Below are 576,716 nucleotides of genomic sequence, written 5' to 3'. Positions count from 1 at the left end.
GATGATAGTCCAGCTGACAGATGTACAATAATTTCAGAAAGGCCATTATCGTTGCCAGACAGTAAATTCCTTCGGCGATCAATGTGGGATCGTACTGGTTCCAATATTTCCTCTCCAATTCGAGCTGACCATTTATTCTCACGTCTAACGCAGCAGTTATCCAATACAGGAAGGTCAGAATAAAGAGGGATATCATGATCATCTCGAACCTGTCATCGTTTCAAATTTTTTTCGTTAAAGTGGCAATACAGAACTGTTACTAGAAAAATAGTGTGACATAATGGAACCTCGTTCGATCGAACGATCGAATAATTGGCAAATTAATCAATGGAAAATTGAAAATAGTTCTGCGCGACAAGAATGAAGAAATGAGAATAGAAAGTGGAAGAAAATGTTATGCTTTCGTTGGAAAGGTCTTTTGATATTTCGATTTTCGATTTTTAATATTTGTCAATGTTTTAACGAAATAAAGTTACATTTAAATCACATACTTGAGGTTGCATTCAAAGACTATCTATTTACATCATCATTACAAAACAAAAGGTCTAGTCCCATATAATCAGTAGTCAGTCTAAAGAAAAATTCACAAAATTCACTTGGTTTCATTGTTGTTACACAGGAAAGTGTAACTCCCTTAAGTTTTCAGATTTAGGTTCGAATTCGATAATAAATAAAACAGAAATAATTACAATTTATTTGTCCTACGTTTTTCTCATTATTTTGTTATTAGACTGTGAACGTCTATGCAACTTTAGATTTTTGAAAATGCAGCTGAAAGAGTGGAAGCTAAATCTAGATCTGTTTAACTCACTAAATATCATAACATGCGCTGTACATTGGACATTTTATATGTATCTTCGCATACTATCTGCATTCTGTATATTCTTACACTTTCAAACTTCCCATAAATCTCATAAAGAGCGCAGTCTAGTGATTATATAGAATATGACATAACTTGAGAAATTTCGATAATTTTAATGTACAAAAGTCATACAGGAGGAAGTAATACGAAGTAATGCGAAATAATACGACGTAATACGACGTAATACAAAGTAATACAAAGTAATACGATGTAATACCAAGTAATACGATTACGAAGTAAAACGAAGATGAAAAGCGGCACGATTACGAAGTGAAACGAAAATAAAATGTGACACGAAGTAATTTTCATTTTAAATGTCGCCCATCGACAATATGAATTCAGTCGATGTATTTAGTCGACATACAAAGTCATACCAATACCACGGTCCAGCGAAGAATCTCTTCGGCCCGTGTATTATGCACATACGAATCAACGACCAGGCGTACGACATCACGTAAATTATCAAAACCCAGACGTATGCTGAGGAAGCAGCCGGAGGTGAGAAGTCAAGGCGCTACTGTTCGATTTCTGTTCGATCTGTCGATATCAGGTAATAGGGTATACCAGAGTTAGGCGGTCCGCGAAGCTGTTCGGTTTTGTCTACGTTCGATTGAAGAAAAACGATCAACAGGAACACCAAGTAACTGGCGGTGGATGAAATAAACTTGTTGACCGGTGATTGCCAAAATTTCGACCTCTTTGAATTTGGAGCGACCAAAACCACTACCAGGATCACCGGTAGCATGAAGATTCGCATTAGTATGAATAAAGACTTCATCCACGGGTTCATGATCTTCCATTCGTACCAGCCGTCGATCCACTTGCTCGTAATTAACTGCAAATTGAAATTTCCTACTTAATTTCGGCTTTTGTAATTTACTAAAAATATTCCAGCATTTATAAATATGGTAATATTAACGTTTAACTTCTACCGGGGCGGGAAGCTATTTATGCTCGTCGTTATATTGCTTCATTTTCTAATAATGATAATTCTTGTGATTAATATAAAGAACTTCCTAATTTGACTAATAATCTTTGGATTTCGAAGATCTCTAACGAAATATTCTTCGCGTATATTTCTCGCTATTTTAAAACAGCTCTATTTTGAATCGTCACGCTGTTCTCGCCAAACGATACAATTTTACTCGATAATTACGAAGACACTCTGACGTAGCTCGCATTTAGAATTAATTTTTCCGGCATCGTCAAATTAAGAATTCTTTCGCTAAATTAACGCCATTATTCTAAAGTATTATCACATAGTATACAAGTATGTCTATAAAGTATTGATTACTATCTACAACCTGTTGTACATTAGGATGAGCCACAAAGGTTCTCTGCGTGTTGTGCAGCGCGAACAATAGCCTCGGGTATATAAATTTATACGAATGGGCAAATCCAGTAGACTGTTTCAAGATGACTTCTACTTCGTCCACGCTTCTGGCGCAATCGATCAGATCGGTCGCGAACTGCATGACGTTCTATGAAAACAACGACACATTCTATTAAAATTTATGCGATAGACGAACGATACATTTTACAAGAATTTATCCCAAGAGAATGACACGTTCTACGATAAATTTATCCTAAGAGAATGGCATACTGATTAATGGATTTTTATCTTTAAAAGGAAAATAACCTCAGCGAGTGCTATGTAATCGTGGTAAAATTCTTTGACGAAGGAGGCGGCTTCCTGTAGCTCGTAAGACAAATTGAACGCTTCCAAAATCGGATCGTCGACGATTTGACATATGTACGCTGGATTTGCTACTGCCTTGTACGAGAATAATCGCATCTTCTCTATCGCAAGAATGTCGCTCCTCTCTCGTTCGCTTCTACGCTATCGAACAAGAACATAGTTTAACTTCATTTCTTCCATCGAATCTCTTTTCGTTTTCCTTTTACGAAACTACAATTCTTCACAGATTCTCCATGGACGCGTAAAGATCCGCGGTATAATCGTTGGTTATCAAAACTTACAACTAACAACAGCCTTTGGATCCATTGTATCGAGCATGAACAAATCACGATGAACAATTCAATGTTACAATGAACAATTTAATTCGCGCCGCAAAGCGTTAATTAGGCCCAGTTATGCAGAACCCTGTTCAACCCACAAAATTACAAAAAGTTAGTCAAACGCAGTATACAGATTTCCCAGGATGTTGCTACCCTTATCGCGTAAAAGGCTTCTAACCCATAGAACAGCTCTTACATTATAAGATCATTAAAATTATCAAGCTACAATCCCTTCTTAGTCTTACAGCTATTTTGCAGAAAACTTCCAAACCACTTGGTCGGGCAAAACGAATTCCCCAATCCTCTTGAAATAATAAATCTAAAGAAATCCATCTATCTATCCATGGTAGATGGATTCCAATACTACGGATACTTTTCCCAATCTATCGATGCTTTCGTCAATTGGCTGATCCATATCAGAGACAAAACATAAAAATTTGCAAGAAACGAGGTACCTCGTTCTCGCAGATACTTTACATTTTCATGGTAATTTAAACAGCGACGATAGGGGATCGTTGGAGATACAAATATCTTCAAAACGCTTTGACTCTGACGCGGACGTAACCGAGGCCGAATTTGCCGAATGATATACCCATCCACGAACAGTAAGTAAATAATTAAAATAATATTAGTTACGTTACACGCTACATTTAACAAGCCGCGAAGAAGCATCGTGGAAGAAACAGCAGAAATAAAATATACCCAGTACGAGCGGAGCTGAATCTCATCGAAGATGAAAATGTTTCGACTACGATTTTCTCCAACTTTCGAATCATCGTGAGTTGCTATAGGGCTCTGCGTAAAAGGGTCCGTTTACTCTTAACATTGATTAATTCTTTTTCTTCTTTTTCCCTACTTGCACTCTTTGCAATTGCAGCTAGGTGGATGAGGTTTCGGAAGGAAGTGAAGCCTGTTTCGAAGCATACTGATCATCTCGAAGTGTCCGTATTGAGCAGCGATCGCCAGTGGCGTGGCTTCGTCCGGGAAATCGGAGCTTCGCGTTATACCGGCGTACTCCAATCCGGGTGACAGATCGTTCAGTTTGTTCAAAATAATCATGGCGATTTTTATCTCGTTGTCCCTGATGGCGTGTAGATGCGTGTCACTCGGATCGATGTCCGGATGAGTCAGGAGATACTCCACCATTGGCGTGTTCCTGTCACTAACCGCGATGTGAAGCGCAGTGACGCCCTGAAAAAAGGCCATGACCTCTCGTTAGCGAAAAAAAGAAAAAAAATCTCCTGTTTCGTTCGGGAGAAAGCTCAGAATCATTCGTGACACGTGTACCTTGTTACAGACGTATCTCGTTCGTTTTTAGCCTTCGAATTTTTACGTATCTTTCTTTCGGTGTGCAGCAGGTGCGTATAAAGGTTTGCAATTGCTTTTTTTCTGTAATCGATGTTTTTAGGTCTTTTTTTAAGGAGATTTTTTAAGGTATGATATTCGAGGATATCGCATGGTTTGATGTGATACTTTGGGGATTGTTTTACGTGATAGTGGGAAAAAAGAGTCGGAACCTGTAAATTTTAATATATTTTTCTTTTGTGTATCGGAGGTGTATATACAAAGAGGTTTGAAATTGTTTTTGTGCCTTTTTTATGTTCGATGTTTCGTGAATTCTTTGACGCGATAACGAGGAAGGAGATACAGTTGTCGTCGAAATGGTCTGCGATTTGTATATGTCATTACGGTACGAATTTTCACATATCTTTCTTTTATTTTTTCTTTCACGAAGTGCATCTGACGCGTCTCCAATTTTGTAGTCTGTCACGTTACTTTCGTACGTTGAAGGTTTGCCTGCTTAATATTCACCTAGTTTGCATTTTGCTCGATCTGAGATTGCATCTCGACGACGTCCAATACACTTTCACTTGGCGAATTTTCCTTGAAAACGAACGAATGACAAATTTCGGCGTTTCATCTTCTCTCGCGTTCGTCAAATTTCATTCGCAATTTCGTAGGCCAATAACCGTTCCTAATAGAAGATAATCTACCAAACACGTAAAAGAGGAACACAGAAGAAGAATTTTCATAAACCTAAAATAACAGGATTCCCAAGACCCTAAAAGACTCATAAAAACCACATTCCTCTCCCTTTTATCGGTCCAAGTACCATAAATAGACACTTTCCTGCCCTTAACCGGAATCTAATCGTCAAATTCCAGATGTATTTCATAAAAATCCGCGGTCCAGTCGCAGCGCTCGTCTCTTTAATTTATAGCCGAGAAGAAGAAAAAGGCATTCGACTAATTTCTACGCACAATCAAAGAACGAAAATTCACACTTTCGTCATTCTATAGGAAACATTACATTCCTGAAGGATTTCTATAATACAAGCGTTCGAGAATACTCTCGTGAACCATCGTATGTACTGACCTCTCGTTCTCCGTGCTCCTTTACACAATGTCCATAATACTCGACAACAACGACGACGATCGACTTCGTTCTACGACATAAATCCCCGACCATCGTCTTGCGCGTGTCACAAAAAGGCGTTCGACGTTTTTCCACAGAAATCACGGAATTCCTGTTCGCTTGTTGGTCCTCGTGAAATCAACTTTCCAACTTCTCTATATCTGCTCCCCTTTTTTCTCTCTCGTTCCTGTGTCTTCCTCCTTTTTGCCTCCTGGCCCTCGATATCTCGGCCGTGTCCCTTTTCGTAGGAAGAATGGGACGACGACGTTTGTCGCCCATCTGCGGCGCGTTTAACAGAGGCGGCCACCGACAATGGGCTAACTCCATTGTTGCCGCCGACACACCGGTCACAATATTTCCTGATATCCCGGCTTTCCGGCCGTCTCCCAGGGGACATTGTGAAACCGACAGGATCCCGCCTTGTGATATACGCCGCCTCCAGGCCTTTTTCCAAAATCGAGTTCGACACAGCTGCCGATTTTTCGCGCCAGAATAAACACGAACGAGTCTCCGCTGTCGAAGCAATTAGGGCATCGACTGTTTTATTCGCAGTATTTGTGGAAGTCGTCGTACGTCAAATAAGGGAATGATGGGCGGGAGGGGGGAGGGGGGGGAATATATAGCTTGATTTTGTGCGGAAAAGGGAATTTATTGCTTACGGAGTGGTTCGATGGCGCGGTTCATTTAAATTTCATGTTTGGTGAATTCTTTTTGTGGGGTTTCGGTGAGGTTCTTTGAGCGAGTGATTTGTTGTTTGGGATTGTTTGGTCGTTTGGTGATGATTAATGGTTGCCAAGTTATGAAGAATTATTGCGAGAAGGATTGCAGGAGGAAGGATCGTGCTTGAGAGAGAAGCAGAGCTTGGGAATGTGCAACGAAGCACGTTATTTTCAACAACGTTATATTCGTATTTTGCAACTTTCAGGCTGATCGAAACTGAATTTATCGCGACGTTCTCGTGATAGATCCTGACCTCTCTCCAGTTTTCTTACTTGAATCGCATTTTTGCACATCAAGCGTCGATTCTCGTTATCATTGAGCGTATCGTCAAATTTACGCACCTTCTTACGTATCTGATCGCTTAGCTGTAATTTTGTATGTCTCTAACAATATTACGTATTTGCTGCTGCAACGGGATATTCCCATAAACAGAACGTGGAGAATGTCCAATTATTTTAATACACCTTGATCCGAACGCATCGTAAAACAGTGTCGATTGAATTTTCATCAACGAGTATTAAGTCGATTTTTTTGAAGAGCCGATTATTCTGCCGTAATCGTAAATGTCTCGAAAACTATTAAGAATTTGATCGTATAATACGAAAAACGGAACACCGTAACCTACCAACATAGAAAATTTCTTCTAACAATATCTATCTTCATTTGACTAAAACACCATTCAACTACCGTCTCTGGCCTAAAAAAATACACGAAATAAAGCAACCTTCTCTGTCGCTCAAATTTTCCAGCTGGCCCTGACGTCTTCGCGAATATTATATCGCATGCAAAAAACGAGAGCATCCTCCAGGTTCTTTCCAAAGTGCACGCGCACGCTCACGAAGAAGATGGCTCTCGCGGAGGACACGCGGCGGCAAGGGGATTCCCGGATGGAATTTACAGCGGGACCAGTCATTTGAATAATTTTTATCGGTCCTCGGCTGAAACCATTGTCTTGTAAAGGACGGCCTGAAATATGGCCGTAGATACACGGAGGCAAAGCGGTGCCAGAGCGCTTCTTTCGTTCCGTTTCTCTCGCGCCCTATCCCCTCCCTCTCTTCTCTTCCTTCTTCTTCGGCCTTCTCTTCACTTCTCTCGTCCGTCTCTTCCCTCTGTTCCACTCTTTCGCTGTACGGTTTCTTCTTTCTCGCTTTCGTCCTCGATCGGCCGTGGCGGTGTCTCCTCGGCTCAAAGCGAAACGAGGGTTGGGCTTTTTGGGAACCCCGAAGAGAGGAGGACGACACGAACGTTGCCGAAGGAGGGGGTAACATTCCACGGGGGGTACGTGTATCTCGACGGGGTGAAGATCGGAGATAACGAGACCTCGTCTTGCTTTTTCTCATTCGGTTACGGTGCTTCTGCGTAAGAGTTTCGTCGACTCTTCGTTTCCTTCCACTCTTTCTTCTTTTTGCTTTCTCGTTCTTCTCTTTCGTATGCTTCCTTGATAATATAAAACTTGGCTTTTCCTACCTTCTGTCGTTTCTCGTTCTCTTCCGGATTTCTCGATTCTTCGTTTTTCTTCAGCTCTTTCTTCCCTCAGCTTTCTCGCTCTTTTCTTCTGTACGTTGTTTGTTCAGTTTGCTGGTACAATTCCTGACTTTTCTCACTTTCTCTCGTTTCTGATTCCATAGACTTGTCGACTTCTGATTTTCCTCTTTAGTTCCTTGTTCCCTTATTTTCTAGTTCTTTTTCTAGTTTGATCTTGTCGTTTTGTATTCTGTATCTCTTCTTCCTCTTCTTTTGTTGTGTTTCGCCGATAGTCTTCCTTTTTACGTTTCCTGGCTTAGATCAGTCTCTTTGGAGTTTCTCTGTTTCTCACCGTATATTATCGATACTCTTCTTGTATTTCTTCCTTCGACTTCATCGCTAGTGAAATCTTGTCTTTCTTTGCTCTCTTCTCCAGTCCTTGGTTCTTCTCTTCTTCGTTATACATGGCGTTTCTGAAATCGTAACACAATCAAAAAAGGAGCGATTCCTCGTGAGAAAGTAAGCAGAAAGTAAGAATAAAATTTTCTCACACAAAGCTTCGTTTCCGAGAAAATGAGAAGTTCCTTTATACGAAAAAATTGTATGCTACGTTTTCGACTTACTTTTACTCGAAGAATCGTTTCTTCTCCGGTTGTACTACGATCTTGGAAACACCCCCTGTATACTTGCCCCAATCTTCCGTTTCATCTTCATCGTTGCTTGCATTGGTACTCTTCTGTCCTATCTACAACTTCATTTCCGCTTTCGTTTCCCCATCCCCTCTTGCATCTGTGATATTCATGCTTCTCAATTCTTGTCTTCTTCGTCGTTGTCTTCTGTTCTCATTTCTTCATTTCTTTCTCTCTCTTCCTCGTTTCACAATTTTATCGATAGTTCGCCGCGATTTGAACAAAGAGACGGCGTTGCTGTTTGAACTTTTCGGAAAAGGAACGGCCCATTGTGTAAATCATCGGAAATGATCCCGGGAAAAGGGGTCAAGGGGAGCCGTGACACGAAGAAAATAGTCGGCGTGTCCACTTTACCTGCGGCCTTCCGCTGAATCGGCACGTAAACGACGGACACCACTTACGGTTATGTTGTGGGAAACTGGCGATAGCAGATAAATCCGACGATCTTTACGAGCTCCCACGAAAAGGGAAGTTGTTTTTCACCATCTTCCACTAAATTTTTGCTACACGTTTTAAAGTGCACGCTTGCAGCTGGTATACGAGAAGAGTTAGTAAACGATCATCGCATCGTGCGTATCATTGGATATCGTTATCATCGTAATGTCATGGAATAATTTTGAAGAGAAATTTCATACTGATCAGATCGATAATTTTCCGATTAATGAGATCCGGGACATTTTGTGAAGAATGTAAAGCGAAGATGGCGCGAAAAATGTGCGTGGCGTGTTTTTCGATGTATAATAAATCATATCTCTGTACGATCGCTTAATGTAAGTTTGCAGAGGAAGCTTTAATAACGATTGTAGTATGAGTTATTTATCGAATTTACCGTGAATTATTTCTAGTGTAACCGATAATGTAACCGATCGATAAATTAAAATTAGAAGAGACTGCTTAAAAGTAGGTACTAACGGAATTAAAATACACGGAACCTTTGCGATATTTAATAATTCGACCATTAAGTTCTTTGATAAAGTTGCTAAAACGTCGCACTATTAATCTTACCTGAAAGTCAACAGCGTTGATATTGAATTGCGGATTATTTTCAAGAAACTCCCTCACGTCCGGAACATTCCCATGGGCGACCAATTCGAAAAAGTGTTTCTCCAGTTCTTGCAAGTATGAAATCATCACGGCAGATTCCTGAAACGTCAATGAACTTGTCAGTGGTTCTTTAATGCTACAATTGAAAGATACTAAATTGAATTAAACTGGAAGAACGAGCTTTGTTTTATTTAATAAAAGATACGAAATTTTCTATAATTTGTCGAAGGACGATCGAAAGGTAGATACAATTATTTAAAATAATTAATTATTTTAATAATTGTACGTTAAATGAGGACCTATATAACCTAATTTAAAGGGTACAGTTAATATTTAAAAATACTCACCCTTGGTAAGGTACTTTGATCTACTTCCTGCGACATTCTGAGCACGGATCTACCTTAATTACGTTAGAGAAAATGATGTTCGTCACGTTTTACGTGAAACGAGTTTGATGTAGTTTAGCTTGACGTGTAAATTTCATACAGAACGAACGAACAAAGCAGCAACGATTTTGGAGAACTTCGTTGCGTTTGCTTCTTTTTCTCTTCGATTCAGACACGATTGCCTCGATCTTCGGCCACTTTTTAAATTATATTTCAATCTCGACCAATGTCTAAGAGGATAAATTAACTATCGCCTTCTTAAACCAGCGTTTGGCTGTAGTTTATCAGACTCGAAAATCTAAAAATAAAATAGATATAGTTTAAAGTAATTTTATAAAGCGACGAAACGATCCTCGAACTATGCTATTATTATCTTTTACTATTGTCGTATTATCTCATCCAGCAAATTGGAAACAATTCAAGATTGGAATTGGCGTCTCAACGATGCGCAAACAGATACAGGACTCTGATCTCCTAGGAACGTTCGTCCCATTTTCTTTCTACTTTTTACGTTTATATAAAGATCCCTTAAACGTTCAGCAATTTAAAATAGAAGAAAATAGATACACATTCCGTATATCTGAAGATCATTCCATTAATGAACACGTAAATCATATTCCCTCGTTGTTCAATAACTTTATAAAATATCCATCAATAATTAATTCTTAAGAAAGCAAAAAAAAAAAAAAAGAAGAAATAAGAAGAAGGTGAAAGACAATGATGGGACATTGGTTTCTGCTGTGTTTAATGATGTAATTCAATCTATCGATGGTGTATATACATAATTTATAATTTGTTTCCGCTACGTACAAATAATAATAATAATAATAATAATAATAATAATAATAATAATAATAATAATAATAATATAATAATAATAATAATATTAATAATATTAATAATATAATAATATAATAATAATAATAATAATAATTACTATAATATATAATATATAAATTTCTGCAGATAACTTAGGCGTCGATGCAGTAACCTCTCTAGCGTGAAAATTAATCATCCTCAGCCAATTCCGGATAAATCGATGATGCTTGAAAAAATCGAATATGCGATATCTCACACTATGGACTCCTGTACATCGAGGGGAAGGGAAAATCGTTGTTTCGGCAAATGTTAAATGCAGCAATTCTATACGAGATACGGTTAAAAAAAGATCGAGTCGAGTGAAACGCGGTGCTCGCAGAATTCTACAGAAGAAAGAGAAACTGGCGAACAGCGGACTATGTACAATGATTCTTTCCTTTTTCTACGCTTTTCTTCTTTTCTTCGAAGCGTTCCTAATCTGTTCTTCTTCTTCTTTTTCTTCTTTTTCTTCTTCTTCTTCTAGGTCACTGGGGGAAAAGGTAACGGGAACGTAATACTTTTTTTTCGTTTTCTAGTTCTCCCTTTTTTTTTTTTTTCTAGCTTCTTCTGCTATTTTGCATACGTATACACAGGGCACCGAAAGCGCGAAAAGAAAGCATCGATCGACCAACGGACGTAAACGTTTAGTCTTTATAAATAAATTGTTTCTAACATTAGAATGCCGTATTAGATGAATGAAAGTCGACGCTACCGTAGAGACAAGATTGGAGACGAAAAGCGATTAACAAGTATAGCATGTTGCAACGAACATGAACGTGTCTCTGTGATTTGGCTGAATAATTTCAGTATGTTTCAGTACGTCTGTAATTTGCATAAACGCCATTAGAAACATATCGTGAATCATCTTATTCATCATTTCATTAACAAAATTTCATTATTATTTTAAAAGGATTCGTAGGTAAAAAATTACGCACTTTATCCTTCTTTACGTGTAATACGTAATATTGTTGGCTTAAGTACGCGTCTAATTAATTATCGAAATATTCGAGGCACAAAATAGTGCCGAATTTTTAAACAGAATTGTGTTACATCATAAATATTCTAAGGCAAATAATGTATATCTTCGTAACTTGATAAATGTTTTTTAAATATTTTTAGGAATAAGTAATCAAGATTATACTTCTATAATTTTTAATACAAAAAGGTCTTAAAAATTTTGTACATGTAATTAATATTTTTTTTTTTTTCGTATGAACGATAATTTATACTTCCGATAGTCACAAAAAATAATTACACACACAGACCGAAATGATCCTCTAAAATCCTCCGTTTTCTACAAATATTGAAAAATATTAAAATATTATTAAAACTTTGATCAAGACGTCAAGAAATAAATCACGAACCTGTTCTGAAAATTTATAGGACGTATACGTATTTTACGAGAACGATAAAACGCAGTACCGTGAACACATGAAAATCAATTATTTCACAGAATACGTGGCACGAATGAACATAAATATTTTATCGCGCATTTCATGAAAAATAACAAACCATATTTTTACATAAGTTCAGCCAAATACTTTTCACTCGCGTCACAAAGTACAAAACGGGGCATACTTCTCAAGTATTCCAAGCATCTCGTCGAACATCGACCCTTTCATCCTAACAAAAGTTCCATAAATAAATTTCAAACACGCACTATGTCCCTTTCGTTCGACTTATCGACAAACTCATCGCAAAGTTCCATTCTAACCGGGTTTCGTAAAAGATTCATCTCATAATCCGAAGAAACACGATTCGCGCGCAAAAATGAAATTCGTCGAGGAAGAGAGAGAGAGAGAGAGAGACAGACGGACAGACAGAGAGAAAGCCAAAAATGAAGAAAATTACAATAATTATATTATATATTCGTATTATACACACACAATACCAAGAGCACAAGCTTCTTCTCTCCTAAAGCTTCGTTTCAACTCCATCCTCTCGATAATAATACCTAGTATACTACACGTTAATTCAATGAATGGAGAGAGGTCACTGGCCAGAACAAACTTCATTTCTTCATGCATCTTCGACTTCGAGCTACGCGCACAGTCCACGCATCGAGTACATTTCTCGATGAAAAATGAATAAAAAAAAAAGAAGAAATCCGATCCTAGAATAAAAATTCAAGAGAAAGAGACAAACGATCGTTTCGTTCGTTTATTCCATTATTAACAACCAGGATCTCTTCTTTTTACGGCACAGGAACACGTGCGAGGACCTTTCACGTCGTCCCATATTCGACCATTCGTTCGTTTCTATCTTACTTTTATTATCATTTCGGTTCAACTTGGTTTTGAGACACACTGAATTTGTGGCTTCCTTTCGTAACATATGAGGTTGTTTAACTCTCAACTATAGACTAAATGTAAGTTTTCATATCATTACCACAATTTAGCATGCAATTTAGCATTTTAAAAGCTTCAACACTTGATCATCTTCCACTCTAAGAAGCTTCGTCCTTTGCTTCCCTTAGTTTCATTTTTACGAAACATCGTGCGTCAAGCAAAATAATTACATTAAATTAATTCTAATTCAAAACAGAGAGATTTAATAAATAAAACGTTAATCCAAGGGACTATATTGGTACATGGTAATATTAAAAGCACCAACATCTGTAATTAAGAGTTAGCGAGTAGAATCCAAAAAGTAATAGTTTTCTGGCAACATTATATTTTCGTACTCTACTTGTCGAAAACTCTCGTATATTCCAAGGAAGAAAGAGGAACAAATTCTTTGGGTTCCAAAACGAAGTACATCTGCAACTCCATTCCGATTCCACCTCAGTTCTTCCACATCGTTTTCCCCTGTACACGTGCATTCTTGTCAAGAGACCTCGAACGATCTTCCACATCCTTCGAAATCCTCCTTCGCCTGACTCCACGTGGGGCAATCGCGGACGCGTTTCGCAGTCCGTTCGACGAAAAAAGAAAGATAAAAACCGAGAAGAAATCCTCTCGATCGACCGCGTCTCACTGATACAGTATCCTCGATGGCGTGACGTACGAGGAGATCCAATAGAGGAAGGACGCATATCCAAGTATGCCTTCTTGCCCCGTTCTCGAGTCCTGCCTCACATCCGTGTACCTAAGGTCCTCTGCTTGCAGGAGCCTCCTTTCGAAAAACGTTCTCACAGCGCTCCACATTCGGTACGGAAGGAACGCGAAGTGAGCCAGTTCCTGGTTGTCTACGAACGCGTAACAAGAAGCGACCACATCGTCGACTAACACCGTTCCCTCTGTTGTTAAAGGAGCATAAATGCCTTCTTCGAGAACCAATCGATTGTCGATTACTTTGTCCCATCGTAGACGATGCTGAACCTCGTTTTCATCGGCTGGGTCTCTTACCAGGATCTTGTCCCCTGGCTGAACTCTGCCAGCAAATACAGTGGATCTGCCTTCGATCGGGACCAGGTGAGCTGGTGTCAGGGTGAGAACTCGACCAGATTCGGTGGTCAATCGGACGAATTGTCGCCTCTCGGCGAATGAACGGTCCAGGAAGGCTATTACTTCGCTGTACACGATGTCACCGTGCGAGTCCAGGGCTGCGATTCGCTCACCAAGTCGCACTTGATCCAGCCGCTTCGAGGAACCGTCCGCCGTTCGCACCAAGCTTCTGCCCGGGAAACAACCTCCGGATTTCGCCGCTGACGATGATTCTGAAAGAAGAGAGTGGGGTTGATTAGAAAATGTGGGATTTTTAGAAAGGTTTCTGCCAAGGTTTTTCACAAAGATTTTTTACTGGTAACATTGTTGATGTTTAATTTATCATATGCTGTTTGGTTAATGCGATGAATGTGACGAATGAATGATGAATACATTTTTATTCTTTTTCACCGAAAAACGAAAAAGAAGTGGGAAGGTTGCAACTAAAATTTCGCTTCGATAAATGGAGTTCTACTGTACATTGTTTATTATAGCCATAAAAAATAGAAAATTACATTTCTTATGCGTGAAAAATAACGTTCGCATTTTTCCTCGATGCTTCTCGATTTGGATACTTTCATTAAAAAGTATAAAATGAGATACAGTTACGAGAAAAACGAACAAAAGAGAATATTTAGAAAATTCTTTTATGGTATAAAATATTATATAAAAGATTTCATTTTGGACAATCACTCTTCCTATATTTCGATCTTTTAATCGAATCTACGTCGCCTGAATAAACTTGCGAGTCTCAATAGAACAGATGAAAGTCGATTCTTTTTTTGGGATGATCGAGGAAGATTAACGAAACTGATGTATCGATTACTCCGATTTTGAAGTCGATTTTGGGTTGATTCGATTGACGAAACAGCATAGAAAAACCGAACAATTTCCCATTTGGTCTTCCAGTGAACGTCACGCTGAATTCTAAAGCGCAATTCATACGATCACATTTGATTAAAAGAAACACGAGTTCATAAAGTTTCGATGAATTTTCTCTCCTACACAGCAATCGATACGATTATCTTTTATTTAACACGTTGACTGCCATGGGGGTCACCGATGACCGGCACTCGATTTGGCTATAGCGCCGTGGGGGCCACCGGTGGTCCTCACCAGGAAAAATGCTTCAAGCATGATTTTATAACACATTTTATTTGCTGCAAATAATATATCAACATAATATGCATCGCATAATGGAAAGTTCACGTCGGCGCCTTGGGCAAACCATGGAAAATTCGTCTGGCAGTCAACGTGTTAACAATATGGAACTTAATACGTTCAATGTATCGACATTGCTTTTTCTTTAATATTTCTCGACAATCGAACGTGTATTCTAACGATTAAAAAAAAAAAAAAAAAGAAGAGAGAAAGAAAGAAAAATTGAAAACAAAGAAAGTTTTCTCAGTCTTCCTCCTCACGGAAGCTAGAAACCATAAAAAATCTTCTCGTATTGAATGCGTTGATCGTTCAAGTTTTAAATCGTGATAGATGATACCCTGAATTGCAGCAAAGAATATACAAGTACGTACAGCTATCAAATCGTAGACTACGAATCCATAAAAATTCCCTCAATTTTCCCTGCGTCTGACGTGAAAAAATATCTTCCCAGTCTACGTGTCTATTAGGGAGAGCGAAAAAGATATCAGAGGAGATGCATCGAATGGTACCTCGTGGATAATAAGTCGTATCGACGTTGTCGCGGACAGAAATTTAAATTCAAATGAAGTCTGTCGTCGGTGGGTCGCAACAGCGCGATATAGAGAGCCACGTTCTCAGGGGAAATCGCGATTATTCCCGTCGAACAATCGTTATTACGAGGTACGACGGGGTAGTCGACAAGGGATGATTACCACGAATTTCTCACGGTTAGCTTGTTACACATGAGGCGTTCTCAACCGTGTTCGATTCGTCTGGTCGACAACGGCGACACCGCAGTCCACGGATCCGATTACCTGATCAAACCGGACCGGATCCCTTCCGGTTCGAGGCCTTCAACCACCGATGAATTCCGACGTTTCGCGGTGGAAAATCGCCATCATGTCAGAGAACGTCGTTGCGTTTCGTTAATTCGTTTTGAGAAATCAGTCTCGAACAGGATATTTGAAGATGGAAATTGTTTGAAGGTGCTGAACGGTTCGAAGTTGAGGATTCGGGTAATCGGTAAAAACGTTGAAGTGGAAAATACAGAGCTAATAGAAAGTTTGAAGTTGAGAACGAAGAGTCGGTAGAAAGTCTGAAGTTGAGAATGAGGAATCGGTAGAAAGTCTGGAGTTGAACACGAAGAGTACGGTAGAGAGTTTGAAGCTGAAAATTTGAAATTAGCGAAGCTACAGCTGGCCGATCATCCTTTTCAGCAATTAAAAAGCATGTTTCTATAGCTATCTTTGCTATGTAGCTAGCTATCTTTGAAGGTTTTTCTTCTTATTTGACTTGACGATGTTGGCAAACTGTGTGTAAAATGTCTTTCTATTAAACACGGAATGCAACAAACCAGAATAACCAAGAATAGATTGATAAAATATTCAATGAACGAAATTAAAAACACTGGACGGGTTGAATCTTCTACAGAAATGTTATTTTTTTTTTATTCTCTAATTTTCTTTATGTAGAAATAAAGCAGAGGATGAATTCGAAAGGGGTAGAGGCTTGTTCGTAGAATTATTCGACACATCGTTGCACAAGTGGGTTGAGCATGGAATTGATTGGAAGAAAGTTTAGGGGAGATCGTGAGAAAGATGGAGAATAGCGATTGCGTGAATTGTCGCCAAGGGATTGGGTAAGCTGATTAACCCTCGCACATCAGATGGGGTGAATATCTCGCAGCTAATATTTAGTCAGATACGATCCGATAACACAATCTTTTCCATACCTCAAGTTTTCTTAGATCAACCAATAGTAAAACATTGTGGTATAGTTTAAAATCAATTTTAAAACATTTAGTATGAATTTCCAAGCCTTCGTGCGTTCCCACAATGACATGTTTTATTAATTTTCAATCGATCCTTCCATTATAGTTTGACTAAGAATAATTTTCCATGAAAATTAAGCTCTACTACCCACACTGAATGATTTTCCTCGAATTAACCGATTTCTTCTTTTCTTCTCTGTTTCTTCTTTCGATTGATCGAAAGTTCAACCACATCAGACTACAAAATCTAGCAGAAGAGATATTTGGAGAATCTCGTGGAGAATCGTCTCGAGGTAAAATCTGTCGGCAAATCGGGCAAAGGATCTTGGAAGGAAATCGATCGATCGATCGATCGATCTAGGAAGATGGATCAGAGAATGGAGCGAGGGCGTCGAAATCGTGATACGCGTGGCTCGCGTCCACAGACGATACCTGTTTCTCTTAACTGACCGTTCCCTTGGTCTCTCGAATATCGTTCTTTCGGCTCGTATCGATTTCGCAGCGATTGTTACGCTGGAATCTAATTTGAGCCGACAGGCAAGCCTAGATTTATTGACATTTATTTTGAAACTCGAGCCTCGGCCAAACCGACGAAACGAGCCTGCACCCCCGAATCCTTGTGTTTGGTCCTTTTTAACGTTCCTTTTCTACCCGCGGTGTATGTAGCTTATGAGAAATTTCGTCCAATCATTCTGGGAACGTTTCTCGCTTGCATCGTCGCGTAACGAAAATCGACAACGTTGAATTATACGATAGAAATATTTGGCCATTTTATTACCTTTGTCGTGCTTATCATCTTTACTTAAATCTAGTTGCACGTTGTCGACAAAAGAAATTATTGCGTGGTTAAGACTGCCTGGCAAACTAAGTTGGACCAACGGTGATAGAAAATGAACTGAAATGTAACATGAAAGAGGACCAATCGTGTCGACCATGTAAGGCCGGAGAAACAGAAAATAGAAAGGCATGTACCAAGCGACTGCACAGTGCGTAGAGAAATCAGACCAACTACATTGAGGAATAAGAAATGGACAGAAATTGTAACAATAAAAACCGTAAAGCGCATATTGAAACTAGCAAACTTCACAAAGGAAAGCACGAAGTCGAGAAGAGACCAAGAACAACGAGCAAAACTGAAATAAAATATCAAAGACTGACAGCATATGCTATACAGCATTGTCGCATAGAAATATACGTGCAGACGCCTTAGCCGATATGTCTTAGAATAACGAGACGAAATGAACTAGAGGATATAAGTATAATAATTTATACGATATAATCTATATGATAATTTAGAATATAGCTAGATATTTTAGATTTCTATAAATTCAAATAGACAATGAATAAAGACTTAACTGCAAGGAATAGATTACGATAGAAATAAGATGTATCAAACGTGCACAGAAAAGATTGTAATAGGCAGAAGCCTCGATACTATAAAGAAATACAATACAGTACGATAGAATAGAAATTTAGTTTCACATCTTTACTGTTTCTTCGTTCATTTTTATTTATTTCTATCACAGTCGAACCTCCGTAACTCGAAAGCTTCTGTAAGACTACAATTTTCTTCGTTGCTTTCTGCTCCGTTACGAAAACCTTTGCAAGTTGCAATAAAACTTACTTCAACTCGAATTATTTGCCACATATCCATAGATGCGTTCTTCTACCTCTGAAACTCGGCTTTCGAATACTCAGACCTCTACAAGTCCAAGTTTATCTCTACAAATCAAAGTTTACCTCTGTAAGTTCCAACTTCTATCGTCAGTGCTTCTGCAACTCGAAGTGTACTTATGCTGCGTTCACAAGACGCGAGAAATCGATCATCCTGTATTGTCCCCTTTCTTTTAACTGTTATGGTTGCTTCAAGTAACAGAAGACGACGCAGGCCGTACCTCTGGTTCTTCGCCTTTCGATCACGGGCTTATCCATGGAAACTAGTCGTTTTTCGTCAGTCGAGCGCACAATTACCATCATCCTCCGCGTCGTTTTCTTTTGCCATTCGTTTTGCCAACGTCAACTTTTGCATACGTGTGCGTTGAATAAGGCGAGTTTCAAGGGGAAGCTTAAAGTACTAACATTTTCTGGAAAGGTGAGCGTAACTGTGCCATTGTACGTCGAATTTTCGCTTGTGTTAGATCTTTATTTATTTAACTCTTTCCTGGAGCTTCGAACTATCGGTTTCTCTTCTTGTTCTTCTATTTCTATCTTGTGTCTTTTCATTCAGTCGCGTCTTTTCACGATTTGTGGATTTATGCAGATAAATAAATAGAATCGAGTAGAAATATAATTCCTTATGGAATTTAATTCATATAGAATAGAATATTCTGTAACACGAATATTCTAAAGAATCGATATTATATGGAATCGCGCTCAATTAGAATTTCGATCGACTATTTTTAATTTCTAATTCCGTGAGGCAATCATGGTTTAGAGTTTAAAGAGTATATTTAAATACAGTTTAAACTTGACAAAATATATATTATGTATATGCTGCATGAATAAGACTGTGAAACACGTGGAAGAATTGTCGCGTTACTCTTTGTTATCCTCGATAGATAGGTCTTGGCATACAAGATATATTTCACTGCCTCTATCCTCGTAGAATAACTTCTTTCACCGAGTGCGATCATTTTCTACAATACCCTGAAGATCTATACAAGTCGGTAAAACAGATAACTACCTCTTGGCGGAGAGGCAAATGGCGCAGCAAGTAGATTTTCTTGTAGCAGTGGTGCTCTTCCGTAAATAAACCAACCAAGCATCGATCAAAGTAAAGATAAAATATCATCGTACACACGACGAATTGTTTATAATTTCTTCGTATAACGGATTTGATACCACAATTCACTGAAATAGCCATCGATTATCGAAAAGGATTCACGGTGTATTCTGTTGTCATTATCTTGTGATATTTCTTAACCTATAAATATTTGTTTATACATTTTTAACAAATCTGTTTGTCCGCAGGTAATTCTCTCTTCTTATCTCCAATTCAAAATTGCGCAATCGTAGAAATAATACTTCGCATCGTAAACTGCAAGCTTTCAGGCTTCTAGAAATTAATTACTAAACGGTTCCACGATCGTTGATCCACGGCCGAAGATCGTTCGTTCATTTATTCCATAAAACACGGTGATATCTGGAGGATTGTAAACTGCGCGCGTGATTTAAACAGATTTCAGGAGAAATTAGGTGCCGGAAACGATTACAAACGTATAACATGGTTAGGTGACTCGAACATTGGCTCGCCAACGTTATTTCGGTGTGACGAATGAAGTGACCGTGACAAGGCGGAACATCCAAACGCGTGTCTCCACTGGAATGTTGATTGATAGCGATAATACGATTTATCGGGCATCTATAGATAAATCTAGATCTGTTCGAACCAGCGAATAAATTTTTGTTGCATCGTTTCTCGAAAAATATGTTGAAGAGTAACACCGTGTCATCGATATCTGCAATTTAATATTACTCATTTACAAAGGTAATTCAAAGAAACATAACTCGAGTAAAAATTTGTTTCATCTACTGAATATTATAACAAGAATATTAAATATTGTATTTAAAAATGTTTATATAACTTCCATTGATTCTTAAGTTTTTCTAAATTTCTTTCTAGCAAGATAATATAACGATATTAAAAGATCTAATATTCCCTGGTCGAAACGTGGAAATAGAATGCAAGAGACTATCGACCGACTTGCGCAACGTTGTTGCACCGATGGTTCTGACAAGGCAAATCGTTTTTGCCCCGGGTAATTGAAATTTACGCGGAACTTAATCGAAGCCGCCGAATTAAAGGAGCGTAAGGACAAATTACACGAGAGCGTCGACTGCAGCTTCTCGGCAGGTTGCTTTTATCGATCAATAACTTCCTCTTCATTCTTATCGATAAATGCCTACATTTAAAATACTTAGGATATTTCAACGTGAAAAACGTTTTTCAAACGCCATTTATTTCTTTAAAAGTTAATGGAAATTCAGCAATGGCGTTTCTAAAATATTATAAATATTACAAATTTAGAATGTAGTTCCAATTTTTTTTTTTTTTTTTTTTCAAGTAGTTCATTTCTCTAAAAATTACATGAAATCTAAAGTACTTTTAAAATATCTAAATTTGAGACGTGTATGCAAAAATTCGGTACATTAAATTCTAGAAATTATCCTACATTTAAGGTAAAAGAAAAAGAAAAAAGAAGAGGAAAGAACTTTCTTTATAATAGATCTGATTAATTAATTTTATGTTTGAAGTAATTTTTCCGGCAGAAAAATGATTTAGTTAACGAGACCATCTAATTACAGAAAATAATGAATAAAGAATACTAACCAGACTTGACAGAACAGTGAATGTGGGACCTAGACTCGTAGTAGACCCAGTCGAAACCAGCTTCAACAGCCAGCCTCGCCAGCATTCCGTATTTCGAGCGATCCCGATCACTCGTCGTCACGTCGACGGCACGTCCCTCGTAATGCAGCGAATCCGTCGCGTGTTTTCCCTCCTCGTCCCAACCCTCTGTCACCCTTAACTTCACTCCCGGCCACTGGTTCATTACCGAGATAGCCAGGGTGTTCAGCTTCTCCTTACACCTCTGTAACAAAACGCATCCTCGGGTTACTCGATTGATAATTTGCAACATTTAGTAATTCAACCATAACTGTGGAATGATGGCATTAGGACAATGAGAATGCCAACAAATCAAAAATAATTTAAAGATATTCGACGCAACAAAAATGAAGAAGAAATGCTCTTCTACGTTTTACAAGTTACGCTTAACAAGTTATTAACTAACTATACGAGAAATGCGCTTATTTTTCCACGAACCTAATCCTTTCTAGAAATCCAACACAAATTGAATAAATCCAGAATTCTACTATATTATTGCTTGCAAAAGCATAAGAAATATCGTTAATCTCTATTATTAATAATAGAATTTGAATATTTCTATGAATAATAGAATCCGTATATCTATCGTTTGTTACTTCCATCATCAATAATTTATTAAAGATGGATTTCAGGTTCATAATATTAGGTCGTCCAAAAAGTTTGGGTCTGTTTCAATAGAACGAAACGTATCATACATAATTCAATAAAAAGAATATAAAACAAAAAATGTTGTGCGTCTATTGTTTACTTATAAAACGAAAGAAACTTTAGGGACAATCTAATATGTTAACACAACCGTAGAATAATTTCTTTTCCTCATCGCGGTTAAATTTCCCGTCAAAATTACAGAGAAAACCAATGACTCTGAAAATCCTCTGGACCTGTCTCATATTTAAGGCACCCTCTCGCGCGAGACCAATCCCTCGACTTCGTCTTCCATCCGTGAAACGCAAACAACAGCCTTTTTCTCCTCTTTTCATCTTCGCACACAGTGAACCACATTGGACCCTCCTTTCGAGCTAGTTTTTCCTTCACAGTTCCGCTTAACGCGATTTTCCTTACAGGCGCGTCTGGACGAGGATTTACGCGATTTCACGCGGATGCACGCGGAAAAAGGCGTCGCGCCGCGTGCAACCGCTCGGCCAGGTAAACGAACAGCCCCTGGAACGAGTGTGGGACGGGAAACGAATACGTGTGTTGGCCGGACACCAGGATTTTAAGGGTCGTGTCCGTGGCGAATTAGCAGGCAAACAGGAGTATAAATACGATCGGTATCGAGGATCATTCAGTCACGGCGATCCTCTTCTCCTTTTTTTATTCTTCTCCGCTTTTTCCTCTCGTTTGCGACTTAAGAGCAGAAGACATCCTTCTCTATGCTTTCTGCATTATGGTTGTATACCTGAATGACAGGAGGAGAAGCATTGATGGTCGATAGAACGCGCGAGAAAGTGTGCTCGAGGATACCAGTGACTTTAGGTCCATGGGAAACCATGGAGATTTCGGTAAACCCTGTTTAATTCACGTAGCCAACTACTGGGGCTGTTTTCGGTTTATTGTGTGATATAAGTAAGTTATCCGTGGCTTGCAGAGAGTACATTAATCAAAAGTTAGGGTGTATAAATTTATGCGTTTATGAGAAATTTAGGAAGCTATGGGGGATCCGAGTAAATCTTGTTTAATTTAACAATTCTCGTAGGCAACCACGAGGCTTGTGTCTAGTTTATTTCACATGTAAATTGCACATAAGTCAATTATTCATGGCTGTGGCGAGTAGATTAATTAAGTGTAGAAGTTTATGCATTTATGAGACATCTGGCAAGCTACGGGAATTCGAGAAAATTGTTGTTTAATTTAATAATCTTGATAGACAACTACAGGTATTATTTTTGGTTTCTTCTACGACATAAACAAGTCGATAGTTCCTGCGAGTAGTTTAATTAAGAATTAGAGCGCAGAGGTTCGTGCACTTGTGGGAAATTTGAGAAGCTTGTAAGACTCGAGGGAAACTGATTTCAATTCTACGATTGCTGTAGACTCTTAGTCACTTTATCCATATTATTTCCTACTGTACCTAAAGTATTCAATATTTTCTAATTCTTCCACTATTAACTAAAAACTAATATCTCACAATATGCGACAAGTCAGACACGTAATCTTTACGGATCTTTATTCATCTATGAGAAATTTATAATGTATGTAATACACAAAGAAACAAATCTCTGGCTGGATTCCACGTCTTGTCTAACACAAATATGAATTTGTATCTGTAAAAATCCGCTGACAACATACTGTTCGCGCGGTACAAAGTTCGAGCTTCTGAATTTTACCACGTTGAATCTCGAACAGTCCTCTCCCTTGCTATATACATCGAAACTTGAAAATCCTGCGTCAAACTGTCCCCACGCAAAGATCATTAACCGAGAGCAACGAAAGAATTCTTCTCATTGAATCGGTTCCGCCACGGAGAAAAGGATTTAAGGATAGCTATTGAGCCAGTGCACGATATCTCGTGACATGTTTGGCGCGACGCTTGGCACGGCACCAGGCGTGCAGCTCCGTTTCATTGAGAGAGGCGGACCGCGTGTGTGCCGCTTAATTGAAATTCATCCGACAGCCGATGGGCGTGCGATTCGCTTGTGGCGATCGCGTGCACGTGGCCGTGACACCGTGCCGCGAGAGCAACGAGCCCGCTTTTCACCCGCGAGACGAAAAAGGGGAGGAAAAGGGAGGTCGAGCAGCACGAAACGAAGAAGAAGGCGGGACCGGTCCCTCGAGCTGTCGTGCACCGCTCAATAGGGGCTAATTGCCGCAAGGAGAGCTGCAAATTCGCGGTATTGTAAGGTCCGTCTCGTTTTCGTGCCCCGCTGTCGAACCGGGTATTGTCGGCCGCCTCTCGCGCCTTCTTAAACCATCGTTTCAATGGCACGACTTGAGTTCCGATGCAACTGGCGTCGCATGCATTTCCACACGAATTTTGGCACACGTAGGGTGGAGTATGTGCGACGACGAGAAGGATTTCCAGGGTTCTGCATTGAAATTCTAATGGCTAAACTTTTGCTTCGGGATCGGAACTTTAGTTTGCAGTTGGAACTTCGATAATGTAATAAAATTTCTGGCGTCAGAATAGAATAGATATCGGATGTCGGGTTATTGTGTGCGAAGGTGAGAAGGGCTGGAGGGTTTTGTACTGAAGTTTTAATGGAATCTAAAATTGAAAAGATTTTAATTTGGAAAATAAATTTTGTAAATTCACGAATATCAGCGATATTAACTCTTTACAGTGCAATAAAATGACAAAGGATTGTTGGTTTCCTGGCGTCAGAATAGCGTAAAATAGAATAGAATAGAATTGCATATAGAGAGGCGTGAAGATAATTTTGCATTGAAATTTTAATCGAATTTAAAATTACAAAGTTTTAATGTTTTTAATTAAAACTTGCAAATTCACGAATACACGGGGTTTATGGCTCTTTACAGCGTAATAAAATGTCTCACGGAATTCTTGCTTTTGTGATATTGGAGATAAAAGATATACGCTTTCCACTTTTTATGGTAAATAGCAATTAAAAATTTAGGAATTGTGTATGACGATGTTTAAGATGTGAAACTTGTAATACTATATCTGATGGTTTGTCTCACCCTTTCTCAGGATATGTTAGAGGAGTCGAACAAAACATGTCGTGCCTAAATATTATAATATGTAAATAAGTAGATTGTTTATGTAAAAGAATACTTAAAAAAATTACTAAAAAATAAATACTGAATGCTTATATAAATTTTATAATGCCTAGTTATATTATGTACAATAAATTATTATTCCCTAAGGTAAAATTTCTTACATAAAGTATTGTCCATATAACATGAATATCAGATTTTCATCAAAGAATGTATTATTACAATTACAAATATCTGAGGACATCATTCGATAGAAAATTCCGGCTTTAACCGAACGAGAAAATGTATCAGATTAAATATAACCGTAAAAGTAACTGAACTTGACATTTCACGAATCGATAAGTACATTCACCCTCTGAAATATTTTTCATAATCGTAACTTTGAATTACTTTTATAATTCTTTTAAATTTCTCCGTTTTATTTTTCCGCTCACCAAGAGATCGAACAAAATGATTGGCCACATGTTGCAATAAAATGCGTCTCCGAATAATCGCGCACTCATCGCGGGATAATCGGCACAAGGGGAAGCCCATTGTTATCGAATACTCATGGGTGCGATCTGTCACCGTGAATCGCCGTTTCGAGGGCGCGGCCCAAGTTTCGAAAATTACCTTTGTTCCCATAGTTATCCACGATTTCCATTGAATCCGCGTATGGAACGAAGTTGCTCGTAGTGGAACCCGCGCAAATTTACACAACGAAGAAGTGCACAGGGCAAACACAATGTGTTTTCATACCGATGATTTATCGCTTCCGAAGAAAGCGCGTGTTTGAACGGACGTTAATAATTTGCACGGCCAACAGTGTGTACTATGTTAGAGCACATTGTCAAATAGACAGGGAAACATTAGACTTGAGAAAGAGTAAAAGAGTCAATGCTCGGGCTCGCATGGAAATATTTTACGCGTCTGTTTTGTCTGGTAATTTACTGTGTGGATACTGCATAATATTAGGATTTGTGACAATTTATATGTTGCTATTAAATTTTTATTTTAATCCCGGCACGCTATCGCGAATTCAATTTCTCCCATATGAATACTTATTTTGATACTACCGTACCCCATAATAAACGCTCTTACGGTGTTATTTGCAATTCCTGCAAACGGTAACTTTCCTATCTTTCGAATAACATTGAATATTGAAATAACTACGTTTCTTTGACTTCTTTATTGATTTTTAATCCAAAGAAAATGTACTAAGAGTGGAATTTCCTTTCCGATAACATGTCTAAATGTGTCTTTTTTCGACGTTAACTTCTAAAGATTAAGCAGAGTAGCTTCAAAACTACTGTTGTCTCTAAGACTGTTTATACGAAATTATAATACGAAAAATATTAAAACAGATATGTATATATAGAAATAAGAAGGAAAAGCCGAACAAGCGTCAAAGTTACGCGATTAAACAACGAACATCGGAAAGTCCTCTTTCGTTCAGACGAGGCTACGAAAAATCGTATCAACGGCGTGTTAATTAAAAATACTTTAATCGTATTTTCGATCATTGACCCGAGTCAAGAATCACGATTCGTTTCGTGGAATATTTCGCGCACGCTCTTTGTGATCGCTATTCTTTCTCTCCCTTCCTTCCTTTTTCCTTTTATTTTTTTAAACCTCCTCTTCACCCCCGTGTCTGACTCCCTTCTGCCCTTGTGCCCCTAATGGATTACGGACCAGGCCATTTTTCAGCCGAAATGGATTTTCATAAGGGCCGACATTCTCGGCTTTGGCCGACCGCGTGCATTCTCTACCATTCTCCGTTTCATTCTATCTCCGGTCTGCCAAAATGTTTGTAAATAGATGTAAAGTCTGGGAGGGGCTCAGGGGGTTCCCCGCTGGGTGAACAAGGCACCCTATGGTGCACCACGGCCGGTACATTTCTCGGCCTCTTCACCATTCTTCCCGGCCACCTTTTGTATTTTCTATCACCTCCTTCTACTTTTTCGCTCTTCCTTCCTCCCTTCTTCGTCCTCTTTCTCCATCCTCCCACTCGTTTCTCTTGCCGCTTCTATGCCCCTTCTGTTTTTCTCCTTTTGATCTTCCCTCGTGCTCTTATTGGTTATTAGTCATCTTAGTACTCTTTCGAAGTTTCATTTGCATTTGATCCTCGATCAGGTACACGCTATTCAAAGATATTGGGATTGTCGCTTATTTTTTAAAGGCGATATGTTAACGACGAAACTGCAAGTCAAAACGTAACCGGCTTGGTTCTCCGTAATCACGGTGGTTACGCGTAATAGTTGTTGTTTATCGATTATTATTGAAAAGTAGCATTTGGCGTTTTACATAAGACACGTATTACGCGAACGAAACGACCTGATTTGTAATAAAGTAACTGGAAAATAAAAGCAGCGAAACACGTTCAATCTGCGTCGAATATTATCACATGTTCTAATATTTGTAGTCGACGGCCACTTATCGCTTTATTATCGGTGTCATGCTTCTTTTATTTCCTTCTTGTTACATAGTTTGTTCGTTGGAAAGTTAAATAACGCGAGTTGTATCAAAATAGAAGTTTCGACCATTTCGATGTGAGATTAGACAATAAAATAGAAACCAAGGTATCCAGGCGTCTGCGCGTCGCCAGACGAAACACGATCTCGCCGAAATTGGTTTGCGAAAGGTTAGTGAAAGTGCAGAGCAACTTGTCTCGAAGCCTGAAAAATCAGCGGAGCGTGAATGGACGCGTATCGACGCGTAGCTCCTCCTCGACGGCGATGCGCGCGTGACACACCTCACGATATTACAATCCGATCGTCGACGACGCGTGAAACACGGCCGCCGACAGGTTTACGCGAAAATTTTCCACACCGCCAAGGAGAGGAAGAAAAAGAAGAAGAAGAAGAAGAAGAAGAAGAAACTCGAACGACTAGCGAGTGGAAGAACGTTACGAAAGGCGAATAAAAGACAAAAAGCAAACCAGTTTTCGGTGGATGATGGATACGACAGGGATAATGTCTTCCAGCTCGAGCAACCTATCTCTGCCTCATCTCTCACCTCGATACCCGTTAATTATCGAGCGTCTATCACTTACACCTGGTTTACATGCATCGTATCTTATCTCGTACGACCAAGCGGCCGTGTTAATTCTACGACCAGCTGCTACGTGGCTAACCAACTCGAGTTAGCCAAGCAATTTCAATTCCGTATTTCCGAACAGCGTCATTCGCGTTAGATTCTTACTTTAGCTTTTACTTTTCATTTGTACGATGGTTCTCGTGAGATTGGACAGGGAAGAGATATCGCTTGGTTATATCAGTGATATTTTACTACGTCGTCAGCCGGAGAAAAATTTTAATTCCGTATACGCCAAGTTTTTATCGGCGAATTATGAATTTACTGTCTGCTCCGTTTCATACCACCGTTTTATACTGCTCTTCGAGGAGCTCTTTATTACTTTTTATGGCTTGGCATCAGATACGTTATTAGATATCGTGACGTGTTTCAAGCATCGTTTTCATTCGACAGAATAAATCAAAGTGTCCCCCTTTATTTGGTCATTTTGACTATCGAAGAATTAAGTAAATCGTTTCTGACACTGTTGACACTTCTTATGGAATTATAAAGAAATACGCGAAGAGAAATTGATTGGTTGATATTTTGCCGGCGAGTGTAAGGATATGTCGAAATCGGCGTCTTTTCTTAATGTATCGTTTCTGCAGCAAATGGACGATTCGCAAGAATTTGTAGGAAATTGAACGACCCATTGACGAGTTCGAAAATTATTATTCGTGGATTTTAGAAGTTTGAAAGAAAGACAAGTACTTAAGAGAAACGTTGCTAATGTTTTTAGCGTTAAATGTCGAGCTGAAAATCGCAGTGGCCTGAGTCGCTTTTCGCTTCGACAATTCGCATTCATTTCTTAAGATTCCTTGCTCGAATCTTCTTTCCTGCCATTCCTCGGAATCGCTGGAAGCAGAGGTGAGAAGGTCAAGGAAAGGCGCAAAGAATAAAGAAGACGAAGAAGAACATAGATAGTGAACGAACGAAGGGTAGAGAGAAGAGAAGGGAAAAGATGGGCCAGGTTTGGGTCTGAAAAGGGGGTTGGGTCCCGAGATGAACGAAGATGGTGAACTCGGCTCCATCTCAGTATCCAGACTCTGGGCCCCGCCCCCGCCGGTTCTCTTCTCCAGTCCTTCTCCACCTCCAGGCCCGTTTCTCAGCTTCACCTTCGTGTCCAGACCAACCTTTTATTCCGTTCTTCTTGTTTCAGTGCCTCGTACACGTTCCGCTCTTCTCTCCCGCTTACGTTCCCATCTCTCCCAGTCTCTTGGTCCTCTCGTGGTCGATTTCTTTTCGTGGTCCTCCCCACCAGGCGGCGTTTCGTTCGTCACCTCCTCCACCTCTTCTTCCAAAGCTCTCTTCACAGCATGATTCGAGGCCCCGAAAAAAGAGAGAGTAGCGGCCACAGTCTGCTTCTTCTACTCTTTGCTCTCGATATTCCATTCACTAGAGACGAACCGCCCAGGCGTCAGCTGATCTCCGGTCAGGAAGTCACTTCCGCTTCGCTGGAAACGGATCCCTCGACACCTCCGACTTCGTCTCTCCAAGCTCGGCCAAGAGCGCTCCTTTATCGGTTCGCTGATCATCGGGAATTCGAATTCTCAGACAGTGAGATGTCCCGGATGATTCTTTTATGGGGCTTTAAACGACCCCACCCCCCTCCCTCACGCCGCTACTCAGAAACGCCGACTCGAGCGTAAAACGTCATTTTCTTCTTCTCTTCCTCCCTCCTCACCTCCACACTCTCTTGCTTCCTGAAGATTTTGCCGAGCAGATTTTACGCCATGTCTCTCTTTCGATCGTTCTTCACGAATACCAGAGGGTTTTTAGTTCGCTTTGATATCGTAAAAGACAAGTAGGGGTTCCGTATAGAATTTCTGGTTCAATTTTGGTACGGAAGAGAAGCAAGAGTTGGATGGTATAGACGTCGTTCGAATAATTTCACACGTCAGGAATAAAAAACGACGAGTTACATTTTTCCTAGGACAAAATAATTTCAAAATTTCATATACTTTTAACCCGTCGCCTATTTCTAAATCTCCCTTTGTATTTGCTTCTGGAGTTGAATATCGCGCGTACATATCTGGTAGCGGATGAAAGAAAGTTTAGCATTGATAACGCTATGAATTCTACTAGCTTTTGTGCTAACAATGTTTTATTACGTGGATAACAGTCATCAGACTCTGTGATACATACTACATTCATTGCTATTATTGCATATAAATCCGTTTTGTAAAATTCTGCTATCTTATTATACTTTATAAACTCTTTTCTTCTTATCTTTTTTTATCTTTATAACTAACTGCTTGCTTTCTCCTGTTCAACTATATCAACAGTAGCCTTATCATGTCAATGTGCTCTTCAATTACAATCACTGATATATCTTCTGATAGTATGCCAATAGCAATATCTTCACTGTCGGTTTCTTTTGTCTCCTTATTTTTAAATAGACGGTTTTAAATGTTGAATCAAACATGGCAGACACGAGGTTGATCGATCTGAACGATTGGTAATGCACGCGTTGGAGGACAATGGCCCAGGCCCCAAAGAGATGACACGGCAACAATGGGGCCCGTGTTTTGAAGAAGACTCGCGCGAGCTCTGTCAAGTGTTTGTCGAGCTCTCTAGATGGTACCAGGTGAAGAGCAAGAGCCTTCGCTCCTGGACGACCTATCTCACGCTTCTTCATCTTCATCCCGCCACCCTCTCGGCTCTTTCCACCTCGGCTGCGCACGATTACCAGTCCTTCAACAAGCATCGAACGGCAAATAACCGACAACTTCCACTTTCTATCGATTGTTTCTTCTGTTTTCTTACGCGGTAAATTAAGAATTTCGACTTTGAGTCGATAGTTCCTTTTACGAATTCGTCCAGAGATTGCTTGGTAAAGGAAGAATTTCGCGTTTGCGTTAACAAGTTCTTCCTTTAGAATTTCTTCGGCGAATCGAGAATTTGGACTTCGAGTCGAAAGTTCTGTTTCATTAATTCGTGTACAGATCGCTTGGTGAATTGGAAATTTTGAATTTGAATAGATAATTTCTTGCTTCCCGATGAACCATAAACTTCAACTTTCTTTCTTTCCGGAAACTGAAAAATCCGACTATAAATCGATAGCTTCTTTCGTTCTACTGTTTACAAGTTGCTCGATGAACTAAGCTCTTCAACTTTAAGCCGGTAAATTCCTTCGTATCTTCGTTTATGGCCGCGTAAGATGCCCGTAGCTATGATCTCGATCGATCACAACAATTTTTGCGGTCACTGGCGGCAAATTCGAATTAAATTTCGGACAACGAGGCGACCATACTTCCTGGAAGCCTACAGAATGCGAACTTCGATCTCCGTATGGAATTTTCGAGACTCGTGGACAGTCTCGAATCTCGTCGACGTCCTCCTGGCTTAGGTTACATCCTTGTTGCATACCTGCACGGCTACACAATCGTGGAAGATTGGACGTAACGCCGGACCATCGATTGATCAGCGAATAAATAATTCATGGCAGATTCCTAACGAGAAGAACTTTGAACTTCCGACGCGTTCCAAATCGATCGATGTCAATGTCAGCATTCTTATGGCGAACATGTTGTGTGGGGATATGGTTAGGCTGCTCTTAGCTGATGAATATTTTCTCAAAGTCAGAGAAGTACCAATTATTAATTATTAATTATTAGTTACGAGGCTGGTACGTGTGAGATGTTTTTCAGAAGATCCAATTTGATGGGGCAATATAAATAAACAATACCGACCTATCGACGGCTGATCAAAAATTGAACAAGAAGAATATCACGAGAAGATTTTTAGCTATCGCGTATAACTACAACAATCATCTGATTAAAATTAGAGGAAATCATATGAATATGAAATCGTCAAAAGGATTACAGCCACCACCTCCTTTCCACATAGCGGATACCTGAATAAATAAATTATTTGGAGAAAAATAATAAATGAGAAATTTCATTTCAAGAATTCGTGAGTTCTACCCACAAATTATTCTTCCTCTTGCGTTGCGATAGTTACTACGATGGAAGCAATAACACGTGATTGCAGTGGATTATCACCAAAGTTACAACGACTGTAACGGATCGAACACACTTTTGCACAGTAGTCGGGATGAAAGTTCGCAAAAAGTCTAAACTCCCAACAGACGTTGTTCACCGCTCAGCAAATTTCTCCAGTCGATACCAAAAACTCATTTACTGACTAATTATTTTAACGGTACTCTATAACCAATCACACTATATACATATTACGTATCATCGCATGTCACGTGCAATTTTGCATTTTCAGAAATAGCATAAACGTCTAACGAACTAACACTTTAAGTTACCACCCTAAGGTAGACACCGCTCTACCTTCCCAATCACCCCACTTCCTCAACTACCCTAACTTCTCAGCCACCCCAAAGCCTTTTCCAACACCATCGTCTCTCTAATTTCTAGCCTAGTCCGAGGAGCGTTTTTCCTGGAAGCGGCTTGGTGGATCGAAAGATCGTACGCGATCCAAGTTGCCTCGAACCTGTCCCGTGGAACCGATCGCGGACCGTGGTACTCGTTGTCCCGGTCAGCTCGGGTTACATCCTTATTACATACCTGCACGGTAGACACGATCACGGGCACGGACCAGTCGAGGTGGTGGAAAGAAGATCGAAGTCGACGGGCCGCGAGGCCCTTTTGTCTGTGGGAACGGATTACCGTTCGCTCGAGTTAGAGTCACCGCGTTCGGGACGATCGACCGCGTACTATACGAAGAAAGACAGAGACTCTGAACTCTTCCGAAGTCTACGTGGAAGTAGAAAAAGAAGAGAGAGAGAAAGAGAGGGTGAAGAGGGGCGTGTTGTTTTCGCCCTGAGGCCACATCACGCCCGTCGTCGACAGGAACTACGACGAACGCGACCGCGGGTGATGAAGCCTCGAACCGCGCGATCGGTGCACGCCTCGTCGCGTCCACTGACTCGTCACTCAATCTTCTCAGCTCCTTCCTCCTTCCTCCGTCTTCCTTTTCATTTATTTCTCGCATTAGGCGTCGCTTCTTGCACCACCCTCTCCCTACGCGGTATCCTTTTTTATTCGGCTCGAAGATGTTTCTCTTGATAGGTATCACAGGGATCGGTCGAAAACCATACCGATGAAGCTGGCAAATTGAAATGCAGAGAAACGGCAATTACCGACGCAGTGTTTCTAAATTTCTCACGAAGCTTCTGACTGTTCTTTGCGGTAGATTCTCGAAAATAAATTGCCTGCTGTTTCAAATAATTGTCAATTAATTGTAGCGTACAACAGCGTCGTAATTATTTATCGTTCTAATCGACGCACGTATGGTAAGCCGTATAACGATAATAAATGAATAATAAATCAATAATAAAGCTGGACAAGGCACGACGTGTTGGGTTACAGTCTCGAGTGGCGTTCTGTCTAGGCGATTCGCACCTAATTCCACGTTCTATATGTTCTTCAAATAACCAAGACGAGATACTATTTCGAAATTCCAAACAATCCGTACTCTGTAAATGCATTAACACGGCTATTTACGGTAGCGGTTATTCTATTTATCGAGTCCATTAATTGTCAACGAAACCCTCCAATTACGTGAAGCATTCTAAAAACGTCTCCAACGTTCCACTCGTCACTCGGCCACTCGCGCGAAGAAGAGGAGAGAGAAGGCTTTTACACTTCGTTCCTCGAGTGTGTGTGCATCCTCGAAATACTTTCACCGTCACCTAAAATGCTGGAAGTGGAAAGAAGCGAAACAAAAGGACTGAACGTCGAGAAATTGCCGTCAAGTAGAATACACTTCCAGAGAATAACTACTCGATGCTGGAATATTCTATTCCAAACAGAACACGGAAGAAACGTCCAGCAAAGCAATAAACTCGAAACAAGAGAACACAAGAAGACCATTAAAGGCGGAACACATCTTTCGCATTCCGGCGAAGAAAGCCGGTGATATTATTGACACACGTAACGGCGTTGTGCGGAGCAAAGGTCAGATATATCCAGATGATCAATTATTCTTCCTATCATAAAAGTTTGTTAAAATATCGATGAATCGACTCGTAAACCGTAACTGGAATGTTTATTAAACGTGAATTTTATCGTTTCGACGAGCGTAGGTTTAATCGCAAATTAATTAAGTAACGTTCATGGAAGCAAAGTTATTTTTAATTTATTTTCATTTACTCGATGCCTAAAACGGATTATTTTCGCAAGATCTGATCAAAGAGAAGAGCGATTCGCCGGTGCGAATGTAAAATTCCAAAAAGTTTCACATAAGATCAACGGAACGACTAATGTTGGATCAAGTAACAATTAAAAATACTCTAGGCAATATTAAGCATAAAACAGAGCAAATAAAATAGCTATAAAATAGTGTAATAACTCTAAAATAATTACATACTTAACAAAACAGTAGCTGCGACAATGACAACGAAAAAAATAATTGCAAATTTCCCCCCTTAATAAATTTTTGATCGAATTACATTCCATCGAAGAGAAGCAAGTGTCCGGATACTCTCAAGACCTTTTAGCGGCAGTAGACACGACGAGCTTTTAAGTTAAGGACACGAAACGTCCTACGCCTTTCACCTGGCCCGTGAGAGTTATTTAAAAGCCGACTTTTTTTCTCGGCTTCCCTCGCTTTTTCAATGGAGAAAGCTGTTGAAACGTGTACATCCGAGTTTTATGGGCAGGCAGGGTTACTCGGTTGACTGGGTTAGTCTCGTCTGGTTAGTGTGATTGTTTCGTTGAGTAATTGTGTCGCCTTATTGTGTCGAAAGAATGACGCGTGTTTTGAGCGAAGGAGGACGGGCGAGATATCTTTTTGAACGGCTCTGGGTGAATCGTCCGGTGGTTTCCTGTTTCGTGATGAATGGACGCGGTTGTGAAGGTTGATTTATTTCAGGAGTGTGACTTGTCTCTTCTTTATCCGAGAAGTTTAGAATTTGAGGTTAATGAATTTTATTGTGGCACCGCTTTTTAACCTTTGACACCTTCACAATTTCTATCTTGTTTTCCAAGAAACAGTATTAAAACCCAACGCACTTTATTCTTTATTAAAACCGCCATTTCATTTAGTTTTGCAGGTGAATGTGTATTTTCTCATCTCGCTGGAAGGATGCAAAAAGCGGTAATAAATATTTGTCTTGGTAATTATACGTTTGGCTTGCACAAAACTTCGTCGATATATCAGCTACTTTTACAAGATTTATATCTTCGGACCAAACAGGTTTCCATTTTCGTGTACGTCGTTAAAATTCTTCTGTTTAATCATAAAGTGACATTAAAACCAAAAAAAGAAAAAAAAATCAAAAAATATAGAGTTCCACGTGACCTTTATTTGTAATTACTTGCTATAAATTTGAAAAAAGAAAGAAAAAAAGGAAGAAATATAATGCACACACTGTATAAAATTCACACACTGTTACCACAGATCCACCGAAATGTCCTTAACTCAAGAATCTCGTCGCGTATCTCGCGGTCCATGAAAAACGAACGAAAGAGAGATCGAGAGAAGGAGCATGCTCTTCTCGAAGAGGATTAGGAGAGAGACGAAGGCGAAAGAAGAAAAAGAGAGGGAGCAGAGAGAAAAGGAAAACCGTGGGTATACGTATACACGGAGTGGACGGATATCGTGTTCCAAATCGGGATCCGACGGATCGGGTTATTAGGATCGAAATGAATGTAAATCCCCTTAACACGATCCCCGGCCAAAACACGGCTACCCGCGGCTCCAAAAGTGGCCAGATTAGATACCGTATGCTGGCCTGTGAGAGGCTGCCTCACCACGATCCTGTAGGATGTAGAAGCCTGATCCTATCTCTCGCCTTCCTCCGCGTCCAGTGCAGACCCTTTGGGGATCTACTCTGTGAACGGGCCTTAAATCTCTCGCGGACACCGCACCGCAAGGAATGCCTGGTGCGCGGCCGACCTAACGAGCTTTTAATCGTCGAACCGATGAGACGCGACGTCCCAAAGACACGTGACACAGCGTCGTCACGTGCCCTCGCATACCCAAATTATGTCACCCTTACTTTCTTTCTTTTCTTTTTCTTCTCTGCCTTATGATTCCTTACAAGGGAACCCATACATTCGAAAAATTATGAAATTCTGCGGACACGTGAGGGATGTATTACGCATGCAAATTCACTTTACGAAGAGGTGAAATTACGACACCTCTGAAAAGCCGGCTATTTTCCGATTTTGCGTTATAACTCGCGAGCTGTAAGAGATGGGAAAATAGTTTTTTTTTTTTAATTAGAAGCTATCATGTGGTAGAAAATTTATCACTGACAATGCAAAATGTAGAAATTGCCCGATGGGGTCAATCTCACCCCCTTGAAATGAATTTGCCCAGCGAAAAGAGATTGCGTGATACTTATTCATTGTCATCCTTCATTCTGAATGATCGATCGAGTTTTTGCCAAAATGGGAGAAGATACGAAAAAATTGATCGAACGAGAAATGTCCGGTTCCAAGGGAAAGATATTTCGACGTATGTCTACAACGACGTTGCAGGTGGAAACGACTGCATGATCCCGAGGCCAACACATTTTTTTGCACGAGATCTTATATTTTTGTAAATGGTACTCTATATTTTTTATACACTATCCGATTCGTTTTTTTAATTCTCTAGAAAAATGTATTCAGGTTCTTGGATCAAAGATTGACGTTTTAACTTTGATGTTGTCAAACTTATTATACGAACGACAAGGAAATACAACGCGGTCTATACTTTTTTTGTTTATATCTTCCCTGTCTTCCACGCGATAATTTCATACGAAAATCCTAACAAGCTTTCCGTATAAAATTCTATTTAGTAAATATATCAGTAAATATATATAAGATGTACATTTAGCGTTAATTATTGAAGAATTGAAGCTTAACAGGTGGATTGCGGAGCCGAGGTCGCTTGGCTATTCCATATAACTGAAATATTTTCTTTCTTAACTACTTTTATGTATTCATTTTCTCTTTTTTTCACTACTTTCCCTACTCTCGAGTCTCGAATTTTTATTATTTCAATCATGCCCATCTTAACATACGAGACAGGTTTCTAATATTTTAAGGAGATGTGTAACATCAAATTGAAACGAGGAATCACGCGCACCGATAACTTCAACTCTGCATAGACCAACCTAATAATTACTAAGCTACTTGTTGATATATTTCACCCTCTTATCGGAAAACATACAAACAGTAGGTCGGATTAAGAAAAAAGAAAAGAACTGGAAGAAAAGAAGCAGAAACAGCGGGATACCTGTAATTAGCAGAAAATGGTATCTACGTGCTACGATGCTTTGTATAAATTACGTCGATCCAACCGAAGATAACGGAACAAGGCTGCAAATTTCTCGGGGCGACGTTTCAATGTAGCTTGCTACGCGCAGGAAATCAATGTTCCAGTGAAAGCAACAGTTTTACCTGTTGATATATCGACTGGTCCTGTATCGACTCGATTTAATCGAGTCTATCGGAACTGGCCAACAAGAAACGTACCATTTACATCGATCCTATCGATGCAAATCAAAACGATAAAGTTCAATCGGGCCAATTACACGAATGTTCTACAAACGATTTAATCGAACCTACAAATACGTACAAATCAGCATGTATAATCGTGTTTTACTCGTTATCCAATCGGCATTATCGTTAATTACACTATAGTCGTTTTCATTGTTCGTCAAGCTCTCGTACATGGACTGCGGATGTTCGTGCAAATTCACATTTTCGTTAACGTAAAATAAAACCAAAGAAATAGAACCTAAATATCGTGGAAACTTATCGCACCCTCTAAATATATCCAATGAGTACTTTGCTTTCGATGTGTCGTATATTTTTGTATACTGTACGCGTCGTGTACATGTAGTTTCGCGCTTCTAAAAACTTCTTATAGACGCATAAACATCCGCTGTCTGGTCGTATGTGTCGTACAACGCGTCATGTTACATCGGTGCGTACGAAATTTCGTTTATTTGAAGCTTGCATTCGACGATAAAAGCAAAATCGACTTTTCTTGCAACTCGCAAAGATACATCGTGGATCGAAAGCAATAATTTACTCAGCAATTATTTCGAGCTTTTCACGATGAAGACAGATCGTATTTTTAAGGAAGTTTAGTTCGAATGTTACGTTAGATCGAAGATTTCTAAATATAAATTACGCATAATATTTTAACGTTTTATATCTAATAAGCTTTTATTTCTAATAAGCGTTTTATAAAATAACGTTTTATGTATAATAAATGTTCAAAAAAATCTTAGAATAAGCGATGAAAAATCCGCCTCCCTCGACAAAATTTTGGAATTTCCAACGTAACGAAATACGTATATATCAAGATTAAAAGACACGTGTATCACGATGATAAATCCATCATTCAGCGATAGAAAATAAATGTCAAGGGGAGCGTGTTCGCATCTGGCGAGTCAACGATCTGAAAATAGTCTGGATGATTGATCGTGCTAAAACCCGCTGCTAAAAGCCGATTGTTTTCTAAAACAACGGTCGAACGGATTCTGCCAATTCTAAATCCGACTTCTAGAAAACAAACTTCGAGCGTAGCACCGAAATACGATAGAACTGACCTTTGTTTCGCAGGTGACGAATGAAAACGAAAGACTGGAGACTTTGACCTTGCGCGAAAGAGAATCCTGACGTAATAAAGTCCATTGATCGGATCACGAATATAGAATGCGGTCCTTGTGGGTATACAAAATTTGAATGGAGACGAGTAGTTACACAATTTCTATTTTTATTTCGCTTATCGATCGATCGAATGACGTGTGACATTGATTTGAAGATGATTGTCACCGTGAAGCTCTACCTGCGAGCAACTTAATTGAACAGTCAAGTTCAACCCTTTAAAGATGATTAGGAAATCTTATCGTATATTTTATTCTTTTCTTGTCTCAATTTTTTATTTAGCCTTGCTTGGGATTATTTTATTTTCGGAACTTTTTCTTCGAGAAAATAAATTATTCTTCTTTTACCATCATTTTATAAAGGGGATTGATTTAATACGAGATCATCTCGAAAATGAAGAATATCAATTCAACTTGACCCAACAGGATGTTATTTTACCGCCCGATAAGTAACTGATTGAATTTTGATCTGATTTTTAATTCGAGTTCGACTTATATCCATTTAAAAGCTTTCAATTTTTATTTACAATAGAAAACAATTAAGAGAGAGTAATAGCGATAAAAATGAAATTGAAATACCATTCGATAGACTTATCACGGAGACGCTATCTAAATTGATCGTTACTTCAGTCCCAAACGAGCGAGCCTTATCAAAACTGAATTTAAATTCCGCCAAGTGGCATAAAACCGCAATAAACGATTTAACTATCGCACTATCGACCGAACGACTGCATTAACTATCCTAGACGTCGCTACTTTATTGCATCGTGTGCCTTTTCACGCTTTATACGCGTTGAAAACGACGTAACTCGCGAAAGCTCGTCGTGAAAAATCGTCGAGAAACTCAATTAACCAGCCGACCCGATTAACTCTTTAGCTAGTACGCTATGCGTTGCATTATCGTGCAAACGGTTGCATTAAACACAGCTGGTGTTCTTTGGATCGCTGTGCAACCAACGTTCACGAGCGTGCGAGCAACAATCTGCGTTGGCAATTAAGACGTTAAGCATCCCGTGATACTCGTTTGCGACCAGCATAACACATCGACGCGGCTAATTGACCGGCTACTAATTAATTACGCGGATTAATCGACAGTTAATTCCGCCGTTTAGCTGCTCTTAGCTAATATTTACATCATTTTTTAATTTGTAGCTTCAGTTAAGTTTGTTCGTTTGAAATTATTTTCAATAGAAATAAGAATGCTTTTGTGATTGTATATCTACGGTGTTGAAAATTGTTATTCTCTTTAACGCTCGAAAGACGAACGTAACAGACGGCGAATAAACGCAAAGCGATGACAGGGAATTAAAAATTATGTAAATCTTAGTGGACGACGACGGAGCATTCTACAATTTTTAAATTTTGCATATAATTTGGAAAAGTTCTCTTCAAAATGTAGCTGTCTGATTTTGAAAGAGTAGCTCTGATGGCGATACAGAATACGATATAATGCATATAATGATACGAAAGTTGGTAGAATAGTATTAAAAGGAAAGTGATCTAGGTCTATGATTCGTGCGACGACAGATCCAAACTTAAAATATCGTAGTCGTTTCTGATCAAGATACTATCTGGTTCTGAGGAAATACAATAACAAGTGATTATAACCGGTTGTGATATCGTTTTGATTCGAAAAACAGAAATTAATCGCTGGTATAAATGAGCTGCTTGTCGTCGAGTAAAAAGAACTGACAAACAGAAGAATAAAACGCTAGCGTCTTCCCGATATTTCCGGATAACCCGTAAGATACATTTCAGAGAAACCGAGTGTCCGATGTCTTTGTTCGATAACGTTAAATGACAATAGGTCAGTTACGACGCCACGCTCTGTCAAGGTTTCTGTAACACGTGATCTGCTTGCGAAGCATAGCAGAGATCATGCTTCAGAACATGAATCACAGCGTTTGTGTACGTGTAACTTAAGTACATTCCATAAATTTCTCAGATAATTGCAAACACACTGCGGATGTTTTTCTAATTATATTAATTAGATTTATAAGATTGGGGGTTGATTTCTAAATCTTAATAAATTGCTGTAAATCTCTATAAATCTCTCACATTTCTTTCATCCTATTGTATTACAAAGAAAGTATGTATTACGTATAAAGACCAGTTTAGATATCTTGCTGTAAAATTGCTGCTAAAATTTCGTACGTTTAAATCTTATCTAAATGCATAAATGTCCATGATAGAATAAAATTTCTATTTATAAACCGAGCTGAATAATTTTTAACGCAAGATATTGTAAAATTAAAAGCTTACAAAATCTTAATCAGGCATTGATACAACGACAAACGTATAATCTTTCTTGCATCGATTCATTAACAATAATTTATATAATATAAGCCACGAACACGATTGATTGAAGGAAGGAAATATGAATGGAGAAATTAAGAAAGGATAGTGGTTTCGATGTGCGAATTTTTTGGAAATGTACGTGTATGAATAGTTTAGGGAAGTTTCGACGTTAAGTCAAGATTGAAAGCAGGAAAGCGTTTCCCGGAGCAGCGGTCAACAAATTACATGGCGTTTTATGGTTTGCCAGGGGAATTATGCGCTTCGTGGGCGGACGATTATTTATCTTGTCGTCCCCGTAATTACTTCGTGGCCACGGGTCGAGATCTTCTAAGGCACGTGACTGTGAATCACACCGGTGAGCTTCGTCTCTTTCGGATTTCTGACGAAGAGAAGAGAGCGGCGAGAATCGCGAGTTCCAACGCTACATCCGAAGTCGGACGTGCGTCCAGTAAATCAATCAGAAGTATCCTACAGTCGCTTCGTGCTAGTTAACATTAATCGATTCAATAAACGTGGATCGAGTTTAATTACCGATTTTGTTTATAATCGACGTTCGCGCCGTTTTTGCTCGTTTCCTTAAACCTGACTTTCTTGCAAATAAGAAGCGAAATTTATACCAATGGAATTTTGAGAAGTCAAAATGGGACGTATCTAACCGTTTTAAACGATATTTGGATTAGATTAGTATGTTTTGGACTAGAAGTTACACCTCGACGAAATGCACTGTGTCATAGTCATGGCAAATGAAATGGAACACGCGTCGTAAAGTTCGGTAATCATTAATTAAGATAGTTATAATGTAACCTGATATCGTATATGATTGTTTGTTACGATGAAACAGAAAGATGTGACATCTCAAATTGTACAATTTTTAACTTCTTTTATATTCAAATTTCGTATACGTGCTGCTTTGTTCAGAGATTCAATTAAAACTTTGAATACATTTACATAGCAGTGTTACGAATTCTGTCCATAATAAAGGAAATTTTATGCAGTAGATGGATTTTAATAAAGCTGCTATATGAAAAATTTTAGTCGCGTGGGAAAGTGGCTTCTAGATAATGAATACAGGTATTCCGTGTGTTTCTCGTCCGATGTTTCGTTTTTGCTCGATAAATATATCAGTAAAGTACATATTTGACGATAAATAGCTAAAACGTTACTACAAATACTCTAAAATTAAACCATAAAATTTAAACGATAAGAGACCTGATATTTCCTAAGACAATCCACAAATATTGCGCGTCTTATCTGCCTTTACATTCCTATAAATTGAGCAATTTCTATACTAATCCTCCTCCATTCTTCAATAAACATACCATAACGTACTAAATTACTTCTCTGTATCGAACATTTGATATTTCATGCTTCATTGATTTTTATATTTTTATAATAATTTTTATATATCAATAAAAATTGTTATTTGATTGTAACTGTGTCGCAACAATTTTCAAATTACAAAAAGCTACAAGTTTTTCATTTATCGCATCACTGCGATCGATCATAGAAGCTCAGAAAGACATAATCCCTGGTAGAAAATTTACGGAAGCAAGAATTTCTAATCTATCCTACGATCTGTGCGTTAAACAGCGTTAAACAGAGATCAAACGATAGATCTTTCGTTCGTCCCGTAAGTCACTCGACTCTAATCACGTTTGTTAACGAGAACTAGTTGAAAGTTTGCGTCAGAAGCCGGCAATACGATCGATTGTTAAGATAAAGAATGTTTCGAATCGGCTCGTTATTTTGAATTCTGTCACGTATTATCGCCGCGCGTTTTTAACCATCGAATATCGAGTTGAAACCATCGATCGTACGCGATTCTAGATGCATCAACCTATGACGCAACGCAACGGAAATAAATCTCGCGACAGAATAAAAATTTGAAGTTTCCGTATACATTTATAGAAGATTTAGAAATTGTAAAAAAATGGGAATTTCGTAGATATAGCGGCTGTAAGAAGTTTTGTTACGAATTTTTTGAAACTTCCAAAATGGTAATTTCACTTCAGGGATAACACTTTTTGCTTAATAAGAATAATAATTAGTGTCGTTTGTTCAATATATTTTATACAAATAAAAAAATATATATATATAATCGTTAATTCACATTCCTTTATCCAATAAACAAATCAAAATTGAAACAATGGGGGACTATGATCATTCTTGATGTCATTTTTCTTCGAGCTATGTACGAACATACTTACATGCCACCGTTTACTCCACTCGACGAGTCACATAATGTTAATTAGATAATTGTACGTTGCCGTTACGCAAGAAAACTACAATCGTACAATGACGATGAAAGAAATCCGTTGATAGAAGTCCGTCAACCAGTAATGCCAGCCTTTAAACACTGCTGTGTTAATTAATAAATTGCGTATTTTTGCGCGAGGAAAAAAGAAACCGCGATCGCTTAGATCAGATCACCGATGTCCTTTTCCATTTAGAGTCAATAGACCGTTTGTTCGTCGATCTAGCGACGAATAGCAACTATTGCTGCTATTAAAACACTTTATTTTATTTTTCCTGAAATAACGTAGCTATCTATTCATATTATAAAGAAATATTTAAATATCTCGTCTAGATTAATTTAATCAGGTCTAAACAAAGAAAACGATATTTTTATTGCCGTTCTCTTGTGGTTGAAGGTTTCACTTGTACTCGTGTGAGAGGAAAAATGAGATTCAAGCATGGAAATGTTAAATTACGTCGTCAAATTTTATCGTAGAAAAAGAAATCGATTCTGTGTTGCCTAAGCAAACACATCAATTTGCTATGATATATATAGAAGGGCTAATATATCATATTAATCGTCGATACAGAGTGAGAAGTCTCGGTCGAATTGTCATTAATCATGAAATCACGATCGAGATAAATTGGAATTTATCGTATCTTGAAAAATCTAACCAATGGCCCAACTTATTACTCGCGTTATGACACGATACCATCTCATTTACCAACTAAAAATTCCATTCAAAGAATCAATTACAAATAACACCGGGTAAGTAAGATAAGTATCTCGAAAAATGAAAAAAAAAAAAAAGGAAAACATGTTATTTTAACGAACTAAAATATCAACACCGTTCCAACATTATCCTAAGTCTCAACTCTGTTATCTATAAAGCTTCCGATATCAATCGAAAACCTTTGCAAACCTAAAATCGATCTCCGTTGAAACCAGATTGAACAATTTCCAGCATAACACCTTAAATACTTCGAAATTCCTCTTAGGAAATCGCACGAGCTGACGAAGCAAATAGAATTCCAGCGAACTCCCTGTCCAAAGAAACGCTCCCTTGCGGCTTGAGAAATGGTCCAGCTGTCTAGAGCGTCGATCTTTCTCGCGGCCCAGCGATCGAACTCGGGGAACCGTATTAACGCTAGCGTATTAGCCATAAATTCAATTACGATCGAGATTAAAGCGTTGCAGAACTTCGGTTACGCTCGCCACGTTCGCATCTATCTCCGTCTCTCCCTCGTGCAAACTGACAGAGCGGTTACGTTTAACCGTAAGTTACAATGTATCGGACATTTCTCCGGCGCGTATAGTTCCTCCGGTATTTTATGGGGCATTGTGATGTCGGCCATTATTCACGGTGCAGTTATAACGAAGGATTAAATTATAATGCGCGCGTTTTCCACCGTGGTTAACGGTACGACTATTATTGTAACAATAAATATGCATTCGTAATTGCCCGAAGCCGCGGCCAGCGTGAATGAAGCGGCGCATAAATATGTTAATTCTGGGCATAAAATTCCGGCCGTGTAATTACGATAAATTCATTTATGAATCTTTCGAGCGGATGGGGCCCCAGCGAAATCGGTAATTTCCCAGAGAAAAAGGAAATATGGGAGGAATGGTAAGGCGAGGATGAAAGAGGTGAGACGAAATGCGACTTTTGTAGCGGAGAGAATATTCTGTTCGAAAATTTACGAAAAGCAACGAGATAGCCACTCCTCGATGCCAAGGAGATACCGATGACGGAAGACTTTAATTATGTCGGACCGTGATCATGTTACTACCGTGGGCCACTGACGCGGCCTGTCGCGACAAATCTGATGGGGCTATTCTCCGTTGTTTTCGATAGATCCTCCATGTTTTTTACTTCTTTTGATTGTTTTTCGACTGATATATACGGTGGACTGGAATTCCTGGTACAGATGGAGTGTGAAAGATCCTATGATCGGAAATAGATTGAGATAATCGTTTCGTAGTTGTATATTTTTCACGAGAGCAATAATCTTCGTTTAATGTCTTTTACGGCGCTCTTTCCATTATCCGTATTTCTAATTTATTTTCTTGAAACATGCATCGCTTGAAATAAAACAGTTGCGTCGGTAGTTACTCAAATAATTCAATTGACACGCCAAATGCGTCGGTAGTGGCGGATGTGTTAATCGGACATGTTTATCGCGCGATTGTCTCACTGACAATTACGGTGATAAATTTAAACGCCATTTTTTTTCATGACATGGTTTCGATATATATATGAACCAACATGTGTGCTGATATCTGTACGAAACATACTACTATTTTATAAATTATTAACCAACAAGACTTGACATTTTACTGCATTACGTCTCCCTTACAAGAACACCAAAAATGCTATGCTTCTACTATTAGTAACCAGCAGAATGAAATTTTTCGCGCAATCGATAAAAACCTTGACGTCCGAAAACGTTGAAGAAACACTACTCTCGTCACAAAAATCTTCTCTCTACACGAGTCACCTTAAAACCGCTCCATCGAGATCAATAGTTCAATTTTGACAGGAAAATGAAGAAAATTTCAGAAAATGGAGTCGATCAGTTTGGCTTCTGATTAACTCACGTAATACCTCCCTTAGTTTCAACCCTTCAAATGTCCACGAAATACAAAGGTATTGCTACTGAGAGCCCAGATATCGATACCTCGGACAAGTTTCGCGGTGATGTCGACCGCACTCGACTGTTGTGAGCCGATCGTTAACTCTATTGTAAAGGCATTACCACAGGGTGTGCAACCTGTGAGGTTCTCGAAGGTGGACCAAGCAAGGAATTCGAAGGGTCGAGTGGCCCACGAATAATGTAGATTTGTACGTATCACCTTCTCTCTTTTTCTCATTCTCCTCTCCCTTCCTCTCTTTCTCTCTGTCTCTAAAGTCATGAATAAAAGTGAATAGCTGAACCGGTAACCTAAACCCAAAGCCACTCACCACCTGTTGCTTTTGTATTTGTACAACATGAACGATGTTGCTTTTGGTAGTGGAAAGTGAAACGTGGTTTCACCGGTGGCCTCACGATGGCCATTCCTGTTCTCTTTCTGTTGTTTCTCCTCGACAGATTCGTCGGCATAATAGCCAATCGCCAAGGATCAACCGCCCTATCTTTGATCTCCTTCGGTGAACTCCTGCTGAATATAAATTTGCTTCGTGCGGCTTGTTTGAGTTCTCTGTTAACACGTGACGAATTGTGGAAATGAGAGAAATTTGGAAAATGCGGAGAAGCGGAGATAATTTCGTTTCAGAGATGAAATTTTCCTTCATTTACATATTCCTTCTTCCGAATTTTTTACACTTTTTTCTTCTTCTGGAATTTCAGACAGTATCCAAATTATATTCTTGGAAGAATCGCAAGATATACCGACGTGTTTCGCTTCATAAATTTTGTAAATGTTAGATTTGACGGACACGTTAGGTAATTTATACCTACATTGGTCTATTAGACAAAGAATGATTTAAAGCGCGTTAGAAAATAATTAACGAAATATAATTTCTTGTAATAGGATTAACTTGATCGATTTGAATTAAAAAGTTGGGATAAGATATTCACATAAACAAACCAGTTTATATTTTTAAAAAATCGTATTTCCAACTTTATCAATATATGATTATTAAACGACAGATGACTCGATGAAGTGTGCAATGAAATGTTATAATCCATCGAGAGATGAAAAACAGCAATCACATTTCAAAAAAGCTGTCTTCGATCTTTCCATAATTTCGCAACATCGTGACCTCGCTACACAGTCAAAAGCTTGGATTAAATTTAAACTAGAACTGGGTTAATCGCTGTTGAATCATCTTTTAATACAGTTTGAAGAAGCATTCTCTTCTTTCTTTTTTTTTTTCTTTTATCGCGTCGATCGAAACAGACGTGTAAATGTTTCTTTAATTCGATGGCAGGGGCAGAGAGTTTATTTCCATTTCTTTTCACAGAAGTCAACGTATGTATGTATATTCGGGTGATGTAAGAACAGATTCGAGGCGCTACGCCTTTATGATCGGGACCGACTAAATTTAGAACGTTGACGCGTGAAGGATTTCTTGAAAGTTGGATCGTTTCTGCCCGTCCCGATGACAAACAAATAAATTAAGCAAAATTTCAATTTCGCCATAAATTTGAAACAATAATGCAAGCAGATCAATTACTTTCTCGAACAATCGTTTATCCTTAAATTTCTAAATGCTTCTAAATTCCGTACTATCTCGCGTCTAACACTGAACATGTTCAACAATGATCCGCTGCGATATTACTTTAAACAAGACACGGAGAAATACCTATGCTCTTTTAAAATTCAAGTAACGATTTTAATAAAATAATAACGGTGTTTCGCTAAATTTCCTACGAACATATACACCTTACAGTATGCTGCAAAACGTATTGGCACGCCGTTGAATTTATCATAAGACTATTAATTAATTAAGTACTCGAGTACCTATATTAAACACGTATTAACGTTACAAGTATCAAAGCGACCACAACGAACCAATTCATAATTCTTCATAGAAATTCGTGTTTAAAATGATATTTCCTTGAGATCTGAAAAATCCTTGGTAAATTCTACTTTCATTTCTCCTGATAGTTTTAACGCGCAATATGTCCAACCCTTGTGGCATTAAATAAAAACGATTTTCTTAAACACGAGTTTCTCTGTTTTGTGCCTTAATCGTCGGTACACAGTTGTAGCGTCAAAGAATCTACGAACAACGGTGAAACAGCACAGAAGCTTCTGTGCCTATAATCGTTCACTTTGTTCATCTCAGTGTGCATCGTCGACTCGACTTAACGATATCGTCAGCATCTAATAGGCCGTGGAACCCTTAACAACGTGTCTCGAAGCTGTGACGTAAGGCGTTCGACGCTGAGGAGACATCGCGGATCGTTTGGACGTGTTGGTCGTGAACGACGACTCGGATGCTCGCCTACAACCGGGATAACGACTCGATTATTGCTTTACAGTTGGCCGGGATAACTGCAGTAACGAGTTTATTGCTCGGCCGTACATACTTGTAAATATCGCTAACGACCTCCGGTACACGCCGCTTCTGAATGTTAATCTTAATTCCCCGTGACAAGACGCGCCGCTACCTGCTTGCTCGTACAAGTGTGAAGAATTGAATTAATGCCGCTCGTGCAGGCTCCGCGGAATTATAACGAACCTCTCCCCTTCGGCCGTAATCTATCGGGGCCTCGTGAAAAAGAACCAGTTGACGCGTTTTCAAGATACCAAGCGCAACAGGGGTCTCTCCGATCTCGTACATTGATTATTCTCCCAGATTACGTCGCTTGATAGCAACTAAAAATTTGATATCGCTGCATCCGCAGTCGATTAACTTTAATTGTCAACTTTCATCTCAATGTTAAAGGAGATCCGGGGATAGTCGCTTACGAAGTAAAAATGATCTTTTACATAAAATTATAGAACGATCGTGACATAAAATTTCCTGACAAATTTCGTATCAACGTGTTTCGGGATGGTTTTCGTTTTATGTAGGCTTTTACTCTACAGCGATAAAGAGTTTTGTAGAAATAATAGAATTTGATTTTGAAATTGTCCATTTTTTATATCGGGCAATTTATTTGTTTATTTTAAATCGATCCTGCTACTTTTAATGTTACATTCGTTTGATCGTTTCGAGCATGCTGTTGAAGCGCATCTCGCATTTTTGTCCTTCCCGAGTACCGTTCGTGTTTAAGACTATGAATTACGCCAACTGAAACGTGTAGATTCTTACGAGAATCGAATTTCTTCAGATGTTTTATTTATCGAAACGCGTATTCATCGTGACGTTAGCTTGACTCTTGCATCGACTCGCGAGAGTATTTGAACACCGACTATAACAAGTTTTACGCATACATCGTATGTGTTGCAATGAAACATTTCGAAATTTCATTAACACCGTAATAACATATGATTACCACGATTATATTGGCCAAACGATCAATTCCAAAATGTGTATAGAAGTTACGATTAATAACAGCAATCATCACTTAATAAGAATTTGAATTTAGATTTTACAGAAAATGTGGGAACAGCTGCTCGTAAGAGAAAATAAGAGACGAAATAGTTTAACTTTAAATATGTTTCATTTTAATATTTATAAAATAGTTGAAAATGGATCGTATTTTTTTACGTAAAATCGTAGAACAATCACATTTCAAATCGTTCGAAAAATCAGCGTACCAGCTACTGCACTTAGGATTCTCACGGTGGTTAAGCATCGTTTATCACGTGAGCGGCGTTCACAGATTCTAAAGTTCAGCCGTTAGTTATTAATGGAGCCGAGCTTTACTTTCAAAGACGACGTTAATTGAAACGATGAATAGGCTTCTGTGTAGCAGTAGAAAAGCCTAGTAAAGCGTAGACGGTAGCTGTATCTTACCTGTAAACTTCGCTGTTTATCAGTTTAATTTAAGCGTTTTTACCGATCACGCTAATTATATTGGCACGCCGTGGCCAATTAGAGTATGCACAGACACAGTAGAATATTGTTTACCCTCGGAAATTCTTCTTCTCCTGTTCGAGGCTGTGATTAAAAGTATACCGCGAATTAACGGAGCAAACACGACTGCATAATTCCGTGTAATGTTTAAAATGGTAGCAGTGAAAGTATACACACGTTTTCTACGTAATATCGTGTATAGTAGTTGAACGTAATACTGTGCATAGTTTCTACGCGATTAATATTTAAAAAACGTTCAACAACAGATTCGGTGAAATTCTACGATGATTTCACAGGATTTGCGCGACTCGATTCGAAGCCTTCCATCGTTCTTTCGATTCTCTTCCCAAATTCCTTCAAATCTTTTCAATTTTCTCGCACACTCCACTTCGATATATCGAGCTACTTTAAATCGCACAATGCATTCTGATTTTTATAAAATCTTCTTACTCCGTTAATTCAATTCTCCAAATTGAACGATATTAAAAATCGGAGTCCATCTTCCAGCTTACTTTCTCCACCTCCGAAATCCATTCACGTTTCATCATTCACAAGTCACATGGAGTCGGCCCATGGCGACGAGCATTTCCTTACACGTACGATCTCGTGTTTCATCGCTCATAGGAAACACAATTAGAAAATTATTAAAACCCAATACGAATGATCCTCGATTCGTCACGTTCCTCCCCTAAATCCTACGAATAATAATTTTTGCAAATTTTCCAAAATTCTACTCTATCTAAAACTAACTATACGCCTGCCGTATGAAAGCAGCGTGTGTTTTAATACCGATATACACGAGCGTAGATATTCAGCGCGTACTTGATCAAGCAGGGTGCCGCGAAATTCCATCAAACTGCGAAGCATCCCCGGCGTAAGGGGTACGCGACGGAATTCCCGTCGATCTTCACGCGAGATCCCTAACCGTGCTCTTCCTCTGTCTTTCTCCATCTCTCTCGGCTGCTTGATCCTCTCCATGAATCTCTCCCGGGGTGTAGATGGTGAGCCGAGATAGGTGGGGGGGCTACTTAAACTTAACCCTTCCACGAGCTCGTGCTCTCCGGGGCCAGGAGGACCGGTGAGACCGGAGGCCACACACCAAGAAAGACTAATAGCCGGGAAGATAACGCTCTTAAACACTTTGCCAGGCCAATGCTTCTTTCTCCCCTGTGTGTTGCAGCCTGCTTCGAACCCGCCGCGCGTCCCATACTTCGCTACCTTGCCATTCGGAACAGGGAACCTGGCTACCTATTCGGCGCCGGTAAAGCCCGGTTAAAGATCGATCGACTGCCAATAACATCGCGAAAAACACGCGAGCCACACGCACCGGCCCGGAATTCGACGAGCGCCGACTCGCGAGGAATCCGCGCGACTATACCAATACAAGGCACGAGGAATATAAATGAGAGTTTTCGGAGAGCCTCTTCAAGACGTAGCAAAGTAGGGTTGTTCGAGTCACGTGAACTTGGACGGCTTGGAATTCAATCGTGTACTTTACACGGAATAATCAGATTTGCGTATTGCGGGGAAAAGCATTTGTAGATGAGATGCACGAATTACAAAGATGTACAGTATATTTATCAATATACAAAGATGTGCAAAATATTCAAAGTACAGCGCTTGTTATGATATTCGGTGGATGAAACGAGTTTCTAGTTAGATTCCATTTGTCTAATTGGGTTTATAAAAATACGAATTTGCATGAAAGTATAGTAGTATAATTATGAGTAGATTATTCATGCATTTTTGGAGAATTTAAGGCGCCAAGAATCTACAGGATGTATATAAGTGTTCATAAAAACGTGAAACTGCGTAAGAAACTAATTACGAGATGTCATTAGGCTCTAACCCTATTGCGTCCTATGGGTGAGAAGGGATGATACGCGTGATTTTGAGTTTCACTATATGTGCAAGATCTTTTTAAAACATCAAAGGTCACACACAAAAGTAACACACTAGTTAAACAATAAAAAAATATCGTATAAGTACCTTAGGTCCAACAAGAAAAGATATGAAAATCGAGAAGATGATTCGAATAATCCTACAGCGGCGAAAGATCCGCAAATCTGCCTACTTCTTATTTCGTTGAATCGATTCGCTATTATCTCAATCTAATACCAAGAAGCGAATCGAATTAAGGAAACGAGAGACAGAAGATTAGGAGTACAAGAAACGAGATATCGGTACTGCGGACGAATCAATGAGAGATCGATAGGATCGAGAGATTTTGGTTAACTCCAGGTACTTTGCGAGCCGTTTAATAACAAAGAGAGCCGTGTTTCTTTGTTAATACCGCGGTTTATTAATAGGGCCCATTGTCGAGCTTGGGTAGCCATTCTCGTAGCTAACTCCGTGTGGGCCCATTGTCGAAGGGAACGTGCGGTGCGCGTAATTCCTGCCAGATTGATGACCGACCATTACCAGGATTTATCACGCCTGCCAGCCAGACTATTGTGACGTACGTGTAAATAAAAAAATGACGGTCGTGTGGCCGGATCGACGTCCAGGAATCCGTCGTTCGAGGTAACCTGTCACCCATCCCCATCCCCATCCCCTTCCCCCTATCATCGTCGAATCACCGATTTTGCTTGAAAAATCGACTGGCGCCAGTCTGTCACGCAGTCACGGACATTTACGGTGATCTTTAAATTTGATCGAGGTGGAAGACGCTTTTTGTGGTTTTCAAAGTAGGTAGAGTTGAACTTTGGGTTTGATTAATTGTTCGCCTTGAAGCTTTCGCCTGTCGGATAGACGAGTCAGTGGGGTAAAATTTATTCTGCGTTCTGTATTATGTTTTCCTTTGATATTTTACAATTTAGACGATTTCTATTTAGCAGAAAGTTGTGAAAACTATAAATAAAATAAATATACGAAGATATTTCACATATTGTATTCATTTAGATACTTTGCATATTTCTCATTATTTTATAGAGTTAGGTAATTTTATAAAGTTAATCGGATAGTTATAACGAATAAATGTATGCGTTAAACATTTATGGAATAACCTGGTATAGTATAATATCCATAAATAAAATATTAAAATTACAGATAAATAAAAATGTTCAAACACATTCTACCATGAAAATCGTTATACAATTCGAGAAGAAACCAGTTTATATAATCCAAGTATCTTTTAAATAAAGAATATAGAACAACATCACTCCTTACGCGCAGTAATCAAATTCAATGAAATTTACTTAGATTTCTTACATATAGTAATAATGTATACTCCTAACCTTAACCTCTTAACCTAACCTCGATATTTCCAACAAATAACTCGTAATACGAGTCTCAAATGTCTCATTTCATCGCCAAATATTTATCTAAGCCCGAATTGATCCCATTGCTACGTGCAATATTATAACGATTCAGAAATATTCCACTTTCCCCCAAAACGAACCTTCGTCTAATCCTGAAATGGCCCTCCTTATTCATCCTACGATTATTCGCAAATGTTTCATCTTCTTCCTAAAACATTCTCGCGAATCCAAACAAATTTTGTCTCTATTCGCGGTCTTACGATCATTCGTAAATGTTTCATTCTCGCCAAATATTTTTGCAAATCTAAATTCTCGTTACCTTCGTCGACCATGCTATTTTAGAAGACAGAGAAGCGTCTTCTGTCCGAGAGACAGAATGAAATTGCGGCAACGGGAGACAAGAGAATGGAACAAAGTGAAGAAAAATGAAAACAAAGGAAAAAAGAATAAACATTTTTATTTATCTTCGGCCCCGGGGTAATATTTGTCGGAGAGACACGGTCGTGAGGAGATCCGCCGCCTAACCAGGTTGAATTTACAGAGACCCAGAGACCCCGGCGCAACCGTGAAGACAGGCCAACCATGCTTTTTGCCAAGCTGTCCGGCCAACAATAAAGCCTGGGGCCCCGTTATGACCGCTGTAAAATCTTATGGCGATCATAACGCGATCATGATGTGCATAACAGCCTCACCCATTTCGATTCTCTTCCTTCTTCTTCTTCTTCTAACTTTCCTCCTTGATTCTATTTAGAATCATAAGTGTCTCGCAGTCGCTATTGTAACAATAATAATTTCATCAGGCGATTGTGTTACAACCATTAATTAGTTATCGAGAATATCCTTCGATCCTTTTCCCTCTCTTGCTTATTCTGTCTCTTCTCTGTCATTCTATATAGAACCATAAGCGTTCTGCAGTCGCTATTGTACCAATGACAATTCCATGAGGCGATTGCGTTATAACTATTCATTAGTTATTTATTTATTATTTAGCATTAGAGAAAACCGTGAATCAGCAGAGGAGATACGTGTACGCTAATTAATTTCAGGTAGTAGATATTTCTACAGTCGATCCTTTTTGGGCGTCTTAATGAAGAAATTGATTTAATACTTTTATATTTATTTAATATTATTTAATAATAAGATTTCTCTTATCCACCACAGTAGATCACACTTAAAATCGCATTAAAAATTGAGCTCAACATACGATAAAATGAGATCATGATAATAACTCTTGCGATTTAACTGTTCGATTTTCTAATCAGATTTTGTCCCATTGTACCTTGCATCCTCTCTAAGAATTAAAAATTTATCGTGCTTTCATAATTGCATGTCGCAACATATAACGAAACAAGCGTGAAATCTCGGGGAATCAGAGCCAAATTCGCAACAAAAATCGAACTCCAAGGACGTGGAAGCAACGTTGTCCTCGAGGTGAGGCGAATGGGAGGGACGGAAGCGGCCGTTCCTTTTGCAGATTTATTGAGAAGTCGTCACGGATCGCCGAGCGTACAAGTGGACGCAATCAGATTCGCGATTCTTCACGGTGCTGGCCCTGCTCGAGGCTTTGAAAAGGGGCCAACTACTGTGCGACGGCCGGGTTAAACGGTAAACACAGAAGTTAGGGACCTTCGCAGGGTCGGCCTAAATATTTGTGCGGGCCGATTGGTCGCGCGTCCGAGTGAAACGGCCGTGTTTCCCTGGCTGACGGTTCCGAGGAATCGCGTCGTCGAATGTATGCGAACCGGGAACCGTGACGAGTCACGTCAGTCACGGACGTGGCGATTTTTCCGGCAAATCCTTTTTCCTCTCTTGTTTTTTCCCGCCTCCTATTCCCTCCTTTCTTCTTTAAGACTTAAGTAGCCGCGACACGGTTACAACAGAGGCGTTCTATTGTTCGAGAGCCGTTAAATATGAGCTAGATGAGACAAGGATGAGCTAGACTAGATAAAAATGAGTTACACTGGAAAATACCAGGGGTGGAGACCGTTTTTTAGGGATTTAGTCCTAAATTAAGGTACATTCGAAAGTTTACTATCGTGCGTTTAGAGACGTTTGATGTTCGTGGACGGTATGTTCGGTGAGAATTTTGAGACGATTAGAGGATTTGCAAAGAATATACGTGATTTTCATTATTTCCAATACGATATATAGTATACTAATAAAGCATTGTAAGAATTTTAGATTGTTACTTGAATTAATCGCATTAGCCTTTCTATCGATTTAAATGAATTTTTCTCGTTTGGTTTATAGTCCTATAGAACGAATTAGTTGAAGGTGAAGAGCTTCTTAAATAGCAAAGTAGTTCTTATGAAGTTTAAAGATTACGAATGTCAATTTCATTATCGTATATTAGCTTTTAAAGATTAATTTTATCACGTTATGATATTCTGTTATACACAGCTGTAATAAATCCTGTAAGTTCTTTTACCCGTAAATTTCGTAATTAAATTTCATTCTACCAAAAATAAACAAGCTATCGCACTATCTGCAGGATAAGTATTTACGTAATCTTGGAATTTAATATCTTTTTAACGAGATACTTTACGTAGCTTCAAAGTTATATCGAAGTTTATCGCCAACAATGTTACACGAAGGGTGCAAGTTTCGTATTAAATCTCCAATTAAATTAAAAAAGCTGTAATATCAATTACGTAATAACTATTTCTTCTCAGAAACAGCCCAAGTTCTAATTACAGGCGATTAAAATTATTCATAAAAGAAAGTTCCTTAATTATCAGCAATTAGTAGTGATGAATAAAAGTAACATAATTATTTTGCTGTTTCCTTAAGTAATCAGCTAATAAACCATTTCAATCATCCGGTTATCTTGCACAATTTAACATCCCTTACACAAAATAAATAAATCATCGATATGCTTCAAATACATTCAACATAAGTTTCAGCCCAAAAGTACAACAAATCATGAAATACAATAAGCAAACGAAGCTTCATAAGTAACCGAAACAAATAGAATCGCTGCAATAATTGAACATCGTGTAGATAAGAGAAACGTTTCGAGAGAATTTTCAAAGAAAATTTGAACGTCTATTACAGCGGAGATGACCCCTACTGATCTCTTTTCTGTGACACCATTGTTACCAGCAATATTGCCACTGTTTTCTCTAACAAATCGATTGTAACAGTCGCGTCCGGTGATTTACGAGGTATTTTTCACCTCAGGGAAGGATACAACGAGTCAGTGAAAATGCAGTTGAAACAGGGGCCCGACATGGCGCCCCTTTCTGTTCACGAAGTGACGCGAATTCTGTTTTGCAAACCGGGCACCGGTCGACTACTGCAAACCTTGAAAGAGAAAGGGCACAAAAACGACCTTCGAATATCGGTCAGCTGTCCGTGACGCGTCCACCAGCCGATGACACGTTATTCTTCAGAGGTTTCCTCGAAGAACAACGTCCCGCCGTGTTGTCAAGTGAAGAAAGGAGAAAACTGTTTGCACGCTGCTTTTACTTTTTACCTACGATTCAGTAGAACTAATCATTTTTCTAAACATTGTCTAGGACGGTATATTTTCAGTTCGGAATGTTTAGGTTGGGAAATGTTTGATTACATTTATTGTGTATTTTGTAACGTTATTTGATTTTAAGGGTTGAACGTTTATGCGCGCGTGCATTGAGAAAATATCTCAAAGAACGACGTCGCTTCGTGTAAACGAAAGTAAAGAGGGGAGAAAACTTTCTGCGCGTTGCTTTTAGTCTTTCGATATGGTCCAGTGAAATTTTTTGTCGTATCTTTTAGAACGGTATATTTTAAGTCCTGAATTTTTCGGGCAAGAAAATGTTTGGCTACATTTATCGTGTATTTGGTAATAAAGTTGGATTTTAGGGGTTGGGAAGTTTATAAGAAACTGATTTATTTCGTAGATGTGCAACACCGGCCCGAACTCTGGAATCGTTACGTGTTCCATGGAGAAAAGACACTTGGAACATCATTAGCTCCAGTTCTTTCAAAAGTTCAGAAATATATGGAAATTAAAAAAAATCGTTATTTATATCCAATGAATAACATCTCTATTTTACAGTAACAAAATAATGCTAATTGCATAGCCGACATAATGAAATTGAGAAATTTATAAAAAATGAATTTCACCAGTTTGGCTCCTGGTAAAGAATGCTTATACGACTTACTAAACTAAACTAAAGTTCGAAAGCTTGAAATTTCACCAAAAAAATCACACTATATCGCTCAAAGCAGAAAAGCCTCGACCAATTTCAAATCTTCGAACGCGTAACGTACTCGTGTATAAGACAAAAATTCAAAATTCCTGAATATGAGCGTATAAAGATTCTTTACGGGTGAGAAAGGGGAAAAAGGAAGGTTTAATGTACGTTAAAATACGCGATAAAAATATCGATAGCGATAGGGGAGCAGGGAGAACGTTGGAAAAAATGAAAAAAGGAAGAAGAAATGCGTGGAGAGCGAACGCGAGAGGCCCCGTGCTTCCGGTCGATCGCCTCGTTAGCATCGTCGTGTTTCCAGTTGGTGAACGATAACCGCTCGTTAACGGCGATTAAACGGCGAGCTAAACATCGTGGTGCCGCGAGACGAAACAATCTCCAAGGCACGTTGAGGCTCGATTAAAATAAACAAGGTGCTGCTCGCCGCCTCACGGAGCCGGCTTCCTACTTTCGTTTTATTCTCGAGAGCCGCGTGTTCATTCCCGCGCGACAACCAGCCTGATCAAACTTTTATTTTCGCCACTTCGCCCTCGACGAGTGATTTTTCCATGCCGCCGGCCCGCATCTATCGATCTTATTAAATACGACAGCAAAAGGAAAAGGGAAATTACGAAGTTTCATGGAGCGCCGAAAGGCGACGTGGTTCGTATTTTCCCCGAAATCTTTTTCTTGTATTGCCTCTCGAAGACGTCGTGTACCTCCTGGAGTGATTACAAATGCATCATTGTAGTATATCGCTGTTGTTAATCGGACAACATGTGCCAATTTGAGAATCTTTGATCGACCATCTTCTGGACATAAAAATTTCCTTATGTACCAGGTTTATATGCAACTATTTGCATAATTAAATTATACTAAATTATATCGTATTTATAGCCTTAATTGAGACTGATTTCTCTTTATCGACATTGTAATCCTGTGAATATCGAGGTCCCTCGTTGAGAGGCGAACGAGTCGAAGATGGAAGTAACAAGTTAATATATTACAAATGTACACTGCGTATTATATCATCGTATGTAACATATCAAAAACGTATTAGATTATTGCAGGATGGTTCGTATCCAAGCTTAACAACTTATCGCTTGTGGCACACAATCTGCCATTCAATAACGAAACACCGATTATGTGGCATTCGACTAACTTCAAATAAAAGTGAATTCTGAAAGATCGTACTTATATTTAAAATCGACATAATATCGGTGAAATATCGATAACAATAGGAAACAGCGAATGAGATGGTATCATTCTAAATTCTTGAAAAGAAAATTACCTTAAACGAACAACTCTCCTTCTAATTCAAGACACAAAGCCGTCGGAGAGACAGGGACCATCGGACAGCTACGTCCAACGATATTCGAGCTTTCCTCTTCCACTAATAAGTCGCGTTTACTCGAGAAAGCAGCGCATCCTTTCATCTTTCCCTTCGATTCTGCCGCGTTAACAAATTCAACAAAAAAAAGAAAAAAGGGAAAAGGAGAAACGAAAGATGAAGAAAGGCCGAAACCACGGGCAACACCGAAGAAACACGCGACCAGAAAGAATATCTTCGAGACGCCTATTTAAACGGAACTCGAGGCACACAGAGCCGTCGAGAAAGCACACCTACGACCAATACAAATTTCCATCGTCCTCAAGGCGAAACGCGCCATGTATACTCTCTTGCGTTGCACAAAAGAGCATAGAACGAGGGATGTGAGAAATTTTGTACAAAAAAGTCTTCCTAGATCGTTGAAAGCGAGTCCATCTTATACACTGGATAAATATAGAAGAGATGCTGCGTTGTGGTATTTCAAAGGCGATAGATCTATTGCTTTTATACGCAAGGTATAATGGCCTATCGGCGAATCTGAATATTATTATTCGCAATTCCTTGGATTCTCTCCACGATAAGCAGACTGGGAATTTTTGTACATTTACGAGATATTTAAAGGCGCAGAGGTGCGGAGATGCACGTGTGCAAATATCTGCAAAATATTCAAAGTACCATCTACTACGTATGACATTTAACAGTTAAAACAATGTAACAATGTAACAGTTTTCTGATGATAACGTATCGACGAGACGTTCCAGCGATTTTAACCTGTGAAGAATTACAAATTCTATCCATAGCGCGCAAACCGCTCGCGTTCGCCTTAACCACCGACTGGCAAAAACTAGAAAGACGAAGAAGAAGAAGAAGAGGAAGAGGAAGTTAAAGAAGACGAAGAAGCGCCATTCGCAATGTCAGAAGAAGAAGAAGAGACAGCAGAGGAGAGTGAAAGAGAACGAGCAAGAGAGAGAAATAGAAAGAACCGTGAGAGAGTCCGGTTGTTGTATGCTGGCAGGGTCGGGGGTCTTAATAAGGTGGAAAGAGGTGGTTTCGTGCTGGATGCACGAAGAGGAGAGACTGATAGAGGGAGCCGAAGGGCGGCAGAGTTCACACCTTGCCTTGAAAAGGCGCCTTCGTGCCTTGTTCCATTCCTCTTTCTTTCTTCTTCTCTCCTTCCTCGTCCCTTCTCTCCTCTTCCATTTCGATCCTTCTTTTACATCGTCGTCCCTCTTTCAACCTCTCTCGTTCTCTTGGTTCGCGCTTCTCTCCACGCTCCGCCGATTCTTCGTCCATCCTCCGGCACCTCTTCGCTAAGCCTTCTTTCTCTCCATCTCGTCCTCTTCGTGTTTGCCCGCCTCGTTAACGCCTCGCGGCCAGAGCGGACATTGCACACGCAGCTATTTACCGGCCGCCTTTCGCCCTCTCCCTCCATCGAAGGTGAAGGTCTCCTCTCTCCAGGAACCCAAGAGAATAGCTCTTCCAACGGGGAAACGTTGCAATATGGAGGCCGCGAGGGGAGCTTTCCTCTTCGCGCGATTCGTTTCACCAAGAGAATGTCTTATCGACATCTGGTATAGAAACTGATAGACGTATTCTATAAGACGAGTGATCATCGCCTATGGGTATTTTCGTAGGGTCCTGTTTAGCAAGTCCCTAAGGTCTTGCAAGGTAATCGCGTACTCGGGCTTGGGCAATTTAGTGTACGGTAAATGGATTATCGTGCAAAAGGTGTCGAAAGAGCGTACGGATGATAAGAAAGAACGAAGGTGACGAGCGAAAGGAATAGATCTCGTTCGTTTATTTTAATACCTACGACAACATGGTGGTGAAAATAATATTTCACTGAGAATCGAAGGGATTAGATTAAGAAAAACGCCAGGTAGGATAAACGCTGGTATTGAAGAAAACTATAAAAATGATCCGTAGAGGATTGAAGACTTTACTGCAATACTCTACCAGTGATTGTAATGGTTAATAACAATTTTTAACAAACGAAAGGAAATGAGAATACCTGAAAAGTATTAAAAATCTGTTCGATATAAAACAATTCTAAATATCAAGTTAGAAATATATCGTGAAAAAGTTATCCTTGATACATTTTCTTTCACCTATCAGAAATACCTTGTTACGCCATATGAAGAAAATCTTGCAGGTTATTTAGCCACCATAAAATCATGGCTCTAAAAATCTCGAGAAACACAAATTTAAAGACACTTTTCCCAAACACTATTTAAATACTTCTCAATATTAACTTAAATATTTCTTACATTCTGCCATACGATTGCTCTACGTGATTGGCGTATGATGATCATCCTGGCGATCATTCAGCAACAAGTTCAATAAATTCCACTACGAAGACTAATCGATGACTGATCGCTTCTTTGAAACAAAGCGAGTTCCATGCATTCGCCAGAGTCATATAAATAACATTCCTTAAAGCTCAGTATAAAGGTGTGCCGAAAAAATCCTTACTGACCTCTTGCTTCTATTTACGTCATTTCCATCGACCCACCCCAGCTGTTAGCTCTTCGACCGAAATATCGTGTTACGACGACGCTCTGCTAACGCCACTACTAATTACTCCCGACTGATCACCTCCGGGAAATTATGATTCACGTCGATAAACACCGTGACGCTGCCTCTATCTTCGTTAAGGTGCTAATTCCAACGATTAGCGTGAATAGAGGAAACGAAGGAAAGAACAAAATTGATTCCGATGTACACATCTTTTAAATCGAAGATCGTACGATTGTATGTAATGGTTTAGTGGTTTGTGGAAATAACCGGACACGTCTGATTAGTTACGGGATAATTCACTTGAAGTATTTCGTTTTATCGAGTTGTTGGCCTTTAGTGGGATCTGCGTTAATTGAAAGGCTAATCGGTGCAAAGCTCATACACTTCATTTTGAAGGGACGTAAAGGATTATTAGCTTGGTATAAAATTTGTTTAATTAACGATGAAGTTCTTTTTGTTAAATTATAACTTATTGGAATTCTCTAAATTTATGCATTGAACGTATTTGTAAGTCGTCGGAAACTCGTGTTTCCTGTAATGTCTGAGTATGGTAAGAAATAACATTGAATATTAATGACGAGTCGATGAGATGTACAAATTATAGATGAATAAGTTCTCGAATCTAATTTTAGAAAATTGTTCGATTATTTGCGAGGAGACACGTATAATTTTGTTGACAGAGCATTGGCCATTTAAGTCAATATTTGAACGATAAAAGAATAATAAAACAACATCGAGCAATTTGCTTCATGAAACCATTTAACTTCACAGTCTTTGATGTTTGTTCACGTCTTCACGAGACATCCAAAAAATCGCTTAAATAAACATTATTTAAATCACGCGGTTGAAGAAATATTCGAAAGCACTACAACAATTCTTTACTCTTCTTTTACTTCTAATCGTTTAACAAGCCTGCAATCATCAACGATCGCTCAAACATTATCTCCATGTTTGATCTAATCTGTCATACCAATACGAAATATCTAAAAAGCCTAAACTCACGAATTATAGATCCCTGAAATACTGTAGATAGAACCAAGTATGAATGTACTGCAAATAACTTAGAATTTGATTAGAAAGTTTCGAACTGTTCCTAAGTACTAACAAGTAGTTCGGTAGACTCGGTTAAACAGATTTGATCCAGATATGGCATATGAGTCCGCACTTTGAAACCATTGCATGCAATCTGAGTATCTGTTCCGCCTCTTCAATTGCAATTTCAATTTAAAGAAAATATATCTTTCCAGGTTACTTAATTTTATTCTAATTAACTATTATTTTTATATATTAACATCGATGTTGCTTCTATCTCTGCTCATCCTTTCCACAAAACAACCCTCGCATATACCCAGAAAAAAACATCCCCCACGATACAAACAAACCCTATAGAACTTTTCTAATACGGTAGAACTCCATTCATTTGTCTTGGATTTATTACAACAAAATTGGCGTCCGATTAACCGAACCTTTGCCGGTTAAATTCACCGATCTGAGTTCCTCTGTGAACGAAAAATAACAAGTAGCGAGAAAATGGGCGAAATGCAAGCATAAACCGTTCAGAAAAATGAATCTCCATTGTACCTCATCAAAACGTGCGATGCGAAGAATCTTGACAAAAGAAGCAGAATTTTTCGAGCGATTCGAGCGAAAAACGAGGAACAAAAATTCTAAAACAAGGGAGACCCAAAGTCGCGTACTTCAGGAAGAATATTTGAAGTTGTGGCAGTAGCAGTGGCGCGGCGGTGGCCTGTCCCAGGGAGGACGAAAGGCGAAGAGGCGACGTGGACAGAGTTTCGCGCAGGGTACAAGAAAACCATTAGCAGCCGCCATCGTCGGGGCAAGAAGTTAAATTAATTACCGGGGCAGCTCCGAAGCAGCCTATCCAGCTGGACGGAGCGCGACGAACACAGGGGGACTGGAGGGGAAGGAGAAACGAGGGGGCAGAACGAGGGGGCAGAACGAGCGGGCACCGCATGCCGGTGAACATTCCATCGTCGTCCGCGCCCCGATCGCTCGCTTCGAATTAGGACGACACGAATAAAGGGGGCCCCCGGTGCTCGAGGAAAAACCGCCCCACGGGACCCTCTCGTCGGCTTGGCTTCGCGTCGTCGAATTCCAGCCTGTCCCGGATCGTGTACCGCGTCTCTACCGCGAAAAATACGGCTGGTTTTTAGAAAGCGCGTTCCCAACCAGAAAAATAAGTTGCCAACCGTAAGAGAAAGAGAGATACACGGGAGAGAGGGTTTGGAGAAGGTAAAGCGCGACAGAAGTCGATTTAAAGGTCTTAGAATCATAGTGATACGAGCCTGGATTTCCAACGTTTGCATTTCCTCGTATATTTTAGCTTTTAAACGTACGACCGTCTTAGTCTCGTGATTAATTAATTTGGAAGCGCGAAAGAGCACCGTTTGACGGACTGAAAATCGTCATGTTGTGTAGGTCAAGACATTGCAAATTTCAATTCACACACACAGTCACGTGTTTGAACTTTTACATGTACAATCTTTTGTAGTTTTGCGACTAATCAATGTTTCTATGCTTTGAGCAAATACAACCAACTTTTTATATCAACAAAGACGGGACATTTTTCCTTATGAAAACTAACAATGGACCGACGTATATTAAATTTTAAGGAACTGAGTAAAGGAAAAATGGGTCAACTAAACTGGTGTTAACTAAAATTTATATGATTGAAGTTTAATAATCCTCTGCGGTATCAGTGCTCTTTCGTTCATGTAATAACAGTTCAGATAAGCAGATAAGAAAATTGTTCGAAAGGCCATTTCAAACAGCCAATTATCTTTTAAATTATCTCTCTCAACTGTACGTACCTACTTATCAAAAGTAAACGGAGAAAGAAGAAGAAAGAGAAAGGAGAAATCTAGGAAGCAAATATCAATATTTGTGCCTGTTCTTCGAGGAAAATTCGAAAGGCGGCTACTAATAGGAGAACTGTTTAATAAATCTTCAACGGTCTTGAATGGAAGTGTTCGTTTGTTCCGAAGAATGTAAATTTAACAGATTTTACAGTGTCCGTCTTGGAGGAATTTGATAACCGAGAACGATGGACTTCGAAGTCATCTCGGGACAAATTACCGTGCATCCGATGCCAGCGATGTTATCGAGGATCCGGAGGAGTCCGATGATACCGGATAGAAGCATACTTGGGTTAGGTATCGCGTGGGAATCGTGTTCTTGATACATCTTGCCAGCAAGTGCCGGATTATATCGACCTATCTAACGGTGATCGTGAATATTAATGGCCCTATCCTGGGACCTGTCTAATCTTAGAGCGGTTTCGCTTCGACAAATCACCGATCACGGTTAAATGTGTCGATATTTTCTCGATTTATGTAAATCGTTAAATGACAGAAAGATTTGAACTGTCTTTTGCCTCGTTGTTTATTAATTCGGATGACACATTTCGTAGTCATTGCGTATTTATTTTCCCATAAATAACGGGAATATATTTTCCCATATATTTCAAGCTTTACCCATACAAACATGATACGATCGAACTCCGACGATCATGAGCGATCTTTAATTTAAACAATTTCGCCTCGGTGAATCATCCACCATGCTAGAATTAGATGCGCCGATTCTTTGGATTTGCGTAGATTGATAAATATCCGGTCTACGTTAAAAAACATTTCTATTGTTTTTTGTTCGTTAATTTGAACCAGTGGTTCTGCGGTGTTCGTCGCATATTAATGTTATACAAGTTTTCAGATCTGTCTCCAACTTTACCGATAGTCGTCGAGTCTCGTAACAGTGTTAATGAAACGTCAAAATGTTTCCTATAGCGCACACAATGTATCGATAAATTCTAGTACTCTCATGGGCCTGTATAAATAGAAGAATGTTTCGGACGATTGCATTTAACATAGTCAAATATCAATTCAACGATATTTCATTCTGTAATTTACGAACTGTTACGGAGATTGGAAAGATTCTTGACTTCGCAGCGAAATGCTGTTGGATTACTTGCGGGGAAAAAAGATCAGTAAGCGAAGATCACGAAACAATGCTCGAGGAGTACAGCAAGAACAAAGTGGCGTGAAACGAAAGGAGGATCGTCGATTTAATATCGTTTGTCTTCGATGAGTAATCGATGTATCTTCAAAGACAAATAACCACGGTGCGTCGTCGGCGTAGGCGTCACCTCGTGAAAGGGTAGCGAATGTACGCGAGGAGAAAGGCCGAGCCTCGAAAGTGACGGAAAATACGAGATGAGCCGGTGCACGAAGAAAGATTTAATACCCTTAATCACTGACTGTTACCACGATCTCGCCATGATGCTGACTAACTATATAGCGCCGTATACCTGAAAGCAATCTCTGACGGCTGGAGGAGAAGTTTATGGAAAAGACGAGCAACAAAATCCGACCCATCGAGCGTCAATCGACTTTACGAAAATTTTTCAAGTTAGCCACGCGTGCGAATGTATTAAAATTCGTGCAACAAAATGCAGATTGATTGTGTATAATCAATGTATTCGACAATGTCGAATGACAATCGATTCCGAGTCTTAATGTTTAGAATGATTAAATTTAAGCAGCTTTTACTTTTACTTCTTATATATTCGGTATTATGGATAGGAGGTTGTCGAATTATGTTAAATATCTTGTACGTACTTTGAGGAAGAGAGAGAGAGAGTTCTATCACAATATAGAAAATGTTTGATTACTATGAATTCATTAGAGGAATCAAGAAGTAATGGTAATTAGCAACTAGAACGGCGAATTAAAAGAGATTGAAATAAAATTTATAAGAAGATTTGAAAGAAAGATAAAGACCAACGAACAATCTGAGCTTCCGTTTGAACAATACATTGAATGAAAAATACTAACCGAACGAAGACCGCAACAATCGATAGAACAGAATAAACAGTCGCAAAGAGTATACTAATTAAAAATGAAAATTACGTTCCAAAAGAGAGCTCCAAAAGATAAACGAAAACGAAAGAAGAAATAAAGAATTTTACCTTACGCGTTAACATTTTAACTGTATTCGTCCAAAGAATAGGAATTCGACACAAAAAAAGACGACTTATAAAACCAAATTCTCGATCGAATAGCAAATAAGAAATATATCTGTCCAGTAAAAATTATTCTACCTGAAAACTTACGCTAGAATAAGAACAATTTATAAAACCAAATTCCCAATCAATTAATAAGTTAAACGAGCCAAATGCCGAACTACCTGAAAAGCAAGATTTCATAGACGAAAATCGGCAAAATTAAGTCAGGAGAAAAATCAGCGTTTCAATGGCGAATGATGCCCTGCACCTGATATCTCAAGCCATATCGAGTCGCCATTTTCATACACCCTGGCCAAATCAATTTCGATCATTAAAATCCCTACTCATTATGTACAATGTACGTAATTGTGTTGGCGATCAATCGGCGAGGAGAACACGTTCAAAGCGGAAGACGAAGAGGAGCGGAAGGCGAAAAATCGAGGATGTTAAAAAAATACTAATCAGAAGGAGAGCAGAAGACGAGAGGCTGGGAAGAGCAGCGCGCGGAGGCAAGGAGAAAACGTATAAAGCCAAGGGAAGTGGTCGGGTGCCGCCCCATTAATTAACCGCCCCTCTTGTACTTCCCCTCCCGTAGCCTCTTTCTGTTCCATCAAGGGCGTAGCCATTCACAGCTTGCTACGCCGATATTCTCTGCCCCTCTCAACTCTTTCTCCTTTTCTCTCGTCCGTTCTCGCCACTGCTTTCCTCCTTACAAGCTCGTATCCGATCCACCACCGCGTCGAATACATTGTGAGGCAGCGATTAATTACAAGTAGAACAAGTCAGTCCGATGAAAAAGGGTTTCAATCATGAATCGCGTGCAAATATAGTACCTCGAGACACACTTGGCCAGTCTTGTTTGCTGTTTCACCGTCTTCCATTTTCTTTGCCCCGGGATTTTTTGTATAATTAAACTATACTTCACAAGGTATAAGGGGGTCATAAATATTTTTGTATAATAATAAGCGAATCTGCGCCATGTCAAGCAGATGGTCGTTAAAGGATCATTTAATTCGGGAGCCAAGTTGATTGATTTGATTTTGCTCGAGTACGCGATTAATATTGAAATATTGAAGGAAGAAACGATTTAACAGCACCGAATGGTACGCATTTTCCGAGATAAATTTTAAAACGTAATGCTTCGTAACGTCATCAATTTTCGCTACTTTCCAATTTACGGACAGCTGGCCAGTTTGGTCTTCAAGTGATTCATATGTGAAATTTTGCAACATAAAGAAAGATAATATAGAGAGAACGCGGGGAAAGGAATTATTTAAAATAGAAAACGTACAATGAAACGATACGGATGATAAATATAAAGGTGAGAATTATTAAGGGTAAAAATATAGAAACGAAGGTTATTTATTAACATAGAGCCGAAGAAATTGAAATTTTATCAGCAGTTTTAACACGTTGCCAAAGGGAAATAAAATATTCCATCTAAAAGTCAACTTTCTTACGTTCTTCTAAAAATTAGATGAAAAAATTAAATCTAAGGATCTAATTCGAGAAGAAATTAATTTACAATTTTCAACCAAGGAAGGCGAATCATCGGAACGTAACTCTCTGTAGAGATTCTACTTGACAGGTAACGAGAACTTGCGTACAACGATATCGAAAGTACTTAATACGTATCTACGATGTCATACAGAATTACAAATGACACGCAAAAGGTCTGGTAGTTTATTGATGAAAGCGCGGGAGGATAATATTTCGCGAACAGATTCGAGATAAGTAAGACGGTCGAAGATTTAATGCCGTTACGTACGGTCCCAGGAAACGCGAGGCATACGTATACCGGCCGAGCCATATCGGTGAGGACGATTACACGGCGTGGAAGCCATTGTTGTCTTCCTATGGAAATTAATTGAATGTATTTGAATAAGTGCGTTGTTCGCCGCTTGTTCCTACTTGCCCACCTACGCCGAACACGCGCGAGTCATAAACCGAGGCCATAATCGAACCTCTACAGGACGATTCAACTCGGCCGTTGCTCATTTTTCAGGGGAACACGGAACCATCGAAGAAAATTCAATAGAAAAATAGCGGAAATGATAGGATTTTTAAACACTATGGATGAAATTCAACTTTTAATACGAAGCTTGTACGAATATATAATACGAAGAGTTTCGATTCAAAAACGCTGCAGATGGACGGAAATTTTTAATGAGATAAAGTTTGCATATATTGCAAATATTAAAATGTATAGTAATCTTGTGTTGATACTGTTAGATTGTAATTTCTAAAATGTCCGATTTTTTAACCATTTCTATTACATCGAATGTTAAATAGAAGATGCGTTTATATAGGTTTTTGTAGGATAAGTACGGAAAAATTCGGGATGTTTTCGTCACTATTTTCATTTAAACAAATTGAAGCTTCTTTCACAAAATAATTGAAACTGAAAGCCGTCTTTCAGGGAGAGACGCCAAACTACAGAGAGTGTCTAGTTTAATCAAACTCTTGAGGGCTGAATCTACTTGTCTGATTGCGAACTCCTGTATTACTTGACTGAGAAATCATGTGTACTGGAGGCAATTGCAGTAACATGAATTCTAGTTTTACTGTACCGTACTGTCCAAGTACTCGTGAAAGTTTGTACACATTTTGTTCATAGAAATTTACAATAAAATTCCCTGAATAAATGTGGTGCACTTATACTTATAATTAATTTATTTGTTACTAATAATTGAATTACGGATATTTAGGAAAATGTATATTCTTGTAAAAGAAATATATAAAAAGTTGTAACATAAAAATAAACCAGCAATCTGATAAATACTACACTCTTCTAAATTATGAAAATCTTCGTATGCCAGATCTCTAATGGATTTTTATAAAATCTACTATTCTAATACGTATTTTGTAGCTTGATAAAACAGCGCTGAATTTTTTCAGTAATATTACACATTACATATTTCACTATCCCGTTGCTCAACATTCGATTAATAACGTTCAACCGCATTTACATATATTTTACATTTTACGGCGTAAGAAGAAAATTCTACAAAATCATAATATACGTTCTCATATATAATCTAACATAAATTGTTGATATCATTCATGATTCTCAAAAATACTAATGCACAATTATGTTTTTTCCAAAATCTCTGTTCGTTATCCGTTCGAAGAACCTTTCACGTCCAACAGAATCGTACTCTAAAGTACGTTGTATAACGATCGTATAATGCAAATACTTCTGTGCGTACCTGTAGTGCAACGTGTAACACGCATACTCGGGCCAGCGAATCGGGCTCCCGAGTCATAATGCATTGCAACAGATAGGACATTGTGTTACCGCAGGGGCCTGTTGCTTCAAACTCGGTAGAGCTGCCTTCCGTACAATGCACAATAGGCTTGTAACGCGTATTATACAGCTATTTGTTTATTTATTAAGCGCGGCCCGCCGCTTTGTGCCACTAACAAGATCCATTGATCGGATCGGCCCCAATGCCACTGTCGCGAATAAAGATTTTCACGATTACTGCTACTTTGTCCCTGTTTTATCGCCCCCGACAGAGACTGTCTTTGTTTCGCATGTCGTGGCTCTATAATTGACCTATTGTGCAGATACGGTGTAGGTACAGTGCAGATACAATGATGGGTGGACTGGATTTAATTATAATGTTAGCTAATTCTTAGATTGCAAGAGACTGTTGATCGAAGCGAAAGTGAAAAGTTGCAACTTGTATTCTCTAATTTATTTACGTGTTCACCAGTTACTTCTCGAGAGTAAGAAATTATTTTCCACTTTATTCGACTATTCGATCTTTCCTGTTTGTATCTTTTCCGGGATTTATAGATTAAAAATACCTGAATTTTTACATAGGTAACTTCGCTCCTGGACAATTCTTCAAATTTGATACTTTTTAATATCGATATAGTCTTGATCAATTTTGAGAGCCCCATTTATATTGCGATCCTCGCTCAATTTTCGTGTGGACACAAGGTGATTCCATCGGTCTAGTCAATTTCTAGTAAGTTTTAACAATTCAATAAATCAATATAACTTTCATTGAAATTTTAATTGGTCCAGATATTTCTTAAATTTTACCACCAACGATTCAATATTCCAACTGTTCTAGCGGGAACGATTAATTTCGTGTCACCCAACATTGTTGGAATAAATATAATAATAGCGTCGAAGCGAATAACATCACACTGGAGCCCAAGGATATTTGCAAGGAAATCGTTCCACTTTTCCCTGAAGCAGTCGGTGATAATTTGACATGAACGTATTAAATGCTGGAAATTTCGCAGGCGAAGCGTCGAACGCCCGCGGAATTACTTTAATATCTCCGACAAGCTTGTATCTTTGAAACCGGTAACCAACGAATCATCGAGGCGATAAGCGACGCTCCGAGCGAAGAAATGTCGCCTGCCATATCGCTAACGCGTCCGCGTTGAATTTCAAATTCGATGGATCGCGAGACCGGCTGCAATTTGCGAGTGTTAAAGCGCTACAATAAAACGACCAACGCTTCCCATCGAACAAGGCAATTAAGTCGAACGATTGATACCTTTTTCGGACAGAATGAAGATTCAAAAAGCTTCGTGAGGTGACTAAGAAAAAATTTGTCTTTACAGATGGTTAAGACAAGTAACACAGCCGAATCCACACTGTTAGAAAAATTTCATGAATCTGATTGTAAGTAAAGAGTAAATTGTTTTGAATAAGAGTGACAAGTTCTACTAGCGACGACTTAATTAAAATTACACGCGAGTTGATTTCATGAGAATTGTAAAATTGTAGAAATTGTTCGTGCAACAGGTATCTACGATCTACAACTTGTCACTTGTCAATTTGCCAGGTATTATTAATTAGTGTAATCAATGTGAAACAGGTTCGCGTATAAATATCTTTCAAATGATCCGTCAGACACGTCGATGCTATTTTCTCAGCAACTATAATCGAAGCTGAATGCAAGTCTTCTCTTTGTCGTAATTCATCGAGCGAATTTCGGAGGCGCCGACAGCGAACGCATAATTTTCACACGGAGGAAAACATCGTCCGTTGGTCGATGACCGGAGGATCACGCCGCGCACCTCGAAGATCCCGCGGAATTTTCGACAATCAATTTTTATGGCAGGGAATCACATGTGTGGCCGGTTATTACTGTCGAACGGTATGCAAGTCGCGAAACATTCTATTACATTCTGGCGGAGGTGTACGGTTACCACGACCCTTGGTTCTCTCGGGATAACAAGAAAGGCGTAAGGACGATGAAGGATCGCGAACAAGCAGCGTGTCGGGGCCAGAGCGCGAGCACGACCCGATCGTCGCCCGATAAACCAAACAAGATCGAGCAATTTTTATGCCAGCGTATAATAGCATTATAAACATAAATATCGATCAAAGAGCCGATGCTCGTTCGGCCATGATCTCCTATCCTTCTTTTACTCGAGAGCCAGCTTAAATTGCAGAACGATCGAAGGAGCCGTGTAGCGAATTTACAAAATTAACGAAGGTATGCCGAGCCACTCCCGGCGGCGATAATGGCAAGAAATTGATAAGTTATACGAGTAGCAGACGTGTAGCACGACGAAGAAACGACGAAGACGACATCGATGACCAACGTTGTAGCAGCTTCAGCGGTGGCGATCGACGAAGAAGAAGAACAAGAAAAGGAGAAGAAGAAGAGGAGGAGCGAAGAGCGAGGGGAGAAACAATAAGAAGGATAAAAAAAGGAAGAAAAAGAAAAGAAGAAGTAAGAGCACGAGGGCCAAAGGAAGACCAGCCAGTGACGATCCTTTCCCACGTCGGTCATCGGCGACCTCAAACTGGTCATCGGATCCCCACGCTCGCTACGGGAGGAAGGAAGTGGTCGGGAAGATCGTTTTACAGCGAGAACCGTCCCATATTTTGCAAAACTTTCTTCTCCGGCCGCGGTCTACCCCATTCACGGACGCAACGACCTCGTCTTCCTTCGCGTGGCGTGCTTGGATCACGAATCGCCGATACGGGGAACGCGTGGAACGCCGATGGAGAACGTCGTTTGACAAATCGTTAGGAATCGCTTCTCCAGACGTGTCGCGGCATGCATTCGACTTGTGATTGTTGAGCGTGAGAAAATAGCGCGTCGAAGAATATTTCCCAACGTTTTAAGGTGTAATACGAAGTTGTACATTTATGCGAATTTGCGTTTTCTTTTGCAATTCAGCAGATGCTGAGCTACGGAGAATTATCAATTCTTTAGTTTGCGAAGCGTAAGTGCAGAAACACGTACATAGATATATATAGAAATGCAACGAACGGAACAATGAGAGGAATTGCCATCGAATCTCATTGGAACAAAACGAAAGTTTTCTATTGAAATTGGAACCAAACGAAATCATTTCGTATCGGAATTGACTTGGAGATTCCTGCATAACCACTGAGAAGTTTATAAGCAGTTCGTAAGTCACATCAACTTCATACATTAAAAAATATACAAAGACGAAAATGCTACAGACAAGGCTTTTTTTTAAATTTACCTTACAATCTGTCGCTTCTGCGAGGTTCGTGTAAAAATCAACTCCATCTCTAAATATTGATACCCATAATACGTAGTGCACATAGCATACACGTAGAGCATATCGGTCGAGCACGACGTGTCCAACGCGACCTCGAAAAAGCAAAGATTAGAAGGTATTTGACATGAGCACGCGACAGAAAAAGCTCGAGTACGTGTTTCGCTGTGTAGGAAGAGGAACGTTTCTACAATTTTTCAACAGGTCGTGAAACATCGCCATCAGTCGTTCGCTGTCGCGTCGAGGAAGCGATTTCTCTCTGTCCGCGAGCAGACTGCATGATGCACGGACCTGCGGATTTTATGGGTTCTAAGTCGGATGAGAGGAATTAGAGAGCGAATGTCTGTCTGTGGTTGATCAATAGAGTACCATGCTCTTCCAGCGTGCAGATGCAGCACGCAACCAACGTGCTTCGTTTTGCAAAAGCTAGTCGAGTCATTTCTGAAACGAGCTTTTCAATTTGTAACTATCAGTCTTTTTATATTACGTGAAAAGGCTTTAAAATCGCGACTTAACGCCACCAATATTCAATCATTGGCGTGTCTGTTCCCGATCCAATATCACATCGTCAGAACAATACGCAGTGACGAACAAGAGTAAGGAAATTGGTACAGGATAATTAAATAATACGATCAGATATGATTCTCCTAAAAAAATATAATTTTTTGCCAAAGCGTTTCTTAAAAGCAACATTCAAAGTTGCACGACGATTATGATTTCAGTGTTGATTCTCAAAACACTTCTGCAGAATCTTCATTCTCCAAAGGATTAATCTTTTGATTCTATGCACATGTCGATTCCAAATACCCGATTCTTATATCGATTTTACAACAATTAAAATTCAATACTGTTCGAACCTGCAAAGCATTCGCAAAGCATTCGTCACTTTGTACTCAAGCTACCGATATCCAAAATCCTCCATCCAATTTCTAATGACACTCTAACGATTCACAAGAATTATCGTGAGATTAACCAATAGGGCTATCCATCGAGCAAAGTGACAAAGTATACAAGAGGATTTTTACGATTGAAGGGCCGGCGTAATCGCGATGAAGTCGTCGTGGCGTCACGTATCCGAGGGTTCGACGTTAAGCGAGCATCGACGAGGGTTTCGACGCGTGTACGGGGCTCCGCCATAGGGACGAGCAGCGCCATGACGTTCTTTTGACCCGTTTGACCCCATGCACACTTCTCACGATGCATTATGGCGGCCGCCTCGAGGCCCTCGGCCCTTCCTTCATCCTTGCCCCGTTGAAACTCGGTGGACCAACCAGATTACGTCTCTCTCTTTCTCTTTCCTCGTTTCGCCCGTTCTCTCGCCTTTGCTCTATCCTTTCTCCATCGGCTTCTTCCTCTTCTTGGCCTCTTTGTCTCTCCTTGTTCTCACCCGTATTATCCCACATATAATCGAACATGCTGTCAGAGCGAGAAAGAGGACGAGGCGAGGATGAGGAGAAGAAAGGAAGATAGAGAAAGAGGTAAGAATACCGACGGCTTTCGCTTCGTGCTCCTTTGGTGTCTATACGCATCCTGGTCTGCGGTTTCTACTTTAAGCACCGTGCACATCGAGATAACCGTGCCTCGCACGGAAACCTCTCGATCAAGCCGAACAACGACAGAAAATCGCGCCTGTATCCGGCTGTTAACACCAACCTAACTCAGGTCCGGCCAAACGACCGGTTTGAAAATTTAATTTAAAATTGTACATTCATCGTTATCTCTTTTGTTCGTCTAACTTTACGTAGATTCTTATATTAACAAAAGTTGAGAAACTGATTGATCGAATAATAGAAGAATTTACACAGAGTTAGATGAGCTCACAAAGAAGAGATAACAGTGAATGTACAATTTTAAATTAAATTTTCAAACCAGTCATTTGACCGGGCCTGGTAAGATTAGCGTTAAAGAAATTCTTTCTTTGAACCGCGACTGTGTGTATAAGACAGTTGTTTCATCGATTTGCGAATAAAATTCGGCGGAAAGTGGTTTATTAATTTAGTCCAATTTTATTCTAACGCGATGGAAGAGCTATCGATATGTTATTGCCATTCGTGAACGGAGCTCGATAGAATTTGTGTATTTTGTATAATTCTTCATTTTAGTTTATTTTAATCCTTGGTACCAGTGATTTCGTTTATGCTTCTTGCTTTCGTTAAACTCGACGTCGGTATCATAATGGAAAATTAATCTTAAATTTTGTACAATCTTGAAGCCTCATTAAATCAGTGAATACTGCTATAAATATTAATAGAATGCTATCTGATATTATGAATAATATTCGATAAGATATAGCGAAATGCCAACCATAAATCAAATAAACCTAAATAAAATCATTCATCTAGAATTTGATAGGCTGTGGAACTCCAAAAAAAACTTGGTGCGTTAAGTTTCGTTTATTGCGCGAACTAAATAATATTGGTCGTTCGCTCGATCCCTTAACGAGGTTGTAGCTCTTCCTGAACGATCAACGACACAATTAATCGGCAAATTTTACCTGACATATCGGGCTTCGCCCTGACAAATGAATTCCCGGCGAAGAGCCATTAGAGCGAAACAACGAAATATGATATTTGATCGAGGAGAACATCGGTGTACGGCTTGTCGCCTCCATGTTGTCTCTGCTTAAAGTATCGTATGCTTCGTTCCGGTTATAATTGCTTTTAAATGCGTTGTAAAGCTGTCTTCGTCAGAAAACTTCAAATAAACTATTTTAATTATCAGCCAACTGCCTGCTATAGGATCTTTGGATAAAAAATGGCAAGATTTAAAGGCTATCATGGATGAAATTTTTCACGTCTGAATTTTTCCTTCAATCTTATTCGTATTTGAATAAACAGCAGTCTTGTAACGCATTAATCGAACGTTTACTATAAAATTGAAACGAAAAGTCTCGTATACCAACGACGGTTCTTCTATATCTTGCTCAAACTCTCGAGTGAGATATTCTTTAATGTTAGAAAAATATGCAACGTTATTTCTATCCATTGCAAACTATAATTTCTTAATTTTTCGTCGAATACCTATCGCGCATTCTCATCATTCAGATTTTCAGATTATAGGAAATTTGAAAATGCAAAATTCCAGGAAATGTACGTAATATGAAAAAAATATATATAAAATATAGTGTCTTGTATAAGTAGTATAGTATATATTATATGTACATTTCATATCTCGTGGGAACGTAAATGATGAAATAAGAATGTTTCTCAAAAATAAGAATTCGCATAAGAATCCTCGGTTCCATAATAAAAGCTACATTTATTTAACTTTATCGATTTTAAAAACGAGAAACAAATATACCGCATGTTTGAAATTTCATGCTTCCCAAAAAGTGCTGAAATAATTCAACGACGATTCTTAAAAGTTAATACTGCCACGAAACCTCGTCATTGCTTCAGAAGCAACCGAATCTCCCTCGGTGGAGGAGGCTCCACGAGCTCTTAAGTCGCGGTTTCTCTTCAACAGCGATCGATCAAGGGAACCGGTCCACGGGTGAAAAGTCGATACTCGATAAATATCGTGGAGGATCCTGTAAACGCTGCCGGTGGCTGGCGAACGTTCGACGGCTAACTTATTGCCCCGGCGTCGTTTTACTAATGCCCACGCGGGATTAGCGTTCGCCTTAAAACGTGCGACTACCTGCCGTTCTCTTGGCCGACGCGCCGTTATCTTCGCGGCCATAACCCCGTAAATCCACGGGCATTTGTTTCCCGCGGCCGGACGTCGGGGTTACCTCCGTTAACCCCGATGCGATCGTTCATGCGTTTACAGCGACAAATCGCTGGCTCCTTCGTCTCCTTCCCTCTCCTTCTTTACGTTCAACGTTCCTCGTCTCTCTTCTGCTTCCTGCGAGCCTCTTGTCTTTCGCCTCTTTGTCTTTCGGTCAGCGGGCGAAATCGTTTTGCGTTGATCTTTCGTGACCGTCGAACCGATCCCTCGTGACTCTCGAGCTGATGCCAACGATTGGTGAGCGAGTTGCGAGAGCAAGCTTACGTGTACCTGTGTTTGTCGTATAATTTACCATATACAGTATATAATACTATATATAATTCACCATCTTCCCCCAGGGAATCCGGAGCAGACATAGTTACAATCTGCTGGAAGTTGAAATTGAGATTTCGGTAGCATCTGGTAGGAAGTTTGGCATCGTTACCGGATTGTAATATACCTACGGCATAGTTCGAATGGAGAACGCAGGGACGAATATAATCGATGAAGCGTTCGTATAACGATATGTACATATAATACGATTATACCTCGTAAGCTTTTTAGGCACCGCGATCCACAAGTGGAAGTTGTGAAATAGACGAGGAACACGTCATCCGGTTACCTGTGGCCTAGGTATATTTTGGTAAATAAAATTTTCTTGCCATTTAGGCCCTTCAATTAACGTTGCAATAATAACTGTCATGTTTTATTCATACGTTAACCACCCACAGTCTTACAATCTCTCTTGCCCGTTCCATTAGAAACTATAAGTAACACGATATCGTAGCAACTTCTCAAACCTCTCTGTATGTATACAGTAATAGTTTCGACAAATCCTGGATAAAACTAAAATTTGACATTTTCAATCGTGATAAATCATGCCAACCTATCCAACGCAATGTTACCACGTTTCCATATTATAATCTCTATCTGGAACACGTATCGATCCATTATTACCACCACTTTCAATTGGAAACCAGTGGTAGCTATACGATACTACAGCGACACCTCCGTATACTACTCTAGTGTTTCTAAAACCTCGTTAAAAAATCAAATTTGATCTTTTCAAGTGTAACGACCTACACCAACACCATATTACCATATTTCAATATAATCTGTACTTAGAACGTATATCGGTCGGTTATTACAGCGACATTCGATCAGCCAATATAAAACTCGAAGAACAATGAACCGCCTTATAAATCAAACATATAGCATTGAACCGGCGCAATAAACGTGCTCTCTCGGAAATTACACGCGCGATATTACGCGCGTAATATGACGCCGCTATAATATGACGCCGCTGTAATATACGACGACAGTAAGCAACGAAGTCAGAAACGTTTATCGAGGTCTAAACCCGGTCTTCGATCGGAAACCCCTATGTACTGGACGGCAAATCAGCATTCGACCAGGGAGAGACCCCGCCTCGAGCAACAATTAGCGTTTTAACTCCGAGCTTCCAACGCGCGAGAGGCTAAGAGAAATCAAACGAAACAAATCTGCCCTCGCCGCTAATTACCATTGGCAAAACGATATTCGTATTATATTTCATACCGCGTGGAACAGCCATAACTCAGACGCTGGACAACGAACGACGTGGAGAACGGAGCCAGAATCGATCTCGAAAATCGATAATGATCCGAGTAGAAAATCGATCCGAGTAGAGATCAACTGGAATATGTACGTGTCGCGCATACAGGTTGTTCTATGCGATCGAGCAGAGTTATAGTTTTGAACGAATAGAAGATAGAGAAACAGGATATTCCGTGCAATTGAACAGAGTCAATTATTCAAAGGAATTGAAGGTAGATGAGAAGAGCGTTTTTTTCAGGCGAAATTAAATGATTTCGAACGGTGTGTGATTCGATGTATTGTATATACCTGTTGCAATAGTTCAACCAGTTAATCGAATCATTCTTTAACGAGAAACTCTTACGGTTACGAAAGTAGAAACTGATAGCAAGAACGGACGAGTTTCAGTTGGGTCATTTTTAATCTTTGCAAGTATAGATACGATTTATTGTTATGATACAATTTATTGTAAGGGAAGAACCAATTACAGGTATATGGTAAAAAGATAGGTATACATAGCGAGAAGATATGAGGTCTGCAAATAAAGAAATTATTATCCGAATGTACTTGCGCCTGGAAATGCTCGGACAAAAGATATTTCAACTCTAATTTTGTCAAACTTGATACATATATAGATATATGAAGACTATAGAGGAGAAATAATTTACATATGGTATTTTTTACAAAGAATTTGTTTTAAAATTCAGCAGCAAAACAGTTTTCTTATTTGATTTTAAAGCAAAACACGTGTTTTCATCCTCTCCAAAATTTTTCAAATATTACTCGTCCTAATAATTACGCTCTCGACTTCTGCAAAATGTTAACTTGTCAGCTATTTTTACAAAACTTACACGTCTATGAATCTAACAGATTTTTTCATATTAAAATTCTCTTGTTTTCTCATAAAATGAAATAAAAATTAAAAAAATCAACAAAAATCTGGTCTTCACGAGCATTATTCAATTTCGCTTAATATAATCTTTTTATTTTCTATTCTCTTCGAGTTATGACTTGGTCCTGTTCTATGGGACACCATGTACATACAACGTACGACGATCGATCAAAGGCAACAGATCGCTTCGAACGGATTCGCTTGATATTTAATGTGAGCGAATTCGCGTTTTATCAAGATCGTTTTGATCGGTTATCCCTAAAGGCGAGAAATATCGTATTAGGTACAGCACGCTGATAAATCGTCGACCGATTGTCGAAGCTTGACAATCGTTGGAAAATAAATAGTCGCGGCTATGCGATCGGTCGTATTAAATAGAAGTCGTAAATTTCACCGACTGCAACTCGTCATTTTGAGCTGATGGACACGCTCGTTTTTCTTGTTTGCGTAAGCGCGAGTTATTGCACGTTGCAAGCGCAAAGTGCTGTTGAGACTGCGATTAATTAATTACTTTCGAATTGAACTGTGAAATTGCGATAGACCATCAATGAAATAAGCCATTAACCGTTTCCAATCCCACGTGTCTTTGAGATTTTATGTATTATGTTCATAAATTTTGTACTGTTTGTTCGTAGGTATTTAATGAAATTTACATCAAAATAAAAAATTGTGGTAAATGATGGGCCTGCTTCTCTCATAAGCAAATAAAATCCTGGTTATAGAGGCTTGATAAACTTGTAATGTATTCATGTATTTGCATCTCCTCGATTTCATTCCATCTGTCAAATTTTCAATCAAACTGAACAATATGTTTTTCTAACAAGCAAACAGAATTCTAATCCTGGTACATCATTATCATAAAATTGTAACACATTCAAGAAGATCTGAAGATATTCCGCACAATTTACGTGTCATTTCCCGTCGAAACTAAAAATTTCGAGCAAAGAAATCCGAGTGAAAAATGTCGCCGCTTTGCTGAAATTTTGCCCGAATTTGAAAGCAACGTACCTTCTATAAATCCAAACGAAAATCACTCCAACGTTAACAATAATACTCCTGCTAGAAAAATCAGCTCCAGGGAGATTCGCAGTTGGCGGACAAGCCTGTCATAAACTTCCCACGTCCAACAAATTCTCAATGGCTACGATGTTATTAAATAGAAATAATCGTTTACAAAGTACGTACTACGAGCTATGCATTTCGCAGTTCTCTAATCTAAATCCTAGAATTCATAATCGTTTAGCCGCGGCATCGGGGATGATTTAAGTACTGTTACTCGTAAAGGTTAATTGTGGATGTTTTGATGAAATTTACGATTCATTCCGGAGAATTATACCTCGAAGAACGGAGATCGTGTAGATAAACAGAACGAAGGAGTTACTTACGGGCGCATAAATACGCACGATACGGGAAAATATGTGACAAATGAAGGCATTTTAAGTAAGAAATGTATGAAACGTAGCAACGACTGTGCGTCATAGTTGTACAACAGCGAGTTCGATCGTTTGACATTTTACTTCAACCAGGAACCAGTTTATCGATACTTACGACATTAATCTATCTATCGTTAGCAATGAAATTACACTCTTAAAAACCAGATATCTAAATAATAGGTGATCCGATACGCGTATAAATCATGTTATAAAATCATCTGATAACGCAGTTAGTAGCAACAGGTGGTAATTGCGTGAACATGCAAAAATCTTTCTAAGATATCGTTCTAATTTTGTACACTTCTCGATTCATTTTTTAATGTTCATGTAACGTAGTTTATTTTCTGCCACCCTGATTGCTGGTTTATATCGAATTACAAAGAAGGATATCCGATTTGGATTCTTTGGTAAAGAATATATTGCAACCGTACGTAAGTACGTCATATTTATATGACATGGCACGTTATCAAAACATAATAATAAATTAAGTTCGTGAGTCAGAATATTAACAATCTCTTCCTTGTCTTACATTTTTCTTCGGCTCCATATAAAATTTAGGTACCAGACATTCATTACGAAATGAATTAATTAATGTCGAACAAAATAAAGAAATGCATCTTCAAAGTTCCTATTCGGGGAATATACATTTCGTTATTTAGTACAATTTTGATAATTCCATCGTTTTCGTTACCTTATAACCTTTTTAATTTTTTCCCAATTTCAGGATATGAATATTACGACCTAGCACCTTTCGTAATGTCATAATTTTTACAAGCTCCGCAGTCGAAACTCAATAACGACAGACAAATATATTTAATTATTTACCGAAATTCGTAGCTATGTAATTTCCCACTTTGCACTAATAAAATTTGCTCATCAAACATCGAATTGTACATTGTAATACAATAAAACAATGATACAAATCCACAGCTTTGGAAATGGATCAAAATCATCGTGATCACCGGCATTCATCATTTGTCGTTAGAAAGTTAACACGTCGGAGCGAATTTCCAACGAAAATAGGACGAGTTTCGGATTCTCTGAGGAAGGTTCACCTTGATTACGCCTCTACCATTTCTCGATCCTTCGACGAGAACGATAACGTTGTCGACGAGCACTCCTGGAGTCAGAAACATATCACGTAGCGCCACGTGCGCCTATCGTGTTACCTGGTTGGTCGTTGCCCGTCATTAGACACCCGGTGCAAGTCACTGCAACTTGCTGTAATCGTGATCTGGCCCCGTCTGGTCTTCTTTATCTCACAATCATGCGAATTACTATAGGAAGTACGATTATGTTTGTCGAAATACAACACGTTGCGAAATAAAAACCATCTTAGAATTGTCAGAGAATTTTGAGAAATATCGTAGCAAAGTGTTTGAAGTAGTCTTTGCTGAAGTGCTGGATATTGAATGATCTAGCCGCTTGTATAAATTTCTATTTTTATATCGTTCTTATCGGTAGTCATTACAACATGATTTATCCTTATGTGTTGTTCTTTATCTTGTATATATCTTGACTACCAAAGACTATAATTATAATACACATGAAATATAGGATATCTCAAAGTGAAGTATATACATACATAGTTTCTATAGATCGTAGAATATAATTTTCCATTCTGCACGAGCAAATTATAAATTGTGAACGAAGCATTAAAAAATCTGAATCGCTGGTCTTCTATCAAAGCTCCGCGAGGTGAATTTCGATTTTTAATATTCCAAATCAGATTAGCAAGTTCAATACTAATGGTTATTTCAAAATAGCAGATATTTATTACAATACGCTACAATTGACTGGATTTACGTATGACATACGATCGTGTTTTGCTCCTTATCCCGCGATCATGTCAATTATCGAAGTATATTACGGTCGCCCAAGCATAGGTTTCACAGTTGCGAAACGTCGAAAACGTTTTCCGAGACACCTACCTAAACCGATCCCGGTTATATAAATATAGACTGAAAGTTCTGCTATACTGCATATGGAATATATCCTGGTATTTTTGTAACTTTGACAAATTAACGATCAAGAACGACGGAAAATTATTACAACCAGTATGACAATTGTTTGTAGTTTGATACGCCTTCTAACTCGTAGCAAGTAGTTTCATTTACAGTCACAATTTTCTCTGGTATGTTATCCCTTATCTCGTTGCAATCGTATCGATTACGGGTCATAAAATTACGACCATTGACGCCTAATGGCCATTTATAGCGTGTCTTGTTGAAAAATTACAGGAGCTCCAAGACTTTTTCGCGGATATCTAGCTGACACACAATGGTCTGTCGTGCAACTGTTACTATTATTCGAATAACGTGTTCCTGCACCACTGTGGTATTGCAGTCTTTAGAAATAAAGTATCGATACTTATTTGGAAAAATAGACGCTCATTGCGAATTACCAGCGGCGACTGCAGTTATGATTTGCTTTCGCGTGTTATTTCTTATCTCGTTTCGATCGGGTCGATTACGCGCGTGAAGTACAATGTGTGTAACTACAATGGCAGTTGTGCTTGAATAGTTGTGCACCGATCATTATTCAGAAATAATAGTCTGCATCGTATAGTATCACTTTTCGCCGATAAATTTTGCACTGAATCATTGCAAAAATGACAAAAATACTATCTGTTACAAGACAAATGCCACTATTCGATGTTGCAATAAATTTAAAATACCTAAAAGAAATTGCAAAAAGGGCGTAATATAAAGGGAAAGAGAATGGATATACGTATATGTGATAGGTAATAATATTTTTCGGAACTGGAAAATATCTTTTTTTATAACTTTTATCTTCGAATATCACGTCTGAAGAACAGTTCGATAATTTGGTCATCTGCGGACTTTTAAGGCATAGTACACGGTAATTCAGGACACGGTGGCTAGTTATATTTTATGATTATGAGTCTGTTATATGGTTATTGAAGATAGCCACATGGTGGTCTAGCCGCGGGATTGCTTCGACCTGTTATTCATTTATAATTTATAAGAGAGTTAATGGATTTAGAATCTGCAAAATTTATGATTATCTAGAAAACGTGTCAATTTCCACAAAAAACCTAACAAAACTTATCTTTCACTAAGGAATTTTATATTTCGCTCGTATTAATCGAATCCATAAAATGATTCTAATAAGGCACCATCGCAAAGAACGAAGTATAGTTCTTTCTGAATATATTCAGAGTACATATATGTGCCCCTAAACCAAAAAGCTTCAGAGAACCTACAATTATTGATTAAATTAACGATAGGTTATAACAATTAAAAATAGTTTTTAAAAATGGTTTTTTACTACGAAACATTAGTCTCCTTTTAATTCAATGCAAATTTTCATACCCTAAAATACTTTTGTAAAATATCTCAAGCCTTCGACCAAGTATTCGAGTACTCCAACACAGACATTGGATACCTATATTACAATCAAATAGTATCCACGTTTACATACTCGTTTACTTCATAAAACAAAAATTCCAAACACAAACATACCCACCCATTCGCAAATGTCTATCCGTCTTTATTACCAACTTGAAGCCTCCTCCTTGGTCAGCCTATATTTCGCTTATTTACTACATTCTTCCAAGTCATTACCGTCGTTAAATATTTAAAGCATTCTGCATAGAATCCGCAAAACCACTCGTTTAAAATAAAAGCAGGACAAACTCGATATCCAGCCACTCTTCCACATATCGAAAGAAAATAAATCTCAATTACGGTTCATCCACATCAATCGATATCAATAGCAATTAACTGGTTACTGCGGCTCGTTTAACCAACACAATTGACAAACGACACCGTGTATATTGAATTTCGATCGCACGATCGTTTCATTTATCACGGCGAGCTCGATAAAAGTGCGTCGAAACCGCGTTCACCAGCGCCGGGAAGATCAATTTCGATGACAGACCGATCCATATCGAGAAATCGAGGAATCGCTCCAAGCATTTACTGTTCATCGGCCGATGAAAGAGAGAGAGAGAGTGAGAGAGAGAGAGAGAAATAGAGAGAATTAGAGACGAGAGAGACCAGGAGAGAGGAGAACGAGTAGCACGGCCATTAGGTTTATTTGCCGTAATTGGGGGAGCTTTAACGCGCCAAACCAAACACCGGTTATGGCCGCCATAAACCTACCCACAATCACTTAGAGCCGGCGCACGGTACGCGCTTTTTCCCCTATTTATTCCGCGCGACCGGCGCTCCTAGTGCCGCGCGATCACCAGGACAGCTAAGAACAGGACGAAAAGAGGGAACGAGAGCTGCCAGCAATTTGCCGGCCTACCCTGTTTCCTCTCTTCGTTTCTTGCGTGCCGTTTTTGCCACGTTTCTCGTTACCCCCACATTCACTTTGTCGTTGATCGTGAAAAGAAGACGAGCATAGTTTGAATTTGGCGCGGCACAACGACGATGGAAGATACGTGGTTTAATACCGTCGAAACACAAACGATCGCAGATTTAATGAGACGCTTGTAGAGACATTTTCCCAATATGCTGGCTGTATTACGCGAAACGACTTGAAATTTCATTGGCACTGTGACGAGATTCGATTATCATGACTATATTGGTCAAGTTTGAAACGAATATAAAAATATATATTACAATTTACAAGCCACTTAGTGCAAGTATATATTTCACGGAGATCCCAAAGTATTTTTGAACGGCCGGTCATTATCCGTTACATTGAGAAGCCTTAATATTCAGCGAGACCATATTTAGCACTTCTTATGTACCTTAAGATAGCTATTTATGATGTATACCGACTTTTTAATGAATATACGTTTGCAGTAAATATCTTGTAATTTCTATATACATTCCCAGATTGGTTTCAAATGGCCAGTATAATCATGACAGTCGTGTCTCATTACAGCGTTGATAAAATTTCAGAATGTTTCTCCAATTATTTACGACGTTCTTACTTGCATTATGTGTTGCACGTTTATGCAAATTCCTATTTTTATCGGCGTAACTATAAAAATGAAAATTAAACGGAGATTCCGCTTCATACTAAATACTACGACGAGTACTATGCTTGAAATATTATATTCATTATGCGTATTACGCATTAAATTTCCCGTACGTACGTAAACATACACGGTCCGATAATCATAAAGATATTAAAAAGTTCCGAATGATTTTTCAGACTTTTTGCATCTGATCTTCGTCAAGTTCCAATACTTATGAAACCAGATGTCTATATATACATTATTAGAATCTCGTTAATAGCTCGATAAAATAGCGATATAAGTGGCACAACAGAGAAAAAATATCACTGGGAAATGACTAAATATAAAAATCTATAAGAATAGATCAGTCAGTAATCAAGTTCATAAAGAAACCAGCATCGTCATGAAACACGTTCGATTTTTGCAACTTCACGTCGTCGTAAGACAAGTTGGACAGGACAAACGTGGAAGGAACATCGCAAGAACGTCTCGCTATTCGTTGTACTTAAATTTGTCGGTCTACCCAGCTAATTGGCCGGGATACCGTCATTTTACGATCGCGACCAAGAAGCGTGTTCTCGTCTGACACGAGATTCATGCTCGCAAAACACGGCGTTAACGAGCGGCCCCGGCAACTCAGCGACGGATCCCTTCACTCGGGAGACATCGATGCCTGGACAACACGGTTCGATCTGCCGGCAACTTCTATACATAGCTACTTACAGTCCCGCCGCAAATCAATCGACGCGTCTGTCGAGCGGAAAATCACGATTTCCTCTCTCGTAAATTGAACGATAGCTCGTGAAAACGTCGCTTTTGCACGTTTCGTACGTGATAGTTGACTGGTTAAAACAACGCTTTGAGTTGGAATATAATTTTCGTGTGATTTAAGATTTTTTTGATGTATAAAATAGATACATATTGTTATCTGTTTTTTTATTACTGTCGTATTACTATCTTGCTATTTATCATGCGTTACTAATATATTTTATATCGTGCTCGTTATATTTGAATATAAATAACGATAGTACCATATCAATATTCAATATAACGTTAAAGAAACGAAACCTAAATGGAGACTCGTTTTATTGCCTACTAAAAATCTAATCTTCCTGTAAGGAATGCATCACTTTCCTTGTTTTAGATACAATAAAAGGTACCTTAAAAAATTTTAATCGGTCGTTCTGACTATTCAAATCTTTCAAACAAATACCGATTTTTCTCAAAAATTGTGAAACTTCAACTTCAATTTCAATTGTACGTCTGATAACCCATCACAGCAATTGATGCAACTTTAAACTACCAATGAGGAAAGAAAAGAGAAGCATGCTTGAGAAGAATATTGAAAAACGACAACTCCAGTACCGAACTCTCGATAATACTCGATTCTACGATGTTACTTATCCCAGCTACAGATATCGTCGAGAATATTCGAGCGACGTAGATTAGTCTGAAAACTGCACGACGAACTTACGCGTAAAGAGGTTTATTTTCTAAAGTCGACCTTTATCCGGTCTTGAAGCAATATTTGTACGAGTGAAATCGGGAGTCGCGATAGATTCGGCGCCTGTTCAACGTTCATCGCGCCGATAAAACGAGCAGCCGGGGAATTTTGCGAAGAAACGCGGGTAAACACGCGAAACACGCGGCCTGTCGACGACGTTCGAACGACGGGGATGCTTTACGAGCGGAAACCGGCGCCGAGCCGCTCTTTTGTTCGCCGCGCCACGAAACGTGGGACTTACAAATTGGAATACAACAGGCCCAGAGTTAGGAGAATCGTTTCACGCTTCGCGGGGGCGCCAAGTGGAAGGCAAACACCGATAAAAACTGCATGAATAAAGCACTAATGGAACCACCATGGACTGAGAAATAAACATACGGACGATCACGAAACATGACGCAGGTGGAAGAAGATCGAACAATTTCCCAGTGTCTTTTTTTCTTTCTAGATACTTGTTGCTAGTCCTTGAATGTTTATTATCCTAATTTTACTCCTGTCGCAGCCAATAAAAGAACTTTTAATGTTTTAAGGCAAACTTTAAAGTACAGTGGAAATAAGCGATCAGGCATGTCAATAATTCTATTGTATCTTTCTGAAACTGAAGAAATCTTTCAATAGGAGAGAAACGCTACTGAATTATAGCGCGAAGTGCTGGGAATGGAAAAATCAATAGTTGCTCTGTCGTTGTTCGGTTTGTTACTTCGATCCAAGAAAGATTTTGGTGGTATCGTTTCCGACATTAAAGTGCAAGTTTAATAACTCTACTGAATATGATAATCAATATACTCTTGAAAGAGAAATTCAATATTTTTTAACAGAAACCCACAGCCAAACTTGATAAAGAGACAGTTTTGGAAATATTTAAACGCTTAACGAAGTATTGGCTTTTAAAATTACTCGCTAAAATGAGAACCAAAAAAAAAAAAAAACTCGACTTATTACAATACGAATTCTCGCGCATTTTTACAAATTTTCAAGACGCGAAAATGCACAGAATTCGTTATAACGTGCAGAAATATAAAATATCCAAAGCGGAATATTTCTTATCATTTTTAATAAGTAAGACGAATCTCTGAAATTTAATTTCTTCTTTCATAAAAATCCACAATCTGCTTATCGTCTTCCTCTGTGCCCTATGCCTTCGTATCGTTTAAAAAGTAAATAGTAAACACCAGAAAGACGCTCTACGGACAAACCAGAGAAAGGACGCACGGAAAATTCGCAATTAATCAAAAGCCGGACAGAAGAACACGTGCACATAGAATCGCATACACACACAGAAGGCAGGTTCGCGTGAAATTCTAGGACGTAATTCGAGTTTCAACGAGTATCGGTCCTGTGTGCACGTGAAATGTATTCAAGAACGATCGAGGCAGTCTTATCGGGTGGATAGCGTTTCGCGTGAATCACCTGCCGACGTTTAACGACGTGCAGTAGCTAATTTGTCATACGGCCGTGGAGCACGGTGACACGCGTTGAAGTAATAACACGCGTTGCTGCGGTTAACGCGGCCGTCAGCCTGTACTTTAAACGAGAAACGCAATCAATCTCCTCGGGGAATCGAGGATCCTTGATATCCCATGCATGTTCTAACATTCTAATTTTAGCAAGATCCCCTCGTAAAGTGCCGTGGAAAAAGAGAAAAAGGATTGGAAATTACGAGCCTCGCGAGCATTGTCTAGTAATGGATTAGCTAGAAATAATAAATTAGTTTCTTACAGTTAAAGACATGAATGTACATTTAGATTACGTACGTTGTTTAATTACTGAATTCTGTTTAAACGGACTATTTTCCGATAATGATACCGAGAAAGTAAAAATAGTTAGATCAACATAGAAATCTAGATTGTGAAAGTTTGTTATTCTATTTCGTTGTGCCTTGCAGGAAAACAGCCGCTGAAATTTATGTAATTTTTTAGTATAATGATTAATAGACCATCATTCTATCATTCGTAACATCTGTACAGATATTAAAAATCTCTGTTGAAATTCAATTTACTCCGTTTCGTGATCGTTACTCGAAATAAAGGTTTCATACATGTTCTACATTTATAGTTTATTTAATAAACGTTTTTGAAACATATCCGTACTCCAATTTCAATTCTTCGTCTGTTCCTGTAGAAATATTCAATCGCGTAAAAATTTGCGGTTCAATAATTGTTTCTTTCATATCAGAATGTAAAACTGTATATATATTGAGAGATTTGATTCCATCATTTACGGATTTATGTTCACGAGTTGATAACTCGGTGGAACGTCGGGCCATTATTGGAATAAGACCATTTTCTCTATTGGATAAAGCCGGCAGAATAAATCCATTAAGGTGAAATTGCAAGAACTACTGCTCGACCACGAACGATTTGATACGTTTGCCTTTTTTTCAGCCGCTTTTTACGAAGAACGCCGCGATTAAATAGCAATTCACGGCCCTTATGCCATATTTTAAAACTTCAAATATTTGCCTTTAACATAGAACTTTTCCTATTTCATAAGATAATTCGTTAATTGTGAATACATATTCTATGTTGTAAAGTGATGCTTAAACGATTTACTTTATGAACTGAAATCGTGAAAAACGTGATTGAAATTCTAGAATCTTATTTAATAAATAATTGACAATAGTCTACCTAATAATGAAACAAACAATTGATATCTTACGCCAAAAAATACATCGGTTTAGTAATACTAATCGTTGATAATCAGTCATAAAAATAATTCCACAGTGTAAAGTATATCTATTCGTGACTGATCGTGAATGAAATTTAGTCAAATTAAAAATGTTAAATTTAATGGAAATATGAGTCTCTTGAACGAAAGACAACGAAAGTACTCATTGGAATGTGACCATGAGCATAAAGTTGTATCGCTAAATTAATTTATCACTTGATATAATTAATCGATATGCTCTCGAACGTAGCTGATATCTTTACTCAAGCATTCTTCGTTTTTTAACGTATTATATAAAAAGCCATTTATTGCTAGGTGCATATACCTATATCATCGTCAATATCTGAAATCCGTCAGTACAATAACTGGATATTTGGTGACCAAAAATTTGACGAAGAAAATTCGACGCGTAAATTTTTGTAATCAATTCTACGTTTCACGGACGACACACCGTAATTTCTAGGATTAAAAAATTAATACTGATATCAAACTAATCGTGTCAAATATTGACAAGATTCGAGTTTGGACGTATACGAGTGTGATGCATGTATCTACAAAAGAAAATTGAAAAAACACCATTTATCATCATTTCGACAATGGAACGAGTAGAATCGACGATTGCGGATCCACGATATTTCCCATGAAATCCATTAATAGCAACCACGCAAGCGATGCATTGGCGGCGAAAATATAGAAAACATATTTTCCATCCTTTTGACCATAAAACAAACGCAATCAATCACCGATTCCCGATTCATATTTCCTTTGAAATCCGCTGTTGCGTCCCCACGGGGCATCATACAGCCTCGACGATTCATAACCAAACCCGCCATACATCATTTCACTGAATAACCAAATTTCTCGACGCGAAACACGCCACGTTCCTATTCGCGCGTGAATCAGCCAACTATTATCGGATTCGAGACGTAAAGGTCACTGACTGCACTTCTTTCTAGAATCCTCTAGGTGAGTTCCCTACTCCTACGTGAAGCAACGCGATCGAAAGAGTATAACGCGTCGTTTTCTCGCGAGTATTCGCTATCGGCACTCACCGAACCAAATCTACAGGTCGATAGGAACGACGATACCGACGCTTCAAACTCTTGCACGCGTCATGATTCACCGACGGGCTCCTTCAAGGACAATCTTTATCGCTACCTGACACACGACACATATTATCGGCGATCACCGCGGTGAAAACACCCTCGACCAGAAATGACGAATATTCCGGACACGGTTATCGAGTTGTCGTAACGTTCACGGCTCGTTTCTCTTGCTAACCAAGAGAGCACGGTAGGATAAACAGTATTTCGATTGCTATAGGTCTCGTCACTGACCTGTTCAATTTTATACGTAGCTGTAATAAGAAGCGATCAACGATTTCAAGATTACTGATCTAAAGAGCTAATCGCTGATGTATTTCAGTTGCTACATATTGATAGTCGTTAGATATTGTTTTTCGCGAGAGAATAAGAAGAATCGTACGAGTTGGTTTAGGTACTGTCTACGGATACTGTCGTTAACTCGGTTTATCAATTATTCTTGACCTTTTGTAGTCAGAGTCACGTTTGACATTTCATCTGGACTGGGACTCGTACCTCTCAAGGCAATTCCAAAGTCTCTTCTTTAATTTGGGCGAATATAATTAATAAAATATCTATATTGGAAATGCTACTGCATTTATCAATTCATTTATAATAGAAATAAATGTTAAAACCGAGAAGAATCGAATGAATTTGGAAGAAAAGAGAATTCTTCGATTTTTGTCTATGCTCGTATTATACTAATTTAACGTGTCATGTACGTATCTTCGGCAAAGACGAATTAATTTTCTCCCAAATTAAGTGTTTTTAAGATTGAAACAGGAGCAGCCACGTTCACGGTTGGCGCAAAAATATTAGAAACAGAACGTTCGAGTACCTTAGCTCCCCTGAAAACGCTCTCCCTCACCAATACCAATATTTGTCACAGATAAAATTATACTCAACCGTATTTACATTGCTACCATCTCCCAAATGCATTCTTAAACCAAAGGGAGCTCCCAAAGTTCGTTTACCGTAGACAGTACCGATCAACCACGAGGCCGCGTGAGAACACGTTCATCCACCGCGTCTCCTGCGCTTCGCATTGAAACGCTTAGCACTATCCTCTCCCAAACAGGGATTGAAAGCTATGTTATATACCGAGACATATAAAGCACTCGTGACAAGCAAGCAATTAACCTTCGGATGGCGATGGCTGGGTCAATTTTGGCTCGTAAAATATTCCACGTCTTCGCCTTGCGAGCTACATTTACGTATGACTATTTTATCGAATTATACAAGTCCATTTATCTATACTCCATTTATACAAATCAAATTTTAATGCCCAATTGGATGAACTTTTGCTCGTTGTCTCCGTTTACTTGAACGTCAACTGTCATTATACGAAAGAAAAATCACTGGTATTATGTAAAATCAATGAACTTCAGTTACGTAAGCTCGTCCCTCGGTAAGTTCTGTAAACGGAGTTCTACGATAATCTTTTACTTTTCAACTAGATTCTATTATTGTATAAGAAGTGTTTTCATTTGACTCTTTGCCTTTTGATGTAAAATAAACATCAGACGTTCGCGATAAAAATGAGCCAACATTCCTCAAACGAAGATTAATCAATGTTTGAGAGCGTTTGTTCACCTGTGTCATCAGCCGATCGGCTCCGGTGCCCTCTTCATCCTTGAAAATGATGTCTGCGTTGTAGTTGGGCACGAGATCCCGGAACCTGGAATCGTGCCTGGACACGCGACCCTCGCTGATCCCACTGGCCGGCAGCGTGTTCTCGCTAACGTTCGGCACATGCTGCTTGAACACCAGAGGCGTGAGCTTCCTTAGACCAGGACGTCGTCCACCGCCCCTGCCCGGTCCACAAGCCAGAACGAGGCCACCGTTGTCCAGCAGCGGTAACCAAAGGCACAGTATCAGCAGGAACACCTGGAGCAGCGAGGGTGTCGTTCCTCGCCTCCTAATCGTGCAATGATTGCTCGCCTGAAGGCCGCGACGACGATGATGATGGTGCACCATAATCACGTGGCTCTGCCTCGAGGACGACCCTGTTCGGTCACTGGTACCTCGTGCACCTCGCGGACCCTGCTGCGCTCGTGTTTGTCGAGCACGTCGACGGTACCACCGAGTCCTCGCCACCACCACCGCCGCGGGCTATCCTCCTCCTCCACGGTTGAGAGAACGACGACGACGACCTAGACAACGACGACGAGGACGACGCGTTTGACGAGCTGCCGGTCCTTCTTCTCCTCCTCTTGCCACTGACCTCACTCACGCTTAACCATAACCAGGGCATCACACACCTCCCCTGCACGCACTCTTATCACCGTTGTGACCGTCGTAGCTGCGTCTAATCACCACACGCGAGAGCCAAAATAATCCACTAGGATTACGAAGGATTATTACACGTCGATGGTAATCGATCGCCGCGATAAGAAACTATAAACCAGAGCCACTGCACGAGAGCCTCCACGGGGAGATCCTCTCTCACTGTTCGACTTCCCTTTCTCTTTTTATCCCTTCTATCGGTGGTTGTGACATTGGTGCGTGTATGCTATCGCTGGTCAACGAAGGCTCGATGTCCACCTGTGAGTGGTGCGCGTTAACTATCACGCGTCAGCGATAATGCGACGATATACTCCAAGTTTGCTTTACTGTCAAGTGTTTTCATCGTACATCAGAAATCAACAGGAACCATTGCTATGCTGCTTAACCGGCTAACCGGTAACACCACACACCCTCGTGAGGAAGAAAATTTCTCAAACTACGTTCTCCAAGATCGAACCACGCTCTCCAAGATCAAACCACGCGCAATTGAATGGAACGCGCAAAACCGACGACAAACAGAGATGAAACTTTCCTTCGATACGATAGCGGTCCGAGATGTCGAACTCTTTGCCAGTATACCCGATCGATCTGACTCACTTGACTGAACTCGATATCCGAGTAGTCCGGAAGCTCTGTGGCGCACGTTTTCCGGACGAGTCAGTGGTGGGAAATGCGGGATGGGTTTCAGTAGGTACCCTTGCGTTGTTCCTTCGGTCTGTTCTTGGGCAGCAGGGTGCCCCTCTTCCTGCCCCCACCAAAGTGGCCAACGGCCGGCCGGGCCGCTGGCGCTGGCTGCAGCTAGCTGCTGGCCCCCGTGGGGCTCTCACGGCCTCCGATCTTCCAGGTAGTGGGGAGATGATACTGGCCCCACCACGACAGGGCCTTGTAGTGCGCGTTAGCGACGTCACTAGGCCCCAAGAGTCTCGATTGGTCGGGGCGGGGCGTGCGCGAGGTAAACGAAGACAGGTGCACCACGCTGAACAGAGATCGAATTGATTAAACAAAGACAGGAATATATAAAAAGAGAGGGTAAGAAGGAGGAGAGAGTAAGAGAGTCTTTTCAACTTTCTCCTCGTTCGATTCGGTTTGATCGTAGCCTATCTTCTCTCTTACTTGTTCGCCTCTCTTCCTCTCGCTCTTTATTCGCCAACGTTGCTCCTTCCTCCTTCGAATCTTTCCGTTTCTTCGGCTTCTTTGCCACGCAGCCTGTCCCTCTTCCTTTTACGTACCGATCTCCTCTTCTGCCCCTCTTCGCGTTCGATTGATCCTTCCTTTTCGTCCTTTTCGTTGTCGTCGTTGTCGTCGCAACAACGTTCTACCTTGTTACTCGCCTCTCCTTCTCTCCTCAAAAAGGTTCCCTCTCTCGCCTTCTCGGAGGGGGACTTTACGCTCCAAGAAAGTACCGCGCGTTGCGCCAAGATTCTCAATGACCGTGTCTTCTCTACCCCCGAGGCGGCAACGTGTACATCTCGAGACGTAGGGTGGGCTGTGACCTTCACTTCTTCGTCAAGTTTCGCTCTTCTTTACAATTTTCGACGTTTTACTCTTATTTTCTCTTTTTCTTGATCTTCTTACTTCTTCTTTCCTCTTGCCGCTTGCAAGCTTGTTCCAGCTTGCTTGTGCTTCGTCGCTTCGCCCGATTACCGCTTTTGTCACATTCCTACGCCGTGTCGGCAGACTCCCGGGATCTTATTAAACGCGACGCTCCTCGATTCCCCGAGTTCCTGGTGACGAACGACCTCTTCGATTCTTCGTCCATCTTCCGCCTGCAATCAAGCTTCTACTCGTGTGTCATGGTTATACAGATCGGATAGATCGTCGTTTCTGCTTTGATGAAGTTTGAAAACGTGTGTTGTTATTGTAGATGGAACGAATCCAAGGACGATGTACACTTGGAACATTCGATCGAACTGTGAAAGGAAGTGATCGATCTTCGGTTATAAGTGGCGCTACGGTTATCGGCTCTTCGGCACAGATAATCACGCCGCGAGCTGATCCACCTTGAATCGCGCGAAGTTATTCGCGTTTTTCTCCATTTTTCTTTTCCTTCTTTTCTCTGTTTTTTCGAGGAAAATCGTGAGGTTTGTTGATGGAGTTTGGAAAATGATCTTCGTAAAATCCTGGCCTTTCTAATGTAATGGAATGCTATTCGCGTTCTTGAAAAATTAAATGCAACTCTAGGAATTAATTTAAAAACATCTCCTTTGCTTTCTAGAGTATCTTCGCGCGTTATACAATAAATCGATTTATGCAATATTTATTAAAATATACAGTGAAAATAAAGTTATCGAAATAATATTAAGTGTAGAGTAACTGGTCAAGAATAATTAAAACTTATAAAGTGTCCTATTAAAATATAATTCGAGGCATTTAAGAAGCGACACTGTTTTCAATCGGTTTGCATTTTGTAAAAAGAACGGGGTAATTTTAGGAAGATCGAGAGAATAATGAAGTTCACAATAACGGATATTTGTAGGCTGTGTGAGTAACCGAACATCTGTCATGCATTCGTGCGTTACACAATGTAACACTTTCTTAAGACCAACTTTTCTTTCAAGTATTTCTAAAATATGCATACTCGCCGTAGTACCGACGCACGAAATTCCAACAATCACAGCAGGTATGATTCAATGACCTCTTTGTAAAATTAATATTATTCTTAAACGCGTCGGTATCAAATAATAATATTTTTCTTAATTTATTCTGTCAACAATAACCGTCACGTGTAAAACGTCAAAATTAAAACTTCAGATTTTTGTCTTTAAGACGTGTTCTTCCTTTCCTTGCGTCCATAAAATTTTACGGTTTTCTATATCATTTTATAAAAATGAAATAAATGAAATCACGATGAAGATTGCTACGTTATTGATTACGTAGAATATAAAGAATAATACTATATATATAGCAAATAATTTTTGTATAAGAATTATTTCTATTTCTAATATGAAACTCTCTATATATTTATTCTTCAGGTATATAAATTATTACAATATGAAGGCCTGAAAATTTCGTGACTTTTAACGCGTGTTCGGCGCTCCAGTCGATTGCCTGCCGTCTCTCACCCGAGACATACACAGTGAACGTGTTAAACACCAAAAACAACGTCTCAAATGTGCATTAACATTTTAACTTCGAACAGCGATATGCATCCATACGTTGACAATAATTAGAGCTTCCTACCCATACACTCGTACAGTCAGAAATCTCAAGATGATTATTGCATGTGTCTGCTCTAAAATAGAAAAAGAAACGATGTACCAAGCGTAAATATAACGATAGAAACGAGTGTATATATATTCCAGAATATTCATGATGTTCCGTATAAATAACTAAGGAACGAACAAAAATTTGAAGTTTGCCCTACGATATCACGCCTCGTATTAGCGACAATTAACTATTATTGGTTAAAATAAATATAGGAAAATCCCCTTTCCTCGGAGTCACTGATAAATTAATCTACGTGAACTATGTAACTGCGAGAAAAATAAGAATACGTTGGCCGATCGTTAATGCGTCGATAATCACTTCTGCCAAATTGCCAACGAACAAACACTCGATTTATATCAATTGAGGAAAACAACAGCGAAAAATGGAAAACGGAGAAAGCGAAAAAAAAAATACCGGTGACTAAATATCGTGCAGGTATCGAATCTCGCGCTACGCAACGTGGAACAGCACGTACTATATACCTGATACGATCGCGACGATAACCGCACTCGAACGTGAAGAATTTTGTGACGAGAAACGCGAACCACGGGTGGAACGTCACCAGCCACAGCTATGAGCCAACTGATATGAAAGTCGAAGTCTAGCGAAGGACGAGGAGGAGAGGGACGAGCCACGGCCTACCAAAGTGTTCGGTTTACTGATAATAAACATCTTTTGTGAATAACCTCGCCGCCCCACCAAAGTCGTTCCAACGGCAATCTATCATTGACATACCCGAATTTACACGGTATATACAAAATCCTTGGAATCGTCGACAATAACAGGGAATTTACGCCGTCTACCAGGAAAATATTTCCCTTCCCGTCCTTTGGGAAATGAGATAGAGATAATCGAGATAGTTGTGTTTGGATACGCATGGGCTAGAACTTTTCTCTCGTGATTCTTACGTAATGATTGTATTAATACTAGAAAGAGCAGATTAACGATGTTGTAATTAATTAATAAATTAATGATTAATAAGGATAACTGTTTGAGTTGTTTAGTTTGGACTGGAACAGATGAGGATTTAAGGGACCCAAAAATCGCTGTTTTGGAGAAAAGTTGTGTAAGAAGAGGAAATGAAAATTTCGTAAGAATTAAATGGAAAGCAACAGCCTATTATATAGTTATAAATTAGGAAATAATTAAGTTTCTATATAAGAAATTCATCCATGTAAAACCTTACGACACCAGATGAGCGATTAAAAATTTTTCTTTCGAAAATATGCAGTTATACAACTATGATTTATTGTGAACCAATTTTGACAAATTTGTCACAATGCGATGAATATTAAACAATAATAGTTTCTCTGATAACGCAAGCGGCAAAAAGAATTATATTCTGTAGAACTTATACTATTCGAAGAAGAATATGAGAGGAAATTTTCAAACAGAAAGAATGTTCTTTAGAAGTCAGTGAACGATATAGTCAATTGCTCTTAGACTTTACAGCATGTAGCTACACATGTCGGACAAAATTTTTAACATTTCTGCGTACGAGGCTTTCTATCGAATTGTACGAATTCTTCGCATTACCGATATGTTGCTCGAGCTACTGAAAATAACGATATTTGCAGCTTAATTTTTCAATACGGAATGAGGATACAGATTTTTCTTCGTATAACTTTCACTCAATTTTTTTCCAAACTCGAACCACGCTCAGAACTCAGAAAGAGTACGTTAAATAATTTCGAGACAATGCTATGTAAATGTCACTAAAAATTCCTTGTGACAAAAAACCACCCTATAAACTAGAAACGTGACCGGACATCAGAATCTTCATACGGTATGTTTTCCAGAAACTGAAACATTCACAAGCATCGAGGAACAATCCGAAAATATCCTCTAACAATAGTAACAACACCAGCAACTGTTGGAGCAAGCAAAGGCGAAGACAACAGGCGGACCAGAGATTAGTGTGGCTGACCTGCGTAGATAAAGACGGTGTTCGCCAAACAAACCCCATCGACGAACCGCGTAACCAAGAACCCATCAAACTCAGAAACACGCTTTCGTGTCGAAGAATCGACAGACACGCTTGTATTAATAGGATTCGCCTCGAAAGCGTGAGAATGAATCGGCATGAATGACCTATGGAAAACCAATATGTAGTCGGCGTTATGACGTGTAGGCATATGTACAACGAATCGTAGGGAGAGACACGAGGGGGTAGAATTACGGCCGAATGAAAGCATAAACGTCGCTCGTTAACGAAGCCGATGCCAGAATCGCTGAAACCCGCCGGCAATAAAAGGTAACGAGTATTCGCGATAGTTGTAAACATCCGTGGAACGCTACTCCGGAACATTTCATAATCCTGTTACGAGGCACTTTGACTTTTGTGGCGGCTACAGTGGCGGAAATAAAAGTGCGCTATCAAGACGCGAGTAACACCAACGCTCTGTTGCCGCGCGTTCCAAAGACACGTTGTATTTGAATTTCGCGGCATTATTTTGTTCCGCGGTTACTATCGAACGCTAGTTGAACGCTAGATAAAAGAACGAATTGTTCTTTTATCGACGAGTATTCAGTCTGGAGACGGAGTTAACCTTCGGCCTACAAAATTTTAAATTAAATTAGGAGACGTCTTGCATTCGAATTTCACGGGATTGTTTCGATCCACGATTACTATGTAATTGTATGCCAGACGCGATAAAATCATTGTTTGAAATCTCTTTTTCGATATTGGAAGTAACCCTCCTGATAAGTTTGCATCATTGGGTTGTAGCCAATCTGCAAGAATTTCAATTAAGTTAGAAAACGTTTCGTTATAATGCACTACGTTTGAAATTCGCGGGATAATTCCGATCTACCATTACCATCGAACGCTAAATCCAATTATTTGAATTACTGTTTGCATAATTTCTTATTTGAAATCCCCTTTCGTATATGGAGTTAACCCTCAGTTATCATCATTGGGTTACGCGAAAGATGGTGATTTAAATTATTACGTGGATCGCTTTTTCAATTGGAATTTTCTTTTTGATCGTTGTATCATAGGTAATCTGTAAGAATCAACGTTAAGTTAGAAAACGTTATTTCACTTTAATGCCTCGAATTTCAAGTTTGCGGAATAATTGCCATCTACTAAACCACTAGTCTATTCGAACTATTTTCTCAATTGTAAACTGTCTCTTGACATGGCTAAAATTACTTAAGCCTATAAGGATCGACATTGCGTTTCGTGTACAACAATTGTTCAGTGAATGAACATTGTGCCTAACAAAATCTGGAAGAAACCAAACATCAAAAAGTAACCACAACTGAATCCACAAACTCCACGATCATCCTCAATGAAACAAAAGAAGAAAGACGAGAGAAAAAAAAAGAATTCCATGTGACGACACCATCGCGGGCTATCCGGGTCCCGGGTGTCCCTTTTACAAAGTAACACGATCCACGGAGGAAGCTGCGCCAGCTCGAAGAAGGTAACACCGGTTCGGACCTCTGTCCGTAGTGGCCCTTTCGCGTAATGGACGGCTCAAATATTTATCATCGGCCGCGTAATTTAAGGTGCGTTTAGCAAACGGAAGACGACGCGAAGGGAAAACAAACAAGTCTCAGGGGCGGTGTAAGGATCGGCAGCGAGGTGGAGAATGGGTACGTAAAAGGGTAGGGCGGGCGAGTTAAAGGGTGATCCAAGGAGGTGGAGGTGGAGGAGGAGGATGAAGACAGAGGAAAGGAGGTAGTGGTAGGATAAGGTCTACAAGAGGAGAGGGGGCCAGCAAGGTAGAGAGAGAAAGAAAGAGAGAGTAGAAACGGCAGTGTAAGAGCAAGACGAAGGGGAAAACGACAGAGGTAGAAAGAGTAGCTCAAAGGGACCGCCGCGGGCCCCAGAGGGCTCTGTGAGAAGGCACAAACCCCAATAATAGCACCAGAATTTATATACCTGCACGAACTCGGTGGAACGGTCCCGGGGCTGCGGGTCCACGGACCCAGGGACGGCTTGTTGCAATAGCCGAACAGAGGGCCCATTCTTCCACGATTCATTTCCTTCTTCGACCGCGTTTAACCTCGATTTACTCCCTCTCTGTTAGCTCAAACGGTTTACCAACAGCATGGATCGATTTCCCATTCACGCGCGGTCACTGAACTATTTGACACCTAAGCGTGGCGCGTGATCTTCGTGAATGTAACTTGTAACAAATTGGAGAACCTTGATCGAAGATGACGAACATAATGAATCTCGGTTAGAGACTTAAGCTCGGATAACCGAAACCTCCAAGGTAGAGGCGAGGTAGATCGACCGATCACGACAAGGAACTTCACGTGTATACACCTTAGGACTGACCGGCCCTGGACCCCATCAGCGGCGGTCTAGCATCCTCTACAGAGGGAAGAAGAGCCCGGCAAGGGGCTCACGGTGCGAGCAAGAGGAACGAACTTAGATGGATGAAGAAGGATGGTGAATCTGTAAGCAGAAGAGAGACGGGATGAGAGTAGAAGCAGCAATTCGTGGCTGGCTGGAGAGCGAACCATCCATCACCGAGGGCTCAAAGCCGTATCTTCTGGTGACCGGTGCCCGCCGTGACCGGTGCTGGATGCCAAAGCACGGCCAAATATTGTGAAAGGTCCAGAAAAGGCAGGAACGTGAAATAAATTTGCTCTGCCAGCAGGGTAAGGAACGAGGAGAGTCGAGGTAGCGAGATAAATAAGGATGGAAAGCGGCGTAGAGGGGCGAGGAGATGGAAGGAGGGAGAAAGGTAGAAGGATGATACTCTTCTGGGTAGCTCGAAAGGTTGCGCCTTGTACTTGTGCGTGTCGAGATGGAGAGAGGAAGAAGGCTCTTTAACCACTGTCGGCTCTTTGAACCTTCTTCGTCTCTTTCTTTCTTCAACCACCTCTCCGTTCTTCCTTTGACAAGCTCGACTACATTTCTCCTTTCCACGAGTTCCACGCTTCTTCCTCGTGTGCACACGCACACGTACAGACGGGAAACTGGCCGAGCGGATCCAGGAACACAGAACAGCGCCATTTACATTTTACACGCGAAAATACGCTTTACGGGCCGGGGCCAATCATCGCGCCCCATCCTGACAGTTTATCCGCGTCACGCGCGCACGCTGCCCTCGCGATCCAGACGAACAAGAGCTCGTACCGTGCGAATCGCCACGGGGAACGCATCTGTTCGCGCGTTTCGATGATAGATCACGGCTCGATCGAATATATTGTTCATTCTTAGCTTGTTAAGAAATTGAAAGGATGCTGCAGCAAGAAGGCACCTTCACTTTCCAATGATTAGAATAAATTAACAAAAAACAGCTGAAACATTAACCAAAATTAAATCACTTTTACAAACGTGTTATAAGTTCATAGTCTACTAATCTTCGTAACGATAGACTTTTGCACTTTTTAATATAAAAATCTATACCTTTCTTTCTGTTCCGATTGATACAATCTAAATATTGATGCTGCATCATTGTGTTTTTGAAATAGATTTGTTTCGAATTTGTAGGTTTTTATGGATATCGTGATGGTAAGAAGGTGATGTGTGGAATGTGAAAGGTGAACGAAAGGGAATGTGTATGCGTGGAATTGTGTTAATGACAAGGAAATCTCAGATGATGTATACTGATGGAATGGGACGAGATGGAAAAATTGCAGCCTGATTGTGGAAAGTTAAATCAAAGTATGAAATAGTAATAGTACGTTAGAATGATGAGTAGTAATATTAAATTACTATTTGTGCATTCTTGGTTCATGTTATAGATGAATATGATAATTGGAATATGACTATAAATGATAGATAAATTATGAATGAAACCAAATGTAGTAAACACAAAGAATTTGAGTATTAAAAAAATAACTGGATATTCCTTGCTTGCACTTGTGAAGACTTTCCATTTGGTTCAAGTATTATACAATATTCAATTTGAAAAAAAATTAATTTATTATTTCCTCGTATCTTTCGCACGATTATTTCCTCGTAAATACATTACATCTGTTCGCAATAATCTACGAATAGAGAATTCATTCAGAACCAAAGAAAAACTAAATGCTAACCAGTAAGAAAATAATACATACATGGCTAACGAAGAATCCAAAAGCCATTTCTAAAATCAAATCGACTCGGTGTACTGCCTACGGATCAATTTTGCACGTATACTCCCGTTTCGCTACTTTTTCGAAGGGATATCGCGTAGATAAAGAGATAGAGCAAAGCGCGATCTTTCATCCTCGGAATCACATTTTACAATCCCTGCGCCTTCTCGTTCCTCTTTCGGCCTATTGATGCTTGTTAACGTAGCAGCACCTTGGCCATGCTCTCGAGCCCATAATCTCCGCGAACGCCACGGATCCTCTCTCGTCGCTGGATTAATAATCCGAGAAGTTCCGAGGGAAGTGAAAAAGCAAGAGGGCGCAGAGCTTGGATCGGAACCTAAGGAGAGACATAGGAGACATAAAAAGACAAACAGAGATAAAAAACTGGCAGAGGGAGCCGTGCTCCCTCACGGAAAAGTAAAAAGACAGAGGCAGGTTACAGAGACAGGAAAGAGACAACTAGCAAGAAGGATAAAAGAGGAAAGAAAGGTGGAAGGGTACAGAGATCGTAGCTCGTAAGTTAGCACGTGGTCGAGTCGAGCCGTGCGAAGGAAACCGAGAAGCGGGAAAGGAGAGGTGGAACGAGTCGAGTGGGCTTACCACCTCATCTCCTTTCTTTGCCCACTGACGTAGATAAAATTCTACATGGCCCTTGTGAACGTGACACGAGGAACCGTTTCTCGCGACGAATAGCAATAATGGAGACGCATGGCCCCTTTCAAGCGTAGCTCTTTTACGTAGATCACCGCCTTAGACCTGAAAAATATTCCACGGAAGAAGTGAAACGTGAAAAACAACAAAAGGGCTACCGAATGGGTTCCCCTTTTCTACTAATAGAAAACAGATTCGATAAATCCTTTGAGAGTCAACTTCTATTGACGCAACACAATGGAAAAGTATACAATAACTCCATGATCGTGTACAAATTGGCCCGGCCATTTAGATTCCCAGGCTGACTGTCCCGTTTCGTGGTTGGTAACGAGGAGGCCACCTAATTAGAATTCCATTTCGCGGTCCTGTCGGCGGCAATATCGCGCGATCTACACGATCCTTCGTTACTTACGCCACTGTCAGCACCTCCACCCTCCTTTAGTGTTCGTCTTCGGGGCCACCTCATCTTCGCGGCCCGGACCGAGCCAAGAGACAGCGTGGACCATGTGTAGCAGCGTCGCAGACGAAGGAGAAGGTGGGGGCGAACCCCGCGATCCGCCAAGAGAGAAAGGACGACGAGCACGTAGCCGTGTCTCGTAGCAGCGAAGAGCAGCAGTCGGCTGGGAAGGAGAGCGAAGTTGAGCAAGAAGTTCTCGCAGCGGAACAAGCAAGAATTCCATGGTGGAAAGAGAGGAGAGACGTGCAAGCAGCGAGAAAACGAGAAAAACGCGGTGAATCCGTAGAAAAAGAGAAAAAAGAGTGCGCGGAAGAAACAAAAGAAGAAAAAAAAAGAGGGACGACGCGAGGAGTAAGAAAAAAAATGGAATGCGGGAGAGAGAGAGAAGGATGAAGGTGAAACGGAGAGAGAGGAGCGAGAAAAAGGACGCGGCGAGAGCGTAACGGAGAAGGAAGAGCCAGTAAGGAAGAATAGGAAGAGCGAAGAAGCGAACGTAAGACCACACAGGACGCGGCACGCGCGCGCTCTACCGGGTGGGCCAGCACACGTCGGCTTCGGGCGTCCTCGTGCTAAATCGGCCCAGCTCGTGCGTCCTCGGCTGGGCCCGGTGGTCGAGTCCAGCCGAGGCCACACAGATCGCGCACGCGCGAACGCTTCCTGGGTGGCATTCGCCTGCCGGCCGGCAGGCCGAGCATAAGGTACTTCTTCTCTCCGTTCCACCGTGGGCCGTACAACCTGTTAGTGTCGTGCCATCCACGCATTATGCCCCTCGTTCTTTCCTCGTCTTTCACGGCTATTCTGTCGCTACCTGTCTCACTTTCTCTATCTCCTTTACGCTACTCGGTCTTTCTCCTCCCTGCCAACGAGAGAGGCCTCGAGGCTCCTCCTGCCTCGGGTACCTCCGGCATCACGAGCTTCTAATAAGATTCCAATTTGTCAATTAGGGGGAGGACGGGATCCGGGCGCATCTTCTCTTCTTCTCCTTCACCGCCACCTTCTCCCTGTCGTCTCTTTCTCTCCGCGTTAGCACCTGCCTCGCATTAACGACGTGCAACTGCGACACTTGAGTGGCTGCCGTACGCGACATAATCTCTGGCCGATCTTCCTGCGCGATTTAAACCAGCACTGTTCCGCGCTTCGAGATAGATACTCTCCATACACCGCTGCCATTTTTTTCTTCCCTCCTTTTTCTCCTGTTTCTAAGAATGTTTCAAATTGTTTAGGACCAATTACTTTAAGATTGTTTATAAAAAGAAACCGTATTCGTATTTTATCTTATGTTTGTCTAGTTTTCTTTTATTAACAATAAGGAGACAAACGTTTCTCACCAATATGACGAGCCGTGTAGCGCATCATTCCGCGCGTCAGTTTCATCAGCGCGATTACATCGCGTGTACGAAGTTCTTACGCACACGTCAACGTAATGAGCTTCGCCGCTACGAGCTGCATTCTCGTGACGCGAGCCACCCGCTGGGTCTTCTCGCTCGAGATCGTGCTGGAAACCGAGAACGATTTCGGAGAAAATAATCGTCAGATTTCTCAGTAACATTCCCCTCGTAATTCGAAGATCTTCGAACTTTGTGACTCGGTACTTCTTTACGTTATTGAAATTTAAAGGCATGTTCTAGATTCAGGCATCGAAATGGTACTTTTTGATAATTAAACGTTCAAAAATTACATATTACTACTGTTGATAACTGTTTCTTAGCATAGCAGTAACAAGTCTAGCGAAAAAATAAAACAGATGAAACAGAATACCAACAACATAAGGCAACAAACAATATCTATCTGTATATATTATAATATATATAGGTAATTATAATCAAACTATGATGACATATGATCATGTTTCCAATCCATCAAAAGTCTCCACAAATCTCAAAAACGGAAAATCTAAAACCCATCAATCCGACGATTTTACTATCTCTCTTGTTAAATATCAGCCTTACCATCTCCTATCTCACAATTGTCCTCTTCGCTTCTGTTTTATCGGTGATCTTATTTGCTCAAGAGTTTCGAGCTTCTGAAAACCGAGTGTTATAATAGATGTCCAAACCGTTTACCTATATGTCGATGGCAAGGGCGCGTAGGTAACGATAACGGATCCTATTTCGAGATTCGAAGAGACTCACGTCGGAGTGATCCACGTAGCGGAGGCATTTGTCCTGGCAGGAGCGTAGCCGTGGGGCCGGGCGCCCGATGTATAGCAGCTCCCACGTATGTTCGGTGACGCGAATGCCCCTCCCGGTCCGCAAGGCGGACTATAAAATTTCATTTCTGCCGGGCGAATGTCTTCGAATTAGCAATAAAGCAGTGATTCTCTTCCCCTCGCGACGGACAACGAGGCCGTGCCGCGGCGTTGGCTTCTTCTCGTTTTTTGTTTACTCACCAGCGAACTGGTTTTGCGGTATACACGCTCGGTTCCTACCCCCTCGCCCCGGCCTCGCTGCTTGGTCCACCTCTTCAGCGTCCTCATCCTCGTCCCCTGGGCCGTCTGACGAAGCAGGGAGGAGGGTACGGCTATTTCGGGGTACGCAAATACGCGGAGTGCGTGTGCGAGGGATGCTCACCGATGAGCACCCACGGTGAGAACCCAGCAGCACTGTCATCGACAAAAATCATTTGCAGAGACGTCCACATCCGAGAGCCGGGTGAATTTTTGCCGATAGAGGAGCTGGCGTGTGGAGTCCCGCATCCAATCCTACGTGGAGAACGTCCAACGATCTTTAAGGACACGTAGAAACATATGGTTGAAAGTCCAATTCGCGACGAAGCCCGTCGCACGCCAGCCTTACCGACTCCCTCTGGATTCTTCCCGCAGGGAATATAGGCGGCACAACTGTTTTAAGAGCACGCGTACGTGTGCGTGTAACCGTGAGGTATTGTGTCGCGGTATGGTGTTCGCGGGTACCAGACTCCTCGACGATGTGAACGTGACTTACGTCTTGCTCGCTGAAACACGCGTTTCTGACAGGATCAAGGAAACTTCTGGTAACTAGAAGTGGGAAAGAAAATTACTTTGGAGTATATTGAACGCTTTAAAAATGACGAATACAAATTTGGTGAACGTGGCTTATGTCTTACTCACTGGAGTACGCTTCTTTGACAGCACGAAGGGAACTTCAGGTATCTGGAAATAGGAAGGAGAATTAGTTTAGAATATACAGGATGTTTTCAAAAAAATGGACAAAGATTTGTATATCAGATTTATATGTCTAGAAATAATACAATACAAAAGTATAGAATAGATTAGAAATAATCTACAATACAAAAGCAGGTGTTGTTACAAATATCCTTCTTTTATTCTTCGTACTTCAAAGAACATCCAAATTCAAAATTTCTCTTCGACTCGACAAATTACGCGATTCTGGTCGCAACCAGGTACCCAGAGACACGTGCAATGCAGTCAAGTTGGACTTTACATAGTTGCACATCCTTATGCACATTATACACATTATATACTATATGATCTAGGTCCGTGCGCGCAGAGACAAAGGAATGCTTCCTCCCTCCGTCCTCCGGCGTCCTTCCACCTACCGATCTACCTCGGTACCCCGTTCGAAGGGGGTACAAGGAGCTACGAAGGACGACGCGAGGCAAGGCAAGGGAGACACGGTAGAAGAAGAAGGGTATGGGAGGAGAAGAGGCACGCGGGAAGAAAGAAGAATAAGAGGAGCGAACCAGAGGAGGAATAGGCCATTCCACTTATACGCTGCTCGGATTCAATTAACTCTCCACCTTCTTCCCTCCTTCTTCATCTCATCGCACTGCCCGGCGTGCCTCTGCGCCCTGCCTTATACAGGGTGTTCGTCTGCACGCGCACGTATCACCGTGACCCTTGTCAAAAATGTTCATTGCACAACCTGGACACACCTTTGTCTCGTCCGAAGTGTTCCGGTGACATCGTTGATGAAACTTCGTGTCCTGAACTTGACGAGAAGAATGCTGCGAATGTTCGATGAAGGGATGCAGGAACTTTCTGGAAACTGGTTAACGACGTGGAATGTTAGTAGTATTTTAGATTTTCAAGGATATGCATTTCTTTGGAGGCTTTAGTAGCTTTTAATTGTTAATACCTGTATCATTTGGAGTAATGAAATTTTTGGAATAAATCTAACTTTATAAATTAAAGTTTGGCATGTTTTATTTTGCCTTTTGTGCTTGCACACTGATTTATAGGATATGTGATTACAACATATATGTAAGTTTATTTAAAATCATATAAGAATTAGCAGCTATTTACTTTCAATCCTATAAAAATGAGTGAATATAGCATGATATTGAAAATGTCAATATTTTCTTATCAATATAAGAGTCAATGTATAATAGTCATCTTAACTTCAATGATACGATCCCAATTAATTCTTCATGCATAATACAAGTAATTTTCTTACTATACTACTACTATTGATAGCAATAATAGCTAATAATACTAGTTATAATCAATAATAATATTTTCTGACGAAGGTTTCACGGAAGTATGAGCAGAGCGATCGGCACTCGACAAGAGCAAGGATGAAGACTCAGGATACGGTAGTTCGACGTCAACGGTCAGAGAAATGGATATTCCCGCCAATGAATCGGTGTTGAATTTCTGAACGTCGTTTAACTGGACGTTATCCTTTCGCATAATCAAGCACGTGCATGTCGTTGCCGATACCGATGCGCACGCTGACCGATTATCGTGCTATAAAGCACGCAGTTCAGACGCCTAGTTTGACTTACGATCGTAATAATAATAATGAGTTGCTTTATTGCCACTATATAACATCCAACCGTCACGACGACAAGTTGTCAATTCTGCTGTCATTGCATGGCGAGTAACTATGCATGAGATAAAGAGACAGTTATTTGAAATGTCCCAGCTACCTATCACGATACAGCCACACATTAAACAAGTAATTAATATATTAAGAATCAAACAGTTGCTGCCGTGTGATCGAGTTCTATGGATGTGTTTCATGTATCTTATCTTAATTGTTTCAATGAAATGTGTTAAAGACGTTTTCTTTAAATACAATTTGTTCCTTATCGTTATTAGTTTCGTTTATATCTATATCTATTCATTCATCATTGTTAAGTAATGTAAAATTTATCAATTGTTTTGTTTTCTTTCGGCTTGTTTCACATTCTTCCTTTCTGTAGAATAAAGCGTGTAGATTTGCTGGAAACTAGGAGTGGAGATTCGCTTAAAAAAGCTATAAATGGCATACAAAAAGGCTTATGTATTCAGTAAAAATTAAATTTTTTGTCGATTCATTCCTGAAAAGAACCCTGTGGGAAAATTATGCCGGGGGACAGACGAGCTTCGATCATTCGCGATGATCCAAAACCTCGTGGGCTTAAACATCATCCTCTCCTCGTGTGTTCGTTTGGCTTGAAATCACTTGTCCCGTGCTTCGTGAAGATTCACCCTAAGGGCCGATTCACAAAGTCTCTGTAACATCTTGTTAGAGCTTCCTCGTTCAATCTTGTACAACGTATAAACCAAAATGTACTCCAATCAACACATTTAAATAGCATTTTACCTTACAAAGAAACCTGACACAAACGAATCTGTAACTTGTTTCAAATAAATTATTTTATACATAAACACGTGTTTCAACACGTTTGACATAATCTCGATCCATCGATCGAATTCGTTCTTGCAAGCAACGCGATCGAGGCCCAGACTCCTTATCGTAATCACTTTTTTCTTCTTCGTTTTGCAGCGAAGAATCACGTTACGCTCGAGCAACCCGGTGCATTGACGCCGCTTTATCGGAGAGGAATAACGCAGTAGTCGGTCCTTGCTTAATAAACAGAAGAAGTGAGCGCATGCGAGGGTGCAGCTATCGCTTGTTGCCACTAATATATCATATGTACCCATAAATGTTCGCGCGGCTTGGAACACTGAATAATGCTATATCCAATTTCCTTTACAGGGCATTTGAGTTAATGGAACGATAAATTCCCAGGACGAATGCCTGAAATTCTATTACCTTCGGATACCTTGTCAGTCTTCGACGCAACACTCCTCCGAAACCTGTACATATATATCCGTGTAAAAGTACTTGTATGTGCATTTAGATTCTTTAGAGTGCATTTAGGTTCTTAGTTCTTCGTTAAGCGGATCAGAAGATTTCGTATATACGTTACCAGGCCAAACCAGGTGTCTCTATGAAATCATAAATTCGACGATTGTCGGCGGCATCGGAGGCAGGAGTCTCTCTGTGGCGGTCTTGTCGCGCTTGTCGGGAGATGAGAACGGTGCCTTAAGGCTCGCAACCTCTCCTCGAGACGAGATCTCTCTCCTCTCTCTCTCTTTGGTTTCCCACGAGAACCACCGCCGCCGCCGCCTTCTGGAATGTCGCTCTCCCCTTCTCCTTCTGTTCTGCTCCTCCACCGTCTCCTCCTCCTTCACCTCCTCCGATACGACCGCCACCACCTCCTCCTCTTACGTTGCCCCAACGTTCCTCCTCGAGCCACCATGTCCTCTCTCTCCTTCTATCGTGTCGCTTACAACCCCGGCTCTTCCCATTCTATCTCTTTTACTTCTCTCCTCCTCCTCGTCTTTCCTTCCTTTCTCCCTTTTCGACTCTCCCTCGGTCTCTCCCTTGATTCCCTCTCGAGATTTAACGGGGTGCATCGTGGTACACGCTATATCTGCCGATGCGACTCGTGATTAGGAGTGCATATGGGAAAAGAAGAACCTGCGAAGTTAAGGGGCCGTGTTTAAAATATTGGCGCGTTGATCGTGGTCTAAGCATTGTAGTCGTTCTCCTCCTCTGTTTCTTTTTTTCCGCCGCTGATCCCTCACCAGGCATGGGAATTGCTAAAACAAACTATCGTTGCAACACTCGGTTTAGTTTGAAAATTTGGTTTATTTCGTTTATTCGCTAACACGGAGGAATTATTCTAAATACGTATACCGTTTGAATTCTGTGTTTCTCCATTAAAAATGAAAATTTGCGATATTAAATAAATAGTAAAAATAAATAATAATAATTAAGAAAATTGATAAAAAGAAACAATAGGAGGGAAAGCGTTGTAATTGAACCGATAATTCCGAAAGTATGACTCCAGTAAATGTCATGGTCGATGTTAGATTTCATTTATCCCTTCCATTCCTCTCCACTTCGCCAAATTTATTGATCCATAAACAAGAAACTACGCGCGAATCGCGGGAGAGTTAAACGTTGAGTAAGATACGCACAATGGTTTACGACCGTGAATTCTTTATAGCTCGCTGATTATATAACTTTACGCGACAAAGACCTTTTGGTCCATTGTGACATTATCTTGTTACTATCATTCATCTATAAACGTTCGTGCTTGCTTTGTTGCCGTGTATTTATTGCACTAGGTGCAACATTAGGATTCCCTGTAGCAGGTTTATACCATGTGAATTCACTGACCAAGAGCTTCAATTCTTAAAACCTTTCATTCTCCTTTCATCTCTCAATGAAACATACACACACAAGTATATAAGCATATAAGTTTATGTGATAAAATCAATATGAGAGTTAAATACTTACTGATCATATTAATTAGATATTATAACTTAGATATATATAATTATAAAAGTATATTTATAAAAGCATCTCTATTGCTTAAGCATAAAAATATATCTATTAGTAAAGTACGTTAAGATAAGTTCGCCAAAGCTTAAAAAATGTAAACAACAATTTTATATGTATTTCTTACCTATTTTTCAAAGCGAATGTTTATTAATAATCATGAAAAAAATAAATATGGTGAGGGAAACAGTAAAGAATAATTAATATATTAAATAATAAATTATACCTACAATAAATCCAACAATAAACTAAATAGTAAGAAAATATTAATAACTCGTATAAAGAAAGATGAGAAGATCTAAAATAATAAAAGTATTATTAGTGTATGTTAAAATGTAACAAGAATGATGCGTCATCGATACGACCATCACGATTCCATTTAACAAAGAACAATGTAACCACTTAACCTGTTTTTTGGCTTCGGGTTCTCTTTTCCCTTCAAAGTGTTAAATTTGTATTTAATTAATTCCCAGCAAATTGGTACCACGAACAATGTTTCATTTTACGCTCCGTTGGCTTACCACTTCGGCAGGATGTTTTGCGTGATACCAATCTTCTCCTTTTGCTTTGTAATTTCATCGTTGTTTGGCGCCATTGAGATCGAATCGATATTGATGGAAACAATCGGCCATCCATGGTGAATTATTCTTTTAAAAGCAACAATTTCGATCTAATTGATGTTTATGCCTAACCTCGAAAAATATTGTTCAAAGCAGCGTCTGCAATATCCCCATTGTGTTTCGGTATTCTTTCTCGAACTGGCGCAGAATGTCTCTTATTACACGTTTCGCTAATAATAATGGTGGTTTACACTTTGCTACCCATGTTTGTACCACACACCCGTAATAAGATGGTCGCCCGTTGCTGATTGCACGAAGGTGTGCGTCGATTACGTGCACAACGGGTGACACCTTTCGAAATTTACAATTTAAAATCCTCGCGACTTCTGGCTGACTGTAAAAAATATATGGTTCAAAATATTCCATTAGGGTAATCTAAAATTGAATATAATAAAGCTTCCTTTAGACTTTTTAAATAATTTTCAATATTAAGAAATTTATATTACTTTAGTGACAAAATTCAAAACTTTGGAAATCGGTACTTTTATGACATTTTTATTAAACAGTCGCAGATCTTAAAAATCCTTTTCGTAAGTAACTTATTTCGTCAAAAATGCGTGTTTTATTTTTATTTTTTAATAACTTCTTATCGATATAATGAATACACGCCATTAATAGTCATTAGCAAAACGATAATCCACGATTCCATAATTAATAGATTTACAAATTTCCTCTATAAGGAGTGTTCTGAATTATACTAAGGAAAAATGTGATGTACCGTTTACCTTAAAGTGTGTCACCCGATGTGTAGTGTGTTGTCCGAGTTAGCCCAGACGTAATACGAGATTGACCATATGAGGTGGCCACTTATGATGCCGGATATATACCATGTCCACTAACACCGATCAGAAAGCACTAACACACGATCCTCGCTGCCATCGCTATCACGGCTTATCAAATTTAAGCCTAACGAGAGCGAGAAAACAGGTAGGCCAACGCCTGCTTCTTTTTCTCCTCTTCTCCTTTCTCTTATTTGTCTTTGACACTATGGTCGATCTAGTCTAACAACTAATGACCAACGATCAGTGGTGTGACAGATCGATTATTTCAATGGTGATGTTAACATAATCGATAAAAATGTTTTTATCTTTATTTCAAGATGAATGATGTGAATTTTTGATATATTGTTACATTAGTAGCTCCTAATTCCTGTTAGTACTTGTAAAATTCTTATTTTTGTTTTCGTTTTGATATACTTATATTATCTAAAATCGACGATTGTATTGATAGTGAAATTTAAATTGACAATTAAAAAGGAATGAGAACTACTGAAACAGTTTTACCCCGTGAGGCGTAATATGGAAGAAATCCGCAAATCGTATTACAGGTCTGGTCGATAATGTAGAATACACATCATCATAGTGTGGTAAGAATTCTCTTGTAAATATCGACCGCTGAAATAGGTGGACCTGTCTTAAAATTAACTTAATAAATCGTTAATTAACATGCATTATTTATGTATAACAAATTGTCTGATTATATATAGCGGCCGACTGTACATCGATATATAGCTTTAGTCATATTTTATTTTCTTTTTATTATCAATCACATTCAGTAGCTTTATATTTTCCGTAATAAATTTTAAAATTAATATATATATTTCAATTTTATATTTGAGTGGGACATACCTACATATAATTACAAAGAATTCCATCACTGATTTATGGATTTCTAATCAGTACAATGGCTTCAAAAGATGATATACACGTTTCAAATTTACAAAACTTAAATATGATTATTCCTTCCTCCTTTAAAAAAGATGTACAATAAAATGACTCTTCTTGATCATAGATACTTAAGTTATAAAAGTCGCGCGAATATTCTAACGTGGAGGGAGAGATTCGTGCGAAGAAAATCTATCGTCCTACGTCTTCCTCTTTGTTTTCTTCGTACTTTTCGCGGTTTTTACGGTTTTCATAGCTGACGAGTTCTTCTTCTTCGTCGATTTTCCAGCCATGTTCGCGTATTTGTCGATCAGAGAATCGAAGAATTTGTCAGATTGACTCGCTCTGGCCTCGTTACGGCTCTGAATCGCCAACGCCAAATTGTTTGCAGCTGCGTTTTCCTCGTTTTCGATCTTCAGCATCTTTTCTAGACGTTCAGCTTCCTCTGCTTCTTTCGCCCACTAAAAAATAAAAATGAACGCCATTAATTTCCTTGATAATATGCAATAATTTTCATAATTAATTTATATATTTTATTGACATATATTTTTAATATATTTTGTTAGAAAATCGACTCATTCGTTTGTGGAATAATTGTTATTTGAAGTTATTTAAGGAATAAAACATTTCTTTTCACAAATTTAATATTTCATTATGGAATAACGTAATAAGATGTAAAAGTATTTATTACAGTCTAGAAATTAGATATTTTTATTAGAAAAGAGACAAAAACTAACTAATGATATTTGGACTCGTGTATCTTAAGACGTTTTTCCTTGTTTTGATGAATACTTCATTCTCCCCAAATTCGATCCACATTTTTAAATTAACCAATTATGGTCAAATTGCAAATTTTTATCGATTTTTATCCAACACTGCTGCTCTCAGCCAAGTATAATAACCGTCTCAATTTTCAATTCTAATTCTTGACTCTGACCGCAATATTATTCAAACAATGTACAGAGCGAATAATAATTTCATCGGAAACATCGAACATTTCTCATGTCGAGTGCGAAGTGTACGCAAAAATCACGGACTTGATCCGCTGAAAAATTTTCGCGTAGAAAATAGAAACGGTCGGTATTCCGCCAGAAATCGAATCGAGGATCCAGATTCTTTATTATCTTCCACTTTTGATGATCCCTCGTTAAAATTAACTTGTGCTCGCTGACGAGCAGAAACGAAGTCGAAAGGCAACCGGTTCCGATAATCTCGAGGATAGGCGTATGGCTAGGCATCGAAAATAGGGTTACGCGTGTCGTCAAGTGCGCGTAATTAACTTATTTAATAAGTGTACTGGAGCTGCACAGCTTCAAATTTATCGATCTCTTGGTATCTGTTGCTGCTAGTTAATCGAGCTTCTTATTAACTCATCAAATGGATGTTATAATTTCGAAACTAATGATTACACTTCGGCTCTTTTTATACAAATTTCTATTACTATAAATAATTCTAATTAAAGAAATGAAGTCTATTAAGTAGAAATTAATGTTATCCCCTAAATATCATAGCAACTATTACACTTTGAATATTTTGTACATTTTTGTATATTATGTGCATTTTTACAATATTTACATTTTTTTATAAATGCATAAAAATCCGCAGTCTACTGATGATATTGAGACCTGTAATCATTAAGACTTCTTTGCCTGTTCTGATGAGTATTACATGCTACCATAATTTGACTCTAACTTTTTGGAACACCTTGCAAATATCAGTCATTCGCAATTCACGATTAGAAGTGTATAAATTATATACTTATAAATTATATAAATAGATATAGAAGTGTATAAATTAATTAGATTAAGATTAACTGAAAAAGTATTGATGTATTATATGTACATATTCAAGGAATACCTTTACGATCTATCAGTAGAATAAATCAATATATAATGATTCATGGAAGCATTGGACACTTACCATAAGAAGCTTCTATGTACATATATACATAAAACATTTTGAAATTTCATTAACACTATAATGAGACACAACTACCATCATTATATTGGTAAAATTTAAACACAAGCTGAGAACGTATATAGAACTCATAAGACAGTTACTGCAAATGTAAATTTGGCGAAAAATTGATACAGTATGAAAACATAATTGTCTCAAATATATAATATTAATATAACTGGCTGCTTATTAATATACGATAATTTACAGTCCAAATAGTTTGACAATATTTGTGAAATGTACACCTGCAATAAATATCTTTGAACGTCTACATACATTTTCGCATTCTCTTCAAATCTTGCCAATATAATGATGACAGTCGAGTTTCACTGTGGTACTAACGAAATTTCAAAGTATTTCGTATAACACACATAGTGTACTGTTCAAGATAATTCTTCTAGACAGTATGGATTATCGACAAAACCAATATACCAATATATAATAGCTTGTCTAGGTCACTCACAATCTGAACTGATTAATCTCTGAGTTTCGACAAATTTGTTACAATATTCAACCTAAATTGCATTGTAGAGTCATCAGTTTCATGTTCGCACCAAGTACACAAAACTGCCTATATATAATTTGTTGTTTAGTTAAAAGGAACAGAACCTTATAAATAGAGGGGTTCCTACAATCTTTGAAGCATAACACACGCCTGTCTCATTAAAAGTAGAAGCGACTGTTCATGGTTCATGCTTGTTGATGATGTTCCATATTCCCAGTGACCTACTCCATAATTCGGTGCTGAGGAAATTCCGTTATTTATAATTTCTGGCAAGTACATCTGAGGAGCGGCCTAATGTTAGGCGATTACACAACGCTTCGCGAAATTTTAAATGCACTCGCTTATCGAAATGACATTCGACTTGAAATTCGATGAGAGAACAGAAATCCATTGTTTGAGAATTGGCTTGCTCCAACTACGAAGGCAGTGACAAATTGACAGATCGACCTGACGCAAGCTATTCCTTTTACTTCCTCTTCATATATCGCTTATCTATAGTTTATTCATGAATAGCGTGGAGTACACAAAATAGACTCGTATATATAGTAAATTTATCAGAGGGTTGTATTAAGCGTGTGAGTTATTCGCACAGATATTTCTTTCTACGATCTTTTACTTTCTAGTGGATATATAATTATCACGAAATTGCGGAAAATTCCCATCCTTCGGATATTTTTAAATTTATACGAAGTTTTGGATATTAAAGCTGTAAATGGAAATATCGGAACCTGAAAAATAAATATCAAAATTTTAAATACAAATATTCAATATAAATATAAAGTTGTGAGTCTAGAATTTAATTACGGGCTTGTTAAGCAATCCCAATATTTTGATTATCTACAAAGCGATTAATAAATTTGTCTAAAAAAAATGTATTGATTCGTCCAATAAACTCGCGCCACCGTTACCCTTTTCATAACGGGTTTTCTGCATCTAAGCAAAAATGGCTAATCCTATATAAGAGGAGGCATTCTCGAAGAAAAGGTGAGCAAATAAGTAAATTTTAGATTTCTACGTATCGAACAATCATAAGTACCAATTGCTGCAAACATAATAGAGCACCTCATTCTTCAATGCAGGAAATATTCTACCTATAGACGAGTATTCAATAGATCCATTGTAAAGGACAATTTGGAGAATCATAAATCAATACAAGAACTACCAAATTAACTAAGATATTCTAAATCATGTAATAGTTTGTAATCGTAGCCTTTCTGGTTTCGCTTGTTGTATTACCACAGTTAGGCAGTGATCTAATCGGCAAAATCTTGTTGCTTTTACCTAGATTCGTTCCCCTTGTCTGATCTAATTGTACGTGTGATGATACGAACACTTCGAAACAATTTTTAGATCAAGATAGGAAGATTTATTTCCGACCCGTTGACATCATTGTTATTTTCATGCAAAGATTCGTGCAACTAAACAAATACGTTTGTTATGTAATAATGACTTAAGAAAGTGCGATGGATGGTCAATTTGTCTTTGCTGATTAGATTTTTAGTTTCAAATATTTTCAAAGTCACATTTTTCATATTTTACACGTTTTGTCGATCAATCTCACATTATCAACATTCCATGTTCGTAAATTATTCGCTTTTATCTTCTCTCTCTCTCTTATTTGAAAAATTATTATTTATTTACTCGACAAATGTAACGTGGGAATAAATGAGGCTCCTTCGCGATAAACTACTTCTTCTTCTGTATCTCCGTTACAATTTTAAGATGGTGTCTAAAAGGACTGTGATATATTTGTTTAAGTATTCGAGCGAGCTGCATGATTCAAACATCAAGCGGCGAAGGAACTATTATTATTGCTGGTAGGAATTGAAATGCAGCTCGATACATGCCAATGCTAAACCTCAACCACCAGATGCGAAGCTAGCTGATCATAATGCCTCGTTTGTCCTCACTTCCTTGTGAAGCGCGTTTGCATTTGAATTATGAATAAAAATAGAACAATGAAGATACACTGTTGACCATAAGGATTACGGTGCCTACTTACTATATTTATTGAAAAACCGATTTTAATTTATTCGGTGTCTTATATTATAAAATACCTAAAAAATAAAAGCAATGTAAAACATTCAATTTGTCTCAAATATTAATAGGTACCCTGATACTTACCGCCAACAGTGTATATTAATATACATACAGTATATAATATCAAACAATGGAACAAGGTAAGAAAACGAACTTTCAGCTGAAAAAAATTACAAATGTTAGAAAAAAGGAAATCAAATATGAGATATCATCTGGAAGAAAACCAGAGATCGGTTCATAAACCATCGCTTCATGATAACATCCATGTAATTACCATAGCTATTTCCTTTCCTTTTCTTTTTTTTTTTCAAACATACTCGTGTTATTAAAGTAATAATTAACCATGTCGAAGAAAGGCCAAAGATGCGTCACATCGTGTAAACATCATCGAGGAAAATTGAAACGAAGGTCTGTCATTATCACTGGATAATATTAACGCGTTGTTAAACGAGTAGCAGCAGTCGTAACATCGATGGCTCTAGATCATCGAGAACGTTAGCAGGGTTAATTCTCACAAAATTCCAGAACGATGACTGGCCTCGAAGGAAATTCGTTATGCAACGGTGCGCGCTGCCTCGAACCCGATGACTATTTTCAATTATTTCGTGATTCGAGTGATTTCCGGAGCGCCAGGCTCGCGGCCAGATGTATCGTTCGCTCTAGACACTGGGAGACGAGGTAATTCAAGGTTGCGGAAGCGCGACCCTCTGCACTCGCTCGGATGCACGCGTGTGCACGTCAAACGTGGATATTTTGGCACACCTTTCATTCGCAAATAACTCGCTACAATGTATTATCGATCGATTTAGCTATCGCGCAAACGAAGCGTTTCGTTTAGTCCAGACAAATTTCATTGGAGCAACCATTTACACTCCCGTCCATAGGTCACTGGACACTTGTTTATTTTGGACAAAATAATTGTTAGTACGTAGATACGATCTTCTGAACTGATTTTATCGTCTATCCATATATCAGTCAGTCGAATTAAAATATGCACGAGTTTATACTACCATGTAATTTTTATTACGAGATAAAGTTAGCTAAAGTTAGTTTTTACGTCAAATGTTGAAATTACGTAACGTCGAAAGTATCGTATTTGTAGACATTCTAACAGTCGTTTTGCTCAAAGTAGGCAAGTGCCCGATGGCTTGTAGATGGTAATGTACATACAGGGTGTCCAATTTTAATCTATAAATGCAAATTATTGATAAATTATCTGCTGCATAAAGAAATAGTTCAGACAAAGAAGAAAGCGAATGATTTCGAGGGGAACACAATCTACTATAATTAGTTGTTCCACAGATGGACGCGTATACGTAATAGAAGATAACATACGCTTTTTTTAAATTTGTACATCATGTATGTAATTTTTCATGCATAATCGATGCAGTTCATTATTTCTTACAAAATAGCATTAAAATATTTATGTCGAAAAATCACTAGTTTAGAAGATATTTTAATCTTGGCAAAATAAATATATTTTCTTACATAGGAGCGAAGGTTGGAATTTATCTTTTCTACGGGTTTTTGTCTTTCTTAAATTGCACGATGGACAAAATGAAATTGTACAAGTTTTTCGAAACTACACTTAAGTTAAAAATGAAAAATGATGCTGGCAACGTCTATCTCACGTTTTGAACAAGATTGTCTGCAATAAATGAGAGACGAATGATGTTTCAGAAAATGGGAGATTTGCTCGAATAGTGGGTACTCTACCAATAAATGCCTGGTCCATTGGATTCAAAATCTAATCAACAAATTCCAATTTTTAAATAAACGATATAAACTATTAGCTTTCGTGTATCTTTGTGATATTCTTAATATTACTCATACAGACATTCGATTCCTTTATTATTTTAAAAGAAAGGAGAAAGGTTTAATTTGATCGATGAAATAATTCATCAAATTTCGAACTTCTGTTCAATTTGACAACTTAATGGAATGTCAATCTACCTGTAAACTGAAAGAAATCCATCAGAAAAAGATTCTAAGAATCTGTCATGAGTTTACAGATCGATCAGAAGATTACAAAAATAAGATCAAAAAACCAGAGAAAACCAAAGTTATATCACTCCTTCTAAAACCAGTCTACAATATACGATAACAATATACGATAATCTTCTAAAACCTTATACCAGTCTACAATATACGATAACGATATTATAAAACTCCTAAATATATATAAAATATCGATATAAGATTGCAAAATTTCATAGAAAGACCTCACTAACTATAATCTTGAAAATGATCAAAAAAGAAATTCTTTAAAATTCTTGAAAAAAAAGAAAAAGATAATAAAAAATAAACCAAAATAAATTCTACTAATTGTTGATACGTCTATGAAAAAAAAAAAAACAAAACGTAGAAATTAAACCGTGTTTTGTACTGTGCTCTAACTCGCATTTCCTATCAGTTTCCTCAGTTTTCACGACGTCATTGCTATTACGCTCATTATAAATGCACGTGCATACACTTGTTGTTCAGATCGATAGATACCGAGTCCATGATGGACCCTTCAACCGATACGCTTCAAGATTTGAATGTCGCAATCGGGACTTCCGACAAGCGCTCTCGATGCCTGTTTACTGTTTAGAGCTGTCAAGAGAGCATCGATCAGATAACACGAGTGAAATACACCTGTTGCAATGAAGAGAACGCGAATTTAATGTTGAATACAAATAGCTTTTTCCAGATGTATATAGTTTTAATAAATTAATTCTTTTGCAATTAATTGTAAGAATTAACATTACACATTAATTTATATTACGTAATTTACAGAAACGTAATAATATAACAATATAAAATAAAATACACTGAATTTTGAAAAAGTTACACATAATTTTTCTAATGGAATATATAATTCCATTTGTTGTGGAAACTCAACAGATCTCAATGATGCGAGAAAAATTATAGCACCCCAGAAGAACGAGTATAAAAACGGACTGATTCTTTAAAAAACCTACGATGGAATATCTCCTTAATATCCAATACGAATATGAATATTCATTTTTTTTTTTTTTTTTTTTGACAGTACAATATGCACCTCTATCTTCAGCACCGTTAACCCCTTCGCATCTGCGCACGAGATGTTTCGCGAATTGATTTTTACCCCAATCTATGGATAAGTTACGTCGTACCTTGTCCCGTTAAGGGTCGATATTTCATCCGTTCATTTCCCTTCAATTATTTCGAAGATTTGGAAATCATTTAAATCACAAAATATTTATCGCGTTATGGTAAACTCTTCTTTTTTAATCATGAAAATTTTTTCGTTCTAATCTCTGATTTATAAACTAAACATCTGCAAAATATTTACTATCCTAATACTTTTTTACCTGTACAAATCAATATATAGTTTCTACACTGCACTTAACTCTTATCCTTCGACCTAGAGTGACTTCTGATTCACAACTTTTCTCCTAATATCAAAAAAGAACAAATTTTTGAGATCTGCGAAAGACGACAATTTAATCCTGAAGTAATTAATTTAAGTTGTACAAAATACTTCGGCCATTAATGAGTTGAAGAAGATATAACGTACGATTCATAGCATCGCATGTAAGCATCGCCGTATATTGCTGAGATATCTCGTCACAGATATGAAAGGGTTAAGCTCTTTGACAAAACACGAAACGCAGCACATCTCGATAAAGTACACCAGTCAAGGTCGTTACATAACGCTCAGCATTAGATTGAACGACATTAGTAATTATTTCATTAGCACACCGGATACATTGCATTGGCCCTCATCGCTTGTTACTGTTTCAATTGATATTCAGCATCGCGCCCCGTGGATATCATATTTGGCATTCCTCCTTGGCAAACAAACGATGCACATCTTCTCGATACGTTCTAAAGCGTGCAGAACTAGCAAATAAACCGCTTAAGGTCCGACAACACGACGAACGTGACATCGTTGTAATTTCACAACAATGATGCTGTATGATTTGGTAAATTATACACATTCCTGTGCATTGCATCATTAAAAACATTAATGTACCAAACCACACAGTTTCTTCACCTGTACAGAATAATAATAAGATCACGTAGTTCGTCTACAACAGACCAAAATTAAGTCAATGAAACCACAAACGATAAGATTGCAGTATACTATACATACGCTCTGGGTTTTGCAGGCTCCGCGGTGCTTCTGAAGAATCAATCAATTCGTTTGGTTCCTCTGACAGCGAATCGCGATTAACAAAGTCTTGAAGATTGATCCAAAACCGTAAACGAACGAAACCAACAGCACTTATAAAGTCACCCGATTTATAGTCTGCGATTAGATAAACGTCCTTCCGTTCAACTCTAATTCGGTGCTTGCGAGAGCAAATACACCCGCACAGGTTCACGCAAACATTCGATTCGTCAACGAAAACTTGATTCATTGTCGGAGATTCCATCAGAATATACAGATAAATATTAAATAATTTAACGAGACTTTTAGCTAAAATCCCTCCACAAGGACGCGAATCGCAAGAAGAACGGAAACGATGATCATCGTGATGGAGCTCTGGCTCGACGATGATAAACTCCTGGTTGAACAATTAGGCAATGGCTTATCGGTAGTCGTTTCAATTTGCACGATTGCCGATGTCCCTTCCTCCTGCTGTGGCCAATTATTCACCGATGGCGGTGAATGAACAGTGACCGCGGGGTCGTAATATGGCGGTTGATAGACATTTTCAGGGTGAGCAGGTTGAACCATTACAGTTGGTATATGTGGGATAGACTGAATGGATTGAGTCGTGTATAAAGAAGGAACCGAAATTTCTGATGCCTTGTTTTCGATATTGGGTACAAATGTAGGTGGATACTTCTCGTTTGATGGCATACTATTCTTTGCAGACCAATCAGAGTAGGGATCCATAGAACGTTCTGTGTTAAGCTCCACATGAGGTGGTATTTGGCTCGATGCCAAAAGGACTGAGTTAGGTGGGTTTGAATAATCCGGCTGTTCTGTGTAATGTTTGTCTTGGTTTCTGTGGGGTGGATAGACCTCGTATTCGCCACCAGCACCGACAGATTCCGAGGTTCTTGGCCAAGAACTCAAGGTCGTTATGTCTTGGCTGCTGTAGTCCGTCGTTTCACGTTGTGGATATGTTACCCGTTCGATTGGTGCAACGGTTCTTGGTGGAATATACGGTGCTCTTGTATCTTCGTCATATGATGGATTTGTAGCTTCTCCTCCGCTTCCGTACAAGATTGTAGTTGTTCTCCAATATTCCTCTGGGATTGATTGGTGATATATCATGTTAATATCGTATGGTGAAACTGTTGCTTTTGGTCTGTTTTCGTAGGGGTCTGCGTCTGTTCTTGGAGTTGTTCTCCAATCTGGAGAATTATGTGGACGATAAACTACTTCTTCGGTTGTACGGAACGGTGGTGGGGTATATTGTGTTGTTGCAATTGAAGATGGTGTTATAGTTGGATGCAATCTTTCGCGATGAGCAGGTAGTGGCGTGGACTGTTCCTCTGTACTCTGTTCTTCTATGCTGCTCTCTTCATCGTAATCGTATGGCATTTCCGGATAAATTAAATCATTTGGAATTCTGCTCCACTCTGGATCACTATCGAAACTTACTCCATGCTTCTCCAGAAAAGCACTGACAGCTTTTGGACACTTGAATTCAGAATTTTCACTCAGAAAGATTCTTTTTAATCCCTTTAAATGTGACATGTCTACAAGATTTAGGCATTCTAAACGATTACCAGATAATCTTAGGTCAACAAGACCGGGTAGATTTCTGAACAAGCCATCCTCAATAGACTCTATGTTATTGTAATTCAGGTCCAAGTACGTCAAGTAATTTAATTTTCTGAACCAAGATGCCTTTATAGTGGTTAAATGGTTGTTGTCGAAGCTTAATTGTTGAAGGTTACTTAGATGTTCAAAGGCTCCTGGTTCAATGTCCATTATACCACAGTAAGAACATCCTAGGACCCAGAGATCCAAACCAAACCTTGAAAAGGTATCCGCAGTTATTCGTTGAATTGGCATGTGAGAAATTCGAATTTTTCCAGTCGATGCAGGAAGATTGTCCAAATCGGATAATTGTCCACCCGTACAGGAATATTCTATCATGTCATCGTTCTTTAACTGCTCGCACGCCCCTTGTACATCACTGACACTAGCACACAATAAAGCGCATAGGAATAGTCCGACGATGCCAATCATTTTTGTTAATTTTGAATAAATGTACAATTACACTGTTTAAAATATCATACGTTTTAATTAAAGTTTTATATGAATATCATTATTTTGCTCTCATATGTTTGAATAACTTAAAGAATCGCAGTCATCGTGGTAGGGATTTTAGCCGAAAATTCTGTGACGTCTAGCGATCAGCTAGAACCGATCTAATTGTTCTGTAGACTGAATCCTCTCTTGCGTTCCCTCTTTACTTATTTACTAGTATTCCCCCCTCCCAATCGTACTACTAGTCCACCTCCTACTACTGCTTCCAATCGTGAACCAGTACTATGTATTGATAAAAATAGAAAAGCTTGAAAATAACGTACTGCTCACTTGTTCATCGGATCTCTAAAGTGATCTATAGCGGAATTGAAGGGGTAAGGTGCCGCGCTTAAATTTACGAGCACGTTGCCATTTGAATGCACACCGTTTACTTTCGACAAATTTGACATCGAGAAAATGACACTTGTTAGGTATGCACAATGGAAGTATGTAAAAAACGGAGTACTTACTTACGTTAAGTGATTATATGTAAGTATAATTTTTAGATTATAGTTTAATTTATTAACATATAACATAGGTTTTAAATGTAATCATATAGAAATATTTAAAGTATTAAAAATGTTTGTTTCATAAGATTTTAACTGCAGATTTTTAAAGATACCAAAATACACAGAATATGCACGATACGCAAGAATATGTGAGATATCTAAATGAGTATTTATTATAATATCTAATATGTGAAATTAAATTTCTGCTGATGTTTCATTCCTCTGCTTGTGTTCATAAAAGTATAAATCCTCATAACTATTTGTAGTTTAATTATACGAACAAAATTCATAGATAACATTTTAAATTCTGCTTGTTTGATACTTACCTTGCGTTTTCTACGTTGCTTCTTTTTGTCATTTTCTTCTGTAAAAGCTTTGTATTCTGGAACTTCACCCTTCTCTATGAGACCTTGGATAATACTATGTAACCTTGGTTCATCATCACAACTAGTAAATGGGACAGTTTCTAGGATATAATCCATATCTCCTTTACCTATACAAAGTAATTTTATTGTTTTAATAAACTAAATTTACTAATGTAATTTCCTTGTAAAAAAATTATAGAAGATTTACTCACTGTCCATGTAAGCCCGCTTCAGATCTTTTATTTCTATTTCAGATCCTTTGTAATTCTTTTCATAATTATTAATGTCTTCAACTGAGATTTTTTTGAACAGTGACTTCCAATAGTCTGCCCAATTTCTCATCATAACTTCTTCGCTTTCTTCGTCATATTGTCCAGACTGATCATAAATCTTACGCTTCTCATTGTCACTGAGAATAGAATAAATTCGTCCAAGAACTTTAAACTTTTCTGTTGCTTCTGCCTTGATATCCTCCTCAACACGATCAGGATGTACAAGGAGAGATAATTGATGATATGCTTTTTTCACTAGAAAAAAGTTAAGAATAATTGTTATCTGATATTTAAATGCAATTCTAACTTTCGTTTAAGAAGAACCTTACACTTAAAAATATTTAGTTTAGAATCATAGTTTGAATAAATAGGTTATGTCTATGTACCTTGTTTATCGGTAGCTTTTCTTGAAATTTTTAAAACTTCGTAAAAATCGCGAGCTCCGAAATATTGCTCACAGAGGTCTAGTAAACTTGTCATGATTTTGATTCTTTAACTACTCACTAATAAATATTGTTACACTACACCAAATGACAGAACTACAAGGTTATACGTTTTCGCGCTTATTTTCAGCTAGATACATTCAAATAGTTTCGTGTAGTTCGCGACATCTAGTGTTACTTGTGCATGTTAGATAATATTTATATTATCGACGTCCAATCACTTTTTCATCGTAATTGCCATCACTGCTAATGCTGCAATCATTTAGTCAATGATTATTGATTAAGAACAAAATACATGTGACACTAAATGAGTCTTTGTGCTCAACATTTTGAAATACCGAAGAAAATTAAAATGTTTTCTATACCCTCTACAATTTATAATTGCCATCTCATTCTTATAAAAACATAATCGCGGTAGCAGCCAATTAACTCATGTCATTTGCTATATAATTCGTAATTGTATCATATAATATGGCACAATTAGTAATTATATGTCATTTAAGTAATACAACCCCAAATTAAAAATATTCATCAGTATCGAACAGATATATTGTTCAACAGTATTTCCATTAACAAACGCCCAGAGGAATGCTAAAAAAGAAATAGATCCAATAGCCAGGAGGGCGATCCACTCGATAAAGGCCCGAACAAATCCCGAGTGGAATATTTTTCTATTTCGCAACGCTAATATCGAAATGTCGTAGTGCAGCTAATGCTTGGCCACCTCTTTGAAACTGTCTTAGCTGCACTAGATGATCCAAGAATAGGAACAGATTTCCACAATTCTAGTGGAAGAAATTTGGGCATTTCATAGATGCAGCACTACATAAAAGAACGCGATGATTTCTCAACGCAACGCTAATCGGCAAAATGACTAAAACAATCCCGGCGAAATATATCGCAACGCTAATTCTTAGGAGAAATTTAGCGCAAAATTAATATTCATAGATGACAAAATAAAAAAACTATTTCATGATCACAAGTCGCAATGCTACGAAATTAATTCAAAATTAATGCATTTTCTATTCAACTTAAAATAAAACAAAACGCGACAAATTCAAATTCTACTCTTTAATAAATTCTGATAATTATTCACGGTAGAAAACACTAAGTACAATCGCGATATCTTACAAATCGTAGCACTAAAGCGAACGCGTCTTTCTATTGCAACACTAATCCAAACCGAAGTGAGTACTTTTTCGCAACTCTAATTAGTAACGCGATATTTGGATTTGCAATCCTAACGAATCCCTGTTTTTACAGATTGTAATTGAAGTGATATTTGTGTGTATTTATTTTTTATACTTTAAATTTATAGCAAATGGAATAAGTACGAAAACGACGCAGCCTAACCACACACACACGCATATGAGGAAAGTACATCGTGCACGATACGCTAACACATCGTCAGTCGTTTAGAAATTATTATAAAATCAATAGTCATCATACTCATTGCCTTTCTCTCACTCAAGCAGCACCTGGGCACGTGTGTGATGTTCTGGCAATAAACACGTAAAGGGTTAAACCTGAAAATCCAAACTAAAAGAGATATTAGTGCATCTAATTTGTATTTAACGGGCTAATCTTTGTTTATTTTGCATTCCCGAATTTTATTTCAATTACTACCACTGTATACTCTATTAATTTAATAAATTATCAAAATACTAATATTGAATTTATTTATAGAAAACAGCACAAATAAGATCTGTAAAATATAACGATTCGTTCAAGTAACTGACTCTATGAATTACTGAATAATTATATGAATGAATAAGAAAATTTAAGGCAGGCAATCCCATGGGAAAAGAATCTGTAACAAGGCATGAAATATTATAATTTTTTCTTAAACATAACGTTAATAATTTGGAAAATTTAAAGTAATGGGAAATTAATCTCCATTAATCTTTATTAATTCAAATTTTGAAGGTAATATTCAATTCAAGAATGACAAATTTAAATACAAAGAATAGAATTAAATGAAGCACAGACTACAAAATTACTTACATTCTTGGCTTTTGAAGTCCACCACTAAGTCCTTTTCAGGAAACAGGAGAAAGAGGAAGGAGTGATAAACCTTTAACAAGATATGAATTATTATATATAAATAATATGAATGAGTGAATAATTTTTTTATATGGATAATTTATTTTGAAAATTAGCTGATGATGGAACAAAAATTTTGAGATAATGAAATAGGAAACTCTATACATACTTTGAACTCTATTAATAATACAAAAGTTAAATTGCTAGTATACTCTAAATACTATAACGATTGGAATTCTGATATTAAGGTTTAAAATCAAATCTTATTTTTTAATTAATAATAATTAAAGCAAAAATTCTTACATGCTAAGTTTTTATGCATCACTGCGACCTTTCCGAAGCACAGGAAAAAATAGGAGTTATAAAAAAACTGAAACAAAACATGTGAAATATTATAATTTGTTCTTAAAAATATATCGTTCATTGTTTAAGGAGTTTAAGGTAATGAAAAGTAAAACTATTCAAATTTAAGACTTTAATAATAATGAAAATTGAAATCTAATTACTATAAAAATTGGAATGCTAAAGTAACAATTTTTAATCTAGAAATAATGAGAATCTAATCATTTCTGAAGCATGCTAAACAATTTTATTGTGTATTTCAATATTATAACTTTTAGATTTTATGTCAATGAAAATTAATAGTAGTTCGATCAAAATACGAATAAGAAAATAAAATAGAATACAATATACATAAATACTTACAATCTTGATTTTCAGGAGAGGCTGTATCCTCTTGCAAAACCTGCGACTCTGCTATCGAAAGCGAATGTTCAAAAAAAAAAAAAGAAAAGGAAAGGCTATTAGCGCATCCGTTTAACTAACAATCGGCGAACACACTGACTCTAATTTCGCGTATAACTATTGTAATTGAATTTGTAACTATTAAGAGCTATCGTGCTCTAGAAAATATAAAAAATATTACGCAGCAAATACTGACTCTACAGACCGCATTGCGCGCGGCCACAAATATCCTTTGAAAAAAAGTTGTATTAGCAGGGAGCGGGAGGGGCGAGTGTTTGGTATGGAAATACTGTTGTTTTTCGAAATGTATATACTATACACCGATTGTTATCCATCTTTCAACAACAACTATTACATATACATATGAAGAAAATAGAATATACGTGTAATATTTCAATCACTGTTTATGTGTTGCAAGATATTATCTAATATATTTCCCAATATTTATATAATATAAAAAAATATTTTATAATATAACCGATCATTAATGATAATCTATATACCCGAAATATTTAAAAAAAGCGATCTTTTTAATCTTTTTCTTCCATCTTAATATTTTCAACAAATTATGCAATTATTTATAAACTAATATCATTATATACCGATGTAAGTTGTATAGCAATTACGTAGCAAATATTGATTATCATCGATTCAATAAAAAGGGAAAATAAACTTGTACATACGTATGTTTTATTATGATAGTTCAATCATTACCAAATCTGCATGAAAAATCAACGAACTGATTTTAATCATCCATGGTGTTCATTTCGTATCAGTATAAATTATCGATTATTAATCATCTGTGGCGTCTATGCTGTGAACCCGTATTCTTTCAATAACGTGACTAGCCAATAATCTGTATAAAAGGAAACCAACAATTTTAAATAAATGTATGAAAACCAATAATTTATAACAATTAAACCAATTACAATGAAACTAAGGGATAATAGAAACCAAATTCTGCTCAAAGACCGGTAATATAACTCTAACCGTCAAGTATACGTCAATGATAAAAGTACAAAAGAAATGCAGAATACTTCTTAATTTTACTAAAATGATGGTCAATAAGTGATTGATTAAAACGTACTATTTAAATGAAGTAGACAGAAGTGTAGAAATGATGATAAAGACGAAATGAAAATGTAATAATGACGCAGTGACACGACGAACTCCGGCTCTACAAATTTCAACAGTAGAATGCCGTCCCGCGACGCCCTTCTGCAACGAATTACTGGCGGCAAGGACTTCACAATATTTTACACCAATAGAAACATTCGATTTGACTTGACAATATTCTGCACCAATAGAAACACTCTATTTGATTTTACAATATATTGCGCCAATAGAAGCGTTTGGGTTTCTTATATACAAGCGCGCGTAAATTTGATCTATTCAAATAGCCAAATTGATGAAATTGAGAAATAGAAAACATATTTAAGACGATATTCCTTAACAATTACGAACAAAATTACATTCTTAACGATAAGCTTTTATGTGTTACACGAGTGAAGCTGCTATTATTACATAAAATATGGTATGTATTAATAAAAATACCATTACGGTATATTATTTAATTATTCATATTATTATTATTAAATATATTTCAATAATCTAATTATTTTAAAAAGTAGAAGAAGTTGAGAAAATTGTTCTATCCTGCTTTATGAATGTCCTTATTAAAAACATATATAATGTGTAAAAATTGTTAATAATTAGCAGTTTAGAATAGTCCTGGAGAATTGATAACCAAAGTATCACAAAAAGAGAAATTTCTTTAATTGAAAATAATTTATTATTGTTCACTTTGTTATTAACTGATGTATAGATTTTACAATTTTTATTTTGTAATATATACTAAGGTTATGTTCTGCAAATTCAATGCATGTGATTTCAACAATTCAAAACAGTACCACACACAAACGTCTATACCTCGACTGTTCTTATGGCAACCTTATTCTACGTTCAATCGGTAATATCACTAATAAGATAACGATAACGGGGACTACCCCAAACTAATAAATTTACGTTGAGTAATTTTATTTGTTATATGTATCTCAGTGTCGAAATCCGAAATTACTAACAAATCGTGTTAAGTTTCAAAGTATTGAAATATGTAGCAACTTAACCTAATTTGACAATCTCATTGTATTATTTATGAACCTAATTATTACTTATTATTTGAAATTCTTTAAAATTCATATGGAATGTTCTTTTATATCGAAATGTAAGGAAACAGAAAGAATATCAAGTGTTTATTGGTTATATACGTCTACATAAAATAATACAAATGCTGTTATCCTTTTTAGTAATTATCAAATTGTGAAATTGTGTTTTCACTTTTGCTAATTGCATTTTTACAACATGAGTGACATGGAACAATCTGAGAATGTGGATAATGAAAAATGTGGCAACTATTATGCCTTGTTAGTTGCATTTAAAACTATGAACGAACGTTGTCAACAATTGGAAACAAGATTAGCTACTGTTGAAGAAGAAAATATGTGTTTGAGACTTGAATGTGGAAAGGATGAATCTGCAGCCATTACAAAAGCTAATGATAATGAAAAAACTATTGTACAAACCTTGAAGGTTTACATATATAGTAATACATAGAATGTATGTATTTTACATTTTAATATTTTATACTTTAATATAGTTTGATCGACAGGAAAAAATAGAAGAGCTCAAGAAACAGAAATCCCAACTTACTCACCAAGTTTTTATGGTAGCAGGAGAAAACCGACAGTTATGGAATAGATTGACTAAATTAATAAGAACCAATAAGTCCTTAGGAAGTCAATTGACAAAAATTTCCGATACACTTAAGCAACATTCTGCAGCGCAACCGTTAGACATTGTGTCCTATAGTTTCCGTGATATTTTTAGCTCTGTTAAAGAAGATAATAATCAGCAATGTATATTAACCACAAACAAAAGTATGTATTGAATATTTATTTTTTAATTGGGTTATATGTTTAAAAAATTATGTTATTACATCTTGATCTAGGTGAGAAAGAACAAAGTCTAGAAGAGATATCACTTAGACTTATAAATAGTATTATGTTAGAAAAGTCAGATCTAGAACAACAGTATGCAGAGGTAAGCAAGAAGATAAGATAAGGTAAGACAATAAAACATTTTTATAACTAATAATTGTTTTTGTACAATAATTATCTAATTAGATGGTTGAATTACAAAATGGTACTGAACTAGACTTACGAAATATTGGCTTTACTTATCCTGAGGATTCAGATACAGATTTAGAATTATTAAAACAGCATGATATTAGACTCTCACAAATGAAAAACACTTTATTGGCACAACAGACAAAACTGAAAAGGGCACTGCAAAACTTCAAGAAGAAAAAAGAAGGTATAAATAAAGAATTATTAATATCCTTGCTTAGTAAACGTTCAGGTTTGTTACTAATTTGTTTATTTCCTAAATATATCATGTGTATCTCGTTTAATTTCAATTCATTTTAATACGGTCGTGTTTAGTACTATTTAAAAAAAAACACATAATTATAAATTTTAAAATATACAAACTATTTTCCATATTTTGATGACTTTGTTCAGTGAAGACACTATGGATACTTTTGCGTCTACTAAGCAGGATGAAAATGCGTCTATTTATATATTTTAAGGAATTAACCTCAGATATAATTTTATAGGCTTAATGTGTAATAATTGCCGTACAAATGCGAATAAAAAAATGTGTCAAGCAGGTACTCAATTTAATTTCAACGAAAGTATTAAAGAGCATGGTGCAACTCAAACCAGTCTTCAAACTGCAAGCCTATCTTTGGAAAAGTGTTCAAATATAGCAGATAATGCAGATCAAAACAATAAAATTTGTCCATTATGTGGATCATTTTATGGAAAAGCTGTCACATTTGCAGATTTTCATGAACATGTTCTGAGCCACTTTAATAAAGAAGTATCTGTAGATGGTTTTGAAATTGTTCACTAATAATTCTACAGGATGGGGATTATGGTATAAACAATGAAGTACCTTTGATTTTATAGAGAATTTTATATATCTTTGTGGTTTTTTTTAAAGGAGAATGGTAAATGTAAATATGACCAACTTTTGTGAAAAGTGTATTAATCGTAACAAAACTAGAAATGTTTTTCATTATCGAATTTTATAAATTGTTGATTCAGAAAAGATTTAATAAAAGCAAACTATCATATATAAAAATAATGAAACTACATAAATAATAAAAAAAGTGACTGTTATTGATATTAGACCTATTTTTATGTTCATGAACTATAGAAATATAGGAGAGATTTAAAATATTCCCACAATATTTATAATTGTAAAAATGTCACATTTTGAAATAAAACAAAAATTATCAATAGTTTACTTTGTTTAAATTTATTTAATATAAACAAAAATAGCTTATCAATATAAAATAATTATTCACTTATCCTTAACATCTTCCGAAACTTCAGTTTCTAATTCTTCTTGTTTTGAATCAGCTAATTCTTTCACTGTTGGCTGAAGTAAATTTGGATTGAACCAATCGGGCCTCTTTTTAGGTAATTCTACGATTCTTTGTTTCTATAAAAAGACATAATTGTAAATTATATGTACAATAATAATAAGATGAAATATTTCATCTTAGATATATAACATTATGAAAATACCTTCCAAAAGTCATCTCGTAATTGTTCTTTTTCTCCTTCATATAATACTATAACATCCTGTTCAACAGGTTCCAATCCCAATGAATTTTGTATAGCTTTCTGTATTTCTTTTGTTTCCTTTTTTACTATTTCATAGCAGTATCCTATAAAAATTGGAAAAGGACAAATATATATCATAAGCTAGTGTTGCAATAGATCATAGTTCTTTTCAAAATTATATATCTTACCACAAAGTGTATCAGCTTCATAATCGTGACCACATTTTTTACACATTATGATATTTGTTTTTGGTACATGGGGTTTCCAAATATATTCAGGAATACCAAATCTTCTACAAAGACGTCTTTCTACAGTTCGCCTTTTCTTAGGTGCGGCCCATAAAATTGTTTCATTTAAAATATCCTTTATAGAATGTCCAGGAAAATTAATGGGTTGCACATTTATAGCGTTACATTCGATCGCATATAAATTACCTAAATCAAAAGCAAATGGTATTTGATAATAATAATATATATTATAATATATTATATAATAATAATATATTATATAATAATAATATATTATTAACACGCAAACATATAATATTCTACTGTTTGTATGACATTAACAATTTACAATAATAATAAACAATTTAAATTCGTAATATTTTTAAGAGGTTAGGAACAATAAAGGATATAAATATCTTACTTCTGAGTTATATATAATACCTAAATGTAAGTATAATATAAGAATATCTTTCTTATTACCTGATGGAAAGCCACGACGTAATATAGTATCAACTACTTGATTAAATGTTTTAAATGCTCCATAAAGCCTACTCAAAATACCGTTCGCCATGTTTAAAGTATGTACCCCATAAATCATAAAGATTAACACAGAGTAAAATCAAGATGAACATGTATTGTTAAGATTTATTCTTAAAACACGAAAAGTCACGAAATTTAATAACTTTTTTTTTAATTCCCATATATAGTTTCATTTTATTCAAATCTTTAGTGTACCTTACAAACCTTACAATCACCTTATTCATTATAATCAAAGAACAAAATTATTACGAAATTTAACAGAGATTAATACTATGAAAATTAAAATGAATCGCTACAGAATATATTCTGATTCACAGAAACTGTTTTAAGTGTACGCTTATTTGGAAATGTAGGCCGTAAATAGTGAAAGAAAGAAACCATTAAATAATTTATATATAAGAATTTGGAAAGTAAATAATAGAAGCATCAATTAGAGGTCGCTAATAGACTTTGGATTTAGTATTCTTCTGAAAGTCTACCAATATTTTGTTGGAGAATACTCAATGATTAATGTTTTACTTATAATTTATAATGTATAGTTCTGTTCCGACTAATGCCGCGTGTAGCAGGTGTATTTACAGGTGGGGACGGGAAAGGGAAAAGTGGGTGGGGAAGTGATTTTGAAGTGTCGGTGGGGCTAGTGGAACTCGAAAGTCTTCTCAAGTCGTGTGACTTGGCTCACTACAGTTTTCGCTATGGCGTGTATAGGGTCGAGTAGGCTCTGTGCTCGTGCAGAGAAATTGTGCCAGTTCAGACATCTCGCCCAATTACGAAGGAAAGTTTCAACGACATGTGTCAAGTCACGACCTAGAATCGAACATCCGACCAGTACCTTGGTTCAACATTGTCAGGTACGTTAAATTTACTTCTTGGCACTGTTACGTTTTGTAAAATGTTATCTAGAATCAGCATAGTCACGATGCAATTACAAATCATAGTTCTGATCATACAGTATTAGTATTTTGTGATGCAGGCGAAAATTTTCTTTATTTCGTGCACTTTCAGTCAGATATTCGAGTAATTCTTCTGTTGTTAGTAACATAACCTACTATTCGTTTCGGGCATAAAAATCTTTCCGCGCCCTCACATATAATATTTTTTGTTTAATTTTTATGTGTATATATGAAAAGGAAAATAAGGTGATAGACAATTATGACGAAATGTATAAGAGAAGAAATTATAGTGAGTTTCGTAGATTTTGTAAATTACATAATGTCTATTAAAATGCGTCGGTAAATCGGTGTTTCTTTACCGAGAAATTTATGTGAGATATCGAAAAGTAAACAATGATTTTTCATACGAGCGGTTTTATTTTCATATTATACATGTAAATTCGTAAAACTAAGGATGAGAGATTCATAATAGTCTAAATAAATTTCTTATAACCACGCTTTTATGCATCGGAACTGTCAGCTGTTTCTAGCAGACGACTTAGCTGCCGTCTGCTACTGACGTTAGTCATATTACAACTGTAAAACGGTATTGTGTTAGAAAATTTAGTAATTCATATAAAAAATATTATAAAGAATCATATTTTATATTATAATTTACTATTCTTATCATAACATCGTATTATTATATTTACAATATTGTTTAAACATTATATCGACAATACAAGCGGTGCAAGACCGCGAAACGCATGCGCAGTAGTCAAATTTAACTTTTTCGTTCGTGTTCCGTATAATGCAAACATTGAAGATCACTAAATTATATTAAATCATTATTATATCGAAACAAACAAATACAAAACATTATTTAAAATTAATAATATCATTAATAATAATAATTTCATGCATTGGGAACATTAATATTCCATTTGAACAATTTCTATTCGCGCTTCAATTTCTAAGTGTCTTAGCAATCTCTAACGAAAGTTTTCTATAAATCGTTCTACGAACGGCAAAATGAATTGCACGACTTTCTCTGTTCGAAAGTGACACAGAGACCGGATTTTGAAATCTCTTTCAGTAGCTGGCAAATCGAAGACACGAGTTCGGCACGTCGGCGATGTCGTCCACAATTATTACGCAAGTCTTAAGTAAATTGTGACTTGTTGGTTGGGCGCTAATCGCATAGAAAACCTTTTCTTAGATTTCGTGGGCCACTGCTGGGCAATATTATCGAAATAAGTGAGAACCGGTCAGGATGACGTCGCATCGGGGCGAATTTCAAGTCTTCGTAAGTAGGCTAACTGGCCCGTCAGATATCCTTCTTCGAGCATGGTTAACCCATGGAATCCACGTTCTTGACTTTCTCGGCTTGTTCGGTGTAGTATTCTGCGTAGATATATAAATGTTGGCTCTTACTTACTGATTCTTCAATCAAGAATTTACGCTTCTTGTAAGACTTCTTTCAAATCTAGAATGCTTTAAATTTCATTATTTCTTTGGTTATATTGGATTAATTAGATTAACATAAATAAGTTCGGTCATAACAAAGGAAATGTATTGAGTTTAACTGAACTTACTTATGTTATAACCCAATAGTTATTGTATGTTATTTATTGATTAGAGTTTTATCTGTCACGTTCTATTTAGTTGCCGCGTTCGGTAGCGTTAACTGACGTTTAATGCAACTGACAATAAGCTCTACTTTCGGCTAACCTGCTATGTGCGGGAATGGAACGGGAGAGGATTAAAGTTGATCGAAAGTAAATTAACAATATGTAATGATTTATTCAAATCTTACTCGATTTTGATATTGACAATTGACTGACAGACTGACGGATATAAAATTCTTCGGTTGACAAAATGATAACTAACTCTTCGATAGACAATGGTAATTATTCGGTCGACGAACGGTAATTAATTATTCGATAGACGAACAGTAATTATTATTCGATAGACGAACGGTAATTATTATTACCGACTTCCCTGAGTCGCTACATTTATTTATATCTGTCGGAGATGAAAAAACGTCGGGGTCTTTCTTTTAAAAATGTTTGGGAAGATCACAACGTTTGTTCAAACTGCCGACTTTGTTTAAATTGTCTTAATATCGTTATAAAACATAGTTAGATGAGTTTTCGCAAGATACAACTTTTAGCGGCTTTAACTGTCTTTCACTTTAAATACTGTAAACACGGTTTCAAATAAACGTTTTAAATTACCTTGATTTGAAAGAAATTACCAATTTTAGTTTCGCGCTACGGATCGTGCGGGGCGCGGGACGTGACATTATCCCTATAAAAATTATCATTACTAATGTAATGATTCATTACAGTATAACAATATGAATTATAGGGACTTTTTAGGTAGATTTTTTCTTATCGTCCGATTTATGGATGTTTTTAATAATATAGGCATTGCATTAATTATTCAAACATTATAGATACAGATGAATGAGTAGAGTTTTATTTACCACCATCCACAAGTCTTTGTGTCTTTATACACCTTAATGTTAATAATCATTATTTGTGTTGTTGTTATATTATTGAAATAGTATTACAACAATGAGAATCTTATCGATGATATCGTCGAAGATCCTTTTATTGGCTGAAACGAGTATTGGCCATAGAGTTAGACTAACAAATTTCGCAAATGCAAATGTAAGGTCATTAACATTGGTTCGATTTGCAAATCCTATTTCCCAATGGTCGTCACTCTCCATATCTTGCGTACAATAAGGGAGATTTCCTTCATTGACGCACGGCGTCTATGCTTTTGGCATTCTACTCTCGTGGACATTGCACGTGTGTACGCACGCACAGGAATGCATGAATAGTTTTACAATGCGATTATTGTTAAATTACTGCGCACTGCATTGGATGAGCCAGCCCATAAATTAACATAGAGAACCTACGTCGGCTTTTTTGATTCGTTCGGCCTAATTTCATTACACATACATACATTAATTAGTTGTAGTAAATTCATATTATATTGTACGAAGAATGGAAAAATTGATACAAATATGTTTCTTTAAACATTTCTTTAAATATAGAAATGCTTCTTGTATTTATAGGAAATATATAACATACAGGACGAAATGTATAATGCCGTATTTCATGTTGTTTATTTCAATGTTAGATCTGACTACTTCTTTTGTATATATTGTCCAGCTTCACATGTTAAGACCATTCGCAATTGATGCCATGTTAAGGCCATTTACTTACAAATAAAATTGTAAAGTTTCCAAGGCACATTTCGAAAACAACTCACCAATCTACATACCAAAACACGTAGAATTTATAGAATAAAACGCGATTTCCACTCCGTGAAACAATTAGCCAATCGTTAATAGTATTTTAATAACAAGGTAGGTTGTGGATTGTTTCGATGTGGGAGAACCGGTTTACTGATATTTGACTTTTTTAATCCTTCTGTAACGGGCATTTATGAAAAGTATCGATATGTTGAAATTAATGGAACACGTTGGCCATGGGTGTTGCGTGGCGTGAATTTCCTAGAAGGATATAAGAAACATTCCGGGACGTTGCTCAATAGAAACTAATTACATATCCTCTAGAGGGCTGTCATTTGGGGCGGAAGACTAATCGCCTTACACCAGCGGCAATAGTGACGTATTCTGATGTAGTATACAAATTAGGATACAATCACGTTCATAATTCATAAGTACTGGGACATTCACAAAAACTAAGGGAAACCTCGAAAGGGCAGTAGAAAAATCTGCGATTATTTTTTGTGGGGTTGTTTTTGGAATCATTCGATATAAAGGATTGATTGTAGTAAAATAAAATCTATTTGTTGTAATAAAGTAACAGCCTTGTGTAATAACATTTTCGTCAATTCTATATAAAAACAATGAAATCCTTTCTGATCTATATATTTTTCTTTTCATCACTGGTGAATCTTGACACTTGTATTGTTAGATTGTTCATTACGTTTGTTGCATTACACGCCTACAGTACATCTTCTGAATCGTTCAAGGATCATCAGAAATCAGCCTGTTTTATTTCAATAAAAATATTCTCTTTACAAAGTACGCGAACTCACTGCGGATGTTTGTGCAGATTCATACCTTTACCGATATAATTAAAGAAATATAACTTGAGAACCTACATACCCATTTTTGTGGATGGCTGTAATTTGCGTCAATTATATCTATTTTCTATAATTCAGCATTCGCTGGTAATATATAGCAAAAGGCAAATAACATAATATACCGTAAACAGTTAATGGAGAAACCACTAATTCAAATGAATAATAATAAATTCATTTCGCGCAAAGATTTCAAACATAAAACTGTGAATATAAAGAAAGAGAAGTCGATGAAAGATAGGCCGGGGACGTGGGAAACGTAAACGGTAGCCTACATTCTACCCGTGCCTTCGTAATTCCTGCATGACGAATTATAGATCCGATCAACGTTGCTCACGAACGTAGTAATCAATGTGCATCGTGTAAATAACGATGCTTTCGCAAGCTGGGGCAAATATTGCGAGACTGGTAAATCAGTGAACCAAAATGCTAGCCTTGTAGAAACATTTGGAAGATCGCCTTTCATCGATACAACGTCGAAGGAAGATCTCGAATGTTGACACGAATGTTGTAGCTGAGCGTACATAGATACTCGCGGTAAGATTAACTATATATGTAAGTACGTGGATCAGACGAAAGGAAATAGCTTTCGAGAAATATGATTCTCAACGTGATCCGTGGAGGAGAAAAATTCTTTCGCTTGCGTTACACTACGTTGCGTAAGGAAATATCGGTTAGAAAAGCTTTTGACGACTTAAATATCATTAGCGATTGACTATTTTCGTTAAGGATTAGCCAAGTTATTAAATGTTTTTTTTATTCATCGAATATCTCGTTTCATCTGTATTCATCGCATATCGTTTGATTTCATGGAATAGAATTTCATTAAATTTTCACAATTTTACTGCTAATTTCTTAACGCGGCGCTACGAGCCACGTATAAAACTTTTAAAAAATGTTACCTGATCACTGGCCATAACACGAAACAACTTTTTAATTTCACATCGAGCACCTACCTACTTTTTCGCGCCGTAGTTTTACATAATCGAATCGTAGCCATGGAGCATGAAATTCACAGGTTTGTGGAGGACAATACGCGTAACGGTGAAAAGTACGAAATGTAAGTCATCGGTTTGAATCCAGATTCCGTGCTCCTTTGTACTGCATAACACACCTTTCGCCTCTGTGTTTTTGCGTGAGAACAGAAGCGGTACTAGCGTCGTTGAGATCAACGTCCACTTCGTCTAGAAGCTTGTCTGACGTCTACGATGGCTGCTTAGGTAACATTATCGATACTAGGTCATTCATCGAACTACATGTTATCGCCCTGCTTCTTTCTCGGAAAGTTGTTTCACAGGATTTTTCTCCTTACTTTTTCTGCGAAGTTTCCGCAACTTAGACGAGAAGAGTGGTTTTTGATGGACTTATCGGCAAATCGACGGTGTTTATGCAAAAATTTATATTCTTATGAATATAATTAAAGAGATAGAGTCGTTCGATAGTCTTCAAAATAAAAATCGGTTTAATATATCTAGATTGGTATTGAAACTTCATTAATAATATTGATCGATCTGGTCTAATTGCTATTCTATGTGGCAACCATATTAACATATTTCGATTGCATTCATGTTCTTCGTCTATGAAAGTAAACGTTAGAATAGAGGTTACATTCGCACATAATCATTTCGTGATACACGCTGTGTAAATTTTGAAAACGTGTAATTGCTTTTTGCGCTTTTTCACACGATCGATATGTATCTATCAAAAATTATAGTTTATTTCTCAGCAGCTTAGTAGAAAAATGTTTTCGAAAAATCTTGAGAATAACAATGATCATCGGCATTACGCGTAGTTAACTACATCTTAATCCAATCTGATGACACAAGGTCTAACAAAAAAAACCTTCCGGTAAATCCTTGATGTCTATCTGATGATCCAACAATCTCGCAATAACATGGTTAAATTGGTCATTAAAGCAATACGTTTCACGCACTTGGAATACAACGATAAGTGCAATTTAAGTAACATTAAAGATCCCTATTTAATGAAACCCTGATTATCCAGACGACAATGTGAGATAATTGCCGTGGAAGGACGAGAAATGTTACCGAACACATGATTTCCTGTGGATCTTTATTATCGCGGTATAATTTACAGTAACGCAAGCTTTGAGGTTTGGCTTGAGACGTAATTGAAGAGAATGTCCGCGATGTACAGAGGTATGTGGCACACCTGTTCCCTACGAGAAACTAGCATCGATGCGGCTTTAATCGAGTTATCAAAGGATCTTCTTTGCTCGTAAATTATTACGAAACCTGATCCTTCTATCGATGGTGACCAAACATTTCCATATGTTCGACTAACGATTCGTGATCCCTCCTTAATCAGAACATTTGCATACATCCTGGTTCAAAGAATTATATATCGATTTCACGTAACGTTACCTGGCAACTACTTGTTTATATCTATTTGATCAGTTCTTTTAACGGTTGTCCTAGTTTTTTAAGGAGTTAGAGATTGTGTTTGACATAGGATGTCGTTAAAATTGAAAACGAGAGAAGTAATTGATTGAATGTTGATAAAAAGGCGATGGAAGATGATAAAGATGTCCGAGGATGGAGTTAATTAAATTTCAAAACTCCAAGACGTTGATTAGATGTCCTTTTGAATTATTCTTCTAAGCTATTGCCACCTGATGTCTTTGGAGATCCAAGGAACAACTTGTGTCTGTCTATCGAGTCGAGATCTTTTTCGGTCAGACGATTGATGTCAATACTACTTGCGTTTGTGTCTGTCTAAACCTCTGTAGCGGCGTAAATTGTCGGACACAGGATATATCGGTAATTTTAAAATAATGACGACGAAGAGATACTCTGTTTAGCTTAAAAAAAGCGTTATCACTGGTAGAGGGTGATGTAGCGCGCATAAGTCAGAGGACATTTCAAGTCGTGTAGTTGCTGTTTTGCATCGGAGTATTATGACCGTCAGAGTACAAGTAACGTAAAAACAAGTAAACTCCAGGCAAAGCAATGTTGCCGCTATATACAACCGTCGAATTTGAACTTTCCGACTTTCCCCCCGACCAGTAAAAATAGACGCGATCGCACACGAGTCAGTATCAAACAGTTCTTATCGAGTATCAGCGAGTATTAACGAGCATTACGAGCATTTATTAATTTATTTCAAATATACCTGACTGCGACAACAATTTTTCGCCCTTATTATTTCGGCATACCTAAATTCTCTACATTCTCCACACTTCTTTAAGAACAGGTAACTGATATCTATATATTATATACCATTTAACGAAATTAAACTTGTGTCTGTCTATTGGACTCAGTCTTATCCTTATGATCAGACAAATTATGGCAATACTACTTGGCCTGACATATGGACAGAGTTTTCATCCTAAGACAATGTCTCACTGTATTCCCTAGATTCTACGTTTCTCTTAATAACTAATAACTCCTCATTAATTCACTCGAATACTTCAACTATGGCATTATTCGAATCATTTTTCAAATTTTTTCTCACTGAACCTAAAGTACACCATATTTTCTCATTCTCTCGTTATTATATTAAAAAGTAACGATGTTTCATAATACATTCTATACAGTTCAAAATTGTAGAAGATCAAGATTGGATTTAAAAACGGCGAAGCTTGCATGACTCAAATAAACCTGCCATGCTGTAAATGCATAAAAATCCGCGATCTAGTAATCGGAAGAGTTTCAAAAGGAGATCGACGCGTGATAAGATTTCCATTCAGGGAATGTTTGTGAATCATCCGCGGTTCTCGCGCACTGCGTCAATTGAGACGTTTCTTGCATGAATGAGTACAATGTCTATGGATGTGCCGAAGCTGTCGAGAACGATGAAATTCACGGATCTTGATCACAAGACTGGCATATTAAGGAAGGGCCGCGCATCAGAATGAATGTTATGGAATATTGCAAGTTGATCGTGAATAAATTAAGTACGCGATTTCTACATAACGATTTCTCGCCGATGTAGCTGCATTCCTAACAATCAGATGTATTATTAGATATCCTCGCCGTAAGGCAGTTTATGGTATATTTAATTTTAATTCAAAAAATTCTTGTCGGCAATGAAGTTGTTTCCTTGAAAGTGGAGATAATTCCGAGAAGTGAATGAATGAACGAATCCGTAAATAGTTCTTTTATTTATTTATTCTTATCAGTACGTTCTATTATTTTTTCCTGTTAGCGATGAAGCAGTTATTTCCTTTTGTTCTTAAGCGTAGTCTAATTTTAGACAATTGGTTTCATTAATAACTCGAGTATGCAAATCTACGGAAAACTTCTTACGTCGTGTTTCCCTTATTTTTTAAGATAAAAATGATAATTTTTTGCAATATGCAGCATATTAGCAAGTGATTTACTCCTCTTTGTTAGGTATATTTCAGTTTTTGTCCAGTCGTATTTTTCTCAATTATTTATTAAAGTTATTATCGAATTAACAATTATTCTTATTTAAATTTCCTTACTTCTCATAGCAACAGATGAATTAATTATACTCTAAGATTTTCTTAATGCTCGAAATTTTTTTCCATTTTATAGCGTCTCGCCTTGATTCCAGGTAATCGAGTAAACAGGAACTCAAAGCCTGTCCCATCGAAAAGATATTCGCCAACCATGAATTTGTAATTTTATTAGCGAGGAAAAATTCAGTGAATCAATTCGCGAGAGAATGTTTCTACGAGGAACACCGGTCATTCATTCACAGGCTGGAATTCGGCATTCATCTTGCTTCCTAATATTCTTATGACATAACGGGACGATAATAGCAGGATCGTGTCGAGATTACGAAGGTTCGACCGTGTCCTCCGATCAATCGAATTCTTTAAAATCATACGGTTGCAATGTCGAAGCCAAACTTGTATTCTATAAACGTACTTGTGACGTATGATACCTTCCTAATTACCCGATGATCTTCATTCAATGGTAACTAACGACATATATCCTGTATAATAATTTATATACGTCTTGTAACAGTTTTTATTCAATTCTAACTCACAGGGTGTTCACTCCAGTAGCATTCGTTTAGATTGTATTCGGAGAAGCATCATTTACTTTTATTGAAAGAAATAGTTTGGTCGATGTATTTGTGGTATAAAGACTGACTTCTTCTTCGATGTTAATTTCTATATTTTTGGAGCTTTACAGATAAAATACGCTGTACAAATTCTTTTGGGATTATTAGCAGTAGAAAAATTGTTTTGAAAATAAAAACTATAAATTAAATACGATATCGAATTGAAATAATATTTAAATAGCATTAAATTTTCTGTTTAGTAACATTGGCTGTGAAAATGGAAAATGTAGTAGAGCTGTTTTTATTTTATGAGATACGTAGCAATAATATTTAAAAAAAATAATATTAGAAATACTATTGGTAAAAATTTATCGATTACAACGACATGTTCTATAATTTATAAATAATTCACAAGAATTCTCATTGAAATCTAATCAAGAGCGAAAATTTATTTCATCTGAAGGAAGAAATTTTATTTTAACAGAAGTTTGACTAGTTAACTCTCGTAGCTTCCACGTTAAATTGTTTGTACAAATTTACACACATAACACATTAATAATACTTATCCGTTATTATTATCCATTAATATCTCTTATTTGAAGTCTCACGATCGACGCATTGACTATAACACCGGTTCAGGATTGTATAAAAATTCAATATGCTAGAAATGTATTGTAACCTGACACACAAATCAAGTATTTAAAAATTTTTGGAGTTGGTTACGAATTCTAGTTATGATGCTGTGTCCTCTGGTATTATACTTGCAAATCCTATCCGGTTTTTTTTTCGTTTATCGATGAAGCGGTCTACAATGATTAATATGTCTAACTATTTCTTTGAGTTATATGTGTCTCACATTTGGATAGTTTAAAAATAGACTTCCCAAAAAATTCAGGAATATATTCTTCTTGACCTCGCGTGAGAATAAAAAGTTTAAAGAACTCGAAAAAATGTAGGTATAAAAACTAAAAAGGGGAATTAATAAACTTATATATAAAAGAGGATTTATAGTATTGTACAGTATATATAATATAGGATTTATAGTATATAGTAAGCGTATTATAGTCTGTACTATTATTTTATTGGAAAGTTAATGGAACAATTCGGCAAAGGTTAAAAAACAAATCTTTTCTTAGCGTTTTTTAATCTTTACGAAGTAACGTCTGTACGTATATACGTGTGTGCACGTACTCATTATTTACACCGTTGCTTCTAATCTAATCTTTACTTCCGGCCACGTTTACACTCTGTCGAGAAGCGTTGTGTTAGAATCGATGAGCAGTTTTACAGTTACAAGTTCTCATGCGTGCCCTAACCGAGAGATAATCGCGAATTAATTATATTATTATAGTTGAAGTTATAGAAAACTTGAAGTTGTGAAGAACCATGAATAGAAAAGTTACATGTATTTTCATAGAAATAGAATTAATAGAGAGGCAAGAAGAATTAAAAAATATTTATTAAATTATGTATTACTTCGATTAAAAAATCCTAAAGTATTTGCGTTTTAATAATACTTTAGTGAACTGAATCTAGAATTTTATATTTCAGCAGTTCAAATCTTCTGGACGATCTGCTGCAAGCGATAGCAAGTAAAATTAACGAAATTCTTATCGAAATCCTTGTATCACTTTTCTTCACTCATTCAAAGACGAAAGGGTTCTTAATTCTTTCACAATCGATATGTTGAAACAAATCTACATTTCTTGTGTTCTAAATTATTTTACTATAAGTGAAGATATTTCTTATCTATAAATAGAATATTTTCGAATCCAAAGATACCACGATGCAAAGAACGGAATGTAATTTTGGTCTTTCGAACACCAAATTTCTTTCCTTTATTTTTCTTCTGTGTGAGACACTTTTAACTTTTTCCAATTTTCTTATCAATTTCTCCCGATATCTCTCGCACACTTTATCATCCTCATTCTCAAAAGATCCATCCTTCTACTCGACGACTTCATAAATAATTCTCCACTCCTTGACCAATCGTTTAATTCTACCTTATTCATCCCCTTAAAAAGATACAGTTGATCTGTTGTTGATATCAACACGCGGGACTTCCCGTACAGTGTCTTCCGCATTTTTTGAAATGCAAATCCGCGGTATGGTTTGCGCGGCAAGTTATCCTGTAGGCGTCGAAGCCGAAGGAGACGTCGCATCGCGCATATACGATGATAACGCGGAGGCTCATTCGTAGTCGAACAATGGCTCGAACTACCAAGGTCTGAAGGAGTTCTCTGTCACGTCCTGTCTCGTAAATTCATTCGCTGTGTCCAGAAATATATTCTCTTTTTGGGGAGGGGACAACAGAGAAGAAGAAGAAAGGTTTCACGCGGTTGGCTAATTCAAAGGATCTCTCAATTTTACTCTCGTCCCGATAGTGGCTCATTTGATTTTCCGATTTTATACAATACGTTTGGATGCGTTTTTATAATGTATCGCACAAGCTGCGCGCATTTGTACACAAGATCGCTGATTTTTATATTCCGATGGTATCCTTTGTGTTGGCAGCGGGTTCAGTTGGAATACCAGGAATTGTGAGAGTTGCACGTTTGAAAATGAATTTCGAGAATAGATCGAGATAAGAATAAATTAAGATGTCGTAGATACTTATTGAGATTTATAGCCCCGTGAGTGCAAGTGATGGAACGAGAACCTAATGCAGATTTCTTTCATCCTCTAATTAATGTAACGAGTACATTGTATACTTTTATGTATTATCGAGTTATTTGTCTATTTAGATCATTATTAGATTTTTTATTGTTTTAATCGAAATGTTCTGCCGCTAAGTTTCGCTTGGATATTTGTTCATAATCTTGTTTTGGGATTTCTACATATAACCATAATTACGATTTCCATATATAGTCATAATTAGAATTTCCACAAATAGGCATAATTGGCGTTTCCACAGGTAGTTGAGTTTTACCTATGTTGAAACGTAAACTATAGAAACACGTTTTTGCACAATGATTAAAACACTTAACGATGCTCGTTATTTACTTTCTCCGTGTCTAAGTATCTACATTGCCGCAACCTTGACATAAACAAAATTATTCTTGTATCGAAGTAGGTAAGTGTAATTTGGGTAGCAGTTGCTTTCTCGACTGTGGTTTGGTGGAGTCGTGAACATTGACTCTTTCGTTGACTCTTTCTAGCCTCCGTGAATAAATGTTTGGGACGTCATTTGAAAAAGAAAGGTCAGAACTCATTTTATGTCTCTTCTATGTTACAATGAATCTTTCGTCCCAACAACTCTCGCACGCTTCAATCAAAAAGAAAAGGAACTACTGTCAAACATACTTCGTACGTCTAAAGCTTCTTTAAAAATTCTACAAACCCACGATCAGAAAAAGAAAAAAGAACTGAAAATTCCGCTACCTCGGTGAAGAATTCGAATTCCAAACTTTCGTATCACCAAATTTTTCTCTTGTCACCGTGTTTTTAATTATTCAACGTCGTCATGTAATCAGGTTGATGATAAACTGTATCCATAAATAGGACACTACCGGTGCGTTTTGCCATTCGAAGGAACTTATTAATCGAATTTAACGTTCAGACGTATTTTTAGAGCGAGCACGGTACAATGACTGCAACAAGTTAACGTTTCTTCCTTCTCCCGAGACAACGGAACGGAACGAGCGGTTTCTCTGGCTCGGGAACGGCGTACAGGTGCCCTCGATACCCAAATGCGAATCACGGTAAAAGTTGAACGTGATTACGTGCTACGTACTTACATTCGTGGTGTCTACCAGCCGGCCCGGCTCTTGCGATTGTTGCACGATCTTCTATCGATTTCATGGGCGATTCTTTGGACGTTGCTGAACCGTTTCCTTGAAAAACGATCGATTCCTTATCTGGAGAGATCACAAACGAGAGATACGAAGATTTCACATATAACGATGTATCTTAAGGATTTGGCTTATCGGTTTTATCCGATAAGCGACGATATGTTGGTTTTTGATATAGTACTGTTTCATATAATGACACAATTGAACTTATTAGAAGACACATTGATCAATTCCACTTTTTGTAGATTTTTGTACGTTGCAACAGATTCACGATATGAATTTTGTTAACCCAGATAGACTCCGTATATAATTTCATAATTTTCCATGAGAACGTAGTATGGTATGATGTTGTTAGTGTTACGAAATATAATTATTATTACATCAAGTTTCAAGGTAGATTTAAAAAAAAAAAGATCATGTTTATAAGATCAGTGAATCGTGGAATGAATTTGCGAAATCGGTCATCAGAATAATTCGGTTAATGCGATAAAAGTTGCTAGTAAAGTGTACTACTTCTAGACTACTTTTGTTCCGTGATCAGAAAGACGTTTATTTTAAAGATAACGTCGAGGAACGTGAAATTTTGTTAAAATATACATTTCGAAACTAGCTATCAGAAATTTTTGACATTTTCGTACGTTCTGCATAATCTTAAGACATTATGCAAGCGTACAACGTGAAATCATCGCATCTACTTTTAAATTAAGATAAGCAGCCATACACCGTCTCGGCTTTCAACATTTTTTATCCAGTCGATTCGCCAGTTCCAAAGAACTGGGAAAGAGCGAATTGTCCAGGTATTGATTAGAGTCTCATTCAAATCGTAAGGAAGATGCGATATGGAAATCGAAATCGAAAAGAAATATGAAAAAGTTCACCTCTTGTCTGGATTATCTTGCGCTATTAAACTTATTATTATTAGCGAAATTTGACAAATTAAGTGACATTTGCTAAGAAATATCTACCCTTACACAGCAGTGATAAATTTAATAATTAAACGATTTGGAATTTTGTCAGTAAATTTTACAAGCTGCCTTCATTATCATATTCGTCGAAATATTGTAAAAAGAATCGATAGCCTCGAACGATAGAAATTAACAACTTACAATTTGTAACTAGAGCTTATGATTGACTGAAAGTATTGTATCTTTATTCAACTGAAATAAATGACAAAAGAAGAGAATTATATTTGATTGCGATGATGACACGGTTGATTAATTTCTGGCCGCCTTTTCTGTTCGATTAGAAAGGCGATTTTTGATATGTCAAGGTCGCTGGACTCAAATTCATGCCTATGTTCTTTTCGGCACGTACGCCACTTTCCCATAATGGAGCGAGTCTTGGTCGAACAGCCTTGCAAACCTGCATGCAATATTGCGTGCGTGCACCTATCAAGTATCGAGGAAGTAGTAGAATCCGACGAAGATCAGACATCAGTAGCTTGGCTGAAACTACTTACGCTCGTTTAGAAACCTGTCGCTTCCTTCGCGGATAATATTACGATTACACGTGATGACAGCATATTTTAACGAAGGATAAATAGATAAATGATCAATCGTGGACAAAAATAATTGTAGAATAATTTATTGAAGAAATCCTCTATAGTTACAGCATTAAGATTTTGTATCTGAAGGGAAATTAATTTTAATCCGAGTGTTTCTATTTCTTGTAAATGAAAGGATAATAAGATTTATTTTTAATAAGAATGGACGACATGTGAAAAAGATACAGTGTGGCTACGAAAAGTACTTGTATATAATTTATTATAATATTTATACGCTAATTAATTCAAGCTTGAGTATATTAAGGTATATTGAACAGGTATATTAAATTTCATATCATTTGGCACTACTTTCGTGTTATCACCAACATTCTAGCGCTATGAGAATGAAACGAATGCATTTAATGACTTTATTTTTTAATAAAAAAAAATGCTTGGTTGAAAAATAGGGATATAAATACTTTCTGTAGCCACTATAGGTGATTTCTAAATAGAAAACTTATTGAAGCCACGAAATTGATAATCTAACCGTGGTCAATATACTGTATGGTTTGTAAAATGTTCAATATTTTCTTAGAATTGCATTTAACCTAACGCACAGAGTTTCCTCTTATCCTTGGTTTTCCATTTTCTTCTCGAACTGAAGTAACGTTCTATACCATAAATTTCGTGTATAATGGAGCAACGAAAGAGTTTCGTGAAGACTCTCTTTGGATTCCTTTCGAGCGCTCACAGCCATATATCTTTCTCCCCTCTCAAATCTGCGAAGAAACTTTCTTTGAACCTGTTTACCCTCTCCTTACTGAATATACATACTTACGTACACCGTTCCTGATTGTCGATACAATACTCGTCTGTCCATCGAATATTCAAAGTCTAATATGGCCGTGATGGTCAAAGACCTTTCGGTTTCAGTCGAGGTTGGATATTTAGGTCAAGAACGCGAGCCCTTTTGACGAATGGAACACCTGCGTCTGTCATTTTGTCACACGGTCGTGTTTCCTTCATTGGCGATCATGTCGAAATCCCAGTGTCAAAAATACCTCACGAATTTTTAAACATGATCGCGAATTTGATAGCTTGCTCGATTAGCGAGAAATTACTAAAGCGTGTAACTGTTATTTGATGACCGTGTCCATTAGTTTCCTGATTCTGAATGAGGCTGTTGTCCTTATTTGGAAACTAGATCTACAGGATGACAGGAATGATCGCGTTGAATGATTCAACGTTTAGATGTTTTATGGCCTTCGAAATCCTGATTGGTGATTAGTAATTTTAGTGGCGAAATCTCGTACTGATCGATTCTGTATTACGAATGATCGGATTAATAAAAAATTAATCAAGTCGAAATATTTGGAGATTCACGCGTTCACTGCTAATTGAAATCTTCTCTTATTTATTTCAAATTACCATAACGTATCCTGTTAAATAATTTTTATGAAAAACCTGAAAAGAGTCGAATGAAAAGGGTTCGAGAGACTTTAAGAGATTCAAAACTTTCTTCGTATACCTGTTCCATATTTACAAAAATTGAAGTACCATAAGTCGTAAAAAAGTATTCCGGGAATATTTGTTGGTATTTTATTGAAAAGACTTTACAAGTACCAAGTGTATCTAACGTTGTTGCAACATCTCTTATTGCACAATGCATGATCCACGTGAAATACGATTCTCTGTCGACCATATCAGTCATTACGCAAATGTCACAGACAAATTGGCGTTTAGCCAACAATTCATCGATCTCGCTATCTTTTCTCACCTCCATCTCGATTAGTGAAACTCACGATCGAACCTGAGTTCGTTATTCGGATCCAAATCTGGCAGATGTAATCAATTATCGTATGATACGAATAATACGAAAATAATAGCGATTGGACAAATTCCAAAGACCATCGACCAGCACTACGATAGATAACACAACAGAGCTCGAACAATCAAGGTCAGCGGACATTCCGTGACAACTTTCCCCGAACGTTCTATCGTGGCTGATAATCGTCGTCATCCACTTTTCCTTTCCCAAATAGGCCGAACAATAAGTAGCACGACGTCGAACGATGAATGAACGGAAATAAAGCGAGCGATTAGGTTCATCACAGGTCATTGCGTCTTTATCCTCTTCCTATTTTCTAGAACGCTATTCAACAAGTCGTTGGGCAGTCGATATTGGACTTTCTGGTTCTGTCCATTGTTACGATGCAATTGCATGGATATAGCACCAAGGTTCTTGGACAATTCTGATAATGGAATTCTTAAAATAAACATACTCTGCGCTAATTTTTGTTGGAGTTAAGTATCGGTGTTTAGTTTGAGTAATATTTCTCTTTTGAGTTAACACGTTTATGGTGTACGTGTACTGGAGTCTACTTTGCTCAATGTGTATTAAGATACATACGAGAGAATTGAAAATTGTCATTCTTAATATACAGATAATTGTACAAAATCCGTAATTCTTCTCTTTCGAAGATTCATGGGTACATATGTATTGATATACTCGTATCTTAATTGGCGTACGTTTCAATACAGGAATTCGAGAATTTGGAAATTTTAGAATTGAGAATTCTTATTGCCAATGATGTATATTTGAACATTATACGTTTGAAGTTGCGAACTACGGTGTCTATAAACAGTATTTGTACCTATCCTTATTTTTCAACGAATCTTCCTTTTTATTATTATTATTATTATTAGTATTATTAGGTTCTACATTTAATTTCCATAGAAACAAATTTCTATAATCATACGAAAGTATCCACTAATAAATGATACGAAATTTGTTATAGTCAGATCTAAGTAATTAGGTGCTAGTATAGTTTTCATTTCCGTAATATAAAACTTTTATAATCGCACGAAAGTACTGTTTCAGTGATACGAAATTTATTACAGTCGGATCTAATTAATTAGTACAAAAGTGCAATAATAAAAGCATTTGTTAATGCAACAATAAATCCATGACGTGGTGTACGAATCCTTTTTATAGCCACTGTACAATATAATTGGTCGTTAAAATGGGAATTGTTTTAATTGAATATACAATATCGTGAAGAAATTACGTATAATTAAAGTTTTATCTGAAAAAAAACTACCTAAGGTATTAAACACGCCGTATATTTGAACTTATATTTGAACAAGATCTATGCGTCTCTGGATCTGTTCATCGCGTTTTAAACGTTAATGTCAGACACGAGTTGCACCGGTGAACATAGGCTACGAGTGTTCAAGGAACGATATCGAATGTCAAGAGGCATATGGAGTGAGAAAATACACTTTCTCCGACGATTCTGGCCGACCCACATTTTGGAATCGCTCAGAGTCGCGTTCATGGATGCTGATGACCGTCGATGAACGCTTCGACCGCGTACTCCGAGCGAAATAAATCCGGCCAAGGGAATCAAGGTCGCTCTCACAACACTGCCGAGATGTTTTCGAGCATTTGCCAAAGTTCACTGCACGCTTATAACGATGGATAGGAGGATTCGTTTTGTCCATAACTGGTTTCAAGTTAGTTTTATGCAACTTACGTTCAGCATAATGCTTTCACAAATTGATTAAACGGTTCTGCTACTAAAATTCATACGGTGATTGTTCATAGAATAGTGTGAACAAATTACTGTTAAGAAAGTATCAATTACGTGTTATTTAACGTATTTTTCTGCCCTAAAACGCGTTGAAATACCGTGAAAAATTATTCTCTTTTTACAGTTACAGTTGCCGAAGAATGTTTTTTGGAGAGATCGTACGATATTTAGAATTAAATGTGTAATTTTGTGAAATATAATGTACCGTTGTTTGCAGTTACAAAAATGAATTTTGTGTTAATTAAGACACGCAGAAGAAGGGAAATTTATACTTTTTATTAAGTTTATGTCAATGTATTCTTTTTCGTGCGAAATATGGGAATATCTTTTAAATCTATCGAGACAGAAATCAATAAAATTTTCGCATTTTTTGAAGGAATGAAGCAGAAAAGTATTTTATTATGGAATCGGCTTAAAGTAGATAACTTGTACTGGTTTAAAAGAAAAGCTAATACGTTTTCTTTACACCCCATATTTTGATTGTCATCTTTTAATAAGACGTGAACCGTGGATATTTATTTGTCACCCTGTTGAATGTGTTCTCACAAATGACACAATCATGCGCTAAAAATGTATGCATTGTAAATAACATGGAACCATTCTTCTTCTCACATATGCATATATACCGCATTTCAGTTATCCGTACAAGGTACCTAAATGTATCTGCATTTCTTTTATAATGATATTTTAGCTACAAAGAGCGTATACAAGACGTCTCAGTATGAATGTAAACAATTTCATGGGACTGCTTTCGCAAGGTAAAAACTATGCTAGGTAAACGGATTATCATATGAATATACGTTTTGTTCTTGGTATCTTTAGCACGTTTACATTTCGTTCATAGCGAAAACACAAATTTTATACAAGGTCATCTTCAAAAAGTAAAAGAGGAAATAGAGGAACTATGAGAATTATAATTTACTTCTGTTTTCCTCCTCGCTTCTTATCTCTTAAAAGACGTCTCGTCATTTCGTAATCGGAGTGATACACATTCCATAGTTGGCATAATTAAAATTTTTGCGATGAAAGTTCATTGATTCTCTCCACTGCTTATGATTCCTTATTCAAATAATACAAGCCACCACGTTCAAATAAGTGGATTTAATTGGCGGATATTTGGTTAACCAGAACACTAAATAATGTTTCGCTTCAGCGAACAGAATTCTACTCTAGTTCGATGACACACGAATCCTATTATACATAGCGAATAATTTCATCTATAATAAATATAATAATTTCGATATTCGCAAGCTTAATACGATAAGAGTTAATCCGACAGATCTGTGAATATTTAAAAACATTTAACTCTCATCTGAGACGCTTATTTTCAATGTGACAGATCAGTCTCGTGGATATTACATTCCTAATGAAACGATAAGCGACTATAGTGTTGCCAATGACGACCATAATGTGATAAGAACAGAAACTTTCTTTTCCTCGTGACATAGATCGCTAAACGATTCTAGACAAATATCGATTGGTGTGTGTAATGCGATTGATATATTTATATAACGTCGATGCGCAATCATCTGCATCTTTATGAATTGAGAACACGCGTGGTACGAGCTGCTGCCACAGAAATCCTATTTCCTTTTGCAATTCCTGATTTGTACTATGTACTTTGTATTTTTAACTGCGCTCGTATCACGCGTACTCTGATCTTTTAACGGAGAGAAACAGAGGAGAAAAAAAGTCATATATGGTTCGTTGGACATTATTGCTCGTATAATGCTTTCACTGTATTCATACCTAACTCTGGATTGACATACCAGTTTCTATCACGATCTCTGCAGAATTTTCTACGTATAATAAATAAATATTAGTAATATAAATATATAGAATGACTAGCGAAAATATTCGAACGTTCGTTGTTAAAGTTCCAAACAATTAGAGTATACACGTTAGACTGAAGACCTGAAAACAATGTTCTAGTTACTATAAGATGCAAGTATCAAAACCGATAACATTTGTAAACATTGTAAAACGTTCTAATGTACAAAAACAAGGTGACAGAAGTAGTCGAACGTCTAAACGTTAAGCGAGCAAAACTTTGTATACATTTCTGTACGCACGATGGAAACATTGGTCGACTCAATTGTAGAAACATCGCGTAGCGAGCTTCAGGCTTCGCTATGAATAATATTGGTTTGTGTGCTGACAAGGAGTTACACAGAAGACCAGAAACACGGAAACAGAGGAAATCGATATTAACATTAAGATGGACAAAGGGGATACACAAAGATGGAAATATAGGCAGATCGACAAATTATTAAATAGAAACGCGTTTACGATACATTGTACGATGCAGATCAGAAAAACTAACTGACATTCATTAACAAGACGAATCGAGCCAGACGTTTAAGATATGGAAAGTAATTCATAAATAAATATACTACTTTTTGGTATATTTCTAATAAAGTTCTATTCTCAGACGGAAGCAAATACGACGTATTTGGATTGAATGGACGCCGCTATGTCCAGGGGAAATCAGAAATATTAAAGATCCACGTTCTACGATGTCGTGGGCTGTATGGTTATAAACAACACTGGAAATCTCGTTTTCGTAGTTGGTATTCTAGATAAATATAGGTATTTAAATATTTTGAAAAACAATCTAGAAGTCAGTGCTACAAAATTGGGATTATTAAACAATTTTTGCTTCCAACGCGGGATAGAGTTTCGTGACAGCGTTAAATAACTCGGAAATAAATTCCAGAATAATTAATTTCATATAATTAGAAGATCGAGAATAGGAAGGTAGAGAAATAGAATTCGTATGCTTTTGCTCGAAAACGTGATTCTTATCTGTGATTCTCCAGAGATACTCTTCGGCAAAGGAGTGAAAGTTTTTCTGCTAGGTAAACAGGTGCGGCTGCTTGTATTCCAAAGATTTGGCAACGACACGGTTCAAGTGTCCAAGAGTGCTTGTTTTTCGCAGCTCGGTAAAAATGAATTTCCCTTTTTCATTGAATTACCGAACCGTTTCTTCTTACCATCTTTCACTCGATTTCCATCATTTCCGACTCTGTGAAACATTATTTTTTTGCGAAATGCCATAGGAATGAATTTCAATTACATTATATTATACATTACATTATACATTAAATTGCATAGTTTAAACGCACGATAGAATCAGAGATAATGTTAGTGGTTAATGAAGTTTAATACTATTAATTCATTCAATTAGTCTAGTGCGTAGATTACTTAGTAAATAACAGAAATTAATATCTACATCTTTGTCACATGGAATCTACAATTCACAGCTTTTGCATCTATTACCAGTTCCTTACTATTCCAACGAGATCTCGAAATCTTTCGAATATTCTCCCATAATTTTTATACGTGCCACTTCATTTGATATTCTCAATTTTTAATTAAAATATTGAATAATAATTCAATAAAAATATTTTTCTCTTACCGTAACCTCTTTAATGACGCGACTCTTCTAATTACATAACTCATAGATTCTTTCACTCATCGAAGTATGCAGATTTTTTTCTCGAACAGCGGTCGTCGCGCGTTTGTCGATTCTAATGACAGGGTGAAAGCGTCCTTCGCTTGGAAACGATGAAACCGAAGATTGTCGGCTAACTGACTTGACAAATGTCGTTTCTTTGTCATCGAAATTGAACTTCGGCCACATCATCTTCTCAAGATGCTGAACGTGTTTCGCATAGTTAGCTGCTAACAGTATACATACTATGAACAGTGTACCATTTATACCTCGAAGAACATTCATTTATCTATCAGAATCAGTTTCTCGATTTGCACTACGATGTTTGACGTGTTTATGCTATTTGCCATGACTTCTGATTGTTCTAATCTTCGAAATATTATTTTATTTAGTAGGGAGCTCGAAGAAAGTTCAGTTGTTCCAGGTGGACCGCGGAACAATTTAGGTCAGCCGGGCCTAAATTAACCTTTTCAGCGTTTAGTCTGTACGTCGTTCGGTCAACCGGGCACGGCTAAATTAAACAGTTAAGATTGCCGAAAAGATTTAGATAGAAAGATAGATAGATACTTTCTAATGTAATGAAAGGTGTGTGAAAAAAATATCAACGATATACACAACGTCTCACGACTGTAAAACTTCTTTACGAGAAGTACTGTTACACGAAGTACGATAGAAATATGTAAAATCAAGCCGTTTAACTTGTAGAAATTATCGATACAATTTTATTTTACTGTATTTTGAGTTGGATTTTGGCATGATAAAGCATTCTGTTATGCCACAGAGTTGCTATAGTTATGTAACGAAAATAAATTAAGTTTCTACTAGTTTCCTTTCTTTCTCTTCTTTTTTTGTTTAATATAATCGATTTTTTATTTCTTTTCGTAGAATGAAAAGAGAAAGAACGAATTGTATCTTAATAAAATAAATACACTTTATTTCATTCCGTATCACGTTAACGTATAGAGGTATATAACACAAGGTACGTGTAAAAATTGAAAGTTTCTGCTTATTTTATAATTACCAGACGCAGCGTATATTAATTTCATGAACTGAATAATACAAGTGTAAGTATTCGAGAAAGAAAGAAGAATCGATGATTATCACCCATGATATGCCTTCACTTTTCAGACGAAAATATATCACTTCCGTTTTATGTCTACCAAATACGTACTTTCCTTTACATTTATAGAAACTTGATTTAAAAAGGGAAAGGAGTGCTCCACATCGACAAACGAAATCAATTGGCGTCCAAGTTAATAAATATTCGTCGGTCAACCAAAGCACGCGTAACGTTAGAAATGAATTATCACCGCGATCACTGCAACTGCTTTCGCAAACAGCCGTCACGTATTTATTTGTGATGCACACGCGTACAACTTTTCTTTCTTTAGTTTGCCATAATTCTTGCGACACAATGCTTTTACCCAATTTTAAACATTTCGCGCGAATAGCGAAACTTTTCGATTCGTAGGGAACAGCGATTAATCAAACGAACCACTGTTCCAGCGCGATTACTGCACCGCGAATATTTATAACGACATTAATATATGAATATAATTAAAATATGGAACCTAGATAGAGGATTGTTTTGATTAGAAAATATTATAACGTTAACTATAGCTGAATATTCTTTATATTCTTCGCACTTTACGTACGCGCATTCTGTATATATATTTATGAAATAATTAATTTTACGAGAAGTTTCAACGTTTCTACACGACTACGTTTGCAGTTATGGATGTTTTATATATTTTTGCATATCGTGCGCGTTCTATTCGGTTTTGCATCTCCAAATTTCACAAATGCATTAAAAGTAGAAGCGATTACTATCGCGTAAATTTCTAAATATGGAAGCGTTCGTGAGAAAGCGTTCGTTTCTCAAGGCTTTCCACAAATTTTACAAGCTTTGAACTGCTGATTCATACGTAGCAATTATCGCCATCGCGTGTCGCTGTTAAATCAAAATTTTTGCAAATTCATTCCATTAGCGGCCCGGCAGGATGCTGCAGCATTTCTTTCTGACATTGTTATCGAACGAAACGAGTAACCTTGTATGGTGCGTGTCTCATCGAGGCGAATAATCAATCTTTAGCGCGAGATTACCTGTAGGACTATATAGAACCGCGTATGCGGTAATTTGGACAGTTTTTGCTTTTGGTTCCCTTATTATTTTAATGTTCAATGACCCTTCACAGTTTTGAAATATCGCCAGAGAAACTTTCCTTCTTTATCCGAAAATTTTTTTTTAGTTAGTATAAATTCAGCGATTCGCAACAAGTTTGTGTTTCTTTCTGCTAATCGACCTAAATTAAGCACACACATAATTTAAAATTTGTAGAACTTAGGTACTTTGAAAGCTATCTCCCTGTAGTTTGATCAGAGGATGCGAAATATCTCGTTGCTAGATTAAAATATTCAGTCAGAGAAAGGAGAGTGATACTGCGATAAAAATTGCACAAAACAGGTGACTTATTGTTATTAAAAAAAAGTAACAGTTGTAAAAAAAATGAAGATCCCTAGCGTGGAGATTATCTCTAATTTATTACCAGTAACAACACTGTTTGTTATCGGTAGTCAGTTTATTACCAGTTGTTTACAATTAGTGTAACTGTTACGTATGGTAATTACTTCGTTATTAATTACTTGGTCAATATTCAGTCAATATCTAGACATGCAGGCATTATCATTATCTCGTTGAACATGCACATGTATAATTGCTATGAGCACGACCACTAATAAGCTCGTTTATGATTAACAGTTTATGATAACTATTCTTGACAAACTTTGCTCTACTGTCGATCAACGATACTAGTTGGCAGACTCTATACTATGGAGTCGAGTAGTCCGGCCATGTAACCGTACTTTCTCCTTTTACAGAAACACCGAACTGGATTTATTCGATTTAGGACGATCGCAGATAGTGTCACCCAGTCTCTCGAGTTTTTCTCTTCGATCATACATGGTAACATATAAACGTGTAAGATCTCTCTATGATGCAACGTGGTTGCGGACGTTTGTCAGTTCGAAGAAGTATCATATAGCGTAACCATATAATACTTAGCTATATTTAATTATTGATTGGCGGAATTTTTGAAGATTGGGAAGTTCAGATAGAAGATCTATTTCCGGATTTCCTATATGTATGCGTTTAATTGTGTCGACAGCTTTCACGATGGTAAAAAAAAAAGAAGTGGTGCGTTTAAGTCAGTCATAGGGTAGTTGGGTATTTTTGTAATCGACGTTAGAATTACTACAAAGTAAACTTTTCCAATAGAGTGGTTTTCACGGAAATTTTAGAGGTTTATTATCGAATTTTCTTCGGGATTTGAACGATTCTTTCTTATAAACTATCTGATAACGGTAACATTCTATTTTTTAGCGTTTCGCCAGATTTTTATATGGTACTTCGATCTTCCCATACTTTTAAGTTTCACTTATTTTATATTCCCTTTTTTACATAGAATTTTATTCAATTTATTTATTTAAGTCTTACAGTCCATTCGTGTCATGTTCTATGTTCCATATTTCCTCACGAACTTATAAAAGAAGATAGAAAAATAAAATGTTCGGCGATAAATATTTACATCTATTGAAGAATTATCTATCCTATTAATTTTATTAATTAATTATTAATTAAATGTACATATTATACCTAACTTTTTAAAGTATCGTTAATATTATTATATCAGATTGCTACAGTGTATTAATAACACTGTTGCTATAATGTAGCAATATAACAATTTATAGATTTTTTTTTTAGTAAAGGAGGTTATTTTTTTACTTTATTTGCACATGAACTGTAGAAATACTTTCTAATTCATGCCTTTTTTTTGTTAGTTAAATGAATTCATGCGAACAATCATATATGTTTGCTTAATACCTTAAGACAGATAATTATCCTTTACGTTTAAACATTGACGTTTCTTAAGCAAGATAGACGGGAGTAATTGGTAAACTGTTAAGGGAAACGAGCATGTTTGATCTCGGATACGGATGATTGCTTTTTCGCTTAAATTTACTTTTATAGCACACCTTCTGTAATTTTTCTAATAATTCTGCAATTTTTACAATCTGTGCCAAACCATGTTAGCGACTGCAAGATATTGCGTTCGAAGCTTAGATACTTTTATTTCTCGCTACGCAAGTTTACGATAAGATTCGTATTAATTAACTCGTATTAACACAAAAAAAAAATTTCAGAATGAGCGATCGGAAACTGAGAATTCTTAACTTTCTAATTTTTGAATTTTCATTTAACGAAACAGAATGGCTTCGTATTCGCTTTAAGCTAAGTATTTTACAAAAATGAAGTTTCACCGACTTTGTTTTTTCGAGAATGTAGAGCGACATACTTTTTTTTAAAAGTTTTTGTAGTTCCCTTTGAATAACGATGCGGGTTGAGAAGGTGTCTTGCGACAGAAGCACTTGCACGAAGCATGCAGTCTTGCGCCATTCTTCATACGCATTTCTTCAGATCATCGTCGTAAGAATTTCTTACTCGTTTTCAGAAAAGGCGTCTTATTGTTTTTCTAGAGCGCATATGGCTTAAAAACTGATTTGTTATTACTTCTAGGTCATTTTTTTTAAGTGTTGATATCACCACAAGTTATACTTGTAGATATTACATGTACTTTATGCTTTACGAATAAAAAAGAAAATTAATACTACAATGAAAAAAATATAAAATAACGATTAAATAAGTGTAATAATATGATAGAATCAATTAACTATCTTTATTTTATTATTTTTATTAACCTTACTTAATTTACCTTCAGTAAATACCATAGTAATACTAAAATTTATTAAAAACTGCAATAAATACTTCGATAATTATTAAAACGTCACTTTAAGCCTTTCTACAAAATTTGATCGCAAACAAAGGCTAGTTATGAATCACAAGAAGATTCCTGTTACTTTCAATACAGAAGTTAGTAACAAAGAAAATTATTCCAGTCTCATGATACAACTAATTAATTATACTACTCATCGCATTAGAAATTCGCCTGAGCCAGTAACCGCACACTTTGTTTGCTGTGTGACTGAAATTTTGTAATTGAATCAGCTAGGAATAAAGTGAATAGTAAAATAATCTTCATGAAACTTCAGAACGGATGCTTCTGTCTAATTGATATCACGTATATCTCAGCTACGAAGTTTCACGCGTCTCCACCGTGATTTTCATCTACCTTTCTTGCGGTGTCACTAATTGTAATTAACGTCTCGTTCATTCCCCGAAACAGCAATGAATATTAACGAACAGTTAAATAGCCCCGTCCAGTATAAAGTTAACACGATTAAAATTCGATATTATTCTTAAATTGCAACAGCATAATTGGCTTCAGTCTCGAGGTTATTTTTCTTTCTCTTTCTTTTTCTTTTTTTCTTTTTCCTTTTTTTTTTTTTTTTTCTTGTTTAACCTTCCTCGGGTTGCTGAGAATAGAAGATTAAATCGTTGGATTAACTCCGAGGACATTTTAACTATAACTTTAGACAATGTAAAAAGTACAAGCGCAGTTAGTATAAATTGCATCTTCACAGTTGCGTGGGGTATACCCTGCCACGACGTTCAGCTTATTAGAATCTTCTTGAAAATTCTTGAAAAGCGAAAAACGAAAAGGGTCCACCTTTTTTTACTGACAATAATGCTCAAATACTTTGGGTACATTTACGGTTGACGATTGAAACACCAAAGACAAAGTAATGGAACAGCAAATAATTCCAAGAAGAAACGTTTATTTGTAGCGAAAGAGGAAGTTTCTTCGACGATGTTGCGACTTGTAATTATAGCGATATAATGCCCAAGATTAACATAGTCGGTCGATTTATTGGTCAAACTTCTTGTAAATTAAGAAAATCTATAGGCCATCAAACTGAAGTATCAGATAGAAATCTTAGGAGTTCCATTCAAATCACGTGTATCCAAGGCGGTTACTTCTGTTCTCAAAATCCTGAACACGTGGCAGATCCTTGACTTTTATATCGAATAAATTAGCCGGTCAAATGGCGAATGGATTGGTTTTTGATTCTCTGGTACTGCACTTGTTGAATAATTCCGAGAAATGGACCCAGTTTTTAGAAGTATCTCAAACCCGAATAAACATTTTAAAAGTACTAAATATTTGCCATTTTGAGCGGAGGTAAGTTGTATTTCAGAATACAGATATATTTTTATTTATATTGGATTTTCCTATATATTGGAAAATATCCAGAGTCGTCACGCTACTCGCCGAATTATTAATGCTAAAGATAATTTCAATTTAAAGAAAAACTCTTTTCTATTTAAGGAATATAATTTTACTAGCGTACGTATAAGTCTGTCTACTGTAAAATCTTGGTCTTTCCACATCGAAGCCTTTTTACAAATAACGATCTTATCTAATTACTAGACTGCGGATTTTTATAAATCTAATTAAAGAAATTAAACCTAAGTGGGAACTTATTTCATTCATTAAATATTACGATAAGTACCATAACATTCAACATTTTTTGTATCTCTGCATTTTCTGTATTTTCGCAATTTTTCGTCTCCTATAAATTCATGAATATCCGCGCTCTACTAATTTTCCTGTTTAACATAGAGTCATAAAATTGTGAAAAAGAAGTCTATAACGCTGAACTCGTGACTCGTTTATTAGTTGGTAAATTAGCATGCAAGAGGTCTTGGAACAATGTAACGATAACGTACAATCTCTTTTGAACAGCAAAAAGAAATGCGAAATTCACGGTACACTATATACGATGGTATTTCAGGGTTAACCACCTTTCTACCTTTTTGCACGAGTTATTATTTAATTATACTTCTAGCCGTCATCTTCGATTGCAACACACGCGTGTTTGTGGGGCAAGGAAACTGGTAATGGTTGGAGAAGAAAGAAAAAAAGAATCGCATGTTAATCGTAGAACGGTGATTAACGAGCATAAAATGAAGTAAAGCATCGTTCGCAGAACGGCAATGATGATGATAAAAACTATAATACATACGGGCGTGAAACGTGGCAAAACTCGGAATTAGTTTGTAAATAAAATCGGCTGGTAACTAAATTTACTTCACGCATTATACGTTTAGCGATGTTACGTGATTATCGTCGATCCTCGTAACAAGATAAGGAACAGGATCAAAGGACGTTTGGCATTTGTTTTACAAACATGTTCATTTTTGGCACAAATCAATATTGGCTGCGAAGCGTCTTTCTGTTCTCGCTTGTTTGAAAGACACTGTGCGAAATTCGAAAAATATTTAACGGGCGCTTTCACTGGTTAAGGGATTAGCAATTCAGCGAACAATTGTTTTAGCGAATACATTTGACCGGTAAGATTTTTAAGGAAGAGATTTCGCGCGAGAAGATCGCGTATATCAAAGATCACGCTACTTAGAGATTCTGGTATGTATTAGATGTCATGCAGAATTTTATTCAGGAATGTGAGAGAAGATACGTGAAAGAGCATTGTGTCAAGTTGTTAGGTTGCTATTCATATACCATACATATATTATACATTTGATAACAAGTGAGACTAAAATGACGTTGATTTATATGAAAGTCTATCGTTCGGCAAGAACGAGAATTTTATTTGAAAGAATTAAAGATTAAGAAAGTTCTGTTTAATGGAGATGAAGTTCATTAACATCGATTTAATGATTTACATATGTACATTAGCCATCGGGCGCGTGATATTCAGGGACCACGCTTCTCCTTTCGAAAATATTTTAGACAAGCAGCGACCAGTTAATAATTTGATAATTGGCATATAATTTATATTATATTGTAGCGTGTTCGTGTCTTTATAGTATTTTAATGTCCTTTCATCTTTGTTGCGCTTCTTCATTGGAGATATTTCTTATAATGTATCTTTATGTGATACGTACCACGTCATCCGCGCAATATCTTTTTGCCTTTATGTAAAATAGTATTATTGTTTTTTTATAGTAACTCTTACATCTTCGTGAACTACATTACGCACATGTAATTTATGATTCATTATAATATGTCGAGGACGGTTCAGATATATTTATCGTTAAAAAAAAGAGAAACTTCTAAAATAGAATTTTGATTTATATATGGATAATATGATAATGACTTAGAATCTTGGCAATTACGTATAATTTATATTGCGTATAATTATGTATAAGAATGCACAAAGTTGCTTAGGAAACTTCAGCCTCTTAATGTTAATCTTTCTCAACCGTTTCAAAATATTTTCTGATCTCGTATTTGTCATTTAATATTTATAAATATATCTTTAGTAAATGCAGTTAACGGTACGGACGAAACAATTTATGAAAATCAATGACTTTTCGACTAAGAAATCTCAACAAACTTTATGGACGAGTAAATACATGGATAAGATTTTATAATAAATCGAGGAAGACTCATCACATACTTTCACATTTTTTGAGTTCACATCCCACTTGTCCAACTTTCAGTCGGATCATCGGACGATGGTCTCAGATCCCAAAATTTCTACCAGCTGTAATTTTGTATCGGTTCCTATATCGTGTCTTTCTCGTCGTCATGAATAATTTTCAGGATTATTTAAGGAATAGTTGGTGAAAGTATGTTGATTAGCACACTCGTCCGTCAGCTATTATAATTAATACATATGTATGTGTAATAGACTGAAGTCAAAAGACGTGTATAACGCACGTTTATAGTGATAAGATTCTAGCGATAGACCCCTACTTATTATCCAACGGAGAAAGTAAATTAGAATTTGTCCAATTTTAGCAACGAAATAAAACACGGGAACCGTAATCGTTATTTTACTGTCGATAGTCCAAATTGTCATAATATTTTTACTGAAATCATTGCGTATGATGTCTTTGACAATTATTCGAGTAATTCATTACATTAAGTAGAACGTGAAATTGATACTTGTATACAAGAGTAAAAAATACACTTTGTTTGCTGTGGGACTATAATTTCGTAATTGAACGAGCGTAGAAACAAACTGAATATTAAAATATTTTTCATGGAACTTCAGAATGGATGTTTCTGTCTCATTGATATGACGTATACTTCGTAAAGTATACTATACGTATCACGCATACTCTATGAAGTTTCAAACACCTCCACCTTGATTTCCATCGTCGTAGTCATTTGCTTGCCGTTGATACGATCCAGATTCTCATAATATTTTTACTGAAACCATTGCGTATAATGTCGTTCACGATTATTTGCATAATTTATTGCATTAAGTGGAATGTTAAGCTGATACTTGTATATGCGAATATAAAGTAAAATTTATAAAATGTAAACGTTTCGTCTGTGATAAACACTCGTCCATTATAGGAAGTACAATTATGCATTCGTCTCTCTCATCAACTATAATTCAGCTTTGTAAAATTATTTTTTCCCATTTTATATCTCAAACTTCCTTCTGGTCGCGTCGTATATGTTGTTTTCTCGTTGACAATGAAGTAATCGGTCTAAAGAGTGTGAAATAGAAACAACTGCAGAAAGAAGAGGAAGCATTGGAATAGCAGCAGGGTTAAAATAATCGAAGCACGTGAATGAACATCACATTATGCATGCTCCACTGTAAACGTTAATTCATTAGCCTTTGCACTCCGTAAGCGACTAAAATCCCGTTGATAGGCAATAAGATAAGCAAGAAACACGTACCACTGATGACGCAAAAATAGCATGTAACAGGAAAACTGGAATCTGGTGCACGCCGCAACTTTGCGTTTCCATGGTTTTGTTTGATGCGTTAGTTTCTTGTAGGTTGGCCTTGAGTAACCAAGCAGCGCATGGAAGAGGTAAAAGTGGGGTAGTGAACTTGCCTTCTGCCACGAAACTAGTTATCGAAGAATGTAATAAGCGGATATCGTGCCATGGAAATCACATGACACGCATGGACACACATCGAACACGGTCATTGCTCAATGTTGCATATCCACCTGTAGCACGTTTGCAACCGTGAAACTAACGTTGTCTGTCATCGTCAAACAAAGCAAGTTTCAAAGAGACACGAACTATAGCACTGTAACTACCATGCATTGTTTTAACTTCATTTTTATGAGCGACCGTATTCTAAAGTGTACGTAATGTATCAGTAACGAATGATCTAACGACGCTCTCTCAGAATGTCTTATTGCTTTCAGCTGTTGAATGTTTCACGCTGCAACAAGGATTTCGCAATATTATATAAAATCAATATTCCTCGGATTTTCCATGTTCAGAGGATATGAGGATAACCTTACAGACGTATATCCCATGTCTATTTTAAATGTAAATATTCTGAAATTTAATTCGAACGTCTGGCAAAGAGGATGAGAAAAGAAATATTTGCGTATTAAATAATTATATTTGCGGTACAATTATCATTAAGCAGGAATGATAAGCTGATTCACTACTCGAGTTGTTAATCTCTCGAATATAACGACGGTTTCGTTTCTATTAAATATAAATTGTATCATATTCATAGATTCGCAAGAACTAAACTCTAAAGCGCAGAGGAAATCGATTTGTCTTTGCTGTTAGTGCTGTAATTATAGAAAGGAGATAATTATGATTCGAGAATGCCCCGGTTAGAAGATTAATCGTTTTCTAAGAGTACGAGATAGCTAAGTATCTTCAAATATCTTGAAACATTTACAGTAGTAAAATTGAATGTCTTCTGATAGTAAGATGTCCTGGTTTATGACACGGTAAGTTTGGAGGACGTCTCTAAGATGTTTGTGGGACATTGGTAGACGTATTTCAGACACGTAGATGTTTTTCTGCGTCTGGATGGACATCCGTCTTGTTGGCTTGTGAACAAGAACTTACTGTTGAACTCTAGTTATCCTAAACTGTCAACGAATGAATACACGTAGTTCATCTAACTGGAGTGCATACAATTCACCGGTCTTTTTTATGATTTATGTTATTTACTTTACATAATGGGATTTCGTGTTAAATAATTGCTGGTACTAATTGCAAGAAAAATTTCATTTAAATAACTACGCTTCTTATCGACTGACTGAACGTTTCTGTGAGAATTTAAGAGAAGATGAAATTACTAATATGAACATAACTTGCTTCAGTATACTTGTGAAGAATGAAGCGAGAAACAGCCTCGTTCTTTTTCATTCCCTTGTCTTGACGTATTAGAAACGCTTTGATTAATCGATTGTCTCGTTTGCACGAAAATTGTCTGCAGAAGAGAAAGAATTATAAACGTTCTTATCTATGTACATCGTTATCGATCAAGTATGCATAAAACGGATGAATTATAAAGAACATTTACCAAGTAACTTAACTTCGTTAACCTTTAATTTCATGATTATAAAAATTCCTTTATTAACAGATTAAAAGAAAACATCGTAGCAGAAGGAAGAAGAGGTAAGTTAACAAAAATTAGAAGTCTATATATGTACATATATCGCCGCAAATCTTTAGCTTAATTTAAAAGTGGAATGGCGAACCTTTAACCACAATGCAGTTGCACAGGCATCGTGTCTCACGCGTCCCTAACGGACACGAGTGTTATTTGCTTGTCGTGACCTCGATTAATCCACCGGTAAAGATGCGAACTTGTGAAACAACGTTACTGCCATTTACTTGCATCCTGACATGCCCAATCCTCTGATCTCACAGGCTGCAGGCCATCGAGAAACACTGTACGTGTGTACTGTTGATGAAGGAGATGTGACGAAGTAATGGACATAAATTAAAGCATTAAGTCATAAATCTGTAGGAAGATGACGATACCGAACAACCTAATCAGAGCTAATAACAATACGGAGTTTAAAAAGAAAATAACAGGATTTATATTATTTAGGCTGTTGTTTAAATTCTATCTGATAAATTTTATTGACATTTTGATCAACTTCAACTTTATAGATTTCTTAATGCTATTCAATAGATCACAGAATTAATATTCAATCCTTAAAGAACAAATGAGTTATTTCTATAAGTTCTTTTAGTACATGGGAATGGTTTATACACGCGCAAAGTGGCTAATTTATTACTATACCGTTTAATTTATTTATAAAGGTGATCAATCTGACATTCTGAATGTCTTATACGTTTCTCTATATAGGTACATACATGAGATTGTCGTTCCGAGTTTCAACGCGTGTGAACTTTAACCGAAGTCAATAATTTTGTAAAAGTCAATATTGCGTTGGTGCAATATTTTATTTGGAACTTGTTATAGGTGAATTTACATTGTCGAACTCTACTATTGACTTTCTTTTCGTCGTTATATCATCTCTCACCTAGATCCTACAATTCTACGAAGTTTAAGGAGTTTGAAGAACAATAAGACACGCTAAAACGAACAAACTGATTACAGAGTTTTCTTGTTTGTAGAAACTGCTTGTTTGAGCGCGTATCCGTATCCGTAGCATGACGATAAATCATATTTTTCCTAAATTGTGAGAATTTTTGAAGTACCTGTTATTTTAATACACTCTTTTTTATTTCGCTTGCGTAGCACATTTAATTTGATCAATTTTTATTTTATTTTTCAATAACGTTTATACAACTTCTACTCATCATTCCATTGCGTGGATCATAATTTATCCGAGGTCTGATCTTCTTGCGAACTTCGTGAAGATCGCTGTATCTCCTCGACTAACAGTACCTGTGCCTGTGACTAAGCTTTGTGGTCGCCGTTCACGGTAAATCAATGCTCGGTGAATGCTAAGAAATCGTTGGAAATCAGAATCGAGTTTCGATGACGAAAGTAGGCATCAATGTACGTCGAGCGAAAGAATGTCGTCCTGGCACATCGTCGTTAAAGTGGCGAGAACTGGGAAGGAGAGACGTCGCGTCGTCGCCGCGGTAGCCCATTACGGCCATTACGTGCCCACGAAACGTAAACAGTCACAGGAATGACGGATCTTGTAAATAAGAGTTGCAACTTTCTGAAACGCCGTATTACGTATTCCGCGTTGTCTCGTCGGCGAGAAATCGTCGAGAACTAGGTGAATTTCAAGGGTTACCAGAGTAGAAAGACCGGAAAGAATATAGGAATGCAGGTCTCTTGCTGATTCATTCTTGCTTTAGTAGTAAGAACGATTAAATTCTTTTATGATAACAAAGAATTACCACAATAATGTAAATGATTGTACAATGCGTCTATTGTACGTTACATAGATATTTTGCATACGAGAGATCTCGTAGTTTGAGCTTGCGAAGATAAATGAGTAAAATAATTGGTCGAATTAAAAGCAACCTAGTTTAAAGAAAATAATGACCCTAGAAGAGATATACGCGTACTAATTGCAGAAAAAATTCCGTATCTTTAGCTTTATAATCTACAAATTTTATACTCTATGCTTTTACGAACGAAACGTATATTGTTTGTTAAAAATTGAAACATTTCCACTCACCGAGATATCCTCTTTGAACACCAATAACTTCCTTCTCCCTTTTCGGTTGCTTTGACTTAATATCTCGAATGTGATTAATTTTGGAGCTAAAATTTCCTTGGAAAAATTTCTGATATCAATTTTTGCACGTGATATATGTAGATATTTTTTTAGAATTTGTTGGAAACCTAGAACAGCAAGACAATTAAACTTTGACACATACGACTTAATTTGTTCATCAAAAAAGAGATTGGATCATCAATTGCAGTAAAATAATGTTTCATCGTCGATCTCGTGTATAAAGTATTCAAAAAATGATAGATCTCGTGTAGCTCATTGAGGAAAGTAGGCGAATATCCTGTTATACCGTCCTCCAAGTAGTAAAATCAATAATACGTGCGACGAGGCACAAGTAGTAATTGACGATATATGATCAGACTAATGACGCGCCGCTATCTATTACTACTATCGTTATTACTATCACGCGATGTGTTCAACACATTCATAAAACGAACGTTCCACTAGCTGCACCGGTACAACCGCTTTATTCTCAACGATTTGCCATGTCAACGTTTGATAGTTACGAGCATACGTAATTCTATACTGAATCATAATGGTTCATGTGGTTTGTTTATGTAGTATATTATCTTCATGCGTGATACAAGAATGAAACCACTTTATTAACACGATTACACGTTCCGATTACTGTTAGCTACTGGAAATATAATTATATGATCGTTCAAGTAGCATAAACTTTGTTTGCTTTTTTCGTACTATGTATCATGATTATTCGATAAACATTTGTCTTATTGATATTCGTCGATATAAATAGGAAATTATTGCGAAAGCATTAGGAAAGGAAAATTACTGATATTATTATTTTTTAATTTCTTCTTCTTTTTTTTTTTATTTTTATTGGGAATTGAGATGACGTAGTATACCGACAAAATATGTTCTTTTATGTTTTACAATCCTCCTATCTAAATTACAATATTTATGATGCATTTTAGTTTTAACGATATCACTCAGTTAAAGAATAATAATGTAAAAATGTTGAAGCGTAAATAATTCTTCGCTTGGAATTTCGAATTTCACTGAAATTATCGATTTCAATTGCAATAGAGAAATTTCTTTTGTAATTTCAATAAAAATACGATATTATACTTTCCTAATATTAATATACTTGTAAAATATTTCGCATGAAAAATAAAATATTTCATTTTACAATTGTATTCAATACATTTTAATAAATACTCATACTATGTCAGCCGAATCCTTTATAGCCACTAAGACATCAAAGAACGTATCCAAATTCCAAGTCAGGTCTTTCAAATCACGTTCAAGCTTTCTATCGCGTGTGAGATCTTTCCTTCCATTATTAATGAATTCTTCTTTTTCCATGCAGAGTAGAACGAGCACGCGGGACTGCAGGACGAACGTCGCAAGGATGATGAGCTCTATGCAGACACAACTGCCTGGATCCTTGCACGATTATCAAGTCGACCCTTACCGACTTCTCGATGATGACCTTAAAGATGTCTACGACAATATACGAGAGGTATGATTCACCTATAATGCGATAATCCTCCATGATCTGCGCAATAACATCATCATACTAATTAAAGACTGTTTCTTCTTTCCTTTTATGTTTTATCGAGATATTACGCGTTTCACGTGTTCACTTTCTATAGAAGAACGCGCGTCTCTCTGCAGGCAGACCAGTTTAGTTAGTCGGGAAAACGTGGAAGTCGAATTCCTTAGACAGAACTATTATATAGTTTTTTGCGAGGAATTACAACAGAAATTGGCAAGAAAAGTTATATGTTTGAGAAACAGCTATGAAAGAATCATGGAAATTTTAATTGTGATCGCGTAGCTGTCAGTAATTAACCACTGTTGCTAAATAACTAGCTTTTTTTATTTATATTACAAAATTCTCGAAATGATAAATAATTAGATATGATACGGTTCTAAGCAATTTTCGTTGTACAAATGTATAACAATGTAGTAACGGTAAGTGTATAAGATCTATAACATGTGTTAACGTAGTAAATATCGTTCCTAGCCATTAATTTGCCATTGATTCGTACATTTTCGTCTACGATCCACGTTTCTCGAATGTTTCCAAACATCCATTATCAAAATTCTTAGTAAACAAAATCGAATAAGATCGCGTTTCGCAAAGATTCATTGTTTTAAAAATATAACGAAGACACAGCGGAGACTTTTGACAGGCAGTAGTTGGCAGTAAAATTTGAAGATGGATCGAGCGTAAAAAATTTCAAAAAGTGCCGCGGATACCTTGAACGAAATCAACTCGAATCTCCGAATAGTTTAGGTCGTGCAACGAAATCACGATAAATTTCTCTCGACTTCGCAAGAATCTGCAGTCTTATCCACTCTCACATATCGCGTTTCTTCGAGCCAAGTCCAACAACTCATTGAAATCGATTTCCTGCTACCATTTTCGGTACAAACCGTATCGATTCGCCTCGAATCGCCAAGTACTTCCGTCACGGCATTTCAACAGGAAGAAGGTGGTTCAAATCCGGAAGAAAAGAACGCCAAGTATCACGCGTAATCGCCCGTACAAGGGACAGTATATGGATCCATCGATTTACGTCATCGTTGTCATCGGACTTTCCTTATTGTTATGAGATATGGTAAAATTCCTTCGTCGAGAATATGCAAACTAGCAGTTCAGGAAATTGAATCGTTCGTGCGATAGGAGTTCGTTGATTTCTACAATTATTTATAATTGCAGAGTTCGTAACAATAACGATGATTGATTCTTGTCAATCGTTGCTTTTTGTCTACAAGTATTGTATTTGTAAAAATAAGGATTAACGAAGGATTATATTTTAATTAAACGTATACACTATACTATATTACTTTATTTCTATCGTATTGCTATTTCGTTTATTAAACAGTCCATCCACAATAATCATTAGTCATTGAATTTTCCATTGACGCGTCAATCGTAATTTTTCTTCTCTCAAAAAATTGGATTGTGGATGGTTAATGTCAATATCTCGATGTCTTATTTAATTTGATATTTACGTATATACAATAATTTGAAGATTAATTTCATGTGTCTTTTTATTTATTGTTTTTCGTCGCATCCCCTGGTAAGGTACTAATAACTACAATTACGTGTATTTAAATAATATTTACAGGTTTAATCCGGCACGGTTGGCTTACTTAGTGCCGTTAATTAGCAAATAATTAGCTAGCTATTAACTGGTTCGGCGGATCAGTACTGTTTTGTATATTTCTATAGGCGGCACAAAAGATCTGTTTCAATTTGAAGATGAATATTTCCTGAAAATACTCTCCGTAACAAATCATCGAAATAATTGAATTGTTGGAAATACCGCTTATGTGATTTATCTATGCAGAATCGTTTAGCAACACGCAATTATAAATATTTATAGCAAAGAACGGTGTTTTCATGAATAGTCGGCTTGTGTCTTCGAACGCCTAGCGAAAGCAGCCCGCGACTTCACGGTCTGCATATATGGCCGAGAGTAGAACTTTTACTTATAGTTGACTGTTTAGGTTCTACAACAATTGTATTTGCGTATGCACGTGCAAGCGCGTTTAGAAAGCACTTTTTCTCGCCGCGACAATGGAACGTGATAATACTGGCTCGCCATGCAATTACATGCCATCGCTGTGGTGTCATCTTTGTACCCGGTTTTGGTTAATTTGTTCACAATCTGCGTACGCCTGTTCCATTCAATGAATTTAGTACAGAACTTCTTATAGTGCGTACGAAGATTTTCGTGAATGACCGTATATTATTAATTTTCGTTATATCATTTCTATTCTCTTATATTGTTACATTAATTGTAAGAAATTGATTGATTAAAAGAAGACATAAAGTTGAACGAATATGGCAGAGAGAATTTGTTATTCTGTAAGTTTATGTTTTCGTGACAAAGTTACAAGAACGAACATTTATCTTAGCTTTTACGTAAACTATTTTTTTGTAGCGAAAAAGAGCATCGAACGTGTCTCTGAAATACAGCAAAAAGACAAAAGGATTAGAATTATTGTAGATTAGCATGTGAGAAGCATGAAGTTGGCAAGTTCCAGAACGTTGCTTTTTTTCTCTAAGAGAAATTGTAAAAGGAGGCAGGAGGAGGCGCGTGAGTACCTCTGTCTTCCGCTTCTTAAGAGTAGAACATGGATTCGTCGGCTCTGATGCGTCAGAAGAATGCGACTTTTCGTTTCGCTCTACTTTCTTCAGGTTAATAGACAGAGACACAAATTTCAAACGCGACGGATCGAATATTTCGTTCCAAGGAAATTGACGATCGGTTTTACGTTGAAACATTCTGCAAAATCTTCAGGAAATCAATCAGCATAAGGTCTTTGTGAATTAATTAAGGCGGAATATTTCCATACTGTTCGTTAAAAACTAAACTCAACGTAGAAGTTCATTATACGTTTAATACGATTTTATATTAAGCTTAACATAAATTTGTTCTCCGTGTGAGAACGTGAGAACTTTTGTGAGTTCTGTGAATATTCTTCAAATTATCGTGATTCATTTGAATATTCTGCTGATGTGTTGAGATTTGAATTTATTATACTTTATTTATTACTATTCCTAATACTACTATGATCAAGAAACGATATAATCTTGGCAAATAGGTAATAATTCTTCGTTCAAAATCACCGATGGTTCTACTTTCGACATTTTCCACATTTTTGCATATTACGTGCGTTTTGTGGCTTTTGGTACCTCCAAGTCTTCCATGAATGCTAAAAATCTCGCAATTCGCTAGCCATAAAAAAAATTTCGAAAGTTCAGAGGGTAAAGCTCGAAGTGCATTGGTCCTTACATGGTGAACTTCCGCTCACGTGTGCGAAACGATCACGCGGAAGGTGTCTCTGACGTAAGCTTGCGAAACCAGCTATTGTAACGAACGTTCCTTTCGACTTTGGCCAAATTCCAGGACGAACTTTCAGCCGTGTATCGAGGTTGGAATTCAAAGCGAATCGGTCCTCGCCTTTTTAGCCTGTTCGACCTCTTCCTTCTATCGGGTGCTTGCAACAAAGTCCGTCGCCTGTGATTCGTTTCGTCACGTATGCTTCATCATCATCGTGTTATGGGCATCGATTGTCTATGCGTGGCCCAACCAGTCGCTGATAAATCGCTCTAGAATAAGATATGTAACGCCTGTATTGAATCGAAATAAATGTGTAACGTCGAACGAGGACCGATTTGTACGAGCTTGTCAGCTGGAACGGTATTTCGAACAGACGTTCTAATACCACGTTCTCCTTCGCGGGAGTAACTGAACTATCATTTGACGCAGAGGCTGGGTCATTGACTAGCGATATTGTAACGCGATAATGATGATAATTAGGATAAAGGTAAAATGCTTTAGTTGTTAGAGACGCGATATTTAAATTAGGATTAGAAATGTTATTGTACGCGATAGCGTCTCTTGTATTTTTAAGCTTTCACGAATCTTAAGCTCCTTTTGCTTTTTACCTGCGTTTTCTTTTTCTTTATATTCTCTTCTTTTTTAAGCTTTTTTATCTTTTTGAACTTTTTCGTTTCTTTTCATATTCGCCTCATTGTGTATATGTATGTATTTCATTAATTTAAAAATAAAATTTTGTCTACTGACTACAAAATCAGATTGATCTACATACATAGATTCCTCATTCGCCTTCTCATTCAACCTTGATACGTATACGATAAATTATTACACACGTTGTTATGTAATTGACGTAAATGACAGAATAAAAAATAATGTAAATTGTTTTGAAATTTGATTGAATTTTTAACGATTATGGTAACACGAGCTGTATATCATCAATTATTTAGAAACGGTGTTAAATAATCAACATTAACATAGTTCAAGGCTTTAGGTCTTATGAATATTCCACTCGCTCGAGCGCATACTCAACATAATATAATATTACAGGATTTATCATAAAGCCAGCTACTTACAAATATGACAAAATCTAAGTTAAGCATCATTTTTTTAAATTGTAGTTCCATTTACGATAGAATTTTATGTCCCAATAGATTTCAACGATGGCAGAAAAATGATAACAATCGAACGATCGTTGTAAAAGCGATTTTGAAATGGATTAATCACGACGGGATTTTAACATCTAAACTAAATGAAGTAAAGTGAGTAAAGCGACGATTTAGTGGAACAAACAGATGGATAATTTTAACAAGAAACGAACAGAAGCGTGTCGCGGCTCCTTTAACATTCACGGGTGAATTCCTTTTCACCGTTCGAAGTCAAGGTTACGTTTGCTATTGTTGCAGGTACTCATCAGGAACACGACGCAAAAGGAGCTGCAAACTATAGCGACGTACTACTTCGACGGTAAGGGAAAGGCGTTGCGGCCGATGGTAGCAATTCTCATGGCACGGGCTATCAATTACCACAAGGAAAGAAAGTGAGTTGTGAGAGGCACGCCTCTGTGCGGATTCTTACAAGTTCGCCGCCGATAATCATGTGAATTTTCTCAGTCAACCAAATTACGTCTAAACGAATTATATTCCAACGAATCCGTACTGTTCAATTCATCTCATCGAGAGAATTTGCCTTCAGAGGTGTAAGGCAGGGTAAAGGTTGGCTCAATGAAAGAGCAATTTTTGTTTTTTGTTGCACAATCGGTAATTATAGTTTTATGAGCCATTGACGTTTCGTTATTTCGAATATATGCTTGTTAGAAAATATTTATAAGAAGATTTCCTATGTATCTATCTGTAAGAATAACCACGACCTTCGCAGGATTAAATAAAGATTATGGCTCGATATTAGCAACTCATTATACAAACGGCTGCCAGGAATCTCTGGCTAAAGAAAATCTGTTACATAGCTTACGAAGTACGATGTTGTAGAATCTTTTGCGAGAAGAATGCCTATCAGTGTATATTTTAAATTATCGATACGTACATGCCTGTCAGGGATATTCGAATGGCTGAAATGCCCATGCACATAAGTCGACAATTTTTATTTAAACCTGACTGTGCTGCACACATTACTTGAACATTATTTCAGAGAGGATCGTTGTTTTTAAATAATTATTTCATAAAGGATACTGTTGTAATTAATATTATTTTATATTTTATTTTGATATTATTCTAATATTTTTGGAGACGTATGCATTATTAAAGCTAATAGCGAGGGAAGATTCGTGCCATTGAAATTGTACTTTCGAAAGAAAGAACGCGACTTATTAATTTTATTTTTACTGCTATTTTTATTTTAGTGCAAGATGAGAAAAAGGAAACGAAACGTAGAAAACGGCAAATATAATAGTCGATTTACATGGTTTATTATTATGCCATGTAAATATATGTTAATAGAGGCGTGTTTTTTCATTTACCGATGGTCGCAAGAAAAAGTAACTTCGCCGAACGTTTAGAAAGCATCGAAAGAATGCGACTGGCTAGTCTCCTCTCTTTCTAATTCATAAATCGCTTTGAAAGTAATTACTTGTCGTTGTGTGGTGAACTGACTACAATGAATATGAATGAGATGTCCCGTGAATGAGAACTAGTGTAACGTACGCTATCACATATGCCTGAAGAATCGTAAATAGTGGCGAGCGTGACTTCGCGATCCAAGATGTGCCAAAGATAAACCCACGTCTCACAAAAATATCTATACAATTACTTGTCAATGACTTATACGATCGACTCTTTGATCTTTGCTAGATCGTTCAACGTTCTGACGAGTTCATTCACTGTAACACATTTTATCCGATAGTCACATCTATAAATTTCGTATTATCAATACCTACACGTATTTATAATTTTCTATCGTTAAATCGAATCATGGTTGATCTTACAATCGGACCTCTGTAAAAAACCAAACTGATCAAATACGCTTTTATACATTTCTTAATTTTTCTATTTGCGTAAACGAACGATCGGCGTTCAGCTTTTTGAAAAAATGAAAAATTACTTACTTCTACAAATTTATTTGGTATTCGTAAGCCGGTGACACAAATAATCGTAAATTCTAACACGAATGTTAAAGAATATTTGTAACATTCATCGCCTCTATTCTTTTTTTTTTTTTTTTTTATTGATAGAGTCAAATGTGGCTTCTGGGCGATTCAATTAATAAGATCTACTTATATACTTAATTCTTTCAGGATCCAGTTCTTCTTAAAATTCTATGACAAAAATTGCTTTTTATTAATCGTGACTAATAGGAACTCGAAGCGTAGATCAAAGCATCGAAGCAACAAGAGATTAAATCAAGGGTGCTCGATTGATTTCAGTGGTCTCTTGGATTCGCAGCGACAAGTGGCGATGATCTCCGAGATGATCCACAACGCTTCCTTGATCCACGACGACGTAATCGACCAGCCAGACTTCCGCCGTGGCAAACCTTCTATCAACGTCGTCTGGAGTCAAAAGAAGGTATGTGAAACAACCCACTCCCACGTTCAACCAAAGTCCAAGCTAAGTAAATATAAGCGGGCAAAATCTATGATTCGAAGACTCGTTCAAGATTCATTCCTTTTTTTTCTATAATATAATCAATGACTAAGCGTTCGCTCAAGATCAGTGTACCTTGAAATGTGAAATATTATTATAAAGATGCAGAATGATTTCATACTTGGAAAAGTGGACGATGACTCCTCAGGCAATCGTTCTGTTTCTATCTTTCTCGTGTTTCCTAGTTCTTCCTTTTTTTAATGAAACGTATCGACCTGTCGATTTCTATCTGACCGTTTGAACATCTTGGACACGTGGACGTTTCGTACGATGCAACGTGAATTTCGATATCTTCTCGTCTATTGGCCGGCTCGCGTTGATCGATGGAAACTGAAACTCTCTCTGAAATACCGTAGGAGAGAGAAAGAGAGAGAGGGGAAGGAGGCTAATGCAATTCATGACTATACTGCGCTGACCATGCACGCTTTCCTGGTCTGGAAGCGGAAACGGGCCATCTTCTTTCGGCTTGCGTATGATCCGGCGGCGAGATTTCAAAAAGAGAAGTTGACGTTCAGTCGCTTCCTTCCGACGCGCGAAGAAAATTGGTTGCGCGATTAATGATGCATTAGAAAGAGTAGAATGAAATTAATTTGAAAGTTGATCACCTTCTCGATTAGGTTTCCTGGTAGCTATCTGGTATTAGGGCCAAGAATCTACCTGAACGCTCTTTGTTTCACAATTGCGTGAAGAACATTTTTAACGAGGAATTCTTATTACAACTTTTACGAAAGGTTCTTATTGTTAGACCGCGAATGTTCATGTATTGATGGAATATTTGAACATGTGAAAGTTTTCGGAATATAATGCAAAGAGTATTATAATTATTTCGCTATCTAGGTTTCTTTTTTTTTTAATCAGGCTTTTTATCACACAGGATTCTTATGGCGATCTTTTCGTAAGATAAATAGAAGAGGCGTCCTTGAAATATTTTTATTCGTTCGTTAAAGTAAAGATAGAAATTGTTGGACTAAAAGAGACATATAATGGGCTACAAAAGGATAACTATCCTGTTGAGTTAAGCCATGGGATTTTACGAAACCGGCTCATGCATAGCATCATAGGTTCAGCGAAACTCGATGTTTTAAAATTTCCAAGCGCTCCGATCTTACCCGTGTCTGTAATATCGTACGTAATTATGCCTTGTTACAAAATGTCTATGTCCGCATGTGAACGTGAGAAAGGTTGCAGATCGTTGGGAAGTTGGTCAAGAATTCTTATTTAGTCGAACACTGTAAATTTCAGAAACTGCTTGTGCAATCTTCGACATTTGCTGCAGGAACACCTTAATTATCCAACAATATGGCATAATTCAATATTAATGATATAAACAACGATCGTTAATTAGTCAACTGTTGCGATAGCTCGACTAGGTAAAAAAGGTTGACCAGGGTGATTTACAAAGTTCATGGGTCAAAATAATATTTATCTTAGAGATCTTTATTTTTCTTTCGTGTATTTTAAAACTAGAATACTTCTATCTTAACCATTGCAAAAATGATTTAACTTATGCTAAATATCTATTAGCAACTTAAATTACCTTTAAAGATTACACAGATTGAAAATCCACGTTCTAGAGAAATGATCAATATGATCGTTAAGACACAAAATACAAACGATTTGTCATTGCCAAAAGAAGAGTTGCCATATCGTAACAATCCACCAACTGTTACACCAATCCAATTGAGCAATGCCCAAATGACCTGCACGGCACACACGAGAAGAATCAAGATGTTGCGTTCACCTGTATTCGCACTTTGGCGATAGGATCAATCTTCTTTTTGTTTTACATTCTCAAGAAATTTCTTTTAGACTTCCCATCGTAGGAAATATTTTTTAATGTCCATGATTCTCACAATAGAAATCAAATGGGCTATTAATAAATCATGGAAATTACTTTTATTATTTATAGCACATAGCAAATGTTCTCCTTTAGATCTCCAAACTTAAGAAATATTTTTTAACTTCCAAGATTCTCACGATCGAAATCGATTGGACTATTAATTAGCTGCTTTTATGTCTCACAGTGCGTAATATTATTTCTCCGTGTGTTAGTCGCGTAATGAGATAAGTAAATAAAAAACAAAATGAGATAGTGAAACACACAAGTATCACAAAATATTATCATTAGCTAAGCTAATTAAGAAAGCTAAGTATAAAATTGGGAACAAAAATCGCAAAGTCGTATCATCGCGATTATAACGGCGTTAACTTTTGAACATCTTTGGAAATTCCAACATTAAATTTCGTTTCGCAGCTGGAGAAGTGATCGATCGTACGCGATCGATGGAAACGCGTTCACCGCGTTGTAAACACATGTGCTAGATATAACGCGATTTGTTAGGAAGTTTGAAAAGTGTGACGGCCTTGACGAACGAATTAACGAGTTGCAAAGAAATGGAAAGCCGTCGAGATGGCTACGAAAGTCGCCCACAGAACACTCGAAGGAGCATTGGGCTAACAAATTGCGTAACACCGGTGTATTAACGGGACACTAATTGAAGGAGCTGTTGCGTATGTATATACGTATAATAGTTATCGCTGTATTACATGCAGATAACGAGGCCATGAACGAAGTAACCTTCTATATTCTGTAACTGTTACCATTCGAAGAACATTTTTGCTCCGATATGTATCGATTTCTACGACCAATGGTCATTCGTTTCTCCTCGTGATTCGTGAAAATTCATATTTTTACGAATACTACCGAAAATGAAGAAACATAACTTACATATAAGTATGCATTTATAAATTTGCCAATTTCTAAGTGCATAGATGAAAAGCATAAATATTATACAAAGATAAGGAAGAGTTATTATACAAGTTAGAAAGAATGTTCACTGTGGTCTTTGCATTTTGTCACTCAAATGGTCAAAAATTACTTTACACCTACAGACACATATATCTTAAAATACGCGTTTTTATCATCGACATTCTAAATATTTCTTCCAAAAATGCCAGAAAATCTGAAGCACGCGGTTCGCCGACCAATTTTCTACTCGTCATATTCCAAATGATAATCGGAGCGCCTGGCTTTCTGAATTGCCAATTCCCAGCAATTAAACTCGAATCCTCGCGCTACAATACACAGTTCGTTAACTCTATTAAAAGAAACATTCCTTTCTTCCGGAAAAAAACTCTACTTACATATACACCTTCGTTTCTACGTACGCGTATATCTCTGCATTCTACGTACATACTTTTACGATAACTGTTCGATGACGTTAACGAAACTTCTACGTGGCACGATTATTTCGCTATTTTCAGGCAAACCAGCTCTGTCATAATTCGATTTCTTGGCAGCGATAATGGACGGCCGACAATTTCGATTCGTATCATTGATCGAAAGTTATTTCCCGAAGGAACGTATCAGACTTTTCGTTAGCTGGGGCTGCGCCCTGGTGCCCACCGCGCTGATTCACGTTCGCTTTGCGAAACTCTCAGCCTTTCGCAATAATCGTCGGTACGTCGATAAAGTGGCGAAAACACGGTGTTTTCGAAAGGAAAGCTCACGGCCGTTTTGTTGGGTGACACGCGTGAAAAACAAGCGACGAAGATGCCGGATGTGAAACTCGAAATTACGACGCGTTCGTCTCGAACCATTGTCAGGCGAGACAACGAGTCGAAACGTTTCCTGGAATTAGTTACGATGGAGTTAGTACTAAGTTCCATTGAGTTTCAGTTGATCTCTAGTAGCGCGTTCTCTTTTTCTCTTTTTTTCTTTTCTTTGGATAGTAAAGATGAGTTGGATTATTTTTTAGTTAGATACAAATTACATAGAGAAGAGGTTGTTCTTTTTAAATTCTTGTCAAAAACGGGAGAAATAACTCGCAGTGAAAGCATTGGAATAGATGATGACGAAGATGGTTCCAGTGTGAATGTAAAATTAATAAATTATACTTGGAAATGCGGAAATGTTGAAATGGTTTGTTTAGGAAGGATTAAAGGTACGTTTCCGTATAGAAAACTAGGTTTTTAAAAAATTTGATAGAGATAGTAGCCAAAGTGGACGAGCTCCAGCGAACGAGATAATTGTTTTCTAAAATATAGTTGCGTTCGTTCTATTCTCGTAAAACTCTCCTTTTACAAAACTTCCTTTTTTTTTATAAAAGATTTATGAAATAACGACGAAGGGATTATAAAATTTATTGTCTGGTTTTCGTAGCTGAATAACGAATTTTATTTGGAGATCGTAAATATACAAAATTCGAAATTTGTAAGATGTACAATTATTTCCTTCTTTTTACAGAGAACATAAAGATTTTAATCATCGTGATTTTTATTGTTAAGGTATCATCTGTCGGCATTTCACGCGGCCTTCACCGTCCGATTCTATTTAAAGTTAAAGCTTCGCCGAAATGACATGACACGTATTGAATATTTGATATACGACATCGTACATTCGCACTGATAGGCTCCTAGAATATTTCGTTCCAGCATAATCAATGAGTTCCTCTCCCGTTTTCTTTTTTGCTTGCGAACATTCAAGGTGAATAGATGGAACTGAAAAGAGAGAAAATTTGACTGTTTTAATCCATATTATTCATCCTAATTTAACGGGGCATATTAGCAATCTAAAAACATGTAAAATACGTGTATGATCATTTATATAATTCCTATGAACACTTTAAGTTTTAAAATTTATAAAATTCCGAAAAAACCTATACATATAATATCTTAAATCTCTACGTTGAAGATTGATTGTTAATTATTCGAAAAAAAATGTAATTTCAACGTTATAATTCAATCATTTATGGTACAACAACTTGATATTTCATCCACATTGCTAACTCTTAATCAATTTATTAATCGCTTATCTTATTTATATCGTATCATTGAACAAAGACAGCGCTAACCATTTAATCGATTCTTCTTCAGACTGTAGATTTCCAAATGTAAATTATTTTTCTGTCATTTTCTTATTTAGGATCTTATCCCTCGTCACTAGAAGATTTTTAAATTTCACAAAGACATTGACAGAATAATATAATCGTTATTGATATTGATCTCTCGGTCAAATTGTATACTAATGATTTTCTTTGAAACACGAAACATCTTTTTCTCGATTAAAACTAAAGCGAGATCGAGACATAAGAAAGTTCGAAGAACGCGGCATGATCGACAACGTGTCAATCTCGAAATAGAGGCAACAATTGTAATTATACATTAGAGAGATCACAACTGAAACGATCGTCCTCCACGTTAATCTTTTCCATGTATTTTCCTATCTCAATCGAAGAAACGAGGTAAAATATCTTGCATGCCGTTGTTCTATTCTACGTGGCTAGAAAGTCGCTGCAATGCAAATAAGGGCCAGAATAGCACACGTTAAATCGTCGAATGGTAGAATAGGTCGTCGACGACGATGCGACCACGACATGCGTTTCGATTTCGATGCACATGCTTGCGGTTATCCCGGTGGTGAGCAAGAAAAACCGCCGATGAATATCCGTCGTATCCAAGCTACAATACTCTGAAACCTTTGATTTCCAATAGCTTTTAACATCGGCAGACGCTATTCTCTGGTTTCCTGGCGTCACTCTGTATCTGATATTCCAACCGCGTTCGACAGCTTCTTTAACACCTAATTAACAACAATAGTAAGATTTCTTCCATTTCTTGCTAGTCAAAGGATCATTTTTATCTTGTTACTGTACGTAGCATTATGGGTCGAGCCAAGATCGATCTAATGGACTGGAGTACTAATTCGATAGTTAACAAGTTATAGATAAATAGTCGTCAATAGGAAGTACTTAAAAGGCATTGAAATTTCTTTAGCATTCTTTAAGTAGCTCTTTGAACGATTATCGGCTATTTGCCGTTGTGAAATTATGTATTAGATATATTAAACAGCTACACAGTCTGAAGAATTTTGAAGCTGTAATCAGCGTCGAATTTAAACGTTTTATAAATCTGCCTTTATTAAATTGTAATGCCATACCAGAATAATGGAAGATTATTAATTTATTCCTAAGTTGAGAACGTGTGTTTTTTATGTCTGAAAAATGTCAAGAATACAAAAAATTTTGAGGATAAAGAGCCACTCTCTAAATTCAGAGGGTTAAAATTATAAAATTATTAATATCTATCTTGAATGAAAAAATACACAATAAGCAGAAAACATACATGATGCCATAAATGGAAATTCAATTTTATATAAATTATACTTTGAACAAATATTTTGTATATTCTATTTTTTAATATTCTTCTCAATATGTGATGTAGATGAAGAAACGTTCAGGCGAACATTTCTTTTTTTTTTACAGTAGAATCATAATGAAAATCACTTTCTGACGTGTTTGAAAAGTTTTTCGCTATATTCGTTCATTTTACGCTTTCTGTATACGCTTTTACCTTAATCGTAGGCCCAAACTGTGTCCATGTGTAAGACTAACAAAAGAAAGTGGCCTCCTCTCGCATTGCCGAGCCTCGATTACCCAGTAAGATCATCGAGTTGTTCGTATAAAACCAGACAAGTGGAAAGATCTTTATTATGATAAGTTAATTAATATGCAAACGTATCTCGATCAATATGGATCGTTTTGATGTGCTATTTAAATAAAAAGAAGAGGGGAGAGGGAACTATTACGAGAGCAAACGCACGTGTCATCCTTCAATATCGAACATTTGCCAGATCTAACTTGTCTGCTTCTATTTCGAAAGATATTCAGTGAAAGGAAACACGTTCTTTAATCGTGCATAGCCGTTTCATCTTTCTTAACTTTTACAATCTACGAAAGGCTCATAATTTATCGTTAATAATACAATGGAAGCTGAACGATAAAATTATCTGCAAAATCTTCCGGAATTTGCAGTATATTTATTTGTACATTTATAAATGTATAATTAGATATTTATAAATAAATAAATATATATATATACATCAAAGTATATTATTTGAGAAGATTTTGTTTCCAAGTCATAGTATATTATCTTCGTTAATTGTTTTTATTGAGCGACTACGCATTTTAGCAATTAAAATGCCAGGATTACTTTCCACGAGAAAGATCGGATCATTTCATTTTACTTAATCTTAAACAAACCTCCCCGTATTTTTATCCTTTGGAAAAATATCTTAATGTATGTTTCCATGATTTGTTGCTCAATTTTCAGGTGGCCATGACAGGAGATTATGTTCTGGCAGTCGCGTCAATTATGATAGCTCAACTGCAAAATAACGATGTCACTCTCACGCTCAGTCAGGTAAAGTTCACAAACCATATCTACAATATCAATATCTTTAACTATAGAATATTTAATGCGATAGATAGAATAACTTTTAGCAAAGAAGTATCTATTATTTACAAGCTGCTAATTAATACGTTAATATTTGTACGGATACGTAAGAGTATTCACATGCTCTAGGATCCTGATATAACCCTGATGATAAGTATTGACAAGTCCAGGTGCTTTCCAGGTCGTGACGGACCTAGTGCAGGGTGAATTTATGCAGCTTGGCTCTAAGGAGACGGAAAACGAGAGATTCGCGCATTACCTCACGAAAACGTATCGCAAGACAGCCAGCTTAGTTGCTAATTCCTTGAAAGCGGTATGTACTGTCATGTTGATCTTGATATTTAATCCTTTCGCACAGGTCGAAGCTGTTTTTAATACGAAGAATTATGTCTACGAATTGTTAAATACATTTTATAATTAAGTAATGTGAATATAAATACGATTAATTTAACAAATAACATATCATTAATGAATATATTTTGAACGTAGGTGACTATGCTAGCTGGTGGAGATGAACAGTTGGTCGAATTAGCCTTCCAATACGGTAGGAACATCGGTTTAGCGTTTCAGTTAGTCGACGATCTTCTGGATTTCGTTTCGTCTTTGTCAGCAATGGGCAAACCTACCGCAGCTGATTTGAAGTTAGGTCTTGCAACTGCTCCAGTTCTTTTCGCCTGTGAACGGGTAAGAAAATTAAAAAAATACATAAATTAATTGGTAAATATGTTTTAGGATCAGGACTAATTCCTTTCGTATTATACAACTCGTACAGAATGTAACTTAAATTTATAGATAGTAGTTCAATAAATAATTCATAAATAGTAATTGAACGTAATATAAGTTGCTATATTCCTTTGCTTTTTAATATTACGATTTGACGTTTTAATTTCTGACGCATCTCCTTCGTTTTTCTATCACAGTATCCAGAATTGAACGCGATGATCATGCGCCGATTTCAAGAGCCAGGAGACGTGGAGAAAGCGTTCGAGCTGGTGCACAAGTCGCAGGGCCTGGAACAAACGAAATTCTTGGCGCGGAAGCATTGCATCGAGGCCATGAAACTTGCACAGTCTTTAGCCGAGAGCCCGTACCAAAAAGGTCTGCAAGTGGTCTGCGATTTAGTATTGAATCGTATGAAGTAGCGATATGAGAAAAAACGATAGGAACTGTGTACGAAAGTAAAAAGGGTACGATGGAACGTTTTGAAACAAACTGGTAATCGCAAGAGAATTAATGTTGGCCACGAAGAACGCCGATTAATTTAATTACAATTACAATTACAGTGAACAAGAAAATAATGTGCCGTTGATACGACAGGTTGTACTGATTGTAGAGAGAGAAAAAAAGAAAAAAAAAAGAATATCGAGCAAATGCATAGACGTAGATGATCGCGACACTCATGTTAAACGCACTCATGACGAATGTGTTCGATTATTATTAATGGTACTTATAATTCTATATTTAAACTTGTATGTTTGTAACATAAAAGTTCAAGATTTTTATATTTACGATATTGTTAACGAGGTGGTAATTTTATGAGAAAAAAAGAAATGGGAAGATTAGCAGGATATTATTTTTATAAATTTCAGATGTAACGTAATGAGAGGTGCCTCATGTCTATAAGGCAATATGCAACAATAAGTACGAGCGATGTCGCTGCGATGTTACTCTAATTGTGTTTAAACGTTACCGAATACTATGTAATTATAAGCGAGAGATCACTCACTAAGTGCCCAGGTACATCTTGCAAACGGGAGATACAACGTATAAGAGAATGTAAAGAAATGAACGATAATGTTTATTTCGCTCTATAGTGCACATATGACCTGATTTTATCGATATTGTCGCTAGCCAATCATAAGTGTAAATAAAATGATTTATAGGACTAATTGTAATGTATTAGAATTGGTAAATCTGCCAGATTGTTGTTTTATTGGAACTACTGGAACTGTGTTACTATGTAACAAAATTCATCTAATAAGTGACAGGCAATGTGAAAACTTTTTACGATAGTGTTACATCAGATTAACTCGATTATAATGTTATAATTCGGTTATACAACGATGCGATTACTCTAAAACAGAAAATTGGTATAGCTATTAAATTTTGCGTAAATTAACTTTTTTCTGAATTTTTTCAGATGATTTAAATTTTTCGGATGATTTAATGCATATTATTATTACGTAAAAGAGTAAATCTACATATATATCAATATAGAAAGTAACAATCGCAAGAATACCAATACTAATTAATAGCATAATTTAATATCTTGTTTAAAGTGTGCGAAGAATATCTGCCAAAGAAGACCATACGGTCTTGATTCTTCCACTTGCATGGAAAAAATCTTTTCGATTCATCAAACACAATGAGAATTGTTTATTATTAATTGGAATGTTTTAAATCATGAAAAATTATTAAGTTTTTATATATGCATAAAATTATTCATATTGTTTTTTATTCAAAAAGATATCTAATAAAAGTGGAATACCATCTTCCATAATGTATTACATTCTTCTTGAATAAAAAAACTGCTCAAAATACTATTTGCTACATAACTGAACATATAGATATAATTGTATAATAACTTATATTTATAACATGAATTAATGTATATAATTGCTCTTTAAGGTAACATAAATCATTGCTGTAAAATTATTAATAAAACAAATACAAAAATGTAATTATGATCAAACGTAGATGTATATTAAGATAAAGACACTGGATTGGTATGGAGAATAGAAGTAAATGAAGCTTGAAGCTTTCGATCTCCTGCACATATTAAAATTATTATTTATAATTTATTTAGCCTATGCACATTATCCATAGACAAAGTAGTATAGTTACAAATTCTGAACGAAAATGAAACATTCGTTATTGTTATGAACACATATATAGTTAATGATTGTAGTTTTTGGAAGAAAATTAATATAAAAAAGCCAAGACCATGGGTGCTCTTAATAATCATTACAAAGACATACATATAGAAAAAAATATGTAAATGCATGATCTTTTAGATTCTTATGTCAGAACTAAATTGTAATATGGATCGATTAGCTTCATTATTAATAAATTGTAAACCATAAGGTTCTTTATCTTATTTGTTATATTGGGGAACATGTTATATAATTTCCTTTTAATATAAATGTTATGTTAAAACTCAAAACAGATCTTATCTTTAAGGTTCCTTATACATTAGTTAATATAGAAAAATTTTAATAAATATCCTTTTCCATTACATGCTTAAATAGATCAGATTAGCACTTTCGGTTTGGTGCGAGGCAAGGGTAACGCGTGGACGGGGAGCTCTGTAGAAAAAGTGAAGTGTGAGGGGAAAAAGGAAAGGAAAGCGCGAAGTGACACAAAGAGAGGAAGATAAAGTGTGAACATACGAGGAGGAAATAAGGAAAAGTGAAAAGAAGACAAAACAAGGGAGATTTACAAGTAAGAAAAACCAATAGATCAGATTAGTCCTTTTTTAATTATATGAATAAATAACATAAATGTATATTCCGTTAATGCAAATTTTAGTGAAGTATACAATACTATCCTATAGTGAAAAAATGTAGAACATGCGAATCCATTTTTTATTTTATAACATCAATATAAATAGCACGGTTACAACCGTGCAAACAATTTGTCTGATATTATATTCAAATTCGACTCAATCGTCAAAGATGATAAAATCAATAGCTACGAAAAGATCTTCGCTTATTAAACTCTCGAAAGTAAATTTCTCACGACGCGTAACTGACAGCTAACACAGTGATAGGTTACGCACATAAAACCCGATGCACATGAGCGACAGCGACGTGATCGGTGTAGACGGGCGATGCAATGTCGTTCATGTACGTTATCCGTTCTGAAACTATCATAGATCCTTGACTAAAACAGGTTTTCCAGCGTACAGTATTTCAATTCTACGCGCGACTTTAAACGAATCAGGAACGGTTCCGCTCCAGCTAATCGGGAGACAGCTAGGCGAAGTTTTGGCGCGGAGCGTCATTGTGCTGTTGAATTGTGGGTGGTATCAAGATGTATCATTTTTGAAATTTCAACTACGTAGTGTTTTCCCGTACCTCCATGTGGCAAGATATAGGTAATCGTATTGTTTGATATACAATTATTAATTGCATTAGTATAAGTAATAGAATTATGAATTATATATGCAACAAATAATGCGAGCTAATTGGTTACAATCACAATTGGATGTAGTTAGAACATTTATCAAATAGTTTCGTTCTAGTCTGAGTAAAGTATCGTATACAGAAATTTAAAGAGTTATCATTTAATTTGCACTATATTAAATTCTACATCTAATTTTGTTCTAAGATGAATAATTTGTTCCAAGTAGAAGTATTTGTATTGCAATTGCAGAATATTATCGCCATTATAGTGGTCATAATTTTACAGTAAAATTAATTTCAATTTCCGTCACGAATAAAGTAATTTTTTTCTGTGAGTCATGAGATGCGGGATAAAAAGAGTGGTTAAAATAATGGTGGGAGAATCCGAATATCTGAAACATTTATTTGTAAATAAAGTTCACAATGATGTCATTATTATGATCATATTAATAATAACAAGTACTCGTTACCCATAATCAATTTGCTCGCTTATTTCGTTTCTTTTTATTTCTGTTACGTGAATTTATAACGTGTAATAAAATTGCAAAGACATATGGTATAGACATTAAGCGATCTGTCATATCTTTTATTCCTTTTCAATCGTTGGAAAAAGGAAGTATATTTTTGTCACTCAAGTAACAACGAGTATATACGTTATATATCTCTTTTTCTCTGTTTCTATAATTTAATCGCGTTACAGGAATTCTTATCGTATCTGATAAAATGTAAATAGCTAACGCAGTTCATTCTTAAAAAGGCACAAGTTTTTTCCTCTTCCAGCGACGAAAATTTATTTCAATCCCCCAGTTCGATCGTCAAACACCTTCTTCTCTCCTTCTACAACATCGTTCGCCATTCTGTAATCGATTTTTTAGTAGTGCATCATTTTGATTTATTACGTGATAAATATTAAAAATTTTAACATTCATTGTTGAAAAAAAGTTCTATGAATCACTGTTTTACCGACAAACTCATCAATTGGCAATTTCCTTTCTTTTCTAACATAACATGGTAAAATAATTTTCATATTTGATAATGTTTATAAGAAATAATTAAATACATTTAAATACGTTATATATCCATCAAATATTGTAGAAAATTCCTATTAAAAGCTGTGCATAAAAAGGACAAAAAGTAATAAATATAGTTTTATGTACAATTATTGAATACGCTTAAAAGTGAAGTAATTACAACAATAATATTTGAATAATTAAACAAGTTTAAATATAGATATAACATCTCAATGTATCAATATAACGTTTCATAAAACTAAAATGTACTAAAATGTATCTATTATGTAGTTATTGATTTTTATATTCATCGAATGTACTTTAGATTGGAGAACGTTGTTCAGATTGACATCGAATGAAAATATACATCTCCACACTCTTCACTGAATGTTTTACGAATGCAACTGGAGGATTGTTTAAATAATAAGATCACACATTTTTTCCTTATATGGACGAAACGTTCGAACAGAACTCAGAGACTGAAAGTTTCAAAGCTACTCAGTCGGTACAGGCGTCTCTGTCCAAAAGCTTCATTATACTCGTATGTACGTAATATAAAAACAACTTAAAAAAGAAAAAAGAAGATAGCAACACGACAAATCTACAAAATATACAAAGTACAGGGTTGTATTTATTGTCGACAATAGACTACGACAAATAAATCGCAACTGCTGTGTCTGGTCTGCGAACAATCGCAGAATTACTATACGTCTTTTCTTATCATCGAACTAAAAACAACCGGATATCCTCCTTCTTACATTACGCTTGTGACAATCAGCCGTTTATATCGCGAGGAACGATAAGATTTTCTTTTTTTATGTTATGCGGATTGATTAGTTCGCGCTCGCGTGCAGTGTCGTTCGCTCGGTAAAAATAACGTTCGACAGCTGACACGAGCCGCACCAGATACATTTTAAATTTTCTGCGAACTTTGATTGTAAATTGAAAATTTAAGGTTGAACGCTCATAGTTCTGGAAAATATTAACACGTTCCGTGCCGGGTGAAAATTGAAAGTGTCGGTAAAGCTTTAAAGTAAAGAGAATTTATCGTAGAATATTTAGTTACGCGTAGAAAATAAGCGGCGATTCTTTGTAATCAAATATTTTTCTTTATTGCAAATAAGCTTCTCTTTATTGTAATTTCGTATCTACGGAAACTAGAATCCTAACCGTTTAAATCGTCACAAATTACAAGATATCCTTATCACTTTCTAGAATTGGTCACGTGAATCAGTCCTCGATATCATCTGTAATTCGTATCGATGATGGTAACGTTCATATTTTCTGCCTTACCGATATAAGATTTCTTTAATTAATTCCTCGAGATTCTTATATTTTTCATTGATCAAAATGAATTCATCAGAATGTAACCATGTTTGAAGTAACTTCTATTCCTTAAAAGAATTTTATCGTGTATTTTAATCATTTCCATTTTTATTTCTTATTTTTCTTCTTTTTTTTTTACTTCACACATTAATTTTAAAGCATAGTCAAAAATTGGTTTAGAGTAACGAGTCATAGAAGTAGCGATTTCTCTGAATCTCTGACACTTTGAAAGACGAAAAGAATACTGTTAAATCTCTGATAAAAATTCTACTTTCTGTCATAAGAATCGTTTCGTCGTCGAATGAACCATATGGCACGGAACTTGTTAATTTTAAGATGCCGAATTTCAATCATTCCTCGCTAAAAGAATGGAAGAATATTCCACGCTTCTCTATCCATGTCTAAATCGATCACATTCTAATCGCGTTGTCAGCGTAACGTTCGCTCTCAGAATACGCTCCAAGGTTGGCTTCCTACCAGACACGAAGGAATTCGTAATCAGGTGCGTTTTCTGTGGCGACTACGGTGCAGCCAGCGAGAGTCTTAGTAACTGGTAGATCCTATGACTTGAGCCGTTCGATCAAAGTGACCTGAAAGTGATTAGCTCGATTTTGAGAATTTTTTGAAATTTTTTGCGCCAAAACATTCGATCGATCCTTATTTTATATATAATAATATATATATTATTTTTTATATAATTTCACCAATTTTCTCTGTGATTTGTTTCATCGACTAAACCGATTTGCGAAATAAGTGGCTCGTTTAGCATTCCTGTGTGTCCCATACGGAGCATGAAAGTTTCGATTAGCCGTTTCTACGGCGACCAGAAACGCGATCTACAGTGGCGTGCAAAGTTTTCCGGCCAAATATATTTCCCACCTTATATTTCAAAAACGATATTTTAAAGAGTTTCAGATAATATCATGGATAAACTATACGGTGTTTGCGTATCCCGATACTACTTGAAGTTCTTTCGGATATCGCTGTTCAAATACGAAGTTAAAAATTCAGTCTGGTAGTAAATTTGTTCACGTCACTGTACATCCTGTCCAAGGTACCATGATCGATCGGGACGATGGTCGTGAACGATCGTCGAAAATTGAAGCACCAATTTCAAAGTAAATTATCGTATGCGTGTATTTTTTATCGATTTCGTTTCTCCTCGACCTCGACTGGTAACTGAATCGAGTCGAATTGAGACTCGTCGTTGCCTGTTTAAGCGACCGGACGAACAAGACTTATTGTTTTAAAGGCGAAAACGCGCGTGTTATCGGTGCTCGATGTGCGAACGCAGCGATCAATCGGTTAACTCGACTATTTCTTTTTTTTTTCTTTTTTGTTCCTTTTGATTTTTTTGGCTTTTGGTAGAAAGTTCTTATTTATAAATCGACGTCTTCTTGCTTGGCCTTTGGTGCAATCTTTTCACCACTGTCGGACTCCTTGATGGTAGCGTGAACGTCAGCGACTTCGACCGGCGGAGGAACCGCTGGATTCACTGATTGATCCTCTTCCGCAATCTCGAAGCCAATCGTCGCTCCAATCTTCTGACTCGCCTGTTTGAATGAGTCTGATAGCATCACCTGTTGACCAGATTAATTGCCAAGCGTTAAAAGCGCGATAGTATGGAGCGTTATAGTTGGAGGAATAATATAGAGTAGAATGTGTTCGGTATAATGAAAATTAATATTTCTCCGATATTCTAGATTACATTATGTAGTTATTGAAGGTACGCTAGATTAATAAAGTTTTATTTGATTATGAATTATTATATACTACAAAGGAAAGCTTAGAAAAGTCGATCTTCTATTTAATTTATATTCAATTAGAAAATTTAGATTATTATGGGGCAGGTTATTTACATATACATGCGTATATATTATTAAATATAAAATTAAATTGGTTTATTGTATATAAATTATATGTATATTATGTTATACTGTTTATATCACATTGTTATATTATACTATGGGTTAGATTGGATTACTAGATTTTCATTAGATTAGAAAATATTACTATTATAAGAGATTTAGAAAATTTGGTAATTTACATTGGATTATGAGATTCAGATTATCGCAGGTTAGATCAGATTATTAGATTTTTTATTTCTTTAGAAAATAATTGATAAAAAAATTCGTACCTGTACGACGTTGATGCACATAGACGTGAGGGCCAGGCCGAACACCAGGTATATTATCGAACACATCATGTATATGGGATGCTAGATCAACCAACCAATTAATTTGTTAATGTGTGCGCGTGTATTCTGTCATCGACGGTATTTTTTTTTTGTTTTAATTTTCGCTAAGAAAACACGTGCAATTGTGCCGAAGTGAGATTTATGCGAAAAGCATGTACGAAATAGTGTGTATATACGGTGATGTGCATTATTAGTTCTCTTTAGAATTTGTGTTTGTTTGTCTGTTTCTTGATTAACTTTTTGATTTTCAAAGCTTACCGTCTGAACGCCACCGTGAAAGGGACAAGCAAAAGAATAAGTTAATTATATAGCTCACTGAATACGAATCTTGGGGACAAGGGTACATTCCATCGGTCAAATATAAAGCAAACGCTAATTGCAAATGAAAATCGAAGAATGTACATCGAAGAGACACGTTCTGAATTTAATAAGTTAAGATCGGTAAAGTTCAGCCACGTTGTGTAATAATAGTTCGTAAAATGATTTAATAAACTCTAAGTAATATCAAATTTCCTCTGTTCATTTGTACAGAGAAAAATTAATAATTTTCCAATTCAACGAATCGCTTATTAAGATAAATAAAAAGATAAGGGGAAATGGTGTAAAATAGTGAAGTTCCTTCCTTCCTCCGAATTTCATTAGATAGAAATTCTTACAGTTACTTTTCTAAATTTCTTTGAGTTAAAAATACGACGAAATGGAACAAATACTAACTTTGCCTAAATCAAAATTTATACCGCTATCCAAGGATCACGTAACGTTGTCCCAGTTTACAAAATTCTGAAAATTCTCTCACGCGATATGACTAAACGCTGGTATCCAGCTTTGAGATAAAAGAAAACTGTTCCATCGAACGTGTCTCTTGGAATCAGTCTAGCAACGAATCGATCTCGTCGTTTAGGGAAGGCGAAACGAGCGGGGCGTGATGCAAGATATAAAAACGACGACTGAAATATCGTCGAAGTAAAAACAAAAAAAAAAACAAAAAAAAAAATGCCAAGAATTTTCACCTTTGGCACGTAATCGCCGAAGCCGATAGTGCTCATGGAGATGAAAACGAAGTAGAAGCTCTCGAAGAAGCCCCATCCTTCCGATAAACAGAACAATGTGGCGCCTATGAAAATGTAACCGAGTAGAATGAAGATGGCAACAGAGATTGGTAGATTAAATTCGTCGTCGATGGCGAACGCGGACATCGCCGGTGTTCCTGGTGTGTCAGGCACGTTTCCATCCAAGTTGAGGACCGTTTGAGATTGCGGAGCCTGCTTTTGTATTTCTTCGATATCCTCTGGATTAATCTGCGAGGGCCTCTTAAACGTTGCTAGGTCGTAAACTAATTGCACGCCTTTCATCACTTCCTGTTTACCGAAGACTTAATCAGTGAAATTAGAAATCACAATGTTACAGTCGACGCGGTATAAGCTTGGTGAGCTCACGAGATACGAGGTCAGAAGGTAGAACACGTAATTTCAGACGTTTCACTTTCCGTACCGTGATATTTGATTATTGCGATAATGCTGCGCATTGATTTCTTGCAGAATTTTTCTTTAATTTAAACTGTCTCGGTAAAATTTATTCTTTCTTCTTCTATGATTAACGATGATATATTAGAAAATGCAACAAACAGTTAAGAGTGGAAGATTGCTTTTCCTTTTAGGATAGAAATAAAACGAATAGAAACCAAAAGTCACGAGACGATCGTTCTCTATGATTTTGAGATCTTACCTGAACAGGCACGGTTCGACGAACCTTGCGACAACTTCCTGTATAATACACCCTTCGGACGAACGCCCAGAGGAACTTGATACCACGCGTGAATAATTTGCCAAAATCGGCCAATATTATCAGAAACATCGGGATACCGAAGATAGCGTAAACTATTGTGATGGCTCTTCCGGTGGTGGTACTAGGTGAAATATGTCCGTATCCTAAAATAGAGCGACAGATTCGTAAAGTTGAGACACTGTAACGACTGGAATTGCATGATTCATATTCGCTAATGAGAATGAAAATTTTCGAGAGGGTCGAACCTCGAGAGGTTCACATCTCTATACATATATTTCTATGGGACAAAAATAAACCTGAGAGATACTAAATACGCGGTGGCGTTCGGTCTAAGTTTAGCAATTTTAGTGGTACAATTTGGCGGTCCTTTGCTCATAAAGTGGTCGAATTCTTCGATAATAGAACTTTCCTTTCAAGTATCTCGTTTATGTAAACGATTATTATTTGCAACTGTTTGTTTCTCATGAACTTTGGGGTCGTTTGTTTCGATGAAACGAAATATTATGAAATTTGATTTTCTGTTTATTAAATTCGAATCGATAGGATAGCCGATGTAATTTGTATTTCGATTTATCGATAATTGCTGGCTTTGTGCTCATCACATCGATCTAGATTCAAATAGTTACGCATATTCGCAAATCATATAAATTTAATATTAAATTTCTACTGATTAAAGATTTGTAAGATCGTAAATACGAAAAATGAATTATTATATATGCTTGTTAGATTTAATTTAATATTCAGTCTGTTAGCGATATTGCAATATTACGTTTTTACTAATTAAGGGTTATTAACAATCCAAATATAAAATATGGAAGATTCAACTTATCAGCAATATTTGAATTTCATTTCACAGATAATTTCCAGCTTTAATTGTCGCCGTCTTATGAAATAAGATTAAAAAGATTATGTAAATTAGAAATCATTTGTGGCTTTCCATATTAGATCAATTAAATTTCTACTGATTAGTAATTTCTAAGAGACTAAACATAAGAGCTGAATTACAACTTCGCTTAATTCATTGCATCATGAATATTTGAATTTCGTTTCCCTGGAAATTGCCAATTTTACTATCAAATATTTTGTGAAATCAGATTAAAAAGATATTTCATAATATCAAACTACCCTCAAAAACCGTCTTTCGTAGTCATTGTTAATCTAAACACGAAATCTGAGTCATAAATCTCTAGTTAGATATCCATCCTATTACTAATATTTAATAACAACGTATCCCTCCATGGAACCAAATCCTCAAAAGTTTCGAAATCACGATATTCCTTTCCAGAACGCAATAAATTTCCAAAGTTCCCTACGAACTTATCGTTCTTGAAAAATTTAGGCCGCTGGCACGAAACGCGTGCGCATTCAGCTTTTGACAATCAAGTATACAACCCACAATCATCGTCTGTACGACTATATCAGCCAGTTAGGAAAATCAATACAGAACTTATAAGAGCTTTTGCGATAACCATATCTCTTCACATCGTCGCACATCGATTTTATATTTTCCTTCCATATTTCCTTTTATCCCAGAGCTATCCGGATTTTCTCACCGATAGTGGTTATTACTGTCAGACAGTACACGACAGCGTTGAGAAAGCTCCAACTTCTTTGCCCGCTGTATGTATGAACGCCCGCTTCGTGAGCAGTGTGCAACTGCTCCTCAAACTCCATTAACTTCCGGCGAGCCATGCTCTTCCAGTCGTCTTCCCTCAGATTGTGACTGTAGTTCCACAAACTATCTAAGAAATCTCGTTTCACGCGTTTCACGCCGCATTTGTAGAACGTCTCGAATGCACCCTCGGTGAACCGGAAAATGAACGCGCCCAAACCACAGTAGATCATCACCAACATTAATTCTGACAAGCAACGATTTCTCAATCCTCTTACAATCTGTGCTTCTCGAGGATTTTGCGCGACGAACGCCTTAAACTCTGCAACCACGTCTTTCATTGCCCTTAAAAAGTCCATGAAAGTGACTTTCGTCGGTTGGCCCAGTCTTACTTCTAAGAATTTGTCTTCTGTTTTAACTTTTGTTGGTTCCTCTTTTTGTTTTGGTGGTTTGACTTTCTCTGGTTCTTCGTAGTCTTCTTTCTTCTCTGGGTCATCGTCTTCTTTGTCTTCCTTTTTCTTGCCAAAGAATGGCAGCCAAGAAAACCAACCTTTTCTTCTCTCAGACTCTTTCAGCTTCTCGATAGATTTCTCGATGGCTTCTTGTTCCATCTCTGTGAGCGGTGTACTGAATTTTCTTCTCCTTAGCGACTTTTCTTCTTGAGCATCCTCGAACACATCCGGAATATCGGTATCGAGGATGTTCTGCTCTCTCTTCAGGTATTCCTCCTGAGCCCTAGCGAAATCTTTCATTAGACTGTCGTTACTCAAAGGAATTATCTGCTTCTTTATGTCAGAGGAGGATCTCTTCATCGCGACTTCTTCCGTCTGCCGAGGGAAAGATTCGCTTTTCTTCATTTTACGATCTTCGTCGGTATCGTCAGTTTGACTATGAACTCTAGAACGTCCTCTTTCAGGTTTCGCTTGATCATCTCCCTCAAGCTTCTGTTTACTGGACTTCTTCTCCCTTGGAGGCTTCTCGATCGCCTCTTTCATTCCAATTTCAGAATCACCGCTGCTAATTTTCTTCGAGGAACTCTTCTTTATTCTAAATTTCCCTGTTTCCGGCGATTTAGTTCTTCTCGGATGCCTGTCTATCTCCTCCATATCGCTAGAGTCAGTCGACTGACCGTGTCTCTCCATTCTTTCCCTCGACTTCTTCTTCAAACGTCTTTCCACTTTCCTCGGTTCAATCGGTTGATCTATATCACCATCAATATCCTTTGAGCTCGGTATAGCATCCTGATACTTCGTAACAACTTCTTCACTCTTGGCCGTTTCCTTCACTGGACTTCCGTTATCCACTTGGCTAGCCAATTCCTTCCATACCGACTGCGCAGTGGTCTCATCTTTAGCGTCATTCTCACGTGCTTGCGATTCTTTCTGAGGAGAAGCAGAACTCTTCTTCTCTTCGCTCGCCTTTCTACCATCAGCGTCCTTGACCTTGCTTGGACTCTTCTTCTTTCTTTCCTCGACCTTCAGTTGCAAATCTTCCTCCTTGCTTCTCTTCTCCCGATCCTCCAACTCGGTTCGCTCAGCATCCTCCGCCATCTGCTCCATCCTGGCGCGTCTCGCCTCTTCCTCGTCGTCGGAAGTTTCCACCAATCGTTGGTTCCTCGAGGAAGGGTCCGGTGTCTTTTCGCGCCTTCTGGCCGCGGCTTTGCGCCGCCTGTGTACTGTGTAACTGTCCTCCATGTCTCAGGACACGGAGAATCGGTGCAGATGGAACGCGGGACAAAATCGAACTGTTGGTTTGACGCGAAAACTGCACGATTGCGTCTTGGTTGGCCCCGGTGCAGACGGACACCGAGACAGAAATAAAACAGAGGCTGCTCCCACCACGCGCTACCAACGGAACCAGATGGTTTTGCCGCAGCGGGTATCGAGCGAAGGCGCCACGCGAATCGCGCGCAACCAGGAGGCCAACGACGCTCGGGCGTCGCGATGCCGGCCCTGCAGCTACTGCAACCCGTTCAACGCCACCCGAACCTGCAATCGGTTACTGTTACCACCACTCTCTTCAACCGCTATGCGGAGCTTTCTTCGAGGCTACCCGAAGCGTAGTGTTATCAAGCGATTGACGTCATGGAACGTGATTTTAGAGGTTCGGTGGTTTCGAGGAAAGAAAAATATTACGCTAAGTATGCTGTTGTCACGGTGTTGGCTATGTTGTGCGTCGTACGAAGCATTGCTTAGAGGATAAGCCAAGGTTTATGGGTACTTGAAGATGTTACCGAGGAGACTGTAAAAGATTTAGTATTTTTGTACGTGTTCTTTTTAGAATAACATCTTTTTTAAACTGTGGAAAAGTCGTTCTCCTGTCGGTTGCTGGATATGGTTTTTTAGAAATATAGTTTTCTTTACAGTTTGTAATACGAGCGTAGTTTCTCTATGGATATGGCGGAAATTGTCTGTTATCGGGTATTATACGTATGATAGTAAAAATGGAATTTTTTATGACTATGGGGCAAATTGTTTTTATCAGTCACTGTGTAGGTTATAATAGAAACCTAGTCTTTTCATGATTGTGGGAATTTGTTTTTTATCAATTGTTGTATACGATTATAATAGAAAAATTTGTTATGCTATGTTTTCGTAAAGGCAAGTTAAAATTCCACACTAGTTTAGTTAAAAATAGATAGATTTTCTTTTTCTTTATCTGATAATTTGTTGGAGCGGAATACTGCGTACACGCATTATCAAGTATGAAACGGTTATTTAAACGGCACAGATGCTTTCAACGATCTATTTTACCGAAGTAAAAGCGTAATTGAGAAGAAACCCTATAGTATGTGTATCCTTGCATGTAAAAAGAACAAAAGCAAACGTTTCGATCTAAATTCTGTATGCAAAATTTCAATATATCAAATCAGTAGTGTGCAGAATAATTTTATGGCTATTGAACATGATGTTTATTAAGTGTATATATAAAAGAAAATGTAAAAAAGCCTGAAGTGTGACAAAACCTAATTTAACGTTACAGAAGAATCGATTTGCACAGGCATAATATCAGAAAGAATTTATTTATAACGATCCTTGGAACTTTTCGTGGAAGTTTCATGATTCTCGTGGTTCTTAGAAGTAGCACGCCTACTCGGAGGTAAAACATTACGAATATTAGTTTCTCAATGTGTGCCATATTTTTTAATTATATAAATCTGACTAAAGACTAGGAGATATGGTCGTAGCAATTTTCCTAAATCAAATCACAGAAGTTTTTACATAGTTATACTCTTAAATGGCAGTTCAGAACAAGATTAACCTACGCTGGAAAACTTTTATGATCTCTACATGATCAGCATAAAATTTTAACATTTTTCCAAGCTTTCTAGTTAGCATAATCGCATGAGGAATGTGCGTAACTGTTCACAAATGTCAGAACGATTTACTTAATTTCTTTTTTATCTAGATATCATGAAAAGCGTTTTAAAAATTTTACAACGAATAGATACCACCTAAATATTCTTTTCGTCGAAATGACTGTCGTGGCTATTTAACTGAAAATATTAAATGTCGATTTTCACAAAATATCTGCTGAAATTTATTTTATTTAACAATTAAACAATATTTTGTTTGTTAATTAATGGTAAGGCATTTACATCATTTTATACGTGTTATTCTATGGATGTTTTCCAAGTTCAAATTGTGATGAACTTAACATAAAATTAAAGGCATCGTTGAATTCTATTTGACTACCGTTTCGCTAAAAATTTAGTTTTTAAGATCTCCATCATTCGTCTCGCAATCAATTTAAAATTACTTCACATTTTCTTCTCATATCATATATGTTTGAAACTTTGAAACTTTCCGACCATCAAGATCTTCACATTTCGAGCATCTTTGCTTAAATTAACACGGAATTAAATCGCATCATTTCAGCGAAATGCTAGTTTTCAACTTAAATCTGTTTTCACTTCACCTTGCGGACTTTCTTGGTAATTTAACTTTCGCGTCTTTTCATATTGCGACTTCGGTTCATGATAATGAAATACTATTTCTTACTGTGATCTTCTTATTTTTCCGTCCTCGATTCGGTTTCCTCGACATTCGCCCAATTTATCTTCGACCCTCTAATATCTCTAACTTATCCTTATCTTTTATTATCTTCTTTTCCCTCGTCGTGAACGCGAGTTTCTACTTTATCAAACGATTTTTCTTTTTTCATATAAGTATCCCTGTGGAAGAAGCTTAATTTGTGAGTGCATTAAAGAAAGCCTCGTTTTTCGTCTGTATTTATCAAGGATACTGCGTTCATACGACTATGGTTTCTTCCTTTATGGTCATCGACTCAATAAAACGATAATCTTCTTTGACCCGTGTCCTTCGAATCGCGTTTATACTCATCGTTCCATCTTCGACGTCCTCGGAAGGAATTCCGCGTCGTCTCACGTCGTCGCGTTCATAAAATTATTGTTAGAAAATAAAGTTAGAACACGTAATAAATTAACAGAAATAAAAATATTCAAAAGGAATTCAAAGATATTTAAGGCAGCCATGGCAAATTACATCTTTAACATAGTTAGCTAGAGATGGGAAGAAATGTAACAGGGTGAGACGAAATGGCGTGGAATGAAGCATATTCCATGAAGTTAATTTTACGCGTTTCTATGTATCGTTACTCCTGAAAACAGCAATATCATTCCCCTTTCTTCAGATCCAACCCTGTACCTTTGGTTACATTAATCGGTGTAACTTTCCATTCTCTGCGAAAAGTAGGAATTACCTATTTTTTTTTTTATACATTAATAATAACAAATCATAATAAATAATAATAATTAAGTCATAACAAATAAGTCACAATAAATAATCCACCGTCGCACTGTGAACAATTTCGTTCTTTTCTTCGCATCGTCTGATGCACGCGTTATTTCTGCTAAGGATAAGGAAAATCCAATTTAAAATAAGTTTAAAAAGTCTTGAAACTTTATATAATTTTTTCTATGTGAAAAGTTTGTGGCAAAATTTCACTACTATCTCGTCCAAAAACTTCACTTTCCCAATATTTGACTTTTTACTCCGATGTTTAATTTTTACTCGCTTTCGAACAGAAGGTGTATGTGTACGTTGTTCAAACTAGAGGAAAAAGAGAGCGGAAAATATTATGAAGATGAAAGTGTGCGAAAAAGAGAAAGAAAGAAGAGAAAGAAATAAAACGAACTGTTCACGAAGCTGAGAGCTTTTCACGGGTCGTTAAAATGAACGAGAAAAATTGGATCGATAAGTCCCTAAAAGGCAAGTGCGCTACCTTCGAGGTGGCTCAATTTACACGTACAATAGAATCAAGGATGGCTAACAGATTAAACACCTGCTGCTTCAACTTCTAAAACACAAATCTTCGTTCCTCTTATCGTTTCTCTTTCTTCTGTCTCGCGTAATATTAGCACCGAATCAAAGTACTTCTTTGATTCTCCTAGAACTATAGCACTTCTATATTTTGAAAGAAATTAACGAATATTAATCTTATTAATTATACAGTAAACGTTTCGTACAATCTATTGTACAAAACATATTGAAATCTCGTTAGCGCAGTAACGAGACACAACTGTCGTGATTGTATTAATAAAATTTGAAACATATCTGATAATCTATATAGAAGATACAGGATATTTATTGGAAGCTATGCAGAAATCAGCAAAATATTTGAACAAACAATTATTACTTACTATGGTAAGGAAGCGCGATATGTAACGAAACCATTTTTAACGCGAATTCTGTGCTTAAAACTTCTATTCGTGCTAATTATACTAATTTAGTAATGCTAAGTATACTAACCATACATTTGCTACTCTAAGTACAGTAATTTTTCACTAAGTGTATATTTGCAATAAACGCCTCGTAATTTTTATTTCCATTTTCGATTCCATTCCAAATTTTAATAATTATAATCGCGATATTAGTCGGGTCTCGTTACAGCGCCAACGAAATTGCAACATGTTTCGTACAATGCACATCATATGCTCACAAAAAGCCTGTGTGATAATTGTTGGAATAAGATTTCAAATTTTTCCATTATAATCGATTACTTTCGTGAGTCACTGTACGTATAAAGTAAAATGGTATGGAACCAAAGGAAGAAGAGGTCGTTCATCCAAGATGAAGCTGTTCCGTGGAACAATCTGATAACACGTGTACCATTGGCTTCGGCGTAATGACTCGATTTAAGTGGATTGTAAAACACACAAAAATAAAGATGATCACGTACAAACAGATTTTTTGGAAAGTTACCAACTCGAATACAAAGAAACTTCGGCAAACGCACCGCTACCGAAAATAAAATGACCGATCGACGAAGCGGTTTCTTTGTGCTTGCAGAATTAAACAGATCATGACTAATTATCACCCGTTTGACACCGCTGATTCATCATTTCGAGAATTTGATGGAAGACACGCTTCGATGGAGCGTAATCTATATATCGTTTTAATTATGGATTGATTAATGTCGTATACTCATTTGTACATATATATATTTATATACATATTTGTAACGCAAATTTTATTCGAAATTGTGATGCTAAATAGCGAAGATATATTTGGCTACTGTAAAGAATTCTATAATGATTCATTATAAATGAATTGCGGATTTTTATTATATTTTATGATAGTGAGTAATATATATTTTAATAGTCTCGCATATTACCTGCGTTCTATACATTTCTGCACTACATTTCTTCGTGAATGCATAAAAATTCGTAGTGCAATCGTACGATAAGAATATCCGTAATTTTGAGCTTCTTAATTCTTAATTCACTTGACAATTATTATTTCAAAATTGTTGATTCTTATTATAAAGTTGTGTTGAAATTATGAATGAAAACTACGCGAAAGAAGAACTTAATCTTTCGAAACCAAAATCGTCAGAACACTGTATGGATGCAGTTCTTGTCAAAGTTTACTACGTTGAACTATGTTCCTCTCAGGATCCTTTAATCTTTATTTATTCAAATGCGTCGGAAACGAATATCTTCAAAGGGAGCGTTCGTTCGATCGATATTATTGTCAATATTTAAGATTCTCAACATCGTACGGACAATAAACATGTGTACATTGATAGTCTAGAGAGTCTCTTGTTCACGATAGTACTGAGAACCTTGAATGTTGACAATAACATGAACAATAACATTGACGATAATGTTGATCGTCTGAGTGTTTCTATAGAGATGATGTATGAGAATTAAATGAAAGAAGAACCATCGTTCATTTCGCTAAATGTTCAAATTATCCTCTGGGATTGAGGCTTAAATTAAAACACTATATTTTTTATAAAGTTCTACGGAGCTTATATACTATGCTAAGAAGTTACTCTAAACCTTGTTTCGTATACAATGCAAATCTACAGAAAGGTAATCTAGGAAAAGTAAAACTTTAAAAGGACTAAAACTCTGAATAGTAAGTAGAATTAGAGCGATTTTGTTTTAACTAAATAATGATATTGAAGTCCAAAACGATTTATTACTACACAGTAAAAACCCAATTTTAATTTGCTATAAGTTTCCGTATGTGAAAGATTTTCATTTGCAAAAATCCATAAAATACGCATAATATGAAAAAAATATATATATATAATATCCAAAGTAAAACACTTTCTAATAACGTCTAAATTAAAATACCTTCGGAGCTAATATCGAAAATAAAATATTTTCTGAACTAATATTTGATAAGCGAAACAATTTTCCATGCAGGTTCTGTGGTTTTTAACGTATGTTCCTAAAGGTATACATAAAGATATGAATTCCGATGAAATTCAATGTAAACGCGTTGGTGCCTTTCTCACGATTTTCCCAAACGCTCTTTTCTGACGCTATTCAGGTGTATTTATTTCTATTCTGCGTGAAACGCGACATTCGGAGATCGCGAGCGTGTTATAAATCGCTTGAACACGTTCGAAATAGAATGGAAACGCGAAACATCGCTAAACGAACGACGAAGTTTCACAGGCTGCCAGACAATTTAATTCACTCGCAACCAACACTGGTTTTATCCTACGATTCCTTTCGTAACATTTCTTTGAATATTCTTTTCCTATATTTTACTTACGTTCACCGTGACATAAACCGAATTGTACGACACTTGTCAGCTTTATTTAACGAACTACATCGCCTTTCATTTCGAATTAACAATATAATTTGACGAAGATAGAAATATTTTTCGAATAAAAAGTTCTCCACGTTTTATTTTGTTTCGTATTATCTCTCTTTGCTTTCACGATTGGAATATTGATTTCAATTTTACGTATTTATTCCGAGCATTCGACAAGCACTGCTTGATTTAGAAATGTAAAGTACAAAATGGTTAATAGTGTTTTGTTCTTCGTTTGATTGGTCGTGGACGTGAATGTGGAAGATTTTCGTTGTTTATATTTCGAAGAACAATAACCAGAGAACGATGCTCTTAAGAGCACTCTGATTGCCGTTTTATTGGCCCATTTAAACACTTCAGTTGTGTAACAAACGGAGAAACGAGAGCGAGCTATGAAATTCCATACGAATATTTGGAAGATCAGAGGAACTTCGAATATCACTGAAAATAATATCATAAAATGTTTCATCGTCGTATCAATGTCACTAAATAATGAATTAAAAAGAAATTAATTTAAAACTATTATTGCTTTTCAACAAAAAGTTAGTTTTCTTCTTGGTAAAGGAAAAAATAGGAAAAGGGGAATTCTTAAGTCTTCCAAGAAGCTTTAAAGAACGTTACTACGGCAGAAGTTAATTAAAGATGACTAAGTTCGAAGAAAGGTTCTTCAAAATTTCAAATTAGTCATATTGCTAAAATTAACTTATTCCTCTGTCACAAAAGAGAAAAGGGAATTTATAAATCTTCTACGAAATGCTTTATAAGTGAATTTATAAGAATTTATGAGAACTTAAGAGAAAAAAACTCTCAAGTCTTCCAAGAACCACGAAATCTCCATTAAATATTATTAAAATTTAAATAGATCTTTAAAAATGGGCGAATTTAAGAAACCCAATTCAGTCGTGCTAACATTACGTCTCAAGGTTAACTTTCTCTCTTTCGAAGAATGGAAACATACAGTTCTTGGATGTAAAAAGTTTCACGCGCGATCTAGAAAACCTCAATCCACTTAAACAGATCGAAAATCCAAGTAGATCTGAAACGAGAGACAATTAAAGAAAGCTCAATCTCAGCATAAGAAAATTAACGTTCCCTCGTCGACAAAGGAAAAGTAGCAGAATCTTTAAGCCTTTTAACAACTTTCCACCATCAGCCATCACCAAATTTTATTCTCTTCGCATAAAGTGTTGGGAATCGTAGGGTTTACGGTCTCTTGTCGAAACCTCGTTTCTCTTCCTTGTCGAAAGCTGTTTAAAAAAGAAAAAGAAGAAACGACCTCTCGTCGATGGTTGTTTTGAAAGAAACCATTCCTTGTCGAGAATTGCGAAAACGATGGGCGCCACATCTTCCCACGAGCGTCACCCACGTCTCCTCTTCCACCCTTACGTAAGTCGTGTTCCTCTCGAAATAGTACGCGTGGGCACATTCCGTCGACGCGAAAAAGATGTTTTGTTCTTGTGGTCGCGATCATCGTCCCGGGCTCATCTTCGTCAACCAACTCGTCGCACAAATTTTCCATCCCCTTTCTGCATCCCTGTTTTGCGAGGTGACAAAATGAAACAGTAGAACAATGTGTGCACGGAAAACAAGAGTCAGCGTCTAATAACCGAGGTCTGTACGAGAAAATGAGGTCATATACGGTGCATTATTAATTTCAGTAGATCCTATTGCAGTCGACGCGTATCTTGCACAGCTATCGGTGTGTCAAATGGATTAGGCATCCCGCATTTCTACTCACAACGACGCGCTGTGTTTGAAAACGAATGTTTCATTTAAAAAAAAGGTCTAACTTTTATCGTTTTCTGTTATTCAATATCTTTGGCTTCTTTAAGTTTCTAGATCTTTTACGATTTATTTCTAATTTTTGGCCTTTTCAAGTTTCTAGATCTTTTATGATCTGTTTCTATTACCTAGTGTACAGTCAGTTAATTAATAGTCAGCAATTAAACTACGTATGTTTATGTAAATTGATATTTTTATGAATAGAACTCGAGAAATGGAATCTGAATAGTGATTTGCTTCACTTATTATTGCGATCACTATACCTTGGATATTTCATATATTTCTCCACGTTACTATGTACTTTTGCATCTTTAAATTATTCAGAAATACAAGAAAATTCGCAGCCTGTCAATTAGTTTGACTTCTGAGAAGCTCGAAGAATTCCAATCTTCAACTGCGCTACAGGATATTGTATTTTGTCAAATACCAATCCTCTTTCTCATTTGTATCAAAAGTACAATTTTTGTCGATATCATTTTATTAACGAGTCGTTTCAAAATACCAGGAAATATCCAGAAGAAGAATAGTCGTAAAAAGTAACGACATAATTCAGGACACGAATGGCTAAAATGCTGCATACTGCAGTATTATGCGCGAACTGTCCCTGTCTCGTTGGCAGATGGTTTCCAAGCCGAATACTCGCATACTTAATTACCCGACAAATAAGTTAATTAGCCAAGTGTTACATTACTCCTAATCCTAACCTAACCCTTAATATTAAATTAGTCGAGTAATTAAAACGAGTACTCGGGTTAATTCCAACATTTTGTAACACAAAAACTGACCGTAGGAAATTGTTGAATGTACGCTAAAAATAAATTTGTTTCTCAATTTGTGCGATTTTCTCTCTATTTTCCTGAGAACCCTCTTAAATATGTGCAACTTTTGTCAAAAGATATCCGAACTGAAGCATAATATACAAATAATAATTAGTATTCGAAGTTTGTATATGACGTATTTGTTTGCTATACGTCCAAATATCTGATGAAAAATTGTGCGAAACAATTATTTAAAAGACCGAGGAAAAAAGTAACGAAGACTGACGATTAGGATACGCACCAATTATTTGATCTCCAGTGTATAAAAGATATACAATACAATATACAAATACAATGCATAATCCTATTGTTGCTTTTAAGTTGGGTATTAGAAGGTCTCATAATCATAACTACCTATTTTGGATAATATTCGCCTATCTATTCTCGAAATACGCAGAATTCTAGCAAACCTTTCGTTTCTATCCAAAATTATTAATGGTAAAATGAACCCTATGTCTGTTTTAGAACGAATCGATCTATATACAGCACCTCGATGCATTAGGAATTTGCCGAAGAATTTTTGCTGTCAAGTACCAAAACAGGCTGTGGCTCTGCAGATCCATTAAATAGAATTACCGAATTAGCAAATCGATACGCTGGAAATGTCGACTTTTTCTCTGGACGCTTATCCGCATTTAAAACGAAACTCTACAGTATCCTCTTATCGCGTGATAATAATATCCTTTTCATTTTCTTTTCTCGCTGTACGCTTACCATTGTATTCTTTTGTACTTGTTACTGTACTCGTGCGATAATAATAATAATAATAAAAATAAAGATAATTTCCATTGTGTAAGTAAAGTAGGATAAGGTTATTCGCGTATTACTTCTCTTCGAGGAAGATAAAGAAAAATTGGAAATGGCGCGTGTATCTGTATATTCTGTACGCACGTTTCAAACTTCGAAAACCATCAGTCTACGTAATTGTTGCATAAAAGTCTGTAACTATCGTACTATGCTTCATAGCTGTAAAATATAAAAATTCTCGGTCGACGACCAGCAGCAGTCGACGCCACCGAAAATACATCAACGACATCGTGTCGTGGTAGAAACGCTGTCTCAGTAGTTTATGCGAAAGATTGCATTGTTCGAGTTCCGCAGTTTATTTCCTTGCCGTTGATTTATCGACGTCGATTTCCACCCAGAGCGTCAGCCAACGAACCAATGACCATGGATCTCAGTTTCGTAAATACTATCTCGGAAGCTGGCGTGTATAGATCAATTTAACGACATCGGAGTCAGCCACATCCTTCGCCCAACAAAGTCGTTGAAAGTTGCGGTTAAACAGGGTGAAAGGATAATAGTCACTTTATCGAGATAGTATGTAGGTCACGAGGAGTGCATCAGACTTTCCACCCCTTTGGCGTGGAAACTGCGGAGAATCGCAGCGTGCCCGTTTCCTCGATACACACACGCTGCCGCTCCGAAATACATAGGTTTTAAGATTATACATACGTAAGCGACTGATAGAAATAAATATAAATTTGTAACACCGAAACACCACAAAGCCCGAACAGGCACACACTTAAGGATTAAAAGAACACGAATATTCGGTTTTCTTTGGTGGCGATCGATTTAATTAGAAACGTTTCTACGAGCAGAGGAAATTACAAATTTGAGAGTAGTTGCTACTTATATAAAACACCCCTGGATGAGGGCTTCGCTGAGTGGTTGAGTGATAATGTGGATGGAGGTTTGTTGATGAAGTTTAAGTTTTAGCGAATATAATATTTTTGAACAGTTATTATTGATATAAAATATCCGTGGTTAAGACTAAGACTTGGATGTGGTTTTGAATATTGATTTGGGCGGAGGTTTGCATGAATTTTAAATTTTAACGAATATATTTTAGAAGAGTTGTTATTTATGTATAAAATACCCAAGCTTAATCCCTGGACGAGGGCTTGGGTAGAGGTTTGGGCGAATGTTTAGATGAAAATTTTACGTTAATCCAGTCGCTAACTCAAGCGAGTATATTTCAATGGAAGTCGGTCGATGGCCACGTTATTCCAGTCTTTCTGGGGTCGTTGAAAGTGGCAGACAGCATTTGCAATGGATTCACGCAAAAGACGGATAAAACAGTACGTGTACGCTTCAGCTAACACGGAATATTGAACCATCTAGAGCAGCGCTTCTTAGCCTGTAATCCGCGGACATCCGCGGAGCCACAAAGTCCTTACACGCGCAAGTTGATATTCCGTTGTTCGAATAAAAAATCTGTAGTGCGTTTATTTCTTTATTTATAGCGAATCTTCTCTTCCCTGAAAGATCGTTGGCGGGCAGTTGATGATCGTTTCAAGTATATTACGTATTTGACACATTGAGGATTTAAATTTTGAGTTAAGTCATGAGCGTTCATGATAACAAAAAGACCGCTGTACTGCGATGAAAATACTATTTAAGTTGCAAGTTGCAATCTAATGCTGGATTGGATCACTCTACTGGGATACCACTAGACCAACGTAAATCATAAATAAGCTTAAGGTTTAGGTTGGGATAAAAGGTACGATCGGCCTCGATGACTGCATTTTGATTGCACGAAGAATAGAATTTTTTGTGCCAATGCACATTTTGCTGATGAGGCAATTGTTATATATGCATGTAATCTTTTATTTTTGCAATAACGAAGCTTGTTAACTTAATTTCAAAGTTAAAGTTTGGAATAAATTTTCAGAACGTCGTAATTGAAATTTGCTAGAGAATGAAATTTCATTACGAGAGAAACTTCGTTATTCTTTCATGATCGCTTTGTTTCAAACTTCCTTTGAAGCTTTGTTTCACGCGAGTTCTTTTAGCGAAATGCAATCTATCATCAGCAGTTGCAAGAATCGAATATCGGTGCAACGTCATCTACAAATAAACGGAACAGTATTTTCGCGCGTGTTTCGAGATACGATCGATTAGCAAGTCGGAAGCCAAGGTGGAAGGAAAACAAACGCTATATCAGGAAGATGTGAATAAATAAATTAGGCCATCTCCCAGGTTGACGTGTATATATTCCATAAAGCGAAGCCGTTTTACTCTTTTTCGTTTCCTTTGTTTTCACGGGAGAGGAAACATCAATGTCATATCGTACGTGGTGTTTCGAGAATATAAGTTTAATATGATTTTTATCTGTGTGAATAATTTCTGTCAGTCGACTAATCTTTTTTGCTCACATTCTTCCCTACAGAATTTTTCTACACTAACAAATAATTACATTAGAAATTAAGCTATGCGTACTAAAGGATTTATTTATCATTAATAACAATAGTGATGATGAAGTAATAGTAAATAATAATTTATCGTGATGTGTCACAGTTCATAAAAATATTCCAAGTTCCCCCATAAAAGGGACAGGTAATTTTTCTCAACTATCAGAAAATAATCTGCCACGTGTCGAGTAACGTCGACTAAAAAAGTTTCTATTCTTTTTTTTCGACGGGAAACAATAACTGGTTTGATTTCGTTTTCATCGATTGATATTGATACAAGCTTCGGTACATTTATGAATTCAATTACTTTCTTTCTTATTTCTTTTTTGTTTTTAATCAACAAGAGAGCTTCGATTTGCTTTTGTCCCAAAAATCAGTTGCACATTGCTGCACGATGCATGATATTCCTTAAAAATATTTTGTACTCTCTTATAGATATATAGAAGACATTTCATAAACTCTCTCTTTACGAAGATTTTATTTAGTTGTCTCTTCGTCCCCTTTTCGCGTATATTATAAATCAAAAATAAGTATACATGGCTTTATTTTTCAAAGGTATATATATCGTATACATATAATTGTATAGCCCAAACAAAAGTTGTTTTAACTTAAATAAGATAAGGCGGAAGACCCTGTATAAGTTTCCGAAATACCGGTTACATAGCGTGACTCACCTATGGTGGTATAAATGGTGCCGCAGTAGAATACAGCGTTCCAGAAGGTCCACACCTTTTCTCCGCGATCCGTTAATCCACGCTTGTAGAACTCGTACAAATGTTCCTCGTATTCCATCAGTTCGTTCCTCGCCCGCCCATTCCAAAGTTCTGGATTCGAAGCCAATACCTGGTCGTCGCACAACTCTCGAATCGTGGTCAGTGTCTTGTTTCTGTGACATATAAACATTTCGAAAAATTTTCTTCGTTCTTCTGACTGAATACGATAAGAAAGACATGCCAGATATTACGCGGAGATATTATACGCGGTGAAACTTTGCATTCGAATATATCCAAGTTACAGCTTGAGCTTGAAGTCCAAAGTTTTCAATGGAACTATAGAAATGGGTCGCACGAGATCACTTAAGAAATTCCAGAGTAAGCTGACAATCAAAAAAATTTCATCTTCTTCCTTACGTGTCTTGATATCGAAATGACAAATATTTTTGTTCGATAAATGATGGTAGTAGACCTCTTAATATTTATCGCAGATCGTCGATAAATAGAGAATGATGGAGCATAGATGGTGGAGAATAGGCGGCTATAGAAAATCGGAAAACTATTTCATCCAGTAGTTTTATTTATGGATTCATTTTATTTTGTAAAAAACTCAGAAACGAAATTTTTTATATGCAAAAAAAGTTAGTAACTCCATGACTCTCTTTTCGCATGGTCGAGATATTTATACAAATATAAAAGGATAGAGAAGAAACAAACAAATAGGAAGGAAAGAAACGAAAATAAAAAAGAAGAAATATACGTGTGAAATAATAAAGAACCTGTTTCACGAGAAAATAGAACATTTTGTAATTTAGAGGAGAAGATACGTGTTTGTTGTTGGAATTATTTTTCAACTATGATTACTCGATACGTTTCACTCCCTTCTCGTTCTATCGTTCTTTTTTCTTTTTTTATTAGATAACTACAGAGCAATCGAATCACCGGTTTTCTTTTGCGTGTTGATTCGCTCTTGATTCGAATAAATGGCTCGAACGTCCTGGATTATTGGAGAGGAGGTGAAACGAGCTGACAGACGCAGCCAGACGACTCGATTCTGTCTAGACTAAAGGTCGTCGATGATATTACAAGCTTTCCTTTATTTCCTTTACTGATAACGTGTTTTAACAACCAACAACTAATAGAAAAAATCAGAAAATTACTTTGCTCAATAATCTTATTATACGTATTATATTATATCTTATAATAATAATCTTATTATTATAAAAAGTATTAATATGTCAGAAAGTTAAAATATTTGATAAACCAAACGGAAATTAAAAAGTTATGTCGAAAATTTTGTAAAAAATCGCAACTTAAGTGTCAAGAATTTTATTATAAGAGCATTACGATACCAAAAAGTTCGATAGTTGAAAATATATTCCCCCCGTTAAAAAATTTAAGCTTCAAAGATTTTTGAAACATTAACGTACTAAAAATAGTTAAACGTTTATCGACGAAAGATATATCCATCGTTGAGTTTTAAGCGCGAATGATTTAATTAGACATGAAAAAGAATTCCAAGTGACCAATAACCACGGGAAAATTACTTTAAAGAAAGCTGCGAACGAAAGCTAGCTGATTAATATTTTTCTCGCAAATCACTCAAATTATACGCATTTAAATTTGTTTCTTCGAATTATTCAATCCTCCAACCCTCTAGTTATTTTTAAGTAAACTACGATACACTTATTATACCACGCGCAGAATTTAAACAGCACCTTGAAACTTACTTCATTTTTTCTCCCCTTTTCCTTTCAATTAACACCACACGCCTCTAATCGAAGTTCGCATGTTCACGAAGAAACACAGATTGTTTGCACGCTGGAAAGGGAAATAATTTACAAAGATTATAGTTACACCGGCCGAGCACTTGGTCTCCGACACTTCATTTCCCTTCTTTCTATCGGATTGGTCACGCCACGGCAAATTTCTATACGAATAGAAGAGAGGTCAGAAGCAAATTCTAAGCTAAACCTGACCTTCACTGTAAGGTCAATCGATCCTACACAACAAAAGTATGGTGGAAAAATCGATTCGCCTTCGGACCAGACGAAATCGCTACCGATAAGTGGAATAAGTCAAGGAAAGCGTCGACGTTATTATAATTTCCATGTACACTGGTCCGCGAAAGTACTTGTACACTCTATATAGGAAGCTTTTACGTCCATAATTATATGCGTACGTTATATAAAACGTTTTGAAACTTGATGACTATTACAATGGGAGACTATCATGATGAAAATGTATAGTATAAATGTAAAGAGATTACAAGATATCGTGAGATGGGTTTATTGAATTAAAAGTATCTAAAGATTATTTCATTCTTGGTAATTGTGGCTGTTTCCCTACTCTATTGTTATTGAACATTCTAAGCTTGCTTTTTGATTGAATTTGGAATGTAATAGATTGTAACGCGTATATTCGCCCATTTTCTCCGTTTAGTAGTTAGTTTATGGTAGATATAAGAACAACGTTACAACCCAATAATGACTAAAATAAATCTCGAGTAATTTAATTATGAAAAGTCATCGATTGAAAGTCATTGATTGAATTTAGATTAAGAATTCAATGTTCTTAAGGGATTCTAATAATAATATTCGAAAGAACTATACACGAATTTGAGAGCAAATTGAAATTAGAATCAACTTCAACGGTAGATATCAGTAAATAATCGCTAAATATCATATCGTACAAGTTATCTTGAAACTTCCTTCACTTTTGCCAAGAGATTGTAGTTAAGCTCGTTTAAATTTCAATAAAAGCAGAGTTTTGGGCAAGACGACTCTTGTTAAAGAACAATTTTGGCTTGCAGTCGGTGGTGATACTTACTTTCTCGTGCAATAAACTAACTGCGAATGTCACAATGTTACTTGTATTGTGGCCAAGAGCACAAAGAAGGTACAAAGAGATTCGATGGAAATAACAATACAGAAATAATTTGTAAGAAAAGGTGATTTATATGGTGGACAACTCCAATGACACCATAGAAGATGAATCTTTCCATGAGTTATACGAATATCTATAAAGAATATTTCCTTGCAATTGCAAAGTGACGAGAGATGTAAGGGATGCATACTGTGTCAATGTAAAACATTATCGCGGTAATTTGAAACACGCTTGCGTGACAGAAGAGCTCCGGCATCATTAGATTAGGATTTAGGTATAGTTAACGGTTCAAATGTACATAACATGTCCCCGTAAACGTACCAGTTTTCATTACAGTCGGCTAAAATAAATAGTTCTATCTATTTTCATATTAGCTCGCGTGAATGAATCAAACGACCGAATTTAATCAAATTGCGTAATAACACAATTACTGTCAAATATTAGAATGACGTTTTGTGCCGATACTTTGCATCGAAACTTTTGTTAGTTAACAAGGCGCCTGTCCTAGTTAACGAGAAAAGGAAAATTCTATCGCTATTCTTGAAAGCAGCAATTTTCTTTTTCGACAGCATCAACAAAGATAGAAACACTGTTACCACGAGAAGTGCTTATTTTTCTTTTTCTTTACTACGTCATGGGCATCTTCGTTATATCCTATCTACGTTATATGAAATAATTAACGCGCAAATTTTCTTACGCCTGGGTATATAGAACATTCAGTCTTTATTTTCTATAAAACAATTAAGAAGTTTTCTGAAAAAGAAACCTGTAGATGTACAGTGAATAATATTAAAGATACCAAGTTTGTTTTCTAATTGTATAAGTATTAGGCTGCTGCGAAAGTTTCTTTCGTTTTATAAGGAAATAATAGATACGCAACATTTTTTGTTCTATATTATTTTATTGAATTATCCATCCATTTTGTGATAATTGAACAAAATATAACGATACAACATAAAATGTAAAACGAAAGAAACTTTCGGGACAACCTAATGGTTAAAGGGTGAGTTCTAATAATTTTTTAGTGTTTTAAACGGAATAAAAGCGAAGAATGATTCTTATGAAAATCGATCACAGGCACGCAAACGCAAGCACAAATCCGTTAATAATAATATCGCAAGGTACGAAAGAGAATGTCAATTAATTTGCATGAACAAAGGTACCGAAGTACGACAAAACGATATTATTATATGCACTATATTTCCGTGGCTCGTGTTTGTTTTAATACACGTTCGATCGTCCTACATTTTCCACTAGTATTGTCGATCTGGTGTTTCCCGATGAAACCGATATTAACGTGTGTATGATCGTCGCGTTTGTGCTTATTCTTTAAGCCCATTTTCCTTGAAATCAAGGTTAAACCGTCAACATGTACGTAGAACGTAAAAATATAGAGATTATTATATCCTCTCCTAGTTGAAAGGATAAGCTAATATTCCACATGATAAATGTAAAATAGAATTATTGATGGACCGGCGAGTGCAAAAAATTTCGCGCTCCTTCTACTAGAAATAATAAATCATAAGCTTCATCGCACGGTTAAACAAACGCGAAACTAACGTCTCGAATGAAAAGAAAGAAAAGAAGAGCGGCAGAAAGAAACGTTCTACCCTGTTCTCTATCATCTCGTGTAAAATATTAAAGGGATACAGTCCTTTTTAAATGTGTCCGCTTTTCTAAGCAAGTCCTTCCGGGATATAAACTATAGATACGACTATGAATCGCAGATCTGGGTTAGTCTGATATAATACGTTTAAGTTTACTGTTGATTCACAGTTGAGTTTGATTTATATCTCGCCTGATACGAAGTTACATGAATTTACTAAAGTTCGTTTGAACGTGCTAATGAAGCTTGCTACGATTATGTAACGTAAAAATTGTATATATTTATCGTATTATATTATATATTGTAACAAAATATAAACGATTCTTATCTCATGTGCTCCTCCAAACTTCAGTATCCCGGATTAATTATGAACTCTAAATTATGCAATTTTTAATCAACTTTTTAATATATACATAGTACATTAGCTACTTTCCTTATCGTAAAAAGTATCAAGCGTAACAATATTCAATCGTTCGAATCATAGTTTTATTATATCTTTACAATTACTTGGATTTTTCAAATTTCGGAACATGACTGTCCTAGAACTTTCGAAAAGCGCTGTATATCTGTCCGAGCCGTTCTCTCGTTTTCAAAAACGAAACGAGCTTTAACTTTTTAATGGAATCCCTGACAAAAAACGTTGTCTTCGATCATTTGTTAACGATAAAAAAGAACAATACGCTCGGGTTAAGGATAATCAAAAATATCAGAAAATTAAAAGGCGGCATTGAAAGAAAAGCCAATCGTATCTGTGCACCCACCTCTCCTTTCGAATGTTTCCGTGCGCCATATCCTCGTTGGTTCCCTCGATCGTGACGAATATCATCGCGCCCCCGATACTGTACAAAAGCACGATAACAAATAAGAAAATGTGCGTGAACCATCGTCTGCTCCAGGAACTGACCTGTGCAGAAATTCGTAATACCGATATCAGTACTAGCCATCTTGACGCGAATATACAACAAGAACACACACGCGAAATCATTTAACGCGGACCTTCTCGTAAAGCCAGAATGCGCTCTTCTCGCCGACACTTAGGCCAGACTTGGTCAGATCCTTGATGCCCTGGAATTGGCTGAAGACGAACTCGCTGGCCTTGTTCGCGTAAATCACCCGTGGTTGGCCGGAAACAGGAGTCATCGGCATGGGAGTTTGGCCATACGGTGTTGGTACGTACCCCATACCCGGTTGTGGATAGAATTGACCCGGTATGGGAAGTTGAATCTTCAATCTCGGGGGCGGCGCCTGCCGCCCATCCGGCGAATTTGACATTCCTTTAAGGCTTCTTCTTTCGTCGTCGAAAAAAAAAAATAAAATAAAATAAAATAAAATGAAAGCTCGTAGTTTATGACAATTAAGTTTTCTTAAAGTATCTTAGAAATCCTTTAGAATCACCTAGAACTATCACAGTCAGTCATCACTCTGTCTCTCTCTTTTTTGTGCTTTAACACTATAGTTTCTGCTTGGTGTTACGTATCACTGAAGATCGAGTGCGTATTAATATATATTTGTGCTTCGAACAGCATCAAGACTTTCTCCTTGGTGTTTCCAATATCGTTAGATCCGAAAACACGCGTATAAATAAATGCTGATGTAGATTCGGTAGGCAAATGGTTAGCTATGTCTTAATTCCACGCGGAATTTAACACAGAAATAGGGTCGTCGGACAATCGGACACGTTTGCCGTGAATTTACAGCCGGCTGTATTCCAAGATGCTCGAACCTTCGTCTAGAACGACTCTTAATTTATCATAGAGCCATCGCGTCCCGGATAATCCGGATTAGCTGGTATGCTACTAAATCAAACCACCACTCTGCCAAAACTCAAAAAAATGTCACCGCTATGGCGAAATCCAGTTGAAGTGGAATTCCTTATTCAGATATAATATCTTTCTACGTAATAACATTCCTTGGAATTTGTTGGCAAAATATAATAAATATTCGATGAGAAATTGTCCTTTTTCGAACTGCGATCCTTCCAGGTCTCAAAGAAATCACAAGTCACTATCCAGTGGAATCCAGTTGGGAATCTTTATTTAGATGACATCCTTGTTGGAACTTGTTGGAAAAGGACGTAACAAGTATTCACTCAGAAATTTCTCTCTTTTCACTTCAACGTCGCAAAAGTGAAACGGAGTGACGAGGGGCAAATATCCTCGAGTTTATAAAAGGAGAACACGAGGTTCGAATATAAAGCTCTAAGGTATGTGATTAGAAAGCAGCGACGAACGCGCACGCATGGTACTCGTTGATCTTGACCGTGCTCCTCCTGTTCAATCTCGAACTTGGTGGCTCGGTTGATTTCCAATTTCGTGGCTGCCTAAAATTATTCGAGCGACATACCGCGAGTCAGTGACCCCGGATGAGATGCATCTTAGCAATAAATAGATTGACTGTCCGCGAACGTGTCGACGAATTTAAGTAGCAGGTACACGAATAGTTTGTGCGCCTCTTCTAATTAATTGATTTATCAAACTCACGCTTACTTTCTAAAATAAAGAACGAAGAAGCGTCTACGATGAGGTGTGAACGGTTAAAAAGATGATTTTTTTTTAATAGTAAGGATATCGAGAAAGGAATGAAGTCAATTGAATCCCAGAGGAACGTTGCTAGCAGCGACGAAAGTACTTTCGATGATCGAGTAAAGGATTAAAGAGGATGCTTCGTTCAGTAAAATCTCTTTTCTCGTTGGGGGAATCGTACGAACCGCCGACCGAGTACAGCTTCTTCGTTCAACGATGCAACTCGATATTTCCTCAAGGACTTGTCTTTTTAAAATCAACGCGCACTTTAACGCAGTCTTTCGACTTTCGCAATTTTTCCTTGGGAGTGAAATCTCCAGTCCACTTATTTCTTAATTAGCCACTCGTTCAATCAAGTCATCGAACGAATACTATGCTTAGGCTAGCAGAAATTCGTGCTTCGTCGCTTTGCTAAGATTTTTTGCATATACTATTCGCCCCAAATTCGCGAGAATTTTATCAAACTGCAACCTATTCACTAGAAATTTTATCAAATTGTAATCTATTTACAGGAAATCTTATTAAATAGAATATTTGTTCCTTCTTGTTTAATATTAGGGAGATTATAACGATCGAACGAAAGCATAACGTGGGCTCGAGTAATTTCACAAGCTATCATCGATAACGTATTACGTGTCTGATAAATCCAGTGGCTGTCACTTTCCACTTTCCTCCAGCAGAGTACCCCTCGGCAGCAAGAATCCTTTCGTTCGCTGCCTGACTTATCTTATTCCTTCGTTGCTCGCTTCTCGAAGGAACCACGAGGCTCGTTCGTCATTTCACTCTAATCAGAAACATGATTGTGTCAGCCTCCGTTATCCGACAGCGCGTCATTTGTATCCTTTGTGCGGGACGATTGCGTTTAATTCACTTTCTGGCAACGATCGCGTTTACCTCTCCTCCCAGCGACAATTTGTACAAAACTATTAAGCTCGTGGCTCATCGATACTGCACTACCAACAGAATTTACATAGCGCTCAGTTCGATTTCTGACTTCCAATTGTTATTTGAAAAGAAAATTGCTTATTTCGGTCCTGTTGGAAGCTGTGTCCGAACATTCAAATTTTATTATTTATTTTATTATTTCATCATTTCAATCCTCTTGGAAGCTGTATGCAAAGATTCGCAAATACGAAAATTCGTTATTTGGAGAGAAGGTTTGTTACTTCGATCCTCTTGAAAATTATATTCAACGATTCACATTTGCTCGAAGCTTTGTATCACTATATTATCTCACGTTCCTTTATTTTTATTTCCCCCTTTATTTTCCCTAGGTATTTAATGATTTAATATTCGGTTAATTTTGTAAATATTTGCTGTCTTGTCTGTGAAGAAATTATTTGTTAGAGATTGGCTAATTGCGAGAATGGAATCGCGGTGTTCACTGTTCGCGTGCACTGTGCGTCCCTTTCAGTAATTCTCCCCGTTTGTGTCAGGAAGAGAGAAAACCCGGGAACCGTATCGTACGTGGCTCTCGAATACCTCTGGCGACGGCGTCGCGACGCCAACTGACTGAGTGAGACTGGTGCCGGGCGACGAGGCATTTTGAAACGGGCGCTACGATTTACAGGGCCGTACTGGCTACTTAAAAATTCATCTGGCTTATGTAATTTAGTGCTACAACAACTTGCAGGGAACATAAAACTTGTTGTACTCGTCTCGTTGATGGGATAATGGTATTAGGAAATATATTTGTCTCGAATATATTAAGAACTGTGTTAAAACACAAACGAGACCAATTTGAGATACTGAGATAAATTACGCTTTTTCGATATTCTACAATTCTTTTTAGATTATGTTTTTGAAGATTAAGACACAGGAGAAATTTGATGTACATCAATGAGGTCTAATTTTCAATTTTATTGGGAAATTGAGATAAATTGTGCTATCCAAGAGGATATTTACCAATTTCTTTTAGATTACGTTTTCGAAAATTAACATTTAAGTGAAATTTGTCGCACATAGAAAGTCTTATTTTTTAATCTTACGTTGCAAATTAATTGTGGAAAATACGAATGAATTAGAATATTTTTGAAATACCCTTATTATTGTCACTATATGTTCATGTACAATCGAATGTAGTACATTGAAGAAACAATATCTGTATCGATGCTTCTTACAGCGAGTAAATATCGCTGAAATATTTTTAAATCGCGAATATCGCATACCACTCGAACGACCAATTCAGTAAATCTCACGAAATATTCGATAGTCCAGCATATCCTTTTCACCGTAGAAAATCTGATCTTTCGAATCCTCCGTCTCTGAATCTTCATTGCTTCGTGGACAAGAAGCGTTCTTTGCTGGAAAAAGAGATGTTCCAACGCAGAACGATCTCGAAGTGGGTCACCTATATCGATTGCGCGTCCGAGGGAACTTTTAAAATCGCATCAAACAAACACTCGAAATAAAAACCTATACCGAAGCTAAAAACGTACATCGTATCAGAATCATTTATATCCATTATTCGAGAAGGCAAGTCCAGCTCCTAACACAAATAGCATGCGATTCTATTGTTAATGAAGAATTCTATTCTCAATAGGCTATTCTCCTAGGCCATTTATCAAAATTGAAGATGTCGTTTTGGCGATGATGCTGTGTAAAAAAAACAGTGGCACGACGAATTTCGCAACGCGATATCCTGCGACACTGTTAATAGTCGGTTAAAGCGATGCCTCCCACGCTTCAACGCGTATTTAGACAAGCTGAAAGAAGATCGAGAGGATGGTCTGTTTGCCAGTGTATACAATTTCGCAGTATGTTTCGCGACATCGATCAAGTGTAAAATCAGATATGGATACAAGTATTTCTATGCAAATAGCGATGAAGTTGTTGTTTTAAAGAAACTTCTAGTTTTTCAGAGTTACGAAAAAGAAACTATTAAAAACTTCCAGCGACTCTTACAGAAATAGCGGTGAAGTTGCGACTCTAATGAAACTTGGAATTTTCTGAAATCACAAAAATCAAAGGTATTAGAAAGAAACAATTTTTTTTAAGTCTCTCGCACGGTAAGTGATGATAGAATTATGATTCCAGTAACTCTTAAGTACTCGAAGAACGAACGAACGCAAGATCAGACAGCTGAATTCGAGTTTTCCCAAAATTTGAAAATTGGGAAATATAGGACCATAGAGTAATTTGACTTATAAAGTGGCATAATTACAGTGATACATGTGCTTTGTTCGACTTTTGATACAAGCTTGACTCTGGTATGCCGTTTACATAAAAGCGAAAGGGTTGCTTTCTGGATTACACGATACCATTTCAAAAGCACGAAATAAGCCAGCAACGATACTGGCTATATTTAGACGTGGAAAAATGTACATTGAAATGAAAATACTGTTTTGAGAAAACTAATGAGAGAAGAGTATAAATTTCCAGGTCAAGAGTAGTTCTTGATTATACCTTGATGATTATTATTCCTGAGGAAAGGATGAGGAATATTAAAATCATTTATTTCAACGCTGTAGCAAGATTTTAATGAATTAACTATTTTTAGGAATTTTTAAAGCTGAAAGTGTCGAGATTCTCCTGATTAAACTGAAAATCTTCATTTCCTATATTCGGTCGTTTCCTCGTTTATTCGATCATTCTTCAAGTATTTGAAAGTAATTACATGATATAAGAATCTTCGTATAAGGAGCCGTGAAAATTTCCAACTTTTAATAGTGTTTAATAGCTTTAATCTTTGTAATTTTAAAGTATTTCAAAATCTATGCTCTTGAAACTGTAAAATGACTGAGTAGATCGCTCTGTTCGCGGTAATTTCATTTGTAACTTGTACTGCGGAAATTGCACTATCCAGAGGAATTTGTACATTTTACGCGAATCACGTACCTACTCAATGTTAAAAGTTTTGAAAGATGAAATACCTTTGAATAATACGGCAAGGAAATAGAAGCGTTAATCCTTTGCATTAATTTAACTGCGCCAGCAACTGAATATTTTGTTACTTTGATTGTTTTAAATTTTCCCTAAGATGATAAATAAAGGAGGGAATAATTTAGGAAGGAGAATAATTTTGGAATAACGATTTTAGGAAGAGAGAAATTGATGTTCTGAAATTTATCAGGAAAATTAGTATTGTACACGTCGTCAATATGAGTACGTAATTCACGATGTACCAGCCGCATTTGTATGTATAGAACTAGGCACACAGATGACTTTAATCTCTCGTCCTTTCATAGAAGCCTGACCCATTTGATACGATGTCCTCAAGGAAATATTTTGCATGGCTTGTCAACGAAATTTCTCTAATACCGCATCTTTGTCTGAAAAAAAGCTTGTTAAACATCACTTTTTAACATCAGTATCATTTACTAAATTTTATTATAACATATCTACTGTTCATTCGTAATGAAAATTTATTTTATTGAGTGACTATTTGGTAAGGTTTAAACGCTTATTAGGCAACATTTAAACTTTGTCCTTATATATTGTCCATTATTTATAAATCACGAGATAGTGGAATCATATGCAACGTCGTTTATTATAATGTTTGGCAGGTTTCGCTAGTTGGCGCTCATCGGTAACAATAATTCAGATAGAGAAACATATCTCTTATGTAGACTTAAACAAAAATAGATCTTCTAATATAGAATAAATGAAAATGGATAGCGTATGATTTCTAAATTATCTTGGAAAATAATAATATATTCCATATATAAACCATGTATAACTTAAAGAAATCATACGAACAATAATATTTTTTTATTTTTTTAAACCGACAATGTGATGTACTTTAAACGGATCTCTTATTTTTCAATTGTAAGAATTAGTTATAAAAAACGCCACAGTATATGAATCGGTAAGGTAGTGAAAATATGCAAAATAAAATACATGCCAAATTTTAAAACCGATTGCTGATATACATTCATCGCGTTTCCATGAATCGTTGGAGACTAGAAATCGTTAATAAATATCATGTGGTTCAGTTTCAAATTAATTATAAACGAGCGATCATTTTCCTCGATAATGTATGGACGATTATACGCAACGGGTAAAAACTTCAAATACCTGTATGGGACTCGGAAACTCAGCAGCGCTATCTTACATCGAACAGCTGAATTACATATGAATGTAAACTCTCAAGCTAGATTTCCACGTCAACTACATACTTTACAGATACAAAAGACACTTTTACACCTAAAACATGTATATAGTAAATATAAAATTATAACTACTTAGTAGTTTAATATTACTTATTATTTTTACAATTCCAGTATATAGTTTCATCCTAAAATAACATACTTATTCTCATAAAAAAACCAAACAACAAAAACTTATTCCAAATAAAAATAAAATACTTGTAAATATTTAAAAAAGACTCGAGAATATTTCTCTAAATCTCATGAAAAAAAGTGTAATGTTAATAGGAAGAGATAAATGATGATTTCTAAGACTGTCACGTAGAGAACGTAGAGACCAATGAGAAGCGAGGACAGTAGGTCATGGACCAATGAAATCGCTTGGTGTAACGGCTATTAGCGTCTGTGGAGCGTCACCGGGAGCTGACCTTGGCGGCGCTTGGCTGCGGCTGCATTCACGGAAGGCGCCCGAAAACGCTTCGGAAAAAGGCATCGGGGGCAGCGCGCGTTCGTGTCGCCCATTGTTATCCTCGTCGCGTGTAATGGCTACCGTAGAGTTTGTTGACGGTGCTCGGTCTGCTTGTTCGCGCATCGGCCTATCCTGAGCCACGGTACGCGGCGACGTGGCCCAACCTGACGGGAATAAAATCAAAGAGAGCTTTAACGCTGAGGTACCGCCAATTTTATGCAACCGAGAAACCCGCGCTTCGTATACCAGTCGCCGCAACCGCCACCGCGCTTGGACGACATGATCTGCGCGGGTCAACGCTGCTCATTGACAAGCGTGTAACTCAAAACTGATTTCGCGGCATCCACAACAGGCGAAATCTCACCGGCGTTGTGCCCAGTGTTAATTTTAACGGGATCTAACGTATTAAAAAGGTGTATCAAAGCACTAAATCGATCGCCATTGATTTTTCCGTCGCGACCACGGCCCTACCGACACGAGGAATTTGTTTCTCGGATGTTGTATAGGACGAAACATATAAATTAGTTATTAAGGTATCACGATCACCAGGAATAGTAGTGACCAGCTGCGCGGCATTCCGCGCCGCAGTCATGGCAACTAGAAGATCATCCGTTTGGCACCCAGACATGTAACCCGCGGCGCCCGTGTAGACTATCACATGTGAGTATCGTATGTTGCTGTAATACTTTGAGCCCTTGTTTCTTACCTCTATTCTATCACTCTTTTCTTTTCATATTTATCTATGAAAGTTATCCCTAGCCACTTTGGTGTGGTTCCGTTACTTATCTAGATGTATCACATACAGCTCCTATTTTGTTTTCATTTAATGAATGCCTACTGATTGTGCAGGGTCAAAGGCAACACATCAATGGCCCTAGAATCAAATGGCAGCAACGTGGTGTGGTTGAACACAACCCGTCCTGATCAAATACAACAGGTATGCAGCTTGTATACCAGCACGACGTAAAAAAGGAACGAGTTTTCTCCATTGGTATTTATTAGCTTCTCATTGATGCTTAATACGCATAACGTATACCAATGTGTGTAGCACGTTGATTTAAACAAAGCCATATAGAATGTCATTGTTTTTTGTGGATGTAGTACAAGACTCGTAATATCTAACAATAATTACCGCTTAACAGAGCCAACCAATCGAACAGCCAGTGAAGTGTTCCATGTTTACTCAAACCGAGCAAACCAATAGTTTTACTCAAACGGAGCAGAGTAATTCGAGCTACGGCGATCAGAGACAGGTTACTAATTTTGAAACTATGAACAGAGATAGGTTTTTACATCTGATTTAAAAAGGAACAGTGAATAAGTAGATCATATCCTTAAATATGTATAACATCTTTCATTAAATAAGTTTCTATATTTTACTTCCTTTTTACATAGATCTGTTACATAAATTTTTAATCAATAATGTATTTACCTGTCTCTGTATTTATTATATTAAATATAAGAAATTGTTATTTACAATATTAATTTACAGCAACAAGCAGCTATGTTTGACCCGCAACAAATACAGCAGCAGCAAGCTGCTCAAGGTCAACAATCACAGCAGCAACAATCTCAGCAGATGTATGTTACAACAGATAAGAAAGAGGATAAGTCCCAGCAGCAATCTGCAACTGCAGACTTCCCTTTCTATTACAATGTCAACATGCTTCAAAAGGTTCAAACAAATGCAGTGAGCACAATCGGTGCAATTACAACCGACGACAAGGGTTGCTATCGTTTTGATGTGCAACCTGTCGGTTATAACACATTATTAAATCAGATGAGTATTGCGGCTGCTACCAATGCGACCTTCAAATGTGATATTTGTGGTTTGGTCTTTGGGCATATGAGTTTGCTGAATCATCATAAACGGATTCATAATACAACACCTAGTAATCTTCAGCAACAACCACAGCAAGTTGTTGTACAAACACCTACAACAGTTACTGTTGCAACTACACCAGAAAGACCATATACCTGTGATGTGTGTGGAGCTTGTTTTGCATTACCAGGAGAATTAAAAAGCCATAAGACAAATATGCACCAGAAACCAAAGGTGCAGATTTGTGAAGATTGTGGCAGTGAAGACCCTTGTGAACATCATCCTACTAAAATTAAAAAGAGTATGTTCATCATTCATTATTTACCGTAAAAATATTTTCCATTGTAACATATAACAACATATAAAATGTTAATATAAATGTTATTTTGTTTTAACATTTACAGAAACACCAAATAATTACTTTCATTTATAGTATATTTTAATAGTCTTTATCTAATAAATACTTTAAATGTATTTTTGTTTTTATAGCTATCAAACCTGGTCATCATCCTGTGAAACGAAGGGGTGTCACCAGTGTTACTAAGTGTCATAAATGTAATGGCACAGGAATAATTTTTATTGGTAAGTAAAAATTACCATTGCCATGCTTCATGCAGAATAGAAGAAAAATGTTTACTATGAGAAATCACATTCTCTATTGTTTTAAAGTAATATATTATATTATATTAATATATATAATGTTAATATATGTATATATATAATATTAACACATATAAAAAATTAATAATATAAAAGAAACATTTTTCTTACTAAACCATAATCATCTTTCCTGTACTACTATCATTTCATTACTATCATGATCGTACATCGGGTGGTGTATGGTAGGTAAACACGACGAAAAACTAGATTCTGGAATCAGTTCCCTCGCAAAGTGTGGCGGCTGCAAGGCAACAGGCCGCATCATCATAGGAAGTAAGTCGGAGAAATTAAAGCCAAAAAAATAAGGGATTTATATTTCATAGTATATTTTAGAACCGTCTATTAATAATTGGATAATATCATTTAAATTTTTCTATCAATTATAAAAGTTTTAAAAGTCATTATACCTTCTTATACCTCACATGAAGAAAAAATAAATAAATACCGTTATATCACCGTTTTGTAAAAATAATATTTAGAATCATTTCGTCGTTATTTGTTTTGCTTCTTTCTCGAATTTATGGCAAAAAGAAATAAATGTTTAATGCTGCAAAAATTTAGTATCATAAGCTTCTTTCATTATTTATAGTATCTACCATATTTTATTTGCATGGATTTGTTGTAGATAGACAAAGGTCTTCAGCACTGCTGGTTTTTCCCAATATTAAAAATTTTGAATTTTGGTTGCATCAATTCTGTTTTCTTTTTGGTAGCATTGTCGATATTTACATTTAAGAATCATTGCACGGAATAAAATCTCCCCTAAGGGACAGTTTTATAAATTTGATTCACTAAATTTTAGCATTGTTAATATGGAAAAATTATTTTAGATTTCAGTTCATATAGTTCATTCTTTCTTTATTTCAAGACATAGGCAATAAGGAACTTATTTTAATACTCTGAATATAACTAATCATTCTATACATATATATAATGATCCAAAAATCATCAGATTTAAAACATCTGATCATACCTCATTTCTTATTTTCTGCACTAACTTCCATAACCCGCATGTTCAAATTTCTACATAATATTGTTACATTTTGTCCAAAGCATTAGTTTTGCATCATAAAATGATTTATTGGTGCTATAACGTAGAATTTCTCTTTTCTATATTGAAATCCCCTTTTGGATATATCAACAAAGAGTATATTTTTCAAAGAACCATACACAATCCAGTGTCTCTAATTCTTCAAAGCATTTACTCAATCATCTCGAAGCATATCTTTTTGTAGAACTGGCCCTTCGAGGAAAACTAAGAAATCGGATGTTCTTTTATTTACAGGCGGTAAACAGAACAGTCAAAATCAGGCAGAGAAGCCGTTTCATTGCAACGTATGTGATGGAACATTCTCCAGATATTCGTCACTTTGGTCCCATAAGAGACTTCATTCTGGAGACAAACCTTTCAAGTGCGAAGTTTGTGGCTTAGCTTTTGCAAAAGGTGAATAAAATAGAATCACGAAAATTATGGTAACTTGTTCTAAAAGATCATAATGTACACTGTCAATTTATTTTTACATTCACGCTATTTATTTTTACATTTATAGCTGCTTATCTAAAAAATCATGGACGAGTGCATACTGGTGAAAAACCGTTTAAATGTAGTGTTTGTGGTATGCAGTTTTCGCAAAGTCCTCATTTAAAGAATCATGAGAGAATTCATTCTGGTGAACGTCCTTATCAGTGTGAAGTGTGTGAAAAAACATTCGCCAGACATTCGACCCTTTGGAATCACAGAAGAATTCATACCGGTGAAAAACCTTATAGATGTAATATATGCGGTTCGGCCTTTAATCAAGCTACACATCTGAAAAATCACGCGAAGGTTCATACTGGTGAAAAGCCCCATAGGTAATATGTAGCATGTACTTTTAATACTTCGTTATTTCATTTTCAATTTAAACATCTAATCAATATCGTTCTTCCTACAGATGTGATATATGTGAGATCGGATTTTCCGATCGCTTCGCATTAAAGCGTCATCGTGCAATTCATGAAAAGTACGGTCAAACTGCCCGAAGTCAGAATGCGAATAATCCAAGTAACGCACAGCAAGCGAACGCGAGTAATCAGCAGCAACAGCAGCAGCAGCAGCAGCAGCAGCCTCAACAAGCACAGCAAGGTCAACAGGTTGTCGTAGTGAATGCCACGACTCCTGTTACCGTAAGTCAAGGTCAAGGGCAAGCGGTAATGCTCGAAGAAGTCTACAAGTGTCAGGTGACCTTTCCAGAGCCTAAATGATTCAGCTAGAGAATACCTTTCAGGAGCTGGTAAAGGGGTTAATCTTTTAACCTTTTTAAACAAACAAACAAAAAGTAATTAACATTGAAAATGCAACGTACATGTGAACGTATGCAAAAAAAATGTAAAAGGAGACATGGATAACATTGATGAGGAGACAGATTTCCAGAGTGACTGGCAGCACGTTTTATGTGCAGATTCTGTGGGAGGATTATTTGGTGACAGTCGGGTATATCTTAAATAAATACGCATGGAAAGGGGATACGATTAAAAAAAAAAAAAGAAAGACTCAGCGATAGTTTACGCGAGTGAGTAATTTTCATAGGATGTGACTCGGAAGAGTACGGCTCGTAAAAAATCGAAACACTCTCCCGACCACCGGTAGTAACAAAGACAAATTTTTTGTGAATGAATCCGGAGCGATATTAAAGGAAAGAATGAAGTAAAGAAGAAATATTAATAAATCTACTTTATATTTTCTCACTTGAGATAGACGCATTATTTAGAAACATTAACATCGGATCAAATAACATCAGTAGAATCGTTTCTAACGATAATGTAGTTACTTCCATTGATTTGTAAATGCCAAATTGCAAATTAATTTTTGTTTCTTTTTTTTCTTGTATATTCGTGGGTCATACCCGTCGCTCTGAACAAAGTTTAATACAAAAAGATTATAGTGAACATAATTACATATATACAGGTTTCGTGACTCATTGAACGATAAAAAACACATGTGATAGCTTCGAATGGATCTTGGCTAAGCAGGAAGTGACAGTAATCTGATCGCTCTAATGCTATGCATGCTATGCATTTTATTAGCGTCGTAGCTAAATGTTTCAGAAACGGATCTAAAAAATACAAATGTCAATAAGTTTGTAGCGAAACGACAGATTTATTTTAAATGCCCGAACCTCGGCCCTTGTTTATTATTGTTTAAGTAAAAAAATGAAAATAATGAATATTGATTTATGTATATTATATGATAATCTTATTTGTTCTTGCAAATTGAAATCAAGAATTAACTTAAGCAAAAAAAAGAATAAAATGAAGAAAAAATAGGAATGTTAAAATTAAAATATGACAAAGAAAACATGTAAATCGTCATCGAAAAGGGAAGCTATTATCATCTTTGCATACGTCTTTATGTTATGAAACTGAAGTCGTGGTACGGAACGATATCGCGATTTGAGCGAGCCCTCTTCCGTCCAGTCATTCGGGATCACAAGAGAAAACTAATTATTGCGTTATTGCAATGACAACGACCACGATTTAACAAAATAAAAAAGAGGAATATGATGACGACAAAGGTAACGCGTCACGCGAAGAGGATTTCTATCTCACACGGAGCTGCAATAAATAATAGTGAATATCGACGGGCAGACTAATCTGTTTTATAATTTTAAGACCGTGGACTATAATGGATATCAGTTACTAAAATAGTTGCTAGTTTGTAACAGCAAAATAGTTGGCTAGATTATCTATACAATATATACATAATTAATTTTTATATCCCCATTTGTTAAGAATGATGGCCAAACACCATCACTGCGAACTCTTAAAATAGCGGTGAATCGGTTCGATTGTAACTTTAAAAAAGGCATCAACGGTTTTACGCCTACCGACTAGTCGGTAACTTTTGGTAACGGCAATGGTCAGGATGCCATATACGCCATTTTGAAGCAAAGAAACACACTGTTCCTCGGACATCTACATCAACTGTATATTTTTTCCGCCATATAAAATTTTCTTTTTTGATATCTCTTAATTGTTTCGAATAACATTTGTATTATCCTCCTATTTCGTTTTTGCCGGGAATAATTAATGAAATATTCTTTTTCTCTCTTTTTTCTTAACTTCACTAAACAAATTGCCGCTAATAGGAACCATTAACAATGAAACTTAATTTTTCAATAGCTATATCAACTTGATATTCAAACTGTTTTTGTACGAAAACGAAACGAATAAAGTAAATAATTATTGTAATAAATGAATCCTAAAACGTATACGGCGAACATACGACTATATGGCTCGGTGATGTCCCAAGAATTGTTTTTTTTATACAGTATATAAACTGATTATTGAAGTATTAACGGAGAAATACTATCAAAACGAAATACGTGATCACAGAGTGATCTACCCTCTGCAATCAAATCATTGAGCAGTAATGGAGAATTCTTGCAAATAAAATCTGGGATTGGGGATTACTTTGTTTTTATCGCTATAACTTGTAAAATAAAGGTAATACTATTATGTTTAATTTACTGTTAATGTGGTCATAATACCTGCTACAGTATTTTCGATTAGATTAGAAAAACTTTTCTCTTCGGTGTTCCCTGAATTTTCCGTTCATCTGATGCTTTTTGATTATATTATATATTTTTTCTTTCTTTTTTTAGTCACACAGTCCTTTACAAGTTTCAACGCTTTCCACAAAACTACGTTTTCGTTTCTATTTTCCTAAGACTGAGTGGTACACAGTTTAATTTTCTTAACGGTATGCTTCACCTTAGCTTGCCAGTGCAATGATTTCTTAAATTATTGTTTAAATTAATTATGTAAAACTATGTAATTGTAGTTCTCCGAATAGTAATCGTCGATATTCTTGAATTTTCTATTGTTCCTTTAATTGAAACTCAGCCACTTTAGTCGAGGATAGTAAAAACTTGTAAATGATCACCCAAGTTAGAGTGTTTGAAATAAACGATATTTCCTCTGTTATTTCTTTGTATGACAGTGATCTACAGTTCCCGAGGAAAAACAGAGTTTGTAAATATATGTATTAATAATTATACGATGTCCCCAGGTCGAAGAGGAGGGCTCTAATCGTAGCGTTTTACAAAACGACTCACTTTCGTTCGATTAAGCGAGTGAAAGCATGAAAAAATTGAGAAGAAAGACAAACACGATTCTTAATCTGTCGAATCCCAAGGCGAGAGCTTGAAATTGTAATGTCTTAGATGCGATTTGATGGGAAAAACTGCTCAGAATAATTACGGAATCAAATTTTAGAAGGATTCTGGTAAAGTATTCAATTTTCTAAAATTTCCAATTGGAAAGATTCTATGTTTTTAAAATTTCCTTTTTTTTTTCGATTATTTCTACGTTTCGATTGATTTTTTCAGAATCTGATTGACATGAGCGATTCCCATAATTGTTTTGAGCAGTTCCGAATTGCTGGTTATAGATTAGCAAGATTTTTGTATCGAAAGATTATCGGGCCCTTTTGTTCGAACGAACTAACGCACTTTTATAATATTGTACCTACGTTAAATAGGAGACCTATCACCGAGAAAGGTTTATAAGGATTGTAAGTAACTAGGTGAATAAGTAATTTTAGGGTTCGCGTCGTAGAAATTATCGAAGGAGATACGGAACTGTTCATAAGGCAACCCCATAAATCATAATATTCAATAAATTTGCTAATCAGTGCCATTTATGAATAAATATTTCTGTTTTCATTTTCTGTTTCTTTTTTCAAATTGGCCATTTTAAGCACTGACGTATCCCTTCTTCGCTCCCTTGCAAAATCTGATAATTTTTTTATCAGACTCCTTAGATAATATTCTGCGTACGAAATGAAAATTCGGAGCTTCCATTTTAATCAAAACGCCTGGAAGCGTCTTCCTGAGCCTCGCGAGAATATATTCTGACCTATGTTCGGTTGTACATAAGCTCACGAATTCAAATCGCAAATGAACTTAAAGGGAAGAAAGGAATGAAATTACTTTGTTCTATATTGCGTTCGATACGTATCGATCAATTTACGTAATCATGGAATCCTTCCTTGATCGTTTGAGGAATTAAGGGTCGAGGCTTCAGGGCCATCATGTAACCCGGCAATTTGTTTGTAATCGCATTGAGAAGGATCATTGAAGCGCCAGAAAATTTACGATTTTTTTTTCGACGATAAGAATCATCGAAGACGATCAGTGTCCTTAAAACGTTCGACCCTTTTGCGACCGCGTTGATTTCGAAGGACTGACGGCTTAATGAATTTGCGCATGCCATTCACTCAATGATTAATTCTTATCTGGATTTTAAAGAACGAAAACAAAGAAAGGCTCTTAACGTAACAGTATTTTATAATATAAACGGTAACACACTGACGTTAATGTCCAGATAAGGATTAAGCAGGCATATCGAGGTGAATATACGTAAAAACAGAACTTTATATAAGTATATATTGTATAAGTCTTGTAACGTGTACAGATTTTTCGTCCGTGTTCGAAGGAAAGACGAAGGGTTTTTGTACAAAACTATCCTCTTTAAAACACTGCAGACACATGCAAAGGGAAAATGGACTTTTGCGATTCTCTTCTTTTTTTCCGGTTCGCGTTCTTTTTATTTTTCTCTCTCCTTTTGATAACAATATTCGTCGTCTAGCCAAAAGAGAAAGAACAAGCGAAAAGGAAGGTAGAAACTAGAAAAATAAACGGAAGTGGAGGAAACATTACGAGTACACGGTAATACGGTATTGACTATACCGCAATTAATGTAGAAACATATTCGTAAATATTTAAAATGGAGAAAAATCGTGGAAGAGAGAAGGATGGAAATTATGAATGAAGCCTAGGTATAGCGTGCAATTTTATGAAATTTCTTAATTTAAAAAAATAAATAAGAAAGAAAAAGAAGAGGAAGGATAAACGGAATGAAAAACAAGGAAATATGCAGTCCTATCGCGATATAGATTAATTTTTACATGACACCATGTTGTATGGGCAATAATGCTGATCATACGAATTTTTGATAATAAAACACGTTCCTATTAAATTATCTGTTCATTGTCGTATTGTTAAGTCTTGTGAAGCGGGGCGTTTGGAAGAAAAGAAAAAGAAGAAAGAAAAAAGGAGACAATGTTCTGAGGATAATAGACTATGGGGTAGAAGAAGATGCAAGGGAAGAGTTGAAAATGGCCTCTTTGTAAGATAATAAGGAGACATCCTACTTTGAAGAGAAAAAAAAACATAATAATAAATAATAATACAAGAAACAAGAAAATAAAATGGGAGGATAGGAGAAAAAATAAAATAAAGAAATCTTGTAATTTTCTATCATGACGACAAGAAAATTAGAGAAAAAAAAAGGAACATTGGTAAACGCGAATCTAACGACGTGAGACTGTATATTTAACGTAATAATTTATTTTCAGGGTATCTATCGAGATATTTTTTCATTTGCCATTGTAAAAAAATTTTTGAAAATCTACGCACTTTCTAATAAGCTAAACTATAGTAGGAATGTAAAGTTATATATAAAAATTGTAAGATGACGATAATGATAGTGATGATATGATGATTATCATAATGATGATTAAGAGAGATGAATTATTATTTTCGTCTTTTTCACGGGGGACCTCGATAATTTTTAGCTGGTATTTTCATCGTCGAATTCGTAAGAATACTGGGAACACTTTGTTCCATGAATATTGTAAATGACGAACGAATGATCTCGGTATTTTTATCATCTGCCACATGATAATGCCGGAAACAGAGGATTGTAGTTAAAGAAAAGCAAAAAATTTTACTTTTATCATGTAACACGTTATAGATGAAGCGAATTGTATTCCGCGATGCGCTCTTTTAAAATTAAGTTTCAATCTTTCGTTTTCCTTTGGCTTCGACTTCCGCGCGAGCTCTTCTTTTCAAGTCTGTCTAATATTGTGAGAAAAAGGAATTTAAATATTTTTTAATTCGAAAAATGTTGAAAGAAAAGAAAGAGAATCATTTACAAAACGAAGCTAAACAATAAACGATAAAAATAATATGCGGTGGGTGAAGTCACTCCGAAGAAACTTATAAAATGCGTGTGTACAAAATAATCAGGTGCACACGCTCGAACACCGTTTTGTATGAAAAAGAACAGTCGTAAAGGAAAAAAAGATTGTCACTTTAGATTAGTCTGCTGTCAATATAACTAGAATTATAATTTTGAATGTAATATGTATCATACTGATTATTGCCTAGATAAGAAAACCGTACCGATTAAAAAGTTAGCGCACGATTATATCAGACTTTAGGTATAATAATAAATGATGTCCACGGGACATTTTCATTTTTGAAGACACGTCAATTTTATTCAGTAGATATGCGTGTGCAAGACCAGTACGCCCGAGCTACGATACTTTAAACAGCTGATTGTTTTCATTCAACCAAGATAACTTTTATATATTTTTGATACCGAAAACCTTATTTTTATTCGTCAACTTTTACAAAATATTTACATATTTTTCAAATTACAATTTCATACATATATATTTTTAATATCGAATTTCAATAGATTTTATAATAAATGTCTATGTTCACTAATAATTAACTTCAGTAAAATCGATGATTCAATAAAAATAAATGAAAAATTTGAAAGATAGAGAAATTCAAGTTTGAAAATTCGCGCGTTCGCGGTGCACTTGCGCAGAGACAGTTCGTGATTCTAGAACGACGTGACTCTAGTCCTCGACGTCGCACGACGAGTGAATTTAGTTACACCCGTACAGTAGTCCAATAAACATGGCGTCGTGTAGAATATTAAATTGTGTTTAGCGACTGAATGTCTGAAATTGTGTAGTGTGACGATTTTTCAGTTACTATAGTATTTTGTTATCACGTTGACATGTTCCTGAGGATGTTACCCGACTACGGTTAAGATTTCATTGAGAATTCCACACAAAAAGGTAAGTCGTTTGACAAAGTGCATGTCTTTCGAAATAACATTGCTATGTTTTGTCAAAGCGATAGTAGCTTATTTAGAAAAATGATAATTAATTTTATATTATTATAAATAAATAAAAATTTGATATTTTTAGTTTACTATGTGTTCTTGTTGTTATGTTGCAATGACAGGTTGTAATTGTTTCTAGCACAGTATGGTAGTTACCGTGTGCGGCATATACATAGTTTAATATCGCGAATATGCAAAGATATATATGAAATTATTCTTTAATTGAATAATAGTAAAGTTAAGATTTAATATATACAATTCAATTAAATACTATATACAAAATACAATTATCTGTTTTAAATATAGTAAGAGTAATGATTATTTACTTTATTTCAATAACATCAAAGTAGAAATTATAATTACCAAAACCGATACCACTTTGACATATAATTTTAAAATTAATATATAACATATGTACTTACAGATAATTGCATTATCTACTTTGAACAAATCCGAATTATAAATTTGTATTAGAGAAAGATAAGAGATTTTATATTCTATCTAGTCCATTCTGCAAACTATTTAATGTAATTTATTAAAAATCAAAGAATTAAAAAATGTATTTTAGACATATTGGTACTACCATTTGGATGGAACACTTATTGTCAATATATCTATGGTTAGTTATTAATCCATCCTAAGTATGGAACAATAAAAAAGTTGAATAATGAATAACAAACGGAACTGAGTACACTAGTTGAGATGCACATTACTTTCTCAAATATATTTCTTCACAGTACATTCAAAAACTCATAAATTACATAATATCGCACATTTTTGTAGATCAAACATCTATTTACATGCAATTTATATACTAACGATTAACGACAATAAAACTTTTGTCAAAAATGAGTAAGTTTCTTAAAAAAAGTAAGAATAGATAGATCATTGTACAAAAGGATAAACGAGGTTAGTATTAGAGTCGAATGGTTGCACGTGAAGAGTATTATCGCGAGAAGCATGCCTCTTTTTGTATATGCGGCACCACAACCGCAATGTCGCGAAATACATGATTTCCACCAAAGAGAGGAAACTAAAGCCCATGAAGAGACCCAACAAGCCACCAGTATTAGCTGCATGCAAACAGTTATGTAATTGAGATCCTTGAACTTTACAAAACTTTTTATAATGCGAATCGTATGCTTTTGCTCAAATTTTAACAATTCCAGTGTTTCTCTAATCTTACGGTACTTTATGACTTCATTAGGGTTCTAAACAACTGAAGAGCGTCTTATATATGTGTACCACTGTTGTTCAAACGCAATTTTTAAATGTTTAATGGAGTTGTAAATTAAAAATTTGTTTCAATTGTAATTAATATTTACGTTAATTGTAGTTGATAAAATTTAGAAGTATTAGATTTTTATATTATTTCATTTTTATTATCTTTCGTGTTTGATTTTTTACTAATTCATATTACTCAATTAAAACCTCCGATTGGTAACACTTTACTACATTATTATATTTTAGTGTCACCATATGTTTAAACTCTAATGAAAGTAAAGTACTATATATTATGTAAAAAACTGCTCTCATAGAGCCATTCCAAGCCCTGTCACATATTGTTGTAAAATACAGAATGGAATAAACAAGGAGAGAACAGTTAAAAGCCAAAAATTTGTGACTAAAGGTATCAGTAAATTTATGCTCCTTTGTTGTTTTTATAGGAAATGCACTATACGTTTGTAATGTAAAAAGATGTGTTGACGATTTGATTTATCTTCTTTGATAAGTATGTTTATATACTGTTAAATTACTACTATCATAAAAAATGAATCAGATCGATATTAGAGCTGAACCCAAGGGATCTACATGAATCAAGGAAGGATTAGATACAAACATGCGGCAATAGATAACACTGGAAAGCCATTTATCGTCTAGACCCAAAGTCAACATTTTGGTCGTCATTTTAATTAAAATATTTCGTTAATATGAATCATATATTACATAACAAAGATTAAGATCTACTTACATAGAAATTCTGTGAAACCAAACAACTCGTTCTTCATATACTTAGTGAATTGAGAATCGACGAAGAACAGGTGGACCACCGCCATGTTGGTACTAGTAAAGAAAAATCGTTCCCATTATTATGACTAATCATTAGTATAAAAAATTATTACTGTTTACTATATTAATGTGTATTATAAATAAATATTAAATAATAATTTTCTTAAGTTAAAAGAACAAATAAAATTACGAGAAGTATTCTTTGCTTTTCTTCACGTAGCTGTCAGGAACAATGAAAGAGGACACTAATTTGCTCTGTGAGATTTCCACGTTGTAACCGATCTCGAAGCATCCGGGGTAGCAGTTGCAACTGGGCCTGTAAAAGATATGATTTTAATTCTTGTTTTGTCGGAATCTTCTGGTAAGAGAAGCTTACGTTTCAGAAACGTTTAAGGCTATCCCAATATCATCGTCGTACAGTTTAACTTCCATTGCTCTGCGAGCTTTCATCGCACATGTATCGTCTTTCTTTTCACAGATTAACGTGTTAGAGGATTCTGGAAACAAATGGTGAATCTAATTTAGAATTAACTTTTACGTTTTAGCTTTTGATATTGAAGAGAGGACATATATACTCATACATTACTTCACAATAAGATAAACATAATTATTCAATTCAATTTTACCAAAAGATCATACTTAAAACATCATTTAAAAATTACTAAAAGGAATTCATCTGAAAAATTACTGGGCATGTAATATTGGACGCAATGACAGATCTTCTGCGTGAAATTCGCCTCGCATTCGAGGATGCAGTTCCTCTGCGTGTAGGTTCTGTAGTAACGTAGCTTTCTTTCCGAGGTGAAGAAGCATTTCCTCTTCTTTAGGGGAACAGAGATTATCGACTTGCTGGCGGTCGATAGCCGGGGCGCTATGATGACTCTAGTCTCCTCGCCTGGAGTCACAGTAAACGCAAATTCGGCGATCTTTGGTGTCTCCACCGGGTTATGCAGCAGCATCTGTGAAAACATATTCTTATTCTATCGCTAAATGTCATATATCCTTTCATTTGCAATGTTATGTATATTTCAATCCTGCTCACATTTTAACAAACAGAAAAGACTTCTAACGTTGTAAGAAGATATTTCAACAGTAGGTATAATAAGAATTTTTTCATATTTCGTTGAAACTCGGGCTATTTTTCAATTTAGGTCGGAAGTAATCGAAATAATGCAACAGAATAAAATTGATACCTAATGCTTTAAAAATGGTTCATAATTTTTTGCTTCTCTTATGTTCTTTACCATATTTTTATTAAATTCAATGTGTATTATAATGTAAATATTGACAGTAGAATTTGTTAAATGTTACATTAGTTATGGTATGATTTTAGATTGTAATGGTGGTTAGATGAACAATTAATATATAGTAGTAGTTTATAATGCTATCCAGATCAATTTCATGATCTGAGATAAAGTACCTTGAAACCGACACTAGCAGTGGACGAACAGTAATATTCATCGACGTCTACATCAAGAACCAGAGTCAGACCATAGTATTGTCCAGCACCGTACGGTCTCCATGGAATGGAATCTGGAGGAACGTTTTCATCGTATCCGGTTTCGGGATTCCAATCGATGCTGTTGAATGGGAACGTCATGTTGATGTCGGACCAATCTCGTCTGCAAGCAAAATTCAATTTATCGAATATGCAAGACTATTTCGAGCACCATCAAATTAATATTAAATCAATATAATAGAAGAATTTTCAGAAATGTAGAAATTATTGAAGATCACGAAAGACTTGGTCAAACATTGGATGTTCGAAAATCTAAAAATGAAAGTATCAAAAGCAAAAAAATGATTTTGATTTCAAATGTAAATTGTTATTTCTGGAATTTACTTACGGATTGTAAAACAGGTACTTTCTGTCGACAGAATTGAAATTGCAACACATCCCTTCATCTGTCATGGTGGGATTAAATATCTTCTCGCAATCAGTAACATTCCCATGCCATTTGCACAAATGTAGCATGTCTGTGCAAGATTGCGACACCTATTGAAGAATAATTAATGATGGACAGACTTACTTATAAATATTTAAATGAATATTTCAGTGCTTTTACTATAGTCGACATTTACAAATTATTTTCCAATTAATTATAATCATTCCTGTGTTCCTGTAGAACTTTTTATTCGCATCTTTAATTGCGCAAGAAATAAGGTAATAATATATGTATAATTCGTAAGATGAGATTGAAAGTACTCTTTATCTTGGGACATTATAAGAAAAGTAGACTACAGAGATATATGAAAAAGATATAACATTGTTATCATGACAATCTCATAAACCATATGTTCCATTGTGTGTTACATACGTTGATCATAAAACGCAGGACGTTATCCCAAGTTATCGTGCTCTCGTTGAAACTGCGAGGCGACATACTTTCAAGACGACACATATCCTCCAATAACAGCTTCTTTCGTATATCGTTCCTGTTGTTGAATGGTTCGTTGTAATAAATGTTTAACTTAGCTTTCGATGATATTTTAACAAAATATAATATGAAGATTGAATTGCTTAAATCTTAATTAAGACATAAACAGTATTAGTCTTTTTATCAGTTGCTTGAGAACTCACCCAGCATTAATACGAGCTGCCTCGCTTTTTTTTACGTTGTTCATGTTACAAATGGTAACTGAGGGGAACGGAAACTGGTCCAGGGACACCGATTCTGGACTGAGAGCAATGATAATGGGTGTCGAAACCCACTTTCGATATAGAAACCAAATATAATAAGCGGCTGTTAGGACCGCTAGTGTAAAGGAAATTACCCAGAAGATTCTGTGAAGGAGGTATTAGATTTTTAGTTGTTGTACTGTAATAGATGCTTGTATCTTCTTAATATTCGAAGATAATTATTTACAAAAAATAATACAAAATTATATCAAACATTATGTTCAAAAGTCATTGCAGATAATAAATGTTTATGAACAAATTTTCATTTAAGACAAAAATTAAGATGTCTTTCTTATCTTAACTTTTCTCAGGTAACATTTATTATTCTGAGCCCAAAAATTTATTTGTGTATTAAATGAAATCATAATATTCAAACTGCACAGAATTACCTCTCGACAATTGACAAATTCGAATCTCCGATATAACGCAAGCCATGGAGAGTACTATTCGTACAATATTGCTTCATAATGTTCGTAATCCTTATGCATCGTTGATTTTCACTTTTACTAAATTCACAAACATATTTGAATATTTATTTCCATCTTTGGTATATTATCACGTCGTAATGTATTATTACCTTATACTCTTGTCGTCGTCATTGTCATAATGCATCAGAGGACTTTCCTTCTTCACGAGCGCGTTCTTGCTGTGCCTAGACCTTAACGTCGTATCCTTCGACCGATACATAATCTTGTGAAAAGATTAATTCGCATGAAAACAAAAATTTGTAAAAATTTTCATTCCAAATAGAAAACAATATACTACTACATGTAGAACCTTTACCAATAAGGGATCAAATTTTTCAATTTTGCTGCTTGCAGTGTTTTCTACAAGTACTCTTCGATTCGATTAGAATAGACAAACAACGATTACAACAACGAAAGACATAAGATTTGAACAAACTTCTAACTAATTTCATCTTTTGTTCACAAATAATAGGAGTCGAGGTTTAAGTGCATGAAACGAATCTCTTAGCAAGAAGTTCGATTATACATGTAACTACATAGTAATTAAAGTTTTCGTTCCAATGCATGGAGCTTTTCATTCTATTACCTTGAACGAGGCTGGTCGAACTTTGAAAATATCTGCAGTGGCGTATCCTTCTAATCTAAGAGGATGTTTGTACGGGTCCTGTAGATGTACAGTGTTGATGGAATAAGGTATATTAGGATCGTGATTCTTCAAATATTTCAGCGTGGCCCTGTCAGTGGTCCTGTAAACGGTTTCGATCGGTTCTGCCTTATTCTCGTCCTCTGGTTTCGAATAATCCCGATAGTACAGCTTTACCGGCATTGCATTGATATCTTGAATTTCCCGATTGCTATCCATACTGCATCATTATCACAAAAAATTCACATTCTCAACGATTTTATAATCGACTTTTGACTATAGGTATCATTTCCTCAAGCTTTAGTCTGATTTCTTCCATTAATACTATCTTTGACATCTTCCACGATGATTTGAAATTGTTTTAAAAAAAAGGTACAGCAGGCTATTACTGTATTTTAATATCTTAGTAAGCAGATCCTAACGTATTTGCAATAAAGAGTGCAAGATCATCTTTAACAAAACATCTTTTTATCAAAAATTCTTATGTAAAAGTCGTATTTTTAATTTAAACAGGAATAATGTATCGTTTACAGAATAATTCCTTGCAAGAGGAGTTACAATAGCCGAGTAAAATTCTTCTTTACGAAAAGATGTCAACTGTCGAAACTTCAGACGTCGTAAAGAATGCCAACCGATAAAAACGCAGAATTTTTTATGAAAAGATGTAGTACTTCGTACGTTTAAAACAAGTTTCTTTCGAAATGAAATTCCGTACAAAATAACCATTGTTTCCATATTACTATCGTATTAATTTACAAAAAATCATTCTACATAAGCGCAGCCGTATCGATCCCTTAAAAAAACAAGCCACAGTGACTTACCCTGTTCTTTATTTCATAAAAACTCCATAGTCCTTCGCATTTCACTCTTTGAACAGCATCCTTTAAAGAAATATCAATAAAATACAAAAATCTCTCGACATATATGTACTATCTATCACGGGAAAAATTAATTGAGAATTTAACTATTTATGTGAGCGACAAAAATGAAATTTCCACTTTCCTAGATTTGCGAAAAATGATTATAATATCTACAGAATGATATAACAGGCGCCTACAATCGCCAAAAATAGGAAACTAAAAGCGTAATCTCTAACTAGAGATATGCTAAAAGAATAATTTCGCTATGGAGAGCTTTACGTCTTGTCGAGTGATGTTTTCTCGCGCAATTAGACCGACTGAAAAGTGTGTTAGCTTGGCGAAGGATGGTATACAGTGTATTTTCACCGGTCCTTCCAACTATCGATGAAGGATGTCTGTCAACCGACTGGGGGTGGGCACCGACATGGACATCCTTTTAACTCGCTTGGACAGGATCCTCACGTGCCAATGGTTGTCTGTTGTCTTTAATGTATGCCAACGCGATGACACAGATAATTTTAAATGACTGTTTTATCGTACTCCAAAGGAGATCTATTTCGTATAGTTCGGTTGAAAAATGATGGAAAATTTGATTCGCGGAAGTGTTTCCTTTTTCAATATTACGCGTACATTTTCCTTTTCTTTTTCTTCTTTTATATATATCAAATGTGTATTATTATTATCGTTGTTGTTGTTATTATTATTGTTGTTGTTGTTATTGTTATCGTATATAAATAGTTTTTATAATATTCGTTTGAATTTGCGCAATATGAACGCAATCGTAATCTGGATAAATTGATAAACTCATTAGCTACTATGATTTCCATTTGGGGTTTACAAAATGTAAAAACACAAGCGTAGTATTTTAAAACATTCTAGCGAAGAATCTTTTACTTGAGAAACATATTTCGGTTAAAAATTAATGGATTAATTTAGAATTCTTGAATGTGGGGGAACGTTGGAATATCTTTGATATTTAAAGAAGCATAGTTGTAAGCCTGTACGATCAAAATTGTGTTCGCTAATGCAGGAAAGCATGTACATGATTAATTGCCTTTCTTTCCCCTGAAACTTTCATTTGAAGTTTACTTTACTTTTCATTTAAAGTAACGAACCAATATAAAATTGTTAACTGTAACATTTAACATAGAACGTATAATATCAGAATAATTATTTGTTAAAGTAACAGTAGGATTTATTTAATCCAACTCCATTTATTTTTGTCAGACGTAAAAAGCTAGACTGTATTCCATACTGAACACCGTATTCTAGACGTTTCTCGAGACGAGGAAGTCTTACACAACGGTGGAAACGAGACACAAGGCCACTTGAAGAACGTACTTACACGTTATACGAATACTGAGCAGCGAAGATGATCTTGATGGGGCGCGATTTTTCAATGAGATAGGAAAGGGAAGTCGTGCCGGTGTTCCTTTCACCAACTGTTGAGACCAAAGTATAATTGTAGAATGAACGTCGTCTGATCAATATTAAACAACTATACACATGATCATATATTTGTATAACTTATGGTTTTCAGATATAATAGTGAAAGTAGCGATAAAAAGAAATTATTGCATGTACGTACTACGAAATGTACTTTATTCTTCATTAATAATTACCGAGACAATTATAATATATAATTGTAATAACAATTTCTATTTAAATTCCATGAATGTCTACTAAAAATCACAAATATTCTGTAATATATATTAGTGTAAAATAGAATAGCCTGCGACTGAATAATTTAATGAAATTTTAATATCTGTCAAGTGGTTTTTCGTCCATTTACATGGATGCAATGTAAACGAATAATATATTCATATTCAGAGACAATTTTTTCATCTTGTCTTGCATACATATAATTACGATAATCGTATCTTATAGTAATCACTCAGCTGCATAGTTGAAAGATGTATACAACAATTATCTACACGGTGGAAGGTTCTGTTGTTGATTGCCAAGTGCAAATGTTTGCAGAACTAGCGTAGTACGCGATTAAGCAACATTTATTCGCGTTATCGTGCAAATATTACCTTCGACATTCAAACGCGAAAACGAGCAGCATGAAATTTTTATGAAACCTATGAAACACACCTAATCTAAAGGATATGTAACTTTAACGTTGAGGGGGAGGGAGGGAGTGAGCTTGCACCTGTGTGTGAAATTATTTACATTGACACTCGTTGGTCGATAGTAGGTCATCGTTGTTTGCTTTGTGTTAAAAAACGTTGCAAGAGATGACAGTGATTGCGAAACGGCGGCAGTTTTTTAAATTACCCACGATTCTATCTAATTAATGGTACATTTGCAATAATATCACATTAAACACACTAGCAGGTTTGAATAAGTAATATTATATAATTCCTAAGTAAAAGTAAGAACTAGGTCACTTTGCAATTAGCGCAGAAATCTTAATTATTTTTTGACGTGCGATTGGAAGGTTTACGAGTTCTTCTTTTCTTAACGATTGAAATATTTGAAAATAATTTTAATTACAGAGGGAAATATATTTGTTGAGTTAGTTAATTGTATTTCGAAAAGTTAGATTCGAGCATGTTTTTTTTCTTCATTTAAGTTACAGAAATGACGAGGAAAAATAGGAAACGGAAATTGGAGGAGGAGGAGCAATCGATGATCGACTGGGAACGAGAGAACATTCTTACAGAAGAAGTAAGAAATGAGATGGAATTCATGTGGGAGGTACATATTTCTCTTACTTATTCCATTCATAAATCCTCTTTTGTAAAGTTTAATTGTTTACAGATTCCACAAATATTCCATTTTCTTCATCTGACAAAAGAAGTTCTGAACATACCTCATTTGTCCATGTATGAGATGGAACGAATGCTTTTGATACCAAGAGCTTCCAGGCAATTGGCAAACATCATGACGTCGTTGTTAAGGTAGAATTTAGAATCGCAAAAGAAGAATTCAAACGTTTTAGATTTTCTTCCGATATTGTTCCATATAAAAATGAATTAAACAGAGCAAGTGAAATATTAAATATTCCAAATATTTTTGTAAGCTTATCAACTCTTTCTTGAAATTAATAATACTTTTGGTTTTAGTTCCCCCATGTCTAAAGCGAGGTTGAGGAAAATACCACCGATGCCGTACGAATTCTGGACAAACATTCTTGCATACAAGATGAAAAGCTGGTTCAAAATTTACGAAGCTAAACATCAGAATGCGGTAAAGGTGAGAGTTTGTCGTCTTTGTGCTTGATAATGATAATGTTGCTTCAGTGTCGTCGCTTATTACAAAGCATTGCATCGCGTGTACAACTATCATTATTTGTTTAAATAAATTAATTTTATACATGGACATTTTGTATTACAGTGATTAAAAATATGATGAAAGATTTTTAGATTTTAGAAACTATCGGTGTCGAACCTGAGTTCTGGAATGTTTTCCCCGATGCTCCTCTGTTAAATGGCAAAGATTTCGAGGAGTTGACCTTCAGACAGAAAGTTTGGCTTCTGAAAACAGTCTGCGATACAGTCATGGTATGAAAAATTACAACAAAAAGAAAAAAATTAAAAAGAAGCATCCCATGCATGATAAAAATCAAACTTTAAGGATTAGAAGTTTAGAAATTCATTTAATTTAATTAATACATTCTTTAATTGTTGCTACAAAATATAATTTTTAGCACACTAGAAAAACTGTGCAAGAGGAAATAGCCAAGCAACCATGGGAAAACCAATTCGAAACCGTTCTAGGCACTGATCGTTATGGGGCAAGATACATTTACTTTCCACAGTTTCTTAAAAGTGATCTGAGAGTTTACAGACATTGTCTTGATAACAACATTTTATCAACAGTAAAGGTATCCAATCACTGACAATTTTTAGTTCACTTTCTTTCTTCATTGTATCATTTATGTTCTTACTAGTTTTATATCTATTTCAGCCGATTAAGCCGAAAATAAAAACGCAGTTAGAGAACAAAGCATTGATTTCAAAGGATTTAATGAAAAGGAAAACGAAACATAGAAAAAGAAAATCGCGATGGAGTAATGGATTACCACCAAAAACAAGGAAAAAGTCAAATAAAAGTGATGATAAACATCTAAACGATTGCAAGTGCAGTAGCGACAGTGCAATAGGCTCATTGATTAACGAGGACACGAATTTCAGTAGTATAAGCACCTATAGTAATAACAATAATAGCAGTAGTAATAATAATAATATTAACTTAAATACTATCAACGTCGAAAGGTCGGAAAGTTTGTCGAAATGTTCAGAAGTAAGCACTATGTCCGACAAAACATGTAAAAGTACAAAATCGAGTGGTTACGATACAAATAATTCTGTTCGAGATATTCCTGGTAAGAAGTCATCTCAAAAAATGTTTAAAGGATTTTCTGACAGTAGTAATAACATTAAGTGTAATATAGAAATAATCAATGGGATTTTGAGCGATTTAAAATCCGAAACTATCGAGGAAATGACCACAGAAAATAACGACATATCTTTGACACACGTTTCGCAAGATAAATTGAAGATAAATCCAACGAAGCAATCATATTTAGATGCGGTGGATGTACATATAAACAAAGGTGATTCCGTCGATAGAACTATTGATAATTTGTCTAGTACCTCAAAAACAGATGATGAAAAACTGAATGAAATTATCAGTGCAGAAAATTTGAAATTGAACGATAAAAATCCGGACAACATGCATACTGTTAGAGAAACACATCAAATATCTATTACGTCGAAATCCGACGATGAAAAATTAAATGAAACGAGGACACACGTTCGAAAACAAGAAAATGATACTAGCTTATCTGAGGGCAAAGTGGAAAATAGAATTCTCAGACGAAATGGAAGGCTCGCTAAAGAACAGAAATCGAATAACGAGCAGTCGAACCAAATAATTAAAAATGATATAACATCTTCCGATGATAAAGATCTTTCTTTGAGCGAATTGAGAAGTATGTTACAAAAAGAAGCGATGGAGGATGATTTTTCTTTTGACGAGGATAGTGAGATTAAATACAATCTTAGGAAAATAAATCACCAAAAAACGGAAGAATGGAAACAGGAAACGGAGGATTTTAATACGATGCTTTCGGAGCTTAGTGTCTCAAAATTTCAACTTGTGGCTGACAGTGTTAATTCACTAAGAGACCTTATTTCTACCTTTTCACCAAAAAATAGTAATCTAAGTACTGATACTGACGGTGAAGTACGTAATGTTTTTATTTTAACTAAAATTATTTTCTTTTAGCCTTTTTTTTAATTTATATATTTCCTCAGACCGAACTTATATCTCCATGTGAAGTAAAATTGGTGAAAAGAATGACAGAGTTGCTATCTTCTTTAGAGAAAATGGAACCGGCTTTGCGAGAGTCGATGAAAAGAGCTAGAGGAAAGCTCCAAAAGGAATGGACTAATTTTAAGGAAGGGTATATATATTTCATTTATATTAAAGCATACAATATCATCCACACTACCAGATCTCATCGAATTTCATCTGGGAGTAACAATAATAATTTTGAAAGATTGAACAAAACATGTATATCTGATAATTTGTTTGCACAATTTTTTGCACTTAATACTCCCAGATTAAAAGTTCATCCTGCCTGAAACCTCTTAAACTTGCTACAATCTATATATGATCTGTAAAGTGGAACTCATCCACCTTCTTTCAGTAACGTTGCTTTCATTATTGAGTATGTATGACAGACAAGTTGCTGTATGTTGTAGCAGTGCGGAGGATCAGGACTCATCTGGGGAGGGTCTTGGCTCTAATTGGTGGGTTCTTGGATCGCAGGGCTGTCAATTGTCAACTTCCGGAGACGCAACGTTACAAACGTTACCGCAGTCTACCATATCCCCAGCTGGCTCCCAAAACATCTCCAACAAGATCGAAGAGGTATCCGTTAGTCACGCAGAACACAATAAAAACATCAAACAAGAATGCACAGAATCTCAAGATGAAAGTTTACAAAACGAAACGCAAAGAGAACAATCTGAAAGAGACGAAGGCAGCAGTTACAAGAACGAAAGAATTGAAGAAGAGACAAAAGAAGATTCAAGCGAAGAAGGTATAAATAAGAAGCAGTGAAATGACAATAAAATGTTTTAATTTTAACATAATCATTAATATTAATAAAAAATTTTATTTTATTATGAAACTAGAACAACAAACGCGAAGAGTGTTACGAGCTCGGGGCATTTCCTCATATACAGAACAACTTTATTCAGACGATGAGATCGAAGAGAACGAGCTGGAAGAATGGACCGACGTTGAGGCCGTGTACGCGGCTCCCAGCACACAGACAGGTCCATCCACTTCATACCTTACTCCGAAAGTCAGATACTCTGACGATCGGACAAACGAGGAGGAGGACTCAGACCAAGATTGGATTTTACCAAGCTCTCGCAAAAGGAAAAATAAACGTCCATGTGAGTATAACAACGTGAAATTATTATAATCAACACTTTAGTAACTTTACCAATTTTTTAAAAGTATTATAGAGCATTATTATATATTATCATAAGGAATAATCAATGCAAATTATAATTTATAGCTGCCAATAGAAGATTAAAGTCTTTCCAACACAAGTTACAAAGCATCAAAGTTAATGCTCTTCAAGACGCGGCAGAATCAAAAGTAACCTCTTCCACCAAACTCGACAGTGAAAGGGAACTTCCTAGAATCAGAGAAATCCAAATATGCAAACCAAAGAAACCGATCAACTCAGAATCCCCTAACAACAACAATACAGCAGACAAACAAGAGGCTGTAGTTGAAAGTAAACCTAAAGAAATAGTGCCTTCTACAGAAATAAATTGCAAAGTAGAAAATATCGCAAGCGTGCATTCGGAGTTGGACATCAAAGACGAAGGCCCGATCTATGATTCTACACCGAATCAGTTCGATAGCTGTTACACGGTTAATTCTAATTATGTGATGCTCAAAACTGAACCGAATCCGATGAATTATTATGTGATGCAATCAAATTCTGCAACTGTCGTTCCACAAAGTGCAATCGTGCAATCTGGCCCAATGGTCTCGAGTATTATACCACCGATTCAACAAGGTTATTACGTACAAGGGGGGCAAAATTACATTATCCAAAATTCACAAACCAATTTCGTACCTTCCCAACCATTCCAACCTCAAGGACCACAAATGATAGCTCCACAACAATTTGTCAACCATCCTGGTTATGTACCTTATATGGTAGCGGCTACTCAACCCCCAACTGGATATATAACTACCGGTCAACAAATTTTTTCGCAAGAAATGCCCCAAAATCCTCCGTTTTCAGTTCAACCTAATCCTACTTCAGTAACTAGACCTTTGCAAAACAGGTGTTCAGTGCCAAGACAGAGCTACCCACATCCTAATGGAGCTGTTATAAGAAGTAGCATGTCCATAAGAGGAAATACACCGCGACTCAATAATTCCAGGGTCATGAAAAACGTTCAACAGCAACGCACCTCTGTTAGGATGCAGAAACCGAAGAAACCAACCACATCTTTGGAAAACACCGGTCAGAAGACTACTTCTTTGATCGTTCTCAGCGACAGCGATGATGAGATTGAGATGATAATTACCGAGAAGACCGGTCCTGAGACTGAAGCAGAAAAAGCAAAGAGTACATCTAGGAGAAACATCGCGCAGACTAAGCAAAAGTCAACACTCACGTCAAACGTGACGGAGGTACCAACGAAAGGTGTGATTCCTCCACAGATAATACAACGTATGAATCAAGGAGGGATCTCTATAACACCAGTCAAACCTACACCACCTGTTCAAAATACCAATACACAATTGGTAGTAGTTGTAAACGAAACTGGAAGCCATTATGCCTTAGCATTGCCGAACGGAAGCAAGCTGATTCTGACTCCTGAACAGGTCGCACAGATTCGAGCTTCGAACGGTGGGAAACTGATCTTGTAAGACATTACTTTAATTCTGACTTCAAAATCTTTTATAGAATGAATAGAATATATTCGTGATCTCTGGTTCACGTATATATCTTCGAAATTGATGTTCCTACAACAAAGATCTGTATAATAATATCTGGAGCATTCTGGAGCATTTTGTACCAATTTGTACGCGAATATCAAAAATTGCTATATACTATTTTAAGATAATGAAACCATCTGTATTTGAAGTGTTACTTTGACTATAATTGGATGAGTTTATTCCTGAATCATTTCACTTTGTGCTTATGAAGATCTTAAGGAAGACATAAGGAATTTTATGCATTTATCTATTCAAATGAAAAAGAAGGAAAATCTTGACACATTAGACAGGCATATATGAATACACTAAACATATTCTAAATATTGTATCTTTTCGAGTATTTCTTTCCCTACATTGTAACGTTAGAATGATACTCGAGACCTGTGATGTCCACAACAATTTTTATATATTTTTGTTACGCCATGTTGAAACAATATTTGTATTATATGAGATGATAACAAAACATTAATTTTTTCGGGTTTAAATCAAGCTTAAAACGCTTAAGCAAGACATTACAAGATAGCGCTATTATACTTTACATAATTAATAATATATGTGTGTAGAATGTTTCATTTATAAATTATATTTATAAATTGTTAATTTTCGCCATAACTCGGATTTAAACCAAACATTGAAATGATCCACTTGAGAACTATAATAAAACTATAATAAAATTATTGTTCACAGGATGAATCGCAAAGAAGAGTATTTTATATACTGTTCAACTTCGAATGATATCATAAATACGTATTATTACTGAATAACATGCATTTTTTAGGTCACTAATACAATGTGTAAATAATATTCTACATGAATAAAATAATTATTAAGACATCACTCGCGCGTAACCTGAATTATAAAAAAACTTTGATCAATCATTACATATTCTATAAATTTTAATGTCTAAAATTTTTGTAACAAAGCTTATAAATTCGAATATATAAAATTTACGAAGTTAAAGATTTAGTAAGTACTGTACAAATCACTGCAAATATGTACAACTCATTTGCAGTAAATAAATAATTGGAATAATTACATTATCTAAACTAACAAAGGAATAAATGCAAATAAGTTGTATGAGATATATTTAATTTTCATTTCTAATTATATCTCAAAATGTATTTATTAATAACTAATTTACCCATAGTTCTTGATGTGAAATATAATCACAGGGCATTGTAATGCTCTTCTGTATTATTTATTACCCAATGCATAGATCGTTGATATTGCTTCATGTATAAATCAGAAATTCATTGCACCAGAACAGTATAATTTTTTTGTTCTCGCCTAGAACGATGAATTTTATGAAGTACATGAAATACTGCTTTTGACAAACATGAAAAAGTTATGTTATCTTTAAGTTAAATATATTAAAAAATTAGTTTATTTGAACAACCTTAAATCGTTAAAAATATAGTTATATATATAATAATTATATACCTTAAATCTTATACTAAATATTATATTACTATATTTAAAAAAGAGGGTCACAAACTGAAAATTTAATATATGGAATTGTTTTTTATTTTACATATAATAATTTACAAAGTGGAAAATAGTACTCGTTGGTATATATTATTTTCTCGCTTTACAAGCTCTGGCGCATATATTACAAATATATTACAAAAATATGCTAAATAAGCTTTGTACACTTTACAGTGAATAGGAACGTTAAACATTTCAATTAATAATGAGCATGTGTTCTTTTTAACTATCAATTACAAAGTAACTTGAATTATTTACAATTGATATTATGAAAGATTGTATGAATTTTATCATTATGATAAAATCAATGGAGAAAAAGACACACTTCAAGGAAATTAAAAAATTAAATTACAAGTAAATTAAAAAGATGGCTAAAGCAATTAGAATATAAAAAAATATTAAATTGGTATTAGAATATTCGTCAATAATTGTCCTAGAAGAATGCCATTATGCCATATATGATAAATTTTTCTTATTAATCACTATCTTCAATTTGATTCCTTTTCTTATAGATATCTTTATCAAAAGCTAGGAATTTTGTTAAACGTGAACCATTATATGGTGTTTCACTTCCTGGTGGATGTAGTCGCATCTAAAACAGACATGCATTTATAAAAATAATATATGTACATTAAAAAAAAAGATTCCAGACTTTTAAATTAATAATTATCTTTTATAATTTGGTCAAACATCATGAATGAAATACTACCTACCACAATATACATGTTTGATGAAGTCTTCAGGTTCGTTTCATGATTGATGAAGTTCAAGAATGAATTAATATTTTGGTAAATAATTTCAGTTAATTAACAAGTTATATTTTCACAAGTACAGATAAACGTAATACGTTGTCACATAGAAGATATAAAAGACATTCCAAATTTTTGTCACAATTATAATTTACATTTTATCATAGAATATCCATCTGACAATTTAGACGTGCACAAATGAATCAAACGAAACAAAATGATGCAAAGTTAGTGTGCAATCGGTTATCAAAGTATCAGCCGTCGAAGCTACATTTGGAGAATTAATGATCAATTTGCCCAACTCCTTTGTTAGTTTTATTAATGTTATTACGGAAAAGATATTATAAATTCCGGTCACCAAGCACGGAAACTACAAAATAGCACCGGTAAGATTGGATCTTACAATAAAAAATAGAAAAAGATGAAGCATTAAATACTTTATATCACTTACAATGAAAATTAAAAAAAAAGATTATATAAGAAAGTGAATTCACTATAAATATATATTCTAATATTGTCGCGTGGTATGATAACATTTTAAATGTTAACATGAATAATTTAACTAGTTAATCTACGTTTCCTTCTTAAACTGATCGTATCTATAAACTATTTAATTGGACGTTTGAATTTGGGGAAGAAAAATGTTTTGTAATTATAGGACTGGAGGTTGCAAGCTTGAGCATTAGTGGAGGGACCCATTTGCAAAATTGCACGCATTGCTTGATCGTGCAGCACCAATTTCTCATCTATTTGTCGACGTAGTCATCCACGGTGTTCTCATCTCCCTCTGCTTTGTTTCTGAATCGCTTCTGCAAGAAAACAAAACCGACACCAGTCGCGTTACACGTGATGGACATGATGTTACGTTGATGATGATCGGATGATGCGTGCATCACTAGTAAAACTTAGCTTAGCTTACTTCTTCCGTATGATTCTCTGAAGTTCAATTGGAAGCATTTTATTTTATTAATTAAATGTAAAATAATTAATAGAGATTCTTTAACATACAAGATAGACGTTAGAGATTATAGACTAAACTAAAGAAATAAACTTGAATTTTAAAACAGGCATAAGTCAGGCCACATTTGAAATTTTTTAGGAAAACTCTGTTGGAACATAAATTGAAAAGTCTATCTGGAAACTTTCGCACGTTAATGTAAGTAACTGTTTCCATTCTCGCGTTTTCGACTTCCAGTTAAACCTCGTTACGGAAAGGTTTAATCGCGTTAACGTAGAACGCGTAAAATGCAGCTGAAGCGCATAAGCTCCTCTTTAACAATTCAATCAAAACATTGCTGTTTCTGTCTTATTCATCTGATTCGTCCCAGCTGGTTGCACTTGAGTACACCTTGTTCTCTGTTCATACGCGTTCCAAGATTTTCCCGAGGTTTGACCGCTTTCGGTGAGAAATTTCGAGGCCCATGACCTCGACGATGACTCACCATAATTCTGTACTTCTCTTTGCACGCGTATTCGGTCTCGTCCACGTCGTTGTAACAGTCGCTCTTGTAATCGGGTGGGATCGGTTTCCCCTCGAATTGGCAAAGCCTTGACAACGGCTTCGCGTTCACGATCATCTTCTGGAAACCAGTCGGTTTCTGTTGCGGACAGTAGAACACATCTGGAGTATTTTTGTCGAAAACAATGCTCTTCCGCATCATGTCACCAGCCTCCACTGTTAGAAGGATTACCTATTAAGAACAATTTCTTTATTATTCTAATTGTTCTCTAGTTAGAGAATCTTCAATCTCTTTTTTTAATTTTTAAGTAACTATTTTAATTACTGGAATCATTCATGTAAGCTTTCTTTGCAATCATCTAAGAATAACTGATATGTTAAATAGCGATCAAGGAACTTATATTTTTAAGTACTTTCGTAAATGAAAGTGTTACCTATAAACAAAAGTATTTAACAATGATATGTTGTTAAAATTAAAAAAGCATAATACCTTCTAGGAACTTACTTATGTAACAAAATCTGCTATAATATATATTAGAAATCCTAGTCATTTAAGTAAGTTACTGAAAAAAATTATGCTTTTCCAAATTATAAAAAGACATTTCAAAATTCTAAGACACATAAATAAAATTACATAAACCTCTATATCTCATTTTTTAGGCATTTTTTATCAAATATTTTTACTTTATAAGCTAAAGAAAACACTCGTGTTTTAAAAAATCGTTACAGTTTATGTCAATCTTCATCTCATTTGATATGATTCATACGTCATTAACTGCACTTTCCATTTGTGAAAGGATCGATATTCTTCGACTCCGAGTTCGCGGGTTTTACGCAAGAAAGCAAAGTGCGCAATTTGCGTGCGATTTCTTCTAAAGTTCAAGCAGAGTTATATAGAATCAATAACAAAAGAAGAAAGAAAATGATACAAAAATAATTCGGGATTCTGTCTAAGCCGTTGAACTTAGGTATGAAGAAGTAAAGTATAATCTTTCCTCTCACGATGGACGATTTCTCCGATTCATCGGTTCGCCAGCAACGAATTATGTACAATGCATTCGTGATTAGTTCCGGAAGTGTGAAAAGCAGGAAGCATAAGAAACCGTGATATATCTGATATACTTACGGCAAGCATAGCCACCACACTACAAGCGTATGCGATTCCTGAAAAAAGAAAATGATGATTTTTACAAAATGAGAAATGTATGAAAAATAACAAAAGTGATAAAAAAGTTAAAAATAGGGAAATAAAAATATATACGAATCTTGAGAAGATGAAGAAATATATTGTTCCAGAAAAAAGAAAGAAAGTATGACAATGGGTGTGGTTTTTAAGGAAATAAAATAGTTTGCAATGCCTGAAAGAATTATTATTTTAATAAAATAAATTGATAAGGTGCAATTAATATGCGTTACTTATTAAGGATTACGTGAAATAATAATAAAAATAATATGCGAAACTAACAAGTATATGTAATTTAATAAAGGGGAGATGAGAGAAAGGAGAACTACTATATATGTAACTCCAAACGAAATGAAGAAATGAAAAAGAGATCGGTTTCATACTTAAAAGGCGGGGCACTATTGGGACAGAGCAAAATGTTTCATTCTGGGCATGGAAACTTACGCAAGTTGGCTTGTGGACATGCTTCATTATTAAATGAACGTAAACGATAAAAACTGGGCCGCGAAGAAAAGGAGTCAATGCCATGCATGTTCATTATACGCTCGACACGATTTTTCTTCATTCAATTGAATTTGCTTACGGTATTGTCGTTCGACTTTATTAAATTATTAACTGAATTATTGTAACTCATGGCTGCCAAAAAAATTTCAAGAAGGGATATCTTCTGCACTTATATTTTTGAGATTACAACAACAAAGACTAAAAAGATAGTTGTTTAACAGCAAATAGTACTTCAATACCAATAACTTTTCTTTGAATTTTCATACAATGGAAAATAGAAAAGAGAATAAATAAATTATTAATAAAAAAGGAAAGGTAGAATAGAAAGGAAGAAAGAAGAATCAATTCGTTACGTAAATATCAAAAGACCAATATGGAAAAAATTCCTTCTAATTCTCTAAAACTCCACTATTTTAAAACCGACATAGGAAATATTTATTTTTCAAAAATTTGAAGAAAATGATAAAGAAGAAAAACAGAGACACTTGTTTCTCAAAGAAACCTCTTCAAGAATACATTTACATTTACATAAAGAGTATAATGATATGAATCAAGGGAAATTGTCTTAAACCGATCTTTGCTTTGGATTTATCTTTAGTTGTACGTGACGAGTGGGAGGATACAGTCAGACAGACATTATTTTTATCCGTTGGATCTACTATCGATCCTAGGCAGCATTCAAGCGCATTTCTGCAAGGACGACGAGGTCGGTATGGTTCCGTGTGGTGCATTCGATCGCGTTGCTCCTGTTTCAAGATACTGATCTTGTTGAACCGATACCCTCCTGACATTTTGTTGACACCACGCGACACTCGTGAATAGAAATAAGAATGATCAATCAAATTACATCCATTCCCTTTTAATTCATCTTATAAATGATGGCATATTTATAAAAATCTTAAAATGCCGTTTATGTAAGTCTATAAAGCTAATCTTGGATGAATCGATGTTTCTAGTTATGATGCCTGCAAGTAAAATAAAATTACGTATATAAAAATGAGAAGTATAAAGATTACTTAACACAGAATATTAATTTAATGGAATTCTATTAACCTAATATATTGATATAATAAGACGTATTGATTTCCAAACATAAAAATAAATTAAGCAGGTTGTTCATATATAAAAATCTAAGAATTAGATTTAAAGAAGGCATATGTGACTTATCTCCCAAACAGGTGATTCCTATTTCCTAATCGTGATGCTATTCTTTTCTAGGTCAATGTTTAACGAGGTGTAAAAGCCTAAGAATTGCGAAAGTGATCGCTGACTCATCGTTTGTCAGAAATTAAAAACAACTATTATTGATTGCAATTTCTAACGAAAAACGATCCAGAAAGTACAGTCTGAAATCTTCAAAATATGCAACGAGATGCATTTTGATGTAACATTTCCTCCTTGACATTTCTCTATGACATTTAAGATTTAGTTCATTCACCGTAGTAAGCATAAAGTTGCTAATTTGCCCTTCCATTGCATAGGATTGTACCTTTATTTTTAACTGATCTTCCGCTACCTTAAATATCGCTTAAATTCTTAGAAAAAATAATATACTTATTTCATGATTAGTTTTAGAAGATAATTATCATAACTGTAAAAATCTCAGTATGGTGATGATGATTTTTAGTGAACGTAAGACTTAAACGACGTGCCAAAGCCTTTTAAGTAGCAGATACCATAACGATACCGATCAATCACGTGAGTAATTCTTTAATTATTTTGAACGCAGCAATACAATCATAGATATCTATAGCTTCAGATTTAGTCAGTATTTAAATTCATTGAACTTGTAGCTATCCTTTGCACGATTAAGACAGAACCATACAATAGGTCCAGAAATTAATATTCAAATCAAGCGCTAGCAGATAAATTTTATAATAAATGTAATTATTATAAAATTTATTATTGATGATACGTCAATATGGAAAATACGCAACATTATTGTTATGTCAGCAAAGACGCATAAGCACAGAGTCTAATGTACTCGTGTGTCTCATCCTGCATACCTAAACGAAGACGCAAGGCATTACTGCGTGGGTTTCACCTTTGATTTACTGCTTTCGCTGCCGAAACAAGCTTCAATACGTTGTAGCGTTTCAGAATCGAGCGCGGCAAGCAGCTTTAAGTTTGTCCGTTTCGAATAAGTTGGCGCAAACAGGATTAAAACTTACCCATGCTGGTGAACGTGTTCTGCACGGGAAAGAGCACCTGTTGATCCACGCGAGACGGCGTCTCTTCGTTGACTGAGATTGCACCGGATTCGCGCTCCCCGCAGGCACTCGTACTGAAAGTGAGTGCCGTTACGTTATACAGGATGTACCAAAATCATAGGACTAACAGTATCCACGCAACTATGGAGCCTAATCCTCTCACAAAAAGAGCATAAAGAATAAGATATTTTGAATAAAATATGTCCAAAAAAAACCTTATCTTGGAAAAAATAATCTTCCTTTTACAAGAGAGGTTTAAAATGCAATGACTAATGCCAAGTACACATTGTTAAGATATCCTTGTATAGATATATTTTATAATAAATAAAATGTATAGAAATGTACAATCGTTACTATGGTACTGTTGTTTGATAGACAATTTCGGAGAATTTGAGGAGGAATGGAGTGGGTGTTAGGTGGGCAGAAGGCCTCGTCATTTCCATATTCAGGTTCGATAATGTCATCAGTTTCTGGTGTGCTTCATTCTGAGGGTCGAACGTCTTTTAATTAGGAATTCGCAAGAAGTTCGTCGTCGCGCAAAATATTATCTCACGATCCTTTTAGCATAATATTTGTTCTTTGCGCGTATACAAAATATATTGCATATTTTTCTTTCACACATAGCTTGAAAGTACGAGATATCTCGTACGAAAAATAAAATTATTATTTCAAATATAATCTTATTAAACTTTATTAGATGGGTACTTAAAATACTGTAAACAAGTTGAAGAAGTTATATATTAGCAGCCTAAAATATGAATAGAACATATTAGATAAATATTCAAATATGTGCATATGTATATATAGTAACATCTGTTATCTTATTTCTTGTTATACCAATTCATCAAAATCAATATCTGAGAAATCCAGAAACAAAAGTGATTCTTTATACAAATTAGTTTCAATATCAGCTATGTTCTATGTTTTAACAGACACTTTGGTATTAATATTATCATTGATCTGCATATTATCTTGTTGTATCTCCTTACTTCTACATAAAATATATAATCATATTTTTATGATCACAAACAATGTTACTTTCAATATATGTATAAAGAATTCTTATATATATCTTATATATATATATCTATATTATATTTAAAATAAAATATATGTATTATGATGAACATCTATATTATTTATATTAGTAAAAACAAATTAATATATACCACATACTAAAATAAAAGCTCCTCTATATTTGTATCCTTTTTGAATATCATCCTTTGCATAGGGAACTGTCTGTCTATCTAAGTATCCCTTTTTAGTCTGGAGCTTTAAATTACCTTTGGCCTTTTTCCATGCTCAAAATCTTTTGGTGTCTATTTAAAAAAATAACAATATTAAACTATAACTATTACATATAACATAATACATATAAATGATTTCTTGCTTCACAATATCTTCTTACTTTAATATAAGAAGCAATTGATATTTTTTACCAAGTAACTCTAAGGTATAATAATATATATACTTGGCTTTTTTGATGTTCGTATTTGAAAATTTCAAATTTAATATAGCCTTATCAAATATTATATGTTTGCTATTAATCTAGTAAATAAATTACATAATGATCCGCAATAATATATTATAAAAATAACTATAGTCTAATAGATGAAACCTTTTCATGGACATCTTTAAGAAAAATTCCACTAATTTTAAGACTAGCTGAAATAGTTCTCTTATCTAAATAATAAAATTATAGAATTAAATTATATATAATAATTTGTATAATGATGTTAAAATAAATATTTACATTGTGATTAACTTAATGTTTTCTGCAGAAATCTACAATTGCATCTGCTTAAAATTGTGAAATACTATCCGCTTCTGATTAAAATCAAACATCAAAATGATTTGCCTTGTAGAAGCATCAATATTAAAATGAAAACTATATTGTAATCAATATTATAACATGAGTTAAAATAAAGTTTTACTATTTCTACAAGTATAATCATAATATATATAAACATACCCATTCTCTTTCATAAACTTCCATTGCAACCTCAAGTACCTCAATCCAACAAAAACAATGGTTTTTATTTTTTAAAGTCATACACATCTTTACAAAATCATTTAGAACCTAAAGATCTGTAAATTCTATACATGTTTTATAATCTTATTGCATTTACCTTTTAACCTTAAAAAATGTATAAAAGAATAAAAATTACTATTATTTTTTATATATACTAATGAAGTCTTAGGTAAAAGAACAGGAAAGAAATAAAATTAATTTGTATATTAGAATCAAGTAAGAAACAGCAATAACAATATATATAAGCATAATTATACTTATATCTGTTTTGATTAAAATTTGATTTATACCCTTTTGCGCGCCCATCAAAGATATTTAGAAACCGATGCGGGGATGCGAACTTGTCAAACAAAAAGCGCTAGATTATCGCCGACATCTTGTAATATTCAATTTTACGAAAAGGGTAATGAGTTTGAAATAAAGAAAATACGTTAGAATCTTAGAGCGATATGCATGGAACGATTATTAAGAAATGAAATTTTGGACGATCGTTGCTCTCGTACTCGTAACATATATGTTCTACAAAGATCAACAACGAAAAAAGTTTAAAATCTTTTAACCTAAGTTGAACTTGAAAAGTTGCTTGAGGTGCGCAAATGTTAGATTATCAGAAAAGGCGCGCATTGCAGAATTCGTAACAATTGTAGGAATGAACTTATTTTATAAATTTGTTTAAAATTAAGTGCAATTTCATCGCGTGTTCGAAACTTCGATATTTAGTGATCACAAAATAATAATTATATTTCACGAATTCTTCTATTTATTACGGAAACGCACAATTAACAATTTCCTTCTATGTTCTAATACAAAAGTTGTTTCATTCATTTAGGTTATTCTTGTTAGGTGAGATTCTATTTATTTATTGGTTTTTCTCGTCAGTTTAAGGTTAATCTGTTTATTTGGCTTGACGTTAGTTTTGTCTCGTAGATTGTGTTACAAAGCTTTTCAACGATCGAAATAAAATGGAATTAGACATGCATACTTCGTGGACTCAATTAACAGAAGAAGATGATGCTCTTCTTAATGAAGCCATTTGCATGAGTTCACATGAATTGACCAAAATAGTAGACTCTAATAAGGATGCAAAGAGGGACAATTTTTTAGAAACTAATTCTTGTGAAGCTAAGACACATATTAATAATGAACAGAAAAAGGAAGAAGATATTAGTTCAAATGTAGAAATTGATAACATGTCTAAATTCAGAGAAAATCAAAGAAACAATGCAGTCAGTATAAGTTATGAAGATAATGTAAGGAATAAGCAGTATGATGATGGTTTTCGCAAACGAGCTAGGGAAAATCAAATAAATAACGAGGATGCAAAAGTTTCTCGAACTAGACACAATAGTGATTCAAGTTCAACTACTAATTCTTCAGATAGTAATAAGAGACGGGTAGAATATGAAACAGATCCTAGAGTATTAGCTCGTAGACAAAAAGAAATAGATTATGGAAAAAATACTATTGGATACGATAGATACATACAGGCTGTGCCTAAGTAAGAATATTCTTTATTAAGATATGGTCAGGAATATTTATATTGAAAACTATTACATTGGTTACACATATTTTAGAGAGAAACGTACAAGAGAACATCCAAGAACACCACCAAAATATATTAAATATAGTAGAAGAGGATGGGATAGCATGGTAAGGTTGTGGAGGAAACAGCTTCATCAGTGGGATCCTCCACAAGATAGCAATAATTCTGATTAAAATAACCTTATGTTACCAATATTTTACTTTATTATCCAAATATATCTTTCTGTGCATCATAGTTCCGTGATTTTTATATCTGTACAAAATTTTATAGAAAGAACAGAATTAGATGAAGTATAATATAATTCTTGATACGTTCTTACATATGAATATTTACATGTATTTAAAAGGTTCAATTGCAATACAAAAATGAGAAATAAAAAGTACATTTAACTGATAGTCAAAATATACAAGACTTGACATCACTATATGTGAAGGTTCAAAAATGTGTAAATAGATATTCAAGAAACACTTAGGAATAAAACCCTTTTTAAGAAAAAGTATTATCTTCAAAATTTTTTATATGTGTATATTTTGCATATATATTCCATACAGAATTGAATATATATTGTCATTATTTACAAATATGCTTTTAAATTATATGAATTAAAGGTCACTTGACACTACATCGAGTTTCTAATTGTCTTAAAATAGTATCAAGTTTTTCATTTGTTTTTTGTTCCATTTCATCAATTTTTTTCATTAATCTTCCTTCCATATCTTCAAATTTCTTATCAATATATGTCACGATATCTATATTATTTGACACAGTACTATTAATCGCAGACTGTGCCACTTCTTCTTCATTGTTTTTCTGAACACCTTTATTTTTTGATAAATTCAAAATATTCATGTAACATGATTGGACATCATCCGTGATATTGTTCCCTTCATTGTTAAAATTAAGTTTAGTTAAGAAATTTCTTATTATTTCAGGATTAAATATTTCTGTGGAAAAACTTTTAGGTTCGTTAATTGACTCTGTTACATAGAGCTTTATACCATATATCCACATAACTGAATTTTTACTTTTTGTTTTTGTAAACTAAAATAGAAATTTTGAATTAAATATACATTTTTGTAAATTAAATCCACTGTATGTATTCTCTATACCTTAATACTAGCTTCTGTAGCATGTGGAAAAATTGCTGTCTCTGTAAAGTAAACTGAATTGTCTTCAAATTCATCTACAAATTCTGCGAACTTCGTTGTTTCATATTCCCCAAATTGTTTAAAAAATTCTAATACATAAGCTTCAGAAACTACAGCAATCTGGGAAATTCTCTGCCCATTAGTTAATCTTACATCTAGCATACATGGTTCATTGTTGGATTCAATTGGTTGTAAAGATATACATGTACTTAAAGAAACTATATCTTCGAAGTTAGTTCTGTAAAAAAATTCATACTTATTTATAAAAATATGAATATAAATTAAAATAATAAAGAAATATGGCAAGATCTGATAGTAAATTAGGATATTTATAATACTTTATATTTTTCAGGTTTTATATTATTTTAAATACACAAATCTAGTGTATTTATAAGTAATACATAAGTATACAGTGTATGTAGAAGAATAAGTGCCTATATATATAATTATTATATGAAAAAATTTAATATGTAAATATCTGGATTACTTCGTAAATTCTAGAGACGAAGCTTCTAATGTGAAAGCATCACGAAGCTGTTTATTATTGCTGATTTTCCAGTTGCATGAGATTTGTAAATAATTCGTATCTAATGACAAGGAAGAGTCATCAACTTGCTGATCTGAAAGTTCCATTATATGCAATCCTTTAAACAGAATGAAAATTCTTTAAATAGATTAACATGTATTATCAGTCCAACGATAAGAACTTGTGTTCGTTATTTTCGTAATGTCATTTTAAATTAGATTTCAAATTCGTATTAGTACACTTCATTTTCATGAAGGTTATATTTATGTTTCACTTCATTCGAGCAAAAGATTCTCCTTTTAAAAATCTTGCAATTAATTATTAATGTATAAAAATATTTCAATCAGAAATAATTATTTACTTCATATATTTATTAACTAACACTCAAACTGATCGAGTTTTCATACGTGTTGCAGCTATATAACGTACAATGAGAACTACTAGCAAAGGCGCGAAATGTGTTATTACGTGAATAAATGAATAAGGAACAAAGTCAAAATACCAACGGTTGTAAATATATGTCGCTAGTTTAGTTATATTCTTGAATAGAAAAAATTTTTTAGCCGATATAACGAAAGTAAGTGAAAGCATAAACAATAAATGTTAGAATGTATCCATGTAAAATTTTGAATAAAGTGCTTACACGATTAGATGTGACAGGTGGTGGGGGTGGGGGCTTTCGATTAAAGCAGTTGTGCAAAGATATTGAACAGAGTAAATCGCCGTTTACGAATCGTCTTTCGTCTTTACGTGCAGTTAGCTTCTATAATAAAAAAATGTCGAAATATACAATTGTTATGGTACGTCATGGAGAGAGCGAATGGAATAAATTGAATCTATTTTGCGGATGGTATGACGCCGATTTATCCGACAAGGGTAAGTCATTTTTTAAAAGGAAATTCTGAGAATAAATTCCAAGGGCAAAAGGTCAAATATTTCGAATGTGATGTTGACCATGTTTCATTGGTTAAGTTTCTTTATTTTAAAGATGTATATCTATAGAGAGAAACATAAATTAATGAATAAGTGATTAGGTAGCGGATTTTTATGCAATTATACAAAATCTGGAGATGCAAAAATGCATAGAATGCGTATACAGAAGCATAGGATATACCTACAACAGAATAATCGTTATAATTTTTAATAATTTTTAATAAGTAAAACGCCAATTTTATTTAACTTTTATCTCTTTAATTATGTCCTTAACAATATAAATTTGCATAAAAATTTGCACCTAAGTCATGATAGTAGTGATATTATCACTAAATTACAGCTATTCATGATTTCAATTATCTTATGAATATGTCACATGGTTAAAAAAACAAAATAATCTATAGTTTATGTAATGATATGAAATTCGTTATTTTCAAAATTATGCTATTGTTTGACATACATATACTTATTATAGGTAAAACTGAAGCACTTTCAGCTGGAAAAGCAATCAAACAGGCAGGCCTTAAGTTTGATATTGCTCATACATCATTGTTGACAAGAGCTCAAGAAACTTTAAAATCAATTCTTAAGGAAAGTGGTCAAGAAAACATTCCTGTTCAAAAGACGTGGCGTTTAAATGAACGTCATTATGGAGGACTGACTGGTATGAATAAAGCAGAAACTGCTGCTAAGTATGGTGAAGAACAAGTTCAAATTTGGAGAAGATCTTTCGATGTACCCCCTCCACCCATGGAATCAGACCATAAGTATTATGAAACAATAGTAAAAGACCCAAGATATGCAGATGGACCAAAACCAGAAGAATTCCCTAAATTTGAATCTTTAAAATTGACAATTGAGAGGACATTGCCATATTGGAATGATACTATTATTCCACAATTGAAGGAAGGGAAAAGGATTATCATTGCTGCTCATGGAAATAGTTTACGTGGCATAGTTAAACACTTAGATCGTCAGTTATTATTTTCTCAAAGCACAACCAATTCTGTTTATTTATTATATTAATAATCATGTGTTTCTTTTTTTTAGAAATGAGCAATGATCAAATCATGGGATTAAATTTACCAACTGGTATTCCATTTGTCTATGAATTAGATGAAAACTTCAAGCCTGTTGTATCTATGAAATTCTTAGGCGATGAAGAAACTGTAAAAGCTGCAATGGCTGCAGTTGCTGCACAAGGGAAAGCTAAGTAAAATTAAAGAAATTCATTACAAAATTTGTATCATTATATATAAACAGAAGATGTTAATTTTTAGTTTTGTCATTGTTGAAGAATTATTTCGTTATTGGAAGATACATTTAAATAAAAATGTTTACAACAGAAGAAAAATAGAAAAATAACATAAGTTTTCACTAATATTACAAGTTTTTATGTGTTGTAATTTATTCAAACAAATATTTATTGAAAATAATTATAAAATTACAAATATAAAATTATTAAAAGATATTAAATGTAATTATTTGTCCTTGAAATCTTACCTAATATTAACATAAATATATATAAAATACAAATTGAATTTAAAGTAGATACGATCAGATGTGACATCAATGAGATAGTAAAAATATATAAGCGCCATCTGTGACAAGTAATAAGTAATAGATGCCTAATAGAGTATTTATTTAGTTGCGTATTTATATGCAAGTTTACCAGTTTTTCTCGAAATGGACATTGTACTGAATCCTTAATGACGTCTTTCGTATCAAAGGGCAGTGTAGTCACCTTCAGATTTATCTTCTGCAAATATTAAACAGTAGTTACTCTTTAATACAAAAAATAAACAATTACTCTAACCTAAATGGTACAAAAAGGACTGGTATTTATTTCGTAGCATTATTACACTGGAAGTTCCATTATTTAGGGATGAATCGCGTCGATTTGAAAGTGGTTTTATTGGGTAACTCAGCTGTAGGAAAAACGAGTCTCGTCGAACGTTTCGTAAATGAAAGGTTTAATGAAGGTCTATCTTACCAAAACGTAAGTACAATCACATACAACGTGGTATATTATACATTACTTTATACAATGTAATAAACTAAATAAATGTTCGAAATTGTTTTCTTTATCTTTTCTTTAATCATTTAATGTATACAACAAATAAAAAAAATTTAGTCTGCATATCCAATTTCTCTAGAGATATCAGATTATAAAGAACTATTATTCTTGTTTGTCAATTGTACAATTCATATTGGAATGACTTAGGGACTATACTGATTTAGGCTGTCTTGTTCCTCTTAGTCCGCGAAGTGGAAGGAATATTGTAAAATAAAGTTATTAAGATTTGCACTGAGAATCATCTAAGAGATGCGTCACAAAACAAATTAACCCAGTTCCAATTTCCTTAGACTATAGGCGCTGCGTTTGCAGCTAAGCAAATGCAAGTCAATGGGAAAAGGCTTATCATGGGGATATGGGATACAGCAGGCAGTGAGAAGTAAGTAATCTTCAAAAATGAAAAATTCAGGAATGTTGATTGTCATAAACTATATATTTTTAGATATGATGCTATGAGTAGGATATATTACCGTGGTGCGAAGGCTGCTGTTATCTGTTATGATATCACAAAATCAAATACATTTCAAAGAGCAAAATTCTGGATAAGGGAGCTTAGGGAAGTTGAAGAAGGATGTAAAATATACATGTGTGCAACAAAAAATGATATTTTAGAGCATGGTGCAGTTCCATCTCCTAATATAGATATTGTAAAAACATATACTGCTGGCATTCGAGCTAAATTGTTTATAACATCTAGTAAAACTGGAGAAAATGTTGGTAAGGATATATATTATACACATTCTCATTATTGTTATAATGTGTGATATTTATTAAGTTAATTTTGTAGCTGAATTGTTTAATGAAATTGCACAAGACTTTATGTCTGATCCAAATAATGTACAAAAAATTGAAGAGGTAATTGATATAAGTAACGAACCCAAAGTAACATATTGTTGTTAATAAATATAACAAAGTCAGTATTAAAAATTACCATAATTTTCTTATTTATCATATTTTATATTATTTTGTACAAGTGAATATCGCGAATATAAATTAATGTGCAGTATATTATAACTCAACACATTATTATATGTAAATGTAAGGAAAATTTTCATGTTTGTTGATTATTTTTAAATATACTTTATATTTTACATTTCTTTGTATTCCTTATTTCTTTCCTGATACGTGCATACTCACATTCATTTAGATATATTGTGGAATAAAAGTGTGCTTTCTCATTTTTAATTATTACAATTTAAATGCAAAATTTGTGATAAAAAGATTACAGTATATCTTTCTATTAATAATTAAAATATAAATGCAATTATTTTTTCATTTTGTACTTTTCTATGTCATGAGTAAAATTCAATGTAACATAAATACTCGTTCTCTTTGAAATCTGAAAAGTAATAAAAGTAGGTAAAGGTAATAGAAATAGAAAAAGTAATAAAATATGTTATAACAAATGCAATGTGATTATAAAAAAAGTTTAAAAAATTTTTCTTATTCATTAACCCTTTGGCCTACATGCTATCTGCCGATCGCGCGAGCCATAGTAAGCAAGAAGTTTGGTCGCGCGTCATGTCATTCATCTGTTTAGTCGTGTGCCCGAACTGGCGCAAAATGTATACTTCTTATGACATGTATATTTAAGGGCTACAAAAGGAATTATGAAATAATAAACAACGTTCGAGGACAAATAGTGTTTTTAAGACGTCTAGGGCGTAAACATGATCAATTGATCAGTTAACAAAAACAATTTGTTATTTCAAAGTGGATAATGAATCACTAGAAATTTGTAAATTACCACGAGTGTGACTCGTGGTTTTCGCTTATGACACAAATCCCTTACCACGAGTCTCGCTCGTGGTTATAGGTCAAGGGGTTAATATATTATATTGCTGATGAGAGATTAACATGCAATATTTATGATAAAATTACTACCAAATACATACGAAATTCACTTCTATCTCAATTTTCTTTCTATTTTGACTCTATGGTAGTATCATTTGACAAAATATTAACCATGATTTATATTTATAAATGTATCTTTCACAACATTATGGTGGCAAAACCGCAATACAAATTTCTTTAACTTTTTCGTAAACACCAAAAAATACGAATCCGCTAATAGTAAAACCACACACTCTTGGTACAAAGCCTGCAAAAAGTCTGAAAATATTTATCGATTATTGTGTTTGTAGGATAACAAATAGAATTGAATATTTAAGAGACAAGCTTGTTCTGTACCCTTTAAAACCATGATCGTGGTAAACCTTGCTTAACATCGCGGATATTTTTATTTCATCTTTCCCTACCGTCACATTCGACAACATTATTCTAGTTTTTGCAACGTCTAAAGGTGTCGTTAGGGCCGCAGATATAGCAACTGTAAAAATCAATGTTCGTAATAATAAAATATACAATTTTAATGCATGCCCGTGGTTTAATTAACTTTTTTTATTTTTCTACCTGACGCCGATCCGCAGATAGCACCCTCCATAGGCGTGCACTCACGTTTTACGTGTTTTTTCCAATAAAGTTTAAAATGTTCCCAGAGTGGCATCTGAATTAAACCGAACGGTAAATCTCTAATCACAGTACTTCCGTAACCACGATATAAAGCTCTCAAAGGTAATTTGTGGGCATCGCTTAAAAATGCTTGTCTCCTTTGTTTCACTACTTCTACTGGGACTCGAATAAGACATGCAACCTATTAGTAACATCTCAGCATTACAAAGCTGTTTGTAATTGTATGTTTAGAGGTAAAAGAGGTAAAAATCGTTTATACTTTGTATATTGATTATATTAGGGGTGTGCAAGTATTCGAAATCGTGAGCCTGACCTGAACCGAACCTAAGATACCGAGTACCTACACACCCTTAAATTGTATATATTATTATTATTATTATTATTTACATATAACATTAATAAGATATAAATTACCATTTCTCCGACTGACGCGGCAGTCATATGTATAAACACGTGATATTGTTCAGGTATTTGAGGTTGAAACATTATTTTTAAAGTTTCATAAGTTATAAAAAATAGCGAAGCTGCAAAGTACATTTTTATCAATATTATTTTTATTTTTAAAATGTATTAAAGGATAAATTGTTATCTTAAGTTTACCTGATGGTGCGGATCCTATCATTACGGGGCCTAAACCCTTATACAATTGTCTAAAACCACCAGATTTTAAGAAACCATGTTGACTTTGTAATCGCGTTTTAAGCGTATCCAAAGGAAATGATATAAAATCGCACATGGTTCCTGCGAGAGCACCTGACTATCGTCGATTAAATATTATTTTTCTTACAATTGCATGTGTAGATGTTGACTTAAAAATCTGACTGCTCTTAAATTATATATAGTAGATATACAATGTATATATTAAAAATACATATATCATAAAAATATAACTTTTAGTTGCAAAAATATCCATGAATTGTTAACCGTAAATTCATAAATAAATGTTATAAAATAATATTATATATGCTAATTTTTAAGAAAATATAATTTCTGTTTTAAAAAATTGGCGCTATTTACTATATTTGTTATTTTTAAGTAAATAAACTATAAAAAGTTTTTTAAAAAGATTGAAAGGATATTAACATTAATATAAATTTATATAAAATGATTATCAAGTAAGTTTTATAATTTTTTATAATAATGTAAACAATTGCCACGTGTATTAATGATCATAGAGGCATGTTATTTCATCATATACTCATTACACAATAATTTACTTACGATTAACGAAGTAATGAAAACGTTTTTCGCACCTGTGGTGGCTGCTGGATTACTTTCTTGTAACATTTTCGATTAGTATAATTTTTGATTTTCTTTACTGTATTAACATTATCGAACAGAGATAGTAAAATTTAAAAAAATAATTAAATATTTAATATTATTATGTTTCGTTTCGTTTAATTAATAACTAAAAAGTCATCGTGTATGTGATAGTTTAACCATCGTAGAATATTTGTTAAATGAACAAAAGCGATCAGAGATACCTATTTTAGAAATTTAACATTTTGTATCCGTGAAGTAGCGGTATGAAATGAAAAGACCACGTGGACATTATTGCGTAATGATATCACTTCACAAGTTAATCATTGTCTACTTTCGCTACAATCTCTGATTCTACTGTGATAGTCTGCTAGGTGAAACCTAACCTTATCTCATGTATGTCAAAATTCTGTGTCACCAAGGTTAGGAAAAAGCTTTTGTTTCGAAAACAGTTTTCCACTAGGAAGAATAGATGAAGATGCATGACACAAAATTACTAGACAGAGTGCATATATATAGAAAATTAACGCAATTACGTCATGAAATCCGTTTCATGCAGTATGAAGAAATTCTTGGCTTTTGTATTTGCTATGTTCCGATTAGTTAGGAGCGCGAATGAAATTACTAAAAAATGATCGACTTGATGTTTTAGATACCGTTAAAGTGTTCACATAACCTTGAATTTCATTGATCACCCCTTTGGGCGGGAATCTCGAAATATTTATATTTTCATTTGATCGTCCATAAAAATGTCACAAAATATTTTGAAAAGCAGCGTGGAAACAGCTTCGTTCAATATTGTATTTCAGGTATATACAATAACACAACACTATTGAAACTTAAGTATTTCGTAGCAAAAAACATCATTCTCTATCTATGAGAAAAATTATATCATATATATAAATACAAATTCTACTCCTATTATTCGTGATTACAATACCTTTATTTGCTTATATTTAAAAAAGTTATATTGTTTTTATTAATATCTGATAGCTTCTAACATGTCAATAAGCTAAGATATATATGAGAAAAATAATTATAATCAACTTCTTTTTAGATATTATGCAGAGGAGTCACTTTTATTTTAAATGCCTTCGTTGTTCGGTATGTGGGTCAAGCTGTTCTAGGAGTCATAAATGTGAGACTACTATTATTGGAATCAATGATTTTGTTTCTGTCTCGAGAACCATTTATGAAAGCATGTTTAACCAATACAGCAGAACATAATTGGGCTCAAGTTGTAAATTTATTATGGATGACGTTCGTTTCTAAAAGTGATTAGTTATAATATAAATGAAACCTACATAAATACTTAGATGGTAAATATTTTTTCAGGGTTCCTATATGTTTCTTAATGTCCCTACTGTTTGGATATATTTGGCTTTCTGTTTTAACAACATCTGAGGCATTACCATCATATTATACATTTGCAGTTTGGGCAGTTGCTTTGTCTTGTATTATTGAATTATCATCTTTAATCGTTCAACTGGTTGCTAGTGCATTTTTATTTGTTAGGTTGAAAGTAAGATTTTGAATTAAAGATAGTATGGAAAATTGTACTTATAATTAGTTATCGAATTCTTTTAGATTATACTTGATTCTATCATGATTGCTATTCGTACTATAACATTTGTTCCATTGATACTCCAAAATCCAGAGAATGCATTGTTAGCATTTGGTGTAGCTCAACTAGTTGCAGCAATATTTTATACTGCTAGTCACTATTTATACTTTCATTATTACATTAAAAAACTTAACAAGTGTAAGCTAAAGAGGCGTATGTCATTAAAAGACAGTACTGACGAATATGTTGTGAGAGAATTTCCTTTCAAAACAGTGAAGGACTTTTTGCCTGGACAATTGACAAACAAAGTATGTATTAAGATGGATCTTTTGTGTATTATGTATACAGACTGTCATTTTTAGGAATCATATCTAGATAAAAAGTTGACTATTCTTACATGGAGTTTCTTTAGACAAGGAATTCTAAAGCAAATTTTAACAGAAGGAGAAAGGCTAATTATGACAGTAATGCCAGTATTAACATTTACTGAACAGGTATTTAATCAGTTATAATAAGTATTTATATATAAGTTCATTAAATTAATTCTTTTCTATTTGATTTTATTTTCATATGTTTAAAGGGAACATACGAAATTATAAATAATTTAGGTTCTTTAGCAGCAAGGTTTATTTTCCGTCCAATAGAAGAAAGTGGATATTTCTATTTTACTCAAATGGTAAAACGAGACAAACCAGTTAATGACCAAAATCCTGTAGGTATTATATGAAACATTTTTCATGTATTCATATACTACAAATTATTAAAAATAAGTTTCCTTTAAAGGTAAAAATACAAGAAAGTGTAAATGTGCTTACACATTTATGTTCAGCTGTTATGTCAATTGGGTTAGTTGTTTTAGTGTTTGGACAGTCATATTCAAGCACACTTTTATGGTTATATGGCGGTGCTAAATTAATTTCGCATCTGCCAGTACTCTTAATGCGAGCACATTGTCTAGCTATCCTCCTTTTGGGAATAAATGGAGTAACAGAATGTTACAGCAATGCAACGGCTGATAGTGCGACTATAAATAAGAGCAATTTGATTATGATTTACGAATCGATCGCATTTCTATGTGCATCCTATTTATTTGCTATTTGGTTTGGACCAGTTGGTTTCATTCTTGGAAACTGTGTAAACATGAGTTTAAGAATTGTGCATTCTACTATGTTTATCAATAAAAGATACAAAGATACAATGTACCGTCCATTACGTGGATTAGTGCCAAAGCCTATGTTTTCTGCTTCTCTTCTAATAGCAGCATTAATCACTAATGTCTCTCATGTAATGGAGTAATACTTTTCATTATTCCATATATTAATAGAAAATGTAGTATTACAGTTCGAAATTTTTATGTTTCAGGCTTACTTTTTTCCAGATGAAAAATTATTGCACTTAACTATTGGAGTGATAATGTTTATGATAGTACTTGTCTCTTGGATATATGAACACCATGATTTAATTAGACTTGGTACAAACAAATGGTATGAAAGAAGTAACAGACACAAGAAAAGTGACTGACCTTAGATATGTTTTAATGGTGACTTATTGATATTTACCTACAAACTATCTACAAAGGTGCTATAACGAACTCTTATAAGTCTTGTAAAATTTAATAATCATGTATTTTCTATACTGTTACAATCAGAATCAAGTACAAGTTCTACTATCTCATGAGGATGTGTTAAAAAGTCACTTATATATTTAAAGTTTATATATAATTAACAAAATAACAAACATAATAGAGCTTAGTTTACATACAAACAATATTATTCATTTATATAACAAAACTATTTTACAATGAAATATCCTTATAAATGGCACCTACTACTGCACCTTGGCGTTGTATAAGGCATTTCCTACAAAATAATTTATAATGTTTTAAATATTAATTTAGTGCAAGTTTAAAGATTAGTTGAAGACATGTTGAGTTTCAAAGTTGTTTAATAAATTTGTTGATTAATAATATTGTATCTTAATTTTAACAGTACAAAACAAAACAAAATCAATAAAAAAAACATTACTTGCTATCATTTTGAAGAGAAATAACTGGAGCTGGTGATTTAGGTTCTAGCTTTGCAACTTGATCTGCAATAGCTGCAATTATTCCTGCACTATCAGTAGATGCATTTCCTTTGGCTGAAAATATTTGTTTTATTCTTATTCTTCCAGATAATGTTTAGTGTACAATGTAAATAAAATTAGCTAGAAATACCTCCTAAACATAATCCGGCATGATCAGCCAAGATGCAGCCAATAATACCTTCGGTATTATTACTATTAAAAAATATTAAATTTAATCAAAAATTTGTTAATTATTACATTTTAAATGTATTTTATAATAAATTTTTTAAATGTATTGTTATATCAATAGACATCAAAATTAACAGAATTCCCCATATTGTATCACAATTTAAGTTATGAAGTGTAAGGGTTATATTTAGTTGTACAGTAATAAGAATATGAAATAATGGTATATGAATATTAAATGTTAATAAGAATATTACATTTTGCAAAATATTTGTATCACTATCACTAAAACAAACATCAATTTAGATAACCGCTTTGTCATATATGAGATATATGATGAAGATATATGAGAAAATTCTTGTATAAAACTTACACGTCATCTAATGTTTTTTCTAAATTCTTTTCCATTTCAAGGAATTAAATTACAAAACGCGCTCGTTAAAAAATAATTTGCATTAATTAGTTGTTCGTTAAAAAGAATTCGTCGTTTTGACGTTTATCATAATTGCATAGTTTTGTATACATTCGCAAGTCGGAATACTCAGATCTGCAACAAGTTTAATCGAACGATTCGATATATCGCAATCGTCACACATTCTGTATCGATTACTATTTGTAGATGGTGTTACAAAAAACAGTATTCTTGTAAAATACATTTATTACATTCATTCAAAAGAAATACATAAAAATTTACAAAATATACCTTTACAAGTAAACAACAACGTGTAAGAATTTTATTATTATAATAAGTTGTTTCCTTACAAGTGCATAAAAATTGTTATTCATCGAATGTAAATCACATGTTTCATAAGCAAGTAGATAATTTCTCATATTATTATAAAATAATATTTTTATATCATTTTTAATTTCGATAAAGAAAAATAATATAGGAATTATATTGAATAATATATTGTAATCTATTATAATTTAATATAATTATTATCTTTATTATAGAATATTAAAATGTAGGCAAACAGATTTCTCTAAAAAAAGAATGTTTTTGTAACGTATATGTTCGTCACCCTGTATAAATAATATCACATCGTAAGCGAATTGGACGACGTGACTGGTACAGTGACAATCATGGCTGGTAAGTGTCAAGATCTGCTTTGCCTCTTTTCATTTATTTTTAAAATAGATTTACAATAATTAAAAAAAATGAAAAACGCGTTTACACTGTAATTTATTGTTTTAATTTCACCTTTTTACATTCTATTGAAAGAAAATGTTCCGTAATCTACTATAATATGAAATTTGTATAATATTATGTATGTAGTGCCCTAATTTAAGAAATCACCAGAAAAAACAATCTTTTCAAATTTCATTTTTCTATGTTATTTTTTCATGACAATACATGAGAATCTTGAATTAGTCATTTCGATATATAAAGTCTAATAAATTTATTTTAAATAAAAAATATAATGTGACATTGCTTATAATTTTATGACACCTGTTACATTTGACAACTACATTGCATGAATATTTTTTACACATTCTCTTGTTTAAAATGCCACGATAGTTGAAGAAAGAAAATTAAACGAAAATTTCTGGACAGCTATCATTCGATTTTTGATGAAGTATAATTTCTATAATTAGTAATTAAGTAATATGTAATTGAATTTTAACTAAAGCAATTATATGAATGAAGAATTGAAGATTTGAAAAGAAGTTTGATATTATATGCTACATACTAAATATTTATTTTATAGAGAGTATATGATTGTTTTATAATTTTGTATATATTCTAATTTCAAAATCAGTATTTTCTATTTCAGGAAATAAATAATATCTTTATTCAATGCAATTTTTATATGGCAAATTATTTTCAGACGAAAATCCATACAATTATTTAATGAAGTCCATTAAAATTGGACTTAAGGAATATAAGTATTTTGATATTACTAATATTGGAAAAAAATATGGTATGTATCAATGAATTAAAATTAAACATATCATTTCATATAAAAGAATTACAGTTTTTTAAGATGGATATTTTTACAGACAGATTACCTTTCTCGATTAGAGTACTCTTGGAAAGTGCAATCAGAAATTGTGATAATTTCCAAGTAAAGAAATCTGATGTTGAAAAGATTTCAGACTGGGAACATAATCAGGCTCTTGAAGAAGGAGCAGAAGTGGCTTTTAAACCAGCTAGGGTAATATTACAGGTAAATAACTTTATAAAAGACAACTTTTATGTGTTTATGATTTTGTTAGTGACCTAAGTTCCATTTTAAATAGGACTTTACTGGAGTACCAGCAGTTGTGGATTTTGCAGCTATGAGAGATGCTGTGAAAAGGCTAAGATCTGATCCAAAGAAAATAAATCCTATTTGTCCATCTGACCTTGTTATTGATCATTCAATACAAGTTGACTTTATTAGAAGGTAAATGAATAGTTTTGCTACATATTTAATTTGACAAAAAAGTAAAGTGTAAAGTATGTACTTATCAAATCAAAAAGATAATTTCGTATTTTTGTGTAACATGATTACGTAATAAGGCCAACTCTAAATTTATTTTTGTTTCTTTTTTTTTCTAGAATCATTATGAACGATATTATACGAATATTTAAAATAGCGATAATAGCTTTATATTGGGTAATAAAGATAACATAGCTCTGATAAGAGTGATTTTTTCCAGCAAAGATGCCTTGAAAAAAAATGAAGATCTCGAATTCGAAAGAAACAAGGAACGATTTATGTTCTTAAAATGGGGTGCCAAAGCATTTCAAAATATGTTGATCGTACCTCCGGGAAGTGGAATAGTACATCAAGTAAATTTGGAATACCTAGCCAGAGTTGTATTTGATACGAACAATATGTTGTACCCTGATAGCGTCGTTGGGACAGATTCCCATACAACTATGATCAATGGTCTCGGTGTACTTGGATGGGGTGTTGGAGGAATTGAGGCTGAGGCCGTTATGTTAGGCCAGGCGATATCAATGATAGTACCAAAAGTAGTGGGATATAGATTAGAGGGAGTCTTGAATCAATATGCAACTTCAACAGATCTTGTTCTTACAATTACTAAGGTAGCAGAAAATTTCCTAGTTTTGAAAAAATTTTTGTGAACCTAATGATACAAAAGATTTATAATTTATTTATATAATTTATTTATTTATATAATTGCAGCACCTTCGTCAGGTTGGAGTTGTTGGAAAATTTGTAGAATTCTTTGGTCCAGGCGTTTCTCAATTGAGTATTGCAGATCGCGCAACAATCTCGAACATGTGCCCAGAATACGGTGCAACGGTCGGATTCTTCCCTATTGACCAGCAGAGTTTAGCATACTTAAAGCAAACAGGTATACAAACTATAAAAAGAATATTAAACTTGGCAATAACACGTCTACAATCCAATTCATGTATAAAATTCTTTTATAGGACGAACTGACGAACATATTAATATGATAGAGAAATATCTTACTAGTGTACGCATGTTGAGGAACTATGACGACCCAAACCAAGATCCGGTCTTCTCAGAGACAGTCACTTTGGATTTAGCAAGTGTTGTATCTAGCGTTAGTGGCCCTAAGAGGCCTCACGATCGAGTGTCTGTCGTAGATATGAAGGCAGACTTCAGGAAGTGCCTTACTAATAAGGTAGGATTTTTAAGTTATCATAACATTCTTACCATAGAATGCTATTGTGCCAATTTATTAACATCCGTTGTGCAGGGCATTTGATTGTGTAGTAACATGCAATAGCGATGATTGGTCAGTACTCGTATGGGACAAACAAAACCCAGTGACGATCAATTATTACCGTCAAACAGGATCAAGTTTATCCCATGCTGTACTTGAAAGTATGTGCATCTTTCTGCGTCTTTCCAAGCGCGTCGTTCTGCGTGCTATTTCGAAGCGTGATGTGTGCTTGCTAAAGTTTCCCAGTGGAGAAAGGCGAAAGAATCCTAGGTAACTACTGCTGTGATATGAATCTCTTAGGGCGACACATCACAGCAAGAGTCCCTTCGGATCCTTTCATCTAAAAGACGATTATCTATGGCGTGTATATGAGTTCACAAAGCGCAATTTTGAAATATTTGGAGAGAGATCCTGTTACCTTGTACCTTGGTATATAATCATTATGCTTCACCATGTTACATGAAGATATGTCTCGTATATCTTACCTTGCTGGTCTAGCTTTATGGTCTTTCAATTCACCATATAAATAGATCACCAAGGAAAAATAAACGAGACGATTTGGTAGAAATGTTGAAGCTGGACGAACACACTTGTGGATGATGAATCTCGCTATTGAAGACGAGTATTTCGATCTAGTCACGATTTCTTTGCAACGTAGTACTAGATGAATACTTCGTCCCTAATAACGAGAGTATACGTTTCGCAAATACTTCTTAATAACGATTGGAGAACGGAGGCGGACACTGGATGAATCCTACCCGGTGAGGCTTCTTTCCCAACCACACCGGACGAGATTTCATCCGATAGCAGCCTCCATATTGTTTTTCAAACATGTAGGATGTTTCTTCGACCTAACTTCTTTAACTGGTACGAATGTCATACTATGAGATGAATACGAGAAAAATGACTGTACCGATCATCAATGAATCTTAAGATTAATAACAGAACACTAATAGTTCAAGAACAGTTTATCACAAAGACGAAGCAGTAACGATTTTAACTCCCACAATATGTAGTATGTTTTACGAAGATTAATTTTTGTTCGAAGTTGAAGTTGAAGCCACTAGACAGCTAAAGCACTGTCGAGTTCGACTACGATGATTGACCGTCCGCACTTGTTAACTGCACATTAATGACCTTTTACGCTCGTCTGTCTCATTTATATGTTCCCTGGAGGTACCCCCCACCCCCGTTCCTTAAGCAATGCCGGCCATCCACACCAACCTGGTGAACATTCCATGAACTTCCTATACCTTCCTCAGGTAGACAAAGATTTTTCGATGAGGTCATTGTGCATACAATGTTTCCCTGTAAACGACTAAAATGAAGTCACGTATTGTTTTCAAGAATAACATAGAAATATTGGCAAAAACAAATCTTATAGGTCTATGGTTATTATTTAATATAAAATAAATATAATTATAACTACTGAGTTGATTAATTTAATCGTCTGTTGAACAATAAGAAAAAAATATTTGGTAAATTATTTATAAGTAGATTGTGGATTTTTATGCATTTATACGAAAGTTGAAAGTGAAAAAGTACACACACAATGTAGGTAATATAAAAATCCAAAGTACTATGCTTGCTATAATACTTGGTAGGTAAAATAATTTTCTACTGAGATTTTATTTTTTTAATTATATTTTTAGAAATATGAATTTGCATAAAAATCCGCAGTCAATTCACAAGATAAATAGTTCTTAATAAATGTTTAAATAGTTATAAGACAGCGTTATCTTTTTTCAAGTCACGCAATATTTACATGAACAACTTTCATTTATTGATAGTTTGAAAATGAGTTACGTTTATGTACATGAACTAGTCATTGTATGCTTTAGATTATTATATGTTAATGGTTGACCATCACGATATAAATATTGGTCAAAAGCAGTAACGATAATCGTGCGAACGTGATGAAGCAACAACAAGCTCGCATGATTTTAAAAACAAGGGACCGATCGATTTCTATTGAAAGATGTTCAACATCGGAATCGCATTACTATGCTATCACAGTAAGGACATTTGCTGAAAACTCATCCACGTGAATCATAGAGAGCTGACTGTTCATCCGTGTCATGAAATTCAACGCCCTTTTGTCGTCGGATTTTTGGCTCGGCCATGATGGATGCGGCCCAAGAACTATACCGTTTCTTTCTGAAAGAATCCTAAGAAATTACGAGTATCAATACCAATCGAAGACTTAATCCACGAGTATCAGTATCAAACGATTTTCAAATAAAAGGAAAAGGGAAAATTAAAGAACTAAAATTGAAAAGAGAATAGGATAATTAGAATTTCTCAAAATATGTATTTAGAGATTTTCAAGTTACAAATGAAATTGATAAATTTACTTAAAAGCAAAAGTTGATTTATATTTGAAAATATTGTCTTTTATAGAACCTTGATTGGGTAACATAATATAATTTTTTAAAAATTTAATTTTATATATATTATTCTTAAAAAGAAAGAAGTTAGATATCAAATTAGAATATCTTTGTCATTGAGAGGCTGTAAAGAATTTACATATGTACGGCTGATGATAATGTTATAACAATTGCAACCGCAACTGATCTCCGTATGTAAAAAATATTTTATACGTACCGATGATCGATCGATCTTGAATTTCGCGGAGAGCACGGGCGACTGTTTTCGATGAGGCTACGAACGACGTGCAACCTCGCTGAAATTGCTGATACAACATCCATTCATTTTGCAAAGCTCACGCATTTTGTTGCATACCACCGTCTTATGTACAGATATTCGTCGTGCCTTATATTGCAAGCGATTGGTCTTGTTCTCTCTACTGAAATTATTTCTGTAAAATCCTTTTCTATCATATGCATAGCAATTAAAGAGTTTGTAGCAATAAGAAGACAGCTTTAGTATTTAAATTGTATTTATTGGAAGAGAAGAAGAAGTACAGGTACAGGTATAGGTATAGGAGCATTTTATATTTAAAAATCCTGTATTTTCAAAAATGCGAAAGTTCGTTATTATGAATTTATAGCATGTTTGAAAGAGTGATTTGATTTTGACTAATTTTTTATTGGTGTGCTCGAGTTACTTAGCACTGAAGCTGTTTCTTTACTGCAGTCCCTTCAGATAAAAAATAAAATTTCTAATATCTGATGAATTTTATACAATTTTTGCTTACATTTTTTTCTACAATAACATATATCATATATATAGAACATATCATATCATATATATATAACATATATACAGAAAATTCATATTATTTTGAAACTCATATTATAGAAAATATTTTCTAGTAGAGATTAGATTTTAAGTTTTGGGTCCTAGGTTTCGTGAAACTATAGGTAATCGCTTTGCAGTCAAAGTTTGCTTCGCCCGTATAGAATTTGTGGAAGTAATCCCTAAATGCGAGGGAAAGCTCGGACGATAACGTTGCCGGTAATTGTCTGAAAAAATGCGTATCTCATGCTAAAGGGTCTTCGACAATTTAGATATCGACAATGCGTTTACCATTCCGAAGTTCCAAAAGTAATTACAATGACCTTAACGGCCTCGGTAAACGGAGACATCATTAAGGATATTCGAACAGCTGTGTTTCCGAAGGAAAATGCCACTATTGACCTTCGGTTTACTGTTCTGTGAATTTATGGAATTTTGTTACATTGGAGAAACTACCATCAATATAGCAATATATAGGATGTCTTAAAGAAATTGAACAAAAATTTATGTATATGTATAGATATTGTCTAAAGTTTTATTAATTATAATTTAATTTAGTATTCATATTATAATTGTTATTAGAGTGATGTTCGTACCGAATGTATAAACATTTGAACATTTGAAATGGATGAAATGTATGAACATATAATGATACTTTATATAAGTAGATTATTTAATTTTTATCTTTATATATTATTATATATTATATATCTGTTCACACGAACATGTGATTATATAAATTTATTTACTTGCTTCGATGCCCAACCTCTTGAATTTATACTAAAATTCTAGCTCACTATTCATGGAACATCCTATTTATTTCTAAATGTGTAAGATAAATAATTACATACGAATGAAATAAAAATAGAGCTTTATATATTGGACATTGAAAGTCGAAACAGTTGGAGACCTGCCGTTTTGCGATATAAGACTGCGCCTTCAGCAAATCATCGGACAATGAATTCTACGTGCAATCATGCTCGTAGGTCATCAAACTTTCGTGTATTGATGTACGAAAGGATTTAGATTTCCATTCCCTGAAGCAATCTATGATGCGAAAAAATGATTTTTCATTTTTATATTTTCAATAAACTTTTCTAAACCTATCTACAAAAACTAATTGTTTATGTGTGCTATACTTCTATATATTTTTTTTTATTTTATATCTCAATCTTGTTTTATTGAATAGTGAGAAAGCATATTATTAATAAATTATTTTTATTTTCAGGTAGGATTCAAAGGATATGGTTTAAGCCCTGAGAAAGTAGATACCGTAGGTATGTTTGAGTATGGAGGGAAAGACTACAAACTAAGGCATGGTTCGGTGGTCATTGCTGCCATTACTAGTTGTACTAATACTAGCAACCCCAGTGTCATGCTTGGAGCAGGTAATTTCTTTTATAAAGTATTTTCGCCTTGACCTTTGTTTATTACCCATTGAAACGTAAAGGACAAATCACGTCCTTAGACAGCGGTTTCCAATTTGGACAGCGCGGACTATTGCCAAGGGAGGCGCCAAAATTTTGTAATAAAATATTATTTTTCATATCATAATATCACGTATATGTTATAGCACAATCTTGTTATTATTCTGTTAATTGTAATTTTGTATTTTGTATATATTATATATAATTGTAATTGTAATTTTTAATTGTTATTTTGTAATAGAGTTTTTATTATTTAATGTCTATATTATGATTGTCTATATTATCATATCTATTAAAAAAATGAAAGATAGGCGGGCACGGAAAAAGGTTTTATCGGGGAGGCGTAATAGCATAAAAGTTGGGAACCGCTGTTCTAAGATATATTATTAAAATGATTAAAATTTCATATTTAAAAATTGAATATTTTTAGTAGAATAGAATCTTATAACTTTAGGTCTCCTTGCAAAAAATGCTGTTGAAGCTGGTTTATGCGTTGCGCCTTATATTAAAACATCACTATCTCCGGGATCTGGAGTCGTTACTTATTATTTGGAGGAAAGTGGAGTGATTCCATATTTAACAAAATTAGGATTTGATGTCGTCGGTTACGGATGCATGACCTGTATCGGCAATAGCGGTCCTCTTCCAGATGTTATTGTTGAAAGTATTGAAAAGGTAATGATATATTAAATGTCCTCAACTCCTGTATCACGTAAATAATTTCTATCTCTTCTAATTGTTTGTTTTACTTAAATAGAACGCACTTGTATGTTGTGGTATATTGTCCGGTAATCGAAATTTCGAAGGCAGAATTCATCCACACACACGAGCAAATTATCTAGCATCACCGCTCTTGGTAATTGCTTATGCCATTGCTGGAACGGTAGATATAGACTTTGAAAAAGAACCACTTGGTAAATGAATGATTTAATTAATTTTATTGTCTTTGAAAAATTTCATAATAATGCTCATAATATTCAGGTCGTCGAGCGGATGGCACTCCCATATACCTGCAAGATATTTGGCCTACTAGATCAGAAATTCAAGTTGTCGAGCAAAAATTCGTAATTCCGGCAATGTTTACAGAAGTTTATAGTAAAATTAAACAGGGTAGCTCTAGCTGGGCAAACTTGCTAGCTCCAGATTCTACATTATATCCATGGGATGCAAGTTCCACCTACATAAAGAGTCCACCATACTTCGAAAATTTGCAAAAGGTGAATATTATATTATAAAGATTATTCCGCAGTTTAGTGTACAAACTTTGCCAGTATGTTTTATAAATAAAAACAAAACTACAACAAGTCATGTAGCAAAAAGTCCATAAATTCGTGTTTCAGCCCATACTTATAAATTTGTATATTTCGAAGTATCGTCTGCTTTTATCAGTATAAAGTTAATATCGGTGTGTTGTTGAATTTATTATAGACGAACACTATGTGACATGCTATTCTTTTATTAAAGAATATTTCATGATGTTTTCTAACGACATTTCTAGATCTTCCGACACACAATTCGTAAACGAAATGCACATCTTTATACTCGCAATTCGTATAAATATTTACTACATTCTGAAAATCGTGACCTCCGATTTTACAAGAACGAAACTGAAACGAAACAGTACGTTTACTGTTGAATATTTAAATCGTACACAGAAACAGTAAACATATGTATCTTGTATCAACACAAAAATACTACAAATATTATGCATGTATCATGCCTTATCCTGTATTAAACTAAAAGAAAGAGGATCAATGTTTATTGCATTTCATATTTTTGTCACATTTTAGTCTTATTTTATCTATAGATCCAAAATTGAAATACTTCAACGCTTCCAATCGAAAACGTTAAGATCCCTAATAAATGGTATGTCACCAACGAAGTAATACATCGTGACCTCAATATACCCACAGTCAAAGAAGAAATAACTAAATATAGCAACAGATATAGCAAAAGAGTCAACAAACATCGGAACCCCCTAATTACTAAATTATTTAACACATCGGACCAGATCCGCAGGCTAAAAAAATACTACCCGTTAGACCTAAGCACAACATTTAGTTAGATATTTATATTAAGTAATAATTACTTACTTATAATACTTATTTATAATTATACTTATCTATAATAAGTATTAACTTATTATAAATAATTAGTCATGTCACTGCGTCACGCCAGAAAAAATTACTGAAAATTCTCAATGCGAGAATTGATCGTAAATTAATAAGAAATAAAAAAAAAATTTTATCTATAGAACACATTGGCAAAGTTTGTTCACTAAATTATGTACCTATATACAACTTCATAAATTTATCAATTTTTAGAGACATGTTATTTCATATTTGATAAGTAAGTTAGAATTAATTGAGATTATTTTTATTGTAATTAGGAATTAACAAAAATCAAACCAATTACCAAAGCACGCGTTCTTCTGAATCTTGGCGACTCTGTTACAACAGATCATATTAGTCCAGCTGGCAGTATTGCACGCAATTCCCCGGCAGCACGATATCTCGCAAGTCGTGGGTACGTTTAAAGTACAAGTAAAGGAGGATAAGGGTAAAGAAGATAAATAAATCTTTTATTTGATCCATTTGTGACGTTTCCGTTTTTAGATTGACACCAAAAGAATTCAATTCTTACGGTTCACGTAGAGGTAACGATGAAGTAATGGCACGAGGTACGTTCGCTAACATTCGTTTGGTAAACAAATTTCTAACAAAAGCTGGACCACGTACAATTTACATTCCTACTAAGGAAGAGGTTTGTAGACATATTAAAATCAAATAAACTAATCTCTATAATATCTTTGAACATAACTGTATGTTTCTAGATGGATATTTTCGACGCAGCTGAAAAATACGCAAAGGATCAAACACCCTTAATACTTCTTGTCGGCAAAGAATACGGATCTGGATCATCACGAGATTGGGCTGCCAAAGGACCATATCTTCTTGGAATTCGAGCGGTTATAGCTGAGTCATATGAAAGAATACATAGGTAACTGTTTATTACAAAATAAATTGGAGAAAATTTTACATTGTAGAGAACCTTCAAAATGTAAAATGTAGGGGAGTACCTTATATACATTTTATTGCCATTACTATTTTTCAGGTCAAATTTGGTAGGTATGGGTATTGTTCCACTACAGTACCTACCTGGGCAAAACGCAGAGACCTTAGGATTAACCGGTTATGAAATGTATGATATAGCAGTCCCTGAAAATTCTGAACCTGGTCAACCAATTACCATTACTACGGATGATGGTAAAAGGTTCGAAGTAATCCTACGATTCGATACCGAAGTAGATTTAACATATTATAAACACGGTGGTATTCTAAACTATATGATTAGAAAGATGCTTTGATAGGATTATTTCAAGGACCGGTGAGGTATAGATTATCATAAAAAGTTACTTAACGCAATACTTAACTTTGGGTTTGGATTTGCAGCATCTAATGTCTGAATGTATCCATATCCTTATTTATAACAAGAGAAGTTAATTGTAACAAAAATAGCTTCTGTATTATGAAATATAAAAGGGCGAAGGAACAAACGCATTAAATCAGTTTGAATAAATATACTTAGTTTTACGTATTACAAGTTCTTTTTTCCAAGTGTCATTAAATTGCGGATAGTTCCTTATATACTTTAGGTTGAAAACTAAAAAATGTTCCTGACGTATTTACGAATGAATTGTATAATTATGCGTGCATTAAATCAAATTCTTTACATTTTATAACGATTATTTAAAAGAAAAACAGTTTTGCAGAAATACTTGTTGATATAATAAAGTATTAATAATTATTGCAAATGTGATGTGGTTTTTAATTTACAATTAAATTTGTCAATAATTTAAATAGTAAAATATCTTAATCTATATCAGTCATATAGTGTTTCTTATTTTATATACACTGCCGTGCATAATTATTTGGACCTTTGATACAATCTAATCAAAATATTGATATTTCTATTACATTTTTGACATTATGATAGAATAATATTCCTCTACTGTTGATTTTTTGTTTCTTGCCATAACTGAGATCAAATGTTGTTTCAATATTAAACAAATACAATTTTAACCCACCTAAAATTTTTGCTCCTTTATTTATAGTAATTAATGTTAACTATCATTTTAATAATTTATTTTTTGTTTTTAACCATATGTGATTGTTTGAGATAAGATCAGAGGCGAAAATTAAATTAAAGAGCTTTCTTTGAAGAGTATTTTTTTGCAATAATATTTTTGCAAATAATATGAGTATATATTTGCAACAATTTGGGAGGATCCAAATATTCCTGCATGTTAGTGTACTTAATATTACGCGTTCATTTTACACGCAACAGTTTGAGTCAGTTCTAGTCGGTTCTACATATCCATATCTCAGGATTTCTTTGTAATTGGATTTTTTGTACGAATATCCTGAGAAGTTTAGTTCAACTAAATGTTGATCTGTTGCTCCATATAAATGTGTATTATCAAAGCTGACAGAATAAGTAGGACTAGACATTCTACGAAGATTCATGAAGTAGACCTGTAAAAAGTAAAAACATGTTATAAATATAATTTAATGTTATTGTATACGATATATAAACTGTGTATTATATCGAATATTGTATAAGAAATACGACAGTACTGACTTGTATGTAACTTTTTTGTCTTTGATCCCAGAGAACAGCCTTACAGTTAAATTTAGTTCCAGTAATCATAGTGTACTGATAGTCTGATGATATACAGTATAAAGTTGCATCTGTTGGTTCTCGCCACGAATACACACATGTTCCAGTCCTAGAATAATTATTTTTTAGTAAAAATAATGATGCTATTATTTTAAGATAAGAAATATTTATATTTACCTCAAGTCCCATTTCCGAATATAAGTATCATATCCACAGGTAAGCAAACTTTGTGGGCTATCCCAAACCATATCTAATGTCTCTGCATATCTTTTTTCATCTGACTTTAATATATCAAATTCGGTATAACTGAAATTATTATGAAACATAAACTTTATATAGGCGTTCTCGAAGTTTCAATTTGCGTGTATTTAAATAATAGCTTACTGCTCAAGATCAAATATATGAAGATGAGGTTTGTCACTATTACCAGCAGTACCTATGGCAAACTTTTTATTCGTTGGATCAACTGAAAGAGAACACACCCACTGTGCAATATTTATTGTTGCTAAAGGTATACGTGAGGTCCTTTGTCCAAGAGGTGTCCAAATCTATATATTATTATAATATTATTCAAATGTTAACTCTTTCCAGCCAAAGTCCAGGTATTGTCAGGCATTGAAGTATTGGCGAGATTAATGCCCTCAGAAATTACGACCAGAAAGGATTAATTATATACTTTTTGAAGTAATATTTAAAATTATACCTTCACGGTACCATCACTGGAACCTGATATAATAGTTGTAAGTGTTCCATCTAATGCATTTACACTTCTAGAATGTGCTGTTTCTATACTAAAGTAATAATCTATGTTTCGGCTACTTTGTGGCCTTGTCCAAAATTGTATACTTCCATCTCTGTAAAAAATGGTACGTATATGAAATAATATTTTATAAGATGTCAGCTTTACTATTATCTTGACTAATATGATGAAGCCTATGGCTAAATACCTATGGCCTGTAATAATATAATCATTATTGACAATAAATTTGCAAATATCACTCGTAACATTATCATGAATAAAAATTCGGTTATTATCTTGAAATGGTTCAGTACGTCTAAAACCATACAATTGATTTCCACCACTCCACCATAAAATATCTTTGGTTAATTGAGTATGTGGTATAACTTTTGCATTTTGAGACAAGAGAATTTTCTTCTCGTATTTGCCACATTGCCAATTGTTTGAAACATGCCATTTTGTACGTAAACATAGTAATGAATTACACCTGTTAAATTGAAATATTTGAACTTTAAAAAATTCTGTTTAATACATAACTTTATTAATATGTTATATTATACTATAATTATAACTTAAATTTATAATTAATAGTAATATAATTAGTAGTACTATGATTAATAACAATGTAATTTATTTCTAAAAAATGTAAGTGATCCTTCACTTTATTTGTTATGTTAATTATCAATATATAATACATAATATAATGTATAATATATATGACATAAATATAAAATATATAATTAACTGTTAGTACTATGGAACAATTGGGAACCACCTGAAGCTTTCTAGATTTCGTATATATGTATGTTAAGATAAAAGCTTCTTGTCTTTTGTATCAACACATATTATGAACTTTGCAACACATAGAATTGTGCAAATAAAATCACCTCACGGACGATAACTAAAAACAGCGACAAAAATAATATGTTATATACAGAAAAAAATATTTAAACGTAACCTATCATACCTTTCGCGAAACTTTCTTGAAGTTTGATTCGTCACAATCGGCTGCTTACTCTTCTTGATCCAAAGTGTTTCTTCCCGTATAATATCACGGAACCGTGTACAAACTTCGCTAAGTCGTACCAAATCAAATGCATGACAATAATCGAAAATTAAAATCAAAACGTCAGATGGTAAAGTATCTAAACGCCACGCATCTGTCATCTTTATCAAACCAATCACGTGGCAACCGCGGGTACAACAGCTGTTAAACTTTACCGTCACCTGAACTATCAAGTGTAAACATCTTTTTTTTTCTTTTCAAATTCTTAAACGGAAATACACGTGATAAGAATTAGACCAATAAGAAAAATATGTCAAATTTTATTTATAAATTATCAATCGGTAATAGACAAATCGGTTAATAAAACGATAATTATATTATTAACAACAATATTCATTTGCAGTAAAATATTCAAAGATTTTTGATTTACATCTTTGTGTAGTCAGCTTTCTGCAACTGTACATTTCTTTTGAGCTTCCTCTGGTGTTTTCCACTCTACATTGTTCTTTGTATCTATAATAAGAGATTGATTTAACCACAGCAGCATACAGAAAATTAAATGTTTAATGACTATTAATTTTTCTACCTGGTGTTATATCTTTTAAATATAACAGGTATAAAATGAGGTATATGAATGCTGTTATAGCGGCAATTGATGAAAATATCCGTAACGTCGTTACACCTCCAAATAATTTGTATAAGATTCCGCCTATCAGGCTACCAATTGCAAAACCTGGAGCAATAAATAATAATATAGTAAAACTATTAAGTATACTTGAGTAACATCTTTGAGTAGTTTTGCGTAAACATCGATTAGAATAATACAAATGCATATTATGTGTATTATATTTAAACAACGGTACATCCATATCATAAACTTTCATTACCAAAACCGTCATCCATGCCAGCTACGATTCCTTGAACAGTAGCTGATGTTCCGGGCGGTGCAACTTTACTTGCATAAGCGACTATTGTCGTGTAACAAAGTGCATAAGTAGGTCCTTGCATAAACAGTTCTATTGGTATTACCCACCACGGATTCAATGCCAAAGAAATCAGTCCAAGTCGTAAAGCGTAGCATACGAAACACAATGTAAAGCTATATCCGAATCCTAGTTTCTTTAGGATCTTACCTATTAGGAAGAAACCGATTAAAAAACAAACAATAATATAAAAAATAAGATTATTTAAATAAAAAAGTAATATACCAGACAATGAAAAAAAAATCACTTCGCCGCCCAAAGTTTCTGCTGCAACGATTAAACCTTCTATTAATTTAATCTCTCTCATACAATTAGTTACCATAGCGAGGTCTTCTAAATACCTATTAGAAACGTATTATTTGAATTTCATTTTGGTCTTGTAATTATTAAATTAAATTATTAAATTAAAAATTTAATATTTTATCGAAATAAGACTTTACCAAAATAAGAAATAAATCATAAAGCTATCGAGAATGCCGGCAATTGTTGCAAAACAGAGAAATATAATTATAGGTTTCAACGTCAAAAGTTTCATAATGTCTTTCAGTATATCTGCCGATCCTGTCATTACTGGCAGCTGCAAAAAGTAGTTTTAATAAGTTGTGTAATTAAATATATTAAAAACTATTTATATATATTTTTATATTTATTTATATTTTTGAGACTTTATGATAGGTACTTACGTCTAATTTTTTACAACAGAATAGATCAATGAGTGTGAATATGAAAACAAGTAAAAACGCAGGTGTGTATATTTTAATAATTTCTCCTTTAGACCAATAATCTACTGTATAGCCAGCCAAAAAGGCAGAAATTCCAAAACCTATAGTTCCCCAAACACGTTGTCTACCATATCCCATTTGACCACCTTCACCTAGAAAAATAAATAAAGCTGAGAAATATAATACTTGCTGCTATCACTAATAAACTGAAATGAAACAAGAAGAAAATTACATCATACCTAATATATCAAAACAAATTGCATCACTCATGCAATTACATACATTGAAACCAATATTACCAAGAGACATTAATAAAATAAAACCCCAAAAAGTAACAGATGTATATAGACAATAACTATCATCCAAGTTATCACAAATAACATTGCAGTTGCTATGTTTAGAACAATATAAGGTACTATTCTTATCAATTAAGCATGTTGAATTTGAGGAAAAGCTTATTTCTTCATTAAGTGCTTGGAATTGTATTGATACAGAGAAATTTTTATCTATACAGGTCCAATGGCATATAGCATTCTTTACTCCAGTACATAAATATGGCTTAGAAATATCCTGAAATAGAAAATAAAAACTGATAATTTATAAAAGTTTGGGAGTGTTCACATTATATTATTACAAATCAATAATAAAGTACCTCTAGTTTACAATATGGTAACAAATCACAAGATATATTACTAAAACTATAGTCTGAAAAATGTGGACCTGGAAGTACTGGTAAGAAGTACATACAAATATAGCAACCACTTGTTACTGCTAATAATGCGATAAAAATTGTTTTTCTCCAGGCATAAAAATAATCCACGAGAAAACCAAAAGTTGGTTTAGCAATTAAGAACAAGATTGGTAGAATAGCTGTTATACTGCCCATAATTAATGCTGAAATACCAAGTTGTTTACCATAAACTGGTAAAAACGGAAGAATTGGTCCCATAGCTGCAATCAGAAATAATATAAAAGAATTACACAATAAAGAAAAATGTATTTCAACTTAATTAATTGGACTTACCTGCCATAAAGAAGAAATAATGTGCCTTGATAGGCAACTGTGTGTAATTCAGTTTCATTTTTTGTGGCGTTACATTAACCAATACATCAGAAAAATATTGTCTTCAATATTTCAGTCTGGGAAACAATGCTTAAATTCAGCATTGTTTTCTGAAATCAAAATATATTAATATACATAACTAATTAGAAACATTCCAGACACATATATAAATGAAAACAATAAATACATAGAACGAATATAAAATAAGATAAGAGAGGAAACACTGGTACGAAGAAGATAACTTATCACATATATTTACAGATATAATTTAGAAGTAACATTGTAAATATTCAATAAAAATTATGTTGCGTACTTTACAACAAACATTAAAATATGGCATTCTAATCTGTGAAAGTTCACTATTCACTGAATTAACCGCGTTCAGTGAATTTGCCCCTACATATGATTCTTCTATATTTGTACTTTATATAAATTATGACGCAATAAACACCCTCTGCATTATTGGATGATATACTACTTTATCTGCATCTTCAATAATATTAATACAACTTATTTTTCTACAATAAAAAGGATTATTGTTCATAAGAGAATAAATTAAATATATCATATTATACTGAATAATATTAATAATATAATGCATAGAACCTAGAGTTGTTTCTCTTGATTATTTGTTTTCCTTCCATATCGTCAATATCACAGAAACAAAGTACTGAACGTACTGACATGAAGTACGGAGGCTGTATACTGATGTTTTGGCAGCGAATCATGTGGATTTAATGTACCTCCTTTACATACAGCTATACTAGCGCTACTAACTACTAATTCTGTCAAGTATCAAACTTCGAGTTCGACGTTCGAGATACTTTTACCTTCGATATGGACATACATATATATGCACATATATATAGATGTGAGCGCTCAAGGTCATTCATATGACAGATACACACATATGTATGCATAAGATGCACTTTATGATAACTGATATTTGATCACATGACAAAATCTCCGTATTTACAAAGAAGAAGTTTTTATCTATCCTAACACATGTTATGAAAAAGACTACTTGAAAAATTATATTGAAAAGTGAGATTTTTCATAACCAGTACTGTTAGATTATTATATAAAATTTTATATTATATTAATATAATCTTTACGGTTACAAAAGAATTGATTAATTACGTTTTATAAAAAATCACTACGTTATAAAAAAATGATACGAGTAGTTGAAATATCTCACAAATATTAATCAGTCATTTTTAGTACTTATACATAGTCTTCTATCAATGTTGATTAGTTATCTTGGTCGAACAAGGCTTATCATCAAACATGCATGTATATGTCATTTGTAATTTTTATGCAGTGGATACTATAACTTTAAATCGAATAAAAATTTTTTGCGCAAAATTGTATTGGATGTTTGATTATTTGAATACCTTAACAATTTTTTAAATTTATTCAAATATTCTCTAATAAAGTAATAAATATATATATATAATAAATATATAATAATAAATAATAATAATAATAAAAATTTTTTGTGATAGTTAAAAAAGATGGAATATTTAATATTTAAATTTTCACGAATTTACTCTTTTGCAATTTTAGAAGACTTTGAAAATATTGTATGATGATGACGATGTATATGCTTTAAGAGAAATGATACTGCGTAACAATAATAATTTGCTTGCAATCTTCGTTCCTACACTTACTAACAAAATAATTCAGTAGCAATTGTAGTACGACTTAGATCTCTACGTGAGGAGCATACATAGAGAAATCATAGTTACATGAAAAGTTTAAGATTTCGGATCTTGTGTTATTTCCCAATTAATTAAATTCATGGAAGATATGTGTAGCTATTCTTTGGGAATTATGTGTTTAATAGCATAACTATAGAATGATTAAATACATGAAACAATATAATTGCTAAAATAATTAAATTATGATGATTGATAGAGAACATGGTGAATAATTCATGTTCTGTGAATACGTTAATGTTTTTGCAAATAACATAGCTTTATTTGTATTTATGACATTCTTTAATCCTAATTAATAAAATGGTACTGATAATACTGATAATAATGTAAATATTGATGAAGTGCTGTGTATATTTTACGATTAATTGAATTTTTGTTTTAATTAAAATGACATGAGTGATGAAACTTGAACAGAAAGAGTAAAGTTAAAGGTATCAAATAAAAACCTACTATGATTATCAAGAAGTTAACAACAGCTACACACGAAGATTGTTTCAAATCTGATTCAAATTAACTGATTCGTTGAATTAACCCACGATTAATTCAATTCTCTGGATTTTCCGTTTATATAACGACAACAAGACTCATTGAGAAAATACGCGGAAAATGTAACAGAGGCACACATGCAGCCACTGTGTAGCAGGATGTAAATTATCATCAGTAAGAAACATCAGTTCTGTTCTTCTCCTTTCACATGTGCATCAAATTCAGTAATAATTCTCAACCAATTATAATTCACAGTTTTTACAATTTACTAAATAGTATGCGTCACATAAAAATTCACTTGTGTAAAGTGTTAGTTAAATTCGTTTCGGATTGTTCATGAACATCAACGTCATCTACTGTACCAACATGTTATATTACGCATGAGCCCCCACCAGCCTCAATAATTCCAGTTCCCTACTGGACTATTGGTCGCATCAGCAGCCAGTTTCAATTTAATCCAGTCTGCGTGGAGTTACATGTAGAGGTAGACGCATCGAATGCAAAGAAATCCACCTCCTCGTGTACCGGGCGCCATGTGGTAAATTCGTCGATCGTTGTTGTTCTTTGCATCTCCAAAGACTCTGTTGAAACGAGTTATTCATGCAGCCTTCTTCACATAATTCATACTCATTCCCCTCGAAACAGACCGTGCTTGTTGTCTACCCACTACTGTCTTCTATTTCGATTGTCGGACATCTGTCCTTAGCGCTCTGCTGAGAGAGTACTTCATTGTATATCAAGAGAATTTGGTGCACTGGTTGAAAGGTGAAGGTACGTGTTGTTAGGAAACAGTCGAATAATACATCTTTTCGTGATAATTGAAGATTCAGCCGATGATGTCATTTCATAAATGACGAAGAACTTTCTATAAAGAACGATTGTAAGAGGATCCTTGCGTTGATTCATCAAGTTGTCTCGTGAACAGACATGAATAATTATCGTTGTGGATTCGATTATCTGTGATCGTTAATAGATCGTTTCTGTCTTCATTTCGGTGTCCGTATTAATTGTCTCCCAATGATTTCTGTCGATTTACATCAGAATCGAGGAAAACCGACGACCAGACGCGTCGATTTCAATGAAACTTCGAATAGAATTATTCATGGAATATTAACTAAAGTTTGCTCAATCTACGCGCGTAATAATAACGCTAATAGTAGCGATACGAGAATGAAGAAAAGTAGATAATATAACAAAAGAGGAGGTGTAACAGGCAAACTCGATTGATTGTATCAATAGATGAAACTCGATCTTTGTTGCTAAATACCTTTTAAATCATCGAGTATTTATAGATGCAATTATACACAATAAAAAATTAATAAAATGCCTGTTGATTTTCTATTTGTAGTCGAAGTTTTATTGAAGTTGATGCGTAACACCGTTAGTTCCGTTATTAATTAATGTGTCTGCATATTCATTAAACTAGCGTTTACCTCGTCAACTATAACGGTGCGACAAGTGTAATTATTGTTATAAATAATGAAACACTTGCACACTCTATTCCTGTACATCAGTGTGTTTTTGGTATGAAACATTACATGGAAAAATATCGTGTATTAGTTTTTGATAATTAGTTTGAAGAATCTTGTGAAAAAGTGAAAATCAAACACTTACGATACGTCCTTGAAGAGGATGCCGGTGGGAAGGTCGTCAAAGATGGATATTCGATTATTTGTTTTACTCCTCTTCTTCGCATTTGTTCATCAAAGTATCAACGCTGAAAATTGTAAGTAATTTTAATTAATATCCACGATCCCCGTATCATCAATATTCTATAAAATATACAAGCTAAAAGAAATATTAAAAGTTCTTCTTTAAATCCATGCAATGCCTTTAATAATTCATCGCTAAAGATAACAAGAGGATTTTAAAATACTCAAGTATCATAAGAGAATAATATCGTAGAGTATTATAGAAAGCTACGTTAACACGATCCCTCCAGTTACTTTGAGCGGCGAGCAATTTGTTCGTCATTGGTAACAAATTATGTAGTCATGATTTCCCCTTTGCTCGAGAGGAGGAGAAAGAGTTTTGCAAGAGAAAAAAAAAATAGAAACACCGTCGTTTCAGTGAAACTATGCGTGGTCGAGAGCATTCATACAACAAAAAGGGTCCGCGAACTTTGCAAGCAGTTGGTAATCTCAGGGAGTCAGGTAGAGTGTGTTATAGGAAATGATAGGCGAGTATAACAAATTTATAGAAAGATCGATAAATCTTTTAAAGAGTATTCAGACTATTAATATTATTGTCAATATTTCAGAATTCTTAACATTATAGAGACCCTCTAGTATTAGTATAGAGAAGTATTATTAATATTTCGAATATTGTCGAGGTGGTTTGATGAAAAATAATTGTGCTCCATACGTTTTTATCTTATTTCGTTGATAATGTTGAAATATGTAATGACTAAATATGCTTTCTTGTGATTTGACATCATCAAACGCTAACGCGAAATTGAATGTATTATCAATAATATTGAATGTATGAGGAAAATTCAATTTGTCGATAAATATTGACAATATTGTATTGGCAAAAAAAATTGACCGTCTAGGCTCTCGAGGGTCTCCTATGTACGATAATGTTGAGAACCCTGCAATATTGATAATATCGATATTAATATTATTATCAATATTAGTATCAATAGTTAAGATACTCACCATTATTGTACATAAGACACCTTGTGGACGATCAAGATATAATTATCAATGCAATGTTGAGAATTTTAAATATTGACAATAATAATGATCGTCTGAATGCTACTTTATACTTTTTGAAGAGTATTGATCGATTCCTGTTTCCGCGTTTCGCGTCTTGTTGTTTTTTAACGGCACATCGATTACACAGGTTTAATTGCCTGCGGCGATTGACCATGGCCAAAGCCGACTTTACAGTAATGGAACCGGAAGATCTGGTCGCAGCATCTGCGTACAACGAATACAACATTCTAGTCACGAACGAGCTAAGAATGCTTCCAGATGGTAATTACAAAGTAAATCGAACAGCGATTAAAATTATTTTACCAGTTGCCATCACGTGAAAAGTTGAAATTCACGTTTCTTCGATGTTACATTATCTTTTGGTAGAGAAACAACGTTATGAGATGGTAGTCATAGTATCTAAGGATGTGAGGAATATATGGGACGTTAAGGGTAAGAGATTCTGTCATCCTGGACTGGATACCACCGATGATTGGACCAATGCATTTTCTACGGTTAATTTTCTTATAACTATTCCTTGTTTACCGTGTCTGTGTCCTATAAAAGATATTATTTTTCTCAGATAATATAACCCAATCGTTCAAAATAAGATTATAAGTACTGGAATATCAGAGAAGATAATTTACTTCTTGCTATTTATATGTATATAAATTACTTCTTCTGAGAAGAATTCTATTAAAAATATTAATTACTTTATATAAAATACAGTCAATTAGAATTCACGATATGAATTTCCTTTTTAATAAATAATTACAGTTGTATCTCTGGATGCAAAAATGGCCTTAGAACACTCAAAACTCTTCTGTGTTCATGAAACGCATCAATAAATTATTCATTCTTTTCTTACATATTACCCACAAACTTCGTTACTATGTCTTCATGAAGTTACATTAAATTTTGTGAATCAATATTGACCGACTTATCTTAACAGTTTAAATCTAACTCTTATCTAGAAACTTTACATAATGGAATCATTATTTTGACACACATTTTTGGAATCGTAATTTTTTTAAATATCAACACAAATATCAAGTAATATAAATAAATAACGTTGTTTACAATTCTTTTTTCTTATGGAAAAATGTATGAAAATTGCAATTAATTTATTACATAATTTTCATTATGAAAATCAAATATCAAAAGAGAAATATTATTTTTTTAGATGCCGTAGAAAGTAATCACTGCGTACAACAATTATTTAACTACAAATGTTTGGGTACAAAACCCAATTATACTTCAAACTAACATGTGATGTTAAGGCCTTTATAGCATCCAATAATATAATTGAACATAAATATAAAATTGGACATACAAAATAGTATTACTTAAAAATATAAATGAACTATCAAAACATTTACATACCTGTATCACAATTGTAGTACTTTGACGAATGGGTAATATTGAGAAAATGTGATCCGGACAAGACGTTGTTGGAGAATCGAATGGACGGTTTGTCGAATTTCTTCGAGGCAGCTTGTATAGCTGGCGCTTGGACCGCCGATACCACATATGATAGTAAATTAAGTAAGTATTTATACGGTTGAAATAAACTGAAAATAATACACAATGTAGTTACTCCATTCCCATCTTCTTGCTCGTAGAATCGAAGTATAGGAATCTTTGCGCCGCGTGCGATAATCCAGTCGGCTGTTATACGAATGATGCCTATTACGGTCGCGAAGGTGCTTTATTCTGCCTCACTGATAACGCAGGTGACATTGCCTGGGTTAGATTAAATGATACCTTGCTGCATTTTAAGGTAGAGGGATTAATTTCAGATAAACAAATGACTATTCGAAATAATCTAAGAATGAAGAAAAATGAAAGGGTCGAAATATTGCCCCTTTTTAAACATGTTCCATAAATAGCACAAACGAAACTATTATCTTAAAATGCGGAGTCTTAACTTCTGGACAGTATATGTCCACTAATCAATATCAGAATAATCGCTTTATCGCCTGAAATTCCAAAGTTCAGAATAGTGTGTAAACTTAGAGTAGAGTATTAAGATATAAAATAAACAATTGATTGAACTTTAAAAGTGGAATATGTAACTAAAAACAAGAGAAAGGTGAGTTCTTGGCATTTTCATGCCTTTTTGCAGTAGATCAAGAAATATTTTTATACTCGCCTAATGAATGTTTAAATAGAGAAACATGCTAATTTTTGTCTGCTATGGAACGTGTTAATTATTTTGAGTAGCGTGATATAACAACTTCAAACAGTTTGTTAACGAAACCATGTATGAAATTAGACGGAACAGATCAGTAAAGAAAATTACAAGTATCTTTGTCCGGATGGTACGACGAGGCCCGTGAAACTTGACAAACCATGCGTATGGATAACAAAACCATGGCCGATGGTCGTCGCTAGATCGTTAGTAGAAGAAGAGACTTTTATAAAAAGGATTTTATGGAGTAATGTATCTTTTAAATTATGTTTGCCTTTTACCAGAGAGGTAGCAGAAAAGGTGGAGAAGATGATGAGCTCCTTGAAAATGGACAAGTTCAGTTCGACACTACGCCAATTGTTGGAAAATTATCATCCGACGCCGGTGAGCACAGATACTCTGGAAACGCCGGAGGACTTCCTAACAAGATGTAATTAGCGACGATTAATCAGACAGAATTGATTTTTTAAAATGATTTTCATTAATTTGTCATTAGACTGTGGATGCTTGTACAAATCTATGTTTACATCTTATGAACATTCTGTGCATTTTTACACCCTTAAATCTTCTATAAATAAAAATCCGCAGTCTACTCATCATATATCACTATATGTCATATCTTATTAAATAAAGATTAACTTTTTCATAGCGTGATAAGATAATAAGAAATAGGAAAATAATGACTTCCAAGATACATAGAGGAGTTTGCTCGAATTTCTTTCATATTGTACTATGAAAAAGTTAAATTATAAGATTTTGTTTCTGCAATAATAACAATAGTAACACTTGACCACAGTTCCTCGTTTCATGACCGCTAATAATCGCGCAACGTGTCATCCATCGAGAAGAGTGAAATGGTGCGTCGCGTCCAATTTGGAAGAGAATAAGTGTCGGTGGCTCAGGGAAGCTTCGATCGTATATGGTGTGGAACCAGCAATTTCGTGTATCCAGGAATTGAGCAGAGCAGGTTGTTTAAAGACTCTCAAGACCGAGCGTGCGGATATATTCGTTGCAAAGCCGGAGGAGCTGTTTGACGCCAGAAAGTAAGTAAACATTCAAGTTGCATAAAGTTGTGGATAGAGATGATAGTGGTTACAGTATTTAGGATATTGTTTCAGAATGGGTCTAAAAACGATCGTGCAGGTGGTACCCAAGAGGAACAATGACTTCGTTAGAATTGCGGCTATCGTCCGACAGGATTCATGGATCAAGAGTTTGAGAGACTTGAAAGGAGTAAAGGCGTGTTTCACGGGATATCGAGACGTTGGTGAGAATATTTCCATTTTCTGAATGATTCTATTGAATAGTGATCTTCAGACTAGTCTTATTTCATATTTATAGATAAAGTTGTTACACAAAATCTTCAATGTTCCTGTTAATCAATAAATAGAAATTTAATTATTGCATATTGTTATGAAATAATGAAAAATATAAATAATACTTATTAATATTCTTGATATTATATCGGCTAATTTTTCTTTAAATATTTTCAATTAATTTCTATATGTTTAGCAATATAAATAATTACAAATATTTTTAAACTCATTCAAAATTGTTTAATGACGGTCAAAACACATTTTCGTAGGGTGGTACGCTTTTGTGGCTGCTCTGAAGAATATATCAGGTACAAAGCCTTATTGCTCGGACACGGAAGCAGTTGCTAATTTTTTTACAGAGAGTTCCGTTGTTGGTCTGAGTAACAGTGACGGCCAAATGCCATATAATTTACATGCCTTGAATATCCAAGGTGTGTACTTACACTTGGCGTGATAATAAAATCGCGTAGCATGATTTGTGTGCTGATTAAACAAGAAAACAATGTGATTTGTAGCGAACGGAGTTGGGAAAGATTTGATTGCCTTTGAATGCATGATGTCTGATGTTGGGGACGTGGCTTTTGTTGATTTAAAGAACATCGAGGGGAAAATTGGTATGTTAATTCGTTACTATTTTATAAAAATCAAATAATCATATCTTTCTTGTGTTCTCATTTTAAACTTGTTGCTTCTTCTCTACTTTAGGCAATCCGGGCTATCAGACGAGGAATAACAAGTACCGAACCCTATGCTTTAATGAGGTCGATTCGGATGAAATATGTTTGCTTACGTGGGCTCCGTTAGGCATGGTAATTCTCTTATGAGAAAAATAATGTTAAAAGTATTAAAAGTAACGACATTAAATATTTTTGTAAATATTACTTCCAGGTGATAACACATGAAAATATAACAGACGTAAGACGAGAAGAAATCTACTCGATGCTTTTGGAAATGGACAAGCTTTTCGGAATTACTTTTAAGGGCCCAACGCCTGCGTTCTCCATGTATGGAATATATGATTCAAATCATAGTATTATATTTCCGGTATGTAAAAGCATAATATTAACTTTAAAATAATAAGATACTAATATTGCTATAGGTACAAATATTAACATTGTTAAAAATAGACATTTATACAGTTAAATTCGTCTAGTATAACACATATAAAATGAAATATTTAACATTTCTCTAATCCTCATCGTCGGAACTTATACACATGCAATCTAAAGGTCGCTCCAATATAGTTATTTTTTCCCAATACTTCTCGTTTTGCGCCATCCCGTAATAAACGTAACCTTTCTGGCAGAAAGCCCATGGGAAATGTGTGCAATTGAAGGAAACGTAAGGCTCGCCTTTTGCGTCTAACGCAATGGCACCTATGTGAGATTCTCCGGTTTCATTTTCGAAGTTCTGTAGCACTGTGTTTACTGCGGTGTTAATCGATATATCTTCAGATAATTTTTTAACTATTTTCCGTGCTGGTGCATAGCAATAGATGCTTGTATCGTTACCAGATACAGAGGTACAGCCATGTTCATCTGTGTAAATGCCGCAACCAATTACCGTACCGATTGAGCTAATGGAACCAACCGGCTTTCGAGGTTCTCCAGCTGTCGATGTTCCGCTTGCAAGCCGTTTCTTACGATCGTATGCTACTACTCCAACCGCGCTAACCTAATATTCATATTTTCTAACTGTATTTTATGAAACTTGAGGACTTATAGTAGCTATTAGATTTTTGTTTATTCTTTTGTAGATATACTAACAAAGAAACACAGTTTAGGATTAAATAAAAATAGTAATTTATGATTTTATAATGTGTCTAGAGTCTAATAGTATTATAAAATAATGGTGCCATAGAAAACACACCTGTACAGTTATCGGATCATCCCAGTCTAAATCAGTAGATAATACACAATATGGATATGCTTCACCGTCTTGAGGTCGATTTATAAAACAATCCGAATCGCATTCTTTTTTTTTACCCTTAGCATCATTTCTCCATTCACTTTCTTCCTGTTCTTCATTCATACAACATGTTAACGATTCAAAACTTGACATTAATGATTTGGATATGTTTAAACTTCCCGGCGGTAAAATTGAAATTCCGTTATCCAAGGCAAATTTTTGAGCTCCATTTTCGACGATTAGAACATGTTCCGTTTTCTCTAATACCTTCCGTGCTATAATTAGTAATTGAAATTGGAAATTAGGGTAGATCGTTAACTGGAAATGTTTTTAACCGTACACTGATTTGTTAGATAAAATATATACCTAAAGAAATAGGATGTTCTATGTCACGAACAGCGCCTACACATCCAGCGTCGCGTATCGTCATTATAGCAGCATCCGTGACAATTTCATCGTTAACGTCCAAAGAACCACCTTTCGCACAATTAAAAAACGGCTTACTTTCCATATAAACGATTCCTTTTTCTACCGCATCCACTGCTGATCGACCATTGATAAGATCACTGTACGCTTCAATGGCGGCATTTTTAACCTATTTGTATCAATAAGGATCTTCATTTAATAATTATTTACAAAAAGGTTTACTATCATGTATGTTTTATAAATAATTACTTTTTATTTCTGTAATTAATGTTATAGTAATTTATAAACATTTTTTTGAAAATAATATTAATTATTTTTAAATTAAAAGTATATAATATTTTTCAAACCTCAAAGAGTATGTGTTTACGTTTCGTTCGTGGAATTTTTCCCGCGCCTCCATGAACTACTATAACTGGATCAACATAGCTACGACGTTTTTTTTTATCTGGCTTTGCCTCAGATCTGATTCTCGCTAAAATTTGATCGATCCAAGAACAATAATCGCACATTGTGAATAAATGACGTAAAATTTTACGACGATGAATAGGTTTATTAATGTAGATTTATATTATTTAAAACAAATGCAAATGTCCTTTTTTTTTACAGGACGAAACTCAACATCTACAGTTAGAAGTTCACCAAATTCAACGTGTAGCGAGTTACCCTGTTATTATTGATGATCTTGTAAAACAAGTTAATTGCAATGGCGCGGCATATTTGAATTTCCATTATAGTTACATGAAGGTTATATATATTTTGATCATTGTGTTAAGTAAATTACAAATTACTTGAGCATAAATGTCTTTCCTTATATCATTATATAAGTCTATGTTTTGATAAAGTGATATTTAGAATAATAAAGAAATTATTACTGAAGAATGTTTTCATTGAGGTATATTATTTAAATGTCTTTTTACATTATAAAATTTTTGATTATATACAATTCGTGGACGGTTTCAGTTTTGTGCGTTACAGTGAATAATGTGCACAATGAATAATAATAGTTTTGTGCAAACTTCTAGTTTTACCTTAAAGTAATACAACAGTTTAAAAAATGCTTTTTAGTGGGCACATACATTATGATTATAGGATTGTCCTTAAATATTTTTTAAGTATGTATCATTTACTTTGAAAATACAAATGTATATCCAAGGCATACAAAGTCCGTCTTAATTCACCGGAAGTATAAAAAATGTGTCAATTTCCTTGAACAATATTGACCCTATTGGTAATTTTATCTTATTTATAAAATTGCGACGTATCGCATGAAAGCATTTAATTCCTGTAAATAATCTTCTTCCTTTGAATGATAAAAATTCATTTTTAGCTTGTGTATTTCTACGTGCCCGCATTCTGTACCAAACGCCTGGAAAAAATAACACATATAGAATTTTTACAAATTATTATGCATAGAAAAAAGAACATACCAAGTACTGATGAGATGTATCTCGTTTTGTTTTGCAGTATGATAATTGCATAGTTTTTATATGTCCACTATTTCGCATATTTATTTTGTACGTTGGATATATATCACTGTTACTTAAATCCCATATATGTATACTAAAATACCATATACAAAAGTTATTTCAATTGCTTACTTTGTTTAAATCAATATTCATTTTGTTAATTTTTCTTACCATGATTTATTGTCTAGTACAAAAAGTGTAAATGGTTTCGACCTTGACCATTGTACGGATCTAATAATGTATGTATTGTCTTCATCTTTTAATTGTAAAATTGGTTTCTTAATATCTAAAGAGTGCAATCGAATTGTTCCATCATCACAGCTAACCTGTATCAGAAAACTGCTTTAGGAACAACAAAAGAATTCAAGAGAGTGAATGTAAGTAAAAATATTACCAAGAAGAACGAATATCCAAATGGACAGATTTCTATGCAAGTTACGTTCCCACAGTCATCTGAAACATCAAATGAAGTATTGAAATTACAATGAACTAATTAAAATTGATATGTTATTAATAACTTACTGGTATCCAACTTTGTGTATACAGGAGGATTAGCTTTGTTACCAATACAAGTACCATGCAAAATACTGCTACTGTTAGTGGCAATATAAAGATTATTACTATCAATGCAATCCACATGCATATCAATGAACGTAGCTGCAGTGATCTTTCTAGAGAGTTAAAAGACTTTAGTAAAGTTGAAGTTTAATAGGTAATAAACATGTTATTAGGGAATATTTACTTTTTTTTATAGTTAGGTTGTAAAAATAGTTCTTGACTTTTAATAAGTTTTACACTACCCCAAAATGATAGTCCTAAATCGTCGACATTTTTGCCCATATTGTGCAAAACACTCCATATAACAACTGAACCATTTTCACTTAAGCTACATATCTATTAGTACAAGTAATATTCACAATTAAGGTTAAACAAATAACTGATGCAGATAATATTAATAACTAAAGCATTATATACATGACAACATATAATGCGTACAATAATTTTAACAAACCTGTATTGGTACAAATTTATTGTTATGTTGTTCTACTGACTTTTCTTCAATTTTAGATAGTATACGTATTGCAACAACTTGTGCTGTATGATTTGTTCCTACATTTGTTGCTGTTGTATATGTAGGCATCCGTATTGTCCAATCTAAATTGTTGGCTTTATCTGTCACTTTCTGATGCCACATTTCATCTTCCTTTAAATCCCAGAGACTTATCGATCTATTGTTCAATATATTTATTTATTTTTATATAGTAAATTGTACAACAATTGAAAGTAATAAAATATTATACCCATCCTGAAGTCCAGCAAATACGATGTTATAATTCGTTGAATGAAAACAACATGAAGTGATAGGGCAGGTAGAGTACAATAATTTAATCGGCATCGATGGTTCAGAAATATTCCAAACGCAACCAATACAACAATCGGTTACATAATCTTGTTTGCTGGATGTCTCGATTTCCTGAATAAAATATTATACGTTTTACTGTTATAGATTATATTTGGTACTTCAATAAATAATTCGTACTTCTTCAGCTGGAGAATGAATAGTCAGTAGGATTTTATTTAAAACTTCTGAATAATGGATTATCGTTATTGCCCTACCAGCCAAAAATGTTATGGAATTTATAGAAAGTTTGACAACACCATCACTGAATGGTATTTCTTCTTCATTTTTAAATACATTGCCACCAGATCGTCTTTCTTCCAATAACGATAACATTACCTTTCCTGCGCGACTCATGAAATCATTTAATCGCAATATATCAAAGGGTTGCGGTAACATAGAGCTTATAGCTTCTATATCATTATCATTGTCACTACCGACCCCAATTTGATCCTAAAAATGTGATATTTAAGATAAAGATTAATCAGTAAAAAGTGATAAGTGTATGTACCATACGAAATAAATCTAAATCTTCCTTGGTTTGTAAATTTTGTCTGCAAGCTATTGGAAATTGAGTCCATTTATTTCTAAATGTTATTTCCTCCGTTTGTGTTTCTATGTCAATATTATCTTCACCAGTTTGCGTAGATATCTAAAAATCGAACGCATTAATTTTTCAATTAATTATACAATGTAGTATTATTAATAGACAATCACTATACTTGTTGAGTATTTAATTTTCCATAATTTCTAATAAATTCTTCATATGGTATAGGTGAACATTCCAGAACAGACCATTCCATAACATTTAATTTTATCATTTCTAATAGCTCTTCACCTCTACTTAAACTTTTTTTGGGTTTCTGAAAGCAATAATAAATGAAATTATTAATAAAAAGTTTCACTATTTTATTAATTTATCAATTTATTACCTTTGGTTTTTGTTCCTCTTTGATTTTACGGAAATCAATGAACGAAATTTGTGAGAGCGGTGGTGATTTTGCAAAATCACCCGAACGACTATCTTCGAATCCTTCATCAGTAGATAATGGTAACGATTTATTTTCCGATCTATCCTCACTATGTAAAAATGCGTACACGTGCATATATTAAATTTTTATTTATGTAAATCAATATTATTTTGGCAATCATTTATATGTAATTATAGAAAACAGTACAATTTGCACAATAAAAATTATTTAATTATTTTGGAACTTGATTTTGCTTAGAACAAACCTAAATGATTTATTAACTGGTTGTTTTATCTCAAGAAGAGAAGATAGCTTTGAATCATTTGCAATTGAGTCTATTCTTGCAGCTCTCTTTCTTGCTTCTGTAAGCTCATAATGACCAGAATCATGCATATGTTCTTCTTCCTTTTGTTCGGCACTGTTCACAATTTTGCGCTACAGTAAAGTGATAACTTAAAATAAAAAAATATTACTGTTTTTGATACTATTCTATGATAAAATAAATATCAGTACTTGTTTTGTAGTATGCAGTTCAATTGGATCCAGTGGAACATTAATATGATTATTACTTGTTTCTTCACTAACTTCAGATGTTTCACTATCTGTGCATTCTTGAAAATCAGATTCATAATCCTATGAAATAGTTTAAATTAGGCCTAAATTATAAATTGTGGATAAACTACAGTATTTTACCTCAAAATCATCTTCATAATCATATTCATTATCTGTCTGAAGTACCTCTATTTTCTCCTTTTTCTTCTGGTCGATTTTCTGTAAAGGATCTGATCTATTATTAGCAGAATGTAACATTTTTACTTCACTTGGACTTAATGTTCTAGATAGTCTACGTTGCCTAGACCTTGGTTTTGATTCAGTTGTTTCTGATGAACTTGAGTATGTTTTAACTTCTTCTCTATTTTTTGGTACAGAGCTAATGCTTTTATTAGACAATTTAGCATTGAGTTTAGTTGTAAGTGATTGTGGTATAAATATTGTACTCTGTCCTCTCTTTTCTGCATAATTACTCTGTATTCTTCCACTACTACTTTTACTGCTTTTTACAGCATTGATATCTGACTTCTTCATAAGTTCAGTCTGTGTTTTAGTTGTTAAAATATTTTTTGATGATATTCCAGACTTGTTAATATTTGATTTGGATGTTGAGGAAAAACTTTCCTTAGCAGGAACACTTTTAGAGGATTTAATAGGATGTTTCGTACTATTTCTGCTTGTTTGTAAATTTTGTGTTAATCTTGAGTGACTATCATCCTCTTTTCTTTTTTCAAGAGTTTGAGACATTCTCATCAATTTTAAATCTACTTTTTCAGAATTTTCCGAGTCTCCATAAGATGATGAACTTTTTGATTTTGTTTTAACATTTGACTGATTTCCATTCCTGACAGATGAATCCTTTCTAATAGTTCCCTGAAATATAATCTATACATTAAAATCCTTTCATAATTTTCTAAATCTTATTTAAAAATCAGAAAATTTTATTTTTCATTTTCATTTCACAAAATGTGAAATTAATGTTATTTTATTTATGCGTTCATTGCATACTGTCTAAAAAAAGTCGATAAATTCGAGGTTGTCAGTTAATATGCACTCTAAAGTTGAAATGTCAGGATCATGAAATTATAATGATCAAGTATGAGAATTGAATACTTAAGCAATGACGAACTTTTAAATGTGGCCGACGTGAAAATGTAAAAATGAGAGGTTGATTTTTTAAATATAATGAAATACCACCTTATGAGACATTATCCTTTTGATTAATTGATGTTGACAGTTATTACAAAACCACCATGATGTAAACTATCATCGTTGTTGTTACAGCGCTACATGTAGCTGTTTTAGAAAATAACACACTATAAGAAGTGTTTGTACCATCTACTGGTAAAAAGGTATAGATAAATTTATCATATCATTTATCAAAAACTACTATAAATATTAACTAAATACAGAACTTAATCTTGTATTTAGTTAATACTGATAGATTTAATCTCTACTTGATAATATTCTCTAGTAATACTATGTATAAAAGCACAAACTATGTATAAGAAAGTCAATATGTAATAGAAAATATTTGTATCATCTATTGGTAAAAATTATAAATAAATTTTGCATTTGACCACACGTCTATGAATTTACATAGCAGACGAATTCGTTTATACATATATGTATGTATCATGTCTAACGAACAAAATACGTAGTTCTCCTTTTAGAAAAATGATATTAAATTAAATAATGGTATGTAATAGTACAAATATCCCCTTTTAAATTCTTTCCCTATTTAATGAATCTAATGTTATAAAATAGCCAAAATGACATTAGGAAACAGAGGTTATCGATATAAAATAACAAGAAAGGAAGAAACTAAGGAAGTCAGGTAAAAGAAATTAGTGTAGTGGATGATTCTGTAAAATTTAAATCTTTTAAATTCACTCTTCCTTAATTTTCTCGAATAATGCATAACTATGAATAGATTGGCATCTCGGAATAAAAATAATAGAAACAGGGAGCAAAATCCTCTACGACGCCATGATCAGAAATCAACGGTTTCCGATTTGGTGTATAAATATTTAAGAAAGATCGCGTACACCGATAGCGTTCGAAAACAACGTAATAATGCATGTAATAGATTTCGAAGAAGAAACGCAAGAAAGAGAATCATCCATTCGCGCAGAAACTCAAATACAGGTATAAGTTTAATATGAATTATATTTTTTCGATATAATTTACTAATGTAAGTGATATAAAATCTCTATATTTGTGATATTTGGCATTTTAGATAACAGATTAAAATCTTATGTAAGTGAAGCACTTTCTTTCGCGGTGCATTCTGGTTATTTAATCCCCATCGATCGTACCGGAAGGTTTCTACAACTTTCCCCGTGTTTGACACTATTTCCAACGAAAAATAAAAATAATATGTATAAACCAATAAAAACGTAATATATAATAATACAAAAAAGCAAGTAAAAACGGAATAAAAGGTACGAAGATCTGTTTATTATACATTTGATAAAATTTGTATAAAATGTTGTACGCACAAAACGTTACGTGAAAAATATTCCATTCAAAAATAATTTTTTATCATTCAAAAGAGCACTCCACTTGGAGTAGTTATTTATTAATAATTTAGATCAAAGTCACGTTTAGCAGAGTCACGAGCTCAACGAAAAATTTAATTATTTTTGTTTCGTCGATTCTCTTGTCGTTTACATTCTTTTTGACAACGTTTAATCCACGCTTTTAGTTCTCTTTTCCGCTTTTTGTCTCCAGAAGACAAAATCTTTCCTTGTAATTCACTGTAAAAATTGTCCACGTTATCTGATAATGCCTTGTTTGATCTATGGTTTCCTATCGTTGTTCTATCAACAATTTCCATCGTTCTATTCCTTCCCTGAACATTTCTTCTTTTTGATGACTTTATTAAGAAATCCTGAATTGGTCTTGTTTGTCTTTCTTCATTTATTCTTCTGTGATCATTTTCTTGTACATCTTCTCTTTCTTGCACTCTTGAATTATTATTATGTCTAGCGTTTCTTTGCACTTGATCCTCGCATACACATTCGTCTTCGCCTACGTCTTCGTCAGTCATATTACAAGAGCATTCTGGTACTTCTCTAGCTGCAACATTCTCTTCATGTTCTTCGTGTTGCCTTCGAGTATTTCTTTTTGATTTGTTGATCCATACTCTTCGATTTTTGCTCGTAGGTTCTAGTTCTTCGTTAGTTGTCGTTTTACAGTCGCAATCGTCACCATTATCATCGCGTTTCCTGCGAAGTTTTGGTGTCTTAACTGGCGAAGACAACACGCAATCCCTTCGACCTTTCGTGCAAGTGGCTTGGTTCATCGAGATCGCATTTGGTCCGATTAAATGATACTCGTTTTCTAGCAATTCCATAGCGAATCTAGGATAGAAATTTATCGATAAGTCATCTTAACTTTTGAGGCAAAAAAGAGTGCTATTCTGCACTACGTCATAAGAATAATTATTTGGAAATTCATTGTCGCTCTCTTAATATTTTTTAAAGTCCTGTAACTATTTACTTAACATTAGTAATATATATAATATTAGAATATAAAATAGATAAAAACTGTTAATAGAAAATAAACTATTTTGTTATTAATTTCAATAATAAATGTAATATATTTTATTTTTAAATAGAAAATACAATTTTCTATGGAACGCAATCATAGCTTTTTACAACTATAGCACTATATTGTATAGTTTTATAGAAAAACAAATAATTACACTTTCTTTATTTTCCATAACGGCCTTAGAAGTCCCAGTCACTAATAGATCCTTCCGAAATCTCCTAAATTTCATTTACAGGAAAAGATTTGATTGTTCATCGAGTGAAACGAACCGATGGAAGCGTTACGGTTAACAGTTGAACTGCAAACGAAACTGGTCGATAGATGCACGGTCTACGAGCGAGATAAACGGTTTTGCAGTTGCCTTGAAACGCGATCGTGTCTCACGCGAGACACAATTTTCGCCTACACCGGCTGTTTCGCTCTGTTTGACGCAGAACTAACCCTTGGGAACAGACCTGTTTCAGCGTGGTTCGCACCTGAGCGTAAAGGTCACCATCGTCATGATAAGTTGCTTGAATATAGTCGACGATATCCTCCGCGGTGGATGTCGGTAGTAGACGGTCTTCTTTGCGCTGCAACAACCTCATCGCCTCCATCACGCGCAAGGAGAACCTCGAAGAGTTTTCTGCGATGCGTATACACTCGCAGAGTCTCTGCAAAAAGAAAGAAATTGTATGACGATGAATGACGTTAAGACTGCTGTTCTGATTAATTGATTGAATCTGATGTTTTATATTTCATGGCCTATTACTTATGTTAAATATTGTAATAGAAAGTTGAGAATGAAGAAGGTTTGTGAAGTTGAAATTGACGAAGTATGGTTTCAGGAAGATGAGGATATAATGGTTTATTATTTAGTTTGAATATATTATGACAAAGTTGGAGATTGAAGAACTTTGAAAAACTGTAATTACCAAAATTGATTTCAAGAAGATGATGGACTTAAAAAAGGAAACATTTTATTGAATTTTTTAAAGATCAGTTTCTTGTTATGTAGTATATGTTAGACCTTTTTAACAGCAGGATCTCCTGCGCAAGCTGCTGTACACTCTGATTCATCGCCTTCATCGTCATCTTCGTCATCATCGTCTAAATTCTCTTCCCTGTCTTCTTCAAGGATTTCATTTAACATTCTGTTTGCCTCTGCGTCTGATAATGTTCCTGATCTTGAATTCTCCATATTCAAAGTAAATGATCCAGTAAGAAAGCATGTAAAATTTAGAAAAAGCAGCACGTACTTGTATCGAGCGTGTGAATTTGAAGATTATCGTTTATCGAGATGTCATCGAAGTGAATTATCTTGAAGGATGCCGTATACGGTAACAATACATTTAGAATAACTTGCGAATGTTCAGATATTTCTTTTAATAAAGAATAGAACTCAGAATATTTATTTATGATAATAATTTAAAAAATAACACTATTTTTCTAATAAGAATTTTATTTCTAGCATTCACCATTTATATTTACTACGCTATTATCATATTTTTAACCACTGTAGATCATCGTGTGAGAGAACAGTATACCATAGGATTTATTAATATTTAAATAATAATAACGATAGTTTCCAACATATATTAATATTATAAAGCATAGAGTCCAGCAATAGAATTAAATAAAAGGCCAGATCATTCCATTTTCCAAGACATATGAAATCCATCGTGCCTGGAGTTACCTCTGTAACTGTGTTTTCCATGCGTCAGTATCGATTTGCAATTGAAATAACAGTACATGAACATGCTATATCATAAGTGGGCGGTGTGTTGGTCTGAAGAGGAAAAAATAGGAGGAGCATTTGATCGCTGGAGGGAGAACCGTACGAGTAAAATATTAATAAGAAGCAATGTCTATTCGTACACGGAAACAACATGCTTTTATTTCAATAATGTAATGTATAATGAAATTATATATTGCTCTCTTCCATTTTCGTTATGCAAGTTGACTTTCTACAGCGTAGTTTTCCGCTTTTATATTTAAATCTACCTTTTCACATCTATCTTGTATTTGTATTGTAAAAGAACAAGATTAGTTATACGGTAGCAAACTTTTCATTGATTAAGAATTTAAAAAAACAATTTTCGTTAAGTATTCAATCTTAATAATATCTTTCTTTATGTAAAAATAATTTTATTCGAAGAGAAAATCATTACAGAATTATTAAATCGAATCTCTATGAACAGAATTTCTATAAATAGAATTTCTATAAATAGAATCTATAAATAAACACTTAAGAAAGAACGCTTAAAAAGAAATGTACCAAGAATCGTAGTCAGAGTACTATTACATCTGAATTTTTCCGTTGTTTCTTTTAGAATCTCGCAAAACTATTGATGGTTGTTTCGTATCTGATAACGACGAGCTTACTGGCTAAGAATTACCTGGACGAGTGCGGATAAGAACCGTGCCAGCGCGGTAAGCCACAATTTGCCAACAGCCTGGGAAACGAAGGGCTGTATACTCCTTCCATACCTCACGGGACCAAACCCTAAGTCTAAATGATTAAGTTCTGGTTATGGAAGAATTACGGTATCTCTTATTATATTTTCTAGTATTTCTTAATGGAACAAGAAGCATTTACGTTAACTCATTCAATAAAAGAACTAGGGCAAAGAATCTACGAACGAAAGAATCTGGAAAACTATAAGAATCGGACAATGGTAGTAAAATTGTATAACTTTTATCCTGTATCCATTATTTCTACATGATGTGCTTTATTAAATTATTTATTAAAATTTACTTTTCAAAATATTGCGATTTTTAGAAACGTATGGAGTGAACACATTAATTTGTTAACACATATTCATTCTGAATTCTCCATGGATCAGATAAACCACTTATTTGCCAAATGAGTTCATTCCATAAAACAAAAATAGAGAAAATTGATGAAATTATATATATATATATATAATAAGCATCAATACTATGGCACCAAAATTGAGAATTTTCATTCAATTCAATTTTAATTAAAAAATTTCATATGTTGAGTGTGAACGGCTCAAATATAAATCTAGAAATCACGCGAATTTAAAAGTTACTTCATGGAACTAAAAATGAAACGATGCAGGTTGCTCGAAAAAAGTCAGGTAACCCAAAGGAAGAAAAGTAAAAGCTGGTACGGTAATCTTTCATCGCAGGCGATACTTCCCGCATAAGGGAAGCGTAAACGAAGTAACGAAAACGGAAATCTGCTAATCAGTACACACCTGACACGAAACACGTAGAAGGAACGCAGAACGTAGTCGGAAGTCAGTGGTAAATAGGCAAACCGAGCGAAGTAAGAAAAGTTTAATCACGTCTTTTGCCAAAGAGGAGGGGCGTCCTCGTGACGACTTGATGAGATAACTTTGCTTCGGTTGTGAAACAATGGGCGTCACGAATACGTGACTTCGTGCAAGGGTGAAAGAGGAATCCGTGCTTCCTATGCGAAGATGGTAAACGGTGGATGAAATTAATGGCTAGACACGCTATCCTTTCGCCATGATGTCGCTTCTAGGTGTACGATACATGGAATCATGCGTGATCTTCCTTTGTATTCATCACTTACGAACAAGGAGAACAAACATTTTACTTGTGGAACGATGAAAAATACTTGTTGAAGCTTCTTCAAATGAATCGTTCATGCCTTGAACTCTGAAGAACTTGGAGACTTAGGATCTGCTAGATTTTGTTTTATATTGGCATAATAGAGTTCCAACTGATAGATTAGATAAAATGTGAAGGTAAAAATGTTGATTATGTAAAATATTGTATTGTATTATTTCATTTATTAAATGTTTAATTTTTAAAGTAGGTAATTTCATTTAAGAGAGGTTTATTCTATAAAGTGACACTACAATTATATTTTTCAAAACAGACTTAAAAAATTCTTAAACCTTCTTTAAATACCTCCTATCTATATTTCAATAAAAATTGTGACTCAAATTAAGATTGTTACCAAACATGATCACTAAAGGAAACAAGTAAATAGGTCAAAATACCTGCAACAATATCTACAATGAATCGGTAACTGTTTATAATACTAATAACTACTATACCATATCTTTGTAATATCTTAAGTTTGAAACCATGACAAACCAGACTAATCATTAGATATAACAAAAGTATACCTAAAAGAATTAAGCAGAAATTTTGATACCACAATAGGCCTATCTTTAAAATAATTGCTTCCGCTTATAAAACAAATATATTTAAAGGAACCAAAGGGAAACTCTGGTTACTTTAAAAGTAGGATTAAAAAGTAGTACCAGAGGGTACAATGAGGAAAATGCGATGGCGGCACGAAGATATGGTCAGAGTGTGTAATCCGTCGTTTTCCAGGACTGCGATTACGCAGATTAGTCGGAGGTCGCGCGGTGTCATTGGGATCTAAGGGGTTTCGGGGCGCATCCGGGGCTCAGGAGGTCACATGACGTGATGTCACGTTACTCGTTGGTCGCGGGCAGGTGTTTGGGTTCGCACGAGCAGAGACCAAGCGAGCAAGAGCCGCGGGGGCGTTCGCTATCGCGAATCCAGCCGCATAATGATAACGAGCGGCCGACAGAGCGACGAGAACGCGGTTCGTAATGTAAGGACAGGTCTCGTTGATTATTTTTGCTTCTCTGTGAAAACGTCAGACTTGATTAGATCGATTAGCAGGTTTGACTTTCATTGGTATCATTATAAAGGAATGATTACCATTATATGTATATTATACCATTATATTACCAAGTAGTCCATTTTCTTTGCATATGTAGAAGTAAAAAATTGAATTTTAAAAAGGAAATTGAAAAATTCCAAGGAGACTAATTTTTTATTAATTAACAATCAGTACTTCTCTGAAATGTCTTAAGCAATCTTAAGTAATCCCAAGTAATCTTAAGTATCTTAAGCAAAATTCGAAATTACATTTATCTTAATACAAATAGAAGTATTCTTTTTAAGATTCCTTATGTGATCTCTTAACAAGAATGAAAAAATTATCATGAAAGTATATATTGGTAAAATATACGTATCGTAAAAATTAGTAGGAGTAGTATGTTTAAAATATTTATTGGCAGCTGTTTTCGATACTTAAGTAAACCTCAATCCAATTTCTTCAACAATCTAAAAAATATATTTATTTGGATGATAGAAGGTATACTTTAAAATGAAGAAGATCCCAATGATAAGGATATCTTTTCTTAACTTAAAAAATATGTAAATGTAGAATAGAAGTATTGCAAAAATTGCCAGGGAATATAGTTCATGTTTAAAAGCGGGTCTCTGGGAATGAATCATTTTGTTTCTTACAGGTACACCTGGCAAACTTATGGAAGCTAAACTGTTGTTCCTAAGACACCTGTACCGTGGCCTCGTGAGATCACGACCACATGGCCGTTGGCGCATCACCCTTCAACGCTAAATTAGATATTACGATAACAAATGGCGTTATTTAACCCGCGGTGCGCCTCCGTCCCCGAGTTAAATTTGAACAGGCAATATAATCCACGCTGTTCATCCCCTTTTTTCGCGTACGAAAACGACACGCTATTCCGTAAATCACCGTCGCACCTCCAATTTTCTTTCGTGCAATTACGTTTACCGCTATTAGTGCACAACTTGTGTTAAAGAAAGGAAGAAGATTTAATGCTGCAAATATAGACAAAATTAAGGATATCACAAATATAGCGAATTCGTTGAAAGTAGAATTTTTTAACTGCTTAAGAATATTATTTAATTTAGCAGAAAGAAATTAAGCGCTATTTGAAGCACTAGTTGAATAATTCTTGAAATTATTTTCTTTACGCATATGCAAATATCTTTTTCAAACAAAATAATTACTTTTTTAAGCATTGAGAAAAGCTATACGTTAACATTGGTATAAAATTTTCGATAATTTGACTATATTTATATTTTTAAACTTTTAGATATTTTTATATTAATATTTCTTAAGATTCTCGCGTTGCAAATTGAAAAGCGTGTTTAGTGTTATCCAACGCACGACAGTTAATTGAACAATTGGAAAGTATTTACTGATCGAATTACTAATATTATTCATATTTTCTGATCATTCTGTGCCGATTATGCTTCGCAATACACAGCTACAGACACGCGAAGGTCAAAGGACCTGGTTGTTCTATTGCAGTACGGCTAATTCCCGCGAAAAGCAATCGATCTTTTGACCATTAATTGCCATCCTTGTCGTATGGACGGTGTGGATTGCAACATTGATGAGGTCGAATAGAAACAATTTTAAGGCACGAGTCAGCCTCATCAATGTTGCAGTTCCCCCATTCGATATTGCCTACACGGTCGTGTAATTTACTTCATAATAATTACCAACGCATTAAACATTCGTAGGTAACATGAAAGTGTCAGCTGCCGATTGTCCCAGAGACATTAGAAACGCGTAGGTAGGTGGTTCTTGTCTGCTAGATTAACATAGCATGCCAATGTCCTTGTATGTCTATATGTACATATGTATGTAAGCATAGACAGATGAAGATAAATGCCATAAAATAATTTGCCAAAAGGGAAACTTGAGTTTTCTGAAAATATGAGAACCTCTGCCAAATAAATCGGCCAAACAGTGAATAAAATACGAATTAAAAATAATACGAGGCACGCTATTAATATAATATAAAGGTAATATATTATATCATTAAAAATATTGTATAAACGTATTGTCTAGTATAAACATAACTTGTAAAGAACTTAAAGGATATTGTATACTTACAAAATATCTTTCATAATTAGTGTCTCTATGTTTATGTTTATGTTTATATTTCTGTCTGCATGTTTATGGTTTTTCGAAGACACTTGAAAGAGATTTACTACATTAATATCCTATATGTAGAGATATAAAATAACAAAGAATAATAAAGGTGTTCCCGAGTCTTTATCGACATAATAACGAGACTTTTGTATTTCTTGTAGGTGGCAAGGTAATTCCTTTCCAGCAAACAGACTGAATAGGATTGTCGGTTTTAAAGTAGCGTCAGAAAGTGCAGTTTTAACTGCATATACGAAATATAGATTTTTAAAAGCGTATTTCCTACAGATAATACTAGTAAAATCTAAGGTATTCAATAATGTTTAAAAATTGAAAATTTAAGTTTACCTTACTTGCAATAATTATTAGTGACATGAATTTATACAGCCATGAAATGTTATAGTATTATTTGTAAAGTATAAAAATTATATGCAACAGAGCAACATTTATGCGAAAATCTTCAAAAGTATGAATATGTGTTATCTTCTTCTCTGTCCTATATATCTATATACACATTTGTATCTTATTTAAGATAACATTTGCCTTTTAATATTATTATATATTTTATTAATATTTTTAGTTTTCTGTCTATTATGTGATTCAAGAAGAAAAAGCGACTGCGGCGTGGATTAGGAGGATCAGTTTTTGTGACGTGGAGAAGGCATTTTTTGTAGAATCGTTCACGCTGACGAACATCCAAAAAACATCTTACTAGAAATCTAAGCAAAAACGAAAGGAATAGAATACAGACTTCGTAGAAAGTGTTAAAACTTATCCAGAAAGCTGAAATACGTGTAGGATACTTTTTGACGTTTGTACACGTTGATCATATAAAAAATGACAAAATAAAACTGTTGGGCCCCACTAGCCCACGACGTAGTACAGTCGGAATATCCTCGCTTTCCCTTCTTAAATCCCAGGACAATGAAAGTCAGGCGGTTGCTCCATGCATTTGAAACTTCACGTTTTCTTACAAAAACTTAAATTTTATACTTATTTCTATAATACCCACATTTCTACTCGTATATGATAAATATATAAGATATAAGCGTAACGACTATAGTAAGTATAAGGTATGTCAAAAATATCCTCTTTTAAAAAATGACAAATTCTTACCATATTTATAATATGTTTTGATATGAAATAAATCATAAAGACTTTTTTTTACAGAAAAAATTGTCGTTCCAATATTAATTCGAGGCACGCAGAAGTGAAGCAACTATATGACCAAAAGAAAAAGAGCATAAATGCGTGTTTCATAAACAGTAACGTCCGTCAGTAACAACTTTCAACGCGATGCCGATGCTAATCTCCATCATTCAATCATGCAAGATACGAAGAGCCCAGCAACCTATTATAACAATAGATCTAGAGATTAGGGTCGTGATACGTGCGTAAGGTTGAGCGATTATCGCTTGCGGGCCCCATACCCGGGGATTGGCCGCCCAGGGTTAGGTTTTTGCCTTGCTTGACCACTTAAAATACCAGCCAAGTACTCACCCCTAACGATTCAGGGGCGGAACAGTAGCTAGCTTCTATGTTGCGCATGTACAGAGAGGCGGAACCATCCCTGATGGCGACGAATTGCGGATCCTTTCTGTGAGAAGGTATGCGGTAACGAAGCACGTGATAAGGAACATCAACAGACCTGACGGAAAGTTATGACGAGAAAGAAGTTACGTCGCGAAGAAGTCAAAATTCCTCTTAAACACTTAATGGCGTCCCTAAACATTTAACTAATATTTCTCAATATTTCTAAATTATTGTTGAATTTATGGTTAGTGAATACGGGAACAACTAATTTTGTGAAACGTGGAAACATCAAAAGAAGAGAAACTGAGTTTTATTTTAGAATTAATCGAAATTATACAGATTGAAGAGATCAAGAGGAGGTTGTAAATTTAACATTTGTGGATGATAAGTGAAGAACATCTGATGAACGCGATAAATTGTGAGTTTCAATTAATTCAAGATTAGGAATGGTTTCATAGAAGTTGACAGGATGCTTCAAAGAACTTTTATCGAATAGAAGTATCGATGATTTTTTTGATTCATTTGTGAATGAAAATAATTTTACCGTCTTTGAAAGTGCTGCACGTGGTTTCATTGGTGTTTATAGTTTCTATCTGTTTTAGAGGAATGAGCTCTCACGCGCATGCAAGGACAATTTGCAGCGGAAGCGCAGTGTCAGGTGCGGTTTCTGCGTTGCATTTCTTGAGAAGCTATAGCCTGTTCGCGCCAACTTCAGGTACTTTTATGGATTTTGGATTCTCTATTGTTTAATTAGAAATCTGCATTTTCTAATTTTGATATCAGTTTTCTTCATAATCATAAAATACAATTTTTTCTTGATGAAAGCGCTTAATTTCTGTTTATAAGCACTTAAGTTTTTTATTTTTTATACAATAAGAGCATAGTAACAATGAAATTTACTATATCTCTGTTACTAATATATTTATTTGTATTTGTACACTATTACATTTATTTATTGTTCAAATTGACATATATAATTTCATTTTGCGTTTATTACGTCTTTTTCAGTTTTGTAATTTGACATTTTGTTTAGTTAAAGAGCAAGTGAACCAGTTCATGGATAGATGAATATGTTGATCAGCATGATGTTTGAATTTAGGCAATTTCCAAATACTTTACAACTCCTCAAGTAGCCGTGATCGTCTAGTGGTTAGGACCCTACGTTGTGGCCGTAGTAACCCAGGTTCGAATCCTGGTCACGGCAATGTGCTATTGACACATTGTCACGGTAGAGGTTTTTTTTGCAATTTTTACTTCTTTTACTTCTTTCACATTTAAAATGATAGAATACCCTTGTTATGATGTTATTAATATCGTAGGAGTAAATAGAGGGGTAAGTGAAAAACGTAAAATCAGTCTGAGCAGAAATATTTGGAGAGATTAATTATAATATAGTATTCTAGTAAATCGACAAGGATTTTGTGAAAACATACAATACGTTAAAATCAATCATACACGTAAGTTTACTGTATGTTGTTAAAATTTCTAAAATGAAATAAGACACAATTTCTTTATTTTTAATTCATCCCCTTTAGAGTGCTGATGAATTTTTACTAATTTCATTGAATTACATAGCTGTGTTGCTTTTTTAAATGCAGTACTAAATAAGGACAAAAAGAAATAATTTATAGAATTGGAAACAAAAAATGAATTGTTTTAATTACCCCTGGTGGGACTCGAACCCACAATCCCCGGTTTAGGAGACCGATGCCTTATCCATTAGGCCACAGGGGCGGTTGATACTTTGTTTTTTAAAAATCGTATATATTCTTGTCACTATGTAACAAATTTTATACACATTAATTATTTTATTACTATACGAGCAATATCTTTCAAAATAATTAAATTAGATAAATTGAGATTCATAAATAAATACTGCGTAGTTTGATTGTTAGATACATTTCTCAAAATAAAAGTAGAAGCTAGTTTGCAATATCTTCTCCTTATTATTAAAAATATAATATCGGAAATTATAATAAAATTATATTAATTTTGTAGATCTGTGCAGATACGAACCATACAATTCCAAAGATTACAACTTTAGAAATATCGACATTTTAGAAAGTTCGAATACACCGGATACTGCAATCGGCCGAACACCTTCACCGTTGTCAACAACGTTTTCACTTCCAGGATCTTTGCTTCAACCACCATTCGTAACTACTATGCAACCTTTAATACAAACCATAAGTGTGCCTCCAGCATTTTCAAATAGCAATACAAGTAAGTGAATATTTGTCTCATTTATTTAGTATGAAAAATGTTTGTACAAATTTAATATTATTATTTATTATTATACAATTGTGTTACTAAGTGCCTCGGTAGCGCAGTAGGCAGCGCGTAAGTCTCATAATCTTAAGGTCGTGAGTTCGATCCTCACCCGGGGCAAAACTTTTGTATTTTTCGCTAAGTATTATTGATTAAACATTGATGGATAATTTTACATTTATAGTGTTTCGTAAATATGTGAGTATGAAATGCAATGATTAATGAAACATTTAATCTGTCGGTAAAACAGGTACTATGATAAATCGTCACTTTTTGGGAGCGAATAACATTACAAGCGTACACAGACGACCCAGAAGCGAAAAGAAACCCATTCCAGATGATCAGAAGGACGAGAAATATTACGAGAGACGTAAACGTAATAATCAAGCTGCGAAAAAATCTCGTGACGCCCGAAAAATACGAGAAGATAACGTGAGTAAAAGTCGAATTATATTGCTACAAAAATAAGAAAATATTTATAATGTATCAAATTGTTAAAATATTATTGTAGATTGCATTACGCGCAACTATTTTGGAGCATGAAAATGCAATTTTGAGGGCACAAGTGATAACGCTTCGAGAGGAAGCACAATGTCTGCGGCACATGTTAATAAAACAGCAAGCACCACCACTACAATCTATCAATCGTACAGTTTCTTCTATGACACCTGTTACATTATCACCCCCTCATTCTACAGCAACTTTAGATTACCAGATTTGAAATATGCCATTAATAAGAGGACGATAAAGATGTAATTTCTCATAATCAAAAGAATGACTTGGGAGGATTACTTTGGCGAACGCATCATTCTCACGGAGTGATATTACTCGTTTAGATCTGTTGTGTTATGAAGGTTTAAATTTTATTAATGCCATTAGTCTTATTTACGACTAATCAATGCATGTAGTTTAAAAGCAGGTGAAAAGATTTCACTCTTCATAAATTTATCTAAATGAGGCAATGTATAGCTTTAATTTAACAATTGTTGAGAGAAATTTTTAAATTTGAATGCAAAGCATTAACACAAAATTATATTGACGACTCTTTTTATGAATATCTTTCAAAGTGAAAAGACCTAATATTGTTTCGCCATTTCTTTTAGTCATTTTTAGGAATATTAATGTAAATAGCAATAAATGTATCATTTTATAACTGTTGAAAAATGAAAATCTATCCATTACAAAAATAAAATGAAAGTAAATGATAATTTATGCAATATAAAAATGCAATTTTTACTATATTATATGACGATACCATCGAAAATTTGGCATATATATGTCAAATGTCCCCAGTCGCCTTCAGTAAAAGACACTAAATAACAACGATAGATAAATGTAATTGCATCGTTATTAATAATTTAATATCACACACTGTCATTATTTCAATGCACTTATCTTCACATCAGACATATACTAGTAGTAATTTTAATCAAAGTTGAGATTTACAGTATATATTATTTTTGACAATTATATTTGATATGTAAGTTGGCAAAACTTCTGTTAGCCAGCCTGTTTGCTCTTATGTACAAACCACAATCACGATCATATAAGCAGGCTTATCACTCATATCGAAAGCATAGAAGAAACCGTTCGAAAATTGAGTCATGAAAGTTAAGATGGAAGACAAGGAGGTTCGCGTTCTGCGCATGTGTGATATGCTAGAAATGTTTCAGATAGAGACAGAGACTCTTTACTCATCTCTATCTGTCTCGCAAAAACGAGAACTTTGTTATCTTCCATGTTTATTTTTCACGATTCAATTTTGGGATGGTTTTCCCTAGCAAGTGTCGAGGTCTGTTTATATGACCGCGGTGCAAAGTTATAATAGTGTTTTGTTCTGTCCAGACGTCCAAACGAAGAATCGATACCGTCGAAGTAGGCAACGTTCCGATCTTTTCATTGTTTATGCCGCGGGGATTTCACGGGTTTCGTCATACTTTTTACATATTCTTGCTGAAAGCTGTAGATCAACATTAGTTTCATAAGTTTGAGCGGATGGGATATCCAAAGTTAGTTCGTCGAATTTGTTGATTGTTGTTAGTTGAACTGTCAATACCAGAAAGATGCCGCATGCAGGTTTCGTAACTATACTCATCGGAGTCACCGTAGCTACGGTTCTCTATTTTATGTTTGGAACTAATAAGCCAAGAACTGCGCAGCAATACTACGAACATGCGTACGAATATCATTCAGAGTAAGTTGATTTAAACATGATCTAAATATAAGTGTATAGTAGAAGCATAACTACGTAAATAAGTGTTACATAATTAAATAATAAATAACTTTTTTCTCAATGATAATAGACGACCCAATAGATTATTTGATTCTGAAGAATGTTCAATATGTCTATTACCATTGATAAATAAAGCTACATACATCCTACCTTGTAAACATCAATTTCATAAGAACTGCATTGATGAATGGAGACATCAAGCTCAAGGGGTAAGTAACATTAACAATACAGTATTACGCACAAACTTCATGATCGCAGATCTTTTTAATTTCATCAAAATTTAAATTAATGAATTCATATCACACTTGATCTTACAGCATCGAGCGTTGTGCCCACTCTGCAGATCTCCATTTACATAAGACTGCCAGATTTAATAAGAAATATGTTTCGATTAGTACAATATTTTTTGTACTCTATTGAAACTAAAAAATATGTTTGTTAAACATCAAATTCACATTCACAAAACATCAAATTTTTTACAAATAACTACACAGTTATCTACTAAGATAAACTGTTCTACTTGGAGAATGAAGTAATTATTCAAATTTAAAAAGATGAAACAGAAGATGTTACATATGAGATCAAAGTTTTGCTGCTTCCTTGTATTTACGACAAAGATACGATAGTACAGTTGCATGTCTTATCTTTTTGATATAGTACATATACAGCTGTGCCTTATGCTGTGATTTATTCAGCTGGACAAATTTAATTATATATGTATATTTTCACAATATAGAATAAATATACAAATATATGGAAGTATCATTTACAATTGTTTAAAACAGTGCATTTTGAAAGTGAAGTGATTAATGAAAAAATGAAATATTTATGATCTACCTTTGAGTTTGAAATTTACTTCAAATACGAGCATTTTATAAAATGCATCTTCCTCTTTCTAAGCAATTTACATAGGAGCACTGTTTTATAAAATCATGTATAATATTATATAGAAATGTAAGGAAATTTTTACACAAACTGTATAACTTATTATTCTTAAAATGCAAAATTCATGATCCTATGAAAATATATGTTTTTGTTATCATTGTTTTCATTATATAAGAAACTACAATGAAGAAGAATTATATCAAATTCTGAAACTTTGTTTGCATATAGCAAATGGTACTTTAAATGATGATATATTAATTAATTATAACATTACTTCAGACTTATTAACCCTCATACTGCCAGCTTCAAATACGTGATATTTGCGAAAAATACCGCACTCGGAGGAGAGATAGTCTTAAACGCAAACAAACATAGCCGATATATCGGTCAGTGACGGTTTTCGCATAAGCAACAAGGGGCGACATATCGACCGGCTGGCAGTAAAAGTGTTAATAGTTGCTGTGTGTGATACTCGTAATTAGGGGTGTTCAAATATTCGAAAGTACATTTGGATTGGATTCTTGATGTAGGATTGGGATTCTGAAAGTTTGTAACCACATAAGTATGTCTAAGTATAAATATTATAAGCTCCAAGAACCCCGATCCCATACGAATTAATTTGACCAGTACTTGACATCCCTATTCTTAATATTATGTATAGTGCAGCTACAAATGTTCTCCAAGCTCCATTTTACAGTTTATTATTCACTCCATTATACAGTTTATTATACACTGTCATAAGCAATATTATACATTATTTAATTGATTAAAATTGTTATTTTTAATATTCCATTTGATAAAAGTAATTAGCAAATCAAATTTCAGTTCCTCCTATTTTTCTTTGTTATAAATTATAAATATGAAAACTAATGACATACGTATAAAAAGTGGATTCTCCTGCCATATTGTGAATTTTCTTAAAAGGTTATGTAAACGATAAATATATAATTATTGTTTTATTCTTATAACTCTGCATGTATTTGACATTAAAATGTATTACTTTTGATTAAAGCGATAGCAATAAGCACTTTGTGATAAAAGGCTCCTAAATTATCACTACATATATTTCACGCGTAATTTTTCATTCACATTGTTGAAATTTTGTTTATATCTAATCGGCTGTTTTTATAGAGTTATAGAATTAAATAACAAAAAAGCTTTGAAAAGTGTGATATTCAAACATAAATTGTTATTAACTTATGTATAATTTACGAATAAGTGTTTATAAAGCTTGTTACGAATAATGTAAATATAAAATGTAGAATATGTTTCTGTGTGAAGAATGAATAAAGTAAATATAGTTCTTAAATAAATAAGCAAGTATTATAAAATATTAATTCTCATCTACCTTATCATTTGCATTAATATGTAGACATTGACAGTCTCGTCATTTTTGTGTGTATAATAATCGTCCTTAACAATGTACATTTTATAGAAATGAAAGTAGTATCACGAACTTTGACAGAATATTACAATAATTTTGCATCATTTGAAATATTTATAAAACCTTTCATTACTTCGGCAAAAAAACGGTAAAATGTAAAAAGCTAGCGAAAATACGAAATTATATACAAAAACATTAAAAGTATTGTACACATGAACGACAACGTCGGAAATATAGCATTTACAAATGTAATTCTTATGATTATGCTACATGCAGAGCGCTTTTCTTTTCACTAATCGTAAATGGCTTCCGCGGTTTCCTGTTTGCCCGATTTGTATCCCTTTCGCAACCGCAGTCGTAATTTATGACCACTTTCTATTCTTTTTATTTTTATTTCATGTCAATGGTTTTGATAAAGTCTATAATATGAACTACTATACTATATGAATTACTAACGAATCTTTCTTTTATCTGTAAATTCTCATACATAGAAAATATGAGCAATCTTTGACAAACAGATACGCACATATATACATGTATTATTTGCTTACGTAATAAAATATCGCATGATCATATAACGATTAACTAATTAATAAGATATTAGTATTATTTATGAAAAGTTATACAATAAGAAATATATACACATTTATACAATTAAGATTCATAAAAAAATTAATCAAACTAATAGTGTTATTTAATATAAAATATTATAATAATATAGCATGTTTTTCATATAACTTTATTATTATGACGTTGAATGTTTTATAGTTGGACTACGGATCTCTGTGTAAATTTATATTTTTGAGAATATAATTTAAAAAATAGAACCTAAGTCGAAGGTTGTCTTACTTACCAAATATTATAAAAAGCACTATATTACTTATATTATTTCATATTATATGCATTCTGTTACGCATAACAGAATGTTACTGTTACTGGTAACTTTGCACTTTTAAATTTCCTATAAATGCATAAAAATTCGTATTCTATTGATAATGAATCATTAACATTCGAACTGCATTATCGTTAAACTAAAAGTAATAGCGACGCTATAAGTAAAAATGGCGATCAAGAAAAATCAAGTTATCTATTATATAAAAAGCACTCTCTATGTATATATATAATTTCTCCGTATTCATATACGTAATACACACATGCGCGTAGGTCAGTGTAGTTAAAATGAAAAGCGCGAGACTGTAATTTTAAACTTTCAATTCGATAGAAGGGTTAACTCGTTACGTTTACGGTCTCCCCCCGCATCCTCGTAACTGCGTGCACAATGGCCGTGAGCGACGATAATGTTTGTCCAGTGAGCGGCACGGGGAACGTAGAGAACCGGTCAGTTACCTGAGAAACACTGTAGCTGGTAGCAGGACGATCGTTAACCTCAGAATTCTTCTGTGACACGGTATATCTGGTAGGTCTACAGCAACGGTAGCACGTGGGGATATAAAGGTGGCGGGAAACAGCGCATCGAGGATGAGCAACACTTAAAAAGTTTCGAGTTTCGCGGCTTTTCCGGCACTCGATTATCAAAATGTGTGAACAAGTCGAATACGATGCAGTGTCTGCTGTTGATTCTGTGTATCATTCACATGGTCGTGACTTTGGAAACCACCGACGAAGAACGAGGTAAGAACTTCAAGTTTAAGCGATTGTCATTTTCAATTATTTTCTGCATTTGATTCACGATAGACAGATCAGCCCTTCTAAATTTGTCTAAAATTTATTAAATATCTGAAAGATTCGTAAAATGTAATAGAAATATGTTTACGTGGAGTTGGTGGAGTTAAAATAACGTATTTATTATTCATATGAAACGCCGTAAGTTTATGGTGATTGGATTTGGCAAAATTAAAGAGATCGCAGAATAGATAATCGGTATAGTTTTCTGATATGAACTAATTAAATTGTTTAAATTCATATTTGTATATTGTACTTGTAATTCTGAAGAATCAAGCAAAAGAAGACTAACAATAAGTAAAGAAATTGAAGTTAGCAAACGCACAACATGAATACATTTTATTCGTCCTCCACCTTCTCTATTTTTTACAATTTTGACTCAAAGAAATGTAATGAGGATAAATTGTAACAAGGCCGTAGTACAATAACTTAAGTGCATAAAATGGATTAATTTAAACACTAATTTGCTTATTCAAATCACGATAGTCACCGTTTGGAAACTTATTCATATTGTAAAGTTATTCATTTAGATATGATTACAATATGTAATTATAACGGGCATATGCAAAGAAGTTCATACTCGGTCACTACACGAATTACCATCGAAGAAATGTTTACTATAAAGGCGACGGCAAGCTCGTAAAAGTAGCACCAAAGCGTGGTGAATCGGGACACAGTCTACATGGTAACCAGTCAAAGCTGCGACTGTTGGATTAACGGTGAAATTGTCTCGTCGAAACGATCACGCGTATTATCACTTGTGTAGTTAGCATGAACGTGTTGTTAATATATGTCACAATGATCGTACTCCAGTAAGATCGATCGATCTATTTTCTGGGGATAAAACTTATGGCTTTGAATCGCTGACCACGGTTGAAAATCGATTGTCCCATTTCTCTGGACCGGTTTGACGATTGTCAAGCAGACCAAAACGAGTTTCCATTAATCTTCCATTTCGCCTGTATTACACGCATGCGTAGAAAATAATTAAACGAATTCCATCTCGGCTACCTAGCGCCCCCATATTACTCCTTTTTTTCTAGGAAAGTCCGTTTCCATGGTGAAACTGGCTCTCTTCCTTGTGACATGTAAATCTATGTTAAGGATTCAAAGATATTTGTAATCTATGGCGATCTTGCGTTACCTAAGGATCGTGAGTGTTGTAGAATGTAACGGGAAGATCTTGTCTAAAATGATTCTACTTTCTTTGTACTATATTAGTATGGAATGGATATTAACAAGAAACATGAATTGTTAGCGTATATCATGGTTAATTACTCCGGAGTACCGTAACAAGATTCTACAGGATCTTCCGCAACAGGGCGAAGCCATAGTTCTAAAACAGTAAAAGATAAACGAAAATTTCATTAGACAAAATTAAATGGCTTCGAGTAGTTTATTATGTGGTATTAGTAAACCGAGGTGATTCTGAAATTTTTGAAACTTTAATTTTGGAATAATCATATGAGTACATACATACATATATTAAATGATGTACTATTCGAAACTATTTAATTTTTCCTATAAACCTTAAGGAGTATCTCTGGGAGTATCATAATAATTCTTTTTATTTTGTTATACTAGCAATCAAAATACAATTCTATGAGCTAATTTGTTGGCTAGATACTGTCTACAGTATCATATGTATATGTTGTGATGAGAACTCATCAACTGACGATTACCATTCAACCATCTATTAAGTCCGCTGGTCGATGTAATGATAAAAAAGAAAACCTAATTTTGCTGATGAAATTTTTGTCAATCCTTTACAGTTTTAAAGCTGTGGTTCCAGTTCAGTTATAAGAAAGCTCCTACATATTTATCATGGTGAAAAAATCTAAGAAACGATTGTGAACGATTGAAACAAATAGCAATTAAATTATCTTGGGCAAATCTAAACAACGGGATAATTATCCCGGTGACAACGTAAGCGCCGCATTAAAGTAAAAACAAACAGAAACTTGTTCCCGTTCACGGCGCCTGTTCTTTAATTGCGGAAGTATAATGGGAAACATGCCGTAACACCAAATATGGTAACGCCATGTATCGGTCCTACATAATAATTATGATTTCGATGCCAGGACATGAATCGACACGTGGATGCCAAGGGTGAAAGCTTTTCCTGTCTGTAATGATGAAATGAAAATCCCTTTGCGCTACTCATTGTTCCTCAATCTTAAAAAATATTTCTTTTTTTTCAGTAGAAAATATTTGAAAATATCGAATATTTGAAGATTCCATCAGAATGAAATTTTATGTTTAATCAGAGAAGAAAATGAAATGGAAAGGAAAAACTGATGAAATTTTTCTTAACGATTTATATTATAGAAATGAATTATTACGACTTCTATCGTACTTGTAACAAGGTTTTGAGAAAATAATTTATGAAATTTTTCATAAAGGTTTGCTAATTTGTAACGAGATTTTGAGAAAGAAAAATTTACAATATTTTTCATAAAGATCTGCGAATTATTACAACTTCGATCGAGCTTGTAAGGAGGTTTTGAGATCTTGAACAACTTATACGATACGCCGCTTTAAACGATGGTACATAACTGTTTGATCAAGGTTGAAGTGTGAGTGTGTGTGGAACGAAGATGCATACATTCACAATTCTTCTCACTCAAAATGAAATGAAAGCAGAATCCCCCTAGGCTTTTCCTTTTTTCTACCTAAATATATGTGACACATAATGAAGCTAGCAGCTCGAACAAACTGGCTTTCTAATAAACATATTATGTTATCACCGGTAACGTATCACGGGTAACATCAATGATCGTCATTGACGTACGGGTACAATAATATGTCCGTACCTTCGCGTTTATCTTCCACTATATTGTACGTTTAAATTGTTTTATAGGGACGATACATTATCTTTTACTTTCAACTTTATATAACCACGCACATACATACGTGTTCAACTTTCTGTAGGTATTATTTGGCATCATTTATAGTGTTTAATTCATAATTTTGCCTCCATGGTAGGATTATTGTTATTATAGGTTTAGAATATCGCAAGCTATATGTAATAATATAATTCCAATCTTTGTAATTTTAATCACAGTTCTGCCACCGATATTTTAGTATAGTATAGTAAATTTATGTCATATTTGTGGAAATTAATATTACTATTGTTTGCAACATAAAAAAGATAGTGAGAAAAGAATTATCTAAGTATAATCATTAAAATAATTCCTAACTTTTTATTTATTTAGTTTTATAAAATATTGGGTTGTAATATAAATTCATCTTGTTTTTATGCAATATATGTAATGCATATATTACACATACGCGTATAGAAAAAGGATAAATTTATGTTACAACTTATTTTCATTATAATTTCATGTTATTTTCATTAAATTAAATTGCAGTAAAAGAACTAGTACGAGACTGGGCGCCTCTAGTATGGCTTGCACCTGGCGAACTATTTTTACCCCTTGGGGTACCTGAATTCTTGGATAACATGCAATCCGACGATAATTATCTTCGCACTAGAGTCGACGTAGGTAAATGACAAATGACAAAAAAATCTTAAAATTACATTCGAAGAGATCCAAAACTGATCCAATCGATTTTAATAAATTTTTGTAAAATGCATGGAAAATTTATTTTATGAAATGATCTTATGTCGGTAGAAGTACTGTTGAGGAATCGATCGTCGTTTCTATACGGCCGAAAACCAGGGGGCACAGTACCGGTTTACGCTGTGATCAAGAACTGCATTGTACCAGACGTTTCTACGGACGTGATAAGCTTAAAGACCGTCAGAGACGAAAGAATGTCACGAAGGAAGGGGGACGAGACGTTGATAGCATCGAGGAACGTGCAAATCGATGATTTCGGCTCGTCCATGATCCTCACTAACGATCTTCCAGGAAAGATTTGGAAGGGCGATGGGAAACAGAGTTTAGAGGTACATATATTGAACAGGAATTCTTACACAGCAATAGCTATAACGGAGAGAGAAGTAGAGATGTTAAGAGAACGACATAAAAAAAGAAAGTTTCTTTAATTTAGATGGTGGCTCTTAAAATAAAGATTGAGGTGTTTGAAAATATTCTGAGGATAGTGTGTAGGAGGTTCTTGGAAATTATTCTCTTGATTAGTTGATCCAATAAATATTTATGGAATTGTTTGTAGAAACATGGTGATTTTGAAAAAAAGAAGAAAAAAGGAAACAAGTCCCGGAAGCTGCACTTTCACGTGACCTATTGGATGTTCTATCCGTTCAGCGAGGGAAAGGCAGTCTGCGTTCTGGATCTTGGATTTTTTGGTAGCTGGCCGATACCCACGGTGGGTGGGATATGCCTTGGAATACTCAAGGAATATGGCAACCACGTGGGCGATTGGGAACACATGAGTCTTTATTTTAAGGTAGGTGAACTCATGCTCGTTCGATGAAAACAAATATTCTTATTTTGTTCTGGAAAGCATTTTCAAATGTTTTCTTAAATGACATGAGTCTAAAAATTGATAAATATGTATATTTTCGCATTTTGAATTATTGTTTCTATTTTAATCAAATTTTTCGTGCGTATACAAGAAGATCATATGAAATCTCAGTATAGATCGGAATATTTTAGAGATTATGTTTAATTATATTTGTAGAGTACAATGTTTTATATTTTCCCATATAAAACCATTTTTTTTTTTAAATTCAGGATACGAATTATCCATCAGCCATGTACGTGTCTGCCCACGATGCAGGCGCGTTTTACCGATACGATTTACGAAGTGGAACCTTCATTTATGAAAGCCAAGAAACGCGAAAAGGCATCTTTCAAAAACCTATATTTCCCGAAAGAGTTTTCACTGCTGGTGGCTCTCATCCGATATTATTTAGCGCGAGAGGATCTCATGGACTTTGGACGGCGCCAGGGAAGCATAAATTTGTCAGATTACCTCGCCTCTACGATGAGAGTGGTTTTGGTACCGCTTGGCCCACATGGAAGAAGATGGAATTGCTTCTGAAAGAGAACAACAACATCTTACCCAGTTGGATCACTTTTAGAGGCAAGTGGGGCAATCCTAGAAGTAATTGCCATCCTTTGGCTAGACTTGGTTTCAACATTTGCGAATTTGTTGACGGACCAACTGGTATTCCCATGAAACAGTCAAACTTCCGATGCTAGCGATAATTAGAATTCTTTAACATATTCGCTGCTGTTGTAAAAAATAATATTGAGAGAAAGTGCGACGATAAATATTAAAAGTAATGAAATATTGCATGCCACATATAGTAGGGAATGTTTTAAGTAATCTCGTTTCTGAACGTAAAAAGGATTGGATTTTAAAAATTATAGTTTCCTCAAAATCAGTTGATTACTGAAATTTAATATACTATAAGAGTTGTTCCTAAATGATAGAAATTGCTTCTTGATCTTGAACAGCGAATTAATTTTGAATAAACTATAACTTTGATTGTCGAGTGTAGGGTACAAATAAGGTTTAATATGGAATGATCGTCAATAAAAAAAAATGTTCGTTGAAATTGTTCATTTTAATAATTCGTGTCAGCTTAGCAAGATATTAGAAAACAGCATCATCATTCATTGCGAAACTTGCTTTTGATTAGTGATATATCCTTATCGTTTAAAATCTACGCTCAATGTAAAACGATAATAAAATACAATTTTGTTATTGCGGATAGATCGACGATAGATATTAAAAGATGTAATAGATTTATATATATAGGCATTGCGTGATACGTTTTCGTTTAAGAAGGAACAGTAGGCAAATGCGGTACTTAGCGGTAATTCGTAATTACACATACATATATATCGATGTGATCCTCAAAAAAAAGGCCAATTAAAGGAACACTTCATTTCTTGCATCGAGATTATTGCAATAATAATGCTCGATGCAGAAGAGGAAAGAACTCTTGCGGTTGTGATATAGGCCTGTACAATCAGACCAGTTGCAATAAATTCAAAGAAAAGCTCTTTCTTCTTTTACTGAACATCGCATATTTCGAAAGTTATATCGTGCAGCTTAGAACAGGCTGTGTAGTTAAATTAATCACGATAGATAAAACATTGCTTGCGCTATGCTTGAGATTGAACGTGACGTGCACATGTGATTCTTTTACGATTAAAACAGTGATCATTGATAATTGACCGCAACGACGAATTTCACTGTAACGCAATTCTGCGTTTTGCATGATTAAATTTCGAAATAAGGAACGTTCTCGTGCATCAAGTTTTATCCTCTGTTACATTATACATCCTCGACTGGATACGTGCGCTTCTTGGTATGCATCGATCTCGGAATTTCTTCAGAGGCTCTGTTTGCTTTGCATGCTTAAAGATGCCCTCAATTTCGTACCCAGCACCTGCGAAAAAAGACACTCGACTCTTAGATATTCGAGCAATAATATCATTATCAACGAGATCTACTCGGAGACCTCATCTTCGTTCGATTGCTCCACGCCGATACTGCGTATCCCGTTCCTTAACAATGGTCTGCCCTTGTCTTGTCCCAATACACGACTGTTTAGTTGAATCTTCAGTGGACTTCCACTCTTACAGCACAATATTTGCACCTCTTCCTTTAAGATCTTTTCTTTATATGCTAGTAATTCTATTTTTAATCTGTCGCAGAAAAAAAGCATATTATAATTAAAATTAGAGACTTTGTTATAAAAAGAAATAATGGTAGTTTGTTTACAAAAGCATAAAATTTTAAATATGCTTATATAATGATTTACTTTAGGCTTTCCTTTTCACTTATCAAGTCTACAATATGGCAATTAGGATTGTGAGTTCCGGTAACTATTGCCGGTACGGAACTCTTCCGTTCCTTATGTGTACACAAGTTCCAAGGTATCAAGAATTCTACGTGATATCTAGAACAAGTAATTACAGTATAAATTATAATTTTGAAAAGATTTCAAAATAGAATTTAGTTATCTAAGTTTTTGTTATATAATTTGGATACATGCATATAAAAAGAAAATGTAACCTGTGATAAAGTTGTAGAAATCCGAGATGAGCATCTATCTGTCCATGTCGTTGTGGTTGTACCATAATATTGTTATCTTTCCCGAGGCTACTTCCTCCACTGAAGTGCACATGATGCTCTAAACATAAGTTTTAATAAACAAAAGAATAACATGTACGCATTTGTTACATATCTTGTGTAAATTATGTAAATTCAATTCGTTATCGTTTATTTTTCCGAAAAACGATTGTGAAACGATTCTGTGTGTGAGATCTCTTTTTATTTTAATACAATGAAATGTGAACATATTTATTTTGTAGTAAATAAATATTAACTTAATGTTAATATATTAGACGTTATATACTAATATTAATACACATAATACGGTATCAATTTAAGGAAATTATATTTATTTATAATATACAGCCTATTATTAGGATCTATTATATTGAAATGAAATTCTTTACGTATATTTGTATATAACAGCCGGTCTCTTATTTATCATTGATCTGCCGGGGATTGAGAAATTAATTGGAATGAAAACATGTCTGTTGTTAATGAGACAATATCATAATGTAATTAGACAATTAGGTAGGTAATTATGTAAACATAAATAGGGAAAATATGTTAGTCGAATTTTCTTATAGTTATTTGTATATACAGTTTTGTATAGCAAATTATAAATCTTTAATACAAATTTTTCAACAAATTATAAATTATAAAATACCAAGATAAATCTGCATTTTATATACTAAAACTTAAATGAACAAAATTTGATCCCATGTGAATTTTGTTTTAACATTATTGTCCTGTAATGTTATCATAATATTATTAGTAACTGAAATCAATAACTTTTCTACTTTCAATAACAAAACATTTAATTGCATTTGCCTAACTTCATTAATTTCTAAAATAAAAAAATTAAAAAATGTACTGGAGTGGACAGCTGGACAGCTTATAATGGTTTACATGATGTAAATTTTCGTTTGAGCTTTATCATTTAATACTGATGCATATATGTATGTATGTATTATTATTAATTTTCGATATAGAATTTAAAACATTTCAAAGAAACAGACATACAATAAATTAAATATTATATGAAATTGTGTATAAAAAATATGAAATACAGGTAACAAATGAAATTAGCAACGTACAATTCCGAGGTATAAAAAATATAAGGTTATGAGCAACCTTAATATGTACATACATTGATTTCAACGAATTAATATTATCAATAGTAAACAGTATCAAGATAAAATATAATATGCTATTTATTAGCCACGAAAATCGTATTAGAAGTACATGAATATAAGTATTATTTAATTCATATCTACATATATTATTATACTCAGATAAGTGACATCATCTCTCTCTGTACTATCGTGAAGTGTGGATGTTACGAACATTTACTTTTTATTCGATAATGTATAATATTTATCGCGTTATAACAGTTAGATCAATTTTTCAATTTATGGAGTGATAAAACTCGAATGTTGATTAGATATCAGCTGTTGGCCATTCTGTAGTAAATTATATGAGGTTACATGATAAAAGGAATTAACCTTGACAAGTATAGAAAATAAAAGCGGGAAAGCCTAAAAAAAGAAAGAGAAATTGAAATGTTTCGAATGCATTAACAGTATAAAGTCCTTTCGATAGCAGTTACACCATACTTTCGAAGTGGCGCGCTTTCAAATGACCCAATTAGGAACGTATCATAACCTAATACGCCAACCACTGACCGGCTTTAAACAAACTATCGAAACGTAGGATATTCTATGAAAATTTCAATCTGTAATGAGTATAATGATATTTCGGTTACTTAAAAGACTAATTAATTAACTCTCGCCAAGATTCAATTATATATATTCGTACTGTAAAGAATATAAAAGGATGAATCTTAATAGTGATAAAAATGACTGTACAAAGGAGAAATGGTTACGTATCAAAATAAAAATTTTTTACCTTTATCTCCCATGTTTTATAAGGCAATGTGGCAGTTGTACTTTCATACTACACACAACTAATTTAATATTCTGTAATGCAACGACTAAGCTATTCTTTAATGTGTTGGTGCATGTATGAGCTTAGACGTCTTAACGCATCAAATAGTTGGAAGCCTCGATACTGATGGCAGCACTGTTTTCTGTCATTTAAAAGAATCCTGTTCTCATTATTTTACCACTTTGTTTTGTAAATAACATAACAGAATATACTGGAGAAGATCTTTAACGAAATGGAAATCCTAACTTAAGTTAATAATAAATAAATAATAATCTATAAGTTAATTATGGTATTGACGTATATTGTTCAAACGAGAAGGATTTCATTAGTCGAAAACAAAAGTTATTCATAAAATGATAGAAAATTGGAGAGTAATAACAATGACAATTAAAATAAAAGCTTCCAACATTGATCTATATTCACTTCATAACGCAGAATATGTAGGAAATGTACGTACGATAACGTATTATTAAAGATAAATGTATTTCTATTTAAACTTTTGTTGCTTGTAGTTCACTTCAATTGATTCAAGGAACTGTTTAAAATGAATATTTTATGTACGTTCATGTCACTGTTTTCCTAGTGCTTATTCAGCCACAAAGAGTTATGATACATTTAGACTGTGGTTTAGGTGGTTTAGACTACTTTAAACCACGATCGTGTCACAGTTTAGATCAAGCCTCACTAAACGAACGAATGCTTGTTCTCTCCCCACTCTACTAAAATTAAAGAATAAAAGCGTAAGCGAACATGTGTTCGCCGAATGAATAAGCGTATGATTTCATGGCGCATTCTTGCACATGTTTGGTTAAGTTCAAACGACAGCTTCACTTTCCGTTCTGTTTACTTTAAATGACAGTTTCTTTCGTCATGAAGGCATAACCGAATGGTTTTTATTTTATATTTTATTAAAGTGGGGAAAACAACGAGGGTTCGTTAACGAGCATTAGCTTGGTGTAAACCATGCACCATTATGATACATTTATGCCACTGTTATCATACGTAATTGTAAGTTTATAATTCGTCTCAGTATCTTGACAAGGATGGTAAATGTAATTTCTGCCCTTTCCAATTCCACAAGATGAAATCGTTTGTATTGTACAATTACATTTGTCATTTCTCCTGTGCAATGGCTGAATCTCGAAAAATTACCTCAAACTCTCCTTATCGGTCTTTTCCATGAATCCACTCGCATAAAAATAATATACTATTATCATCCTAGAAGAAAACAGAAAAAATTTTTTCAGTATTATTCAGTGCATAGTTTCATTCATCCTTATCGGTTACGAGTTAATGCCGCATAACAAAAAGAGCTATTCAATTTGCAGTTTCATTATACGTCAGTGTATTAAGAATTGAATCAATTTGAGATATTCTCTTTTGGCACTCTAACTTTGGCCTTCCTTTCGTGTTAATTTATAAGATCATAGACTCGTATTTGCTATAGCCATGAGAATTATGAAAGTATACTATCTATACTTTGATTATTCGCTTACTTAAATTTTCATTAAATATTATAATTTAAATGTCGTCTTACACGATTAAGCAAAGAAAATAATCATTACACTTAATTAATTAAGACGTATAATTTAGTGAATAAAGCCACCAGCGATCACCGTAATCTTAGGATCTTCACTTCGGATGAGAATAAAAACCTCGTGCCAGACAATGAAAGCGACAATGACAGTGGGTGCGATGAAATTCAGGAAAGTGTATTGTGTAAGAGATTATTATGCAGACTCTGCCGATCGTGCTCATCAAGATCAACTTATACAGCAAGCTTGTAAAATCTAAAATTACATGTCCAAATACAAATTAATGAGACTATCTGCGTAAAAGTCTAATAGTATACTCATTAATCTCGTGCTCTATCGGACTTATACATTTTAATGATATTTTAAATAATGATTTCTGTATCGAAAATCAATATTTATGAGTTTGATGGTACGAACCTTTAAGAAACAAAAATCTATCGATCTATCTTTATTTCTCAGGAGCAATTCGTCATCGGTATGAAAAAACAAACAATTATTTAAATAAAATTCAGCTTCGTTCACATTATACTTTTATCTAAGAGAAGCTACTCTTTTATTCTCAAATGCTTCAAGAACGGAATAAATTATCTAGATATATTTTTGTTCTTCTTTGGATGTTAACAATTGTCCTCTTTTCAAGCACATGTATTCTGATAGCTGGCAAGAGGCGAAATATCGGTATACTTCCATCCGAAAGATGCAGTACCGCTTGCGGGGACCCAATGGAGGGAGAAATTATAGGACGTGTCATTATTAATGATTGTACCTATAACTATAAAAACTCAAGCAACATATAATGCTTACTTAGTTCTTAGTGAACATTCAATATAGATCTTTCTTACTCGAGCTCTACGACAACTTCAAAAGGAAGATGAAGACTCTCGTTGTCGTGTTTGCTTTCTGCTTAGTCGGAGCATTGGTAAATTTTGACATTTTTTACTCCTCTCGTTCTTTCTGTCATCATCCTAGCTGCAGTCATCTAATCCTTTTAATAGACTGTTTCTTTCTTTCATATATAATCTGTATCAACTGAATCACTTTCTGAAAAAATTAAATTTCGAGTATTATAATTCGTAATTATTTCGGTGTTGGAAATTCATTGTAAATATCGTCATAAAATAGATAATATAATCTCACTATTTTTAATCGAATTGAACGATAATTTCGTGGCTTGTTATTTTATGATTAAAACGATATATAAGAAACAATTCATTGATTGTAAAACCAGGACTCTTTTAATATCTAAAATAAAAAAAATATAACAATTCGATCATAAAATTTCTTCCCTTTGATTTTCTGAAAGGATCTAATAACTCTAAAAAGTAGAGATGTGTGAAAACTCGAAAGTATCAGGAATTCGATTTGATCCCGAGAAAAATTCTTGGCCCGAAATTTTCGGATTCTCTCGACTGAAAAGTTAACCATCTTATCGAAAAAAGTTATTCATGTTCGGATTATATGTTTACAAACTGCAAACTCTAATCATTTAAACAGACTATTAATAACATTTCACCAAATATTTATTTATATTTTAGAGCCTTTATGATATATCCTAATATTTTCAGGCTCTCTCAGATCACAAAAAAGCCCAATTGGCACGATTTAGGACATCTTGCGCCATAGAAACTAGCATTAATTTACGTAAGTAGCAAACAACAAAATAAATTTAAACTAAAATGAATGGAAAGCCTTAGTCAATATTATTCGGGTTTCAGAGTTAATAGAAGACGTGAAGAGACAAACTATACCTATGAACGACGCGAGACTTGGCTGTTTCACCTACTGTATTCTGAGGAAGATGGGTATCGTAAGTAACGGAATTATTTAAATCAAATTATACAAAGTATTCTTTAAATTAAATTATGTAAAAAAAAAAGAGGTAAAACTTCTGTTTAGGGGACTAACCTCCACTGACCTTAACCTTCACATAAGTTATGAAAGTTACCCTCCTGGTTAACGTTTATAAAGTTTTAGCCGCCGCTTGTTGTTTTTTAAAAACACATTAATAAAATAACTTTTATAAGTAAAACGTACCTTTTCGACGCTGAGTACACATTTAACAAGTCAACACGTAATATATACATATGTGTTGTATACAGATACTCCCACACTTATCGTTTTGTTTTTGGGTTAGGTTTGTGTTAATTTGTTCATTGTCTGCTGCGCAATTTAAATTACTACCCAAACCTCCTTCATGTCAGAGAAAGAAACGCACAAAATCCCAGGAATTGCAAACGAAAAAAACACAGGAGTAATCCCGAAAAGTATTCCAAACTTCACCAGAAAACGCAATGTGACTTCTGCTCAGTGCTTTGAATTTCAACGTGGGAAAAATTCAAGAAAGCGCGCGTAAACTACGGGAATATCTATAAATATTTTATTGTAAGTACATTATCATAACTAGATTGGGGTTAGGTTTGAACATTTTTATTTAACCCTAGTTCATATGAAAGAAGACAATTATAGACTTAGCATTTGTATTCCCTTTCCACACGAAGCGCAAATAGTTTTTTAAAAGACAACGCGACAGCTAAAGCCTTTTGAAGATCACACAGGACTTGGTAACATGTATGAAGATCGAGGTCAGTGGAAGTGATGAAGAGAATATCTATGACAGATTTTCGATGTTTTTTCCGTTTATATCAATACAAAAATATTTCTTCAAATTTTGTTTCATATTTCGTCTTACATAAGATACACATTTTATATAAGTACATTCTTTATCGTTAGTTGACTATTTTGTTTACCAATATAAATAGAGAAAAGTATTTAAATATTGTCACAGAAAGAAACCCCATTAGATGTTCTCGTCCTATCCATCTTTTATAAAAAGTTTGATTTACATTTTTTTACATAAATTAGAAAAGGTTATGAATACAAAAATTAAACTAATATCGAAAAGATTGATTCCAGGATTTCTATGTTGATAAGCCATCTTTTACTCTCCTTTATAAATTATAAATAAAGTTTTAAGTTCTCTTATAGAGAAGAAAGTGGAAGAAATATTATTTTTATTTCTGCAATACAGGTAGAGGAGAATGGAAACCTTTGGATAAAAAATAATGTTGCCAGACACCAGCTGATAATCTGGGGAAGCCCCTGGAATACAGCTAGTAAACTTGTCAAAAAATGTCAAAACATCAGTGAGTAAAAAATTGTTATTACAAAATCCGTCTGTATTTTGAATATTAAATAAAACTTTTAACAAATTGCTCACCATTTAAACACTCATGAAAAAATTTAACTTATAAATAATGAGTAAAAAGTTTAATTCTTCATTTTAATTATTAAATAAAACTTTTAGTAAATTAGTTACCACTTGAAATGTACAATTTAATGATTCCTATTTATGGTCATTTCAGCTGGTGCCAACGAATGTAAGAAAGCTAGTAACTTGGTAGGGTGTTTCATGAAGAACAAGAGCTCCTATAAGAGACTTCTACATATTACTAAACTGCTAAGTTCTAATGAATAAGGTGTCTACGATTTTATGTACTACGAACAGGTATATAACAACTCTTTCTGCGCATACGCTTTGATGGCGTATGTCACGTATGTACATATATAACATAATTATGATTGTAGCATATTTTAACACTTGTATTAGAAACGTAAAGCATACGACTTATATGAAACAAAATACAATAATGTAAAAAATGCAAAGTTAAATTTTAATTTCAATATTACAATGAAGGTACATACGTTAGGATATATCGATAGATATATTTTATACAGTCATGATCAGCATCATTTTGTTCGTAAAAGTCTGAACAATCCAACCGAAATTATGTTATAACAATGAAATAAAAAGTATAAAAGCAAAAGTACGTTTTTTGTTTCGGCAGTTTATTAATAATTGTGTTATCGTCTCGTTGGTACAAATCATAGGTAACACCGGGAATTGTTTCGAGCGATTAGTTTCGTGGAGTAGTTGAGATAGCTCGTTAACAAATTTAGAAGGATTTTGTACTTACTAGGTGTGTACGGATATACGAAATTATGACCACGGGGCAGGCTTGGAAAAATGCATATGAAATAAGTCCGGCTATGTCTTTCACAAACATAACCAAGCTCAGGATAACTTGCTTCAACATCACACATTCTCATATTATCAGAAAACAGAATCCGGTGCCCTGTGAATACTGCAACACCAACAACACTATCGGACATTTACGTTGCTATATTTGCTCTACACTGCACCAAATTCAAGGACACAAGGTGCAACTTAAAGATATTCGACAATATATAATCATTTCTAACTAGTGGAACAAAACGTAAAAAACCTCTAAGCTTTTTGAAAGAAATATAGATGCATACAATATAGATGCAAATTAAGCATGTAAATATTTTTTAATATTTATATATTTATATAATACATGTAACTGCAGTCACAAATATCTTACCAGTGGATATGACGATAAACAATAAATAAAAAGAAAATTAAAGATGATGACACAAGACAAAGAAAGAGAAGAAGAAAGGATTAATATCCTATGATGTATTATGTATGTATGTTATGTCTATTTATATTATTCTTGAAATGCCCTAAAAGCCATAGGACTATGTCCTAACAGTTAGAACCAACCGACCAGTAATCGAAAAAGGGAAATTCATAAGCAAAATCAACGTAACTGAATTTTATAACCATATGTTATTTGATCTCGTTTTAATCGAGAAAATGTCAGCAATATGTTAATGAAATTTTCATTAACAAAATATTAAAGAAATAAGAATGTTTCGTCATTACATTAGAGTTGTCTCACAGATATCAAGGCGAAAGGAATTTCACTGTGCGATTTTGTCGAGTCTTTAGGATCTGGTTAACGTTTAAAGCTCTTCATAAAGCGGTCCCAACGAGCCCAAGCTGTGCCAAATCCGAGTCCAATCTGAGCTTCAGTTTCGGCGAGCTTCCATCCAGAAAATACAGTACCGTTTGCCGGTACACAATGGAGGGAGAAATTACGGGACGTGTTATTATTAATGATTGTACCTATAACTATAAAAACTCGAGCAACATTTAACGCGTACTTATTTCTTAGTGAACATTCAATATAGATCTTTCTTACCCGAGCTCCTCGACAACTCGGAAAGGAAGATGAAGATCCTCGCTATCGTCTTTGCCTTCTGCTTCGTCGGGACTTTGGTAAATTTCAACATTACTTGGCTACAATCATCTAATTTATTTAATAGACTGTTTCTTTCTTTCATATATGATATGTATCAATGTTTTAAATTCTTATATTTTTGTTTCGAGTATTATAATTCGTAATTATTTCGGTGTTGGGAATTCATTGTAAATATCGTCATAGATGGATAATATAATCTCATTATTTTTAATCGAATAGAATGATAATTTCGTGGCTTGTTATTATATGATTAAAACGATATACAAGAAAGAATTCATTGATTGCAAAAACCAGGATTCTTTTAATATCAAAAATAAGAGAAATATAATAATTCGATCATAAAATTTCTTCCCCTTGATGTTCTTAGTATGTGAAAATATCTCGAATTAAGAGATACTTTCAGATTGTCGCATACTACGATTAAAAAATTAACTATAATATCGAAAAGGTTTATTTATATTCTGATTGTATATTTACAACCTGCAAGCTTTAATCATTTATAGTTAAACTATTAACAACATTTCATCCAACATTTATTTATATTTTAAAGTCTTTATAACGTATCGTAATATTTCCAGGCATTTTCGAATAGCATAAAAGCCAAGGTGGAACGTTTCAGAGCATCTTGTATCACAGAGACTAGTATCGATCCAAGTAAGTAGCAAACAACGAAATAAATTGCAAACAATGGAAAACCTTAGTCAATATTAATCAAACTTCAGATTTAATACAGGGTGCTGAGGAAGGCATTATATCTAAGGCAGACGAGAGACTTGGTTGTTACACGTACTGTATGCTGAGGAAAAAGGGAATCGTAAGTAACGAAATTATTTAAGTCATATCATACAAAGTACTCCTTGAATTAAACTTATAATGCATATCAACATAGATTCTAAAATCAATCGTTTCGATGAAGAGCAGAAAAAGATGAAGAATATATCTATGGCAGATGTCCGATATTTTTTCCGTTCATATCAATGCAAGAATACTTTTTCAAATATTTTCCCATATTTTGTATTACACGAGATACGCATTTTATATAACTATATTATTCACCGTCATTAGTTGACTATATCGTTTATCGGTGCAAATGGGAAAAAAGTTTTTAAACTTTGTCATAAGAAGAAATCCTATTAGACATTCTCGTTCTATCAAACTTTTATCGTTACACATTAATTAGAATAGGTTATGAGTACAAAATTAACCTAACATCGAAAGTATTGATTTTATGATTTGTATGTTGATAAGGCATCTCTTACTCTTTTCTGTGAGTTATAACTGATGTGTTAAATTCTTTTCTTATAACACCCTGCATATGGAAGGAAGTAAAAAAAAAACATTATTTTTATTTCTGTAACGCAGGTAGAAGAGAATGGACACCTTTGGGTAAAAATTGCCAAGAGACAGTTGATAACCTACGGAGCTGACGCGATAATGGCTGATGAAATGGTCAATAAATGCAAAAACATCGGTGAGTAAAAAAACGTTATTAAGAACTCTGACTCTATTTTAAATATTAAACAAAATTTTTTGTAAATTATTTCTCATTTAAAAAGAGTAATTTAATGATCTTTACTTATTGTCATTTTAGCTGGTGGCAACGAATGTAAGCAAGCTAGTAACTTGATACAGTGTTTCCTGGAGATCAGGAGTTCATACATATTCTAACTAAAAATCAAACTGCTGAAACGAAATGGTTTAATTTGCAACTCGATGCATTTCGTAATTTATTTTGCACAAAATATTTATAGATTTAAATTAATAAATCATAATAACAAGTATAATAATCAAAATACAAGTTGTTTCTCCATCTTGTTCTCATGTCTCCAAGTGTTATTTATCTACTGTAATTATCTATTTCCATTTTAAAATTTATGTTAGAATATAAATCATTTTGTTAATTATGAAAATAGTTACAATGAATGGTAGTTTGAATTTAAATTGCAATTGTAATAAAAAGCAGAATAATTCTCATGCAATGTTTTAAATTTGATGAGCCATTGAAATTTAAATTTGTATCGATAACTTAAATATCGATATTTTATTGAAGTATAAATAAGTGTATAATTCCTTTGTTCACCGCAATAATTCGCAGAGGGCGTAAAAAACACTCTGATTACCATTTAAAGTAGGTATTACCAGCTCTGGTATTGCAGAACATATAATATGATAACATCACAAATTTCTATAAGACATAAAATCTATTTTATATTTCGTTTATAGTGTTAGTTCTATGCTATGTATGTATATGCTGAACTGAAAATTGTAAATTGTACATAATTCTAACGTATGTGTATATATATAATTTTAATGAAATGAATAAGCATTTGAATAACATGGAAATTTAACTTATTCTTTTTTATTCCCTTGTTCTTACATTTCTCATTTCCAACAAATAAAACTTTTTGATTACGTTTCTAATATAATTTTAAGACTAATATTAAAGTGGTATTATCTTCAGTTAGATTATACACAAGTATTATTATATTACTTCAATTGAAATTAAATATTGTAATTACTCAATCTTTGAATGCTTTAAAAAAAGATTTGAGTAGTATTAATAAATAAATTTAATTTAATTAAATTTGTTTGCTATACATTGTTTAATTACTATCAAATATTTTAAACAATGTCTAATTCTTTCAAATAGGTACATAAACTATACTTTATAAGCAATAACTTTTATTAAAATTGTTCTTGGAACATTATGCTGTATTCGGTAGTCATAAATTAGTTCCACGTTGGACATGACCGCAAAGTAAGCAACATGGCTACAAAAGAAAACAATTTTCCTGTATTATACGGAGAATTAAATAAATTAGGACAAAATGGTGAATACGAGCGGGCAATAAAAATTGCTAATAAGAGTGAGTTTTCGTGATCTTACAAATTGCTTTCAATTCTACGAGTTTACTATCAACATAACCTGTGCCCCATTTACGAAGAACAACATATTCTCAAAAATAGAAAATTTTTTAGTTTTAGGTATTTCCCAGGATGAAGAAGCAGCTTTCCATTGTAAAGTTATTTGCTATATTCAATTATCTAAATTCAATGATGCACTCCAGTTTATTACTAAGAATTCAAAACTATCAGCGTATGTCATCTATTTATTATATATTAGTGTTAAAACTTTTCTATTTTAATTAATATTCACTTCGTACAATTCTAATAACAAATAAATATTTTTTAGCAATTTAGATTTCGAGAAAGCATATTGTTTATATAGATTGAATCAAGTGCAGGACGCTTTGAAGGTAGTAGAAAATGTTTCAAATCCTTCATTGAAACTCAAGGAACTGAAGGCTCAGATACTGTATAGGCTAGAAAAATATGAAGAATGTTTCTCTGTGTACAGAGACATTATAAAAAATTCTCACGATGAATATGAAGATGAAAGGGAAGCTAATCTTGCAGCAGTGGTTGTAAATTTAGCAATTGAGGATTCTGTAAGTCCTTAACAATTAATATTATTTAAGTATATGTTAATTTATGTTTATTGTAATTTATATTTTTTTAACAGAACTTAGAAGTTCCTGCATTACGCGAAGATACATATGAACTAATATATAATACAGCTTGTGGTTTAATTGCACAAGGTAGCAAAGGTGATAAAGCCATCTTGATTGAGGCAGAGAAAAAGCTTAGAGCAGCTGAGAAAAAGTGTAAAGAAAATTTAGAGGAAGATGGAGTTGCTGAAGAAGAAATAGAAGATGAATTAGGAATTATTAGAGTTCAACTTGGATATTGTCTTCAGCTTCAAGGTCGCGAGAAAGAAGCTCAAGCATTGTACATTTCTGCTTTGAAAGCAAAACCAGATGACATAGCTCTAGTAGCAGTTGCAAGCAATAACCTTGTGTGCCTTAATAAAGATCAAAACGTATTTGATAGTAAAAAAAGAATGAAAAGCGCTACTCATGATAGCTTAGAACATAAATTAACTTCTAGACAGAGACGGAACATTGCATACAATCAGTGCTTGTTAGCTTTATACACTGATCAGGTATAAACTCAATTAGTAATACACTGTTTTATTGATCATTGTTCACATATCATTATTCTATAACTTATGTCCTTGCAGGCAGACCAGTGTCAGCAGCTTTGCAATAAACTAGCTAAGGATCATCCTGCACTGGCTGTGGATGCAATGTTTGTTAAGGCAGTACAACTTGGTAAAGAGGGTAAAGCAAAGGAAGCAGCAAAGTTATTAATACAGTATGCAGTTGGAGATAAAGAATTGCAAATGAAACTGGTTTGTGTGCAACTCTTATTGAGTCAGGATGAAAGACAAGAGGCAATTGATATTCTTGAAAATCTGAGTGAAAGAGACAGATCATTACCTGGCATAGTCAGCGCACTCGTAACTCTTCATATGGCTAATAATAATCGTGAAAAAGCGTCAGATGCTCTAAAAAATGCAGTTAACTATTACAAGAAAAATAAGGTAGGCGCATTTAATTTAATTTCTCTTTTTCTCAACTCAACTTAGTATAACCTTTAATATTCAATTTTAGGAAACTACTGCTAATTTAGGAGAATTATGGCGACAAGCCGCTGATTTTTATCTACGCGGAGGAGAAATTAAAATGGCAGCTGATATTTTACAAGAAATGGTAGATGCTGCGCCTTGCGATACTAAGACATTAGCGCAATTAGTGGTGGCTTATGTGCAATTTCGTCCAGAAAAGGCACAATTGCTATCAAAACGTTTGCCACCGTTACATGACCTTTCTGAAACGATCGACGTTGATGCTTTGGAGAACAGTAACTGGGTAATTGGTACCAAAATGATCAAGAAGAAGATAGAACCATCTCCTGGGTAAGTATTATTCTCTTAATGTAATCTCGATAATAAAATTCTCAATAAAATTAATAATTATAACTCTATTGTGTAGCAAACCCGTTGTCGATATAACACAAAAGAAAAAGAAAAAACGTAAACGCAAAGGAAAGTTACCTAAGAACTATGATCCAAATGTTCCACCTGATCCTGAACGATGGTTACCCAGACACGAACGTAGTGGATTTAGGAAGAAACGAGATAGGAGAAATCGAGATGCTGCGATGAAGGGCACACAAGGTGCTGCAGCTGTAGCTAGTGATATGTAGTACGTGTTAATTCACAAACATTCGTTATTTAATTTAAAAAAATACATACAATTGATAACTTTTATTATCACTTATCGTTACAGTGATATTACTAAGATGCCTACAAATGCGAAACCTTCTCCCAACCCTCGACATAGTCCAGCGGTAGAAAGTTCCGGTCCACGACAACAGCAACGTAAGGTTCAACAAAAAAAGAAAAAGAAAGGAGGAAAATGGTAAAACAAGTAATTCGTATTTGTCCAAAACATGTATAATATTTCAATATTGCTAGAAAGATGGATGATTGAACGATACATCTCATTGACGAGTCGTATAACTTTTTCAATTACACATATATTTTTTATCGCTGTACATATGTACAGTAAAAAATACTGCCATTTTTAAACGAACGTACTACTTTATACCAGTATCGTTTGATCACTGTAAATTTTTAACTTCTAAATTTGTCATTAGATTAAAATGTAACTAGGTTCTACCAGGATTGGAAATATATACAAAAGAATGATATATAAAATATTTTTATTCCCTTTTTCTTTTAATCCTCTTGTCAATTTTTGACAAAATTATGCAATATAATATACAATATAGGTAACATATTCCTTGCATACATTGACTAGGATTTGGCAATACATATCTTTATTTCTCTGTTGGTAACAATTGTATATAAAAATACAATCTGTGTTAAATTCATTTTTTTCTCTTAGTAAATCTGTAATTCATGTCGATATATTGTGATTGTGCGTCAAATTTTTAACATCCATGTAACAGATTTATATATGTATATGTAATATAATAAGTGGCATAATACTTAACTACAATAATCTTACATTGCGTATAATAATAAAATGCCACTTCATATTTCAGTAAAATTCATTACCCTAAAATCATAACTCTGTGAAGACACGCTGTGATTACATGTCATTGTAGCATATCGATGTACGTGCACGCACGCGTGCTTGTGTAAAAGGATATCCTCAGTTTCTATCATTCTAACTTATTGTCTTGTATTACAATTGCACAACACAGCATTGTTTATCGTGTATATATAAATTTATAACAGAGGCAACTGTCGAGGTAAGAATAACCGTATATGTATATCATAAAACGCTTCTACATCTGTGTTCTTTTTTATATAATTTTCTAATATGTCAAGGCTGTAAATCGCCCTCATCTAGAGGTTTAGTTCAAATGCTTAATACCCTTCCATTAGAAAATAGTACAACAGGCACGCTCATTCATCTGGTCTGAATATTGTGATATGCATAATACGTAGAAAATAAACAAGCACTGGAAAATTCATTTTACCAGTCCTAAGCAAGTATATCCGTTACTTGATACTTTTGTCATGCCACACTCATCTATTGGCAAGCAATTTCCCGTGTTCCCAAAACCAATCGCCAAATCAGTTCGACAAAAATGAGTTTGTCAAAAATGAGAATAGATGAGTAAGGCACAAATTCATGTAAATGTCATAAAACACTTACATAATGATGTAAATAATTTTCAATGTATGAACATTATATTTCCAACAAATAATGCTACTTTTCAGGTATAATGCCTTCCCAGGCATCTTCCCGCTGTTTGTTGGCTAATCTACGTTTTTCTAGAAACAAAGAAAGAACAACTTATTTCTGCTTTTTTAAAGCTTCTTTAAGCTTCAAACTGTGAGAAGTGTTTAGTGTAAATAATACTTACCTTTAGCCTCACGTAATACATTTTTCTCATGTTCGCGTTCTTGCCTAGCAGTAGCTAATTTTACACCTAAAGCACCCGTAACCAGTCGTCTGGCTAATGCCGCGCAAGTTTCTGGACGACTCCTGTACGGCTGTAAAAATTCTGCGCTCCTTTTTGCTTTTGTTTTACTCAAGGCTGTGGCCTCGCTTAAGGGTCGTGTTTTAACAAATGGATGGTCCGAAGCCAATACTTCAGCAGCTAAAACCGATTTAACGGGTGAGCACTTGTTACTGATAATGTCGATGTAATTTTGATTCGTTTCTAATTACCAACAAGAGGACTACTGAAGACTCCAAGACAGTGTGTGTCATCTACCCACTTTAGTTCAAACCCACCATTCTTGAAAGGACTAAAAACAGCTGCTAAATCGCTGGTTTTAAATTCTGATGGGAAATTGTAAATTTCAACAACATGAGCAAATTCGTCGCTAGATACCTCGATGTGTTTAGTGTACGGTTTGTAATCGCTTTTCGGTTGTTCTATCATAACATTACCAACAGCTGCTGTTAACTGAAATTAAAAGTAATTAACATTAAAAAAGTACATAGTTTTGTCGTTTTATGTTGGTGAAAGGTAAATTCATAAATACTTGCCTCTTCGATAAGAGTTGGATCTAGACAATCACCATTATCGTCGAATAAACTGTCCCAGTCACATTCATCCCTATTAATCTTTTTAATTGGTGGAGAAGGGGGAGGTGCAGGTTTACTTTTCTGCCGCACAACCTTTTTTACTTTCTTCTCTGGTAGTACTGTAGGAACAGGAATAACTTCCTTAATAGGTTGTTGTGGTTCTTTCTGTACACTATCTGAGATAATCAGCACGTTTGACACCATATTGCGACGCATCATTTGCGCGTTCTTTTGGTTTGTTATTTCGTCCTTATTTGAAATTTCCGTATGTTGTTTGTTATTTGCATTTGAATTAGTTACAACAATATCATTATTACATTTATCAGATCTGTCTATTTCTTCATTAACATTAACTTCACTATATATACATGTCTCAACTGAGTCTAAGTTATTGTTATCTTCACTAGAATTACTAGAGATTTGTTGTTCTTCAATAGTTCCTGACTGAAATGTATCAGTTGTCTCACATTTAGTTTCAGGAGCAGTAGTACTGTCTGTATCATTTGGCACATCTTCATTTGGATTATCTAACTGCTTAGTTGTTATTTTATCACTAGTTTCCATCGTAAGTCCTTCTGGAATAACAGAAGAAGTCGGGTCCTTTGGATCTTCTTGCAGACAGATATTAATTTCAGATTCATCGTTACTTTGATTATCATCAAAACACGTATTTAATTCCTTTTGTTCACATTCTATACTTTGTTGTACACTAGAATCTGTTTCTTTGATATCTAAACTTGATTTTGATTGGCCATGAGAAGCAGAGGACGGATTGTCCTTAATTGAACGACTCACACGAATAGATTCTACTGGCTGAGGACTCCCTTCTGTTTCCAAACTTCTACGATGTCTTGGTACATAAACTGCACGATCTGGCCTTCTCTGACGAGAAGATCTTAATAAAATTCAATTAAAGATATTTAAAATTTATTCTTTGAATTATAAGAAAGAAAATAGACGAAAGTATTTTTACAATTTCTTACTTTGCGGTAGATGAATCTGCAGTTGCTTGTATTTGAACTTGGTCCATATTTGTTTGAAGTTCATTTCTGGCCCTCCTAGCAGCTGGCGGCCTATAGATTTCAACCGTTGGCGTTGATTTTACTAAAAGTTCGAATAACAAATTTAATTAACTTTACGCTATCTTTTTCAGATATGAAATTTCCAATATAAGTTTTTAATTACCTTGCCTCTGAATTCGTACGCGTTCTGGAGATGCGGAGGGCGATCGTCGACCTTCAACGCCCATCTCGAACAACGTACCAGTACCTTTCGTTACACAACTTGTTGTACACTGTTCACCATTCAATTTTGGGTCCCTTGAATATTGAAAAATAAAATATTATAACGTTGTTATTTTGTAATTAATTTAATACTTCTTTTCTAAGTCGGTTAAATAGTTCTCTGACGCGTCTGAGTACTACGTCACGCGACCTTGAGCCGGTCAGTTTCACTTTCGTTTACTGCTGCTACGTCGTAAGAATTTCATTCTTGTAAACTCATTTCGTAACAGTATTAGAATCGTCTGTGAATTTCGCATAAATCTGATTCAATCTAGAACGAGTTCTACTTTTGAAGGAATCGAGCATTAATATGATCGTTTTTAAATTAATCACGTTAAAATGATATTATATCTTATGCGAAGAAATAGGTATATTCCGTGATACAAAAACATTGACAGTTTATAATTTAATACTTTTACTAACTTTACAATAGATCTATTAAAAATTAATGCATATTTTACATAAAATCCACTTCATAAAATATACTATTAAAATATAGTATCAATTTTTTTCCCCAATTTAACACAAACACTATATATTTATCCACAATTATTACAGAAATCGCTGAATTATAACTGTTATCGGAATGTCCTTTTTATTGATAGGTTATCGATGGAGGGGCATCATTAAATGATTCACAACAGGAAATAATGAAATTCTACACTTTATGATTTGTTCAGGTGATATATCACTGAAACGATTGAATGTAATAGCACTTTGCTAAATGACCACGGGATTGTATCTAGTCAGTTATCGAGAGTGGCATGTATGTGCTTGTTTATATCATATACAGTCAGTTGCAAAAGTCTATAGACACGATTGTAGTCACAAAGGAAATAAAAAATAAACTTTGTTACAAAATCATCTGTACTTACATATCAATACAAAATAGTTCTCATTGTGCTCAGTATACTAATGTATTTTTTGAAGAATTTAAGAAATCATAAATATTTAGATTAAGAAGATCTTAAAACGTAATTTTTTAGTAATTACAAAACCTTTAATTCCATTACTGTTAAAAAGATAGTAAACTGCAATTGATACCTATAGAAAGCTATAACGTATAGACATACGTATATACATTTATATAATTTGTATTTTTTCAGCTTTTTTTCTTTTTTAAATAAAGACGTAAGAAACTGTGATATTTATTTAAATATACATTTAACTGCAATTAATACAAAATTGGATACCAAAAATATTGTAGGATCTAACATCTTGATTAGAATATTTCGAACTTGATGGTGATGATGAACGAAGACCTTTGTGATAGACTGTACGCAACATCAAAGGCTCACTTCACGAAGCAAGATCGAATTGGTGGGGATAGCAACGGCCACTTAACGAAACAATGTTACTATCTATACATATAATACATGCATCGTAACAATTAGACACTTCGATACCTTATCACGTCACTTTTGTAACACACGACTGTCCGTCTGGCAGAACCCTGGCCGATCGAGAATGTATGCAGATCGGCAAAACGGTCCTGCACCAGTTGGTGTATGATATATCTTCGATAGTTGTTTACAGGTGGAAAGACGAGTACCCTGCAAAAGTGAAAAGAACGCGTTACGATCACGGCTGAAAGTGAGACTGGACTGAGGACGAGTGAACGTAACCGCCTTGCCCCGGGCCACTTTGCCCGTATCCTGTCAGATGAACACAGGCAGGCTAACTTTTACATAACATTTCACTTTCTCCTTCTTTGATTTTCTTAAAATTAGAGCCATCCTTGGTCCGAATAATCACGTATCATTTCGGCGATTCCACAGACACATAATGCGGGTATTTGCATGAAAAAGTTGAGCAAAGATGTAGGACAACTTTTTAGTAAGAAAATATTATTTTAAAAATATTTTCGCTCGGATCATATACAAGCCACATTGATTAACTTCATCAATATTGTTTGATTTTTAATTAAACACCGATTACGTGTTGTGATATTAAAATTATGCAACATGTAGAAAACAATTTCTTGATTATTCTTTCATTATTTATTTCGAAAATTTTCTCCTTGCCACTTGCATAACTATCTATATTTAAACTCTGATTTTATATAAGATATTTTATGCCTAAATGCTTCCTCTGAATAATTCTCCTGATTTAATACTATTTGCTTAAGGCTCTCCAAATTTATCTTTATGCTATTTTGTAGAGCAATCGAATGACTCAACTGTAAACTCTCGAACTACTTCAATGCCGTACGTACAAAGAAAAGGGTCGTTAATAAGTTATTCGTAATGTATCGGATTCTTTTTGGGAATGAAAATTTTGCAAGCGAAACAAAATTTCTGAAATCGACTTTTGACCAACTTTCCGATACAAATTCTCCACTATGCACCGACATCATCGCCGTTACAACCGCGTTACATTTCACATACATAATCAGATTTCATGGAAACCGGCTATTACGTTCAACCGGAATAAAACGGTCGGATAAAGGCGGAATTTATTATGTGTAACGTCGTAACCGGATGTTTTTAGAAAGCATTGAGAGCATTAGAACAGGAGCAGGCAATACACAAAAAGTAGGAAACAGGAAACGAACTCTCAAGATCTAGTGGAGGGTAATTTCAGTCTCGATAGATAAATAAAACTATCTAGACCAATATGGATGCTGGAAAACAAGATAAAATTCCCACCTTAATGTCGTTTCACGATAGTTAAATTACATGCCAACCGTTCAGGTGGAACGAACCATGTAGCGTGATAAATCGGGGTTCTCTGTGCTTCTCTTTCTCTTATAGCCAGATATGAAAGCCGAGAAGAAAAAGAAATCGACTGCAACAGACCGAACAAAACAACCGTTCCACGCTATCGTCCGATCCGGTTGATGAATCGTCGTTCCAAGAGTAAGATCTATGTTAATTACGTTTCAGAGACGACTAAATCGACGAGCCTTGAACTACAAAGAAGAAACAGAGTCCCGTGCGACTCGTAAGTGTTGCGTGGTTCACGTAATCATGCGTATACGTGAGCGACATACGACGAGAGACCGGTTGCACTCCATAGATTAACAATTATTCGTGCCATTCAAAATCGACCATCTGTCCCCCTGACGCGTGATTTCAATAATTAACGAGTTTAAGTGGCAAATGACGTAAGTGAAAGAGGTGAGGATTTTTTGGGTTAACACACGTACGATATTTTTGACGCTTACATCGTCGTTATTGGGCTTCTAATATTTACTATCTTTAGAGATATTGAAAATTGTATAGAGTTAGTTAATCTTCCGAGTATTTTGCGTTCTTTTTTTTTTAATTATAGCAAAATTTCCGCCAAAAGAAATAAATTTTCCTATTTGTCGTCTAAACTTAAACAATTATTCAATATGGCGGACGTTCGGGGCCTTCTTTTCTTTTCTTTCCTTTCCTTTCCTTTTTATTATCTTACTTTTCATTTTTTATCGATAAAATATCTACAAATTTTGTTTTGAAAGTTTTAAGGATAGAATATGTTTAAATAGGAACGGTCCATGAAATATTTATGAAATATTGGAACTGCATATTGAATAATCAAAGAACTGTACATATTACGGTATTCTTATATAATATGTGTTTGTAGCGACAGTTAATCTTGTGTAACCGCGTGGTACATTATTTTCGTTTTCGTTGATAGAGATAATACGTTCCATCAAAATTTACGTTTCGTATAAATTTTCTTTTGTTATCTAACGACGTACGCAACTTCCGCCATCTATGGAGGGCTAGTTAACCAATAACCGCAACTTAAAAACTTATTATGTATTCCCATCTTACTGCAATATTTTAAATCAAATGCAAGGAACCATACGATGTTAATTAAAAACAGAAATGTTAATTAGAACTATTGACATCTATGAAACGCATTCTTATTTTCTTCAGGCAACCTGCCAATGCGTCACAGTTCTTTTATGTTTCTCAAAACACTATGTAGTTTGCTAAAAATATAAATGTACAGCGAAAAATAAAACACGTAAACGTTTGAAATGCACAGGGAATGTGAGAAAAGAAAAAACGGTCTAATGTAATGGAACAATCCGAGGATGGAATGGAACAATCTATTAGTTATAAACAAGAAAATCTATGAATATTTTTATTACGCGACAATTGATTGCGATCTCGTTTCATTTTTTATAGTTTCATCAATTTCATCAATTTATAGTTTTCGAAAGAATTTCGATTTTATATTATCAATAATTGAAGAATCGAAATGTTACACTCGCAAACAAAAAGATAACACATTTTGTAACTTTGATAATATGCGTGAGATATGTATGGACATACAGTCTTTCTTATGTACATCTTGTAAAACAAGCTTTTTGAGTCGATGTTAGTAATCCTTAGATGTAAACATTGTACTTCTTTGGACGAGCAAAAAGATAGCACAATAGAATTTCACATGGCTCTGGTAGATGGAAATATTATTACCACGATGTATGGACAGAAGAAAAAGTTTCAAGCAGCCGACAACTAAGATGCTAAGGAAGCATCATGGTATGGGCGGGTATTGGTTATCATAGAGAAACGAAAATTGTCTTTGTATAAAGTTGCATGAATAGTTAAAGGTATATTGAACTGAAGATACAAACACATGCAGCAACAGTTACTGATAAAAATTGTATATTCCAGTAAGATAGTACTGTCGTTCAACAGATAGTTATACAATATTTTGTTGATCAAAAAAATCGGCGTTCTGTAAAGGACAGCAAGATCTTCTGAATTGAAAATTATTGGGGAGAGCTTGCAAGAACGGTTTACAGAAAGGGGGCTCCACAAAATACTAACATTGTATTATTTTCAGTAAATATAAGTAAATTTTCATTTTTTCGTAGTATGTGCTATCAGTTTGACTCATTGAATTCTCGTAGTTTTTTAATTTTACGGGTAAGAAAAACGTATTTATACTGCGAGAGCATTTTATATTGTAAGTTTACATTCAAAAGAAGTTTATTACTTTTCCATTTTTCTTCATTATCGAATTAAGTTTTACGAATTTACACATTGTGTTATCTTCTTGTTCAGGAGTGTAAATGATGTAAATGCTAGATGTGAAGATCTTCAGTGCAAATATTGGTTTATAATTGAAATGCATATTTACGATTGTCTTAAAAGCGCAAATGAATTAATCAGCGTTCAAATTTGTATTTAGCATGAAATTTATATTTTTTCCCACTTAAAAGTCATGTTTAATTTTTCAATATTAACATGGTTTCTCATTTAAGATCCTCAATGATAAAAAATATAAAGCGTCAAAATAACCTATGTATATGTATACCTTAATTTCCGAATATTTTAATCACTTGCAGTAATACAGACCGATATACGTTGTCTGGAACATGACGATATCAACCATTTACCTTTAGTGCAAGATATTTATAAATATACTGCACGGAGGCCATAAGACACATCAATAACAAACACATTGAACACTTTTCAACAGTTCTATGGTATCCTAAATCATTTAGGTTGTAAAGTTAATTCTAATTGCCTTCGAATTTCAAATTGTATGTCAAGGATACAAATAAATTTAACATAACGCATCTCTACTAACATTCTAAACTAAATCGCCAATAAAAATTACGGATTATCAAATCGATTCTATTTATGATAGCGTATATTATCTCATTTTCTTGCGTGATTGACAAACGTCAACTACTTTTACATTGTTGAGATATATCCTTAAGAGATTTACTGCCGATTATTTCTCGGAGAAAGCTTTACGATGTAGTATCATAGACGTTCATAGAAATTGAAAGTGAAAAATGTTTGAAGACACGTTTTAAAAAGACCGTAGTGATCTAACCTTTAAAGGCGCGTCGTTGCATCAGGAAATGTGATCGTTTGGCTCTCCTACCTTTTCCGTTTCTTGTCCCTTGAAAATAGAGTCACGTCGTGCTCCACGTCTTCGGAAAAGAGGCTATCTTGCAAGCTCATTTATCTGCGAAACTCCGCGCAGATCAGACATACGAGAAAATTACTGACACTCACAATTAAATTCACAAAGCGTTCAACGAAACCACGTTTACCGTGTTGCTGCACTGCAGCCACGGTCTCTACTCGACGCGCATTGACCATAAACTACCTTAGAATACATCGCGCATGCGTTCATTCTTCTGCCAGTATGGCTACTGCGCAGGCGTACCTTTTTAAATCGCGAAGCCATTTTGATGCGAAATTTTACGCGCGTTAGTATCGTGTTCCTTTTCACATGTCTCATCTGGGAAATTAATATAAGTTTTACATTCTAATTCATTAATTTCGTAATATCGTTTTGTAAAATGGAATTTTAAGCGTTTGTAAGGAATACTTAGATTTGGTAACATGAAATGTGTTTTGACGATAAAATTAGCTTTGTTTGGTGCAAAATTTTACTTGCGTAAATGTGGTGTTTCTTTCTATGCATTTCGTCTGAAAAATTAATGTAAGTTTATGCACTCTAATCTATTGATTTCGTAATATTGTTTCGTAAAATGGAATTGCAAGCACTTGTAACGAATTTTTTGACTAAAAAATATGAAATGTGTCATCGATCGAGAAACTAAGAATTGCATGGTTTTCTACGTGAACATCATTATTGCATAACTGTATGATTCAAGTTTTCTCATTCTTTTGAAAACATTTGAAAGGTGTATAGAGACTTTCTAAATAGTGGGGCAAGGTAGCTTTGTATTATTCGGGTGGAATTAGTATTCTGTGGATAAACCTTCTTAGCATCTGTTTGGTGACCACGTAATGTTAGATAATAATTTACCGCCATTTTGTCTGTAATACGATTCAAAAAATTCGTTACATCATTTCTACAGACTAAGATATTTGAAAGAATTTTGCAACTAGACTACGGATGTTTATGCACATATTATACAAATTTATAGATGTAAAATGTACAGAGTGCACGTAATGTCCAAAAATATATAAAATATTCAAACAGTAACTATAAAAAGTACGAGGTGATTGATAAATGTCAATACTTTAAGGGACGAATCTACACATTAAAATAAGTAAAATCAGTCATATGAACTCAAAAACCAAGATACGTAGAGCAAATGTTCATATAATTTTCATTATTTTATTATGTAGATTCATTTCTTGAAATACTAACATACATCTATAAATCACCCTGCACTTGCACATTATATTTGTTATAGCATTTATATATTAATTAATTAAATGCAAGCACAGTAAGGTTCATATCATTTAGTAATACTTTCATATGACTACAAAAGTTAGTATAATAACAATTAAATATAGAACCTGATAAAAAGATGTTTCATTGGAAAGTAAGGATATATGCAAATATTTTTTGTAACCACTGCATACAAAGATATAAATTTGCATAAACATTCGCAGTCTATAAGTTTCTTACTTTTTTGATGATAATTGAATTTTTGTTAATCGATTCAGTTGATACTGTACAAAACATAATATTTATTTAATAATTTATGGAGATACACACATAGTGTACAACATACAAGCCTTAGCATTCATAAAATGCCGTTACTTCATAAAGTAAACTGCACTTTATTTATTTTTACCCTCTAGAATATTTATATACAATCACACAACTTTTTTCCTTCGCTTTACACTGTTTGTCAAAACAAGTTCATTTAACTACTAAGCGATATGTGGCCCTGTCTGTTTCGCTCAATGTATCGTTGTCCTTATCAAATCCCTCGAGAAAATATGTTTGATAAAATTCTTTTGTATTCCGGCATTGAGTGAAACTCGGGGCCTGAATTAGAATGTGTACAGCGCATAAACATACAAAGTTAAAAGGGTCCAAATCTTCCAGTATTTAGACCCAGCTTATTTTTTTCATTTTTTCCCCTCTCTCTAATACAAAGCTGTGTCTACGCGCAATATTCTGTCAAATATTCGGGATTCTGTCAAAAATATTCTATATACAATTAGGGTATGTATAAAAAGAAATTTACATCTTAAGATTACAAGAAGAAAGATGATCTTTTATTCCGTTGCCATGCGCGGGAAATCAACAAATTTTTATCCGTGACACATACCGATTGCTATTTCTATATCTCCGAACTAAAAACATTACTTATAAAGGATCGATACGAGAACACGTAAGGTGCGTCACGGTAACATAAAACTAAATATTTAGAATTGCATTTAGCGATACTGTCAGCGAACGAAAAAGTTACCTTCTCGTTGTCACAGTGTCGCTATGATTTCTTCATTTACTTATATTTATGCGTTACACAAATATAGATCAATAATTCGTAACGAACATCAGAAAGGCGAGTTAATGTAACTCAATCGAAGATAATACGCAAACGATCCCAAACTTTAACTAGAAAGGAATAGAATGATAATTGAATGTATAGAATTGCTATCGTAACAATATGCCGTGTTAATGATTATTGGTAATCTGGTTAATGCAATTATTTCTATTGCTGGGATAGAAAATTGCGGGTGTAAAGCAACTCTGATTCGTCGCAGGAAATTATTCTCGAAACTAAATTTCTTTACTGTGCCGAAAACACAGAAATAAGTACTATGACGGGCAATACACGGATAGAACTAGCAAACGTATAAAATAGGTACAAGATTTTTTGTGATTTTCATCGCATATCGAACATAGAGATATTAATCTTATATGTCTATTCGTGGTCTATATTGTAACCTTAAAGGTGGGTCCCGGAACCTCCATCTTGTTACATAAACAAATTTCAATGTGTGGTCCTTGCCTAATAATTCATCATTGCACAATATATCAATCTGCAAAGAGCATCATTAATTAGTAATGCAATATAAATTATGATATGTATTTTTCATAATTTTTACTCACATCCCGATATTTCTCCATTCCATTTAACACTTTCTTAGCAATAAACTTTTTCAAATGTGTAATGGTTGCTTGGGCAGAGCACCTAATAAATCTTCGTTTCAAAGTTTTCAAGCTTGTATTTATGCATTCCAAACATACGTTAACCTGTGAAAACATTTGCTGTTTACAATTATCAAAACTTATTCAAATATAGAGTAAACAATTTTTATCTCTTTTTACCTGTTCATCAGTACGATGATAGTCTGATTCCGCATGTGCATCAGCTGTTGCCTTCTCTTCCTCAACATCTCCAGCATTTGGTAGGATATCTTTAGGGCAAGGTAAACCTCTTGCTCTATAAAATTCTCTTTCCCTTTTAATTTCATCTAGAAATAAATATACCAGATTAATCATGTTGCCAGTTATAGAGAATTTTCAAGTTATTAGTTTTATTAATGGCAAGAAAGTGCTAACTCTCTTGAAGATCAGGAACTAATTTGTAGACGATATCCTGCATAGTTCTGTCAAAGCTAATATATTGGAGGGGATGCGACTGATGTATGACGATTTGGCATGTTGGACAGGTATGCTTCTCTTCTAAATGTTTTACTAGACAGCTTTTGCAAAATGTGTGTAAACACTCGGTAACAGTAGTGGCATCTATCAAATAACCCTTGCATATCTTGCACGTTATGTGGCTGTTTAGTGTTTTCAACTTGATTCTCCTCTCCATGGCACTGGTAATCACCATTTAATAAATATTACCTGAAACATCATACAAATACGATCAGATTTCAATGCTGTCAAATCGTTCCAAACCTGTTACTTTACAAGACTAAAATCTTACACAGTAATTCATGATACTATTATTCCCCTCCCCCCGCAAAAAAAGAAAAGCTACAAAGTAACGGTTGACATAATGATACACGAATGACATTATTATAGAAATGGTCAAAATTTGGCAACACGTAAAACTCATAGAATTCGTTCTACTGACACATGGTTTAAATCGTTTAAAATTTGTCAGGAAATAAAATAAAGGTCATTATACAACGATCTGAAGGAGAAAATAAATACTGAGCTCGGTAAAAAGTGGGTTATCGGATTCTAACCTGAATGTCGAGTGTTAGCACACAATGGCAACTATCACTCGTGTTATTCGTTAGGGAGTTTCATTCGAATGGTCTGTATCATTCTTGGCATTTTTTTTGTCGTTGAATCGAAGCGAAATGGAGGGATACAAAATTAAATGTTCGACTAAAAACCTGGTAAAAACAACTTAGTGTAAATGTGACTCATGACAACAAAACGAACTGATCTCAGCGCCATCACTTGTCTTATGGGTAGTTCATCTCTGAACACGCGGTTTCGTTTGGTGGTGGGGAGTTTTCCAATGCCCTCGATATGTCCTCGATCAATCATAAACTAATTTGTTTATTCGTTTAACCGTGTCGATGCATGCGTATCTATTTTTTACGCGCGCGTGACTCGTTTGATTTCAACGATTTCAACGTTTGATTTCAATATGTTAATTAGAAATAGTTGAAAGGTTTTTGTATCCGTTTCTTTTCTTAATCGTAAACATTTAATAAATATGAGTTAGTCATACGGTTTTTAGCTTAGTTCATCGTTCAACCTTAATTCAATAATTAATATAGTTCATTAGTTATAATTTTGTTTTTTGCTACGAAATGTTTTTATAACTGATTATTATGTATATAACATTAAAAGAAAAATAGCATTGAATTATAAAAATAGCATTATGATTTTCAACCCACTAATTACAATAACCTTGGGAATTTTCTCAAAAGTAATAATTTAGTAGTTGCAAAGATTCGATTTAGAATGACGATATTTAGATAGTGAAAACTCGTTCGACGTTTCTCAGTCCTTCTCAGAATCCCAAGTTTGTAACATCTAAAACTAATAAGAACCGTGAAAATCGCAAAAACCATGCGAAAACGTCTGGAAATAATAAATGTAGACATTGAGTAATGTGGGTACAGTTTCCAGTGATTTATTCGAGACGAAACTCACGTTACAATAATAATCCAATATTTATGCAGACTATACATACAATCTACCTTGGTAAATGCTGATTTACTGGCTACCTTTAGGTGCTGGGTAACGAAACGAAAAAGAAAAAGTTGAGAAAAACTTTTAAATAAACAGATCGGTGCTATGTACAAAGAATCTTCTCTCATTTTTGTATATTATTTTCGTTGATCAATTGATTAATCCCCGTTCTATATTTTACACGTATCTCGCCTCATTCGTTCCATAATAATACAAAAAAAAAAAAAAAATAGTGTTAACGACATCCTAAAATACATCCTAAGTAACAATATACAGAGAAATAAATTATCTACTACTAAGCACCTCTCGCATGCACCATTTATACATCTTTATGCATTTTACATCCACGTGGACGATGCAATGAATTTTCTCCCCATCATCTTCTTCTCTTTATCTTCTTTTTTTCAATTCCTCCTTCTTCTTTTTTTTTTAACATTTGTTATGTGCAAAATTGTCTTCCGTCGTATTGTCAAGAAACTATACAATATCCTTTGAATCGTACTCGTCTCTCCTCGACGAAGACACTCCCGTTCGGATCACAACGTAGAAACTCGCGTGTTAAAGAAAAAAAAAAGACGATTAAAAACTCGACGAATCGTATCATTCACTTAAGATCTACAATATTCTTCCATCTTTCTACAAAAATTCGAAGATTCGCGCTCGTTGTCCACTAGAGTCCATTCACGTAGAAACGCTAACATAATACATTATCATTATACTTTAATAACCGAGTTCGAGCTATGTTACAGAGAAACGTACAGGTTTTATTAATTGACTAGTTACAAACACTTTTCGAGATGATCCTGTAGATCAGGTATCTCTTCTGTGCAAACCTGATGCACCATATACATATATATGTACGTGTTTCTTCTTCTCTTCATATTAACGAATACAAGAAGCCCTGGCGGAACTTTCCTTTCATCTCCTCTCTCTCTCTCTCTCTCTTTCTCTTTTCATTCATCTTCCCAAGGCACTTATCAATGGCACGGTAGTATAACATGTACAAAATTGGACGTGAATATTTTGTAACAAATTTTATTCTTTATTATATATCTCACGCTTCGGCTGCCATAGTAGTTCAGGTGTGCAGCAAAAGTCTTCGATACGATTCTGTTACGACAGAAACCTGAGAAACGCGTGTACGTGAATCACGTGGAACAAACGCACGTTCCATAATAGTAATCGATTTCCCAGGATATAGAGATAACAGGAAAATAAATACAATGTTGTTCGTAAGAAAATCAGTCTCCTCGAAGGCCGGAGTTTTCTTCCTCGATCGTTACTTTCTTTCTTCTTCGTTTTCTTCTTCCTTAAATTCTACGGAATACGCGCTAAACAATTCAATACTGATTTATATTATTTGGCGTGTTCGCTAGGTCAGTCGGTAGATCGACTTCCGTTCACCAGCGTTCTTCGACTATAAGATAGCCTTCTCTTCTTCGTGATCTTCGTTCGTTCTCTTCTTCGCATCTGATCCCTCTTTCTTCTCGTGCTTTTATCTTCTGCGCTTCTTTCGTTCGTTGTCCATTCTGGATCTTTCTCAGAGTTTTTACACAATCTTCGGCGAAAACCGATCGTTCGTGGGATTTTCACAGTAGGTAAGGGAATTTTTCTTCGCCCTCGTCGTCGTCGGCTTCGCTGGACTCTTGACTGGACGGCGGCGTGTCTAGCTGCGGGAGGCCAAGGTCCAAGTATTCCTAAAATGATACGTTACATCGTTTCTCAAATTCCAAACACATTAGGATTATTTTAAATATAACTGAGATTCGAAGATTGGAAGAAATAATCGAACGACCGAGTAATCCTCGCGCAAGGCAAACGAATGATTATGTAAATCATTGAAGCTTGGAAATTCTCTTCTGCTTGAAAGGAACTTCGAAATCTCAGTCTCGGTTTTCAGAGGATATTTCAAGTTTCTTACCTCGTTCGCAGTTATCGTTAATATCCTATCGAGATCTTCGACCAGTTCCCCAAACATTGGTCGTTCGTTAGGCTGGTAACTCCAGCAATCCCTCATCAACATGTATCTGCAACGTTGTTTCGTTTTATTAGTATCGCGTATTAGTATTCCATCACGATGAAAAATTGTAAAATTTGCATTTACATTTCGATGGAGCAACACGGTGGTTTCTCCATTCGGTGGCCAGTTCTTAGCAACTGGAACAATTTTTCTACGGATGGTACGGACGGATAGGGGGTACCACCCAGTGTCATGATCTCCCACAACAGAATCCCGTACGACCATCTGAAACATTACGACGATCGACTCAAATTAATGAACGAATATAAATGATACCAGTGTTGGTGACACTTTGTTACACGCTATCAGACTCATTCGATTTTATATTTTCGAAAAGATAAATAATTCCAATATTCTTTACAACAAATGAATATTTATCCAATTAATAAGAACATTTCTTATACTCACACGTCGGACTGAGTGGTATAAACTCGATGGAAGAGAGCTTCGGGTGCCATCCACTTAACCGGAAGTCTTCCGTCTGTGGTTTTCCTGTAGTAATCGTGACAGTGTATATCTCTAGCGAGACCAAAGTCAGCGATCTTCAAAACATATTCGTCACTGACTAAAACATTCCTGGCAGCCAGATCCCTGTGGATACACCTTCTGCTCGCTAAATATTCCATCCCTCTAGCTACCTGATAGGCGAACGATACTAGGTCCTTTTGGGTGAGAGTCTTTTTCTCTTTTGGTTCTTGGCCGATGGTCGGTTCGTATCCAGAGGAAGGTCTGTGATCCCGTAGAAAATCACGAAGGTTTCCATGCGGAGCGAATTCTACGACCACGTACAATGGCCCGCCTTGTGTACAGGCTCCTAACAGATTGATTATGTTCACGTGCTTGCCGATCATCTTCATCATCTCCATCTCAGATACCAAGTCCATCATTTCCGCGTCGGTATGACCCTCTGTGGAGAAATTGGTCACTGGGTAATTAGGTCAAACGATTGGTGTGTAATTGGCGATTAGATCTTTTTGCATAGATTAGAATTATTTTTAGATAGTTTTGATGAAAATCGAATGAAATAGGAATTTGAACGAAAAAAAATGAAAAATGTGAAGAAGGAGCGAAGGTAGCAAAATCATAACGAGAGGAAGAAACGAGGAATTCAAGCAACTTCGAACAATCAGAATGAAGCGTCGGATAAAGCGTCTACCTTTCAGCATCTTCACAGCCACGACGCAAGGAATCCCGGGTTTTCCAGTGTTTGTTTGCGCCCTGACGACTTTCCCAAATGCGCCTTCGCCTAGGGTGTTTCCCAAAGTCAAATGTTCTCGTGGCAACTCCCAAGCACTATCGACTGGAAGTTCGTACTCCGAGATACTTCCTCCATTGCTGTCCTCCGCGGCGACAGTCGATTTTTGTTTCTCGATCTTCACCACGGGCATCAACAACGGTTCTTGAACGTTCTGCGCGTTCACTAAGTTCTGCTTCTCCACGATCACTTTCTTCGTCCACTGAGTCACGACTGCAGCACGTGCCGTCTCTATGGCCAGCAGCTTCTTCATTTTCTCGCGTTTCAGACGATGGAAAATGTATATTACCACCACCACGCCCACGGCGAAGAAGATGAAGAGAACAGCGGCGAGGACGTTCACGAGAATTTGTGGTTTCGCTGTCAATGGTATTCCATGGTCCTCCAAAGCTGGAGGATGAAGAAATGTTTATTAGAATTGGGGACGATGGACAGATGAAAAGGCAAGATTCTTATAAGGTGTTTGGATATGCAAATTTCTTGGTATACGTTTAGAATACTAGAGACACTTCTTTAATTTTATAGAGAAATTTCTACTGTTTCTATTTTTAGGCGGAACGCGATAATCTTCTTGCGAATATAGCAAGATAATGAACTTATTAATGTTAGAAAGTTTATTGGACAATTTTGAGAAAGAGCAGAATTCATTGCAAAGATGTCAATTATATCTCTTTCTAAACATAACTAAGGAAATGCAATTCTGGAAAAGGGATTTTCATTGTTACAAAAAGTTTTAGGTACATTCGACTACTCGGAGATAGGCACTGCTGAAGGTTTCTCCCAACGCGTTTTGCGCTATGCAGGTGTACCACCCTTCGTCCTTCTGTGTCACGTTGTATAGCTTCAGTACTTCTGGATTGTCCGCACCTTCCGCCTGTTGGAAAGAATTCCGTAGGATTTAGAGAAATTCGTTGCTTTGAGTAGGAGGTGATTTAAGTAAGGGGATGATTTAGCAAATGGTTGTACGTAAGGTTGTCTTCGATTTTAGTTATAGCATAGTTTCAGTTTAAAGAACTATGGAAAAATGATCTTCTTTATAAATATGAAGCTAACTGCAATTGAATGAAAAATAAGCGATTCTGATATTTGAAAACGTACAAAGATGGCTTGCAAATAAAATGAAATATACTTGCAAACTTATCATACCGTGCAATTTAGATCTTCTGATGAAAGTAATATTCTGTTTAATAATTCTACGTTTCATAGCGATGAGAAGAATAATACTATGTTTAAAATGAAAAACTGTACGTCTCGCTAATTTACTCGCATTGTCGAGAAATTATACGAAATTCTCGAAAATTGACGCTTATGTAATAGTAACTCAGACTTTAACAGAACCAATGCAAAATCGAAGAATATGGGACAAGAAAAAGTTAGAGTTAATGAAAGTATTATTAGGATCATAAACAAGGAGACTTGAAAAAGTAGCTTTAGCGACATTTAAACTTTAAATTAATTTTGATCTATTGACGACACAAGAAGCGGAAGCGTATAAACGAAAATACAGTGTGTTCCATGCAATTTCAAGTAGTTCTACGTGCCCACCTTGACCTCCACCCGGAAACTTTGATTGGTTTTGTTGACAGTGTCGAAAGACGTGTGATAACCGTGATACCATTCGAGATGACGATGCGCGTCCGACAGAACCTCGCAGGTCATAGTAACGTTGCCTCCTATTAGAACTGTCGTGTTTCTTGGAGGCCTGGTCAGTATCGGCCGATGTTTCACGCTCTCTACAGGAAAAATAGACCCAACCACCTTTTTTACCAAGCTCCAGTGTATCAGAGAATAGAAAGAGACGAAAAGAAATCTCTCGAGATCAAACTTATTGCACTGTATTTCAGAGATCGAATATTAATAATAACTATTTATAATTATTTTCATGATTTAAGGAATTCTATGATTATATTTCTAAGATTTCGAGAATTAAAATTGTACAATTGTTTTCATTATTTTTAAAAATGGTTAGACATTCAAATAATTTAAAAGTAATTAAGAACGAAGGAAATTTAAACAAATTTTGTGTGCGTGTGTTAGTTCGAGTACTTTTTAATTCACTAAGAACCAAGGAATTAAATAACATGTAAAAAGTGTCTATTACATCACGTTAGTTTCTTGTATCACGATGTTTCTACAAGTAAGCTTGATCTCAAGAGACCTCGATCGTCGAATATCGAAGAAACAGATCGGAAGAAAAAAGAAGATAGAATACAGCAACATGACATTATTAAAACGTAAAAAAAAAAAGAACAAAATGAAAGAATCCACGTGGCAGCACCTGAAATACCAAACGGCACATGTTTCCTTCACCGTATCGTTAGTCACTAGGATATTATTTAAAAATCGCCGCAGACAGTTTACGTATCACCAGAGTCCCGTGGAATCTGTCCTATTTTATATAAAATCTTGTATACATTATTATACATAATCATTTTATACAAATAGTGTTTAATTAAAAATCAAGAATTAGAGCGATAATTAAAGATCCATGGAGAAGACACAAGAACCTCCACCACCTAAACAATATGTACAGTTCTTATTCGAAAGTGGAGAATTAAAGCGATGATTATAAATCCACGGAGAAGACACAGGAACCTCCACCATCTAAGCAATCCGGTCTGTCTGTACCTGAAGAAGAATGCCGGTCGGTGAATTCTCCTGGTCACCAGGGTACTCGACTACTTTCAGCCATTGTATATACGGTTCGAGATCGGACACGATCGGACACTTGAACGTCACCGTGCTGTTCACCGCCGCGGTTACGTTCTTTGGGAAATCCACGTTGATGTATGGTTTATGAGGAAAACGCTCTATGGATGCAATGAAAATTCACGACTGTTTAATGTCGTGATCCCTTCTTTTCTACGCTAGACGGTCGTTGGAAATTTCTCATCGATAGTATTTCCAGCGGAGCACGTTTATGTTAATCATGGCTAGACTGTGGATATTTATACTTAATTTAAAAAATAGAACCTGAGCAGAGAATTGTTTTATCCAGTAAAAATTACACTTTCAATTCATCAAATTGCTCATAAATGTATAAAGATCCGCAGTTTATTTATGACAATCTAATGTGCTGATTCCTTTCGTCCAGCGATGAACATGTAGCAAGCGACAATGTAAAAAGATATGGAAGTTTTAGAAACTTTTCTTTAGAAATGTTCTTCCTTTATGCAACGCGATCACTGGAAATTTCTCATCGATGGCATTTCCAGTGAAAGATGGATGGTAGATAGTAACGTGAGAAATGTTATGAGATTTGAAAAGTATGCAATGATCCAACGTCGTGATTCTTTCTTCGTGCTACCCGGTCATAGGAATCTCTCAATGGTTGGTATTTCCATTGGAGAATGTGCAAATGGTAATTTAAAATCATTTAACCGAACATAGAAATTGCACAGTGATTAATGGTCGTTAATGTCCTTCTTCTTCGAAATATCCTTCTCGATTGTTATCGTTGATTGTTACTGTTCCCAATGAAAAATAAGTGCAAATTGTATGGATTTAAGAAACTTTCTTTCTTTACATAATCGCTGGATATGTCGTAATGTTTTCCATTGAAGAACGTATAGCAAATGATAATATAAAATAATATTGCGAAATTTAGAAACTTTCTGGTCGCTGAATAGCGCGATTCTTTTTTCATTCTAAAACCTAAAACATCGTTTGACTACAGCTTACTTCGTTTATTCTAACTTCGTCGCAGATAACTCAGCAAAAACTAACTAACTGAAAACACAAGTTTTTGCTTTCCCATTGTACTATCGTTCCCCGAATTGTTTTAACGAAAAGAAAACAGACGACAGATCTTTCCAGTAAATAGAAGAAAAAAATGGGACACTCGTCTACTCACTGACAATTTCAACGCTACATTAGCTTTCCCATTATACATACCATCCTTTCAATAAATAAAGAAGACAAATAAATAAAAGGCACGATGCACTCAACGCGGCTCACTGACAATTTCAACATTACACTTTACTTTTCCATTTCAACGTTACTCTTACTTCTCCATTACGCTGTACGTTTTAGTAAATAAGAAGATAAAAATGCGACACTCACCGACAATTTCAACTTTGGACGTGCGATTGATGCATCCCAGCTCGTTGCACACCACGCAAGTGTAATTGCCGCTGTCTTCAGGCACTAGATCCTCCAATCTAAAGGTCCACTTAGACATAACCACCGTGCCAAGCGTTCTTTTTGGTTCTTCGTTGTTCTTGTACCATGTGATGTTCGGCCTTGGGTTGCCAAAGCTTGGACATCGTAAACGTAACATGTTGCCAGCTGGTTTCACGACCACGTTTGGCATCTCTACGCTTTTATTGAACGATGGTGCTCGTACGGGAGCGGTGTTGTTGTGTTCACCGGCTGTTTCATTCTCCAGTTTCTCGTTGTCCAGGTCGACCTCCGCGTTTTCGCTTTCCAGGTGCAACGACCGCGTTTCTGGCAAATCTGTGACACCCAGATTCGTGTTCTCTTTCATTCGGAATTAATTGGACAAATTAACTGGAGGATCTAGAATTGGCTCGTTTAAACGGAAGATAGGAGCGTTAGGTTAAACTTGCAATACTTGGAAAGGGACCTTTGGAATGGGAAGAAACATTGATTGGAATTTCGCATTGAAGGGAGTGGATTTTTTAAGTAATCTGATTTCTTCAAGTTTACGGATGATACAATGCAGGAAGAGCGAAACGAAATTATTTCTACGAATTCCTAAATTATCTAAAACGAAGGGTTTCCAAAGATATTTTGAAGCTGCTTGGAATTTTTAAAGATTTCCAACGATATGAAGATGATTTAGGAAAGGAATATTATTATCGATTCTTATGCTATCACTTTCAAATTACAAATGACAAATTACAAATCAATTACGTACAAAATGTAACTAATAAGCGATCGTGAATTTTTAATCAAATTTTGTTTGACATCGTCGATGCAAAGTACGAACGACTGTCCAAGATTGGAAAGCGAAGAAAATCCGAGTACTAACTTCTCGCTTCGATTTCCAATTCGTTCGTTTCCTCCTCGTGTCTTCCCAGTCTCTCGGTTTCGTGCTGGTGTTCGTCGTTCTGCAACAATTCGATTCGTATCGTCACGTTCCTCCATTCGTTCGTCATGTTCGATCCAACCAGGCAACTGTACGAATCTGCGTCCTCGGGCTCGATGTACTTGAATCTCAGCGTCTGTTTCATTAATCGAATTCTTGGCGACGATGGTCGGAAAATATCGTCGCCTTTGTACCAAATCGTCTCCGCGTTCGAACTCGACGAGCATCGTAGGATCAGCTTCTCACCGATCGACACAATCACCGTGTCGGGATGATTCAGATCTGTGAAACGAAAACAATTTATATTTCATATTTTTTTGTTAAAAAATATTCATATTATCATTTATTTATTATTAGGACGAGACTAGGGCAATATGAAAGATCGTTTGGAAGATTATTTTCCAGTACTTGGATAGTCCAGTATTTATGATAAATTTGATGGCGCAGAAATACACATAACGTGGAAAAATATGGAGATAATATGGAAATTATAATACCTTTTGCATTTTCTAAAATATGACCATTCTCTGCTTAGTTTTCATTTTTTCTAAATTATTAATTAAAAAATTAACTCCTCGACAATCTGATAAAATTACGAATTCCGATCGAAAAATATACAGTTTTCTTTCCAAAATTCTTCCGTACGGAATAGAAAATGTTAAGAAACGTCTTACAATTATTTTTTTAATAATTACGTGGTGTACGATAAATTTTGAAACACTGGATGCAAAACTCTACGATGCAGATCGGATAACGATATCTTGCCTGTTCTCTGATTTTCGATTATTGAGAAACCGCGTTCATTTCATAGACGAACGACTGAGAAATAGGGAAAAATTATGCAGATCCAAAGCTGTATAAAACTTTGCGCATGTTCGAGCGTATCGAACTCCGCATTCGTGTCAACGATTACACTGGAACGAAATCTCTCCGCAGTTTAGAACTGCGAGTTCTAAGAAAGTTTATTATCATATAAAAGCTGATGTGTGCTTTTTCACGCCTTTTATCGTAAACGGAAGAATTCTGGAGCATAAAAAAAAATATACATTTTTCTGATCGTAACTTCTCATTCTTTTTTTTTATAGACTGTCGAAGGACTGAACACGTTTGACGACTTTTCTCGCCGGCATCACAGGCGAGATAAAGTGTAGAACAGTTAAAATAACGAATTTGCATAAATATTCGCAATCTGGCCACGATGCGCCGCTTAAATCTATCAGAAGATCGTTTTCTCGGCGACTTTGATCTTCATAGTTTTCCACTTTCTGTCGCAATATCGTACGAATTATCGAACTTGTGGGATTCTTTCACTCTCGTTTGCTTGGCAGATAAAACGCGGTAAAACATCATCGTAATGATTCTTTGTAACAGCGTTTCCTTAACTATAGAACTACCGATAGTTAAGACGAAGCTATTTCTACGAAAACCAGTGAAAATGACTGGTCTTTAAAAAATACGTAATAATAGAATATTTGTATATTTATTAATTTATTAATTTCTTACGGAAGTAATTCCATGTTATGTAGTACATTTTTGATATTATTAATCCACCTGGGGCCATGATCTTTAAACGAGAGTTCACACATTTATAAAATTGTACAACCAGTCATTTTCGCTGCTGTGGTATTTCTAGTGTTAGCATCTAGCGATCTAGCGATCGATCCGGAATTTTCCTGATAACACATATCATCGTATCGAATGATACGCGGTAAAAATTTAAAAAACGTGTGGCAAGTTGTACAAGACGAGAAAACTGGTTAATTGGGGTTCGATAAACAGATTGCAGGACCTTTTTACTCTTTGACAAGTACCAGTCATTTTGACTGGCATTGGTATAAGTAGCCTTGATGCAAAATTATTTCAGGTTTGAATGCATAAAAAACGAAATAAAATTCATTATATTATCATTTTTATATTTGATTATATATCATCACGGAAAAAATATAACACGAAGTAGGAATTTTAAAATAGAATTGTAAAACCAGTCAATTTGACTGACGTGGAGTTCTAGTGTTAATTGTATCGAGCAATGTAATTCGAAGTTTCGCAATGAAATTACAAGCTTGTCATACGACGAAGCAAAGCACGTGAAAGCTGTATTAATGGGATTCTACCCAGATTATTTAGCGCCACAGACGCGAAACATGGCTCGTAGTACGCTTCCTCGGCACCAAGTTCACGAAACATAAACCGACGGCTTTCGCTACTTGGCAACCTAACGCGGATTCTAATTCGATTCTTCCGCGAATCGTGGCCGTAATAAACGCCGCTAAAATTGCGTCAAAGTATCGCAATTCGATATTTCACGTCGATTCTCTTAGCTACGCACAACTTATCCGTAGGATCCTTTATTTGAGAAAGCGATTCTCCACTGCGATGCGTACTTAATAGCAGACGCATGGTATCTTCACAGAAGGGACATTCTGAAAATGATCAGCCAAACAAATGCGAAACGAAGGATACGCGTCGTCTGAATTTTTGCATCTCCTTAGCATTTCGGTTTAATCTTCGCTGAGTCGTAATTAGCGTCTTTTTAAGAAGCAAGATACGTATACGTACATCGTGTTGTATGTTAATTAAAAACCTCTACCTCTAATTCGAGGACGCAATACCATTTTTGGAAAACTTCAATTCTTCCAAGAATCATTTTATTTCTTATTTAGAGCGTCTACGTGGATTTTTATGGATTTGTGAGAAATGTGAGATCAATCAACGAAGTTACGGACGTTCGAAAGATTTTTAGGCGAATAATTATCATCGATACACAACATTTTAAACACGTTTCTCTCAGATCTGTTATTTTTCAACACGGCGTTCACGATACCATAAAATCTACCCGACCAATTGGCTCAAGATTTGGTGCGAATCTTCCACGCATGTATAGTTTGAACTATAAGCTATAGTTTGAACAAGAACGAATTCGATATCTTCCTTTTTTTCTATTTATTTAAGCCTTTGAATGTTAAAGAAACATGGAGAAGATCACAACGATCGAACTTCGTGGAGGGTCGTCGTTCTTTTAATTATCGACTTTTTGCTTTCGTCCTAGTTTCGTGCTACAGCCAAACTCATCCTAATTAACAATCTCCTTGAGTTTCTTATTTTAAACAAGTAGAACGACCGCAATCGTGGACTCCATGAGACGAGGTCTTTTTGCCAATCGCGTACGAGGGCATACAGTGCCATCAATTTTAATTTCTTCTCGACAAGAAAAATGACACATGCTATTAACATATGCAAAAATATGCTCTGCAAGTTTCATTGCAAACACTGTTACAGTCCTCTTTGTAAAAAAAAATCGAACAACCTAACAGGACGTGTTTCACGTTGGACCATCCTCTTGGCCAAGTTAGAAACAAAGAAAGCTCAAGCAACAAAGACCTAAGTCAAACCTGAAATTCACTATGCTATACTGCGATACGTTATATCATGTTATTTATCGTGTTATACAGTATATTAATATCACGTCATATTTCCCTATATTTCGTTACAATTATGTCAAATGTGCACGTTTGTAACAGAGATCGTACTAGATTTTGAATCTCGTTGCGATAAACAAACAATAATAATAATAATAATAATAATAATAATAATAATAATAATAATAATATAGCGTGCAAAACGAATATTCGACGAGGCTGGAATCTTTCAGTATTACGTATTCAGAAAAATATGAATTTCCATTAACTGCAGTTTTAGCTGTTTGAAACTTCCTAGTCAGATCGATAGCTATTTACGATATGCGCTTCGTCTCTACCACTGATTCATCAATCATATCCTTTCTCCGCCTCCGAGGAAACCTCGATCATCGATCGTAGCCGCTTCCAGTTGTCACAACAACCTCGTCCTAGTTATCGTCAACTCGTTAACCGCGGTTAATGGATATTAACCGCAATTTCAGAAATTTATTTTCTCCATCCTCTGCTAATATTCAATTACACGGGTCTTCGTTCTCTGTACACTGTAACAAATTGTCGATCGATTTCCCTTATAAATTGATGGCTCGAGCCTTGTAATTATTAGTTCTGCAACGATTTTTCTAGAATTACAGCTCACGTAGATGAGAAGTAATTGCCCGATATCGTCGTGCCGCGTGATCATCATAGCCTTTTAATCCATTTTATCTTTGATCATTGGTAATTAAATCCTTCGGGCGGCGTGATAGATTTAATTGAAATTAAATTTTCGACAATACGCCGATCGAACGATAACGTTTCGATTCTCGCGACATCGAGCGCATCGTTATTGCTAAGATTTAACAACTGTTTTTATTTTACGGTCCGATGGAATTTCTTTGGTCTTGTAATATATTGCAACAAGGTGGTGGTTGTTTCTTTATTCCTGCCAGTAAAACATATCAGTTTTAATTTCTAGGATATTTTATTGCTCGTTTAATAATACAGCTTGTCGAGAATATTTGTAACTGAAAAATGATCTTCGCTGGCGTTTCATTACTCAGTTTCATAGATATCATTTGTCATACGACTCTGTTCTCTTCTATTTCCTTCATCGTTTACCATATCCTGATGGCGTGTTTTATTTCACCCAATACTTTTTAGTTATTGAATGATGCCAATCTATGTAATGCGTTGTTTTATTTAATTAAAGGAATACGTTCTCGCCATTAAACAGATATCACCACGTCGGTTACGTTACTGGAACACGTACCAACGCTTACTAACGAATCAATTAGAATCGTACGATCTGCTTCTATAAATTTATTCAACCGTAAGAAAACAGCATAAACGACTTGAAACTTGACAGGAAATTTCAAAGAATAACGCGTTTAATCTCGTTTTTCTCAAGAGAAAAAAGGATAGATTTTCTTCGACCATAGAACTTCTTTCGTTGATATTCCTGCGACGCAGATTTTTATTTCTGCGATATCTTACACCGATTTGCCTTTAGCTCAACGTATTTGGCCAAAAATCGATAACAAAATACGCGACGTCAAATCCGTCGAATACAATTTTCCGTCTTAACCGCAAGCGCGAACCGCTGACACAACGATCGCGTGATGCAAAATCGTTCAGCGTCGTTCCACGATTTCTCAACCTTGAACATCGATTGAACTTCGGCGCGACCGGAGAGCCATGGACTTGGCTCGGTTCGAGCTCTTTCTCTTTCGAGAATCTGGTCACGGGGAAACGTTTACCAGGTCGACCCATTCATGATATTTGGGCGATCGAGGTATCGCCATTTGGACGTTGGCCAGGCGAGAATCGCGACACTGTCCCTTCCGACGTTTCATCTGGAACCACGTCCCATCGTGTCCTCTTCCTTTCCGTTCGTTTGCGTCGACGTCGATCCGTTCTCTCTTCCCCGTCAGTAAAACGCGTCTAACTAAATTTAGAGATCTGTCGAGGGTGTCTGTGCCGATCCTCTCGTCTCCGCCACGTGTCGCGCCATCGTTTCGAATAGAACGTCTGTTCGCGCCTTTCAAGTGCGACGATGCCGATGGAATTGTGTCAATTATCGATTATTAATCGCTAATTTCATATTAGATGTATATACGTTTTATATGCTGTTATATGGTTTTGTATTTTTTAAAACACTTTGCATCTTGTTCGTTTCGTTGTTTTTGTTCCTATTTTATTAGTTGCTAACTCTTGGTAATTAGGTTTTATTTAACTACTCGTTACGAAACTCTTCGAAGCAAATAGTAGCTTTTCCGCTCTTTCTACCAGACACCTTGAAAGACAAAATAGCGTAACCAAGCTGAGGTAAGGATGGTTGTATTTGTAATAAAATTGCAGCTTCTACTTGAGTATTTAGCTATCATTCAGTCGGTTACTTATCGGTCATAAAGTAAAATAAAATCAAACAATTGTAGGAAGAATTTGAATGCTTCATTTTAATTTAACTTTCACGTGGCACGAAACTATTATTGGTATTCGACTGAGTAAACTTCGACACGCCGAATCTACTTGTTTGAACGTCGAACGATTATGATGAGAACGTATCAAGTATTCTGACCGAGCCTCCAGCTACGTGCATTTAACATTTATATTTCTGAATATATTTTTCTCTATTCGTATCTGTCATTTTACCGATTTCATATCGTTTACGCGTATCTGAAATTTCAATCGAACGATATCGCGCAATTTTTCCAAAATTCACGTTTTATTTACCAAAATGGCAAACCGTATATCCTGCTCGATGCTATTCAGTTTCCTGACATACCTTTCAATGGCAACCCTAACTGTTTCAATTAACGTCGATCTCTAGCGATAAACGTGGAAATCATCGTTTTAATAAATCCCGCTTGCTGATGTTAGCTCCGTCACAGCTACGAAATTAGCCAATTTGCCTAATTTACGTCGTTACAACAGCGACAGTCGCGAATACCTTGCAAAATGCTCGAAACGTGTCTGCAATTAGCCACGTTGAAAGACTATTTATCATCTGGTCTTTAGAAGCATAGAACGAATTCCATCTCGCCCACCATTTCCTGGAGTCGATGTTGCTGCGCTTCGTAGCCGCAGCTACTCCAGTTGCATCTTCGTCTCCTTGCTTTCTCCGTTTCTTTTGTCTTATCTCCAAACATCCTCGGCGTTCGTGTACAAACGACTAATTGTCCGTGAGAGCTCTCTTTTCCCTCGACGGAAGTTCATCGAGTTTATTGTCTTTGCGAGTTCCGTTCCCGCTTCTTTTTTCGGACACGCGTCCTCACGTGCTGTACTTGATGCCTCGTGGACGTTCTCCGATTGTTTGACCGAGGAGACACGACACGAGCAAACAGACGACTCGTTACTTACGTAGCTTGTTCGCTGCTTCTCAATGTCCAAGCGAGCGTTTTATTTTATCTTCGGATATGCGGATAGTTCCGGTTTGCGCATTGAAATCTTCCCGCATTTCGAATGGAAATAGGATCTTCCCTTTACTTTTCTCTGTTTCTGCGTTTGAAAATTGCTTCGTTGCACGGATCGTCGATCCTCGTATTTTCTTCTCTTTCTTTCGGTTCTCCTATTAAATCTGGAAATAACGCAGTTTAAGTTTAATATTCAAAAGAGAAGAACCTTCTTCTTCTTTTTTCTTCAAATCGAACGGACCAACTCGAGTTTCTTTCTTGACAAGTTCGAAGGATTATTTTAGCAGGCGAAGCGTAAAAGAAATTTTGAGAACATTGCGATTGGTCGGAATCGCGAACGGCATAGCAAAGATCATTTTTTATATCTTTTTTTATCTGGATCCTCAAAGAGAATTTAAACGATACATTTTGAAGATTCACGCTGGTTTGTATACGCGCTGAAAATTTCATTGTTTCGTCTTGGCAATAAAATTATATTAGTCACGTGTGTTTAAGAGAAGTTGTTTAATTGTCACAGAGTTCAGCGGAGAATTAAAATATCCTCGATGTCTTATCTTCTTTGCTTAACGATATAATGAGAATTCTTATTACTAAACGTTAGTTTTATCTCAGATAATTTTTATAACACAGCGCATAGTAATAAATGAGATGTCAAAATTGTTAGAAAAATCGATCGGAAGACTTTCGAAAGTGTGAGAAATAGAAAATATCGATTATTGACTGGTAGAACGAAGTTCGATTTCTGCGTATGACATCACGCACGCAGCCATCTGTTTCGTTCCAGGCGCCACGAATAGCTACAAACATTCCGAGAGGCTTCTTTGTCTTTTCTCTCGATCCTCTCCTTCCTTCTTTACATTTTCGTCAATGCTCGCTGCTTCTGGCGGGTTTACTCGGACGAAAGGCCATCCGCGAATACGAGAATCGTTGTAAACAATTTCTGGCGAGCGACTCGATCCTCCATTTCCTTTAATCCTTTGACTGACATCGTTGTGTCATATGCGGTCACAATAGTTTGAAGTTGCTCTTGAAATTAAATCGTTCGACTCTGATTTGTGTTCTGTATTTTATGCTGGGAAGATCATTCTTGATATTAAACAGAAAATAAAACGTGCAAGTAGTAATGAAATTTCCTAATAAAATAAAATAAGATCCACCAGCTTCGTCAAATCTTAATTCTACAATTTTTTATTTTATCTGGTACGTTCCATTAATAATATTTCAATCACCAAGTTCAAATTAAATATATTCTGGTTGCCAATCTTATAAAACTACTTATACTTTGCAAATTTAAATGTACAAAAATCAATTGTATCCCGATACAATTTTATTCTACGTTTTACACGATGAATCGTCTCGATGAGGAAACTAAAACCATAGAATAGGAATTCGAGTGGAATATTCTTTCAGAATCGATTAGTCTGTTCGAATTCTATTTGGCATTTTATATTTCACCGGATAAATATCGTTCCGCGTAATGATATTTCATCCCGACGTCAGTCTCTTCAATTTTCAACATAGTTCACAATAATTCTTGGCCGACGTCGGAATTAACAATTGCATAGTAGGCAGCAAATTCGATGATTGATCGCGTGCATGATCTACATAGCTAGAATAGGACGTGAGAAATCATAGTGATTTCGTTTGGGGAGCACTAACCAGTTAGTTAAATGGCAGGGACCTAAATATCCCTCGTTTGTCCACGGGAGCGAGCTTCCACGTTTATTTATTCGTGTCTGGGGTGAGACGTGCACCCTTTTACGGTGCCATTATGCGGTGGCCAGACTTTTCTTCCATTTTCCCCTTTACCCTCGTCGTCAAAGGATTTCTACAGCGAAGAAGCAATATACAATTGAATCCCAAATTATAATTTCCTACCAAAGCATTTCTTAAAATATCACCTATTATTTTGGCTTATAACAAGTTAACTCGTCACTCAGATTTCCAACATTTCGACTAGAAAATTTCTTCATTTATAGATCAAGGAAAGAACATCGAAACCATCTGGCTGCTGAAACGAGCAAAACTCTCATAGAAAGTAGACTAAAAAGAAAACAGCCCACTGATCTCACTAAAGAAATAAAATAGTGAAACTGGAAGATGGTATCCCACTGGGGATAGCCATCCACATGTTATTTAGCAATTAAGTTAGAAAAATTTACCAAATGTCCAGCTGAATAAATTGTAAAGTACAAATTTACAGATCTCCTGTCTTGTAATACCGTTTCATAGTATTTCTATTAAAAATCAATTGTCTCGTATATTATTTTATGACTATATTCGTAAGAAGTTCGAATTAATTTGTTTCTATCGACTTTCGATTCTATCCATCGCACTTAATATCTGTCTATGGCAATTAAACTCTGTACCACGGTATTCTTGCCGCTACTACGATCATCTTGCGATAAATGTTATTAAACAGGTTTTGGAGTTCAATATTTAATTGATTCACACAGCTTCAGTTTTTATATTCTGTATTTTTCCATCATGTACAGCCACATGAACACACCGGATACACTCAGATAATTAACACGTGGCGGACGACAGAAACAAAAGAGCGTCGTTAGAAGTCGTACCAACTTTGCATGTAGGAACTAGTGATCATACCAACCTAATATTTTCCTCAATAATAAAGGGAATAAAAATTCTCCAGTTTTGCCACTTACAGTATTTTCTACGAGTATCCTTCGATTACAAAAGCTTCCTCGTAATCAAAGAAGTTACGTGTTTAACAATTTAGACGCGTTTAACGATTCGTTTGCTTACCAAATTTCTAGACCAAGATTGCGATAGGAATGTTGCAAGAGCGTAACGAAAGCGAGAAAGCAACGCCGAAAGAAATACGTAATTACCTTTAACGCTACCGTCGCGGACTTGCACGAATTTCACGCTTAATAAACCACGTGATCTGCGCAGGCAACGAAATTAAAAAAGGGAACAAGATTTTTCGATCGAGGCAACGAGAACTCGATTCCCGCCGGAAGCAACGTAGCGCTGTTACCTGGGCTACTCGTGTAATTTACGACCGTCGGTTTCAATCTCTATATAGAACGTACTCAGTTCGTTCCACTAAATTAGCCAGCGACATTTCACGCGGAATCATTGGAAATAATTATTATCGGCCGCGAGACCGTTTCGACAACGTTGAACCATGTAACGATCGCACGGAGCATTAATTCCGTCTAATAAATCTGCGGATCGTCTGAAAAAGCCTTCTTTGCACACCTTTCGCTGCGTTCGATGCTATGGAACTCTTATGGTTGTTGGCTCGTGCTTCACCGTGAATAGCACGCGCCGCTCGTAAATTAATCCCAAAGTTTTCGCGTGGTCAACGGCGGCAGCGAACGGCTGTTAAAATATTTTCAAACATGAAATTATACCGATTTAGTAGACGTACTTATTGTTGTCGATGATCTATGGCCCATTAAGACTCGTGTCTTTCGCCTTGCAATTGTTGGCGACGAAACTGAGTACGAAACTTGTATTGAATAAATTATAAATGAGAAGTACATTGAAAGAGTGTAAAGTAATGACAAGTTTCTATGTACAAACACACACATATATATATATACATATTTATGTTATCAAAAATCACTCAAATTCTCAAAGAAGAATTGCAATGTTTTTTTTGATATTCAAACGATGTTCAAAGATAAAAGTTTGAAAGACGCATACTTATTAATAAATGTACTGATACGTTGGAAATTTGGTTCTAAAATTGGATCCTCTTGTCGATGATCTATGGTCCATTAAGACTCTTGTCTTTCGCCTTGCAATTGTTGGCGACTCTGAGTACGAAACTTGTATTGAATAAATTATAAATGAGAAGTACATTGAAAGAGTGTAAAACAACGACAAATCTCTATGTACAAACATATATATATATATATATATACATATTTATGTTACCAAAAGTCACTGAAATTGTCAAAGAAGAAATGCAATGTTCTTTGATGTTCAAACAATGTTCAAAGATAAAAATTTATTTATTAATAAATATACCGCCACGTTGGAAATTTGGTTCTTAATCTCGGAATGAATTCTGTATGAAATTAATCCACGAAGATCCTAGAGAGCGCTTGACCGAACACCGTAAAAGCAACAATCAAAATCGATGGTTTACACCATAGCTTACAATTTCCAGACACACTAGCGTCTGTTTAGAATCGGCATAGCATTTCGTTACAGCCGGCCTTCGGTCAATATACTCTTAAAACTATTTTAATGAACTGAAAACAACTCTTCTTCTTATTTACACGACCAAGCTATTTCTGACTGCGCGGCTCACCTTTAAAAAACAAGTTCACCTCGACTGCTTCTCAACTAATTTAACGAACTGTTTCAATGTTCCAGATACACGTGCTCCGCAAACAGTTTCACCATAGCCTGAGCGCAGAAAATCTACGTGTATTTCGATCTACTTCAGCCGCGTTCCACGATTCCATCATCTTCTGGTAAGTCAATGCTCGCAAAAATATATTATAGTCTCATCGTCAATATGATTGTTACTCCGCAACGATAGCTACAAATGTGGCTGCACATTTTCCTAAATATTAATCAAAAATCAACGAACGATAGCTACAGGTGTAGCTGCGTGGCTGCATGTTTTCTTGGATGTTAATCGAAGGCCAATAAACGACAGCTGGAAATATAGTTGCATGGTTACACTGTTTCCTAAATGTTAATTAAAAATCAATGAACGATAGGTACGAATGTGGCTGCACGGTTGCACATTTTCCTAAACATTAATTAGAGGTCAACGAACGATAGCTACAGATATAGCTGCGTGGCTGCGCATATTCTTAAATGTTAATTAAAAGCCGATAAACGACAGCCAGAAATATAGCTACATGGTTACGCTATTTTCTGAATGTCAATTAAAAATCAATGAACGATAGTTACAAATATAGCTGCGTGGTTACGCACTTTCCTAAACGTTAATTAAAAGTCAATAAACGATAGCTGGAAACACGGCTGCGTAGTTACACATTTTCTTAAACATTAATTAAAGATCAATGAACAGGCATGTTTCCTATTCATTTCCAGTCCACATAAAATCCGGCGATTTGTAAATATCGCTCTGACCCTGGCGTTATTAAATTCACAAATATATATTTCGCTCTTAAAGTCGCTCTTTCCGCGAGCCAATGGAACTTTCGTGACGAAAGTAATTTACCGAAGTGTTTTCCCTATATCGAGATAATTGTAAATCGACGGGATGTGACGAACGGTCGACTTGGATTCCGTGGATAAGCTGGAGCCTAGAGTTGGCGCGTTAAATCTCCTCGAATATATCGTGAAACGGCGGCACCACGCTGGCGGAAACGCGCGTGCACGTGAGCCAACATGCAACAGCAACGTGGAAACAAAATCTGTGCGCGTTTACCAGACACGCGTCTATTTTTGAAACGGGCCGCCCTTCTTCGTGCTTCCCGCCGATTTTCTATCGGCGCTAGCCAGTTCGAATTCGTCGATAATTAACGCGTTCCAGAAGAAAATACGATACAATTAGTAGACTGTAGGTGTCCGCGAGAAAGAAAAAGAAAACAGAAATTTACATTTTCACCAACGGAGTGGAACGAGACTCCGACGAGCTGATTTTTTTTATTTCGAAAATTAATCTTTTTGGAAACACCGAGGAATTTACACTGCGAGATGAACGTCTTTTGTTTATGAACAATTTATAATTTGCATCTTAAGATCGTTCGTTCGTTGTAATCGATTGAAATTTCGTTAATAAATGAAATTGCAGGATCATTTGTTTTGAAAGTGGTGCAAGTCCATTTCCTGTAATCTGTAGCCTGTCCAAACAGCCGAGGCACCAATAATCAAACACAAATGATAGCGAATATAATCTAACACTCTGTATCTGACATAATATTGCACGTACGAATGGGAACAAGTTGTTTTAAACGCGCTAATATACTGGGAAATTATTATTACATTTGTTACATTGCTGCTGGCGTGATTCAAGTAAATCGTTGTGATTAAATGTAATTATTGTTACGTTCAAAGCATTATTAAATTAACAATAATTTCACACTTATACCGGGTCGTATGAAAGTGCAAATCCAAGATCAAAGGAAGTATACTGGCGTTATTTTGGTTTTTCTTTTCTCAATGAATAACCTCGTATTAACATTAGAATCTGACACGGGTATGTTTACTACAGTCTAACGTAACAACAGCACGATAATTATAATTTACTTAATTTTATTCTATTCATTTTCAAATGGATATTAATTTATTATTCGTATAGATATTCGTGAACAAAAGTGTACGACTAAAATAATATAAAACAGAAACGTTAAACGATACAAATTTAACGAATTGTACAATTTGTGTTAGAAGCGCTATAAATCGGCATACAAAAATTTTCAAGTTTATAAAAAAGATTAAAAGTCTCATAAATCCATTCGTGTCCCTGAAAAATGATATTCATCTACTTAATTCTCGAGGAAGCTATTTGTATAACGAATTTACATCTATGCTTGAACACATAGGGACGCGGACAAACCGAGTAAATGTTTATCAGGATTTTTCAATCGATGGAAGCGCAAACACTTCAATATTTCAAAACGAAGGAAAATAGACTTACACCACTTTCAAAATAAACGGCCCATATTTTTGCGCACTATGCGAATTCTCTGCGTTTTCCTATATTTAAACTTCCCATAAATGCATCTGACTTTTTATCTTACGCGACCAGTATACAGCGTCAACCGTATCGAAATAAAATTTCGTCTTCGATCTAACGTACGGGTTAATAAAACCTGTATTCGATATATTTCCAAAATTCTAAATTTTAGAAAATCCGTGTAAAACTCACGTGTTGCGAGTTGCGCCGCTGTCGATGCCAAGCAACGATTGTCCTCGTCGCGTAATTTCGATTTCGCTTAACACGCTTTCGACATAACGCGGAACGAATGAACCGTCGTATTTTGTAGAACGGTTACCCGTGTCTTGTCGGGACGATAGAAAAAAATACACGAGACAGAAAGATGGAAAAACGAAGCAATGCCAAGTACGGCGGAACTGTTCGAAGAGAATCTTCTCCATTTGAGGCTGCACGGAGCGCGGCTCCCGAGGGAACTTCGCGCAGTTTCCCTTTGCGATTCTTCCGCGTTTGGAACTGTAGCAACCTCGGTCACTGTAATATTTTTCTTTCCCCGCGGTTGTTGTTTCGTTGACAAAGCAATCGATTGAAACGTCAGTCGAAGATCGTCGATGAAATTGCATAAAATTGTCTACTGCTACTGAGGTCGAAGGATTTTCTTAAAATGACGAGTTTACCTTTCGAATGGAAATTCCGAACTGGGAATCGACGATAGCTGGTGACATTTCTTACGGTCCGTTGATAAAATCTTTAGAAGCGTAAAATATCGATAAAATCTTTCCAAGTGTAATATCGATAAAATTTTGAAACGAGTCAGAGATGAAAAGCGTATTCTAGAAAGCAACCACTTGGAAATAACGTTCAGGGACACGGCAGTTACCACGAAACGCGTATCCAACCGCGTAAACAGCACTCCAAAAATATTCAGAAGTTCTCGTGCAACCACGTTCTTTCATCTGGCTCACAAACATCAACAAGCGATGGGCAACGAATCGATTTCGTTTCGTTACTTCGTCAGTTTCAGGGGGATCCTGACGAAGTATATACATAGATGATTCTTCGGTTTTACGATTTTCGTTGAGTTCGTTCGCACCAGCGTGAACAACACACCTTGTCTCGAAATACGCCAAGTTACGAAATTATTCGCCTACGAAATGGTAGGATTTTTGTCCTGGCAATTACTTGCGACGATTTCTCGAAATTCGATTTTTTGGAAATAGCTGTAATTAGAAAAATTCTCGAAGGAACAATGGATGGATTTCTTGGGAATTTAGAGATTATTTAAGTTTGTTTAAAGATGTGCAGTGAAGACGTAAAGTCGATTTTGTAGAATGTGGAGTGAATTTCTTGGAAGAAGACAATTGGATTTTTTGGAAACATAACAATTATGTAATAATAAATTTTCATTGGAAGGTTATTCGATCTTTTAAGAGAAGCTATTCGATCGAAAAATAATTTTCTAATTTTGCTAATTACGGAATTATTCTAGACTCGTGGATATTATCTAGAAATTATTTGATACTACCTGCTTATTTTACTTTTATCCAGAATACGCCTCGTTATTTATTTCTGTTAGGTTCTATTTAAATAAAAAAAAAAAATCTTTTCGAATAAAACAAAATCCGCTCGACACGGCTAATCTCAACAACGGTATAAGGAGAAGTAACTGAAAACGAAGGGGATTCCCAGCGCAAAATTCCACCACTTGCCAAGCGTTCTAGCGTGGACAAAGAATCGAATTACATAAGAACTTGCTACATATAAATGCCACTATGTGGCACGTTTGACGTTCTTCTTATCTGGATAATTTCCAAATAAATCGATGATCACTAAACACAAATACTCTGGCCGAACGTAAAATCAAGTTTGAAGATCATCTCTTAAGCGTGTGGCAAAAGGAACGTGTTTGAAAGCGATTTGATTCGAAAATAGCCAGGAGTCGAGCTATAACGAGATATAACTATCGTAGGGCTAGCTAGAGGACAGCTTGGTGATTTATGTTGCTTTAATTGCACGCCCCTTTGCCACCTTCCAGGCAGAAGCTGTTCTCGCTTATCTCGGACTCCTCGTTCTTTAGAAGCTGCTGCATTCAACCGAAGCGCTCCTCGGTAGCTGGTTTATTGGTATCGAGAAAAGCGGCGGATTGAATCGCAAAGATTTATATCTGAAAGGTAATTACATCGCTTAAAATGGTAGCAGGGTTGTCAGGGCTGAGGATTTATTGGATTTCGATAGAAATAAGCTAAAGGTAGATCGCGTAACATAACGAGAATCATTAGCAGAGAGCTGAGAATTATTTCAAACGCTGACTTGCCTGCTATCAGCTACGAAAGATTCTTTCTTTGCCTAATACATATCGCGATGATATTTCGTTTTTTAATTTTGTGATAAAAGGACGAAGGTCATCGAGTCCTATTTTTCACCCGTTACATTTTTATTTCGTCAATCTTTAAACCGATCGTTGACGACATCGCATCGTTTTAGATAAATTCCACTCGCCTTTTTCCCCAAACAATTCGACAAAATGTCCACGTGTCGAACGATATCCATGAGAATCCAAAAATTGATTTCCTTGCTAACAAATCGCTAATTTTCACCGTAAAGAATCAAGTGCTTTTTCCTGTAATTAATCCCAATTTTCTAATAATTACATATCAAGCTATTTTATATTAATTGCAACCATAATTTCATCGATTTCTAATTGATATTTATAGCAATCTCTTGATACCAAACGCGTTCGATAAATACGCGTGGCGAAATATGAATCAGACACTTTGGAGCTCTGTGAAAGCCAAGTCCGTTTCTCGGCTGCTGAAGTCGAAAATAAAGATACACCAGACGTAGCGGAACACGCGAGACTCGCTTCGCCAGCTGATTCTACGTCTAAGGACAATGGAAAAACTTCATCCGAACCTGTGCTCCGTCTGTCTTTGTTTACGGGATACAACGAATTTTGTTAACAGAGCAGCTAGTCGAAATGTTGAAATACCAAACTTCAGAGTACAGCTTGTCAACAAATTCTCAACAAACTCGGGATACACCAGGAACTCGTGAAAGGCCGTGTACAGGCTTGCCTTGAAACGGACATTTCAGCGTCTTCTGCGAACGTAATTGGGCAACAGGAAATCGAAACAGAAAATTCATTGCGTCTCCTCGTAAACGAAGACGGAAAAATAAATATAGTAATATACATAAAAAATAATAGTAGTATAATAATAAATAGAAATAGTTTTTAGCTCCGAAATCAGCTTCCAAAGTGGGCCTCACGTGCGTTTCGTCGCGACCTGTGCACCGATCTCTACCTTCTACGCGATGAGATGGAAGATGCAATCTCGCGCGTAAACAGTTTCAAGACCAAATGATGCAAATGACAAACGGTGAAACTTGTCGTCAAGTAAATCTTCTAAACTCTTTCTCTCTGCGACTAATTCACAATTCCGTTAATTGCTAGACCAATTAACGCGGTCACCTTAACGCGTCGCTGGCGAAACGACGAAAGTGATTTGAGTCGGAAGCGACGCACAAGCTCGACGATCGATCCAGTGGTTCCGCGAGAAAAAAGGCGGCGGGGAGACACGAAAAGGGTTCAAGAAAGGGTATCGTGTTCCCGCTTTGTAGAATTAATACCGTACACTCAATCCGGTTGGTACATCGGCTAGTGGAACGCGAAAAAGAGCCTTCTCTGGGTCAGATCGTCGGATTAAGACGATTGAGATACGATCTAACCGCGTGGGATCGCCGTAATCCGAAACCACGGCGAGCCATCGAATTCTCTGTTACCCCCTTTTGTACGAGCTCTTTGTTCCTCGAGTCGAGGTGAAAAATTAGGACGACCGGAGACGAATTAATCTGGCCACTAGAACGTTACACGAGCCGATAAACTCGAAGAATTTATCCCTTTGGAAGTTGAAATCGAAGGGGGGTGGAAATTGATATTGGGGTGTGCGACGAGAAATTAGCTTCTGGGTATCGTGGAATGGAAGGTAGTAGAGGTAGAAGTTTCTGGAATTAGTTAATTGGTTAATTATCATTATTAAATTTTGACATAGGGACAGGGATGTTTTTGAAGTCTGTTTCGTGTACTTTGTTTCAACTATTTTTGTCTTCTTGTTTCATTTCTATGTGATATTTTGAATTTACCTTTTACATTAATTCATATGTGGCTTTAAAAGTGAAAACTACAGGAATTACGCGATAATGTGTATGATTCTAACTTCTTTCTGCTTTATCCTTATATTATATCTTGAATTTATTCTTCGTATTGTTTCATCATTGTTTATCAGCTTAAAAGAGGGAAAATTTGTTTTTTCACGTGAATGTGATTTCAGCGTGGAAATGTATATTTTCCAAGAATCAGCCAAGCGTGACACGTTAACACGTTGCTTCTTTGTTGTAAACGGTGACTTGATGAGCTTGTAAATTCTCGATAAATAATTATGTGAGGAAAGGTAGGAAATATAGGAAGGAAATGTTTGAAGCAAAATACTTTGCTTCTCGACTTTCGTTCAGACGTATCGACTGATAATCGAGAACAGAGGATTAACGAAGATACATACAATAACATATTTTTGAACAAAGTATCGCGTTAGTTCCGAGTCAAAAAGTTAACATGGACCGTGTGGTAAAAATCGAGTTAACTTTAGAAATGCAAAGAAACAATAGGATCAGTTACATCTGCTGACGAAATAATTTCTTGCGTCTCGACGCTGTAAGAACTACACGTTCGGATGAAATTTAAGATCGAGAAGGATTAATTGATGCGTCAAGCGGATTATAAAGATCGTGTTAATTCTTGACAAGGGGAAACCGATCGTACAATCCTTTTATGAGCTCGCTTTTCTTCGCCGAACGATATTAACACGGTTTATCGCTCTGACGAAATATTATTTTCTGCGTTTCGACGAGATCGTAAAATTCACGCCGATCAAGGCTAATTACCATGTACCATTGTTCTCGTTTAAATAATCTAGACAGTTGCGTTATTATCGCCTTTGTGAATCACGCGAAACACGGGCAATAAACAATTAATCGTCGATAATGTCTGGAAAAGGTTGAGTCGTTCCTATTTTATCTTTATCTCTTTATTTTTTTCCATCATATCTCCTCTGCGATAATTTCTTTCAAATAAATATTACTCGTATAGAATTAAAACAGGAATTGAATTCGTTGTTGTTCGAAATTTTTGATATTTCATCCGAAATAATTTCGTGCCCTCGTAAATCTGAATATAAAAAACTTTCGATCTTCTCGAAATTCAAATGTCCATTTACCATTCTTATTCGACAATGAAATATCACCTACCATCAACGTCGCTCCAATTTCACTCAGATTGTATGTATTGTGTATATAACGTCTCTATTGAGTATGTTTTACCATTTTATTTAATTTACATATTCTACGTTCGAACCACTGTGGTCAGGTCAATGAAGCATCGAATGCTTTCCATTTCCATTTCAATTTCATCAGTGCCACCAATCTGAATACCTCAACTAACCCCTATAATTTACATATGTATTCCCTGTGCAAGGTTCCCTTGCTTGACAACCAATTACCATTAGCTCTAAGTCTACTTAACGAGTTAGTTCGCACGGTTCACCTCTGATTTCCCTATCTTCTTAATTGTTGTCTTAACGAACGACTCTGTAGTAAAGTGGAAGCGTCGATAAGCGTTTCGGAATTCTCTCAGATTTAAGTAGATTAGGGCAAAGTAATAAAAACGTTTTGGAAGATTTTCCAGCACGAAGGATTAGACGATAAAGAAAACTTTGTCTATGAGACATAGATATTTCCAAGTCGAGGAAAGTTAACTAATCGTTGGTAGATACGGGAAAATTGTTTAATCTGATACTGTATCAATAACTTTTCCAAGCAATGCATCTCCAATTTAAGATTCGCAGTCTGCATAAAAATATAGAAATACAATATAATTTGACACGTTATGAGACAAAAGGTATAAGATAGCGTGCTAATTAATTCTCAGGAAGACTGGACAATTTAAGGTTCATAATTTCCATCAAATATCATCTTCCTAAAATCGACTCTGCTTCTCGATAATTTACTTTCTTCCCATCACCAGAGACCGACTCTCCAAATTCTCCTAATCCACCCCCTTGAACCTTCTCTTCTTCTCTCTTCCTCCCCACCCAATAATCCTTCACCTTGAACGACGACCCTTTACCATAATGCGTGGCAAGCAAAGTCTAGAAAATAAAAAAAAAAAAGAAGAAAAAGAAAAAGCAAGAACATCAACGCACGAAAGAACAACAGGTGTATGTTTCTACCGAACCCTTTCGTAGCGATCCTGTCGCATCTTGCTACCCTATCAAAGGGTTTGGAAAAAGGGGGAGGGGGCAAGGTTAGATCGAGAGGTGCCCGAAAGACTGGGTGCATCTATTTAGTTGGAAGAGATAGTCGAATTCGTGTCCTGTTTCCAGACGACTCGGACGTTCTAATTAAGATTCCACGCTGGTCTCGAGGGGCCTCCTCCTGTCTCTTTGATATAAAACAACAGCGCGGATAGAACGATACTCGAATGAAAAAAAGGATAGGCATGGCCTGACAGATAGAAACGTTGGATGGTTTGACGGCGGGAGATTCAACTGGCGCACTGGGCTGTTTCAGGTACAAAACGAACAGACAGAGAAACAGCCTATCCCGGCTGCATAATTATACCTTAAAAAGGATGATCCCTTTCGAGAGATTAAGGGACACTGCTCAAGACCGGCTGCTATCTTAATGAGTGTACGCAGCCCCGCTTCGATGCCAGACAATCGTAATTAAGCTGCAACGGCTTTGGCCGAGGTCAAGTATGCTTCTTTCACTGCGTACGCTTTTGCCTGGCTCCTTCTTCAGCCACGAGTTGTGCGTTAAGCATGTCTGCTCATTGGCTGCTGTGGATTATATTTGGATGCAGTATGAAGGCAGTGATTAAAGCCTTGGTCGAGTGCTTGCTAAAATAACTAAATGCGAACAGCAACGTTTGTCTCGTTGTGTAGCGTATATTTCGTGCGTGTATTGTCGTCGAAGTAAGTGGAATCGTTGCTGGAGACTGGCTACTATCACCTTTTCTCTTTTTGCATCGTAAAGGAGCGTTCAATCTTTTCAGATATATTTCTGCTAAAGTAAACCATCGCGAAGATCGGTATTCTTCCTTCTTGGAATACATAGAAACATGGATATTACAGATACATTAACGATATTCTCAGTTAAAGTAATTTCACGCCAGGGTTCTCCTAGATCGAATCTATATAATAAGATGTGCAAGATGGAGATGCGTCGTAGATATGATAAGATAAGAACTGAACATTTTCAAACAACGGAATTTCATATTCCATTAGCAATATCCTCCTGGGTGAAATTTCTCTCAAACCAAACCTCCGAGAAACGAAATTTCCAAGCGACCAAGTATCATCCTCCTTGTTAACCATATCGTTGCATTTTGCAAAACTTCTCTGAGATCGATCCTTCGCCGATGGTGGCTGTTAAAACGAAAGACAAACATGGATTCTGTCATCAAGAAGATTGGCTCCTGTCGAAAAATCCTCGCTGGCGTTGAGCGGATCCCCCTTTAGAAATCGCGCTACGCTGCCATCTCTTTCATTGTCCAATTGGTAATGTCAGCCGCTATTACCCTGTTGAATACATTTAATAGACAAAGGATTGGCAGAGGCTCTCAATTTCGCAGCGCGAGAAGAATACGTGGCACACGGCCCTGGTCGGGCCCGTGGAAACGCGGCCGACGTCGGGTTGAGAATTATTATTCCATGTGGACGACGGGCCGCTAATAACGGGCCGAGCCTGGCCCGCGCATATGGCATTCAATGACCGGCCAATTGGACAATTGAGCTCAATCATAATAATACACATATATATGGATCGTTGCAACGCGAGCGTTTCGGCCGGTTATCAATAAATTCACTTGCCGGAAAGTAAATTCACCGGTCGCGTCCTGATTTCGCCCGTTTCCATTCGTTCTTCGTCGTTACGTCTACTCCTCTCTCTTTCTACTCGTTGTCGCGTTTACGTCGAATTTAGTTCCATTCTATCCGGCTGTGCCAGTCGAAAGACGAAGAATTGGCTGGCTGAAACATCGTTTTCGGTGATTTCATTGGGATCGACGCCAGGTGGCCAGAGACTGGCGGTAAAAGCTACAAGTTTGAAGAGGTTTTCGTGAACAATTTTTCCCGGGTTTTTTTAGACGGTTCTGGAATTATATTAAATTGGTTCATACGTAGAATCGCGGAGAATGGAACGGTGGAAATTTGGAGAAGATCGCAGAAGAGATTTGAAAGGGTTTGAAACGAGATTCTGGGGGAAAATTTGAAGTTTGAAGAGGTTTTTGTGAACAATTTTTCCCGGGTTTTTTAGACGGTTCTGGAATTATATTAAATTGGTTTATACGTAGAATCGCGGAGAATGGAACGATGGAAATTTGGAGAAGATCGCAGAAGAGATTTGAAAGGGTTTGAAACGAGATTCTGGGGGAAAATTTGAAGTTTGAAGAGGTTTTCGTAAGAATCTTTTAGCCAGATTTTTAGGCGAGGCTTCTGCAATAATCTCAAATTGCTTCGAACGTAGAAAAGTGGGGAACGGAGTGGTGGAAATTTGGAGACACGTCTGGAAGAGATTTGGAAGAGTTTTCAAAGAGATGTGGCACGTGTGCAAAATAGTTTTTAAGCGAGTTTCAAAGTGTTTTTAAAGAATTTTGGATGATTGATTTAGGCGAAGCAAACACGGAACTTGCAAAGGTTCTGATTTTTTACAGTTTCCAAGGGATTTTCGAACTATTTTGAAAAGATTCCGACGCTTGCACGGATGTTGCTCTTTCATGATATATAGATAACCAGTAAATGACGGACAACGATACAGAAAGAATCCATGTAAATATGAGAAGAATAGAAAATTGTAAATATTTACAAAAATGTTGCACGTGTTCAAAACACTCTCCAAAGGACTTTTGAAGTGATTTTAAGGAATTTTGAAAGATTGATTTAGGCAAAGCAAACATGGAAGGCATGAGAAACTTGCGAGGGCTCTGATTTTTCAGAATTTTTAAAGGATCTTACGACTATTTTGGAAGATTTCTTCGAGTTTCTAAAAGATTTTGGAACCATGTTGGAAAAATTCTAACGCTGTCGTTTACATGATACGAGGATAACCATTGCATGAACAGCAACGATACAAAAAGAATCTACGTAAATCTAAGAGTAAAAGACCGTAAATATTTCCTTTAAATAGCCTACCGAAGCAAGTACGCACGTTTCGAGATTTCTACCATGTAGGAAAGATCATAAAATAACTGGAGGTTCTCAGGTAGTCGGTAGTTAGTCCTTTAGCAAGCAACGCCTCCTTATTGCTTTGCTTATTAACGATCGCACGTGTGCAATTGCCGGAAATTCCAAGGAAACGACGGCTTCCAGTAAAATACCGTTTGGAGAAAGCGTTTAATAGGACGCGTAGAACCCGCATCGGAATCTGTTCACCAGATGTTGTCGTGTTTTCCATCGGTCGGCCAGTGAAATTCGACTTTGACCAGCTTCCTAGAAACTGACGTTTCCATTGTTGCGTGGAAACCTTAATGGAATTCGATAATGGAGGCGCAGACTAACGAAACGTATTCATTAAGGGTTACGTTCTAGGTTCCATGTAGCTGAATTTTGGAATTTTTGATATTTTTAAATCGCCGTGATCTTTGATATTTAATTTATTATTGTAATAAACATGAAATTTCTCATGCTGTTGGCCAACCATCATATTGATGTAAATTTAATGATTTTATCTCATTTTTAGTCTATCATTATGTTTAATATTAATTTTATATCGTTGATCAAGTTTGTCCATTTTAAAATTCAGTTAGGTTTTAGAGCAAAAGCGAATTTTGGACTGAATTTTGGAGTTTTTGATATTTTTATATCGCCGTGTTCATTAATATTTAATTTATTATTGTAATAAACACGAAATTTCTCATGCTGTTGGCCAACGATCATATTGATGTAAATTAAATGATTTTATCTCATTTTTAGTCCATCATTATGTTCGATATTAATTTTATATCGTTGATCAAGCTTGTCAATTTTAATTCAGTTAGGTTTTACAATAGAAATGAATTTTACTAGATTAAGAGAATTGAGAAGATCAGAGAAGTTCTGCGTTGTTATTCAATTTGAAAGGAACCTAAGCACTCGAGGGAAAAAGTTACGAGTTTTTGATGAATTATATTTGATCTTCCGCAGTCTTTGTTAACGCTTGTATATTCTTGAGAAGTTACTATCTCCGATGGAACGAGATTGTAGGTTTTGAATAAGACGACGTCCGAATATCTTCGATTAAAAATGCGAACTTCAATTCAGAGAAATTGTAGCCTAGAAATTTAGATCGACAGAATGGAGAACGAAGCTTGAAATATAGAGATTCAAGTGGAATTTCAAACTCTAAATTAAAACGTTCAAATGTATGAAATGGACATAATGGAAAATCGAAGTAAACATTCAGATTCAGAGGTCTGAGTGTAAAAATTCAAATTTACTTTTGATCTCGATCGTCGGCATGATAATTCGTCGAAACATCGAGATAATAAGTGACGAGACCCAAACTGATCCGAGTTAAACAAACACGAAAATAAATGTAAAACTTTCTGCAACGATTCTTATCCAGTAAAATGAACTTTTATTTTCCACAAGTTTACCCAACGATATTGCGTATAATTTCTCATCAATCAAGATACGCGCTACATACATATGCTCCATAGTTACGATAAGATCATCGACAAGATTAGACGTTATTTAATCGATCGATTTCGTCGTGTTATTTACTTTTAATGTTACTCAGAATTTACGGTTTGTTTTCGAATAAACATAATTTTATTATACCGGAGACTTCGAGCTGAGATTTGGTTAATAACCTTCTGCTTCTAATTTTCAAAATCGTATCTGTGATGGTATATGAAATAAATATGATCCATAAATCTTCTTCAAATTCAGATTAATTAATTTAGAATTTTGCATGATGTATAAATTCGACAATCCATGGAAATTAAATTCTCTATACTTTCACGTGCTATGGTTTCGTAAAAAATTTCGGATCGAGGATAATTCAGATAATTGTAACATTTTCCATTCTATCGATCGAACAATTGTCTAGAAAAACGAGACAATATTGAGGATATTTTCAAGTGCAGAAAAATCCCCGTGACTTTGCCATATCTCGTAAATGGAATTTCTCGCCAACCTCTAAAAAAGACTTTGTCTTTTATTTTCGTCTGCCTTCTATCCCCTTTTTACGTTTTAAAAATACTCTATTCGCTCATGAATCGTCTGTCTAGCCGTCACAGACTCCTCCGAACCTTTGAAACGTCAGAACCTTCGAACCATTCGATTTTCAATCTCCAAATTAGTTCTTCGTTCTTTCATGAACGAACAACGTTTTTCTTTTTTTACTTTTCTATTTTAATTTCACAAACAGAAGATAACGTAAATTGATAGAAAATGATCTCATTCGATCGTCCCATGTTTCCAGTGAGAAACGCGATTATTTGCAAGTTGTATCGTCAACTGCTAGACATAAGCAGAACGTAAATTCGAAGAAGAATACATTTTTCTAGGACAATGCTGCGTTAATAAAATTGTAGCCTTAATTCCTGGTATGGGATAGAAATTACGTGACTGGAAAAGAGCCAAGATTCAAGATGGACAAAGAGTCACATACGCTTATGGGTTCGGTTTCGACACGTTGATTTCTCAAAATTCCACCACGTAGCATATGGCTAAGGCCCGTACCTCTTTCACCGCGTTCCAACGACCGAAAAAAGTCCGATGACGGAGGTACGAGCAGTCGAAGAGCACTCGTTGAAAGAAAAGCTTGCAATAATGACTAACCTTTGTTCTTTCGACAATCTTTTTTCTTTTTCTTTTCTTTCTTTTTTTTTTGTCGAACGTTTGGGACAACTGCGCCGAGTGTTTAGGGTGAATTTCTCAGGGCAATTCTTTCCAGCCTTTTCTTCGGTAGAATACATCCGTACACCCTTTTCTTCCTTTTTTTTTAAGGAAACCTAATTTTTGATTTTTCGAGGGTGCGCGGACAGATCGAAAGACGAAGATACGATTTTCCAGTTCCTTCGACGCTCCAGACGAGAAAATTGCTTCCTCCTGCTCGAACGAGCGGAATTAAAAATACTCTGGCGCGAAGGAGCTGTACGATAGACTTTCTTACGATCGAGACCCGTCATCTTCCATCATCCTCGAATATTTCCCAAGTTCTTCCCTCCGATCTTCCCCCCAATTTCTTTCTTTTACGTTCCTCTTCCATCCAGTTTCATCTATTTCACCCTCGTGTCTCCAAGTTCCTTTTTCTTTCGCCTCCTTACGACTCTCTTTTCCCATTTTTCTCGTTACAAATGAAAATATCGCCAAAATTTTGTTGGCCCTCCGACAAATCCAGAGTCTCTTTCCTATCAACACGGATTTTTGTTTCACACGCAGTGATACGATTATACTTCGCTGAAAAAGGAATTTGCAAGAATTTTTTAGATAGAACACGTGGTTCTGTTCATCGTACGATCGCATAGTCCCATTGGCCTCAGTGCTGTCGGCAAAGATCGTAATAATCCAACGATCTTTGAAAATATTATCTCGAAACTCGTCGTATTAGTCTGGAAAGGGTTGAAGGGAACGTAGAAAAACGACGTTGTTCTGGTTTCTTCACGTGTTTCTACAAGTTTGTAGACGTGCGAAAGTTGGATGAAAAGAGGAGGAGAAATTTAGTAGCCGAGAAGAGACGAGGAAAGTAAACGTTCGACCGTTACACTTAATCGCGTTCGCCGGCGAAAACGAATCCTCCGTGTATTTTTAGCATTTTTCGCCTTTCATCCTGCGTGGAATCGCGACGACGATCGCTATCCGCGTGATTCCAGCAATTTTTCACTTCGTGCTTCGCTTTTAACGCTTTTCCCTTCCTTTATGGGGTTATTCTTGAAATAGAAATTCTTTCCGAGGTCGTTGTACCACGTAAAGTACGTGCGTGCTCGGTTGTCGTATTTACTTTATGATTTTTCATTTATTACATTTTTTCCATTAATCGGCTAATTACAGGCTCGTTTCAACTTTCAATAACAGATCGTCGTTAAATGGTCCATTAATGGGCGTTCAGCTCGTTAATCGACGTTCTCGTAGCACACACTCTGTCGTTTATTATAATACAAGGACGTGGATCGTTGTAAATATAAATAACTATAGCATGTAAATGATATACGTGTCTGGCAGTGTAGTATAACGTATAATATTAGATAAAATCTTTATAAAGCTATCAGAAAAATCCGCTCGTGCCATGTTACACGGGTAAATCGTGTACGAGCCAGCGCGATTATAAGTTCTCACCTAGTCGAACCAGCTGTCCTTGGGTAGTTCGATCGATCTCCAACATCAGGAGTATCCCAACGATAAGACATTTCACGATCGCCATCCCGACTGCTTCGACCATAATACGAATATCTAGTGGCGCGGCATCGATGACTTTCTGCAACAGAAAACACATTTGTTAATCCGCTAATCTATTTGTTAATACAATTCATCGATCTTTGAACGTTTCGAGTAGTTTCACTCGACTTGTTGTTTCGAGCAGTTTCACTCGTTTTATAACATAAGAAAGACATCTTCTTATTTAAAAATGAAATCTTATTTGATGATAAGTTTGACGAAAGGTCATTCGAATACTTAGAAACGATACTGTTTGTCTGGAGTGTCAAATTTCTACGAAGAACAAATTTTTATTTCAAAATCGGTCGTTGTGATTATTTTGATAGTTCTGGTACTAATTAGGATTCCTATTTTTTAGAATCGATTTCAAACGAAAATTAGGATTTTTATTTTTTAATCGCTGTATAGGGAAAGAATACAATAAATAAATCATACTTTTCATTATTTACGACAGAGCAGTTTTGGAATTCGATAGCCATCGATTAAACTTTTCCAACAATTCCATGCTATAAAAAGTATTTACATAATATTGCATTTGCCTGATAATTGAGTCCAAGTATATCAAAGTTGGTATCATTTGGCGATAATTTTACTAGAATAGTTTGATACGAAAGAAAGGTACACTGTATCAAAGATTAAGCATACACGTAAATACTTTTCGTGGACATCGTAACGTCCAACAATTTCCACTCCAAACCTCCTGTAGCTCCGCCCAAATTCCTAGCGCCTCTTATCTAACAACAAACTCCTAATGGCCGACAATTAATTAGCTGCTATCAAACTACAAACTCCTAATGCCCAGCACAAACAAACAACCGCTGTTCCAAACGGAACGAAACCTGCGGACGAAACCTGCGCATCGAACAGCAGGGGAAAAGAAAACTACGAAAAGTAAAAGCAAAACGAAGAACACCGTAGCGCCTACACACTCGCCAAATCCTTCGAAAACGATCGACAAAAATCGTTGGGCAACCTGGTTCTTTAATAAATAGAGGTGTTTAAAAGTAACCATCGGACCGGTTTACAAGGGGTCCCATAAAGTAACATCACGGAATCGCGTCTTTCCATTTTCGTTTTCTTTTCTTTCTTCTATTCTTTTTCCCTTCTCGGCGAAGCGGCGCGTGTGGCGAATCGTCATAAATCCGATCGAAAACGACGGGACGCTTTATGGAGTACTATCGGGATGCACGGTGTCTTTCCCATAAAGTATAATAGACTGTACTATCGCCAGCGTCGGGCTAGAAAAGGAACACATGGCCGTGTCAGAGGATTTCGAACGCCAGAACACGTCCGGCGTGCATCCTTGCACTCGACCCCATAGATCAACCACGTTGCACCATAACCAACTCGCTCTTCGGCCGCAACCTCGCGGGATCTGCTGCTCAGAGTTTCTTCAGATTAGGCTCGGGGGAACGTGTAATAGAGAACTTGGTTTCTAGAGAACGTGAGCTATGTTTCTGAGAAGCTTGATTTTTAATTGAATTTTTAAATGATGGGGCGACGAAGCTTAATATATTTCGGACGAAACGGGATCCTCTTTTTAGAACCGCGTCCATCTACATTTTCACTTGTTCTATACTTGTTGTTTTACTTGTACATCTATGCATACGATGAAACAAATAGAAGGATTATGGCTGTACGTTGAATCATCTATACGCGTAAATAAACGACATAATTGAAATAAAGAACAAAAAGGAATATACGAAGCAGTGAAAGGATTGTACATTGTCTTTCCACATTGAATGATTTACATGTTTAATAAAACAGAAGGGTTTTGTTTATATATTGAATATTCTATATATATATATATAATAAAACAGTAGAAGGGTTGTGTCTTTACACTGAATAATTTATATATAGATTATTCTATATAACAAATAGTAAACAATAATATAACTGATTATTGTTATATAAAATAGTAGAAAGATCGTGTTTATACATTGAACGACCTACATATACATATAATAAAATAATATAGGAGCTGTGTCTATACATTGGATAGTCTATATACGTATAATATAAAACAGTAGAAGGGTTGTGTCTGTATATCGAATAATTTACACGTACATATAGTAAAATTACCGTGGAAGGTTTGTGTCTTTACACTGTATAATTTATATATAGATTATTCTATATAACAAATAGTAAACAATAGTATAACAAATTATTGTTATACATAAAATAGTAGAAAGATCGTGTTTATACATTGAACGACCTACATATACATATAATAAAATAATACAGGAGCTGTGTCTATACATTGGATAGTCTATATAGATATAATAAAACAATAATAAAATAAAATCTATAATAAAATAAAATCATTGAATAGTCCATATACGTATAATATAAAACACTAGAAGGGTTGTACCTGTGTATTGGATAAAATAAAGAATTAAGAAAAGAAGATAAAAGAGTGATGCAGGAACAGCTTATAAGCTATGAAGTCGAAAAGACTAATCTTTAGAACTTTTGTCTGTCTGTTTGTACTCGCATCACGTAAAAGCTACTCAATAGATCTTGATGGGATTTTCTCTGCTGTATAGCTTAGTGCCCGGCAAAGAAAATGGGGTATGTATCATCTCGATTCGTTTCGTAGAAGCTGAGAAATATCCCGGCATCTGAGCTGTACGCGCTGGCATGCTTGGTAGAGGTCAAGCAACACGATGGTTATTGTTCATCGGTTGTGTTTGTTTTGAAATCGAACCTTCTTATAAATCAATATCTTTCATCACGAAAAATCAGCTGACTAGCTGCTAGTACGAGAAACATTATTATTAGTGGGAATTTCATTCGTAAAAATTCATCTGCCCAGAAACTATTCCGTGTATTAGTAGTCGACTAGTAGTGGAAGTCGCGGACAAAAGCTAATTTCTAATACAATCCATAAATATTTTATAATTATACAAGGTGAACCGTTTCGACGTTAGATTCTGCACATGAAACCATGTTTTATACAAACATTTATTTTAGATAGAAATAATTTGCTCGAATAATCAGAATAGTTAATTTCACCTATCTATTTACAAAGACAACTCGATAGTTAACGAACAATACCTGGTGAAACGTAGAGAATATGAGAGTCAATGATAAAAGAGATAAAAGCGACGAGCGAGACTGCAGTTTTGTTTTCTGTTCTGTAAGCACGTCACTTTGAACATCCCTTGAACCTGCAGGTATGCAGATGTAATGTAAATTCTTCGCCTAAGAAGAAGCTCGCTATAACTGGAAAACAAGATCAAATAAGACGTATATTTATATAAACCTTTCTCATGGTTCTCGTGTGCAAAATCCAGCGACAAAACGGTAGCCCGATGTTACGCACACACTATACTTTATACCTAGTCATCTATGATAGCAATGAAAGACGATGAGATGAATATGAAATAAATACATATTTAGCATAATATATGTACGTGTGTTTAACAACTAAAATACTATGCAAAATATATGCCATATGCAAATATATTAAAATATGTCCTTGTATAAACATCCGCAGTCTAGCGATAAATATTTTTGAATTTTTCCGAATGAACGTTCGAACAGCGACATTCAGTCGCGTGTTTCGGCTCTCTTTTCTTACGTAACATAAATTCTATCTTTATTTTTCAGCTAGTAGCGCGATATTTTGGAAACTCTTTCTATTAGAACGAGAAAATATTCCAACATTCTTACCACAGATTCTTTTCTACCAATACATCACGAGCGTTGTATTCAAATTTTTGTGAAATTTCGCGACCTCTGTAACGAGACACGACTATCGTCCTTGCGATAATAAAACTCGAAACCAATTCGAAAATGTACACAGAAGTTGCAAGTACATTTATCGCGAACGTACGATTAGCCCTAAAATTAGTAGCCCTAAGAGTACAATCAACGTGAAACACGTTCTACTACCAAATATCGTGGATGGTCTTCGATGTACTGTATGTATATTCTCAGATCAAAAAGATTTTCCCAATCGCGACAATGGTTTTTTATAACGCGTAAAGAGTTTCTAAAATGTTCGAACACTTTCGTAAGCCGCTGTATATCGCGAAAAGTACAGACAATTCGTAATAATTCAACCTGGCTTCCGATTTCGTCCTAGCTGAAACCACGACCATAAAGCACAATCGCAACAAGTAGTCCGTCATTGTACGCCAAATGTTAACGACCAACGAAATACCAAACAAATCAGTCAGCGAATATTCTAAGTTGATTGAGAATTATTCAGAGATTCGAACATATGTCGTCGAGTGAGAAAAATCGTGTTGCTCGTTTAGTAGACATATTATAAGGACTGGTCATCCTAGGGTTCGCAAGAGTTGCATTAACGACATCCGGAAACGCATAAACCACCATTTTCAAGCGTTAAATTCCGAAAGCAGATTTACTCGCGCTACCCATTGCTTCGTGCTCGTTAGGCGAAAAGACACATTGTATGTAACGCGTTCACAGCGTCTATTCCTGAGAGTTGAACCGTTCACCGCCAAGTATTTATACTTACACGTTGCAAATTGCGCGCGATGAACTGCACCTCGCCAGGCTACACGTTAGGCTACGTCCTGACACGAACCGTGTAATAAAGTTCTATGTGCTATTGTTTCGTCGGTGGTTCGTATTCTAATTTACGTGGCAGGTGTAATATAATTTTTGACGATTTAGAGAAATACGCGATGCGCTCCGCAGTTATCTTATCGCTGTCGCGCATGCGATTCCACGTTGTGCAAGTTTTATAGTTTTATTATGCGGTTGTTGTGTATCATCAATGTTGAATTTTGACAAAAAAAAAAAAAAAGAAAAGAAATGGCTCAGTTTCATAAGTTTACGAAGTATAAGTTAAAATAATAAAGCGTTAGTAATAATAATAATAATGATGATGATGATGATGATAAGACGTTCAAAGAAGAAATTACTTGGCCTCGTAAGTTTATCGTGGAAAGGCGTTAGAAAAAAATAAATAATATTTATTTTTCCATTTTGCAATTGCTCAATGTGGCTCTGATAAGAGGATTCGTAATCAGAGTTTTGGTTTTTAATTGAGAATGGAATATTTAGCTATTCGATGATGCTAGACAGAAAAATAAACAATAAAATAGATTTGAATGTTTCACTATATTTTAAGATTGCCCTATATTTTAAGAAGTTTGGAGATAGAGTTTAGGGGCAGTAAAGGGGAAATTTTGAGGGAATTTGTAATAATCGAAGTAACAAAGTTGTATGTCTTGTTGTTTCTTCAGTGGTAAAATAGATCTTTGGCATGGCGAAGAGAAATTTCGACAGTACGTTTCATAGATATTTCAGATTGCTTAAAAATTGTATTTAAAGGTTTCGATGATATAAAGCATGTAATAAAGTTGCAGACTTACTACTTTTTCAATGACGTAGATTGAAATTTACGAGACGCAGCTTGACTTGCTTAAGAGAAACAGATGTTCAGTTGTGAAAAAAGTTATTATTTATTGAAAATTATTCTGCTACGCGTATCATCGTAAGTTGCATTCTGTAATAAAGTTGTAAAAGTATATTAAAGTGTTTACTCCGAAATAATTCAAAGGAACAAAGATTCTGCAAAATCTAATCCTCTGCAAACATCATCAAACTACATTTTGAACCTCTTCATCGAAGCTTAACGTCTACTAATCGACTGTAATAAAGTTGCAGAATGTTCATTGCAGTTTAGAGGAACAAAGTATGATTCTGTAAAATCTAATCCTCTGCAAACATCATCAAACTGCATTTTGAACCTCTTCATCGAAGCTTAACGTCTACTAATCGACTGTAATAAAGTTGCAGAATGTTCATTGCAGTTTAGAGGAACAAAGTATGATTCTGTAAAATCTAATCCTCTGCAAACATCATCAAACTGCATTTTGAACCTCTTCATCGAAGCTTAACGTCTACTAATCGACTGTAATAAAGTTGTAGAAATATATCAAAATGTTCATTGCAGTTTGTCATTAAAAGTCGAAACAAAACAGTTTTGTAGAAAATTAAATCCTTTGTAAACTTCGTCCAACTCTATTTTCAACCACCTCGTGGAAGCTTCACGTCCAACGATAACAATCGACTACGATAAAATTATAGAAACGTATAAAAATATTTATTCCAGTTTATTATTGAAACTGGAACCGAAAAGATTTAGTAAAAGAATAAACTATGACGCTACGAAACTTCATCCTCTACAAACATTATCAAACTGCATTTTGGATCTCTTCATCGAAGCTTAACGTCTACTAATCGACTGTAATATAGTTATAGAAATATATAAAGACGTTTATTCCAATTTATTATTGGAACTCGGAATAGAACCCGTTAAGAAGAGAACAAACTTCAACAAACGATTTCACAGAATCTAATCCTCTGCGAACTTGGTCTAACTGCACTCTGTACCACTTCGTGAAAGCTTAATGTCCAACAATCGACTTACTCCATTATCTCAAATAGGCGACAAGGAAGAGGAACACGTAGGCAATCCAATTTTCCAATATTCTCCGCTTACTCGATTACTTTCATTACACCAACGTATCTACCACCTTCGCTCCAATAATTCTTCAAGCCACGATCAGTGACTGTCTTGCCGCTTCTTCTTAGCGTTAATCAACAAACTCGTCTCGAAATTTATTCCATTCAATCTCGAAGAAGAGAAAACGACGATAAAACGAAAGAAAAAAAGAGATTCGTTCGAATAATTTACATATTTAATTTACATACGTAAATTAACACGAGCAGGCAGGGATAAATTAAAAAGAAAATTCGTGTCGTCAACCAACCGACCATCCCCGGAAATTAAAATTCTGTTTCACGTGGACCCTCGAGCCGAATCACTTGCTCGATAATCGCGTCACGGAAACCGAATATTTCGTCCGCTTATTTATGCGTTCACGCTTTATCGAGCGTTCAATTCTCCAAAGCTGTCCGGTAAATAAGATAATGTATTCGATCCTGTCTCTATATTCTCTCTTTCTCTCCCTCCTCTCTCTCTCTCTCTGTCTCTCCTTTTCTCGTCTCTACTATCTGATAAGATTAAAAAACCAGCGTGGCCGTCTCGTTCATGGAGACCAACGTCACGTAGGTTTCGAATCGTACAGAAGAGAACAACGTAAATGTCTCTCAGTCGCGTTTCAAATCATCGACGTAACATTCATCACGATTGGCGACTGATTAACGAGATGCCAATGACGTTTATCGTTGTAGCTATTTGATGTTACCTTGCGAAATGGTAATGATCGAATGGCGAAGGTTAAGTTGGCGAGGCTCGTTCGCGGTTTCCATGCCCACGCGCCTCTTCTAAAATTGAAAAATTCAGGCTGAAGGAGATGTTTGTGGCTGGAGGTGCAGCAGTTTGCGGGTTCGTTGGTTGCGCATGACGAAACTGGTCTCTGTTGCGGTTACGGTGTTTTGAAATAGCGTGAGGATTTATTTGTCTGTGGGGGTTGAAATCGTGGAATGGCGGAAGGTTTCCAAGCTCGGACGTTTTATAATTTATAAATTGGAAAGTTCGGAAATTTCAAAATTTCGATGTTTCAGAGTTTGGCGATCGAAAGAGACGCGGATCTTAAAACTCTGGCAATTTCGACCTGGTCGGAATTGGAACGTTTTGACATGTAAACATTCGAAAATCCCGAAATTTGCAAGTTTGGATGTTCGAAGGTTCAAGAAAATTAAGACGTTCGAAGATTTAACAATCCGAAAGTTTCGAGATCGAAAACTTGGAACAGCCGAGAGTTCTAAGATCGAAGAATCGAAGCATTTGGAAAATTAACAGTCCCAAGGTTGAAGAAACTCGAAACTTCTAATATCCAAAAATTTCGAAATTAAAAAAGTAAAACATTTGGAAGTCTACCACCTCGAAAGTTTCATAATTTTAAACTTCGTATACCCAAAGGTTTTAAGAATCAAAAATTGAAACGCTTGAAAATTTATCGATTCGAAGGTTTCAAAATTCGAAAGCCACGGTATTCGCAGGTTTTCAAGATTAAACAATTCGAAACTATGGAAATTAGCGAATGTTAACGTTTGTAGATTCGAAAAAACGAAACAAGGAAACTTCCATCTCCTCCCATATTTCTCGCTTCGAAATGATAGACCGTTGCAGAGAATAACTTTCAATTTGTCCTCACGCACCGAAGAAATCGAATCTTTTTCCACGTGATAAATCACCGTTAATTGTTGCACAAGGGTGGAATATATTTTCTCGGCTCGGTGAGCTGGCTTTGATGTGGCTGCATGCGTAAATCAGCCGATTTCCTTCGACAAATCTCGAAAGAAGAAAGGAAAGAAGGAGGTGAGGAGTAGGAGGGAGAAGGAAGAACCTGCCCATCCCCGAAATTTATGCTAAGCGAACCCCTCGGGTGGTCCGCTTAAGATCGGGCTGCCTGTAAATTTGAATTCCTCAAGGGATGACCGTGACTCTGGTCCTGTCATATTATCCTATCGTTGCTGCGATGTGTTGCTCCTTCAGGAAGTATAAAGAACTCTTTATTGCGTCTTCCATCGCACCCTTAAGTGGATCCCTTTCTTCCGCCGAATCTTTTTTAATTCGGTTAGATCCTCTGGTAATGGCGAGAGAAGATGGGCGTTGGATTTTTATTTTTGGACACGCGTTTGGCGATATATCTGGCTTTCGCGAAGTCTTCTTAATTCGATTAGCGACGCTTTGCTGGCAAAAAGGGAGCGAATTAAGGGCGCCTTTCCTTTCTTAGCTCCCTTTTTTTTAATTTGAAGCTTTCTGTCGCGAATATTCCAATTTGATCTGTCGGTTTTTCTTACTTTCTATCCTTCCTTTTTCTATCTTGCACGTTTTCACGTCCATCTTCCTCTAAGAGGAGAAGGTCCCGCTGGGGGTAACCATCCACATGCTATATTTTATCAAATATTTACAGCTATAATATTTTACCAAATGTCCTACTGGACAAATTGTAAAATTTAAATAAATAAATAAATAAAAAATAGAAAAAAATCTTCCTCTAAGAGCGGGAAGCTTCCTTAGGCGTTGAAATTTTTCAGGCCAAATTTCCACGAATCGCTTACAAATTGAAAGCAAGCGAGTTACAGAAGCATATTGGAAGATGAACTGGTTCGAGAATCGAATGGAAAATATCTTTCAGGAATAGCCGTAGCATTGGAAATACTCTGCAGACGCTAAAATGTCAAAATTCTCCTACAAATTAATTGTACTAAACAAGAAAAATTCCTCCTTATTATTCCTCCTTAATATTTCCAATTATTCTTTCAATATCCCTTTTCTCTTTACGCTGTGCTGTACGTCTTCTGTACACTTCTGAAATTGTCAATTTGCCGGGCACAAAGGAATCTTCCCCTACACGTTCCAACGCAATCTGGCGACCAGATTTTTGCCATAAACGTGGAAGGAGCACGTAGGCCTGCAAAAATCCTGAAACTCGACTCGCCTCTTTCTATCTCGTTTTCCCTCGAACCTATGACGTCCCAGGAGTTTTCTTACGTCCACGTTTCCTTCGAGAAAAACGAAACCAGATACGCGTTACACGCGTGTGTTTTCTCTCCGCAGAGTGTGAAACAGGTGACAGGATCCGAAGAAAGTCCCTGTCCTGAAACTCGAGGGGGAAAGGAACTTCTCTCGACTTTTAGATAGCGCCCGAGGAATATTAATCGTCCGCCTGTAGATTCATAATTCTCTTTTTTTCGCCCTTTCTCAGCTTCGGTTAGCTGATGTTTTCCGAAGTTAGGGTGAAAACGTACCTTGGCGCGTCGTTGGGTCGCCGAAAAGAAAACAATCTCCTAGAAGAATCCTCGAAGGGATCGTTAACGACGAAGAAGAAAAAAGAAAAGAAAAAAAGAAATCTTCACCAGACAAGTTCCAGGGGTCGCGTTTATGGTGATTTTATTGCAATCAGTTCGCATAAGGCTGGCAAGGCTAAGATAATTGTCACCTTTGATTGGATTTGTTTAGAAGACTCGGTTTACGACGATAACTTTTGCAACGATCGATTGTTCGGTAATAAACTCGCCACCCAATGGATATAACGATTATCGGTTGTCGGAAATTTTATATCGTTCAATTGTCGTTGGAAAGAAAAAGAAAGAAAATTGGAAAAAATTCGTAGAGCGACAAAGTGGCAGGGGACGTTAACAGCGTTCACAATGGCAACTCCACGTACATGGCACGACTTTGCTAATTAAGGATGAATGTATGGCTGAAATATGTCTGAAAAATTTGTTCAAACGTGCTAAAATCAAAAGAAATTGATACAACTTACTGTCTATAAATCTTATTGACACGAAGACAGACGAGACACAAGCAAGGGATGAGATGATGTACGTTCAATTGACACGCCTCTGGTCTATAAAAATTTACGACGTGGTCGTCTGCGTGACGCGCTAAACGTTGTTCTCGTTTGCGAAGCACGCGCTAGAAATCATTTTTCCAGGACCGTATTTCAATTTGGCACGAACGGACGGTTCCTCGTGACCGGTGAACACGTTTTTCGAAGCCGATCTGGTCGATCGCCAGGATCGCCGCTGGAGATCGACGTTCTCGAAAGGCGGGGGCGGCGCAGAAAAGAAGTAGCGAGTCGGGCACGTTTTCCCATCGGTTAACGACGTGTTTATTTCTCTTTTCGTTCTATTTTCTATCCTGTTTTCACGTTTCTTTACGGTATTTTTGACGATGCGCTGCAGCGCTTTTTATTTCAGCTTTTATGTTCGTATGCGTTCGTTTCGTTTTTCATCTTCTTTATTACAATATTTTCGATTTATATAGCGTTTCGTTGCATTGTTTTGCGTTGGTATTTCACCATTTATTTTTTAGCACATCGTAACAAGTCGACTTCCAATTTGTAACATAATTAATTTTCAAGTTCGTTCCGTTTATTATATATTATTCGTGGAATATGATATTTAGTAATTAGTGATATTTGATGAAGAGATATTACTATAATTTACCAGGCAAACACGACGATTAAATAATTTACAAATGCGCGCAATTAATCATATTCGACTCGCGTAACATCGTGAGGAATAATCAAATTTCCATATGTGGCAATTTAAAATTGAATTATTATTACACACGTTTCGTCGCAGGTACTTTCAATACTTGATAGGAAGTCAGAATGAAAAGCAATACAAAAGAACAAGCTTCGTGAAAAGTCATTCAAGTGGCCAAAAATTCGCTTAATTTCATCGTGAAATCTATAGAATTTCTAATTTTTCTACTCGAAAAAAGTTACGAATTGCTTTTTTAAACCACCATAGTATTCCTGGTATTAAATCTGTCATTCCTCAAGATAATCTCCACTTGCCCCAAAACGGGGAGAAACAAAGAAAAATGCTCTTCCCCATTTCCCCATAAATCACCTAGAATCACAGTTCCCAAGCTTCCTTAATGTTAGAATTTCTCTTTTTACACTTTATCGGTCTTAGGAATTAATTCGAAGGCGCGCAGCTAATAAATACTCGGAGGAATGAGCGAGAGAGTGTCGGCGTCGACCTTCAAATTACTACCTTGCCGGACGCCATCAAAATCCTGACCTACGTCACGATAATTACGGGTGGTCCCCGGAGGCCAAGGAACAGGTTCAAGCGATTTCATTCAATTTGTCCAGCCTCGAAATACGCCTTGTCTCGACCAGTAAACCGTACGCATCCCCTCCACGCCTTTGTGATTTTCAGCCTGAAGAGTTTTTCCTTTCGAGGACCGCTATTCAATCGACGATGGAATCACATACATGTCTTTTTTTATATCGCACATGTGAGCATCTTGAAAATAATACAACTTTCAGGAATACTCGCGAAAGACGAAACATTGTTCGGTAGCTTGCAAGCAAAATTACTTGTTAATTATTAAACGCACAATGTTGGTAAAAGGAATTATAAAAATGGTCGCAATATCATCTTTGTAATTTTCCAAACTCACGAAAGTCTCATTCAATGTTTCATTTTTCAAATTACAACTAATTTTACTTCACGCCAGAAATATCTATTGTACTGTCCATTAAAAATGGCCGCGGGTCGAGGAACGATTATCATAGAAACGTAAAAGGTAAAAAGAGAAAAGGTCCGCGCCTAAATCAATGACTTTTCCACCAGAGAATCGCGCGAAGATAATGTTATGACCTTAATCCGTGCGAGAAAATTTGGTTTTTCTGTTCCTTCGTTAGTTTCTTCCCTTTTAACCTTTTCTGGTCTTCCTTCGTCCCCGGTCTTTTGAATTTACGCGCGCTCGCGTTATCGTGAGAGGTTAGTTTACACGGAAACAGCATTAGCTTCATTGTTTCGTTAATTGGACACCAGGTAGTAAAGATTTTTTGGCTAATTGCGTTTCCTTCGATGGATATTTGTGTTTAAATCGACTTTTACAGGTTTAATGGCGACTAAGGGGAGGCTTGGCGCCTGGTCTAGGTTATGTTTATAGGTAGGAGCTAGCTGGATGGAAATTCTAGGATTTTATGGGAGAAACAGGGGGAATTTGTTTTGGTAGTTAAAAGGAGTATTTTGTGGAGCAAAGTTGAAACTCTGAATGTTCTTCTTTTATTACTGTTCCGTAATTGTTTATTTTTCTTGGCTTTAGTTAAATTTTCTGTCGGAGGGTAAAGAATTTTTTAGCTCCTCAAGTGTTCGCTGGGAAATTACGTTTGATGCTTAGAGAGATGAGGATTCTTGGAATCAGTTTTCCTATATGTTTAGTGTCTTATTTCGTTCTTCAAAATTATTCATTTATTTTATTATTTTAGTATTTAGAAATATTCCATATACACACTTTTACGGTAATAAATATGTTGTTTTAAATAAACGTTGCGATACAGGCGATTTAAGTAAACTATATTAATTTGATTTTCGAAAAATCAGAGACACGTAGGAATATTTTCCAAATCCGGTACGGAAACTTTCATTATCACAAATATAAATCGAACTGTCGATCGCTTGTAATGCATATAATTTCATCAAACTGTATTTACCCGATTAAAAAAAAAAAAAAAAAGAAAAGAGGAGAAACAGAATAAAGTGTGCAGAAACAATTTAAAAGACTGGCCATAGAAATTTGTGTGGCCGTAAAAGCTCAGCTCAAAGTGTTAAAATTCGAAACCCTTAATTACCGATTCTCGGGGGCGCAACCTTTCACCGCCACAGAGATTTAGCTGCGCTCTTTTGTGATCAAAAAATTGGAATCCTTTGAAATTACAGTCATCCCACGGCCTCCGTCTTCTTTCATTTCCATATTATTTAAATGAAGCGCGGGAAGAAATTGATAGTTCGAAGCTTCCACTCTGGCATTACTATCCTCGTCTCGAGCCATGTGCATCGTCGTAATGTCTATTCTCTAGGACTGTCGGACAACGGATTAAAATTCTGACGTTGAACTCGGCCGTGTTCCCGTTTTCCAGTCGTATGGCTAAGGTGAAAACAGCTATCGCGCGATACTCCACTCTCCTACAGAGGTATGCGAATTCCTTACTTAAATTATTCATTTTTTATCAAAGCAAACAAATTGACAATGAATTTGCAATTAGGAGCAACAACCTACTATCTTGTTATATAAATCGAACAAAAAGTAATTCTTCCAAGGGTTTCTAACGCACTTTTCAGCAATGTACGGAGTATCTTTTTCAATTAACACCAACTTCTTTCTAGAAAGGTAACATTAAGAATCTTTCACAAAGCGATAGTATAATTATACAAACTAATGGATATTATATAATTAAGTAGTAGTAAGTCGACTTACCGTTATATCCAGCAAATAGACACTTCCTAATTAAAGGAACAATTAATTCGTTGCTTAATACCTCATTGTGAATCCCTCGTTATATTGGGTTGGCAACTAAGTGATTGCGGATTTTTTCATTACCATCTGATGACAAAATCCGCAACCACCTAGTTGCCAACCCAATATCAATTATACGCGTCAATCGCGTTATTGTATTTTATTATATCGCTATATTATACTTATCGATTTCTATAATTCGTAAATTCAGCGCTCAGCTTATCTCATCCTACAAATAGCGCACGCTCCGTACGTATCTTCCAGTCGAAAAGACCCCGAAAACCTCGAGAAACGAATACCGAAACGATCTCCGACCGACACGAGGCCTATCCTCACCGCGAGAACATCGAAAAGAAGAAAAAAAGAAGAAAATAAGGTGCCAAGTCGTAAAGAATGGTATCGATTTCCGAGCACAAAGCACGTCCTTATTGTTAGTAGAATTTACGAAGCGATTGGAAGGCGGGGGTGGAGCATCGTTCCCTCGACTCGGGAGTCTAATCGAAGTCGTTTCTCGCGGTCAAGAAATCCCATCCACCCACCGCGTGTGCGTGTTTGTCGGCGTTGGATCAAAAGAGGGAAGCGCGGAGGAAGAAAACGAGAAAGGGAAAAGAAGAAAAAGGAAGAGGAAGGGAAAAAAAAGGAAAGAAAGAAGGGAAAAGGGGTCTGTGGAAGGTGCAGCCTGGTTTTCTGGAAGGCAACGCTCCCGTGAACCGTGTCCCGGCTCATAAATCCTCCACCATAAACCGTAGAACTGGGTGAGCCGTAAACCGGAAGCACGTGCTCCGCCACAGCCCCACGCCACGTCCATCGACGTGGCTATTTCACGCCAACGCGCGCCACCAGCGAATCTTTTCTTTCGATTGTCCGACCGCTGCTACGATTCTACGCTCCCTTTTGTAAATCTACTTGGACTATACACACTACAGGACCGCGACAATTCGCTTCTCAGTGTCCCTTTGAGAGCAACTTTTCATATAGTCTTGACGTTGCCTCGCTATGGTGCTCGCCTTTTTTCGTTTTTCTCTCTTCGCGCTGGGAAGGTGGTACACTTTCTTAAACGAGTCTCTTCTTCTTCTTCTGGTTTCGTCGAGGACTGGGTAGTAGTTCTCGTTTATTTCGTCTTTTTATTTTATTTCTCTTCGATGTTGTTTATGCTTTGATTGGTAGCACGAAATTGAATCAACTTGCTGAAGATGGTATCCCGCTGAGGGCAGCCATCCACATGTTATTTAGTAATTAAGTTAGACAAATTTACCAACCGTCCAGCTGGACGAATTGTAAAGTACGAATTAAATAATAAAAAAAAGAAACAACTTGCTGACAAGTTTCGCAGATATTTCAATAACGAAATTTTAGCTCGTTATAGTCCGCGAATTTGGTATCGATCGTTCTCATTACGGCGAGCTAAGAGGATCTGCAGTGCCGTGAGAAGATATTTAACGAAAATATCGATATTTTCTCATATTTCGTTCAGACTATGAAGATATCTTCCAACGTTAGATAAATGTGGTTGGATGAAAGAAACGTAACAGACTTACGCTCGAGCTTTGACTTGATCGGAGATTGCTGAGATGTTACGTGCTGTTAAACGTTATTTTAAGTGCCCCAGTATATATGGGGGTTAGATGAAATTGGCATTGAAAGTATATGAAAGAAATGGCAGAATATGTTAAACTTCAAATTTCAACTTAATTTAGCTGGAAACTTAACATTGTTCGGTTTATAATTATTAATTGAAATAAAAATTTGGAAATTTTGCCATATGCTTGAAAGACATAGGAAAGCACGAGAAACGGAAACCGATTGTATCGACAAATTATGCGGGGAAAAGGTTGTGTCAGGTTAGTGTTATCCTAAAATATTCGGAAGGGTGTCGATCTTTGCAGTAAGCCGCTTACTGTAGATATCCCTTCTAACTCTATGGGATTCTGCTCGTATGGGGAAAGTTGCGAGGTCTCGTGGGTGGTCTGAATATTTTTCTTTCACGATTTCACCGGGTGAAAGAAATATTTCCCCCGGTTTGTTATCTTCTGTCTAGCCGACTTTTCAATTTTCATTGAAACGTCACTAAAAATAACCAGAATATTCCAATCCTCGTTTTTCCAATCTCCCAACTAATTCAGACATCAGCCAAAACTTACTCCGATCTTCTACGATGACCAAGTATCATCCAAAAGAAACTGCAATCCTCGATTTTCACTTTCTCGGCTAAAGATCAACCAAAAAGTCAGCTTAATCTTCCACGATGATTAAATAATATCCGGATCGTCCAAAAGACTTGAAAAATTCCAGTGTCTCGATGTTCATTGTCCCAGGCAAACGTCAGGAGAACGAAGTCATATCGATCTTCGCAAAATTCTCAAATACAACGCAATCGAATTTTCCAATTGTCACCCCACGGTTTGCGATTGCAAATACAAATTAAACGAAGCGAAGACGTTGCAATGATCTCATCATCTTCGACTGCGTGTTTGCAGTGACTCGTTCCCATATTTACCGTGCACTCTGCTACGGAATGCATCTTCGACCTCGCCATCCTGATCCACTGAACAATATTCTTTGCTGGAAGAATAGGAGATTCGACTCGTGAAGACGAGAAGCTCGAACGTGTTCTCTCGATCAATATTTGAGCTGTTCCACCGGTCGCCAATGAACAAAGACAGCGAACAACAACCTCTGGGATGAAGCCTTTCACGTGCGCGTACCGCAAGAATTTTCACGCCGCACGCGTTTCGCTTCCCGCGCCACTTTTATATTTTGTTAGGTGAGATGCTTTTAACGGGAGGTCGTAAAAATCGTGGAAAAAAAGAAGGCGGAATAAGACGAGACTGAAAGGAAGAGTATAGGGGGGAGAGAATGGCGGCTCGAATCGTAAAAAGGATTGTATGGTAACGGTAGAAACATTTAGAATTCCCTTCCATGATACGGACGATTTTATGGCGGGAATTAACGATGGATTCTGTTTGTATCTCGCGACAGAACGGCCATTGGAAACGCCGGTGAGATTTGTTCCTTCTGGCCTTCCGTGGGTCCACTCGTTCTTAGGCCATGTCTCCTGTGTATATGGGGTGTTCAGAATTCTTTTGATCTTGCCCGGTTTTCTGGTTTTTAATCTTGATTTTCATCATGTTGCAAAGTGTTTCGTGTAAGGATTTTATCGTGTAATTTCGATTCAAAATCATTTTAATTAAAGGGAGTTCTCCCACGTTTTCTTTCTTGTTTTTCGTTTCATTTTTGGCTTGGGGTTTTTTTTTTTAATTATTTAATTTGTACTTTACAATTTGTCCAGCTAATTTGGCAAATTAGAGCGGAGAATGCGCATTTTTGTGGCAGAGGATTTTCATCCTGTTGCAAGGTCTTCTATGAAAAGAAAGATCCTTTGAGGGAGGGTGTAATTTTAATTTAGAACCCAAATAATCGTATCGTGATTTGTATTAGAAATGACCAAATTCGTAATATTCCAAAGAATGATCTCATCTCTGGATATTTCAACTGGAAGATTTTCTTCCACGCGTCACTCGGAAATCAATCTCCGATTAAGAGACGCGTGTTTCGCGTGAACGAGTCTCTGCTTTCGTCCTCCAAGGGCAACAATTTCAGCCTACGCGGACTAGGAAACAAAGCTCCTCACATGCGAATCGAAGTCGAAACAAGAGCAGCACGGTTCGTTTCCAAGCACGTTTTCGGTAATTTCACGTCTGCTCTTGATTTTCGGCTCACGGTTTTGTTCAGCGCGTGCTGCGAACCGTAGACTAAATACCGGCATTAAATTAGGGAGAGGTCGACTCGGAACAAGGCGTCCCGGTGTGTAATATACGCGGCCGAAATGGTGTAATGAATTATGGCCGGCGAGGATGAAGTCAGCGTACGCCAGCTTAACGCGAACGTTGCCGAAAAAGTGGTCTTTACCACTTCTCGTCCTCTCGACGTGGTCATTTCAATTTATTTCCAGATATTTTCGTGATTTCTCGAGGGCTCGATGAACGTACGTTGTTGTGAAAAATTACTCATCATTTTGGTCATAAAATTACTCGTTACATTACGAAGGGCGAAGAGAAATATTTCAATTATATTACGAGCCTTTCTTTCTGTAAACTTCCACGTTTCATCGTCCAAATATCGTGCATAATCAACGTGGAATTTTTCGAAGAACAAACAAAATTAGTTCCGTCAATTTATTTATCATAAATAATGGCGAATATCGTCGTAATAAATATTCGTAAATTGCAAGATGAATCGGAGGAGGAAAAGGTCGTGACATTTTTTCTGTCAGTGACCAGGTAAAAAGAATAGAAACTAGGATTTAAAGAGTCTCAAGGTCTATCTGGTGAGTATAGTTGTCGTACGAGTATTCCGAGCGACAAGGGGATCTGTGCATAAAAATGTGTACCACGCAGCTTAAGACAAGGGTCACTGTAAACAGTATGTGTTAAGAGTTTTGCATATATAGAGAGTGTAATGTGCATTTTACGAGCGTATAAAAATCCAAGTGTGACCACAATGTAAACGCAACTGTCATACAAAGATCCAGCTACGTTTGTATTTGGTTTAATCGTTATTTTTGTAGTAACATTTACGATATTTACTATCAGCATACGTATTAGAACGTTTATCATCGAACGCACGATAGCAATTTAATCGCAAGATTTCGAGAAGCAATACTTGTATCTTTAAAGATCATACTCGTGGATAATTTACACGCGACGTTTCTAACGACTCTTCGTAACTCTCGATATTCCAACAAATGCAAAACGTCATGTTTCCAATTTACAACGTTGGTATATCAAGTGCCATTGTCATTATCAGCAGAAGTAAGATAAATTTTAACAAATACGTAGAACAAAGTGACGCCTCATAACGCAACGTTATATTATATTACGATATAAAGCTAAGAATCTGAAACAAACTGTTTATCGATCGTCGTACAATCAGCGACCTAACGATACAACCAATACACACGCAATACTTCCTAACAGTATCACCGGATGAAATCAACGAACAAAAGCCAAAACTTTCTAGCGAGAAGAAAATTATACATGCTAGCGCCACGCAAAGTAACAAGCTGCTCATACAGATTACACCCACGATGTTATCGTCATTCCCTCCACGAATCTCCGATGTTTACCTAGAAAACAGCATTACAGACGACAAAATAGACTACCATTAACGCGCGAACCGTCGCGGCTCGACTGCGATCCCAAACGTTCGTTCGCGATTAAAATATTCCAGGGACGTGCGCGTCCCCCCACTCCGTCATCTCTGTGCCCCCACTCCTTTGTGGTTAAAAGCTCGCGAGGCGCAGCACGTTCCCAAAACGTATCGCTATGCGCATCACGGGCTTCTCTATCGTCGTTGGACGATCGCGAGAACCGCCGAACAAGGAGATCTTCGATCGAACTTGGCGAATCCGTCGAGACCGAATAGGCTTCGTACAGCTACGAACAGATTGTTTTAATGCCATTTATCGCCATACTGTGACAGTAGCTGTCTATTACGTAAGAATGATTTTGTCCAACCTTTCAGTCCTCCCCTTATGTTCAAATACGCCTTCCAATAGACGTCGTCTCTTTATAGAAGCTAGCTAAGTTATACCATGGAATTTCAAGGAATGGTGACTTGGATTTAGTAGACTCGGAGAATTTCTCGGATATTTTTTCTTTCTCGCTTCTTGTTCTCTTTTTACGCTTTTGTAGGGACGGTTTACGTGGGACGGTATGTCGACATTGAAATGTTTTCAGGCTACGTAAGAAAGTTGTTAGAGTGGAGTATGCGCGTGTGTCGTTTTTTATGGGAATCGTAAGGAGGTTCCTTTTGTGGGCTGCGAGTTCACTTCGGGAGAAACGGTGCCCGATTCTATCGGAAACGATCGTGTGCGGAATAATAGGATGGTTTTGGTGAAAGAAAGGGGATTTTTGGAGGTTCATTTCACACGATGAACACGCGCGGTGAATACCGAGGGATCCCGTTTCGAGGGTTTGTGTGATTGTAACTCGATTATTCCGTACCTTTGTGTCGATCCTATGATAGGTACTCTGCGTGGGTAAATGTTATAGTGCCTGTTTTATGCGATTTATACCTGCAATATTACTCGCAAGTCCCAAACATTTCGGTATATAATAAATTGATCTTCAATGAGCAATTTCTATAATTTCTAAAAATGTAAATAGTTGGAAAGACAATTCACGAATTTAGTATTTTCACTAAATTAATCGATTCTCTATTTTAGACACTGACATAGCCGCCTTAATTAGTTCGTAAGTTAAAATGCTATTCTAAACTTTCACACCTGCTCCTTTTAATAATGTAGTTAATTAAAAATTCCCGATCTTTAAATTTTGAATAAGTCGAAGCTTTGCACGTCAATGTACCATTTCAAAAAATTCAGGCTAATGTTTCAAAGCCAGTTAAAAGTCGAGAACCTCGACACAGCTACCTTTATCATTCCAGATATCTCGAACCACCGTTACAAAATGAAAAACTCTCCGCCTTCAACGATTCATCCAATCAGCTTTAAAAATGTCACGCTTCTACAATTTCTAAATACCCCGAACTCCCAGCCTTTCGATTTCCCCAAACGCAACCCGCAAAAACACCAAAAACTCACCCCATCGCCAAACCTAACCTCAAAATCGCCAATATATGGAAAAAATTAAGCGAGCACTTCAAAGAGGAGATCGAAGAGTAGGAGAATCTCGTTCCACGGACGAACGTAACCCACAAAAAGAACAAAGCTCACCCCATCGCGGAACCTAACCTCAAAGTCGCCAAAACAGCCAAGAAATTAAGTAACAATGACGAAGTGGAGATCGAAGAGCAGGAGAATCTCGTTCCATGCAGCGTTTTATTCCGACGCGGGGGAAGAAGCAGAAGAAAAAAGAAGAATAAGAAGGACGCGTCGGTGATAGTTTAGCTGGCATGGGTAGCTAAAAAGGGACACTCCAGCGTACAGCCGCGTGAATAACAAAAGGCTGATGGAACGTGCGCCGCGTCCAGAAGAGAAACCAGCGAAGGGTACGGTGAACAGGGAAGTGCGGCGCGTGATAGTGGAATATTCATTTTGTGCCCACGATCGTCAATGTGTGATCGCGTGGTGAATTCACCGGCGAATTAAGCGGAAAGCAGGCGTTTCACAAGTTCCTTCAACGCCTCTCCTAACTGCTTGCAATCGACGCATCTTCTTCTTCTTCTTCTTCTTCTCTTTTTTACATATTTTGTTTTCTGCTATAATCGATGACTGTTTGTTTATATAGTACCTACTTTCATACAATTGCTTTCTGTTGTCATAAAATTAATAATGATCGGGGAGAGAGGTTTTGTTATTCAATTCTGATCGAAGCAGAGGTTATGTAATGCTCTTAAGCATTCACCTGGTTGATTTATGGTAATCGATTTGTGTTTGACGCGTGGCTGTTTGACAGAATTTTTATCGTTACTTTTAATTGCTGCGGTGTGTTGAAGATATTAATAGAAATGTCAGTAGATGTTCCTGGAATTAGTGGGAGGAGGAGAAATTTGCTCGAGAGCTTGGAGTTAGAATAAGTTAGTTATAAATGGTATAGGTTGGAAACGGAAGAAGATAGAGACTATTTTGTTTAGAATTATTATTGCGGAAAGTTGGGCCCGAATATCTTTGATACATTTTCCTCTGTATCATATTTGTACTACGTTCGGAATTGGTTTAATTCAGAATATGCTTTACAGAATCTTGGAAGGTATTTTATATGAAAGAACATTCATATTTGTTATTGCAATTTTTATTATTTTGTGATTTTATTTAGTAATTTACATACACAAAGATGATAAACCTGTTTCGCTTTTATTTTTCTGTACGAGATGTGACACGATGCGTCGTCGTATGGGATGGAATGTGAAGGTGATCACGTAGAAAATGGTCAATCAGAGAAATGTCAGTCTTTCACCCTCCGTTGCGCGATAACGAGACGTAACGTTCTTTATCAAAATCTTCTACCTTCGGTTTGCTCAAGTACGTTTTATCTTTGGGCTTTTATCAGCAACGAGGGACTGCTCACGGTTGCAGGTACGTTTTCGTTAGGACGGTTGGATAATATTCGATAACGTTATCAGCCTAGCACAAGAATTTTCGTGTGGACCACTGGTAACGCGTTTTCGAAAATTCACAGCGTATGTGCGACTTATCTGTACAATAATTATTAACTGCCTGATTATTATTCGTTAGCTAAGCTTATCTATGAAAAGACTAAACACTCGATTCTCCAATTAATTCCATCTAAAATATCCAGTAAATTTTCGTCGCGACGCTTCTCCCTTCTTTCTCAAATACAATTAACATAAAAGAACAAGGAAGAAAAAGAGCGTGTCTCTTCGTCCTGCTATGGTTGTTAACGATGTCGAGAGGAATATAAATTTTCGTCGGTTAACGAAGTGATTTGTATTTTTTCCATGGGGGTCCATGGGGGACATAAGGCGCGCTCTGTTCCAACACGGAGGCTGCGCGATGAAGAAAAAAGGAAAGAAATGTTTCTAGTGCTCCCGTTGAGCAGATGTTTCGGGTGACAGGAGCGAAAGAAAGAGGAAGGGGACCAGGTCACAAAGGCACTTCCCTGAAACGAGACCCACGAGGCGCCGCAGCGCGTAAAATGAATTTCGGCTGAGCAGAACGCGTCCTCTGCAAAAACCTATCTCGCTTCCGCACTCGTAAGGACGCACTCGCGAGTCACATGGTTTCAAGCGGCTCGTCGACTTTTAAGTGTCCAGCCTGCAGGATGCTTCGGTAAACGAGGAGACGCTATTTTCGAGCTAGAAAAATTCAGGCTGCTTGGAAGTTTCGTGGGAAACTTCCGTAAAACAGAATTTACGCTGTTTTTGGAGGAGCGCGGTCGATGAACAACGCAGCGACTTTCATTCTCGTTCCATTTGCGATTACACGGTGAAACAATGTACGAATTCGGCTTAGGAATGTCGTTAGGGTTCTATCGTTCTATTCTCAGTTGCAGAAACTGGTTGGAAGGTTTGTAAGAAAGTTTGTAAGAAAAGTCACGAAGTAGTCTGAATTGTTGGATTAATTGAAGACACAACGATGCCAGTCTACGTCTCAGTCTCGCTATGTTTAAGATTTGTCAAATTTATTGCTAATTTATCAAAATCAGTTGTTAAGCTTATGGCTTAAATCGTAGGATGTAGGTTACTTTGTGAAACAACGTCGGTTTAAGTTGGCAATATCGAGCGAAATTATGTTTGAATTTTATGAAATGTTTTAAATTATTAGACAAGAATTGCTTCGCACATTGAGAATGTCGTTTTGCACTATAAAAAATGATCGGAAATTTCGTAGGAAAGTTGTGGATTCGATACAAGGAATTTGTTTAAATCATCGAATGTGGATTAAACACTTACATAAATTGCACGAACGCAATGCAGTTCGTAGAACTTCATGCCACTTTCATTATAATTACCGTAATTACCATTTCTCGTAAAAATATGGATTTGCATAAATATCTGCAGTTTAATTACACGTAAATGCTCTCTATAACGTAGAATTACTTTCATCCCATGATCCGATATTCAAAAATTCGACTAATAATTTCGTGTAAACATAAAATACGTTTCCCGATATTACTAAAAATACTGTTCTGATCGATACACTACAAACGCTTGTAAAGGTATCATAGCTAAAGAATTAATATGTCGTAATCGTAAAAGTAAGCATACAATAAACACAGCGGGCAAAATCGTAAAGTAAGGAAACGATACATAATTCGTGTTCGACAGCCACTCTAATCGTTTCTTACAGCTTAGTGGCGTGGAAATTTGCAAGTACAAACGAGACTATATAAATATAAAATAGTATAAAATCGTATCACGATCAAACGTGACCATTCAGAGTTAGTTATGGTTAGACAGCGAGCAAGTGGAAAAGGCCGGTGGAAAAGTGTGACTTAATTTAACGGCACTCCCAGCTTTTTCCCAGACCACTTGATACTTTCTTATCGGCTGACTGGTCGCAAGAAGCGAGCAATATGCCCGCTTAATAAAACACTCGGTAGCAGGGACAAGAATATCCGGGCGTTCGAGGAAATTTTACAACTACGGCTCGCTACGGCCGAGTAAATCATCGACTTACTGTCAATTAAATGTAAATACCGGCGCTTCGACTTCCAATTCGTTTTTCCTTTTTCCTTTCGTTAGCTGTAAAGATAGATAAATCCGATCGAACGTGATACACGAGGTTTTGCTTTTTACTCGGTTTACTCGATAGAGAACTTTATTTTTGCGCCCTGCTGACTTCCATCGGATCAAAATAAGGGCTTAGAGGAGAAAGTTACAAGTGCGGTGAAATTGTTTCGTTCAAGAAAATTTATAGAGTTTTCATATTGAAATATTTGTGTTCAAATTTATTTTGTTCCGCTGTAAGAAACGATAATGGTATAATTATATATATGTATGAGCTGATCGAAAGTGAGATTGATTATTTATTTAATTAAGAGAAATTAGAAGGTAAAGGAACGTGATGATATAAAAAATTTTTTTAAAAAATCTATTTTGGAATCTTTTTTGTTCACGTCGCTTCTTTGTAAAAATTTAATTTATGGAAATAAATTGTTTTTTGAGAATTGAATATTAATCGTGTATCCGAGTTATATTCATTGATGGAGCAGATACAGTTGATCAAAACACTTGAAAAATTTCTTTTGACAAATTTAAAGATATTCCATAAGAAGCTTCCTTTAAGTTTCAAAAAAAGCAACATTTTACTATTAAAAAATATTTTCTTTATCAATACTTGTCAACAGTTTTGAAGCCAAGGATCAGCACAGAATATTTCGAACTTGCACAAAGAATCGACTACCTTTCGCTAAAATTAAACAGATCGAAAAACCAAAATTTCCACGAACTCTCGTTTCCGTAACCTAAATTCACCCCCAAGAAGTTATATCTAAAAATTTGTCTACTTACCACCAAACAATAATCGACGACGATCGATTTCCAATGTAGCCAGCACGTCGATAAGTCTCACTAATACTTAACACAGGCTGAAATCATGTCGAACCAAAGGGAACTACACGCACATTTCTCTGTTTCCTCACTCCGCTAGACGCGTTCTCCGCTGCCCGTAATGGACAGTTTCCTGGGCAGACGTCGCCCGTACGAGCGATCGAGCAGATACAGAAACCGCGGGCCCATTGATGGGCAAACTGTGCGAGCGCGACAAGGACAGAGTCACAAGAAGCGACGCGAGACAGACAGACAGACAGAACGCGACACGGTCTCTTGACCCCGTGTCGTGGTCTCTCGTTGTTCAGCCGTCGGCCAAGAAACCCGCGACAACACACAGCTAACAGAAACACACCACTGAGACGGCGCGATGCTTGTTTGCCGGTGGCACGTTTTCGTCTGACAGCCAGCGGCCCGCGCCGCGTGTCGTACCTGCCGCTGCGCATGCGCGTCCCTACGCTCGCGCGCCGCGCAACCTGATTGGCCACCCATTGATCGGTCCTACACGCGGTTCGACTCACGTGCGCGGGCTCCCGTGCGTCACGTGAGTGGGGGTAAGTAGATGCTTGCGACTTCGAACTTCGTGCGATAGTTCACGTGTGGGGTGAGCGACTTGTCAGAGATTTGCGAGGGTGGCTACGAGTGGGTGCGGGGTTGGGTTATTTGTACGAGAATCTGAGGAAATTTTTGGCTTCTCGGTGTTCACGTTTCGATGTAATGGAGTTATTGACTGTGTCGGTGCGCGATAAAATTACGAGAAACTTTGGTACGAATAAATTCAGTCCTTGTCGTTGGGACTTGTTAGGCGTTAAACGTAAGGATGAGCGGTATGGGAGGTATAATTCTTTTATATAGTAGTTGCGTTATGTGTAGTTTCGCGGTGAAGAATTTTTAGTATTGTAAAGATGTATGCGTGGGTAGATGAAGAGATCGGTTATTTTTATTTGAGATAATTTACAGTCTTTTGGCTTTTGGGTGTTCACGTTTTCATGTAACGGAGTTGTTGACTCATTGGTGTGTTATAAAATTAGGAGGAATTTGGTATGAATAAATTGGGAAATAGTTAGATTTTTCACGTTGGGATTTGTTCGACGTTAAAGTGAAGATACGTAATAGATCCAATTTTTGATATAATTATCGAATTATATGTGCATAATTCGATACGTTGGTTTGCACAAACTTTGAACTTTTAATTATATATAATAAACTATGGATCAAATTAGGCGTGCAATGATTTTGCAACTGTCATACTTTCTGTATCTTCAAATTTTCAATATTAATCTCTTGAAGCATTCTTAAGTAATTCAAGATAGAGTTACCGTTTAATTTGTCGAATCCTAGATTGCGATTAGCATTCCAGTGAATCTAGAAACTCTCTCTTCTCGGTTATCGAAACGAAATCAGCGATTCATTTTGAACAAGCATCGCCTAAGTAGTCTACTTACATATGTAACGCTATTAAGTCAAACAAACTTAACATAAGGATTTTGACTAGAATATCTCGATCGGAGATTGAAACACGAATCTTTTGTCCGTATACTCGACTTACTAATCGATTCTATAATCCGTAACGTTGATACCCGAAGCAACTGGCACCTGTCTTGGCATTAACATATGTTTGGTTACTCAGTTATGTTATACTCAGTTACACCTGATCGGAGTCCGGTTGATCCGAATCAACTGCTAAGAGATTTATACCGTTCATCGAGAACGAGTTTCGAACATTTCGCCACGGGTATAATTATCTTCATTCATACTGAAATAAGTTGATCAATTAAAGCTGCAGGATCTCGTCGGAAGTTGACGAGTTCGAGTCAACGATTTCCAATAAAATTACAAGCACTGCTAACATAACTTTGGTAACCGATATGAGAAAGTTTCGTTTGCAATACGTGCTAAATTATTGTATATATATATATATATATATAACGTGTAATAATACATCTATAGATACAAGTCTGTATGACAGAAAATTTTTAACGCTCAATACAATGATGGACAAAATTTTTCTTTACTGTATCTTATTGATTTTTATTTTTATAACCTGCGATTTTCTTACGAACAATAAAGGACGTATTATATCATCAACAATAGAAAATCTTTCGACTAAATATCAAGTAGCTTAATTGAACTTTAGTCCCATGTTACATATGTACGTATTTTTCATTTTATGTTGATGCTCCCGGCTATTTACCTATTAGTATGTTACTAAAAATAGATTCTTCCATTAAGCATCGAATAAATTAAGTAAATGTCACCCATTTCACACTTTTCATTTTAAAATCCTCTTTACTGCTGTTTTACAATACTGCTACTAACGTAAAAAGAATTGTTCTCCATTAAGTATCCAATAAATCGACTGACTCATCCTTTGTTCTACCCATCCTTTGTTGTTCTACCTATATTTTTCACTTAAAAATGGTCTCTATTGCTCGTAACGATTATCTCTTCCGTTACACGATCTTTCTAGGCACGATGTTTGTCAAACACTGACGATCATACATACCACAGTCGGGATATATCGACATAAATGGGAAGACCGAGTGTGATTCGTTTTGTAACGAGCGTTACGCACGCCATGTTTGCGTGGCTCGATTACACTGCGTCGAACGACCACTTTTATTGTCAGCTTGCGAAAGGTGCGAACTGTTAATTCCTCTTAGTCGCCATTGAACGACGTTGGCGTTCCTCTTGACCTAACTGAACAATGCAACTAATCGGTGAACGACCTTTCTTTCTTTTTACTACGCAATTATTAGTTTATTAACAGTCTATCTCTGTTCTTTTCTTACTCAATTTTCGATCACAGAATCGCTAGATTTCAATGTTCTCCTTCATAAATGCAGTGGATTTCCTCGAACGAGGGTAAAAACTTTTCAAAAACGAGCTTTTCCTAATTTTAAAATTCAATCGGGAGAAGCCACATTCTTAGTAGTTTGAAAATTCACATAAAGGATGATATTATATTTTTAGTTATTTCACAATTCAGTGCTCAATAGACGTATCGAATATTGAAACGACTGTGCGTACCGATTCGACGAACATCGCTTTCTAATCGAGCTAAGATTTTTATCCCAGTCTTTGCATACTAACAAACGTATTTCCTGTAATTCTGATTAATCTTTTTCACAAGCACTTTTGTGGCCCTCATAGCGTTTCCACTCATCTATAGTGTGCCAGCTTCTCCTTCAGTTCCGTACCCGTTCACAATTCTCATTTTAAGTTCACTTTGACGTGAACTCCTCCTATCCTTTTAATTCTGTTTCTCCATAAAGATAATGCGGACAGTGTTCGCGAAAAGCAGCAAAAAGCAAGTGGCAAGAAACTAGTTTTTCAGAAGGGAAAGAAAATTTAAGTACGCACGAACGTAGTCCAAATTCACGAAAAGGGAAGGTGTACCCATAGAGAACGCTGTATGTGCCGCCTGCTAGTTTGAAAAAACAACTCAAAGTTCCATTCACTCGGACGGATGACGGAGACAAAAGTCAAGAAACAATTAACCAACGTTTATCGATGCTTGTATCTCTCTCCACAGAGACGACGTTGCGACACCATGTTCTAGCATTATTAATAACTACGTAGGAAGGGAAATCGCGTTTAAATTATATCCTACGGTATTCTAATTCATACGCCTAACAGTCTCCAAGAAAAAATCAAAAACCTTTCGAATTTTGGCAGCCGCGGTGTTTTCCACAAGCGCGTTTCAATCAATTTTTCGGTTACCCACCGGGTATCGTCCCGCTACAAATTACCTCAACTGTCCGCCGACGACGATTTCGGAGACGTTCATTGTCCGTTGAAAAATGAACAGCATCCCCGAACGGGTTCCCGGAACGCACTGAATGAATTACAAAAACGACGACGCACGTGCGCCGTTTCCGGCGCTGCGGCAAATCACGACGTACTTCCGCTGCGGTGCATTCTGGTGCCCCGGAGGCGCGGGACGAGAGAAGACGCTACTACGGTCGACGAAGAACGACTATCGCCGATGATATGCCCGACACGAAACGGACACGTACACGTTTCCTGAATTACGTGAACGCATTCAACAATGGCCTTTTACGAGATCAAACGGCGATAACGTCGCCGCCACCCGGGTTTCATTGAAGTCTCGTTGAAAATGCTGCTCGTAGGGTTCCGTTCGAGAATCGATCGGATGAGGGACTTGCAGCGGTTGTAACTGATCCACCAGCGTTTTCCAGAAATCGTTTCTCGTCTTCGCGGAATCATTTTTACGAAACGAAGGGATGTTCGCTCGCTTCGTCTCACGACTGTCTCATCTTCGTCACGATGCTTTACCGTGCAACAGCGTTGAGATTGAAATTAAAAGGAGGACAGAATCGGGCGAGAAAAGCTTCTTTTCTATTATTCTTCTACGCTCGAGATTAGAACGTGGATCTTTTATTTTACAATCCTCAACAAGTTTAAGATTAGAATATTCTCAATTTCTCAGTTTCTCAATTCCGCTGAGTTATGAGAAGAATATATTTGCGATTATCTTTTGCGAAAGAGGATTAACCGTTGAAACGTCGAAATCTAACGCGGATAAATTGAATAAAATGCGTGTTTCTCGGATAATATCTGCCGTTGTTGGGAATACGTATAATCCGTGTTATAAATCTAGTTCGATATCGGAGGATGGTAAATTCAAAGACAGAACTCCTCTGTTACGTGTGGAAAAATTGACACCAATTATGCTATACAGGTAATCGTCGACCACATCCTTTACAAGTGCTACAACGTTCATAAACAAAGATACAAATCCAACAAACCTATAAATTCATTCGCGTGTCCTGGTATACAACGTATAAAAAGAAGGAAAAAAGACAAAAAGAAAGAACGTTATAAAACCAGTTTGAGGAAAGTTCGATATGAAAAAGTCAGACTGAATTAAAGAGGCAATTAATTGGATCATATAAATCTAAGCAAAACAGGAAGGGTTAAACGAATATGAGATAAACTGTACTTAATAAAACATGGAAATAAACCCACTTGTTTACTTGCACGAAACTCTCGACTTTGAACAAGAAGGAAAGAAGGAAAGAAAGAACCGAACGAAACCAAACAACACTGTCGCTTAATGACCCATTAATATTCCACATAACCTAACATCACGGCATCGCCATCGATGCTCCACCTTTCCCGAGTCCACCAAAAAAACATACAAAGGAGCAAGAGAAAAAGAGGAAAGAGAACGAAAATGCCGCTTATGAGCACGTCCTCTCCAATTAATTCCGATTGCTCGGCGTGAAACAAGAAAAGTACATCGATCGTTTATCAGGTAAGGGGAGGCTAAAAGCTGGCTAATCGATGGCAAGTCGCCGCTCTACGGATGCGTGGCGTATCTTAACTGCGAGTTACACGAGAATCTCCGATCGGGTAATTCGAGATAAAATTCTGCTTTGCAAAAGGGACGAGAGAAACGGTTGGCATCTGCTGCGTATTATTCGAACGAGGGAACGAACGTTTCGTTCGTTAGAGGACTTCCTCCGCGACGGGAGGCCCGCGACGTCGTCGATGATCTTTCCGGCAACGACGGCTTCTTCGGTACCTTTGGCCGTTTCTTCGAATTTTTATTCTGAATCATTCGTGGTACAAAGGACACCGTAGAAAAATTCAATACGACGGTTTGCAGCCGTTTCTATCGTTGTCTTCTTCCGTTAGCTTGTCGTGGTTGCTTCCGATCGTTGGAAACGCGCAGGAATTTCAACAGTTAGAGATCTTTTTTTTTTATTTGGAAGAATTTTACGATCAATTCTCATTGAAAATTATAAGTAAATTATCCTGGCGTGCTACTGTAACGTGAATAATAAATGACTATCGTATGTTTGATTGCAGCTGAATCTGAGTTAGAGATAAGGCGAAGATTTTAACGTATGCGGACTTTTTGAATCTCGTAACGTTCGTTACGACGCACCGCGTATCGCGTTCACGTCGATTAGCTCGACGATGACTGGTAAAACTGTTACTTTTAATCCTACTTACCTTCGTGGTTAAATAAATGTAACAAACTAGAACGCTTCTGGCTACGAATTAAGAAGTGTTAAAACGTATACGATAGTCGTTAAAAGTTTAGGGCAGTGCCAATTGCAAATTAGGTATAATAGTTTCGTACTAATCGTTCATAATATGTATAATATTTCAATATTTTTTCTATATTATCTATGTTTCATTATGTTTTATGTACTATGTGTAACATTTAGGAGTATGATTAAAATGTATAAAAATACGATAATTTTGTCATTACCTCGTGGTGTAATAATCTCGTGGAAAAATGGATTTTCTTACCTGGCGTTCAGATTTAGTTAGCGTTGCCTCTAGGTAATCATTAGATCGCGGCCAACCCATTTGTCCAAGCTTTAGCTTATAGCGTCTAAACGACGAGAAATCGTTGTAGATCGCACACCTAATTGACGTGCAACGTCTATACATTTTCACGCACGAGAGACTCGATTAAAGTCTTCGTTTAATCGCCATGAACTTCTTTCGGCCAAATATAAAACTATCATGCGTGTGTATACGTACGTACACTGATTCACATTTTTTGACACCAATGACAGGTTTCATGTACATTTATTACAGCTTCTAAGAAAGCTGTTGCAATTTTATCAGCCGTTTCTTACGTTCATGATTCTACATATATTACAATCAGTGGAATTTAATTTTCATCGTAATTGGCTTTGACACGCAATTTGCAATTTTATGACGAAACAGTATAACTACGCGATACGCGATATTATTCTTCTGCGTATGCGTCGTGCATATCGTTCTTTCACGTAGCTGGAAAACATGAAAATGAAAATATACAGTGCCGTGTGAAAAATGCAAGGTTCATTCAGAAAATATGGAGAAAAAGATACTTTCACGAGATATCGTTGCGTCAATAAATTACTCACTTACAATGTAGAAACTTTCCAATTAACTTCGATTTTCAATTACTTAATTATGTCGTAAATCGTTGGTATATAAATTTCGAACACATTTCCTTCGAAATGACAGGTTCCAGTTTCCTCGTTTTTTGCGATTACTAAAAATATGACCCTATACATCTTCGATAATTAATGTTAACTCCTAGCGGGCTCAAAATATGATCATACGTTTCTATTACATTCCCATCAATTTTCCACGCCATCTTTCTAACTCCTTCAAAACGATGCATTCCAGTTTCTTCGTTTTTACGATTACTAAAGATGTGAACCTATATATCTTTGATAATTAATGTTAGCTCTTAGCGAGCATAAAATACGATCGTATATTTCTATTGCATTCTCATCAATTTTACACGCCACAATTTTAAATCCTTCAAAATGATTGATCCCAGTTTCTTTTCTTTGCAATTACTAAAGACGCGAGCCTATATATCTTTGATAATTAATGTTAACCCTTAGCGAGCTCAAAATATCTTCGTATATTTCTATTTCATTTTTCTCATCGTAGCATTCTCGGTTTAGCGATCGGTTCGTTTAAAATTATTTTCAATTTGAAATTATCTTATCGTACCGTAAATCATTGGCACAAAAACGTCGAATCCTTCGAAATGATGGATTTCTATTTCCTCTTTTTACGGTTACTCAAGACGCGAACGTATACAACTTTGATAATTAATGTTAACCCTTAGCGAGCTCAAAATATCTTCGTATATTTCTATTTCATTTTTCTCATCGCAGCATTCTCAGTTTAGCGATCTGTTCGTTTAAAATTATTTTCAATTTGAAATTATCTTATCGTACCGTAAATCATTGGCATAGAAACATCGAATCCTTTGAAATGATGGATTCCCGTCTCCTTCTTTTAACTATTAAAAATATCTTCGTATATTTCTGTTTCATTTTCTCATCACATAGCATTCACAGTTTAGCGATCGGTTCGTTTAAAATTATTTTCAACGTTAAATTATCCTATCGCATCGTAAATCATTGGCACAGAAACGTTGAATCCCTCAAAATGATTTCAGTCTCCTTTTTCCACAATTATTAAAGACGCAAACTCATATATCCTATTCGTTGACTGTTGTCGAGCTCAGAATACGATCACGCATTCCCAGACTATGCTCATCGCGTAGCATTTAAGATTCAGTGATTAACTGGTTTTACATTACTCTTTTAACACTTTGACTGCCACGGTGGTCATTGGTGACCGGAGCGCTTCATCTTCTTAGAATTGTAAAAATTGTATGAAAATCGACAGTCAGGGTATTTTGAATATAACCGATAAATAGAAGATACCTTGAAATAAAAAGCGCTCCATTGAACAATTAAACATTTTTATTAGAACATCAATGAAAAAAAATGAGAGCAAATCTTGCATCTAACGGTGCACTGTGTTCGCATCCATATCTTTGAGGGCTAATCTACGAATATTGTTATAAACACAGCTTAGAAAATAATCGTAAATGATGCTTTGTAATCACGTAATTGAAGTTAGAAGTGTGAACATACCTTGCTATTATATATAGAACGAGCAAATACCGTTTACCAATATCTTCTACACGTTTCAACGATATATTCGGCACGTTTTGTTTACGACGAAACAACGAATGCGAATAGTTTGCTGAAATAAACGAAGCCTCGTTATAATATGTCGCTTTCAGCTGTTACCAAGGCGCCACGATGGTCACCCGTGACCGTCAATAAGATAAACGGCCCACTGGGGAAGAATGTTGTCTTACATCGTCCATTTATTATTATTTTGCCATTATATGCTTTGAATAATAAAAATACTGCCGTGGCGTCCTGAGCGAAACACGTGATTTTGGCGTGGCAGTCGGAGTGTTAAACGGTACGCAGCAACTTCGCTATAACAAATGGATCTCAGTACGTAACTTATTTTCTCCGATAGTGTCCCACAAGTCTCCTCCTGAAACACCCACTTTCCCCTCGTAAACGGTGTCTCGTAAAACAAAGCCGCGCCAACGGTGTTCAGGTTCTTTTCTGCCGACGTCCGAGAGATAATCGACGTGGTTGGCCGCTTGTCGAAAGAATTTAGCTTAATCGGGCCGTGACTTCGCGAACTGGCTTACGATAAGACGCACAGGGAGCTAGCGGTGGGCGTTTCATGTTAATCAAGCGTAACGTTTTGCCGAGGACCACCGACAGTAGAGAAAAATTCTCGCTGTAACGGATCGTGACATGGTCAAGCTTTCACTCGACTGCTGTATTATCGCCAATTGAGATGAAACCCTCTGTGTCCGTTTCGCTACTATTCGTTCCATGCTCTTTTCTTATACAGGGTGTATTTCTTGTCTCTATAATGGTCAGCTTGAGCTGCATTATTTTTATTGTTCGTTCTTTTCTCCTAAAAAGAGTGTTTAGTAGCCAAGTGCGCACAGCACGGTTTGCATTAGCTTTTCGTCAGAAAATATAGAAAATATAGAAAATACGACAATGCAGTGAATTGATTAATTTTTATCGTTAGCGCTATTTATTACGATCGTAGCAAAAGAATCTTTCGACCGGCATCGGTGAGACAATTGTAAGATTCGGCACATCTCTGTGATTATTTAATTACAAACGAAATCATAAAATTTCCTTGACAAAATATCGCATTCGACGATTGAAAATAGTCTGGATGCGAATTTTGGGTCTCGATGCAAGTTATGAGTAAATTGCAACTGCAACAATTTTATTCAGATTTTACGCGCGTACGTAATATTATTATTATACAATTGTGTAAATATTATTATACAATTGATATAATTTTGTACGTGGATAACAATGCGGATACACGGAACGTTAATTATCTCACGTTCTATCAAACGAGAAAGGTTGAAAGCTTTAATTTATTCAGTGAGCAGATTTACCGTATCCTGTGTGATTTGCTCGAAGCAATGTCGTAAACAATCAATACCTAATTTAGCAGTGTTGTAAGCGATTACCACGAGGTTTCCTTTAGAGGCATGCAAAACGCTTCCTGGTGGAGTTCATTCGCCATTGTGCGTCACGTACTCGTCACATCCTTCGACTAACGTCATACACATACTGTAACGCTAATTTCCATAAAATTATTAAGAAGCTCGAATACGAAGAAATAACGTGGCGAATGGGATGTTCGACGACGTTTATTAAAATAACAGTCTGCCTGATTTGTCCCTTGACAATGAAATTCTTACTCGATCAAAATCTTAGATACTCGAATACCTCAGGTGTTTGACCATCTCTAAATACGACACCAAATTAACGATAAATATTCACGTTTACTATTAAATACTTGAAGAATCGATACGGTTAAATCGTCGTCGTAGAAATGTCTAAGAATAAAAGAGAACAAATTCTGCCTATCCGATACGTTAAAACGAACAGCCCGTATATTCGTATAATATATAACATTGCCATAATTGAGCCAAGTTATGCAGAAAGCTACCAACCCTCAATGATCTTGCATTAAGTAAATTTAGTTGGAAGATTTTAATTTTTATACGAAGATAACTTTATTTCTTGTTGCTCTTTTACTATGTTTTTCAATGGCGAATAATAGAATTGACAGGTATGTGGTTTGCAAGTTTTCTGCTAAAATAATTACGAGTTTAAGATACCACTACGACTTGGTCATTTTAATAATTATACAATGTAAGAGTATTTCTTTGGTGGTCTTTTGCAAAATGAAGATCACAAAATTACGGGATCTGTGCTGTGTTTAACATATTTTTTCCCATTCTGAGAATTAGTAGAATTCTACATAACTTGGACCAATTATCTCTTAGAATTACTAAATTCCCAACAATCGATTTCCATTTAGCCTGTCCTACTCGATCCAAATTTCAAATACTATTCCAAGATTTCGTATCCTTCATCGATCATCTCTAAATGCGACGCTCCATTAACAATAAATACCCGTACGCGCTATCAAATTCCTAAAGAATCGATGAACCTAAATCGTCGTGGTAGGAACGTGCGACGATAAAAGATGAAAAATTCCAATTAAAACGAACAGCCCGTATACAGTACACGTAACGTGATATCGTCACATGTAATACAATCACCCGTTAGAATTGCCAAATTTCTCAAAATCGAACTCTATTCGATCGAAACGCCACATCCTATTAACAACGGATACCCATTTGTGCTATTAAATACCTGAAGAGTGGACGAACCTAAATCGTCGTGGTAGAAACGTTCGACGATAAAAGATGAAAAATTCCAATTAAAACGAACAGCCCGTATACAGTACACGTAACGTGATATCGTCACATGTAATACAATCACCCGTTAGAATTGCCAAATTTCTCAAAATCGAAGTCTAGTCGATCGGAACACATTTTGCTCAGTCGAAATCTCCAAACGCCACATCCTATTAACAACAGATACCCATTTGTGCTATTAAATGCCTGAAGAGTGGACGAACCTAAATCGTCGTGGTAGGAACGTGCGACGATAAAAGATGAAAAATTCCAATTAAAACGAACAGCCCGTATACAGTACGTGTATTACAATATAACCATAAATCGTCTGCCAGTATCAGTAAACTCCTGAGAATCGAACTCTATTTATACAAAACGTGTCTCATTCGATCCGAGTGTCAAAGGCTGCGATACTTCACACGCTCGACCATCTTTGAATGCGATGTCCCATTAACAGTAAATATTCATGTCTGCCACGAAGAATACCCGAACGATCGATAGATCTAAATTGTCGCCGCACGAGCGTTCGTTCGACGATGAAAAAAGAAGCGCTGACTTTTTGCTGTTGAATAGGATAAAACGAACACCCCGTATATAGGTAGTACCGTCTGCCCGACGGGTATAAATCTGGTCGATCAGGGCTGCAGAGACAAATACTGTTGTCAGCGGACGACAAGCCGTTTACAAGCAGAGGAAACGAAGGTTGGTAGCCTCGGCCACAGAGATAGCCGCTCCGTGAGACGGAGATCATTTGTCGCGGCGATCTTTCTAACGCTGTCAAACGCTCTCCTTCACGCACGCCTGCCTCTTTACCGTGCTTCACGCACCGTTCCAGCCTATGATTTAACGCCACGTGCAATTTCACCAACGATCCCTCGACTTGTAATAGGCTTTTGTTCTTGCCTTCGAACGTTCTTGTCGTAGGAAGTCAGCTTCGCGTGTCTCTCGGCGTTTGGATAAGCTCGAGTACGTTGGCTTGAAAGCGTAGAAAGTTTATGAGGAAGTCGTTGAGTCGAACACTCGAGTTCTTTGAGAAGCAAGCAAATATATCTAAGTATATAGATATTGGCTTGGGGAATTTTTGACGGTTCTTGCGGAGTCCGAAGATGGAAGCAAGAGAGAAGGAACAGTTGAGTTGGGAGTTGAGATCTCTTCCATCCAAGGGTGGAATTTTCTTTTACCAATTGATAAAGAGATGAAAAACAGATTGGATATAAGTTGGCGATAATACAATTTTTAGATTTTTTAGAATTCCACTGAATTTCTTGATATTTTGTTGTTTGCGTTCTTTCACTGTTGGCAAAGAGCTGAGACACGAAGCAGTTAATTTTGAAATATTCCATCGATTAGAATCGTATTTCAGTCACGATCGCTATAAATCGTCGTGTAATAAAATACGAGATACGAGCTGAAAGATCCGATGGAAAATTTATTCGTAATTCGGGAAATTCATAAAAATTCCACTTTGTTCGATTCGTTATATGCACAGCTTCGCCATAAACTATCGATTTTTTCTTTTACGTGATTGAAATATGTATCTGGAAGGAACAAAACCTAAGTGTACTACGCATAGCTCGGAGTCAATTTCCATACTTCGTTCCTCTGGCTTTAATCGGCGTACAACATAGAGTGGCTCGTTTCTCATCGCGCGACAATGAACCGTAAAATCAGGCTTTTACATTAGAATGAGCCCACATGCGACACAAGCGTCGCGTTGCCCGCGTAACGTCCCACAATGACACAATTCACGGTCGCGCTCCGATGCGACAATACGCGCTTGTTTGCCGGCACAATGAACAAACGACGATTCAACCACCACACAGATACACGTGAGAAAATATTTCAGAACCTGTTCCTCCCGTGGAAATCGCGATTTTCTCCTGTGCCAGAATCCAAAACGATAATGGATCCGGATCAAGGACGAACACAAAAGTAATCAAAATAACTCGCAATGAAATTCTTCGTCCCTTTCAGAGTCGAACCTTCTTTTAATCTACGAGAAAAATTCTCTTTCACTAATTACTAATTATATGTTTATAGATGTTTCCTCTTACGGTTTCACAGCAAAAGGTAAATCTTGGTAAAACTTGAAATCGACTTTACCAAAGACAAATACAGTGACCGTACGATCAATTAATAATTTAACTATAATAAATCTTAGAGCTTTCTATTTCATGGATGAATCGACTCTTTTACGTTTCATATTTTATATAAATTTTCTATTAATTTTCTCGATTCTAGCGTAGCGGCTGACTCGTTAAAAGTCGCCGCATCTACACAGCGCGAGCAAAATTTCCATTTTAAGTTCCATCTCTTTGCTCGTGTTCTATATCCATTGCAACCCTTTCGCGAAGCGTTTCATCCTTCGAATCAGGACACCGCGAAACATGACCGGGTTATTTAACGAAAAGCAGGTCGGATTGGTTACGGTTTTCGCGATGGAACGCGTGGTGGACGAAACCGGTGCACGATCGCGGCGCGCGTATCCTCTTCGTTCATTCATCGAGAGAAACCAGTTTTCGTCGCGGTGGTCCGGCAGATCGCGAGTCGGATAAATAAGCGCTCGTTACTATGAGGTGACGCGACCCAACGTTGTCACGCGACCCACCAGGAAACCTTCGTGAAACCGAAATATCATCGTGGTCCCTGGTCTGATCGCACGAGAACAATCTTCTTCTCTTTCTTCTCTTTTTTTTCCTAAATAAAAAGAGGCTTACGATATAAATGGAGATAGCGTGGTTTAGGTTGATCCAGGATTAACCCTCAATTCTGGAACATGCAAATATGTATCTCAAGTTTATTATTCTATCGTATGTATAATTTCATTGTATCAGTTTTCGAAATCTCCTCGAATATCTTTGTATTTATCTTGGGTATTGACTTATGTTAATATTTTTAGGAATCATGCTAATTTCTTTAACGTTAGAATTACGTATAAAACGTCTAATTTCGGTTTATCAATTGTCGAAGCCTTCCCCTTTATCAACAAGTAGTTTCGTTTCTATCATTTTCAAAATGTTTGCTTTCGTCGTATCGATTCTCGAAAGCTTCCTGTTTATATTAGCAAGCAGATTTGTTCGTATCGTTTTACGCATTGCTATAAAATTGAGAGTGTTCTGTTTCACACTCGCTTCACACGTACGCACGTGCATATTTTGTAAGATCTTCCTTTTTCTCTTCTTAATGAATAATTTTATCTTCATGTATCGTTTTAAAATCCAGAATTAAAGATTTTTACCTTTCGCGCGTACAAACGTCTCTTCTCGTATTGGGCCGATAACTAAGTGATTGCGGATTTTGTCATAATGACTTAACGAGAAAATCCGCAATCACTTAGTTGCCAAGCCAGTAGAATTCTAAACAACGTGCACCGCGATTCGATTCGAAATTCGATTAAAAATCGAATATTTCACATGTTACGATTTGACGAGACGCTCGTCACGCACGAGGCGAGGTATATTTTTATCAGAGGGCGTATTAAAGTGCCATAAGCTGTTGGAAAATATTCCAACTATCGATCGAATCATGCTCTGATCACGGTGAGTCCTTCAGAAATAGTAATGTCACGCTTTGATATCTGGCACACCGAAACATCGATCGGTAGAAATCGCCTGATTTGCATAGAATCGACAGACGCGTTTGTATCGGTCTCACCGCCACGAATTACGACGAACGAAACACGACGAGCTCGAAGGGTGGAATATTAAACAGACGTGTTCACGACACGGTCCTGTCATTTGTCGTCCTGTGACCTCAAGCTGGAAGAACGTTTCTTCTCTTTCTCTTTCTCTACATGGATCGATGTCTCGTACTCTGATCGATAGCGATCTTAATATTGGACAAAGTCGCTGCTTCCTACGATTAAAAAGAAACACACTGTACTAAAGGTTCTCGACTATTTCTAGCACTTTGAACGTGTCGAGTCTTGAATTACGTTATCCTTGATTTTCTCTCGTCTCCTTGCTAAATATTTCCGAGTAGAAATATTTTTTTATTATCGTTTAACCTCCGGCCGATTTATCTTCTCGTGTCGAACCAACGAAATGCAAGTAATTAGTTTCTTGACGATTGAATATGAATCTACTTACAGGTGTAAGAAACGAATAAAAGAAGCTGGCTTTCTGAGAGCAGTGGACTGCGTCGAAGGATCTTCGAAGGAACGATCGTTGAGAGACGGGCGAGCGAAGAAGGCGGAGGAACTAGACATCCGAAAAGTTGGTAACCACGCGTTCGACGAAAAGAAACGCGCGTGCCTCGGCTCGTTTCCTCGGTCGTATCCTTTATTTTCTTAATTTCCAGCGATGCCCCCCCCCCCCTGCAACTAATTACCATCCCCGTACGTGCAGCCATAAAGCTATCGAGCCCACGACCACGCTCGATCCCTCGATTGAATTTCAAATCGGCCGGCCAATTAAAAAAAGAAAGAGAAGAGGAGGAAGAGAATCGCTCTCGAGCCGCTTGGCCAATTAAGAAGAAAAAAAGCAGAAAGAAGAGAAACAAACAAACTGAAGAAACGGCGAGCGAAAGAAAAGGAAAAAAGGGAAAAAGGCAGGGACGAAGAAAAGAAACGTAGAACGAGAAAAGGCAGCCGCGTTAAAATGAACGACGATTCACGGACAAGAAGGAAAGAGAACGAGTCTAAGTAGATCGTATCGCGTTCCAGGCAATTATTCTGCAAGTCAGGTGCAGTTACGGCTGCCTTGCAACGGCACAGCTTTCCAGCCAGGGGCAATCGGTTTCGATCGGCAACACAGGCTGGCGGTAATGTAATCGCGAAAAAGGTAGCCCGTGTAACGGCGATAAGACGCGGGACGACGTGAAATCTCGAAAGATTCGTCGCTATATTACGCGAGAGAGAAAAGGAGCATCGATCTTATCAATGGCTGCTGGTACACGAAGGATTGTCACGAACGTACGTACATTGTGATAAGAGTAAAGAGACGTAGGTTGGATTCGAATCGGTGTAAGATTGTCACGGTGATTCAGCTGGAATTATTATCGTCCCGTTTCTCGTTCACGCTGCTCTTTAACCGAGATAATCGATGCACCACCCCACGATCGCTTAATTACTGCTCGCTCCTGTCCCTCGTGTATCTTTGGTACGTGCACGTAAGCATTCGGCTGTCGCGTCCTCGTCGTTGGAAACAGCACGTCGACAAATGGCCATTTTTCAATCTCCTTGCGAACGAAAAAAGAAAAAAGAACAAATTCTGGAGCACGAAAGATCCACGTTTAAGAGCATCTCTCAAGAAACGACAAACGCGATTTATACGAAACGCGATGGAATGGCTGAGAAAGACGAGCGCGAAGATGAAAAGAAGGTGGCAGCAGTCGAGGAATTTACCAATACGTCGATGAAATAATTCTGTGGATATTCTGCTGGTAAATCGATCGAAATTTGGACCTTGTTGTTGGCTCGCGTTATTTGTTCTGTTTTAAACTTCCATCGATTTGTCAGCAGAGTTTGCGAAGGATCATCACGTGGATACCGATGAACGATTATTCCATAGCTGGATAAGCGGATAGATCTTTTCTGGTTGACGCTTTTGCATTTCCTGCAAGGATTTTTCGTCCGCCAAGGAGACGCAAAAATGGCCATTTCTTAAGATTCTCCTTTACCTCGCGCTTTCGTATTTCGTTGGACATTATTTATGGCAGGATGTCGCGCCGGGTTGTTGGAAAGTTTGCAGCGAAATTTAATCCTGCTACGATCCTTCAACTTTTATTTCTCAATCTTACTCTCGTGTTAGAAAAGAGAAAGTATTTGCGATGCTGCAAGAAGATATTTAAAATAAAATTGAAACGAGCTTATGGACCTTCCTCGTATTTTCTTCGAACCGTGAAGATATTTTGCAACATTTGGGAAAATGTAATTGGATGGAAAATAATGGGAAGAACTTAGTAACTTAGGCTCAAGAAAGATTTAAAGTTCTAACTTGTAGCAAAGTATCTTATCGGGTAATAACGGTAGCTAATTATGTTCGAAAGTGTTTGTAACTTTTAGACATTTTCATAGTATTTTTACGCGATTACAAAAATGTCATACCGTGGAAATGCGAGGATCGACGCAAAAACTCTTCGTTGGAAAATAAGCACGTAGAGATACTTTTTGTAGCCACTGTACTTACGTTATACGGCCATTATTCTGCACATATAGCGTGTGTACAAGTCACTCCCCTAACTCGTGCTTTGGTTATACGCACGAATGTAGATCAGTAGTTACACCTGGCAACCTGTATACATATATTTGATATATCAGACAGATCAAATTAAGATAAAGGTATCTGCTGAAGTACGCTTGTTGATGCGAGTTTGCTGTCAAGGTTTTAAACTGAGTAATGGCACTTTGTGTAACTCTTGGATCTTCCGTCCAGTTAATTAACGTTACTTTGGTAATTACGATAATGGCTAAGATTTATTAGTAATTATCGGTCATTAAAAATTCAATTGAACGTTCTAATCGTTATTAACACCCCAGCAAGCTAATCTTTATTATTCTAAGACTAAAATCTAACTAAAACAATTCCTCCTCTTACATTCCTGCTTGCACCGTAATTACATCTTATTAAACAAATTCCTCGGATCTTCGTCTCAAGACCTTCAATCTTCTCGACCATCGTTTCTCTCTCCAATTATTACTCCGACTCTGACAAAAACAACACGACAAGACGATCGTGCTCTTCCTATTCGAGCTATCGCTCCAAAAGCCGCAAAGACTCTTCCCCAATGATTCATGATCGAGCATTGAAAGATCCAATAAGTAACTATGTAGATCTTGCTTTTCCTTCTCAGACTTTGATTGATACGTTCACGTAAGTAGCGGTAATTCGCTGGTTAATCGAGCACCGCGCTAATTAACGCAAGGGAAAAACTCGAGCACAGAAGACGGTTATGATGGCGACGCGATAATACATCATATCGAAGGTTAATTATCGCAAAGGATCTCGCGAGGATCTGCATCGTCTGGCCAGACGCAACGGTTGTTATTTACGGATACGGTTATTACTTTGGCAACCATATTTCTTCCGATCGTGCATCGTGTAGAGTCGCGAGCCGCTGAGCAACGCCACCCAACCGCACCCAATGCTCGCGAAGACAAGGACGTGGCTATACTGGGTGTCCAGCGTGGTTTAAAATGATTTGCCAATGTTGCAAAGGGTTGAAGATTGGAAGGACAGTGAGTTCGTCGTATGGACAGACACGTCCAGAAATTTAGAAAAAGTAGTATTACGTATTATACATTAGGTTGTTCTTTTTTGTTTCATAAGATGATGATCGATGAATAATAATTTCTGCTTTATATTATTTTATTGAATTAGGTATGATGTATTTCGTTATATATTATGTTCGTGCATAATTCAATGAACAAAAAACATCGTGCGCCTAGTGTTTCCTTACAAAACGAAAGAAACTTTTCGAACAACCTAATATATTTACTGATGTATATATTTATATATATTGAGTTGGCAACTAAGCGATTGCGGATTTTATCGATACCATCTAATGACAAAATCCGCGATCATTTAGTTGTATATTATTGTACAAATTGTAGATTGGTTAGCCGTGTAACATCGACGACGAATCACTACGTGTACTTTGTTACAAATTAATAATGTAATTAATTAAATTACAATTAATTAAATTTAATTAAATTAATTAAAATTAGAAATGAACATTTTTGGGTAAAGATGAATGGTTTTTCGAATCTGGACGTGCGATTTGAAAATTAGAGACTGAAATATAGGTGTAGATTTTTGACGAAACATCGTGGTGAACTTTGAATTGGGTATTTTATGATTTTTACAACTGCGTAATAATATAATAATATTACGTGTAACAATACAGGTACTCTGCGTTGTGAATATAAATTTTATTGAATTTATAGAAGTTATAGAGTCGTAGAATTTATAAAATTTGTGTTTGTTTAGAAAATCGAGACACAGGAACCGAATCAGTAAGGTTGCTCTCGTACCTTTTATGAGAAATACGAACATTGAGACAGCGTCTCAGCGCTGTAACTTCAACGATAGGCATCTTCGAACGATTTTCTGCATTTTATTGGTCAGACAGAGAAGGTTAACGCCAGGTTTACCAGGCCCGGTCGAATGGCCGGTTTCAAAATTTAATTTAAAATTGTAAAATACATCGTTGTTTATACAATTGTAGTTGTTATTTTATTCGTTCGTCTCGGTTTACGTAAATTCTTATATCATCCGATTAATCAATTTCTCGATTTTTGTTCATTTAATAATTTACATAAGCTTGGACGAATAAAAGAAATTTCCAATGATCGTACAATCTTGGATTAAATTTTGAAATCGGTCATTTGACCGGGCCTGGTTAGGTTAGCGTTAATTCCAGTATAAATTATTATAATTCTTTGTTCATAAACAAACGATATAAAATCGCATGTAGGACTACTTTTTCCCTCTATCTGTAATCTAATTAAGGATTTTCATTCGCAGCATCGTACTATTCTGCTTAATTAGCATGTCGTATCTAGAATTCTTTCATCGTTCAAGATACATCGAAATACTTGAAATTTCCTGTTTCCTTCACCTTTTCTTCACCTTTCAAGTTACATTATTCACGCTGTTACGCGATAACGACTAGATATTTTAATCTCGATGAAAAGAAGCAAAAACCACGCGAAGAAGATAATAAAGTAATTTGAATATTCCTCGCCTTCGAAATGTTAGGATAAAACACATGGACTAGAAGAAGGTGGAGTATACCAAATACGTACGTACGTTAATATACCGACACAGAAGAGTCCGCTGGAAAAAGAAGAAATGCCAATTTTAACGAAAAATTGGAGTTCTACGAGCTTTCGTATGCTTCTACGTGTGCTCTATGTGGCTGACTGTGTCGCATTAATTTTTTTATGAAAATCGTCCCGAATTTTACGATACCTGGTTACAAGAAATCAAGGTGTGTGAACGTACTTTCCCCTTTTTTACATTTTAATAGAATAAGACGAAGAATAAGGTATTTTATTTCGATACGATATCCGCGAGAAGATACGAAATTGCCACGTTGTATATCGAGAAATAAATTTTCGTTTTCCCAAAAATCCTACAAGATTCACCCTCACCCTTTTCTCCCAGTCAACTCTTCACATATAGTCGAGGGCAAAAATACATGAACAGATAACGTAGTTATTAGGTTGTCCGGAAAGTGTCTTTCTTTCGCAAACGTGTTTTCTACAACAGTGCACCTTCGTACAAACGTGAGGAAAAAATAATATAAAACAAAAAACGTTGTGCGTCTATTATTTGCTCATAAAACGAAAGAAACTTTTCGGACGACCTAATAGATATCAAAGTTCCTAATCAAACTATTTAGTATCAGCGTTATGCACTTAATTTCCGCTCGTTACGCGTATATCCCTGCAGTATATAGATCAGCCAGTAAATAATTGAAATTACTATCTACGTGTCCGTACGTAAACGAGACCTGTTTAACGAAACCAACGTCGATACCTACTTCCCTTGCCATATTTGGCCAATTATTTTTGTCTCCGAACGTGTGGTACATTCCAGCGAATAAATTGCACGAGACACCCTGTATAGGGGGAGGTCGGACGGTTGCAGGGTGTACGAGGCGACATAAAAGGATAGGTAACATCGTTGCGTTTCCCTGTTCCTCATTAGCATATCCGATTACGGGTCGCAATGCGCACTGGAACGAGATAATTAGAAAAGATTGCGCGGAGAGTCCGTTTCGCGGTGCGCAACACCTCGACCGTGTGTGTGTGTGTGTGTGTGTGTGTGTGTGTGTGTGTGTGTGTGTGAGTGTATGTGTGCGTGTGTTCCTCCTGCCTTCGCATTTCTTTTTTCTTCTTCTGTTCCCCTCCCCCGCCTTCTTCTCCATCTCACTGTTTCTTTAATCCTCTCGAACAAACAACGAGGAAGTGAATTATGATCGACAGACGCGCCTATCTACGGCGACGAAAAGAAAACATTTAACTCTTCGTTTTTCGTCGGACGTCCATACGCATTTTGGCTCATGGAGGATTCAATTTACTCCGGCCACGTGCAGACCAACGCCCTCGATCCTTCGGATCGGTATAGAATTACTCGGTCGATCTCTCGTTGCTTTTATTGCCGATTGAAATTGGTTTTGCAGAACGGTACTTGATTAACGAAATTGATCATTTGCATGAACGCAAATAAGAGGCAAGGGTAGAATTATGTACGGGATTATCGGGGTAGAGCGGTCGGTTTTTAAGCGAAATAACCATTCATTTATTATTACGCAGCAGAGATATGCCAGGGTATTGTATTTAATTATCCACAGAGAAAATTAATTTAGCGCAGTTTCTTCGCTTATTATTGGCCTCCTTCTCAACTTGTCGATGGCCAACGTTCAGATAACGCGCCATTTAATTTGCAACTCCTTGCGGCCCGTTTCTGCCATCCAACTTTGCTGTCTTACTATGAGAAAGACGAATATGCCACTATGAGACAGAATTCAAAGCTCCTTCCTCGCCACTGTTCCGTTTAGATCTTACGACTTTGTCAAATTTAAAGGAATCGAGATATTTGGAATGGTCTTTTTTACTTTATTCTCTTACTATGAGGAAGAATATGCGACTATGAGACAGAATTCAAAGCTCCTTCCTCGCCACTGTTCCGTTTAGATCTTACGACTTTGTCAAATTTAAAGAAATTGAGATATTTGGAATGGTACGGTAAATCATCATAGCTCGGTCCTTTACGAGACGAGATGGTACCATACTGATCGTTTTTCAGATATTCGAGAAGCTTTTTGTACTACGTAACTTGGTACGTCCAAATGTCTTGGATAGATTGATCAAATGTCTTGTTGTCAATCGTGTCAATGTCAATTGTTTTAATAAGACTCTGACGGCTATATCTTCTTGATTTTGTTACAAAAATTCGTTTTCTCGTAGGATACGCTACGTTCTTTTCGAGGGACATTTAAATCTTCCAAGCGACGACCGCAATTTCGCTTGCAGCGGCGATTAACTTTTAACCTGTGACGGAGCTGTGTTCCACTTTGAATAAACGTCAAAGCGACCCACAATAAACCAATCAGAAAGAAGCGCGAGAAAATATTCTGCTTGCAAAGAGAAAAGAAATTCCCACATCTATCAACCACCTATCCTCATGAAAAGACAGACGCTTTGAACGTCTGTTCAAGCCTCTGCAAACTCTTCCAAATTCCTTAGCAATGTAGAAATTCAAAATACACGAACAACTCTAAAGTCTTGAAATCCTCAAAATCGGGTGACAACGAATCCGATATCCTTAAAAGTACCAAGGTCCAATTCTACAACCATAAATCCTATAATCGTGCCATCTTCAAGCCCTCGAAATCGCAAAATTCCACCACTTCGAAACGTCGTCCGAAGATTCCTAAAAAATTGACGAGTCTGCAAAGTCAGGGAACCTTCGTGCCAGACGTAATCTGGAAATCTCGAGATCGCAAATTTCCAGGAACAAAGATCGTTCGAAGAAGGAAGATCGGTGCAACGGAGCATAATGGAAGAAGCTGGATGGAAGCTCATCAGTCATCTTCGGGGACGAAGGATCATGGCGCAGCGGTGATTGGCCGATGACCGTTTAAGGAATCGCGATAATACGGGTTTCGTGGCACGGTTTTACGAACATAGCCACGCGTATTTCTCGTTCACCCTCGGACTGTTTTCTCTAAAACGATGAAACAAGCAACGGGGGTTTGCATTAATCATCATTAAGCCCAGCTTGGCACCGGTTGAAGTCGCTGGCCACGAAATAATGAGGCCGTTCTACGTCGGAGATTGTACACCCTTAATCTCGATTGGCATCGAATAACACGGCACTGGCTACCACACATATTTTCTTCCTCCTGATGCTGCTCTTTATTTCTCCTCTTTTCCCTTTCGTTTCATTTTTCACTTTTTATTTCTCCTGCTCCTCCGTGTCCTTTTCGTTTCCCAAACGAAAGACCGCGTCCTCCGCCGCTTAGGCTGAGATTTTATCTGAGAAACGATACACGCGATGGAAAAGGGACCCTTCTGGGAGGTATCCGCCGGTAGTCAACGCGGATTTTCAATAATGGAGCCGAGATTCGAGCGTTAATCGGCCATCCTGATGACAAATTCGATGGATTCTTCGGTTTAAATAGACGTGCAGCTTTTACGACGATTTACTATGCTTCTTGGTTATTGTTGGCAAAGGATTTCTCTTCTCTTCGCTCATTTTCTTTTGTAATCAGACAAAATTCTTCGATTTACGAGGAGACACGTCGCTGGGAGACTGGTAATTTTATTTTCTAATCGGATGTTCGAGGATCAGTGGCTTATAGAAGAATTTCTTTCATGGTGCAACAATGGCAGGGCAAGATACATAGCGAGAAGAATAAAAATTAAAGGTGTTACTTGAAAATCCTATGAAATGTCACGTGAAATATCTGAAGATCGAGTTACTCTTAAAACATCGCAAACATAACATTTTTCGTAACACCGAGAATTTCCATCCAAGTTATCACATTGCTCGAGAAATTACCCCAATCCTTCGAGTCATGACTCTTTCTTCAAGGTATTCTCCTTTCTTTTACCTTAAACATAGATTAAAAAATAAATTGTACCTATCAAACCGCGCGAAAGATATTAACAGACGATTTGCAATCGAAATAAAGAAATCGAACTCAGTCAACGTTAAACAGGCAACGATTTCAATTCCGTCTCAATTACTCTTGTTCGGATTGGATCGAAGGCAGACCAAATAAAAGAGCCTGTTCTGGTTCGTGGTTGGTCGCGTGAGTTATAATCGCGCGGAGAATCTTCTCAGGACGGTTGATACAGATCCTTTTGTCTTGCGCGCATGATCGAGCCACGCATCGTCGTCTAGTAATTGGCGGAATGAGCGCAACGAGGTCGAGTGATTGGCGAGTCTCTTCGTCAAGTTCCTTCGTGCCTTCGGCCTTCTATTTGATCCACACGATACCCTGTAATCGCGTTGCAATTCTGTTCCTTCTATGAATTAATTTCCGAGCAAACGTCCATACGGATTTCATTGCAGTAGAATCGGCAATCCTTGACAGACACGCTTGACATTCTCACAGGCTGAGCTGAGTCTTTCGTGTTCGACTTTCAGTTTTTCGTTCGATATACGAGGCTGAAAGAAGTTTGAGAAAATTCAAAGACAGTTACTTAAATGTGTCTACGAAATTTGGATAAACTTCGTTTGGAAGAAAAGTAGAAGAAAAGATGAAGCAAAAGGAAGATAGAATAAGGTAGAAGATTCTATTATGCAGAACTACTGTACTGTTCCTGTTCTAGAAACGATACAGAGAAGCTAAGCTTAATTTTAATTAAGATCGATTAAATGGCTTTTCAGCGATTATTTTATTATTTTTATTTTAGAAAGAGTATAGGGAAAGTAATATTGTCCTGTGTCAAGACTAAATAAATGTTTTTCTATTTTTTTTCCAATTTTTCCAAATAAAACAACGAATAATATAGATGTCTGGCCACGAAGAACAGAGCTTGTTCGATATCTTTGTTTGTAAACGGCCTTAAAGATATAGCTGCATTAGGAGGAAGATTCTGAGAAAGTTCTTGGCGGAGTTAATACATCATAATTTTGGAATTTATCTGTCGTCTTCATCTGGAAGTCGGCCAGCCTAATCACAGGAGAACGAAAACGTGACGGTAGGAATGACAAATAAAGGCACAAAAGGAAAATGAAAGTAGTTGTTGAGTAGTCATCAGGGCATCTCTTATTTGCGGTTCACCGCAGCTGCGGTTAGCATTATTATGCAATCAGACGATTAGGGGCCGTATTATCGGTCCCTGCAAATAGCTTCATAAGGCGTTGCTAGTGGCCGCCAGCTATAAATATTGATGACCTATAGCAAGAGAAAATTGTTGCTTCGGTATTCCTTCGCGGCGAATCTTTCTTCTTCGTATGTTACGTATATAGTGGGTCAGAAAAATATTGCAAACACCATAGAACACTTCTGCAAATATATTACGCGTACTAGCGCAAAAATTGTTAAATAACCGAAGAAGAGCTTTTGTTTTTCACTTTGTTAAGAATATCGTACTATCGTCTTGCGGTAATTAAATAAAATTATTCCAATAGCAGTAGAATATATCCATAGAACTAAAACAATTTCTTCTGGTCCATTCGTTAAATTAAAATGTTAAACGAGTCTGGAAATGTATTTTGATATTTCTTCGCGACGAACCTTTCTTCTTCGTATGTTACGTATATAGAGAAATATTGCAAACGCCATAGAAAACTTTTGCGAATATATAATAGCGTAAAAATTGTTAAATAACCGAAGAAGAGCTTTTGTTTTTCAGTTTGTTAAGAATATCGTACTATCGTCTTGCGGTAATTAAATAAAATTATTCCAATAGCAGTAGAATATATCCATAGAACTAAAACAATTTCTTCTGGTCCATTCGTTAAATTAAAATATTAAACGAGTCTGGAAATGTATTGTAATTTCGTTTACTACAAACGTACCCTCGCTAAAAGGTTTAACGTGTACTGTCTTTCTGTTTTCCTTCTTCCTTTTTTAAGTTCCTGTATGTATAAATCGATTAATTCAGGCAATAGACCACACGAGGCAGAATAGATCGTGTTTATGTGTTCGTTTGATCATAGTCGACTAGGAAGTCGATTAATCGCGATACACGGCATGCTTGAATAAACGTGGATCGCGTTCGTTGCCACGCTATGTTTCGTGGAATCTGTTTGTCGAGCCGAGCGAAATTCTCTGGTAATTGGAACGATCTCTTTAACGTTGATATACGAAGGTATACTGCGTGTATCTTAGCGTATTACTATTATACCACATTACACTATATTACCGTACTTTTATACTCTACTTTTTGCCATCATTATTTAATGCACTACATTAGCGGAACTATGGCTGAGACTTTATTATTCCATTGCTCGAATCTCTTAGTATCACAGTCATACGTATTTAAAATATTTCAATCGATACTTCATTCTATTTGCTCTACCAAATCATATTATCAAATTACCACGATATTTCGTTGCAAATGTACCATCAGAATTCTCTTCGATTCTACCTTATTACGATATTTCTCTAATACGCGAAACTACGACACCACGCTATACGCTGTTCCACTGCTATACAACTAATACATTGAGCTACACTACTGGCACTACATTGTTTTCACTATTACCACTATCGTCGACGTATTTCTTTAATGCGAAACTGTTATATTAAAATTCTGCAACGTCTCTATCGATACGATCTACAATGAAGCATAGGGGAATAGGTGCGTTTCAAAAAGCAACGAAAACATGGATAACAGGAAAAAGAAGCACCGAAAGTGCAACATAACCCGGCCGCGTTATCAGCCCTATCTGCAACGTGTCGCGTGTTGTTGTTCCGCTCAGTGGTCCGACTTACTCGCTTTACGGCGTTATACCGTGTAACCGATCTCGTGTACTCGATAGAAGGCTGGTCATTAAAAATACACCAGCCCTGTATCCCAGTAACGAGAGCAAGAAATACACGTGTAGTCCAATTTGGAGAAAAATTTCGATACTGGAAACCTGGTTCTTTCGATTAACACTAGGACTACCGATAGTTAACACGAAGTTATTTCTACGAAAACCAGTGAAAATGACTGGTCTTTGAAAAATACGTAATAATAGAATATTTGTATATTTATTGATTTATTATTTTCTTACGGAAGGAATTCCATGTTATGTAGTACATTTTTGATATTATTAATCCATCTGGGGCCATGATCTTTAAACGAGGCTTGACAAATTTACAAAATTGTAGAACCAGTCATTTTCACTGCTGTGGTATTTCTAGTGTTAGCATCTAGCGATCGATCCTGATAACGAATTTTCCTGATAACATCATATCGAATGATACGCGGTAAAAATTTAAAAAAACGCGTGGGAAGCTGTACAAGACGAGGAAACTGGTCAATTAGGTTCGATAAACAGATTACAGAACCCTTTTACACTTTGACAAGTACCAGTCATTTTGACTGGTGTTGGTATAAGTAGCCTTGATACAAAATTATTTCAGGTTTGAATACATAAAATACGAAATAAAATTCACTATATTACTCTTTCAGTTAACGTTGCGAAAGTCATTACATCATTGCGGACAAAAATATAAGACGAAGTAGGAATTTGAAAATAAAATTGTAAAACCAGTCACTTTGACCGGTGTGGTGGTAGTCCAGTGTTAGACGTGTCGACTAGTGAAAATCAATTTTTCCAAACGATTGAAACGACATTGCGAAACACTTGGACAAGCGTCAGTTTTAATTCAAATATCAGATGACAGAAAAGAATATACGATGTAATATTTTCTAAAAATGAAGTTGTTGCTTGCTGTAATCTGTTCGAATTTATCGTTGCTGCCAGAGCAAAATATGTAAAATTCATCGACGAACTCGTGTTAATCACAGGCACGCGTAACATTACGCGAAAGCGAACTTCGCTTTATTCCGCGAATAAGAAGAGGAAAAAAAAATTGGCGAGAAGCAATAAACCTTCGTAACATTGTTTACGCTGATTCGCTGGAAAATACGCTCTCTGCTTTCGATGTACTTCCACGAACGATAATCCTTGTCCAAACAAATTCTTCCAAGTTAATCGTGAACTCGCTGAACTTGTTCGACGTGGCGAGTGTTCGTTTGTTTCACCGCAGCTCCATAAAATGGCTCTTGGATGGCTGGAACGAAGGGTTAACACGGGAAGAAGGGATCGTTCTCTCTCGTGGCACGCGTCGCTGTTTTCTTTTCTCTCTTTTTTTTTTTTTTCGGCTGGTGTGGAAAGTAGCGCGTGACGAGGCCCACCTGGCAGAGAAATGTAACGAGATTCTTTCAGTGAGCGGCCTTTGTACCGTGTAAATGTGGCGCGAAGCGTTGTATATTGATTCTACGCTGGCTACTGTCGTTTTAGCTAATTTTTCGTTTATCTGCTTAACTGCGTGTAACGTATACAGTCGGCCATAAAAGTCTTCGTAAGCTTCAGGAAGACACCATTTCGCTTGTCGTAGTAAAATTTGATGTTCGTGTGTGTTATACAGCAACGCGATACTTCGTGGAAAATTAAGAACGTGAAACGAAAGTGATCATAGATCCTCGGAACCAAGCTTCTCAATAAAATGATAAAATCCTCAGATCAACAAGATGGAACAAAATTTGTTCACTTTCGGCTTAATCTTCGAGAAAATCGAATGGAACATCCGCAGTCTGGTAACGAGACACGATTGCTACGATTACGTTGAACGTTTGATATTTACATCCGAACTGTTTAATTACTTTTAGTACTCGCTTGCAATATAATTGTTCATAACGTCTCGAGATAGCGACGAGATGATCGGAAGAAGATCGTTAACAGTTTCGTAATTTCGTAGCATTATCTAAATGCTAATTACTTGATCCAATTAAATTGGCCCGACATCCACTTTCCTCTCTGTTGCTGTTGGATCTCATAAAAAACCACATATTAAGATTATCTTCCTAAAAGAACATCTCCAAAAAGGTTCGTTCGTTAATCAATCTTCTAATTAATTAAGGCTGGCAAATCTTGAAAAGCTTTTAATTTTATACAATTAGCCATACTTCCACATCAAAAACATACAAACTCCTTCCCCGTGGTTCGCCTGTAAATCAACATCAGAAAAAGAAGACAACGAAATATTACGAACAATATGGTCCTGTTCCCTTAACAACTCGCCTAACCCAGCCATGTACTTCCACGTGCTTAACTATCTACGAAAAATGGCGTTTTATGGAAAAACTACCGTTTTTTTTTCACGGTTTCTTTTTCTCCTTCATCATCTAGGGTCCGCCTTGATCCGTGTTGTCTCGCACGCACGGCTGCCGTGCGCATCGACCGCGGTAATTAGCGAATCCAGATTTCAGCCGATAAATTAAACCGCGAAGGTTCGTGCCGTAGCTCGCATGGCTGCGTATGCGCGTGCACGTGCAGCCGCACGCCAGGATACATACATTTCCACTCGTGACGATACTCTATCATGCGTGCCAACATTCCGCGAAATCATGTTAATACGCTATTTGTTCCTACCGAATGGATCATTCTACTTTTTAACCGTATCCGATCGTTACACGGTATGCAGGTATTCGTCTGAATTTCTTCATAGTTAATTAAGTTGTAAATTTTTCATCTAATTATATAATTTAGAAGTTGGTACGACGATTTTCTTCGCTACCTGTCTCCTTGATTTTCCCACTTTCTTTTTCATACAGCAGCGTACGGGTATATTGGGTTGGCAACTAAGTGATTGCGGATTTCCTCATTAGCAGCTAATGAGAAAATCCGCAATCACTTAGTTGTCGAGCCAATACATTCGGAGAAGTAGATTCGGTCGGCGGCAGTTTGCTTAGTCGGACATCGAGTAAGATCGAAGACTTCCGACAAGCATCGAATTCTTTAGTTTCTGTTGCTCTTGTCTATATTCTTAGGTTCGTCGTATTTATATTATAATAATCATTTGTTTATAATTATTACTGGAATATTCACAATCCGTATTCGTAAATGATGGAAATTTGACTTGATTGGAAGTTCGATGAAACAGTATGGAGTAAGAGAAATTTAGAATCTTCGAACGTGCAAAGATGTTCGAGCGGAATTTTCACTCGTTGCAACGAATTTCGCAATTTGTGAACGCTGATTTGGCCATCACGTTCGAACAGTTTTCCGCAACGGTTTTCCTCAATAATTCCTTTCATTATTTCCGCAAACGTAAGTAGAAACGAAGCTCTAAATGCTCGCTTATAGAGTCGCGAACTCGAGTTTGTTCTTCGTTTTTGGCAGCGGGCGAAGCTCGATGACGTCAATTCGCTGTTCGAATTTCGAAATAGCATTTTCGATCGCGCAGCCAATTTACCTTTCTTTTCTTGCCTATTTTCCTGGTCCGTTTAACCAAGTTAGCTGTACTTTACACGATGATCTCGCGGGAAGATCTTTTATCAAAATCTTTAATTTCTCGACGATAAGCTCGTGGATGACGCAGATGCTACGACAACTTCTCGCGAGATTTCTGCCCGCGAGCGAATTGAACGCCGATCGTGTTTAGTCGGAATCACTGCCAAACTGATTCCTAGTAATTTGCATGCTGATCATTTGCGGTATGTTTATTAGACTCGAAGATGGAGATTTTTATAGAGAATTCTGCGTTGAAATTTTATTAAATTTGTATTCCTTACCGATATCATTTTCAAGAAGCTGTCGCTGTTAGTATGTTACTGTGATGGTATTGTTAGCGCTTCCAGGGACAAACTTAGAAAATTACCGAAAATACCGTATTTATATTACTATTAATTATCAAATAATTATTTGACGTTTATCATTAACTTTTGCAGGATCAAATTTTCTTTTAATATACTACTTTATCAATCTTAAAATAAAAAGTACATATTACTAAAATATTGTTAACGACAAGCAATAATAGCATTCTAAACTTTACGTCATCTGCAAAGAAACACAAACATCATTCTCTCCTCCAATTGCAATCTACCTTTAGAAAATTCCTTTGCATAGCTTCATCATCTATTTACTGCTGAAAATTCCTGCTCCACTTATTTCTCAAAATCTCTGGTCCATTTATTTCTCAAGATTGCTGCTGCATTTATATCACGAAATTCCTGCTCTACTCGTTTGTCAAAATTTTTTCCCTCCTATCAGCAAGTATCAAAGGAGGATTTTTCACGGCTATTTTCTCTGGCCACAAAGAGGAGAGAAATGTGCATGGTCATGTACCGCGATCGCAATAGCGATCGCATCGATGGGGTTTCGTTTATGCAGCATGACCCTGCACAGCAATAAAACACTTTATAAGCGAAGACAGATGACTTCTGATTTAACCGTCACGTCCGCGAAACGTTTTAATTCCCCGACAAACGGCTGTCCGTCTTCCCTGTTGGCCGATTAATAGACTCGTTGCGTGAAAACGTTCAGCTGCATCCACTCGATCGTAGATCCACTCCAAGGCTTTCTCCTTTTCCACGGATGATTAATGGCATCGATCGACACTGACAAACATATTTTTTGTTCGCCATGAAACCATCGCGTGCATTTTGCCGCGTCATTTGCGCGTACATTGTGACACGTAGTATTAGTCGTTTGATAAGCCAAAGATAGACACGTTGAAAGTTGTGCCGCGAGCAAAATCAGCGTGAATATCAGTGCAAGTGCCGATGCGAATCTTGTTTGATGGCCGGTGAACGCTGTGCATAGCAATTAAGGCAAAGAGTTTTTGTTCTTCTTCCAGGGCAGAATGTAGTTTTTCGTTTATTGTCCTTTCCATCGTCTTCGTTTTATTTCATTCCTCTTTAGCCCGTATGATACCTCTGTACGCCTGTAGAATTTTTCCGAATCGTTGAAGTAAATAACACGTTTCAGTGATTCGTTCAATCTGATGGAATAATGCACAGAACCGAGAATATCGTTTATTTATCGGCAGATTTTATTTCTGTCCGCGACGAAGTGTATAAATCCAATCGCCAAGTTTGTTTTATCTATTCAAAAAATACATCACGCTCGAAAAGCCGCTGGTCGATTCCGAGAATTGTATCGGTTATATCGTTAACGAAGACCGTAACACGCGCTAAGAATACTAAGAACGCTAAAATCCACTTGAATATATTCGAAAAATGCACCGGGCCTAAGACATTACTCACCCACCTGAAGATCTTATTTTCTGCCGCAGTAACGCGGCGAGGCGAACAACTCGTTACGAAAATTTCTTCGAGCTAACTCGAAAAACCATTCATCAATCTTAGAATTTTAGTTTCGTTCTTGACAAGGGCAAACGTCGAACACCACGCGTCCAAAAAGTTTACTCTGTTTAAAAAATGCTCATTAACTAAACAACGTCATCGATCGATAAATCTTAATCGATTCCGTAATGTTATTCTAATGTACGAAGAAAGTGGAGAAATCGAAAAACCGGATGTTACGTTGGAAACATCAATGGCGATAGAGCCGAGGGGCCGAGTGAGTCGATTCGTCTTTCTAGCACCTCGTTAGGTATCAATTAAGGCAGGTTTTTAACGCGTCGGCCCTTTTTAATTGGCCGTATCGCGAGATTTGTGGCGTTGAGAATAAACCGCGCGCCGCCGTGAAATTTATTAATAACCGAGCCCGTTAACCGGCCACCGTGTGCTCGATGGATTCTCAGAAGAAAAACCGACGACTGCCCACACGCGTCTTAACCGGCCGTCGCGCGTTTTCATTAACCTCAGGACACGATCGACCTCGTGTCCCCCCGCTGTTACACAGAAAGCAACGCGATTCGGTCTTAACAACCTAAATCTTCGTTAAGTCGCTTCTGAGGAATCTTGTTTACACGATTTTTCTCTGGAATTGATCACCAGTTTCGTACGATGTATTTCACTATATTTGGATGTATAACGGGTCTCCGCTTATCCGAGTTCTATTTATTCGAACTCATGTCGCCACAATGCTCGATTTACCGAATACAGTGGAATTCCGTTTATAAGAACTTCATTTATACGAACGAAACTTTTGCCGAGCTCCCGTTATCTTAACTTGAAGCAAGCTCTTATTATCTGAACTTTAACTGAAATCCCGTTGTCCGAATTTTCGCTGATATCTTATTACTTGAACTTTAACCGAACTCCTGTTATCTGAACTTCAAGTGAGCTCTTATTACTTGAACTTTAACCGAGCTTCTGTTACCTGAACGTCAAGTATGCTCCTATTACTTGAACCTTAGCCGAGCTGATGTTATCTGAACTTTAACTGTGATCCTGTTATCTGAACTTCAAGTAAGCTCCTATTACTTGAACTTTAATCGGGCTTCTGTTACCTGAACTTCAAGTATGCTCCTATTACTTGAACCTTAGTCGAGCTTCTGTTATCTGAACTTTAACTGTGATCCTGTTATCTGAACTTTAAATAAGCTCCTATTACTTGAACTTTAATCGAGCTTCTGTTACCTGAACTTCAAGTATGCTCCTATTACTTGAACCTTAGTCGAGCTTCTGTTATCTGAACTTTAACTGAGATCCTATTATCTGAACTTCGAGGAAGCTCTTATTACTTGAACTTTAACCGAGCTTCTGTTACCTGAACTTCAAGTAAGCTCCTATTACTTGAACCTTAGCCGAGCTCCTGTTATCTGAAATTCAAGTATGTTCCTATTACTCGAGCTTTAACTGAGATCCTACTACCTGAACTTCAAGCAAGCTCTTGTTACTTGAACTTTAACCGAGCTTCTGTTACCTGAACTTCAAGTAAGCTCCTATTACTTGTACCTTAACCGAGCTCCTGTTACCTGAACTTTGACTGAGATCCTACTGTCTGAACTTTAGCCGAGCTTCTGTTATTTGAATTTTAGCTGAGTTCTTATTATCTGCTCTCTATCGCCGACCGTCAATTTTTTTATGTGAACGTTGAACAATAAAATGCAACAGTAAAGATGCGAGTTCTGGGATGCATTCTCATGACTTGCAGTGGATTCAAGTTTGTAGGATTATTATGTATATAGGAGCAAACATTTCCTGGAATCCTGTTACATGAACATGAACTCCTATTAACAGGACGAAATAGCTGGTTTCCTATTATAGAAACTTACCACTTTGTCATCCGATAGGTTCGTATAAATCGAGTTCCGCTGTATGTTTCTGGTTTCTTATTATCCGACTTCTTCTTCTTCTTTCTTTTTTGCGTTTATTTGTCACAAGAAAATATATTGTAAATATTTTTACAATGTCTGCAATGGCTGTGTCAATGTGACTTAAGTGGGTATCAATGTTCTTAAAGCTAACAGCTCTCATGGGACCACTCGTAATTCACAAAAACAATATCTCAATTGTTGATAAACTAACAGGACCTTAACTGATAATATTTATAGATATCCAATGCTTTGTACATGTGACGTCTAAGTAATGTAATGTATTGGTATTTACAAAATCCAGCTTAGTAAAATGCAGAAATATAAAAATTAATTCCGATTATAGGAATAATAAACAGCGAAAGAAGGAAGAACTAGTGGAATTTTATTATATGGTATTAGATATTATTATATTGTTTTATTATATTTTTGAGTATATTCGATGAGTATATCTTCAGTTTTTAAGGAAAATGTTATATTATCAGTACGGATTACAAAGTTTGTCAAACATATTTAGTAACTTTGAATGAAATTTGATATTTTTGCGTTCATCTCGTGTTTATGTGTGACACATTTTCATTCCTACATTTTACTATATAGTTCACTATATTTCATTGATATATTTTTGTTTTCAATGGGAATTCGCGAACCACGTGCAATCGATTTTTAATTATCGTTTAAATAATTTGTTGAATCGTTAATAGTGTATAATTAAATGATACTCCGTTGTACGTTCCATCGATTTTATTTTATTTTTACTTTGCTCGTATTCAAGTTCCTAAGCTAATTACGAAAAAGACAGGTTTCCCGAAGGCTCGTGACCTCTGCGAAAACTTACGAAATTTTCTGCAGTAATATATCTCTACAAATTATGTTAGTTTTATAATTAAATTTGACAATCCAACGATCTATAAAGCAAGGAATCTGTTTCGCCAGGAAACTCGATAGAAAAAGAAAGATAAATATAGAAATTTAATTAAGAAAGCAATTGTTCGTAAAATAAGGAAGGAAAGTAGAAATTGGCCAGATTTTTCCATCGGAACGCTTTCAAGTGTCTCGTTTCACGTTTCTCGCGCTAGCAGGCGTAAATCTCTCGGCGTGCAACCATGTTTCAACACATTTCTCGGAGACGAGGATTTTTTTCTAGGGACATCCGCGTGTTCGAGACCTCGGGGAGAAGGTGTACAGATGCGTTTGCACGGATGCTATATCTTTTCACGCTGTCTTCTCGTTCATGTTTCACGTTTTCTCGAGGTTAAGACGAGTTCGAGGAAGCTGATTTACGAGGTGATTCTTACCAGGTGTTTCTTGCTTTTGGTATGCGATAGAGAGGTATCTTAGAAGTACCCGTGCTGTTTCGAAGTCGCCTCCTTAATGATACGAATCATTAAACAGTGGTTTAACATTCCTTTCGGCAACGAGGAATTTTATTCCTCAGAATATTACGCGAGATATTACACAGCGATTCTCAGTACCTCACAACTCTTCCCTCCACTTTTTTCCAAAGCAATTGAAAAGAATTTTAATTAATTACTACGCTACGTTTAGAAGAAAATTCTATTTGAAATGAAGATATTTCATTGACAATTCTTGTCGCGACTAATGACGATGATCGATTATATATATTTGATAGAATTTGGACATTTTACCAGCGAATTGTTCATTCTTTCGAGAGTCTAAGATTACCTAGAAGCTAAGTAAACAATGATATAGAAATTCCATGAAAGAATCAGGCTACCTTGATCATTCTTTCAAACAGGTGAACCGAATGAGCCACTCCGACAAAGCGTAAACCATGACCTACTCCATCGGGCCGTACGATAACGGTCGATTAACTGGTCGAACGCACGAGCTCTTCATTTCCTTTTGTACAACCTGTCTCGTGCTCGTCTCACCGAATCGGTGACTCACGTTTCCCTTTATCCTCGCCATCGTCGATCCTTCAATATCGCAAATTCTCAAACATAAGAAAATCTATGGGAAGAGAAGGGAACATCCTTCGACCCGCATACATTTCGATATAAAAATAGAAAAATATTCCCAAGTCGACGTATATTGGTTGATTCGTAGATGGAATTACAAGCAGAATACGCATCGAGTTTTTTTACCATTTTCCATTTTCACGAAACAAAATAAACAGTCTCCGACCCGCATATAGTGCAACAAGGGGAAAAAGAAGGAAAAGTCGATGTAGATAAAAGTAAAAAAGGAAAGGTTATACGCAAATAATAATTCGTTAAAAACGTCGTCAGCCTTCTCTGAACTTTCATCGGCGATGATCGCGTCCAGAGTAGTCTAGACGCTTGGTTTCTTTGCCGCTCTTCCTGTGATCGGCGTGAGATTATGTCGAGAATCGGTTGGAGATGAGAAAAACTCGCGTGCTCGTGGTACGAGCGGCAATTAACTCGGCTACCAACGGCGCCGATTAATTTCCAGCGTAGATTCGATCTACCGATCGGTAGCCTATTATTTCTGGCGATCGTCCTTCGAAATCGCGTCGCTATCTTCTCGAAGTTTCCATAAAACCGATCCTTCGTCACCTGAAACCCTCGATTGCCACCAACTTCGTCTATGAAATTTTCGATTATCGCAAAATTTACGACATCCTGTCGAAGTTCCCTGAAAAGATATTGCAAAATTCCTCCAGAGAATCCTCTGTCATCTCAGGAAATTTCCTGACAATCTTCCACTACCGCGAAACTCGCGCAGAGGATCCTGTAGTTCTTTAAAATTCTCCTGAAAATCTTATCGCAAATAGAAAATTCCTTGAGTTTCGAAACCTCTGAGCAATCTGTCGCCCGATAATTTTCCAAGACGCTCAACGAAAACTACGTTTATCGAAAAATCCTGATAATCCTGCGGTATTACGAGATTCCAGGGAGAAATTTTGCCAGACAATTTTCGACTTCTGTACGAAATTTACGAAATTCTGAATTATCGGCAAAGAATTATCTGTCGACTTTTTCTCACGAACAACGAGTACGTGTACCTTGGCACATGCGAACCGTCTCCTAAACCTGAACACCGTCGTCTCTTGGGTTCAGATGGTGTCTGTCGAAAAGTGGTGCTTAACTGCACTTGACTTTCGAGACGCGAAGGCCAGAAAGAATGAAAAGAGGAGGATGGGCATCGGTCGCTGCGGGGTGGAGGTCGGTCGTACAAGCGGGGGATAGAAACGTCCATTATTCTATTCCGACGAAGTGAGGCCGGCAATCTGGCCTTATAAAATAAACCACTGTAACGCTGGCGGTCGGTGCGATCTGTCAAATAAATCGTAGCTCGTTTCTTACCAGCTTACTTACCCGACATCGTCCCTTTTCTCTTCTCTCCTTCTCCACGACTCGGCCGTACAAAGCCTACGATTTTCGTCTCTTTCTACGTATACTAGAACGCTGCCACTCTTCTTCTAGCTCGAGTTCATGAAATGAAACATGGTTCTGTTAAGAAGCGAAAGAAGAAGAGAAGATTCGTTTTGTACGCGGTGCTCTGGTAGCAGAGATGGAGGATTAAAAGGAGACACGGAATGCAACTCACAATGCGTTCCACTGTGTCTTTCCATCCATCATTTTCCCTCGGCTTGAAGACGCGCGATTTATACGATGTTGCATACTTACATCCGATAAATTGGCTATGTGAACGAGAAGAAAGCGGCAAAGAAAGATTCAACGCGGGCTAGAAGACGTTAGGTTGAAAAGTTTCCCTTGGGATACCTTTTTCATGCCTTTCATTTCTCCTATCAAAGTTTTTAATATTTTTGGTACTTTTCTAATAACTTTTGGTACGTTCTAGTATCATTTGATTGTTCTTTCTTCTTTATTTTTTTCAGAATTGTTTTTCCCATAAATGTTGTCTCACTTTTCTTTCTTCTTTACATCTTCCATGTACCTTTTCTTTATGTCGCTGTTTTTGCTTTTTGAAATAGGATAATTATAAGGGTACTCTCGTTCTCAGGACTTTCAGTTCTTTCCTCAAATTTTCTTTCGTCCTCTGAGAGTCTCCTTTCTACGCTTTTTACCAAACCAGGTGTCTCCTTTCAGTTGCTAGAACTTGGTACATTCTCTAAGATATATTTCTGCCATTATACTCCCTTCCAGTCCCCTTTCTTTACTTCTTCGCAAGTAGTTTAATTCACTTTCGAATATCTTATTGGGGAAAAATTGTCTCTCCTACATTCTATTTGTACATTACGTTCTACCCTTCTCAATTCGTATTGTCGCAAACGATAAAAATCCACTTTTCTGCGCGTCCAATTAGTCGTAACTTTCCTGCGCGTAGTTAGAACCTTTAATTAGACGTTACTCGTGCTAATGATCCAGTTAATGACCGCGCCAGTCAATTCCACTAAATTCAAAGAAACTCCGCTAAACTGCTCCGAAAGAATCGACTTGGATTAATTACAAAAAACCGCGGAAAAACGAACAAGAAGGAATCGTCGATTATTAACCCGTCCCAAGACCGACTAACAATAATTACAACAAGATTAACAGTAAATTAAAAACTCGGATCCTGAATCGTTATCGTCGGCAATAGGCCGATTACATCGCTTAAGCGTTATTAATTCTGCTCGCAAAAAGGAAGCGAGAGAGGCCCTAAAAAGGACGAACATTGCGTCCCTGCAATTTCTTCTTCTTTTTTTCTTTTTCGTGAATTCCTGCGGCCAACTTTTCCTTACGCCATTTCTTCCTCCGCTTCGCCGACTCTAATTCAACTGGCTTTCTTGCGCAGGACACAGTGAAGCGATTTCCTGGGCGAGTCTCCTAATTAGTTCCAGTTAGGCGTGAGTTACACGAAGCTGCTCTCCCTCGTAATTTATTATCTGTTTAAAAGAACAATAATTATCCGTTGTACTGGCTGTAGCCCTTGTCGCTTTTCTTTTATTCCGCCGGTGTCTGCGGCCTGCACCTTCATCGACATTAAATTTCCTCGACGTGGCGCGAGCTCTGTGTAATCTTTATCGAGAAAAATCATGGCAAATTGCAAATGGCCGGAGTTTATCGCCGGAAGCGAGCGCCAACAGCGGCCCCTGTAACGAGCCGCGCATTACCAATCGCGTTCATTTTTTATACCCACAAAAAGTGGAAGCTCCAACAGTTGCGCCGGGACGTTACGATTGCTTAGCTGCTGCGTTTATGTACTTTATGTGTGCGCCTGTAACCGCGAGAAAGAAGGGTGCCAAGTGTGAAGTAAAGCGATACACGTTTCGGAATTAGCGTGATTCGTGCAACGAGTCGTAACTGGTTCTTTCGTGCGTACAACGATGGCTTTCGAATGAAACGTAAAAAGTCGACAACTCTCGTGTAATATTAACCACGCGATGGCTTTCGAGCGATACACGCGAGAATCGCCAGTTCCGCCGGAATCGTACAATATTAACAACCGTATAGCTTCTCGTAACAGGAAGATTGATTTTATGGTATTTATCGTTGGTCTTATTACGGGTTACACGTTGTTTAAATATTGGTTTATTAAGGAACGTCGTAAAGGTTTATGGAATTAAATTACCCTCGACTAAAGCAAATGATACCTGCATTTTATTCCTTGGCTTGTTGGCTTGTCGGTCGCTTTTCGTTATTAAATTTGCCTTCTTTTTTTTCTTTCCTTTCAGCTTATGCTTCTTCTTGGCCTAGGTAGGCAAAAGCATAGCGACGTTTAATAAACGAAGAGCGTGGTATTTAAATTGCGTCTGTAATGTAAGTTCCTGGTCTTAAACCTGTATCCAAGTTAATTCATCATCGCAGTTCCGTTAATCTCTTGCTCGCAATAAAAATCGCACTGATTTCGTGCCTTCCTCCTTAGCCGCGATACCTCCCTTCGATCACTATACTGCTATCTGCTTCGTTTGTTCATCGAATCAGGTTCGATCGACCTTGCTTTTAGCACGAACAATATTTTACGAATTATCGATTAACATCTCGTGTCTCGTCCAAACTCTGATTATTAACAACGCTTTAGTATTCCCTTTAACGAACGTCGTCACGATCCATTGCTATTTAATTTTACCATTCGTCATGTATCTGTGTACAATTTCTCCAACAATCGTTAACAACACTGTAGAGGATTGTAAACGACGATTGTTGGAGTAACGAAGTAACTCGTTGTCGAAACCGTCGAGTGTATTTAAAATAATTAATAAATGAATAATCGCAGGTAACGTCGTTAAGACGCTCGTACTAACAAATTCCCTAAGACAGTGCATAATCGCTCGCTGATAACTCGTTGGCAACTGATAGATACTCGATAGATACTCGTAGATCACTGTCTTAGCGAATTTGTTGGTACGAGCGTCTTAACGACATTGCCTGTAATTATTTATTTATTAATTATTTTAGATATACTCGACGGTTTCGACAACGAGGTACTTTGTTATTCCAACAATCATCATTTACAATCCTCTGCATTGCTAACCCCGACGTGAGTTGAACGCGACTAACGAACTTCTGCAACACTTTGACGTTTTCTCCAATAAACAATTACATCGGTTACGTCCGATATGCTTCTCGAAATTACTATCCAGTACGTTGGAACGGCAAATTACTATTTAATTTTACCATTCGTCGTATATTTCCTCTATTATTATTATTATTATTATATCTCAGATGTTTCTTCAACGATTCTCAGCAACGTTAACAAACATCGCATCAATTACGTCCGATATGCTTGCTCCGACCGATTACTATTTAATTTTGCCTTAATGTTGCGTCGTATGTTTGCAACGCGGATCAAATTTTCCGATGAATCGTCACGCGATACAATTTTGTCGTCGCTTCAACTACGATTTAACGAATCTCGTCCGATGAAATATATTTTATAAATCTTCTGAATGGCCGATAGCATGCTCGGAGCGCATCTTGGCTGAACAAACTACATCCGGTAGGTTTCGATAAATCTCTTTCAAACGACCGTCCGATGATTATCCATCCATCAACCGCTGCTTCCAACACCAACGAAACTAATTCGAAGCTCGCGAATCGTCGTTAACCAATAAGCTCGTACATTCTTTTGCTCGTATTTCTCGCCGTGCCAGTTCCATGCAACGTCTAATCTAGCGCGAGCAAACACAACGATGGAGAAAAAAGAAAAACGCCTGCTTCAATTATGCCGATGATTTATGTTTTCGTGCATTCTATTGGCTTGGCAACTAAGTGATCGCGGATTTTGTCATTACCGCCTAATGGCAAACTCCGCAATCACTTAGTTGCCAACCCAATACGTCTCTTCGCTTTCTTCTCTTCTACTTTAATCCGTCTCTTCTGCTACCGGAAGCTGGAAACCCACGTCCCATGTGACCACTGCGTAGCGTGTCTCGTCTGTATATTATTATTCGCGTGCTTCTCGCTCTCACTCGTGCGTCGCACAAACAACGGAAGTAAACGGCGTGTAAAGTCGTTGCGTTGAATTCGCCAAGACTTTCCGATGATATTCCACGTTTATGGCTACTTTTCACCAGTTGGCTGTTACGACCGCTTCGAAAGGTGTGCACGTGAAACGTGTCGGAAAAGGTAAACGACGACGAGTACAAACGCGCAGTATAAGAGCGTGGCTGTTATAACGTAGAATTAAGTTGTCAGGGAACGACCGTTTTATTTTTGTATTTTTTCATTTCGTTACTGACAGCGCGTTCGTTATCATTGGCGCGTCAATGTCGATTTTAAGCAGCTTTCGCGGTTACGGCTCGGCGATATTATTTACTCGATGCTGATTATTATTATCATTATTATTATCCGAGCGTCCACATCGACTTTAAAGAGTTTTCTGCGCTTCCGCGATACGATTTACACGATTTACTTAATCTTCCTTATTATTCACGCGTCAATATATGTTTTAAGGTTTTAAGGACAATCCGTACGCGATTATAACTTTGCCACGTTAATATCGATACTCCAGATTATTCTGACAGCGATTATGGCCCTGCTACGCGATTTATTTAATCTTCTTTATTACCAACGCGTCAGTGACGATTTTAAAAAGCTCTCGCGTCACTACTGCCCTGCAAATATTATATATTTAAATACTCATTATTATTGGCGCGCCAATGTTGATTTTAAGGAGCTTACGCGCGATTATGGTTCTGCAATATCGTTTATTTGATATTTATTATAATTGACGCGACAGTATCCGTTTTAAGGACCATTCCTGCGCCATTATACTTACAACGATTGCTCTCGTAATCGTGTCTCCGCAATATTGTTTATTTATCGTTTATTATTATACGCGCGCGAATAGTCGATCCTGAAGAGTTTTCGCGCAATTATGGCTCTGCGATATTATTTATTTAATATTCGTTATTGGTGGCGCGTCAATGTCGATCTTAAGGAGTCTCCGCGCGACTATGTCTCTGCAACGTTATATATTTAACATTTATTGTTATTGGCGCGACACTGTCCAAATAATTTCGCCTGATTATGGCTCAGCAATATTATTTGTTTAATATTTATTATTATTGACGCGTCAATGCCAACGACTATGTACCTATTCTCTCGATTACAGCTTTGCGATATTATTTATTTAATATTTATTATGATTGGTGGATTACCGGTGCCGATATTACACACTGTGTACATACTTTCGCGTTTATGGCTGTGAAATATTATTTATATAATATTCATTACTATTGTCGCGACAATGTCGATTTCCATGAGCTTCCGATTATATTTTTGCAATATTTTCTACTTAGCGTTTATTATTATTGGCGCCGCAGTGACGTTTCTAAAAGGTATATTCTTGCACGATCATAATTCTCCAGCGTCAGTATTACCACGATATCATGCAGCACAATGTTCGGCTTCTGTAATAACGAATTACCACGTTTTTGAATGCAACAGGCCATTTCTTTGCGCGAATACCAACCTTGCAGAAGGTACTTCGTGCCGCTTGATTTTTTACCAATGAAATGAAGTTTCCGAGTTTATGAAAGTAAATAAGAAACGCGGTAGGAAGTGGAAGGAAGAGATAAAAAGAGATTCTACCTCGCCGGGGAATCTTCACCTCGTCACTGTCATTAACCTTTCAACACCGGATGCGCCGGAATTTTAATTCGCGAAAACAGAGCTTTACAGTTGACTCGCATATTACTGTTATTCCAAGGTAGTTTCCATCTTTCCGTATCGTCCAGTTGTATCGTACGAGTTCGCCGCGATCCCTAAAATCATCGATAATTACACGTCGTTCTAAGTTAATCAAAGTGTCTTGGAAGTTATGAAATTAGTATCGATAAGTAAACAGTGCTTTAACCACCGATTCTAAACTACCTTGCGCGTTCCTTCTTACCACATACTTCTACCTCTTGTTACATGGTACTGAAAATTTTCAATTTTCAACACAGAAATTCTAACGTAGATGAAATTCTAAAAAAGAAAAAAGAAATTCGTAAAATTCTACTATAAATCATCTAATAATTAAAATATTAGTTTGTCCGAAAGGTTTCTTTCGTTTCATAAGATGATGATAAACGAACAACAATTTCTGTTTTATATTATTTTATTATATACGATCAATTTCGTTATATTTCTGTTATTACGTTCGTGCATAATTCAACAAACTAATATAAAACAAGAAAACATTATGCGTCTATGATTTCCTTATAAAACGAAAGAAACTTTCCGGACAAGCTAATAAAATAATAAAACTCGCCAAGGCAAGTGGATTTACAATAACAACTCGTCGAGAATATTCCCTCGTTTCTCTTTCACTCTGCTAAAGTTCTAATAATACGTTGAGCGAATAATTATTATTATTTCTTATTCGGTGTACAAGCCTCGAGCGATCCGTTAAACGAAGCGACCAGTTAAAGAAGGATTAATTATACAGAAATATTTCAAGAAATAATAACGATTTCCATGAAACTTACTCGAATTTCCATCGATATTCTCAAAGCAGCTACGTTTAATTCCAAGTTACAGTAGCAACGTGAAAAGTAACGCGGGGATTAGAACAAACAAATTATCGGCCTTCCACAGGCACAGACTAACGCAAACACGCCTTTGCTCCGTCTTTTTCTCTCTCTGTCGATGTGGAATCTGGATTAAAAGAAGCTTAGCAAGTCGCGTCGTCGAGACGCGAGGGAAGAGATTAAATAAAGCCGGAATAAATTATCCTCCCTCCGTTTCTTCTCTCTTTCCACGCCACGTTGCTCTTTCTTTGTCCCTCCGCTGCGACAGTTCGCAGGCAGTAGCCCGGTTAAACGACGAGAATTGGGGTAATTTCGTCGTATACTTTCCATGCAAACGACCGGCCACCGAAATCTTGCCGGACGCACACACGCGTCGTCCTCCAGCCGATGAAATTACGCGACGAATTAATCGCGTGAAATTAATCAGACGAACGTTTCACGTATGAACTGTAAAGTCTTATGCATCTAAACTTCGATGTGAAATTTCAATGTCAAGGTGTACAGAATGAGCCTGTATAAAGCGTATAAAATATCCAATGTGGTTCTATAGGAATATTATTGTTCATTTAATTATTCGTATTGGTGGAAATTGATCAGAAAATTAATTATTTCATAAACGAAAAGCGTGTTAGAGGTAACATTATTTTTATGAAGCAAATTACTTTTTTTTATATGTTTAGTAAATAATATTCTTTTAGAAGTATATTTTTAATTGTCCATAAATATGTTAGAAGAACACGATTTATTTTTCGATATTATCAGGAAATTAATTATTTCATAAATAAAAGCATGTTAGAGGTAACATTATTTTTATGAAGCAAATTACTTTTTTTTATATGTTTAGTAAATAATATTCTTTTAGAAGTATATTTTTAATTGTCCATAAATATGTTAGAAGAACACGATTTATTTTTCGATATTATCAGGAAATTAATTATTTCATAAATAAAAGCGTGTTAGAGGTAATATTATTTTTATAAAACAAAGTAACTTTTTTTATATATTTAGTAAATAATATTCTTTTAGAAGTATATTTTTAATTGTCCATAAATATATTAGAGGAACACGATTTATTTTTCGATATTATCAGGCACTTTCAAGCGAAGAAGATATTTTTATTTCAGCGCGATAGATCCTAATGTTTATGATAGGACTGATAAATACATTAGTAGAAAGATCTAAAAGGAAGATAAACGCGTTACGGTTAATCTTTGCGAATTTACGTCCGAATATGAGACGCTCTTCGCTTTAGAAGTTTCCTTTTAGAATTTAAGACAAACCGTATCAAGCGTCATACGTGTATCGCTTTAGTACAAAGAAAACAATCATTTCCATCAAACCATTGTACCATGAAAGTAAAGAAAAATTCCTACGATTTGTATCGTAGAAACAGTGATCGTATGACGCATTTATATAATAGCTATATTCATCAGTTATATATGCATAAGCATGACATATTCTAATTATAGATAGCTTAATTATACGTTCGAGCAGAATTTCTTCGAGCAATTATACTTGTTTACACGTTAATTGCTACCTTTTCGCATATTACACCAATAGCTATATAATCTGTATCCATTTCATTGATTTAATAGACTTTCATAAGCGTGTTCTTGCTAATGATATTTCGTAAATACTGTTATACTTTTATACTATCACGTTGTTTCGTATAAATTCGATTTACTATGCTGCAGATCACCATCACTTCCCTATCAATGTCACGATAGGATGTCGATCGAGGAATATTAATAAGCAAGTCAGCCAAGTAATCGAATTAATTAAAGGAACGCCAACACTAGAAACTCTTAACGTCAACTCTTAAAACATCAACGTTGATTTAAACACCTGAAACTTTAAAGATGTGCCCATTGCCTCTAAATAAACGCTACGATCTTTGCAAGTCTGATATGCTTCCATGCTTTTAATTTTCTGTTAAATAAACGAAGATCCAGCTGCGATATCGGATGTTCCATAGAAGCCAAAGAACCGAAGAAATCACAGACTTAACAAACGTATGATGACACATTGTGATACTGAGATATATTACGTAGTTAGGTATGTAATTTCACATCAAGTATAAAGTGATATTTAAACATAACATCTAATTATAAATTATAGCCCTTTCGTACAAACAATTTATTTATTTTTATAGACAGAGATCAATCTGACTCACGTCGATTTGAACTCAAATCATGTAAGATTTTAAAAGTCGAACAGACCTAATTATTAAACTTCTTTTAACTAAACTTCGTTCATTCATTCATTCACTTTATTAAACTTCATTTAAAGGTCGCAGTCATCTTTATTAATCTGATCTTCAAAAAGATATTTTCTTATAATTTATAATACAAGATCATTAACAATTCTTAAATTAAAGTCTATTATAATTAATTGTAATAATATATATAGCAAGTTATATGGTAACTGAAAGTACAAATATATTGTAATATGGCAACGCAAGACTTGTTATACAAGTTGTAAAAATTACATCGGAGACACTGCAACGTAGATATAGGAAACATGCTAAAAAGGAAGCAAACGAAATCCTACTAAACGTGCACTTGTGTAAACAAAGACTGTACAAACTACAATAAATAACAGACACGCATGCAAGTTACATAAAAATTTATCAAACATTCAAAGTTACTAATATTGCCATTCCAAAGAAATTCCTCAGGCAATGTCACGTTGTTATCAAGTTCTAGTCTCATTTCTCTAATTTACCCAGAAAAAGAAAAAAGGAAACAAAAACACACAAAGAAAGCGAACAAGAGATCTAATCAATCATTCAGGTTCGCGATTTACGTTCGACCATAGAGCATACGAGTGACAAAGAAGGTTATTAAAAAGCTGCATAGAAAATCGTGAATCGATGACGATGCGCGATCTGTCGAGGCGGCGCTCGTTCTGCCTGGATCATCGATCGTAGATCCGCGAACGCGATAGATGACGACCAGAATCCAACCGACAGACATACAGCATTACATCGACGAATGATAAACGCGTTATATTCATGAGAGGCCATTGTATAAAGCGTACAGACACATGTACTCGCGTTTTTTCCTTCGATTGTCTTTCGTCGTTTCCTTTTTCCTCTCTTTTTCTTTTTTTTTTTTTTAACATTCGTCCGTACAACGTGATTCGCTCCTTTCTTCGCATACGGAACGATTTGATCGGCATTTGAATGGATCGGAAATCGTCCGTGACACGATTGTTCTATTCAGATAAACTGCGATACCGTGCGATATACGGTCCAGTCGATAAGAGAAAATCGAAAGCGGAAAACGGAAGACGAAAAGTGGAGATAGATCTTCGCCTTGGAAAAGTCGATCTCTCTTGGGAAATAAAGTTTCGTGCGAGAAAATGTCCGTTTCGTAGTCGTTTGGGATCGATGAAGCTTCTATCAAGAAGATTCCCTCTATTTGCAGCTTACTTTGCATGAAACAGTGAATTTGTTAAAAATTTCTGAGGAATATTAGGAATATTTCTGTCTCTCGATAAAGTACCTTTTATTTAATCTTCTCGTATCAACTCGGGTGGTTTGATCGTTCGATCGTTTTCTTAAAATCTTACTTTTCGACGTGGCGAAATCCTTCAATTTAAACATCACGAAAAATTGGATATGAAATTTGCGAAAGCTATAGCGTTTACTTAGCAGAAAGACGTATTTTACTGATTTTAAATATTGAATTTTAAGCGTATAAATCCAGCTGAGAAGGTATGCCTATTTTTATTAACAAGGTTTTAAATATTCCTGTCACGTTAATTTATACTCACGACTATACTGACGGAAAGATTAGAAGTAAATGGTGACTTATAGGTGGGTTATAAATACGAAGAGTTTATAATTCTATTTCAATCTGCTCTATTTATTGTTATTTAAAGTAGGTTACCAATTATATGGAGTCGTAAGTGGGAATTCCTAGCTTCGTCTAATAAATCAACAGTTCGAGTATACTAAAACCGTCTATAACAGAACTTTCATTCTTAGAACAAAGCTTCGAGGAATTGCAATGAATCTCAAATTCGTCTCTAATGCATCACGATCCTATTTGAGCGATGACCTCGAAAAGTCGAATAATTCGCATAACTCGAATAAAGATGAACAAACAATCCAAGTGTAAGAAAGAAAATTAATCGATCGATTAATCTTGCGATTGATCGTCAATAAGGATGTCATTCATGTCATAAAATGACGTCGTAAAATATAATTATATAGCGTCGTAAACCATACACGTACCCACACACCGATAACCGTAATCTAGTCACCGATAATCAGCAAACATTAAATAACTCTAACTATTAGATATAAAAAAAAAAAAAAAAATACAAAAATTACGACTGATCTATCACGGTATATAATCAAAAAAAATAATAATATGGCGATTAAATGAACGAAAAGGAAACGTAAAGTTTATTAAAGGAATATAGAATAAATATAGAATAAAAAATATGAAAAGAGAAAATATAAAGGAAGATGAAAATTTCTAGCCACACTTTGGCTCACGTCAGACGATTTTAATTTATACGAAAAGAAATTTCGAATTCTACTGTGGGGTCACGTTTGTTGGTTTGAATACCACGTAATTCAGTAGCAGATAGCCAAACACGTGATTCGTGTTTGTACACTGCACGTACACGCGTTCCAACCGATCAATCAACAACGTGAGGGATCATTCCATCCGATCTATAAATCGTTAGCCGAGTGACGCACGAATTTTCGTCCCATACCGGCGCATTTCGATCGAGAAATTGCTGCCTGACTGGCCGGAAATGCGCACTCGCCGCCGGAAACGCACTTTTCGCGCGTCCATCTCTCTCCTTTAACAGTCTGTTCAAACATTCTCGACAATCACGTTCGCTTCTTTTTAACATTAAACCTTGGAATTTAAGCTTTTTTTAAAAGCAAAAGTTCATTACCGTTCAGCTTGAGTCTGCTTATTATTTTCGGTTAGTCATTAAAAATATTACGAAGTAATACAGTTGCCAAGATCGATGACAGCCGATTAATTGTAATCTGATCTCTCGATGATTACCTGTCATCGATCTTGGCAACTGTGTTCCTTTCTACTGTTTCTTTCTTTATAAACTAGACGTTATCAGACATCGACTAAATCTTCTTCTAAAAATGAGAGATCAACACTCTTCGTAGTCAGAGAAGCCGGTACATTATTTCTAAAATTGTAATTAGATCGTTCTATTATTAGCTATCGTCGACTGAAAGCTCCGATCGTCAACCTTCCTCTTCCCAAGAACCGAACCTCTCAATCTTAACAGACGCCCTGCCAAATATCGTCCATCCCGCGTACCACGTTTCCATAAATCCAAAGTACATGTACATAAACTCGAATAAATTCGCAACTACGTCCGTCGAAAATTCTACTCTATTCTGGCGAATGAAACAAACAAACGAAGCGACCAACCTAACCCTACCATCTCATCGATAGCTATCCGCCCACGATTACAATCTCAAGCTAACCTAACCTATAAACAACGTCTCAACGCTGCAACAACGTTACGAATCTTCTTACAAAGACTCGTTTCACGGCATCCAAGCAAAACATCTCCCCTCCACCGCCCTAAAACTCGACGATGAAACACAAATTTCGGTAGCTGTGCAATTTGCTCGGCAGTTTTCGCCAGAATCGGAATTTTTCCGCGAAACCGCGTCTCGTCAGGAACGTCTCATCTGAAAGCTGCTACTCACCAGTCGCGACTCCTTTCCAAGAAAAACCGTTCCCTATTCGCGGCCGCCTCTCTCGTCCCCCTCGCCGAGCTTCTGGCGTTTCTGGCTTTTCTCAAGGTGCACGCGCTCGCGCGCACACTCCAACACGATCCAGAGATCCTGCAGCAGTGTGTCGGTCGATCCTGGATCGCGTGGCCGCTGTCAGGAAATTCGCACTCTCGCGGAGGAAGCTGATTCACCGCGCGCGCATTCCTCTTGTTATTTCAGGCGAGTCGAGTTATAAATCCTCCTCCTCTTCTTTCCACGACGGTTCCATCTTCATCCGCGATCACCCCGCTTTTCCAACTTGTTCTCGACTTGTTTCGATCCGCGAAAAGCGTACGCACGATTTAAGCAGAGGACGAAACGATCTGACACTTTTTCCCTTTGTTGTTAGTGTGCTGTTTCTTTCTTTCCCTTTTTGTTGCGGCAAGAGGAGGTTTGTCGGTGTGTCGGTGTGTTGTGTGTTTGGTCTGAGGTTTGTTTGAAAACACTAGCGCGCTTGGTAAACACCTGTTCCTAGGTTCACATGCGCACTGATCACCCCGAGAGACGCACTTCCGGTCAACTTTCCGCGCGAATCCTTTCAAACTTTGGTCCGTCACTGATTTGCCGAAGACAGAGGATCTTCCTGTTTCGAACGTTTGGTAGCTTACCTTCCGAAGGTCCCGCTTCCTTAAGCCCTTTGACAAACTTTATGGCGGCAATTTTGAAAATTTTTAAGATTTCAAAGTTCTATGGAACCTTCGTTAATTTCACTAGCTTGGAATATTCTGAGGTTACGAGTTTGTTTGCACTCATTCGACGATGATTCGTTTATTTTTCAATTTTCCAAGGTTTTCCTCTGGATTTTCCAACGTTGGTTCGTCGATTCGATTATCTCCAACAAAATTCGCAATTTTCTAGGAATTTCCCACGATCATAGTACTCCCACGATTTTCCAGGACTACTGCACGAAACTTACAGTCGTGTCGATCGACTGTGCACTGACTATCAACTGTCCACCACAATGTAGCAAAACCAAAACAACGTTAAAATCCTTAAATCGTCAAAGTAAATTTCAATTGTAATTCTTCAAAATTACAACTGTCCACTACTTATCGTAGCAACTAATCACTGAACATCAGTAACCAAAGAGAAAGAAACTCGGAAATAATTGAATGTCCTGATATTCGTAATCCTTTCGAAATGTCGATGATCGGGATCGACTGTCGACTTAGAATCGACTGTCCACTGAGTGAGTGACTTGACTGTGGCTGGCGTCGCGGCGACACTGACACGAGAACGCGTTCCGAGGCGAGAGGATGCGCTCGAGGAAAGCTCGGGGCGAAGTGCCAGAAGAGTCGTCGCTTGAAATAACCGCTCGTCCACGAGCTCTCCCTCCGCCAACCCCCGTGGCCGCTCTCATAGTTCCTCTCCCCACTCTCTGGATTCAGAGGCTAGCTGCACCGGCTAAACTCTCTCGTCACACAGCCCCACTATGCTTTTTCCTTCTTTCTTCGTCCGTTTTGCCTACGTTCCGTTTCTTCCTTGCATATTCACGTATGTGCACTGTCGTCCGGTAACGGGCATTTGAATCTCAGTTTCGAAACGATTCCAATGATTCTGTTTCTCGAGACTGGCAAAATTCGAAACACTTCGAATGGCATTCGATAGACTAAAACCGCTGAAAGTCTCGAAAGTCTTGGAAATCTTGCAAGTTTTCGATCGCCGAGACTTTAGATTCGCGGAATAGCCTTCGATACCTTAAGACTCTTGGAAATGTTGAAAGTCTTGAAAGTCTTGGAATTCTCGGAGGTCTTTGACTTTCAAGACTTTAAGTTTACGGAATAGGGTTCGATACTCTGAAAGTGTTGAAAGTCTTGAAGGTGCTGGAATTCTTGAAAGTCTTGGAAATCTTGCAAGTCTTCGATTTTTGGGACTTTAAATTCGCTAAATAGGATTCGATATCTTAAAGCTTTTGAAAGCCTTGAAAGTCTTGGAATTCTTGCAAGTCCTGGAATTCTTACAAGTCCTGTAAATCTTGGAGGTCTTGAATTTTCGAGACTTTAAATTCGCAAAATAGGATTCGATATCTTAAAGCTCTTGAAAGTCTTGAAAGTCTTGCAAGTCTTAAAAATCTTGGAATTCCTGTATGCCATGCAAGTCTTGGAATTCTTGCAAGTCTCGGAGATCTTGATAGTCTTGAGCTATCAACGCTTTCAAGACTTTTAGAGTATCGAATATCTACGATCATCGTGTTCGCTATTAAACGTCGTAAACGTAGTCACTTTCCATCATGATGAACGAACAACGAGCAACGATGAAGACAACCGGTAGCCAGAGAAGATCAATGTCAGTCGTTTGGAAATTAAAACATCCTACTCTCTGGAATCAAACGAAACGTGCTACTTTTCGTTGCAGCGTTTCAAACAAGCTACTGCTCGCGGCATTGTGAATCGCGCTTGCTATCGTGATTTATTCGAAACGCGCTTGTTATCGGCAGAAACATTGAAACGTGCTTCTTTTCGCGATAGACTGAAGCGCGCTATTCTTCGTAAGACAAATGGAATACATCGCTTTTCGTAACACGCGTCGATATATTCCGAACGTAAAGGTAAGTAGACCTTTCCAACGATAACGTATCCGCGATAGACTGCAGCGTCTTGCCTTTCTTCCATGACAAATTACTAACGAACGTCCATCAATATACGTATTTCTTCCGGTTTCCGTCATATTAAAGTACACCTCGTATTTTCTCAACAGCGACGATAAGAATGATTTACTTTATGCTTTCACCGTATAGCACATAATTAGCCTACGGGAAAATTCCAATAGAACTGATTACGATATACGGCGTCAAGTAATTTTACAAAACTACTTCGCGCTTTGCTAACGAACGAATTAAAATAATCGCGCTTTATTCGATACTTTTCTTCAAGTTATCGGAGAACAAAGTCCTTCTTTCGACCAGGTACATTTAATGCTTAATAATTAACAGAACCGTGCATGGAAAAAGCTCTTAAACGTTTGTTTCTTTGCTCGTTGTAACATCATAATAAAGAGAAGTTCTCAAGACTTTTCGTACGCTCAAAAATCTTGCGAATCTTGGAATTTCAACGCTTTCGAGAATCCTACACCGCCGAATTCCATTCGCAGTGATTCGAATTCTTCGTCACGCGCATATCTTCGTTGCGATTCGAAGCTCTCGACGATCCTCTCGCTAACGTCGTCCATCGGTACGTGCAGATTTCTGACGACGTTAACGAACAATTCTAATTAACGTTCGACGATATTATTCGAAATGGGACTGGTGGTCGAATGGAATGAGATTTGTCGAGTATCGTCGGACAAAATAGCACGCGTCAAGTGTAAAGTTTCAGCTGCGGGAAATCGTGTATTTGCAAGATACAGGTCTCTGCGTGTACTAGATCGTCGCGCGTTAGTCTTCTCTCTAGCCAAGCTTGATGTCGTTGTTGCATGTTCTCCTTCTTTTTCTTCTTCTTCTTCTTCTTCTTCTTCTTGCTGCAGGATGATTCTTCTGATTCCTCGTCTCCTTCTATTTCTTCTTCTTCTTGGCTGAGAATGGTACGTGGTCGCGCGTGCACGTGCGTCAGGGAGTTTTCGCGCCATTGAGCGAGATACCGAGGCAGAGAGCGGAATTTACTGCGGTTCTAACAGGGAAATGAAAACGGAGACGAAGATGAGACGGAGAACGAGAGGGTTGGAGGACTTTAATGCCGGTAGTTTCATTTTATGCCATCCTCGCTTTATTTCGTCGAATCAAAATGTCAATTTTATCTTCTTTCTAAAACTAAAACACTAAAAGTCCAGTTAAATCTGTTCCGTTTTAATGCCCGATCCCTTCCATTTTCTATCTTTCAACTGCTTTAATCACTAGTTTCTTCCTTTCTATTCTAATCTCGTGCCATTTCCAATTCACGCGGTGGATTAAAAATGTCGAACCTTATCATCTTCCTTAAATTACTTCGTCCACTTTCTAACCAATATAAATCTCACTGAAACTGTAGTTAAATCTGTTTCCTTTTAACGTATGATTCCTTTGACACTTTATACTTCATCTGCTTTAATCACTAGTTCCTTCCTTTCTATTCTAATCTCGTGCCATTTCCAATTTACGCGGTGGATTAAAAATGTCGAACCTTATCATCTTCCTTAAATTACTTTGTCCACTTTCTAACCAATACAAACTACACTAAAAGTATGGTTAAATCTGTTTTGTTTTAACGTATGATTCCTTTGACACTTTATACTTCATCTGCTTTAATCACTAGTTCCTTCCTTTCTATTCTAATCTCGTGCCATTTCCAATTCACGCGGTGGATTAAAAATGATGAACTTTATCATCTTCTTCCTTAAATTGCTTCGTCCACGTACTAACTAGTATAAATCTAACTGAAACTGCAGTTAAATCTGTTTCGTTTTAACGTATGATTCCTTTGATACTTTACGCTTCATCTGCTTTAATCATTTTTTTTAACGTGCTTTTAAAATTAATCTGCTTCGGTTCATTTCTTCCTATTCCAATCTCGTACCATCTCCAATTCACGCGGTGGATTAAAAACGCCGAGCCTTATCATCTTCTTGCTTGAATTACTCCGTTCTAATTAATACAAATCTCACTGAAACTGTAGTTAAATCTGTTCCGTTTTAATATATGTGTATATATATATAATATGATTCGTTTGACACTTTATCCTTCATCCGCTTTAATCAGTAGTTCGTTTCTTTCTGTTCCAATCTTGTACCATTTCTAATATACTTTTAACAGGTTCAAAATACCGAGCTTTATCTTCTTCCTCGAATTAATCCGTCTGCTTTCTAATTACACCTCGATAAAATCGTAGAAACTAATAACTGCAAATATTACTACGTCAAATCTGTCAACGTTTTTATATTTACCGATACGCGTTATAAGCCACGAACTTCCTCTTTGAAACCATCGTTGGTTAAGCGGTTGCTACGATTATACTGATCACCGTTGAATTAGGATTGCAGGTTCGCAAACACGGTGGTTATTCAATCTATGGTAGTAGATTGCCGTATCTATCGATGATGATTGCTGGAAAACAACGATCCGCTGTCGGCACGGTTGCTGGCTACGGGTAATAACGGCGATATAATTGATCGATCGAACGACGTTTCAGATAGACGCTACTGGCGACTAAGTAATTCCGCATCCGTTCGATCGATCAAGCCATGTTTGTCCGGTTGTTTTGTATGTGAAGTTTCTCTTGTTGTAAAATGACATTTCACGCTACGTACGATTTACAGAAACGAATATGCGTAATATTGATCGACGAGTAATTGTCCTTTTTTTTTTATTATTTATTTCATTGGTTTATTTTATTAATTATTCTTATTTATTATTAGTCGGTTATTTTCTTTGTTTTCGATTGACGTTGTTTTATGCTCAGACGGCTGTGATTCTCTTTGCAATTGGTTGATGAAAGCGTCAACGGAGGGTCGCAAAGTCTTTTTAATTCGACCGTAACTTTTGATAATTCTGATCTGTATGTCTAATGCTTTCTAATTCGCTTTCGTCGTGAAATATCCGTTTCGTCTTTTGGAAATTCTGCGAGACATTTTACAGAAATTGAAATTCATTCCGCATCCGATCAAGCCATGTTTGTCCGGTTGTTTTGTATGTGAAGTTTCTCTTGTTGCAAAATGGCATTTTACGCTACGTACGATTTACAGAAACGAATATGCGTAATATTGATCGACTAGTAATTGTTCTTCTTTCTTCTATTAATTATTATCTGTCGGTTCTTTTCTTTGGTTTCGATTGATGTTGTTTTGACTGATGAAATTGACTGATGAAAGCGTCAATGGAGGGTAATTTTCGATAATTTCGATTTGTATATCTAATGCTTTCTAATCCGTTCCGTCTTTTGGAAATTCTGCGAGATATTTTACAGAAATTGAAATACATTCCGCGTTACGTTCACTTTGTTTCTGTGCCACACGAGGCTTGTGTATGGTGAAATAAAACGGAGACTTAATTCATCTGCATCTTCAAATATCTATTTCATCTCTCAGGTGTTTTACAGAAATTAAAATACATCCTGCACTGGGCTCACCTTCACACCCTGTATCACATAAAACGTCCACGCTACAAAGTTCAGATTTCGCTAAGCTTACGCTACAATTTTACAAAGATTCAACTACATTCTACACGGGCTTCGTTGCGCCTCTGTATTATATAAAACTGCCGCGTTATAAAATGGAAAAGCGTCTTATCCATTTCCATCTTCCACAAAGCCCTCCAAAATAACTCGCAGAAATTGAAATACATTTTGCACTGTTTGAAATATTCGACAAAAATTGAAGTACACCGCACAGACGAGATTCACGTCGCCTCTGTCTGTACCTGAAACACGCAGCTTGCAAAATGAAGAAGATCACCGTGATCCAATGTTATCTGCCACGAAACCCTAAAATAATAATATTCTACGGAAATTGAAGTACAATTTTCCATCGTAGAATCGCTACGCCACACGATCTCGTGTCTGTGACGCGTAAAACTTCCTCGTTACGAAGTAAAGAAAAAAAAAAAAGATAAAAATAAAAAGAAAGACAGATCTCAAAGTGTACGATTCGACGGCACTTCGAGTACACTTGATACTTATAAGTACACTATATATGTACGTTCGATTCCCTGCAATTCCAACTTCTACCTGCCACTGGCTTTCTCCGGGGTTCTTCAGCGCACTCGAGAACCAGTTTCTCTTCGGTAACATTGTAAAAAAAAAAAAAAGAAAAAAGAAAAAAGAAGAAAAATGGTTAATTAACTCGTGGCACGGCACTAGCTCGCGAACATAGCCACGCTTGCAATTCATCTGCCCGCTGGTTAATCCCGTTAAGAGATCCTCGTGATTATCCATGATGATTCATTGATTTATTTTAACCATCCTATTCCAACTAACTTCTACTATGTCCGTAATTGTCCAGGGATTTATCTAGGACGCAATCGAATAGCTAATGTCTCTTCCTGTTTTTCCTTGTTATTTTATGGTTTGAAAACAGAGGAGCGATTTGTCAGCGTAATAGCGGCTCAAAGGTTTATTCAGTCGTGTAAATTCTATGTTACGTAGATATGAAAGAGGATTATTCTCGTCCCGAGCTTGTGAATCTTGCGTTAACTCTGTGTCTTTTTGTTTCCAGGTAAAATTAAGTATTTGTTGTTTAAGAAATCGCACAATTTTTAGACGGTGTTTCGAGTAATCGAGCGGGTAATTGAAAAATTGAGAAGATTAGGTTGTTATACTTTTGCAAATCTGTGGCTTCCCACGGTGTTTTTTTGATTCGCGGGAATGCATTTTGGTTAAATGAAACGTTTCGAAAATTTCCTTTATTGCGTTAGATCGTCGCACTAAAAATTGTTTAATCGTTGAATCGTTAAATTGTGTTAAACGTACGTCGAGAGCTTATTTATCCGCGAGTATAGTTCGTGATTTTGTTTTTATGTTCGACAGTTTAATTTGTTAGGGAAATTCAGCGAAGGAAAGGAGATAGGAAAAACGAGCTAATAATTAAACAGCAATTTCGGCGAGCCACTAGTACACTGACGAATTGTTCAAGATATCCCTTGCAATGTCAAAAGTTAGAAAAATAATTATTAAACTGCAACGAGAAAGAGATATTACATTATCGGAGGAATAATACTTGGTCGTTTTGCACGCTGAATAAAATATCCAACAGAAAAAAAATAAATACTCGGAAGAAACGATAGCAACCGATAACTAGCGACTCGAGATTCCCAGTAGCCAGCCGCGGTTAAGCCACAAATCATCGTGTTACAGCTAGAGACCGAGAGCTTATAAAGCTGCCATTTAAACGAGACGAGAGCCGAAGCGAGCAAATCAAACGGAGAAAAAAGTTGAACTTCAACGCCACCCCTCGCTAATGCCAGAGTTTCGATGAAATACGAGGGGTAAACGAGGCGTTCTAAAACGTTTCGTACCGTAGAATTAATGCCTCTATCAACCGAGCATTAGAAAATCCTTTCTTCCATTCCGTAGCAGCTCGTACAGTAACGATCGATCGTAAAGTAAATTCCTCAAGTGCGACACCAAGTGGTTCCTTTGTAAGCTAGAAAGGGGTGGCCATTGGAAATGATGACTTTACGAGCAACCCATAAAGATTTAGTGGGGAATCGTAGGTTTCAAAGCGCTTTCACATTATATTTCTGGCGAAGGATTAAGTGAATGGAATTGGTACGTTGAGAGGAACGAGCGGATTGCCTTAATAAGACGAATAGAGCAAAGGACGAATCGTGCGTTGCTTGATATCGTGACTGAATAAATTAACATAGTTGTATCATACGTTGTACGAGAAATAAATAATTAAGAATTGAATTTTAAGTGGTAGGATTTTCTGCTGCTCCGAGTCATTTGCATGGTACACACGTGGTTATCCGAACGCACGTCCAAACGAAACTACAGTTTCTGACTTGGAACGTGCGGTTGAAAATACACGCGAGTTTTGAAATTCGTGTACGTCTTAATACGCGGCCATCGAAATACGGAACCGACAGCCTGAAAAGATTCGAGCCAATCCCACTCTAATTTTATATCAAACAGAAACGAATGTGGGTGAAGTTGGATTTTTCTCGAGGCGCAACCTCCGCCCACGCATTTGATTTACTATAGCTACCCCCTCCCTCCCCCATTACAACTTTCACAAGAGAATTCAGGCTGATGACCTCGACAAAGTATTAAAAGAGTTATGGAAATCGGAGATGGCTCGTGATATTCGTGAATGCGCTTACTTATGCAACTTATGTTAATTAATACAGCAACAGTACGTCGCAGTAACTTTTATCATTTTCCGTTTCCTCTTTATTTTTTTTTTTCTTTTTCTTTTCTTTTCTTTTTTTTTCGTGCGCGGGCAAGTGAATGTTTACATACACGTGAATGGTCGTACGATAACGTATGACGGGAAATATGGATGATAGTCGTCGGCGGAACAGGATCTCGATGAAATGATCGTCGATGATTTCAGCGTGTCAGATAAATAAACATTGGCCGGCGTCGTGGTCGGCGTCGGTGTGAAACGGCGTGTCGACGAACCGATCGTCGTTGATTTAACGATAATTCCGATTCCATTGTACTTTAAAAACTTCATCTTCGAGCTGAGTTACGTATCCGACTATTCGTTCGTACGAATCGTTCGCGTAAAAATTTCTTCGATTAAACTACAGCGGTAAAAATAAAGGAAAATAAAGGAAACGTAAATGGAAATTCTATTCGGACGAGACGAGAGATTTACATTCGGCCGGCACTTTAAATTACCCGTTGTATCAATCGTGCTAATTAAACCGTCTGGAAATCAAACTGATCAGCATCGTGTAAGATGGTTTTTTAAATTCACCTTCGGATTTATTATTATTTACGTAATTTTCTAGCAATTAATGAACTCACGAAAGTGAGTCGTTTTACGTTGACTAGTGAAATTAAGAAATTAACAAAATGTGCGGTTGATCAGATTAACTTCCGAGAGCTTTAATTATTCAGTTACCTTCGATTTGGTCGATTTCCTAGCAGCGTATTATGAAACCTGCTACCTGCTGATAGTCACGACGTTGATAACTACGAGTGCGACGCAAGGAATGTTGTTATTTCTTCGTATGGAAATCTACGAAGTTTTCTTTTTTGTTCGATTTTTGCGAGCCGCTCGAAGTTTGTTCGTCTTTCGATTGTCCTGTAATTTTTCGTGAAATCAGGCGTATCGAATCCATCAAGCGCACGACGAATACAGAGAGGGACAGTTGTCTTTGGATCTCGTTCACCTGCATACGATCATTTTTACGCTTCGTTACTCTGCCACCTTGTACTTTCGCAAAATTTATCAAATTAACGCCAGCAAAATTTATTTATGACATTGCACGCAAGAATATTCTTCTTCCATCTTTGCACGTTTTATTTGTCATTTCGTTACTTTTCTTCGCGTAATGTATTTATCATTTATTATTTTAGCATCTTGCTACGTATTATTTTATTACTTTTTTCTGTTATCTTGTTTTCTACACGCACGAAATCCTTTGGAAAATTCCAGTTTCCAAAGCGGAGTGAAAAATTCTAATCGATGTACTTAATTTCTGATTTTAATAATTGAATCAAATTCTAATCGGAGGGAGATTGAAATAAATTTTTATCATAATCAGCAATAGAGGGATTTCTACAACTCACACGCTGCTCGGGACTCGCGATCGGTCGCCATAAGTGTTTTCCTTCCTCGATGTTTGACCGGAAACCCTACGGAGTACAAATAAGATGAAAGTTGACCTAAAGAAATTGCCGAAAGGTCGAGTTTGGTATCATTTTACGCGTATCTTGACGTAGATAGTATTGTCTGCTTTTACGACTTCCAGCTGTTCCCAGGAACCGCGCAAAGAAAGAGGGATGCGGAAAGTATCCTCCCTCTTCCTCTTCCTTTCTAATTCCGAAAACATCGACAACATTTCCCATTTCGTGAAACTTGGAACCCTGGAATCACAGAAACGTATTGATATGCATTTTCGAATGCAGAATCAAACATACGATAAACACTTATTATTCACGTTATAGTAACACGCCAGAATAATTTACTTATAATTCTCAAAGAGAATTGATTGTAAAATTCTTCCAAATAAGAAAAGAAAACATTTTTTTTAATATGAAAAATATTGAAGTAATTACTTCAAGAAAAATTCTACATCTTTATTTATGTATATTCGTGACCTGGAAAAATATTCTAAATAAGGAGAGGTCCATATTATCGTGCCCTTGAATATACATTATGTTTTGGGTTACAAGGTTTAGGACCAAAGGAGCTAATAAACAGATTTGTATTTATGTTCCTTGTAGCCTCTAGTTAAAGCTGCAAGGGTAACTTTTTTTGTTAATGTCCTTTTGTTTTAAATATATGAACGTGCTCCCTATTTTTCCATTGTCTTGTAACACTAAGAGAGTAAGGATCTGAATCAGTATAAACTTATATTGATATATTATACTTATACCTTCATTTATTGCAATATATTTTAATATTACAAATTCATCCACTCGTTCTTCTATAAGTCAATCCCAACAAAATAGAAATCTTTTCAGAAGGGTTGAAAAGGGTATTTTTTCATTGTCTTGTAACACTGAGAGAGTAAAGATCTGGATCAGTATAAATTTATATTTATATATTATACTTATACCTTCATTTATTGCAATATATTTTAATATTACAAATTCATCCACTCGTTCTTCTATCAGTCAACTTCAACAAAAAAGAAATCTTTTCAGAAGGGCTGAAAAGGGTATTTTTTCATTGTCTTGTAACACTGAGAGTGTAAGGATCTGGATCAGTATAAATTTATATTTATATATTATATTTATACCTTCATTTATTTCAATATATTTTCCTGTTACAAATTCATCCACTCGTTCTTCCATCAGTCAACCCCAACAAAATAGAAATCTTTTCAAAAGGGTTGAAAGCTTGCAAAAAATTCTAAAAATAGTGGAAACTTACGAGAAGGAAGATTTTATAAATCTCGAATCTCCTCAATCGTAGAACTATAAAAAGATCTCATCATTTGAAAAATGTCAAACGTTTTAGAAGTTTAAAAGCGTAGGAAATGATAAAGATATCTATAAAGTTTTAGGAACTCGAACGATAAACGTTCTTCGACTCTAAGAAACCCTAACGATTCTTCCAATAATTCCAGAATTCCTAAAAGTTTTTTCCTAAGATTTTTCACAATTTACGAAAAGCTGGCTAAGCTTCAAAAAACGAAGGGAAACAGCATAAATAGCATAAATAGGAGGATTCCAAAAATCTACGAAATATTAAGGATTTCGAAAACATTAGAAATTTCAAAGATGCTGCGACGATGTAAATGTATTCTACCAAAAAGAAAATATTAAAAGTGTTTTTCCGGGAAGAAGACTGTACTTCAGAAATTCGACGCGTTTTCTCCAGGCCTTTTCCACGGCGATTATCGGCTCCACTTTATCCTATTAATTAGTACACGTCGGAAGACAGGAGCAGCTGAGACGAAGCTGCTCTGAGTCGACGTGAACGATTCGTCGTTGTCACTGATCGAAAAACACCTTAAATCCACGGCCTCCCATACAGTGCACACAGCCATTCGAATCCACCGGTGGAAACGAATTAGCCGTCAGTATAAATAGTAACGTGGCGATGCCATGGAATGCGTGACAGTGAATCACATCGAGAGAAGGCGAGTAAGTCCCTCGTATATGATGACTAATGACTTCAAAATGAAGAATTCTCTCGGGATAATGGTGTATATGCATTGTATTCTATATCTGACGAGTTTTGAGAAAATGATCAAAATTACATGGGAAACGCTGCGCGTTAAAACGTTAAGTCTTACTGAAAGTGCATTTATGTAAATGAAGATTGTACCGAGCTTTAAGCTTCACTAAGATGAATAATATAGGTAGTTTATGTAGAAAAATATTTTCAAGGAATACTCGTCAAACTTCTTCTCAGTACCATAGAATATTATAGTAAAAAGAAATATTCTCTGAGAAATACACGTCTAAAATTTTATTTTCCAAATAATAAACATCAATCCTCAAGAAAACGTTGTACAATTTCTGATGTAAAATTCCAAAGTACTGTTATTATTCTTTATTCGTTTTGATACTTATTTCAACACAATTTACATGGGCAATATTTCGAAAAAATATTCATTTTACGATCTTCCACTCACCTCCATGCAGCTAGTTCTTTTTATTATTTAATTTGTACTTTACAATTCGTCCAGCTGGACATTTGGTAAATTTTTCAAACTTAATTGCTAAATAACATGTGGATGGTTACCCCCAGCGGAATACCATCTTCGAGTTTGACTAGCGCAACCGGTACAGAAATTATTTTCAGCGAATACTATTAACGAATATTATAATAAAAAAAATATTCTCCGAGAAATGTACGTCTAAAATCTAGTTCCCAAACAATAACCACCAATCCTCAACAAAACGTTGCACAATTTCTAATGTAAAATTACAAAATACTGTTATTAATATTTCTAAAAAATATTCGTCAAACCTATTCGTCAAATAAGCGCAATGTATCAGAATTTTCAGAAACACCAGTTTTATAATCTTCCTCTTACCTACACGCAACAAGTATAAAAATTATTTTCAACGAATACTCGCTAAACTTCTTNCCCAACACCATAGAATATTATAGTAAAAAGAAATATTCTTTGAGACATGTACGTCTAAATTCTATTTTCCACCAATCCTGAACAAAACGTTGCACAATTTCTAATGTAAAATTCCAAAGTACTGTTATTAATATTTCTAAAAAATATTCGTCAAACCTATTCGTCAAATAAGCGCAATGTATCAGAATTTTCAGAAACAGCAAAGTTTTATGATCTTCCACTCACCTCCGTGCAACCAGTACAGAAATTATTTTCAACGAATACTCGGCAAACTTCTTCTCGGTAGCCGCACCATAAAGTATCATACGTAAAAAATATCCTCTGAGAAGCGTAGCTCTATGATTCTAAAATATACGCTGCAGGAACCTTAGGTGCAACTAGCGCCCCGCTGACCTTAACTCCGCTCTCCAATCCCGTGATTCGATGTCACGCTCCGTTCTGCTCACAGATATTCCCTGTTTTCTCTCCACGAATCGACGCAGCGGTAGTTTCGGAAGCGTCAGAAAAATCGTTCGAAGAATCCATAAGGGAGAAGAGAGGCCAAAAGGAAGGAAAATCTTTCAGTAGGACAGTTGATGGCTGTTGGACTGTCATCGGGCCGAAACCATGAATTGTCTCACGCTCGTGGGACACGCGTTTCTCGCCTCTTCCCGTCGCTTCTTACGATTCTTATTTTTCTAAGGGACCGGAACGACTTTGCTTTGAGGAATTTTGTATCCGCCCACGTTTATTTCGAATAGATTCAGCTTCGAACGATCAACGTCCTCGTAGCGGAACTCTGGCGATCTATCGCCATAGCGTGCTGTTCTATCGCTCACGTGAGAATTTAGCGTAAAATGAAAATTAATGTAGCAAATAGAGGAAAACAACGGCGATTCTGTTACGAAGAATGGAAAATTAATTGGGATGCCTATTAAAGAGAAGAGAATCCGACCGTAGAAAGTTGCCAGTTCGTTTGGATCGAAGCTGCAACAAATTGAATGAAGCAATGAAAATGCAAATCGCAGAAGCTGAGAAGAATTCGTCGTATAGCATGTTCGTTGAAACGATCGCAGGATGTAATTAACAGCGGATGCTGGGCCACTTGAAAGCCCGATGGAAAAAGAACCGTGCTTGAAACGCGCATACGTTTAAACGCGAAGTGGCCACTTCGCGTCCCATCTTCGATAATAATCGTTCTTAACATTCGGTTTCGCGTTAACTCTATCTCGACGTTTTCATTCGGCCGAGATTCTGTTGCAGAAGAGAACTTGTATCCTTCGTATCCACCTCGCCTGGAAATCTTCATTTACGATTCGATGCTGGAAAAAAAGAATATTCAGTGATTATAGTTGCAACAAGGAGAAGTGGATCGGATTGAAAATGTAATTAATAGCGGCGTGTACTTTGAACATTGTAATTTTATTACTAAGTAAATCCTAAAATGGCGAGCGTAACAGCCAATTTAATATAACTTTTACAGCACGAGTTCTCTGCTTCCTAACAATCTGCTTTATTCTATTCGTATAATACGAAATATTTTTCTATTTAGTGTCTGTCAAATTATTTTTTTTCCTTTCTATGAATTTTGTACTTCCACTGCTTCCGAAGATTTTTCTTATCGTTAACTATGTGTTAATTAACCGTTGTTTTATCGCCTCTCGAGCTAAGAACATCGCCGTCTAACGAAATCAGGGAAATTCCACGTTGCGATTGGAATGAAAACAGCGCGTAAAGTTTTACGAGAATCAACCGACGCAAGTTACAAGTTTGATATATTTAACTTTCCGAAAATATCACGGAATTAAGAAACAATGGTTGGCCGATTTCATTCAAGAGCAGAATCAAACACGATTAGTTCTGCCGCTAATTTACGATGAATGCCGGCCGCCGATCCGACGTGCTTATCCTTCGCCGCGGGAAATTGAATCAAATCTACGGTTATTTTCAGTGGCGAAACGGTAACAGAATCCGCTGTTTATTACTTTAAACATAGAATCGTAACAATTGCCGGCTTAAGAACGTCAGAATCGAACTCTCGCCATTCGTTTCCTTGGAAAACTTCCGCTGCCCCGTTTTCTAACTTTAATTTCGTACGATTAAATAACGTGCTTGCTGTACTTCAATTAAAGATCTCCATCACATACACCAGCTTTTAATATAATAATTTTGCCAATTGTCTCGTACGTTTATTTTTATTTATTCGTCGCGCGTACTTTTCCATAGTTCTTTCGACCGTCATCCGTCTGGTTGCACGAGAGAAAATAATTTTGCCATACGATTCGTATTTGCCAAATCTCAATCTCTTCAAGGATCGAAGTTAAAGATAGAATTCCAACTGAGCTTCGTTAGGAATAATTTTCTCTGAATCCACTTGTTGGATCGGCATCGTAATTCCCGGTGGGCGTATTATCGTGAAAAGAAGAAAAGAAAGAAAAAACAAAGGAAGAAACGGAGTTGATTAAAATTTTTGTTGTATCCTCGATTTTCCAATGAATTGTCCGAAACGTCGAAATTCATTATCATACGCCAGTTACTATGTTCGTGGTATTTGTAACAACGTTATAGGAGATTCGATTTTATTTCCACTTTTAATACTCCCGCGTCGAATAAGATTGCACGGATAGATAAAGGGAAGAGAAAAGAGACAAAGAAGGGCAAGGTAACGAGGAAAGAAAAGCGATTATCGAGAGTCTGGCGAGTGTAGACATCGTATACGGCTAATCAACGCGATCGCCAGCAATTAACAAGGAAACCAGTTTTCAGGTTCAGCTCGTGGTCTTAATTGTAAATGCTTCGCCTCGTTCCCTCGCACGTACAAAACAACGAAGAAACCGAAGAAAGAAATAGAGAAACTGGAACCCGTGGGGTGTTGATTTTTGTATAAATCGACAAATCGGTAATTAATTTCGACTTAATCATACTCGTAAATATGTGCAAGTATCTACATAACATGCTTCGCCAGTCACGATATCGTTCTTATCGATCCCGGTATATACAAATTACGTTTACGTAAGTTCGTACGTTCTCGCTTGTAGGTTCGTAGGTTTGCTCTACAGGGTGTGCCAGGTTTTAACGACGAAACGTTGCCAGTGGATTTTACGGGGCTAAGCGAGAGAAAAATGTTGCAGAAACGTGGATCGTTCGAAGCTTCGTTCGGAAAATTATGACAGAAATAGGAAGGAAACAGTGGCAGATTCGCGTTTGTCTGGCTGTTTTAAGGCAAATTTTAAGAGTTACGGTATAACGGTTAATTACATGTTCGATTGACAAATTTTCGTTACGAGTAACCGTTGCGAACGATTAAAATTCTGTAAAATAAACGATTATGATTATCGACGATCGGAATTTTATTTTGGTCACGAATAGACGTTATCGATAACGGGAATTTTACTTTGTCCACGAATAGTCGTCATCGATGACGGGAATTTTATTTTGGCTGCCAATAATCGATGTAAATGATTGGAATCTTTCTTGATTATCGTAATCGTTATTCTCGTCATCGGTAAGCATCATCAGTGTTTCTGTCAGAAGCCTTCAACGAAGCTTGAAACGACCTACGTTAAAATCTGGCACACCTTGTATATTACATGATTTTTCAGCAACTAAGGATACGTTGGAAATGTTGTTAGCCTAGTGAACTGCGCGTACGGTTTTCACGTAGAACTGTGAAATATATTCGACCGATGGCATAGTAAATAGTAAGGATCGTTCGGTGAATTTTGCGCTATTTCTAGAGAAGATGGAGAGTTTCAACGAAGCAATTTGGATATGATAATTAAATTGAAAAATGAAGTAAGAATTAAATTTCGACTAATGTGCTGAGAATTGTAGAAATTTAAAAACCAGATGCGATCGATATCCTTCATAAGATTTGGCAGCTTCCGTTAGGGTTCCCCGTACGAACCATCGTTCCACGTTTCTCGAATTTGATAGACGATCGATTTTAGAATCCGTCATGTCGTTAAGCAGTGCCACGTCGAAGCTACGTTTGCATCTGATTTTCCCACTAAACATGTATTTTCGTCGCCACTCTTGCGCACCGAAAGGAACACTACGACATAATATCGAGTTGGCAACTAAGTGATTGCGGCTTCTTTCATTACCACCTAATGACAAAATCCGCAATCACTTAGTTGCCAACCCGACAGAACATTAACATAGTATTAACACAATATAACATAATTGCGCTAACAACGAAAACAGCGTCAGATATCGAAAGAACATTTTAAATAGCCAACATACACGCGTGCTTCTCTCCCTAATCCCTAAATTACCAGATGTTATACAAACTTTCCTTGGTAAGATCTGCTTTATATCTGTCTCGAGATTGGGAAACTTGAAAAATTGAACGAACCGAAGAAGACACAGGATTAGGTGGAAAAAATCGGAGCGCATTTCAACCGACTATCGCGCGTGTATCGTTAAAAAAGAGAGAAAGTGTCGCAAGGTGGATTAGGCCGAGTCCGGATTTACGAGACGATAGCTCGCGCAGGAATTCACGCGAGCAGCGAAAAACAATGTGTTCTAAATTTACGCGGGGCGCCGCGATTCCGCTCGATAGAGCCGCGCAGCCTTCGATTTTATTGCGTTTCCATTTTCGTCAGCCTCGAGGTAACCGAGTAGACGAAGAAGTTTCCGTGGCTGGAAGGCAGCCGCGATGACGGCTGATCGACACGCGATGACGGAGCATAACGTGTATTTTCACGTACGCCGATCGCCGAGGAAAGGAAGATTCGATAATGCTGTTATGTAAATTATGCAAATGAATGGGTCCAACTTAACGAAGTTCAATAACTATGGAGAGATCCATGGTTTTGTATCAAGATCCATCGCGTAGAATGTTTGAAAGACAGAGCTTACCTGGATATGTCCAACTCCACTTGAAGATGAACTTTGCAAAGTACAGTGGAGCTGGGTTACCTTAAAATCACCGACGATCCATCCATAATGTGTTCATCGACACGATTTCACATCGACATCGACCTCGCTGCCAATGTTTATTTATCGATAGGTTGAAATCATCGACGATCATTTGATCGGGATCCTGGTTTCTCAACGACTATTATCTATGTTTGTCGTCATATGTTATCGTATGATTAGTCACGCGTATCTAAACGTTCGTTTGCTTCAGAAAATAAAGAGGAAAGGAAAAATGCCACTATCACGTACTGTTACTTCGTCAATAAACGTAAGTTGTATCAGGAATTATTTACGAAAAGCGAGCCATCTCCGATTCTCTTTGGCGTTTTCTAGGTCATCATCCTGAATTGTCTTCTGAAAGTTTTAATGCAGAGGTAGCTGTAGTAAATGAAACGCGTGGGCGGAGGGTCCTGGAGAACATCTAATTTCACTCGCACTCGTTTCTGTTTGAAACGAAATTAGACTGGGATCGTCTTCAATCTTTTTAGGCCGATGGCTCATCATTGATTTCACTTTGTAATACGCAGATAGAGTACATGATTCTCTGTTACACGGTGTACGCATGATCAGTTATCTTCTCTGCCGAGAGGCGATAAGAAGCGAATTTTGTCCGAATCGATGCATCTTTATAGAAACATGAAACTTAATCCAGGGCCGGCGCAAGGCAGGCCCCGAGTTTTCAGAGGCTCCGCGGTCTACGAAAATTACCCAATTAAAAAACACCGATTTTGATTAAATTTTTACAGAATGGTGATACCGTTAACAGATGCGAGACATTCTTTTAGTAGCGAAATCATGAAAGTTCAGTGTAACTCCGTAAAGTCCTCATATCCTGGAAACTACTTTAGATAAAAAAATCCAGGCGCTTTCAGGGAAATGTACTTTTTAGAGAAATTAAACTACATCAATAGCTTTTGGCAAAAGTTACACACGATTACAGATTTTCTACTTTCATCGAGCTTTTTGCCCCTTGAAAGCGACTTGTTTAAAAAACTGCTTATAAAGAATATATCATATGTATTTGTAAATAAATAATTCCTCGTTGTAAAATTTAAGTGTAGGATTTCAATGTGTGTTGAGGACAAAATTTTTGAACCCAGCCCCGCGGAAGGTTACGCCAGCCCTGACCTAATCTGTCGAACGTTGAGATTTTTATTTTGATAGAACAAAATGGATAAAATTCAGCAAAATAATATAAAAGGGAAAATGTTGTGCATCCATTATTTCCTTATAAATCGAAAGAAGCTTTTCGGACGACCTAATCGATAAAAATATATGGCCAAAAGATAATTGCGATGAAACGATCATCTTTGATTTGAACGTAACCCGGCAGAGCTTGCCATCTTAGAATGAAATTTAATTATAATGAAATTGTCACTATGTTAACAGAAGAATCACTTTCGCGATACGAAACTTCATTCACTCGGATACGAACTACGATCGACAGATTCTTGAAATATTTATAGATGCCGTATCCTTTTGGCTGCTGAGTGGCATGATTTTTTCAACGCCAGTAACTGCATACAGTTACATCCTTTTTGTACTTCGAGTGCTCCGACGTAAGAAGGCGTTTCTCCATTGCCACTTTCGTTTTCTCTTCGCATTTGTATAAAATCGTCGTTACTATCGTCTTTATCGCAACGAAACCGTTTCATTACATCGGTATATCCAGGCTTTTTGCTACTGTTGCCAGCATTCAGGTATCTACGAGCTTTAGGTAATTTTCCATATCGCGTTTTACACTTTTTAATGCCTGTGGCTTTTCCAACGTCGCGCACTTATACCATTTTCCAGTTTCTTCAATTACACACCATATTCTTGTAATCAGGATTTACTCGATCGAATGAAGGAAAGAATACATTGTGCACGGACACGAACGTAAAACGTGTACATGTTTAAGAGGAGAAACAGCATCCGACTTGTTTGTTACATGTAATTCTAAATATTACGAAAACGTATTATGGAAATATCATTTTAATATTAATAGGATAATAGGATATTCGGATAACAAGTGTTCGGATAAGGGAGACTTTACCGCGACCGTTGTAATCGAAAATTACACGAGAAAAATATGCGTAAGGTTGCGTTTAAGTTGTAGATTTTTAGTGTAAATGTTAAGTACAAACGATGTTAAATTTGGTAGCTGGAGTAGATAGCAAGTGTAAACCGAAGAAAAATGTAACGAAAAGTGTGTCTTAATCCGGAGGATTATGAAAAAATGAATAAACGAATAGACAGAGAAATGGAAGAATAAATATATACAAGAAAAATATGATAATATTCGATGGCTAAAAGACAAGGGTACTTTAACACTTTGACTGCCACGGTGGTCATTGGTAACCGGAGCGCTTCATCTTCTTACGATTGTAAAAATTGTATGAAAATCGACAGTCAGGGTATTTTGAATATAACCGACGAATAGAAGATACCTTGAAATAAAAAGCGCCCCATTGAACAATTAAACATTTTTATTAGAACATCAATGAAAAAAAATGAGAGCAAATCTTGCACCTAACGGTGCACTGTGTTCGCATCCATATCTTTGAGGGCTAATCTACGAATATTGTTATAAACACAGCTTAGAAAATAATCGTAAATGCCGCTTTATAATCACGTAATTGAAGTTAGAAGTGTGAACATACCTTGCTATTATATATAGAACGAGCAAATACCGTTTACCAATATCTTCTACACGTTTCAACGATATCTTCTGCACGTTTTGTTTACGACGAAACAACGAATGCGAATAGTTTGTCGAAATAAACGAAGCCTCGTTATAATATGTCGCTATCAGCTGTTACCAAGGCGCCACGGTGGTCACCCGTGACCACCAACAAGATAAACGGTCCATTGGGGAAGAATGTTGTCTTACATCGTCGATTTATTATTATTTTGCCATTGTATGCTTTGAATAATAAAAATACTGCCGTGGCGTTCTGAGCGAAACATGTGAGTTCGGCGTGGCAGTCAAAGTGTTAATATGAGATAGCTAACATGGACTATAATCTGGTAAATTCGAAGATATAAATAAGCCTTTAAATAAGCAAATAAAACCATACAAACGTTAGTGATAAATCTACGGAAAGAAAGTAAAAGGAATGAAATTTGTTTAGTTGCTATAACTAAATTATACATTCAAAGTTATGAACTGTTCGTGTCCCTTCAAGAGAGAAGATATATGGACGAGTGAAACGGTGAATCTCGACCGCACAGAATGAGGCATAAAGTACGTGACGTAATGCGTTTTCTTCTTGTTTCACGAGGCGACAACAACTGTATTTTCGCCGATAAATTGCACTCTAGAAGCTTTTATTTTCCATAAATTCGGCCTGACTGTCGACGTCGCGTCGCCATTGTTTTGACGACTGTTGAGAAATTGGCGACGACTTGGCGAAAGAGAACGGCAGAAAGGGATAAAGGTTCTGTAAATATGGACGCAAAAAATCGCGAAGCTTACCGAAAAATCTAAATCTGTCGGTAATATATGCATCTATGTAAGTATAACAAATATCATCCTAATGCAGGCACTTGAAAATTTGCAAACGAAATTTTGCGCTGCAAGGGGTGGTCAGAGGGGCGGCGCAAATAGAGAAGAGTTGTTGCTTCGTAAATAAAAAGTCGTCGCTTCGCTTTGACGTGAAAAAGAGTCAAACAAATAGTATATATAAATAATTCATATTTTGTCATTTGGAAATCGTTGCACTCTGAATTTAAGAGTTTTTATATTCTACGCGCAAGAATTTTCACACCCTGGCCTTATGAACTTTACTTTTATGTCTTGTTTCCAAGAATTTTGTTACTCCGCGTCTAGACGGATCTTGTGTTCTGAATCTAAAAACCTTTGCAACTGAACTTGTCAAAATTTTCATATTCTCTGAGAAACTCTACGTTCTATAAAATTTTGTTTATCCTGTGAATTATTCTGTGATTTTCATCTATTGGGTAACTTATACCTTGCGCTGTATAAAATTTCCCACATGTACGCTGTGATATCTGCAAATTGTTGATATCTTCGATCCAAATAATTAATTTAATTATTTTCTTCTATCGGATAGTCGATTCTCTGCACTTTAGAAAATCTCCTTTTTGTTTAATTTAAATTTTTCTTCGCCTTTAATTTAACTATCTAAAATTTAATTTAAATCAAAAAATTAAAAAATTCCTTCACCCTTTCGATTCGTCGTTCGATTCGTAACTCGACTATTCCACAATTCGTTTAATTATTTTCGCTCGTTAGACAACTCTGATTCTACGCGATTCCTAAAATCTTCTTTACGTACTCTATGAAATTCTACAATTTTATTTTCTACATTTTTACAATTACTTTTCCATTCGTTATTGCTGGACTATTTGACAAGTGAATTATTTCCATTTGCCATACAAACAGGGGTTCGTGAATACGTTGGGAGCCAAACAGTCGGTTAGCCGAGAGTTTCTAGCCAGTCGGCCGGTTATTTTCGCGGGGATTGATCGGCGCACGTGCCGACACGCGAGTAACGGAGAATGACAATGATTATACTGTCGGCTGCGATTTAATGAGCCGTGAAATCATGGCTCATTGCTGGCTTAGAGCGAGCCTGGTTCAGTGACATTCGTTGAAACGACTGCACGCGGCTCAGGAACAATTGTGGATAGACCGAGAGAATTTCTAGCGACAGTCTGCATCTGTGTATCAACGAATGGAATTGAGAATATTTATAAGATATATTTCTCATGATTCACAGACGCTTCTTTCATTTCTTCGCCATGTTATTTAATATAATCCATGATATCTATTTTTGTAAGATCATTTCCACGTGAAAATGCATTAAGTTAATTTCAAACGTATTAGGAGAATAACAAACTGATATTTTCGATCGCCTACTCGTATTTCTTTGCTTATTTGCACCGCGTCAATACTTTGTACCTAACTTTACCTTTGATCAAACGCTGCAAATGTCTGTAATCAACGGAGTTCTAAGTAGAAGTTGTGGACTAATGCAAATATTCCATACTGTTTACTCCGAGGAATAAATCGACGAAGAATTGCAACAAGAAATTCTCACAGAGGAATTCCATTGCTGCGGAGAAATTTATATTCGATGTATACAGTGGCTATGAAAAATATCTGCAGCATCGTCGAACGGTACTTTCGTGCGACCGTAAAAATGTAATTAATCAATTAAATTAAATTGGAATTAAATGTTAGACGAAAATCCAATACTCGAAATACACGAGGAAGGCTGATGAGAATACATTTCGTTGAAGAATACGGCCATATGCAAATACTTCCTGTAGGCAGTGTAGATCTATAGATAATCGCGGAATAAAATACAGTACCAGATTGAAATTAGATTAAAAAATGTGATTAATCGATTAAATTAAATTGGAATTAAATGTCAGACGAAAATCCAATACTCAAAGTACACGACGAAAGCTAATGAAAATACATTTCGTTGAAGAATACAGCCATATGCAAATACTTCCTGTAGGCAGTATAGATCTATAGATAATCGCGGAATAAAATACAGTACCAGATTGAAATTAGATTAAAAAATGTAATTAATCGATTGAATTAAATGTCAGACGAAAATCCAATACTCAAAGTACACGACGAAAGCTGATGAAAATACATTCCGTTGAAGAATACGGTCATATGCAAATACTTCCTGTAGGCAGTGTAGATCTACAGATAATCGCGGAATAAAATATAGTACTCGATCGAAATTAGATTAAAATTGCTGCGATACTTTTAGAAAAAAAAAAAAAAGGAAGAGACATAACGTATCATAAAGGTAAATCCGCTATATGTAAATTGCCCTTGAAACTCGATAAAATGCATCAATACAGAAGCCAATAACCACACGGTCTTTATGCCTATGCGAAACTAAACCATCGATCGAACGAACCAAGAAATAATAAAACAGCGCACGATACGTTCGGTTGTTGACCGTTGCACGTCGATGAACGATCGACGTATAGCCGCGAGTCACATCTCCGTGCGTGGCTTCCGGTCATCCTCGTTGCTTCCTTCCATCGTTAATGACTCGGCCCCCATGGCGTCCACGCTCAGGTGAATCGCATACGATCAGCCTCATGGGAAAATCGTGCCAATCTAAACGCGTACTCGTCGATGGTCCAGCTTCTACCATACGGGTGAAACAGGAAGCGATTTCACGCTCGAATAAGCCGAATAGGTCCATAATACCGCAACATTTTTTCAAATAGTTTTCATTCGTAAAACGAAAAATACGCGTTCGTAGATTTTCCTTATACAGACTGGCTGGCACGTTTTAATTCGTCGTAAGTCGTCAAACGGACTTACGTTGTAGCTATGATATATATATATATAGTTAGATTATAAATATAGGGCGGATTTTCATGCATTTATGGTGGACGTACGAATCGTGCAAAATCGCAGAGAATGCGCGTGATATCTAAACGCGAATAAAATATCCAAAGTATAGTAGCCGTAGTATTTAGTACGTAAAACGATTTTTTTACCTAGCTTCCGTTCTTTTAATTACCTCCATAAAGGTGCGAATTTGCATAAATGATTGTAGTCTGATTATAAATTACGAGATAAGGAAGACGAGATTTTCTTCGGTACTCGTAACATAGTAAAGAAATAAAAAATTTATTGCGTTATTTGAAGCATATCGCTGCTTCTAAATACCATGTACCTAGCTAGTTCCAGTGTTCGTGAACGTTAACTATGATAGAAACAGAATCAAATTCCGCATTAATTAACGCCACAGCGAAAGCAACACCCGACCGATCTTGAAAATTTGAAATTTTACAAAATTCTGGGCCAGGGATTTTCGCACCAAAGTTAACCTTCGATCTTTGACTTTTCAATTTTAAATTCCTCCTTAAACCAACTCCCACTTCTGTGCCGTTTCTTCATCATCGCACGATTCTCTTCTTTCATCCAAAATCGCTGCCCACTAAACCACGTCTTATCATTCAAAATCTTTCTCCGAATGAAGAACGTCGACGTTCTCCACGTGCTCCTCGGTCAAACATTTGATTCTTATTAACCAGATGCATCGTTCGTCCATCTACTCATCCAGAACTTTCGCTGCAGCCGACTGCAATCCTTTTCCTCTGTTTTTCGCGAAGACTTTCGCCGGATAGGTGGGAAAATGAGCAGTTCGGTAAAAGAATAAACTGGCCGAATGATCCGAAGGAAGATAAAATTTCCCGATGATTATTTTCACGTGTCGAGATCGTTTACGAATTCATCGAAAACGTTCGTCAACGGCGAGAACGCCGGTTTCTTGGAACGTCGGAGGAGGTTCCTGAATATCCGCGGAATATTATGACAGCGTTTACACGCGCTAAAAACCAACCGTTTTTTCCTTCTTCTTCTTTTCTATTTTTTTTTTTTTTTTTTTCGTGAACTCGGTACCTGGAATCGGTGTTTAGTCTGTTACGGCGGCGACGAGGCGAGCTCTCTTCAAAGGGATATATGTTTCAATTCGAATGAGTTAATAATAAACGCGCGGATTCGCCCGGCGAAACAGAAACGGAAGAAAGCTTCGGCTTAGGTTCCGCTGTCGATGCTTCCGCTCGCAGTGATTTGTCACGTGTCTCTTTGACCTGCTACAATTTTTCCTATCGACTTCGCACGATGTCAATTATTCATTTAGATTACAGAATATTCATTCGTTCATTCTCGATCTCGTACATTTGTTAATTTCTAATCACAGAATAATTTAATTTAATTATATCTATCTCTTCGTTGATATCGCAGGACATCGTATTAAATTCTGCTTGAATATTCCATTCGTTCGATTAATTCATACGTTCGTGTCAATTTCACGTATTTCTTCATCTTCAACGAGGTTGTGCGAAATAAGCAAAGTTCCCTTTACGAATATTCCTCTATTTGATAAGCGACAGAATTTTCTACCTTTAACACTAGAACTACCGATGGTTAAGACGAAGCTATTTCTATCAAAACCAGTGAAAATGACTGGTCTTTAGAAAATACGTAATAATAGAATATTTGTATATTTATTGAGTTATTAATTTCTTACGGAAGGAATTCCATGTTATGTATTTTTCGTATTATTAATCCATCTTGCACCATGATCTTTAAACGAGACTTGACAAATTTATAAAATTGTAAGACCAGTCAATTTGACTGGTGTGGAAGTTAATTATAATGTGTGTTAATTATAATTCGTGCGAAAAGTTTCTTTCGTTCCATAAGGGAACAACGGACGCACAACATTTTCCGTTTTGTATTATTTTATCGAATTACGTAGATCCGTTTTGTTCCATCAAAATAAAGATCACAACGTTCGACAGATTAGGTTTCATGTTTGTACAAAGATGCATCGTTGTAACAGACGAGTCTGTGAAAGAAGGACACCTCTCGGACAACCTAATTCTTGTAAAGATACGAATTTACCTAAACACACGCAGTCCAGTTTATCGTATACCGACTATGTAGACGCTAAATCTCGCTGCTCTGAGATGGAAACATCTAGACAACAAAAGACCGCGCAACTGTGCCAACTGAAAATTTCATCGAAAGATAGAAAAGAAATAAGATTATCCCTGGAAAGAAAGGAATAAATTCCGCAAACGATTATACAACTATCTTGATAGTCGTATCGTGAATATGTATACCTGCGTCGAAAACCGTGAGAGAAGACGAAGACACGGCGTGTCCTTACGAATTTCAAATCCAACCGACGATAGGTGGAGAAAGAGAAGAAGGAAGGGGAGAAAATTTTCGGTCTTATTGCGATGCAGCAGTCATATCCGTGAAGATGCATCGCTTCCGGTTGAAGCCTCCCCTACGAGTTCGAGAGCTGCGTTTCTTTGCGTTGCCTGGGTTCGAGCATAGTCTGGGAGTGTCCTTGGGACTTCGTGAGGATACTCCTGAGGAGACGAAGCCTTCTGCAAGAGGCAGACAGAGACTCGTGCCTGTCTCTATGACACGTCCTTGCGTTTTACGTTTACAGTAGAACCTTGCCACGTTAGTAACCTGCGAGGAAAGCTCGTGTGTAGTACAACACGTGACAGAGATGGTCGTTTAAGGTTCGAGGTAGTTTCTAGCCAGTTAGTTTCTTCTCAAATTGAACTTGATTAATAATTGATGAATATATATGAAGGATATTATGGAAATAACGTTAATAATTTCCGATATCGTTTGTATTTTAACGAGTTAAATGTTAGTGCAAATAATTACAGCACGAGGATAGAATATTAAATCGACTGGCGTAATTAATCGAAACAGCACACCTGATTAATGCCGGGTAATTAATACGACCGAGGCTTCGTTTGAATTTGAAACGATTATAGTTTTTTTTTAGCGAGCTACATTTATTTTTCTCACGGAACTAGCTTTAATTAAAGAAATTGGTGTATTTCAATGGATCTTCGCTCGTTATTCGAATATTTACATATATTTATGTTTATGCATATACGGACGTCGGCTGCTCTATGCAAATCTATTTTTTCATTAGCATTTAAAAAGAAACTACACGCATGTGGTTCTACAGGAATTAGGAAATACACTTCATAGAGTCTCGATGTAACTAGATGCACATTTTAATACGATTCTTCGATATTGTTTTCCTGTTTCGGTAGAAGAAAGTAAAGCTAAAACCCTCTCTTTCACTGCGTTAAAATGCACCGATTTCTATTAATAATTTCTTGACGACTATATGACAAGTTAATTCTTGATTTTACACAGGGATTTCTCGCGCTTCAAACTAGTTTTGCTCGAGGTTTGAGAGTAGCCTTGAATTTTGACGTTCATCTAAGAATAATTTACCAAATGTCCTGCTGGATAAATTGTAAAGTACAAATGAAATAATAATAAAAAAATCTAAGAACTACTTTGACCTTCAGTGATATCGATTTCAACAAATAGCTAAAAGATTCGATTTGAAATAAATTGAAATTAATAGGTTTGATGTATTAGTTACGTACGTACGTAGAACTTGATCTAACTTCAAGACGAAGTTGAATTTTGTCTTCCAATTTTTCATTGATTTAAAATACTGTGGCTGCAAAAAGTATTCCTATTTTTATTTGTCAATGAAATATTTTTGTATCAAATTTTATTTTTGTCCCATTTTAGTAATATCAAATTGTTTTAGAGATTTAATATGCTTCGATTTAATTAATTGTTAATTGATTAACACCGATGTGCCATGAATTTTTGGAAAATTCTGTCTTACTTCCTACGGGAAAGAATACGAAAATAGAGGATTCTCGAGCTTTTTTCAATTTTCACAGTTCGAACCGTGAGATTCTGTGGGCGTATCGTATATTCTTCCGTGTGGGAGAAAATTTTTCCCATAAAGAACACGCAACACCCGTCTCTTGGCCAACCAACTGTTAACTGTGATTCTGCACCGGGCCGGAAAACCTTCTCTGATTGCGTAATCCTTCAAAAAATTCCGGAACAGCCGAGGCAAAAAGCACGTGACACCAAAGTTCTACAAAAATTTCATCAGTCTTTTTTCTTCTTTCTAAGAACTAAATATGTCTCGTAATATGAAAATTTGACGTTGAAGAATACAAAGCACATATTTTTATTAAGCTCACAAATTATTTGATTGTTTCGTAAATTCATCTATAATAATTATTAACAACGGATATTTACATCAAAGCATTCTAACAATTCTTAAAATATTCGTAAAGTGTTGTAATAATTTAAAGGTTTCTTTGCGAAGTTTCCTTTAAATTTATAAGTTTCGAGAAATATAAAATACAAAACCATAAGAATTATCATATCTGTCGGAATGCTCAGAATTATCAAAATTATTACCATTAATGGAATTATTAAAATTGTCAGAAGTATTAAAGTTTGAATCGGTCTTTGTCCTTCTTTCTAAGAATTAAATATGTCTCCATATTTATACGCGAAACGTAAAATAAGATTTGACTTTGGAAAGTACAAAGTTCATATTTTTATTAGGCTTATCAATTATTTGATTGTTCCTTTCTATGAATTTATAAGTTTCGAGAAATATAAATACAAAGTCATAAAAATTATCACATCTATCAGAATGTTCAGAATTATCAAAATTATTGGCATTAATGGAATTATTAAAATTATCAGAAATATTAAAGTTTGAATCAGTCTTTGTTCTTCTTTCTAAGAATTAAATATGTCTCCATATTTATACGCAGACGTAATATGAAAATTTGGCGTTGAAAAGTACAAAGCTCATATTTTTATTAAGCTCACAAATTATTTGATTGTTTCGTAAATTCATCTATAATAATTATTAACAACGGATATTTACATCAAAGCATTCTAACAATTCTTAAAATATTCGTAAAGTGTTGTAATAATTTAAAGGTTTCTTTGCGAAGTTTCCTTTAAATTTATAAGCTTCGAGAAATATAAAATACAAACCCATAAGAATGATCATATCTGTCGGAATGCTCAGAATTATCAAAATTGTTACCATTAATAGAATTATTAAAATCGTCAGAATTATTAAAATTTGAATCAGTCTAATTATTAGAATTATCGATATAAATACAAAACCATTAACAATCATTAGAATCACGAGAATCTTCGAGATTATTAACATTTCTAAAATTATCAGATATATCAGGATTATTAAACGTTACTTACCGTACAGCAGGCACTCGCGTTACTGCCTGAAACTCGTTCTAACCGTAGCCGTAGTAGGGAAAATATTATTCTACGCTGGAAAGTCACGGCAGAAGGTGAAACGTTCACGAACTAATTTATAGAAATCGGAAATGATCGGCGTGTCGCGAGGGTAAACACGTCGAAAGTGTAAAGCTGTCGCAGTATGGCCATCGTCACGTTGTTGTCATCACCCGGATACGTTTCGTTCGAGCTCCTAACATTTCCCGTTAGTTTTTCTCAATATCGAAGATATCCCATCAACGATCTACGCTCGTTCCCCTTCGAAACAGAAGCAGAAACGTGTCCAATTTCATATTTCACCGCCGTTCTCTTCTGTCTTTTCTGTAGCAATACTTTTGTATGTAAGTACATAATATACATTTTGTAGTAAAATCCTGCACGTAATTTAATTAGATATTATAATAGACATAATATAATATAATTAATATAATATTCTATAATAGATTATTTATATTTACATAATATTTATCATTTATTTTTTATATGATAATATTTTATTATTATACTATTATTAACTAATTGTAATTTATATAATAATAGATAGAATATAATAATTACTCTAGACATTATTTAAAAGAATGTCATTAAGCATGAAACGATAACTTGATGCTCGTAACACGAGCAAAAATTAATTGTTGTTTATAATAATATAATAAATCTCAAGGAAATTTCTCGGCAATTGGAATGATTAAAAAATATTCGTTTTTAATTATTTAGATTACGAATAACCATTGCGAGTGATTAGATTTGTTTTTTCTTTTTTGCCCGTCAGTTTCTTCCGGTTGGAAGAAATTTTTGCCATCGATGATGGATATCAGTAAACGAAATTAAATTTCCTAAGGAATATTTTTTTAATTGCAAATATTAACTCTTATACGATAAGGTTTACAATTTATTTTGTAACAGTTACGTCTGTTGCAAGTAATTACGAATAGTATTTTTCATTTGGGTAAAATTTTAGTAAAATTCTCATTTATATGTAAATTTATTTATTCATGAAGGTCATCTTATTTGTGGTTTCGATTAGACAGAAAAATTAGCTTTCTTTCATACGGAAGTAGGTATCTATGTCGATGAACGTGGTGTTCGTGGGATCCATCTGCAAAATGACTTTCTCCTTCACGTGCATTATCAAGGCCATCCTGCTGAATGACCTTCGAAAGATTATAGCCGTTGCAGCTTGTTCGTTAAAACGTTATTAACAAGGTAACTTACATAGGTAGAGCGTATGTACGTTTTCGACACTGGGTACATATTTAAAGAATCAGAATTCCTAAGTTTATTGAAGCTCCGAAACCGCAACTAGAATCGAGTGAAAAGTTCGTTCGTTTTTTTTTTATTTTATAAAAAAATTGTATAAAAAATTCAAACACCCGAGTATTTGAATATTTTTCAAGAAACGACGTTTTCAATGTAGCTTATTGCTCCTGATTAGACAGATTTTATGTAAATATGTAAAAATAACGACTGGACGCTCTTTTCAACGAATTTGAGCAAACTTACTGAATGCAGCGTTAAAGACCCTCGGCTTGTAAATACGAAACAGAAGACGTAAATTGAATATAAATTCAGGAGAAAATTGAAAGCGTGAAACGAAGGGAAACCAATACAAGTAAAATTGATAGAAACGCACAGACAAGCCGAGAAACGTACACGTATAATTCATTAAAAAAATGCTTCTTTGTTTTTTGAGACGACCGGCTCTCTTGTTACAATGTTACACGCGATCTCGCTAGATTTACAATGTAAATCTATCGCGAGCGAATAAAAACGGATATAAAAAGGTTAAAAACAGATCTCATTAATGACGCGCCTGGAGTAGAACGTTCGTTTCATAGATGCTCATTTTAATTTGCAAGCTAATTGCAGGTTGGCAGGGCGAGATTTTTTCCTTGGCTGGAAACACCAGCAGAACAAGCTCGCGCCAAGGAATTAATCTCTCCCTCTCTTTTAACAACGTTGAAATCAGCTCCAACCACCGGCTTCCGTTCGCATGTTTTACAAATATTACATGTTTCCTCCGCGACCCGAGCTCCGTCGATCGGATCACGCTGATTAACTATTTTGCTTGGCTCGTGCAATCAAAGTAAAAACGCATTTGTTACGGTCCCATGTTGAGCTCGATGGTTGACGAAGTTGCCTTCTTTCTGCCCTTTCGACTATCTTCCAAGCTGCTTGAAACAATCGTGTAGACGATTTTGCATACTCAGCAAGTTAATGAGGATTGTAAGTTAGACGAGCGATTTTAAGTTACAGTGAAATCGATCATCGAGAAGCAAAAAAGAGAAAAAAATAATTTCTCTCGTAAGAACAGTACTTGTTATTTGTATGACAGTTAAAAACGATTTAGACGTACGACACCGATAATGTTTATCGATAACCAGGAATAATTTCTATTACCAATAATGATGGCTATTTGTGTGGCAATTAAAAACAATTTCGACGATGCATGTCGATAAGCAGAAATAATTTATATCATCCAGTACTGGTTACCTGTATGATAATTAAAAACAATTTGCGCGTACGACATCGATAATGGTTACAGGTAACCTCAAATAATTTCTATCGCCAATACTGGTAATTAAAAACAATTTGGCCATACGACATCGATAATGGCTATCGGTAACCACAAATAATTTCTACCACCAACTCTGGTTATTCGTATGATAATTAAAATCGATTTGAATATACTACGTGGATGATGGTTATCGGTAACCGCAAATAATTTCAATCGCCAATACTGGTCATTCGTATGATAATTAAAAGCAATTTAAACGTACGACATCGATAATGGTTATCGGTGACTAACAAAATTTGCATGGTTTATGATGGTTATTCGTAGTCAAAGTACTTGAAACTTAATATATCTTGGCCCTTTTGCATTCACAATTTCAGGTATCATATTTTACCTGGCATTTTCAAGCTCGCAATATTCCATTCGTCTTTCAATATTTATTTCTGAAACGCGTTCAAAAGGAATTAACAAACCCTCAATTAACCTCCGATATCTTTTTCCACTGTCTCAACGCCGTAATTTCTTTATCAGATTCCATACATTTCATTTTCACATTATCAAATGTCTGCAGTGATGTAAAAGTACTACCAAGTGATACAAAATTTAATATATTTCATGCTGATCGATTAATATACGTCACCATAGGACAATATAAAGAGATATGCAAATACTTTCTGTACCCACTGTGTCCATTCCTCTCTGCTCATTCTACATCAACAGTTACCAAATAAATAATTTATCTTGCTTTATCTTGCCAGAAGCACGTCTCCGACGCTTGAACCCTCTTCCTGCACTCATCTAACATTTTATTCAAATGAAAATGTCAAAGTCTAACCATTTCGACCAGTTCGATATCGAAATTCTCGTATTCCGCGTTTCCGATATTTGTTCAAATGGCTGGCATCGGAGGAAACGAAAGAAATGAAAAAAAGAAATCCGTAATTAACCTCTAAAGCGTGTTCCTCCCACTCGGCACCCTCAGGACACGTTAGAACAGGGCAAAGACGGCTAGATCTCTCGATGCATGTCTGGTGGGTGGCTGAAAGAAACGCGGGGAACAGGTGAGCGAGCAACAGTAATTATCGCGTCATGCTCGACGATAATACCCTTCTCGTACGCGCCGCGAGCACAGCTGCTTGACGAAACAGAAAGCACGAGGATGAACTGCCTGGTGCTCGCGTGCGCTCGCAATTACGCACGTGTAATTACGCGCGTGCGATTACGTCGCGCGCGTTTACCTTCCGTGATCGTCCGGCTGACCTCCTCTCTCGACCGTCATTGTCAGCCGGCCTGTTTAATTAGTGTAAATCACAGCCGATACGCGGCCTTACTTTCAACGTTTAAAAGGAGATACGGGAACGTAGATCTGTGTAAGATTCGAGTGGAATTATGAGAACACGTGAGAATAACGAGATTGAAATTTTTCGGTTCGCGTTATGTATTAGTAGAGATAGCCGCGTGAACGAGGATCTGATTAACGTTGGAACGATGAAACACAAGAGAGTAATGAGTTTCAAAATTTTTAAACACGCGAAGGTCACTTGCTCGGTTAATTTTACACGATCGCATCTTTCAAATCTTTTCGTTCGTGTAATCTCGCATAGCTACATTCAGCGATTGTACGCAACCAATAGACAGATTTATTAATATAATGTGCAAATACTTGTGCTTAGATAACATAATGTGCTTAACGTTATTAATATAGTGTGCTTAGAGAGAATTATTAATAGAATGGATAATGGTGGAATTTTCGTATAATAGAACGGTCATTTCTCTCATATGAAATTTCATCTATTCGAATGCGGATTCTCGAGATACTTACGGATGCCACATATCTTTTCGGTTGCTAAGTCGCATAATTTTTTCAACATAGGTGGCTGCACACGGTTACGTTCTTCTTGTACCTCGAATCATCGAAGCTGTTTTTCCTAATACCACGAACGCTTCGCCATGAGAAGCCATTAGCACTTCCGTTTGCTGTCGCTATTTCTATAAAATCGTCATTATTATCGACTTTATCGCAACGAAACCGTTTCATTACATCGGTGTGTCTAAGGTTTTTGCCGCCGTAGCCAGCATCACAGCGATCCACGTCCTTCAGCTAATTTTCGATATCGTGTTTTTCATTTACAATAGCCGCGGCTCTGGCTTTTCCGACATCGCGTACTTTTGCTAATTCCGCCGCGCTTCCACCGCTTTCAACTTTTTTCCAATCACGTGGTATTCTGTTTCCCGACAGGTAGAACGCCATTAGTTTCATGTTATATTCTCATAATCAGAATTTACTCGATCGAATTAAGGAAAGAATACATCGTACACGAACGCTAATAAAATATGCAGATATTTGAAACGGAGAAAGGCATCCGCTACTGGGAAATATCGTGTTTGGATGATAGAACGTTCGGATAATAGGGTATTCGGTTAATGGGGTGTTTGCACAAAGGGGCGTTCCACCGTAGTAGAATTATGAAACACTCGTCGGAATAACGAGTTTCAAATTTGTTCGCTTGTTCGATGTGTTAGTAGAGATAATTATGCGAATGAATATCTGGGTAATATTACGATTACGAAGCACGCCAAGCTAGCGAGCCTCAAATTTTTTGAACACACGGAATGTTAGTTGGTAAATTGAGTAAATTGGTATAAAACAAAGGCAGGTAAATTGCTTGTCTACAAAGTGGCCGACCTCACCGATTTCAACCACCTTGAAATACGTTGTCAAGGTTGATAATCCGAACAACTTTTCCCTCTACACGTTTCCATCGTGTCGCTTGTCTTTAGTCTTCAAGATATTCGCGAAGATTTACGCTACGAATTACATTTCATTCTGGTGCCATAGGCGACAGGTGTCTGTGTTTCTATATAACCACAACTTAGCTCATTTTCGATGATCATCGTCACTCCGCATAAGAAAGAAACATAAACCGGCCAGGTTTGTAATAAGATGATTAATAAGAATTGAAATTGAATAATAACACTTCAACCGTGATACTGAAAATGGCACTGTTCGAGTACCAAAATCATATTGTCGTCGAAACAGAATCTTTCGCGAATATCTCGGAAACTAAGGGTAACACGTATAGGGTAAGGTTGTTCAGAATTGTTAGAATAATATTGTATAACGTTTTATTAAATAGAGAATTTATTAGAACAGAGTAACTATTTTATATATAACACGGTAACTTGAAATATTAACGAACAGCGCTCTATTCTCGTGTACGTCTCAAACAGGAAAGAATTTGTTCTATCGCACATTCATTCGTTCAACGTTCGCAATGCTCTTCTTATGGCGTTTTCCTTTTGTCTTCCTCTCTTTCATTCCTCGTACAATACACATGTACATACATCTATTAGGTCGTCCGAAAAGCTTCTTTCGTTGTATAAGGAAATAATGGACGCACATTTTCCGTTTTATATTATTTTATCGAATTACTTATGATCCATTTTGTTCTACCAAAATAAAGATCACAATGTTCGACAGATTAGGTTTCATGTTTGTATAAAGATACGCCGTTGTAAAAGACGTGTCTGTAAAAGAAACCTAATATTTCCTAACAAGAATATTGACCATTTTTGTAAAGAATATCCGGCTGAATCGATTGATATTGTAAGAAATGTACCATTTAAGAAAAACCTTGTTTGTCGCCTTGATACGTCAGATGTAAAAAAAAAAATGAAATTGAATTAGGTAACGAGTTATTTTATATAGAGCACTTCTTATTGACTCACCCTGTATACTTACAAGTCGCAAATTAAATTCGATCGTAACAAAGACAATGTATCGCTGAACTGTGCAGACCTTGATCGGTTAGGGCGATACGAATGTTCTTACGTTCTTCGCATCTATAGTTCTTCCGCCTATCGTTCGAGGACGTTGGGGCGAGGTTATGGTTGGTGGAGTTTGACGGGACACGCAAGTTCTTAGTAGAGCATAGGTCATGGGTTTTGCTGCTCCAACTGCTTCTGAGCTAATTGTGGCTACCACTGTTTCATTCGGAATATAGTTACAGGATTATAATGTGTTACATTCTTATAATACATATTATTATGAATAATACTAAATGCAATTAACAGAGTATCTATTAGGTTGTTTGAAGAGTGTCTTTCTTTTACAGGCACGTCTTTCATCTTTATACAAACATGAAACCTAATCTGTCGAACGAATCTGATCTTTATTTTGACAGAACAGAATGGATCGTACGTAATTATTTCCTTATAAAACGAAAGAAGCTTCTCGGACGACCTAATATATTTGTATAATTCGTATTATTATTAATCTTAACATTAAATGTTATCATCTACGATTGGTTCGATGTCATCTTCGAAGACTGAAAGGGAGGAGACTGTCAGGATTGTAATTTCGTCTTATTCGTGTAAAATACATAATCTTTTTTATCACAAAGGGAATATAATTTTCTATCGACAAGATAAAACTGTTTAGCCATTAAAATAGCATTCGCGATAATAGGAAAGGAAATAAAACCGTGATATCTTCTATAACAGCGTGGAGAATTGGCGAAGAACGAGAGTAGAAAATAAAACTCTTTGCACAGAAATAGAACAAACCCTACTGGTAAAACAAAACCGTCGCGTCTCCAAACATCTGAAGCAAGTAAAAAACCAATTCTCAACACCGGGACACCTTTCAATCTTTTTCTAAAGTCGCCATAGGCCACTGGTTAAGAAGATGGAAGAGCGACCGGATCGCGTGACATTTTCTAAGAGCAAAAACGACCTGTCCTCGCGAAGAAGAGGGTCCCCTACTTCAGTTTCGCGACGGCTACGAAGGACGTGGCTTTCATAAGTTTCCATTATTTGCGCGGAAGGCAGATGTTCCTTGTGACCGGCGAACGTAGGGAAAAAAACCTGTCCCATCGGGACAGAAACCGACTCGTTGCTCTATAAACCTCGTGTTCACGTTTCGTCTTTATCTTCGAAAAGTTGTTTAAAATGGTCGCTAGTATGTCATATGCGATTTGCAATTTAATTGGCTCGAACCGGCCAATGAATTACGCGTTTAATTTGCGAGATGTATTCGAGAAGTGGATGCAAATCGAATTGTGATCGGTTGACTTTATTTTTGATTATATATTTTACTTAATAATAGTAATAGCGGTATAAAGTATGATGTTTGAACGCAAATTTCCTACATTATCACAGTGGTGTTCTCTCGGATTTCAACAGAGCTGCTGTTTCGTTTAAATTTAAATGACGCAATCCCATCATCTTTCATTACCCGATAAGAAACTTATTAGCGTGCTGCGTGCGTTAAATCAAATACACGCGAACTGTACGCTTAATAATACGCGATAAACATGTTAACGCTCTTTCTAAATCGCTAACAAATAAGACCAGCGAAACTTGATATTTATTCGACAAGTAAAATCATCGTTCCTTTGATCTTCCTCTAATGATTATCCAATGGAGATATAATTCTGAAACATGGTCTATAAACGAACCTACCGTGCATATAAAGAAACCTGTAAATAGGAGCTATATATAGAAACCTACACCTATAAATAAATTGTATAAAACCGAAAGTACTTACAGCAATCGTGACTTTTTATTATTAGGTTGGTGGAAAACTAATCCCAGTTTCGTAAATGCAAAAGTAAAGCAATTTAATATCTAAATCCTACGTTGAAACAAACGAAAAATTCGCTAAAAATTCATTCGTAGAATTCAAATTTCATCGACTATGAGAAAGATGTAAATTTGGATATTTGGCAAAATTGGTATCAAATTAATTCATCTAATTTATCATTCCTCTCAACCGATCATTCAGTATAATTTCTCCATAATTGACGTCTCAATAACGTCGACTAACACGTTACACAAACTACGTTGAAACAAATGAAAAATTCGTTAAAAATTCATTCGTAGAATTCAAATTTCATCAATTACGAATTCAAAATTCCTGTACCGGAATATTGAAACGTGTAATTAATTTGTATACTGAGAACCTGTATTTTCGATTTCCTAATACGTTAGACGCGTCCCTTTAATGTATACTTGAGACATTTTCTTTGTTCTACTTAAAGTCGCCTACCATGGTCATTATCGTCATTAGCGACTATATGCCAACGATACTTGGCGTTCCCTAGAGCTCTTATCCATCCAAGTATTATTCGTATCCAACTCTGTATAACTTTCGCGATTGAGCGATTAATTTTCTTTTCTTCGTGTAACAAATTTTTATTAGAAAATAGCAACAACAATTTGTACATTTATACATTTAGAACTAAATATATAAAGGTATTTGATATAATATCACAGTTTGTAGCATCTGTGCAGTCTTAAATGCTCAATCTACTATTATAATTAATTACTGGTATGCAGTTCATTTTTTAGTTAAGCTTAATGTCACATTCTCGACTCTCGTATTAATATCGCATGGAAACAGTTAAGAAAAATAGTTAAAAACATGATAATTCTCTAGACTAAACCATAGCTTAATTATCGGTCTTTGTACATGTTAGGAATAAATTATCATACGATAACCTGTGTTGATATTTAAATGCTAAATTATAAGTTGAAAGATTTGTAATGCCGTGTAATAATTTATCGCAGGTTGGTCGTTTCCGACGTGTTCAAGTTGCATGTTCGATTTATATATTCAATTGAATGTTCCAATTTTTGTATTATTTGTATCGTGCGCGTGTAGTTGGCGCGCGCGATACTGTCTCGCGCACTCGCTGCAGAAAGAGAACACTGCGCTGAAGTGGCCTTCGTTATTTTCGATTTTACACCTTCTTCCGCACCTGTTCGTGCACGCTGTTTACGCAAGTATTTTATTACGTTGTCTGCGAAATAATTGTCAGCTACGTTATCGCTGTCAGCTAAATAACAGTGATCGTGGAGCAGGAACGAGCGGTTTCAGCGCGGGAACGATCGTCGACTGCGGGATTTTTATATCGGCGCTTAAATATCGACCCTTAGTTTTGAAACTTTGTGTAAGCAGACGCGACCGCGGCCCAAGTTGTAAATCAGCTGCGGTCGTAGCTTCTTAAACAATCTCCTCGATAGAATCTAGTGTGCGCGTCGAATTTATCGCGCGCAACAGGCTCGCAAATTGCATCGACATTCGACGTCTCGAATTCCTTCAAAGCGACTCCTAGCGCCGCGCAAGCCGCGTAATTGCTCTGCCCAGTCGGTGCGCGGCGATCGGTTAGGTTTTACGCCGCGGCGATAAAATCGAACGACGAGTTAAGGTGAGCACCTCATTGACAGCGACTATAACCAACACACAATGATTATAGAGTGGTGGCGAAGCCGTAAATCAGTTGAAATAGGCGGCCTGTTCGACGTCGTGTTACCCTGTTGCACGCTTTTATTCACGGGAAAATTCAACCTGTCGTGATCGTGTTCCGGGGAAAAATTGAAACAGGACAGGAATGTCGTGAGAATGTTTACCACTGGTGCGTTGATTCGCTGAACAAGTGTCGTGAACCTTCTCGGAGAAATTTTCAGCCAGAGATACAGCAGGTAGATACGGCGAGAGAATGTTTTGTAAGCGAGAGACGCGGGGATTTTCCAATTGGACGTTCGTGAAATAACACTTTCGTGATTACATGGAATTGTCACAGAGGTCGATAGGTTCTGTTAGTCGAGGTTATTGAGACGTCAATTATAGAGAAATTATACTGAAGATCGGTTGAGAGGAATGTTGAATCAGATGAATTAATTTGATACCAATTTTGACAAATATCCAAATTTACATCTTTTTCATAGTCCCATCGTGCATCCTTGGAAACCTCGACTTTTTATCTTTTTGCATACCGAGACCAATTTTACCCTTGGAAGATCTATTGCTTAAAAAAATAAAAGTCTCCAGCAATGCATGACTAATAAAGAGTGCGCCATCGAGCGTGTTACTTTCAAGCGGAAGTGTAGCAACGAACACGAGGCAGTTAGCGCGTCTGTCGTGTAAACCGATGAGGTTGGATAGTTTTGCGTCATGCTAATTCGAGTTATATAATAAATCGCAATTAGAAAGTGGCAATGAAAGAGACTACGTTGCATCTTCAATGGTAATCTTCCATTTGAAACTGGAGTAGACACGCAGTAAATTGTAATTAGAAAATAGCATTGAGAACATTGGTTTCCAAGCGTGAACGATTGCACGTATTAACAGAGATAATTAACCGAGAAATTATTATATACGTGTTAATGTGATTATCGTTATAAATCGTAATCGGAAGGAGAAATGTAATAAAATGTAATAAAAAATGTAATTAATAAATGTTTAAAAGTAAAAATAACATTTCTAAGTAGACGATTCTTCTTATTACATAAATTCGTGATCGTTAATTCATTGCAAAATCGCAATTTTTTCAATATTTCTATTTCGTGAATTATATCTGAAAGAGAGCGAGTTCAAGGACACGATGCCACTCCCTGACACTTTTGACAGTGGATAAAAAATCGACATGGCCGACCGTAATTATTCGCGATTCTATTTCCGTGTTTCTTCTCCCTATATTCGAGGGACCTTCCCGTAGGATTTCACGTGGGTGAGCCAAGATTTACGACGTATAACGACCCACCATGCTCTTTCAAGGCGCAGCCCCTTCGATGCCGAAAACGCTCGAATAAATCCTAAATCTGGCGTGATTCAAGTTGTCCTTGACTCCAGAGCTCGAGGACAGAATAAAATTTGCCAGAGTAAAAACTTTCTTCAACTGAAGGACCTTAATTTTAATTGAGAAGCAAGATTTATACGAAGCAGAACACGTGACACCCTCAAATTACAATTTATTGCAAAAGATTACATTTTAAAATTGTCAGAAAAATTACAGACCTCAAGAGTTTCAATTATAATAATTAAAGATGCAAATTTCCATAGCCTTCGTATCGTTAAATTATTAAGCTACAATTTGTACGGTAGCGCGCATCTTAATAACCATTTTACCATACTTTCTTCAAACTTAACGCTCAACTAGTATCATTAGAACACTGGTGACCATAAATTTAATTTTTTTTTCTATCTAATAGATTTCCTTTATATTTTGCGTTTCATTCGCGATGAACACTGTCATTAACGAACACGAAGAAAAATTAAATAAATATCTTAGAAGAGTATTTTAATGATATGCATCAAGCCCTAACCAATAGCCTCGACAAACTTAAGTATTCAAATTCAAGATTTTATTGGCCGCTAACTGACAATTATAGAATTTCTTAACGACATAAGAAACACAATCGGGTTAAAAATGACCCAACGAACGTAACTCCAATGAATTATTCCCGAAGCTTTATTGTGAGAGCGCAGATCGGAATCGAGTCGAATGGTCACGGGCAGTATGCAAAATTATATACGATGCGTCAATATAAATCGCATCCTTGGAAGTGTGTCTCCTCGTTGGCTAAATATAATTCGTCCTTGAGCATTCCTCTCAGGCTCGTGGATGGAAGAACGATCTCGTGACGATCTCTCTCGATGACGGCGACGACGACGAAGACGACGCAGAAGAAGACGAGGACGAGATCGGAAGGATCATCACGTCGACCGAGTCAACCCCTTCGAATTGGAAATCAGGATTCATCGGTTCGTGGAAGGGGTCGGAGCGGAGGGCCACTCGAAAATCAAGATGTCAACGGTGGTCGATGGTCGCGCGGAATTCGGAATCAGCCAGCGCCGGATGCGCGGCCATTTTCGTTACACCAATCTGCCAGCGACGTTGCTGCTTTCGCGAGACGATTTCGTGAACGTCGTCGACGCGTGATACTTTTCATAATTATCCGTTATATTATTCAATCGATAAGGGCTCGCTGTCATTTACCTTTTCTATTTTTCTTTCTTTCTTTTTTTTTTTTTTTTTTTTGAGAGGATATTTATTTGATCGTGGATGTTGTATTCTTCAGTATAGTTGTTTAAAGAAATTGAGGCTATAACTGAAAGAGACGCTACGTTTTCTTCGCATTCTGATTAATAGATCAATATCGTTGTTTCTATCAGAATATGTGATTTATTACTTATTTATAAAATTATTATCTTTGTATGTGATATGTTGTCCTTCCGATTGTCTATCATAAGCGATGACTACTTCTTTAGTATCTTCGTTTAAAGAATTAAGTACTATGAAAAAGGGAAATTTTACTTGTTTGTTATTTAGTTAGTTTCTAATCAACATAGTTATATTTATTATAATATTTACTTTAAATATATTTGCTTCTTTTAACGTTATTGAGATTATTGGTTCTTAAGGCTACTTCTCTTGATGCAATTTATTCACGCATTCTTTTTATGGAACATTTCATTAGGTGTATTTTACTCATCTATGGACGAATTCAATTCGTCGATTCATTTTACAAATGCATCTCAGCAATGTTTCTCCCAACATGTTTCTTCTTTGTATTGTTTCGTTGGTCCCTTACCCGAAGAAATGTATCCTTATAAATAGTGATTTTATGAATACAAATAGCTATAGCAAGAGGAATTTCCATTTTTCCCTGACTCGTTTGAAATGAGTTTCGTCAACGGGACGCGTATTACCTGTTTTCTGTTCTACCTCATTAAGAAGCAAAGCAAACTTTAAACAAAATTGCTATTCTTCCCAGTCATAATCATTAACGTCTTTTACAACGTTACAGTTAGCAGATAAGATCAACGATTAAGCAAACAATGATTAAAAACGCGATACGATGGGGAAAATGTAAAAAGAGAATTATAAAACAGTCATAAGCATAATCATAACTACAAGGAAATTACATGGGATTAAAGTTACGAGCTCGAGCAGGCACGTGATATAGTTACGACGTTTTTAGTTAATGTTTCGATACAGGAAGGTGGCAATTAAGATGCACGAGACGTTCTTACCGGTCGACGGATACAAACGTCCATCTTTGTTTTCGATTGCCGAAACGACCGTCACTTAATTAATTATTCCTCGCGTACACGAGGACTCTCTTCTTTGCACGTGAGCGTTTAGGCTCGATTGGAGATTTCAAAACGTGTCCCAAACGCGACAGCGTCCATTGCCAAAACTATCAAAACCAAAAATTTCGTCTTTCTTCTAATTATTTCTTTCAAATAAATTTAAGAACTAATTCTTTTAAACTAACTATGTTCTTTTAATTCTATCGAAGGTAAAATAATATTTTGGTTCTTTTTTTTCGAATTTTATCAGAGATACAATTATATTCTTAAAGAGATCTGACGTTGTAATTAAACTCCATGAGTCGAATCACTATTAGAACAACCAAACTTCTTCGTAATGAATTAATATACCGTTTCTCCTTTTGACCAATTTTTAAGAAAGCATCGAGTCATCGCAGGGAATTGTTTCCTTCTGGAATAGCAACAGAGGATATGCGACTTCGTACACACAGTTCCTCCAGATACGAGTACCTCACGTGATTCGAATGATTAGTGTAATAATTAACATTTATGTAGAAAATCGTATTAATGGCACCATTTATATTGTTCTCATTACATTTGACAGAATCTCAAGTAATTCTCTCGTGATTTCCTGCTTCTGTTAATTAGCAGAGTCTATAAATCAACGGATTGCGCTACGGCTCGTAACGACTCGAAGGGAGTTTCTAATCAAAATTTATCTTTAGACATCAATTTATTAATTTCTGAAATATTTAAAAATTAAAAATATCTGTTCACTGAGATCTTCTAGAAAGTACTTATCATTGCTATATACTTATTCGCTAATGAAAAATATCAACAAAATATTCAACTACTTACTTTTACCATCCACTTACCATCAACAGTATTTACAAACTTCATTAAGTCTCACTGTTCACTACGTACCGGGTATTCTGCCTATATATTATAAAGTGCAAATAAAATACAAAATACTAAACGCCAGTTACCAAGCATTCTACAATTCTACCAATTTTCGGCCCACTAATTGAATCGCCTAAAGCCTGGCATCCAGCTGAAACAAAAGTTACGCTGTACTAAGCTTAAAAATATTTACTTCGATCCACAGGTACGGAATTGTTTTCACTAGAAGTTAAATTTAGCTCAGCATAGCTTTCCTCGCGCTTTACCTCACCCAAACCATCGATTTCCTCTATGCACCGATATGCGACAACCGGGACCCCACGATCGATTCGACGTTTCACGATCCACAGCACGTAGCGAAGATGCGAACGCGTGGCTCGTGGCGAAAGTAAATCCTTTAATTAAGCCGCCGGGTTGTTTCTCACGGGCAACAGTAGCAACCAGTGTTAGTGGTGGTTGATCACAATGGAAGGGCAGACACATGTCCAGTCATACGAATAACGCCTGATTCCGGCCCGAGTGAATCGCAGGAAGCCTTCCTACGACACGTTCGTCGTACACCTCTTCCTGTCGTCCTCGTTCGCCTTCGTTCGCGTCCTATATTTAGAAAACGCGCGCCATTAAGCGCGACGTTGCGCGCGCGCTCGCGCCGGCGCGCCAACCATCCACTTCCCTAATAAATTCGCCCATAATTGCAGCCGTCCGCGTGCTACGTTGTAGGTACGCTTTTATGCAAATTCAAGAAGGTTTTTGCGACGCCCGGCTCTATTGCCATACAAACCGCTCGTTACACCGCGACCGCGGCGTAACTAATTAAACTTGTAATTAACGAGCCGGGCTTATTCGATCTCGAGGTGTCCGCCACACACGCCACCACATGTGCTTACGCCAACCTTGTGTTCGACTTTGTTCACTTAACTTTCTTTTCGCGCTTTTTATTTTGTTCTCGCGGGATATGCATGGCTAAGAGGCTAGAATTCGTTTGCGACGTATCGTGTGACTTCTAGTTCGAAATTTTGGTTGCAGTGAGTGGTTGAAATAGAGCGTTCCTTTCAGTTGTTTTCGGATGTTCGTGTTTGACGTAACAGGTTAGGAAAAAGCGGTATGTATGAAGAAATAAACGGATATTTACTTTAATGGATATTTTAAGCCGCGCTGCGTTTGATATTACACATAGAGTTTATCAAGCTTGAGAATTTTATTTCTTGATTAATATTTGCGATATTAGATAGTTGAACATAATTCAGAGTTATGAAAGTAGTCAAAGTCTTAGTTTAGTTCAATAAGTGGAAGCTTGAAAACGTAATTTTGCTTAATATATAAAAAATTTCTAATTTTACCGGAGAGGTTATGAAAAATTGTAATGATCGAAGCAATAACTAAACTTAATTTCATGAAGATCTAAACCACCTAATACTACAAGCTATTAATACTATTATACATATTTTATATCATAAAATTATGATCAGAATCAAATTTTCCATCATAATCATAAAACAGAGAATAGTGAAGGATCATTAATTCGGTCAGTAAATTACGTGTATTCATATAAATATAATGCACTTGATTTTATTTGATTTTACTCTACTTTTCCATATATTCTATATTACCGTGTAACACTAAAATGATTAATAAAGGCTGATTTGCATGGGCTCCTTCTGTTACAGCGGAAACAATAATACGCGTAGACTAAGGTAAATTATAATCAGCAAGTATCTGAATGGATCGCCGTCGGGAAAGAACGGATCCCTCATCTTTACGATATCTCTTGGTCAGGTGCATTACCATCAAACTGTCGCTAATTACATGGCTAGTGCTATCTTTGTGCACATAACCGGTAACCATTATTAATATACGTCTTACTGTACAATTAATATCGTACACTGGTCTCGAGAGGACAAGATTGTTAATGATGAACGAAATACCCGCGATTAAATGCAAATACAACGCGGATATCTCTGACTATTTTAACATGATCTGTCCTTGCGCTCGTTAGTATCGTTTCACGAGTCGTTCGGTTGAAATATCGTGTCGATCGATTATAATTGCTTTTAAAGCGCGGTTGAAGTTATGTTAACGAAAATGAATGATTGTTTGTTCAGTGGAACTGATAAGCGGTTAGAGAGTAGTCAAGGAATTGTATTGGAGAAAATTGATATCCATGACTATGATTAAAGCCTTAGATTCTTTGATGAACGGAAGAAGTTAGGTTACGTTTAGGTTAGAAGAATTTTTGCGCAAACCTGTTTTTATTGATCATGCGAGCATTTGCTTTAATAACTGGTTGTCCTGTCTGAAAAATTGTAAAGTCTTGCCAATAAGATAAACTGTAAAATACGATATAAATATCTTTATAATATTCAAAATATCTTTTTCATATCTGAGCTTCTATGGCTCTGGAAATCTTTGTGATATGGTGTTACATTTGCCTTATCTCTGTGTATCATCAATTTCATTTTTTATAAGTTCAGGTGTAATTACTTTACAATCCACCTCAATGAAAAACAGTGTCTTTTATGAAACAGAAATTCCTACCAATATCACAAAAATTGGGTTAAATCAAACAAACACAAATTAAATTAGAATGATTAGATTGGAATAAATGAAGAATGAATTAAAAATGCATGAGGATAGCCCAGAAATTAAATTCTAATTGAAGCACCACATAATCTCAACCTTAATATTTAGTGTTCCATTATGTATACATAATTACATTACATTCCATACATAGAAGATGCGTAACAATACGATATATTTTATACATCAGTCTCTCTAGTTTAGCAATGTCCTAAAGTAGCATTATTCAGTAATATCTTTTTAATATTCAAATATCTTGTATTGTTTACAAAAAAGTAGACATAACAAATGAAATAAGAAAAATATGGCAAATACGTATATATAAATACTGAAGATATAATTAATTAATAAATGTCAGCTTTACACGTTTTCCAATACAATTAAAACGAAGTCTATCAATACTATGATTCCGATGTTATTAGTGTATAAATACAATAATATCACAACAATGTATAGAATCTTCCATTATGGTGAACTGATCTTGATGAGGGCGCTGCAATCGCTCGCAATAAATCAGAAAAACATTCAAGCGTAGCTTCCCCTGTGTAGCTGGTACAAGCCGACTTTTCGATTGTATCTATCTTCCGACTCCGACTCGTAAAAATGTAAAAGTGCCGGGCGAGATTCAATCAAAGGATTAGCGATACGCAGACAAAGATAAACGCTGTGGGCTATCGAACTTCGACAGAAATTGTTCTCTCAGCCGCCGGTTGTTTCAGTGGTTGCCTATGTGCTTCGTTCGTGCAATTTTAATGGCGTCGATTTGCCGCCACCACACACGACGCACTCGGAAACAATTCAAATTCTGGACAGGCGCACGGGGATGAAGTAATAATCATTTATTGCGATCCGTGGAATCGAACAGGAAGCGTGCGTATCCCTTTGACTCAACTTCACCGAGCAAAACTCACGGGCTGCATCGATGTGTTTACGAATAAAACTCAAGGTATATATGACGTTTCTTCTTTATTTCTTTTAGTATTTCTTTGAGGATAAAAATCCTAGTATAGGATGTTACATTGACAGGAGGATTCTTTAAGAGGATAGGTACTTACATAAGCATTTTGTTGGTATCTGACAAAGTTTAGTTGTTACAGATAATATAGAAAATTTTATATAAGGTTAGATTATATTTTTTTTTGCATTTGTATAGGTTGTTTTATATGGCAGATTTTATAGAACTCATTTATAAGAGAGACATTTTAAGAGAGAAGTTTAGTTTATTTGTTCTATAACGTTTTATATTAAAATTTTTTTTAGAATCTAATAAAGAAAATGTTAGTGATTCCATAGAGAGTTTCACATGAGATTTACATATTTTGTTTTTGGTAATTCTATAGGTTAGTTTATGGTAAAATTCAATGTAGTAATGTTATAAGGTTTTACATTGCAACCTTCTTTAGAATGTAATAAAGGTTTTCTAATGAAGATTATACAAAGAACTTCATACCTATATTTAGAGATTTATCTTGTATTTGGTGATTCTGTAGGTTACTTTACATAGTAAGCTTCAGTTTAGTAATTTTGTAAGATTCTATTTTGAAACCAATGTTTGGAATTTTTTGAAGAGTTTGTTAGATATCATACAGAGAGTTTCAGATGGAATTTATTCTGTTTTCTTTCTTGGTAATTGTATAGATCAGTACCTACATATAATTTCTTTGATCACAAGTTTTTTGCTTGTATTAATAAAATCAAACTTCAAGAATCTATTGAAACTAGAATACCAGCAAAAAACAGATTTGTTTTAAGATACATATACCACTTTTACATAATATTAAATAATATTCATATGGACATATACTTTTTAATGTCATTTATAAACAAGATTAGTATTTACATAATTTAATTTATAACTTAACCTATAAAAGACATACATACAATAGTCATCAAAAGAGTTAACGTCCTCATAACAAACTTTTCGGTGCTCGTAAAGACATCGTGTATTGTCTATGATAATCTGCAACTATTTCCACGGATTTGAAACGAGGGGCTATTACACGTTTTCGTCGGAAGAGTTACATGGAAACGGATCCGCGTCGAGTAAATTATCGTCAGTGTATATTTTGCAGGCACGCTTGGTGGGCAGGGCCGCGTCAGCTACCGCAGATTTACGATGACATTTAGGTATCCATATTTTTTTGCTCCTTGTACGAAACTTACACGATGCCTGTGCAATCTTAATTCTCGTATGGACACCTTCCAAGACTTTTGATCCTTTTGATTTCTCGCACGTTTCTCGCGGTTTCATGGCTCCATTCAACGGCGAGAAATGATTAACCTGTTAAAAAGGTGCTGTCTGGAAAATTTATATCCCATCGAAATTCAATTTCTCGGTCGAAGAAATATTGCTTACGTGATTATCATCGTTTCCCTTCGCGGTAGAAGTGTTTGTTGCATGATTTAAGTTGAGTGCTTTTATGGACAGTACTGATAATATTTCTTCAAAAATAATAGAGAACGGAAAAAGTTTATGTACTGAATAAATATACAGATGTACTGTTTATAATTATTATATTCAATTAGAAATCTTGTTTTTACATATTTACCTAAGCTTTAAAGAAGATGATGTCAAAGTTTGATTATTAATTATTATATTATTATAATGTAATGTATACTATTGTAATGTATACTAAACATAATGTATACTATTATTTATAATGTAATATGCATCGGAAACCTAAGAATTTTGGATAGAAAATTGTAATTTCCAAAATTTCACGCATCAATCAAAATTTCCAATTATCATTCGTTCTTCATTTTTCATTTCTTCAGAAGAAATTAAATGGATCATGTAAAAAATTATTATTAAGAGTAAAAAGCAACATAAATTAATTAAACTATATAGAAAGAATTTAGAAACGGCACGTGAAGATAATAAAAGTCAATTATCTTCCTTCACGTGCAAGTTTCCAAAATTTCCACGTCTGCCAAAATCATCAATCGTCACTCTTCCTTTACTAAGAAATCCTTTGCTGCAACATGTGTAGCATAGTTGCACCAGAGGTTGGCTTCGAGCATATTATTTCGGGAAACAACGCTTTCCGTTGACGCAGAATCCTTGTCCAGCATGGTCCGCGATAAATTCTCGTCCCATTCTATATATTATCCCAGCTCGTCCCGGAAATTTACGAGCGGCCGCACGCGGCCTGAATTTTTGTCACGCGTTCTCTGGACGTTTACGCGCGAATCGCAAATCACCGTGATTTGAACAATCACTGTTCAAGACGATCCGCGAATTTTCCACCAAACACTCGAACGTGCGAGATAATTTACCTTTATAGTGTGTTTATAGAATAGTGTGAGGCGAAGATGAATGTGTCAGCTTTTAGAAACTCGTTTGGAATAGTGAATGTGAATTAACGCCTGTTTCATAATGGGATGTATGTATTGTTAAGCGTGTTGTAGTTGAAGTACGATATTGTGGAACATGTTAATAACTAGACGATATTAGAACTTCTGTGGTAAGGTATGAGGATAATCTGGTTGTTTCAGTTTATTAGTAAGTGGAAATAGATGCAGCGTGAATGATGTTATAAGTGTGTTTCATTGCTAATGAAATACATGTTTACTGTATATATTAGGAATATAGGGTGTTTCATATAGTATGGTTACAGAACCATTTCTTTTGTTATAAATAATATGAAAGTATCGTTGAAGAGAAGGTTGAAGTTTGTAAGCGAATGAATGTTCGCTTTTTTGGTTAGGGAGCATACAGGATGTTTCATTTATTGAGACAAAAAATGTCTTCTTAGTAATCTCGGAGAAGTTCTTGAGGAAAAAGTTGTAGATTCCGAATAGAAAGTTGAGCACATCTTTGGTTAGGTTCGTGTATAGCGTGTTTCATTTATGATGGCTACAAAAGTATTTTCTCTATTTCTAACGATATAAATTTTGCATGGTAGATCTTGAAGAAAATGATGTTTCGATTATTATACGTTTTATCTTGGATAGAATTATTGTACAGAGATATATGTACAGGATATTCCATTTATCATGGACATTTATAACTATCTTTGTTATTCTTTATCTTGATTATTCTACACTTTATCCTGGAAAAAATTATTCCACATAGATACAGGGTATTTCATTTATCATGGACATCTATAAACATATTCCACAGAGATACAGGGTATTTCATTTATTGAGGACGTACATAAATGTCTTCCTTATCTTTCCCAACACGGAGAAACTTTATAACGCAAAAATAACTATCAACAACCTTATTCCATAACTAGCTATCATTTTCATAATCTTACAAAATTACTTTCACATTATGGATTCAAAAGTGCCAACCCAATCCCGGAACATCTTTATCTCTAAATCCTGCATACCTAACCTATAAGTACCCGAGAATATCGCGCATGAAATCATCATTTACCCTTTGGAAACTCGAAGATTGCCATCTCACAGAACCGACAATTTCAAAACGTGCGCGCGAGCCTCTCTCTAAGCTACGATCATCTCTCATCTCGAAACGATTTCATCGACTCCTGGAATCGTGATCATCGTATCGACGCTACCTAACCCTAATTTACGTTCGATCGATACCCACGCGAGATCGAATCTCTTTCGAACGGAACGATATCGTCGATTACGTGAAAAATAGACCGTAAGCAGCACCCTCACGATCATCAATAACCATCACTTCAGTAATTTACGATTAATCATTGGGTATTTGCCACCGACACTCTCGTTTAACGTCTGCTTAATTATCTCTCCATATCTTTACGCGACAAGTGCCATTATCGAGTCTCATCATGAATTATTCATGGAAATTCTTTTTAGAGGTTAGGAGGGGAGAGTGGCCGATTTTTCGCCTCGAGTTATTAATTTTGCGCGAGAGTCGCCTTTTAGGATTAGGATATGAGGCTGGACGAGCGTACCACCTTCTGTAACCTTTCGTTAACCTTACAATTAATATGGTAGTCATTTATGTATATATTTTCTTCAACAATCAAATTTTATCAGGTTGTAACACAAATGTGTGCAATACAAAGATTAAAATAATTCCTTTGAGAAATGGAACTTAATCCTAACCTATCTCAAACATATCTGAATTCCGCAACTCTGTTCTTTATATTATCTAACCTAAGCTTAAGCCAAATGTGAGCTCATTTTTTTTTTTAAATATTTTTTAACGTAGACATATACTACGTGTATTTTCTTGAAATAAAAAAAGTCTCCTCTGTATCCTGCTTTTTACACGAATGCCCATAAATTAGCTCTAATCAAATTTCCTGCCTTAAATACGTAAATTGATTTCACGATCGCATTAATTAATCTGAAAGCTTAAATGCTCCTATGAGATAACCAAATATATTTTGTATCTTCGAGAAGCCTCCTCTGATCTTCATATATTCCAAGCGAGACGATAGAATCACACGTATCTTGAGGAGCTTAAGTTCTCGATGGTAACAGGTTATCTGGTTTTGTCTCACATGGAATTACTTAAATACTACTGCTAGGAAAATGAGATTCGCCATCTTTCGAAGTGGCATCTGTGCGGTGTAATTCAATCGTTTCGCTGGTGATCGTAGGAATAATTAACGTAGCAAACGTAGATTGCCGCCGCGCGGTTTCACTGCAAACGTACATTTATTTCTGCTTACGGTTGCGAGAGTAATTAGTTTCGCGTCCCGTTTCGGTTATAATCGTAAGCGTAATTAGTGGAAATTACGATCGTCTGTGTGATTAATACGGGCCCGGACAGCGGCTATCACAGATGGCGTTCGCAACATTTTGCTTATGATCGTTGCTTGCTACGTAATTAGTGCAACTCGGTACCATGGTCTTGCTTCTGATCGTGGAAATAAATTATTTATAGCGGCAGTAGTAGGTTTAGGGTCGTCATTACCAGTGATGAGATTAGTAAGAGAGGTCTCTTATGAATGTTCTCGGTTGAGTATATATATATATATATATATATATATTGTATTTTGCGAGGAAGCGCATGCTTTTGAAAATGAATATCAAACTGATTTAAAAAATGAATTATAGGAAAATAATAGTTTCTTATTGATCATAATATACGTTGTATCTTACATGTATTACTTACCAACTTGATCAATTTACAATTAGACTTACGTACACATTACAGGTGAATGTTCGTAATAAGTTTCGGGGTTGCGAAATTGAATATTCAATAGGTTTTTAAATATATATATATATATAAATATATATAAATAAATATATATACATATATATTACGCATATAGGCCGTAAAATATCTTGTACATTGTAAAACGGGTCTAACCAATTAGGATTATATACTATGTTATACGTGTTGTAACTATGTGTTTAATATATGTACTTGAAATTCGAACGAGGTAAAACTTGTTTATCTGATTATATTTTATGAAGTTGTTTCAACGTAAGAAAAGTGGTGGAATGCATTAAGACGTAAAATACTGAAATCATTAAAACTGATCGAATCATTTTGTCACATGAAAACAAGTTGCAAAAGAAGGATACAGGTTTCTCCATTTGCAGCCTGGTTTTCGAGAAAATCGAGTTTAAAAAGTTTGAACTCGATAAATCTTGACGCGTTGCTATATGCATTTAGCTTTTCCTGATGATTTTTTCAAACCAAACCTGATTATCTTCATTTACAAGCCCAAGCGTCGTCTTAACTCCCAAACACCCTGATACAATCAAAACCCAGCGACAAGTATCCTCCATTTATCTACTTTATTCATTTTTCAAAACGAAACTTGATCGCTTTTGCTTACAATATATAGTCCATTGACCTGACCATTAAACACCTGAGTACGTAATGTACTAGACGCTTAGGGCGATAGAAGTATGTCAAAAGGAAGAGTATGATGTAGAGTGGCCTTGGAATATACTTCCAAAGGGTCCCCCAGGTATCGACGCACGCCCTGAACCAGATGGCTGCTTCGAACATCAACCTAAATTCTTTCAAACACCGTAATTAAAATTCACCAACTAGAATCATTTATCCACCTAATTAATTCTTCAAAACCGAAATTGCCCACCTTTGCTTGTAATTAGACGATGTTCACGCGTATTTTAGAAATTTAAGATCCCAAAAATCTAAAAATATAAAAATACGTACAAGGTCTAATGTAGATAAATTTCTATTTCGATTCCACTTCTCTAATTATGTTCATAAATGCTTATCATATATGCATATACAAATATACATATATATATAACTCCTTACAATATATAGCCCACTCACCTAATCACTAAACATCTGAGCGTGTGTAGTGTACTAGATACGATAAGAATGCGTGAAAAATCCTAAGAATTTCACAAGATTTTCCAAGTATCGATACACGGCGGCAGCAGATAACCGCTGCGATCTCAGCCTACCTTTCAAATTACCTCGTTATAATTAAAGTCGACCGATCGGCATCCTTCGTTTGTCTACTTCACTGATTCTTCAAAACCAAACTTGCCCACTATCGCTTATAATTTATAGTCTACTAACCTAACGGCTAAAACACCCGAGCATATAACGTACGAGGTACTTAAGGCGATAAGAGTATAGGAAAAATCAGAAGAAAGGAGCAGTATGATATAGAATATCCTCGGAATATTCTTTAAAAGGGTGAGCCGTGTATCGATGCACGCCCCGAAGCAGATGTTGGCTTTAATATCAGCCGGGCTCGCGCAACGCCGTAATGGGCCTTTACGGCGGCAAGGAGCGCCGTTTCGCGGTGTAAATTGCACGTTGCATCGATTTACGAGGCGAACAGTAATTTCCACCGTCCTCTCCGCTTTGAACGTAGCTCGCTTAAATACTCGCGAGTATGCGATACGCGTAGCAATAACGCGCGATGAATACGCGAGAACCAGCCGGTTCCGGTGTGTTCTAACCAACGCGCTAGAAAATCGTCCCGCCGCGCGGAACCACGCTTATACATGGAGGATCGAAGCGCCTGCGGCAGCAGGAATCACGCGCGAATCGCAAACGTTAATGGCACGTGCGGAATTCCTAGCCATTGTTATTTTATGTCTCATAAGTGCCTGCATCTTGTGGATGTCGTTAATAAAAAGCTAGAGGGTAGAACGTTCATGCAAATTCATATTTTTTCCAAGAACAATTAAGGAAATGAAATCTAATATCTGCGATCTAGATGATTGTATCTCGCCTGTTGAATATTTACAAGCGCTATAATTTAGGCGTACTCTATATTTTTATGCGCGTTCTCTGGATATCTGCATCTGTTACACGTATTTCCCGTATTAGGCGAGTTTCCCATTATCCGAAATAGGCCCGGTCCACGTCGCTTCGCATGATCCAGGTTCTACCGTAGTTACACAGTGAAAGTACAAAAAGTGAGCGCATACGCTTTACAAGAACGATGTTTCGACCTACCTGTACAGACTTACCTTATGTTCTTTTTGCCATTAATTTGTACTCCAACGTACCTGCCATCCTTCCCTTCAATTTTCAATTTATCCAACATAGGCGTAAGAATTTTTTAAACGAATCTCGTTCATTCACCTTTGGTCCTCGTCATACAGTAACGTTACAAAATTACAAGTTGGCTGAACTCAGAGCAACGTTGAAAGATAGAAATTCGTAACAGGTTTAAGCTACGTTTAAGTATCGATGGTTCGCGCATCGAGGCTAACTTATCAATGATTGTAACGCAGCGAACGATGACGTTCGTAAAGAGCGATGGCCGATGATATAGCGTAGATCAAGTATAGTAAAGCACATGACCTCTCTATCTTTTCATCGAACATTTCACAGTGATTTCACGGATGAAACTTGACGCTATGATGATTAATCCCATGCCGGTGCTTTTCTCCCAGAACGCACGCCTTCGTCGGCTGATGATTTTCCCGGATAGGAATTACCCGCTTCGCGTATTATCTCCGATCTTCATGCTGGCAATCACGCGGTTGATTACTCGATTCTGAGCGATCTTCGAAAACAGCCACCGTACGTTAGTCTGGTCTTGAAATCGGTAATCACACGTTTCATTGTGAAGCTTCCTTCTCTGTCCGTGTCGCGTAAATCGTTCACGCCGGTTACAAGGGTGGCACCGTTGCAAAGCAGTGTGAAAGCGTCTTGATCTATGACGCTGGAAACAATTAGGGGATCGGATATCTGCAGCATCTTTCGGGTAATTGGATTAAATGAAGGGATCGAAGAAATGGACTGATGGGTGTAATGATGGATTCGCGGTTGCTGATGAGCGAAACACTGTTTTTCCGTGGCGTTTAACTATTAGACGTTTACCGATTAGGGTGTAGCGTTGTAATTAAACTGAGAGAAGGAGGAAGGAAGGAGGTAGACTGGCGTTCTGTTTGGAACCTATTTGCAGACTCGTTACAAGGGTTTCCATAATAGCTTCCTGTCGTAGATGCTGAAATGGTGAAGTTCAGATCGGATGATGTATTTGAAAAGCGTTTTACCTGAAAGGATTACCCCTGTGATGGAAGTTTTGCTGCCAATTAAGCTGTATTAGACGGCTACCTCTAATGTAATTAGTATTCGTAATAGGTAAACGTTTCAAAGCAATTTTTGAAGATTTAATCTAATTGTTCGATAATTATTTAATGTATATTTCTTTAAAGTACCTAAAGAAACAAGATCTTTATAATCCTAGTTGTACGAATTTTGATTTTAACTGTAAAAATTCGTAGAGTCCTTAAAATCCTAGATATCCTAGAAACGTTTTGAATCCTCGATATTCATAAAATCTATGGACTCGTCAGGGTTGGGCTAATAATCCAGAAATTACGATCCGAGTCCCATAGGCGAACACTTGTGTACCAATGAAATTCTTGCGGTGTAGCACGCAATAAAATCCGCCATAAAATTATCCTTGAAACCACAAGAGCTGCCATAAAATTATTTCGATATGTATGTGTGGTTATCATTACGTCGCCACAATCCTTTTGCTACGTGATACAATTTTCATTGAACAAAAACCTGCCTCATATTATTACCTGAACGAAACTGCGCTATCTTCACGTTCACATCATTTTCGTCAAATGACTCGAAATAACCATGGAAAGAGATTGAGCCAGGTCAGGAATCAGTGTACTATAGCCCGAGAACGAAGTCATTTGAATGGAAATGAAGCACGCTTTCGGTTGTTTGCTTGTGGTAGCAAAGATGCCTGAAATCATTACCAAGCATGATTCTGGAATATCGTCTTGTTGATACTAGTCGACCGCGAGCGAATTCTTCGTCTCCACTCGTTGAAGTCTCCATTTGGTTGTTCGGGCGCGTATCCTAGTTTGCGGGCAATATAATTTCCCTTTGGCGTCGTAGACCAGTCATTGTATATTCATTCTCGGTAAAATGATAGATCATGGTGGTATTCCGAGGTTCGAGGCAGTCTTATGCTAACGAATTGGAATTTTTTGAAAATGCCGCGTCGTATGGGCAAATGAATTTTTATGTAATACCTTGAATTAAAATGAAAATGTTCTTCGTGTAATTTGCCTGTGGCGTTTTTATGTCGTGGCTGCGTACATTTCATGGAGAAAATGATAGATCACGATGGTATTCCGAAGTCTCAAACAGTTTGATCTACTGCAATTTCCCGCGGTTAAAAAAATTTCTATTTAAAATAAAAGTATTTTCTATGGAATTTGCCCTTGGCAGTATTTTGCTATCATTGTATATCCTTCCGCGAGAAGATTTTAAATTACGGTAAATCCTGAGATTCGATATGCATAATTTCACGATAATGAATCTGCTACCTGGGCTTGTAAACTTGAATGTGCTATGATTTCTTATTGAAATATGGCAAGTGATACATTGAAATCACAACGTTACAGCTAACACTGTTCCAGTTCTTAACCAGTGATCGCGAAACAAATTGTACAAGAAGCAACATTAACCAATAATCACAAGCCAACCTTCAACATCCACCATCTCTGAACTTATCTTCGGTAAAATTTTATTAGTGCCTGATTAGATGAATTTCTATCAACGAATAAAATTCATCTATTTGACAATCTCGATCACACGCATGAAAGATCAATAGAATCCTGTTATACTAACCGCTTGGTTCTCTATAAATTCAGATGAACGAAACTAACTGCTACCATAGCCTAATGCAAAGCCAAACCAAACGAAAAATCCTGAAAACCTTCTCTTCCACTTGATAACACTCGCAACATGTACCCAAACAACTCTCAAACAACTATCCACATCGTCAGACGTGCTCGGACACTCGCTCCTGTCATTTAACTTACGTGCTCACGTTTCAATCCGTATAACAAGTCGACTAGAACGCCTACAACTACACCTGGAGGGTTACTCGGTCACGGAAACGATCGAGGGATGACGGAGTTCGATCCTTGGTCGGGTTTTAGCCGTGTATATCCGCTAGCGGAAAGAAGAGAAGCGTAGTCAGCCCGCGGCCCTATTACTTATGCAGTCTACGTTAGTCCCGGCTTGCATTGCTGCACGACTGCTTGCTTACCCTTCGTAACGTGTACTTTATTCTTTCCAGATGCGGCCGAGCCGATAGCTACTGGCGATTCGCTCGTTTAACAGCGTAACGGCGAGCCGGCAGGAGTCAGGGCCGGTGACTGGCATCGCGCGAAGAGAGACGGATAGAGAGCACCGGGACACGAGGGAGCAGAGAGGCACAGGTAAAAACGTGACTGGGTCCCTACGAGGGTGCTAGAAGGTGAGTACAGTCGCTAGGAAGAATATAGAAAACGAGAACTTGCCTCGTCGCTCCTTTTTGCCCCCCTCTCATCCCCCTCTTTTTCTTCATTTTAGAACGAAACTTGTTTTACTTTGTCTCACTGTTTCATTCTTCGTTAGTCTTTTTTCACTGGCTTGGATGAGTAACTTTTTGCTTTCTTTCCATCTCAGTACATCTTCGTTGGCTTGGATGAAGGATTCGTATGGCTGCCCATTCAGCGAGCTCGTTGATCCTGATATTGTTAATTTAGCGCGTCTTTCACATTTGAATGGCGTTGATTGGGAAATTCTTTGGAAACAAGGAAGTATTTGATAAGTTAAGTAGAGTTTTTGCCTCCTTTGTTCCTCGGTACTTGTTCGTTAGCTTGGATGAAAGATCGATCTGCCTGCTCATTGAACGAGCTTGACGATCTTGATATTGTTAATTTAACGCGTCTTTCAGATTTCCCCTTAATTGAAAAATTCTTTGGAGAGAAGGAAATATTTGATAGGTTTAGTAGCTTTTGCTGTCTTTGTTCCTCGGTCCTTCTTCGTTGGCCTGAACGAAGAATCGATCTGCCTACCCATTCAGTGAGCTTGATGATCTTGATATTGTTAATTTACCGCATCCTTCAGAGTTTCCTTTAATTGGTAAATTCTTTGGAAAAAAGGAAGTGTTTGATAGGTTTAGTAGCGTTTGCTGTCTTTGCTACTCGGTCCTCCTTCGTTCGCCTGGATGAAAGATTGGTCTGGCTGCCCATTGAGTGTAGCTTGACGATCTTGATATGGCTACTATGGTATGTCTTTTAGATTTAATGGGCTCGATTAGGAAATTCTGTAGAATGGAAAGCAGAGAATATGTGATTGTTTCTTAGCTTTTTGATTCTCAGACGAGAACTTAATAAAAGAACACTTTCCTATATTTCTAAAGAAAGAAAAGGGCTCATTATACTAATGTTATAATTTACTTTCAATTAAGAAAGGAACGATATTGCTATGTAATTCTGTGCTGTCTCTTTAAATTCTTACCTTTTACGTATTGACTTGATGATTTTTCTTTATCTTTTTCTTTTTTATCTTTTTTATGGTTAAAGAGAAGTTTGACATTTTAATGCCCCACCAACATAATTATTGATTATAAATGAGTTGAAAAAGAAGGACTGTGTACTTAATGTTTTCATCAGATCTTGTAATTAGATTTTTAATACTTAATTTTTTCCACGTTTACTGGATGACCTTGATTCCAAAGAAGGAACCTGATATCTTGGTTTACTCTAATTGTAAACTAGTTTAGATTATACATATTGAAAATTGTGCTTGTTAATGCTGTACCGTTCGCTGGCAAAATTCTTCGCTGCACAATATTATTAACTGAAGAACAGGCCATATAATGGATTTAATAGCTTTTGTAATTATTGCTTTAGTATCTTTTTTTACACATAGAAATTTGATACGGAAATTGTAATAATTTATTAAACCAGTTATTCCTGATACTTTATATTCTTTTCTTTCCAAGCGTGTTCTTCTTCAATTTTCCTCTATATGATATTTTATCTGATTTTTATGCATTCGTGCAATGCAATATGAATAAAATTCCATTGTATTTTCTTTTTTCGTAGCAAATGATTCTTAGATTTCAGATCTCTTTTTATTAACATTTAATGGCTTGGTTCTATCTGGCAAAATTAGGCACTATGTATTTTCATCTATTAAATGGGCTCTTACGTTTTATTATATCGTTTACGAAGAATAATATCGCATCCTAACAGATTGTTTCTTACGATATATATGAACATTATGTCGTAGAATACACGTAAAGTTCCTACCAATCTCGGAAAACCCAACAATTCATTTTATTTCACACCTCTGCTGTCATAAATATTAAGAATTAAATTAAAAAATAAATTTTTCCCATCACTTCCTTTAGTACGCGATATTTCGTAATTAAACGAACAAGAAGATGAAACGATTACATTTAGAATGATGAATGATACCGATCCATGGCTGAAGTATTGTACATGCAGAGGAACAAATTACTTATCAAGAATCGAATTAATGTATCACGTAGATTTATTGTCTGTCTGATTAAGATTACCGGATGAGGAGTGTATTGCTTCAAAGAACATATCGTCATAGAATATTTATCGTGGATTTAAAGTTGGAGTTTCCGCTGATTGCAAATTTCACGCTGAATCTATGTTCGGAAATTAGGAAAGTGTCGTTCGAGTCTTAAGTTCAGAATTAATCTTTGCGTTGTACATTGTTCGAAAGTTATTTCTAAACTCATTTCTTACACACAGGCGAATAACGATTCTTCCATTAAAGAAAATTATTCAGTTTATTATTAAATATTCCTTAAGACATAGATTTTCTTCTCTGTACTATAGGTAATTTATCGAAGTAATTTATTATAGGTTGAAAAAATTCTATTATTTTTCTATAAAAATCTAGAAAACGCACTTGTCTTTTTTAAAGCCAAAAATTTCTAGCAGATAATTATACTCGTTAGAGGAAATAATTTTTGTCGCTTCGTTAACGTGTCACAGTAATCGCCTGTCGTGCGTTTTACATAACATTTAAATGGAGGTAATAATAAAAAAATAAGTTAACAACTCTTGGAGAACCGTGTCGTTGGATGTAATTTTCCAAAAAAAAATTCAGTGCGATCCTGAACGAGTTAAACGATCCACAAAATTGTGTAACGTGTCGTATACTACACACTTCGTATCTGATCGTATAGATCGTAAGAACTCGATCCCCTAATTATTCCGAGCGTTGTACAACATGACCCTAATTGGAAGCTTAATAGCGATGCCGATCAGGTGAAAAATCTTGTCCTTTTTTTTTTTCCTTTCTTTGTTTTCTTCCACGTATTAATACGAGCAATTTTAATGGAAAGTCTTCTGCAATAAGTAATATTCGAAATTCGAACACAGTCCAAGTATAATTTCGTTAGTGAAATTTTACAAGCGAAATTACAAATTATCGATAGGAATAAATTATCTTGAGAACAGCAACAAGCTTAATAATGAAAGAAACGGATTTTCATGAATAATTGTTACAAGTTACAAGGCATGTGCTTATATCGTTTGACAAATAAAATTCAATAACACAAATATGCATTGAATCAAGATAGAATAAAAAAAGATATACCAAAATCTTCATATTTTTGTTAATATAACTGGAGCAATATAGTTGAATACTTTTTACATTTTTCTACCTTTTAGATTTTCACAACATACACTTTGCAACTTGTCGATCCATTGGCACCATTAATTGTCCATCAAATTATTGTGAAAGAGGATTCTGGCGTATACAGTAAAAGAAGAACGTTATTTATTCTGGAGTCAGTGAAAATTGTAATACTTTTCTTTCTTACTTGTACAGAAATTTCTGTCTGAAGAATTTTCAATCAAAATGTCTACAATCCTGTGTCACATTTTTAGTTGTATAATGATATTACATGCCTGTGCTGTGGTTAGATTATATAACAGGATATTTCAAGGCAAGGTTCGTCGGTAGTACGTGGTTAGCAGGCATAAGATCGAAGTAATTGAGTTATTTCTGAATTTTAATTAGAGACGAATGTAGAAGCGCGTGTTGATTACTGATATAACGATATAAATGGAACATTACGTTCATTTAGTTGCATATAAATGCAGATGTTAAGACATTCCTAGTTTCTTAGACGTGTTATGAAAATATATGTCATTTCCTTATATATATTTATGTATTATGGTTATTGTTGAAAGTATGATTTCCTCTCTAAGTTGGTTTAAATTATCGAGAAAATTTCCATAGGGCAACAGTGAACGATACGAGCCAATTTATGAGTATGTATGTGGATATTAATAGCATGAGTATCTATAAACCTCTAAAATAATTTCATACCTAATTTATCACAAATTAACAGAGTTGAAACTCCTTGAGTGTAATTACGGTAACTGTGCGTTTTATTAGAAATTTCATACAGTCGTAAACTAGAGCGATAATTACTACGCGGATTGAATAAAAAACACCATTGTCTGTAATTATTCCATTCACTGAAAATTACGCGAGATCGTAAAGGGCGAGGGCATTCGTGACTTAATTTCATTCATTTTTTTTAGCAATACTACAATTATTTTAGAGACATAAAATACAATCATTATAAAGGTAATTACAAGCTTCCCTATAAGTTAATTATAATTTCAATATAATGATCAATTAATTGATATAATTAATATGCAGCGTACTATTTTTCGTGAATTAATTATACGTGACTTTTATTCAACCTACTTCGTTATAGTAAATTTACCTTTGTATAAAATTTCCGATAAAATACTATGATTAATAAACCTTCTACGATTCTAAATACAATTATAGCATATGTTTCTTCTTAATTAGATTACACACGTATGTGAATCATAGCGAACGCCATCCTCTTCAGATTTATTTCTACCCCAAGTAGTAATGCAATTTATATAGTTTTCGATTTCACAGGCCACAAAATGCACTCGGCTTACACATTTCCAACTCCCACTCATCGCAGTACGATTCTTAGACCATCTACCGCATACAATAACCCACGCCCACTCACATTCCCATCCCAAACACACATACCACGTTATATACTATAAATAATAACCATAATATTAATACTGTGTTAATGTTAATACTACAAATTAAACATATAAAAACTGTCCTATAATGTACTATATACTATATATACTATGTACTATCCTATACTTAACTTATACGTTACCTGTTACATATCTACCTGTGACTTACGATTAGTTGGCTACCTATACTATTCTTGCGCTTTTCCTGCAAACCTCTTAATCAGTTTATCGTCGGTTTACTTATCTCACCTTCTGCCGTATATTCCTCTCTTAGTAGCATCTAAGCTATAGCATTGTTTTATGAGACTTTTAAGGCGTCTACATCTAAACTAGGTAAAACACGTGTAGTACGGTTTGCTTATTCGCCTTTTCCGAACAGTAACAATTTCCCTCCTCCACATTTCCGCATCTTACCCTTGCGATTAGCTATTTCTGCTCTACTCTTTCTATTTTAGTCCTACTCTGTTTCCACTATAGCGCTACGAATAAAGCGGAGAACTTCCTGTATCTTTCAAACGTCAGCTATGTTATAGTAGACCGAGCAACTCGTAGCAACTTTGTTAGTAGCCAACGATCGTTTTGATCACCCTATAAAAATTAAAGTTCATAGTCGACTGTGAACCGCGAGGAGGTAGTTAAGCTGGATCGCGAACGCGTGAAAACGAACGCGCGAAATGCTTCCTTCCGGTTTCAAGAGGGATGCATCTTGCTCGTCCTGACACCACCAAAGCTTCGATTTGATTTAAAGATCTCGTGAAACGCCGGACGAGCCGAGCTTCGTGGCGATATATCTTCGGCCGCGTTCTCAATGACGTTCTTTTTATGCGAACGGACAAGATTCTTGAATTAACCCTTTTAACACGCTGGTCATATTTTAATGGTCGTTTGATAACCACTGATGGTATTAATAGGTGTATTCATTATGTATGTATGCATTAATAGGTGCAATTTTATTATTACGATTTATCGGATATCAGATATCGTACCTTTAATGATCTAAATATTTCTAATTCTCATTATGGAGAGTCAACAACAGGTAATGAAAAATTAGCAAAGAATTTTCAAAGCTCATTGGATATCGGTTTATGGTATTAATAGGCGAACTTCATCGAAACACGTTACATTGCTTTCGCTACGATTTATTCTAGACATTAAATGTTAATTAGTTGAATGCTTATCAGTGCATATTTTGTCAAATTGAAAAAAAAAGTGGTGAGCAAATAATTATTTCAAGTAACTATTTCACTGTACAGGAGGTTGCATTACAAGGCTCGTTTGATAACTACTGATGGTATTAATAGGTGTATTTTATGAGAACGTGTAATATTATGTATTAGTATTAACGGGTACAATTATATTATTACAATTTAGTAGCTATTAACTCGTGTATTTAATGGTATATATACTTTTAATTCTCATTCCTGAAAGTCATTAACAGCTAATGAAAAATCAATAAATAATTTTCGAAGCTCGTTTGATATTGATTTACGATATTAGTAAAGGACGCCAACACATGATATCAGTAATATCACAATTATATTGGCAGAATTTATTAAACAGTAAACATCAGTCGAATATATAACAGTTTATGCATTTTCAATTTTTACCTAGAATGCTCGATCAGATAAATATAACAAGGGGATGAAAATTAATTTCCCCTTGTTATATTAATATAATTCAAAATGAAAGCTAAACTCTGGAACTTCAGATCATAGATAAGCAAATAGAAAGAAAAACGAGTGTAAAGCGTGCAACTTTGAGGTATACGCGTAACTGGAAAATTGTAAGAGTAAAGAATACATACATACGTACGTACATTATTCCAAAATTAGTAAAGCAAAGGAAAATTCCAGAATTTCGAAACGTCCAAACAGACTACATGATGAATTGCCATCTGGAAGATTGAAAAACGTCGAATGGACCACGTGTGTTGGTGATAGCGTCAATGAATATGTAAAGGAGTAGAAAAAGAGGATGCGGGGAATTTAAAACGCGGTTCATTATTCCCCATCCGAGCTTATCTGATGCAGTGAGTTCCGCTAAATGCCGGTTCCGATTACATTTATTGAAATAATCGATCGGCCAACGTATTATGCTAATGCCAGCGAGACCTTAACAGTTAAGGCTTAACTGTTACACTGTTTGCGTCGACATAAATCGATGCACCGCCGTGAGCACCGCCGTGTAATTTGTCCGCGCCTATGCGGTTGCGCTTCCTCTCCAACCATTCGAGATCAGGTTTGAATCGTTCCCAACTTGAATCTCACGAAAAGTGATTTCTTTTTTGCTCCTTGTAACTTGCCTTTTTTCCCACTTTGTTCTTTTAGTTGCAGGCTGTACGCGAGATCTTGCAGGTGGCTGGATTTTGAGTAATGGTATTATAAGTGGAATTATATCTCTTGGAGGATCCTTTGAAGTTAGGTTCCAGTGTATATATCGAGGGTTACACTGTCGGGTAGACGTTGGTAGCGAGGATCTACTCGTTTTCACGTTTATTGCAACATTCTAATAAATTTGACTTTATTTGCCGGTTTCCGTTACCCGGATTTGTCTTATACGTAGCTCATGTAGATTTGTAGTAAAATAAGTAGCAAACATGTGCCAACTGTTGCTGGCTATCTTGAATGTCTTAGAAACACAAATGATACCATACGTCGTCCCTTTACTGCTCAATGATCGAGGATTCGAATCGCAAAGAACCGCGTCATAAATGCGAGAAACAGCAGACGTAGGACAGACTCGAGTCGTTTAGCACCGAGTCTAAGGAATTTATGTCGAACACTGCCAATTTTGCAACTACGCGATTTCCAGTAAAACGATCGGATAATACAGTCATATTCCAAAATGGGCCTGGTCAGTGGACAGTGCAATATTAGGAGCGTGTTAGTGTTACTATGAAAGAACGTTTATAGCCTACGAGTAGGTCCTAGTGATTTAAATGAGATGCAATATGATTGTGTGTATATATATTGTATTATTCTATTATATATTAATATTTGTATATATACAATTATCATATATATATTAAATAGTCGTTATATATAATTATGTTGTATATATCGTACACATATATTATATGTTATATCGTATATATTATATATACATACATATAGACACAATATAATTATGTGCAAAATATATGCAAAATAAGGATATACAAATATGTATAAAACAATGTACAAGATAATTTTCAATTCACTGTCGCTCGACAAATGTACCTGCGCAATAACTACAATAGCACAAAGACCGTTGACACTTTCTGCACGTGGCACACAATGGACGAAACGAAACGGTGAAAATAAACGGAGGGATCCGCGATCTTCCGGCAAATCTCGAGGAGTCGAGCGTTCGAAGAGAGGAAGAAAAGAAGGAAAGAAGAGAAAAAGAAAGGCGCGTCGTGGGGGCCAAGATGGGAAAATAAATAGCATGTATCGCGAGAGGGCGGATGTCGATGGGGTCGAAAGTGGGCGGATATAACCATAGAGCATGTGGCGTGCGCGCATCAGATCACCATAAAGATCGAGATTTATCGCGATCGGTGCTGCCTCGATCTCGATACGCTATAAATTATCGTCTGGGCATCCGCGTTCGGTGCTTTTGAAAATTCGTTTCTTTCGCAACATTGCTGAAGCCAATATCGTGCTTTCTTCTTCTACACTTTTAACTTTCAATCTCATTACATCAGCGTGTGATCAGTTCATTACATTACGACCACTTCAACATTATCAGCTATTCGAAGTTGCAACGAGAATGGGATTGAAGATGTTTATTCGTAATTGTTTTTTTATAAAAAGAAACAGCTTCAAATACAGTTGCTAGCATCGCATTTATTACAGCATCTATATATTAATTAACTAGATCCAAATATAGTATCTTTTAATATTATTATTAACGTTATATTATAATATGGTATGGTTTCAGAAGGATACGGAAATTTGATGTTACTGGAAGGCAATATAGAAGCTGATAAGAAAATGCTTCGCTTGTAAAATAAGGATATATGCTCTGCGTAGTTACCGCGCTACTAATTACGCTTTATTTACGATCCTACGATTTACAATCGTCGAATCAATAAAATCGTAATTAACGAAAGATAGAAGAACTACTTTACATCGAATTACGTCCTTTATTTATCTTGGCGTAGATAAACCATATCACACATATCATCTTTATCACACAGGTATACGTACCATAACTGCATATTATTCAAGAAGCACGCGAAATGAAAAAAATGTGAGATCTTCGTTAAATTTCCAAATATGTAAGGGAAGAGAAATTATAAATTCCTCGCTATAAGCAATCTACTCAAGCTCGCTTAATGAAACATAAAATTTAATTGGAACTTTTTTGCAGCCATACAGTTTGCTAAACCGTCATTCGGGTTTCACGTGGCCTCTGAATGGCCGATAAAACGGCGCCATTTTACCATAGGGGGTAAGCATTGGAGGCCGGCTCGTGTCGCATCGAGAACGATTACCCTGTTATCGTAATTTTCGACGGTCCGGGGCCGTCTTGGGAAATAAGAAGCCGTGAACGGTGAACGAAGGAGGTTCAGGGCACATTAGAATGATTAAGGCGGGGCTTTGACTATCGTTGACACGCGTGTAAAACCGGTTATCTGCGCCCACGACGCATTATTTCGCTCTCAACGCCGGTGTTTCGCGATAACGAACCGACCCCATCTTCCAGCGTTCCGACAGGGAATTAAATCGACCAGGAAAGAAGGATAAAGAGAGCGAACGAGAGTGCAGGCACTGGAGAAGAGGAAAGATCGTCGTAAAGCGTTCAATCAAACGACTCGGGATAAATCGTAAAGCGTCCCGCTCGCGGTAGCGGCTCACTGATTAAATATAAGTTTTTACGAGCGAAGATGGCAGAGGTATCCGATCGAGTATGGTCGTTTAGGGATGGGACAGAGAGAATTATTCTTAGGAGATGTGTAGAGTATGGAATGTCGCGTTATGTTTCTTCTTTCCGTCCTTTGTCACGCGAAGCTTCTTCTTTTTCTTCTCTTTTTTGTGAACTGAAGCTTCTTTCTTAGATTGACGAGTCCTTTTTTTTACATTAGATAGATGATAGTTTGTAGTAGGAAGGATATTTCTAGAGTTTTAATTAATTTAATAGAGGCACGTATTGGATGTGATCGTTTAAGGCTGATTTTAATGCTATTGAATTATTGTTGTTATCCGTGTACGTCCGTTGTCTGCCTTGGTTTTAATTAATTTCTCGCTTTTAATTTATTTGGAAAGAATACTCTTACGGTTTTTATCGATTTATGTAGAGTTATGTATCGAGTATAATTCTTTAGCAGATACTCGTATTGCTATTCGTATATTACGCTTCATTTCCTCTAGATTTTAATTAATTTCCCGCTTCTAATTAATTTGAAAAAAATGCTTTGGAAATTTTAATTGATTTAGAGATATGTGATTAAATACGGTTTAAAGACGACTTTAATGGTATTCAATATAAATTTGCGTTACGTCAGTAATACTCTTAAGAGTGAAAACTATTCAGTAATAGCAAGCATCTCAACCATCTGTCGCTCTATTAGCATCCGCTGCAACTTCGAAAAACTACTATCTGTCTCCAATGACTGTTCCTAACTACCAGGAGCCATCGTCCAATGATCCTCAACCTGTTTCTTCCTGTCCGTTTCAATCATTTATTGAAGCATCTATTCTCGGTGGAAGAAACGACACACTTTAATCCAACTGCTGTCACCGAGTACCAAAGTATCACAAGCACTGGAATTCACTATGGCCTAACATTCCCAACTCATTTCATCGCGTATTCCAACCACCGACCGCTTTATTAACATTTATTCCCAGCTCGGTACTTAACGTCAAACACGACGCAGCCTGCGTCAGCATCGCAATAAATACTAGTTCTAGCTCGCAGATAAGCTTGCATTACGCTTGGGGGTTTTCCAGGGGCAGCGATGTAAAGCCCCGTTTATACTTGTTAAATGGAAATGTTGCGTTTAATCTACCTAGAAATGAAATTTTCTATTCACCCAATACTTTTGAATCGTCAGTCTCTTTATCCTTCTTTTTACCGCTCTTCCCTTGTTCTGTTATCCTGTTCCAACGTCTCATAATTTCTTCAGAAATGTAACTTGAAATTCTTCAATCCAACGAGCCATCCACGTTGACGTATTTCCATAAGACTCGTTCAGGCTCTAACCCTTTCAAGATCAAGTGCTTTCTTGACTGCAGTAAAAAGTTTTCGTTTACGAATTACTGACGGTAAAAGCACATTTTTATCCGATATTTTTCTAAACAAGATACAACACGATTGTTGGAAAAACGAACGCGCGCTGCGACGTAATCGTTTCGACGTTAAAAATCGAGCGAGCCAGACGTTGCACGTGCAATCCTGCTTTTGCTTTTCTCGTGCTTTCTCTATCTTTGATTTATTTTCTTTTTGTTTTGAACCGCGCAATAAAGACTGCGATTCTTGCTGATTCTCAAGACCTGCATCCTATCGCATGCGACTCTTCTTCGCGTATTTTAACCAACCGGTAACTTTCCTTAAGTGGACGAAACCATGAACCTGCATAACGACTTTCCTTATCGATACGATAGTAATTACATTAAAATAACAGTAACGAAGCAACAACATTAAAATTCTAACTAATTTCACCAAAAACAAATATATATGTATGTTTATCATTTCGTTGTTTAATTACCGGCTAAAGTATATCGTTGTATGCTACAAATAAAAGAAAACTCACACAAACGTAATTTGAAATCTAGTTCGATATAGAATCACGATGGAATTGAACAGAATCGGCTTGGCTCTCCGCCATCCATATCCACGAAGATCCGCCAGGTGTGAACGGGGCTTAACACCGGGCTTGCACCGCTAGTAATTCAGCATTTATTTTCCGACGCGTCGGCGAGGATAGTTAAATCATCGCAGGACGCTCGCATCGATCACCGGCCGGCTTGTTACCGACTCACCGTGAAACTGTTTGTATCTGTCTATCTCCGACCATAAAGAATCTTATCCTTTCGTCCATCTGGCATCGCCTATTCTCCACCCTCGGCTACCGCGGCCAACGTTTCTTAGTCGCTTAAATACCGCCATTCCCCCTAAAACACCTGACCCATCCGCGAGTTCCCGCTGCGCCTTTATGCGTTTCATGGGGATTCCCGTGAACGTAAAGCAGATACTCGCAATTGGGTACTCGTTTCTTATTGTTACGGACTTGTACTCGTGTAGAGTTTATCGTGGCGAAGAGATAAGACGGCACGACGCTGATTAATCTTTTCCTAGAGTTCTGGCAGGCGGAGGAAACGCGAGGAAGCGACGCGTTCGTTTCGTTGGATTTGGTATTTAGCCCCGACTTATACCTACGACGTTGTAGCCACGGACTTGTACGTTTCAGTCTTCCAATTTCTATACTTCGATCCCCGAGTTTCTATATTTCAATTTCAATGTCAATCTCAATGTAACTTAAGGCCAGACGTGTCATCTCTACGTCATCTAAAACGCAACGTCTCTCTGTCTGTCTGTTTGCTTCTTTGTTACCTTGCAACTGATTTTCGTGTGGTTTTCTTCCCTACGTAGCTACGTCTTTGTGCGGCAAGCCGGCAAGCCTTACAGAAAACTGAATGCCCTGCGAGAACTCTGAGAGATACGTCGGGACTATTTATGAGAGATATGCGGATCTTTGATAGTTAGGTAGACCAGAATATTCATTATTAAATTAGCCGATGTAAGTTACGATTTAATTGCGAATTAGGATGAAGCACGGTATACAAAGTTCCTAATTGCTCGACAAGTTTGACAACATATAACAATAGATGGGTGGCATTGTTGGTATTGAAGGCAATGCGGTCAAGTCCGGTAAGGTACCCAAGCGATGTACTCTGAGACTGTACATACAGAAGATTGTAATGTCGTAAGTTTCTAATAGACATTCATTTTGAAATACTTGATTATTTCAGCACAGTGTTCACATCTAAGACCATTGAACACTCTGTGAGCAAACAGGATGCCGTTAGTTATTCTTCTACATTCCAGTGACGTAAGACCAAGAATAAACATTATGGCTCGATAATCACTGCATGTAAAAGGCATGATAACTGTACGTGAACACCTGTGCCAAACCCTTCCAAGCGTTGCAACATGGTCGTTGAAGTATGGTGTTCAGATTATGGATCCACGTCGCAGTATTGGTCTAACTAGAGTACGATAGAGGAATCTCAGTGTTTCTATGTTGGAAGAGCTGGGCAATTCTCAGAATGGGATTCAATGCTCTAACCCAAAATATAATAACAATACATTAACCTTACCAAAGGCCAGGTCAAAACTTCATTTGAAGCTATGTAAATTGACAAAAATTGAGAAATTGATTAATCATGGCGTGATCATTCCATGACGTATTGTAGGATTGACAGATTGAGGAATAATTAAATAAAAATTGAACACTCTATTACTACATCGATCGTGTAATTAGGAGTAATTACCTGTACGAAAGATTGCAGGTTTGAGATTTCATCATAAATTCGATTGTGTGAAAGATTGAGAACGATTGAAATTAGATAGAAATGACGACTAGATAGAAATGTTATGGTGGTTGATACGCGACTATTTAACCCCTTGACATATAAATGAAATAGGACTCGATGAGCGCTAAAAATATCATTCGATATAGTTCGACGTAAAAGTATGTACTGTTCGTGGCGTCTCGGGCACGCCAACGTTGAAAATAACGAATACGAATGAAACGACGTTTGCCAGACGTGTTTGCATGTTGAGAGGTTAATTGATTAGAGAAATGTTAAATCGAGAGGAGGATGATTGACGTGGTAGTCGATGGTTTGACGATGGTGTATGGAAGATTGGAAAATTGTAGTAATTGATATTCGCGAATTAGTTTACTTTCCTCTTTGGAGAAGAATGATGTGGTGGATGATTTATATGATGGTCAATTACTTAATTGTACTACACGATCGTATGAAATTTTGAAAGGAAGTGAAACTAAATAGAAATAGCTTCATGATGGTTGATCGTATCGTTTGAGGTGTAAGAACGATTGATGTTAATGGTTGGTTGGTAGATTAGAAAGGAATTAAATTGAGAAGGCATATAATCCACGTGGTTTGGATTGCTTCGACGGTTAAGATTGGCGTATGATTGTTTCAGAGATTAGAAAGCAACGAAGCTGTATAAAAATAGTACTACGGTCGTCGATTATAGCGTTTAATGATACTACAGACTGATACAATGGTTTCGATGCCTACTGATTTTAAGGATTGCGAAAGATCTGAATCGAAGAGAAATGTGATCAGTGTGTTTGATTATTGGCTTTGAACAGAAAGAATGATGACAATGTACGACCATGTGTGTTAGGAAGAAGTATCCGATGGTTGATCTATGACTAAGCGATCTATGATCATCGATAGAAAATTGAAAGCAAATTAATTCACTCTAACAACAAAATACTTTAAAGAATATACCGAAGGATTATTAATAAACGAACGAACAATCGATATGTAACAATGTCGTATTTCAGGCATTGTGTTACCCCCTTTACATTACGAATAGAATTTAAATACAATACCATGAAATAAATTATCGAATTGTATTCCGTGAAGCAATTTATCAAGCTATCTATGATCAGTTGGAATTTTTCCCCGTTTTCACGGTGGTTAAGTACATCAGTACATACGGTAGCTTATTTTCAACGATGATTAATCGCGCAGGGTTGCTCTTCGAACGAAAGAAGGGAGGTTTCGCGGCGTTGTTCTCGCTATTTTTCTTTATTATTTTCCATTTATGCTCTACCTATAGTATCTTGTCTTCTTTTTCTTATGTATCCTATTCGCTACTTTAAAACAATACAAACTTAAAAAGAAAGGAAACGCGTACTCTCTAGCTAATATTAGTGAGGTGGATTATTATACGTGTTGGTTCATTAACACGTTGACTGCCAGACGAATTTTCCATGGTTTGCCCGAGGCGTCGACGTGAACTTTTCATCATGCGATGCATATTATGTTGAAATATTATTTGCAGCAAATAAAATGAGTTATAAAATCATGCTTGAAGCATTTTTCGTGGTGAGGGCCACAGGGGACCCCCACGGCGTTGTAGACAATTATTACGATATTATTACTCCTTTTTTTTTATAATTATGTACTTTTAATATTTGCTGCGTCGCCGGTCACCAGTGGCACCCACGGCGCTATAGCCAAATCGAGTGCCGGTCACCGGTGACCCTCATGGCAGTCAACGTGTTAAAGATTTATAAATTTGGTTTATTAAAGAATTATAAATTTATTTTATTACTGTGATAAAATTGTAATAGTCAGTGTATATTAAAATTACTTTAAATATAAGTACAGAGATAGTGTATGCCAGTCGTTATTGTCGCTCGCTCAATGCTACTGTTCAACTCTACGCTCGCTATTCAACAGTATGACACGCTATAATGAATGTCCTAAAGAGCACGTTCGTCTATTTGCATCAACCGGTGTTATTATTGTACAAGAAGTCCAAATGTAACTCCGATTGACGATTACAAATAACAGCGATAATATTTTGTCCGGAGTTTGTTTACCTTTGAACCTAGGAAACCAAAACAATGTTGACACTCCAAGGCACAACAATATGAGTCTCTCCCGATTCGAATCTTCTGTTGACTCATGTGCCACTACATTAGAATTTCATGCAGTTTTGAAATATTTCTTTCTCTCTTGTTATTTTTCTCTAATATGAGTCCTTTATTGTCTAACTATAAGATCACACTCTACCTATTATATTATTATTTTCCTATTTATCTCCTTATTAAACATATCCTTATGAAACATAGCAGTCCCTATGTTACACCATCACGTATTTCCTATAGGAAATATTTTTTATTTTGTCGCTATGATATTTCCATAACGTTCCTTGTTTAAGTTCCACCTGAAACTAGTACATTATGAATATTATGCACTTTCTGTTTTATTATTATCTCCCTGTTTCCCCCCTTGTTAAATATTCTACCTACCCTTAAATTGCATTACGATATTATTTATTTCCTTCCGAGGAAATTCTCTGTTTTATCGCTACATATATGTTACATATATTTTCTTCGTAATTCCCATCTAAAACTTTACATCCTCGTTATTATAAACATTATCCACTTTGTATTTTATTATTATCTCCCTGTTTCTCCCTTGTTAAATATTCTACCTACCCTTAAATTGCATTACGATATTATTTATTCCCTTCCGAGGAAATTCTCTGTTTTATCGCTACACATATCTTACATATATTTTCGTAATATTGTTGCTCATAATTCCCACCTTAAAATTTACATCCCTGTTATTATAAACATTATCCGCTTCCTACTTTATCCTATCATCTTTCCATTTTCCCTCTTATTAGACATTTCGATAGAGCGTTTCCCCGGGAAAATCTCGCCCTTGATCGCCGTGTAAAACGCGAATCGGCGGGTGCGCGTGCGCGATACGAACCGCGTATAAATCGCCGCGCACGTGCATAAATTGCGCTCGTAAAAATGTACGCGGCGGCACTTCCGGCAGCGAGACCGATCGCATCCGGAAGCAGCTGTGCCGCGATGTATTACGTATACTTGCTATAGAAATTACGAAGCACCTATCACGTCACGGAGCCGTTCCTTTCACGGCGAAACTACGCTATTGTGAACGGGCCTTTAACAACCGGTGGTGACCGATGCGCGCGATTAACGGTACCGTCGTCTATGTCTACAATTAATCATCGTAAATATCGCTTTGACGCACGCTAATAGAATTAGTTAATTGACAGTCGACCACGCGATTAATTCGATCGATCTTCCGTGATTTCTGATAGTTGGTTTCTAATACTTGCGGTTTGTTACCGCGGACTTTGACTGTGTGAAGCTCCTTAACGTTTCGTCAGAGCAATTAAAAGCGATGGTTGGATTTTAGAAAGACAACGGAGATTTTGTGAGCGAACAGTTGCATATTAGACTATTGCAAATTTCAAATTTCGTTTTAACGTGGTCGCTTAATGTTATCTGATGAATTTCTGCCTATCTTACAATTGTGATTATTTCCTTAAGTTGTAAGAGCACGTTAACGTATAAATTTATTGCTAGAAAAAATTGAAACACAGGGATATTTAATTAGCGAAATGGTAGATCATATTCGGCTAAATTCAGGTAAAATTCAGCTTGGAAATATAGCGTTTAATTTATATCTGTCGCCGGCGGATTTCCACACGTGGCACCAACTATATGTTAATGATTCCATCTTCATTTACATTAATACGTTTCATTGGGAAAAAATAAATAGCTGGCTTCTTCTCTCGATGAAGATTTTACTATTGGTCTCTACCATAGTTAATCGCCAAATACCTCGCGCAATATTAAATTATGTATAAAAAAGTCCAAAGATTGGATATTTGAAATTCTGTTACTCTGATAAATCTCATATGCTTCTGGTAGTTAAAAACGGTTCGCATTCCTTTTAGGAAATTTTTATTTTTATCGTACGCTGAAAGCGAAACGCTATGAAAACTGACTTGGATCGAGTTAACAGAGTAATTTATTACGTTCTGTTATCGTTTTTCGAAACTTTGAAACAAGATGAACGACGTTGAACAGCATCTGTTATCGGTCACGATCTTTCGCGATTTAATTTTCGTTTGTCACTTTCTGATTTAGATCGCGAAAACGATTAAAGCTTCTCTTTTTCTAATGGATTAAACATTCGTTTCGTTAACGAGCAACAGTTTGTCAGGGGATATAAAAATGTTTGATTAAAAAATTCTTTTTCATTTCATTTTCCCATTCGTAATAAGCGTAATAAGCCGAGATAAGCTTATAACAGCCGTGCTAGACATAACGAACTGCACTTTTTGTTCTGCCTATTTTAAGATGAATTTGCATATTCTGTCGGCAGTTTGTAACATAGTTGGATTCATTAGCCAGGCTTACGCAGCAGAACTCGGGTTAGGTTGGTTACGAGAGCTATAACAGCATCTGATATTCATAAAATCTTCTGTTAGTAGGAAGTTGTTAGTATGAAGTAACATACAACTACCGAGCATCGTTACAAATACTATTTTATTCGTTTATACCAAATCTTGTCACGTATAAACGTAGAACGTTATGAAAATTCTTGGTGAATATGTTTCGAATAAAAATATGTCCCGATGTAATGTAAAATTGTTTAGATAGGTATGAAAGGAATTAAGGAAGCGAGAAACTTCGCTATCTCTAAGTTTACTTCTACGTTGTTGCTTTTCAGTATGTTTAAATAATTTTATTCGCTCGGTTTCTCCTCGATAAAATTTCGAAAGTTTCATAAATTCAGATATTTATTCGACTTGCTAAATTTCCAAGGTTTCTAACATTCTAAATTCCTCGATCTTGATATTAATGTTAGCCATCGAATTGTTCGTACCACGTTTCTAAGATATTTCGGATCCTTAACTTTCTACATTTTTAGACGGAAACGTATCAATATTTGCATATCAAGATACTTTCAAATATCAAGCCTTTGGAATCTCTGAATTAAAAAGAGAACATAAAAGTTATGCGAAGGTGTAAGTTGTTCAATTTTCAATGGCAAACTTCTCAAGTTGCCAAATTTCCCGACTCTCGAAATTTCTCTCCTAAGAAGCTTCCGCGTCTACGAATGTAAATTATCATTCCAAAATGAAACTTTTAAAATTGCCCAATTTCTCAGCTTCCGAAGCTTGAAACGAAAAGATTTCGATAAACGTAAACTGCTAAAGCGGCGGTAGTAAATTTTGAAAATTTATTTGCCAATTTCCTACGTTCGCGAAAAGCGACAAACACGAAGTTACCTATCGGTAAACGTCTCGATCATCGTAACGAAGCTTATCGATCGATCTGAAAATATTCAAACGACGGATGTAAAGGAGTTTTAAAGAAACTACGCTGACTAAAGAATAATGTGACGTTCCCATGAGAACTAGAAAATGAACGACCACGGTCGACCTGGTGCAGCTTCTTGTTGCAGTTGCCAAACAGGGTTAATCGCAGCGGTTAATTGTCGTTCGTGGTGACGAATACGAAACGATCGTCGATGGCCGATGCACGCGTTTGGAATCGATCGGTGAATGACGAACGAGTAACAGTAATTTTGATGCGCGCAAAATATCCGCAGATACAGTTATCTACCAGCCGTTTTCTATGGCTAACTGGCCGTAGATCATCGACAACGATAATTGCAACGTGGAAGACGAATACGTGAGGCGAATTTGATTCGAGCCGCGAATTTCGTGTTAGGCTAACGTTAACGATCATCGAATCCAATTAGGAAGTAATTAAAAGCTACAGGTATTCTTTCGACGGTAGAACCGATTAAAGGAAGGTACAATGTTTATATAAAAATGTGGAACGTAAACTGATATCGAGTCGTGAAATGTACGATGCTGTTAATATTAATAGTATCAGGCTATTAACGTAATTATGTAAATTGTACGTTGATCAGATTTGCTGATATCGTTGGCGGATAAAGCAAGGAGATATTAATTAATTTTATTAAATTCCATGCTTGGTCGGGTGAAAATTCGATTGACCTAGGAGTAAGCTCGTACTTGGTACGGTTTTTGCTATGTAAAAATTGAATGGACGGTTTGTTTTCCATTTGTTTTTTATTACTTTAATTTGTGAAATTTAAGAAAATTGTAATCCTGTCCGTTTAATTCGCGATAGATGTAAGAGCATTGGTTATTTATTCGTAGAAAGATGGGTGAGCAGGTAATAATTTATTCCTAGAAAAGGAAATCATAGTTGTTATTATGTATGCAGCAGCAGCAACAGGTGTCTTCAACGCTGATTGATTTACGTACTTGCAAAGTAATATCCATCAGACGTGAGGTAACGTCAAATAGAATATGATTCTTCAGGAACAAATGTGTAAAGACTAAGTCCATTTATTATTGCCTTTTTATTATTCCAAGAAATTCTAACGTGTGTACAAAATGTAACTACGTGTAGAATACTCGTTAGTCATCCTTGAAAGAATTTCGTATCTATCAGATCTACGTTCGTAATTAAATTACTTCATACTGGAAGAAGTCAGTCGAGTTATTTCATATTCGCGAGAGTTGCTTCGCGCGAATAAAAATTCCATAATTTGGAGAAATATTCGCTGTAAGATTCAATCGACGAAAAACGGTCGCTCCTTTGTATCTTTTGGGATTACGATCGAGCTGAAACGAAGATACAAGAAGAATACGCGCGTGTTAGCATCTTGGAAAAGCGATACAATTTTGGCAGCGCTACCCGGTAGTGGCCAATGAAAAGCCGCGCAACCGTTGGCAAGATTACGCGGGAGTGTCCGCAATGACAGTATTATAGTTATTGCCTAGTACGAACGCTGATGACGGCATTATCCTGATTGCCATTTAACATAATGACTGTCACTCTATCATCCAACGACGCGTACGTACTTTCTGGAGGTTGACGACCCTTGACCCCATAGATCACCACCACCCGTGCACGAGTGTTTCCTGAAACGAAGAAACAATTGGCCGTGTCTGATTGTCGCTTCTATCGGAAGTCTCTCTTACTTCGCGAGCACGAGTCGAGAACAATCGTTTCATGAATCTGCAAAATTGAAGTAGCCAGATATCGCGATGTTTCAATGATTCTATTTGCTTTCCTGCCTACATCTTTTCCTTTTACTAATTCCAGATGGATTTATTTAATCCTTGAAGATCTATTTATTCGATATACCAAGGTCTCAGACGTTGGAAGCGCAGTCACGAACGAAGCTTTGACAATTGATGTAGTAACAATTGATAAGTGATAATTGAAGAAGGTTACAGATAATGGGACGTTCAGACACGGAGGACTGGAAATATTTTTCGTATGAATTTAAGGACTAACACAAATTGCCAGGATTACATTTTGAATGTAAGGGTTGTTGACGCCTCAAATTCGGTTGAGCTTTGCGATCCATCGCGAAGTTTTGGCTCAATCAGCGGTACATAGATTGGACTGGCGATTTTGGTCGTAGTGGATGGTGCAGTATTGTTAGAGATTTACGAGTGCGACCAGTCAGACGCGTTTTAGGGTTGGGGACTGAAAACAGTGTCAAGTGTCGTTGAAAATCGAATTTAGGGTGAGCAACACAATGGTGGTGGTGTGGTGTGAATAATAGGATTGGATGCTAGAGATTCGCAAATAGGTCGCGGGACAATGTTAAAATTAGTCGCCGTGGGGATGACCTGCGGGGTCAGGCAGAGGGTAGCATAGTCGATCCAGCATCTGAGTAACTAACTGCGTAACACGTCGACTGGCACGCGAATTTTCTATATTTTGCCCTGAAATGCGCGATATAGACCGCGAGTTATGGCGCAAAATTGGAAAACAGGCGGATTTTCAGAGCTCAGTTTCACCCTCTTGGGGTGAATTTGAGCACAAAAAAAATTGCACAATATATATATATATATATATACCTATAATATATCCATCTTACGTTCCCTGTACCTTTTTTAAATTTCTCGTTATATTTCGTAATTCTATGTGGATGTTAATGGATGTTAATACCAAGAGGTGAGGCGAGAAAGCAGATAAGAAGGAACAAGACCAAAGACGCTATGTACAGTGAAGAGACGAGTGACTCTAAACGATATTATAAACCAAGTACGTTTCATAGAATATTTCTTCCATGATGCGTTCATACCCTGGCAACTGCAATTGCAATAAACATCCATCTATATGGTAGTATCTTAGACTACTATGATTAGTCTATTTACAATAAATGGATTAAACAGATGTTGATTAAACAGGAAACGATGGTTGTTTAACGTATTATAATTAGGACAACTAGATAATTAATTTGCAACTCTCGTCACCACGAATTCAACTGTCTTCTCGACAACGCTAACAACGCTATCTCGATAACCCAATTCACACTCTTTGGCTTCTCAACTAACACTGCTGTTAATTCGTTTATGTCCCTTAGCAACCCCTTGTCTTTTGTCTTAGCCTCATAGCTTTTGTCTTAGCCCCACCACTCACATGCTCAGCAACCGCTTGTTTATAATTCGCACGACACTCCCCAGGCCCCTCGTCCACGATACTACAATATATTCTTTACATATCCTCAAAGTCCTATTTTCCTAATTTGTAGAATTTGCGGCTTGACAATCCCCTGTAAGTGATCATCGCATTATGAAGAAAGTTTATTGGTTTATGAAATCGATCTTATTTTGATCATTCTAAGAAGAATAAAATAAAATATGCGCGTCACTGGTGACCATCATGGCAGTCAACGTCTCGACCAGCGATCTCCAAATGCTTTCACCTTCTCCTCGTCCCTAAAACACCATATAAACCTGGCAGAAAAAAAGATCAGAACAAAGTATATATATATATATATGTACATATAAAAGCAGACGAGAATACCAGGAACTGACCAACATAGGGTCGGCCGACGAAAGATTAGTATATCTGGCGTGATATAGTAGCGGCGGTAACGAGCGAAAATTCTCGGTGCTCGCGTGTGTGCTCGCGAGCGCAAATTGGACGATAGGCCTGGTGCACTCGAGATAAATAAACGCCATAGGGGGTTAGGAGGCCGCATGCGGGTATGGTGGAAGTTAGTCGTGGCCGGCAATCGAATAAATTTGCAGAAGCCTCGATCTTTCTTCGCCTGGTACCCGGCCCTCCTTCTATTCGACCGTAGAAAAGAGGTACTCGTTATAACGGTTGGATACTCGCCTTCAGTCGCGATCTATGATTAGGCCTTAACCCCTTTGCTAACCACGGCTATATACATCTCATTTTCGAGAATTCCTGTGAACGTCCATTTATACTGCTTCTTCCATCTACTTTCCTCCCTTTTCTTTCTTTCCTTTTGTTAAAAAGTGCTTTGATCAGTTTTCGGATCACAAGCTTAGTAAGTGTTAGGGCGTCCTCAAAATGATATTGTCAATATTCTATGGTTTTCGACGATAACGTGGTTTGTTAATAAATATTGGCAATTGTGGTACAGGGGGTGATTCTACGTGAAAAAATAAGTCGGAAATAGGGAATAACATTTTTCATACGACGCGTCGTTTTTGGGGAAAATTGAAGTTGAAGATTTGTTTAGTATAGTTTGATGTGTATAGTACTATACTAGATATGAGTAAACAATCAGCAGCAGGTTATCATATAACAGGAGGGAATAAGTCAAAAGCGTACAATACAGTGCTTTCGTTGAAGGCCTCGTTTTCGAGAAAATAACGCGTTGGACGTGTTTGGTCGAATACGAGCTGGTGTCTGATGTGTACGCGTATGCGCACGATACATTTTCAAATTTATTTTTCTCGAAAACGAAACATCTTATGAAAAAATCTCATCTTACATTTTCGACTTATTTTTGAGTGTAGTTTAAATCCCTGTCGATTGTTTACTCTTGCGCGGTTCCGAATTAGTCAAATTTAAATGTATTTGTCAACTCTTGCAAGTCGATCTTCTCGAGGACAAAATATGAGATGAAAAAATGTTGTGTGAAATTTTCTTCTTATTTTTTCACGTACAATCCAGCTGTGCTAAGATTATCGTCCCACCCAGTATATTGATAGTCTTACAAGTTTGATTGATATTATTTAGAATAAGACACCATAAGAGATACGTGTTATGTTCTCTGTTTCTCGGTGTTTGAAGCTTCTTCCGTCTTTTTTTTTTCTATGGGATATTTGTTTTTCTTTTAATATATTATTTTCTTTTTTATTTTATTTTTCGTTTTGATTGCTACTTCTTTTAATTCGTTCGAAGTTCTTCGTTCGAATATTTTAAGAAAAGCCCTTTGCATCGAACGTAACAGTTGGTTTAATATTGCGCATTGGGCGTTGCACATGTGAGAAGCATCTGTAGTTTCCTCGTACCTTCGTCGTTTATGTTTCATGTTATTCTAAAAGATTCCATAATTTCAATGAAAAAAAGCTGAAACTTCACCGTTTTGGCGTTCCCATGTCGTTCTCTGTAATTGTAAAAGACAAACAGATGTTGCTTTCTCTCTAGTCTCTTTAATGTGAATAATTCTTTATTTGCAGATCGTAAAATACGTTTTATAGAAACGTATTTTCTGCTATATTCTATCAATTGGAAGACCAATTGCTCAAACAGTAATTCATTTCTGGCCCAATAAAATGACTTCTCTACTACGCTCAAACGAGTAACTTGAAAATTAGCGTCTCTCAAAAAGAATAATTCATCACCAAAGCTAATGCAATTCGCCTTCTAATTCGACGAATCCATTACATTTCCCACTGTATTAAACCCCATTTCACCAATTCCAAGAGAACCAAATTCTCCCGGAAAAAGTAACTTGACTGGTCGCCAATAAGTTTGCTCTCGAAAATTAGAATATTTGAAAAAGAGCAACGCAACTATTAGGTTGCCCGAAAAGTGTCTTTCTTTCGCAAACGTGCTTTTCACAACAGTGCACCTTCGTACAAACGTGAAACCAAGTCTGTGAAATGTCGCGGTGTTCGTCTCAACAGAACAAAATGGACCGTACGTAATTCGACAAAATAATATAAAACAAAAAACATTGTGTGTCAGTTATTTCCTCATAAAACGAAAGAAACTTTTTGGACGACCTAATAAATCGCTGCTAAAGCTGATCCGATTCAATTCCCAACTCGACGAACCCACTATACTCTGTTTATTAAATTCTGTTCGATCGGGGAAACCAATTTCTCCCAGAAAAAATAACTCATCCCTCGAAACCTCTAACTCATCATCGATAAGCTCATTTTTCTACCCCACTGAAGTGACTCGAAAACTAGCGCATCTCGAAAAGAATAATTCAACCAGATCGACCATAGTCAATCCGATGAATCCTATACTACTATACCTTGCATTGTATTCTATTGAAATCCCGCTTCATTGGATCACCAATCTCCGCCAAACAAGCATAATTCGTTGCTAAAGCGATAACTCACGTCGTCCGTAAGTTTACCTTTCCATGGCGTTGAAGTAACTCGAACATGAGCATACTTAAAAAAGAACGGTTGGACCGGATCGATGGTGAAGCTTAATCGAATTCAATTTCCACCTGGGCAATGCCACTTTTTCTCTCGTCGTTCATAACGAACGTCAGAAAAATCCATTTCTTCCGAAGACCAACAAGTTCATTGATTCTCAGCAATTGGCCATAATCAAACTCGTTAAACTTTTTCAAAGTGTATAGCAGTACCCACGGCTAGATGCCGTTCAGTCCCTCGAGAGATCGTTAAAACGTGGTCGGACGTACGTACGCTTGTGTTTGTGTGTGTGTGTGTGTGTATGCGTCGCGAGTAGCCTACAGGCGTGGCGTCGCGCATCGAAAAAGATGAGAGGGCTAATAAAGGCTTAGAAATAGATGGTCAGCCTTCGGCGATCGAGCGGATTTACGACGCCTCGTGTATCATTATCATATTCCACGTAGCTAGCCGCGAGATCGCGTCGCGTAATAGAAGGTATCGTGCGATTTGCCGATAATTCATACGGCGATCGTAATGCTCGTCCAGCGGCGCTATTTCATCCGATTAATTATTTATTCAATCGTATAGTCGATATCGCGTGATGAATTGAATGTTACCCCCTTTTCAAACGAACAGCTGTCACTCGTGAGAAATAATTCGCTGTTATCGTGCAAAATTCTGTTTCGGCAGGAGGAACGTGGATATACTTGCGCTGCAATTTTATATCGGGATTTTCTGATTTTTTGGTCAGACGTTAGATAGACATGACAAATGGTAGAGGAGGCGGACAAGAAAAATGATCATAGGGAAAGCGTATAAAGAAGACTTCAGAGGTGATCGTACTCAGTGCACGAGGACAGTATAAATAATAGTGTTAATATCGCGCACGATAATATCTATGAAGCGACTGTGAATAATAGGCTTCGTACCACAGATGATAATGCTCGCCGGACGACTATCAATGATAGGGTTAATGTTACAAATGGTTATACCTACGAAGTGTGTTATAAACAACGTTATTAATGGTACAAATGGTACGTATCTAGGAAATGTTGGGTTCGGAGCGATTAGGATTTGGTTTGAACAGTACTTTCTGCTCTGTTTCATGGAATATTGAAGATTATGGAATAAGAAGAGCATGTTTTGTTATGGAACAGATAATTAAATGCTAAGTTGGGGCAAGTATCGTTGCCAATTGGTCACTGAAGAAAATGAAAACTTAATTCATGAAAATTGACTGAGAATTAATTAGATTAATTCGTAATTTATGATTCACGCTGTTGACGTAGTTACAAAATGCTATTTCTCTTTTTTGCATTATTTCATTTCTCTAATCATTGTACTTGGGCATCAGAAAATTACTCTTCATTAAGATCAAGGAAATTTTAGTATACTTTTATTCTTGTATTGCAATACGTACACCTATAAAGTATACATTTCTCGATTTATTTATAACAATACATTATATTTCAAGGATAAGGATATTCGAGAATGTAAGAAAAAATGTACGTACACGCGTTTATAAAGTAACGCCAGATGGAAGGTTCCTGCGGCTGGTTACTTCTGGTTTCATATTGCAACGCGTGGATATTTTCGGAGGCTGTGCTCCTTGTCGTCGCACAAGACCGAAAGAAAGGGGTTGTGAAAGGGGAAGAGTCTAATTTGTACCTTCTAACATAGAGAGGGTCCGGGAAAACGGCGGCTCTCTTTCGTAAATAAAAAAAAAAAATCCCATCTAGAGATTGAAATTTTATTTTTAACTTTGAGTATCTCACAGTTATTACGGAGTATATAATTCAACAGCTTTATATCACGTATAATGGCCAACCTTTAATAATCCTGTTTACTTTTTCCTATTTTTGGCGTAGCTCTAACGCTATTAACTCTAACGCTTTAGTTTTTCATAGTTACACTATTTTATTGTATATTCAACGTTGTATTAAGACACCGTGTTGTATTCTAATTTGCATACTTTTGCTTTCTATACAATTACCTGTAATGCCTCTGATTTTCATATTCTTTAATACAGAAAAACATACAGTTTGTTTAAATAACGACGTCGTATTGAAAAATGGATAGGGTAAGAATTTGTAAACTGTGAACTGTGAACTGCGAAGAATGTGTGAACGGCAGACATAATTCAATCTACAATTGGAGTTATCAATAATTCTATTATCAGATCTGTCAATAAAATAGCAGCTATCGACGTGAGTAAATTCTAAATTCCATTCTTTTATTCGTCTACATATATATAAAAATATGAAACTCTATGAATATCCGCGGTTTACTTGTATGCGTATTTCAAATTGCTATTTCAGTCTTGCAAAATGTACAGGCTTCGTGTTAAGTACGAGATATGTTAAGCTTGTTGGTTGGAAAGGTAAACCATGAGCCGCAGCCAAAGAGAAATCTAACTGGAAATTCGTCGTATCCCGGAAGGCAAGGATTATGGAAAATAAATAAAAAGCAAAGTACAAGCTTCGAGTAATAACAGAATATACAAATTGTACAAAATATAGGCGGGCCAGGCTGCACGTAAAAGGCCAATCCTCGAATATCGACATCTCGGCAGACACGTTTGCATCCATTGTGCCTTGAAGCATCGAGGCTCTGATATATCGGGACCAGATATCTGCGTCGTTTTTAAGTCGCTAATTTATTCAAGCAGCGAGGACAACCGATACAAGGATATCCGAGCTCATTCAAAGAGCTAATCCGCGATCCTGCTGTCACCTGGCCGACCAATTAGAGGTTGAATTTACTGCAACACCGAAAGGGTAGAACGTTGGAGGATATCGAGAGACAGCAAGTGCCATACTTTATCATTTTATTACGTTATGCCAAGAGTGAAACTCGATATCTCGACACCGAATCGTCAACTTTGAGACGTGTCTTCACGCTGATATTAAACTTATGAAAATACGAACGCATGAGAAATTGAGATATTCGAGACTTCGGAAGGATAAAATTAGTTGACCGGCTGTGGCTGGAAATTGTAAAATTGTTTTAATGCGAATGCAACTGGTTGCTGTTTTCCACTTAGGTGTATACGGTGATTTTCAAACGGAGAGCAGCGATCTGTACAGGACGTTTCAGAACCGAAACCAAGGAGTTTCTGTGCCAACTACGTACCTGGCGAGCGTGTAAATTGCGAATGGTCGAGATTTTTTATTTATACGGTGGTCTTCAAATAGAAGGCGGCAGCATTCAAGCCACAAAGATTTCAGTTAGATAATTCGGAATTTAAAGAATTGTTGTGCTAACTATATATTTTCTGAGTAAATGGTCGGTGGTTTTCAAATAGAAAGCGGCGGTGTCTGTAAGATGTTTTGGAAGTTAAGGAACTGCTCGCAGTAAATATATTTATTTTGTGGTCGGTGGTTCTCAGACAGAAAGCTACAGATATAGTGTATAGAATGTTAAGGTATTGAAAAATCTGCTGCGGTAACTATGTATCTTGCGAGTAAATGGTTGGTGTTTTTCATTTATATGTCGGTTCTCAGGCAGCGAGGAATTTGTTGAAGATGTTACAGAAACTAATTCAAAATCAAACACAATCACTTTTCCAAACGTACTATACCTTTCTTTCTGTATAAATACAATTTGAGTATTGGAGCTACTTGTATCGCTGTACATCTTCAATTGTGGGTTAATTAGGTAGAAGATGGTACAAGACGATGAGGGAAAGAATCCTTGTCTGATGAAGCTACAGTGTCTTAGTCGTAAAAGTATTTTATGTATATATTATACAGAACATTTTCAAGCGTCTCATTAGCGCTGTAAAGAGACACAGCTGTCGTGCTTATGTTGGTAAAATTAGAAACGGATCTGGAAATGTGTATAGAGCTTACAAGATATTTACTAGAAGCATATACTTTGCAAATATCACCAGTGTTGGAGCAATCGATTATTTGCTATATGAATAAACCGCTACATTTAATGAGTCGATCTTCAGCTCTGATCGTATAATATGTTTAAAACTATCGTCGTATTGATACAGTATTTATAGCGTTTATGCTAATTTTCCGCCAAGTGTATGTTTGCAATGTCTTGTGACTTCTATATAGATTTTCAGATTGGCTGCAAATTTTACCGATATAATCATGACAGCTGTGTCTCTTTACAGCGCTAATGAAATTTCAAAATGTGTCGTGCAATGCACGAAATATATTCGTAAAAATATAATATAAGAATACTTCTATCAACCATTACACATACAAAATCTTGCTTATTAATAACATGCTTGATCTACACTATCGGGTAGAAATTCTGAAACACCCAGTATACCAGAGAAGACATTTTAAACAGAGTCTCACGGAATGTAACCGTGAAACGTTCGGATAAATAAAGGATCTAAGCGCCTGAACGTAACCAAGCTCGAATTGGCCAATTAAACTTTCTGATGCGCGTCTCACGCGCTAATACCGCGTGTATCAAATAGAAGCGATTCGACGCAACGAACGTGAAGCTTTAATTACGTTATAACGTGAGGTTATCGTGTCCCAGAAATATCGTTCCCGTGGAAAATCCGTAAATACGTTTAACGATTTCCCATTGATCGGTGGTAGCCTAACTCACGGAGGAGGAGACATGATCGATCGTACGATTAATATATCGCATCACGAGCTTGTTACGTAGAGCTGCAGTATCGGTGGATTGCTGGATTGCTGGTCGATTAAATTACTGCGTATCCGTGGAATGGTGATATTCGCGCCGATATCGCGCAATCTCACGATATTCACGCGTAAATGGAACTGTTCGCATAAACGGACAGGGATAATAAATCGAGTAGAGGAACAGCGATTGTGAAATTTAGTGGAACGTTATTAGAGACGTTGCAATGAGATATACGTAACTGTGGCGAGAAATTACGAGAAATTTATTATACGTGAACTTTCACCATTAAATCCTACAAATTCTTTGAAAATAGAACGACCAATGTATAAATTAGAGAATTAAGAACTTGTATAGTTGACAGGAATGGTATATAGTGGGATTAGGAATATCTCCTCGTCGAAACGTTATCTCGATCATCAAATTGATTATCCGTGAATTCTTATCGTCATTTTCGTACTTGCTATTTTATTTTCCTACTTGATACTATCCTAGTGATACTCGATTATTTATTTACTAAATATGCCTGATGCGTTGTGCTTTACTAATCGATCACGCGAGAACATTTAGCGAGAAAAGAAAGAAAATATTTTTCAATACAAAGCACGCGCCTAATAATCTTCTAAATTGGATCTCTTCCTAAGGCTCGTAAAACAATCCCGGAAGTGTCTAGTATTTTATAGTGAAGAGATTAAAAACGAAGAAAATAGTATTATATAGTAAAAGCATTATAATATTGCAAGATATTATCACTGTATAATATATGTATTTATCCAGCATAGTAATTTAAAGAATCCCATACGTGTTCCTTATTCTCACCACTCGAATGGATAATTTCGCTCGTCAGTGAACGTCCATCAATGAATGGATCTTCTTAAAGAATGGAGCTTGGCTAGCTGGTACCGATGCCAGGTATTGTTTGCAGCTGGAAAGATTTCACTTCGGACGGCGTTTCTTTTTTTCTTCTTCTTGTTTTTCCAACCCGCTGCCGCTGCGGTAATTTGCCGCCAACCACTCGTCTGTATCGGACCTAAAAGTGCAAGTGCTATGGGCACACGCCCACAATCTTAAGTACCTGACATTGGCGCTAGCTAGCCAGGCCCTATTCAACTCTTTAAGATCTATTCTACAGAATTCCAACAATATATTGCACACCTCGCCGGCAGGCGTCTAGAATTTTATTTCAGCGCTCGGCTTATAAAAATTCATGGACTGTAAATTTCAGTATTTGCTCTGGTCAAATAGAAGTCAGTTCGTTCAAATAAAATAACAGGTAATCCTATTACTTGTTGTACGTTTTATTCGACTCATTTGATTCGCTCTAATAAAGAATTACTTAAAAACCATCTATTTACATTTGCATACAAAGCGAATCTTTTTCTCTGTTCTTTTCAAAATAAGAATAACAAATTAATCGATATATTTCATTGCTCCAAATTATTACTTTTTCAATTAGAATATGCCCAAGCACAAAGCGAATCTTTTTCTCTGTTGTTTTCAAAATAAGAATAACAAATTAATCGATATATTTCATTGCTCCAAATTGTTGCTTTTTCAATTAGAATATGCCCAAGCACAAAGCGAATCTTTTTCTCTGTTGTTTTCAAAATAGGAATAACAAATTAATCGATATATTTCATTGCTTCGAATCGCTACTTTTTCAAATAGAATATGTCCAAGCCTGCCGTCTATTTATACGAAACACTCGGTTTCATAATTTCCCACATTCAGCCTATTCCCTTGGGTCTCCGCTTCGCTTGTACGTCGCTGATATTCCATGAATTTTGTGTCCTGCATAGCCCCGGGGACGTAGAGGATGTCTTGAAAACGTCAAGTATTTTTCCTACGGTTTCGATAAGCTTTTTAACAGGTGGCCGGTGCAAGGCAACCCGAGGGAAGCTTTCGCGAGCCTCAGCGATCCCAAACAGCCGCACACCTCTGACTACGGTACCTTGTCCTTGTAATCAGCGCTATTAACGTCTCAAGCATCGTCTCGGATGAATAAATAGTCGGTAGATGGTGTGCCGCTATCTAGTATCTCGAAAAGATATAAGATCTCGGCAGATCGATATTTCAAAGTCCGAAGGAATCGATTGAATTTAACATCGTCTTGTTTTTAATGTTAATCGCTGTTGATATTGGTGTTGGCTAGAACGAAGCGAAATGCTTTAAGTTCGATAGCGTTATCAAATTGAGGCGTCTCGAATTTTACAGGGATGCAACTATACGAGTGCGTGGTCTATATCGCGGTATCTGAAATTCTGATAGGTAATTGACAGTCGGATATCTTGGCTAATACATTTTACATCTTTATATTGGAGAATTTTCAGAATGGCGACAGAGCCTATTTAAATACCGATACATCGATAACGGAGGTTCGTACCTGTGTTTTAATTGCGCGTATATTTCAAATGCCTGATATTGTAAACATTCGATCGATTTGATATGGTATCTTCGAAGTGCGAAGTAAATGCTTAATTAAAGTATTTCCAGCATGTATATAGCTTCGATTTTAGCAGCGTGTAACACCTTAAATCGTTGCTTCTTCGAATATTTCAAGGTTTAATAATTGCAAATATTAGAACGGCGAAATGTATCTAATTCCTGTGTACGTGTTTGCAAATATACTAGATTACGTTGAGTTAAATATCTCTACGTACCTGGCATAGCGAATATTCCAATACTCCACTGCTCATTGACCACATGATCGAAGTACATTTGCAAATCCATCAGTATTCTGATACGCAGTACGATATACTCAAAGCAGACTAATAAATATTTAGTAAATATTTAACCCTCTTCTGTGAAATATTCTTCTACTAAACAGAGTGAAAGAGAAAATCTTTCTGATTAATTGTTACCAAGTTCTATGACAATTTGGATAAAACAAATTGGTACACCAATCGATTATTTTGGACAGCAGCTTCTAATTCCCCAGGCTATTTTTCAAAAAATGAGAAAGAATTTTCTCAAGGCCTTAGAAAGGCCTCCGTTACATATTTGTAACGCACCGAAAATCTTATTTAACTTTAAGAACGTTCATCATCAATATCTTTAGTTATTTCGAAGAAAACACCGTTATTTACGATGTTCTATTTCTCACACCCTGTATATCCATACTCTCCAACCTGTAATAATAATTTCCTTTTCTTTTTGTTTTCTATTCGTTTTTTTACGATCAACTGTTTACGACCAATCGATACGACAGAATTATAACAATAACGTAATCAATAAACCGCAAGAAAACGATGCACCGTTGAAGCATCGTTGTACCTGCACTACCAACCAATTTGTTTTCTGCCTAATCGGCGTATCTAACGTGCGACGTTCCCTGTAAATGCGGCGACGAAACGCCACGCCGCGAACTTAAGATCGGTATCGCTCGCAGCGCAATGTTCAGAAGGTGAAGGTTAACGCGATCTAACGAGCGGCCGTCACCTCTTCTGCGTGCCTTTCCTCTATCTGCCGCGAAATGCACTGGAAAAACACGCTTATCGCGTTGCTCACGTATCAGTGCCTCGCTAACGACCGACCGGCGTGTATTTTCACGCTTAAATACGATCCAATTATGTACATACTTGCGCAATGGGATTTTCATTGACAGATTAAAGCAAGATTAGCATCGGCTGGCTGAAAGTAATTTTTGTTTTTTATTCCAAAAATTTCTCTCTTTATTCCAATATTGTTTGCAATTCTGCATTGATTAATTTTTGTTCAAGTAATTTGTCTTACCTATATCTCTGAAGACTATTTTTTATTACCATTTAGTGCATCATAGCGCTACGAAAATACGTTGAATATATCTTATGATATTATTTAATATCAACGATAGTAAACGCAAACGAACACTTCAATAAATCAAATGAAGTGGATATTATCGATATGAAATTTTCCCGAAACTGTCGTAATTTTGAATTATTGTGCTACGATATTATTTTTTCATATTATAATAGTCGCTATGCTATTAACACCAGCACAGTGGAATTAATGAAAAATTGTGCGTTGTATTATTTTCATGAACGAAAAAGCGAAAAGAAGGGATGGTGGCCTACCGCGTAAATAATTTTACAATTTTTCCCATTTCGAAATATTTTTTAAATTTCAAAGTTACATCGAGAAAGTATAATGAAATTGCCATACCATCTAGAAATCGATTTAAACTGCCAGAAGCTTAGAACTGGTGGTAATGGGAACAGAGAAACAGTGTTTCAGGGACGACAATCTGATCTTCTGAGGATCACACGTGGTATTAGCGTGTCAGAAGCTAACTGGGATTTGCTTGTTACACGCGTTTCCGGGGTGTTTCCGTGGCATCAGATTTTCCGTTATGACGCTCTTTATCTTTTCCGTCCACGTGGCAAGGAAACGTGACCGGGTTTCCGCATCGCGTTTTCGACAGGAAGACACGTTGATCCCGCGGAAGGGTTTCTACCTTTTACCAATTAACAGGTTAAACAAAGTGTTGGTCGCACGTGCATGTAGTGGTTGGTTCCTGTTTTGTAATTCTGTAGCTAATAATATACACGGTGACGAAGAAAAATGTCTACGCTACAAGATCTCGTGTAAAGAATATACCGTGCAAATTTGTAAAAGAATACGATCTTTTTATTGAATTTTTAAAATACATCTTTGATAGGTTTAATGTGAGGATATTGAGATTTCGATGCTTGGAAATTTTACGAACAAAGAGAATCGACATCTTGTAAACGAAAGAAATTGAAAATTTATATGAGAAGATTTGTAGAAAAGCAGTTTGGCAATTTGGAAAGAGTTTAGGAATCCTTGAAAAATTGTTATAAATTCAACGAAAGGAGGATTAACATTTTGATAACTCAGGAATTCTGCAACTTTATAAAGAAGAAAAATAAAATTGCAAATTTTTCTGTTTCCTAAAAGAAATGTTTAAAATTAAGAAGGAAAGAATTTAATAAACAAGAAATGTTATGAAAGAGAACCAGCGATATATAATAAAGAATAACGATCAAATTAATAAATGTGTATTAATTTGAATATCGAATTAACGATATGGCAATAGCTATTATGCTATTATATCCTAATTTATTAGCACTAGAATCTCTGTAATTGAAAACTTCGATTATCACAACATCCATCTTATTCCGGTATCAACGTTATTGACCATCAAATGACGATTTGATAGGTTTAAGATCCCTCTCAATGTTAGCATTTGCATAAGACGTTAATTACTTTTTCGTCAATTGATTCATTATGATTCACGTAATAGCAGCGAAGTTCTAATTAACCAAGGGAAACTTGACCTGTTCCAGACGGCTGTTTACTTGCACAATATTTACCATTTTGGTTATTTTTGTACACAGCATTTTATAGTCATAAATTCCACAAATGTGAATCAAATGTAAGAATTAAGGAATATAAGCTCTGATATATTTGTTTAATGTACATTACCTGTATTAACAAACTAAAGAATTTTTCACGTTGCGCTTATGTTATAATATTATTTTGGATAATAAATAATCCGGGCGGATAATGCGAAAAATTCTGTGAAGGGCAGCTAATATTCGTACAAATGAGCTGCGTTCTCGTTATCTAACGATTATCGTCTCTCCACTCTATCTAGTCGAGTGCGTGCAGATAAGAGATTAATAAGTTACTCGCTATATTACAGTAACTTTACATTGCATTAATTTGCAAACGATGTTTTCAACATTTTATAAAGTTTCATCAATTGAAACCGTCGCAGTTGCTTACAAAATAATTATAACATCAGCGCAACGTAAGAAATTCTTTAGTTTGTTAATGCAGGTAATATATCCTGTTGGCAACTAAGTGATTGCGGATTTTGACATTATCATCTAATGAAAAAACCCGCAAGCACTTAGTTGCAAACGCAATAAATTAAAGAAACATGTAAGAGCTTAATTCTTTCCTTGATTCTTAAATTTGATTCACATTTGTGGAATTTATGACTACAAAATGCTGTGTACAAATTCGCTCTTAATACAAAAATAATAATTGGAAATGTTGCATTATGATAACGGCTAATGAAAAATGTATTAATAATGTTCGGATCGTAAGGGATCGCATAAATATTTGACGATAATGAATGTTAGTCTTAACGTGAAAACGATATTACGTTCCTTTCATAATAATCTTATCGCGTCTCTAGAATTCATAAATCATAAATGTACCTACATATATATGCATATAATTTGAATTACGGCTAGTTTGAATTATAGATGAATGAATTAATCACAATTGTATCGGAGTAGAAAGATCTTCACGGTTGATGGATCAACTTGGTCATTGCTGGTAGTTATCATCGACTTTCCAGAACGTTCCAGACATAATACTCCAATAGCCGTGATCGTCTAGTGGTTAGGACCCTACGTTGTGGCCGTAGTAACCCAGGTTCGAATCCTGGTCACGGCAATGTGCCAAGGCACATTGTCACGGTGGAGGTTTATTTTTTTTTTTTTTTATTTAATTTTCTCAAAAGTTTTCTTGGCTCAGTATTAACAAAAATAAAAATTTGCGATAGAATTACGATTCTCTTGTTGACTTGCTCGTGACAGTTCGTAAATTGGTGATCAATGAAGTAATTGAAGCGACTGGAATTTGTATTAGCAAAGGAAATATATTTTACTATCACATTGTAATTTGCATATTACTGTTCTAAATGTTTTAGAACATTGAAAGATCATGATAAAATTTTGTCCAAAAATAATTTTGTGAATTTCAATGCTCTGAAATTTGTCATTGAAAAAAGGATGATAATATTTCTTTATGCTGTAAGTTAAATCTACCTACTAGGGATTTCTAAATAAAATTGAGTCCTGGATTATTTTAAAATTCATATGATAATATAATTAATATTTGTCGTATCAGCGTCACTCAGATCAACCTGGAATAGTCCTACATCTGATATAACTCGTAGAAATATGTGACATAAGCGAGCGATAAGGATTTTTTGTAACGAATACGGCTCGATGGATTAGTTAAATTAAGAGAAACAAGAAGTTTTATTAAACTTGAATCCAGATATTTTATCAAAGTAATTTCATACAATACTCAAAATTGAAGTTTTATTTACAGAAGAATTGTTTCATCAAAATTCTATCGAAGAGGTAGAATCAATTCAAATGTATTTACTTATAATTTATTCTTATGCTTATGCATAGAACTTGTGAAAACGTAGTCGAACTAACAATGCTCATACATAAATACAGCAACATTTTTTAAACAACGTTGAATATTGTACGTGATAGTTCCCAATGACGTTGCAAACATTTCTATATATTTAATTATTCGGACATAATAAACGTTCGTACAGAACCTCAATTTTATGCTCCATTCTTGTAAATATTTTTGCATCTAATTGCCATAAATAAACAAATGTGAACGAGGAAAATCTATTTTATAGACTGAAATAATAACCGACTAAAAATCTCTACTGCCATTAATTCGATTAAATTCACACCAAAAGATGCAAAGGTTCACGAGATTTCAAATTATTAATCGACTAAAATTTCCTGAATATCGTAGCTTGTTAAACGTAAGAAAACGTCGCGTTTACAACAGTAAAACTTCGGTTCAAGGAACTTCCCCGCGGATCAACAGGAAGTCCCTCGTTCGATCTTTACACGACTTCGCCAGCACGCTAAACCACAACGTGACAGGTCCAGTGGAACGTGTAGCGCGTTGCGGTAGGTCCTTGTCACGAGAACGATAAATCTCGCGAGTCCAATATTCGCCACGAGAAACGTTCTCCGCCTGTTTCGCGGAACCATAATGAAAATTCCATGTAACTCAGATTCCAATACATACGAGTACATCTGTGCCCTATGTCGCAATCTGCTGGCAATAAATTCATTTAAATATCATAGAATGTTTCTGATAATACTAGCTGGAATTTCGACTGGAATTTCATTGCAGTTTTTATCATAATATTTAGACGCCGTTTACATCGTGAATCGTAAATAACCGCGGAAAAGAAACTTCTAAGAACTTGATTAAAAGAATGAGCTCGCGTGGATATCTTTCTGTTTCGTAAGGCTGTTCGAATGCATAAAATTCGCAAGCTATTTGAAGAAGGAAAATTGAAAGTTCGATAGGATCGTGAAAAAGCATCGAAGCTCTCTGGAGAGTTTGAAGCAGACGCGAGTTCGGGATTTAAGAGTTTTAGGAATTGAAAAGGTGAGCAGTTTGAAACTTTAACGAAAGGTGAGGATTGAAAATCTTACATTGCTTCATCATATTTCTCGATGATAATTTATTTGGTCATTAACGCTTTAAATACGGCTGTTGTAAAAAGCCAGTGAATTGAGATTCTGGTAAATCACAGCTGCGGTCGAAAAGCGATACTAAGGTTTTAATTAAGTTCGAAGAAATTATCGACCATTCTGTTTCATGATTACTCTGCTGTGTCAATAATTATAATTTTGTATTTATCCTGCACTTTCTTTCCACGAGACAAATATTTCTATTTCTGTGTAACCGCTTCTCACAAATAGGTTCACTTCAATTATATTGATAATGATATTGTATTTCTCATCTTTTCTGCATTTAGAGGAAATAACTTATGAAAATGTGCCACTTAATAGATTAATTTATAAACAAATATACGATCAAGATATCTAGGATTCTTAAACAATTCTGATACTCAAGAGGGAAACGCGTTATTAAATAAATTATTAACACGAAAATCTTGCAGACACGGAAATTTATCTCGAATCTTTCAAACACAAAGATTAGGAGCCTGCAAGAAAAATTCTAAATATATCTGCTACGCTGTCGATCGATCCCATCGTTCAACGCGTGCAATATGAACGCTAAAGTACCGTGTTGGTTGGCACAGTTCCATCGTGTTCGTTCCCGTGGCCAACATACGTTATTATCCTCGTGCAGCTCGATTTTCAATCTTGTCGCACGCACACCGCATTATGCCGCGATATTTCTGGTACCCCTAACACCTTCGTGCCCCAAAACTGTTGCGATAAAGGAGCATAAATCACTCCTCGCCTGTTTTAGTACTCGTTTTCTATTTTCAGAATGGTCGAGACACAACCGCGTTCGATTTTAACCGATATTAAAACCGCCAACTCTCAAACGTTAACGTATAAAATAAACCCGTCGACAGATAGATAGATTTCTTTACGTTTATGGGATATAATAGAAAAATAAATATATTCTCGGTAAATAAATTTTTCTTTCCTGCTAGCGAACAACTATGAGTTACGTGGGATTATAGAAGTTCGATATTTACTTATATTTAATAGAATTTTCAATCTGTATTTCCTAAATTTGATTGTCGTATCATTATCTCCCAAATTTTAGCATTAGTTTTTACCTTCTCTCGAGTAAAATTCAGCTCAAAAGAAGGTTAGGTCCTCCCCAAATTTCGTTCACGTGTTAACCTTACGAAGCTGCCATGCTAATTAGATCACGCAGCTGTACTCGATTCCCCGTCGATATTATACAAAAATACGACGCTAAATCAAGAAAACAAAAATCCGAAAATTAAAAAGGAAAAATGCGAAAGAGAACATACCGGGGATATAATTCGAACACCGTCGTAAAAGAGTAGAAGAATGAAAGAGTGGGGGGCGTACCGAGAGTGGTTTGAAAATTAATGGCGGTGCAGCTCGAAAATTATCGCGAGCATTAATTACGATATTTACGAGACGAGGCGTCCGGTGTAGCTATCGTTTGTTTATTAATAACCTCGATAAATAAGTATCATGAAGCAATTATAAGTCGGCTGGACCGCCAGGAGCGACGTTCACGTACACTCGTGCAAACATGCTTCTATTTGTGAGGTTAGGTTTGGTTAGAGTGGGGGCGAACGTCGCGGAAAAAAGGGGGCGAAGAAAGTGATTCGATGAGAGTAGAGGAAGACTGCCGGCCGATTTATTGGCTCGCGTGTTGGAGGGCAACGGGTGGTGCTTGTTAAGCCGGCTTTACAGCGGCACGACCGCGGCCAGATACCTTTATCATCGACTATAAATTTCGGCAGCGCCCCGATAGAAAGGGTCCGCGCGTTTGTAATTGGCAATAATTCACGGGTAGGAACAGCCGCGAGAAACGAGCCTGTCGATTCACGATCCACCGTCGAGATCATCGCGCACTGTACCTACGCATGTACAACCGTATAGTTGCGATACAGCCGTTAAAGGGAACGAATTCTGCCTCGTCTTATTCTTCTTTGTCCTTCCTCTTCTTCTTTTTCGCGATCTGTACAAATTGAGACGTTTGTACGGCACACCGTTTCGAGATGTGCTCTGGGTATCTTGGATGTTGTATCTTGGAAGTTGGAATCTTAGGTTAGAAAGGAGGCAAGGAGAAAAACAAAAGTTGTTGGAGAATGATGGGTTCATGATTGTGTGATTGCAGGGGATTGGACGTGCAGATTACGTTCCTTTTTGGTACATAATGCGAGGAGAATTGGAAGCTTCGCATCCTAGAGAATTCTTGTCTGTGGCGGCGTTAGTGTCCTACGTATCATATTACGTATGTATGATGACGTATTTTCATCGGAGCAATTGCACATGATATCTTTTAAATTGTTTCTTCTTGCCTCATAATTTGAGGTTCACGTTGGATATTGCGATTGAATTGTATTCTTTAATTATTTCATTAAATTTAGTTAAATTAAAGGGCAATGAACGTGGTAATTATGTTCCTTTCGGATGCACAATGCGAGTAGATTTGGAAGATTAAATGGCCAACGAGTTCTAGTTCGTGGTGGCGCTAGTATCGTTTAGCGTATGTACGATTCTATAGAATGCAGTGTATTTTGATCGAGTCACATTCTTTAAAGATTACGCCAAGAGATTGTATTGTATAGACAAAAGAATCGACAATCTTTGTAGGAATATTACAAATGGACAAATTCGTGCCCAGAATAAATAAGATCAAAAAGAAGAGGGATTATCGATCTGACAATATCTGTTTCCATATAATCTCGTTGTATATCTACAAAATTCATCCATACAAATCGAGGTAACTCGAAACTATTCAACTTTCTCCTCTATCATTCGGCTGCAATCAGACGTGAAATATAATGCATCCAGCTACGCAATCGGCTATACACTTTTTAGCACGGTCATTCAACAAACATAAATACACCATGTCTAATACATCTAATCCAGTTTCCAACGTCTAGTGACAAGAAAATAAGATACTACAAGACGCCGCGATTACACGCAACTACAAGCAACACGCCTGTAACGAAACCGTATAAAACTGTATACATACCTCCTTTTTCTCATTTTTCCCGCAGACAGTACAAGTTCTAAATTGCAAGCTGCAGATGCTATAAATTCATCTCGATGTCTTTGGCTTATATAGTTCTTACCATCGTCATCGTTTTCCATTGAAAAAAGAAAGAAAGAAAGCGGATGGTCAGTTTTGGCGCGAAACGCCGAGTAATTCAAACGCAATTATCCGATCGTGAGGCGATTATCGATCGAAAGTCGATTAGGAGACCACGGTAATTGCAGATAAGCATCCTTTTATTACTGATGGTCAAGACAAAAGTAACATGTTATTATAAGTAACTTCAGAGTCACAAAGAGCGTATTGCGGAAAATTGCTGGAATTTATCAGCCGAACAGACGGCGAACAGAACTTGTCGCAGAATATCTTTATGGCTCAATCAGCGTTTGCAAATCGTTCGTAAATCATGGTTTCTTATGGCGGGGAGGGAAATAAAGGCGCGTTTTTCCATCGTCGACGAGATGAGTTATCGCGCGCGCATGCTAGGGAAAATTTAAACGCGCGCTCGAGGGCGTTCAAGCCGATTTAATGGAGGGCACGGACGACAGAATTATTACTGGTGGGTAGGATGGCTTGGACAGAAGGTCGAAGGAAATTGAGGGGTTCGATAGTGAGATCGATCGATGTGCAGTCTAAATTGACGTTTATTTAATGGATACTAATCCAGTAAAGCTCTAGGTGGCCGTGTAGTTTGTATTTATGAACGTGCATGAAGGTAAGAACAATTTCATACAGTGCGTTTACGCTGCATTTCCATTTATTATCTGTAACCTGACCTCATTGTCTGAAAACAGTTCACGAAGCTGTTATTACACGGTTCGCTCGGGTTAGTCACGTTACTCGAATTTTACTTGAAGTAATTTGAGATCTACTTTAAATACTGCTTTTCATTTGAAATATCGTTTCGAGATTCAAGCGAAATTGAGCTTCTTTCAACTGTTCCCTCATGGCCGTAGTATCGTTCATGCTGTTGTTGCTAAAATAAACTAAGCGTAGAAGAACTTTGTGTTCAATCGTACTGGGAGCATTACACTTTAGTAAGTAGAGAAAAATTTCTTTCTTCTCTTTTGTAGCTATTTATTTTAGCTGAATGTCAGATTCCAATTATATCAAACAATTTTATCTAACATCATATTTCCTTGTCTCCATTAACCATGCTTTTGCGATATTATCTTTTTAATACTTTATGTAATCTCTATTGTCTCCATTGTTACACATGTTTGAACATGCAGCATTTCTTGCAATTCTAGTTTACGTTATCCATTATTACTTGAGACTAGGTTGCTTGAACTCAGGCAACTTCAACTTAGGTAGCTTAATTTGTGCGCGCGTGAATACAAACTTTAGATCAAATCTGAACAAAGCATCAGAGTGACAAAGATATTCATTTTATAAATAGAATCAGGATTCTTATTACGTGATTCGAATTTTGTTTAATTCTTCGAACATTATTAATGTTGTGTAACGTAAAAGATGATTCATGAGATTAACATTCAATTTCAAATTACTTATCTAAATTTAAAGACCATACGAGTTTAATACTGTTGCAAAGCGAATCATTCGCTTTTATCGATCTCAATATATCATTCGAGCCATATCGTTCCGGCTGTAATAAAAGCCGCTTGAATAGATCGATAGTCATCTATCGACCGTTTTATCTCGCTCGACATACCTTCTAACGAGGGTTAAAAAATACGAGACCGACGCTTGTCCGGACGAAAGTCATAGGATTAGAAAGCCGTATTATTTATGCAGAAATTTCACGCGTTTCTGCCCCCGATTTGCGGTTAATCGTCCAAGAATGCGTTGCGTATCCTGTCGTAAAGGAAGACCGTGGCCTCGTCCTTCACGCCCACCGCAGCTTTCATTCCTTGTCCTTCTTTTGTGATACCACTGCATAAGTGCTGCCTCGAAAATTCTAAAACGTTCCAGATTTCAAGAGATCTCAAGTTTTATTAAAAGTTTAGAATGTCAAAATTTCAAGTTGTCGGATTGTAGAATTTTCGAACCTTCAAATCTAAATTTCCAGATTTCGCGGTTGCAGAAATCTAAAGTTCTAAATTTTCGAATTTTCCAAACTTTCTAATCTTTAAATTTTTTAATTTCCAAAGCGCTCAATTAAAAATTTCCTGAAATTTCAAATAAAAATCTCCAAATTTCTGCGTCCCGAGAGATCCTTACGCTCGCAGATTTTTAAATTCCGAGATCTTCGATATTTCCCATTTCTAAATTTCCAAGTGTTCACATTTAGAAAAACGAGAAGCTTGAAAAATTATTTCACAAAATACCGTGTATTTCTAACTATTTTAATAGATAGATCCTTTTTCCTGCGTACTCCTCCAAAGGCAAGGAGCAGACGTTCGATGCGTCACGAGCCAATAATTTGTGTCCCCCCTCTGGATGTCATCCTCTTTTTACCCTTTCGAATTTACCCCGGCGGAGGCTTCATCCAGTCATCTTGTGTCGTTCGTCCCGACGTTTTTTTCCCGATCGTCTAGGAGGCTAGAAGCGTCACGTGCCGCTCGAGAATCTGGAAGAACCGGATGCATTCGCGGTGATGGCGCGTAAAAGATTCATTTCTTCCTCGCTTGGTATCCACGTGGAAAGAGAGGAGACTCTCGGTCTTCTATTTTCATCTGTACCCCCGATTGTCGAACTACACTAGCGCGTTGTTACATTTCCATCGCTCATACCCCTCTCTTTTTTTTCTTTTCTTTTAAATTGCTTATTCATTTCGTCATGTTAGCAGCATTTTATAACTAGTTTTTTGATATTTCATAGCGGAGTTTGAAGAAATATCAATTTCGTAGAAGCGATCATTCACGCAGATTGTTTTCTTTCTTTTCGATGTGTTATTTCTTTGGCTCTTTCTGTTTTCCCTTCCATTTCCTCTTTTTTTTTCTTTTTTAACTTAGGTGCTTGTTCAGGTGTGCGCTTATGATGAGTCCGGTTCTTGTATTTCACTTGCTGGTGGATAGCTTGGATTTGTTTGGCTTATTTGATTTGCTATGATTGATGGCGTAATTGAAGCAGGAAGAATGTGGCTATTTAATTGGTATAAATGTTTGTGAAAGGGGACCATATAATATATATTTATGTAGTTAGATCATTCCGATTAAAATAATTAATTTATGAAGTACATATTACGCTATATTATATCATAATTTAGTAATAAAAGTCAGTAAAGACCAATAATAAAATTCAGTTCGTGAGAACGACTTCAATATATCTGTCCAATTTCTTACTTTACTGGTTATCCATATCTTATTTTCTACATTTACTTATCGCGCCTGTGTATCTCGTCCTGGCAACGCAACAACATGCAGCCACTGCAATTTAATAACAAAAATTAGAAACCAGTACACCACCCTAGAACCGTTCCATAAATTATCACTTTTACTAATTTCCATATGAATAGAAGACCACGCGTCGTCCCAATGCTTTTTCCAGTAAAATAGAGATACAGCTACAGGCCAGGTATAACGTGAGAATTTGTGTTACATGTTCTCAAGTACAAACCGTTAGAAACATCAGATTTTCTTATCCCCTTCACGTAAAGATAAATTTAAAATAATCATAGGAATTACTTGATAATATATTCAATTCAATTATCGGCTTTAATTGCACATAAAAAGATGCTTTATTGTAATATTTCTATACAAACATCCTCATACATGTATTAGTATACATGAGATACAGAAGCTTTCAAATTGAAATTCATTCATTAAAAATGCTGGTACAATTATATACAAACATTTATGTAATGTGTAAATTATATATAAATATAATTAACATTCCCCACTTCAGAAAATATAATTGTATTCTGTGTTACGAAAGCCTTATCTTTCATTATATCATCTGCTTATCTTGTAAACTTTGTTTGACCAAGAAAGGGAATTGAATTAGCACGAGAAAATATGCATAAGATTGCGTACGTTTAATGTGCATAGTGTACGATATGTTCGCTGTTAATATAAATTAATTATAACATACGATTAGAATTTTCCACTAAAAGACATAGTTGCATTCTGTATTACAAATTAAACGTATCATAGAAGCATAATCTTCCGTTATATTCTATGTGTATTCATGAATCTGTTTAGTAAACTTTATTTGAGAGCTATAGTATCGAAATTCAGTATATCTATTTTTGAAAAATATTGGGATATTTATTACAATCTGTTTCTCTGGCATTCCTGATTTTACTGTGTCAAAGACCAGTCTGAATTGCCATGTCCACATTCAATTCAGTTTCAAACGTTCCCATGTCTATCTCATACCAAAACTTGTCTTGTTCTGCAGTAGTATCAGTATTTCAAACTCAATCTTAAAAATTACCATTTATAACGTTGACAGAATTAGCTATATATTAATGTAAATTGAACCTATGAGAATCAATAAAACCGATATACATATGTACCAAGAGCTGATGTTAAGAATTAGAAATTATCTGATGCTGACAAGCTTGCGTCAAATACCATGTTAACGATTGCCGAAACATTAATAATTTTCTATATTATGAAAACGTAATTGATGGAGCGGCTATAGGTTTGGTTCGTGATTTTGAAAACGCGTTAATTGTGTGAAGAAAGCAGGAGTAAGGTCTAACTGCACTAACAATTCTAAACTCTTATCTAAACTTCTGTTTAATGTCGAAAAAAGAATATCCTATCTGTTCTTTGCATTATTTATTTTCTACAGCTATTTCAATCTTTTTATCAACGCATGACTCAACTTGAATACATGAGTAAAAATTTCACTTTAATAACTAATTCTATTATATTAAATAATTACTAGATTTATTTTGCAATTATATTTAATTATACAACAAATTTATTTATTTAGTTCGTCGTTAATATTTCAAAAAGTATAAAAGTAATTCTTTTTCATTTTTGAATGATAGTTTCAATTAATAAATATTAGTACTATGTTTTGCAGAAGATATGTTTAAAATTTTACTTTAAATATTTAGAAATTAAAACCCATAAATATCACAAATTGTTTACAATGAACATAGCTAATTTTGAAATTACACTCATTTGACCGAGAGAGAAAATTAAATTAGCGCGCGAAAGTATACATAAAAGTATGTATATACATAAGGACGCTTTGCTTATCGGAAATCGACCGAGTCCTGTTCGTGTCGGCTCGTGCCATCTCTCCCTTCCCCCTCCCCACTCTGTAGCGACGCGAACCTGTTGCGCAGGGGTTTATTCTTCTGCCGAAAATCATTGCGTTAGGATGTATTACTACGTTGGAAGTACGTCATATTCATTAACTACGTAGTAATTCAATTTCGACTTTGCAACCATTTCTGCGCTACGATTAACTTCATTTTATTAGTACGTATATGTTTAATCGTTCCTTTAACCATTATTATCGTACAGTCAAGTAGTTATTCGATATATTGTTATAGTTTTTTCGTTGGCGTTGCATCGGTGGCCATATTTGAAGGTTAGAATTATCACCGATTATAAGTACCTTGTGCAATTAGTTTTTGAATTCGATTATTGTTTTATTTTTATATAATTGATTTTAGTAATTACTGATTATTGGTTTATCGCATATTTGCTTTAAACTGTTGGTTTTGTTTTGTGCAGATTGTTGGCTGGTTGCATGGATGAAATTGAGAGAATAGGAATTTGCAATATGGACGTCGCAGGTGACCTATGATCGATGATAAATCGAATTTGTGGAGACCAGTAGAGACGCCATTGATGATTTACAGTCAACTCGTTAACATTTCACGCAGGATTTGGTAATGTTAACATTTTGATGATATGTATAACACAGATAGACGTTTAGTAGTTCTAGTTTTTAACTGTTCTATCTACACTACATAGTTTTGTAAATTGAGAGAACTGTATTTAAAATTCATGAAGTTCGATACCTACTCGATATTTAATAGCAGAAAAAGACTGAATATTTTTGCTTTCTTAGTAGAATTTTCATAATATTATCATGAATTTGTATTCCGTATACCAATGAGGCATGGTTGAATTGGTTAATTATATTTTTATGAAAATGAAGTTAGAACAGTTAAGAAGTAAGGCGACAGTATGCATACATTTATATCCACTTTTTATTAATTCATTGTTAAATTATAATATTAGTAAGTAATGCGATTTAATAGGAAACACTTAACATTATTACTAGATTCTACTTTCTATTGATATTAATTTGTTTCTATACAAATAGATTGGTAATTAATGTATGCATAATTAAGAGTGGTATTTAAGTAAATAAAGAAGTGTAAAGTAGATAAGTAGAAAATAGATACGTAATTAAGTAGATAAAATAATATAATTCTTTATGATAAATATTTCACTTTCTTAATTTATTTTAAATATCAGTTATTCTAAATTTTCATTCTAATGAGGAAATAATATTTACAATCTTTATGTTAAAAATAAATGAAATGATGTCTCATACAGAGTTATACAAGTAGTTAAAAATTTAATTTGAACTTTGAATTTAAAAATTTATTTAATTAATGAATAAATGAATAAATTAATCGTTTTACATGATGATTAATTTAATCATTTTGCCTAATGACTAAATCAATCACTTTGTATAGTAATTAAGTCAATCATTTTGTGAACATACATCAAAAGGAGAATTTGTTTATAAATTGATGTTTAAAATTGAATATTAATTTTTGCTCATAAGTGGACAATCATCATTTGATATACAATTATTAATTGCATTAATGTGATAAAGTTTGATGTATATTTACTGTTAATTATATCACCGTGTCATGGTTATGAATTATACAGTATGTGTAGCAAGTAATCTGAGCTGGTTACTTGCGATCGTGATTACGCAGTTACGTAGCTAAATGATTTACAAGGTTGCAAATTAAAATTTATTAGAATGTAATTTTCTTAATTGAATATTCATGGTAATTCGTAACTCAATGATTGGTAATTTAATTGTAAAAAGAAAAGAGGATCGGATTAACATATATCTATCTGCTTTTCAAGATCGTGTATCCTAATCAGCTAGTTATTGTTTGTAAGAAACTACACATGATATATCACAGGATTATCCTACATTTGCTTACTTGAACTTTGACAGGTTGTAAAACGCGAAGTTCCGTAAACTAAAGTTTTAAAACTTCCAAAGTTAAATGTTAAAACATAGGAAGATACATTTTGAAGCTTCTCGAAGCTGCGAGAGCTCAACCTTCAAGAGTGAAACTTCAAGGCTTCGAAATCTGCATTTTAACACTATCCTTACAAGGCCCGAAGAAATGAACGGTTTCAAAATTTAATTTAAAATTGTACATTCATTGTTACTTCTTTTGCTCATACAACTTTGTGTTAACTCTTATATTATCTGATTAATCAGTTTCTCAATTTTTGTTAATATAAGAATTTACATAAAGTTAGACGAACAAAAGAAATAACAATGAATGTACAATTTAAAATCAAATCTTGAAGCCGAGCCTGATAACGTTTTAGTGTTAAATCTGCGAAAACTAAATGGGGAAGGAAATTGCTAAAGGTGAGTCGTAGAACTTCAAACATTCAGACTTTAATCATCAGAACGAAACGCATTGCATGTCAGGTCTAACCTTGCGTGTCA

General features: G+C 36.0%; 38 protein-coding genes, 5 long non-coding RNA genes, 4 other non-coding genes and 1 pseudogene across 96 annotated transcripts in view; 25 read left to right on the top strand and 23 right to left on the bottom strand.

Moving 5' to 3' along the window:
• The window catches only part of LOC122576072 (short transient receptor potential channel 4-like), a 4,431-nt gene extending 4,173 nt beyond the window's left edge, over positions 1 to 258 (bottom strand). Inside the window, exon 1 of the mRNA XM_043745873.1 lies at positions 1 to 258. This exon is cut by the window's left edge and continues 93 nt beyond it. Within this exon, the coding sequence (XP_043601808.1) occupies positions 1 to 202 (202 nt within the window). The 5' untranslated portion in view covers positions 203 to 258.
• A 994-nt stretch (positions 259 to 1,252) lies between these two features.
• On the bottom strand, positions 1,253 to 2,657 carry LOC122575895 (short transient receptor potential channel 4-like). The gene is made up of 3 exons (XM_043745384.1): positions 2,502 to 2,657; positions 2,167 to 2,343; positions 1,253 to 1,697 (listed from the first exon to the last, which is right to left on the bottom strand). Exons 1-3 carry the CDS (start codon positions 2,655 to 2,657, stop codon positions 1,377 to 1,379), a joined length of 654 nt encoding a protein of 217 aa, XP_043601319.1. The 3' UTR covers positions 1,253 to 1,376.
• Positions 2,658 to 3,661: 1,004 nt separating this feature from the next.
• Positions 3,662 to 9,596, bottom strand: LOC122575894 (transient-receptor-potential-like protein). Its single transcript, XM_043745383.1, has 3 exons — positions 9,561 to 9,596; positions 9,175 to 9,312; positions 3,662 to 4,072 (listed from the first exon to the last, which is right to left on the bottom strand). The coding sequence occupies exons 1-3, from the start codon at positions 9,594 to 9,596 to the stop codon at positions 3,734 to 3,736; spliced, it is 513 nt and encodes a 170-aa protein (XP_043601318.1). The 3' UTR covers positions 3,662 to 3,733.
• A 972-nt stretch (positions 9,597 to 10,568) lies between these two features.
• Positions 10,569 to 96,143, bottom strand: LOC122575557 (sonic hedgehog protein A). Of its 3 annotated transcripts, XM_043744636.1 has the most exons (5): positions 96,076 to 96,143; positions 93,500 to 94,296; positions 91,694 to 93,362; positions 21,124 to 21,385; positions 10,569 to 14,115 (listed from the first exon to the last, which is right to left on the bottom strand). In XM_043744636.1, the coding sequence occupies exons 3-5, from the start codon at positions 92,075 to 92,077 to the stop codon at positions 13,430 to 13,432; spliced, it is 1,332 nt and encodes a 443-aa protein (XP_043600571.1). In that variant the 5' UTR covers positions 92,078 to 93,362; positions 93,500 to 94,296; positions 96,076 to 96,143; the 3' UTR covers positions 10,569 to 13,429. The 3 variants fall into 3 exon arrangements, with proteins under 3 accessions (XP_043600571.1, XP_043600569.1, XP_043600570.1); XM_043744634.1 differs by having other exon boundaries at positions 91,694 to 94,296; XM_043744635.1 differs by having other exon boundaries at positions 91,694 to 94,152; positions 96,076 to 96,132.
• Positions 19,552 to 20,642, top strand: LOC122575558. Its single transcript, XR_006319463.1, has 3 exons — positions 19,552 to 19,690; positions 19,764 to 20,280; positions 20,416 to 20,642. It is a non-coding gene; the product is annotated as an uncharacterized LOC122575558 (long non-coding RNA).
• Positions 96,144 to 101,507: 5,364 nt separating the features above from the next.
• Positions 101,508 to 105,791, bottom strand: LOC122576111. Its single transcript, XR_006319650.1, has 5 exons — positions 105,539 to 105,791; positions 105,133 to 105,467; positions 104,072 to 105,020; positions 102,236 to 103,942; positions 101,508 to 101,972 (listed from the first exon to the last, which is right to left on the bottom strand). It is a non-coding gene; the product is annotated as an uncharacterized LOC122576111 (long non-coding RNA).
• On the top strand, positions 105,785 to 110,446 carry LOC122576103. Its single transcript, XM_043745983.1, has 3 exons — positions 105,785 to 105,869; positions 106,218 to 106,748; positions 107,211 to 110,446. The coding sequence occupies exons 1-3, from the start codon at positions 105,819 to 105,821 to the stop codon at positions 107,331 to 107,333; spliced, it is 705 nt and encodes a 234-aa protein (XP_043601918.1). The 5' UTR covers positions 105,785 to 105,818; the 3' UTR covers positions 107,334 to 110,446.
• Positions 110,447 to 112,517: 2,071 nt separating this feature from the next.
• On the bottom strand, positions 112,518 to 125,115 carry LOC122576091 (dnaJ homolog subfamily C member 9-like). Of its 4 annotated transcripts, XM_043745951.1 has the most exons (4): positions 124,858 to 125,115; positions 124,412 to 124,726; positions 124,161 to 124,327; positions 112,518 to 113,047 (listed from the first exon to the last, which is right to left on the bottom strand). In XM_043745951.1, the coding sequence occupies exons 1-4, from the start codon at positions 124,949 to 124,951 to the stop codon at positions 112,787 to 112,789; spliced, it is 837 nt and encodes a 278-aa protein (XP_043601886.1). In that variant the 5' UTR covers positions 124,952 to 125,115; the 3' UTR covers positions 112,518 to 112,786. The 4 variants fall into 4 exon arrangements, with proteins under 4 accessions (XP_043601886.1, XP_043601883.1, XP_043601885.1 ...); XM_043745950.1 differs by lacking the exons at positions 124,161 to 124,327; positions 124,412 to 124,726; positions 124,858 to 125,115 and adding exons at positions 120,814 to 121,108; positions 121,208 to 123,474 and having other exon boundaries at positions 112,910 to 113,047; XM_043745948.1 differs by lacking the exons at positions 124,161 to 124,327; positions 124,412 to 124,726; positions 124,858 to 125,115 and adding an exon at positions 121,208 to 123,474 and having other exon boundaries at positions 112,909 to 113,047.
• Positions 118,312 to 119,447, top strand: LOC122576112. Its single transcript, XR_006319651.1, has 2 exons — positions 118,312 to 118,446; positions 118,580 to 119,447. It is a non-coding gene; the product is annotated as an uncharacterized LOC122576112 (long non-coding RNA).
• Positions 125,116 to 129,546: 4,431 nt separating the features above from the next.
• Positions 129,547 to 132,064, top strand: LOC122576097 (protein spindle-F). 4 transcript variants are annotated; one of them, XM_043745969.1, is made up of 6 exons: positions 129,547 to 129,670; positions 130,008 to 130,290; positions 130,358 to 130,637; positions 130,709 to 130,800; positions 130,884 to 131,073; positions 131,375 to 132,064. In XM_043745969.1, the coding sequence occupies exons 2-6, from the start codon at positions 130,063 to 130,065 to the stop codon at positions 131,671 to 131,673; spliced, it is 1,089 nt and encodes a 362-aa protein (XP_043601904.1). In that variant the 5' UTR covers positions 129,547 to 129,670; positions 130,008 to 130,062; the 3' UTR covers positions 131,674 to 132,064. The 4 variants fall into 4 exon arrangements, with proteins under 4 accessions (XP_043601904.1, XP_043601903.1, XP_043601905.1 ...); XM_043745968.1 differs by having other exon boundaries at positions 129,601 to 129,925; XM_043745970.1 differs by having other exon boundaries at positions 129,606 to 129,925; positions 130,370 to 130,637.
• On the bottom strand, positions 132,056 to 133,400 carry LOC122576106 (39S ribosomal protein L32, mitochondrial). The gene is made up of 4 exons (XM_043745986.1): positions 133,100 to 133,400; positions 132,581 to 132,826; positions 132,354 to 132,496; positions 132,056 to 132,267 (listed from the first exon to the last, which is right to left on the bottom strand). Exons 1-4 carry the CDS (start codon positions 133,215 to 133,217, stop codon positions 132,127 to 132,129), a joined length of 648 nt encoding a protein of 215 aa, XP_043601921.1. The 5' UTR covers positions 133,218 to 133,400; the 3' UTR covers positions 132,056 to 132,126.
• A 351-nt stretch (positions 133,401 to 133,751) lies between these two features.
• LOC122576096 (all trans-polyprenyl-diphosphate synthase PDSS1) lies at positions 133,752 to 187,662 on the top strand. The gene is made up of 9 exons (XM_043745967.1): positions 133,752 to 134,010; positions 170,178 to 170,330; positions 175,074 to 175,207; positions 177,047 to 177,188; positions 184,377 to 184,466; positions 184,681 to 184,812; positions 184,989 to 185,183; positions 185,420 to 185,686; positions 185,783 to 187,662. The coding sequence occupies exons 1-8, from the start codon at positions 133,855 to 133,857 to the stop codon at positions 185,639 to 185,641; spliced, it is 1,224 nt and encodes a 407-aa protein (XP_043601902.1). The 5' UTR covers positions 133,752 to 133,854; the 3' UTR covers positions 185,642 to 185,686; positions 185,783 to 187,662.
• Positions 187,663 to 189,006: 1,344 nt separating this feature from the next.
• LOC122576088 lies at positions 189,007 to 198,385 on the bottom strand. 2 transcript variants are annotated; one of them, XM_043745940.1, is made up of 6 exons: positions 196,495 to 198,385; positions 194,882 to 195,084; positions 194,167 to 194,514; positions 193,415 to 193,417; positions 193,097 to 193,177; positions 189,007 to 192,539 (listed from the first exon to the last, which is right to left on the bottom strand). In XM_043745940.1, the coding sequence occupies exons 1-6, from the start codon at positions 198,245 to 198,247 to the stop codon at positions 192,339 to 192,341; spliced, it is 2,589 nt and encodes an 862-aa protein (XP_043601875.1). In that variant the 5' UTR covers positions 198,248 to 198,385; the 3' UTR covers positions 189,007 to 192,338. The 2 variants fall into 2 exon arrangements, with proteins under 2 accessions (XP_043601875.1, XP_043601876.1); XM_043745941.1 differs by lacking the exon at positions 193,415 to 193,417.
• Positions 198,386 to 204,251: 5,866 nt separating this feature from the next.
• On the bottom strand, positions 204,252 to 219,674 carry LOC122576102. 2 transcript variants are annotated; one of them, XM_043745982.1, is made up of 5 exons: positions 217,023 to 219,674; positions 216,624 to 216,915; positions 216,389 to 216,466; positions 211,097 to 211,308; positions 204,252 to 206,162 (listed from the first exon to the last, which is right to left on the bottom strand). In XM_043745982.1, the coding sequence occupies exons 1-5, from the start codon at positions 217,043 to 217,045 to the stop codon at positions 206,096 to 206,098; spliced, it is 672 nt and encodes a 223-aa protein (XP_043601917.1). In that variant the 5' UTR covers positions 217,046 to 219,674; the 3' UTR covers positions 204,252 to 206,095. The 2 variants fall into 2 exon arrangements, with proteins under 2 accessions (XP_043601917.1, XP_043601916.1); XM_043745981.1 differs by having other exon boundaries at positions 204,264 to 206,162; positions 216,389 to 216,531; positions 217,023 to 219,673.
• A 3,974-nt stretch (positions 219,675 to 223,648) lies between these two features.
• On the top strand, positions 223,649 to 234,496 carry LOC122576092 (zinc finger protein 184-like). 2 transcript variants are annotated; one of them, XM_043745953.1, is made up of 8 exons: positions 223,649 to 224,365; positions 224,555 to 224,642; positions 224,848 to 224,958; positions 225,198 to 225,828; positions 226,017 to 226,109; positions 227,473 to 227,631; positions 227,738 to 228,041; positions 228,122 to 234,496. In XM_043745953.1, coding segments are annotated over exons 1-8 (1,698 nt in total). In that variant the 5' UTR covers positions 223,649 to 224,363; the 3' UTR covers positions 228,432 to 234,496. The 2 variants fall into 2 exon arrangements, with proteins under 2 accessions (XP_043601888.1, XP_043601889.1); XM_043745954.1 differs by lacking the exon at positions 223,649 to 224,365 and having other exon boundaries at positions 224,555 to 224,696.
• Positions 234,497 to 234,748: 252 nt separating this feature from the next.
• LOC122576085 (myb-like protein O) lies at positions 234,749 to 250,889 on the top strand. 4 transcript variants are annotated; one of them, XM_043745935.1, is made up of 12 exons: positions 234,749 to 235,104; positions 244,390 to 244,514; positions 244,578 to 244,717; positions 244,883 to 245,012; positions 245,183 to 245,320; positions 245,467 to 245,643; positions 245,727 to 246,144; positions 246,214 to 247,007; positions 247,079 to 247,227; positions 247,529 to 247,869; positions 247,964 to 248,230; positions 248,356 to 250,889. In XM_043745935.1, exons 2-12 carry the CDS (start codon positions 244,398 to 244,400, stop codon positions 249,732 to 249,734), a joined length of 4,050 nt encoding a protein of 1,349 aa, XP_043601870.1. In that variant the 5' UTR covers positions 234,749 to 235,104; positions 244,390 to 244,397; the 3' UTR covers positions 249,735 to 250,889. The 4 variants fall into 4 exon arrangements, with proteins under 4 accessions (XP_043601870.1, XP_043601869.1, XP_043601866.1 ...); XM_043745934.1 differs by having other exon boundaries at positions 234,750 to 235,104; positions 245,727 to 247,007; positions 247,532 to 247,869; XM_043745931.1 differs by having other exon boundaries at positions 234,750 to 235,104; positions 245,727 to 247,007.
• Positions 235,463 to 243,799, bottom strand: LOC122576090 (pickpocket protein 28-like). 2 transcript variants are annotated; one of them, XM_043745947.1, is made up of 13 exons: positions 242,091 to 243,799; positions 240,895 to 241,832; positions 240,419 to 240,531; positions 240,231 to 240,347; positions 239,743 to 239,946; positions 239,480 to 239,597; positions 239,009 to 239,157; positions 238,582 to 238,783; positions 237,850 to 238,120; positions 237,538 to 237,658; positions 237,352 to 237,477; positions 237,124 to 237,215; positions 235,463 to 236,224 (listed from the first exon to the last, which is right to left on the bottom strand). In XM_043745947.1, the coding sequence occupies exons 2-13, from the start codon at positions 241,168 to 241,170 to the stop codon at positions 236,037 to 236,039; spliced, it is 1,977 nt and encodes a 658-aa protein (XP_043601882.1). In that variant the 5' UTR covers positions 241,171 to 241,832; positions 242,091 to 243,799; the 3' UTR covers positions 235,463 to 236,036. The 2 variants fall into 2 exon arrangements, with proteins under 2 accessions (XP_043601882.1, XP_043601881.1); XM_043745946.1 differs by having other exon boundaries at positions 240,895 to 243,799.
• Positions 250,890 to 251,309: 420 nt separating the features above from the next.
• Positions 251,310 to 259,467, bottom strand: LOC122576107 (annotated as a pseudogene).
• Positions 259,468 to 259,764: 297 nt separating this feature from the next.
• Positions 259,765 to 261,202, top strand: LOC122576104 (histone RNA hairpin-binding protein). 2 transcript variants are annotated; one of them, XM_043745985.1, is made up of 3 exons: positions 259,765 to 260,268; positions 260,340 to 260,923; positions 261,000 to 261,202. In XM_043745985.1, exons 2-3 carry the CDS (start codon positions 260,388 to 260,390, stop codon positions 261,139 to 261,141), a joined length of 678 nt encoding a protein of 225 aa, XP_043601920.1. In that variant the 5' UTR covers positions 259,765 to 260,268; positions 260,340 to 260,387; the 3' UTR covers positions 261,142 to 261,202. The 2 variants fall into 2 exon arrangements, with proteins under 2 accessions (XP_043601920.1, XP_043601919.1); XM_043745984.1 differs by having other exon boundaries at positions 259,771 to 260,268; positions 260,353 to 260,923.
• A 284-nt stretch (positions 261,203 to 261,486) lies between these two features.
• Positions 261,487 to 263,425, bottom strand: LOC122576100. Of its 3 annotated transcripts, none has more exons than XM_043745975.1 (4): positions 263,286 to 263,425; positions 262,604 to 262,760; positions 262,078 to 262,354; positions 261,487 to 262,009 (listed from the first exon to the last, which is right to left on the bottom strand). In XM_043745975.1, exons 2-4 carry the CDS (start codon positions 262,747 to 262,749, stop codon positions 261,578 to 261,580), a joined length of 855 nt encoding a protein of 284 aa, XP_043601910.1. In that variant the 5' UTR covers positions 262,750 to 262,760; positions 263,286 to 263,425; the 3' UTR covers positions 261,487 to 261,577. The 3 variants fall into 3 exon arrangements, with proteins under 3 accessions (XP_043601910.1, XP_043601909.1, XP_043601912.1); XM_043745974.1 differs by lacking the exon at positions 263,286 to 263,425 and adding an exon at positions 263,004 to 263,078; XM_043745977.1 differs by lacking the exon at positions 263,286 to 263,425 and adding an exon at positions 263,025 to 263,077.
• LOC122576099 (phosphoglycerate mutase 2) lies at positions 263,315 to 265,044 on the top strand. The gene is made up of 3 exons (XM_043745973.1): positions 263,315 to 263,518; positions 264,051 to 264,548; positions 264,626 to 265,044. The coding sequence occupies exons 1-3, from the start codon at positions 263,419 to 263,421 to the stop codon at positions 264,790 to 264,792; spliced, it is 765 nt and encodes a 254-aa protein (XP_043601908.1). The 5' UTR covers positions 263,315 to 263,418; the 3' UTR covers positions 264,793 to 265,044.
• A 127-nt stretch (positions 265,045 to 265,171) lies between these two features.
• On the top strand, positions 265,172 to 266,748 carry LOC122576108 (ras-related protein Rab-24-like). 2 transcript variants are annotated; one of them, XM_043745988.1, is made up of 5 exons: positions 265,172 to 265,350; positions 265,429 to 265,574; positions 265,943 to 266,031; positions 266,095 to 266,369; positions 266,440 to 266,748. In XM_043745988.1, the coding sequence occupies exons 2-5, from the start codon at positions 265,461 to 265,463 to the stop codon at positions 266,550 to 266,552; spliced, it is 591 nt and encodes a 196-aa protein (XP_043601923.1). In that variant the 5' UTR covers positions 265,172 to 265,350; positions 265,429 to 265,460; the 3' UTR covers positions 266,553 to 266,748. The 2 variants fall into 2 exon arrangements, with proteins under 2 accessions (XP_043601923.1, XP_043601922.1); XM_043745987.1 differs by having other exon boundaries at positions 265,172 to 265,574.
• Positions 266,749 to 266,853: 105 nt separating this feature from the next.
• LOC122576101 (S-adenosylmethionine mitochondrial carrier protein-like) lies at positions 266,854 to 269,484 on the bottom strand. 3 transcript variants are annotated; one of them, XM_043745978.1, is made up of 7 exons: positions 269,346 to 269,484; positions 268,725 to 268,881; positions 268,539 to 268,648; positions 268,065 to 268,305; positions 267,843 to 267,981; positions 267,548 to 267,764; positions 266,854 to 266,991 (listed from the first exon to the last, which is right to left on the bottom strand). In XM_043745978.1, the coding sequence occupies exons 1-6, from the start codon at positions 269,409 to 269,411 to the stop codon at positions 267,653 to 267,655; spliced, it is 825 nt and encodes a 274-aa protein (XP_043601913.1). In that variant the 5' UTR covers positions 269,412 to 269,484; the 3' UTR covers positions 266,854 to 266,991; positions 267,548 to 267,652. The 3 variants fall into 3 exon arrangements, with proteins under 3 accessions (XP_043601913.1, XP_043601915.1, XP_043601914.1); XM_043745980.1 differs by having other exon boundaries at positions 268,725 to 268,950; positions 269,346 to 269,479; XM_043745979.1 differs by having other exon boundaries at positions 266,874 to 266,991; positions 267,537 to 267,764.
• Positions 269,485 to 269,705: 221 nt separating this feature from the next.
• On the top strand, positions 269,706 to 272,470 carry LOC122576093 (protein RFT1 homolog). Of its 3 annotated transcripts, none has more exons than XM_043745956.1 (9): positions 269,706 to 269,806; positions 270,037 to 270,193; positions 270,442 to 270,644; positions 270,720 to 270,906; positions 270,972 to 271,256; positions 271,311 to 271,442; positions 271,529 to 271,660; positions 271,732 to 272,232; positions 272,311 to 272,470. In XM_043745956.1, the coding sequence occupies exons 2-9, from the start codon at positions 270,134 to 270,136 to the stop codon at positions 272,467 to 272,469; spliced, it is 1,659 nt and encodes a 552-aa protein (XP_043601891.1). In that variant the 5' UTR covers positions 269,706 to 269,806; positions 270,037 to 270,133; the 3' UTR covers position 272,470. The 3 variants fall into 3 exon arrangements, with proteins under 3 accessions (XP_043601891.1, XP_043601890.1, XP_043601892.1); XM_043745955.1 differs by having other exon boundaries at positions 269,802 to 269,942; XM_043745957.1 differs by lacking the exons at positions 269,706 to 269,806; positions 270,037 to 270,193 and having other exon boundaries at positions 270,449 to 270,522.
• A 79-nt stretch (positions 272,471 to 272,549) lies between these two features.
• LOC122576109 lies at positions 272,550 to 273,756 on the bottom strand. The gene is made up of 4 exons (XM_043745989.1): positions 273,572 to 273,756; positions 273,164 to 273,225; positions 272,973 to 273,087; positions 272,550 to 272,807 (listed from the first exon to the last, which is right to left on the bottom strand). The coding sequence occupies exons 1-4, from the start codon at positions 273,604 to 273,606 to the stop codon at positions 272,744 to 272,746; spliced, it is 276 nt and encodes a 91-aa protein (XP_043601924.1). The 5' UTR covers positions 273,607 to 273,756; the 3' UTR covers positions 272,550 to 272,743.
• Positions 273,757 to 273,812: 56 nt separating this feature from the next.
• Positions 273,813 to 285,068, top strand: LOC122576087 (cytoplasmic aconitate hydratase-like). 2 transcript variants are annotated; one of them, XM_043745939.1, is made up of 16 exons: positions 273,813 to 273,923; positions 274,153 to 274,288; positions 275,028 to 275,120; positions 275,200 to 275,366; positions 275,440 to 275,585; positions 275,842 to 276,235; positions 276,336 to 276,507; positions 276,587 to 276,804; positions 281,273 to 281,432; positions 281,926 to 282,146; positions 282,229 to 282,385; positions 282,453 to 282,688; positions 283,861 to 283,997; positions 284,087 to 284,234; positions 284,305 to 284,471; positions 284,586 to 285,068. In XM_043745939.1, the coding sequence occupies exons 2-16, from the start codon at positions 274,282 to 274,284 to the stop codon at positions 284,836 to 284,838; spliced, it is 2,676 nt and encodes an 891-aa protein (XP_043601874.1). In that variant the 5' UTR covers positions 273,813 to 273,923; positions 274,153 to 274,281; the 3' UTR covers positions 284,839 to 285,068. The 2 variants fall into 2 exon arrangements, with proteins under 2 accessions (XP_043601874.1, XP_043601873.1); XM_043745938.1 differs by lacking the exons at positions 273,813 to 273,923; positions 274,153 to 274,288 and having other exon boundaries at positions 274,982 to 275,120.
• Positions 285,037 to 288,201, bottom strand: LOC122576095 (F-box/WD repeat-containing protein 4). The gene is made up of 7 exons (XM_043745966.1): positions 287,858 to 288,201; positions 287,099 to 287,377; positions 286,855 to 287,005; positions 286,536 to 286,699; positions 286,329 to 286,457; positions 286,113 to 286,260; positions 285,037 to 286,006 (listed from the first exon to the last, which is right to left on the bottom strand). The coding sequence occupies exons 1-7, from the start codon at positions 288,055 to 288,057 to the stop codon at positions 285,806 to 285,808; spliced, it is 1,272 nt and encodes a 423-aa protein (XP_043601901.1). The 5' UTR covers positions 288,058 to 288,201; the 3' UTR covers positions 285,037 to 285,805.
• Positions 288,197 to 297,086, bottom strand: LOC122576094 (major facilitator superfamily domain-containing protein 6). 7 transcript variants are annotated; one of them, XM_043745959.1, is made up of 11 exons: positions 296,948 to 297,086; positions 294,483 to 294,585; positions 290,626 to 290,774; positions 290,254 to 290,552; positions 289,841 to 290,171; positions 289,563 to 289,753; positions 289,320 to 289,456; positions 289,105 to 289,220; positions 288,784 to 289,029; positions 288,483 to 288,629; positions 288,197 to 288,409 (listed from the first exon to the last, which is right to left on the bottom strand). In XM_043745959.1, the coding sequence occupies exons 3-11, from the start codon at positions 290,681 to 290,683 to the stop codon at positions 288,339 to 288,341; spliced, it is 1,596 nt and encodes a 531-aa protein (XP_043601894.1). In that variant the 5' UTR covers positions 290,684 to 290,774; positions 294,483 to 294,585; positions 296,948 to 297,086; the 3' UTR covers positions 288,197 to 288,338. The 7 variants fall into 7 exon arrangements, with proteins under 7 accessions (XP_043601894.1, XP_043601898.1, XP_043601895.1 ...); XM_043745963.1 differs by lacking the exon at positions 296,948 to 297,086 and adding an exon at positions 295,526 to 295,692; XM_043745960.1 differs by lacking the exons at positions 294,483 to 294,585; positions 296,948 to 297,086 and adding exons at positions 290,978 to 291,182; positions 291,271 to 291,710.
• LOC122576089 (transferrin) lies at positions 294,453 to 302,281 on the top strand. Of its 3 annotated transcripts, XM_043745943.1 has the most exons (15): positions 294,453 to 294,594; positions 294,939 to 295,047; positions 295,713 to 295,846; positions 295,952 to 296,079; positions 296,965 to 297,109; positions 297,187 to 297,344; positions 297,840 to 297,961; positions 298,040 to 298,185; positions 298,552 to 298,798; positions 298,874 to 299,022; positions 299,341 to 299,502; positions 299,587 to 299,685; positions 299,777 to 299,880; positions 299,960 to 300,115; positions 302,012 to 302,281. In XM_043745943.1, exons 1-15 carry the CDS (start codon positions 294,501 to 294,503, stop codon positions 302,195 to 302,197), a joined length of 2,139 nt encoding a protein of 712 aa, XP_043601878.1. In that variant the 5' UTR covers positions 294,453 to 294,500; the 3' UTR covers positions 302,198 to 302,281. The 3 variants fall into 3 exon arrangements, with proteins under 3 accessions (XP_043601878.1, XP_043601879.1, XP_043601880.1); XM_043745944.1 differs by lacking the exon at positions 294,453 to 294,594 and having other exon boundaries at positions 294,939 to 295,021; XM_043745945.1 differs by lacking the exons at positions 294,453 to 294,594; positions 294,939 to 295,047 and having other exon boundaries at positions 295,718 to 295,857.
• Positions 300,123 to 301,999, bottom strand: LOC122576110 (isoaspartyl peptidase/L-asparaginase-like). The gene is made up of 4 exons (XM_043745990.1): positions 301,753 to 301,999; positions 301,346 to 301,574; positions 300,941 to 301,254; positions 300,123 to 300,745 (listed from the first exon to the last, which is right to left on the bottom strand). The coding sequence occupies exons 1-4, from the start codon at positions 301,912 to 301,914 to the stop codon at positions 300,260 to 300,262; spliced, it is 1,191 nt and encodes a 396-aa protein (XP_043601925.1). The 5' UTR covers positions 301,915 to 301,999; the 3' UTR covers positions 300,123 to 300,259.
• Positions 302,282 to 302,284: 3 nt separating the features above from the next.
• LOC122576086 (cytoplasmic dynein 2 intermediate chain 1) lies at positions 302,285 to 307,054 on the bottom strand. Of its 2 annotated transcripts, XM_043745936.1 has the most exons (16): positions 306,991 to 307,054; positions 305,935 to 306,666; positions 305,755 to 305,874; positions 305,507 to 305,676; positions 305,203 to 305,350; positions 304,993 to 305,133; positions 304,782 to 304,922; positions 304,412 to 304,723; positions 304,173 to 304,345; positions 303,884 to 304,100; positions 303,614 to 303,765; positions 303,394 to 303,542; positions 303,266 to 303,324; positions 303,043 to 303,197; positions 302,833 to 302,965; positions 302,285 to 302,771 (listed from the first exon to the last, which is right to left on the bottom strand). In XM_043745936.1, the coding sequence occupies exons 1-16, from the start codon at positions 307,000 to 307,002 to the stop codon at positions 302,649 to 302,651; spliced, it is 2,937 nt and encodes a 978-aa protein (XP_043601871.1). In that variant the 5' UTR covers positions 307,003 to 307,054; the 3' UTR covers positions 302,285 to 302,648. The 2 variants fall into 2 exon arrangements, with proteins under 2 accessions (XP_043601871.1, XP_043601872.1); XM_043745937.1 differs by lacking the exons at positions 302,285 to 302,771; positions 302,833 to 302,965 and having other exon boundaries at positions 303,056 to 303,197; positions 303,615 to 303,765.
• Positions 307,055 to 307,565: 511 nt separating this feature from the next.
• Positions 307,566 to 309,638, top strand: LOC122575893. The gene is made up of 4 exons (XM_043745381.1): positions 307,566 to 307,630; positions 307,727 to 307,941; positions 308,033 to 308,192; positions 309,584 to 309,638. Exons 1-4 carry the CDS (start codon positions 307,566 to 307,568, stop codon positions 309,636 to 309,638), a joined length of 495 nt encoding a protein of 164 aa, XP_043601316.1.
• Positions 309,639 to 318,193: 8,555 nt separating this feature from the next.
• Positions 318,194 to 320,992, top strand: LOC122575699 (cell death specification protein 2). The gene is made up of 4 exons (XM_043745021.1): positions 318,194 to 318,326; positions 319,610 to 319,834; positions 320,130 to 320,311; positions 320,391 to 320,992. The coding sequence occupies exons 1-4, from the start codon at positions 318,218 to 318,220 to the stop codon at positions 320,598 to 320,600; spliced, it is 726 nt and encodes a 241-aa protein (XP_043600956.1). The 5' UTR covers positions 318,194 to 318,217; the 3' UTR covers positions 320,601 to 320,992.
• Positions 318,744 to 318,815, top strand: Trnah-gug. The gene has a single exon. It is a non-coding gene; the product is annotated as a tRNA-His (tRNA).
• On the bottom strand, positions 319,273 to 319,345 carry Trnar-ccu. Its single transcript has one exon. It is a non-coding gene; the product is annotated as a tRNA-Arg (tRNA).
• Trnam-cau lies at positions 319,927 to 319,999 on the top strand. Its single transcript has one exon. It is a non-coding gene; the product is annotated as a tRNA-Met (tRNA).
• A 681-nt stretch (positions 320,993 to 321,673) lies between the features above and the next one.
• LOC122575698 (RING finger protein 141-like) lies at positions 321,674 to 324,310 on the top strand. Its single transcript, XM_043745020.1, has 3 exons — positions 321,674 to 322,073; positions 322,183 to 322,321; positions 322,430 to 324,310. Exons 1-3 carry the CDS (start codon positions 321,943 to 321,945, stop codon positions 322,469 to 322,471), a joined length of 312 nt encoding a protein of 103 aa, XP_043600955.1. The 5' UTR covers positions 321,674 to 321,942; the 3' UTR covers positions 322,472 to 324,310.
• Positions 324,311 to 325,086: 776 nt separating this feature from the next.
• LOC122575692 lies at positions 325,087 to 331,404 on the top strand. 2 transcript variants are annotated; one of them, XM_043745009.1, is made up of 5 exons: positions 325,087 to 326,013; positions 329,436 to 329,570; positions 329,700 to 329,977; positions 330,205 to 330,438; positions 330,726 to 331,404. In XM_043745009.1, the coding sequence occupies exons 1-5, from the start codon at positions 325,941 to 325,943 to the stop codon at positions 331,194 to 331,196; spliced, it is 1,191 nt and encodes a 396-aa protein (XP_043600944.1). In that variant the 5' UTR covers positions 325,087 to 325,940; the 3' UTR covers positions 331,197 to 331,404. The 2 variants fall into 2 exon arrangements, with proteins under 2 accessions (XP_043600944.1, XP_043600945.1); XM_043745010.1 differs by having other exon boundaries at positions 325,089 to 327,408; positions 327,649 to 329,570.
• Positions 331,405 to 331,542: 138 nt separating this feature from the next.
• On the bottom strand, positions 331,543 to 336,217 carry LOC122575694 (UPF0687 protein C20orf27 homolog). Of its 2 annotated transcripts, XM_043745013.1 has the most exons (6): positions 335,468 to 336,217; positions 334,972 to 335,152; positions 333,025 to 333,142; positions 332,771 to 332,908; positions 332,468 to 332,654; positions 331,543 to 332,395 (listed from the first exon to the last, which is right to left on the bottom strand). In XM_043745013.1, the coding sequence occupies exons 2-6, from the start codon at positions 334,982 to 334,984 to the stop codon at positions 332,339 to 332,341; spliced, it is 513 nt and encodes a 170-aa protein (XP_043600948.1). In that variant the 5' UTR covers positions 334,985 to 335,152; positions 335,468 to 336,217; the 3' UTR covers positions 331,543 to 332,338. The 2 variants fall into 2 exon arrangements, with proteins under 2 accessions (XP_043600948.1, XP_043600947.1); XM_043745012.1 differs by lacking the exon at positions 335,468 to 336,217 and having other exon boundaries at positions 334,972 to 335,215.
• Positions 336,218 to 337,323: 1,106 nt separating this feature from the next.
• Positions 337,324 to 340,659, top strand: LOC122575695. Of its 2 annotated transcripts, XM_043745015.1 has the most exons (6): positions 337,324 to 337,464; positions 338,111 to 338,186; positions 338,261 to 338,352; positions 339,574 to 339,688; positions 339,908 to 340,050; positions 340,523 to 340,659. In XM_043745015.1, the coding sequence occupies exons 1-5, from the start codon at positions 337,417 to 337,419 to the stop codon at positions 340,018 to 340,020; spliced, it is 444 nt and encodes a 147-aa protein (XP_043600950.1). In that variant the 5' UTR covers positions 337,324 to 337,416; the 3' UTR covers positions 340,021 to 340,050; positions 340,523 to 340,659. The 2 variants fall into 2 exon arrangements, with proteins under 2 accessions (XP_043600950.1, XP_043600949.1); XM_043745014.1 differs by lacking the exon at positions 340,523 to 340,659 and having other exon boundaries at positions 339,908 to 340,369.
• Positions 340,660 to 341,556: 897 nt separating this feature from the next.
• On the top strand, positions 341,557 to 344,416 carry LOC122575696. Its single transcript, XM_043745016.1, has 6 exons — positions 341,557 to 341,688; positions 342,250 to 342,325; positions 342,394 to 342,485; positions 343,034 to 343,142; positions 343,263 to 343,958; positions 344,322 to 344,416. The coding sequence occupies exons 1-5, from the start codon at positions 341,641 to 341,643 to the stop codon at positions 343,337 to 343,339; spliced, it is 402 nt and encodes a 133-aa protein (XP_043600951.1). The 5' UTR covers positions 341,557 to 341,640; the 3' UTR covers positions 343,340 to 343,958; positions 344,322 to 344,416.
• On the top strand, positions 344,381 to 347,287 carry LOC122575690 (signal recognition particle subunit SRP72). Its single transcript, XM_043745005.1, has 8 exons — positions 344,381 to 344,538; positions 344,651 to 344,768; positions 344,865 to 345,120; positions 345,195 to 345,674; positions 345,753 to 346,115; positions 346,186 to 346,490; positions 346,567 to 346,779; positions 346,864 to 347,287. The coding sequence occupies exons 1-8, from the start codon at positions 344,439 to 344,441 to the stop codon at positions 346,997 to 346,999; spliced, it is 1,971 nt and encodes a 656-aa protein (XP_043600940.1). The 5' UTR covers positions 344,381 to 344,438; the 3' UTR covers positions 347,000 to 347,287.
• On the bottom strand, positions 347,283 to 356,490 carry LOC122575691 (R3H and coiled-coil domain-containing protein 1). 2 transcript variants are annotated; one of them, XM_043745006.1, is made up of 8 exons: positions 356,271 to 356,490; positions 351,836 to 351,982; positions 350,332 to 350,465; positions 350,130 to 350,250; positions 349,108 to 350,041; positions 348,784 to 349,024; positions 348,476 to 348,712; positions 347,283 to 348,383 (listed from the first exon to the last, which is right to left on the bottom strand). In XM_043745006.1, exons 1-8 carry the CDS (start codon positions 356,348 to 356,350, stop codon positions 348,319 to 348,321), a joined length of 1,959 nt encoding a protein of 652 aa, XP_043600941.1. In that variant the 5' UTR covers positions 356,351 to 356,490; the 3' UTR covers positions 347,283 to 348,318. The 2 variants fall into 2 exon arrangements, with proteins under 2 accessions (XP_043600941.1, XP_043600942.1); XM_043745007.1 differs by having other exon boundaries at positions 356,220 to 356,357.
• A 141-nt stretch (positions 356,491 to 356,631) lies between these two features.
• Positions 356,632 to 438,412, top strand: LOC122575703. Its single transcript, XR_006319513.1, has 4 exons — positions 356,632 to 356,837; positions 380,764 to 380,864; positions 436,399 to 436,522; positions 436,608 to 438,412. It is a non-coding gene; the product is annotated as an uncharacterized LOC122575703 (long non-coding RNA).
• LOC122575693 (polycomb group RING finger protein 3) lies at positions 357,822 to 360,515 on the bottom strand. Its single transcript, XM_043745011.1, has 5 exons — positions 360,311 to 360,515; positions 359,673 to 359,963; positions 359,439 to 359,584; positions 359,220 to 359,363; positions 357,822 to 359,149 (listed from the first exon to the last, which is right to left on the bottom strand). The coding sequence occupies exons 2-5, from the start codon at positions 359,947 to 359,949 to the stop codon at positions 359,024 to 359,026; spliced, it is 693 nt and encodes a 230-aa protein (XP_043600946.1). The 5' UTR covers positions 359,950 to 359,963; positions 360,311 to 360,515; the 3' UTR covers positions 357,822 to 359,023.
• LOC122575688 (fibroblast growth factor receptor homolog 1-like) lies at positions 361,191 to 471,865 on the bottom strand. Of its 6 annotated transcripts, XM_043745001.1 has the most exons (12): positions 470,531 to 471,865; positions 438,437 to 438,541; positions 396,397 to 396,535; positions 369,543 to 369,881; positions 368,612 to 369,004; positions 366,095 to 366,282; positions 365,291 to 365,423; positions 364,451 to 364,939; positions 363,703 to 364,201; positions 363,379 to 363,519; positions 363,196 to 363,301; positions 361,191 to 362,971 (listed from the first exon to the last, which is right to left on the bottom strand). In XM_043745001.1, exons 3-12 carry the CDS (start codon positions 396,497 to 396,499, stop codon positions 362,864 to 362,866), a joined length of 2,499 nt encoding a protein of 832 aa, XP_043600936.1. In that variant the 5' UTR covers positions 396,500 to 396,535; positions 438,437 to 438,541; positions 470,531 to 471,865; the 3' UTR covers positions 361,191 to 362,863. The 6 variants fall into 6 exon arrangements, with proteins under 6 accessions (XP_043600936.1, XP_043600938.1, XP_043600934.1 ...); XM_043745003.1 differs by lacking the exons at positions 366,095 to 366,282; positions 438,437 to 438,541 and adding an exon at positions 367,178 to 367,359; XM_043744999.1 differs by lacking the exon at positions 438,437 to 438,541.
• A 92,347-nt stretch (positions 471,866 to 564,212) lies between these two features.
• Trnah-gug lies at positions 564,213 to 564,284 on the top strand. The gene has a single exon. It is a non-coding gene; the product is annotated as a tRNA-His (tRNA).
• A 10,069-nt stretch (positions 564,285 to 574,353) lies between these two features.
• LOC122575702 overlaps positions 574,354 to 576,716 on the top strand; it is a 9,496-nt gene continuing 7,133 nt past the window's right edge. For 7 of the 8 annotated variants that reach the window (XR_006319512.1, XR_006319507.1, XR_006319506.1 and 4 more), the window contains exons 1-3: positions 574,354 to 574,471; positions 574,730 to 574,887; positions 576,207 to 576,635. This is a non-coding gene — a long non-coding RNA (uncharacterized LOC122575702). The remainder of the gene's footprint in view (positions 574,472 to 574,729; positions 574,888 to 576,206; positions 576,636 to 576,716) is intronic. The other variant, XR_006319511.1, reaches the window with a different exon arrangement.

This window comes from Bombus pyrosoma, linkage group LG15, assembly GCF_014825855.1.
Source record: "Bombus pyrosoma isolate SC7728 linkage group LG15, ASM1482585v1, whole genome shotgun sequence".
NCBI lineage: Eukaryota > Metazoa > Arthropoda > Insecta > Hymenoptera > Apidae > Bombus > Bombus pyrosoma.
This window is presented reverse-complemented; position numbering and strand designations above follow the sequence as displayed.

What these genes read in the sequence shown, in the direction of transcription:
- LOC122575696 (XM_043745016.1), top strand. Translation starts at nt 341,641, where the DNA reads ATGAAGATCCTCGCTATCGTCTTTGCCTTCTGCTTCGTCGGGACTTTG. An exon ending in TCTGCTTCGTCGGGACTTTG is followed by an intron (nt 341,689 to 342,249) that starts GTAAATTTCAAC and finishes TAATATTTCCAG; the next exon opens with GCATTTTCGAATAGCATAAA. An exon ending in CAATAAATGCAAAAACATCG is followed by an intron (nt 343,143 to 343,262) that starts GTGAGTAAAAAA and finishes TTGTCATTTTAG; the next exon opens with CTGGTGGCAACGAATGTAAG.
- LOC122575698 (XM_043745020.1), top strand. Translation starts at nt 321,943, where the DNA reads ATGCCGCATGCAGGTTTCGTAACTATACTCATCGGAGTCACCGTAGCT. An exon ending in GCGTACGAATATCATTCAGA is followed by an intron (nt 322,074 to 322,182) that starts GTAAGTTGATTT and finishes CAATGATAATAG; the next exon opens with ACGACCCAATAGATTATTTG. An exon ending in GGAGACATCAAGCTCAAGGG is followed by an intron (nt 322,322 to 322,429) that starts GTAAGTAACATT and finishes TTGATCTTACAG; the next exon opens with CATCGAGCGTTGTGCCCACT.
- LOC122576106 (XM_043745986.1), bottom strand. Translation starts at nt 133,217, where the DNA reads ATGATTTATGGGGTACATACTTTAAACATGGCGAACGGTATTTTGAGT. An exon ending in ACGTCGTGGCTTTCCATCAG is followed by an intron (nt 132,827 to 133,099) that starts GTAATAAGAAAG and finishes CTTTTGATTTAG; the next exon opens with GTAATTTATATGCGATCGAA. An exon ending in TACGAGATGACTTTTGGAAG is followed by an intron (nt 132,268 to 132,353) that starts GTATTTTCATAA and finishes GTCTTTTTATAG; the next exon opens with AAACAAAGAATCGTAGAATT.
- LOC122576095 (XM_043745966.1), bottom strand. Translation starts at nt 288,057, where the DNA reads ATGACAGATGCGTGGCGTTTAGATACTTTACCATCTGACGTTTTGATT. An exon ending in ATTCGGAAATGGGACTTGAG is followed by an intron (nt 286,261 to 286,328) that starts GTAAATATAAAT and finishes TAATTATTCTAG; the next exon opens with GACTGGAACATGTGTGTATT. An exon ending in GACAAAAAAGTTACATACAA is followed by an intron (nt 286,007 to 286,112) that starts GTCAGTACTGTC and finishes TACTTTTTACAG; the next exon opens with GTCTACTTCATGAATCTTCG.
- LOC122575691 (XM_043745006.1), bottom strand. Translation starts at nt 356,350, where the DNA reads ATGAGCTTGCAAGATAGCCTCTTTTCCGAAGACGTGGAGCACGACGTG. An exon ending in AGGGACAAGAAACGGAAAAG is followed by an intron (nt 351,983 to 356,270) that starts GTAGGAGAGCCA and finishes TCACTTTTGCAG; the next exon opens with GGTACTCGTCTTTCCACCTG. An exon ending in ATCCAACTCTTATCGAAGAG is followed by an intron (nt 349,025 to 349,107) that starts GCAAGTATTTAT and finishes TTTTAATTTCAG; the next exon opens with TTAACAGCAGCTGTTGGTAA.
- LOC122575692 (XM_043745009.1), top strand. Translation starts at nt 325,941, where the DNA reads ATGCAGTGTCTGCTGTTGATTCTGTGTATCATTCACATGGTCGTGACT. An exon ending in TCGCACTAGAGTCGACGTAG is followed by an intron (nt 329,571 to 329,699) that starts GTAAATGACAAA and finishes TTATGTCGGTAG; the next exon opens with AAGTACTGTTGAGGAATCGA. An exon ending in ACATGAGTCTTTATTTTAAG is followed by an intron (nt 330,439 to 330,725) that starts GTAGGTGAACTC and finishes TTTTAAATTCAG; the next exon opens with GATACGAATTATCCATCAGC.
- LOC122576087 (XM_043745938.1), top strand. Translation starts at nt 274,997, where the DNA reads ATGCAATTTTTATATGGCAAATTATTTTCAGACGAAAATCCATACAAT. An exon ending in TAATATTGGAAAAAAATATG is followed by an intron (nt 275,121 to 275,199) that starts GTATGTATCAAT and finishes ATATTTTTACAG; the next exon opens with ACAGATTACCTTTCTCGATT. An exon ending in ACATTCCTACTAAGGAAGAG is followed by an intron (nt 284,235 to 284,304) that starts GTTTGTAGACAT and finishes GTATGTTTCTAG; the next exon opens with ATGGATATTTTCGACGCAGC.
- LOC122575693 (XM_043745011.1), bottom strand. Translation starts at nt 359,949, where the DNA reads ATGGTGATTACCAGTGCCATGGAGAGGAGAATCAAGTTGAAAACACTA. An exon ending in AGTTCCTGATCTTCAAGAGA is followed by an intron (nt 359,585 to 359,672) that starts GTTAGCACTTTC and finishes ATTTATTTCTAG; the next exon opens with ATGAAATTAAAAGGGAAAGA. An exon ending in ATCATCGTACTGATGAACAG is followed by an intron (nt 359,364 to 359,438) that starts GTAAAAAGAGAT and finishes ATGTTTTCACAG; the next exon opens with GTTAACGTATGTTTGGAATG.
- LOC122576100 (XM_043745975.1), bottom strand. Translation starts at nt 262,749, where the DNA reads ATGGAACTTTCAGATCAGCAAGTTGATGACTCTTCCTTGTCATTAGAT. An exon ending in TCGTCTCTAGAATTTACGAA is followed by an intron (nt 262,355 to 262,603) that starts GTAATCCAGATA and finishes ATTTTTTTACAG; the next exon opens with AACTAACTTCGAAGATATAG. An exon ending in CTACAGAAGCTAGTATTAAG is followed by an intron (nt 262,010 to 262,077) that starts GTATAGAGAATA and finishes TTTCTATTTTAG; the next exon opens with TTTACAAAAACAAAAAGTAA.
- LOC122575695 (XM_043745015.1), top strand. Translation starts at nt 337,417, where the DNA reads ATGAAGACTCTCGTTGTCGTGTTTGCTTTCTGCTTAGTCGGAGCATTG. An exon ending in TCTGCTTAGTCGGAGCATTG is followed by an intron (nt 337,465 to 338,110) that starts GTAAATTTTGAC and finishes TAATATTTTCAG; the next exon opens with GCTCTCTCAGATCACAAAAA. An exon ending in CAAAAAATGTCAAAACATCA is followed by an intron (nt 339,689 to 339,907) that starts GTGAGTAAAAAA and finishes TGGTCATTTCAG; the next exon opens with CTGGTGCCAACGAATGTAAG.
- LOC122576108 (XM_043745988.1), top strand. Translation starts at nt 265,461, where the DNA reads ATGAATCGCGTCGATTTGAAAGTGGTTTTATTGGGTAACTCAGCTGTA. An exon ending in AAGGTCTATCTTACCAAAAC is followed by an intron (nt 265,575 to 265,942) that starts GTAAGTACAATC and finishes CAATTTCCTTAG; the next exon opens with ACTATAGGCGCTGCGTTTGC. An exon ending in GATACAGCAGGCAGTGAGAA is followed by an intron (nt 266,032 to 266,094) that starts GTAAGTAATCTT and finishes ATATATTTTTAG; the next exon opens with ATATGATGCTATGAGTAGGA.
- LOC122576090 (XM_043745946.1), bottom strand. Translation starts at nt 241,170, where the DNA reads ATGGATAGCAATCGGGAAATTCAAGATATCAATGCAATGCCGGTAAAG. An exon ending in CTGCTAGTGTCGGTTTCAAG is followed by an intron (nt 238,121 to 238,581) that starts GTACTTTATCTC and finishes ATGTTTTCACAG; the next exon opens with ATGCTGCTGCATAACCCGGT. An exon ending in TGGTTTCACAGAATTTCTAT is followed by an intron (nt 236,225 to 237,123) that starts GTAAGTAGATCT and finishes GTTTGCATGCAG; the next exon opens with CTAATACTGGTGGCTTGTTG.
- LOC122575690 (XM_043745005.1), top strand. Translation starts at nt 344,439, where the DNA reads ATGGCTACAAAAGAAAACAATTTTCCTGTATTATACGGAGAATTAAAT. An exon ending in AATAAAAATTGCTAATAAGA is followed by an intron (nt 344,539 to 344,650) that starts GTGAGTTTTCGT and finishes AAAATTTTTTAG; the next exon opens with TTTTAGGTATTTCCCAGGAT. An exon ending in AAGAATTCAAAACTATCAGC is followed by an intron (nt 344,769 to 344,864) that starts GTATGTCATCTA and finishes AATATTTTTTAG; the next exon opens with CAATTTAGATTTCGAGAAAG.
- LOC122576102 (XM_043745981.1), bottom strand. Translation starts at nt 217,045, where the DNA reads ATGACTGACTGTGATAGTTCTAG. An exon ending in GGAAACATTCGAAAGGAGAG is followed by an intron (nt 211,309 to 216,388) that starts GTGGGTGCACAG and finishes TATATGTCACAG; the next exon opens with AAACAAGACACTGACCACGA. An exon ending in CACCATTTATACCACCATAG is followed by an intron (nt 206,163 to 211,096) that starts GTGAGTCACGCT and finishes CTCGCAAAACAG; the next exon opens with GGATGCAGAAAGGGGATGGA.
- LOC122576103 (XM_043745983.1), top strand. Translation starts at nt 105,819, where the DNA reads ATGTCTTACTCACTGGAGTACGCTTCTTTGACAGCACGAAGGGAACTT. An exon ending in CAGCACGAAGGGAACTTCAG is followed by an intron (nt 105,870 to 106,217) that starts GTATCTGGAAAT and finishes TATATGATCTAG; the next exon opens with GTCCGTGCGCGCAGAGACAA. An exon ending in ACTGGTTAACGACGTGGAAT is followed by an intron (nt 106,749 to 107,210) that starts GTTAGTAGTATT and finishes TTTCTGACGAAG; the next exon opens with GTTTCACGGAAGTATGAGCA.
- LOC122575699 (XM_043745021.1), top strand. Translation starts at nt 318,218, where the DNA reads ATGAGCTCTCACGCGCATGCAAGGACAATTTGCAGCGGAAGCGCAGTG. An exon ending in CCTGTTCGCGCCAACTTCAG is followed by an intron (nt 318,327 to 319,609) that starts GTACTTTTATGG and finishes TTAATTTTGTAG; the next exon opens with ATCTGTGCAGATACGAACCA. An exon ending in GAAAAATACGAGAAGATAAC is followed by an intron (nt 320,312 to 320,390) that starts GTGAGTAAAAGT and finishes ATATTATTGTAG; the next exon opens with ATTGCATTACGCGCAACTAT.
- LOC122576094 (XM_043745959.1), bottom strand. Translation starts at nt 290,683, where the DNA reads ATGAAACTGAATTACACACAGTTGCCTATCAAGGCACATTATTTCTTC. An exon ending in TTATTTCTTCTTTATGGCAG is followed by an intron (nt 290,553 to 290,625) that starts GTAAGTCCAATT and finishes TTCTGATTGCAG; the next exon opens with CTATGGGACCAATTCTTCCG. An exon ending in TGGCATGGATGACGGTTTTG is followed by an intron (nt 288,630 to 288,783) that starts GTAATGAAAGTT and finishes TTATTGCTCCAG; the next exon opens with GTTTTGCAATTGGTAGCCTG.
- LOC122576092 (XM_043745953.1), top strand. An exon ending in TCCTACTAAAATTAAAAAGA is followed by an intron (nt 225,829 to 226,016) that starts GTATGTTCATCA and finishes TTGTTTTTATAG; the next exon opens with CTATCAAACCTGGTCATCAT. An exon ending in CACAGGAATAATTTTTATTG is followed by an intron (nt 226,110 to 227,472) that starts GTAAGTAAAAAT and finishes TTTTATTTACAG; the next exon opens with GCGGTAAACAGAACAGTCAA.
- LOC122576109 (XM_043745989.1), bottom strand. Translation starts at nt 273,606, where the DNA reads ATGGAAAAGAATTTAGAAAAAACATTAGATGACGT. An exon ending in GAAAAAACATTAGATGACGT is followed by an intron (nt 273,226 to 273,571) that starts GTAAGTTTTATA and finishes ATTTTTTAATAG; the next exon opens with TAATAATACCGAAGGTATTA. An exon ending in TGCCGGATTATGTTTAGGAG is followed by an intron (nt 273,088 to 273,163) that starts GTATTTCTAGCT and finishes AAATATTTTCAG; the next exon opens with CCAAAGGAAATGCATCTACT.
- LOC122576089 (XM_043745943.1), top strand. Translation starts at nt 294,501, where the DNA reads ATGCCGGTGGGAAGGTCGTCAAAGATGGATATTCGATTATTTGTTTTA. An exon ending in ATACCTTGCTGCATTTTAAG is followed by an intron (nt 297,345 to 297,839) that starts GTAGAGGGATTA and finishes GTATGAAATTAG; the next exon opens with ACGGAACAGATCAGTAAAGA. An exon ending in GAACATCGAGGGGAAAATTG is followed by an intron (nt 299,686 to 299,776) that starts GTATGTTAATTC and finishes TCTCTACTTTAG; the next exon opens with GCAATCCGGGCTATCAGACG.
- LOC122576099 (XM_043745973.1), top strand. Translation starts at nt 263,419, where the DNA reads ATGTCGAAATATACAATTGTTATGGTACGTCATGGAGAGAGCGAATGG. An exon ending in CGCCGATTTATCCGACAAGG is followed by an intron (nt 263,519 to 264,050) that starts GTAAGTCATTTT and finishes TACTTATTATAG; the next exon opens with GTAAAACTGAAGCACTTTCA. An exon ending in CATAGTTAAACACTTAGATC is followed by an intron (nt 264,549 to 264,625) that starts GTCAGTTATTAT and finishes TCTTTTTTTTAG; the next exon opens with AAATGAGCAATGATCAAATC.
- LOC122576096 (XM_043745967.1), top strand. Translation starts at nt 133,855, where the DNA reads ATGGCGTGTATAGGGTCGAGTAGGCTCTGTGCTCGTGCAGAGAAATTG. An exon ending in CCTTGGTTCAACATTGTCAG is followed by an intron (nt 134,011 to 170,177) that starts GTACGTTAAATT and finishes TTTTCCATGCAG; the next exon opens with AGTAGAACGAGCACGCGGGA. An exon ending in TTGCTAATTCCTTGAAAGCG is followed by an intron (nt 184,813 to 184,988) that starts GTATGTACTGTC and finishes TTTTGAACGTAG; the next exon opens with GTGACTATGCTAGCTGGTGG.
- LOC122575895 (XM_043745384.1), bottom strand. Translation starts at nt 2,657, where the DNA reads ATGCGATTATTCTCGTACAAGGCAGTAGCAAATCCAGCGTACATATGT. An exon ending in ATTACATAGCACTCGCTGAG is followed by an intron (nt 2,344 to 2,501) that starts GTTATTTTCCTT and finishes TTGTTTTCATAG; the next exon opens with AACGTCATGCAGTTCGCGAC. An exon ending in CTCATCCTAATGTACAACAG is followed by an intron (nt 1,698 to 2,166) that starts GTTGTAGATAGT and finishes TTCAATTTGCAG; the next exon opens with TTAATTACGAGCAAGTGGAT.
- LOC122576085 (XM_043745931.1), top strand. Translation starts at nt 244,398, where the DNA reads ATGACGAGGAAAAATAGGAAACGGAAATTGGAGGAGGAGGAGCAATCG. An exon ending in GTACTGATACTGACGGTGAA is followed by an intron (nt 247,008 to 247,078) that starts GTACGTAATGTT and finishes ATATTTCCTCAG; the next exon opens with ACCGAACTTATATCTCCATG. An exon ending in AGAAGATTCAAGCGAAGAAG is followed by an intron (nt 247,870 to 247,963) that starts GTATAAATAAGA and finishes TTATGAAACTAG; the next exon opens with AACAACAAACGCGAAGAGTG.
- LOC122576097 (XM_043745969.1), top strand. Translation starts at nt 130,063, where the DNA reads ATGAGTGACATGGAACAATCTGAGAATGTGGATAATGAAAAATGTGGC. An exon ending in TAGAACAACAGTATGCAGAG is followed by an intron (nt 130,801 to 130,883) that starts GTAAGCAAGAAG and finishes TTATCTAATTAG; the next exon opens with ATGGTTGAATTACAAAATGG. An exon ending in CTTCAAGAAGAAAAAAGAAG is followed by an intron (nt 131,074 to 131,374) that starts GTATAAATAAAG and finishes ATAATTTTATAG; the next exon opens with GCTTAATGTGTAATAATTGC.
- LOC122576086 (XM_043745936.1), bottom strand. An exon ending in ATTTAGATTTATTTCGTATG is followed by an intron (nt 304,724 to 304,781) that starts GTACATACACTT and finishes TCACATTTTTAG; the next exon opens with GATCAAATTGGGGTCGGTAG. An exon ending in TTCATTCTCCAGCTGAAGAA is followed by an intron (nt 304,346 to 304,411) that starts GTACGAATTATT and finishes TATTTTATTCAG; the next exon opens with GAAATCGAGACATCCAGCAA.
- LOC122576104 (XM_043745985.1), top strand. Translation starts at nt 260,388, where the DNA reads ATGGAATTAGACATGCATACTTCGTGGACTCAATTAACAGAAGAAGAT. An exon ending in TACATACAGGCTGTGCCTAA is followed by an intron (nt 260,924 to 260,999) that starts GTAAGAATATTC and finishes CACATATTTTAG; the next exon opens with AGAGAAACGTACAAGAGAAC.
- LOC122576101 (XM_043745978.1), bottom strand. Translation starts at nt 269,411, where the DNA reads ATGTTACAAGAAAGTAATCCAGCAGCCACCACAGGTGCGAAAAACGTT. An exon ending in TTTTCATTACTTCGTTAATC is followed by an intron (nt 268,882 to 269,345) that starts GTAAGTAAATTA and finishes AATCGACGATAG; the next exon opens with TCAGGTGCTCTCGCAGGAAC. An exon ending in CCGCGTCAGTCGGAGAAATG is followed by an intron (nt 268,306 to 268,538) that starts GTAATTTATATC and finishes TGTTACTAATAG; the next exon opens with GTTGCATGTCTTATTCGAGT.
- LOC122576110 (XM_043745990.1), bottom strand. Translation starts at nt 301,914, where the DNA reads ATGTGCGATTATTGTTCTTGGATCGATCAAATTTTAGCGAGAATCAGA. An exon ending in GTAAACACATACTCTTTGAG is followed by an intron (nt 301,575 to 301,752) that starts GTTTGAAAAATA and finishes TGATACAAATAG; the next exon opens with GTTAAAAATGCCGCCATTGA. An exon ending in AGAACATCCTATTTCTTTAG is followed by an intron (nt 301,255 to 301,345) that starts GTATATATTTTA and finishes TACTAATTATAG; the next exon opens with CACGGAAGGTATTAGAGAAA.
- LOC122576088 (XM_043745940.1), bottom strand. Translation starts at nt 198,247, where the DNA reads ATGGAGGACAGTTACACAGTACACAGGCGGCGCAAAGCCGCGGCCAGA. An exon ending in GACAGTAATAACCACTATCG is followed by an intron (nt 195,085 to 196,494) that starts GTGAGAAAATCC and finishes GCTCTATTTTAG; the next exon opens with GATACGGACATATTTCACCT. An exon ending in GTCGAACCGTGCCTGTTCAG is followed by an intron (nt 194,515 to 194,881) that starts GTAAGATCTCAA and finishes TTCGGTAAACAG; the next exon opens with GAAGTGATGAAAGGCGTGCA.
- LOC122576093 (XM_043745956.1), top strand. Translation starts at nt 270,134, where the DNA reads ATGTCACAAAATATTTTGAAAAGCAGCGTGGAAACAGCTTCGTTCAAT. An exon ending in TTTTATTTGTTAGGTTGAAA is followed by an intron (nt 270,907 to 270,971) that starts GTAAGATTTTGA and finishes GAATTCTTTTAG; the next exon opens with ATTATACTTGATTCTATCAT. An exon ending in CTGGACAATTGACAAACAAA is followed by an intron (nt 271,257 to 271,310) that starts GTATGTATTAAG and finishes TGTCATTTTTAG; the next exon opens with GAATCATATCTAGATAAAAA.
- LOC122575557 (XM_043744634.1), bottom strand. Translation starts at nt 92,077, where the DNA reads ATGGTGCACCATCATCATCGTCGTCGCGGCCTTCAGGCGAGCAATCAT. An exon ending in CCGATCGGCTGATGACACAG is followed by an intron (nt 21,386 to 91,693) that starts GTGAACAAACGC and finishes GTTTTGTTACAG; the next exon opens with AGGTGTAAGGAGAAGCTGAA. An exon ending in TCACTGTTCTGTCAAGTCTG is followed by an intron (nt 14,116 to 21,123) that starts GTTAGTATTCTT and finishes CTCTTCTTTCAG; the next exon opens with AATCATCGTCAGCGGCGAAA.
- LOC122576091 (XM_043745948.1), bottom strand. Translation starts at nt 123,265, where the DNA reads ATGATTGGCATCGTCGGACTATTCCTATGCGCTTTATTGTGTGCTAGT.
- LOC122575894 (XM_043745383.1), bottom strand. Translation starts at nt 9,596, where the DNA reads ATGTCGCAGGAAGTAGATCAAAGTACCTTACCAAGG. An exon ending in ATCAAAGTACCTTACCAAGG is followed by an intron (nt 9,313 to 9,560) that starts GTGAGTATTTTT and finishes TTGACGTTTCAG; the next exon opens with GAATCTGCCGTGATGATTTC. An exon ending in TCAACGCTGTTGACTTTCAG is followed by an intron (nt 4,073 to 9,174) that starts GTAAGATTAATA and finishes GCCTTTTTTCAG; the next exon opens with GGCGTCACTGCGCTTCACAT.
- LOC122575893 (XM_043745381.1), top strand. Translation starts at nt 307,566, where the DNA reads ATGACATTAGGAAACAGAGGTTATCGATATAAAATAACAAGAAAGGAA. An exon ending in GCGCAGAAACTCAAATACAG is followed by an intron (nt 307,942 to 308,032) that starts GTATAAGTTTAA and finishes TTGGCATTTTAG; the next exon opens with ATAACAGATTAAAATCTTAT. An exon ending in ATGTATAAACCAATAAAAAC is followed by an intron (nt 308,193 to 309,583) that starts GTAATATATAAT and finishes TTTCATTTACAG; the next exon opens with GAAAAGATTTGATTGTTCAT.
- LOC122575688 (XM_043745001.1), bottom strand. Translation starts at nt 396,499, where the DNA reads ATGGTCGAAGCAGTCGGGATGGCGATCGTGAAATGTCTTATCGTTGGG. An exon ending in AGGACAGCTGGTTCGACTAG is followed by an intron (nt 369,882 to 396,396) that starts GTGAGAACTTAT and finishes TTCGTTTCACAG; the next exon opens with ATCTGAATCATCCCGACACG. An exon ending in ATTGGAAATCGAAGCGAGAA is followed by an intron (nt 369,005 to 369,542) that starts GTTAGTACTCGG and finishes TGGGTGTCACAG; the next exon opens with ATTTGCCAGAAACGCGGTCG.
- LOC122575694 (XM_043745013.1), bottom strand. An exon ending in AGTGAAAAGGAAAGCCTAAA is followed by an intron (nt 332,655 to 332,770) that starts GTAAATCATTAT and finishes TTTCTGCGACAG; the next exon opens with ATTAAAAATAGAATTACTAG. An exon ending in AGCAATCGAACGAAGATGAG is followed by an intron (nt 332,396 to 332,467) that starts GTCTCCGAGTAG and finishes CTTTTTTCGCAG; the next exon opens with GTGCTGGGTACGAAATTGAG.